We start from the raw sequence: 576,716 nt of genomic DNA, 5'->3' as shown, positions 1-576,716 counted from the left end.
ACTTGTAACTTACACAGGCTAGGTGGCCCATGCTATCGGCTTCTCACCTGCTTGCATGTCCCTCCTCTGAGCTCAGCCAATTGAAAAAAGAGTCATCCCACCAACTCCAAAACTGGAAGGACTTGGCTTTTATACACCTCTGATAAAGGGTCGGGCATGGTGAGGCACACTTGTAACTCTAGCCTCTTAGGCCAGCCTGGGCAACTCATTGAGACCGTATCTCAAAATTTAGAATAAGAATGAAAAGGGGGTCTGAGGCTATAACTAACTCAGTGACCAAGGTCTTATCTAATGGATTCAAGGCCATGAGTTCAGCGGGGGGTGCGGGGGTGGGGATGCCTCTATCGACAGACCAACTTCATTCAGTTAATTAAGGGGCTGTAATTGTTGTCCAAGACAAGGGTCCCCAGAGCACAGGCTTTGTAAATAACTTCTCTCTACCACCCCCTCTACAGCATGGGGGGAGGCTATTGAAAAGAAGGAAGAGACAAAGGGAGGAAGTGGTTGTAATGAGCAAGGTTCATCCCCTTTGGAACTCTTGGACTACTGGGTAACTTCTGGTTCATTAGTGGAGGGGTAAGTCCTTCCATCTGAACTTAGAGGGGGACAAGGTGTGGTCTGGGAAGACTGATGAAGGATGTGTACCCATAGAAAACAGTGGCAAACAGATGTCATACACAAGGTAGTAAAGATCCCAAAGGAAAAAAAAAAGGAGCCACAGACATCTTACTGAGAGAGACAGATGGGGCTGAGGACCAGAGCGTTAACTCAAGGGATAATCCAACCTCAGGAGCAAGTGAATTTGACTGGAGCCTGAACCCATTTGTCCAAGTGCTTGCTTTTGTCAGGGACAGAATAACAGATAAGATTGCTGGTCAGGGTGGAGGCCAGGTATGGATGTAGTTCAGATGTCAGAGCACTTGTCTCAAATGTACAAGGCCTTGGGTTAGATCCCCCAGCACGAGAGAGAGAGAGAGAGAGAGAGAGAGAGAGAGAGAGAGAGAGAGAGAGAGAGAGAAAGAGAGTGTCATAGCTGCGCATACTGTGCATTCTTGACACATGCATATTCTCCAAGTATCTGTTGAGTGAATTTTACATTCAAACGCTCCCTGGGCATAAAATAAAGCAGCAAATGTGATAGAAAGGGTTTCTGGCCTCACAGGATTTACAGAAACCCAATTGCATGTGTGCATATATGTGCACACGGTACATGTCTATGCCCTGAGTCCACATGTGTGTGTCTACACCCTGAAAGCACACTCCTTCATTCTGTCCAGGGTGACGAGAGGCATGACTCCCTCTTGGAACTAGTAACTGGTACACTCCGACCCCTACCTCTTGCTATAGGAGCAGGGAACTTACGTGGGTTTTCTTATTGGCCTGAAAAGGGATCAGCTGCCCTCTGGATCCTGAATATTCACCCTAAGCCAAATCCTTCACCTCGATGGCAAGGCTGGGACCATCTGTGTGGCTCCTGCAGCTCACAGCCCACTGCACTCAGGTCGGCTACAACCCTCCAAGTGGCTTTTGAGGAGATGCTCCAGAAGTGGGTCTTTCACTGGAATCTATCTGATGGAGTCTAGCAAAGAGAGAAAATAAGTTTCCCTGTCTTTCCCCCAGCCTTCCACCCCCATTCCCACCTATCAGCCCTTATCTGAAAGAAAAATTAGAGCGTTATTAGGAGTTTCATTAGGGGTGAGCAGGTGGAGAATGAAATTACATCTCGGCTCCTTCTCAGCCCCTGTAAGTATTAAGTGGTTTGATCAATGGTGTTCACACAATTAATTCTGCCTGATTGCAGAGAGTGGCTTTATCGACAGTTAGGTTTCCCCAACTTTGTCTAGCATCTGAATGTGCCTTCAGGATGTGTGGAGTGGAGCTGGGGCTGGCGGTGAAGCCCTTTGCTGAATGCCACATTCAGCTCACACATCGTTTAGGAAATGAAGGTATCATGATGAGATTAAATGGATAGTTCCAGACTAGAGGAGGCAAGGCAGTCCACCTCCTACCTCCTGTTTATCCACGTGACCAGCATTCCCACAGAGCAGGACTAGCCTCCTTGGGAAACTCAGGCAGCATCCTCTCCACCCGGCCTCTCTTGTGTACTGTCCCAGGTAACTCCTGGTAGCTCCCTCAAATCCCAGCTGCTTTTGTTTAATTCACGAACTTTGAGTGGGTCTCTGAGGATGTGGAAGGCTGCTGGGCACAGTGCTTTGTGGAATACACTCTTTGTTTTAGAGTTAGCTAGCCTCAAACTCAAAGAAAATATTGAATTCCCCTGGAATTACATTCCCAGTTCCCCAACTTTTAATGTATTTAAGTAGTGGCGTTTTATGTTTTTTGTTTTTTTTTGGTTTGGTTTGGTTGGTTGATTTGTGTGTGTGTGTGTTTTGTTTTTGTAGACAAATGGTCTCAATCTCATTATATCAAAACTTTTTGTTGCTGTTTTGTTTTGAGGCAAGGTTTCTCTATTATGTAACATTGGCTGTCCTGGATCTCTCTAAGTAGACCAGGCTGGCCTTGAACCCCAGATAGCCACTTGCCTCTGACTCCCTAGTACTAAGGTTAAAGACACATGGCACTACCCCAGGTCAAGGCTTTTTTCTTAAAGACAAGGTCTCCTGTAGCCAAGGCCAGTCTTGAACCCCTGATCCTCCTGCCTCTCTCCCTCCATCTGCCAAGTGCAAGCTCGTGTTAAACACAACTGCTAAGAGGCAGTTTATATTTTGATTTTATGTGTGATTGAGATGAGCCCAGGGCCTGCCTTATGCTTGGAAGTGCTTTGCCAAGAGACCATATCCCCAGCTTGACCTTGAACTTCTGAGCCTCCTGCCTCCACCTCCAGTGTGCTAATTCTAGAATCAACCTATCTATATCTTGGGAGGTGGCAGGGAGGGGGTGTCTTGGGCTATGGATGCTAGGCAGGGATGTCAGAGCAGAGGAAGGGGACATTAGATAAAGCTGGAGAATAGGACAGAATGTCCCAGTTCTTTATTCTTTGAGCCTCACCAAGAGGCACAAACCACTGGAGAAGACCTCTAAGCTGGAGAAAATGGGTGTTTTTAGTCCCTTCAGCAGATGACAAAGCAGAACTTGGAAGTCCCACACCAGGAGGTGGTGGCACTTCTGACAGGAAGGACTCAAAAGAATTGACCTTCCTCATCCTTGAGGGGAGCCTGCCTCCCACATTGTACTCTGCTGCACTTTTCCTATCAGGGTCACGAGAGGCCCCCACCCCGACCCCTTCTCACCTTCATCTCTCAGGAATTCCTGGCACACCACTTGCCAGTTCACATGGATGGCAAACCTTACCTCCAAGCCCTGAAGTGCAGCAAAAACCCCCAGGAGGAAAAGGACTCTAGGCTTGCCACCCAAAATATGTCCTGAGAGGGGAGACCATTAGGTTGGGGTCTTGTTGACTCTGACTATACCTGGGCCAAGGAGGCTTCTCTTCATCTGAAAAGGGTGAAGGAAGATGGTTATTGAGCTGTGTAAACCTTTATTTCCAGACCCCAGGCCAGCCACCATAATAACCAATGAATAGTCTATGAGTTTCCTATGTTTATCTGGTAGACTATTATGTAGCCACCAACAATATAATAGTATTGGGTTATAATAATTATTAAAGGGGAAAATTGGGGTGAAAAACTATACAAATCCAGTTTAGTCTGTGTGTTTGTGTGTGTGCGCACACTCAGGTGTGTGTATTAGGCCTGTGTTGAGTAGTATCTGAAAACTACCTCCTTAGCATCTCATCGTGAGCCTGTGGGGAGAGTGTATTGTTGCTCTTTGTTTATGGGTGGGGCTCAGAGCACACAGGTAGTTCACTCTAGGCCACATAGCTGGTACGTGGGGAAGCCAGGATTCTGCGTGACCCTGCCACTCTGACACCTGAGCTTCTTACTGTTGCGTTAGTTGTTTTCATGCTTAATTTTTGCTGTACTAGGGATTGAACATAGGGATTCAGACTTCGAGACAAGCCCTCTATGACTTTATTTATTTATTTGGGGGTGAGATATGCACCCATGTATGTGTGAAAGTCGGAGAACAGCCGGTGGGAACACTGGCTTCCCTGATCTCTCCATCTATCATGTGGGTCCTGGGAATTGAACTCATACAGGTCCTTAGGCTTGGCAGCAAGTGCCTCTGCACACTGAGTTTCTCTCCCTGAGAACTGGGACTTGCCAGGTAGCCCAGGTTGCCCTGGATCTTTTATTTATTTATTTATTTATTTATTTATTCATTCATTCATTCATTCATTCATTCATTTATTTATAATACGGTCTTCCTAAGTTGCCCAAGCTGGCCTTGAACATGAGGTGTCCCCACCCTCAGCCTCCCGAGCAGCTGGCATTATAGGCATATGTTATCAGGCCCAGCTTATACATTGTCCTATAACAGCAACAAGAAGGACCCAGCAGAGACTCAGAAACATCAGAGCCCAGAGAAACGGTGGAAAAGTCACTGGCTTCCCTCTGCCTGTTTACTCAAGTGGAAAGGCGGAAAAATCATTTTAAGCAGGTGCCTTGCATTTAAGAAAAATGCATGGAATTACGTTTCTACAAAGCTAGAAGAGCTGAACCAAAGCACCATCAGGGCTTGAAATGAGATTTTATGTTTTCCTCATTCTGGGCACAGGGCCATCAATGGTGCCACGTGCCAGGCTGCTGAGGGCCACTTGTTTGTTAGGGACATCAGGGGCTGGTGGCTGTCTGCCTAGGCTGGCCCAGCCTAGCCCTGCCCTGGTGAGTGCCAGCTGCTTGTGGTCCCTCAGAGGGCTGAGACTCTGAAAGCCACCATGTGGGCATCTATCTAGCTCCTTGCAGATATGGCCCCTAGATGCTGGCCAGAGCAGCCCTAGGGGTTGTTAGGAGTGCACAGGGTCCTGCCCACCCAGTGAGCATGTGTGGAATCTAACCAAGGAAGGATAACTCCCTATGGCTTTCTTTCCCTGTGTTGGCCCCCAAGTATATAAAGTCACAGGGATCCTGAGAGCTAAGGCTTGCCATGTGTGGTGGGCCCGAGGAGCTGGGGTCGGGTGGGGGAGGAGGAAGCTCCAACTGATCCATGAGCAGCCTGGCAGCCACAGCCAGGGAAGGTGGGGGCGGGGAGTTTTGTCTGTCAGCAGATCTTTCTAGAAGGAGTGTCAAGGTGTCCCTAGCTCCCTCCCGTCCCGTGCAGAACCAAGTGTGAGAACGCTGTGTGCAGAATGCTAGGGCAGGTGGCCAAGGGCATTGGGTTTACCTTCCCTAGAGGAAGACGCCCCGTCGCTGCCCTGCCAGCCTCACGCTCAAAGGGCCAGAGTTGGGAGCTGTTTCTCGCCAGAACAGGTCCTCCCATCTTCCCACTTTAGGCTTGCCTCCCTCCTCTGCTGAGACATCTGCTTCTCCCAGCCCTTCTCCTGGCCACCTGGTCCTTAGGACAAGTCCCGGCACAGTCAGACACCAACTTCTGGCCCTTTGTGACTCCCAGCACATCATCTCTTTAAAGAGACACCTGCTCAGTTTTTTCCCCAGTCTAGCTGCCTGGAGAACAAACTCAGGCTGTGGGCATTGTGGTGGCCAAGAGCTAAGCCCACTTCTAGCTTTGGCTCATGAGAACTCGGTAGCATCTGGTGCTAAGCCCTGCCACACTTTCATCAGCCAGGGAGCTTGCAATAGACTGAGGCCTGGGGCCCAGCCTGGACCAGCTGAGGCAGAGCATCCCAGTGAGAACAGGAATGGAGAGGAGGCCTTAGTTCTTTTTTCTTTAAAACAAAACAAAACAGAACAGAACAGAACAAAAACAACAAGTTCTTCTGTAGTCTTGGCTGGCCTCAAACTCACTGTGTAGCCAACGATACACAGTGAGTTTTGATTCTCCTGTCTCTACCTCCTAATTGCTGGTGTTAAAGGCATGTGTTGCAATGCCTGGTTTATTTGGTGCTGAAGGTCAAACCCAGGGTTACATACAAGCTAAGAAGCACTCTACCAATGGGACCACCACCCAAGCCAAAGGTGTGTTTCTTTTCTTTTTCTTTCTTTCTTTCTTTCTTTCTTTCTTTCTTTCTTTCTTTTTTTTTTTTTTTTTGAGACAGGGTTTCTCTGTACAGCCTTGGCTGTCTTGGAACTCACTCTATAGACCAAGCTGGTCCAAACTCAGAGGTCCCCCTGCCTCTGCCTCCCAAGTGCTGGGATTAAAGGCATGCCCAGCTTAAGGCATTACTGTTGCTTAAATGCTGACTCACACCACAGACAAGGAGACAGTGAGACAGTCTCTTCACCTCACGTTGCTGACTTGGAGGTACAGTCTATTCAATAAATGATAACTACATAAAAGTTATCTATCATAACTGCACCCCATGAGAAGTCCTTGCTAGAGGCCTCCAGTGGACCGAGAGCATAGACTTGGCCATCCACAGGACCCTGGACATCAATAGATGCCTCCTCTCTTAGCTACTGCTGCTGGTTACAGGTGAGGTAACAAAGCCTAATTAGTGCAAAGAGCACTGCCTTTCAGAGGCTGTGTCACCTTGGGCAAGTTGCCCAATCTCCCTGATACTCAATTTCTTCACCTTTAGGTGAAGGGATGGTGATGCCTAAATCACAGGTTTGTGGGAGAATGTCTAATGCACATAGAAGAATGTTCAGTAGAATACTGCTCCATGGATGGGTGGGCAGATAGCATGACAAAGGAAGGAAGAAAGCTAAATGGTATAATGATGGATAGATGGAGCCGGGCGTGGTGGCACACGCCTTTAATCCCAGCACTCGGGAGGCAAAGGCAGGCGGATTTCTGAGTTCAAGGCCAGCCTGGTCTACAAAGTGAGTTCCAGGACAGCCAGGACTATATAGAGAAACCCTGACTCGGAAAACAAAAACAAAAAAACAAAAACAAAAACAAACAAACAAACAAAAAAGATGGATAGATGGATGGATGGATGGATGGATGGATGGATGGATGGACAGAAGTGGATGGACACTTGAGCTATTTCCAGGAAGGGATATGGGTTGCTCCACTTGGAAGTCTGAACACCTACAAACCAATCCTAAAAGAGGTTTGTTCATCTATGGTTCCAGGCCTGCAGGGAGGGGTGGAGGCAGGATGGCTTCTTCTCCTGTCAGAGTCTATCCACACAGGTGAAGCCCAGGCCCTCAGCCATGGTGTGACTAACTTGCCAGGAGAATAAGCATTTCATCCATCTTGCTGTTCCCCTGCAGTGACCCTGACCTCACAGAGGGAGGGGCTGGGACACTCATCTTCCCTCTCTCTCACCATGGTACCTGTGGGGTCATGGAGGTGCTGGCATGGCTGGGATGAGTCTGTCCAGCAGTGAAAGTGAACGGGGTGAGAGGAAGTTTCTACATGGCTCCTGCAGGCTTCAGTGGGTTTCCTCTCTCACCTGCCCAAGCCATTTCCTGGCTCCTAGCCCTCTCTACATGTTCAGCCACAGGTTTCCTCTTTCATTAAAGCTGTACTTCCTGGGGGTCCTTCCCTGTCCTTTCCACCCATCTAAGTCACCCTAGCATCAGCACAGACTCCCCTCACTCCATTGTCCCCTGCCATAGGTGAGATTGAGCAGGATGGCTCCAGCTGGCTCTGCCATCCCTGTTCTGACATGACAAGACTCCCACTGAGACAGACTCCAAGCCCACAGTCTGGGAGTGGGGGGTGACAGGGAACGTCCCTTGGGCTTTGAGTTGCCATCCTGGGGCAGGAGGGGTCCTGGCTAGCTTTTCTTCCCCGAGCAGGTACAAAAGAAGCCGCATGAACACAGTCTGCCTTTGAACCCTGCACTCCTGGGTCAGTGCCAAACATAGCCCCTATCCCGCCCCCAGGCAGCCTCTGGAAAACTGGGGCACCACTTGAGATCAAAGGGTCCTAGCCCCTCCTCTCATAAAATCTTTCTAGCCCCCAAGTTGCAGTGACTCTCAGACCCAGGCCTCAGTACCAAGGGTCCTCAGCAGGGTGGATGCAAGCCAAGACCTCAGAAAAAAAGCATTATGCAGGCTCCTAAATCTGCATTGGTTTCTGTTAATCACCAGCTATGCTCTCCCATGCAGATGCCTCTCTTCTTCACAGGCATTACTGTATCCAGACTCCCATTTTATAGGCGATGAAACTGAGACTTAAAGAAATAAAATAAAACTGGAGAATACAAAGCCTTCTGGTCCCTAATCAAGGATAAGAGGTCATTTCTAAAAGCTGGACCTGATGGTACAGCTCTGGAATCTAAAGTATTTGGGGGAGCTGAGGCAGGAGAATAGGAGGTTTGAGGCTAACCTGGGCTAAAGAGAGAATTCAATGCTAATTTGAGCACCTAGTAGGGATTTGGATATACTCAGTGGTGGAGCATTTGCCTAGCATATAGGAGACCCTAGGTTCTAACCCCAATAACACACACACACACACACATACACACACACACACACACACAGACAGAGTGAATATGTTTTGCTACGTTGCAAGAGACTTCCCTTTTCTTCTTTCAAGTGCCCCAATGACCTTAGGCCCCTCTCCTCCCTCCTCTATGCACCTCCTGCAGGATGAACAGGCAACCAGGGATCTCTCAGAACCCAGCTTTGTAAAGACTGGAGAGCTGGTGGCATGGAACCACACTGAATTCCCTCATATGATGGAGGTAGGAGAGCACCGGGGCAGGACAAACTCAGCTCCTCCCCTCCCCCACTCCTCCCCTCCCCACTCCTCTGCCTCTCCCCTGACCCCTCATAGGCCCTCTGCTTCCTCTCTTCCTCCCACCACCTCACCTCATCTCCTGGCCGCTTACCTCGCTCCAAACTACCTGATCAAAGGCAAGAATTTGGGAGCCTGTAATGAGCTCCTTCTCCTCGGCTCCCTCTCCACCCGGTCCTCTGCCCCTTCCTGCCAGGCCATAAATAACTCTTTCCCCAGGGGGAGCCAGGATGGATGGGAGATGAAGGCCCTGCATCAGTTCCCTGAGGTTACAGGGCAAGCTAGAAGGTCCAGAGAGAGGGTTAGAGTGGAGCTGGGGCAAAGGCATTCCTTAGACCGCCGCACCCCTAAACAGTGACGAGATTTTGCTTTCTCCCTCAGCGTAAGTGTCTGGGAAGAGCAACAGATAAACCAGAACTCATGCAAATCAGCACTGTTCGCTAGAATTTTCTGTATGTTGAGCATGCTCTCTGAGCCATCCAAAGTGGCGCCAGGAACCATGGCTGACAAGGTCCTGCACAAAGGTCATCGTGATCGCGATCACCGAGATAAACTTTTGGTCCCCGGTTTAGTCCATGCATACGAGCATCTATATAGCCACACGTGGTCAGTAAGCTGCCCTGCTGCTCAGTCCAGAGCTCTCAGCTAAAGTGGGACAGCTTCTTCCTAATTTTTCCATGCTCAAATTTCAAGTCAAGTTCCCTCAAACTGAGCTTTCTGTACCCAGAATCCCAGTTTTCCTCTGGCCTTGATTTTATTTAAGGGATTCCCTAGAGCATGGATCTGACCATTGTGTAAACTCACCCCACTGAATGAGTGCTTGCTTGAATCTGTAAGTAACAAATCCCAGGAAGAGAATTCCATGGGTTGTGGAGGTAGGTTGCCTCTGGTATGAGTCTGGAAGGCTAAGCAAGGGAGACTCTCTTGGAGGGACACTGAGCAATTAGTGAAGGACACCCCAGGCAGTGTGAACAGCACAGGCAGACACTCAGAGGAACCAAATCTAGGGTGACAAATGCATACAGGCACAGGATACCCCAAGCCTGTGAGCACCCATCTCTTTCTCTGTGTATGTCATGCTCTGACTATTGTGTAGCTTTCACTAGGGGTGCCATGTCCCCATTTGCTGGAGGGGGAGGCCCATCTGAAGTAATGGGAAGAAAGCAAGGAAGACGGCCAAAGGCCCCTGAGTCAGGAGAACTGAACAGTGGTTGACAGCCCCAGGTTTTCCCATCAGCAACCTCTCTGACGAAGACACCTATAGGACTGAACAGATACTGAGGCCATTTATTACCCAAAGCCAAAGAAACTTAGTGTCCCAAAGTCCCCATCCAAAGATGTGTCCAAGGCCTTCCCTCACAGCCCTCTGCCGCTGGTGAGGAAGAAGGTGTCTCCTCTGTGTTCACATTAAGCATTTAGGAACTAGGAAGCCAGAAGATACAAACAGCTGCAGATTAATATCTTGAAGAAAAAAATTTGGGGGTGCTAGCAAGATGGTTTAGAAAGGCACTTGTCGCTAAGCCTAACAATGGAACTTAAAAAAAGTTGTCCTCTGACCTCCATGTGTGTCCTTGGCATGTGCACACCCACACACATATACTGTAATAATAAATGCAATAACAGTTTTTTTTAAGTGAGCAGTAGTGGTTGCACACCTTTAATCCCAGCACTTGTGAGACAGAGGCAGGCAGATTTCTGAGTTTGAGGCCAGCCTGGTCTACAGAGTAAGTTCCAGGATAGCCAGGTATACAGAGAGAAACCCTGTCTCAAAAAAAACAAACAAAAGAAAAAAAAGAAAAAGAACGAAAGAAAGAAAGAAAGAAAGAAAGAAAGAAAGAAAGAAAGAAAGGAAGGAAGGAAGGAAGGAAGGAAGGAAGGAAGGAAGGAAGAAAGAAGGAAAGAGAAAAAGAAAAGGAAAAAGAAAAAATCATCAGTCCTACTAGAAATCAAGATAACAATTTAGACAAGAAGAGACCTCACTGCACATATATTAGATTGGCAGAAATTAAAATTCTGGAAATAGCCATATATCGAGGGGCGAGCAGAACAACCTAACAGTATTAAGAAAGTTATCACTCACAGGCAGGGAGAACATAAACTCAATTGATGACTGTTTGTTTGTTGGTTTATTATTTTCCTCTACCTGGGGCTGGCTCTCAGCTCCCATGCATGATAAGTAAGTACTCTACTATTGAGGACCACCCCTGGACCTTCTTTGGTTGGTTGGTTGGTTCGTCTTAAAATTTTGAGGCAGGATCTCACTAAATTAGCCAGGTTGCCTTGAACTCATTCTGTAGCCCAGGCAAGCTTTCAAGTTCTTCCGACGTCAGCTTCCTGAGTGTCAGGGACAACAGGCCTATGCCACCAAACCCAGCTCAATGCTGGTTTTTTTTGAAGGGACCATTTTCCAATATCTCATACAACTGCTGACATTACTGTTGTGGTAGACATTTTCTCTAGACCTGGCCATGGAATGTGCTTGGGCTAATGTGTTATTGGCAAGAATGAAGTCAGAGAGAGATTTGGTTTTTGGTTGGTTTGTTTGCTTGCTAGCTTACTTGTTTATGTATTTATGTGTGTGTCTATGAGTGTGTATGGTACATCTGAGTGTGCAGGCAAGTGGGGGGGGGCAGGGGTCAATGATGACCATCTCCCTTCATTGCTCTCCACATTAGCTTTTCAGATAGATCTCTCACTGAATCTGGCTACCAAGCTCTAGGGACCTGTCTATCTTCACCCTCCTGTTAACAAGGATTTTGTTTCTCATACAGGGTGCTGCTTTGTAGCCTGGGCTAGCCTAAAACTTTTTTGTTTGCTTACTTTTCTAAGGACAGGGTTTTACATAGCCCAGGCTAGCCTCATGAATTTGGGGCTACTGAATTGTAGGTAGCTGAGGATGGCTTTGAACTCCCAATCCTCCTGCCTCCGCTCCTGAGTGCTGGGATTCTTAGATGTGTGCCATCATGCTTAGTGCAAAGAAAGAGGTTTAATAACCCCTTGCATAGAGTGACTTGTGCCCTGGAGAACACGCCATCTCTTAGAGCCATGAGGAAAGCCTGATCCAGCTCTGTGAGGAGGTTGTGGCGTGGAAACTGAAGAGAGTTCTGACCCAGTCACGCAAGCTGCTACCGTTGTGCCTTTCAGGCTTGTAGCAAAGCCGTAAGCTGCCCTCACTGTGCCCTGCTAGGTTTTTTGTTTGTTTGTTTTTGTTTTTCTGAAATCATTTCATGTGCGTGCTTGTGCTTATGTGTGCACGAGTGTGTATGTGTGCGCTCACTATCTGTGCTCATGCAGGTGGAGGCCATTTCAATCCCTTCCTGTCTTATTTTCAGAGGCAGAGTCAGTCTCTCACTGAATCTGAACCTCGATGGTCTGACTATACCCACTGGTCATCAGCTCCAGGATGCTCTTGTCTCTGCATCCCTGCAGGGCTCTGGGGTCACAGGCACATGATCACTGCTGCACTTGACTTTCTAACTTGGCTTCTGGGGACCCCAACTCACAGCTGCATGCTTGTATGACAAGCACTTTACCAGCTGAGCCATCTTCCCCAGCCGGCCCGCTTCCATTTTGTTTTTTGGGCTTGGTTTGGGGTGGGTTTTGTTGTTGTTGTTTCAAGACAAGGTTTCCCGGTGTAGCCCTGGCTGTCTGGGAACTTATTCTGCAGACCAGGCTGGCTTCAAAATCAAAGCAATCTGCCTGCCTCTGCCTCCCAAGTGCTCGGATTAAAGGTGTGTGGCACAATCACCCAGCCCCTTCTCTATCTTTTTAAAGACTTATTTATTTTTATTTTGTATGTATAGGGTGTTTTGCTTGCATGTACATCTGTGCACCATGTACTTGCCTGGTGCCTCTGGAGGCCAGAAGAGGGTGTTAGATCCCCGTGGAACTGGAGTTACAGACGATTGTTACCTGCCATGTGGGTCCTGGGAATTGAACCTGGGCCCTCACGGAGAGCAGCCTGTGCTCTTAACCATGGAGCGATCTCTCTGGCCCTGAATTTCTAACCCACAGAATTGTGAACAAACGGAAAGAATGTTGCTTTAAGCTGCGAGTTTTGGGGGGTGGTTTATGACATTACAATAGATAACAGATAGGCCTGTCAGCCAGCAATTCCATTCCAAGTTATATGCCCCGAAGAAACCCTCGTATATGTGTGCAAGGAGAAATATACAGGGTGCTCGTAACAGTGAAGGATAAATAGAGGTGTATTTCTCCATTTGATGCATGTGGCACAGAACTCACTCAACAACATGGTGAGTCCCAAAAACGTATTGATCAGGTGAAGGAGTTTACATACAGGATGCCATTGAAATGCTACTTACCTGCAAGCCCATAGAACACAGAAATCATGTATGTATAATTTGAAGTTTTCATAGGAAGCCGGGAGAGTGGTTACCCACAAGAAGGAACAAGGAGGGTGCATCTCTAGAGGAACAGAGTTTCATTGTGCCTTGAATGTTGTTTCACTTCCTTAAAATATATGTATCTGAAGCAAATATGGCAAAATGTTCAGATTCAACAAAGCCAAGCGGAAGACGTAGGGGTATTCATTATATTGTGGTTTATAGTCTCTCTATGTGTGAAATATTTCATAATAAAAAATCTAATTTAGAAAAATAAGAATGGGATAGGAGGCTATGAATGGCAAAGGGTAATTTAAGACGAGATAGATACAGAGAGAAGATTCTGGCCCTCTGGGACTGAGTCCTGGCGCCGCCCCCCCCGCCCCCCCCCCCCCCCCCCCCGTCCCATGCTGGCTGAAGTCCACACAAGCCCCTAAAACCCTCTCTCTTGCCTCATCAAAGAGGCTCCTGGCAACTCAGGGGGAGGCGGGCAGACTTTGTATCATGAGGTTGCTTCAGCCTGTTGGTGAGTGGACAAAGAAGTGGGTCATGATGGCAAACATCTGATTTGCAGAGCTCAGAAGACAGAGGCAGAAGAATCCACAGGTCTGAGGTGAGAGCCACCTTGCCTGGTTTAAAACTGTTGGGTTCTGTTGTGTGGTTTAGATTTTTCTAAGCTAGGGCCTTATGACATAGCCTATAGCTTTAAGTTTCCAATCTTTCTGCCTCTAAATGCTGGTATTGTGGGTGTACAGCAATACACCCTGATTCCAGAGTCATTTGCTTGAGGAACTGTGTGTCACCCAAGAGCGGCACAGTGACACCATATGCTGAAGGAAAGAACACCGCTGTGTCTGTGAGGCTAGAGAGGGCTTCACAGAGAAGAGTTCCATGATTTCCAATGGGCAGAATCCAGTGTGGGAGGGGCTGGAGATGTGGATGGGAGGTGGGCAGAACAGAACAGAACAGTGTGTGCCTACAAACACCACTGGTCATATTAACTCCCATTTACTTAGTACCCAGGGTTCTTGAGTTCTGAGGTTATCCTCAGCTACATAGTGAGCTCAAGGCCAGCCTAGGTTATATCAGACCCTATCTCAAAATCAACCATCAAAGGGACTGGAGTGGTTAAGAGCATGTACTGCTCCTGCAGGGGACCCAAGTTTGGTTCCTAGGATCCACAAGAGATAGCTCACAACTACCAGTGACTCCAGCTCCAGGAGAATCCAATGCCCTCTTCTGGCCACTCCAGTTACTGCACACACGTGTACAAGCCCACACAGAAACAAACATATACACAATGAAAAGAAGGCTAGGCGTAGGGACGCACACCTTTAATACCAGCACTTGGGAGGTAAAGGCAGGTGAGTCTTAGAGCAGCCTGATCTACAAAGCAATTTCCAGGACAGCCCAGAATACACAGGGAAAGCCAATCATACAAACACTTAAAATAAAACACTCAACAAATCAAATATTGTTTTATTTGCCTCTTGCAAATGTATAAGGAGAAAATTACTGGTACAATTTTTTAGAGAAGGAAAATGAGTTCAGAGAGAACTTGCCTAAGTTCTTAACCTGGCTCTGAATCCAGTGTCTTCTTTCTCTGTCACACGGCCTTTGGTACTGGCTGGTGGAGTACAGTTTTACCTTTGTTACCAAAAGTAACCATGGCTCTTGCCCTCCTAGACTTGCCTTCTAGCTGGATACATGCTGTAAAGACATAAACAAGGAGCCTTCCAGCTTCCATCTGTGCCCCAGAGCTGACCCTATGCCACATCGCTCCATACCCAAATCCCACAGATAACCAGATGGCGAATGACACCTTCAAGAACATAAATAACCAAAACAAAGGCTACTTGGCATCATCAGAACCCAGTTCTCCCACCACAGTGAGCTCTGGATACCCCAACACACTGGAAAAGCAAGACTCTGATTTAAAATCACATCTCATGATAATGATAGAGGACTTTAAAAGGGACATAAATAACTCCCTTAAAGAAATACAGGAAAACACAACCAAACAGGTGAAGGAATTGAACAAAACCATCCAGGATCTAAAAATGTAAATAGAAACAATAAAGAAATCACAAAGGGAGACAACCCTGGAGATAGAAAATCTAGGAAAGAGATCAGGAGTCATAGACACAAGCATCACTAACAGAATACAAGAGATAGAAGAGAGAATCTCAGGTGCAGAAAATATCATAGAAAACATTGACATAACAGTCAAAGAAAATGCAAAAAGCTCCTAACACAAAACATTCAGGAAATCCAAGACACAATGAGAAGACCAAACCTAAGGATAATAGGCATAGAAGAGAGTGAAGATTCCCAACTTAAAGGGCCAGTAAATATCTTCAACAATATTATAGAGGAAACTTCTCTAACCTAAAGAAAGAGATGCCATGAGCATACAAGAAGCCTACAGAACTCCAAATAGACTGGACCAAAAAAGAAATTCCTCCCATTACATAATAGTCAAAACACCAAATGCACAAAACAAAGAAAGACTATTAAAAGCAGTAAGGGAAAAAGGTTAAGTAACATATAAAGGCAGACCTATCAGAATTACATCAGACTTCTCAATAGAGACTATGAAAATTAGAAGATCCTGAGCAGATCTCATACAGACCCTAAGAGAACACAAATGCCAGCCCAGGCTACTATACCCAGCAAAACTCTCAATTACCATGGATGGAGAAGACAAGGTATTTCATGCTAAAACCAAATTTACACAATATCTCTCCACAAATCCAGCCCTACAAAGGATAATAGATGGAACACTCCAACACGAGGAGGGAAACTACACACTAGAAAAAGCAAGAAAGTAATCTTCTTTCAGCAAACCCAAAAGAAGATAGTCACACAAGCATAATTCCACCTCTAAATAGTCACATAAACATAATTCCACCTCTAATAAGAAAAATAACAGGAAGTAACAATCACTATTCCTTAATATCTCTTAACACCAATGGACTCAATTCCCCAATAAAAAGACATAGACTAACAGACTGGATGTGTAAACAGGACTCAGCATTTTGCTACATACAGGATCTTTACCAATCCTACATCCAATAGAGGGCTAATATCCAATATATACAAAGAACTCAACAAGTTGGACTACAGAGAATCAAATAACCCTATCAAAAATGGGGAGCAGAGGTACAGAGAGATGGCTCAGCGGTTAAGAGCTCTTCTGAAGGTCCTGAGTTCAATTCCCAGCAACCATATGGTGGCTCACAACCATCTGTAATGAGATCTGACTCCCTCTTCTGAAGTGTCTAAAGACAGCTATAGTGTACTCACATATAATAAATAAATAAATATTTTTTAAAAATGGGGAACAGAGTTAAACAGAGAATTCTCAACTGGGGAAACTCGAATGGCTGAGAAGCACCTAAAGAAATGTTCAACATCCTTAGTCATCAGGGAAATGTAAATCAAAACAACCCCAAGATTCCACCTCACACCAGTCAGCATAGCTAAGATCAAAAACTCAGGTGACAGCAGATGTTGGTGAGGATGTGGAAAAAGAGGAACACTCCTCCATTGTTGGTGGGATTGCAAGCTGGTACAACCACTCTGGAAATTAGTCTGGCAGTTACTCAGAAAATTGGACATAGTACTACCTAAGGACCCAGATATACCACTCCTGGGCATATACCTAGAAGATGCTCCAACATGTAATATAGACACATGCTCCACTCCGTTCACAGCAGCCATATTTATAACAGCCAGATTCTGGAAACAACCCAGATGTCCCTTAACAGAGGAATGGATACAGAAAATGTGGTACATTTACACAATGAAGTACTACTCAGCTATTAAAAACAATGACCATGAAATTCACAGGCAAATGGATGGATCTAGAAAATATCCTAAGTGAGGTAACTCAATCACAAAAGATCACACACACATGGTATGTACTCTGATAAGTTGATATTAGCCAAAGAGCTGGGAATACCCACGATACAATTCATGAACCACATGAAGCTCAAGAGGAAAGAAGACCAAAGAGTGGATGCTTCAGTCCTACGTAGAAGGAGGAACAATATAATCAAGGGAAGTAGAGGGTGGGAGGGACTTGGGAGGAAGAAAGGAGGGCAAGGGGAAAAAGAGGGGCAGAATCAGATATGGGAGGAGATGTACAGAGGGTAAGGAAATTGAACAAAGGTTTGTAGCAATGGGAGTTGGGGGACTGGAGATAGCAACCAGAAAGTCCCAGATGCCAAGAAAGCAAGAGACTTCCAGGACCCCACAGGGATGACATTAGCTGAAATATCCCACAAAGGGGAGGGAGAACCTGTGGAGACCATATCCAGAGGTTAGACATGGTTGAGGGATGGGGCTCACCCATTTCCAAAATTTTAACCCAGAATTACTCCTATCTAAAGGAAATACAGGGACAAAGAGTGGAGCAGAGTCTGAAGGAAAGGCCATCCCAAGCCTCACTTGGGAATCCTTCCCACATGCAGACACCAAGCCCAGACACTATTGCTGATACTAAGAAGTGCTTGCTGACAGGAACCTGGTACAGCTCCCTCCTGAGAGGCTCTGCCAAATCCTGACCAATACAGAGGCAGATGCTTGCAGCCAACCATCAGACTGAGCACAGGGACCCCAGTGGAGGGAAAGGACTGAAGGAGCTGAAGGGGCCTTATCTGGCATCGATGGGAGGGGAGGCCCTTGGTCCTGTGAAGGCGTGATACCCCAGTGTAGAGGAATGAATGCTAGGGTGGTGAGGTGGGAGGGGGTGGGTGGGAGGGGGAGCACCCTCATAGAAGCAGGGTAAGGAGGAAAGGGATGGGGGCTCTCAGAGGGAAAAACAGGACTGGGGATAACATTTGAAAGGAGGAGGGAAGGGAAAGAGAGTAAGAAAGGGATGTATACGCCTGGAAACAGCTGTAACCAAGCTCAGACTAAGGAAGCCAGGGCATGGAAAGTGGACGTTTTCAATGTGATCAATGAAGACTTTCCTAGCTTGTGCTTAAATTATAGCATTTGTACATCCTGTAACGATAAGGAAGGGGAACCATGAAAAAAGGAGCTGAAAGGCACCACAAAAAGAAAGAAAGAGAGAGAGAGAGAGAGAGAGAGAGAGAGAGAGAGAGAGAAAGAAAGAAAGAAAGAAAGAAAGAAAGAAAGAAAGAAAGAAAGAAAGAAAGAAAGAAAGAAAGAAAGAAAAATAGATCTAAACAAGGAGGGCCAGCAGGATGGCTTAGTGAGTAAATGTGTGTCTGTGCCTGGCTACTTTTCTCTTGCTGTCATAGCACTCCATAACCAAGGCAACTATAGAAGAAAGAGTTTATTGACAGTTACAGAACCAGAGGGTGAGTCCAGAACCATCATGGTGGAGAGGGGAAGGGAGCCTGGCAGGAGACAGGCATGGCATTGGAGCTTATATCCTGAGACAACCACGAGGGAGAGAACAAGTTAACCAGGAATGCTGTGGACGTTTGAAACCTCAAAGCCCATTCCCAGTGACATAACTCCTCCAAAAAATCCTTCCCAAACAGTCCCACCAACTGGGGTCCAAGCATTCAAACATACGAGCTTATGGGGGGCATTGCTCATTCAAACCGCCACAAGGTACTTGCCACCATGCCTGAAGACCTGAGGCCAATCGCTGGTACTCAAATTGAAAGGAAAAGCTGATGGTTTCCACAGCCTATCCGTTGACTTCCATGTGCACAACGTGATGGGCATGCATACAAGCACACAATAAACAAACAAACAAATGATTATGGTTATCTCAAGTCATGACAAGCCATGACTAGGAAGATTATAAAAGCAGGCCATGTGGCCGAGGAACTTCCATTCTTCAGCAATAGGACATAGCAGACACTCTGCCAAAGACCCCATGAACCACTTAGAAAGACAGGGGAAAATAGACAAACATCCCATTATGGGCACAGCTAAGTGGGAAAACATTGCAAATATATATATATATATATATATATATATATATATATATATATATATTGTCCTAGGATCAAAACCACAGAAAAGGAGCCAGAAGTATGACTCAGGTATGCACCTAGCTTTGATGCCCAGCACCAAAACAAACAAGAACAAGAGCCCAGAAGTCTTCACAACCAGTCTCAGCACCATTACTCTGAGTTGTAAAGGCCTTGGGGGGGAGCAATAGGAAAAATGAGAAGATGGCCAGACAAACAGACACATGCATGTGCCAGACACACCCACGCATACATGCACCACAAAACCAGGGTCCTTGAGAGTTACCGCCTCTGTGAGAGGGAACAGAAAGAATGTACTTACATAAAGGAGACCAGCAGAGAATTGGGCCTCTCCTGTCTTCATTTGGGCTCCAAGAGAAAATGAAAAGGCCTTTAAGCCTCTTCGTGTGAAAACTAGAACCCCAGGGCTTCCTCATCTGAGGCCGATCATCCATTCCACAAGACTAGACAATGTGAAGCCATCCACAATCGTGGACTTGAGCCAGTACCAGCCTTACAGATGAGCCCAACACAGCCTCTGCTAACTGGAGGCACACATCCAATCCAGCCCTCCCAGATCTTTATTGATAAAGCCCTTCAACCATGGGTCCAAATTCTAAAACTGCAGGGCATGCCAGGAAACAAGCCACCAGCAAGGTCTGCAAAACCAAGCGCCCCAGACTGAGATCAAACAGAGCAAAGCAAATGTGTCTGCTTAGCATGCTTAGAGAGGAAATTCTTGTGATTGGAGGTGACTGTGCTTGTCACTGGATGGTCACCACCGGAAGAGCTTTCTAGGAAAAGGCTTTTGAGCAAGACTTGAATGTAGAAAGAGAACTGGTCCTGTAAAATAGAGGGAAGGTGTTTGGCAGACAGACAGCGGAAACGGCAGTGCATGAGCCTGGGGCAGGAAGAGCTTATCTGGAGCCACAGAAGGAGAAATGGTTTTTAAGACTCAGCGAGTACAATGTGGGCCACAGAGAGATGGGAAAGGGGGTTCTGTGGAACCCGTGATGTCTGGCTTTTATTCTAAGTGTTAGGGGAAGCCTGCATGGATTTCAGAAAGAGCAGAATAAAGCCTGATTTGCATGTGTTTTCCTGTGTATGTAGTTTCTTGTTTTTGTTGTTGTGGTGCTGTTTTGTTTTGCTTTTTGTTTCTTTTTGTTGTTGTTGTTTTTGTTTGTTTGTTTTTGTTTTTCAAGACAGGGTTTCTCTGAAGCCCTGGCTGTCCTGGAACTCACTTTGTAGACCAGGCTGGCCTCGAACTCAGAAATCTGCCTGCCTCTGCCTACCAAGTGCTGGGATTAAAGGTGTGGGCCACCACGCCAGGCTGTCTTTTGTTTCTTGTTTTGTTTTGTTTTGTTTTGTTTTGTTTTGTTTTGTTTTGTTTTTTGAGACAAGGTCTCTTTTTTGAAACAAGGTCTCTTGTAGTCTACATTGGCCCAGAACTTCCTGTGTAACCGGGATGTCTTTCAACTGCTGATTCTCTTGACTCCACCTCCTGAAAGTTGAGATTTCTGGCTTGTATCTTCATTCCCAGTTACATGCAATGTTAAGGATCCAACCCGAGGTTTTCTGTGTATTAGGCAAACACTCTATGGTGAGCTGTAGTCCCAGGCCCTAGTCTGCATGTGCAAAGGATCCCTTTTGTTCAATGATTAAGTAAGTAATCTGCGCTTGCAGATTACCAGGGTTTGATTCCCAGCACCCACATGGTGGTTCACAATTCATAACTCCAGTTCAAGGGACCCAACACTCTCTTCTGGTTTTTGAAGGCACCAAACACACAAATAGTGCACATCCGTAGATACAGGCAAACACTCAGATACAGAAATTACAATAAATCACAAGGTGTCCCAGCGCTCAGGAGGATCTCTCAGTTTAAGTCCAGCCTGGTCTACAGAGTTAGTTCCAGGGCATCCAGAACTACACAGAGAAACTCTGCTTTGAAAACCCAACATTAATCAATCAATCGTTTTTTGGTTTTTGTTTTTGTTTTTTTAAAAAAGACCTAGCCAAGTAACACATCTTTAATCCTAGCACTCAGGAGGCAGAGGCAGATAAGTTGGAGGCTAGCTTGGGCTACAGAATGAGGAAGGAAGCAGTGAAGGAAGCAAACTGCTCTCTCATCTACCAGGACAGTTCCCATCTCTACCTGCACCTCCTAGTGTATATCCTGTGGAAAGTCAAGGAAGGAGACAGTCTTGAAAAGATTTGGGGGAGAAGGGTTGGATATTTCTCACCAAGAGCCTCAGCTGCAAGGGGATCGCTCCTACAGTCCGCGAAGGAGGGACAAGAAGAGAAAGTAGCTTTGGAGAACAGCCAAGGCCTTTGATCTGTTTCAGGCCCAGTGAAGCCACCAGGTGTCTCTCCTCACAGGCCTCACAGGAAGTGTGTGGCCAAGCCCGAATTGGAAGTCTTCAACTCCAATGCTTGTGAGAGGAACATCTGAGTGCAGCCTTCCTCCCTCCCCTTTGAAATTGGCCTCACCCTACCCCACTGGGCCCAGCTACACTCAACTTACCACTAGGAGTCTCAGAACAAAAATGGGGATAAGCCAAGGACCAGCTAGAACAGGGGACTTTAATCCATCAGTGTCCCAGTCTGAGCACCCCAACATCTCCACAAGTTTCCTGGGTAGAGTCCCCTGGAATGGGGTGCCTGGAAGGAACTTTATAAAATTCTCCACAACCAGCCAAGCGGAACCCATTTCCCCTCACAATGCAATTAACAGCACCAACATTTACAAAATATGATTACAAGCACTTTGGTTAAGTAGAGGAAAGTATATTAGATAGCAGTGAGGGGTTGATCTTAATGTGCATTTTTTCGAGAGACTTGCATTTTCTTTGTGCAAATAAAGAGGCCCTAAATTCTCCATAGGCACTAAAATCAATGCACTGGAACCATGATAACAAACACAGGCTCTACTTTTTGCTACATCCCCCAATTAATTAAGCCTTTCACGGGCATGTAATTAGGAACATTAGCAAGTCATAAAATTGCCGTGAGTCTTTAAATTATGTGCTGGCCCTCAGCAATTTGTTTTTAATTCCTTCTGAAGACAATGGTACTGCGGGGCCCAATAGATCTTCATAGCAGCCCACTGTGCTTGGCTTTATGGTGCCCGCCTGCCTGCCAGGCCTCCTGCCAGCCTGGTGCCCACTGCAGCTCCCGGGACTCAGGAGGTGCCACAGCTCTGGCTCCTCCCTTCTGCCTTCTCTTCTCTCCCTCCCCCTTCTCTCCTTCCTCTTCCTCCTGCTTTTCCTCTTTCTCCTTTCTCTTCTGCTCACTTCATTCCCTGATCCACTCTCTTCTCTTTACTCTCCGTTTCTTCAGCTTCTCCCTGCTTTAGTCCCTGGCCTGCACTCATTCTCCTCACCCTTCTCTCCTTCCTCCAGGTCTCGAGCTCTTTCCTCTTCCCACACCCCGACAGGTCACACACTGTAGCCCTGGCTGACCTCCAACTCAAAGCAATCCTCCTGCCTCCGTCTCTAGGTGCTGGTACTACAGATGCGCACCTCATCCTCGGCTTTGTATTTACTTTCTTCTTTTATTTCTCTCTTCGCCTCCTCCTTCCTGTCTCTTCTCTTTATTCCTTTCTTCTCCTTTCTTTTCCTCTTTACTTTTCCCTTTCTCCTTCTCTATCACCCCTGCTGTTTCTCCTCCCTCTCCTCTTCCTCCTCCTCCTCCTGTCTTCTTCTTTCTCCCTATATCTGTTTTTTCCCCTGCTCTGCTTTTCTCCTCCCCATCCCTAGGTTCTTCTTCCTTGCCCTTCCCCCCTTCCCATGACCCCTTAGGACTGAGCTAGGCGCACACCACTACCCCTCCTCCACCTTTCCACTGGCCCCAGCTCCTGGTCCCTCCATTCCCCATCCATCCACCTTGTGAAGGGCCATGGAGGCCATCTATCCTGACCTCTTTGATTTGTGGCATCAGTTATACTCACTGGGTGCCAGGCCCTGACCCAGTTCCCTAGAGGTGTCAGAGGGAATGAGGGGCAGGGGTTACGACCCTACCCTACTCCCACTCCCCAGTCTCTTCTATAGGAAGGATAGTGGGGCAAAGCAAAAGGCTGTTGCGTTTGCCTAGCTGGCCAAAGGTCCTGAAGGGATTTGGGATGACCTTGTACTCATCTGCCAGGACCCCCAGGAACCCAAGAGAGTTATCAGACCCTGCTCTATACCCAACACCACCCCAGTTGTTGTCCTTATAAGCCTCAAAACTTAGGAGAATTAGGTCTTTGAGTTCAGCCCTCTGTACCCAGTCCTCCTCCTACATATTCAAAGCCTTTCCTCCCAGCCAGAAGTAATTTAACAATCTTTATTTTATTTGTTTGTGTGTTTAGAATAAGTTTTTAACTTCTCATTTTGGCCTGCAAGGCCCTCGGTGACCCGGCCCCAGCTATTTTGCCTGTTCCCAACTCATTCCACATCCCTGAGTTTCTCCTCTTTGCTTTGTCATATTAAGCATATGCTGTCCCCTTCATCTAAGATGCTTTTCCACTCGCCGCTCTTCCTCAGGAGACTTTACTGAATTTTAAAGTCTCAGGTCCAACATAATAGTCCCTGGTCAATCCTGACTTGTGCTACTCACAGTACTAGGCATGAATGACTTCCAGGCCTCCCTATATTCGTCTTCTGGAACTGGAACTACAGGAAGGCTTCTATGCTCACCCGGAACTTATGTAGATTTCTGGGGATCTGAATTCTGGTCCTAATATTTGCACATCAAGAGCTCTAACCGCTTAGCAACCTCTCTCCCCGCCTGGGAGTGTGAATTCTAACATACGCAGAACCAGGAGGCCCAGAACTGATGAAACACAGCCATGAAAGATCTATGTGCCCCATGCTCCAGGCATCTAGGCCACCTCTGAATAAAGCTCCCAGGCAGCCAGGCATAGAGGCTCATGCCTGTAACCCCAACGCTCGGGAGGCAGAAGCAGAAGGATGGTGAATTTGAGGACAGCCTTGGATACAAAATGAGGTCTTCTCTCAAAAAGAAAGGGGGGAGAAAAGTAGACGTGACTCAGGTCAAGGTGACTCAGTTAGTAAAAGAGCATGCCATGCAAGCCAGGCACCCATGAAAAGCAGCTGAATGTGGTAGCATGGATAAGAAGTCCCCTGAAACTTGAGGGCCAGCTAGCCTGGAGTACACAAACATCAAGAAAGACCCTGCCTCAAAATGAAATAGAAGTTGTCCTTTGACCTTCACAAGCATGGGTACCATGTATTATACACATATCATACATACACACAACAATAATAATAATTAATAATAATAATAAGATGATAATAATACAAAAAGTTAAGCACCCAGACCAGTATGAGCCTTTCTTCAGGGATTTTGAATAAACAGGGTGCCCCAGCCCCCTCCCCCAACTCCCACCGCTAAGAGGGACACACTTTCCATCTCTACCAAGCATATGTAAGCCTTTCATTATTTGTAGTCTGCAGCCCCTTAGGCCTCCTGCCACAGTGAAGGCCACTTGCTTGGCTTACTAACAGGGCACTGGGGCTTACTGGGCTCATTTTGAAGCAGCCACTATTCCCTCAGGACAGGAGCTATGACTGGGAGCCTGGAGAGCAAGCAGCCTAACCTTGAGTGAGTGTTTTCATGTCATCTGCAGAACGCAAAGCCTGCAGAGACTACTCGGCGCAGACATATATTACATGTAGAGCTTTTTATCTCTCGCATGTGACCCTGCCCATCATGAGCTGTGAGTTTTATTCTCGCTGGTGGGACAAAAACCACCTCCCACTGCAGCATATATCAAGGGAGGGATGCTGAACTTTCTTTGCATTAATATAAATAGCTGTTTAGGTCTCATTCCCCAGCCCGGGACCCTCTGCGTACCTGTCCTTCATCTACTCTGCTTGGCATCTGGTTCAAGTTTGGTTTATTTAGAGCCCGGGTTGGCGAGCTATTCCATATTAAAGGTGCATTTTAAAAGAGCATTTTCTATTCTAATTTGGGGAAGCCAAGCTCTTCAGGGCTTTCGGGAGCGGTGTCCACCTGATTTACATTTCTCCCATTGGAGCGGAGCTACAGACGCACATTAGGATGTAAATAATAGTGATGGATACATGTATCTTTAAAGATCCATTTCCTCTCCATTTTTTCTCTCTTTGAGGGGAGGGGACAGGACAGGACAGGGAGGAGGTGGTGTATCTGGGCTGTGGTGGGCTGCTTGAGAAGGCTGGGTGTGGGGAAGAGCAGTTCAGAGGGCTGGGCACTTCCTCACTTCTCTGAGCCTAAGCACATCTAGCCGTGTGGAGATCACGTCATCCCACAAGGAGCTGTGCAGAGAATAAACCCAAAGTCACCTGCATGAAGTCGGGCACACGGCAGGTGACCGACTCAGCACACACGGGCATTGTAAGTCTGGTCGTCTGTCCAAGCACCTGCTCACTGCACACAGCCAGCTCTTTGTCAGTGTGTATCAGTTGACTCCATCCATTCAATGCCCTGCTGTGTGCTGGAGAAAGATGATCTCTAAAGCTCAGCTCTTCCTCTCTACCCAACCACGGCTCCTACAAAGGCTCCCGAGAAACCCGTTCCTCGTGACCTCTGTGAAAGCCATGCAAGCCATATGTCAAAGCTCTACGTGTAGGAACTTCTTGCCCCTCTTCTTCACCTGAACCCATCCCACGTACCTTCTCCCCAAGAAGCTTTTCCAAAACCCTCCCACTGGGTTCAGTGCCTTCTCCTGACCCCAAAGTACACTTATCTCCCTCCACCTACTGCTGACAGCCCATTTGGGAACTTGTGTTTCCGTCTTTCCTACTAAGGTGCAGCCCCAAGGGCAAGAGGCACCATGTCCATCTTGATCATCATTCTGATCCCCAGCCTGGCACATAGTAGGTACTCAGGAGATATCTGTTGAATAAACAGGTCCCTATGTAACCAAACTAACATGTGGTGCCCAGTAGGTGCAAAACAAGTGTTTGTGGCGTACAAGGCTGCTGTTGATGCTTTCAATGGCTCCTGATCAAAGGATGGAGCTTCAGATGAGGTATGGGGGTGCTGCCTGCTACTGTGTGCAAGAAAGAATGAGCTTCACCAAGGCAGCTGGCAGAGGCAGGAGCGTTTCCCAGAGGAAACGCCACTCAATGGGAGCCTTGAAGATCACAGCTGTCCCAGAGGAAGGGGGAGAGACATGGAAGGAGGCAGTAGCTAACAGAAACAGAAAGAGATTATTTTTTTTTTCTGGATCTTGGATGGAGATACTTGATGATGGGGAGGTGGGATGAGAACTCAGCTGGGCCCTGTTTTTTTTTTTTTTGTTTGTTTTGTTTTGTTTTGTTTTTTTTAATGGGCACTAGGAAGTTAGTACCGTAGAGAATGAGGTGAGAGAGGGCAAGGAACAGAAGGCAGGCAGGGTATAGAAAGAATGTTCACCTCCCTCTTGTCAGAGTGCCTGAGACCAAGCAGGGACAGAGCCTAGTTCCTGGACCCTGAAAAAAGCCAAGAAAGCAAGCATGGAGAAGGAGGAGGAGCAGGAGGAAGAGGAGGAGGAGGAAGAGAAAGAAGAAGAGGAGAAGGAGGAGGGGGAGGGGGAGATACAGAAGGGCCCTCAGGATCTCAGTTTCCCTGAGTCATGAAGGCTAGCGAGTGGGATAGCTTTGGAAGACCAAGGAGAAAGCCTTCTGCCCTTCCTCAGAACAAAGGGCATGGCGACAGGATAGAATGGGAAGGACTGGAGAGGTGAGGAGGAAGGAGATCTTGTTGGTAGAAACAGGAAATGAGGGAGAAGGAGTGGGAGCCGGAGGTGGACCCTGAGGGCAGAGGAGCAGCATTGGAGTGCAGAGTCTCAATAGGAGGCTGAGGGTTCTAGGCTGGGGCACAGAGAAGGAGACAAAATGAAGATGTTCTTTCATCTTTCCAGACAGGCGGGGCCAGACACGAGAGGGAGAGTGACAGAAATTCTCATTGGAGCTGTTGGGTTTGAAAGAATTTGTCCCTGGAACAAGCTTTTTATCAGTCAGCTTTGCAGACATGGCTGCCTTAGAGGCTGTTTCATCTTCCTCTAAATTTCTCTCTCCTTCATCTATCTTGTCTCCCTGCCTCCTTATTTCTTGAACCGGGCTCTGTGTTTGTTTGTTTGTCTGTCTGTCTGTCTGTCTGTCTGTCTGTCTGTTCCAAATCTGGACCTGGAAGAGGCCTAGCAAGAGCTGGTCCAGGGGAAATGGGAAGTCAGGGAAGGCTGGAGAGTGAGCTACTGTTCATAGCAGGCAGGCTGGGTTTTTCTCCCAGGTCCATCAAGAACTGCGTCTGGTCTCCATGGTCCAGGCTGAACTGATGCCGGGGTAAGTCTGGCTGGAAGGACACAAGTGAGCCTCCTCAGCCCAAATAGAAGGCTGAACTCCCTGCCTTTTCTAGGAACCTCTCTTTTAATGGTAGTGTTTCATGTCCCCCTCACCTTGTGCCCTAGCTCAGATGGCCAGCGGGAAGATGTTCACTGTATCCCTACAGGAGCAGCTGAAACTTCAGGAGTTTGTACTTCTTGGAGAAGACCTGGCTGGAAACAGCTTGGGATCAGAAGTTTCCTTGGAGCCACTCAGAGCTTTCTTCTCTTTAGTCCTTACTCCAAGCCAACAATCCCACCCAGGAGAGGCTGTGACCCACACAGACGGAAGAGCTAATGGATGGCCTGAGTGTCGCGCCAGATGCTCCAAACTGGACCATCAATTCTAAACCATCTTTGCAGGGCTTTATCTGGACCACACCCTTCAGAGTTTAGGGGGCAACCCTTTGGGACACCCGGCCCCCTTCTTCAAATCCCAGCCTTGCTTCTCCCTGAGCATCTTGGGTGGGAGGGGCCGTGCTTGGCAGGAGCAGGGAGCAGGGCCAGGCCATGTGTACAGAGAGGCCTCAATTTCACAGGGCTTGCTCCTGAGTGAGTTTCACATAAAAGGATTAAGGCAAGAGGAAGTGCAGAGGAAATGGGATGTTGGACACCTTGTTAAACGGGCTGTCAGGGCTCCCGGAGCGTGGGTGCTAACTCTATTCCCTGCCTCCACAGAGGGAGCAGGCCAGACCATTACCTCAGTGATCAAAGATAGGCTAGTAGTCAGGAGCCTTCTCATTCTGCCCCAGAGGCCAGAGAGGCTAGAAGAGCAGCAGCATAGGGCTGCGCTGCCCCTCCCCCAGCCTCAGAGCGTTCCTGAAGGGTTCAGAAGGGGAGGTTGAGGCTCCCAGCATCTGCTGCCTGCACCTGGAGAGTTTTGAGTCCCCAGGATTAAGTCTCAGCACGAGTTGGGTGTGGAGAGGGGCGTTTGACCTAATGATTTGAGATTATTGTTTCCTTCCTTATCAGAACACCGGGGACATTCTTTTTCCTGAGCTGGGAATTGGCTCCGTTTGTGAATGAGTCTGATGGGATCAGCGCTTTCCTGAAGAGATAAGGGGGTTATCGGTGGGGTGGGGGGTGGGGAGACTTCCTCTGGGAAAAGCAGCTGGGAGAAAGGTTGTCTGAGGCCCCTGGTGGGGGATGTGTTAAAAGGGAGGGTCACAGTAGCCTGTAGCTAAAAGAGCGCTCTCGCTCCCCCCCCTCAAACACACACACACACACACACACACACACACACACACACACACACACACACGGGAGGGGGTTGTGGCTTTTTTTCCTGGCCTGGCTCTGCCTGGACCACCTCCTGTCCATTACAAGGCCAATTCCTGCACATCTCTATAGGTCTCATAGACACAGTGGAGCACACAAATCACCCATCACCCAGAAACTTTGAAACTCTAAGGGCTAAGATCAGACACGCAGGGGTTCAGAAAGCCTCTGGACATTCTATAATTAGTGTCCAGCCCCCTTGTGCCTCCCTCAATACCAGGGCTATCTACACAGCCATACCTCCCATAAGGCTTCCTCAACATCTGTTGATCCTTCTGTCTGGACCTCCCAGTCCAGGCTGTGAATGCCTGGTATGTAAGGGGCCAAGGGTCTTCATTGTCTCCAAGGCTTAACCTTGCACCTGCTGGGCTGCCCAGAGCCAGAGGGAAGGAGGGTGTGGACAGGAGCCAGGCTTAGTCTTCCCTTCCTTTCCATTACCTGGCTGACTGGAGTTGATGTTCCACGGATGTAATAAGCATATATAGAGTATATGCTGACAGCATCCTCCTCTGAGATATAAAGATAGGAAAAGGGCTAATACAAGACCCTTTATATTCTCTAGTGTAGGATGACCTCTCCCCGGCCTGCCCTTTCATCCATCCATCTATCTATCTATCTATCTATCTATCTATCTATCTATCTAATGTGTATGAGTTTTTTACTTGCATGGATGTGTGTATAACAGGCATGTCCTAGAACCGACATGTAGGTGCTGGGATTTGAACCTAGGTCCTCTGTAAGAACAAGAAATGCTCTTAAGGAGTGAGCCACATCCCCAGCCCCCTAGTGCTTTATTTTTTTTTTTTATTTTATTTTAACTTACTAATTATGAAGGTAGCCTCAAACGTGAGATCTTCCTGCTTCAGCCTTCTGTTTAAGTTATGTATGTATGTATGTATGTATGTATGTATGTATGTATGTATATTGTATATGTATAAAGATCTTGCCGGCATGTATAAAAGAATACCATATGGAGGTCAGAAGTGAGCCATCAGACACCCTAGAAGTGGAGTTACAGATGATTGTGAGCCTCCATGTGGGAGCTGGGAACTGAACCTGGGTCCTCTGCAAGAGCGGCAAGTGCTCTGAACTACTGAGAGATCCTACCAGCCCCCACTGGCTTTTCAAAAACTCATACAAATAAGAAAAACTGAGCATGGAATAGGGTCAGCAAGCTTGTTCTATGCATGGTCCCATGGCAAATATTTTAGATTTAGCAGGCCACTCGGTCTACCTGGACTCCTCGGTCCCACAGTGAAACCTCAGAAGTGGCCAGAGAGGGGACCCTGATAGAGTGGCTAAGACTGCATCCCAAGGGCGGGTCATTTGTACTTATAGATGTGGGCTGTGGATGTTTCCAGGTTAGGCATTTTCATACTAGCTCTTACAACATTTCTATCCCCTCCCACCCCCCACCCCCCCTTTTAGAAGAGTCATTCTTAGTTTGTGGCCAGACCAACAAACAGAACCAAACAAGAGAATCAACCAGTAGGCTGTCACTTGCAGATTCCTGCTTTGGGTGCAATTAATGGGAGTTGTCCAGTTCCAGACATTAGCCTGGTGCTCCCCTCTGTCTCCACACACTACTGAGGTCCCCCGACCACGCTGGATTCCCTCTATTAGATGAAGGTATGTGGTGTGAGGGGACATGAGCTCTGGAAGCCCTGATCCTGTCACCAAGGGGACGGGAGCTGGACTCTGATCTGAGAGACGCCTGATAAGTAATGTGGTTTCACTTCAGGTCATTTCCTGAAAGTCAGATCCACTTTGCACATGGGGACACGAGCAGGAGCTTCCCAATTCACTCCTGGGGTGCCAAATTAAAAGCCAAATAGGATGTAGCTTTTGCCCAGGCTGTGTCTTCATCTGTCAGGAAGGGTTATCTTCAGTGTCACTGCTGGGGCCTGTTCCTGTCACTCTCTCCAGCCAGCACCTATACTGTGGCTTCCGGAGAACCCCTACTCCCTCCCCACCTCCTCATCCACCCCCACCTCCACTCTCACACCACCACCACCACTCCCCCCCAACTCCAAACACAGGCCACCAAGGTGTCCATGCAAGGTGAAGGGCTCTCAGACAGGGAGGGGTAGGAGTCCCCACTGAAAGAACTCACTCTACGGGGTGTTCCCAGGAACCTGGCAGCCTACTAACAAAGGCCTGTGCTGTAGACCTCTGCTTGACTCTCTTTAGGAAAAGGTCAGATTCCCTACAAAGGTCCAGGTACTTAAGAAGAAGGAAAACAGAGTGTGATGTCCAGAAACAGCCAGCTCTAGTCCCAGGGGAGAGAGAGAGGTGGGGAAGGAATAGGCAGATGGAAATATAAAGAGTCAAGCAAAGAAGGGCTCACAGAGATCTGCCAGTCTCTGCCTCCTGGGTGCTGGGATTAAAGGTGTGTGTCACCACCACCTGCCAAACAAAGAAAAAATTTTAAGGGAAGAGCACTTATCTGTTGATATATGAATGGATAAAGAAACAGTGAGGTGTATGTAAATATGTGTATAAAATGGAATATTTGCCTTTTAAAAAAAGGGAGGGGATGGAGATTCTGATGTTTGCATCAGCACAGATAAACTTGGAAGACACTGTGACCTCTGTGACAAAAGCCAGGTAGAAGAAGAACCCGAAGGCTGCATGATCTCACTTAAAAGAGCAAGCTCGGGGCTGGAGAGATGGCTCTGCAGTTAAGAACACTGACCACTCTTCCGAAGGTCCTGAGTTCAAATCCCTGCAACCACATGATGGCTCACAACCATCTGTAACAAGATCTGACACCCTCTTCTGGAGCTGTCTGAAGACAGCTACAGTGTACTTACATATAATAAATAAATAAAATCTTTACAAAAGAGCCAACTCAGCCAGGAGGTGGAGGCTCATACCTTAGTCCCAGCTGAGGAGGCAGAGGCAGGTGGATCTCTGTGAGTTACAGGCAGCCAGCCTGGTCTACAGAGCAGGTGCCAGGACAGCCATAGCTACACAAAGAAACCCTGTCTGGAAGAGAGAAAAGAAAAGAAGAAAGAAAAAGAGAAAGGAAAGAAATCTTGAGGAAGGTTAGGGAATCGTGGAGGGAGGGGTTAGAGAAGAGAGTGCTGGCTCATCCAACAGATAGAAAGCAGGGGCCTGAGCTTGGCCCCACTGGTGGTGGCCAGCAAGAGAGGTGCATTGTCCCCACTCCCTTTGCTGAGCTTCTGTGAGCAGAAGGAGCATCCTGATGGTGTGGCACGGGGGTGAGGTGAGGGGATGGGAGGGAGTGGGAGTGGGGTGGAGGGGGTGGGGTTTGAGAGCCAGCAAACCTCTGTGGTTCTGGAAACCTGTAGAAGGGGAGGCAATGTAGCAAAGCTTATAGGGAGGGGAAAGTATGGAGGGGGATGGGGTGTGGTGGGGAAGCTTGGTAGCTAAGAGCTCTCAAGTGGAACAGCCCACCAGTCTGGATCTCAGAGATCTGACTACACACACACAGGTCCCAGGATGGGGCGACTCTTCAGTGCCTTTGAGACAGCTCTGGATGTCTGAGGAGGATGCTCCCTCCCCTCCCCCAGGCCAGTCTCTGCAACTCATCTGGTATTCTCTTCCCAACTCTTGTCAGATTCCTTACTCTAGAGCAGAAACCTGTGTGTGGCAACCCCTCTGGCAAACCTCTCTTTCCAAAAGCTATTTTACATTATATTTCATAACAATAGTTATGAAGTAGGAATGAAGCAGTTTTATGGTTGGGGCTCACCACATGAGAAACTGTAGTCAAAGGTCACAGCATTAAGGAAGGTTGAGAACCACTGCTCTAGAGTCTCAGGAGAACCAAAGCCAAGGACCAGGGACTTCCAGAATGTCAGGGTATATAACCTCTTTCTACAGTGAGGCCCTAATGCCTGCTGCCCTGACTCCTGCCAGGCAGTCCCAACCTCGTTCACTGCCAATGCTGGTCCCAGGATGCAGAGACAAAACAGAGTCTACCCCTGTGGAACTCACCAGAACACAGATTAGAACAGGGCCCCTTAGAATGACCTTAGCGGTGATATAGGCTCTGGGCATCTGCAGAAGTGGTTGGAGGGCATTCTCAGCCAGCGTGGACAGGGCAAGCTGGGGTCAGGGAAGCTGGGAGTCAGATACTCACTAAGGCCCTGTGCCAGGGTTCCATGCCAATTCCACTTTCTTGCTATGTGACTTTGTTTTTTGTTTTTGTTTTTAAGTTTGTTTAATATCTCTGGGCTTCCTTCCCATTACCCCACCTGCTTACAAGTGCTAATGATAGTCGCAGTAGACATTAATGCCACTTGTTCAAACCACAAAGGACCTTCCTGCCTAAAGCCCGGGTTGACCTGGGAAACATGAAGTAGATTTTTTGGTCTTTGTTTGGTTGATTGATTTTGGTTTTTCAAGACAAGGTTTCTCTGACCTGGAACTCACTTTATAGATCAGGCTGGCCCCGAACTCAGAGAGAGCCACCTGCCTCTGCCTCCCTGAGTGCTGAGATTAAAGGCGTGTGCCACCACAACCCAGCTACTTTAAGATTAAGTAGTTTTTAACAAATAGAATGGTGGTATGCTTTACAGAATTCTCGCCAAGAACTGGCAAACAGCAGGCATTTAATAAATATTGAATGAATGAGAAGAGATTGAAGGACAAGAGACCAATCAGGAGTCCATTTCAGTGACCCAGGTATCCCATGGTGAAGGCAGAGGCTAAGGCACTTCGGGTGACAGGGTGTGCACAGCCAGGCACTGGCTTCCCGTCGTCCCCTCTGTTGCCTCCTCTGCCTATTCCAGCTTCCCTGGGACTGCCTGCCATGGGTATTGCTGCTCTTGCAGCGCCGACCGCCTCATAACTCACTGTGTTTATGATGAAGCGGAGCGCTTGTTTGGGAAGACAGCCACTCTGATACCCAACAGCCCCCAGGGCCCTTCCTGATGTTTCTCCGCCTAACCTCCGCTGCTTAACAAGCCAGCTCTCTCTCCCACACCCTGCTTTCCACACCCCCACCAGTAGCCCCAGTGTCTCCGCTCATGCGCACACCCCTCCACCAGCCTCTGCCTCGCTGTAGCCTGGAGGAAATTTATCGCAGGCCCAGACTGCTGTGGGCAAATACTAATAAAATGCTGTTTTGCTGCAATTTGTTTAATTGGCCACAGAAGAGATGTCTTGAGTATGTGCGAGCTCTGCCCGCGCCTGAGCCGCTGGGCTCACAAATGCTCATGACTCCCTCTGCCCATCCTGTCCCCTTCATCCCCTTCACTCTGCCTCTCTCTAGGGCAGGAGGATGGGAATCAAAGGAGGTTGTTGGACTGCAGATGCCAGGAATGGGGCCACCTCCATCCGGTTTCACGGAACTTTACTGAGCCCTTTCACCTGTGATCTTCAGGAACTTGTCACCAGCAAACTGCCTGTGTTCGAATCCCAGCACATCTTAGCTGTGACTGTAAGCAAGTGCGCAGCTTCTCCGTGCCTCACTCAGTTCCTCGTTTGTGTGAAAGGGATAATGATAATAACGGCATTGTAAGAATTATATGAACAAATTTATATAAAATTTATGAGCAGTGCCTGGAACCCCCAAATTAGTCTTCCAGACTTGGATTGCTTTGGTCCTGATTCCAGTTTTGCCACTTGGCAGCTATGTAACTGGGAAAATTACCGAAGGCTTGTGTGGCTCGTTTTCCCCATCTGTGAAATGAGTGTAATTGAACCAACCATATAGAGCTGTATGAAGATTAAACAAGTTAGTTGATGTAATACCATTAGAACAGAGTCTGGCATATAGTATATGCTGTAGACTTGGGACACTGAGGCAAATGGATTGAGAGTTTGAGGCCAGCCTGGGCTATGGAGCAAGACCCTGTCTCACAGAGCAAGGATGTACTCTGGTAGAGGGTTTGCCCCGTGTAGCATCTGCAGCAGCAAAAGAAAAGAGGAAAAGGATTAACTGCCATTGCTAAGCCAACAGTAGCAGGGTGTGTGGGGCTGGCATGTTTGCTGGCTGTAAATAATATCTGGGAAACCTGTATTCTGTCCCTGGAGACGTTGTGTAGTATGCTGAGTCTCCAGAAATGGCAACTCCCAATGGCAAAAAAAAAAAAATGAAGCTGCTTTTTGGGGTCTCAAGACCAGCCAGCATGGCTGTTAGTGTGGGAGACCCTTGCTATATCATGGCTAGCAGAGATGGGAAACCCTAGCTCTATTTCTCTGAGAACATGGAGGGAGGAGCATTTACCCGCTGCAGCTCCCCAGATGGGGTCTCGGGCTGGGCTACTGCTTGTGGGGCCAACCCAGCTTTCCAACTGCTCTCCTCTTGGACCCTGGTAGCCACACCCTGGGTGTGGGCACCTTGCCACCCACCAGATGGCCCCAGCAGAGGATGGGTTCTAGAGGCAGGCTAGGGAAGGTAATGGCCGGCCGGCTGCAGAAGCTAGAGGCACAGTGGTCTTGGGACAGATGGGAACAGGGCGCCTGGGGCCAGATAGGGATGGTCCACAGGGCTCTTGGGAGCAGGCTGGCTGATGCCTGTAAGATGTGGCTCATATGAATATACTTGCACCCTGCAGAAATGTCCTACTTGATCTGAACCAGGAAGCTTTGCACAGGAAGCTCACTCCTCCCGAAGATCCACCAATGCAAGGCTGTGCCTAGGTCACAGGGCCTCAGGACACTTGGCAGAGTCTGAGAGTCACAGGAAAAGTTGCTAAAGCCCTTCTACTGCACTTCCTCTTCTGCGACCAGACTGACCCCCAAGGGATGGAAGAGCCTCTGAAGCTGACTTCAGGTTCTTCTAGAAACTTCCCTAGTGCTCTTGGGCAAGTACCATCGCCTCTTTGTGCCTTCTTTTCCTTACCCTTAAACGGGAGGGATAATGGTAGGGTAGAACACTATGAGGATTAAACGTGGAGTTGGCACCTTCGGTTGCTGGTGTAGCTTAGTGGTAGGGTTTGCAGAGCACATCTGAGGCCCTGGGATCCAACCTGCAAAACCAGACACAAAAAGACAAACAGAACCAGTGCCTGTCAAGTACAGAAAGCAGAGGTCAGCCTCCCTCCTGTAGGCACTCACTGTCTCTGCACCACTCAGTTCCTCCTTCCTAAGGGTAGTTTTTCAGTTTTGAATCTGAACTCTTGGTGACAGGGCAGACTGGCCTCGTCCCTAGCCTGCAGCAGGCACTCAGTAAATGTATCTTGGCTTGATGGCCATGTGAGAAACCTTTCTTTAGAACCCAGCCTATACTCCAGCCCAGCTCTGACGCCTCCAACCCTAAAGAAAGGTCCTTTATGTTGCAGTGATGGTGGTGGCCTATGCCACCCTCCCTTCTCCACTCCTCTACCGCCTCCCCCCCCCCCAGGCTCCCTCCCTACTTCCGCTCTCCCACTCATACAGGGAGTTTGGTGTAGTTTCCTCAAGCAGGGCTCTGATCCTCCAACCAGAAAATCCCCATAATACTTGGGGCTTCTGGAAAGTGAATGTCCCTGCTGGACCTGTATAGGGATAAGAGAAGCCTTTTTGAAGCAGGCTCTGCTCCATTATTCAGAAGGGAACATCGAGGACACAGAAAAAGACAGTGTATACCCAAAGCAAAGTCAACCAGGAGAACCAGAATACATGAATCCCATGGAGGGTGTGTGAGGGTGTGTGAGGATGTGTGTGTGTGTGTGTGTGTGTGTGTGTGTGTGTGTGTGTGTGTGTGTGTGTAAGTGTTTTGGGGGTGCAGATCTCATTCTCCCATCTTCCCTGAATCTGCTAAGGCCAATGCAGACAGCTATGAGAAACGATAGCAGCATATATACCCTGGGATGCACAGTTTCATGCCCTCTGCTAGATCCAAAGTCAGAGGGGACCAAGAAATCAGCTGCTCTCTGGGGCTGATGGAGGATGGCGAGGCTCTCAGGAGGGGCTGGTGGGAAGAAGCTCTCAGATAACCCTGGAGCCATGAGTTAGTCACACCCCAGAGACTTCTGACACAAGTAAGTAGTTATACCTTGATTCCACCAGACCTTGTGTAAAGTGACGCTAGGGTTTCTGAGGGCTTGTAAATGAGCTACATCCAGTGTGGTACAGGATGAGGGGAGGAATAGGCAGGGTAGCCACAGACCCTGGGAAAGTGATGGAACAGCTCAGAGAAGCCAGAGGCTGGGCTGGGCTTGATGTCTGCTGATCCCCGGTTGCCAGGGCTTCTCTGCCTCAGTCTCTTTAAGGGGATAAAGAGGAGGAAACGGAACTCTGTCAACAACCTGTTCCTCCCTAACACTCTGGGAACTGATTCAAGACTTACTTAAGAATGCCCTCCCCACTTCATGGAACTAGCAGTCTAGTGGGACAGACAAACAGAAGATGGCTCCCCAGGATCCCCACCTATGTTTTCAGGGCTGTAGCAGATCTGTGCCAAGGCCTGTTGTACGCATGGGCCCCTCGCTCCATAGGAGTCTTCTCAGAGGAAGGGCCGCTTAACTATGAAAGGAACTGTTAATGGCAGCTGCCCCTGTAAAGACCTAACGCAGGTGAGGGAAATGTTGTAAGAAACCCAGAGGACAGAGGGTTTAGGAACTGGCCGTAAGGAGAAGAGATGGGCCAGGGCCCCCTCCAGGAGAACTAAGACACTTAAGCTCTATCTAGAAGACCTTGGGAGGTCTGCAAAGGATAGACAAGATGGGCTCAAGCTCTAGTGGCTTAAGATCCCTCTATGGCTGAGGGATAACTCACCTTGGCAAAGACTCACCATGCAAGCTCAAGTGTTGATCCCCAGGCCCACAGAGGCAGAGTGTGTGTGACGCTGGGCATGGAGGTATATGCTTGTAATCATAGTGTTAAGGAGATGGAAACAGGCAGCTTCCTGAAGTTTGCTGCTCAGCTAGTCGGGCCTAATTGGCAAATTCTTGGCCGGTGAGAAATGCTCTCTCTGAAAGCAAAGTAGATTGTTTACTGAGGAATGATGCTAAGGTTGTCCTTTGGTCTCCACACACTTGGGCACACATGTGTATATGCTTGCACAAGATTCCTCTCATTGCAACTAGAAAGGAGTCTGGAGGCAAGGAGACAGGTTAAGAGGCAATACTTTCCTAGCTGTTACTAAATTCCTTCCTAGGGGGGAAGTGTCTACCCTAAGGTCCAGAGGCAGGGTTTTTGCCAAAGTTCCCTCTGGAGAATCAATGCCTTTACTGGGCTTCCTTATAAAGCATAAGTAAGGGGATATTTACAGGGGTGTGGATGCTCTTTCCCCCAACAGGTCATGCTTAGAAAGTCTTTACCCAACAGGGATGAGGGCTTCCCTGTCCCAGCTTCTATATTCTAGCCCCTCTGAGAGGCCACATGCAACTAAGGCAGAGTCTCGTAAAACAGGTTCTATGGACCATCTGGACATGCAGGTGAAGGCCTCGTGATCCTCTCCACCCCTCTATGAAGGGGTGTCAATAGTTAGCCCAGCCAGGAGGTTTTGCAAGAGGTGTACATCTGAACTCCCCAAGATGGCGGTTGCTTAACCCAGAAGACAGTCACATCCCTTCAGAGGCACCTCGGGCTGGGTAGGGGGCAGAAACTGGAAATTATAAGGAGAAGCATCTGGTATCTGACTTCGACGTGCCACTTGCCTACACACAGATACCAGAGCACAAGCCTCCTTGAAACAAGAGGCTGAAGTAGAGAGTCTGGTTTTCACTTTGGTCCTACACAGCATAGTTCCCTACCCCCTGCCCCCCACGGCTCTTCACTAGCTAGTGTTATAAGCACTAAGTCCAAGTTTGTGAATTCGTTCCCCAAACACTCCCAGCATGTGAGCAGCAGAGGGGAGGACGGAGCTCTGCAGACACCTGGCTCTTGCCCTCCAGGCTCTTCCAGTCAGCAGGGGAGATGGGCCATGTGTGCAAACAGCAGCAACACAAAGTCTGATGTGTCCAAGGCAGAACTTGATTGTTTTTAACCGAAGGCTGTTTGCAAGGGCAGTAAATGATTAAGGACCACATGAGTGGCACAGATGGTGGTTGCCTTCACAAGTTAGAAGCCAGGGAAAGCCCTCTTCACTGGGGGCCTTGGAGATGCAGAGGGGCAGGGCTACTGAGAGACAGGAACCAGGGAACTGGGTTCAAAGTCCCAGCTGGGCCATAAGGTGAGTAAGGTGACGGTACCTCTTTGTATCTTTATTTCCTCATGTAATAATAATAATAATAATAATAAGGAAAGGGGACTGATGATTTAGTGGGTAAACGACTACCGTGCAGACTGAGGACTTGAGTTTCAATTCCTGGAGTCCGATTCCAAGCTTTTCCTAGGAACCAGTGTTCCTATGGACAGATGGGAGGAGAATCTGCGATGCTCATGGGCCAACTAGCCTTGCTCATGGCGCAGCTAACAACAACAAAAGGACCCTCAGAAAGGTAGAACTCAAACCACGCCTGTGGCTGTCCTGTGACCTCCACATACACACCATGGCACATACAAACCTGTATTCACACACATCATAGACACATATTATGCATGTGGCCACTCACGTGTGGCCACTTACATGCACACACGCACGCACGCACGCACTCACGCGCGCACACACTAATGGGACTACTGAGGATATGACTGGGCTTGTAAACCTTTGCCCTGAGTTTGATCTCTAGCCCTGCATAAGGTCTATAATCCCAGCACTTGAGAGGTAGAGGCAGAGGACTCAAAAAGTCAAGGTTATCTTCAACCTCGTGTTGAGTGAAGGCTAACCAGAGCTACTTGAGACCTTACATTCATAAGGAGAGAGAGAGAGAGAGAGAGAGAGAGAGAGAGAGAGAGAGAGAGCCAGCCCTGTGGAAGCAGAAGGGAGATGGAATAATAAAGCGAATGTTCCTGTGAATGCTAGGGTATTCTGGTATTCTTCCTTTGTAGGGATTGGGATGCACTCAGCCATGGTCATAGTATGTATCTTGCACTCAGTGTTTTGGAGACAGGAGACTCTGAGAGTTGCAATCTTGGAATGGTTTACAGGACCGGGCATCTTTGGGCAGTGATGTCTATCTAGGTCACAGCATCTGTAAAATAGGGTAGACACTCCTACCCCCCTGTTTACCCTTTGGCAAGGGTTTCCAGAGCCATATGCAATTGCCATAGGAACTTCCCATTCTTAACCAGGTAGTTTTTAATCACTAACCTTCCTGGGTAGGGGAGAGCCCCCATGTTGCCCAGTTCTTTTGCCATCTGAAGCGCCTGCCCCCATGACTCTGCTCAGTGTGGGAGGGGACCCAAGTTCCAGCCCTCCCTCTGTGGTCCAGATAACACCAGGCCAATGGGGACCTGGCCTGGGGAAACGTCCCAGATAAACACCACCTGCCCCAGATAACCAGGGCCTATCAGCTTGGCATCTTGTTCTCCAAACCACAGGCGCTGGTGATAAAGGGATTGCAGGGGAGGTGGGGGAGGGTACTGCTGAAAGTTTCACAGGGTTTTGTTAAGGTGGCTGTTGTTTGCAACAAATGTTTGGCCCTTTCAGGAACAAACAAGTCCTCTGGTAGTCAGGGCCTGCCAACTCGCCTTCCCCTCCCTTCCTCATTTGCATCTCGAATCAAAAGCCAGACAGCCATTTGTCCCCTTTGCTGCGGTTCTACAAGGAGGACAAGAAGGCATCAGAGATGAGATTAGGAAGTGACAGACAGGCAAATTCCACTTAAAGGGTGTGTGTGTGTGTGTGTGTGTATGTGAGTGTGGGAGTGGGGGGATTCTTACTCAGGAACACCAGTGTTTACTGAGTACTTTCTATGTATTTGATCTAATGCTGCCTTTGCTTCCATTCTCCAGGTAAGGTAGCTGAGTCTGAAGATCACAAGTCACAACTAGAGTCTAGGCATAAAGGTTCTAAACCCTGCTTACCTTTGTCCCCAAACCTGTGCCCATATCTGGGTGTTCCTAGGACCTGAAGACCAGCATCTGCCCTCCTGGGTCCAAGGACCTTTGAACCACTCCTGGAAGCTGTCTTTCGCGTCAAGGTTGGGATGGCTGTTTTCCTGGCTTACCAGCTCCCAGTTCTTAGCATCCTTGGTGATCTAAAGCAGGCCCACCTTCCTACCTTTGAGCCGTTGCTCAAATGCTGCTGTCTCAGTACAGGTTTATGCCACTATTCTGCATACGTACTGGTCTGCTACGCACCCATGTTCTCTAGTCTATCACCTCTACCATGTCGGTCTCATAAGATAGACAGAGACAAAGAGGGCCAGTGTAGAGATGAACCATGCCCAGAATCTAGCAGCCAGTGAGCGAGAACATGAGCTAGAGAATGCTAGAGGAGAAAACTGGGGGTCAGTTTTTACTCGCCAAAAGAACTCACTGTTAACTAAAGCAGTCACAAGAATGAAACCCTGGGTCACTTAGGTATTCTTATCACAATTATTGAGTGTGTGCATGTGTATAGAATGTGTGGGTAGGTCAGAAGACAACTTACAGGAATCGATTCTTTCCTTCTGCCATGTGAGCCCCTGAGATTGAACTCAGAGAGTCAGATTTGGAGGCAAGCATCTCTACCCACTGAGCCATCTCACCTATCCAAACCTAGGCCTCTTGGTTTGCAGTGTAGGGTCCTTCCCAGGCTCCCAGAGTGGGGATAGATGCTCAGACACATAGAGGTTAATGAGACGGACACAAAATGTACACATTTTCAAGTATACATTCACACAGACAATCCTGTGATACCACGTGGGATCACTCCCCCAGACCATGTCAGGAAGCAGTCCCTGCCTGTCAAGATTTGCTCCCCTCCCCTCTTTCCTCACCCAGGAGGTGGGGGGTCCATCTGTAGAACAGCACCAAGCCACGAGGCTCCACGCTGTGCTTAAAAAGGCCACTTAATTTTTCATTCTTAAATGCTGAGATGCTCTTGTCTCCAGCTTCGCCCAGACCCCTCCGTGGAGATGGATGGGGGCACGGAACACAGTTATCAGAAAGATTAAGCCAGGACTTGTCATTTTTTTATATCACAGAGCAGTCAGCTCGACGAGTGATGTCCTCCACTCCGCCAGGATGAGTCCAGAACCTTTAGTGCCAGTAGTAAAAAAGACTATAAAAAACACCATTGGAGAAAGGGTAATGATGAAATTTAACTGCTCCCGATCACACACCTGGGGTCTGCTCACCACGGAACCAGGGGGTTCGGCCACATCATCCTTTACTGCTGTGTCCTTGTCTGTGCATCTAAGGTCCTTCCACTGAACCAGAACGTTGTGTCCACTGCAGAGAGCCGGGGCTGCCTGCCCTGCTCCGCCCCCACAGCAGGTGCTGAAGGAACAGCACTGACTCCACCCTTAGAGGCCAAAAAGGAGCCTTGGGGCACAAACTTCCAGGGGTCATACCTGGAGCTCAGGGTTGTACAGGAGCTACAGTCAGCACTGCTACTGAAAACAAGGTGGGACCGGCCTGTTTACTGCTGGCTGCTGTGATTTCCCTCCTTCAGTTTCCCTCCCTCCCTCCCTACCTCCCTCTACTTTGCTTTTATGTGTTGGGTACTTTGCTAGGTACACAAGTACCACCTGCTCTTCTTACTGATCTTCGACATTTCCTCCTAGCTCACCCATTCTTGACACTGGAGTCCACCCCATAACACCTCTGCATATCTCCTAATGTTCCCTTCTAGCCACCGTGACATCCTTCAAAACTGTTAGCTCTCCCCAGCTTCTGGGCTCTTGCACACATCACTGTGCTCCCCTGCCTGGGGTCCTTGGGTGACTATCACCTTCCCATTGGCAGGTCAAAGGCACCTCCTCCAGGAAGCTCTCCCTGCCATCCTCTGGGCCTGCTTCCTTCGCAAAGCTTCCTGCATTTACCCTGATGTGTGTGCTTCACCTAAGGGCTCAGCACTGCTTATCAAATCCACTGGATGGAGAGCCCAAGTGGAGGACACACTTCTGGGTCTTGAGACTTAACTGTAAATCAGATGAACTCCCAGTCATGTTCCAATAGAGGTGGATAGACTAGGGTTGGCACCCTCATATCAATAAAGGCGTGTCTGAATTTAATCCTCCCCTGTTAGGTAGGTGACTTATCCTGATCATGCCACTAAGGATCCTTGGTGCAAAATAGAGCTTCTAGACCAGGTCTCACTGCACAATGGTGTCTCCTCTCTACCCCACCTGTCTCTAGCTCACTGGCCTCTTGCTATGCCCAGTAAGACCATATGCTCTGTCCACTGATTAAGAACAGGCCTACCTTCCTACCTTTGAGCCGTTGCTCAAATGCTGTTGTCTCAGTACAGGTTTATGCCACTATTCTGCATACGCACTGGTCTACTTAGCACCCACACTTTCCATTTTATCACCCCTACCTTTACCAAAGCTGTTTCCCTGCAAGAGCACAGATTTTGCTTTTCCCACTCCTTGCCTATCTACAGGGTCTGGAAGCAGGGCTCAGTTACAGGCTCTGTGAATACACATTAGAAACACAAGGCTGCATAGGGCTGGCTTTCTGGCTGTAAGAACCTGTTAACCATGCAAAGTCACTGTCTATGGTGTGTGAGCGCTTCCATTTGTACAGGATGCTGCTCCAGTCAACAGGGATGGACATGGCTTCCTGAGGGTGAGGCATCTTCTGGCAGGAGTGTACATTAGAAAGAATGCCCCCAACAACACATGTCCCCTCCATACCTCAACACATGACCCTTTCCCAAGCCTGGTCCTGTCAATCAAACCATGTTCCGACTGTGGATGAAGGATGACTCGATAGATCGTACAGAGCCAGACATACAATGTTAGACCCTGGCCCAGCTATACATCTCTACTCAATCAGAGAGTGATTCCAAGAGCTGGGGTAGAAGAAGAACAGTATCAGCCTAGGAAGAGCCACAGGCCAAGACCATAGTGTCTGCAAGCTGTGTTTTCCAGCACCCAGCTAGCATTCCAAGCCTCACCCACGGACTCTGAGCTAGTGAGTCCCCCTGACTGCTCCCCATAAAATGAGAGTAGAGTTTCACAGATGCCTCTCAACCCTCTCAAGTATGAAGAGCCTTTGAAAATTTGTATTGCAGCATCCTGTACATATGGGACCGTGCACATACCTCAGTCAGTGGCTCTTCATGGTTAAAGGTTCCTACATCATCCTGATCAGGAGATGAACATCTCCAGTTCTCTGGAAGCTTCCTTGGGGCCCTTTCCAGTCCCTACCTCCTCTGAAGGTAAGGCTTATTTATTCAGATTCTTAATACTGTAGGTTTACTTTTTATTTTATTTTATTATTTTATTTTATTTTATTTTATTTTATTTTATTTTATTTTATTTTATTTTATTGAGACAGGGTCACTTGTATCTCAAGCTGGCCTCAAATTCAATATAGAGTCAAGGATGACCTTGGACTTCTGGGATTTGGCTCAACACTGGGGATTGAACCTCCCCAGGGCTTTGCACATTTTAGGCAAGCACTCTAACACTAGAGCCGTGTCCGCAGCCCAGTACTACAGATTCTACTTGGTTTTGTTGTTGTCTAGCTTGCTGGCTTTTGAAACTCAAGGAATCCTTTTAGCCTCTACAGAATGCTGTTCTGATTTTAGGATCGATGGCAGTCTTGATGAGTTGCTGGTATTTGTAGCTCTGTTTAGTCCCCTCCCACACAGAATCAGGTGGTCCCCATGACTGATGAAGTATAGGAGAAGCGACTGTATGTCTTCTGAGGCAAGTACACAAAGGACATGTGGCCTCTACCCTGCTCTTGGGTCACCAGCTCTCTGGGTGTGAGCCTTAGTGTGACCCCACAAGAAGAGGAGATGTGTACAAAGAACAGTCCTCCCATCCATACTCAGTCCCCATCCCAGCACACAGCCTCCCCTAAGACTCACCCTTTCTGGAAACACAGAGGCGCTCTCCACCTATGTGCGGGCTGCCCCAGGTGGCCCCTCAGATGCCCTGCTCACTTCCCATCAGCATGTCAAATGGGGGAGTGCATCTTGGAAGCCCCAGTCAGCACACACCAGTGAAGTCCTGAGAGACCCCGAATCAGAACCACCCATCCCAGCCATTCCTGCATTCTTAACCATGAGGAATAATAAATGTTTATTATTGTTTTAAGCTACTAACTTTTCGGATAATTTGTCACACAGTAATAGACAAGTAATACAGTATGCATTGATTGAGCAAATACTCAATGAGCCGAACCACCTAGGCACTGAGTAACCGTTAAAGGATTCATTAAAAAATTATATATATATATATATGTGTGTGTGTGTGTGCATATACATATATGTGTGATGTGTTTATATGTATGTATACATATATATGTGATGTGTATATATGTATATGTACATATATATACACATCACATATATATGTATATATACATATATACATATCACTTATATTTATATTTATTTATATTTATGGAGAGAGAGATGTACGTATCTTTGTATATATGTATGCACTCACATATGCATCCAAGCTGGCCTAAAGTCTGTGATCCTCATGCCTCAGCCTCTTAAGTGCTGGGATCATAGGTGTGCATTTTGCCACCCATGGATACCATCTTTAAAAAGCAAACACCTTTCAGTATCTTCTTATACTTGAAGAAGTACCTGGTTGCAAGTGAGGGTGAAGAGCTCACGATGAGTCACTTGGATGCTCCAGCTCTTTCCATACTCCAAATCTAGAACCAGAGGCTGGAACCTGTCTCTCAGTCACTGCTCCTCATCCCTAGACAAGGGAATTTAGTAATGAGGGAGTCTAGTTTTGAGTCTGAGCAGACATTTGTTCAAATCCTGACTCTCTTCCAGATCTGCTCAGTTCTAGACAAACAACTGTCCTTCTCCTGATGCCAATTTCCTCCTCAAAGAAATAAGAGAACAGAGGTTGGGATCACAGGTTGTGGTGTGAGGAGGAAACTGTATGCAGCTCGTAACTGGGACTCCAGACATACTCGAGAGATCAGACAGTGGATTATCACCCACAAGCTGGCTGGGCACTCTTGGGGTGTCAGGGGACACTGTCCTCCTCTCATGCAGGCCTCAGTTGGCTCCCCCACACGTGCTGTGGTGCCTCCTAAGCTTCTCTGCACCCCAACAGCAGCTCTGGAGGGCCAGGTGAGCATATGGCCACAGGAAGGCTCTTGGTGGGAGCCAGCCTGCTTCCTCTCCCTCGTTAGCGTCGCCCGGGGCTGCTCTCTCCTTAGCAAGGCCTGGATAACGAAGGCCACAGCCTATTAATTGCGGTGACAGTGATAAAGGAAGAGGGGGAGGCTGCTATTTGTCTTGCTCGTAACCTCTCGCATCATTCCAAGATGAATGAAAACTCATTTTCTGCTTTGATTCGGTCTAATTTCTCTGGCCCCCTGGGCCGCGTGGAGGGGGAGGGGCGGGGAGGGACTCACAGCCTCCCGTTGAGAAGGAATTGGGGGAGGAGAAGATGGGGTTAGAGGTCACAGAAGGAGGAGGCCTGCCCCATGATCGAACCAAGAACCTGTGGGGGAGCTGTTGGGACCAACAGCTATTAATGTGAAAGATACAGGGCTCATGCAGGAGCTGACTGGATTATGAACTAATCCAGCCCAGGAAAGACTCTCCACCCATTTCACAGATGTGACAATGGAGGTAGAGACTTGCCCAAGATCACAGAACCAGTGAGGCCAAAGCCCAGCTTCAGCATGGAGGAGAATTGGTCCTGGATTGTCACTGGCTTTTTATCTGTCACCTAAAACGTTGCCTCTTACCCAGATGAATGGATAGGAGGCAATGAAGTTCCACAGAGAAATGACTGTTGAAGAAGGAAGTTCCAAGTACTGCTCATCCATTCCCCTCCAAGGAATGGGAAAGGGAGATGGGCTGGAGGCTGGGGGATGAAAATGGGCTCTTCTTTCCATCACACCCCACACTGACCCGAGTGGACATTGTTAGCCTGACCCATTTGTAAGATGGAGCCTTAGGCCTCTGCCTTGCTGGCCATGTGGTGGATGGGTGTGGGGTGAGACTATGGAGAAGGGCTCCACCTGTGGCAAGTCCCCTGTTTGCAGAAACGGGAAGGGAAGGGGCCAAGCCTGCAGCCCTAGCAATCTGAGCTTCTTGGTCCAAGATTCATCTTTGTCCCTGGAAATTGATATCCAGAGTCAACTATTTGTGAGTCCCTACACAAGCCCTGCCTGGCCATTTGCTGTAAATCTATCTCCTCTCTGATAGTCAGAGGTCCCATGAGGCCCAGGAAATCAAAAGGGCCTGGGTTTCATGACCTTTCTGTTAAGGTGACCCCAGAACAGCTCTATGGGACAGGAAGAGTTGTCCCAGAAACAGGAAGAACATAGACTGCATCAGACAGGCTTCACACAGCATCCTTTGGGACTTCCAGGCACAGGCGAGGAGGTGTTGACATTGGGAAGAGTTTGAATGATGCTCTGATACTCAGCGTGAATAAAAACGTGTGCTCTGAAGCCAGACAGTGTGCTGTATGCTGCTGCTCTGCCCTTGGCTATGTGACCTTGAGCGAGTAGCTTTGCCTCTTTGGGCCTCACTTGTGTTTAAAGTGGGATGGTAATCGTGTCTCCTTCCTCATGCACACAGAGAGTGTGCCCTAAGTGGGTTGTGATCTGAGAGGCCAGGCACCAGGCTGAGAAGGGCTGCTCTAGGGTCAGGATGTCTGTGAGAAGTGAGACAGCTGACTCAAGCGTGTCCCCCATTCCCCTCCCTACAAAGTTCTCCCATCTGCCCCATCTGAATTGCAAATGGCCTTTCCTTTCACTACAGCCCCAGCAGGAGACAGCTGAGGCCAGAGAGGCAGCCCTGCCCCAATAGGGTGCCCATGGCCTTGCTCTGTCTCCAAAGGTCTGCAGGAGGAGCCCTCAGACCAAGACCGCAGTCCAGAGAATCATGGGGAAGCAGATGGAAATCCATTCAGAGCCACTCTACCTGGCATCCCTGGCCTTCCCACCCTGGTTCTACCATCCCTTTCCGCTCCTGACCACAGGGCCCCTTCACACAAGGCCCAGTCTGAGTCTTAGACTCACATAAGAAAGGGGAGTAACCCTTGGTCCCGTGCTCAGAATCCTTACATGTGCCAGGCCCTGGGTGTTGTGCCACAGACCTCACCTCAATTGTACTTTCCGTAGTCCTATCAGGTGCCTGTTCACAAGTCCCCTCTGTTGACAGTCCCATTCCACAGCCAGAGCTTCAGAGGTCCAGAGGTCCCAAGTGGCAAAGCCTCATCTTGCTTTCTCCAGATCTCAACACTGAAGCATTACTGTCTTTTATGCAACAGCAGACCCTGCACACCATCCAGTGGGAAAATGGAGTGGAGGGGCATGAACAATATGGGAGGCATAGAAGGAGCTGAGGTGATGTGTATAAAGCACCTACTCTGTGCTACCTAAAGATTAAAAACATGATAAAAAATGGCATCCTAGAAACTGACACTGTGGACACCCTGGCATCAGGTCAGGTGTCCTCAGCTGACTCTCTGGCCCTCTCAGAAGCCCGGCAAGGTAGTTATTGTTATTGCCACTCCACAGAGGCTCTACTGAAGCTAGGGCACCTGAGTGTCTAAAGCCACACAGACTTCAAGCACCCACGTGAGAACCTGGGCTGCTCCTGTCTTCCTTTGAATAGCAACATAAGAGCAAGGACTCTCTCCAGCATTTATTGGCTACTTTTCCCTGGCCAGTCTGGGAAGCACTTAAATAACAAGGTGACCCAGCTGTCAGCATCATTTCCATCCTACCAATAGGGAAAGAGAAGCTTGGAGGTCAGGTAAATCAAGAAATGGGCCCTCACCAGGAGTTAGGATCTCTCTTTGTATTTCCAACAAGTGTCTCTCCCTGAGAAACAGCCTAAAGTCTTCAGGGATCATAGAGTCTCCATTCTGTGACCTTCCCAGATGTATCTCTCAACACTGTCTCCACCGATTGGAAGATAATCTGTCTAACAGATTTCATCAATTCCCAACTCAGATATTCTTCATACATATGTGTGTTCATACTTGTGTCTCTTTAGGAAACTCCCATTCACCCATTTTTACATACAATTTCATTGAATCCTTCCTTGACATACCGTAGAAGAGGAATCGATGTCCACAAGACACCCTAACTATTGTACATTTCATAGTTCACCACAAGTCCTTGCTCCTGTCTACAATTCTCTGGCCACACCATGGACTCATCTAGGCGTGAACTTGTGCTCACCAATTTTATGTCCTCAATGGCTTCCAAGATCCCAACATCATAGAAGGTTCTCTGCAAACAGTGTAGGGCATCCAGTTAATGTCTCATCTCAATAATACTTAGCCTCAATTGTAAATCCCCCACAAAGATGAAGCTGAGAAACCTGTTTTCTGTACTCTCAGAGAAAATGACACAAGCCCAGGGACCTCCTATGCCCTCTCTGATCCAAAGTTCCTGAAAATGCCTCTCAGGGCCTGAGCCTGATGACGCCTTAGGTTTTGTTCCTAAGACAGGAGAAAACTGGGAAGAAATGGCAAGTCTAGACTTAAACTGATTCAGTTACCTGCTTCAAGTTTCATTGGAAACAAAAAGCCTAGCCTCTGTCCCTTCCAAGATAACCTAGGGCCATCTTCAGGGTTAGAAGGGTTCAAACCCTGGTCCTAGCTGGGCATGGTAGTACATGCCTGTAATTCCAGCATTTGGCAGGGGTGGGGGAGGCAGAGCCAGAAGATCAAAGGCTCAAGGGCAGTCTGGGATACATGAGACCTAGTCCCCCCCACAACCCCCCAAAAAAATCCCAAACTAGAGACTAGGGAAATGGCTCAATCAGGAAAGTACTTTGCTTTCCAAACATGAGGACGTGAGTTGGAGTCCAAGCACCCATATAAAAGCATATAATTCCATATAATCTGGGCAGGCAGAAACAGGAGGATACCAGAGGCTTGCCTACATATGAGCCTGTCTTGCCCAATCAGTTAGCTCCAGGTTCATTGAGAGAACACGTCTCAAAACCCAAGGTGAAGAGCAATTGAAGAAGACACTGATGTCAACCTCTTATCCCCACAGGCATGTACATGCCTGTAACACATATGTGTGTGTATATAACTATATATATAACTATACATATAACTACACATATAACTATATATATAACTGTATAACTATATATACACATACATATATAATATATATGATATATATATGATATATATATATAAAACTTAAGTTAAAAAAAAAACACCAAACCCAAACTAAATCCTGGTCCTACCGCTCCCCATGGGACTTGCTGAAGTCCTCTGGATAAAGTGCGAAAACATCACTTAGCCCAAAGGATTGTTGTGAAAGCTTCAAATATTCCTCACTGGGTCTCTATTTATGCCTCTCTCTGGTCCTAGGGATCAAGCCAGAGCCTCACAAATGCTAGGCAAATGCTCTCCTCTGAGTACATCTACAGCCCAGGATTGACATGTTCTAGCATGAAAGCAGGGCTCTTGGCAAGGGCCTGGCTCTCTTTCTTCCTCATCCCTTGGCTATCTTAGTGGGACCCCCTGCATCCCCGAGAATCTTGACTACTTTTGCAACGAGTTCATACTGGAAATGTGTGTGTGTGTCTTTATGTGTGTATGTATGTATTTATTTTGTCACCAGGTTTTAGACACAAGCATAGCAGAACCACTTGGGGTTTTGAGTAAAGGAGGGTCTAGGATCTGAAGACTTAGGAGAGGGGGCTGCAAAGCGGAAAAACTGAAGAGAGGAAACCAGTCTAAAGCAGGGAGAAAAAACTCACAGCCAGAGACCAAGCCATGAAGGGATATAAGAGAGACCGAAAACACCAAGACAGGGAAGGAGCTGGAGAGCAGCAGAGAAAGAAGTCCCAGCCACAGGAAGCAGCAGGGGCGCAAAGAGCCCTGGGCAAGCCCAGGAAGGGCAGAGACTGCAGGGATGAAAGCCCCACCCAACCCTCAGCAGGGCCTGACTTCAGTCCAACCTCAGAGCTCTGCTGCTGACAGAGAAAAGCCCCTTCTCTCACAGCCGGGTGAATTTGATATTCAATCAATGAAGATTAACTCGCCCAAGGTAAGGGGGCTTTCACATCCGTAAGGAAGTCAAATACGATTATGCAGATGAGAAAATTATCCTAAGATGAGGAGCTCTGCTATATGATAATTATGAGAGAGAGTGGACTCCCACACTGATTAGCATATCTCTAAGACCAGACCGATGATGGGGGAGGTGGGGATGAGCAGAGGTGACAGGAATCCCACCCACAGAAGCTGGCCAGGGACATCTGGTCCCTGATGTCCTCGTGTAGAAGAGAGGACACTTCTCCTCAGACAGTGAGGACCTAGTGAGAGTTCTGATTCTGATGCACCTGTGGTCACTGCCTGGACCAGCTGTCTCATCTCACCCTAGAGGGGTTCGGAACCCAGCTCCTTAGACCTAGGCATCTAGGTGAGGCAGAGGCTGCTGGACGGGGACCTCCAAGTGGAGTCTGGAGTCTGCTTGGAGGTCCCTTGAGAGGTTCTTAGCCCTCAGGAACCTTAGAGTTCCCAAAGAGTATTAAAACTTACCTGTGCCTGGGCATACCCCAGACTGACAAAGTCAAGATCTCTACAGAAGGACCTGGACACTGTTTGTTTGTTTGTTTGTTTGTTTGTTTGTAGCTCATTCTAGCTGGGCATAATGGCTTACATCTATAATTCCAGCACTTGTGGAAGTTAAGGCAGGAGGATCCTGAATTAAAGGCCAGGCTTGGCTATATAATTAGACCTTATCTTTGAAAGAGGCTTCTAGCCTTGGCTATATAGTGGGTTCCAGGCCAGCCAGGACTATGAAAAAACAGTCTGTTTTGTTTTGTTTTGTTTTGTTTTGTTTTGTTTTGTTTTGTTTTGTTTTGTTTAAAAAGCATACACATAAGAAGATAATTCTAGGATACAAGCAGTGTTGGAAACTCTGCCCGGAGCAATGCATAGTATTCTAAGTGCATGCCTCTATTAGAAGCCCTCAGAGACCCACAGGTCTGAAGCCTCAAAAAGCCACTACCAGGTAGGAGTAGTCCTGGAAGAGGTCAGAGAAGAGCAGAGAGTGAAGAGGGAGTAACCCAAAGTGGGGCCAGCTTGTGAGTACTGCATGTACTGTGCTACCTGCGTGCCTGTCCTTCAGTGGAGAGACTGTCTTCATTTGACAGAAGAGGCAAATAGGCTCAGAGGCAAAGTGATTTGCCCAATGCTGCAGTCAAGATTTAAGCCCAGCACAGGAGGTCCCCAGGCCCAAGTTCTCTTCACTTTTAGCCATAACCTCTTGCCCCTGGGGAGAGGGCCTGAGGGTTCTACACCCAAGAAAATGCCAGGCTAGCTTGGGGCTCTCCAGTCTGCCTGATTTGGGGTTTCACTTTGTCTGCTGTGCCTCTGTACCACCTCGGGGTGTTAGAGAGAAGAGAGCAAAGGCTTGGAAGTCAAAAGCCTCAGTGCAGTTCCTGTCTGCTCTTGAACAAGTCATTGCCCTCTTTGGCCAATGGGGACAAGGAGACCAAGTTCTGCCAACAGATTGAGACATTGTCAGCGTCTGAAACATGCTGTAGAGTTCAGACATGCCTGTTTCTCTCCTTTGAGGGCCAGGAGTTGGATGAACACAGTGAAGACTAAAGCCCTGGGCTGGGAAGGGTGACTTAGTCAGTGAAATACTTGTTATGGAAACTTGAGAAGCTGTAATTCCCAGTGCCAGTGTTAAAGACAGGAGAGGGGCTGGAGAGATGGCTCAGCGGTTAAGAGCACTGACTGCTCTTCCGGAGGTCCCGAATTCAAGTCCCAGCAACCACATGGTGGCTCACAACCATCTGTAATGAGATCTGATGCTCTCTTCTGGTGAGTCTGAAGACAGCTAATGTACTTACATATAATAAATAAATAAATCTTTAAAGACAGGAGAGGCCATGCACATCTGTAACCTCAATGTTGGGGAGGCTGAGTCAGGCAGATCCCTGGGCTGTGGCCAGCCTAGAGTAATAGGCGACCTCCACTTTCAATGAGAGACCGTGGCTCAAAACCACCAATGGTTCCTGAGGAACAACACATGAGGTTGACCTCTGACCTCCACATGTCCATATGCACACTCGCACACCTAAATAGAATAATAAAAGAATCTTTGAAAAATAGGAGCAAGCCCTCCCTATGTCCCTTCCCTGTCTGTGAACACACGATTGTTGTGAACCTCAACCCCATCACCCATACCCTTTATCTGCCAGTCGCTTTAACAACCAAAAACCTGGAGTCAGTGTGGCTGGGCAAGGGCGCTCCAGGCGAGGGGTCCCTATACCTTACTCTATTAATAGTCCTACTTCAATATCACTTCATAGGAGCTCCCTTGCATAGCCAATTGAGGATAAGAATGGGGAGACACAGAAAACAAGGACAAGGGTCCACACTGGTAGAAGGGGGACGCCTACTTAGATGCTTCAGAGTCTCTGTGAATGTCTACCCTGTGTCTGCAACTCTGACTTCTCTCTGCATCTCTGTGTGTGATGCTCTGTATATGTGTGGATACTGCATGTGTTCATAAGCATAACGCTGTGTCTTTGTACCTGTTGTAGAGTTGTGCGTGCATACCTGCGTGATGCACATATGGGCCTAAAGTATGTGGGTCAGCCAGGGTACCATCTGTGTTCATGAATGTGTAGAGAAGTGTGTGTTAGTGTCGAAGGATGTGTAGATGGGGATGGAGCCGCGCATCATTGTGCTTGAGTGTATCTGTGTTTAGACAGGCATGTAAGTGTCTGTACACACCACTGTGTGTATGTATGTATGTAACATGCCAGTGGGTTGTGTGTGAGACTGTGTGTGTGTTTCAGTATAATGTGTGTGGAAGATAAGTGCCCTAAGTGAAACTGGTTAAGAATGTTTTAACATGTGGAGTGTATTTGTGTGTGAGTGTGTGTGTGTGTGTGTGTGTGTATTTGTGTGTGTATGTGTGTGTGTTGGGTTATCAATATGAGGAGGGGGTGATATATGACTCTGTAGACCTGGATGAGTGTCTTTCATGGATAAGGTCCCTGTGTTTCTTAAGACCAGGCAGAGGGAACAAACCTCCAAGAGAGTATCTATCAGCATCTGTTAGGTAGGGCATGTGCCTGTGGGAGGTGTGCCAGGTATATGGGGTGTACCATTGTGTGTGTGTGTGTGTGTCCGTGCGAGTGCATCTGCAGATCTGCATGTCTGCGAGAGGCGGCACCTCTCTAGCTCGGCTGGGCCCTGGCACTGTAAATCCATCAACTCCACATGATTTTGTCAGTGCTGACAGCTAACTTCAACATGACGACAAATCTGGCCCCAGAGGATATTAAGCAAAGACACATGAGCCTATAATTTTCTGCTTCCACGTGTGAGATGCTATAATAATCAAAAGAAAATGAGTTTCTAACTACCCCAGCTCTTTGTGCTGCTGCCTTCATGCCGGCTGCGCTAATTGAATCACCCAGCACCACTGTATCAATGGTAACTTGGGTATTGGGGGGTAATCAGGCGTGCGGGGGGGACCAGCTTGGAGAGGTGCAAGGGCTTTTGTGAAGGTCCCATCTGCCTCCTGCACCAAAGCTGCGGGGCCACCGCCTGGCCTGCCGTTGACTGGACAAGAGAGTGACTGAACGGCAGGGGAGGGCCTGAGAGGGGACACTGGAGAAGAAGCACCTGGGTCCAGATGCTGCAGTCTCCGGCTCCCGGCTCCCAGCTCCCAGCTCCCACACACTGTGTGGAATCTGGACTTTGGAGATAGGCCTACCTGGATTCATTCCTGGTCCATAGCCCTTATGCCATCAGCCTCTGGGATATGTACAAAATTGCACAGCCCTTCACCTCGTGGGGCATGGAGGATAAGTGGCACACAGCAATTAAGCTACCCACACCCAGGTTGTGCTCCAGAGGGCAGACATGTGGAAGCTGGGATGATTTTCTTTCTCCATTGTTGGCATCTTGTTTCATTCACTGGTCTCTATAGTTTGTGACAGGGCCCGTTATCCCTTTTTTCTTTCTGAAGAAACTGAGGCTCTGAGGGATTAAGGGATTTGGCCACTTGAGAGACACGGCTGTCTATATATTCACTAATGTAGGGGGTGTTCAGAAAGGAGGAAAATGCCCCCGGTGACGTCTAGGGGTTCTTCCAACAGTTCTGTGGCTCAATAAATATTAGTCATTCACCCACCCTGCGTGCCGCTTACAACGAAGCAGCCGGTAAACAGCTGTGTTGCTTTCACAATAAGTTTATGAGGATTAGGTGCAGTTATTTCACAAGTGAAGAACCTGAAGCCCAAGGAGGTTAGGTAACTCACCCAAAATCATAACAATAATAAGTTGTCTTCACACACTTCCCCTGCATTTTAAATCCACGTTTATCTATTTTATCCATTCTTCTTAGAGATTCAGAGATTCTATCCTGTCTCTCTTTTGCCTCTGAAAAAATCTTCTAAACTAAGCCCCTCATTTGTCTCTAAGAGAAAGCCTCTCTCTGCCTGGATCATGCCCTCTGAAATAGATTCCAGAGTAGGATGGAAATTCCTCCATTGCCAGCCCTACTGTGTATGCTTGGTGGGCAGCCAGCCAAAACAGTGAGAGGCCCTGTCTCACCAAACAAAGTGGACAATGGTAGAGAAAGACACTGGCATCCTCATCTGGACTTCTATGGCTGCTCACACCCATGTGTGCATACAACATGCACACACACATGCACATGCGCGCGCACACACACACACACGCACACACCCACACACACCATCTCCATGTCACTCTCTAGCTCAGGAAGTCTTCATGGAATAGCTGTTGTATGCCTGGAGCCGAGTGGTGAGCTGGAGGGTTCAAATAAGAAATTACTGGTAATCTCCCACCTTTGTATAGCAAATTTTGGAGCAGGACAAAAGGCGTACATACATAGGCTTTGGAGTCAGGAAGATCTGGTCTCTGATCTTGACACTGTCGCTGACCAGCTGGGGAACCTTGAACTTATTACTCAACTGCTCTGTGATGTTCAGTCTTCAACCCTGAGAAATGGGGTCACCTTTCCCTTAGGAAGAGGAAAAAAAGCCAAGAGTATCTGCTCACACCATTCCCCGTCACGTTGTACTAGAGATCCTTGTCAATTCAATAAGACAGGAAAAAGAAGTCAAAGGTGTACATACCGAGAAAGAATTAGAGAATTGGTATAGTCAGCATGATCCTCTTCATAAAAATAAAAAATAAAATCAAATCAGCCCAAAACAAAAAAAATTTTTTTAAGATACCAGGGCTATTAAATTTAGCAAGATTGCAGGGCTGGATATCAATACACCAAAATTTTGGTATTAATTTCTACATGCTGACAATAAGCAACTGGAAATTGAAATAGGAATAGGGGCATTGATCCCATTTTACAATGGAAGGAGTAAAAGGAAGTTTCAGGCTGGCATACTTGCTCTGCTTTCCAGAGAGAGAAAAGAAGGAAAGAGGCCAGGAGAGGCCCTCCTTTCCTTCCCCTCCCACCTTGCGGCCACAGAAAAGGAGCCGTTCTGACATGCACTCTATATTTGTCCTGGTGACAGATCTTAAGAATTTTCCACGAATTTTGGGGATCCAGAGGTAGGAAAGTAGATCATCAAATCTGGAGCACCTGGGAAACTGTGTTGGCAAGAGCTCATGAATGCTGTGCACCTTGTAAACTGCCCAGGGGTGGAGCTGAGCCATGGCTGGTCTGAGCGTCCCCTCTGCTCGCCCTTCTCTTCACGTTGCTCTGCACTCCTGCAGACCTCAATCTAGTCACAACCTAGATCACACCACCAGAAACCAAAACAGCTTTCAAAAGCACTAACTGATTGGTTCTGAGCTTTTCCTTGGCTGAAGCTTCAACTCCGTATTTGTCTATGATCGCCTGATGGCGTGGGTATAGGCACATGCAAGGAGAAAGGCCTTCAACCTTCCCACCTTCCTGTTCCAGGTCCTGTCTCCTCAGCAGCTGTCAGCTTGCTCACAGCCTTGTAGGAGGGGGAAACAGACGCAGACGCAGAGGCTACATACATCATACCACAGTGACACTCCTTGAAGGTGCTCAGATGTAGTTGGGGAATGGAGAATGGGTGGTGACAATGAGCCAGGGCTTGAGGCACCTGGAGGAGGACATGAGGGAAGGACTCGCCCTTGGCCTGTGGTACACTATGTCCATTATCTGTCTTACCAACCTCCACTCCCAAAGTCTTGAGAGGTGGCTGTTCTGTGGTTTTATCATTTTGCTGAGTTGCAAACAAACTGAGGCCCGAGTGGAAAATGAACTTGGCAAGCTCTCTCAAAGGGTGTCCCTCCCTCAGGGCCCCTCCCATTCTCGGGGAATCCTTTCTCAGTTTTCCTTAATAAATCTACTTTCTCCTTGTCTACATCTCCTTATTCTTCTTTGGTGTGAGATGATGAATCAGAAGCCACTGACTCAGGGTGGCTTCGTTGGCCATTGATCACCCAGGACCCTGAGTTAGGCTCAGAGAGCATCAGAAAAAGCTCTGTCACACTCAGATCTGAGGGAGACCAGCCAAAAGCCTAAGCATGAGTCTCCTGTAACTCTGCCTGTCTCTCGCGTTCCCTGCAGCTCTCCCAAGCCAGCCACCACACAGCTACTTGTGGATCTCCAGTGCTGCCTTTCTTACCAACTCAAAAGGCTTTTCCCTCTTGCTCTTCTCCATCTCCTTCATCTTAGCAGCTTCTGGGATTTTAAGCTTGCTTCCCCCGTTGGTTTTCTTTCAACCTCTCATAAAATAGTCTCCTAGAGAGTAGCTAGCAAAGGCAGGATGTGAACACTTGCCAACCTGCTTTCAAAGCCCTTACTGAGGACAGAGGGCTGGAAGGGGAGAGAGCTTCAAATGGGAGATGGGTGGAATAGAAGAATCTGATTTGTGGGTCATCTGAGTAAGTAGAATCAGGTACAGAGTTATGATGGTAGACGTTTTGGAAAAGGCAGAGCACACTGTGCGCATTTGGTGATTTTTGCATGAAAGACCTGTCTGGGAAAATGTGGACATGTGAATGACGTTTTGGGTTGGTAAAGACATTTCACACTCCCTTTTCCACTTCTGGAGACTTCAATCATGGAAGCGTGCTGCTCATTCATAAACTAGCCAAGCTGTTCTAGAAAGAAAACACATAAACCTCACACCATAACATTAAAACTCAGAATCAGTTCCCAGCCATGACCACACACTTGAAGTGATTCTCAGGGCCCTAGGCTGTGGTCTGTCTTAAGGCTAGGATCTGTAGGAGATGGTCGGACGGGGAAGTAGGCCTAAGATAGCTTAAGCCCCCCGGAACCCACCCTCTTTCCTCTGATGGGTGAGGGGCTGTTAGACAGAAGAGAGTGGCTTCAGGAGAGATGTCTGAGATGGGACGGGACATTTGGGCAGTTGGGGCCGATTTGTCACCATTTTCACGGACAGACTCGAGAATTAAGTGGCATGAAATTGAGCACAGACCAGGTCTCTTCCCCCAACCCAGACCCCCCCAGAGACGGGCCGCCCTGCCCAGAAGGGGAGAATGGAAAAGGGCAGGAGTGGGAGGGGTGGCCAGCCATGCTCAGCTGCTCCTGAGTACAGATGGAGGAGAATAGAAGGGGGCTGGGCTCAGCTCCTCCTCCCGAACCTCTGCCCTCTGTTCTCAAACAAGCAGAGGCTCCGTCAGTCAGAGCCAGGACTGGCTCCCTCAAGCCCAAGTGCCCTTAGAAGTCAAGGTTGGGGGTAGTGGCCAGACCCAAACCTCATTCAGGGAATCCCTTAGACCTTTATTCTTATCTCTGAATATCTGCTGCCACTTTGGCTGGGTACCCAGGAATAGGCAGAAAATAGGCTGAGGGTCTGGCTCTGCTGGGTATAGGGTTGGGGAAGGGGTGGGGACGGAAGCTTTCATGCCGGAAAGAGAGGAGTTAAAGTATGCATGGGGAAGAGTTGGAGCCTGGGGTTCCAGTTTGGGTTCCAGTCTGGCCTTACCCTCTTTTGAACCTCCATCTGCTCATCTGTAATAATAATGATGACAGCCACCTGCTGGGGGCTGTTCTAAGCTCCCTGAGTACTTTGCAGCAATCCCAATGATGGGATGATACCCTTCCAGAGAGTGCTGTTATCAGTGGCATCCCATTTTGCAGATGAGGGAGCAAACCAAGCAGCCAGTGAGTGACCAGGTGAGACTCGCTGTTTCACAGTCTGCTGCCCTGGGGAGCAGAGAGGAGCCACTGAGATACAGACATGTAAACTCCTCACATAGTACATGTGTGACCCATGTCACCCGCTGTCAGCGCCGCTCAACTTGTTCTTTAGGGAGGGCACGGAAGGCTCAAATGCAAAAAAGTTTAAGTATGAACTTAAAAGACCAGTGCATGCTCCCACAGAATTGCCAGAGATAGAAAACAAGCCCAGAAAGAAAAGGGACGTGCCCAAGGCCAATTGCAAGTTTTTGTACAAAGACACTTATGTGGGGCCAGGATTCAGTGCTCTCCAGGATCCTAAAGATACCCCCCTCCAGCTTTGGGGAGAGCATTTTACTTTACTGTTCCATAAAGAAATGTATCCCTCCCCCAGCAGAAATGAGACTGAGCCCCAGGCTGGGTGGAGATGACAGGAGAAGACAGCCTCAATCTGCCATCCTGGCCACCTCCTCCTGGGCAGAGCTTTGCCCTACAATTAGGAAGGATGTGTCTGCCTCAGCGCCAGGCCTAACCAGCCTATGAAAGCCACGAAGAGCCCCGCAGGTGGCCACGGGGAGGACAGGCCCCATGGTACTTAATAGGGCCTAATCTCTGCCAGTGTTGTCGGAAATGAAAATGAAAAACAGCCACGATTTTGTGGTTTAAAAATTAGCATGTGTGGCTACATCGTAAGCCCCTGGCCTGCATTACCATACAGATTTATCCCTGGCCCAGCACGCAGCCAAAATATGTAATTACACACAGGCTCAGGGTGGAAAAGTTGCCCTTCTGTTTGCTATCTATATAATATGGGATTTTTAAAAGAAAGAGCTAGAACTGGGCCTTGGTGAGGGACCCACTTCACTTGGGATGCTGCTGGTGGACTCTGAGGGGTGGGTGTCTCAGCCTCATCTGCAGCAAGTGATGAGGCAATGCACGCACTTTCTGACTTAAGAGCTGTCTCCTGAGCTGGGGGACCGAGGATCGGAGACGGAAAGCCTTGTCATTGAATATTGTGTTCTCGTATATAGTCGCACATCACTTACGATAATACATATCCTCAGAAATCTGCTCTTTGGCAATTTCATTGGCATGTGAACATTATAAACTATCCTTACGTGAACCAAGTTTGATATATCACTAGATGGTGACATCATGTGGGACCATCCCACAATATGTATTACTTATTGTATATGTTATTATATATGGGAGCTGTTGTTGACTGAAACATTGTTGTTATGCTGTGTGCAGCTGTATGCTGCCCTTAATTTAATTAATTCATTAATTAAAACGTTTTTATTATTTTATTTTATGTGCATGCGTGTTTTGTCTGCAAATATGTACACTATACTCATGCCTGGTACCTATGGAGGCCATAAGAGGCTGTCAACTCCCCTGGAACTGGAGTTAAATGTGGTTGCAAACTGCCCTGTGGGTGCTGGGCATCAAACCCAAGTCCTCTGGAAGAGCAGCCCATGCTCTTAACCACTGAGCTATGTCTCCAGCCCTTCTTATACTGTCTTTTAATAAGCCTTCCCTGTAATATCAGGACAATCTAAAAATGTGAAATCTGAGAAGTAGGTGCCTTATCCCACTTGAAAAGCAAGGAAACTGACCTTTGTAAGTGGTAGAGATATGAACTCAAACTTAGGACTCAAAAATGTTTCAATATTACAAATACCTGTTTAATATGGCCCCAACCTCAGTAGGCCATCCCCATCCAACTTAGAGATCTCATTTGAAGTCATTATGAGAGCAAAATGGATAATGGACAGAGAGACTATATAATAGTATTTAAATATGAAAACTGAAAGAAAATCCATAGCCAAGTTTGGTGGCACATGGCTCTAATCCCAGTACTAAAGAGGCTGAGGCAAGAGGATCATCAACAGTTCAAGGCCAGCCTGGGCTATGTAACAAGCTCCTGAATAAAAGGAAGGAAGGAAGGAAGGAAGGAAGGAAGGAAGGAAGGAAGGAAGGAAGGAAAGGGAAGGGAAGGGGAAAGGGAGGGAGAAAGAGAGGGAGGGAGGGAAGCAAGAAATGCTCATGTGGGAGTTAATGATAGAGAGACAGACTAAAAGATGTTGCCAGGTGTGGTGGCACAGGCTTTTAATCCTAGGACTCAGAAGCAGGCAGATTCCTGAGTCTGAGACCAGCTTGGTCTATGTAGCTAGTTCCAGAGCTATACAATGAGACTCTGACTCAAAGGGAAGAACAGGAGAGGAAGAAGAAAGAGAGAGAGAGAGAGAGAGAGAGAGAGACAGAGAGACAGAGAGACAGAGAGACAGAGAGAGAGAGAGAAAGGAAAAGAGATGCCACCTATTAGCACAGAAACTGATACATGGGACACAGAGTAGATATAACAAATAAAGGCTTGGTGGAATGAGTGGCTTAAAGCCCTAAAATAAAAACCAGTGTCTTCATTCAGGGCTGAGTGGTAGATCATGTCCAGATTACTGAGAGAGATGAACAAATCAATGTCCCAATTCAGAATCAATGTCCCAATCCAGAGGTGGACGGAAAAGGAAGTGAACATTCCCCATATAGGAATCAATATCTCAGTGAAGATCTGCTTGAGGCCATCAACATCCCACTTGGGGATCAATGTCCCAATACAGAGTGGGTTGAGAGGAATCAATGTCTTGCCCTAAGAATGTGTAAGAATGCCAGCATCCCAGTGTAGAGATCAATGCCCCAATTCAGAGTTGGTTAAGGGAAATTGATGTCCCAGAGTGATGATCAATGCCCCAATATCAGGATCAATGATGATCAATGGTATATAAGGATGAATGCAAAGAGCCAGTGTCCCAGTGTGAAGTACGATCGCCCAAGTCCTGCCATAGCATGAATGAGTGTTCTTGGCCCACAGTAGACCCTAACTTACCAATATAACAAACAATAGGACCCACTAGCCTACCTTCAGGGAATTTCTTCCCACTATTGTTCTAGAGGCATTGTTCCCAAACTTCCTGGCCCTTTCAGGTCCCTGGCTGAGTCCTCCACTACAGCGCATTTGGATGGAGCCAGAATCCTCTACCTGGTCATTTATAGTAGGTCCTTATGGAGGACTCCTGTTTTGTGGCCTGATCCAAGAATCGCTTCATAAGTAAATCCAGATGATGTCACCAGCCCAGAAGTGGCAAAAAATAAACAGTCCTTGGGTGCCTCCAGACTCAACCCAAAGCAGTGGCAGATGACAAATCCATGTGTTCTTACCCCATCAACGCAGTGTGCCTCTAGATCCCAGATACCCATGTTATGTAACGGGACCTCTGCTGTTGAAACAGTTTCTCCCCACATTTTACAGTTGAGGAGAGAGTAAGCTGGAGGAGGGGCAGATGAAACCAAGAAGCCTGATCCCCCTGAGCACGGCTCAACCCACTCCAGCTGGCTCAGGTTGGCATGAAGATCTCATACAACCCCAGCCAACACCACCTCCCCGCCCCCCAACACTCGTGGTTTTTGGAAGTGTGTTATGGTCTAGGCAAAGGGGTTCAAAAACTTCTAAACCTTCTCTCTAAACCTTCCTTTTCTATTACTCCTCAAATGGAGCTTAGAATTATATGAAGACCCCTGTTGCTTTCCAGGGTTAGAGAAGGGAGTTGGAGGGTGAGCTGGGAGGGAAACCTCCAGCCTCAGCTGCCCTGGGGGCTTAAGAGGAGGGTGTGATTTTTCTCTTGCTTAGACAAAGGCTGAGGCTGAGGCATCTGTCAGCCCACTCTTGTGTCTCACAGCTGCTCTGACAGTCAGACCCAAGGCAGGTGCCAGTTTGGAGAGGGAGGGGAAACCGGGTCCGAGTGCTCACTCCGATCCCCCCCCCACGCCCCACCGCACCCTTCCCACGCATGCGCATGCGTATGCACGAGATGCCTCCTGTTGCCCGGCCCAGTCTCAGTAAGCTTTCCCTGTATTATCGGGATACCTCCCACCTCAACAAACATGACCCACTGCCCCTCCCCATGTACTTGTCCCTCCAAGCCCTGCTGCCAAGCACCCTTGGACACCTTTACACAGCCAAGCGTTAGCTAGGAGGGGAGGGGTTGTCGTCAGTGTAGGGGGCCTTTGTGCCTGATGAGCTTCAGAGCTCCATGTCTCGCTCAGAGCTTCTCTTCCTGGGGCCAAGCGCTCAGACTAACACACAGGCATGTTCCCGTACATTTCTGCCTCCATGCTCAACGTATGCATACACCTCCTGGAGAGCCTCATGACAGGTTAGATGTATTTCCACGCAGAACAGTTAGAACTCTGCACTCACCATTCCTTCCAAACATATGTATCGATGTATATCTTTATTTAACTCTTATTAAACACCCCGTTCCCCTACTAAAAGGAGCGGTTTTTACTGCTGAGACTTCTCCATTTAGACGAGTCATTATAAAAAATCTACTACTGACCACATATTTTAGAGTTAATTCTATAAGCAGGAGAATATAGTCGAGAGAGTTGGGGGTGGGGCTCTGGTGGGCTTCCCCATTAGCAAGATGACGCAGGAGGAAAAAGAATAGTTCTGGGAAAGATGCTCAGTGGAGGGGGAAATGTATAAATTTCATACAAAGATGCTTCTAGGCCCCTCCCTGGTGCAGTCCGCTTGACCTCCTCCCCACTCCCAATCTCCCAGATGCCTCCTTCTTTTGCTCCCTGCCTGTCCCAGGCCTCCCCCGTCCCTGCAACACCCCCCCAGCCCTCCCCAGGGCCCCCTCCTCAGATGCAATCCCCCTGCTGTAATTTCTAGGGGAATTGCTTCATCTCGGGTGCAGATATATTTGTGTCAAGGTGCAGCTGCACAGATAGCCTTCCTCTATGCATAGTAAGAGGGTTGCGGAGAGAGAGGTTGTGCCCAGAGCAAGCCCTTATCAGAGCAAGCTGCCTGCCATTTATCTGATTCCCCATCAAATAGGAAAACGGGCCTCAGGCTGCTGCTTCCACTTTCCTTGGGAAAGCCATGGGGGGAATAATAATTTACTCCAATCTTTTTGTTTCCAGCGCTCACCTTCAGCCTGACACAGCCCTGGATTTCTCCACCCCGCCCCCCTTGCTCCCAGCTACACTGGCCTAAGGGTACTGAGTTGATCTGTAGCCCCTAGGGCTCCACCTCAGGGACAACACCCCCACCCCCCAGAAATGCCCTTGCTGGTTGAATGGACCTGCATAATGGATTGGCACAGGCTGGAGAAGATAGCCTTTGGCATCAGGGATAGTAGAAATGGAGGAGGGGGAGCAGGGACCCAGGGGGGAGTCGGGGGCGTTGGGCCTGGCTGCAGGGGGCCTGGTTTTCTTCCCAGCCCCCACGTGTGCATCAGATCCCCCATGAACACACACACACACACACACACACACACACACACACACACACACACACATACACACACACACACACACACACACACACACACACACACGTTTGTCAGACTTGACCCTGTGTGTCTCCTTGTATGTGGACTCATCGGCACCTTTATCTATGGATGTCTGTCCATCTGTCTGTCTATCTGCGTCTGGAATGAAGATGAATGAAGCACAGGAGTGCTTTCTGTTTGATGTCACAGACTTGGACCTCCCATCTCAGTTCACAGTCCCAACAGCCAAGAACAAGCTCAAGACAAGATGACAGGGACTAGAGGGAGGGAGCAGTGGGTGAGGGAGCCGTCCCACCCAGATGGGCCTGGCTGCCGGTTGGTGTCTTGCTTCAGTCTCCCTGGCAGCCCATCTGGTACAGGAGCTGCAAGAGGTGGGCCATTGGGAGGGAGCTGATCCCTGCAGGCTCGCTGTAAATCACAGTTATGTGGCCTGGGGGCAAGGGGTAGGCAGGGGGCAGGGGGCAGGGAACAGCCCCTGCTGTACACACACACAGGGTAAGGCACAGAGGCCAGGGTCAGGTGCCGCTGTAAATCGTCACCTAAATGTTTCCAAGCAAAGGCTAATCAGGAGAAAGTGACAGAACACACCCAGGCTCAGCCTGGCTCCCGTAGGCACACAGCTATGCAAGTACATGCGTGCCCACAAATGCAAAAACATGCAGGGGCATGATTTGCATATAGAGCTGTTTGTACAAGGGTGCCACACCCATACCTGGGTGCTCAAAGTCACACATGATTCGTACACACAGATTCCCAGAGCCTTTTACCTCTCATGTTCCTTTAAACCCAGGGCACAAAGATCTACCAAATGAACCTCAGTGTCTGCATATGTTCACAGGCAGGTAGGCAAATGTCGAACGGACAGAAGGAAAAAGCCCCCACCTGCTGTGTTCCTAAAGATACAGGCATGCCCAGTGGAACTCTTCCCTCGACAGTCCTGAGTCCAGTACCTGTGTTCACCTTGGAGCCTTCATTCCGTGGAACAGCTATTTTCAGAAGCGAAGTGTTTGATCTCTCCCTGCATCCCCGCTGAAGCTCATTTGTTTGTTCATTTGTCCACCCTCAGGAACCACCCTGTGTCAGGCACTGAGTTAGACAGGATGCTCCATCCAAATCTGATAGGGAGCATGGTTGCTCACAGCCATAACCCCAGCATTTGAGAGACTGAGACAGAAGGATCACTGGTTCAAAGTTGGTCTGGACCATATAATAAAGCAAAACAAAAAGAAGAGTAGAGATATCTCTCAGAGTCCTAGCGAAGTATGCCAAAGCCCTGGGTTTGATCCTCCAACATAGCTCAAAACTGGCCATGGTGGCACATGCCTGAAGTCTCAACACTAAGAAATAGGGGGCGAAGGGTCAGGAGTTTGAAGTCATCATTGGCTACTCGGAGAATTCAAGGACAGCCTGAGATACAAGAAACAGTTTCCAAAGCTAAACAGAGACACAAAATCTAGCAGAGAAAAGAGACAAGAGAGTAGATGGTGGGAATTGTACAGGAGAGGCACGTCCAGGGAGGTAGGAACACAAGAAGACTTTCTGGGACAGCCAGTTAAGCCAAGGTCTAAGGGTGAGTGGGAGCCGGTTAGGTAGAGTGGTTGGAGAGAGAGAAGAAATGCTGGGTCCTAGCAGTTAAGGTCTATGGAGCAGCAGATGCTGGGGCTAGCTCACAGGTGCTTAGCTGCTTGATGTGCCAACCGTGTGACTGCTCTTCTTTACCTGAACCCCACGGGAGGCCCTCAGCTTGGCTTTCTGGAGGTTTCCCTGGCATGCTCTCTCCTCACTTTCCACACAATGCAGATGCTTGGTCAAGGGAAGACCTAGGCTTTCCAGCAGAGGCCATTGCCAAGTTGTGAGCAGAATGAAGGGCCCACAGAGAGCGGGGAGGAGGGTCCCTTTCCCAGCCCTCCCTTTTCAGGCCTTCCAGGAACTCATTAGGATCCTCTAAATGTCACTGTGAGACATTTAGAACAGGCTCAACGGAGCTGGGTGAGTCTCGTGGGGCCCTCATTGGACTGGCATAGTCAAAAGAGATTTGAAAATCAGGACTTGAACCCCACCCCACCCTAGACTCCCATTCTACTCCATGTGCTTGCCCTGTGGCTCTCAGCGTTTCATTTGAACAAAGGCCTCCGAGTAGGAGCCATCAATCCATACGACAAAGTGCTTGGCTTTGGAGCCCTGCCACCTCCCTGCTATGAGCAGCCTGATGTCCTCTCTGCAGCCCCGACACTCCTGACTGCTTCCCCTCCCCCCCCCCATCTCCACGCATTCTACCTTTATTCTGCCCTCCACCTCCACCCCACCCCCTCCTCCTGCCTCAACCTAATTCATCGTTGTTGGTTTTTTTTCAACACTCCTCCCATGTCTACCACAGTCCTATGTGCCTTCCAGTCTCTTTACAGAAGTCTGGAAAGTGTCACCTCCTTTTTCAGGTAAGGAAACTGGGGCCCAAACAGCTTTGGTGATCTGTTCATGGTCGCCGTCACCTTGGTGGAGATAAGGGAAATCTCATTCTAGATCCAAGTCGGTCTTCCAGGTCTTCCAGAATCTGTCCTCATCTGGAAGAGTCATGAACTTGTAGCGTGGCTGCAGAACTGGGGCTTCTCTCTCCGGATTCTTACACCAAGGTGGGGGGATGGGCACAGGGATGGGGGTAGGGATGTCCATTGGTAGCTGGAAGGAAAGGAAAAAGAAGGGAGCCTGTTCATTCTCAGAAGCAGAATAGGGGCAGAGAGGAGCTGTCTGAGGACCAGACGGTACCAGGACGAGAGCACACAAGGGAAGCCTGGCCTGGTTGCTATTGCTGTTGGTATCTTTAGGTGCAGTGGGTCATCGGTACCTGAAGAAGGCAGAATAGGAGAGAAATAGAACTTGGGCTTTCAAACTTGCCTTTGAAAAAGCCTCTATTTTCTTATCCCCTATGGAGGGTTATAAGAGCAAGTGCTTAGGACTCTGGGCCAGCAGTCTTCAAGGAGGAATCCCAGACTTGAGTGCTGGGATTCCTCCTACCCGGAGGCACAGCTATCGTCTTGAAATGGCCAGATCTTCATAAGGCTCTGGGCAGGACCTTTTGGCTTTAGGTGGACAGAGAAGGTACACACTGGCTCTGTTTCCCTCATCACCTATTGCCTGTCTCTCCAGCACTTTCAGAATGTAAGCAAGTCAAGAGAATGCTTCCAGGGTGCTGGTTCTCCTACTGAAGACCAGGCCTGTGCCCACCTCCAGCTCTAAGGAGGGCTCAGGTCCCCAACACAGGTGCCTGAGGCCACCAAGGCTTCCCTTCACCACCATGACTGCATCTGACTCAGATGGGTAGGGAACAAGAGAACAGTTGATGTAATTAAGAAGAAGGGCTGCCCTGGGCCTGGAGCTCTACCCATCAACTCCACTGCTAGCCAAGGGGCTACTGAGTACACACATTGGGGTTCAAGTCTCAGTCACAACTTCATCCCACCCTAGGAGCCTGAAGAGCTGAGGGTTCCCGAAGGGGAACCATGAAGAGAAAGGGTCAGAAAATCAAGGAAGGGTAGGGGAACAAGCAAGCAGACAGCTTGGCCTCAAGCCCTAGTCAGCTCCACCCCCATGCTACCCCAGCACATCCAGTTTTCTTGGCACTGAGAAAATGGTCAACAGCTTGTCACAGCTCACTGACTCCAAACAGCTCTCTGGGAACATTGTTGGATTTAAGTCCAAATGCAGAGACACCCATATACAGGCCTGTCACTCCTCCTACCAGTGCTTTAAACAGATATCACATAGCCGCATACATACCATGTGACTCGATTCAGCCCCAAAGCATTTATTGAGTACCAGTGTATTTTGGGCACCACCACTACAGACAGCTTCATAGCCTAAGATGACACACAAATGTGGGGACATCATCACAGGGCAGGAAAGTGGGTGTCACTACTGAAGTACAGCAAGGCACAGGAAGGCAGGGGGACTTCTCAGAGAAAGCAATATGCCAGCAAGGTTTTTAAGGATACATAGGAGTTTGCCAGGTAGACATGTAGACAAGGTAACATTTAATCTTTTTTTTTTTCTGTGCTGGAGGTCAAACCCAAGGCCTCATAACATGCTTAGCAAGCATTTTGTCACTGACCTGAATTCCCGGCCCTAAGCCATTTAATTTTAAACTTGGTCTTTTTTGCTTGTTTGTTTTTTATTTTTCAAGATAGGGTTTCTCTGTGTCACTTTGGATTTCCTGGAACTCATTCTGTAGACCAGGCTAGCCTCAAACTGCATCTACTTTTAAACTTGGAATGAGAGAACACAGGCCTGAGTCTCAGCTCTGTCTTGCCCGTTCCCTCCTGCTCCTACTTTCCCATCTGTAAAATGGGCTGATTCAGCTGTGGAGTTTGCTATACACCGGGGAAGCAAAGAGACTGGGGAATGTTGGGGTAGGGGAGCCTCTCCAGGGATGCTCCCTTCCCCAGGGATGCTCCTTCCTATTCTCTAATGGAGACAACCGGATGTTCTTAGCAAACCCAAGGACTTGTGAGCAGAAGCAGCAGCTGGCTGACTCACAGGAAGACCTGTGCCTGGGTCCTCGTGGCCCAGCTGCTCTCCACACTGGTGAGGGGACAGAGAGGGGAGTTAATAGATTACAGGGCTGGGCAGGAAGAAGAGAGGATTTTTCATTTTAAAATGTTCTAGAATAATTCATATTTGCTTTGCAGGATGGCATTGTGTGCTGTCAGCTCTGTAATAACTTCTAGACCTTTATTTATTGTTTTGCCTTAATGATTTCATGTTGCTCCAGTGTCGAGAATTCTCAGTGTCTTGTAACACATAACGACAGCGAAGGCCCAGGCTGGGGCAGGCCCCTGGGAGGGAACCCTGCTCCCATAATAGACCCTGCCAGTCTCGGTGGAGGTGGCAGAACCCAGAGCAAGAAGCCGAAGCCCCCAAGCTGGGTGCAAAGCGAGGGTAATTCTCACATCACCCTCTGCCGCCAGTGTTACTGCCCTGAGAGCAGTGCATGCTAAGCTTTAGGGGAGCTTGCACCTGATTTTGTGTGACCAAGCCAGGATTCCCACAGGGGCCAGTGGGCAGCCTTCAGTGACCTGGCGGCTCCTCCACTCTGGTAGCATGGGGGCTGATTAGGGCAAATCTTTAAGTGCAGATCCTCAGTACACAACTCTGGAGCATGGCCGTACTGTGGGTTCAGAATGAGGGGAGGCTCTGTGTCTAATGGGCTATCCGGAGAGTCACAGCCACACAGGACAACTCATCTGTTGGCTGTATCCTCACTAGAACACACTTGGGTGCGCTCAGTTCCTCTGACTGAGGTTCCACAGTTGGAACAGTCTCACAAATGTCTCATTGAGTACCCACCCCGCCCCACCACCACCTCTGCCAGTCTCCATCCTGGGTCCCTGAGGGCTCTACTCCTAGCTCCATATTCCCAACCCCTTCCGTGAAAAGGAATGGAAGAGGAAGGGGAGGCTTTCCCTGTTGCCATGGTGATTCTCCACCTCCCAGTCTGTGGGTCAGGGACAGCTTCACTATGAGCCTCTGGCTAAGACTGGAGGGAAGCGAGCTGCTCTGGACAGGAATAGGGTAGAGGATCGGGAAGGTCACAGGAGCTACAAAGCAGAGGGAAAGAGATGGTGAGCCAGATCCTGGAAGGCTAGAGCGCAGAGAGCCAGCTCGTCCAGATGCTTAGTGGCCAGGTCTTTGGCCCGGGAACAGAAAGAACTATGTGAAAGAGTGTGGCATTCTGGACCTGTGCTCTCTGCACCTAGACAGAAGACCCAGAGACAAGACAGCCAGAGAGGCTGGTGAGGTACAGAGACAGAACCTCAGGATGAGAAGAGACTGCGGCTCAGGCAGCAGAGCTCTGGAAAAGGAGCACACAGCAAGGCCTGCACTGTGGCTGCACTGGGCTCCACTAGGCTGCGCAGGCAGAACGGATAGTACCGGCTTCAGCTGGGGCAGATGGAGCGAGGAAGGGCCTGACCCCCAGCCCACTAGAGAATGGCGGATTGTCTGCTCTTTGGAGTGCTCCCACTGCTGCGGGCCCACAACCCCCTGCCCCTGGGATCATGGTGAGAGAAACAGAAGTGGGGAGGGGAAAAGTGACAGGCAAGTGATCACAGACCACGTCTCCACCTCCCCAGCTCCCACTCCCCTTTGGCGGGTTTTCCCTGGCAGCAGCAGGTGCTCCCTGGGCCCAACTGTCTCTGGCAGAGTCCAGGATGTTGTTAACTGGGGAAGTGATGCAGGAGAGACTATGGAGGGGGAGGGGCTGAAAAAGGAAAGGCTCCTGAGGGAAACCCTTCTCTGTTCCTTCTGTTTTTTCTTCTCTCTCTCTCTCTCTCTCTCTCTCTCTCTCTCTCTCTCTCTCTCTCTCTCTCTCTCTCTCCCTCCCTCCCTCCCTCCCTCTCTGTCTCTCTCTCTCTTTCTTTTTTTTTTTCCGAGGCAGGGTTTCTCTGTATAGCCCTGGCTGTCCTGAAACTCACTTTGTAGACCAGGCTGGCCTCGAATTCAGAAATCCGCCTGCCTCTGCTCTCCTCCTTCTGCATACACTTACTTCACAAGCATTCACTTTCTTATTCCTCTGCTGACTCTAATCAGTAGAGGCTGTTATTCTGATCTCTACTGGGTAGGTGAGAAACTGAGGCAGTGTTGGCTGAGGGAATTGCCAGAGAGGATTCAAACCTGGGAGAGGGCTGGCATTTGTGCTCCTGACAGCCAGTCTACACATTCTACATTTGTGCATCATTTGTGATATGGCCTTGCTATGTTGACTAGGCCTATGTTGAACTTCTGAGCTCACATGATCCTGCAACCTCAGCTTCCCAAGTAGCTAGGACTCCGGGCGTAGGCACCTTTGTATCTGGATTCCTCTTTCATTTCCTATACTGTTTATCCCCTGGCATTTCTCTAACCAGCCTTTATTTCTTCGAGCAATATGTTCCAGTCTGCCTAGTCTTGCTGTGACAACGTTATCTGAGTGGCTATGTGCAAACACGTGCACACTTGCTTGCATGGCTCCAGAGAGTCCCCATGTGTGGGAGTACACACACACACACACACACACACACACACACACACACACACACACACACACCTCTGTACACAAGGAAGCTATCACACCTGCCGAAGCCCAGGCAGGCCATTGCTTTCACCAGCAGAGCATTAACTGTGGCATAGTAACCCCAAACAATGATCAAGCCAAAAAAAAAAATGTTTGGCTTTGCAATCAAGTGCTGCTTGGCATATGTGGTTTTTGGCAATACATCTGCCTTCCTAGGTTAAGCTTGGGCTGATGTGGCTTCCCGCGAATCTGCAGCTTGGCAGCACTGGCTTCCAGGAGAGCCAGACTCTTGGTTCCCAGATGCCAGACGTGCCCCCCCCCCCCCCGCAGGCCTTCCCAGAGCTCCTCTCCAGCCCTGGCAGCCTCCACAGATCAGAGGAGATCCTGAAAGATCTCACAAGGGGCAGTGAGGATTCGAACCCTGGGTCACTGAAGAGGAGGGGGACTGTAAAGCTTGAGTGAACACAGGTGGGTCTGAGCCAGACCTGTGACCTCCCAGGTGTGCCTCACCCGTCTGGAATGTGGCTGCCTCACCGTCTAGTCTCGTCAGGCCCCTCTTCTGTGGCCAGGCTGGTGGGTGTGGATGAGCTATAATGGGTATGTGCCGAGCTTCCCTCCAGAGGACCCTGCATAAGGCTGTGTGCAGTGAGGGGTGACAAAGTCTCTTCCCCAGTGAGGGAAAAATGCCCTCACATTGTACCAGGGCCTCACAGACCCATCACCCTCCCTAGACATAGGCATAGTCATGCTTTCAGTGTTCATGAGTCCCTCCTGGGCCTGGCTTTTCGGTGGATCTAGGGGCAATGCTAGCAATTCAAACTTGGAAACTGTTATCTTCCTCCCGAATGGCAGCTCAGCTATCAGGCATGGAATAGCTTAACACAAACTTAAAGAGTGTCACAAGTAATAAAAGAGATGTAGGTAAGTTTGAAAAGCAATTTCCAACTGGAGACTTGGAGGAAACCCTCCTGGTTGAAGAAGCAGGACTTGATGTGGCCTCAGCAAAAGCAGAGATGTGCTTGGTTTTTCCAACTGGTACCCAGGGGAGACTATTACATGAACAGGCACAGGAAAAGCAAGATGCTACTGTCTGTGGCCAGACTGAGAAGGGAGTGGTAGGGCTGGGATGTGGTCTTGTAACTCAGAACAAGGAATGTGGACTTCATAGGTAGGTTAAAGATTGGAGGGTGGTTTTGCTTTGGATTTTTTCCCCTTTTGACACAGAGTCTCCTGTAGCCTAGGGCAGCTTCAAGCTCACTATGTAACTGGGGTGGGGGTAGGGGGCTTGAACTTGGATCTTCCTGCCTCTTCCCCACCAAGTGCTAAGGTCACTGGTATGTGCCACTGCACCTGGTCTATTCACTGATGGGACTGAGCACAGGGTGTCCTGCGTGCTAGGTAAGCCCTCTGCCAACTGACCTGCATCCCTCCACCACACTGAGGGTTTGTTAATCAGGGGAGAAGGTCTTGGGACTTTTCATTTAGAAAGTTTAATCTCCAGGTATGAAGAAGTTATATTGGGAACATGCATGCATGCGCATGGGCAGTCATGTCTATCTTCGGAAATATACACATATATGTATACACAGAAGGATAGGCCCAAGTTTTAGGGTTAATTTCTGGGCCTTTTAGTACTTGCATTTTGTTTATTTACTTGACTAGGGAAATGTACTCACATGATCTAAAGTTCAAACAGTGTAAGAGGAATGTATTGAAAAGTGAAACCACTCTACCCTGATCAGACCCTACAATGAACCTGTCTAAAAGCAAGCACGGGGACTAGCTGGAAAGCTTCCTTCCAGTGGTGGTCTCTGCTTGCACAAGCAGATAATCTGACTGTGTTTGTTTTCATTTTGTTTTTTGTTTGTTGTTGTTTTGTTTTTGAGACCTGACCCTTCTTTGTGGCCCAAGCTATCTTCAGGCTGATGCTCCTCCTTCCAAGCCCTCCAGTTACAGGATCCTGGGCATGCACCACCATGTCTGCCTTCAATTTTGTTACACACATTCTTCTGAGTCTTGCTTTTCTCCTTTAATAGCACATCTGACGTGCAGATGAGATGGTTCAGCAGGAAACACCCTTGCTGCCAAGCCCTGGACCCCACATGATTAAAGAAGAGATCCGGTTCATACATGTTGCCCTCTGACCTTCAGATGTGCGCTCGGGCATGAGTACACACACACACACACACACACACACACACACACATTTTAAAAACTTTGAGCCAGGGTTTCACTATGGAGCCCTGACTGGCCTAGAGCTCACTGTCTCAGTCACGGTTTCTATTGCTGTGATAAAACACCATGACCAAAAGCAACTTGGGGAGGAAAGGGCATGTTTCAGCTTATAGTTCTACATCATAGTTCCTCATTAGAGGAAGTCCAGCAGGAACTCAAGGCAGGAATCGAAGCACAGGCCACAGAGGACCACTACTTGTTGGCTTGCTCCCTATGGTTTGCTCAGCCTGCTTTCTTATACAGATCAGGGCCACCTGTATAGGTGAGCCGAGCCCTCCTACAGCAATAATTAATAAATAAAATACCCCTCAGGCTTGCCTAAAGGCCTAGCTTATGGAGGCATTTTCTAGAGATTTCTTCTCAGATATATCTAGGTCTATGTCATGTTCACAAAAACCAACCAATACACTCACTATGCAGACCAAGCTGAACTTGAACTCGCGTCTCCCTGTTTTTGTCACCTGAGTGTTGGAAGTAAAAGAATGAGCCAGCATGCCCAGCCAAATTTCTTTTTACATTTATCATTTTCCATTTACGTCTACATTTATATTTTACATTTTTTTATATTTATCTATTATGTAGTATGTGCATATGTGCATGTGTGCATTGCCTTAGAGCAAGTATGGAGGTCAGAGGATGATTTTTTTTGTTTTTGAGACAGGATTTCTCTGTATAGCCCTGGCTGTCCTAGCGTTCACTCTGTAGACCAGGCTGGCCTCGAACTCAGAAATCCACCTGCCTCTGCCTCCCAAGTGCTGGGATTAAAGGTGTGTGCCACCACTGCCCAACCAGAGGATGATATTTTAAGAGTTCATTCTCTCCTTCCACAATGTGAGTTTTGGGGAACTTAAGACTTGGTGGCAAATGCCTTTAACTGGTAAGCCATCTTGGGGATCTTAAATTATTTTTAATTAAAACACACACACACACAAACATGCCTTGGAAGGGTGGAGATGAAGCTCAGTAACAGAGCACTTACCCAACATGAGAGAAATCCTGGGTTTGCTCTTCAGCTCTGTTATTAATAATAATAATAACAACAATAATAATAACAATAACAACCTTGAAGGGCCTTATAATATCTGTAAATATAGTTTCATTATAGCTCAACATTTACATTATTTCTGCTCTTTTTCATTATTTCTGCTCATTAAAAATGTCAGGCCTCGGGCTGGAGAGATGGCTCAGTGGATAAGAGCACCCAACTGCTCTTCCGAAGGTCCTGAGTTCAAATCCCAGCAACCACATGGTGGCTCACAACCATCTGTAATGAGATCTGATGTCCTCTTCTGGGGTGTCTGAAGACAGCTCCAGTGTACTTACATATAATAAATAAATAAATAAATCAGCCAGGCAGTGGTGGTGCACGCCTTTAATCCCAGCACTTGGGAGGCAGAGGCAGGCAGATTTCTGAGTTCGAGGCCAGCCTGATCTACAGAGTGAGTTCCAGGACAGCCAGGGCTACACAGAGAAACCCTGTCTTGGAAAACCTAAACAAAGAAACAAACAAACAAATAAATAAATCTTTAAAAAATATATATGTCAGGCCTGGAGAGATGGCTCACTTGTTGTTCTTACACATGACCTGGGTCTGATTCTCAGCACCCACATGGTGGCTCACAACTATCCTAACTCCAGTTCCTAGGGATTCATTGCTCTCTTCTGACCTCCATGGGCACCAGGCACACACATGGAACACAGACACATAAAATTAAATACAAAAATTTAAAATCTACAGTAAGTACCATATGTAGCAGCCCCCACTTTTAATCTCTCCCTCTTGGGAGGCAAAGGCAGGTGGGTCTCTGTGACTCTTAGGTCAACCAGACTACATAGTGAAACTGTGGCTCAAAAGAGCAAACAAAAAATGTTGCAGTAAATGACCTAGTCCATGTCATTTGCATATTGACCCCTTCATCGGTTTATGAACTCAACGTGTTTTTTTTGTTTTTGTTTTTTTTTTTTAAAAGACAGAACTGTGTTATAGAGCCCAGACTAGACTGGAATTCACAATCCTCCTGCTTGCTTCCTCCCTCCCTCCCTCCCTTCCTTCCTTCCTTTTCTTGCTTTTTCTCTTCTTCTTCCTCCTCTTCTTTTGTTTCCTTAAGACAGGGTTTCCTTGTGTAACTGTGACTGTTCTGGACCTAGCTCTATAGTCCAGAACTGGACTTGAACCCAGAAAGATCTGCCTGCCTCTGCCTCCCAAATGGTGAGATCCTAGGTGTGTGCCACCGTGCCTGGCTCCAGTTATATTTGTGTGCACTCCCACTTTGCATTTGGGTGAACATGCATTTATTTTATACGTGTAGGTCTCTTGCTCTCCACCTTGCCTCTTGTTGTTTTGTTTTGTTTGTTGCCACTGTTGCTGTTGTTTTTGAGCCAGGGTCTCTTACTGAAACTGGGGCTCACTGGTTGGCTAGGCTGTCTGGCCAGTGAGCCCTAAAGCCTTTCTATCTCTGTCTCCTCAGTGATGGGATTACACTGAGTATAATCCAAACTCAGGTCCTCTTGTCTCACAGAAACACCTTACCCAACCCCAAATTGTCCCTTCAATTTGCATTTCTTTTATCATGAGTAAGGGTTAAGTTTCTTTTGTAGGTTTAAAAGCCAACTTCTGCCAACTTGCTGGTAAATTGTACATAATTCTGCTCATTTGCAAATCTTTTCCCTATTGATTTGTGGATGCTCTTTATCTATTAAGGGAAATAACCCTTTGCCTGAGGTATAAGGGCAAATCCTTTTTACCAGTTTGTGACCAGTTTTTGGTTCTTGCTTATGAGTTTTTAAAGGTAGGTTTCTGAAATGGCAAATAAAAAATTAAAGGAATACTTATCTTTCTTGGCTTTGCTTCTATGTGGTGCTGAGCTTAAAAGAGACATAAGCCGAGATCACGTGATCTTGGGATGCATTAATAAAAGCATAAGTTTTGTGTGAAGGAAAATAATAGCCCTGCCCTGTTCTGTGTCCCCTCCAAGGAGATCTTTGGACAAAGATCAGCAAGCACAGAGGAGGGTAACCACATGGCAACTGAGCTTCATGTCAAGCTCCACAAGTAACGCCAGTGAGCTAGTATCATTGAAGTTGAATCAGATCTGTGCGAATGAACATCATCGTAGGCAGAGGATGGATCTTATGCCACAGAACCTGTGCCTGAGATGTGGTGTGTGAGAGAGTGAGACTCTTCAAAGCAGAGATATCTGAAGGCAGAGTGGCTTGCTTCGTAAGAAGTGAGCTTCTTATCATCAGATCGACACAAACAACTAGATGGTCACCTACCAGAGAAGCCAGTTGTGCAACCAGGGACTCTCAAGACTCCTTCTCTCCATGAGAGCCTGCCATGTTACAAGACTACAAGAAATCCTTTTTTTTTGTTGTTGTTGTTTTTTTGTTTTTTTGTTTTTTTGTTTTTTGTTTTTTGTTTTTTCAAGACAGGGTTTCTCTGTATAGCCCTGGCTGTCCTGGAACTCACTCTGTAGACCAGGCTGGCCTCGAACTCAGAAATCCACCTGCCTCTGCCTCCCAAGTGCTGGGATTAAAGGCATGGGGCCACCACACCCGGCACAAGGAATCTTTTAAATGAATAATCCTCATTTTGCAGGTGAAGAACAGGTGATGGGAAACTATTCACTGATATGTGCAGGGTTTCAGATTCTTCAACACACGGGACCTGGTTAAAAGGATGGAAACCAGAATGGTTGACTATTCACCTAAGGCTACACAGCAGACTCTCAGTCTCAAATTACTTCCGCTGAGTCTCTTGCCTCTGTTGAGTGGTTAAATTGATTGTTGTCTGACTCTGAGCAGTCTTCCTGCAGTTGTAGGTCAATAACAGCAGGCTATTATAAAGCAGTATGCAAGGCATCATGAAAACACAGGTGGCACAGTGGATTCTGCTAGATAGGGGAATCCGGAAAAAAACATCTCTGAGGATGTAGCACATATGCAAGGCCTAAAAGGTATGCAAAACAAATCAAAGAAAAACAAAACAAAACAAAACAAAACAAAAACAAACCCAAAGCAGAAGAGGGTGACATTTGTGCTTGGCCTCTGGCAGTGTATTGAGCAGTTAAGGTCTCATGAAAGAGACAAGCTCATCACAGCCCAACAAAGGAGACAGAAGAGTCACTCATAGATTGCCACAGTTTGAGAGCCACCGTAGCCCACAGGACAGAAGTAGCTTGCTCTCCTACAGAAACAAGGTGGGTGTCTAGAAAGGCTTCCAGAGAAGTGCAGCCTGGAATTCCAATTTTAGTTGCTTTACTCATTGATGTTTGGATTTTCAAGACTAAGTTATTTTGTTTTTGTTTTTTTTTTAGACAAGGTTTCTCTGTGTAGCCCTGGCTGTCCTGGAACTCACTCTGTAGACCAGGCTGGCCTTAAACTCACCAAGATTACCCAGGTGCTGAGATTAAAGGCATGTTCACCATCCCCACCCAGCGAGAATAAGTTCTTATATTGGTAGATTTTTATTTCATTTTACTTATTCTGCCTGGCCTGGAATTCTCAATGTAAATCAGGCTGGCCTCAAACTCATAGAAATCTGTATTTTTCACCTAAGTGCTGGGATTAAAGGCAAGTGCCACATACCCAGCCCCCATCTGGTAGATATTTCTGACATTTATGTATCTACTTATTATTTTTCAGTGTGTATAGATATGTGACGTGGGTGGGTAAGCATGCCACAGTGAATGTGTAGAGGTCAGCAGATAATTTTCAGGAACCAGTTCTTTGCTTCCACCATGTGGGTTCCGAGAACTGACCTGATGTCATCACATTTGGCTGCAAGTTCCCTAACAGGGCAAGCCTTCTCCATAACCTGATTTTTGCCCCCTCGAGCCAGTGTGTCATGTAGTCTGGCTGGTCTCAAACTCACTATGTACCCAAGAATAATCTTGTACCTCCACCCCTCTACTCCCCCAGTACAGGAAAACAGGTGTGTATCACTATGCCCCATTTATGTGGTGCTGAAGATTGAACCCAGAGATTTGTATGTGTTCTTCAAGAACTCTGCCAATTGAGCTCTATCCCCAGCTCTAAGACAGGTCTCTTGATACATAGCCCAGGCCCACCATGAACTTGCTGTTGTCGCCTAGAGTGGCCTTGAATGTGTCTTCCTGACTCAGCCTCCTTAGTGCTTAGATCACAGGTACATGCCACTATGCCTGGCTTAGCCTGAAAATTTCAGAAGAGAAACAAAAGATTTCCAGGTTGACCATAAAGCAGTCGGGAAAAGGGAAGAGTGTTCCAAGCTAAGAGACTACTGTGTGCAAAGTTTTTTGAGCCGTGCATGGCTGCCCTGTCTTCAGACACCCACAGCAGATGTGAAGGGTCCCGTGTGAAGTGTTGGGGGAGAGGCATCAGGCTGGAGGAGGAGGGACCGGCAGGCTTTGGGGCAGGCCCTAGCAGGTTTCCAGATGGAGTGGGAACCAGCCTTGGCTTGGCCACCTTCCCTTCAAAGCTGGGCCCCAGATTGAGAGCCGGAGGAGAGAAGTGTGAGCCTTCAGCTGCCAGCTCTTCCCGCTGTGCACTGTGCAGGCTGCTGAGCTGGGAGTCTCCTGTGCTCTCTTGTCCATGGCTGCGACCCCAGCTAATCCAGCCTCCTGGCCCATCTGACACACACTTCCACTTAACATTTTGTTAGCGACTCTGTAAACGAGCTCTCCCTGACCTTCAATCCCTGGCTAATTGCTGGTTTCATGTACAAGACTAGCTTAATTTTACGTGATAATTACCTGAGAGGGGTGATACATATGGCATTGCATGTTGGAAATGTCAGGCCTGGAAACCTACCAAGCGGCCGCAGTCGGGGGCCATGTGGGGAGAGGAGAACGCCTCAAGCAGACCAAGTTCTGGAGGCTCAGAGTGCTCTTCGAGCACTGAACATCCAGGGATCCAGGCCAGAGAAGCAGTCCATGCGTTTCTCCACCACCTATGCACATCTTAAAAGACCAGGTCAAAAGCATGGCTCCAATACATTCTTGGTCACTCCTTATATCATCAAGTCTCCACTGTGTGCCAGGCAATGTGCACACACTTGAGTTGCTTGCAGACTCCCCCCAACTCAGGGAGCCTGAACACATGTAGAGAGGTTTTAGTTACAGTTATTAAGGGGCCTGAATAAGAAAGCCTGAATGTTTAAGCGTGTACAACTGACACTTCAATCTTAAAGTACCACAGAGGAGCTAGGAACATAGTTCAGTTGGTAGGATGCTTGCACAAAGCCCTGGTGTGGTAGTTTGAACGTGAATGCCCCCACATTGACTCCTACGTGTGAATACTTTGGTTCTCAGTTGGTGGACCAGTTTGGGAAGGATTAGGAGGCGTGGCTTTGTTGCAGGAGGTGTGTTAGTGGGGGCAAGCTTTGAGGTTTCAAAAGATTCATGCCATTCCCAGTGTGCTCTCTGCCTCTCACTGTGGTTTGAGAAGGGAGCTCTCAACCGTTCCTACCATCATGCCATAATGGACGCTAAGCCTCTGGAACCATAAGCCCACTAAAGGCCTCCTTTTCTAAGATGCCTCGACACGGTGTTTTACCACAGCAATAGAAAGGTAACTAATCCACGCGGGTGCAGACCCCAGCACTCTGTAAACCAGGTTTAGTGGTGCAAACCCATTATCCCAGAGCTCAAGAGGATCGGGAACCTAAGGTCATCCTTGACTAAATCGCTTATTCAAGGCTAGCCTGAGCTACATGACAGCCCGTCTCAAAAGAAGTATCAATGAGCACAGGGGCACATGCCTGTAATCCTGGCACTCAGAAAGCTGAGACAGGAGGAATAGAAGTTCAAGACCATGCTGCTGAGCTATACAGAAAGAATCTGACTCAGGAAAAAGAAAAAAGTGCCACTTCAGAAATCAGACACAAGCCGGGTGTGGTGGCGTACACCTTTAATTCCAGCACTCGGGAAGCAGAGGCAGGCGGATTTCTGAGTTTGAGGCCAACCTGGTCTACAAAGTGAGTTCCAGGACAGCCAGGACTATACAGAGAAACCCTGTCTCAAAAAACCAAAAAAGAAAAAAAAAAAAAAAAGAAAGAAAGAAAAGAAAAGAAAAGAAAAGAAAAAAAGAAATCTGACACAAAAGGACTAATCTTCTGTGAAGTCTCAAAGAGTCAGCTCATGGAGTCAAAAACATTCATTGTACATAGAACAGAACGAGACAGGAAGGACCAGGTCCTCATGGCACTAGAACAAGAGAGTTTATATTAAGGAAGCAGGGGATACCTGGTTGTATAGAGAACCCTGTCATGAGACACCCATACACACACACCTTCTCTCTCTCTCTCTCTCTCTCTCTCTCTCTCTCTCTCTCTCTCTCTCTCTCTCTCTCCAACTACAAGATCAAGTAAGAAATACAATCTCGAGACTAAAACAAGTTCCACAGGCCCACTTCGCCTCTTCACCCATAGAATTGTGGACTCTCGAGCTGCGCGGAGTAAATTACGGCTTAATGAGATTTCAATTAACAAAAACAAATTAAAATCACTTTGGTAATTAAACTGCTGTGAACCTCGCCAGCAGCTCTCCCTCAGACCTCAAGTTTCCATGGGGAGGGGGATGAAGGGCCCAGAGCAGGGCAGGGAGGGGCTGTGTCTTAGGATTGTATCTCGGGAGCCAAGGAGAAGCTACCTAGAAGCCAGGGCTTCTGGGAGCCAAAGGGGTACACACAGGCGGGAGGTTGCAGAACACAGTCTGCAAAGCGGGCTCAGAACTCAGGTTCAAAGAGCAGCCCTGGCATTTGGCAGCTATGTTGGTCAAGGCACACTTGTTAATCTGCCTGAGCCTCAGAGACTCCATCTGTGAAATGGGAATAACGGTGCCCATGTCATTGAAGGGCATGAACGAGTAGGGTGTGTTCAGAAGGAAGCCTGCCCCACTGCAAGGGCTTTGCACATTGGGAACTTCCCAGCATCCTCAGTATTGAAGTTTTCCATGTCCCGAATGAACCCTAAGCCCACCTCTGGCAGTGTTGTCCCTCTGAGTTAGATAAATGAGGATTCCACAGACATCACTTGGAAGCAAGGATTCTCCATGTTCTCATTGCCTTCCATCAAAGCCTGAGTAGTATTAAGCCTTCCTCATCCCACAGCACCTGGAGAACAAATCCCTGGATTCATCAGGATCCACATCTTCCCACACACCTGGAAAGGTAAGGTGTGCCTGCTATGCTGGTTTTAGTCCACAAAGGAGGAAACACACATCAGGATTTCACTGGTGGCTGTAAAAAGATGCCTGATGCTGGCAGCCAGCGGGACAGAGGTCATGTTCGCGTTCACTGCTGACAGAACTGTTTCTGAAGGGCAGGTTGGCCACATGCCGCAGCAAAGCTTTCCAGTGACCTATTCCCTTGGCTCTGACAATTCTCCCTCTGGGAAGGACTCCCAAGGGATTGATCCAAGATGTATGCAAGGTTGTAAATTCAAGAATGCACATCCCAGCATTATTTGCTATATAGCCACACACTGGAAATGATCTAGAGGTTAAAGAGTCAGGTTAAGCGCTAGTCTGTGTTTGGGAACACTTTGGAATCTGAGAAAGTATGCACTCAGCGTGTTTGCAAGAGGGACTGCCAATGTATTTACTGGATGCTCCCGGAGGCTTGATGTTGCTTGTAGCTTTGGTCACTTCAGAAGCACACAGGCGACAAGCTTTTCAAAATGTCCTCTGGTGCTGGACATGGTGGTGGATGCCTGTAATCCAGGCAGATTTCTGTGAATTTGAGCCCTGTCTAGTCTACATAGCAACTTCTAAACCAGCCAAAGCTGCACCTATTTTTTAAAAGGAGGAGAAGAAGGAAGGAAAGATGAATCAGCAGCCACCATTTGGAGGTACCTAGGGTGCCCTGCATTTGGGAGGTACAGAAGAATCATAACCCCAGGCCAGTCAGTTCTACACAGAGAGTCCCAGGCTTGCCAAGGCTAAATAGGGTGACTTTGTCTAAAATAACAAACCAAAACTAAAGCAAACAAACTACAACAAAATCTAACTACATTTATAGGGCTGGAGAGATGGCTCAGTGATGAAGAGCCAGAGGACCCAGGTGGAGCCCTGCCTCGGGGGACTTGCTTCTGGGTAAAGGTTCAAGGCAAGCTCTGGAAGTGAGATATTCCAGTGCCTGCTAGAGAGGCAGGGCCCCTAGACTAGGTGCCTTGGAGAAGATGGGGTGGAAGGCAATAAACATTTATTTCTTTTTAATTAGACCAAAACAAAACAATTTATACATTTTTAAATGAATCTCAAGAGTCCCATGGGCACTTAGCAAACACAACCCTAAAAGGCCTGGCTTCTAGGCAAATGAGTTTTCTTCTTAAATTTTTAATACTAGGGATGAACATAGGGCCTCCCACATTCTAGAAATATGCTGTATTTCTACCTACCCCCTCAGCTCCAATTTTGTTTTAAAAACATAATCTCACTTCTTAGATGACCTGGAACTTACTAGGTAGACCAGGCTGACCCCACACTCACCAAGATCTGCAGTCCTCTGCTGCCCAAGTGCTGAGATTAAAGGTGTGCACCACTACCACACCTAGATAATTTTTCAATCCAACACCAATTCCCTGGGAAATTGGGATAGCATCTCAATCTCAAATAACAATATATCCCACAATGAGCAGAGGAGCTGTCTGACAGGGGTCATCGTATCACCTGTCTACCTGATGTTGCATAGAACTTCCCCCCTTCCATGCATGTCTGATGGAGGAGGCTTGGCATGTCCACACATGCACCCCTTCCCAGTTGGGACAGGATGAATAGGAAACCTACCATCCACCCCATCTGGAGGGGATGACCCTCCCCTGGCCACCCTCTTCCTGATACTGGAGTTTCACCCAGGATGACATCTGCTGTCCAGGAGCTGTTCGAGGGCAGAACAGCTCAACCCAGGAACCTCCCAATCTTTTCCCCCCAGCGACCTGAACAGTGCTGATCTTTCGGGCAGGGTGGGCCAGGGTGCTCCCCCGTCTCTGCAGAGTCCTTTGCACTCGCAGGGGAGGGCAGACAGGGCAGGAGGCCACCTCTACACAGCCAGTTTGGATGAGGGCTGCTGGGGCTCTGTGCTTGTGTAGCTGGTGCCCCGTGCGACACAACGTCCTTTCCTCCCCCAGACTCTATGTATCATGTTTTGTGCTGACTTCAGACAACCTAGGGAGGAGGACACAGAGTTGTACTTTCCAAGTAGCTGGCAACCCTTAATCAATGTTAATTGGCTCTAATTAGCATATGTTAATTAATGATATTTACTACAAATTAAAGGTATGAGTGCTCCCAGAGGGTTTCCTGTTCATCCAATTAGTGCCAATTAGTTGCAATTAACACGTGTAAATGAGATTCCATTGAACCCAAAACAAACAGTACAGAATCTCTGGATTCCCTCTCGCACCTTTTCTCTCTGCCAAGGGAGCTGCAGTGTGGAAGGCCAGGGATGACTGAGCGGGAGCAGAGAGGGCTGACCTTCTGAAGCAAGACTAGGGATCCAGAGCAAAGAGCAAATGATGGCCATGCAACCTCCTGGCATGCCTGGTGGCCTCTGGTGGCCTAAAGGAAGGTCTCAAAAAAGGGCCCCGGCTTGGGCGTGCTCTTGAGATCTGGGGACCATCCCATGGGAATTTCTGGGCCTTCTGGGCCTCAATGCACTGTATAGTTCACAGTGGGTGTTCAGTAAGAATTGGACTAAAGGCTGGTTCCTGAAGCTGGGGCTGTAAATCACAGGTAGAACACCCACCTGGTGTATATGAAGATCTCTTTCTAGCACCACAAGAAATGCCAGAGGGAGTCATGCAGTGTTGCCTAGGTCATCCCAAGAGGTGGTTCAAGGAGCAAAACAACGCTTATGCCTATGACATTTTTTTTTATGTAATTGACTTTTACTATATTTCTTTCTTTCTCGTATAATGGTGACTATGTTCCTCCTGTGTTGAGACTAGAAGTCAGAAAACAATGCACACAAGTCAGTTTTTCCCTTCTATTGTGTGGATCCTGGGGAATCAAACTAAGGTCTTCAGATTTGGCAGCAAGCACCTTTACCCAGTTAGTCGTCTCAATGACCCCTTAAAAAGTCATTTGACTATACTCTGTATATACCGACGAGGGCTCTACTTCTTCCACAGTATTGCTACTTCCTTTCTTATCCCTCTGCTTTCCTCAGAGGCCTAAACCTCTGCCGTGGTGCTACCTGAAAAGGAGAACCAGACAGAGCCAGGCATGGCAGTGCATGCCTGAAATCCCAGAGCTCCAAAGGCTCCAAGGCTCCTGCTACATAGTGAGTCCCCGGCAGCCTGGGCTGCATAATGAGACCCTGTGTCAATAAAAGAAGAAAAGAAAGAGAAACAGCCAGATGGGATTGGCATGGATCACAAAGTGCTCCCTGAAATACACAATGCACAAAACCTTCTGTGAAACTGTGACAGAAGATATGGGGCTGGTGAGATGGCTCAGTGGCTGAAGACTGATCCCCAGAAGGGGAGAACTGACTCCCAAAGTTGTCATCTGAGCCCCCACCACCACCATCACCACATGTATGTTACAGCATTGTTTGCCTGTGTGCATGCACACACACATACACGCATCAGTTTTTAAGGGCCAACAAGCCTTTAAAAGGAAAAAAAGAAGTGGATGTGGTGGTACACGCCTTTAATCCCAGCACTTGGGAGGTAGATGCAGGCAAATCTCTGAGTTCAAGGCTAGCCTGGTCTACTGAGCTAGTTCTAGTACAAGGGCTACACAGAGAGACCCTATCCAAAATAGATAGACAGACAGACAGATGGATAGATAAATGATGGATAGACCCTATCTCAAAATAAGTAAATAGAGAGATGATAGAGGGAAAGAAAAGAGAAATTATCTAGTTCCCAGCCCCTCGTTTATTCACAATTCACTTTTCTGCACTAAAATTCCCATTAAGGTTGATATTTGTTATTTGATGAAATACTTATTGTTGACTGAGTGCCAGGGGCTGATTTGGGATTATAGTTACTGACTCTGTGTCCTTGAAGGGGCTCACCTTCCAATGTGTATTCTTACCATCCTGGATGGAACCTCTATTCAGACAGAGACCTGGGTTTGTACCCCAGTTCTATACCTCAACAGCTGTCTTTCTGGACCTCAGTCTATTTATCTGTAACCTGAGTATAATACTCAGTGTGTGTGCACATGTGTGTGTATGTTTGTGTATGTGAGTGTGTGTCTGCATGTGTCTGTGTGTGTGAGTGTGTGTCTGTGTGTGTCTGTGAGTGTGTGTCTGTATGTGTCCGTGTGTGTCTGTGTATGTGAATGTGTGTCTGCGTATGTCTGTATGTGTCTGTGTGTGTGTGTGTATGTCTGTGTGTGTGTTTGTGTGTCTGTGTCTGTATGTGTGTTTGTGTGTGTATGTGAATGTGTGTCTGTGTGTATGTATCTGTGTGTGTGTATGTGCCCCTGTAGAGATCAGAGGCAGACATCATGTGTCTTCCTCCCTTGCTCTCTAACTTTTATTATGTTTGTTTGGTTTTGGGTTTGTTTGTTTGTTTGTTTGTTTGTTTGAGATAGGGTCACCTTACCTATCTCTGGCTGTCCTGAAATTCACTGTATGGATCAGGCTAGCTCAAACTCAAAGAGATCTGCCTGCCTCTGCCCTCTGAGTGCTGGGGTTAAAAGCATACACCAAGGGCTGGAGAGATTGCTCAGTGATTAAGAACTCTGACTGCTCTTGCAGAGGACCAGGATTCAATTTCCAGTAGCTACTAACAGTCTGGAACTCCTATTTCAGGGTATCTGAAGCCTTCTTCTGGCCATGAGCACCAGAATGTACCATGGTGCACAGACATACATACATGCAAAATATAATGTACATATATATGTGCATGTATATAAATAAAAATAAGTAAAGGTGTGGGCTACCATACAGTGTGTGTATGTGCATGTGCGTGTGCATGTGTGTGTTCGCGTGTGTGTACAGGTAAGTGCAGGTACCTACAGAGGCAAAGGGCGTTGGATTCCCCTGGAGCTGCAGTTAACAGACTGGATGCTGGGAGCCAAATTTAGGTCCTCTGCATGACCAGGGTCTGCTCTTAATTGCCGAGCCATGTCTCCAGCCCCTGTATATTATCTTTTAGGGCAAAGTTTCTCACTTAACATGGAGCTCACTAATTGGCTAGGTTGGTTAGTCAACAGCTCCTCAGACCAGCCTGCCTCTGTCCTCCAGTGTCCTCCCATACCCTGCTCTTAGGTGGGCATGGGGATCTGAACTCAGGTCTTGTGTGCACCTTGCCGACTGGACTGCATCTTCAGCCCATAAGTCACGTTATTGGGAAGACTAAGCTTCCTTCCTGTCCCATTCTTCAGAGGGACAAAACCTGGAGTCAGAACTGGGGATGCAGCTCAGTGTAGAGAGTGTTTGTCCTGCATGTACAGGCCCTGGGTTCGATCCCCAATACAAACAACAAAAAGAAAAAGAAAAACACAGAGAGAAAAATGGAAAGTAACGTTTAGCTGTAAGAAAGTTGGGGAGGAGGGAAGCAAACTCCAGAAGCTCAGCCTGGGCCCACAGGTGATTTGATCGAGTTGTCCTCTCTATACCTGGTTCAGCTATCCAGGCTGACCACAGCAACACTACCATCTGGGCAGAACTTCACAGTTTTTGTTTGTTTGTTGAACAGAGTCTTGATATGCACATTAGGCTGGCCTCAGCTGCACAACACCCTGTCTCCCTCAGCCTCCTGAGGGCAGGGATCAAAGGTGTGTTTCTACAAAGTATCCATACTGATAGCTTTGTGGAGCATCCTCCTTCATTAGAATAGCTTCTTCCTTCCTTCCTTCCTTCCTTCCTTCCTTCCTTCCTTCCTTCCTTCCTTCCTCTTTCCTCTTTCTTTCTTTCTTTCTTTCTTTCTTCCTTTCTTCCTTTCTTCCTTTCTTCCTTTCTTCCCTTCTTCCCTTCTTCCCTTCTTCCTTTCTTCCTTTCTTCCTTTCTTTCTTCCTTCCTTCCTTCCTTCCTTCCTTCCTTCCTTTCTTCTTGTTTGTTTGTTTTTCCAGACTGCTATAGCCTGGCTGTCCTAGAACTAGCTCTGTAAATCAGGCTGGCCTCAAACTCAGAGATCCATCTTCCTCTGCCTCCTGAGTGCTGAGATTAAAGGTATGCACTACCACCATCTGGCTGGAATGGCCTTTGTAAGCCACAAGAGACCCAAGTGAAATCCAGAAGGGGCTTGCTTGCTTGCTTGCTTGCTTGCTTGGTTTCTTTCTTTCTTTCTTTCTTTCTTTCTTTCTTTCTTTCTTTCTTTCTTTCTTTCTTTCTTTCTCTCTCTCTCTCTCTCTCTCTCTCTCTCTCTCTCTTTCTTTTCTTCCCTCCCTCCCTCCCTCTCTTCTTCTTCTTCTTCTTCTTCTTCTTCTTCTTCTTCTTCTTCTTCTTCTTCTTCTTCTTCTCCTTCTCCTCCTCCTCCTCCTCCTCCTCCTCCTCCTCCTCCTCCTCCTCCTCCTTCTTCTTCTTTTTGGTTTTTCAAGACAAGGTTTCTCTGTATAGCCCTGGCTGTGGCCATGGTCTTTCTCTTGCTAAAACCCAAGGTGGACCTCCGCACAAGTCCTTGGGGCTCCTTCAGACTCAGCCAGGCCACTTTGACTTGCTGTCAGAAAGGACAGCAAGGACAGCCTTCTGCCCAAATCCACCCCCAATTTCAACCTTGCTACATGCCCTCGAGTAGATGTTTGGCCATTTCACATAGCCTGAACATCCTTCCAAAAAGCAAGAGAGTTTGTTGAGGTAGTATCCTGAAATTTGGGGCCCAGTTTTACAGTATACACCCTGACATTCTCAGCCTCCTGTGGTAAACATAAAAAAACCATGATTTCTCTTTATTCCTGGGGATCTCCTAAACCATAGCTTCTCAACTCTTCTAATGCTGGGACCCTTTGATACAGTTCCTTGTGCTGTGGTGACTCCAACCATAAAATTATTTCCCATGCTACTACATAACTATAATTTTGCTACTGCTTTGAATGGTCTAAGGCGGGTTCTTCAACACCCCATAGGTGAAGAACTACTGCCCTAAACCATGATGACTTACTGCTCCTACCTGCCTGAAGTCTTTTCTTTCCAATGCTTAACTCCATCTAACCTTCCTTTCTACAACAATGCTCATTATCTGGGACCAACAAACATAGTCCTCAAAAGACCAAGTCTTAGAACGTCTCCCTCACTTTGGAGGTCAGTGAGAGGAGTTGAGCTGATGGCTCCAAGTACACACAGCTCAATGGGGCTGTCATGGGGAAGGTGGGATGGAGCTGTGGGATAGACATCCACACTAGAGCCCTTTGGGAAACATTTCTCCTCTACCCTCCCCCATGCCAGTGAGGAAGGTTGGAGGAAGCAAATGAAAAGACCCTTCTAAGAGTCTTTCCTTCCAGAATAGCAAAACTGTCCTGTCGGATGCCCACAGCACCCACCACAATGCCCACCATTTTCCAGACACAGCGCTCAGTCACGCACTCGCATTTCATTGATAGTGACTGACATGGGATTCATGTTCTTCTGCCTATGTGTGGATATCTTGGACTGAGCCTAACTAGCTTTGGGACTGGTAACCAGCCAATGTGGGCCATGAAAGATGAAGCAGAATGCTCTTGCAGTAAAAGGTGCTTTCTGTGTCCCCCAAAGTCCGCAGACACATACACACACATCTCCTCCTTGTCTGGATAAATGATGGCTTTTGTCAAAATCTTGGGCATACTCTAAAGAGACTAGAGACAACAGATGAAGTATATTCATCCTGATTTTTTTTAACTTTCTATTTTATAATAAGGTCTCACAAACTAGTCACCCAAGTTGGCCTTGAACTTGTGATCCTCCTGTCTCAGTCTTCTGAGTAGCGGGGATTACAAACCTGTGTCACCAGGCCCAACTAGATCCTCAGCTTTTAAGGATGAGATTATGCAGCCTCTAAGCCAGCAAGCGATTCTAGGCACCCTAGAAAGTCTATGATGGAGAAACAGGTCACTAGAGAAGTGTCTGTTTTTATCCCACTAATGCCTCTTGAGAAGTGATTTCTCTCTAAAGCCAAAGTTCTTGAGACAAGGCATTATGTGGGCACTTTGGTGGGGGCAGGAAAGCCCTTGACTCCAGGAATGTAGCAACAGAAAATAATTAAGGTCTAATGAGGTCAGTGTCCCACCTTAACACCTTTTCAGTTCCAGTTAAAACCTCTGCTAATTTGCCAAGAAAAACTGGCCTCACTTGGGTTTTATTATTTGAATCACGTCCTGTCTCTTAATTTAAGCGAGAGACTCACATAAGGACTTTTTTTTTTTTTTAAATTACAATGCCGACTTTCTTCCAGTTGATTACGGTATATGACTCTCTGTTGGAAGGCCATTATTTTTTGCTATGATTTACAAAGCATTTAAAGCGAAATCAATGTAATAAATATTGAAGTATTGTAATAGATAATTCCATATATTCAGCAAGAGACAGAGCACAGCCCTGGCTTCACAGTCAGGAGGCCAGCAGGAAGATGATGGAGTGGGGAGTCCCTTGGTAACCACTTAAGGGGTGATGTCTCCTTCTTTTCCCCTGAGTTCATTTAGCCAAGATTTCCTGAGCTCTCCTGAAGATGATACTGAACACTGAACGTGGGACTAGGGATGTGCAGGTGCCAAGGTCTGTCCTCCAAGTGCCCTGGGCTATATGGAGGGATGTCCGTGCGCAGCCAGATAGTAAGTAACCAGGGCATCTGAGTAGGTGGTTAGCAGTCCTTGGGGTGGGAGGTAGATGTGGAAAGGTCTTTTTCTCCTCCTGCCTCGTCTATACCTTTCTTTCCCCCACCCCTGCTTGGTTCTCCTTTACCTCTCTTCCCTCCAGGCCTCCGACCATAGCCCATATGTCCTGACCCCTGGCTGCGGAGTTCATCTCAGGAGGAACATGGGCAGCTATGGTGGTACATGCCTTTAATCCCAGCACTCGGGAGGCAGAGGCAGGTGGATTTCTGAGTTCGAGGCCAGCCTGGTCTACAAAGTGAGTTCCAGGACAGCCAGGGCTATACAGAGAAACCCTGTCTCAAAAAAAACAAAAAACAAAAAAACAAAAAACAGAAAAAAAAAAAAAAGAAGGAAAGAAAAGAAAAGAAAAGAAAAGAAAAGAAAAGAAAAGAAAAGAAAACTTACAACAGTGGTGACAACAAGGACCAGAGGAAAAGGAAGAATGAGAGACGGGTCCAGGCTCGAAGCTCTGAGCTGCCACCCACTTGCTTGCCTCTGCCATCTCAGACAGACTGGGGAATGGCTTGCTTTCCAGCTCCTGTCCCTTGAGAAGTTTCACCGTCTTCAGAGTCATTGCATGAAAGTCTCACCTCTACTCTCAGACTTTGTTTCAGAAACTCGAGCCCACCAGTGACGGAGTGCATGTGGACAACCACTGTGTCTGGCCCCCAGTAGCACACCTTTGGTGGAGTGGAGGCACACAAGCAATGAGCTCACCTGTGAGTAAGGGCTGCTGATACCTGTGGGGATCCTCGGAAGGACTTTGAGGACTGTGAACCCGGGGCTTACGATGGAGTGTAGGCAGGCAATGTTCACGCGGGTGTTTAACAGACCCCCAGAGGATCCATCGATCCTTACCTCCCTACGCCAAGCCTGAACTCACGCCCCAAGTCCCTAGCTCTGAACAAATTTCCCCATAAATTGCCGGAAGGACATGCAGAGGAGGGAGATTTACTGCTAACTTGCTTCCTGACACCTCTTTGGCCCATCCCATAAAATAACAATATCGTCACATAAATCAGATGACATCTCAGGGGACCTTACCCTTGCCCTTGCAAGGTCTTTATGGGGGGAACTGGGGAACATAGTTAGAGGGATCCACCTAGCTGGATCCTCCCTGACAGTCTCCCTGATTCTCTGCATGATAGTGGACATGGAGGAATCTCAGATTTGGTGGCAGTGGGAGGAGAGAGCATCCATTCACCATCAGACCATCAGACAGCACCTAGTAGGCTGAGGTTGTACCTCAGTGGTAGAGCCCTTGCCTACCATTTGGGGGCACAGGGGGGACTTCAAGTTACTTTGCCTCCCTAGGCCTCACTTTATTTTAAAAGCAAGGCAAAGAAGTTCTACCTGATAGGGGGTGTGCGGAGATGTGTGCTGAGTGTAATGCCTCAGGATAAGGCAGCCTCACGAGGCAAAAATATTTTTCCTCATCTGGGATGCAAAGCACTATGGCACTGTTCCCAGGAGAGGGACGACTGAGTACTTGGCTCTGGAGAAGTGACATCACCCTGTCCTCTCATTCTCTTAGTCTCTGCCTGTGAGGGATGAAAAGCAGGGCTCCTCTCTAGGTCACAAAGTGGCTGTGAGCGAGCGCGTACCTTTCCTTCTGCAAGCTGAGTCCATTGTCATAGAACACCCCACAAGTAGTCAGCGCCCCATAGACATCGAGGTGAGTGGACAAGAGAGATATACAAAAGCTCTGACTGGTACCATCCTTCATGGGGGAGGGGGGCACCCATCCATCCAGTCTCACGGAAAGGGTCACCCCAAAGGGACAATCCTCTGATTGCAGCCTGACAACATCCCCATGATCTGTGGCATGGGACTGGTCAGGGATGTCTGGGTGCCAGAGGTAGGAGCGGGGCGGGGGGGGGGGTGTCTTGGCCTTTGCACCCAGAGAGACACCTTGGAGTGCCCCCTGCAGACCTTTAGTGGTCTTTCCATTTCCTCCACAGTATCTTCAGGCCCTGGAGATACCTCCTCGATCTCCTTATTTTCTAGTACCTACCTACCCTCCCCCACCCTTTCATCATTTATCCTCCTACACTGCATCTTAAGATGGTTCTGAGTCCTTTATCCACACCTCCATTTTTCCTCTCACAGCCTCTCCCTCCCTCTGCTGGGAAGTGAACCCAGGCTCTCCGCATGCATGGTAAACAATCTCTCTGTCACTAAACCAACCTTCTGGCCCTTTTTCTCCCTTGTGTTCCCCTTCTTGGTCCTGCCAGTTTCTTCATAGCCTGCGTTTTCTTTGGTCTAACTCAGGGAGGCCCACGACACATGCACACACGCACGCACACACGCACGCATGCACGCGCGCGTATGAAGACTGGGGGTGGGGGTGGCTCTGGCCAGAGCCCTTGCCCTGTCTTTAGAGCAGGAGAATCGGGAGTTCACCCACAGGGCAGCTGTCAGTGCTGGGTGAATGGATGAGTAAAAGTGAGGGGGTGGGGGAGGTGAAGGTGTGGGAGGGACCATCTTTTAAGTAAAAAGCAAAGGATGGAGGGGAGAATGACAGACTGCTTAATGACAAGCCCCACCCAGGTACCTCAGCCAGGGTATCCACGTCCCCTGCCTCCTTCCCTCCATCCTGAGCCCCGGTGCCATCCCAGGAGTTGCCTTCACCAGCAAGGCCCATTTGCTTCTCTGATCTTCTGGGCAAACCAGAGAATAGGAGGTCCCTCAGCTCCTGGCCCACAGGTTCAGCTCTCCTTACCTCCCACGGAGGGGCAGCTGGGATGAGGACCCTGGCAACCTGCTCACGGAGTGATGTCTGGGCAGATGAGAGCCCCAGAGCCAGCAGACCTCTTAGGAGGCCTTTGTGGGGGAAGAGAAGGGGATTTTCCATTCTCTGAGCAACTGGATTACACAGTCAGGGGATCAGGGAGCTGCCTAAGCTGCTGCCTCATGGCCCAGCCTCTGCTGTGTCTCTCAACCGCTCATTTCTCAGCAGGGATCTTGACAAGGCTTGCCTTGCCTGCTTCTGAGGTATCTTTTTGTGATCCAAATCAGGTTTAGAGGCAAAACTAAGTCTCATCACCCGGCCTGGTCCTGGTTGGGCAGCTCTGACACAAAATGGGTGTGAGTTACAAACAAAATCAGCTACCAATCCTCACCTTCCACAAAGCTCTGGAGGTGGGTCCAGAAACTATGGCTCAGAGAGGTTAAGCGACTTGGTCTGAGTCAGCCAGTAGGGTGAGATGATCAGGATGGTTTCCTGACTGCGTGGGCTTGTGGGAGCAAGATCTTCCAGAGAATGAGCCAAGTCTATTCCAGAGCCAAGAAAGAGTTAGAGGCTCTGTTGTCTTGCCCTACACGTTTGGCCCCGAGCTTCCTGCCAACCACCATGTGCTTTACAGTGAAGGGGACCCTTCTCCCATTTGGTCTCTGGGGCTACAAGGGACCAGAGTGGATGGGAGAAGATGGTGGAAGTCAGTCAGGTGAGGTTTGAAGAATCCTAAGGTTGGAGGCTTAGTGGTATAGCATGTGACTAGTATAATAGATGGAGTTCATTCCCTACCACTGTGAGACAGTGAGAGAGAGATAGAGAGACAGAGACAGAGACAGAAAGACAGACACAGGCACAGGCACAGACACAGAGAGACAGTGAGGGACAGAGGAGAAAAAAGAAATCTAAGTGTAAGGTCTAATCTCACCCTCTTTTGTGACTTGTGTGACCTTGAACAAGCCATCTCCCTTCTCTTAGCTGTAAAATGGAGATTAAAAAATATGTTTCCCAAATTATTTTGAGGACTGAGTAAGACAAGGTACTGGAAGAACATTAAGTACAGCACCTGATATATATATATATTTCAGTAAATAACAGTAGAGGCAAAATTCTTTACCCAGGAGCTGTGCCCATTCCCCAAAGCAGGAGGATCTGCTATGTAACTGGCAGTTGGTTCTTCACCCTAGGAGGGCAAATCCATCACGTTTAGCAACCCCCAGCCTCCCCCACCTGGTAGAAGGTTACTGGGGGGTCATGCCCCATACCCTACATCCATTTTCTAGGAAGATTCTTCACATAAGAGGCCTCAAGCCCCACCTCTAGCCCCATGTGGCCCTTAGAGGCCTCTTGATGACATAATGACCATCTCTGACCTTTCTGGTGGCCTGTGTTCTCTCTAGCCAGAAAATTTCTATGATCCTATGACCCCTACAAGCCCTACCCCGCTAATGGCTTTATGATCTTCCCCCATTGATTTCTCTTTGCCCTTCCTGCTCCACAGCCCCCTTTCAGTAGGTCCTCGTCAAAATAAACAACGTTTATGACCAGAGCAAGATTCAAGGTCCACACTGCAAACAAATGCTGGGCCCTTTGAAGGTACCTGGGGAATCCATCATGTTCTGGGGCATCCTGGGGTGTGATGTTCCCCAGGCCCAGGGAAAGCAGGCTGAGGAGGGGCTCTCCAGCCCAAGATTTAGGATCCAAGGCTTCTGTACCATATCTGGGCTCCCTCTTCTGTACCAGACCCTGCAGAGGACAGGGCAGAAAGGGAAAGGAGGGGCCCTGCACTCCTGGGGCCAAAATGTTCCTGTACCCAAAGCCTGACTTGGAATGTCATCAGGGGAGGAGATAAAATGAAAGGGAGAAAGAAACCAAAAGGCAAACGGAGTGGACATATGCAAAAGAACACACACAAAAGCATCACAGCCCAGACCCAACAGGGCCTTCCTCAGGCTGAACCACTAACCCAGTGCTCGCCTGCACAAGGGAGCCATGTTGGTGCACGTTCCAAAAGAAAATGGTCCAGGCTGGGTATGTAACTCAGTGGTAGAACATTTGCCTAGAAGATGCAAGGCTCTGGCTTCCATCTCTAATTAGAAAAAAAAAAAGGGAAGAAGGAAGGGAAGAAAGCAGAAAGGAGGATAAAAAATAGAAATTTGATCATTATTTTTTATAATGTTTGGAAAGGATAGCCAATGGAAGCAGACAGTGGGAAAGAGACCTAGTCTTAGAGAACCTGAGAATTAACCCAAGTTAGTGCTAACACTGAGGGGGTCACAGGGTCCCCCACACCAGGATGAGTGCCTTCCTCTAAACATCCTCCAGTGGGGATAGATGGCTGTCTGGACATCCAGTGGGGCTTTGTCTCCAAGCCTCAGCCTGGCTCAGCCTCCTCCTGTGGGTTTGTTTTCAAGAACTGTTGCTAGAGACTATTACTGTGGGATTCCCAAAGGCCTGGGACTGAGAGCAGCTTTCCAGGACACACAGCTTAATGCTTCTTCCTTCAGCAATAGAACTGGGCCATGGGCCTGGGGGCTGCTGTTCTCTGAATCCCAGCTGGGGGAGGGAAAAAGCACTCTACCCGGGATCCGTGTCTTCTCATTTTCTCTGCTAAGAATAGCATGTTATCAAAACAGGTTAGGTAAGGAATCAGACAGGAAATATGTGCCTAGCCGAAGGAACCTATTCCATTGATCGATTGGTAAGGGCTTACATCATTTGCATATGTGTCATATCATTAAAGTTGGATGCGTGAGTCAGAGAGCCAAATGGCCTGCAAGAGATGGAAGTGAAGGTATGTGGGCTTTTGCTTTTGTTTTTCAGGCAATTATACTTTTTCCAAAATGATTTTCTTTCTAAGTTGAAAGAATACTTTTCATGACTTTCTATGATGTCTAAGTGAATTTAGAATAGCCAGCAGAGGACTTTGGAGTATCATACTCTCTCTATAAAAAGTCCTCCTGGATATAAAGTTTTAGGGGTAGAAGGACCTCAGAGAACATCTGGACCAATGATTCTCAACCTTGGCTGAATATGGAATCCCTTGGGAGAGTTCTTTAGTTTTTAGTTTAGTTTTGTTTTGTTTTAATAAGATGCTAGAGATGTTGAGTGAATTGGTTTGGAGTCTGGGTACCTGGTTTGTTCTTCTTTTAAACAACCAACCAACAAACACCTTCCCTAATGATTATACTGTTGCAACCAGGGAAGAGAACCACTCACGTAGGCCAATAGTTCACTTTACAGAGAGACGTACACATAACTGACCCGTAGCAGAAGGACAGAGAGAATGACCTGCTATTCCAATCCTTATATGTCTCTCTAGAACCAAAGTGGGCATGGTGGAACTGTACAGGTCTGTAATCTCAGCATTGGGGAAGTTTTAGCACAAATTCTAGGTCAGCTTGGTCTACTTAGTAAAACCCTCCTGAGAGAGGAAGAGGGGGCATAAAGGGGAGAAGGAGGTGTCTTGGCTGGGGGGCAGGGAGGGCATCTGTCTACACATACCAGCCTCCCAACTCCATCCCCTAGCCCTGTGCTTCTGTGGTCTTGTCAGAGTCCAGGAAGGCTGACATTTCTACCCTGTTCCTCTAAGTTTTCCATCTTCAAGAAACTCTGGGGCAACTGGTGAGATGGCTCAGTGGGTAAGAGCACCCGACTGCTCTTCCGAAGGTCCTGAGTTCAAATCCCAGCAACCATGTGGTGGCTCACAACCATCTGACTCCCTCTTCTGGAGTGTCTGAAGACAGCTACAGTGTACTTACATATAATAAATAAATAAATCTTAAAAAAAAAAAAAAAAAAGAAAGAAACTCTGGCTTCCTAGAGGAAAAAACATGTCAAACTCCTGGTTCTAAATCTGTCCATCAGCCACCAAGTGTCCCAGGACAATTCTTGTTCCTCGGCTACATAAACCAGCGGAGTGAATGTCAGCATAGGGTGGCAGTGGTGATAGTGGTGTGTACATGTACACAGACACATAAAGATGCCTAGGTACCTGCACAGAGGCTTGTCCAGTATGGAGTACATAGCCTGCCTATCGGAACATAGCACTGAGAGTAATTACTTATGTATGTGTAAGAAAAAAAAAACCCACATGTGTTTTAGACCCATTGATGTTTATGTGACAGGCCAAATATATGTTTAAAAAGTATGTACAAATGCATTAGAGACTCTGAAATGGTACACGGACCTGGAATGGTATACAGTGCCTAATGTTAAATTCACATTTACATTTTCCTGTGAAGTACACAGAAGATGTGTATATGTCAGGCAGTCTGTGTGTATGATGGTGCAGGTTTATGTGTGAGAGAGGTTCCTGCCGTTTCTATCACACTTCTAAGTAATCACTGGGAAATGTATGTGTTGGGAAGCAGTATCGTTCATGCTTAAATATGTCTCGGCACATATAAATGAAACATGGTATTGTGCCGGGCGAGAGGCTGCATATTAGTGTTGTTTGTCACTGATAGAATTAAATAACCCATGCAAAGCCCTGGTAGCGTTTCTTACAGTTTTATTTAACACTTTTTTAGCCAAGCAGCATGCGGCCGGGGCATACACACTGCAGACAGCTACAATAAATGTGGAATTTGGAGATTATAGCATACGATACATGAGTAGTAGACCAGTGTAAACAAAAGTTCCAACTGTCCCCACCTTTCCTTGGGCTCTCCCCTTCTTCACTTTCTTTCTTCAACCCTGGTTAAGGCCCATTCCTTCACACTTCTCTGGGAGGCCTCTGCATCTGTAGTAAGTGGAAACAAAAGGAAAGGACTTAGGGCTGGGGAGAGATAACCACCAGGCTCTGGGTCTGGAATGTGTCTGCTCCCCCTAGTCTGTCAGAAGCAGGCCCAAACTCCAGTCGAGTAAAAGAGGAAGACCAGCCCAAGCAACCTTACAGCTTCTGCAGGCCCTTGGCATGACTGACAAAGCTACTCACTCCGAAGAGGGAATAGAGATTGCATTTATCAAATCATTGGCAAATCTTTTCTGGGAAGATGCATTATGCTGGACCCCTGCTTCTTTTGTTTAAGGGGATACTATATCCTTGCTGTGGCCCAAATGAGAACAAGTTTGGCACAGACCTGCCAGAATGCTAGTACATACCTTTAATCCCAGTACTTCAGAGGCAGAGGCAGGTAGATCTCTGAGCTTGAGGACAGCCTGGTCTGCAGAGTGAGTTCCAGGACAGTCGGGGCTACAGAGAGAAACCCTGTATTGAAAAACAAAACAAAACAAAGAATTAAGACTGGTCAGGGGACTTGGATGTAAGCTGTTTGCCCGAAGCAAAGAAAAGCTAGGTAGTTGGGAAAGCAGGGTCCCCATTTGAAAGGTCAAACTCAGGTGTCAGTAAGAAGGTTCTGGAAGAAGAGCTCACCAGCCACTGACACTGAAGGGAAATCACATTTTATCCCAGAGAAGATAACTAAATGACAACTTGCAGGTTCTTCCAGATTTACCCAGGACTCGACACGGAAGCCTAGTGCTCTCCTTCGTGTCCTGTTGCTAACATCCCTGGGCTCCACTTGGGCAAGGCTGATCCATGGAACTCCTCCCTCTGCCCTTTCCTGCCCTTGAAGTTTCTCTGCTACCTTCTGTCCTATGCAAACATCCCAGCACTGTGAGGCCAGGGAGGCTAAACCTAATCTGAGTAGGAATTGGACTCACCCCTACTCTGCAAATACAATTAGTACCAGCTAAGTAGCTGCCTGCACTATCTTCTCAGACAGACTTCAGCCTCTCTCCATCAGCAGGGATGGCAGCCAACCTGAGTGGGGACAGCACCACAGGGTACTGTTGTCATCCTCACACTGCTGAGGTCCGGAGGTTGCTCTCCCAAGGCCATCTCCTGAGACAGTATAGAAAAGAAGAAACGGAAGTAAATAAGTCTCCCTAATATTTGGATTCAAAGTGTGAACAGCACAAAGTAATATGCATAGACATACACATACACTGACACAAATACACACAGACAGACACACAGATACACAAAGACACAGAGAGACATAAAGACATAGACTCAGACAGACAGACAGACACACACACACACTCCACAAAGACAAAATGATGAATCATCTCTATGACCGAGCATCCCCGCATTAGATAATATTCTCAAAGGCCTAAGGTTTTCAGCCAAATCCCAGGTCTAAGCACAAGGACACTGCATAAATCCCTCCCCTTATGAAAGGCCAGTTTGAGCAGATGGGACCACTCTTAAGTAAACTGGAGAGCCCTCCCTTTGCCTGGCTCAAAAGGAGAGGCAGGGGGCTGGCCCTCCCATCCTGGGAGCAGGAAGCTGGCCTAGAAGCAGAGGCCTAAAGCTGTTAATTCTGCCCCTCTTGCTCACATCTCCAACTTATCTCTCTGGGGGTAGGTATCCATTCCTTTGACCACACAATCCTCCCTCCCCTCCCTAAGGGGAGGTCAGGCTGGAGGAAGCTGCTGCTGAACAGGTGGTGGCCAGAGGTGAGAAATCAAACGGAGCTTGGAGCTCAGAGAGCTGAGCCAGAAGGAGGAGATGCCAAGCATGGGCTCCTCCATCATAGTTTATCTCCAGACTGAATCTGGGGTGTCACCTCACAGCCACCCCACTTACTGATAACCACCTCATTAACATTTATTAAACAAGATATTTTAGTGAAGAAGAAAGCGATAAGGAACTGAGCATTCTTTGAAGGTAGAGGGCATCTCAGAAGTTCTGTCCAACCTCAACCTACATAACAAGGACCACCACCACAGACCCTGCCCCTTTCTCCAGGTGTGTCGGGAAGATACAAGGCAGGTGGATGGAGAAAGAGACAGACTCAGGCACCCCAGGTGCTCACCAAGAAATGCACAGACTGTGAAATTACACCAGAGCTGGACAACTTACCACCACGCATGAACCCTTGGGGTACTGAAATAATTAACTTGCTAATCAGCTACACCTTGCTCTCTCCATTCTCCCTGGGAAAACACAAAATGCAAATCGCCTTCCGGTGTCAGTCACTCGGAAAACAAATACTGCTTTTGAAGAAACACACCCTCTGCACAGGCTGAAATGGGTCCTGGTGCATCTTGCTGCTCCCCCTTTGACACACCATTACCCATGGAGCTTTCCAGAGCACAGACAGAATATTTCTGGAGATGCAGGGACTTTCTATCCCCAGCAGAGCCTTCCCATCACGGCTAAGCTTTCTCGCTTGGGCCCTCTTTAGCCAGCTTGCTGACGCTAAACGGCCAAGATCCGTGTGGAGAAAAGAGGATTGATTAGAATCGGAATAATATAATATCTGACAGTCGTTCTCGGCTTTAGCGCTTACAAAGTATTTTCACACATTATCTCATTCGGTCAGAGGAAGTCAGAGCCGGAAAGGACCTCAGCAATCAGTCCCAAATCCCTGCATACAGGTGGGGAAACTGAGGCCCAACTAACTTCTTCAACGGCTGCGGGACAGTGTGGTCAGGTAGCAAGGCTCACTTTCTAGAACCCTTGTGCTGTCTAAGATCCTCTGAAATGGGACGAAGAACATAACTTTTTGCTTCACGATAGTTATAAACCAACACATCAAATAATTAGCAACACACAAAAATGAATTCAAGTTACTCTAAGCAATGGCCTCTGAAAAAATAAAGGGTGAGGCTCACAAGGAGAGAAGCTGGTGAGCCCTGTTCCAGAATAGACATGTTAATTCAAAGACTCTCCTACACCACCACTATCTTTCTATGCAACCCTCCACCCCATCTCCTGGGGTTTAAAGATGTCAACATTACACATTTTGAGGCTTGGGGATTAATGTGGGGCAGGTGGGCAGAAAGGAGCTTTCCCTGGCAGCTACACCGGAGGGTTCACAGCATAATGAGTTTGTGTGTGCATGTGTGTATCCACACAAGACATGAGAGGTGGCATCGGAAAACACGCACCTTGATCCTTGTACGGATCAGATAATTTGCAAATTAATGGCTCTTTCCCTCCAAGGCTCTGAAAAGGTTTATAAAACATCTTTCTGAAGAAGGGGACATGTAAAGTCACACAGACACAGTTCTGCCAGGAACACATCTCCCAGTGAGTGGCAAGTGTGTTCGGTCTTCCTCTGCTTCTTGTGGCTCTTAATTTAAAGATAAGACCTGGTGGGTCCTTAGATGCCTGGTCTATTTACAGATGTATTTATAAATGTGCGAGACGCCATTTCTAGGTTCTAGGTTGCTAAGTCATCACTTCTCACCTCTTCATCTGCCTCCTAAAACAAGTCTCCCTTTGACTGTCAGTGGAACCCCTGCCTGCCCCATTGCCCACGCCGCTTGGAAGGTAAGCGGTTCCTTTGTGTGTTCGTTTATTACTAAGCCCAACTCTTTTCCCTCTAAAACTCCTTCTTCTCCCTGTTGAGCTGACCATGCCTGTGGATTTATGAAGAGAGATGTTTTAGCAGAAATCCCCCAGAGTGTCCCATCAGCCCTAAATCCCAGGCCCGCTCACCCCCCCTCAAGACCCCATGACACACAGCATGCCAACACGGCTTCCTCTTGCCTATGCATTAGCTATCCATTGTGGCAACCTGACATCTCTCACACATAAAACCGTAAGAGAGAAATAAAATATCTGTCTCTTGGCGAAAATAAAGCTTTGCCTCCCTCCTGATGTATAGGATATAAAATAAAGCCGCGGCTCCAATAGTGGCTTTTCCTTATGCTGGAGTTGCCTTTGCACACATGGAGACAATGAAGACGGATGGTTTGGGACGAGGCCCAGCCTCCTGGGGCCACCTTCACCCTCTTTTATTATAGTCTCTCTCCACCTCCCTGCCTTTTTCTTTCTTCTTCACTTTCTTTTCTTTCTGGTTTCTATTTGCCTTTTATTTGCCCTTCTCTTTCTGTCCTGAAATTTTATTCTCTCTCTCTCTCTCTCTCTCTCTCTCTCTCTCTCTCTCTCTCTCTGCATGACAGCAATTGTGAGAAGCAAGTATCTCACCTTCTCTACCATTCCAGCCACCTCTCTTGGTCTTCCCATCACTCTCAACTCTCTCTCTCTCTCTCCCTCTCTTTCTCTCTCCCTCTCTCTCTCTCTCTCCCTCTCTTTCTCTCTCCCTCTCTCTCCCTCTCCCTCTAGTCCCTATAAGGAATTCTGTGTTACTGCTTGGGGGTCTTGTTTTGGTCAAATGTAAAAATGCCCCCAAGGGTCAATTAAGAATTGTGTTTAGTGGGGCTGTTGGTTGGTTTCTGTTTGTTTCTGTTTTTCCCAAGGAAGAAGCTGTGTCTCCTCCACCCCAGTCTCTGAATCTATTTCCATAGCCTCTGAAGAGGCCAACAGGAGCAATGCTTTGACCTCTCAGAGATGACTTTCACACCCCAAAGCCTGGAAGCTTCATCAACAGGCTCACAGTGGACCTTGGGTCTCTTCAGCCAACTCAGTCCCAAAATGACAGATCAGTCCTCTGCTTCTGCTCCAAAGTCCGGAGACCTGAAGGTGGACATTGAGCCTTTCCCATGCCACATAGTCTAATACTGTCCCAGAAACCCAGAAGCTACCTGCCTTCCCACTCCCTACGCAGTCTTCCCTACCCAGCAGGAACCTCTTTAGTCTCCCTTGGTCCCCAGAAACCTCTCCCTTGCCAGATGACAACTGCTCTGTGGACTTCTATGTCTGAATGGGTTTCCATAACTCTACAAGTTTTCCCTCGTCTTTGGTCTAGCCTCATCCCTTCTACTGTCGTCTCTCCATCCTTCTCAAGCAGTTTGGCACCCATGCTAAACCTCTCCGGCTCTGTCAGGGACTGAGGAGACATCCATCCCTAGTCCGGGTAGAATAAACAGTGACTCATGACCTCCCCTGGGGGAAGAACAGGAGAGGCAGAGCTCAGCCTCTCAGAGACAGCCATGTGGGCTATGTCTAGCAGAGGGATAGTGGATGGCTTCCAGCTGAGACTTTAAGTCCCAGGTGCAGAGCTGTGTAAGGCCCTCAGTGTGTGGGATCTGACCACTCTATGCCAAGAAGACCTTTGTTAACATTGCCCCAAACCTAGACAGGCAAGGCAGTAACAGCCATTGAACTCTGTCCAAAAAGGAGGGGAGGTCCCGAAGGATACCAACTTAGAGCTGCCAACTTCAGGACAAACCCATTCTTAGTCCCAAAGGCTGTTAGCTTTGGGGAGGGGGGGAATATCTCTCTCCCTCCTTCCCTTCCCACCTGATATCTCTCCAGATATCAGCAGTGACCACCACCATTAGGTAAGGGGAGAGAGTCAATTAGTGACAGGATTAATTACTCTGAGGCAGGAGCCCCGTTTGTCTTCCTTACCCGTGCAAGTGTGTGCTCAAACAGAGGAACATGGGCACGCACCCAAATACACATTGTTGTCACGCTGTCTTAGACGTTTTATTTATTTGTTGGATTCCTGCCCAGCACTGCTCACAGGTTTTCCACAGGCGCTAAGTCTCCCACCAAACACACTCCAATCTCTTTGCCTCCAGCCCAGGAATGCGCCTGTCATTCGCACAGCACACCGAGGTCCCAATGGACAACCCTAGCTGGGAGCATAGGATTCTCTGCTTTTAGCTTCTCTTCACCTTTTATTTTTATTTGACTGTCTTATTCTGTAGCTCAGGCTAGCCTGGACATCACTGAGTAGTACCCTTGAGCTCAAGCACCGGGGTTACAGTAGGGCGTATTTTCCATTTCTTTGCTTTACTCTTCCTGTGTTTCTCTCGACACATCTCCCCCACCACATCCTCTTGCTTTTTCTGCATGCCTTTTCTTCCCGCCCTTTCCATTCACTTCAGTCTCCTTCTACGCACCCTCTCTCCCTTCTGCGACTGACTACCCTTGCTCAGCAGCGACTGAGATCAGCGCGCTCAACCTCGCAACTCTAACCGCTCCCCTCTCCATGCTCAGAGTCCCCCCCAAACCCTCATGGGCAGCCTGGATTTTTTACCCAGGTCAGGTGCACGTCGTGACACCTGGCCGGCCTGCCCGGAAACTGCCCTTTCTTGGCATCGCGGTCCCTCCCCTACCACTGTCCAAGCTCGGCTTGGAAAAAGCCGCCAAGAGCAAAGCGGGCACAGCTGCAAGGCGCACCTCCCCCAACTTCTCACCTTCCGTAAAGCGGTGATGGAGAGCAGGCGCCCTTGCTTGGATTGGGATTCTGTCTGGGAAAGTGTAGAGAATAACATTCTGCCCCCTCTCCTACCACTCCCTTACTATGTGTTCAGGAAAGACACAATGATATAGGCTGCTTATTAAGAGAGGGAACCTCGGGAGAGGTGAGAGAGGGGGGGGGGCAGGGGACAGTGGATCAGAGAAGACTCCAGCTGAGCAGTTCCCTGTGTTGCATAAACTGGGGCTTCACAGGTCTGTGCAGAGTTTGTGTAGCCTCCAGATAGCAGGAGTCCTGGGCGCATCTAGCTAGCCCTTTCCTTCCTTCCTTCCTTCCTTCCTTCCTTCCTTCCTTCCTCTTCCCTCCCTCCCTCCCTCCCTCCCTCCCTCCCTCCCTTCCTTCCTTCCTTCCTTCCTTCCCTCCTTCCCCTAGACCAGTGGTGCTGGATACTCGGGGGTTTTGTGGCTGGCATCCCCTGGGGCCTGCAGTCACCTAAGGCCTCCTCCTCGCCCTTTCCTGGGGACCATGGTCTGGACTGGAAGAGAGAGCAGCTTCTCTGGAAATTAAATAGCAGCCGACAGTGACTAAGAAAGAACAGCCCCTGTATGGCGGGAATCATTCAAGATTGTGGTGGGGTGACCCAGGAGGCGAGGAAGATCAGCGGGTGTCTGAGCGAGGAGGACTGGCCAGTCCCATTTCCGAGACACGGTCTCTCCATCCTTACAAGCTGATTTTTGAGAATCCTTTCAGAAGACAAACCTTGGCGGTGGAAGCCACTATCTGAGCCCTCTGGGGCCTTTTCCTACTGTGTGTGGGGAGTCGGGTGGAGGGGATTCTGTGATAGGTCTGTGGTCGCTGAATGATGGCTAGGCGGTCAAACTGAATCTCTGGACACCCACTGGGTATAAGTGGCAGAGGGTCTATGTGACTTTGAAGGATGGAGGGTAGGAAAATGGGTGTACTTGAGATGGTGGACTGCTCAGAGGTCTAGGTGAGGAGGGGAGGTTGGGGGATCGTCTTCAGAGGTCATACACACGAAGAGCAGAGCTCGGTGGAATCGGAGATGACAGATTTAGAAAGCTGGGTCAGTTTTCTCTCCTTGTCTCTACTACTGATTACATTTCAAAATAAGAGCTCAGTGGAACCGGTGGAATGGAGGACGTTAATTGTGTGTTCTGTCACTGTGAAAAAATTAAATCTAGATTTTAAACATAGAATCAAGGAATCAAGAGACACATCTTGCATTGTGCTCTCTCTCTCTCTCTCTCTCTCTCTCTCTCTCTCTCTCACACACACACACACACACACACAAACCCCATAGGCCAGAATTGACTCTGGGGCCCATTTTCTTCACCATCAGGACACGGAGACCAGCTGAATACTATGCCCTAAAACCAGCATCCTGTCTTCACCCCAACTCCAGGTCTCTAAAAGATGCCCTCTCTCCCATAAGTGGGTCTCAAAGTCATCGCACCCTAAATTACTTAAACAATCTCCCCTCCACTACCAAAGGAAGATGCCAATCGGAAAAGTCGGGCAATAGAGTACAGTGTGACCCTACAGGTTCTTAGGACAGCAATTTCCTAGTCCCCCCTTCCCGGACCCCTCTGCTTTACAGGTGAAGTAACCCAGCAGCGCGGGGTGTGAGCCGCTGGCGACCTGGGCGACTCACAGATTTCCTAGAGGGGCTGGTGAGTCCAGAGAGATAGCAGCTAGTTCTGGAACAGCTGGAAATGGAGAGCAAAGGGACCAACGGCCCCTTCTTTTTGGCAGCCGCTTGGGTGTCTTCGGGATAACAGGATCTCGCGCTCCTCACTTGGCTCTTCCTGGGGTGTCTGAATTCTGGGTATTAATCGACTTGTTCTAGGAAGTGTTGGGCTCGCAGGAAAATCGCCGGCGCTCAGTCCAAACCTGCCCTTTAGGTGGGAAGGTCGCCTTCTTACCCTGATCAGCCCTGAGTCTAAGCCTAGGAAGGACCAGGAGAGGGATTTATGCTTGAGAACTATTGGCTGCACTACTTTGGTCCACAGCCGCTCCATGGGAATGGGTATGTGGACAGGGGTACCGAGAATGCTTTAGAGGTCCCGCACTCAGAGGTCGGGGGTGGGGTGGGAGCAAATCTCTAAGAAGGCGTGTGAAGCAGGCCGTGGCGGGTTGGATTTACAAAGCAAAGATCATGCGGGTGGGAAGGCCAGAGCTGCTGATGAGTTTCGGGGTTGCCAGGTGGTGCAAGAGAGAGAAAAGGGGTCATTGGCACAGCCCTATAAAAACCCAACAACCTCATCAAACAAAAGCTAGATTCGTAACAGCTTCTTCTCTCTTCGCTGGAAAAGGGTATTGTGTTAGTGGATGCGGATTCACTGCCAGTCCAACCGCGTTTCTGCACACTTTTCTCCTAATTTAGCCCTGTAGAAGATCTGCTAGGCTCATAGATGAAATAACTCTAAAGACAGATTCTGAAATTCCATCTAGATTTGGCTGCAGGGTCCTTCCAAGTTTGATCAAATGGGCTTTCCTAGCACCTCCCCCAAATAAGAGCAGAAGTGGCACCACTTTGAGATGTTTGGGTTAAGCTTGGGGGAGGGGGGGCTGCTATGCTTAACTTGAGTGCTCCTGGGAACTAGAATACTCTTTAAAGCTCAAGCCTTCAGGACCCGCATCGATTTCCACACTTAGGCAGATTCGTCGCCGTCCCCCAAAGAAGGTGGCCAGGAATTTACAACGTGGACAGAATTGGGAAAGTGTAACATTCCTAAGGAATAAACTCTGGTAGGTCGGTTGACGTCCGAAGAAAGGAACTTGTTCGAAGCCTGGAAAAGGGACGACCGGAATGGGAGCCAGGCATATTCGGTCAGTGCGCCACAAGCCTCCCTCCCCTGCTGCTACGGTGCAGTCCCCCGCTGCTACCACCTCCCCCCAGCTGCGGGAGCCCCGCCGTTTCCCACCTAGTCATTTGTTTTTGTTTGTAAAAGGTGTCTCCGGATCACAATTTTCTCACAACTTCTTGCCAGAGTTGGAGCTCCTCACCCGAAGCGCTTCCCCACCCACTCTTTCTCCCACCCTGGCGCCGGGCCTCCGGTTTCTCCCGCCCCCATCAGGAAATCGCCCGAATCAACTTTGCAAGTGAGCGCAGCGGGAGATCGACACTCGTGTCTCCCAGACTCCCTGCCGGGTGGACTTTGGATGGACAGGGGGAGGAGGCACCGAAACAGACAGAAGGCGAGATTACGCTGCCAAGCGCCCCCTACCTCTCCTTAGACTCGAGCTACGCCGGGGGCAATTTCCAGGCCAAACGAACAAGGGGCGGGCTATCAACACCTAGTGATTTGCAAAACCAGTGTACTAGGACCTCCCAAGCTTCCAGATCTCGCTGCAATCTAATCCCAACAAGTCTTTTTAAATATATAGGTTTGCTTTTACCCCCACCCAGAACTCTGACTTCCTCCGCGCCTCCTTTCCGCGCTTCCTCCCGCCTACTGTCAATCCTTGATGCCGAAACGGACGTCTTACCAAACCTGGAAGGGGCCAGGACATCTCGCTGCTAGTCGCCGGCACCGCGCGGGCCCGCCGCCACTGATCCTCTAAACGCGGTCTCCCCGCATTCTCCCCGGCCGGGGGGGACGCAGAATGGTTTACAGAAGGACCGCGAGGCGCTGATTGGTCACAGACTGCCGTGACGTCGGCGGGCGCTGCATTAAGGCGAGGGGGCTTCCAGGGCTCAGCCAACAGCCAGGAGCAGTGACCGAGCCGCTGGAGCTGGGGAGAGACGCGCGGAAGACTGGGCCAGGAGACTAGGGACCGAGGGACGCGCGCCTGGGGAGAGCCAACAAGGAACCCGCGGGCCGGACAGCGACACCGGCAATCCGCGCCAAACTGTTCCAGCCGCTGGCCTTCTATAGCCGCAGCCCCAGGACATTCTAAAGCTCTCCAAGACGCCCCCTCCCCTGGCTTCTCGCGTTGACCAAGGAAAAGAAAAAGGGAGGGAAAAAGAAAGGAAGGAGACTAGAAAGAAAACCCAGATTTGCCACCGCACAAAAAGAGAGGTGGGGGGGACAAGGAAAAAAAAAAAAGTCGAGCGACTGTGGGGCCGGAACACAGGCAGCGGGATCGTGGGCCGAGCGATGCAAGGCTGCGCGCCCAAGCGGCCGCGAGTTGTGACTGAAGCCAGGATGCTCGTCCAGGCGCAGTGAAGAGCCAGACCGTGTTGCCTCCCCAGGAGTCCAAGCGCAGGGAGGGCCGCTCGGAGGACGCGGCAGACTGCCTGGCAGGCCACCGGCCGAGGTGACAGGGCTGGGGCGGTGGGGAGCGAGCGAGTGCGCCCGGCTGCGTCCGCCCGAAGCGGACGGTCCCTTTCCATTTTTGACTGGCACAAAAAAGAAAACTCTCCAAAGGGGTGGGGGCTACCTAAGCAACAACTACAATCAACAAAATATCCTACCCAACCCGCCATCTCCCCCACACCTCGGTCTGCCCCCGCCCCCTCCCCAGGCCCAGCGCGGGCGCCCAGAGCGTCCCAACTCACTGCAAGAAACCGGCAATGTAGGATCCAAAGCTTTCTACTCCCGTGTTCTTTTCTTTCCGTGTTTTTTTTAAAGGGGAAAACCCGGTGGTGGGCAGTCTGACACGCACACAACCTGCCTTCATACTCTGACAAAAGCAGATGCACTTTGACTTCTGACAGCTCTACCTCAAGCTGGAGAGAACCCAGCTTTCCCGAATCCTGAGCTCTTGGCGTCTTCCTTTTCGTCTGTTTCCATTTTATTTATTTACGTCCCGCCGCCTCTCACGGTGACCTTCACTCCTTCGCGGGCTTTGAGCAGAAGAGCCGCTTTCTAGCCCGCTTGAGACTGATTTTCCTCGCCCGGTGAGCTGAGGTGGCGCTGCTCCATCCCGTTGCCCCGGGACTCCGGGGCTGCCCTCTACCAGCCTGGTCTCTCCCCCTTTTGATTTGCTAGTACGGGTTTTTTGCTTGCCCAACTAGAGAGGGTTTCTTCTTTTTGGAGGAGCTGGTTGTCTTCAGAAGTCATCCCCTCGACTCTAATTGCCCTGTCGCTCCGGGCCTCACCGGACCAAACCAAAGACCATGGTGCACTGTGCGGGCTGCAAAAGGCCCATCCTGGACCGTTTCCTCTTGAACGTGTTGGACAGGGCCTGGCACGTCAAGTGCGTCCAGTGCTGTGAATGTAAATGCAACCTGACCGAGAAGTGCTTCTCCCGGGAAGGCAAGCTCTACTGTAAAAACGACTTCTTCCGGTGAGTACTTCCCTCCCGCGCCTCTGTTGCTCCTTCCCCATGGGCCCTTCCAGGCCAGCTTCGGATCAGAGGTCTGTGTGGCTCTAGCAGCCGCGTTAGGAGCTGCCTTTTACTAGGGCAGCCCAGTCTTTTCCCGCTTCTACCTTTTAGGAAGCTAGTCGGTATTGCGAGATATATTAATTTTCTCTTTATCTTTTTATAAACACATCAGCTGTAGTACTTGGTTCTGGAAAGCGTGGTCCGGGTTTGGCTGCCCGCGCCTGGGAAGAAAGGGTCTGAGATGGCTTCAGCTCAGCAGCCCTAACAAGGCGAGGGAGAGGTGGAGCAGCCTCGGGGTTGCAGCTCTCGCTTGCCTTTCCCGAAGCCAAGCTCTCCAGCAACCAAAGACGTTTTCTGGTTCTCCCAGCTTGTTGGTTCTCCAAGTTGAGCTTAGAGGCTCCAGCTTTATTCCAGTCCCTGCCTCTTCCTTCTCCAAGAGATCTTGTCGGAACTACAGAGCCCTTGTGGCCCAGAAAGCCACAATAAAGAGTCCGACCTTGAGGCCAATCCTGTATGTCTATGGGTCTCCCCAAACGTGGATTGGCCTCTAAGCATAGACCTGGGAGAACCGTGCGGTTCGATTTTGGCCTCAGACCAATGCTCAGGCTCCTCTTCGTGCCTTTCCAGCCAATGCCCCACAAGGAAGGCCACCTCTTGGCGGCTCGTTAGAACCGGGAAAATTCTCTTCTGTTTACCATTTTACATGTATTTTCTTAAACTCTTTGTCCCGATCACAACTCAACAGAACAGAATGGCTCCGAATGTAAATTATATTTCCCAGTGATTTGAAATCCCACACTTTACTTCGCTATTTTGGTCTTGGTTTCTGAGGCTTTCCCAAATCTGGGGGAGAGTTCGAAGCTCCCCGGCCTCCATTTGCCCAAAGGCCCTGGAAGCGCAGTCCCCAGAGGCGATTCAGGACGCGCGTGGCTTGTGTTTGCAAAAGAGCCCGGAAGCAAAGATCGGTGCAATCTGCTGCTGAGGAAAGGCTGAGTTTTGGAGTTTCTGCAGACTGCGCAGGTTTTTACTCTGGAAAGCAGAGTCAGAGTCTGAGAGCCTAAGCCACACCGGCTTGCGGGGCCCGCGGGGCCCTTGAGGCCTCGCTAACCGCAAAGCTCAGCAGGGCACCTAAAGCCGGCTCAACCCGGCGTCAGCTCCCGCTTGCGCCAATCTGCCAGGCTTTTGCGCAAGAGCGTGGCAAGAGCCCAGCTACGGGCACGGAGGCTCTCGGAGTCAGGGTTTGTTTACTCACCGCGAGATCGGACTTTGCCAACTCCCCGCCTGAGCGCAGGCCCTTTTATGGTGAAAGAAAGGCAAAGCAAGCGGAAGATAGCGGGGTATTTATTTCTACGGAGCTCTTAATTTGGATTTAACTTCTTTGAAGATAACCGGGAAATATGTGCTGTTTCCCCTTATGCTCTCGTAGCTACTTTGAGGCTTTTTCCTGCGACGCTTTTTTCGTGGGGGGCAATAACTAGGCATGAGGTTAGAGATAGGGGCCTTAACTCTAACCGAATGTATTTTCCTCCTTTCTCCCTGATGTCCCGCATTCTCTCCTGCTCCCTCGCTCGCTTAATAAATTATTGCATTTATTTTCTCCCCACCTCAACTTCTTCTCTGGCTATCTTTATTTCATCCCGGCTCCCACTTCTTCCTAACCCTCACCCACCTTACGCAGATGTTTCGGTACCAAATGCGCCGGTTGTGCGCAGGGCATCTCTCCAAGCGATCTGGTTCGCAGAGCGCGAAGCAAAGTGTTTCACCTCAACTGCTTCACCTGCATGATGTGTAACAAGCAGCTCTCCACCGGCGAGGAGCTCTACATCATAGACGAGAACAAGTTCGTTTGTAAAGAGGATTACCTGAGTAACAGCAGTGTCGCCAAAGAGAACAGCCTCCACTCGGGTGAGGCGAGGATTCCCAACTGGCTAGAGGGTGGGTATGGGGGAGGAAAGCCCGCCAAGACCCCTGCTCACCAATCCTTTCCCCTCTCCCCAGCCACCACAGGCAGTGACCCTAGTTTATCTCCGGATTCCCAAGATCCATCGCAGGATGATGCCAAGGACTCTGAAAGTGCCAACGTCTCAGATAAGGAAGGTGGTAGTAATGAGAATGATGATCAGAACCTAGGTGCCAAACGTAGGGGACCCCGGACCACGATCAAAGCCAAGCAACTGGAGACGTTGAAGGCAGCCTTTGCAGCTACACCCAAGCCCACACGCCATATCCGTGAGCAACTGGCCCAGGAGACTGGCCTCAACATGCGTGTTATCCAGGTCAGAACCCTGGTTTGTCACTCTGTCTCTCAAAGACTCGAATGGCCACTTAGAGGAACCTAAGCTGATCCTGGTCCTGGGAGAAGTCTTAAGGTCTGGGGAAGAAATGATTGGGGCTAGGAAAAGTCTAGAAAGGCCTAGGAGAAGTGGAACATGAGAAAACACCCACAGAGCTGGTAGTGGCTTAAAGGGTAGGGAGTGGTTTGGGAGCCCAGGATAAAGCAGGAGGAAAGCCCAAGGTCCAACACTACACTGACAACAGCTAGCACCCATCTTTCTGTACACATCCAGTCCCTCTTCCACCCTTTAGAAGCTGGCTGTGGGTTCCAGAGTCATCCCGTTCTGGTTTCTGCCTAACCAGCTCTCTAATTCCTCAACCCCAGATTTGTTAGTTTGGTGCCCCAGTTAGCAAAGCCTCAGAACAGAGAGTTGCTCTTCCCATGCAGACAGAGCACCATGTATTGAAGGAGAGATTGTTCTTCAGCTCTCCGGAGATGCTGTCTGGAGTAGGATGGGAAGGCTAAGCCATCTGCAGATAGCTGGGCTTTTGCATTGGGAAGAGGCCAGATAGCGTGTGGCTCAGGCACTAGGAGTCTGGCCTTACCTATACTGTGTGTGTGTGTGATCAGAGTGCCTGGAAGCCAGGTGAAGGTGTGGGTGAATATGCCTGGGATGCTGATTGTGCCTGTCCTGGTGTTGGAAAAGGGCAGTCTCTGAGAGGCTGTGTGAACCTGTGCTCATGAATGTGGGGTTGTGTGTCTGTCACTATTGGTGAGAGGCTGTGACTAAGTACGTTTGGCACTTGGAGATTGTGTGTGGGTATGAAAAGCTGATTGTGGGTTTTGGTGTCACTACCCTTGGGAAACAAACAGCAGGGGACTTTATGAGTCTCCATCACTATCATGATATGGGGTAGGGGCTACAAGAGACCCTGACATGGGAGCCTTTGCATGTGACACTATCTTGGAGCGTTTCAATATCTGTGATTCCTAAGATAATGCAACTGCAAAGTCAGACAAGGCAATAGTCTGCTCAGATGCTTTTCTTGGGAATCCTGCACATCCTTAGCCTGGTCCTACTCAGAGACCAACATATCCGCGCGTGTACACACACACACACACACACACACACACACACACACACACTAACGCCCCCTCCCCTCCAACCAGCTGGGCCCCGTTTTGTACACCGGCTGCCCAGTGGAGTTTCCCGCGGTCTGACATTGTGCCTGTGCGCTTCAGGTCTGGTTCCAGAATCGACGCTCCAAGGAGCGAAGGATGAAACAGCTAAGCGCGCTAGGCGCGCGGCGCCACGCCTTTTTCCGCAGTCCTCGTCGGATGCGGCCGCTGGTGGACCGCCTGGAGCCGGGCGAACTCATCCCCAACGGCCCCTTCTCCTTTTACGGAGGTGAGTGAGTGTGGCTGAATGGCAAGGCGGTGCCCCGGCTGTGCGGGCTTCGCAGGATCCGGGTGGGCAGTGCGGGAGGTACCTCTTGCTTTCCGTCGAGGTGTAAGGGCGAAGGCTGGAGAGCAAGTCAAGGGATGTGACCGAAGTCCCAACACCGTTAAGAGGGTCCCGGATAGGGAGCAGTTCCAAGAGTTTTGTGCCAAGTGTCCAGCCTGCTCCGTTACCCCACAAACAGCCAGTTTCCCGAGCCACCTAGCGATGCTTGCTGGCAAGCCTGCTTTTGTAACTTGTGGGTGCTTCTAGACTCGGGGTTGTGCCTGATATCTTTCTCTTCACTCTCCTTACTGGCCCGCAGATTACCAGAGTGAGTACTACGGTCCCGGAGGCAACTACGACTTCTTCCCGCAAGGACCGCCATCCTCTCAGGCTCAGACGCCAGTGGACCTACCCTTTGTGCCATCATCTGGCCCTTCGGGGACGCCCCTTGGAGGTCTGGACCACCCGCTGCCTGGTCACCACCCTTCCAGTGAGGCGCAGCGATTTACTGACATCCTGGCACATCCCCCAGGGGACTCGCCTAGTCCTGAGCCCAGCTTGCCCGGGCCTCTCCACTCCATGTCAGCGGAGGTCTTCGGGCCCAGTCCACCTTTCTCATCTCTGTCGGTCAATGGTGGAGCCAGCTACGGGAACCATTTGTCTCACCCTCCTGAAATGAACGAGGCAGCCGTGTGGTAGCGGGGTCTCGCATGGGCCACGGGAGCTCGTGGTTGTACAGAGACGAGCTTTTATTTCAGAAAAATAGATTAAAAAGACAAAAAAAAAAAAACCCCCAAAACAAAAAAGCAAGCCTCCTGCTCCACTTCCTTCAGCCTCGGGGACCAGTCTGTTTGGGGAGACTGGATAGCAAAGGGGGTCCAAAATAGGATCCAAATCCGCCTCACAGTAGAGCTGGTATATCCACACACTGGCTGGCAAAGCGCAAAACTGGGGCTCCGGAAGGGGAATTCCGAGCTATCCCCACCTTCATGACCTGGATCCATGGACAGACTCCACCAGCGGTTCCTCTGACTAATGGGAAGACGTCTTGGACAGCTGAAGCCTCGCCTCGATCAGTCCTGGGCAATGCCAGGAGGCTGGGACCGAGACCTTCCTAGAGGCGCTCTGCCAGATGAGGAAGGAAAAGATGTCAGGGGCGCTCCAGTCCAGAGGGTTCTAGTTCTAGTTTTGGGAGATCCCTTCTTAGTGTTGTCTCAGAGTTCAGCGATGACAACAAACTCTTAATAGCTTCAGAAACACCGACCTGCTGTGCATCAGGTGGGACTATATATATATATACATATTTTTTTTGTCTCTCTGGGTTTTTGATTTGTTTTTGCCAAAATTGCAAAATTCTAAATGTAAAGCCCTCAGTATCAACTCTTCTACCTTAACATCTCTCTCTCCCTCTCTCTCTCCTTCTCTCTCCCTGTCTCTCCCTCTCTCTCTATCTCTCTCTCCCTACACACATACATACACTCACACACACACACTCACACTCACGTTCTCTCCACAGGATGGTCTCCAGCCAGACCTCTCAGTAAAATGACTTGAACATCACCTCTTCAAAAAAAGTATTCTACCTTCACATGAAAGTTTAAAAAAAGAAAAGACTATCGAACTAAAAACAGTCAACTGTTTACGTACAATGATAAATTCAGGAGTTCAGTGTTTTACTAATATATCCTGTTTTGAAACCTCTTGTTCAAAAACAAACTTTTGAGCAATCAACCAAAATTGTTCCTTTTCTTTTCCTGTAGACGTTCTGACAGATTTGCAGGGCTTGCGGCTCACTGTGCTAGTATGTAAAAAGGTGTTGTTTACACGAGGCAAAGGAAAAACCATGATATTCAGACAGTTGCCAAATAGAATAAATTATAGCACAAATACTGTAATGGTGCCTGGCACCAGCAACCTGAGAAAGTGTTTTAAAAAAAAGTGTTACAAGGTTTAAAAAAAAAAAAACATCTTTGCTAACTTTTAGTCCTGTTAAACATTCATGAAATTGTTAATATGACTTATATAGACCCACACAGGTTTTATTTTTGTGTCTTTAAAATAAAAGTCCAAAATATTTAAATTTTATGGTCAAATATGCAGTCAACAGCTGCTACTTTTTTCTTTATATATTAAATTTCTCATATGTCTTTTATTGTTCTAATAAACCTAAGCTTGTGTGACCTCCAGTGCATATTAGACCATTCACTGTATGAAAGAAAACATGTTGAATAAATTTGTGAGTTTTTAATAAAAATAGAAAACCTGATGTTTAGATAATTGGTGTGGTATTCCATGTTTTCAGTAAGTGGAAGGAAATCTCAATAGGGTATTGAATGGACCCTCAGAGGCCGGTAGGAAGGCAGGCTAGATGGGAGTGATCCATTTTCACCTTGACTCTGGGTGAAGTTCTTTCCCAAAGCCAGCCAAGCATTCTTTGGCTTCCTGCTGTTATTAAATACAGATTTGCATTCTCTGGGCTTAACTGATACAGTTGAAGAGATGTTTGCTGATAAGTTAATATAGAATTGGAAATAGGAATCAAATCCATGGCTTAAAAAAAAAAAAACCAAAAACACCCTGCAACTGAGTGGTGCGGGTCTGTGATTAGGGGAGAGAGCCCAAACACAACACACCCCAGCTCCTCCCTATACTGGCAAAGCCAAGCTTGTGGATGTCAGATACTTGTAAATACAGTTAGACTAGTCTTTTACAGCTTCAATTCATTTTCCATAGATAATCCTGCTTTCTAATTTGGTGGGTTGAAAGATAACCCGAAAATGAATATAAAATATAACTAGAAATGAGATCCTTTAATCCTTTTCACAGAACTGATATGAAATTGTTATTTTTATAGTATTTGCTACGTTTGAAGTTCCCCAGAAGGGAAACGATTTTGCCTGGCATAAGATACATATTAAGTTTCTGCAGAAGAGGAACAAAAATGACCAATAGAGAAATCAAGTTGCAATAGAGAGGGCCTGAGAATAGTTAGCTCCCACCCAAACTGTCATTAGAAATGGAAGACATGTGAGTGTTTTCTTCTGTGAAAATAATGTGTGAGTGTTAGAGTTTTAATATCAGGGTCCCAAGGGTTCTTTATCATAGCGGCTAGATTTCAGCCTGGATTATTCCTTATTTTATTTTATTTTTTAAAAAAATCAAGCATTTTGCATTAAATTGTGTGCAATTTCTAGCGCTGTTTGCATTTTTGTTAAGACACAGCCAAGTTTATCTTTCCCGTAGAGATGGCTTTAGAGTAAGCTATATTTCATTGCCCTCCTATGATGGCTTATCTAACTAACGACAACCAGGGAGGGATCTGGCAGTGTTCTTTCAGAAACAAAAATTTATGAAATATAAGGGAGACTTTGGAAACTCCTAGCCTAACCGTGGCAAACAGCGCATTTTCTTAATATGCAATAATGGTCTCTGTGGTTTTTTTCTTTTAGCATTTATATACATTAAATCAGAACCCACACTCATTACAGCCACCAACCCTGGAACCCTCCCACTTAAAGGCATTCATTTAGCTGAACCTATGCTCATCTCGGGAAGTGGCATTTTCCTATCAAGGGTGCTGAATTATTTAGCAGCTTTATTGTGCTATTGGAGTATTTGATAAGAACCGCTTTAAGAATTGGGCAGGCGGTGTAGATTCAATTCTAACTCCGAGGTGGTGGCTCGGTCTTTTCCCTCTGCGGGTCATTGTGAAACCCAGCGAATACCGGGACAGGTAAACAGATAGCAGGGGTTGGGTCGCATTCACCTCTGCTTCGCACCTCTGGCCCAGCAAACCTTTCCCACACGAACCTTTCCCACGCGGAGCCCCTGGGAGAGAGAGAGAGAGAGAATGACAGGAAGTGTCTTTTGGTCCTCTGTCGACCCCTGCTATCTGGGAGGGCAGTCTCCCCATAGCAGAATTTGGCAAGCACTTTTCTGTCCCCAAGCTATCTTAAAACCTCTACCTCTGTGCCTCTAAAGCACTTGCAGTCAGGATTCCAGCCTCAGAGAGCTGCCATCTAAGCTGAGAATCTCAAAGCTCACAGACTCAACTTATCCCCTTAGCAGCTTGTTTTGATGTATGGCCATTGCAAGAAGGCAGGCAAATTAGTGCAGACCCAGGACAGGTCCTGTCAACAACGGGGATGGGCCTGAGGTTGATGCTGTTTAGGAAGACAGACAGGTCAGAACCTGGTTTCTCTAAACTAGCTGTTTCTGGCCATCGGAGGGAGGTGTCCAATTTAGTCACCTCTGCCCACCCATGGCTATTCCTGCCACTTCGCAGTTCAGGGAGCAGATAAGAGGGAGGTGAACCCCAAACCCCTGTCTTTTCTCCGCAGGGCAGATTGCTCACTTTTAAGCCCCTTTCTGCACAGCCCATCTGTTCACCATCCTACACTTAAGAGGTTGAAACTTCTTCCGGAAGCTCCACTGCCCTTTACTGGCCCTCCAAGTCCAGTAGCACTCCCCGCTGGAGTCCTTTACCTGCCATTCAAGAAAGAAGGAGCTCCTGAGCTTTGAGTGGTCTCTCCCTCGCTCATGTCTTCACTTCCCTTAATTGCATCTTAAGCTCTACCATTCTTCCTCTGTCCTCCCTTCCAGGAAGAAGATTCCTGGGGTAGGAAAGCAATTGGGAGGGTGGTGGTTGGGGTATATGTGACTACTTCCTAAAAAAAAAAAATGGGTTCCCAAGTCAGGAGCAGACAGGAGAGGGAGCATTGGTAAGCAGGCTCGGGGCACCTGTACCTTACACTGTTTGCTCAGATCTGCCTCACACAGGCCAACAGTGTCCTGTATGCACAACAGCTTCAAGGTGGGCTCTGCCCTGCTTCCTTTTCTCTTTCCACCCTGTTCTCCTCACCTTAAAGGGCAGGTTTCTAAGCACCTGAAATAATGAGGGAGGAGGATCTAGGAGAATAGAATTTACTAAGTGTGGGGTAGGAGAACATTTTTGTTCTCTGTGCCCAAGGCTACTGCACCTCATAGAGAACATGTTTTGCTATGGAGGCTCTAACACAGACTCGACTGCAAGCGCAGCGGAGAGGACCTTAAAGAACAAGCTCTCTAAACTACTCTCAGCCATACAGCAATTTTCTTCGCCTGAGTCTTCGCCTAGTCTGACATTCTTTGGCTCTCCACGTCTGAAAGGCTTTACCCTAAAACAGTTGCTTTTTTTTTTTCTATTGTCTAGGCTTGGTCATCTTCACTCAAGGACCAGTTAGGACAGGAACATGAGACATGCCACAAGAAAGTAGAAATCTCTTAAATTTCTTAAATTCGGAAATCTACCTGAATCTGAGGGTGTCTGAATTGTCTTCCAGTGGATTCTACTGGGGAGCTACCAGTTGCCTACGTTGCTGGCTTTGGGATCCAGCTGGCCTGGAGTATACTTAAAAAATGGCACTGGCCTGGGGACTTAGAACTGGAAGAGCTCCTGCTTAGTGTACAGAACACTCTGGGTTCAGCCCCTAGCTCTAAATAAACAGGGTGTAGTGGCAGGCACATGTCTCTAATCCCAGTGGAGACAGGAGGGTCAAGAAATTCAGGGTCATCTTCAATTACATGATGTGTAGGAGGCAAGAGACTGTCTTAACATACAAACAGGCATGGACACAGTGTCTATTATTCAAGTCGTTTTTTCTTTTTTTTTTTTTTCTGGATTCTTCTGAGGCAGCTTTCCTGTTATAGTAGATTCTAGGTCTCCATGGAGGAAGACCTCCAACAGATCAGTATAGACAGACCACTTTACACTCAAATTTGTCATTCCTCGGTGCAGTTCATGTTTCCTGCCCTTCTAGACTGGTCACTGTGTGGAGAGAGAGTCTAACTTACACATCCTATATTTCATCTAGCAGTGCTTGCCACAGTAGTGGGCGTCAAGGGATGCTCCATGAAAAGAAAAACGAATGCAAAGTGATGGCATAGCTTCATGGGCCTGGGTGCAATTACATTTATCACATTAAGGTCTTTGTGTATTTTGAGTCTGGCCATCTAATACCAGAACTGAGTGAAGGGTTTCTCTTCTCCCATCTTCACTAGTTTCGGGGGTCTGACTGAGTCACTCCATCTTTGAACAGAAAAGCTGTTAATATCAACGCTTCTGTAGTAGAGTAATTCTACCCCCCTGCCCCTCCCTGTGATTGCCCAGGCAAGAGGGTACAAGAAGCTACAGAAACAATCTTGATTTGTGGTACAACCATCGCGATTCCTAATTATTTCTATCAATAAAGATCGCACCTCGCCGCACACTTAACACACGCAGGCCTCTCAGATCCTGGCCCGAAGCTGTGTGCCTGGCCGCAGGCTCCTCTACCCTGAGAAAAGCCCCGTTTTGAGTCCCGGGTCTGTGCTTGCTCGAGTGTGTACCTGAGGTTTGAGAGGCTTATCCTTCACTCCCTTTCACAAACCAGCCAGCCACCAGCAGCCACAGCTACTTTACGCTTAATTCCTAAACCAAGCTCGCACAAAGCTCGAGGCGTTATTTCGTGCTTAGGGGACCCTGGCAGCTCAGAGCACAATCAACCTTTCTCGCTCCAAGCGGTCACGTGCTCCGGCGCGCTCCCGCGCCGCGCGTCCGAGGGGCCTCCGGCGCACGCGCGTTCGGGCGGCTCGCAACCCTGCCACGGTTTCGGGCGCCTGCGTCTCAGCTTAGCAGCCCAGTGGTGACGCGACGCCCCGCCCCTCCGGCGCGCGCGCGCCTCCCGGAAGTTGCCTACTGGGATTCTAAACGCCGCCTCCGCGAGGTCTCCGCCTTGAGTTGCCAAGTAGAGTCTGGGCCGTAGCGCCACTGCTGCGAGTGTCGGGCCGGGGGGCTCGGGCTGCAGTGCAGGTTCACGAGCGCAGCGCCGGCAGTGACCTGGTGACCATGGCGGCGCCGCAGCCCTTGGCTCTGCAGCTGGAACAGTTGCTGAATCCGAGACCGCGTGAGGCGGATCCTGAGGCCGACCCGGAGGAGGGTGAGGCCTGACTGGGGCTAACCACGTGCAGAGCAGTGGCTCCGACTTCAAGGGCCGCTGGTGCTTGGACCTGCTCGCCTTCCCTTTTCGCTGGGGGAAAATTGTCTCTTGGGAGGGTGGCGTGAGCAGTAATCCAGCATTCTAGACTCTGGGGGTGGGCGGGACATCAGGACCCTGGCGGGGAGTTGCAGGCAGCCGGCTGGCAGCAGTTTAGGATGCCACTTTTCTTGGTATTACCTTCGAAAGGAGAAAGAAGCCTGATGAGTTTCAGGTTTTTGTGTGTTTGAAACTGACTGCTTCTAAAATCTTCATGAGAATGAAAATGATTACCCGATGCTGTTTAGCCATGTTTATTTAGGCCTTAAGCCATTTGTCCACATTCTGATGACAGACTGATTCTTCATAAACCTGTTCTGAGACCGGCTGGGAGTAATTGTGCTTTAGACTTGGGTCAGGGAGGTGTGAGAAAGACAACTGGAGGGGTGTCATGAGTGTCTATAGCACCCAATGACTGTCACATATTGAGGAAGAATTAAGGACCCTGGGCATGTAGCCGATAACACTTGATGCACTGGATTTAATTTTCAGAACCTCTGAAAAAGAAAAACAATAAAAAACACCATGGAAAAGCAAGGAAGAATCAGATTTATACGTTCCTAGATTTATAAGTTCCAAGGCATAAAAACATGTCTCCTAGTAGTTGCAGGGAGTTAGCTCTCTGTTTAGAAATAGATAGCAATATGACAGCAGTCTCCTTAGAAACCAGAAGTCAACTCCCTATTCCTGTAAGTTAGTTATGTTATGTTATAGAGGACACAATGAATCAAGGGCTGGGGTGGAGCCCAGTACTAAGAGTACTCACCTAGTACAGGAAGGTGGGGTGTGGGGTTGAAATGGCTTAAGTGGGTTCCTGTTAAAGTATTTTTCTAACCTAAGATTCTATTTTTCTCCCTCCCCAACAGCCACTAGAGCCAGAGTGATTGACAGGTTTGATGAAGGGGAAGAGGAGAAAGATGATCTGGCAGTGAGTAGCATTAGAAAGTTGGCACCAGTCTCCCTCTTGGACACCGACAAAAGGTATTCTGGCAAGACCACTTCTAGGAAAGCTTGGAAAGAAGACCATTGGGAGCAGGCTCTGCCAAGTTCATCTGGTGAGTAGACATTTTCACCCCAAACTCTTCTCTTGGCTTAGTTCTGTATGGTTAAACTGTTTTGTTTCTGGATTCTTTCTGGAAGTCTGTGGGTCTCCACTTAATTTAGGAGAGACCATTGAATTGGTACTTGGAAGGGCCTTAGAGGTCAGCATGTTACTTTAAAAAGGATGCTAAAGGGCTGGAGAGATGGCTCCGTGGTTAAGAGCACTGACTGCTCTTCCAGAGGTCCTGAGTTTGATTCCCAGCAACCACATGGTGGCTCATAACCATCTGTAATGGGATCCGATGCCCTATTCCGGTGTGTGTGGAGACAGCTACATAAACATAAAATAAATAAATAATTCTTTAAAAAAAAAAAGGATGCTAAAGCCCAGTTAGGCTTTGTTTCCTGTTAGCGTTTTAGAGATGATAGAAACGTAGTGAGTTCGTGCAGTTGAATAGAGCACAATAACATGTTTGTTCTGTCATATAAGCTCCCACAGATTAACTGGAATGAAAGATGTGGCCTGGTATTTTTCTCTAGGTAACTCCTTTCCCCTTTTTTCCCCTTATAATTTAGATAACGAAGCATCTGATGAGGGAGGATCTGAAGATGGGGATTCAGAGGGCCTGGGCCTGGAGGAGATCTCAGAAGATGTTGACGAAGACTTAGAAGGTGAGGGCGAGGATAGTTCTTTTATCTCAGAATTAGGAGAGACTGAAGCAGGGGAATCAGGAGTTCAAGGCCAGCCTGAGCTACACAGTAAGTTCTGCACTAGCATGTGCTACACCTGAGACCCTGTCTTAAAAAACAAACAGACAAACAGAAACCTAACACTCGAGGTTACCAAGTTCAGGTTAGTGGCTCACCCTGAAATGAGGGGGAAACTGGGCAGAGCATAATGGGTATTGACAGAGCTGTGTGGTTAAAAAAGTTCACATGCCCATGGTGCGTTTTATATTTTGACTCTTTTTGTTTTTCAGGTCTTTTATTGATTTCCTGTGTATTAGTTACTCGTGAAACTGGCCTTTTGTCATTGTAAATGATAACATAATGCTTCCAATCTTTCCCGAGAAAGAATTAGCTTATAGTTTTTTTTTTTTTTTTTTTTTTAAACAGTGTGACTTTTTTTTTTTTTTAAGATTTATTTATTTATTATATGTAAGTACACTGTAGCTGTCCTCAGACACTCCAGAAAAGGCGCCAGATCTTGTTACGGATGGTTGTGAGCCACCATATGGTTGCTGGGAATTGAACTCATGACCTTCAGAAGAGCAGTCAGTGTTCTTAACCGCTGAGCCATCTCTCCAGCCCCCTAGCTTATAGTTTTAAGCAGTAGTACATTTCTCAAGGTGGAAGAAGTCTCTAGATATGGATATCGAGAGGATGCAATTTGTTTTAGGGAGGTCAGTGGAGCTATGTTGAGAATCTACTGATAATATCCAAGGATCTGTCATTCAGGTTATGATATGTATGATCCAGTCCTTGATATAGTTGGAGGAGCTTATCAGGCTTTGTCTACATAGTGTGTTTCAGGCTACCAGGACTCATGCTTTGTTTGTTTTCCTTTAGCATTTTAGAGATGATAGAAACGTAGGAAGTTTGTGCAGTTGAATAGAGCACAATAACATGATTGTTCTGTCATATAAGCTCCCACAGATTAACTGGAATGAAAGATGTGGCCTGATATTTTTCTCTAGGTAACTCCTTTCCCCCATTTTTTTTTTCCTCATGATTTAGACAACAAAATATCTGATGAGGGAGGATCTGAAGATGGGGATTCAGAGGGCCTGGGCCTGGAAGAGTTCTCAGAAGATGTTGAGGAGGACTTAGAAGGTGAGGATGAGGAAGACAGAGAAGAAGACAGGAACAGTGAAGATGATGGTGTGGTGGCAGCCTTCTCCAGTGTCAAAGTTTCTGAGGAAGTGGAAAAAGGAAGAGCTGTGAAGAATCAGATAGGTGTGTGTTTGCTTTTGTTACTTGCTTGCTTTTCCGAGTTTCTGCATTAGTCTGCTCTTTAGATGTAGTTGTTCTGTTTCTCCAGTGTCCTTCCAGTTTGACCTGCCTCGATTAACCAGAGGCCTGCATCCTAGTTCCTATAGCTGCTTATCAGGTTCTGCACTAGTCCTTGTGGGAGACCGGACAGGAGAGTATTCTCTCATGTTGCCAGAGTTTCCTCTTTCATAGCAAGTATTTCCATCCAAGACAGAGACTTTATTTCGTAGCATGAAGAACGTTTGTATGCCACGAGAAAGTCATAAAGTATGCTGCTTAGAAACTGGTGTTCTTGTCCTTCTTCAGTGCCCAGCCCAGAAAGACTTCCTGATCCTGAGATGGGGTCTCTTTGACTTTTTTCTTCAGCATTGTGGGACCAGCTCTTGGAAGGAAGGATCAAGCTACAAAAAGCTCTCTTGACTACCAATCAGTTGCCTCAACCAGATGTTTTCCCTGTCTTCAAGGACAAAGGTGGCCCAGAATTTGCCAGTGCTCTGAAAAATAGTAAGAATATTCATGTCATTTTGGGATATACTGGATTGGATATTTAAAAAAAGGGATTTGATTTTAGTGATACTATGATATAGAATATCGATTTCGGTTTCGGTTTTTTGGTTACATTTGATCTTATCCAACAAACTGAATGATCAACTATTCTTTTTTTTTTTTTTTTTTTTTGGTTTTTCGATACAGGGTTTCTCTGTGTAGCCCTGGTCCTCTGTAGATCAGGCTGGCTTTGAACTCAGAAATCTGCCTACCTTTGCCTCCCAAGTGCTAGGATTAAATGCGTGCACCACCACTGCCTGGCTCAGCTATTCTTTTTTTTTTTTTTTTTTTTTTTTAAAGATTTATTTATTATATGTAAATACACTGTAGCTGTCTTCAGACACACCAGAAGAGGGAGTCAGATCTTGTTACGGATGGTTGTGAGCCACCATGTGGTTGCTGGGATTTGAACTCTGGACCTTTGGAAGAGCAGTCGGGTTGCTGGGATTTGAACTCTGGACCTTTGGAAGAGCAGTCATGGTTGTGAGCCACCATGTGGTTGCTGGGATTTGAACTCTGGACCTTTGGAAGAGCAGTCGAAGAGCAGTTGTGAGCCACCATGTGGTTGCTGGGATTTGAACTCTGGACCTTTGGAAGAGCAGACCACTGAGCCATCTCACCAGCCCCTTCAGCTATTCTTAAAATAGCAATATAACCTATTATCAGTGAAGATAACTTTGAAGTGGATCAGGTACTTGAGCTGTGTTTTATGATATCACTCGATCCTTCCCTTGGCTTTTTGAGTTAATTCTTTTTTTTTTTTTTTTTAATTTTTGTTTTTTTGGTTTTTTCGAGACAGGGTTTCTCTTTGTAGCCCTGGCTGTCCTGGAACTCACTTTGTAGACCAGGCTGGCCTCGAACTCAGAAATCCGCCTGCCTCTGCCTCCCAAGTGCTGGGATTAAAGGCGTGTGCTACCACTGCCCAGCTTGAGTTAATAATTGAGTTTTTATTGTTCTTTTGGGTTTTTTGAGACAGTGTTTTTCTGTATATCGTTGGAAGTCCTGGAATTCAATCTGTAGACCAGGCTGGCCTTGAACTCAGATATTTGCCTACCTCCTTGAGTGGAGTGCTAGGATTGAAGGAGTATAGCACCACGCTGGATGAGTTACTTCTTAAATTATTAGGGAAAACTACTGGAAAACCTACAGATACAGAACAAAAGGGAGCAAGAGATTGAGTAATTAAACTCAGTCCTTATGCTGGTGGTGCCATGGGCTTAAAGGATGCATTCCTCTGCTAGGGAGGGCTTTAGAATAAATGGTGTATTCCTATCTTTCCTTTGGGTAATAAAGAGGAGAGAGACTGACTGCAGGGGGAGAATTATTTTGGAAGAGAATTACTGAGCTATAAACTCAAAGAATTCTAGAGAGAAAAAGAGTTTAGAGGTTACATGGTTCCTTTTTTGTTTTTGTTTTTGTTTTTTTTGAGACAGGGTTTCTTTGTGTAGTCCTGGTTGTCCTGGAACTCACTCTGCCTCTCACGTGCTGGGATTAAAGGTGTGGGCCACCACTGCCCCGCTGGTTACATGGTTCTTAATTCCTTCACTTTACAGTTGAGAAAAGCAGAGACAGTGGCTCACTCATGTTCATTAACAGAAGGTGTAAAGCTCCAGGTCTTCTTTCCTAAACCAGGAGTCCCCTCAGTGAGCGCCACGCTTAGTCTTGTGTGTACAGTGGCACCAGAGGACTGGGACATGGGGAGACATGAGCTATGGGTGGCATGGTTACCTAGTTTAAATGCTGAGATGTTTCCATTTGCTTTTTCAAACTTAAATGCTGGATACATTGTTTGCAGTCCTGGTTATTTTGTAGGCTAAGGCAAGAGTATCCTTTTAGCCTAGGACCTGAGGGCATGCTGACCCAAACAAAAAACCAAAACAAATTAGAAAAAAGAAAACCGTGAACCCCAAATCTAATCCTTTATAGCAGGGAGTAGATTTGGAACAGCACTGAGGACATCTGGTTTGGTGTTGTCTTTAAGTAGAATCACTTGAAAACAATTCAGGATGCATATGTGTAACTTGGAAGACAGAAATTTATTTTCTTTTTTTAAAGACATGGTCTTACTGTGTAGACCTGGCTGGTCTCACAGAGCTCTATCATCTACTTCCCCAGTGCCAGGATTAAAAGGCCGGGGTCAGCACACCTGGCATAGCATTTCTTTTGTAGGAGAATGTATGGTTAGAATGACTTTCTGTGGGCAGTTTTGAGTTTTGTGGCCTGTCATACTCATACTTGAAGTTAGTTTTCTGTGAACTCTGGGCAGCCTTTTCAGGATCAGAGTGTGTATTGTGAGGTCTTAAAAGAAGAAAAGAAACCACCGATCTCCTCTCCTGGCTTCTCTTTTTCCTCCCTAAATACATGATACATTTTTTAGGTTTCTGGAGTACTTCTTTGCTATATTTAGTGGCCCAGTATCCTCATTTCTGAGGTGCCTTTGGATGAAACCCAAACTGCTCTAGAGCAAATGTTTTAAACATTTTATTTGTTTTTTTTATTTTTATATATATATGTTTTTTTGCCCAGGCCTGTTTTAAACATTTTACAGTAAGATCTTTTCCATTTTGTCACTAATTAGTCTATTTATTTATTTATTTACTTACTTACTTACTTACTTATTATGTGTAAGTACACTGTAGCTGTCTTCAGACACTCCAGAAGAGGGCATCAGATTTCGTTACGGATGGTTGTGAGCCACCATGTGGTTGCTGAGATTTGAACTCAGGACCTTTGGAAGAGCAGTCGGCACTCTTAACCACTGAGCCATCTCACCAGCCCCCTCATTAGTTTTCTTACCTGAATCTTTATAAATATTCATTAAAATACAGATTTTTTTCTGGGTTAGCATCACATACTAAATTCTTTATAGTCACTTGCATGTTACTTTAATTCTGCTTTATAACACTTCTGGTCTTTCTAAGCCCTTGCACTTAACCGGTTACCTTGACCTGGTGAACACCAGTCACACTTAAGTCTGATAATCTGACATGTGTAGGTTGTGGTAGAAGAGGGGAAAGGACTGAGTCTTATTTGGTATTACATTCCAAGAGGATGCATCTAATAATCAGAGTTTCTATGCAACTGAAGGTAGCTGTTTCTTGTTTGCCGCCGCTGCCTCCTCTTTCTCCACTTCCTCCTCCTCTTCCTCCTTTTTTTTTTTTTTTTTTTTTTTTTTTCTGAGACAGGGTTTCTCTGGGTAGCCCTGGATGTCCTGGAACTCACTCTGTAGACCAGGCTGGCCTCAAACTCAGAAATCTGCCTGCCTCTGCCTCCCAAGTGCTGAGACTAAAGGTGTGGGCCACTACTGCCCAGCTGCTTCCATCTTCTTATGACAGTGTCATTTAATATGTTATGTATATCCCTGTCTGGATGGCTTTGAAAACAATTTCTTGGGTATGTTATTCTGAGTAACTAGTTTATATAGTTCTATTATAATTAGTATGAAACAGGCTGAATTTATACCTATTGAGTATATTCACTTTGCTTTTGATTTAATAGGTTTTTGTTGTTTTTGTTTGTTTGTTTCTTGTTTCTTCTGAGACAAAGTCTTCTGTCTGGCTCAGGTGCTGTGTAATCAGGCTGGTTTCAAACTTAGATCTCCCTGCCCTTGCCTCGAGAGTTGGGATTAAAGGCAATGGTTAGTTAGAACAGTTACATTTAGATTGCCTGGGTTGGTTTGTTCGGTTTTAGACAGGTCTCATGTACCTTAACCTTGCTTTGGACTAGCTGTGTAGTGGAAGATAACCTTGAACTCCTAATTTTTTTCCTTCCACCAGCATTAAATAATGCTTGATTATTTACCTTTTTATCTTTTTTTTTTTTTATTTGAGTCAGTGTCTCATGTATTCATGTCCTCTAATTTGCTGTGTGGTTAAGGATAGCCTTGGACTTCTGATCTTCTTGCCTCTGTCTCAAGGGTTAGGAGTACAGACACGTGTGCTGCCATGTCTAAGAATGCAAGTGACACGCTGCCTGGTTAGACACCATCTCAGCAGTTGATTAACTCTGTGGTCTTGGGTAGGTTACTTCACAGTAAGATAGGACTAATATTATGGTTGTGAGGATTAAAGGACGTAATCAATGAAAAGCATTATAGTTACACAGTGACTGGCATTAGGTATCAGGGTTATCTTTTTCTGTTGAAAGACATTTGACAATGTTTAGCTATGTGAACATTGTATTTTTACAATCTTACTAGTATTTAGAATCCCTGTGTAGTTTAATCTAACTATTGTCTAGTGTTATAGTCTGCTGTAATACTTGTAAAACTTTCTTCTTTTGCTGCTATAGAAAAGTAGGTTGCTAGTGATTTCCTTATTGCCCTGAAGAAGCATTCAGCAAAGTATTTTCCTTTTTAATATTTGTTATTGTGTGTGTGTGTTTGTATGTGCACACACATATGTATAAGAATGAAAACATGCAAGCTGGAGCAAACAAGCACAAGTACATTAGACATCCCATATATGGAAGTCAGAGAACTTTGTGGGGTTTCTTGTCTCCTTCTACCTTTGTGTAGGCTCCGAAAATAGATTTCAGCTCATTAGACTTGCAATGCAAGTACTTTTACATGCTGAGCCATCTCGTTGGTCCAACCTTGAAGTATGTTTTCGGGGTTTTGGTGACTCCAGATACACTGTTCGAGTTCTCCTACCTGTCTGATCTCTTCACAGGTTCTTTAAATGTATATATGATTTTTAATTTTTATTTATTTTTTTATTTTATTTTTTTGGTTTTTTCAAGACAGGGTTTCTCTGTGTAGCCCTGGCTGACCTGGAACTCACTTTGTAGACCAGGCTGGCCTCGAACTCAGAAATCCGCCTGCCTCTGCCTCCCAAGTGCTGGGATTAAAGGCGTGTGCCACCACGCCCGGCTGATTTTTAATTTTTAAAAGAGATTTATTTATTATCTACAGTGTTCTGCCTGCATGTATACCTGTAGGCCAGAAGAGGGCAACAGATCCCCATATAGATGGTTGTGAGCCACCATGTGGTTGCTGGGAATTGAAGTCAGGACCTCTGGAAGAGCAGCCAGTGTTCTTAACCTCTGAGCCATCTCTCCAGCTCTCATTTTTAATTTTTAAAATTATAAGTATGTGTATGCATTTGTGCACATGAGTGCAGTTACCTCTGGGGGCCAGAAGAGGGCATCTGATCCCCTGACTGGAGATACAGGCGATTGTGAACTATCTAACTTGGGTGCTGGGAACTGAACTCCAATCCTATAGGAGAGGTAAGTGCTGTTTATTTACCTTTAAGATATCTCTCCAGCCCTTCAAGCTCTTCTGTCTGCCAGTGTAAACTGCAGAGAATACAGATTCTGTTCTTAGGTTGTGTGTACTCAGTGTGTTTTCCTGGCATTGCCATTTACTCTCAGAGTCTTCCTGATAGCTTTTAAAATAGACTTAATAGCTATATTTTTAGCACTGTAGACCTCTAGAACCAAGTCTTTGTACCTTCAGCACTTCAAAATCTATTTTTCAGAATTGTAACCAATATTTCCTTGCTTTCCTAGTTCTTGCACTTAGTCTCCAGGCGTCTTGCTGCTGTATGTTGGCAGTTATATCTCTTCAACTGTGAATGACTTTCCTAGTAGCTGTGTAAGATTAAGTAAGCTGTAGAGTAACCGTAACAAAATTAAGGGATATTCTTACACAAGCTACTTCTCCAAAGATATTTGCTTTCCCCCTTTGACTTTCATTTAACCAGTCTTAAAACATCAGGAATTAGGCTTTTTATGTTGATGACAGTGTTGTGTAAGGAAGAAGACGAGTTAGTTAGGAAAATGCCAAATAAATTATGCATACTACACTATGTACACAGCCTATATTAAAGTAGGAGAGCACAGTGAGCCCCATTTAATATCACTAGCTTAGAAGGTTAACTGATGCCAGTCTTACTGCATCTTTCTTTATACTGGCAACTTCTTTCTTCTGGACCATTGGGAAGTAAATAATGTATGTACTCTCATTTTTTCAGTACTTTTTCAGCATGCATTGCTAAAAAAGTAGGTATTAATTTCTTAAAGATTTATTCATTTTATACGTGTTTTGCTTGCATGTATTTAAGTGTATCTCATACATGCTTGGTGCCTTTAGAGGCAAGAAAAGGCCATTAGATTTCCTGGAACTGGATTTATGTACGGTTGTGAACTACTGTGTGGTTGCTGGGAGTCAAACCTAGGTCCTCTGCAAGAGCAACGTGCTCTTAACTACTGAACAGCTTCTCCAGCCCTAGAAATATTATTACTAGATAGACGAGGGCCCTCCTTTTAATCCTAGTGGATCTCTGAGTTCCAGGTCAGCCTGGTCTACATTGCAAGTTCCAGGATAGTCATTCCTAATTAGTGTAGTCATTATTCCACATAAAAATATTAGCAAGTTAGTTAATAGTGCTAGGAAATGAACCCAGGGCCTTGTGGATGCTAACAAGTTCTCTGCCACTGAGCTATACCTTAGCTGGGCAGTTAATTGTTAATAAGAATGGCTGATTTGGACAGATGGGAGAATTGAGAGCTTTTCTCTAACAGGCACTCTGCTGTCTTCCCAGAGTTTGCTGTACAGCTTTAAATGAAGTGATAATAGGAAAGCTAAACTTGAACCATAGGAAGTTGACCTTTTAGTTAAATGCATGTTATTAATGTGTTTAATGAGATGCATTACAAACTGCAGTGAGCACCATGTTTCATTACAGGTCTAAAATGCAATATCATTAAAGACCTTTAATAGAAACAATGGTTGACATTTTGATATTTCCCATAAGCAAAACACCCAGGAACACAGTATAATGTACATAAATGTAGAAGAAGTTCAATTTTTTTTCCCTTGGTTAAGAGTTTAAAAACAAATTCTACTGTGAGTAATGTGTGTTTTCCTTGCTCCCTTCATTTTCTTGTTTCTGATTTATATTCACCTCATTCTTCTATGGCCCTTTTCCTAAGACCCTCAATAATTTTGACTTGATTAGATTTATTGTTGTTTTATTTTGTATTTGAGACAGGGTTTCACTCTGTAGCCCTGTCTGTCCTGCAACTTTCTGTATAGACCAGTCTGGCCTTGAACTAAAAAAAGATAGCACCTGCCTCCTGGGTGCAGGAGTTAAAGGCATGAATCACCACATCCTGCTGAATAGAGTAGCAGTTTGTTTAAGTTAAATATCTTTTTTAAATTTTATTTTTATTAGATAGATTTATGTCTGTGAGTATGCAGGTGCCCGCCGAGTCAGAAGAGGATATTGGATCTACTGGAACTAGAGTTACAGATGGTTGTGAGCCATGATATGAGTGCTAGAAACTGAACCCTGGTTCTCTGAAAGAGAAACAAGTGTTCTTATGATGAACCAGCCTCATAGACTAACACGCTTAGTACTAATTTGACCTTGGCACTAAGAGAACAGCATTTTCTTGGGGCTGGGCAGATGGCTCAGGCAGGTACAGGTGCTTGCTTGCCACCTCACTTTACAACCTGAGGTCAGTCCCTAGAGCTGGAGAGTGGAGAGAACTGACTCCCACGAGTTGTCCTTTGACTTTATCTGTATGCTGTAGCATACATGTACCACCTCAGCAATAAATGTTAACAATTTTTAATTAAAATATGAAGTTTTCAAATTTGAATAAATCTTGGAAAGTAATGGAATTGTATTAAACAATATTATTTTTTAGAGTTTTGTTTATCATTATTATAATTATTTTTGTTTTGTTTTGTTTTTCGAGACAGGGTTTCTCTGTGTAGCCCTGGCTGTCCTGGAACTAACTCTGTAGACCAGGCTGGCCTTGAACTCAGAAACCCACCTGCCTCTGCCTCCCGAGTGCTGGGATTAAAGGCGTGCGCCACCATGCCCGGCTTTTGTTTATTATATTTTATTTTTAGGTTTTCAAGACAGAGTTTCTTTGGGTTGTTCTGACTGTCCTGAAAGATCAGGCTATCTTGTAGACCACACTGGCCTGGAACTCAAAGAACTGCCTAAGTCTGCTACCTGAATGCAACATTAAAGGCATGTGCCACCACCACCTAGTGAGTTTTGTTTATTTTTAAGTAGACTGTGGATTCAAATAGTTCAAAAGATGGTAAGGAAAGCTGGCATGGTGGTGCCCACTTTTAATCCAGTACTCAAGAGGTAGAGGCACGCAGATATATGAATTTCAGGCTAGCCTGGTCTACAGATCAAGTTCCAGGACAGCCAGGGTTGTCCCTAAAAAAACAACAACAACCAAACTGAAACCAATAGGGACTATACTCTGAAAGTCTGTACCATTTGATTTCTTGTTCTTTAAGCAGTCGGTATTGTCAATTACACGGACCCTTCTCCCTTCTTCTTTTCTCATTTTTAAATTTAATGATAAAATGTAATAGAATGGATATGAAATTTTATATTTCAGACAAAACCTTGAAATGACTAATATCAGACTGATTGATAGTTTTATGGAAATATTTGTCTGTCATATAAACTTGACATTGAGTGCAAAGGCTTCTCTCTGAGTATTGTTATTATTTTATGAAACAGACGCTCATCTCTCTAATTGGCCTCAAACTCATTGTCTCAGTGTAGCCAAGGCTAGCTTTGAATTCCTGATCCTCTTTCTGCTTCCCAAATTCTGAGATTATAGGTGTGTGCCACTAAAGTTCAGTTGACTCCTGTATATTTTTACCCCCTCTCTCCTTTCTTCTCTCCATTCTCTGTGTTTGTGTGATGTGTGTGTGTCTGCTCCAGGTCTTTACATAGGTGTTAGGGATCCACACTCCAATCCTCATGCACTATACGCACTTTAGTCACTGAGTCACTTTCTTTGTTTTGTTTTTCTTTAGACAGAGTTGCTATGTAGCCCTGGCTGGTCGGAATTACTGTACAGAGCAGGCTGGTCTCGAACTATTAGTGATCCTCTAGCTTCTGCCTTCAAAGTGCTAGCATAACCAGTATGTACCACCATGTCCAGCTTTGTCTCTACCATTGTGTAAAGTGTATAAAGGGACAAGACCAAGGATGAAGAATGAGGGCATTTATAATGGCAGATACTTTTCTCTTAACCATTTGGTGCAGTTATTATACCCATCACATTGTGTGTATATGGCAAGCCCTCTATCACTAACTACATTTCCAGCTCTCCTCTTCCTCTACTTCTTTCTCTTTTATTTATATATTTTATGTACATTTTGCTTCCATGTATGTCTGTCTGCACACAGAAAAGAGCATCAGATTCCATGGGACTATAGTGAGTCAACATATGGGTACTGGGAATTGAACTCAGGTCCTCTGGAAGACAGGCTCTTAACCTCTGAGCCATTGTTCTAGCCCCTCCAGTGTTTGTTTGTTCTCTCTATCCCTATACCCTCACCTCTCCCATTTTCCCCTCCCCTCCTCCCTCTGAGACCTCTTCCTTTCTCTAGGGTTTCTCTATGCAGCCCTGGCTGTCCTAGAACTTACCAGGCTGGCCTGAAACTCAAAGATCTGCCTGCCTCTGCCTCAGATAAAAGGCACACACCATGACCTCCTAGCTCTAGCTCTCTTTCTTTCCTTCCTTTTTTTTCTTTTTCTTTCCTTCCTTTCTTCATCCTCTCCTCTCCTCTCCTCTCCTCTCCTCTCCTCTCCTCTCCTCTCCTCTCCTCTCCTCTCTTCTCTTCTTTTTTCCCTTTGGTGTTTTGAGACAGGGTTTCTCTGTAAATCCCTGGCTGTCCTGGAACTTGCTCTGTACACCAGATCCCAAGATCCCATCTTAATAGGAGATGGGCAGGTAACTGTGCAGATGGCCTCATCAAACACTTTGGAGGCTTTGTTTTATAAGAGTGGAACGTTCCAGATATTTTACAGCACCTGTCTTCTCCATAGCTGGTTAGGTTAGGTTGAGTCAGGTTTTGCCCCAGTTCCTTGTCTTTCTCACCCTAAGACCAAGCTTTATTCCTAGTAAAGGGGTATTGCAAGAGTGGTGTTGGTACTTCTGGATAGCACTTTACATACACATTTTCTTTCTTTTTCTTCTGAGACAGAATTTCTCTGTGTAGCCTTGACTGTACTGGACCTTGCTCTGTAGCTGGCCTATAATTCAGAGATCCACCTGCCTCTGCCTCCCAAGTGCTGGGATTAATGGTGTAAGCCACCACCTCGAAGTGGAGTTTATATTCTTCTGTCAGGCTTTAACTCAGCATGATTGTTTTGAGATTGGTCTATATTTTTTCTTTTAAAATATTTACTTATTTGTTCATTACTGTGTACATTTCTTCATGATGTATAGGAATGAGGTAGGGTTGCATGTGTCAGAACACCTATAGAGGTCAGTTCTCTCCTTCCTTTTTATATGTGATTGAGCTCAATTTACCAGGCTTGTGTGGCAAGCTCACTGATCTGTCTCACCCATATTTTTCATCAGATAAGTTTTCAGTGTCCTTGACTGTTAAGCAGTATTCACTAAATTGCTTGTAGTTTGGGACTTTTACAGATCTGCCATAAACATATATGTATTGTGTAGGCTCAGATTTTTATTTCTATTTATAACTGAAAATGGAATGGCTAGGTTACATGTTAAATGTGTTAAATGCTGTTTATCAAAGCAGTCACATTCTTTTAGAACCTAGTAGAGGGTCCATCTTCCAGAATCACTTGGTTTGGCCACTGTGTGAAGTGTGAATTTCTAGATATTCTATAATTGTGCTGTTCAACTTTTCCTTGGTGGGTTACTTTAAAAATTTTAAGAAGTAGGCTATAAGAGTTCAGAAATGACTTTTTAAAAGACACAAGCCTTTACAGTGACAAAAGAATACTCTGTAGGAGCTGGAGAGGTGGCTAAGTGGTTAGAAGCATTGGCTGCTCTTCCAGAAGACCCAGGTTTGAATCCCAGCACCCATATGGTAGCTAACAACCATCTGTAACTCCAGTTCCAGGGGATCTGATGCCCTCTTCTGGCCTCCGAGGACATATACATACATGTGGGCAAAACACTCCTATACATAAAAATAAAAATTAAAAAATTCATGAAAGACAAGAGTATAGTCTTTAATAAACAAAAAATGAGCATATGTCTCATGCCTTATATTAAAATCAATCCAGGGAGCTGGTGAGATGGCTCAGTGGTTAAGAGTGCTGACTGCTCTTCCGAAGGTCCTGAGTTCAAATCCCAGCAACCACATGGTGGCTCACAGCCATCCGTAATCTGATGCCCTCTTCTGGAGTGTCTGAAGACAGCTACAGTGTACTTACATATAATAAATAAATAAATAAATAAATAAATCTTAAAAAAAAATCAATCCAAACTAGTTTATAGTAACTTACACGTAAAACATAAAACTGTAAAGTGTTTTCAAGACCACAATCTTCATGACCTTGGGTTAAGCAGTGATTTCTTAGATACCATAACAAAATCAATCTATGGGACAAGAGAGATGGCTCAGTGGTTAAGGGCTCACTGAATGCCCTTCCAGAGGATTTAGGTTCAGTTCCTAGAATCTACATGTAGGTTTACCCCGTTGTAATTCCTGTCCCAGGGTATCTAGTGCCCCTTTCTGGCCTTTGCTGGAGTTGCATGCATGTGGTACACAGACGTACATGCAGGTAAAACACTAAAACCCACAACATAAAGTCTAAATAAAAGTAAATAATTAAGAAAAAAAAAGTACAGCCCATAAAAGAGGAAATTAATGATTGTGCTGTCTGAATAAGAGCCTTGTGTTCTGTGTTAACAGACTGAAAAAGCAAGGTACGGATAGAAGGAAACACTTGTAAATCATTTTCCGGATAAAAACATGCCTTTAGAATATGTAAAGGTTCTCAAAACACAACACTGAAATTATTCATTTAAAACATGCATAAGTGCAATTTGGCTCAGAGGGTAAAGATGTTTGTCACCAACACTGAAGGCATACATTCAGTTCCCTGGGACCCAGTGGTAGAAAGAGATGATCCACTCCTGAAAGTTTTCCTCTGACCTTCACACATGCATGTGCATACACAAAGCATAATGTAAAAAATAATAAAAATAAAGACACAGACAAGGATTGGACAGAACCCTTAACAGAGGAAATGTATGATGGCAAATACGGAGATGGAAAGACATCTCACCCAGTCATGTTCATGTAATGGGCACAGGAGAGTCCTCTGGATTTCAGTAGAGTATGCAGAAACACCAACTTGGGATTTTCCTAGGTTATTGTTGTAGGAATGCAAAAACAGTACAGCCATTTTGGAAAAAAAGTTTTATTTCTAAAAATAAATGTAAGCATGTATTTACTATAGGATCCACACACAGCAATCCTACTGTTAGATCTTACTAAGAAATGAAAACATTCGCACAAAGACTTGCACACAGACATTTACAGCAGCACTATTCATAATCAGCATTTCTGGAAACAGCCCAAATGTCCTTCAAACAAATTGGACAAATGTGTAAACAAATTGTGGTACATTACTCAGCAATAAAAAAGAATCAATCTCAATGGTATTATGCTAACTGAAAACCTCAAAAGGTTATTCACTCTAAAACTCCATTTATATGACATTCTGGGGAGTGTGGAACTGTGAGGAAGAGAACAGCTCAGCAGCAGCCTGTGGGCTATGGATGGGGGAAGGGTTTGACTACAAAGAGGTGGTCCAGGTTTTTTCTTTGTCTTGTGTGAGTTTCCATTTTCCTCTCCAGTAGCCTCATTTCCTTGAGAGTGTTTCCCACCTGTTTTCCACCTGCTTGCTGGTGAACTCTTCAGCTTGCATTGATTGTGAACATTTTGCTTGGATTGAAGGAAGGGGTGTAAATAGTTGTGTGCATATTCCCAGATAGCTCAGGAATATTCCTTATGGTAATGAATACACGATACAGTGTTTCAGGCATAGAGGGATGATCTATATCAACCTATAGTGTCACTTTTGCTTGAAATACATATCTTTGGCACTAAAACCTTACCCAGAAGAGAAGAATAGATTATATAAATCTTCTGGATTTTGATGTGGGTTAAAACTGAAAAATGAGATGTCTTTAAACTATTTTTTCTTCTCTCTTTGATAAGTGATATAATGTGGTTTGGACACTCAGAGATTCCTGAGATTCCAGGTTCTGGTTGATGATTTACTGCAAAATTGCTTATAAATTGAAGTAGAAAATGTTTTGCAGACCTGGCAGCTTTCTGGCTTCACACCCATTTGTCACCCAGCATTTCCCTTTGTGTATAGAACAAGAATTAATTAGGCTGCACTGCAGGAAAAGTTTATGGCTATAATTTATATAGAATGAATTTCTTTTTAAAGAGACAGCATTGTTTTGTTATACCTACACACACACACACACACACATACACATTTTATATATGTATGTATAAAATGTTTTGGTGGTGGTGTTTTCTGTTTTTCCTTCAAGCTGTATCTGTAAGCTTGAGAAGCAGACATTCATCTTTCAGTTTAATATGATATGGTGGTGGGATAGAAGCTTTTGTAGTGATTGCTTTCTGATTGAACTTGGTTTTAATTCATTGTATGCTGGAGAGCACTCAGGTGCAGTTTGCACTTCAGACGACAGTCAGACTTGTCTGGTTTCCAGAGCTTCGTATTCTCTTGGTCCTTGGAAGACTTGGGATTCTGTCTTTCATAGGGTCTTGCTCATTCAATTAATGTTTTCATAATCAATGCAAGTCAGAACTTGCAATTTGTTCCTGATTTGCACATTAAAGAGCTCCATTAATTAAGAATCCTGGTGTTTGGCATGTTCCCGCAGGTCTGTGCATTACTTACATGGTGCAAGTGTGAGGCGAGCTCTCAGCTGTGCTGCACTTGCAGCTAGGCTGCCTTCCTGCTCTCTTCTCTCTTTTCTTTTTGCTTGTGAATAACAGTTGTTTCACAACTCATTGAAACTCCTTAGGGATACATTGTACCAAAATAGGAACAAATGATCCAAATGAGGTGGCTGTGGAGGAAGAGTAGGAAGGAAATCCTTTGTTTAAAGGAAAAAACAAATTCTGAAAAAGTATGTAGAATTTATGTGTTTGGTTTTATGTTCTCTTACTTGACATAAAAGTAAGAAATGTAATAGAGTTGAATGGTAATTCTGTTTCCTCTCAGATTGCCCCTTTCTTTTAGTAGTAATTGTATTTACAAATGAAATTGCTTTTATAACCCAAATAATCTTAGAAATGTAAAACCCAGCCAGTCATATGCTCTGGGAAGTGGGCTTTTTCATCACTTTTAAGGGTGGTGGTAGCTTACATCTTTAATCCCAGTACTTCCAGGCAGAGGCAGGTGAATTTTTGAGTTCAGGGCCAGCCTGGTCTACAGAGTGAATTTCAAAATAGCCCGAGTTCCAGGACAGCCAGGGCTATACAGAGAAACCCTGTCTCGAAAAAACCAAAAAACAAAACAAAACAAAACCTGAGTTTGATCCCCAACACTGCCTAAGTCCAATGTGGTGGAAGCAGCAGCAACAGATTTTCAACGTCTTCTACAGCTACAAAGCAAGTCTGAGGCCATCTTGGGATGCACTGAGGCTGTTTTAAAATAGGTATATTGATGGGTGGCATGAAATAAGACCACCATCTCAGCCAGTTCCTCCCCTCAGTTTTATATTGCTTATGCTTACCTATTTATAACACAGTTTGCTGATACTAACTGCTGCCATCTTTATCAATACCATAGGAAACTGTGAAGTGTTTCCCCAAAGAATGGAGGTATTTATTATTTATTTGTGATAAGCTTTTTATGTAGCCCAGGCTAGCCTTGAATGCATGTACCTCCTGCCTCTTACATGTTAGGATTTCAAGAGTGTGCCACCATGCCTGGAATTTCTTGGTATTTCTGGGACTTAATTCTTAGTTCAATTTGAACTTATGCTCTTCTTTCCCTGCCTCCCCTATTCTTGAGGAAGGTATCTCGGTTAAACCTGGAATTCAGTATGAAGACAGAAAGGAAAGAAATATTATAGATGAGTGTAAGGAGTAGTACAGAAGAGTGTCAAAGAAAAGACAAACATTCAGAGATCTTTGGGATTCAGCTGTGAAGATCCAGGCACTGAGCACGGGTAACTAGGCTATGAACAAGGACCTCTACCTAACCAGCTGTCTCGCTAGTCCTCCCCACTTTAAAAATTTGCCATTAAGTCATTGTTTTACTATTTTGTTTTGTTTTGTTTTGTTTTTAGTGCTAGGGTTGGAGCCCAGTGCTTTGTACATTATATACATATACATTATATATGTGTGTGTGTGTGTATGTGTGCGTGTGTGTGTGTGTGTGTGTATATATATATATATATATATATATATATATATATATATCCTTTATTTTATGTGTATGGGTATTTTACCTGCATGTGTGTCAGTGTACCACAAATGTGTACTATCAGCAGAGACAGAAATGGGCATCAGAATCCCTGGCTTGGAGTTAAAGATAGATGTTAGTGCTGAGAACTTAACCTGGGTACTCTGAAAGCACCACCAATAAGTACCTTAGCCCCGGGGTCATTTCTCCAGTTTTATGTGGTAACTTTTCCACATCATTTCCTCTTGATCATTATAATTATCATACTTATAACCTGTCTAAAGACAAGTTTGTACTTTTAGAAGTTTTTAAAATATTAATTAATTAATTATATAAGTAATAGCTGTCAGACACACCAGAAGAGACCATCAGATCCCATTATTAGATGGTTGTGAGTCACCACATGGTTTCTGAAATTGAACTCAGGACTCCTGGAAGAGCAGTCAGTCCTCTTAATCACTGAGCCATCTCTCCAGCCCTCTTTTCTTTTACTATTATTTTAAAACAGCTTCAGTGCATCCCAGGATGGCCTCAGACTTGCTTTGTAGCTGTGGAAGACGTTGAAAATCTGTTGCTGCTGCTTCCACCACATTGGACTTAGGCAGTGTTGGGGATCAAACCCAGGTTTGGTTTTGTTTTGTTTTGTTTTGTTTTTTGGTTTTTTCGAGACAGGGTTTCTCTGTATAGTCCTGGCTATCCTGGAACTCACTTTGTAGACCAGGCTGGCCTCAAACTCAGAAATCCGCCTGCCTCTGCTTCCCGAGTGCTGAGATTAAAGGCGTGCGCCACCATGCCCAGCTCAAACCCAGGTTTTTGGGCACGTTAGGCAAGCACTCTGCAAACTGTTTTAGGCACATGTGAAAGTTAGAGTTGGAATTGCTTGTCTGTAGCTTGCTTGTTCCTTCCTTCCTTTTTGAGACAAGTTCTGGCTATATAGCTCAGGCTACCCCAGAACTTTCCCCTCCTCTGCCATCCAAGTGCTGGGATTATTGGTGTGTGTCACCATGCATGGCCCTTTGTCGATTTTTAAATGTCTTTCATGTAGTTTGGTATAGTGGTACACACCTTTAATCTTAGCAGTCTGATGGCAGAGACAGGCAAATTTCTTGAGTTTGAGATAAGCCAAGTATAAAGAGCTAGTTCTAGGACAGGCAGGACTATACAGAAAAAAACCTATCTCAAAATGTCTTTTATGTCACATTGCTTGGTATTCTCAAATGTACTACTTTCTGTCTCCCTACCCCTCAACAATTGACTAAATTTGCATCTGGAAAAATTCAAGCTGATTCAGTTTGAGAAACGTTCTTTCTAACCCCTTATCCTGTTTTATATAAGCAAAACCTTTATAGGTAGATAGTGTTAGACTTTTGTATATGAAAATGTCACATCACAATGTATACACATCAGTCATTGTGAGGTGTTAGCCAGTGGGTTGAGACAAATGTTCCAACTCAAATCCTTTCTGTTGTTTTCATTAAGACTTATAAAACAATATGAGCAAGAAGAAACCAAGTAAGATGTGTTTGAGAATGGAGATCATTCAATTCATTTTCATCTTAGGGTTTTTTTTTTTTTGTTTTTCTTTTTAATTGTACAAGTGCAGTGCTATACACCACTACATTCAAAAGTCATGAAAACAATCTCATTGGTTCAATTTGCTGTACTATTCTACTCTGTCAGTTCCTGACAGGAAGCATGTACAAAGCCTTGCCTGTGAAGTAGGTGCTGAGGAAGGACTACTGTACAGATGAGGAAATCAAGGGGTGGGAATAAAATCACTTGGCTAGTTAGAGGTAAACCAGAGGCTGATTTTCTTCATTTACCTCAGTCCTTAGTCCTTTGTTGTTGTTGTTGTTTTTAAAGATGTGTTTATTTATTGTATGTATATTAGTACACTTGAGTTGTCTTCAGACACACCAGAAGAGGGCATCGGATCCCATTACAGATGGCTGTGAGCCACCATGTGGCTGCTGGGAATTGAACTCAGGACTTTGGAAGAGTAATCAGGGCTCTTAACCACTGAGCCATCTCATCACCCCTCAGTCCTTATTCTTGATCACACTGTCCAGTCACTGTGCGGATAGTTAATCTTATGACCTATTCAAAGAAAAGATGAGGAAATACATAGAAATAAGTGCCAAAGCTTAAAGAATGTAAAGCAGAAAGGAGAAACATGGAGAGGGATATGTTATTAAGATAGGTTTGGGTAGAGACCAATGATAAAAGGTCTCACTGATTTAAAAGGAGGCCTTGAGTGTATTGTTCTTATCTTGATTGATAGCAGTGGCTGCAAGCTCTCCCTTCCTCCTGCCTGGCATTGAAGACTTGAAAGGAGGAGCAGCAAGTCAATGGATCAAGCTGATTCCGCCCCAAGTCTACGTGGTCAACACAATACCATCCTGAGAGGGTTAGAAGCAAGGGCGGTAATCACACTGCTGAGGAAGGTGTCGTGAAGGACCGTGACATGCAGGAGGATGTTGCCTCACTGAGCATGTTTGCTCCTTGCCCAGAACCCTGTCCTGGAACATTCGTGACAGACAGACAAGTGATGCTGTTCTAGAAGAGTAGTATTGGAGATGACTATATTGACCTTAGTGACGTCGGGGTGTGGTGGAGGTAGATGTTGCTGACTCAGTGCAGCATGGCCTGGAGTATTCTCAGTGCAGCTAGCAAATTACAGTGGTAACACTGCTGTGGCAGGGTGAGGACCTGCAAATGCACCTGCCAGGGTACAGCCTCAGCCAGCTGCCAGGGCCACAGGCAAGTACATCACTCCTGATATCATAAATAGCCAACCTGGGGAGTCTGTGAGCAAAACAGTGTTGTGGTTGCACTACCCTTGGTGGTGGTCTCAAGAACCCAGGTTGCCTCTACTGTTAACAAACTTCTTGGACCTTGCTGTTGCCATCATAACGAGCAGAGAGAATGTCACTAACACCAAGGTTCGTAAGATACTAATGAATGAAACTCCCAAAACTATGGTTGACACCCTGGACATGACACGGGAGCAAATAACTGCACAGCTGGAACTACTTAACAGCTCACTGGCAACAGACAGTGATCCAGAGCTTACTCTGAAAGAATGTTTGCTTGGATCGGTGTAGCCTTTACCCTCTTGTTTCTCTGCCTCAAACTGTTAGGCCAACAGACAGAATATCGAATGCTAACAGGGATCATTACAACTCTGTGAGCTATCAACGGTTCAGAGATTTCCCCTGGCCTGCCTGCGCTCTTTGATCTTTTCAGTGTTCAAACTGGTTTCAATGAGTATGCAAGTGTGCTCGAATTTGGCCAGTATGTTGCTGGAGGGCAAGCTGCTGGAGGGCAAGCTGCTGGTGGGCATTGGGTGGGGTGGGAGTTTGCTTTCCATGAACAGCACAGTTTTCAAGATAGCAGAATTTATTAATCTTTTGTATGCTGTTCTTCAACTGACCATCAAAGTAGGGTGGACTAGGACCATGCAACAATACCAGGGGTTGAATAATCATACTGTCTAATTGAAGACAATCTTAGACAAGTAGGTTCAAGAATATACCAAAAACCATGCCTGCTAGGTTCCATCAGCCACGCAGCACTGATCCTGACCCAACGTTGGAGGTCATCCACAGTCTCCTGTTGTAATGTAGAATGGCAGCTACAAGGTACTACTTGGAAAGTTACTACCTCGTAAGCATCACCGTACATATGAACCACTCAATCTCACTTAGTTTAATAAAAGAAAGAAGGGGTTGGGGGGAGAGAAAGGAAGGAAGGAAAGGTTTGGAGAATATTAAGTTCTCAGAGCTAGAGCTAGGAAGACCCTCAAGACATCAGTTGATGTCGTCTGTCCATAGGCAGGTGTAAGACGTTTCTTAGGTGATGAAATAATAGGTAAATAGGTATGTTTCTTTTTTCTTTTTTAGATTTATTTTTTATATGTGTGTGTGTGTGTGTGTGTGTGTGTGAGTATGTATGAGTGTTTTGCCTGTATGTGTGGGTGTTTGTGGGTATGTATGTATGTATGTATGTATTTATACCAGGTGTATGCATGGTACCTGTGGAGGCCAGAAGAGGAAGTTAGATCCCCTGAAACTGGAATTACTGATAGTTGTGAGCCACCATGTGAGTTCTGAGGCTTGAACTCAGATCCTCTGTAAGACCAGCAAGTACTCTAAACTGTTGAGTCCATTTGTGCAACCCCCTGTTTTTTCCTTATAAATACAATATGTATCATTATATGAGCTTTGGAAAAGCTAAGCAAAATTAGGCAATAGTCTCCCCTAATTCTAGCAGTTAGCTAGGTACTTTTAAGCTAGGTATGTGTAAGCTACCGTGTAAGCATGCAGTTCACACACACAAGAGTTAAAGACAGGACGGAGTACCACACTGTGTGTGTGTATGTGTGTTGGGGACAGAGTTAAATACTTTCAGTATTTTGGTATGTGTTTTTTTTATTCACCCCAGATGTTTCTTTTCTATGTATATAGTTAGAAAATAGGAACTTATTCTAAATTGTTGTGTACTCTGATGTTTCCCTTGTAACATGACTTTTTCTGTGTTCCACAGCATTATTTCTTTTTTTTTTTTAAAATTAGGTATTTTCCTCGTTTACATTTTCAATGCTATCCCAAAGGTCCCCCATACCCACCCCCCCAATCCCCTACCCACCCACTCCCCCTTTTTGGCCCTGGGGTTCCCCTGTACTGGGGCATAGAAAGTTTGCAAATCCAATGGGCCTCACTTTGCAGTGATGGCCGACTAGGCCATCTTTTGATACATATGCAGCTAAAGACAAGAGCTCCCGAGTACTGGTTAGTTCATATTGTTGTTCCACCTATAGGGTTGCAGTTCCCTTTAGCTCCTTGGGTAATTTCTCTAGCTCCTCCATTGGGGGCCGTGTGACCCATCCAATAGCTGACTGTGATCATCCACTTCTGTGTTTGCTAGGCCCCGGCATAGTCTCACAAGAGAGAGCTATATCTGGGTCCTTTCAGCAATCTTGCTAGTGTATGCAATGGTGTCAGCATTTGGAAGCTGATTATGGGATGGATCCCTGCATATGGCAATCACTAGATGGTCCATCCTTTCGTCACAGCATTATTTCTAATGACAGTGTAGACTCTCATCATATGGTATTTTAACTGCTTCTTTATTGTTGGACATTTGGGTTGTTTCCAGGTTTTCCTTTTCCTAAATGATGAACAGAAATCTTTGTTATTGAATCTCACATTCAAGATCACCTTGTTACAGAAAATAAATCTAGATGTAGAATCATGCGTTTTCCAGGATAGTTGAAACTTTAAGGCTTTTGATCCCTATCATCAAACTGCCCTCCAGAAACATTAGTTTATACTCTTGTTTTATTTATATTAACATCAGTTTCCTATCCTTGTTAACACTGAGTATTATAATTTTGTTTCATCTTTGCTGCTTGATAAGTGGAAAATGGTGTGCATATTTTAATTTACATTTCTTTTAATTTACATTTCACAGTATTTAATGAGGGCAAGCATTTTCTACCTTATTGGTCCTTGTTATTTCCTTTGTGAATCAAATAGGAAGAAATTTAAACTGGTTCTAGGGATGAGTGTTTGTCAGTCAATCTGAAAACTACCTTTTATTCCTCCTAGTTATTCTCTTTTCTTCCTTCTCCTCCTCTTCATCCTCCCCTTCCCCTTTTTCCCCTCTCCCTCTTTCCCTTCCTTCTTTTTCTTTTTCTCTTATAGAGACAGGGTTTCATTCTGAGGCTCAGGTTAACTTTGAACTTAGATCCTCCCAAGTACTAAGACTAATATCTATGCCATCACACAGGTTCCTGGGGTGACTTTAACCTGCTCCTCCTTTTTGATAGATTTTTTAAAAATTGTTACAGAGAATTAAATTTACCTTAGAAGAAGACACCCTCCTTAGGTAGGTAGGTAGGTAGGTAGGTAGATAGATAGGTTTGGGGGTTGGGGCATGACAGGGTCTCTGTGTAGCTGTGACTGTGAACTCATTAAATAGACCAGGCTGGCTTCAAACTCACAGAGAAATGGCTCAGCAAGTAAAAGAGCTTGCTGTTCTTTCAGAAGACTGGAGTTTGATTCCCAGCATGCAAGGTGGACAGCTTATAACTGCCTGTCACTTCAGCTCCAGGGTATCCAGTGTCGCCTTCTGCCTTCTGTACACCTGTGCATATAGCATACAGTCATATATATAAATTAAAATTTTCCTAAAAAAATTTTTTTAAGTCATAAAACTTGATTGTTACAAAAACATTTTTCCTAGCAAAATTGAATATGCTTCTCTTACCTCAAATAACACTGAAATATACACCGTAGAATGTAACAATTCTGTTTTCAATGTTTTCTCTAGAGATAACCACTCTTTTCCTATTTTATTTTACTTTATTTTTGAGACAGGGTTTCTCTGTGTAGCACTGGCTGTCCTGAAACTCACTCGTTAGACAAGTCTGGCTTCGAACTTAGTGATCTGCCTGCCTCTGCCTCCTGGAATTAAAGGCATGCACCATCATTGCCTAGTGAGAGCCATTGTTAACAAATCTGTTTATTGTATATCTTTTCAGATACTTTCTGTCAGTAAAAATGTAAAAATAATGTGAGCTTCTGCCTTGGTGTCCTGTATTTGTTGTATATACCCGACCCCTCTTTCTTTGCCTTTTTTGAAATAGTTTGCTAATAACAATCATAAGACCATGTTGCCTGTAAATGTTTAAGTATATGACTTTTTAAAAAATGAGGACATTTCTTAGGCAATCATCATCTCACCTAAGCAAGTTAATAGTCCTAGTAATGTTGCAATGTGCCCATTCCATATTCAGATTGATTTTTTTTTCATGGTTTGGTTTGTTTAAACCAGGCTCCAGTTATACGTAAATGTTTCACAAGAACATTTCTGATTAAGATAAAATTTAAACAGTTCCTTACAAATGGGCAACAAGGATTTTTGTATATTTTTTCCAACTTACTACAAACAATGCTGAAAATACTTTTTGTACCTATCTCTTTGCTTTAAAATTCATTTCTTTATGATTAATTTCTAGCTGTGGAAGGAAACATACATGTGTATAATTCTGATGCATTTTACCTGACTGCTTTCTGGATTTGCAGAGCTAATTAAACTCTTATCTGTTGTGAACGGACTTCCCGTACATTCTTGACAGCATCGAGAATTATCAGAAAAAATATTTTATTTTATTAATATGTATGTGTATTTTTTTAGTACTAAGGATGGAACCCAGAGTTTTACATGTTTTAGGATGGTGCTATACCTATGAGCTTCATCCCCAGGCCAAGAAATTGATTACAGTGACCTTGATGTTAGATGTCATTTATCACATAGGTTTTTTTTTTTTTTTTAATGTCTCAATAGTTTCACTTAAAAAAAAAGTATAACTTTAAGCATCTTGTCTGTTTGGCTATTTGAAATTTTGAGACTTACTATTCTATTCCTTAGCACGGCCTTTTAAAAATACACTTGTTCCTTTATCTCTGTCTAGTGGGGCTTGGTTTTTGTTTGTAGTATTTGGGCTTCCTTTCATTTTCCTACATTGTGTTTTCAATTGTGGGGACCAAATTTGGATGAAACATTTTAATAGAGTCTCATTAGTGTTTTCTTATTAAGTGGTGATATTGAAATGGGAAATTTTATTATGCTCTAGTAATTGAAGAAAGATTTTTGGGGCTTGAGATGGCTTGGTGTTTAAGAATGCTTCTGTTCTTAGAGAGGAACAGAGCTGTGTCCCCAGCATCACTGGGGCCTACAATCGCCTGTAATTCCAGCTTCAGGACCTCTTAGACCCTCTTTTGGCCTCTTACACTCGTGTGCACCTTCTCCACATAGACATAATTATGTCTGTCTGTCTGTCTTTCTTTCTTCCTTTCTTTTCTTTTCTTTTTTTTTTTTTTTGGTTTTTCGAGACAGGGTTTCTCTGTGTAGCCCTGGCTGTCCTGGAACTCAGAAATCCGCCTGCCTCTGCCTCCCGGGTGCTGGGATTAAAGGCGTGCACCACCACTGCCTAGCTAATTACGTTTTTCTTAAAGTATTTCTATAATAATTATTATTTTAAATTTTATGATAAAAATGCTGAAGAAAAGAAGTCACACACTGAAATTAATCAGAACCAAAGACTTTACAATTCAGTGAACTTCTATGTATGTAGTTAGAATGGTCATTCAGAACAAAAGCTGAGGAACTTTGCATTAGATTTTATATAAAATGAAATACTAGTTAGCTTTAAATAAGAATTAGGAGGAATGGGGGGCTGGTGAGATGGCTCAGTGGTTAAGAGCACTGACTGCTCTTCCAGAAGTCCTGACTTCAATTCCCAGCAACCACATGTTGGCTCACAACTATCTAGAATGAGATCTGATACCCAGAGTGAGCGGGGCTAGGGCAGGGGAATTTGGAGGAAAATGGGTGTACTTAGAATGTATAATAATATTAAGTCACACAATCTCAGAAAGAAAATATTTAAGATAATTATTTGTTTAATCTGTGCTAGAGATTAAACTCAGGGCCTTGTGCATTCAGGCAAGTGCTTACAGCTAAGCCATGCTCCCAGCAATCTAGTAACTGAAATTTGATTGGACTTGGTTCCTTGTGTAGTATTGCTTCATAATCCAGAGGATGCATTAGCATAGAAAATAAAACTTCAGTGGATGCTCACAGTCATCTATAGGATGGAACACAGGGCCTCCAATATAGGAGCTAGAGAAAGTAGCCAAGGAGCTGAAGGGGTCTGCAACCCTATAAGTGGAACAACAATATGAACTAACCAGTACCCCCAGAGCTTGTGTCTCTAGCTGCATATGTAGTAGAAGATGACCTATTCGGCCATCATTGGGAAGAGAGGCCCCTTGGTCTAGCAAACTTTATATGCCCCAGTACAGGGGAAAGCCAGGACCAAGAAGTGGGAGTGAGTGGGTAGGGGAGCAGGGCAGGGGAAGGTATAGGGGACTTTTGGGATAACATTTGAAATGTAAATGAAGAAAATAAAGAAAATATCTAATAAAAAAATGTGGGGGGAAAAACAAAACTTGAGGGGCTAGAGAGATGGCTTGGTATTTAAGAGTGCTGGATGTTCTTCCAGAGGACCCAGGTTCAATTCCCAGTGCCCACATGGCAGCTCAAAGCTGTAACTTCAATTCCAGGGATTCTAATAGCCTCACACAGAAATACATGCAGGCAAAACACCAGTGTACATAAGATTAAAGTAAATATAAAAGAGAAAACGAAAACTTCAGGTTTTTTTAAAGCTCAGTAATTTTTTTTTAATATTAAAATGGACATAGAATAACAGTATCTACCCCAAAAGGGTTACTGGCAGGATTTAAATGAGGTAATGGAGTCTCTTCTTAGGGTATATAAGCCTCTGGCCAAAGTATTTGTTTCTTCTTGAAAAGATTATGTGGATAAATATTAGATTATATGTTCAGTTATTTGAAGTCTTGAAATTAACATGTAAAATTTATATGTCAGGATTAGGGAGTTGGGGTATGTAGTGCCTGCCCGTGATCCCCCAGCACTCGGAAAGGAGTCACAAGTATTAAGAGTTCAAGATCACCCTGGCGATATATAGAATTTGAGGCCAGCCTGGGCTATGTGAAACTCTGGCTGAACACAAAAACACAAAACACACGTACAACAAAAATAGATTAGCCTGTCACTGGAGTATATATACTCATCAATATGTATAGATTCACCTGTATTTATACATGTTCAGTAATACCAAATCTACCATTTACCAGTCCTGAGCATAGCAAGGGAGTATAGCCTTTGATTTCAGAGTGCTCATAGGAAGATATAGGTTTTAGTAAACTGCTTTGAATGCAGAACGCATTATTTATATGATTTTATATGAATACAACCTCTCAAAGTGATTCATTCTGAGTTACTGAATAAATAACCCTTGGTCTCACTAGTACTCAAACACAATTGAGACATTTTTTGAAATTTTATGGCTCAGTTTATTATGTGCTAATAATCACTAAGTCTTCATGAAAATGTGCTTATTTTATGATTTTAAGTTCTTAACCCTGGAGCTGGGGTGTAGCCCAGTCAGTACAGTGTTTGCTAGCATGGATTGGATGTGCTCCTACAGGCCTCAGTCCTAGCACTCTAGAGGTTGATCAGAAGGTCATGGTCAGCCTCAAGAGTTCATCTTTTGTCTGCATATAGATTTTAGACAAAATGGTGTGGTCAGATATTTTGCATTGACTTTCTGAGATGAAAACATTCATAGAAATTCATTCTGGCTCAGTGATGTGTTAGATGCTAAGGTCTGAGTTCAAGACCAGTCTTACCTACAGAGTGTGTTCCAGGGCAGCCAGGACTACACAGAGAAACCCTGTCTCAAAAAAAACAAGGGTATTGGGGGGGTAGGGTGGGGGTGTGGATTTGGGGAGGGGGTTAGAGAGATGGCTCAGCAGTTAAGAGCACTGACTGTTCTACCAGAGATCCTGAGTTCAATTCCCAGCAACCACACGGTGGCTCACAACCATCTGTAATGGGACCTGAGGCCCTCTTCTGGTGTGTCTGAAGACAGCAACAATATATTCATACATAAAAATAAATAAATCTTAAAACAAAACAAAAGGGAGTGGAGGAAGGGAATAAAGAAAAAAAGAAATCAGACGCATAGTAGATTGTGATGATTTTGCTAATGATAGAAGTGACCCTTAGATAAAAGTGACTAATTCTACATGAAATCCTGTTTTTCAAAAAGTCACTTTATACAGCCCTTTTTTATTGGATTTGTGCTTGTATGTCACTTTTCATTGGATGTATTTGTATGTGCATAGGATTTTGAGAATTTGGTCAGGCTTAGTTTTACAATAGGAAAGAATCGCGTTTTTTAGAAATAGAAGTCCTAATATCCATTAGGCTGTTAGGGCTTCCTGCTCAAGACTAGTTTACATGAATTAAGAGAGGGTTGCTTAGGTTTTGGTTCTAATTTTATTTTTAATAACTTTCCTTACTTCACAGTTTACTTTAAATTTTAATAAAATTTTAAATTATGAAAGTAATGTATGCTTATAAAATATTCAAACAGTTCAAAAGTATATCAAATACAAATGAAAGTATCCCCACTCTTCCTGGGTAACTACTGCTCGGCACTTTAAATAATCACTTGTAAATAAACTCAGATTTTAAGTACCTTGTATTCTGAATATTTACTCTTTCTATTTAAAGGGGGGAAATGAATTTTCCTGTTTAGAAAAGTATTCGAGAGCAGTGGAGGCTGTCTAGGACTTGTGCAGGAAGGGAACTGTTGAGGGTGTCTGGAAGTACATTGATCAGTTAGATTGTTGTGTCCTTATAGGGCTTTTTAAGGATTTATTGGCACTTCATCAAGGTGTTTGAGAGACTATTCAGGGAGACCTGAGAAATTCTGCAGCCCCTTTCTCTTCCTTATAAATTCATGCCTGGTCAGAAATTACAGCTTGAGTGGGATGTCCCTCCACAGAACTCAAATGTACTCTATTTATCATGGTACTTAGTGTGGCAGTAATGTAAAATGGTGAGGGTTTTTTTCTTTTTTGTTTCTTTCTGCACAGGGGGCTCACTCAGCATATATTTCACTATAGTCTCTTCATCTCTCCTTCCTTTCAACTTCTACTCACTTCCCCAATTCCCCACATCATTCTCTTAAAGAAAAAAAAATAAGTTTTGTCCACTGAGTCCTCTTTCTTATTTTATTTAATATATCTTGAGTTGAATGTTTCTTACAAAAACACTTTGCATTCTGAATTAGCCCATCAAGCTGTTTTCTCCATAGACCCTTCCACAGGCTGCACGTCTTCCAAAGCCATACCCTCTGAGGTTTGAAAACCCAAGCCTGCTTATGGCTTAGCAGTCATGATTTTAGAATATCAGTCCCCATACTCTGCTTGAAAAAGTTATATTCTTGTTATTTTTACACCATTAAGAAAATTGTACTTTTGGTCCTCAGAAATAGTCATCACAGGGGTGCCTGTCTCCCTCCACTGTCCAGTCAGAGCCACAGTCCCTGCCACAGTTGCCCATTTGTCTAAATCTCTGCATGTAAAAATGTATATACCTGAATATCTGCAACCTTACATGGAAATACACAAATCCTAGTTGGATGTACATTTGAAATGATAGCCATTCATTTAAGTGGTGGGTGTTGAGGAATTGTAACCTGCAGTCCTCTTTCTTACTGGTAACGCCATTCTGCTTGGGGAATATAGAACAAGCCCAAACAGTAATACTGACAGAATTCGGAATTATGATACAGTGAAGCCTTCACGTAATTCTTTGTTGAAGAAGTTAGGGCCTAAATGTTAAGGCTTATTGTTATTCTGAGTTGATAATCTCTGCCTTGCTTTAATAATTTTTCCTCATGCCTGGGTAGCCTGCGAGTTGCACAATAATCACTCACACAGCTTTGTAATCAATGCCCAAAGTAATAGGATTCCTCTGGCCACCGGCAATTAATAAATTTGTGTCTTTTTTAAAACACTAGCAAGTCGGGCCTGAAATACGACTGACTGGCTCTCCTCATTTGCATATTTATTGCAGTGGAAAAATTCTTACCAGATGATTGATGCCGAGCCTGCCTCTTGAATTCCAAGCAGCACATTATTATGAAATGAAAAATGCCGGCCATACAGTTGATTAAAGTTGAAGACAGTGGAATCGGTGTTTTTTAAGATTGTGGGAGAATTAAAGGCATATTTTAATAGATGTTGACAAGAAGTGAACTAACAAAAGCAAAGCAAAGGATTTGCTTGAAAAGATTTAATCAAACGTCTTTCTTGGGGGATTAATTGCTGGGGATGACTAGTGCAAGTGGCAGGCTTGTGTGGATTTGAATGAAAAGTATTGTTCTCGGCCGGTCTCTCTTGTGTCATTTTGACCTGTACTTTAGCTCTAGTTTTGGAGTTACTTTTGATGGAGAAAAAAAGAGACACTCTTACAATCTGCACATTCCAGCTCAGAGCGTCCATCTGGGATGATGAGGGAGAGCTTGTGTGTACTTGGATGTAAATAATTTTGTGTTTGCATACTTATTTACAATAACCATGTAGACATTTAAAAAATGGAAAGGCTAGCTTCATTTTACTTTATACATTCATACACTTGTCATTTCCTCTCCTTCCGCTGCCAAAATTTTACTTGCTAGTTTATAATCTAATTAGCAAACATCCAGACTGATTCTATGTCTACAATTTTACTAGTATTGGGCAATCTAGGTGGATCAGGAAACATTAACTTGCTAGATGAAGATTATTTTTAGACTGATGACATTTATAGAAACACTTGCAAATGAGTAGTATGTAAGTGAATACTGGGATCAGTGCATGCCACTCCATCCAGTCTTAGTGCTATAGCTTAGCAGATGCAACTCTTAAAAGATTTTGACCATGTAGGAGACAATGGTTTCACAGTAACAGACCTTCTCTTTCTAAAGCTTTTAGGAAAATATCCAAAATATGTCAATAAACAATAATACAGCTATCATTTTTTACCTCATTTTTATAAGATCAACAGGGAAAGAATTGCCTATGTTATATAGGTGAGAAAATTGAGCCTCAGAGATTAAATCGGTCCCCTCTGACTCTGGACTCTCAATAAAGTGCTCTTTCCCTTGTTCTGCACTCAGAATTATTCCTAACACTGGTAGTTGCTTATATTGAGACTTGCTAGTGTGGGAAAGCATATGTCTTTCTTAATCTCTTAAGAAAAAGGCTTTTGGAAATGGACCATGTAGGGCAAACTAAACACAAATATCCTTGACAGCCTCCATTTGTTTTGTGGCGATATGCCAAGAGGGCTCGAGCACTGAGTCTTCTGCATCTCTTAACTTTTTAACTCTGTAATCGTTAGCAGAAAAATTAGAGGTGAATTAGAAACTGTTGATTTCAGTTTATCTATTATTCATAGTGTTAGACAAATAGAATAAAGTTCTGTATGAATAATAGAGGAGATATTTATTTGTTTTGCCTGGGAAGAATTTGAAGAATTCACTTTTGGATTTGAGTATTCAGATTCTTCACCCTCCATCTGGCTTTGTGGAGGCCTTTTCAGCAAAGGATTGCTCCATTGTGTCTGTAGGTTTTACACAGCATCTCTTTATTTATAAGTGTGGATATCTATCATATGTGGAGGTCAGAGGAGCAAGACCTTGCAGGAGTCCGTTCTCTCCTTCCACCATGTGGGTTTCAGTGATTACACTTGGGTCATTAGGCTCAGTAGTAAACATCTTTACTGGGTGAAGCATCTTACCAACCCAGCTTTTGCATACTAGACAGAAGTGTGGGCTTCATTTGTAAAGAAGTGAAAATTGAGTCCTGTTTTCTAAGTCTGTTTATGGGAAATTACCCATGTAGTAGCCACTGTGATAATTGATTTGATTAACTCTGTGCGTATGCGGTTAGGGGGCCTTAAAAACATAAAGAATTATAGAGTTCATTTTTGTCCAGCCTCTTGACATGCTGACTGGAGCTTATCCTTAAGGGCTACTTTCTGAGAAGGAGTGCAAGCAATGAAGAACATATGAGTGCTAACAGAAAAGCACTTTGATTTACTGATGCTGGCTCTCTTTCTTGTTGGATTGATAACTTTGAATGAATCCACAGTAGATTAAAACACAAAACAAAAACAACTGGGACAAAGTAAAAAGTCCTTGGGAGTGGCCCTTAAAAATTGTAGTCTTTCGTGGGGAGTGGTGGCGCACCCCTTTAATCCCAGCACTCAGGAGGCACAGGGAGGCAGATCTCTGAGTCCGAGGCCAGTCTGGTCTACAGAGAGTTCCAGGACAGCCAGGGCTACACAAAGATACCATATCTTGAGGAGAGAAAAGAAAAGAAGAGGAGGGGAGGGGAGAAGAAGAAAAGAGAAGAGAAGGAGGGAGGAAGGAAGGGTTGTGTTTCATTAGATCCCTTTACATTCTTGGTCATGCCACATGTTGGAGTCAGACTGTAACTTGCCAGTTACCAAGCAGCTGTGGCACACTGTTTTGTAGCTTCTTTCTTGTAAAAATATTTTTAACCAATTTTTTATGTATATGAGTTTTGCCTGCATATGTATGTGCACCATATATGTGCCTGGTACCTGTTGAGGTCAGAAGAAGGCATTGAATCTCCTGGAACTGGAATTATTGATAGTTTTGTTGTTTCTCATTGGTTGATTCACTTAAGGTTTATCAGGGGTCATCTGCCATACTGTGCTTCCTTTTGAAGTCTAATTCATTTTTTCTGATCTTTTTGAATAAACTCAGTTTGAAATAACTATTTTGCCCCCTATAAAGATTGATTAGAATTATTTACTGAACTTGGACTTGGTCTTTAAGTCATTGTATTTTAGGTTTCTGTTTGGTTGATTTTGGATGGTGGTGCTGATGGCCCTTTTCATGCTACATAACTACTGAACTGTATCAGGTTTGTTGTTGTTTTTATTGTGGTGAACTATTTTGGCATAAACCTAGCCTTTGTTAACCATGTATAGCTTAGTGTCATTAAGTACAATTTATATTGTACCAACTATAATAGATGCAACTGTCTATCTCCAGAACATGTTTTTGCCCATATAGTAATTGTACTATTAAATGATGAATCTCCATTTCCTCTCATCTGTGAATCTCAGTATTTTAGTTTCCTTGTGTTAGTGGAGTTATGTTACTTTTATACAACTGGTATATTCTTTTTTTTTTCTTCTTAGTATAGAATAGAGTTTGTTTGGGGGCATGGGAAGAGGGGTTGAGAAAGGAGTAGAGGCGGAGAAAGAGAGGGTTTACAGGACAGAGAGAGAAAAAAAAAGAAGGGAAGAGGCTGGGCGGGAACACAGAGAGAGGGAGGGGATAGGGGGGGAGAAAGGCAGAAAAGGGTCAGAGGGAGAGATGAGTGTCAGAGACAACAGGCATATTCTTAACCTAAGGTTTAGTCTGGTGACTGGTACATCTGTCTTTATGAGAACAGGTTTTGTTATGTAGCCCAGGCTGTTCTAAAATTGTGATCCTCCTGCTTCAACTTCACAAATGCTTCTGTTACAGGCAGGCACTACCACACCTGGCTTGTTTTTCACTTTCATTTTCTCAGTGCCTACTTGGTCCAAGGGATTTTTTTTTCTCCTTTGAGAATGTAATTACATAATTTCTCCTTTCCCTCTTCTCCCTCCAAACCCTCTCATATACCTACACCTCCCTCCTCTATTTCAAAATCATGGCCTCTTTTTTCATTAATTGTTATTACATGCATGTATGTATGTATATGTATATATAGTTAAATATTAGTTTCTCGGTCTGTATAAACGTTACGTGTGTGTGTGTGTGTGTGTGTGTGTGTTATTCAGGGCTGACCACTTGGCATTGGATAATTAATAGGTGTGCTCTCCCCTGGGGAAGGCTTTATTTTCTCCGCTCTCAGCATTCCTAATTTGCCTGTAGTTCTTTGTCTAGGAATGAGGCCGCATAGGCTTTCCCTTGCCTACTTTGACATGTCTATCATTGAACTTGTTCATCTCATAGCTAGACAGTCATGTTGGTGAGACTTTATGGGTGTAGCTTCAGATATTACTAGGAGACATAATCTCATAGCAAACTCCCTGTTCCTATGGCTCTTAAAAATCTTTCCACCCTTTCTTAATGTTTGCTCCCTGAATCTTAGGTTCAGGAATTGTTTGTAGATGCAACTTTTGGAACTAATCTCCACAGCTCTGCATTTTGATTGGTTGAGATTTTATGTAGTGATCTCCATCTGTTGTAAAAAGAAGTTTCCTTGATGAGGGGTGAGGACTACACTTATCTGTGAGTATAAAGACATATTTAGAGTATAGTTGGGGTTTGGGGTTTGTAAATTGGTAGTTGCAGATTCTCCTCTGAGATCCATGACGTCACTGGGCATGGGTAGTTTGCTAGTTTCCAATACCAGGCATGGTTTTCTTTTTGTTGAATGGATCTTAAGTGCACCTCGAAGCTGTTGGTTTCTGCCAAGGTATGCCACTACTGTACCTTTATGGCTATTGTGCCATGCTGGTTGTTGTGGTTCATAGGCATCATAGCTGGGTTGTTGGTTGCTTTTCTCCTCTGGAAGTTTGCATGGCACCTTTGGGTACATGAAAGCTAGTCCCCAGGGAGGAAACATTCAGGTCAGTTCCATCTCTGGGCTCTGGGCTCTGGGCTCTGGGCTCTGGGCTCTGGGCTCTGGGTCTGAAGTGCATGCTGTCTTCAGCAATAGGGACTTAACCTTCCACCTTTGGGCAATAGCAATAGTCTGTATGTTTTGGGTGTCTCTTAGACAGTCCTGACCAACAATTCAAGGGAAGGCTTCTCATGCCTGGTTTTTGTTAGGGCTTCTTTGGTTCTCGATGGGGAGATTGTGAACCCAGATGAGAAATTTTCATTTAGACTGTATATGTATATTTATTTTTGGACTAACATGTATTAAAACATTTTATGTAAATAGTTAATAGTAAGATACCTTATAGCTTTATCGGGTACCCTTACTATTATTTTTGCCTTCCTTCTTCTGTATTTATATCTCCCTCCCAACTGCCTAATTTGAGCCCCCACTTTGTTCCCTTTTCTTTGATCAGATCAGTTGTACCCTGGTTTCCTCTTTATTGTTTTTCTGCTCTCTACCCTGGTAGTGGCCCCCCTTTACTTTCCTGATGTTTGCAGTTACCCCAGGATGTGCACTCCCATCTCAAGATGTAGAGCTAAGAGCCTCTGATGAAAGAGAGTATGTGTGATCTTTTCTTCTTCCATGGTTTATTTTATTTTATTTTATTTTATTTTATTTTATTTTTTGGTTTTTCGAGGCAGGGTTTCTCTGTGTAGCTAGCCCTGGCTGTCCTGGAACTCACTCTGTAGACTAGACTGGCCTTGAACTCAGGAATTTGCCTGCTTCTGCCTCCCAAATGCTGGGATCAAAGGTGTGCGCCACCATGCCTGGCCCCATGGTTTCAATTGAGTCAGTTTTTTACAAACAGAATGGATTTGTGGTTTCACTTTTGGGAGATGGTATTTATCTCTTATAAAATTACTGCACTTGCCTAGCAGCATGGGAGGCTCTAGACTTAGTCTTTAGCACAGGAAAAAGCAAAACTGAGCGTACTCCCATGACTGTAAGTGCTCACAGTACATCGTCTTACAGAAACACCATCACCAAGCCTAAGTCTGCTGGAGAATAGTGCTAAACAGTGGCAGAGTGAGATCCTGTCTCTCACCTTTGTTGTCACGGGCTTTTTCTCAGTGCTTTCCTAGGAAGGCAGTTTTGCCTTTAAAATTATTATCTCCTCAGCCTTTTATTTCCTTTTTTTTTTTTTTTTTGGCAAGATAGAATTTCTCTGTATAATGGCCCTGGCTGTCCTGGACCTTGCTTTGTAGACCAGGCTGGCCTCAAACTCAGAGATCCACCTGCCTCTGTCTTCCGAGCACTGAGATTAAAGTCCTGTGCCACCATGCCCAGCTCCTTATCCTTTTTTCTTCTATTCATTTTGTTGTAGAATTTGTTTTATTCTACTCATTTTGTCTATATTTATCCATTTCACAAAAGCTGATTTACAGAGAAATGGCTTTGTATGATAGTTCACATGCTTTTTTTTTTTTTTTTTTTTTTTTTTTTTTATGAAATGCTTTGCTGTGCATTCAGGTCAGGTCAGTCTTGACTTATGATCCCCCTGCCTTAGCCCTGCATGATCTGAGTATATGAGGTACCGTTTCTGGCTCTGATTTCTATTTTTTCTTTTCTGTAATGGAAAACTTTGTTTTATTTTGTTTTTAGAGATAGAGAGTAATTAATTGATAATCTTGGTCTGGCACACAAGGTATTTGGGATTTATAGGAAATATATTGTAAATCCTTTCAAATTGCATGAATGTAGACTGGTTATGAAAGGATTATAGAATTTATAAAAGTTATATGAGGAATCTCATTTAAATAAGGAAATTGTATTTATATAGCTTTATATACAGATAATGTAAAAGTGTATAAAGTTGTTTTAGGTCATAAAGTTCCTCCTGGCTAGTCTGGGAAGGCTTTCTCAGGTAGTTTAGCCTCTTAGCTTTGTGTTAAAATAGAATGATGTGGATGGAGCTATTGTTTAACTTGTGTAGGTAGTACTCCATTAGTGGATATACTAGCATAGAAGATGGTAAAAAAGGCTGCCAGTGCTAGGCAAGGAGACCAGAAATAAACAGTAAGACTCATATATATCATTCATATATACCATTTATATATATATAAACTTAGCCTAAGTCTGCGTGTGCTGAAGTTAGCAGGGAGTGAATGTAGAGGTTGTTGAATGAGAATAGGGAGGTCTGTGAGACTATAGCTTGAAAAGGGGCAAGAAGTGTTTGAACCATGTCCATAAAGGAACAAATTATTGTTATTGGTCTCAGACAGTCCTCAGTTAGGTCCTTCTACAGGAGATGCTTTTTTGGCTGCATGGCCCCCAACGTTTGCATAGAGGTGACTGCCTCTGTTCCTCCTACAGATTATCAATGATAATATAAATGGAAGATATGTGATTTCATAGCCAATTACATATATAACTTTATATAGAGTTACGAGTATCCAAATGTCAGTGATTTGTGAAAACAAAGTACAGAAGAAAAATATAGTCAAGAAGGAGCGATCACGTGGAAGACAGTTCTGTTCTGAGATGGCAGGTTTGAACTGTGATAGGGTATTGAGGCAGAGATTGTCTGGCAGTTGTGGGATTTGATTATTAGAGCAGAATCAGAGTACTGTTAACAAATACTGATTATCAATATTTAGTGAGCTCTTTAGTAGGGTATTAGGAGTCTGGGGTTTTTTGTTTGAGACTAGGTTTCTCTGAAACCTGGCTGTCCTGGAACTCACTTTGTAGACCAGGCTGGCCTTGAACTCACAGAGACCCACCTGCCTCTGCCTCCCAAATACTGAGATTAAAGATGTCTGACACCACATGCCCAGCAGAAGTCCAGTTTTTAATGCTTCGGTTTGTTTGAGACAAGGTCTCCATCTAACCCAGGCTTGCTTTAAATGTCTTTTGTAGTACAGAGGATGACCTTGAACTTCTGATCTTCCCGCCTCCACCTCCTGAGTTCTGGAATTATAGATGTGCTACCATGCCCAGTTTATGGTGGTGGTTGAGGATCAGTCCCAGGGCCTTTATGAATGCTAGGCAAGCGATCTACTCATTGAGTTACAGCCCAGATTTTTCTTGTTGTTTTTGAAAGTTTGTAGCCATGAGTTGTATAGTTAATCTTGACCTGTATTATAGATGTACTCTGACTAAAAGAACCAAGTGAGAATACAGTCCTATGGTAGGATCTTTCTGTGTAGCCCCCACATGGCCTAGTGCTTGCGCCTCTCAACTTCTATTCATGTATAAATTAATATATAATTCAGTACTATAAGTTGGAAACTATTAACTTGAGGTTTTTTTTTTTTTTTTTTTTTTTTCCGGTCTGGTTTGGCTCTGGTTTTTCCCTGTGTGTGGTATGCATTTATGTGTGTATACATGTTCTTGTGTGTGGGAGTCCACATGTATGTCTGTGCCTGTGGAGATCCGAGACCAACATCAGGGGCCTATCTTCTTTGGTGGTTCGTCACCTTATTTTCAAGAGGCATGCCTGATCTCTTACTTAAGCCTGGAGCTTGCTGTTTTGGTCTGGTCAGCCAGCTTGTCCTGGGGATCCCATCTCAGCTTTTCTAAGTCTGGGAATCTGAGCTCTGGTCCTAGTGCTTCTACAACAAATGCTTTACCCACTGAGCCATGTCCCTAGCCCCTACCTACTTGGGTTTGTACGTGGACAGAGACTTTCTGTAGGATATGTTTGAGAGATTGAGAGACTAATTTGCCGATCAGATCAGAGACAGATGAGATCTGGCAGGAGAGAAAGAACTGAGCTCATTCTTCAGAAGAGGGGAGGGCCTTTCAGGAGGAATTGCTTATCAGACTCAGCACCCTTGAGACCTGAGGGCAGCCTGTAGGATATACCCGAGGAACTTAATATCAGGGGCAGAGTTCATTATGGTAACAGGCAAGGAGTTTGCCAAACTTAATGACTTTAAGAACTGGCCACTGAAGTCTTTCTAGCTGCAGACACATTTCTAAGCACCTTCCACGTGCTGCTATCTTGCTTATTCCTTAGCGTCACATGAGACAGGCACTGGAGTAGTTTCCATGGAGTTGATCTCAGAAAGTACTGACTGTCCCCACTCAGAACTTGTCAGGAGACAGGGAGTGACAGCAATTGGAGAGTTGTAAATGACTAATTATCCCTTTTCTCTGCTTTATTTCTATTCCAGGTCACAAAGCACTTAAAGCCTTGTTAAGGTCATTGGTGGATCTTCAGGAAGAGTTGCTTTTCCAGTACCCAGACACGAGACATATAGTAAATGGGGCGAAACCCAATACAGAGAGGTAAGGAGGAAGCAGAGCCATGGCTTGATTATTTTCTTCTCATCTGAATGAAAAAGGAAGGCGGGTCTTTCTCAGACAGATAGATACGGGATTTGATAAACGTAAAATAGAGTCGCTTTTATATTTAACAGGTGGTCAGAACAGGACAGTTTAGAGTGCTTGTTCTAGTTTTTTTTTGTAACTGCTTATCTTTATAGCTTAAGGCAAAATATTTGCCTTCTCTTTTGTTCTATAATAGTGTACTGGCTAGTTTTGTGTCAACTTGACACAGGCTGGAGTTATCACAGAGAAAGGAGCTTCAGTTGAGGAAATGCCTCCATGGGATCCAACTGTAAGGCATTTTCTCAATTAGTGATCAAGGGGGAAAGGCCCCTTGTGGGTGGAACCATCTCTGGGCTGTTAGTCTTGGTTCTGTAAGAGAGCAGGCTGAGCAAGCCAGGGGAAGCAAGCCAGTAAAGAACATCCCTCCGTGGCCTCTGCATCAGCTCCTGCTTCCTGACCTGCTTGAGTTCCAGTCCTGACTTCCTTTGGTGATGAACAGCAGTATGGAAGTGTAAGCCGAATAAACCCTTTCCTCCCCAACTTGCTTCTTGGTCATGATGTTTGTGCAGGAATAGAAACCCTGACTAAGACAAATAGTAGATTACAATCATGTTTTGAATATTAATGTTTATGAAATACTTTGTGCCCATACCATGGACTCAGTCACAACCATCCCCTGGAGCACTTTCTACATACTGAGACCTGTAGTACAGTGAGGGCCTTTGTCCAAGTAGTTGGAGGTTGTGGTATATTCATTCTCACAGTGGTTTTCACTATGCGTACAGTTGTCCCTCTATATCCAAGGGGGAATGGCTCTGGAACCTTTCATGGCTACCCACATCTGCAGATGCTGAGTCCTGTATGCATCTTTCTATGATCTTATGTCATCCCTGAGTATCAGTTACACAACATAATGCTAGGTAGATAGCTGCTAGGGAGTAATACCTATGTTGGAGTGGCTGGGAACTTCCTCTGATGTTTTTGATCTACACTGCATTTCAGGTTAGTGCTAATGTGGGTGCCTATCCCTGGCAGTTTTCTTCACATTAAGCTTCTCTTCATTTGGGTCGATTAATATTATTCACCTCTTCTTAACAGTTGGTTATGGAAATATGTTTCTCTTATTGATTTTGGAACTTAAGGTCACAGAAATGTGAGTCTGTGTTTAATTTTTAAAGTTTTAAAGCTTCTTTTGTAACAGTATGTGCCTGCTTCATATACATTTCAAGTGATACTTTTACAGCCTCATTTCTTTTTATGGTGTGCTTACCATTAAAAAAAGTTAAATCTAGGCGCTTTGGATATTTATTTGAAAATTCCCATGAATCTTTGATTCTCTTTATGAACTTTAAAACATTTTAAAATCTTTATTTTTGTTTTATGTGTATAGGTGTTTGGCCTGCATGTATGTTTGTGCTCCATGTATAATCAGTGCCTACAGAAACCAGAAGAGGGTGTCAGATCCCCCGGGTCTGGAGTTAGAAACATTTGTGAGCCATCACGTGAATGCTGGGAATCAACTGGAGTCCTCTGGAAGGGCGACCAGTGCTTTTAATCATTGAGCATTCTAGCTCATGAAATTCTTTTCAACCAAACAAAAAGTCATCCTCATATTTCTGATATAATATAGTTATAATGGATAGGGTCTAAATACTTGATGTGAACCTAATCTGTTATTCAAGTAATGTCTACATTGGACTTAATGTTCTTACTGGTTTTCTAGTGAGGAGATTTCCAGTGAAGATGATGAGCTAGTGGGAGAGAAGAAGAAACAACGAAAGGCCCCACCCAAGAGGAAGCTAGAGATGGAGGACTATCCCAGCTTCATGGCAAAGCGCTTTGCTGACTTCACCATCTATAGGAATCACACACTACAGAAATGGCATGATAAAACCAAGCTTGCTTCTGGAAAACTGGGCAAGGTGTGTGTGTGTGTGTGTGTGTGTGTGTGTGTGTGTGTGTGTGTGTGTGTGAGAGTCTACCGGCTTCTACCATTTAATGTTAACTTTATTAGAATGTTTTATTCTGGAAAGATTACCTCGTTCTGTGTTCAAAGTATGAAATATTTTTAAATAAGCAGATTTGAAAACATTATAAAGGAGCAGCAGAAAGTGATGACTGCTTAAGACTAAGATTTTTCTGAGAACTGTGGTAGGCATACTCAGCTTTTAACAGAAAACCCGCCTGAAAAGAGAACTCTCTCTGCTGACATAGAGAGAAGCCAGTGTAGCTGCCTTGAGCACTGACCTGCGCTATCTGACATTGTTTTCTGTTGTTGTAGGGTTTTGGTGCCTTCGAACGCTCGATCTTGACTCAGATCGATCATATCATGATGGACAAAGAAAGATTGCTTCGGAGGACACAGACCAAGCGCTCTGCCTACCGAGTTCTTGGCAAACCGGAGCCAGTCCCTGAGCCTGTTGCAGAGACCTTGCCAGGAGAACCAGTAAGAACTCGGGATGCACGCTTAGAGAACAGTCTCTGGGAGGGTAGTTATATGAACAGCCTGCAGAATGAGCTCTTTCTGTGAGGAACGGGTGAGCTGCAGAGAGCAGCACTGCTCGGTTGGGGCCAGCGTGAGGCTTTGTAATATTCCTGTCACATCTCCATTTTGTGTTTAATGTAGGAATTCATCAGGATGTTGTAAGTCCAGTTTTAGGGGATTTGGATGTTTGTGGTTGCTTCTGTGATCTGAAAATCGAACCCAGGGCCTCAAACCTGGTTTGCTATGCAAACCCTCTACTACTGTCCTGCACCCCAGACTACTACTATGTAGAAATGGCAGCATAGACATTTACTTAATGCTTACCTTTGGGTACTCTGGAAAGGATATGAAAGTAGAATATTAAAATTCTTTTGTTTAAAATGAAATATCTTTATTTTGGGTTTTTTAAGAGAAGGATATTTCTGAGACAGCCTTGGCTGTCCCGGAACTCACTATGTAGGCCAGGCTGGCTTCAGACTCACAGAGATCCATTTGCACCTGACTTGGCATGCGCCACAACCCCCGGCTATTTTTTGTTTATTTTATGTGTATTTATGAATGTTTTACCTCCATGTATGGTTGTGTACACACTGAGCACCTAGTGCTTGTGGATGCCAGAAGACACTGTTGGATCCTCTGGAACTGGAGTTAACAGACTGTTGTTAGCTCTCATATGTATCCTGGGAACTGAACCTGGGTCCTCTGAAAGAGCAGCAAGTGCTCTGAACTCCTGAGCCATCCCTTAATTCCCCTCCCCCATTTTAATTTTATAATTTATTTTTCTATGTTTATAGAGTTAAAAAATTAGAATCATCTCACTTTCTTTTTTCCCTTTCTTCCTTCTAGCCCTTCCGTGCCTTCCAGCTCTCGGACTGATAGCCTCTTTTTTTTTTTTTTTTTTTGGTTTATTATTATTACATACATATATACAAATATCTAAATACAACTTGCTGAGTCTTTTCTGGTGTGTGTGTGTGTGTGTGTGTGTGTGTGTGTGTGTGTGTGTGTGGTTTCAGGGCTGTCTACCTCAGAGTGAATAACCAGCAAGGGAGCTCATCCCTGGAGAGGCTGATTTCCCTCTCTTACAATAGCCATGGGGAAAGCCCTTTGAAGCTTTTCCCCTTCCATGTAACATGTATATATGTATACATACACACACACACACACACACACACATATATATATATATATATACTTATTACTTTTTAATTTCATAAGATTTTAAAGTGAAGTGTAAATTTTTTTCTACTCTGAAAATTCTAATCCTTATATTGTTGCTACAATCTTTATGAATATGACACATATATAACATAGCTAAATGTGATTCTTTTCCTTTTAGAATTATTTTTAAATATTGTATTTTTAATAATGTGTGTGTGCACACACACATGTGGATCTGTGCATGTGAATGCAGGTCAGAGGCACTGGGTCCTCTGGAGCTGGAGTTACAACCTGATTGTGTACTGGGAATTGAAATCCAGTCCTTTAGAAGAGCAATGCATTCTCTTAACCACCAAGCCCTGAGAGACTCCAGCCCCTTTATAAATCTTTAAAAAGCTGTTTTCACAGTTTCATCTCTCTCTCTCTCTCTCTCTCTCTCTCTCTCACACACACACACACACACACCACTTAGTATGTACTTCAATAATACTCTCTCCCATTATCCTCTCTTTTCTTCCTTTTTTATATTTATTTATTTATTACATATAAGTACACTGTAGCTGTCTTCAGACACACCAGAACAGGGTATCAGATCTCACTACAGATGGTTGTGAGCCACCATGTGGCTACTGGTTGCTGGGAATTGAACTCAGGACCTCTGGAAGAGCAGTCGGTGCTCTTAACCACTGAACCATCTCTCCAGATCCCCCATTATCCTCTCTTATCCCCTCCCCACTCCACCAAACTCCATCTTCTTCCCAGACAGTCTCCTCTTACCTTCTTGTCTTTTCTGTTTGTTTGTGGCCCACTGCTGTTAATTAGGACTTCCTCTATAAGCATGGATAGATTATTTGCTTGAGCAAGGACAACTTAGTATTGAAGAATATTGCTCTTGTGCCCCCAGCAGCCATTTACTGCTTACAGCACCTCAGGGGGTCATTTTGTAAAATTAAATCAAATAGATATATGTGCATCTATATAGATATGTAAAGTGCCATTATATTTTAAAATATTGAAAAATTAGATATCCTATATTCTACATACTTTGGCATGAAAATCTGCCTTATTTTTCTGTCTATAAAGAATTCCATTGTATGCTGGGCTGTGGTGGCTGGAGGCAGTGGTAGACAGATCTCTTGAGTTCCAGGACAGTCTACAAAGCAAATTCTAGGACAGCCAGGGCTACACAGAGAAATCCTGTCTGGAAAACAACAAACTGAAAAAAAAATTCTATTGAATGACTGTAAGCTATAATTTAGTCAAACTTGCTGTTTCTGTTGTCTCCAGTTAGAAACAAATTATAGGAAACATTTCTAAATATTTCTATTTGTTTGTGTGAGTATATGGATGAATTTTTAAAAGTTAAAAAAATACATTAAATACTGATCGATATTGCCAAATTACCTCTCAAAGGGCTCACATTAATTTCCAGTCCCTCTGGCTCTTTTCTCAGTCCTGGGTATTACCAGTCTGAGAGGTGAAATATTTTTTGTGTGGATTTTGGTAAAAGTGAGCTTAAACATTGTCATGATAATTTATGCTCTATTCTGCCAACCACCTGTTAATAGACTTGATCTCACTATAGCATTCAGCTTCTATAGAAGGAGTTCCAGGACAGCCAGGGATGCACAGAGAGACTCTGGCCTGAAACAAACAAACAAACAAACAAGTAAATGAAGAAATAAGTAAATTTTAAGAGCTCTTTATATCATAAGGGAAAAGTGCTTTGACCTTTAGGCATAGTTGTTGGAGTAGCGAGGCTGACTGGACAGACTTGCTGGGACTCACAGCTCTCACCCTTTCCTTCCTGTTGACACAGGAGACGCTTCCTCAGGGCCCTGCCAATGCCCACCTGAGGGACTTGGATGAGGAGATATTTGATGATGATGACTTTTACCACCAGGTAAGGCTTTTCCTGTCCTTCCTTTGTTACAACAAGCCAGGCGTTTGCATCTTAGAGCCACTGATTGTGTCCTCTGGGTAAAGGGGAGTAGTTGAGGAGTTAGGACTTCAGTGGTGCCACTCTGGATCGTGGGTTGTCTTTGGCTTCGTATTTCCCTGTTGAGGTGGAAACAGCTCAGCTATTTTGTGAATGCTGCTCTGGTCTAAATTATCTGTAAAACAGTTTAAGCTTCTTTTAGTCAGGTGTTTACTCTTTGCTGCTGCTGGGTGTTACTTATTTTTGTTTTCAGTTTTGAGTGATCGTCTCATTGTGTACTAGTCCATGGCGGCTTCAAACTGGCAGTGCTGCTTCAGTCTCCTGAGTGCTTGTACAACGGGTGTGCACTACCAACCACATTGGTTATTCAGCCTGACCTTTCTTGTCCCACTCCAGGTACTAGCCATCAGACCCAGATGTACAAGGGTACATGCCAGCTGGGTAACAGTTGAGATCCTAGAGTTCTTGAGTTGCATTTCTGGTTCTATAACCTAACTCAGTCTTTCTAATGTGATTTGCTAAAAAAAAAAAAAAAAAAAAAAAAAAAGATTAATTTATTTTTATTTTCCCATTTGTATGTCTGTGTACCATGAATGTGCTTTGTGCCCGAGGAGACCAGAAGAGACTGTTGAGTCCTTTAGAACTGGAGTTAGGGATGATGGTGAGCATCCATGTGGGCGCTGGGAACTTATCCCTTGGTCTTTGCAAGAACAGTAAATGCTGTTAACCACTAAGCCACCTCTTCAGCACCTTAAATGTAATTTTTTGATGTGTATTTAAGTCAGTTTAGTTGTGCATTATAAATATAAGCTACTGTTGGGTTTCTCATCTTTCTAATAGTTTAATGTGATCACCAGTAAAGGTTGACCTATGATCCAGTCCTCAAGTTTTTATTTTCTCATTGTTGTAATGGTATGTTTTGGCGTTTTTGGGATAGCATCTCACTGTGTTACCTAGATTAGCCTTGAATTTGCAATTCTTTGCTTTTACTTCTCCTGTGCTGAGTGCCACCTGTTCTCAGCCTAGTCATTCTTGTCTCTTAGGAGAGTTCTCCCAGTTCTTTTCCTGACATTATTTGCTTGATGTTACTCTTTCTAATAATCCTAGTGCTTGCTTAGGTGGACTAAACATTTGAGATATTCTAAAGGGTACAGCAACTGTCTATTCCTGACTCTCTTGTAAGTTGTATTAACGAAATGTGCTTTTTGCCCAATGGAGAGTTGAGGATGCTGCTTACCGGTGTCACACTGTTTTTTGTTGAGCCATTGTTTATCAAGATAAGACATTACTCTTGAATTTTTAGTTAGTTTTTGCCAGATAATTTGCAACAGCTTGTTGAAGATTTAGTCAGAAGAGATTTAAATGTACTGAAGAAACAAACCTCTGAGGAAAATTATGGTAAAACAGGAACAGGTGGTCGGTCTGTGTTCGGTGTGCCTCTGGTTTGCTATGGAAAGAGAGACTCATTTTAATATTTCTATTTAAAATGTTATTTGTATGTGTGTACATGTGTACACTGGCAGTGTGCATGCAGCACCCACGTTCAGAAGAGGGTGTTGAATCCGTGGGACTGCAGTTACAGGTGGTTGTGAGCTGCCTGATGTGGCTGCTGGGCGTCAAACCCCAGTCTACTGCAGAAGCAGCAGATGACTTTACCCTGCTGAGCCATCTCTCCAGACCCATCACCTTTTTAATATTTGATACAATTATTGCCATAAATAAGTGTGACAAGTATATTAAGGGTGGAGGAGAGAGTATTGGCCTCAGCTGCTCTAGTCAGGGGTTTTGATTCTTTTCCTTTTCTCCTCTTCTTAAACCCATTTGTCTGAAGGACAGGGAATGTTCTGGAGGGTCGAAGGATGCACTTGACACGGGATATTAATGCTATCTAATTGTGTGAGATCATGGGAGACAATCAAAAATGTTGTAGTCCTCATTAATTGAAGTGTTCGTGGCTGGGATAAAAGTGCATTGTGAGTTAAAGAGACTGAAGAAGGTAAAGCTGAAATTGCTGCAGAGCAGCTGGTTCCACTGGCAAGACCATGGAGCCTTCAACATATTTCCTTCCTTATTTCTTTGTCTTCTCTTTTTATTTTTTATTTATTTATTTTGATTCTGAAGGCCTTTTTAAGAAATATCATTACTTGATTGGTCCTTTATTCCAATTAATAATTTTAACTTCAATAAATTCTGATTTCAGAGTTATGACTAGTCACATCTTAGCTTTTCCCCTTGCTGGTTAATTGGGGTGCCAAGGTTAATCTAAATTAAAACTTAAACTAAATAGAGGTCAGCAAGGCAGCTGAAACACCTGAGTGAAACAAATGGGGCTGCCAGGCACAACTTTATCTTGGCTGTTTCCCAGGAGGGAAGTGGCAGCAAATTGGAGTTGTTTCAGCCTTCTGTAAAGGTGAATGATGGGTGACACTTGTTAATGTACAGCGTCTCCGGAAGCATTCCAGATTGCTTTGCTTCTGTACCAACTGCTGCCATCCTTGCACACTCAGTAGGAACTGGACCAGTTGCCAACATCTGGCGGCACAGCGAGGCACGGGTGCAAGTCTTGAAACCCCACTGATTCTAAATATGGTGCTTAGAACTGTGCAAGCTTTAATCACTTACCACTCCTTGGCAGCAGGCTACGACAGCTTATCCTAGCCTCGTACATCACATCCTGACATCTGCTGAGCTGCAAGGCAGCTGCACATTCATTTTCTTTTCTTGCCTTTTCCCATTGCTTCTTAGCCCTCTTCTGCTCACTGCCCCTTTCCTCCCCCCATCTCCTCCCTTCAGCTCCCCCCCCCCCCCAATATGCTGCTTGGAAGAGATGATCTGTAAAGATTACTGCTTCATTGTGTGCAAGTAATTGTGGTGATGCCAGGCCCTTGACAGACACAGCGTAGCACCTGTTCTGCTGACCTGGTTAATTTCTTCTGTTGAGTGGGATTTGCCAGAGATTGGAACTGAAGCCAATTCAATGATAAGGCTAAAGAAAATGGCTGTATGTTTTCTGTCACCTCCCAATTAAATTGGCTTCATAAAGTGCTTTCCTTATTTGTCAGGGTAGTGAGCCTGAGCTAAGTGTTGCATTGAGAAGGGGTACAGTGTGTTACAATAGGACTGTGAGTTTCTTTTATTTTTTCCTCTTTTGTCTTTTTAAAATATGGTCATGTGGATGAGGTAGATGGTGAATATAATACATTTCACACGCCCACTCGCCCTTGCACGCGCGCGCCACACACACACACACACACACACACACACACACCTTTTTAACATACTTGAGGCTAAACTCTTTGGGTCCATGTTTTGTAAAGACGAGATTATAGCCACATTGAATTTTAATGTTCCATTGTAAGGGTTTAAAGGCTTACTTGATTAATTCAGGTATTATGAGGCTGTGTAAATGGCCTAACTGCAGAGAAAGATGTATAGGGTCAGAGACTCCCCACCTGCTCACACACATTCAGTTTTACTCTCATTCTTTGTTTTCTAATGGTCCTTGAACTTTAAAAGCATGCCTACTTTATTAATAGTACAGGTGTACACACACACACAGACTTACGTATTTATATATACAAAAATGATGGTTCTAAGGGATATCATCATAAATCTCATCCATCCATCCATCCATCCATCCATCCATCCATTTATTTGAGACAGGGTTTCTCTATGTATTTTGTCCTGCCTATCCTGAGCTCACTATGTAGACCAGGTTGGCCTAGAACTCACAAAGATTCTTTCTCTTCTTTTAGAGTGCTAGGATTTTTAAAAAAAGATTTATTATTTTATATATGTGAGTACACTGTCAATATCTTCAGACACTCCAGAAGAGTGCATCAGATCCTGTTACAGATGGTTGTGAGCCACTATGTGGTTGCTAGGAATTGAACTCAGGACCTCTGGAAGAGCAGTCAGTGCTCTTAACCGCTGAGCCATCTTATCTCTCCAGCCCCAGAGAGTTAGCATTAAAGATATGTTCTACCATTCTGGCTTAATTTTTATTTATTTTTCTAAATGACTTTTTCTTTTTTTTATTTTTTTTAATTTTTTTCTTAAATTTATTTATTTTTTTAAATTTATTTATTTTTATTACATATTTTCCTCAATTACATTTCCAATGCTATCCCAAAAGTCCCCCATAACCTCCCCCCCACTTCCCTACCCACTCATTCCCATTTTTTTTGGCCCTGGCGTTCCCCTGTACTGGGGCATATACAGTTTGCGTGTCCCTAAATGACTTTTTCAAATTATATTTGTATTAATTATTTTTTGGTTTTGCTGTGATAGAACAATGACTGAAAGCAACTTATAGAAGAAAGAGTTTATTTTGAGTTTCTGTTTCCAGAGCAAGAGTCCATCATACCAAGGGAGTCATGTCAGCAGACAGACAGAGCAGGAACCTGAGAGACCACATCCTCAGTTGCAAGAACGGAGCAGAGCAAACTGGAAATACTGCAAGGCTATATATTTTCAAAGCCCTCCCCCAGTGATCTACTTCCTCTAGCAAAAGTGCCTCCTAAACTTCCTAAATAGCCAAGTGCCCTTACCTAACACTGAGCTATTTCATTTATTTATTTATTTATTTATTTAGGCATAGTCTCACTGTGTAGCCCAGGCTAGCCTGGACCTCTGAGCCTCCTTCCTCAGCCTCTCCAGTGTTTGGATTATAATTTAACCCTATAATTTAAATTTCTATTGCATTTATCTGTTTGCTTTGTATCTGTGTGCAGCTATAGTGTGAGTTTATATGCTTGGTGCACATGTGGAGGTCAGAGGACAACTCACAGGAGTCAGTTCTCTCTTCCCTCCCTCATCTCCTCTCGGATGAAATCCTGATCATTAGGCTTGCCTTGGCAGCATACACTTTACCCCTGGGCTATCTTGCCAGCCCAGTCCTTTCATTTAAAAAAATTCCTTTATTTATTCACTTATTTATTTTTGTGTGTGAATGAGTATGCACATACTTAGGTGGGTGAGTATATGTGTGTGCATGTGAACTCAGGTCTTTGGGCTTGGTGGCAAGCACCATCACCCACTCGCCATCTTGCCAACTTTCAGGCTTAGCAGTTTTAGAGCTGAAAGACTTAAAAAGTTTGAAAACTTAAATAATGTCCTAAACACACACACACACACACACACACACACACACACACACACACACACACGACAAATGGCAACATTAGCCTCAATCTCTAGGCTGCCTAGATCAAATTTTGTTTGTTCATTCTTTTCTTTTCTCCCCCACCCCCCTTTTATTTATTTATTTATGTGAATACACTGTAGCTATACAGATGGTTGTGAGCCTTCATGTGGTTGTTGGGAATTGAATTTTAGGACCTCTGCTTGCTCTGGTCAGCCCTACTCATTCTGATCAACTCTGCTCACTCAGTCTCTGCTTGCTCTGGCCCAAACATTTATTTATTATTATACATAAGTACACTGTAGCTGACTTCAGACACAACAGAAGAGGGCATCAGATCTCATTACGGGTGGTTGTGAGCCACCATGTGGTTGCTGGAATTTGAACTCAGGACCTTTGGAAGAGCAGTCAGTGCTCTTACCTGCTGAGCCATCTTGCCAGCCCAATTTTGTTCTTTCTGTGTACCCTTGTTTCTTAAATATTTCATTTTTTAGCCATAAAAATTATAGCTTTATGGTTTTCAGTTTGTAAATAAATAAGCTTCTTCTTTTTTTTTTTTTTTTTTTTTTAGAACTGGGAGAAATATGTTGTTAGAAAGTAATTTTTTTTCTTTAGAAGGCAAATGATTTATTGAACTCCTGTTACTTAAAAATTCTAATGAAAAAATTAGCTTTGTAGTTTTGATACTGGTTTGTATGGAAGCTGGATTACTGAAGGCCTGATGTACCTGCCAGTGGGAACTTTATGAAAGACCTGTGGTCTAATGCAGAAAAGCAGTGTGAGTTTTCACTTTTGAATGGAGTTGGTTTGCATTCGGTCTGTCTACTTTCAAAAGTCATCCCTAAAGACAATTTCACAAAACATCAAGTGAGCATGAAGCATGGTTATTCAGAAATGTCCTAAGTACCTATGTATCATTTTCATGTACTCCTTTGTGACATTTTTAAAAAAAGATGGGTTACCTACCTGTAGTACCTGTAGTACCACTACTTAGGGTTTTCTTTTGTTTGCCCAGGTAGATTTTTCTTGGTGAACCTGAATTCTTAATGGTTTAGGAGCAAATATTCTCTGAGTTCTGGTTATGTACCAGCCACCTAAACTAAGTAGACAGGTGGCTGACATCTTTATTTAATCCTTGTAAGATCTGGTGTGATGATTGCCCTTAACAGTAAGCAGTGTAAAGTGACTGGGCTTCTCATATCCCAGACCTCTGGCTAGTTTCTTGTCATCTCAGCAGTGACTTTATTCAGAAAGCCCAAATTGAACTTAGCTGTTGACAGGCCAGTGTCTGCATTCCTAAGGGTACGTTAGGATTATGTTGCTTCCAGCTTTGTTTAGTTTTGATCTGGTTTATCTTGCCACTTTGAATCTTGCCAGGAGTACCTAGAGAAAGGCATAGCAGGCTTTTTTGGTTGTTGTTGACCACTGTGATGGGTTAAATTTTTCCTTTGATTTCCATTCAGGACATGTCTAGTACTGTGACCCTGCTACATGCTAGACCTCTGTATCCAAGATATTTGATAATGCTATAAACAAGTAATTACTAATTTGGTGAACTATTAAAAGTTGATCATGTTGAGAAAGAAGTAGAGAAGCGGCAGGCTGTCTGACAAGATGGTTTTCCTTAATTAACTTGGTGAGTGATTAATATGGACAGTTGATGTAGTGGCTTTAATTGTGTGCATTTAAATGGAAGTGAGAATAAGCAGTGTCTCAAGCCATCGCTGAAGTTAATGGTGGTGCAGTGGTGGTTCTGTGGCTGTAACTTCCCAGTAGCCCAGTTAATGTTATTAACGTGTTAGGAAGTCTGATAGGAATTGCTTCTTGCTCCCATCAGTACTAGGAAATAGATGCCTTTTATAAGAGTCCTTTTTTTATATTTAATTTTATATTTAAATGTTTGTATTTGGGATCTGGATAGTGGTTCTTAAAAGTCTAATGAAATTTATTGTGTATAGGTAGTTATGGTGATTTTAGAGAGAAAACACGCATGTAAATAAATTTGAAAATTGACATTATGGCTGAAGATAGAGTAGAGAGCTAACCATTTTGGGTTTGTGGGGCATAGTAATATTATTTTAAAAAACTAATTAGCAATGTCCAATTAAATTCTAACAATCTTAAGATTATTTTGTGTGTCCCGTGTGTAAGAATTTTATTTGAGATAAATACATGGTATCTTGTATACTGTCTTCGTAGACATTGCCATTACAGTCAGCATTATGATATCAGCACCAGCATTTGGTGACTGACGAGGTCATTATCATATAAGATGCTACAGAACAGGAGGACAAAGGTACTTTTTCCTGACTTTTTATTTCATTGAGAAAAAGTTATGTAGCCTAGGCTGGCCTTGAAATCTTGATCTACTTCTGTACAAGGGTCCTTCCGTGTACAAGGATTATAGGCCTGAACACTACACCCAGCAAGGGCACATTTTAAATGCTAGGTCCAGAAGTTTCATCAAACCACAGCATCAAGGGAAGGTGACATGACTAGGCCTTTGACAGGGTTTCACTATGTTGCCTTGGCTGGCCTGGAATTCTCTATGTAGACCAAACTGGCCTTAGAACTCACAGAGATCCTCCTGTCTCAGCCTCTTGGAATTAAAGGACTATGTCATCATACCTAGCACCTTCATTTCCTTTGCTTCATTGTTTTTAAAAGTATATCAGAGCCTGACTTATACCTCTGCTTCACTCATTAAAGACAAAGCTGTAGAACAGAGCTTTCAACAATAGTTTACTGGCCTAGTTAGGAAAGAAATAGGGTTGCCTTAAAACTAATGAAGAAACGTTCTTAAGCATAAATGAAAGTTTATTTGGCAAGTATGTGGCCAGAATTGCCTTTTTTTTTTAAATAATAATAAGCACAATATATACTGGCCAAATATAAATTAAACATAGGATACTGGCAGTATTTTTGTAACTGCAAGTGAAGAATTTGTTTGGTACTTCTCAAGGAATAACAGTTCTTCACTCAGATAGGCATATTGACTTGGTACTAAGTTCTGTTTAATGTTTTTTTTCTTCATAGTAACTTACAGGGAAATGCTTTAACAAAGAAGAGGATAAGTTAATAAGACCTTCCAAAATATATGTGATTATAGATCTAAAGTTGAGCCTTCTTAGCCTCGAGGAGTGACTGGGGGAGATCAACCGTCACACAAAATCAGAACGTGGAAATGAAAGTGTTCTTGATTCCAGTTTGATTTTCTTTGTAGTGCGTTTATCTTTTGATTGGACAAATTTGAAAATTCACCAAGGCCACTCTGACAGTCCAGATGTATCACTTTTGTGCAATTATGACCATCCATTAACATTTATTGTGCCAGATGATGGATTTATACAGGCTAATCTGCTGAAATTCCCTTCCCAAGGAATCAATCTTTCTAACAGAAGGAGGCTCCAACTTTGTGTAGTTGCACGGCTCTTTTTTAAAAATGTGACTTGAGCCAGGCAAGGCGATCCACACCTTTAATTCTGCACATGAAAGGTAGAGACAGGCAGATCTCTAGAAGTTAGAGGACTGCCAAGGATACACAGTAAGACCCTTGTCTGAAAAACAGTATGACTGGAGGAGTAGACAAGTTTTTAATCCCTCTGTTCATGAGGCAGAGTCAGGCAAATCTATGAGTTCAAGGCTGGCCTGGTCTACGTAACAAAGTTCCAGAGCTACGTAGTGAGATTCTGTCTTTAATTATTCTTTATTTTCAAGTATTCAGTCATTGTTGGAAATCAGATTGTAAGAAGAGCCTTCAGATTGATGATGGTCACGAGAGGATCCCGTTATGCTATTGTCTTACCTTTTGGAGAAGAAAACTTTCCAAGCTCCATATAGTGACAGCCTGGGCTGGGAAGATTATAAGTTTGAGGCCAGTGTGGGCTCATAGCAAACCCCTATCTTTACAAAAAAAAGAAAACGAGCTAAAAACAATGCAAATTATTTACCGATTCAGTCAGTCAGTCAGCAAGCATTTGAGTTTTTAAATATTTACTTTGTGGTTTTATTTTGAGAAATTTTTCTTTTGCTCTTCTAGTCTGTTGTTCAATGTAGTAGTCATATCTAACTAAACTTAAAGGTTTTGTTTTTACATAGTAATCTTAGTATGTTGCCTAGGCTACCCTAGAATTTACTATGTTACCCAGACTGTTCTTGAATTCATGATCTTCCTGCCTGAACCTCCCAGTGCTAGGATTGGAGACATATGCCACCATGCTCAACAAATTTGTTTTGATTATTGAAATAAAATAAAATAAAATAAAATAAAATTTGAAAATCCACTCAGTCACACCATTTACATTTCTAGGGTTTAGTAGTGGCCTATGCTAGAGACTACTGTGTCAGGCTCTGCAAATATGGATCATTTCTATGCTATCTGTGTCTCAGGGCTTTATTGGAGGCTGGAAGAAGACAAAGTCCCTGTCGTCGTGAGTGTTCACTGTAGCGTAGACAGGGTGAAGCAGGGAAACACTGAGAAGCACAGCAAGATGGGGAGGGTGATGTGTCTGCCAGGCAAGAAGGTGCTGTCTGAGCAGAGACGGAGAAAGTCACCAACAGCCATGCAAGTGTCTGCATGGTGAGTGTTGCGGGGAGTGGGTGGCAAGTGCAAAAGGGCTCTGAGGCACGAAAGAGCTACTACAATCTAGGGACATCAAGGGGCACAGTAGACAGGAAACAAAAGCAACTTGTTCTTCAGCTACCTTAGGCCACCTTAGACTTTAGATGACAATAGGGGGATGTGAGATAAGTCGCATGATTGACATTTTACAGGGTTACTCTGGTGCTTGTGCTGAAAATAGATATAAGAACATAAGTGACAAAGGATCGGATGTAGAGACTGGGGAGCCTGTGATAGTGCCTGCAAGAGATGGTGGGGTCTGTGGAGGGAAAGTGTTTGGGTTGTGGAGATGAGCTGAGGATTTGCTGATGGATTGATTTCATATGGAATATGATGAGGAGACTCGTCAAAGATGACTAAGATTTCTGCCTTTGCAGTTAGAAGGATGAAGTGCTATTTGTTGAGATGGGCAAAAATAGTTGTACTTGTTTGGAGAAGAAACCAAAACTTTGGTTATAAGAAGTCCACTACTTCCTGTCTCTTCTTCCTGTGTCCACATTTATTTAGTTGTTTTATTTGTTTGTTTGTTTGGTTGGTTGGTTGGTTGGTTGGTTTGGTTTTGTGTGTGTGTGTGTGTGTGTGTGTGTGTGTGTGTGTGTGTGTGTGTGTTTTAAAAGATTTTAGTTATTTTTAATTATGTGTATGTATTTGCATGCCAGTCTGCACATAGGAGTGCAGTTGTCCATGGAAGCCAGAAGAGGTTATAGATCCCTGGAGCTAGAGTTACATGTAGTTGTAAGCCACACAGCATGGAAACTGTAGTCCTTTGCAAGAACAGTAGGCACTCCTAACCACTAAGCAATCTTTCTAGCTCCTTGTTCTGATTTTTTAAAAACATGCTTTTGCTATGTAGTTCCAGTTTGTCACTAGTTGATAGAGAAATGCTCAACCCACTTCGGTGGCACCATCCCTAGACAGGTGGTCCTGGGCTCTATTACAAAGCTAGTTAAGCATGAGCTAGAGAGTGAGCCAGCAAGCAGTGTTCCTGCATCCATGGTTCCTGCATCCAGTTCCTGCCTGAGCTCCTGCCCTGACTGTGAGCTGTCAACTGGCAGTATAAGATCCATAAACCCTTTCTTCTCTAACTTGATTTTGATCAGAGTGTTAATCAAAACAGCGGAATGAAACTAGAATACTACATAAAGGTGGAAACAGCGAATTGATTCCACTAGTGTGCCATGGCATGTGTGCGTACAAGTATACATGTGTATAGTAACATGTCTCAGCAAGTGAAGGTGCTTGTTGCCAAGTCTGAAAACCTGGATTCAATCCCTGGAACCACATGGTAGAAGGAGAGAACCAGTTCCTATATGTTGTTCTCTGACCTGCATGCATCTCCTCTCCCACACACATGTGCAGACCCACACACAATAGATTAAATGTAATTTTTTTCAAGTTATAAGAGCCAACGTTGGTGCAAGTTAGATTAAAGAAGAGTCATTAGTCGTTAAGAGGAAGAAGTCCAGTGTCATCTAACATCATTAGCAGATAGAACATCTCAAAGGAAGAAAACAGACCAGTAGTTCTTACGCATATTGATATAAAAGCCAGCAAACAGGTATGATTGTGTGGTTCAGTGGTAAAGAGCCTGCCTAACGTGTGTAAGGCCCTGGATATGATTCTTTACACTGTAAAATCAAAAATCTAAAAACTCAGCCCATAAACATGTTGGAAAGATTTTATACTATGACCGTGTGGTATTTAGCCTATCTATTCAAGCTTAATTTAATAAAAACAATTAAGTAAATTAATATGATACATTCCTACAGTAGAGTATATTAAAAAAACAAACAACATTATTAAACATTATTTTCTTGATTAAAAAAACACTCAGAATACATGTAAGTTCTCATCTGAGTGTTCTGTCTTACCTCTAAGGGACTAGAAAAACAGACTCAGTCTCAGAAGACCCTAGGGCTCAGGGAATTAAATAAGCCCAGGGTATGGGGGCTTGTGTTTCTCTTGTAGCCGTTTGAAGTTGATTGAGTTCAGACACTAGGATTTAATGTGGTTGGTGTCTTCCAAAGGAAATAGACACAGGATCTTCTCTCTAATTCTGGAATGAAAAAGTTTGCAGTGCTTACATGTTTGTGTGGTAAGCTTGCCATGATGCAGGACCTTATCAGAGTGGTTCTCAGTCTATAGTCTTTATCCCACTCCCTCATTCACCGGTAGTAGGATTGTAAATTGGTTCAGCCACCCTGGAAATCAGTGTGGAGAATCCACAAAAAATTAAAAATAGCTTGTCATGTGACCCCGAAATACCACAGTCCTTGGGCACTCTACCCCACAGGTAATTCTTCAGCCATGATCATTGCTGCTTTCTTCACAGTAGCTAGGACAAAGAAACAACATCAGTGTCCTCTCACTGAAACTGTGGTGCATGGACACTGGGGGATACGATTCAGCTCTAAAGAAAAATGAAGTCCGTTTCAGGTAAATGGATAGAATGAGGAGAGATGAGATGGAGTGAGGTCACACAGAGCGGGGAATGCACATGTGTGACTCTGGGGGCTGCCCAGACTGCTGAGGCAGTCATGGCATCCGCTCTTTGTTATCTCTCCTTGCTAACATTTCTAAATTCCAGGATTCTATCCCTTGGAGGAGGTTGTGGCTCTGTATAACAAAGGCACAGCCTGTGGGAGAGTAGAGGAGGCATACCAGGAGTCACTGTCCTAAGGAACTGTGGCATCATTGTCTACCTGATAAAGAAGGTGAGCCCTGGAGGAGAGGATGCAGAGTCAATAGAGTGTTGATCTGAGTGGGGCTGAAGAATTATTGCCATCTGAATGCTATAGGCAGGAAGTGAAAAGAGTTTGTTTCTGTCAGGCTTTTAGTCCTTATGAAACATAATTACAGAATACAGATTAGTTCTTGCTTTTCCAGTTTCTTGCCTATAAGTCCTCCAGCTTGGTGGAACTTCTCTATTTATCCAACACAAAGTGATAGATTATATGATACTATTAAAAGAATCATTTCTATGCACCCAGAAATAGTCAGCACTTGAGCTCTGGCCCATAGGGATCCCCTCCTCACATTTAGGATGGAAAGGGAAAAAACCAAAAACCAAAACCAAACAAAAAAACACGTACCAGACCATATGTCTGGGAACCAAAAGGCCAGAATATTTCAATATTCTGAGGGCTGTTGTAAAATTTCACAAACAGTACTCTTGTTCTTCTGTTACTCTTAGCAAAGAGTTCAAAGAGTAGCTTAATATCATACTTATTTCTTAATAAATTGTTTTTATTTGTGTTAAGAATAAACGGAAAAAAAAAAAAACCAAATTGGCAGCAGGTTCCATAGCATTCAAATCACTGTGTTCATACTTCAGAGCCTGGCGCTGACAGTGATTTTCTTACACTTCTAGTAAATAATTAAGACATTGGGATACTTTATGTCTAAAGAAATGTATGGGTTCTGATGAGAAAAATGTACTGTTTTGACTAATAAATTTTATGCCAACTGGCCAAGCTTAACTGGACTGTCACGGCCTTTGAGAACATTGCCACCTCACTTGGTATGTAAGCCTGCCATCCTTCCAGATCGCAGTCCAGGTGCAGCACAGCGGGGTCAGAGTAACTGAGAAAAATAACTGCATTTCTAAAGACCCAACCCAAGCGAGGGTCAGGTGGACTTACCCACCGCTGTACTGATACAGTCTCTGCCCTCGTACCAAAGGCCAGTCATTGGTGACTGCAGAAGGAAGATGTTTCTTGGAATTTATCTATCTACTCATTCTGATTTCCTTCCTTTCGACTCTTTATTAATTTTCTCATAATACTGTACTTTTTCCCTATAAAAGCTGAATACTTTTTATACGTTTTATATCAGAAACTTTGAATCAGACCAATGACCTGTTGCAGTATTTTCATGAAAAGCTCACGTGTTTTCTCTCTCTCTCTCTCTCTCTTTTGCTCTTGCTCTCGCTCTCCCTCTGTGTGTGTGTGTGCGTGTGCATGCGCATGCACAAGCACTCATGAGTACGCGTGCACACACGTGCAGTTTGCAGTGCTACTTCAATATGGAGTGGAAAGGTGAAAAAGATGGACTGGAGTAGTGGCGAGAGGCAGAGAGGCAGGAGCAGTGGGAGCAGATGTGGGAGCACATGGAAGCTGCCATGGAAGGGGGAGCATGCTACTGCAGAGCAGGGCCGCAGGGGCAGCCTGGGCCCCACAGGTGCTGCCCCAACATGCTGCCAAGCTCTGAGCACCTGATGAGATAGAGAACGGTTTATTTTCTGGATCGGGCCTCCATGAAAGATTTTGATGGTTTGCTTTGTAGCTGGAGGCCATATTGTTGTCTGTGGTCTTTCCTGCTGCTGCTGTTGGGCAGTGAAGCTGCTTCTGCAGTGGCAGTGGTGACTGGAGACATCAAAGGAGTCTGTGACAGCCTCTCCCACCCCCAAAGAAATAGTCTAGACAGAAAGCCATTGAAAATTGTCCTTAAAAATTGTGACAGGGATACTGAAGTGTAGCTTTTCACTGTTGATGGCCTCTGGTGCGGGGCAGGGGTGGGTTTGCTGGAGTCAGTTATCTTTAAGGGGCTGGCCACTAGGGGTTTGGCCGTGCTCTAATGAGTATATGGGCAACACAAATTGGACTTAGTGGAAGGTTTTATTTTGTTTGTTTGTTTTTTGTTTTGTTTTGGAGGAGAGCACAAGGGTGATAGGGTGGACATGTGAGGAATGGGAAGTGAATGTTCTTGGGATGCATTATGTGAAATTCCCAAATAATCAATAAGAATATTCTGTTGGGGAAAAAAATGGGAAAATCACAAGTTTCTTTTAGGGTTAATTTGGTCTTCTGTCTGTCTATCTGTCTCACTTTGTAGCCTTTAGTTGTCCTGGAACCCTGCTCTGTAGACCAGGCTGGCCCCAAACTCAGAGATCCACCTGCCTCTCTCTCCTGAGTACTAGAATTAAACGTGTGTGCTGTCACCACACTAGCTTCATGGTTAATTTGAAGGATTAGGGAGCTTAAAACAGACCATGGGTGGCAAAGTGGGAGACAGAACAGGGAAATTCTTACGGGAGAGAAGCAGAAGGAAGGGTAAATGAACCTTTTTTGGAGATAGAGTCTGTGTAACCACTCAGGGCTGCCTTGAACTTGCTGTATAAGGGAGGACAGCCTCTTCATTCTCATGTTTCCACCTAAATACTGGGGTTACAGGCCCTGTTTTTGTACCTCATTGTGGGAGACTCTGAACACACACATAGGAATTGGGCCATCTCTGTGTACTAAGGAAGGAGTTAGAAATCCTGCCTTCAGGTAGGCCAGCTGAGTTATAGAGTTGTCCTAGCATTGTCCTTTTCTGGGGTCTGTGTTTTTGGACTTTAAAAGCCTGAGAAGTGGAACTCAGTAACTCTAGATTACAAATTTAGAAAGCCAGGGATTATGTGACCTTAAAATCAAATTCTTTTAAAATGGTTTAGCCTTTTGATGGTGTGCTAAGACAGTTAATTGGAGAAAAGAATAGACTTTTCAACAAGTGAAACAAGATTCCACACGTGCAAGAGTAAAGCTGGACCTCTACCTTCCACCTTATATCATGTACATAACTGAAAATGCACCATATAAATTAGAAGACTCTTAGAATAACTTACAGGAGTAAATCTCCATGACCTTGGGCTACTTACACAGTGGTTGCCTACATACAACATTAAAAACACAAAGAGAAAAAAAAATATATCAAAATTAACTACTTACCTGCTTCAAACTCAAACGAACATCAAGAAAATGGAAGGGCACTTCCCTTGTAAGGGGCTTAGTGCACAAAGTACACAAACAGCTACATCTTGATAACAAAACACAACCTAACTTCATTTTATATTATCTTTAAATTTGTGTGTGTGTGTGTGCGCGCGCGCTCTGCCTGCAGTTATGTCTATGTACTATGTGTGTGCAGTGCCCTTGGAGGCCAACAAAAGGCATTGGATCCCTCTGAGACTAGAGTTACACATGGTTGTGAGCCACCAGTTCATGCTAGAGACCAAATCTGGGTCCTCAAGACCACCAAACCATCTCTCTAGGACTTCAACTCTCTAGGCCAACTTCAAGATGGGTAAAGAATCTAAATAGACATTTTTCCATGAAGATAGTCCTACATTATCGGGACATGCAGACTCAGACCACCGTAAGTTATGGCTTCTTACTCGTAAGATGTGCTGCATTACTTCCTAAATAACACCCATGGGTAATGTGCTGAGGACATTTTCTGTATTTTTTTCTGACATTTTGGACCCCAGTAAGTTAGACAGGCAGCCGATTGGTAGCATCTTCTCCACCACGAGTGACTAAGAAAAGGATGCAGACCTGGATGTGTGAAATACACAGGATGCTTGAAAGCAGACACAGTACCACCTTGGTACTTGAGGGAGTACCAGTACTTGTGGCTGCAGCTGTGTGGCTCTCGCTCCCAGGCTTTGTCAGGGCTTGTGGCACTCTCTCTCAGATGGAGCCATGCCTGTTGTGCTGGCAGAGCCTTCCACAAGCACGTGCTCCCCAGTGGCCATAGTGTCCAGGGGCAAAGGATCAGGGGTGATTAAGAAAACCAGGAATGGTGGTTGTAATCTCTTGTGTGGCTGGAACAAGGTAGGGCAGTAAAATTCAGTCATTTCATTCTTTTCTCTTCATTAAAAATATAATAAAAATTATTATTACTGTCTCCCTCACCCTTTTGCCCACCTTGCTTCTCACAGAACACTGAGTAGGAAGCAGAGCCCGTTTGTGCTTGGCCCTCGGGCAGCTGTTAGCTCGGCAGCTGCGTTACACAGGTTTAACGTGTTGCGGGTCTGTGCAGCACTGGATTTGGATCTTGTATTTAGCTGCCAGAAGTGACTATGATGAAGTAGGAGAGATAAACTGATAGATTGGCTGCCAGAAAGATGTTAGGAATCAATCAGATAAACAGGGTAGAGAAATTGCTTGCTGTTTTCTACTGATAATAAACCGGTGGCCTCTGGTCCCTGCATTTTTAACCGTAATTGCTGTGGTAATAATGCCCAAAATAAGCAAATGAGAAAGCTTCACATAGGGTTTTTAATTGCGATTGAGATATCCTTTCCCGTATGCAGTAAAGCTGCATCTTACGGAGGTGGATGCTTTTGTAAGTTTTACTTCTTCAGTACCTACTTACACACACAAAGGGAAATTAGAAAGTAAACTACTTTCACGGCAATTTATTTCTTCTCTATCCCCCCACAAGCTTCAGCTATTTAATTTAGTGAAGTATCTCTGTAACCACTGTGCCTTACCTGCAAAATAGTTGCTTGTTTTTGTGAAGTAACAAATTTTAAAGCCAACCATGTATTACTGATGGATGGTTAGTAGGAACTAGTTTATTTTAGATTACTCTCAGATGTCTAGAAACTTAATTTCTGTTGTCATTTCTCTACATGTAGAACTTATATAGGAGGATTACACCTAATTTTATTATTGCAAGTTAAAGTTCTCTTCTCCTTTCCTGTTTAAATTTCATAGCATCTTTATACTGAGGACTCTAAAACCCTATGCAAATTCCTAAGTGTGTAAAAAGTACAGATTGAGACTTTTATTGGATTCAGTGGAGTGCCAGAATTAAGAGGAGAATGGGAGGGGGCTGGAGAGATGGCTCAACGGTTAAGAGAGCTGACTGCTCTTCCAGAGGTCCTGAGTTCAATTGTCAGCAACCACGTGGTGGCTCACAACCATCTGTAATAAGACCTGATGCCCTCTTCTGGTGTGTCTGAAGACAGCTACAGTGTAGTCACATTAAATCAATCTATCTATCTATCTATCTATCTATCTATCTATCTATCTATCTTTAAAAAAAAAAGAAGGAGGAGAATGGGAGAATAATGTTAGAGTCCCATAGCATTAACCCTAGAGGATGGGGACCCACTTCTTTATAACAAGGAGTAAACACGAATGACTTCCTTTTGGTTCCCAGAACTTTGGTGGCTATGCATGTGTTTGGTCATGTCTAGTTAAGCCAGTTGATCGTACCAGCATGGCATGGCAGAGTACAGTTGTAGAAGAAGGTAAGAGGATAAAGTCTACACCCTTCATTAAGTCAAGGCTTTTACTCAGAGAAGACCTTCTGATTGCTGGGCTATAGTTCTGAATTTAACTTTGCACCATTATCCCATTGGTTGAAAGTTGATATGTTTCTCTTTCTGTCCACAGCCCTTCCCACCTGACCTTTTAAAGAGTATCCATTGTTGATCAGACAAGGAAAACTGGTCAGAAAACAGGGAAAAGAGTTTTACACATTCTGCTGCATTTGAAAGAAACTCTGGCACATAAGTCATCCAAATGGATGTCAGCACAGCTATTATAGTTAGCTACCTTTGAAAACGCCGTAAATACAACAGGATCAATGGATATTCTTATTTAAAAATGAGCACTATGCTGTGTAGAATTCTTTCTGTGCCCTTTTAAGCCAGTTGCCACTGAGAGATGATAATAACTCAGTTGCTTTCCTTTCTCCTTAGCTCCTTCGAGAACTCATAGAGCGGAAAACCAGCTCTTTGGATCCAAATGATCAGGTGGCCATGGGAAGGTAACTTAGATATGATTTTCTGTTTATTCAAGCTGCTTGTGCAGTAGCTTCTCCCATTGAATCCCTTTAATTTTGCCTCCAAAACAATGACTGGTCCTATAATTATCACTCTTAGGATCTTTACCCTTAGTGTGGGTTATGTTTATATCCATAGCAATCTGCTGACCAGTGTGTAACGGCTTCTGCCTACACTCGTGCTCTTAGCTCTCAGAGTGGGTTCCTTGTTGTGCTGTGTACAACAGGTTCCTGGTTCAGATGAATCTGCTTTGTTAATCTGCCCTAGTGTAGACCTCCACCCCTCAGAGAAGCTTCAGCTCAACTGGAAATGACAGCACTACCTAGAAGTCAGTGTAGAATGCAAAGTAGTGAAGGAAGGCTCTTGTTTGTATGCTTATCCTGTAAGGGCATTTAGAGTGCTGCCTAATGACTGGTGTGCATTTAAATAACCATAAGCCATAATTTGAAAAAGCATAGGAAAGAAACAAAAGCTGTAAATGTTAGAATGAGATCCTGGGCAGAGCAGTATTTTGAGTAGGCAATGAAAAATTTAGCATCGATGAAGTAATTTTGAGTTGAATTTTAGGGTAGGGCACTGTTGATATTTCCCATGTCTTTGGAATGTTGTAGGAATGTTCACTATATAGTTAATGTGATAGAGCAAATTATATTTAAGTGATGATTATATTATACATTTATCTGACTTTACAATAAAATCGATTATGGTAATTAAGATTATATTAAGATTACAGTAATTGGATTTCCCTAGACTCCTCCCGCCCCATGTTGGGTTCTCCTTGTGCAAGTCAGGGAAGATGATGAGCTGCTACTGCAGTTCCCCTTCATTTGATCACAGGGACAATCTGAGGGGATTCTTCTAGTTTGTTTTCAACCCTTATATGACTCTTAAGATGGCCACAGACATATGAATTATATAGACCCTGACCCACCAAACCATCTATGAAAAAAAGACAGTCTAGAGTGTTTGGAGACTGAGAAATAATTGAGAATAAATGTTATTTATTGTGTAAGTTTTCCTGGGTTTCTTTTTGTTTTTTGATTTTTGGGGGTGGGGGTTGAGACAAGGTTTCTCTGTGAGACCCTGGCTGTCCTGGAACTCACTCTGTAGACCAGGCTGGCCTCAAACTCAGAAATCCGCCTGTCTCTGCCTCCCAAGTGCTGGGATTAAAGGCGTGCGCCATCACCGCCCGGCAATCTGTTTTTTTTTTTTAAAGGTGTGATAATGGTATTAAAATTACATTGATGCCAGGTGGTAACACTTACCTTTAATCCTAGTACCTGGTGTTGTGTATATAAAAAGATAAAGAGAAGTAGGATATGTTCTACGGGGGTGTGGTGAGGTGTAGGGGAAGGGGAAAGCCTTGGCAAACCCATGCTGAGGCATCCCTTACCCCTGAGGGACAAGCCACACAATGGTGTAGTATAGAACAGAGTTTATTCAGGGCATGGGGAGGGGAGTCCAGAAGGTAGTAGAGGGAGAGGAAGGGAGAGAAGAGAAGAGAAGAGAAGAGAAGAGAAGAGAAGAGAAGAGAAGAGAAGAGAAGAGAAGAAGTTAAGGAGTAAAGGAGTAGAGGCCGGCTATGAGCACGTGGAGAGAGGGGAGAGGGGAATCGGGAGAAGGAGGAAGGGAAACAGAAAAAGAAGAGAGGAGCAAGAGAGCAAGGAGGGGCCAAGCGGTCCCTTTTATAGTGAGTCGGCATACCTGGCTGTTGCCTGGTAAATGTGGGACAGAGCTTAGACAGAATGCTAACATTCCCCATTTTGGTTTAATTAAAAATTAAAAAAAACTAGAAAGAGGTGGTAGTGAAGCAGGAATAGGGTTATTGTGATATCTGACTATTTCCTGCTGGCACTGGGGGCAACGTGTCTCTAGGAAACTTAGAAGAATGGTTATGGGGATGTAGGTCCAGTCTTAGGAGAGTTGGCTGTTTCCTTGCTGTCCAGGATCTGTGGAACTGTCTGTGGATAGATCAGAAGGAACAAGTCCAGTAGGAACAAGTCTGTGTCTGTGAGAGGAGATTGGAGCATCTGGAGGTTGCTTCTCAGGAGCTGTCCTAGATGTAGTAAACACCTGAACTTGACAAGATGCTGAAACACACACACATATTAAAGGTAGAGAATAAGATTGAGTGTGTTTGGGAGAAAGAACATTTTTTTTCCACCTGGGAAGAAGAGGCAGGTGGATCTTTGTGAGTTTGAGGCCAGCCTAGCTACACAGGGAATTCTAGGACAGCCAAGGCTTTATAGTGAGAGCTGTCTAACAAAGTAAAATAAAAGAAATAATATCATGGGAGGGGAAGAAGAGTCTTTATCTTTATTAACACATATGGAAATATTACAGATAGGATGTAACTATTACTGTATAGAGAATACAACTATTCTCTATACAGAATAAGACAACTATAACCTAGAGGATGCGTGTTAGGTTAGAGGGAAGAGCAGCTGAGATGGCTTAGTAGTTAGGAGCACTTGAAGCTTGGGTTCCCCGCACCCACATAGTGGCTCACATCCATCTCTAACTGCAATTCCTGGGGATCTGATGCCCTCTCTGACCTCCACAGGCACAGAGCACACAGTTAGTTTACATTAAATACACGCCAGTGAAACACTAACACATATAAAATAACTCTTTAAAAGCATTTAGAAAGGAGAACTGGTAAAATGACTCAGTAGGTAAAGCCACTGCCACCAAGTCTGATCTGAATTGCTGCTCTTGCAGATGACCTGGGTTTGGTTCCTATAATCCACATAGTGGAAGGAGACTCCCTTGAGTTGTCCTCTGACCTTAGTACATGTGCTGTAATATGTGTGGGCATGTACAAATGAGATAAATAAATAAGTGTAAGTTTTTTAGCTAGAAGAAGCAAAAGCACTGAGTTTAGAAAACTGAGCCAGGCATGGTGGAGCATGTCTTTAACTTTAGCACTTGAGAGTTAGAGAGTTCAAGGACGGCCAGGGCTACATAGAGAGACTCTGTGTCAAAAGCCAAGACAGAGGGGTGATGAAAATATAAATGAGAATCAGTTGATGCTTTCAGACCAACCAGCACTTACAGCAGTAAGAGACCATGTGTATAAGCCAGAACGGAACCAACAGCTTACACTCAGTGGGCTTTCCTGCAGACTGGCAGGCTGAGTGCTTGTCACGGCAACTCCGTGCGGAGGAACATTGTTAACCAGATTTGCTGTAGAATTTGCCGGCTGCCGTTTGTCTTTTACCATTGCACAAATCCTCTCCAATTGATTAGTCACTTTGGCCCAAGACTATTTGAGGAATTTGATTTAGGTTGGTGATTTCTTTCTGCAGGGTTGTTAGCGAGAAAAATTCCAATTTGTCAATATTCATAACTGTTTCTGTGGGTGGTGATGCATAACATGGTTTGTGATTTTCCCAGGCAGTGGCTTGCAATCCAGAAACTACGAAGCAAAATCCGCAAGAAGGTAGATAGAAAAGCCAGCAAAGGAAGGAAACTTCGGTAAGTTTGTGCTAAGCAAATGAACAAGAGGCCATGTTGCTTCTCTTTCATTTTGTTTGTTCCATCTTTCTCCTGATGAATTTAGTTTTGATTTTGGTTTTGAGACAGGCTGACCTTGAACTAAAAACCTGCCTGAGCCTCTCGGGAGTTGACAGTATTCTTGTATGTGCTGCCAGGCCCGTTGCTACACCCATTGCTCATGATTCTGTTTTTATGGATGATAAACTCAAAGATGTGCAAATATTTTTCTGATCCTGTTTTATTACTCTACAAGGGAAAATACAGTTTACCGAATTTTTATTCTATTGTTGTCAGTGGATGTATAAAATACTGCAAATGTTTCCCTAAAAGAAATAATTAGAAAACAAAATCAGAATGATTATTTTAGCTTTAAAAAGACAAAAGTGGAGGACTTTAAAAATATTAATAGTATACTTAGATGATGAGGAATATAATTTTTGTGGGAAAATAGAAGCATTTTTGATGCTATGAAAACACTCCAATGTGAACTAATGATGAGTCTGGAGAAGATGCAGATGCTGTCCCTGCATAGGACATGAGTTTGATTCCCAGCACCCATATCAGGCAGCTCACAACGCCTGTAACTCTACATCCCCTGGAGCCAGACATACTCATATAGACCTACACATGCATGCATAAATAAATAATAAAAAATATTTTTAAAAAAGAAACATACAAAAGACAGAGCAAGAGAGTAGGAACTGACATTGCTAGACTTTTAGATTTATATCCTGGGGCCAGAGTAGGACAGTGCTATCTGATAAAGCCTCAGTGTCAAAGAGTCTGCTGATAGTTCAGCAAAAAACATCCTTACCTTATTGGATTAGATGTATAACTATATATAAATAGTGTGTGTGTGTGTGTGTGTGTGTGTGTGTCCGTGTCCGTGTCCGTTCGTCCTACACCATTAAAGAGTTAAAGATCCTCTTTATTGCATTTTCTTTAGACAAATATGGATCTGTCTCACTTGTAAATTGTCTGTAGCTTTGCACTAGGAGGTACAGTCAGGAGCAGTGTAAGTTGGAAGCTAGCCTGGGGAACTAGCAAAACCCTGTTGAGACAAGGGAGAGCCAACTTCGCACAAGCAGACTTCATAGTCACTGTACCTTGTTTGGGATTTATCAAACCTTACCAGGAAGTGCTGGTGCAGCTTTGCAGAAGTGCACAGGAGCTACTACTTTCCTTACCTTGCAGCCTAAACTGTTAGAATGTTTTCCACTTCTCTGTTGATGTAGCTCTGGTGCTTCTCTGGACATTGTTACTGTTGAAATTAATGAGGGTGACTCAAGCCACACTGCCTGAGTTTGGATTCCAGCTTTGACAGTGACTGACTGATGCTTACTTTAGGAGAGAACTTGAACTATTTTTTTATTTTTAAAGATTTATTTATTATCATATGTAAGTACACTGTAGCTGTCTTCAGATGCACCAGAAAAGGGCGTCAGATCTCACTTCGGATGGTTGTGAGCCACCATGTGGTTGTTGGGACCCGAACTCAGGCCCTTCGGAAGAACAGTCAGTGCTCTTAACCGCTGAGCCATCTCTCCAGCCCAGAACTTAAACTCTTGATGCTGGTTTCTTCATTTGTAAACGGGAGATGATAATACTCAGAAGCAGTTTGTGGTGAGAGTCAGTGAAGATGGTCGGTGGAGCTCTCAGACGTGCTACAGTATTGGTTGCCATTGCTGTTACTGTCCTGTCAGTTGGCTACCCTAGTGTTTCTTTCTTTGCCCAGTTCCACTCCTTTTTCTGTACCTGTCATTACTTCTTCTCCACAGGTATTTAAAGGATGTTATTAACAGTATGTATAAGTGGCCGCTTCATTCATTACTGTTAGGCTCAGGTTGCACAATGGGGCTATGTATAAAACTATAGCTTATTAGGGTTTCTCCAGAAGGAACCATTGGGAGGCATGGGTTCAAATAATGTGTAGAGATATCTGGTAAACAGTAAGCATTCTGTTATTCTATCTAATGTAATTTCTCTTGGAAATAAATGTATATTCTTCCAAAGAATTGAGAGAGGCCAGCAGTGATGGCATAACCAGTAAGCTCAGCACTTAGGAAGCTAAAGCTTGATCAAAAGCTTGAGGCCATCTTGGACTACACAGTGAGAGAGTAAAAAGGGAGAGAAAGGAGAATGGAAAATTTCTACATTATTTTATTACTTTGAATTTTTAAATTGTTAGAGCCAAGAGCTATAAATTTCAAATGACTGTACACAAAAATGCCTTTATTTTTTGACAGATAGTATGGGTGAGGTAGCTTAAATTTCATGGCATTTCAAACTAAATATTGGCCTTGGAGTTGTTCAGAACTTAGCTGTGCTCCCTCAGCTAAAGGTGGCACCTCATGTGAAGGACCCAGCAGAGTCCCTGTGGAAGTGATGGATTTTATAGGAGTCTCCTGGCTCGGGGACAAGTGCCAGAGAGTGAAGGTGTCAGTGCTGCTGGTTCCTGTGTGTGTAGGTGACATCATAATCATGGCATGGATGACTAAAACCCACACAAAGGAGGAGGCTAGGGTAGCTGGGTCCTCATTGACTTGTCTGGAATGGCTCACCTGTATCTGCCCTTTCCTCTGTGTGAGCTAAATGGATCTTTGTTAAACTGTCATTTTCACTAGTTGTGTGTGTGTGTGTGTGTGTGTGTGTGTGTGTTTGAGACAGGGTTTCTCTTTCCAGGTTGTCTTGAAACTCACTCTGTAGATCAGGCTGGCCTTAGACTCAGAGGTCGCTGCCAGAGCCATGTGCCAGCACAGCCCTGCTGTTTTCACTGCTCTAGTACCAGGCTGTTTCCTGTTGCATTAAGAGGAAAAGAGAGAAGAGAGTTACAAGTGCCTGTGAACTTTCCCACACTCCACTGTGGAACCAAAGTTCATGGATCAGTCATGGGGTTTAGCTGGTCACGTGTTTCTTTTGCTGAGTTAATGGTTACTGACTTTGCTGTTTGTCTTCTGGCTTTATTTAGGTTCCATGTCCTTAGCAAGCTCCTGAGTTTCATGGCACCTATTGACCACACCGCAATGAGTGATGATGCCAGGTGAGTGGCAGTGCTTGTATGTCTTGGTTAGCCTCGGAGAAGAGTCAGTCGCTGGCATCACAGCACGGTCTGTCATGTGTGTTTACTGCCATGGTTACTGTGAAGTCCAATCAGAATTTCCATCAATCTCAGTACCATCTCTGGTGGTTTGTCTTTGTCAGCATTAGTCCCCCTGCCTGGGTCATCTGCTCCTCTCATGGCAGAGGCAGCGTGCTGTGTGTGCTGGGTGTGCTGGGTGTGCTGGGTGTGCTGGGTGCAGTGCTCTCTCAGCAGCAGTGTGGGGACCTGATGCTTCTGTTATTTTTGTTGAAGCTGCTGTTGGGGATTACAGATTTTTTTGTTTTAAATAAAAGGAGTATGTGTTCATAAAGCTGAACTAATACGATCTGTAAAGGGGATGTGTGGATGCTTGTTGTTATCCAGAGATAACATTTTATTTGTTTGTTTATCTATTTATCTTGGGGCAGGGTCTCACCTGTGTGGCCCAGGCTAGCCTAGAACTTGTAGAGTTCTGCCTGCCTCTGTCTCCCAAGAGCTAAGGTTAAAGAGATGTCCCATAATGCCTTTTATTTTCCAGTTTTTAATTTGTTTTGGTTTCTTGAGACTCTTAGCTTAGATGAACTGAAAATCTTTGGGTAGTCCAGATGACTTGAAACTCAGGGCAGTCGTCCTGCCTTATTCTCCCAAGTGAGGAGATTGGAGGTATTTGCCATCACACACAGGTGTTTTTGTTTTGTTTTTTAAAGAATAATTTACTGGGCATGTCACACACCCTTTAATCCCAGCACTCTAGAGGCAAAGGCAGGCAGATCTTTGAATTTAAGGCCAGCCTGGTCTACAAAGTGAGTTTCAAGATAGCCAAGGATACACAGAGAAATCATGTCTCACAAAACCAAAATACTACTACTACTACTACTACTACTAATAATAATAATAATAATAATAACAATAACAACAACAACTACTTCTGCTGTGTATTTGTGACACACTCTTTACTCCCAGCATTTGGAAAGCAGAGGCAAGTGGATCTCTGTGAGTTTAAGGCTAGCCTGGACTCCATAGCAAGTTCTAGAGCATCCAGGGCTGCATAGTGAGTTTCTGCTGAAGAAGGTGGAGGAAGAGTATTTCTTCTCCATTTATTCATTTTCATTTTACTCTAATCAAGAGATCCCCCTTCCTTGTATTTATTTTTCACGAGTGATTTGTTTATAGCAACATGAATTCCTGCTTTTCCATCTTACTCTATGAGCCATTTATTTTGATATTAAAATTGTACAGATTGGTGGAAGTCCCTTCAGGCCTGTTTGTATCATTTTAGTATGACCCCAACATTCTTTATATCCTTATTCTTTGCACATGATCTTTGATGGTTCCTTTTTTAGGTAGGGTCTCACTACATACCCCTGGTTGGTCTGGAACAGGCTGGCCTCATCATGTTGGGCCTTTCAAAGCTTATCTTCTACTTTCCTTGTGTTTGTTCTGAAATTGTTCCTTCTTGAAGAAGCCCTCCTATTAGTGGTATTCAAATTTGGGTGTAAAATAGTGTTTATTATTTCTGGCTATTCTTATATGGAGGGGCTCACAGTGTGTACATGTAGCACAGGGAACATGTCGGCACACATGTACACCCAAAATGTTTCCATTCAGGGTTTGTTGGTTTGGGGTTTGTTTGTATATTTGTTTCAGCTTGTTCTTGTTTTTCTTTTTTATAGAATTAAAAGAATGTTCTACTATATTTTTTATACTGTGAACATTTTTATGTCATTAAATTTTAAAATTCAAATGACAGTAATATTTTATATCATTTAGCCATTCACTGACTAGTAGATACATTATTTTATCATAAATAATGTTGTGGTAGTCTTCTTAGTGGTTGACTGTAGGCTGGTATTGGCTTTGCCAGGTGTCTCTCAAGTCACGTGTAGCCTTTCTACTTGTTTCTAACCTCATCTGATCTTATTGTCTCTAGGCCTGAAAATAGCAGATTTAGGCCACACACTGTTGGCTGTTTGCCATTTGGTTTGTTTGAGTACAGAGCAGCTTGTCCATAATCCTACATACACTTGAATTTCTTATCCTCACCTCTTGAGTGCTGCGATTACAGGTGTGCACCGATGTGCATTTTTCATTCAGTGCAGTGAATTTAACCCAGGGTTTCATGCATGCTGGGCAAGTGCCATACCACCTGAGCTAAATCTCTAGCCATAGATTTTTCTTATATTATCTAGTACCCCAGAGGTTGTTTCTCTGAACTTATCTATATTTATCCTTTTGGATGGTATATTACATACAGTTACAAATTATTTGAAAAGCCAGACATAGTGGCATTCACCCATAATTCTAGCACTTCAGAAGCTGAGACGGGAAGATCAAGAATTCAAGACCAGTCTGTCCCGTTTAATAAGACGCTTATCTCAAATGAACCCCCCCCCCCAAAAAAAAAAAGTATTTGAGAATGATTCTGGTTAGAATCATTTGATCCTGGCTGCCTAAGAAGCATAGTTGCTGATTGCAGAGCAAATCGGCCTGAGTTCCTCCAGAGCCAGTAATGCTAGGGCTGATCTCTTGGTCTCTCCCTAACCCTGTGTTTCCAAGGTGGCTGCCAGCTTTAGTCACCACCACCTCCCTGCTTGAGACAGGAAGAAGAGGAAAGAGTAGTGCCAGCCATATCTGTGGGCTCTTGTTTTGAGTAAAAGCTTCCCCAGAATCCCTTACAGCAGCCTTTTTCTAGTTTTCCTTGGCTGGGTATGTGTTGTATCGCTAGATCTGATAGAGCAGCAAGAAGAAGGGGTTAGGACTGTGTGGTTTGGGCAGCAGAGTCTGTATTTATAGGGGGATAAAGATGTTTTGTTGTTGTTAGATAATGGTTACCAACATCCTTTTCCAGTGGATTAGCTTCAGATAAGGAACTTGACAATGGTCTTGTAGCTTAAGAACTGAGTGTTTATGTTTTGTTATTGTTTTGCTATTTTGGAGACAGCCTCTGTATGTAGCCCAGTCTGTCCTGGAAAGGCTGCTCTGGAACTTGCTGTGTAGACTCGACTGGCCTGGAGCTCAGATGTGCCTTCTTCTGCTGGGATCACAGTATGCACCGCCATCCCTGAAATTGAGAGTGTGTTTTTCTAGGACATTCATTCACATTGTGTCTCCTAAAGTGAGGGGTTCATCTGTCTCTCTGCTCAGGCTTTATCCTCTGAATGGGCCAGATGAACTATGAGTACTGTAACTGGGTGTCGGCTCTTTCTGTTTCTAGCATCAAAACTTCCAGGGCTGGAAGGTATTGCTGCTTTATCTTAAGTAAAAAGGAAAGGGTAGTAGCATGGTCTGTTTTGTGAGTTTTGTTTTGCTCTTTTAAGACAGTGTCCTGCTGTGTTTCCCAAGCTGGCCTTGAACTCATAACCTTCCTCCATCAGCCTCCTGAGTGCTGGGTTGCAGATGTATATTCTTGTTTTGTTTCCCCTCAGTGGGAAAAGTGAAGTGTAAGTGATGCACTACCTACCACCAGTCTTCTGTACAGAGACCCAGCCAGCCTTCCATTAAAAACGCTTAGGAAGAGGGTGCTGGGGAGACTCTACAGAGGCATGCGGCCTCAGTTGGAATCCCTAGAACCCAGGGAAAGCCTGGTGCAGTGATGTGCGTCTGTAATCAAGTTCACTTTCCTTGAGATGTTAGTTGAAGGCAGAGAATCCCTATAAGCTCAATGGGCCAGCTAGCCTAAAGTACACTGCAGTGAACAGGGCTAGCAAGATGGCTTAGTGGGTGAAGGTTCTGTCTCCCAAGATTGACGATCTGAGCTTGATCCCTGGGAGCCCACATGGTAGGAGAGAATTGAGTCCCAAAAGTCGTCCTTTGACCCTTGCCCCAAATATACCCACATATACATACAATAAATAAGTATAAAAATTAAAATAAAGCAAGGTAGAAGGCACTGGCTGACACCCAAGGTTGTCCTCTCACCTTCACATGGGTGCTGTGGCATACGTGTGCCTGCACTCACAGACATGAGTTTTGTGCTCACTCATACACTCATGTGTACTCATATAAGAAAATGTTTAAGGAAAGAAAACTTGTGCATGGATTTGGAGATGTAGCTCAGATGTACTACACTTGCCCAGCATGCCTGAGGCTGTGGGTGTGGTCCCAGAACCACTAAAAGGGATGGAAGGAAGAGGAGAGAGGGAGGACAGTTATGTATGTATTTAATGTGCTTTTCCAGGGTATTATCTCTAAACATTATGGTATGTGGTGATTACATAGCTCACACTGAATTCAGTAGTGAATAGAGATGCTAATCTAGTGGCTGACAGAAGTTCATACAAATGCCATACTGTTTTATACACAGGACTGTAGCCTCTGCGGATGTTGGCATTGCTGCATTCCTCATGGATGGGTAGGGAGACAGTGTCATTGCAGTGATGGAGTCTGCTATCTTAGGGGGCCTAGAGCCAGTCTGCCATGTGTACTGAAGGGCCACTGTGTGTGGCATTCAGCTTTGTATCATTTCTTATGCCACGATGGGGACTGTTCACGGGTGTTTTGATGTCACTGACTCCTTGTGCTGCCTCCTCAAGTGAACAGCTCAGTTTTTGCTAACTTACAGAGAAGTCATTTCTGCCATGTATGAGTACAGAGTACAGAGGTTTAAACAGTTTTTTGTTTTGTTTCTGATTTTGAGTTTGAGAAAGACTTTATAAGCATGATACAGGAACCAGAGAATTATTAATAAACTTGAGCACATACATTCCCCTGAGAAAGACCTCAGAAACCAGGTCCATTAGCAAACAAACCAGGCCAAGTCAGTCTGATGGTGCTGTGCTCAGTAAAGGAGCGGCGGCTTCCTCAGGGCCCAGTAATCAGGAGGGCTTGGACCCGAGACAGAAGGCCTTTCAGCCTGTGCTGTGCTGAGGGTGTGCAGTGAACTCTCATGTACAGTGTGTGGCTAGCAAATCCTTTTGAACACTTACTGGTTAATGTGTGTGTGTGTGTGTGTGTGTGTGTGTGTGTGTGTGTGTGTGTGTAAAAAGGAGCTTTGGTTCTAGGATCTCTATTGTAATACTGTTTATAATCTTGAAAAACAAATAATACAAATAACTATACATAAGGGACTGGTTAGATAAAATTGTTTTGATGAAATTATGAGCAACTGTTGAGAAAGAAGCAGAGTTGTGTAACAAACATCAGTGGAAAAGAGCCTACTAAACACTCCACACTGTAGTGTTGATAAAATAAACAAGTTGGGTCTCCATTAATCAAAATGTTCAGAACCAGAAGATTTTGGGAGTTTTTCAGGCTTGGCAATGTTTGCATAGACTTTGTCAGTTGCTTCCAGAATGAGAAAAATCTGAAATCAGAAAGGTGCCACGTGGCTATTTAATCAGCATGTTGGTACTCAGAAGTTTCAGCTTTCAGGGGCTGGGTTCCGTTGTAGTGGTGTCTTAGTTAAGGTTTTACTGCTGTGAACAGACACCATGACCAAGGCAGGTCTTGTAAAAAACAACATTTAATTGGGGCTGGCTTACAGGTTCAGAGGTTCAGTCCATTATCATCAAGGTGAGAGCATGGCAGTATCCAGACAGGCATGGCACAGGAGGAGCTGAGAGTTCTATGTCTTCATCCAAAGGCTGCTAGTGGAAGCTGATTCCAGGCAACTAGGGTGAGATCTTATACCCACACCCACAGTGACACACCCATTCCAACCAGGTCACACCTATTCCAACAAGGCCACACCTTCAGATGGTGCCACTCCCTGGTCCAAGGATATACAAACCATCACAAGTGGTATATGCCGAGGATATACAAACCATCACAAGTGGTATATGCCGAGCCTGGCATCCTTGAAGGTTCAGTTCCCAGCACTGGGACAACAGAGCAAGGTACAGGTTTCAGATTTTCATGTTGGTGCTACCTAACGTGTATAAAGTAAGGGGAAAAAAAGACCAAAATAGTTGTACTGCCATGCAAAGATCTCCAGGATAATCTGTTAACTGATGAGAGAAATCTTGCCTGTAGTACTCATTATAATCTAAAATAGAAAGTAAGGGGCTGGAGAGATGGCTTAGCAGTTAAGAACACTTGTTGCTCTTGTACAGGACCCAGGTTCCGCTCCCACCACCTACATTCTGGTCGCAACCATTTGTAACTATTTCCAGGAAATCCAGTGTCCTCTCTGAACTCCATAGGTACCAGGCATGCAGTGTGAACTTTCATATAATGTACATATATACATGCAGGCAAAACACACATAAAATGAAATGAATGCATTAAAATTTAAGTTGTGAACATTAAGCAGGCATATGGTATCCTTGTGTGTCTGTACCACAGTGTGTCACTGTATGAGAGGGTCTGCTCAGTGGCTGCCAGTGGGTAAGGGACAGATGGGACAACAGGCAGTGAAGAAGCCAAGCACTGTAGTTTTCTTGCCTGCCTCTGGGCTAGCCTATTCCATGAGAGAACTCATCTGCCCCTCATTAGGAGCTAAGAAGCAGACTTTGATTTATTGCTGGGGAGTGGGGTGAAGTAAAAGATTCTTTTACTATATTGTGTCTGTAGTACTTGAATTTTCTACAGTAACTTATTGCTTTATATCAACAACATTTTCATTTTTGAAATCATTATGTGAACTATGGCAGCATAGGGAAGGGTCTGCTATCCATTCCTCTGTTGCAGGTTGTCAGGTGAAAGGCGGTCTCTCCTGGTGATTTCTGCCCTACGCTGACTTTGTGGACCCAGCTGCTTCTTTGAGGCTCTCCTCCCTAACTGTGCTGTCAGGAACTCCTGTGCTCTTGCTGTTTTGTTCCCAGAGGCTGCTCCCCAACAGTGGTGAGCTGACCAGGTCTGTGGTGCCTTCATCTCTCTGCAGGTGTCCCTGGCTCCAGGTTACTGTTCGCCAATAGGCCTACATTCGATTCTGCCCGGGTGGGGCTCTGAGTGCCCATCCCTGACTCTCCCTTGTCCCTGTCCAGTCTGAGGTCAATAGATTTGGATTGGTTGGAGTGGACTGAAACGGGAATGTACTCGTTAAAGAGAAAGAGCAGAGCTTCAAACAGAATGTTAACCCACACTATGCGGGTTACCGCATCCCCATCTTGTCCCCTGTGGAGTATTCTTTAGTTAGTTAATTTTTACTGATACAAATTCTTTTCTCACACTAGGAATTTTTGTCTTGAAGTGATCTATTTAAAAACCCTTTTTAAATGCAAAGTAGCCCAGCTGAGTTCTCCTGTGGGAGAGTTTCACTTGGGTCCTGGTTTAAGTGCTTTTGGGACACTTTTGTTAGTGAAAGTTTTAGGTGACCCTGGCATGTCCTATGTCCAGGAGGTGTGTCTCCAACTCTGAGGGAGACACGAGTGTCTGGCGTATTTTTCTGAATTGAAAGAATCTGTGTGCCTTTGCACAAGGCTTACCATGAACCTGAAAGCAAGTACCACTTCTCCACACTCTTCCAGAGCAATGCTGGAGACAGCCAGCAGGGGGGTGGGGGGGATGAGGAAAGCAGGCGTGGGCTGCCACTCTGTGTCAGTCCTGGCTTCCCCTCTGACTTAGAGGCAGAGGTCTTTCTAAACTGGTCATGGACTTTGAGTACAGTTTCCCTCACCTGATGTGAGTGCCGACCACAGAGAGTTTACTGTCGTCAGTAAGCTTCCATAACCTTCCGCTGCCTTTTGCTGTCTATGCTAGCTAGGCCTTTGGAGGCAGACTTTAGAGTTGTGAAGTCTTGCAATGTGTGGTGCCTTCAGGAAGAACATTGCAAGCCCCGGGGACATGCTGAGAAGGGGCCCATGGCGAAACTTCACTAACTCTGGTTTCTGCTCTTGGCAAGGACAGGCTCTCAACAATGACAGTCAGCTGGTACAGGCCTGAGAAAAGTGACATGGCTGTGTTTGCTGCCACTTCTAGGAGGATTCTCCCTCCAGGTTGACTATGGCACTGACACTCTAAGTGCAGGTTATTGCAGTTTTCTGTGTAACTTACTTTTATTACAAACATGATGGCAACATTAACATTTAGAATTATTTGGTTCCTTTACAAAAACAAAACAAAAAAAAAATCCCAAGAAATTCTTAGTAGGAATAGCAGCCTCAACCTCTCCTCCAGAATAAAACCTCATCTTTTGTACATGTATAAAGCTGCTGGCATGAAACAGAAGGCGGGGACCCTTCGATGATGAGTGTTGTGTGCTGAACGTATTATTGTCTTACATCTGGAGTTTAAGAAATGTGCAAATGTAAGCCCATCTTGTAAAGTGCTTTGTCAACATCGCAGCCATGTTGCTCCTGAGGTGCCTTGGTATAATAGAATTCCTACAGGCAATTTGTCTTCTGCTTGCCATTTTTGTGTATGGTATGCAGCCTACATTCTGTGTGCAGGCATGTTCCCCTCTCTCCTAATCGAAGCCCTGCCCCCAGCCCATAGCCACCCCCTGCCCCATCCCCACCCCACATGCTTTCTTAAAGCTCTCCTGCCCTACGGTGCTGCTTTATTCAATGGAATTGGGCACTGGTCTTGATGAGAGATTGTGCTGTAGCTTCACAGCATTGAGAGAGCTCATCTGCTGTGACCTCAGGAAACACTGTCCTTACAGAATTTTCTGTTGGGTAAGAACTTTAGGCACGAATGGTTAAAATGCAGATGTTTTCTCTGAGGCTTCTTATCTCCTAAGAAGACACAGGTTATTCTGACAGGTGAAACAAGTCCAGGCAGATATGCAACACTGATCTAATCAGCAGAACACGAGCCCCGCTCTAACTGGTGCTGCCTTTACCAGCGTCATTAAGGGTTCCCATTACTCTTTTATTAGCCGCTCCTTCTCTTCCTTATCAGATTGCAGAGCAAACATAACTCACGGCAGTGATTTGATCTCTGTTAAAGAGGATTACAGCTTTGCATTAACTCGGATTGACATAGTTTATAATTCACTTGTTGATACTCGGGAGAGTGTTGCCATGTGCCTGACCTCCCCTGGCAGTGCTGAGAGGAAAGGACCCCACAGATCATCGTTAAAGATGTCGCCCAGCACAGACAGGAGATCCAGGCTTTCCTTAAGTAACAGCAGAGGGAATAGTAGAACACTCTCAAGTTCAAGCCTAAGACTTGGTCCAGACTCAAACCTGGGTTGAAAATAAAACATTACTGTTGTGTCTTTGTTTTTCCTATTTGGGGCTGTTGGCCTCTCACACTAGAGAATTTGAACCGTCAAATTGAAGTTTGGTTCCAAGTAGGAGGGGGTGATAGAAGTGCATCTTCTTTCAAAGTCTGGCTTTGTGGCTGCTGTTTTCATTTCTGCAGCCAGGTTCTCGGTATTTCCTCATAATTTAAAATTCTCTCTTCTCCCCAAAGGGTCTTGCATGTTTATTAAAGTGGTTCTAGATCTTAAGGATTTGTTTTAAAATTATTATGATATTCTAAATGTAGCCTCTTACAGATACTGCTTTAATCACAGCTAAAGTGGCTTGCAAGTGTGTAGCTAAGCTTTCAACCTTTCTCTTGATTGGCCATTCACATATATTATTAATGTTTCCCATGGTGATCCCCAGCTGACATCAGATTGCTAAAATGTATAGATCATTTTTGTTTCTCCGTGATGCCCTTATTTGCTCTGTTTTTTCCACCTGGTTCTGATTAGCAGGGAAATGGCAGTGAGGGACATGATCATCTCCACCCTGTTGTGATCATCAGTGGATGGCACTGAGGGACGGTGTCCTTCTACTCACTGAGCATCGTGTCAGACCAGCATCAGCCTTCATCAGAAGGCAGTGGGATAGTTGACATTATCTACAGTTTGTGATTAAAATTCTAAGTCATGGAGTAATTAAATAACTTGCTCAAGTTAAAAGTTGTAAAGTAGAGCGTCTCAGAGTGTAGCTGCTAACCGCTGCTGCTGCTGCTGCTGCTGCTGCTGCTGCTGCTGCTGCGCTGCAGAGTCTGTGGGAATAATGCAGTATCTCAACCAAAGAGAAAGCATTAGTTTGCCCAGAGTAAATCTTTTCTCTTCTGTAAAGGGACATTTTCTATATAGGAAAGCTGTGCTACTGACTGTTAACATTTTAGTATGAATCACCGAATTTCCCAAACCTGCCCTGTGGTTATTCTGCCTGGTGCTGGTGCCAAGGCCTAGACCATACAGTGGATACGATACTAGGGATCTCTGGTACCCAGCCTTGGTTTAGGGGGTGTTTGAGTCATTTTTACTTGGATGAACCTAGGGGAAAGACCGAATATCACTAATTTTTCTACTGTTTCTTGAATTTTGTGTTCTGTTGGTTTCTCTCTTGACCATATTGGCTGTGGTTTTTATACCAGATTGGGTTTCTGCTTGCCTCCTACAAACTGCTGGTCATTGTGGAAACAGGCTCTGGTGAATAGTAAAAGCTATGGCTGCTTTTAGAATTGTCTCACTAAAAAATAAACTGTAGAATGCATTTGTTTGCATATCACTGAAGACATAATAAACCTGGACAGCTCCTGTTATTTTTATGTTGTCATGAAAAGGAAACATAAGAGAAGGGGCATCTATGTCCAGGAAGGTGTCACTAAGCACTCCTGGGGTGAGGCCCTGAATGAGCCACAGCTGCACCTTGTGTCCTATCCATGGCTTCCCTCTGGGAAGCAGAGCACTTTATAAACATTAACTCTTTTTACCCTCTAGGCACCTCCACTTAAAAGGTAAATAAGGCTGAAGGTTCTTTCTTCTCCAGTATAGATGAGGAACGCCATCCAGGGAGAGAAATGGGTTGAACAGAGGCTGGCTAGGTAGGGTCTAGATGGGGCCCTGGTGTTGTCCTGGGCAGTTCTCCTCTCTGCTTCTTAGGGCAGTGGGGGCTGGGCCTTTGTGTGGAGTGTGAAATGCTGCAGAGACGAGCAATTGTTCTTCAATGCTTTGTGCTCTTTCATAAGAAAGGAGAAATCAATACACATTTTCTCATACACGCACATGGCAGCCATCCGCCTCTCCTGCAGCTCGATCCTGCAGGAGGAGATACAGCTATGCAAGCCAACAGGACACACCGGCTTCCAAGAGAAGACATGAAAATTCCTCATCCTACATTTAGCAGTAAGCTCCCTAAAGCTAGTCATAAAACCAGCTGAGGCCAGCACATGGCTGACTGCAGGACCAGTCACTTCAACCGGAGGGAAGACTATGCTGTAAGGTGGAGGGTTCTTTGAATGTGTTCTGACAGGAGGTATTCCTAGCATAGACTCTGTTCAGAATCTGGTTTATGGAGAAGTTCTTTGAGGGATACGGTTCGAAAGTAAAAAGATGAAGGCAGCAATTTTTACCTTTTCAAATTGTATCTGCATTATTGTACAGATAGTCATAGATCCAGGCATAGCAGTTTATGCCCATAAAATATCAGTAGTATTCTAGAGGCTGAGGCAGGAAAATCACTATAAATTTAGTGAATTTATAGTAAAGGCCAGTCTGAACTACATAATGTGTTCCAGGACAGTTTGGACTGTACAGGTGGTCCTATCTCAAGTTAGTCTTGTTTTATTATTGTAAAAGATGTCATTGATCCCTGGAATTCAGTTACAGTTTCTGCCACCAAACAATCCAGAGTAGGGTATGAGTTTTGCCACTGTAAACAGAAAGATGGTGTCAGTTAACAGAACAGCTTTGCATGGCAAGAAGGAATGCAGTTGCTTCTCTCCAGGGTGGTGGCTCTGGAGACTGTGAGTACACTTCACACAGCAGAGGCCGAGAGTGGAAGCAGGTGAGTTATCCAGATGCAAGAGGAAGGCTGAGAGTGGAGAGTGGAGGAGGAACCAAAAGACAGGCAAAGCAAGATGTTCATTCATGGAGCCTGGCCGAGTGGGCCCCAGGCATCATGGCAGCAGCACCAGTGTGAACACCTTGGTGTGAATGCCAGTGTGAATGCCTGGGTACCAGCTTCATTCACCTCCCCTGATACTGAGGAAGTGAGTCACATCCAAGCGGTGAAGCACCCCTGGCTCATCATAAGAGCCATGGAAGGGGCAGCTGTTTGAACAGGAGCTTCATCTTGCTGAAGCCAGCAGTCATGAAACCATAAACAGAACAGCGGCCAACTCTATTGCCAGGATCACGGTGGCCTGATGTTAATATTAAACATCCCAGCAAGGCAGAATGCCTTGTGCCTAGCTCCAGAATAAAAATAAATAAAAATAAGAGCAAACCCGCAAACCTTGATTAAAAAAACAAAACAAAACAAAACAAAACAGTGAGGTGATTTGTTGTCTTTCCTTTGTGAGGCCATTTGTCTTCTCTCACATCAAATCTGTTATAAAACAGTCAAACTGTGAAAGTAGAAATCATCCCAGGAATATGGAATATTAACACACAGGCGCAGCAAGAAGCAGGTCTCCTTTTGTCTGAAGACACCCCGACCCCAACAAATCTAATAAGGTAAATTATTTTTCTTTAAAAGGATGTGAAAGCTAGTAGGAGGAATAGTAGAAGTTTTGAGTATTTTCTGTCTTTGTTAGTGTGGAGTGAATCTATAAGGAGAAAGCCTTAACAAATTCCCACCTTGTCCCTCTTCCCTCCTCTCCTCTCCTCATCTTTTCAGATCTTTTGTTTGGGGCCTGACCTGCTTCTTTAAACATTTATAAATCTTGAGTCTGTCTGATCTTTAGGTGACAGGCCAGAGGCCACGTCACCAACTGTAATTTAGAGCTGTGGGGCTAAAGGCATCTGCAGGGGTTTGAAGGACCCAGTTCTGACCTGACTGAGGGAGCACACTGGAACAGCCCTCCTCAAGTCTCCTTCAAGCTCTGGGAGGGTGCTGATGAGAGCAGACAGCCTGGGTAATTTATGGGCTCCTGGTCCCCTTTGAAATGAGTCATATACTGCCACCTTGTGGTAAATTGGCACATCTGCAATTTGCTGTCTGGGATCATTTTGTATCCAGACCCTGATGATTAGTGATACTAGAGAGATTCTCTGGGTCACTTAGTACTTTGCTAGCTTGATCCCACTAAATAGTTTTCAGGAATTTTTTTAAGGGAAAAAAAAGACACACAGAAGTTGGTCTGTGGGAAGCTGCCCTATTCTTTTTGCTATTCCCTTTGTCTTATGGTGTGTAGGTGTGTGTGTCTGTGTGCCTTCGTTTCTGGTTTGGGTTTGGCTTGGTATGAAATCTGGGAAGATCAGAAAGGAAGTCTTTGAGCCACTTCTGCTGGTAGGAGAAAAGGGGAGTCTATTGACTTCCTTAGCTGTGTGCAGAAGTTATATATAAGCTTTCTGCCCTGTGAGTTGTGTTATTGAGAGCCAACCGTGAGGTGTGTCAAGATGGCCACTTGTCCTTCATACCTCTGTGAAGGAGACACGGCTTTGTGTTCTAGCAATAGCATTTATGGAGGATGCAGTAGTTTCGCTGCTGAAGAAGCTGCCATTTTCTCGGCCAGAATGGGAGCTAGCTCTGACAACAGGTTGCAGCGATTGTGCACCATTACAACTGCTACTGCTGTGCTTGCTTTTCTGTTTGGATATTTAAGACAGCAGGCTGATGTCTCATGATTTTTTTTTTTGTATCTACAGAAAAAAAGCAATTGTGCATATCCGTTGCCCTCTGGCTCACTCTGCTTTCTGATAGAATACAGGTGATTTACTGGAAGGGATTCTCTGTTTAGTGCCATTGGCACCTTCCAGTACGTATTTAGAATGCCAGAGCCTATTAATAGAGTAGAAGAGAGCAGAACTCTGAAGGTAAGGGATGTCTGTGTTCAGAAGGTAGGAGGTTAGCCCAGGATGTGACTCAGTGTTACAGTGCTTGCCTGAGGTATAGAGGGCCCTGATATGTTCCTGGCTTATGCACACAAATGTGTCGATGGAGTCCTCTGTTCACTCCATCTGGACTACACCAGCAATGCTGTAGTCGACACAGTGCTGGGATTGGCACAGAAGGTCTGAAGGCCTTACCTGGAGAGGCAAATTATAGGCCTTGGGTTCAGCATACTGCCAGGAAGATTTGCAGAGGCAGTGGAGAGAACTGTGGAACTGTTAGTCTGCCATGGGGCACTGCCATTCACTTTCCTTCTGTCCTGGCCAGTGGGTTAGTCATAGAACGGCAGAGTTCAGTCCCTGTGGGCCTCTCTTAGGTGGAATAGTTGTCTGGACAGGTGACTGAATGTAGTTGCCTTTCTCTTCTTTTTTTTTTTTTAAGATTTATTTATTATTATACATAAGTACACTGTAGCTGTCTTCAGATGTGTCAGAAGAGGGCATCAGATCTCATTATGGGTGGTTGTGAGCCACCATGTGGTTGCTGGGATTTGAACTCAGGACCTTTGGAAGAGCGGTCAAGTGCTCCTATCCGCTGAGCCACCTCACCAGCCCTGTGGTTGTCTTTCTCATCTGACTTCTCTGATATTCCCTGGTGTCTTTGTTGTTGTTGTTGATTTGTTTTTGTTTTTTAGGATTTTAAAAACGTGTATAAAATAAAAAATGTGAATCTGCACATGTGAGTGCAGGTACCTGCAGAGGCCAGAAGAGAGTGTAAGATTCGCTGAAGCTGAGTTTGTAGGCAGTTGTGAGCCACCCAAAGTGCGTGCTGGAAAGTAAGGTTGGATTGTCTGTGAGAGCCGTATGCACTCCTAACAGCCACTGTCTCTCCAGCCTCCTGCTGTGTCTCTGTAATCCTCAACAGTAACTAGTAAGGTTCAGGCTGGCATTCAAACACTAATTTATCATACTGCGTGCTGTATTTGAGTCCAAGGATTATCCATGTCTGTATGTGTTTATAAGCATCCAAAAATACTAAGTAAATTGTTTTCAGAACACAATAATGAAAGGCATTGTTAGTGATGCTGTGTTTGGTCAGGGTACCATCAGCACAGTGCACTTGTCTACACAAGCAACCAATGCGCTTGTCTACACAAGTAGTCCCCACCGTGTCTGCTTGGAGCCTTCTTGCAAGGTTTTAAACGATCTGGACTTTGCTCATCATGACACTGGGGGAGTTAAAGTTGTTAGTCTTCTGCCTGTGTGCGCTATCACTGTCCCTGCTTCTTAAATGCATGTAGAGGGGCACAGGCTGCCACACGGTAGTGTGTAGTGTAGGGTCTGCAGTGTGCAGAGGGGAATGAAAGGTGGTCAGAGTGCTTTCCAGATGTGTCGTGGGTGTTAGGGTTGTCCGAACCCTGGAGAAGCGACAAAGGAGCAACTTTCACATTAATCAGAGGCAGTTATGTATGTAGGTTTGCAACTGTCTTTCTCTTCTCTCCTTCCTTCTTTCCTCTTGCTCTATAGCCCAGGCTGGCCTGGAACTTGGGTTCCATTTACCCTAGCCTCCCGAGTGCTTAGATCATAGCATAGGTATGTGCCACTGTGCCTGGTGCACATTGTGCCCTTACTCAGACTGCTTTGTTGAAGGATGCATTTGGAGGACACGAGGTTCTCACTTATAGAGAGACCTTGATGTGTTTTAGATGGTGGACAGGTTTTTCTGGGGATCTGTGGGTCAGCTGCTTTCTTTGTGCTGCCCACAAGAGCATGTAGGGGGTTGGGGTACCTTGGAGCTTGGGGTTTCCAGGCCAGAGTAAGACGAGCATGGTCTTCCAGAAAGCAGATAGGAGAATTCAGATCCAGATGCCGCAAACTACTGACCTAGCAAATTGAAAGCCCCACACAGGCCATTTGCAGGTTTAATAAGCTGCGTTCTACTATTTGCCCAAATAGCATGAAAGACAATGATGTGTGCTGCAGTCCTGTGAGGAGTGCACACCATATACTCAAGGCCGTGGAAGTCCTATTCACCAGTGCTGCTTGCATGCCTCCCTTTAGAACACACGCAGGAAGACACACCCTTGTTCACACATGCACATGTGCACATACACTCTGCCTCTATGGAAAATGGCTGCTACCTCATGAGCGTTTTTTCCCAGTAACAAGGTTTATGATAATATAGTAAAAATATTAAATTAGAAAATGCCTCACTAAGGGTTATAAAACCTTACTACGCTAGAGATAGGTAATTATCCCCTCTGCAGCCTAAATGACAGTTTAAAAGAAATAAAAATGTTCGTCCTCATTACTTTTGTACGTTGTAATACAGGGTGAGTTAAATTTTAATCCAAGGAAAAGTTCCTGCCATAGACCCTCCCACCCCAGGTCCAAGGCCTGCTAATTACTCTGTGGCCCGTGCTGTGTCATTTCAGCGTTTATACGTGTTCTACAGTGGACATTGCCACTGGCCATTGAGAGCAAGGGTATGGAGATGAGGCAGGGAGGCAGTTCAGACCTTAGGTCCTCATCTTCTTGTGATGTGATAGGAGCAGTAGTCTGTATTTGAAGCAATGGCTCACCAAGTTCACTGTGCAGAGCCTTACAGGGACAGCACTGCAATGCTCCATGTGCACTGGAGGACTAGAGGGTCAGGGTGGCCGCCTCTGCTGCTTCACTTCTGGTATCTTCTCCTTGCAACTCCCACAAGTTGTCCTCCGACCTCCACATGTGACCAGGCATGAACACACAATAATAAAACAAATAAATAAAAATGCTGCCCCAGAACATACCACATGGCAGCTTAAAATGATGGTCTCCTGCAGGCTGGGCTCTGGCTCTGCACAGCAGTCATTCACTGTGTCCAAGCTCCAGTGTGACTGGAGCCCTGGGGGGGTTTAGGGGCGGTGCTGCTCTAGGCAAGGAGGGCCCGGGGGAGGGGTTTTACTGGGTGTCTTGAGTGAAAGGCATGGGAAGGGGAGGGGGGCACCCTGTCTTCCCTGTAAGGCTGTTCTAGCGGACGAACAGGCGGAGCAGAGGGCTGGATTTGCTTGCAGATGTTTACATTGGAATAATCCTTTCTTCACTCAACCTGTCTCCCTCTCTATTATATTTTAAGAACAGAGGTGACTCAATTTCCCAGGTTACTTTGCTACAAGCAGCTGCGTATGTTTGTCAGTTTTGCGCACTGAGTGTGAAATGATGTTCTTTTAAAATACAGGTTCAACACTCACTCTGCTCCTGACATGGAAACCCTCAGAGGACAGTAACTGCTGCCTTTGGCCAATGCACTGTGCTGCCGTTGTGGAGCAGAGTGGAACCATTTGCTTGGGGGCAGTGATGGCTTTGTGCAGGCCAGCAGGGTGAGGCTAGGAAGATTAAAGCAATGCTGTGCCCTGCATCTCTCCTCAGCCAGCATCACCTTGAAGTCACGCTGTCCTTTTTTGTCATGGCAGCTCTCTCCTTGTTTAATTTTGTTAGTTGAGATGGCTAAGGAGGCTGTGTTGGGAATCTGGCTACAGTGTGAGGAGTGAAGCTGGGCTGGGCTGCTGGGGATCCAGAGGGGCGGCCTGTGGTGTCCATTTGCATCTGGGGTGAGGCCTTCGGCTCTGTAAGGCTGGGCAGATGCTTGGAGCTAGAGAACCATGGGAATGTGCGTGGGTCAGGGCTGGCAGTCTAGGGTAAGGCTTCCAGCAAATTGTTGTGACTATAAAATGCCTGTGTAAAGCTAGAGTCCCTCTGCTGTTTTCTGACCATAGTTTCTCTGCCTGTGCATTGGCCTCACAGGACAGCATTCTGGTTTTCCCCTGCTTGCCTGCCATTGCTTTGACATATCCTGAGAGCTGGGGTTCCCATGTTAGTGTCTCACTCCACAGCTACAGCAGGATGAGTGCCGAAAAGCTGAGCCGCCCGCAGTCATGGCAGAGGCTGGGAGGCCACCGAGGGTTAAAGCGACATACAACCCTGTTAGAGCAAGACAAATCAACAGTTGCAAAGATGGCTTCTGTTGCATCAGAGTGGCTGCTGGGAGTCCTCAGACAGCAAGAACACCTTCAGAAACCCATTTCTTAACATGATAGCAGGCTAAGGGCTAGATCTGAAGATGTCAGTCTGTGCTGTTCCTTTGGGATGTGGACAGAGCAGATGTGGGCCCTTGCCTCAAGTGTGTCTCCTGAATCTCAGGGACTCTCATCTTGTGGGTCTGGCCTGTCTGAACTGTGAGCCACCTCCTCCTCCTCCTGCAAGGCAGCTCTGCTTCCCGCCCATGGTTCTCCTGACAAGGCGGCTCCCCACCAACTCGCACCCTTTGCCATTTCTTAGGCTGAGCTAAATGTGTCCCACAGATGTAACAGCAGTGTAAGCTGTAGTGATTATTTGCTGTATTTCTAAAAAGAGACATTTTATTTTTACTTAGGGCATGTGAGTTTATGCCTGAGGACGGTGTCAGATCCCTGGAGCTCGACTCACAGGGTTGTGAGCTGCCTGACAAGGGTGCAGGAAAACAAACCCTGGGCTTTTGGTTTTGTTTTGTTTTGAAGAGCAGCAGGTGCTCTTAACGCCCAAACCATCTCTCCAGTCTCCATCATCGTGTTTTTAATGTACACATTCAGCTATAGAGCTGGGCATAGTGGTGCATACGTGTAATCCCAGCACTTGAAGAGCAGAGGCAGCAGGATCCAGCATATGAAGCCAATGTCAAAAATAGTGAGACCTTAAAATACAGTAGGGCGGGTGTGTGTGTGTAGGGGGGTGACCCAGCTGATAAAGCTCTGCTGTACAAAAAGGGCTGTGTTTGACCTCTGCACTCGCATTCAAAGCCAGGTAAGGGTACACACTCACAACCAGCACTGGGAGGTGGAGCCAGGAGGATCCCTAGAGCGCATTGGCCGGCCAGCCGCAGCCAGAGAGAAGCCCTGTCTCAGGACACAAAGTGGACAGTTCCTAAGAAAAGTCCCCCCCCCCCCCCACGACTCGCTTTACTTCATTGCTGTGGTCTATACATCATATACTTATGCACACGTATGAATCCAGGCTCATAAGAGGTCTCAGGAGGATGCCAGGCACCTTCTCTTGCTGAACCTAGATAGAGTGCATGGTTTTCTGGCCTGCCTGCCTATCCAGCAAGCCTAGCCCCAGTGACCCTGTCTCCACTGCTGCCTACACTGAGGTTCCTGAGTGCATGGGCTTGTCACACGGGCACTGCATGTCTGAGCTCGGGGCTGTGTAGCAAGCATATTACCCAGTGAACCGTCTCCTCGGCCCAATAATGTTAATTTTTAAAATCCAACTTTAAAAATAAATTAGCCAATTAAATTATTTCTTAGACTGAGATTACAGCAAAGGGTGTGGGGGAGGGGAAGAGCCCTGGCTCTGCTCTGAAGCTCCGCACACATGATCGTAATTGGGATCTTGTTGCTGGGTCATTTCCATTGTTTTTCAAGTACTGCCAAGTCCCAGAAATGTATGAAAACTAAATTATATCCCCTACATCCCATGTCTGATTGAATCCTCTCGTTGCTTGCCAGTCTCATATATCCTATTAAAATATTCAATCTTGTTTTCTTACTTGAAGAGCCTGTCTGTAAAGGGCAAACTTATAGAAAACTCATTCCCTGGAGACAGGGTATCCAGCCACACTGCACTATTTACATATCTCACTCTGTGATTGGCTGCTTCTGGGTTTCTTCTTTCCCTTGTATTTGTGAAGAAGTGCTCCGAGATGTGGTTCTTAATTACATGGCTGTGTTTTCAATTGAAGAAACAGATGAAGGTATTTCCCAGCTTCTTGGTTCCTTTTTAACCTTGAAAAGTTAAGCAGCGTGTTAACCAGTTTGCTTTATGTCCTAGGACGGAGTTGTTTCGATCTCTTTTCGGCCAGCTCAACCCTCCTGATGCAGACCGTGGGAAGTGACAGTAGCATCCTCTCAGGCCCGACCTCAGCACAGGACCCACCTGCTGCCTCCAATAAAATGATCAAAAACTACAATAAACCTTTTTTTTTTTAATCTGTTGTCACTGTCTTCACTGTGAGTTCTTGAGCTGGAGGGGGTGGTTTAGAGTTAAATTGCTGAAAAGTCATATGTTTTTCTAGTTATAGTCTCTTCATACGCTATAAACCGTTATTTCCTGTCCATTCTTCCTTCCCTGCATGCGCACTCAGGTTGTTTCCACATCTGGACTGTCGTGAGTTAACTGGGGTCAGCTGACCTTCACCTGCTGATCTCCAGTCCCTTTGGCACTTTCAGAGCATGGACAGCTGTGGCAGGCCTGCCCGTCTGCCCGTGTGTGTGTGTGTGTGTGTGTGTGTGTGTGTGTGTGTGTGTGTCTGTTTGTCTGTCTGTCTGTCTGTGTCTCTGTGTGTGTGGCTGTGACTGTGTGCGCATGCCCCCAGGACCTAACAGGCTCTGAGCACATGTTCTGTTCTCCACCTTTTTTGGGGGTTGGTGGGGCCGCCGTACTGTCCTCTAATGGTCACTCTAACTTTTGTTCCCCAGATAGAGTTGAAGGGCTCACCTTGCTGCTTTGTCAACATTTGTCATGACTTAAATTTGGTAAGAGCCATTTCACCAGGCAGTGCCTCAGTGTGGTTTTAATTTGTGCTTCTCTGTATCAGTAATGTCCCCTGTTCTCTAGTGAACTCCTTGGCCAATTGTATGTCTTATTTTGAGAAATCTGTTTTCAGAATGGATGTTTGTTCTAAAAATGGGTGGATAGAAGAATGTGGTCTGTGTGCACCAAGGAATTCAGTTCATCCTCAAGCCAAGAAGAGACGCTGTCCTCGGTGACAGCACAGATAAACCCAGAGGACTGCGTGCTGAGAGAAGCCAGGAACAGAAAGACAAAAATCTCTTGCGTGGCTACCAGCCCCTGGGAGGGGATGGCCTTGGGGTGTAGAGAGTTGTCTAGGATGGAGGAGTGAGCTTTGCGGACCAGAGTAATGAAGGGAATAAATTCCAGAAGTCTCACCATAAAAAAAATGAGCAGCGTGGTACTGGATCTGTTAAAAGGCTCCATTCAGCCACTTCATGCTGTGCACATCTAGAATGTTGCCCTTTAGACCATGAATATACAGCTAGGATTTTCAATGAAAAATAATAGGTTTGGGGCAGAGGGTGTAGCTCATTGATAGAGCACTTGCCCAGCACGCAGAGGCCCCCAGTTCCATCTCTAGCACAGAGAGCAAAATGCTAACTGTTAAACCCATGAAAGAAACACCTATACTGCTTTGGGTAGATGGGGACTCACTCAGCAAGACAACAGTCCACAGATGGACCAGGGGGATAACCCTGATTTCTCCCAACAGAGACAGGGGACCTTTGACTTCCGTCTACAAAGTGAATTCCAGGACAGCCAGGGCTTTTTAGAAAGGCCTTGTCTTAAAGATTCCCCAGGCCCTCCTTGACTGGAGTGATCCAGCAGGAGGAGGTGGTATACTTGTTTTTCATCCAAAGGTCAAAAGCTGGAAATTAAATCCCCATAAGGGGGATTTATTGGCTTGCTGTGGTCAATATGCATCAGATTATCCTACATTCGAGGCGTAGGTGTCTCAGACCAGCACACTTGCTCCTTTGATCCAGTTTTTTATAAAGAGCAGTAGAGTGAGAGCAGAGGTAATGGCTGCAGACAGCCGGGTGCAGCTTTAACTCAAAACCAGACATTTTAAAAGTCAGATTTTGATAGTGTTTTGTTAAAACTCAGTAGCAACATTTCTTGTCCAGGAACCCGGTGTGTGTTGCAGGCATGAATTTTCCAGTTGAATGGGGCTACAGGAGAGCAGAGCTCCCCATCGCTTTCTCATTGTGCCTCTGCACATAGATCCCAAGCTACCTCTTAGGCTTGACTGTCATGGAAATGCTTCATTTAACACTGTCCCTAGTCATTCAAAAGATGAGTCAGCAGAAACCAATGGGTCCTCTTCCCAAATGATCGCATGAAAATATGAAACATCCCAGACAGTCCCATCCCAGGGTCAGAGCGGATCCTCAAAACAGTGTGGTGAGAGTGGGGAGCATTGGGAGGCCAATGGAAGCCAGAAAGACGGGTCGCCTGAGGAGGAAGGCTTGAACAGGTGACTCAAAATATATGGAGCCCAGCAAGTTCAACTAAAATGAGTTACAGACAGGAGAGATGAAAAAAGGAGGGAAGAGAATTCTCACTAATTTTAAAATGCAGAAGACCACCCTCCCTCCAGCCAGGAATAAATTGGAAACTATTTTAATTGACATGGATCCTGCAATTCTGCTGCTTCTAGAAAGATGGATTAGTTGATAGATTTGCATTTTAATAAAACTAATACTTTACATTTGGTAGCTGATGCTGACTTTGAAATGAGTTGAGAAGTTATCGAGCGTCCCGATCCTGAGCCCTCTGCCGTGGCGACTGGAGTGGCCTTTTTGTGTGGGGTTTGCCTACACATCACACTCAAGTCCTTGTCCTTCGCCCTCCAGCAGGATGGTGAGGCAGTAACTGCTCACCAGAGACGGGTACAAGGTGCAGAGATGGCCAGCACAGGGTAGCATCACAGACAGCTCAGAAGAACATGATGTTGTTGACAGAGAAAGAGGTAGGGCCAGCTTCATGCCTTATTTTTAGATTAAAACAAAACAAAACAAAACAAAACAAACCATCTGTCATCCCATTACCTAAAAGTAACAGCTCCAGCCCCATAGTGTGGCACAGGCCTGAGGCAGAGGGATTGCGAGTGTAAGACTAATCTGGCTAAACAGATTCAGTGCTGGTGACTATATGTTATTATAGTTAAGATTGTTATTAGATACAGTGAAGAGCTTCTCTGTCCTTTCCATGGGCCTTTCCATGGGTAGGCATGCTCTTCTCCAATAGCCATGACCCTCCGTGGGAATGATGTTAGCGTGGAAGACTTAGTGTGCTGGCATGCAGATCCAAGACGTGAGCATGCTGGACACTTATCCACCACTGAGCTGCTCAGTGGGAACTTGTCCAGTACTTGATTTTCCTTTTTTCTGAAGTGTTTAAATTTTTTTCATTTGCAGCCGAGCTATGGTGGTGTGTGCCTTTAATCTCAGCACTTGGGAGGCAGAGCCAGGCCGATCTCTGAGTTCAAGGCCAGCCTGGTCTACAGATCCAAGTTCCTAGACAGCCAAGGCTACACAGAAAGACTCTTGTCTTTTTTAAAAAAATATTTTTTTATTTGTACTTAAAAAAAAAAGCTTTATTTATTTATTTATTTATTTATTTATGTATATGGGTACACTGTAGCTGTGTTGATGGTTGTGAACCATCATGTGGTTGCTGGGAATGAATGTTGCTCGCTTCGGCCTAAAGATTTTTTTTTTTTTTTTTTTGGTTTTTCGAGACAGGGTTTCTCTGTGTAGCCCTGGCTGTCCTGGAACTCACTTTGTAGACCAGACTGGCCTTGAACTCAGAAATCCGCCTGCCTCTGCCTCCCGAGTGCTGGGATCAAAGGCGTGCGCCACCATGCCCGGCGATTTATTTATTATATCTAAGTACACTGTAGCTGTCTTCAGACGCACCAGAAGAGGGCGTCAGATCTCATTACGGATGGTTGTGAGCCACTATGTGCTTGCTGGGGTTTGAACTCAGAACCTTTAGAAGAGCAGTCAGGGGGCTGGTGAGATGGCTCAGTGGGTAAGAACACCCGACTGCTCTTCCAAAGGTCCAGAGTTCAAATCCCAGCAACCACATGGTGGCTCACAACCATCCGTAACGAGATCTGACTCCCTCGCCTGGAGTGTCTGAAGACAGCTACAATGTACTTACATATAATAAATAAATAAATCTTAAAAAAAAAAAAAAGAGCAGTCAGTGCTCTTAACCGCTGAGCCATCTCTCCAGCCCTTTATTTGTACTTTTAAAGACAATAAAAACCAAATACTTGGGACTGGGGTGCATTCATGAGACTCAAACTCTAGCAATAAAAAAAGAAACGTCAAACCAGTCAGGCAGTGGTGATGCACGCCTTTAATCCTAGCACTTGGGAGGCAGAGGCAGGAGAATTTCTGAGTTCGAGGCCAGCCTGGTCTACAAAGTGAGTTCCAGGACAGCCAGGGTTACACAAAGAAACCCTGTCTCGAAAAACCAAAACCAAACAAACAAACAAAACATAAAACCAAGCACCTACATGGCCCCATGTACCACCTCACACCACACAATGCCACAAAACACACAGGTAGGTACCCCAGCTGGTGTCGGTTGTATGCATATCAGGTTGGACCCACTCACTAGTGGTCCCTTTTGTAGCAGTGGAGATATTTCACCAGATCCTCCTCGGACATGTTTGTAGACTACATGTCTGCATGTGTACTCTGTACTGCACCCACAACGAGGCTCACAACTGTAAGCCTAGTTCCAGAGAATCTGATGCCCTCTTCCCACCTCTTAATGCCTGACATGTGTGTGTACTCAAGGGGCCAGTTTGGTTCCCAGCACCCACCACGAGCAGCTCACAATTGCCTGTAACTCCAGGGGATATGATGCCACCTTCTTGTCTTTGTGGGCATATTCATGCATGCACACGCAAATAAAATAAAATCATTAAAAACAATAAGTAATCAATGTGGCTGGAACATAGCTCAATCGCAGGGTTAGTGCTTACAAGGCCCTGAGTTCGATTCCCAGTTCCAAGGGGGAAAGGCAGTATATGCTTTTATTCTGTGTGGACTGTTTATATCTCAGTGTATTTTTCAAAAGAAGGCACATATGAAAAAGGTTCACCATTAATCAAGGAAGTACACGACACATTGGAAACTGCAGTGATGCATTCCTGTTATCCCAGCACTTGGGAGGCAGAGGCAGGAGGATTCCAGAGTGTTTGTGGCCACCCTAAACTACATAGAAAGATTCTTGTCTCAAACAAACAACTACATAACCAGAGATGGTGGCAAAGGTCTAATCCCAGCATAAAGGCGGGAGAGCACTACAAATTGGAAGGCAGCCTGCTATACTGAGAGTTCTAGGACAACCAGCAAGATCCAATCTTTAAAAATAAATTGGGGGCTGGTGAGATGGCTCAGTGGGTAAGAGCACCCGACTGCTCTTCCGAAGGTCAGGAGTTCAAATCCCAGCAACCACATGGTGGCTCACAACCATCTGTAACAAGATCTGACTCCCTCTTCTGGAGTGTCTGAAGACAGCTACAGTGTACTTACATATAATAAATGAATAAATCTTTAAAAAAAATAAAAAAATAAAAAAATAAATTGGGTAGCCAGGCATGGTGGCGCACACCTTAATCCCAGCACTCAGGCAGAGGCAGGTGGATTTCTGGGTCTACAAAGTGAGCCTGGTCTACAAAGTGAGTTCCAGGACAGCCAGGGCTACACAGAGAAACCCTGTCTCCAAAAACCAAAAAAAAAAAAAAAAAGTTGGGAGATGCTCAGCAGCTGGAGACAGGAGAGACCCAGGATGAGACAGGAGAAGGTTCAGACACTTCTAGCCTGGCCTACACAGAAGATAACAGAGGTTCTGTCTCAACCAAAGAGGTCAGTGTCCTCTGACCACGACACTCACTGCCACGAGCACGCTGTGTCGGGCTTGCACACCTACATTCACCCTGGTGACTGTGGGTTCACTGTTGTTACAAAGATTAAAATAATAAAACCCACAAAATAAAAGGCCACAGTGAGATGCCACCTGCTCCGTGTAGAAGAATATAAAGGAAGAAAGGTACGTGCCGGCGAGCATGTGGAGGGATCCCGTGTGGGGAATGGAAGCGAGTTTGGCCATCATGAGAAGAACATGCAGCTTCTGTAAGGTTTCTCCAGTGGTGACAGACTCGGGTGACCGGGCATCTGCCCTTCCACGTTACTGTAAGACTATTCATAATGCTATTCGTAATTGCTAAGAGAGACGAGGTGCCAATAATCCCAGCCCTGGGGAGGCTGAGGCAGGAGAATTGCCATAAGTTTATCCTGGAGAGGGAGGGAGGGAGAGAGAGAGAGAGAGAGAGAGAGGGAGAGAGAGAGAGAGAGAGAGAGAGAGAGAGAGAGAGAGAGAGAGAGAGAGAGAGCAGAGAGAGAGAGGGAAAGAGGATAGGAGGGAGAGAGAGACAGCACAGAGAGAGTGAGCAGAGAGATAGATACTAAAGAAAAAGAAGAACTCAACCGAAATGCTCATTTATTGATAGTAAAGTGTGGCACGTACACACAGTGGAATAGTATTCACCTGTGAAAAGGCCAAGCCCTGTCTTTTGTGACACTGCAGCTGGAGAGCACTAAGTCAGCACTGTGTGGTCTGACTGAGGCGGAGTCTAAGACTGGTGATCTCACAGAAGCTGAGAGCAAAGCAGTGGTTACAGAGGCAGGAGAGTTACAAAGTTGAAGTTGAAGGAGACATGCATTCTGGTGGTGTCTGACACACTGAAGAAGCTAGAATAGTGTTCTCCCCACAGAGCCCTGCTGGGTGTGTGCAATCACCATGCTCATCAGACTTGGGTGTGTCAAAAGTGGTGAGACCTCAAGTGTGCAATTTTCATGTGTGGCTTTTTGGTTTGGTTTGGTTTGGTTTGGTTTTTTTCGAGACAGGGTTTCTCTGTGTAGCCCTGGCTGTCCTCGAACTCAGAAATTCGCCTGCCTCTGCCTCCCAAGTGCTGGGACTAAAGGCATGTGCCACCATGCCCAGCTATGTGTTGATTTTTAAAAGGACAAATTAATCACAGTTGTTGAAAGAAGGGGAGAGGACAGAGAGAAGAGGAGGAGGAGAAAGAGGAGAGACACAGGAGGAGAGGAGAGGGAGAGGGAGAGGGAGAGGGAGAGGGAGAGGGAGAGGGAGAGGGAGAGGGAGAGGGAGAGGGAGAGAGAGAGAGAGAGAGAGAGAGAGGGAGGGAGAGAGAGGGAGAGAGAGAGAAACAATTTCATTTGGAGCAGTCACTCTGTGTGGAAAGACCCGAATCTCTCCTGGGCCAGACTCCGAAATGAGAGGAGGTGAGGAGGAGGAGGAGGAGGAGGAGGAGGAGGAGGAGGAAGGAGCCTGGGGCTAGCAGGCTGCGGGGCGGGGCGGGGCGGGGCGTGTGCTTCAGCTGGGGATGCTGGAGCCCTTGGGCTGCCTTTTCTGAGGTTTGCTTAATCCAAATTTCCCACAGACAAACTTGCTGTTCGGATTCAACAAGCCCTGGGCTTGTATTGGCGACGGGCTAGGTACTGTGTGGCGCTTGCCTCCCTGAACCAGACCTTTTGTTTTTAAGTGCACCAACCACATTTTCTCTTTTCTTCCATTCTCCTTCATAACATTGAAAAAAAAAAAAAAAAACCAACTGTCTGTCATTTGGTAAGTTCATTAACTAATTCTCTTCAGTCCAAGGGATCCATATCAGCCTGCGATTTGTGTATATTCAATTTGTCCGACAGCTCTATTGACGAAGCCTTCATTACCTGTGCCTTTTGCGGGGAGGCTGGGGTGAGCGGCCAGTTGCCTTATCTAAGGTCTGTTTCCCCGTGTGGCTATAGATTTCCCAATGCCCTGTGGGTCTCTGGAAGGGTCATTTTAGCAACATTTACATTCCTGAGGAGTTCATGGCTTTATTTCCCCTGGTTCGGGGTTCTCAGAGTTCATTTGTTGAGGTCAAGGATGCTGAATTCTTAAGACAGGAAATTTAACAGAATATGGAGAGGAAAGAAAAGCAAATTCAAAATCAATGGCAGAGACTAGAAGGCTCCAAGAGACAGCCTGATGGTGACACAAAGCTCCCTGCCACCCAGATTCCCCTGAGGGTGACAGAGAAGAGCTTAGTCCCCCTGTTCCCTGGCCACAGTCTGGGTGCACTGGCACTTGCTGACTCAGGGGGACAGACAGTGAGTTTGTCAGGACTTTAGAGACAGGACACATAGAACTGTGCTGTGGATGGAGGACAGACAGGTGGAAGTCAGACTCGGGGTTCCTGTCAGTAACCTGAGGGTGAACCACAGTCTGTGATGCTTTCTGTGGAGGTCTGAGGGCTGCAGAGATGGCTCAGTGGTTAGGGACATGTAGCACTCTTCTAGATGACCTAAGTTAGTTCCCAGCACCTAGGTCACAGCTGCTTGTCACTCCAGCTCTCTCTTCTGAATGCCAAAGACAACTTCGACACAGACAGACTGACAGACAAAGAGGCAGACACATACTCTTTTTTTTTTTTTTTTTTGAGACAGGGTTTCTCTGCGCAGTCCTGGCTGTCCTGGAACTCACTCTGTAGACCAGGCTGGCCTCGAACTCAGAAATCCGCCTGCCTCTGCCTCCCAAGTGCTGGGATTACAGGAGTGCGCCACCACTGCCCAGCCAGACACATACTCTTAAAAAAAAAATCTTGGAGCTGGAGATGGCTCAGAGCTTAAGAGGCTGCTCTTCCAGAGAACCTGGGTTCAATTCCTCGAAACCACATGGGTGACTCACAACCATCTGCAACTCTAGTCCTAGGGGATCAGATGCCCTCTTCTGGCCTCTGTTGTCACCAGGTACATATATGGCACACAGACATACATGAAGGCCAAACACCCATACAAACTAACAAATATAAAATCTTTTTTTTTTTAAGTTGGAGAATTAGATGGGTCAGTCAGCCTATTTTTTAGGGTCTTGAGTGGGCAGTGGCTGCCTTAGGAAGTCACAGGATCTGTTTAGGATATTGCTCCTGGCCCGGTTCTCAGCTGTTTATCGACTTACGGTGAGGTGGGCTCTGGCTGAGGCCACACCTAGAGCTGTGCTCCAGCTGGTGTCCTCTCAATCCCGGCGTTTACTGCCGCCGTCACACCTGCTGCTCTGCCTAGACGCCTGCCCCTGAACCCACTCTCAGGTGTGGCTCACTTTGCCTAGGAGGATTTGGTGTGGTGTTCTGGATGCTTCCTTACCCAGAGAGCCCGCTGGAGGGCGGGTGCATTAGCATGCAGGTGGTGCCCACAGGAGATGAGAGCAATTAACTCAGTTCTGCAGTCGCTTTCCACAGAGAGGTCCAGGCCTGCCGGTCCTGTGGTGATGTCCAGGTGTGGGACTCCCTTTGTCCTCTGGTGATGTCCAGTCCTGTGGTGATGTCTGGGAAGCCTAAGAGGTGCTGACTCGAGGAGTGGCTCGGGGCAGGTAGACCTAGCTATCTGATGGAATGTTTATAGGGTAAGGTTGATTAGTGGGGCTACCTAAGGCTGCAGGACGGTGCAGCTTTGTGTAACTACTCCCCCATCTTTTTGAGAGTTGACAGGCCAGCCAGAGCTCCAGCTGTCCCCGGGCAGACAGGCCTGCGAGTCGCACACCTGTGCCAGGCCCCATAGGCAGAGCTCACAGGCCCTTCGAGATGTGGAAGCGGCATGTCTCCCGAGTTCTCAGCCCTAGGATCTGGGGTAAGCAAAAGTGCTGCCGTGGGTGGTTTGTCTAGTGCCCAGAGTGCTTGTGGGAGGGTGAGCCTCTCCTGGGGGATTAGGCGGGGACAGAATCCCTGAAGCCACACAATTATTTTCCAGTTTGACTCCTGTGTCCTTTCAAGTTGTAGCGTGCTGCACTTGGCTTTAAGAGCCCCACGGAAGCCTAATAGGGAACACGTTGGAGTGTGATAACTCTGGGCTGGTATTGTTTGAGAAGATAAGCAGAAAGGGGCAGGGGACTCTGAATCCACTTATCGGTGCCTTAGCAGGAATGGGGGCTCTCTGCAACCCCACCTAACAAGCTGCAGTGTTTTCCCAGGATTCTGTGGGGCACCTGCCTTGAAAAGCTTTGCTCCCAGAGGCCCAGGCCCAGCGTGTGTGTGTGTGTGTGTGTGTGTGTGTGTGTGTGTGTGTGTAACTCCTACAGGGCAGAATGTCCTGCGGTTGGTTGGCCCCTCAAACCTCTGGAACCCCGTAGAGACTGTTTTAAGGTCACATCTCAATCCTGGAGGAGGGTGAGAGGGGACAGATGTAAGCCCTAGTTCCTGTTATATAATTAGACGGAACTCTTCCTTCCAGGAGGAGCAAAATGAGGCCAAGGACGGCCTAAGCCTTGAGATTGCTTCTTGCAGTGGCCTGGGCAAGTAGGCCACGGGGATTTGTGCTCTGGTCAGGAGGTCCTGCCTTGGCTTCCGAGGGCCAGGAGCGGTGCACCTTACATTCCTTTTAAGGTAAAACCCTTGGTTTTCTGTTCCAAGTGGAGGTCAGGGGGAACAAGCAGCAGCTGTGGATTCTGTCACTGATGGCTACTGTGTCATTCTGGTTTTGACAGTCCTCGTGGCCCCTGGTTGTTGTAAGTACAACAAACACGTGTGCCTCATTATTTTCAAAGTTGAGCGCCAGGCTGGCCCTTTTCTGTCATTTATGTGATAGTGAAAAGCTGATGTTTTATTAAGTGTAGACAGGGCAGCTCACTGGAAGCTGGGCTTCTGTTCTACGAAGCTCTACGCATACACTCCTTCCACAGTGAGGACTTGTAGTCTCCCCTTGCCTCTCCCCCACCCCACCCCCCAGAAGAGAATTTCAACTTCAAGACAAACAACTTCATTTACAAGTGTGCCTCTAATTAGCTGCAGAATTAGGAAAGCCGAGTTTTCCCCCATAGATCGGCTAAAGCCTCGAGGGAGACTGGTGGAATAGAGAATCGCATTTCCAATTATTTTGTTGAATTGCTAATTTAGTTATTGTGCCTGGTGTAATTGTGATGGGTATTGGGTGTGCAATTCAATTTGTTTTAAATATTTGTGGGAAGGCTGATCAGTAATGGAGCTGACCTATTTTATGGCCCAAATTGAGAAAAAAAAAAGGGCTAAAACCTAACAGCCACAAAGATATAGTTTTCCCAAAGATATAGTTTGTTTCCATTTTTATTTGGATCTCTCTCATCCCTCTTAAGACCATCCCATGCAACAAAAGGATTAAATTAAAAGATGACAACATTTTGATCCTCTCTCTTTGAAGGCAGTGCTGTCCCTGATAGTTTAATATGCAGATACTGTAGGGTGGTGTGAACCGGCCTGAGAAGTCTCCACCCCATTGCCTCTGTGCCTATAAGTGACCCGGAGATCAGCTTGGGAACTGCATGAACCATGGAAGGAGCGAGACCCTGCAGCCCAGCCCGGTGCTCAGTCATAGTCTGGAGGGCAGCTCCTACTGGCTGATATCCAGGGTGGAGCCCAGGAGCCTGCACAGAAGGGAAGGGACGTTTGGTCCACCATACTTTGAGCACAGGGCTTGGTGACCAGAGTCTTCACCCAGGGGGCTGTGCACACACTTATGTGGCTTGAGACTGTGCGGTTATGTTGAAGGTCAGGCGTGAGATGTCTTCACTCCCAACAGCAATGACTTGTAGAAACTCCTTGAGGACCCCTGTCTGCACAGTAGAGGTCACACCCTGGGGTGCTGCTTGGGAGTTGAGGAATTCCAGTCTGGGCCTGTGGGGAAGGCAAGGATATGGCCTGGAGGGTCACAGAGAATGCCTGGGCGCTGTGAGCTCTGTGTCAGGGCGGCTCACCTGGAGCTACACCACTACCACACACACACTCAGCTAAGCTGCACCAAATCACAAATCACCTGGAGCTACCCCACCACCACACACACACACACACACATACACACACAGCTAAGCTGAACCAAATCACAAATCACCTGGAGCTACACCACCACCACCACACACACACACACACACACACACACACACACACACACACAGCTAAGCTGAACCAAATCCACAGTGGCCAGCCCTAGAAGAGTTTGAGAGAGAACAGTAAGACGAAGACAGTTGTCGTATGATTTGACCCTAACAGGTTTCATTTTGTACTCCAATTTGCTAATAAAGGAGCCAGTGCCAGGGACAGCCGGGCCCCTCCTTTATCAAGCTTTCCTAGAGGCCCCGGGAGACAGCAGCTGAGGGGTGCAGCCCTGCTGCTGAGGAGTGGGAACCAATAGAAAAGAAGAAACCAGCGATCAGAGAGGGCAGCTGGGGCAGGTGACCTGAAGAGCCTGGATTCCAGTGCATGGCACCCTTGTCACCCCTGTCCCTTGCTAGTTCCTCAGGCACTGTGTAGCTTTGTTACTGAGGTGTAATGAACAGTTCAAAATCCACCCTTTTTTGGGGGGGGGGTAGGATTTTATCTTTTCTTTTGCATGTGGGGCTGTTCTTGCCTGCGTGTACACTATATACATGCCTTGTGTCTGCAGAAGAGGGTGTCGCATCTTTGGAACTAGAGTCACTGGTGGCCACCATGTGAGTACTAAGAATTGAACCCTGGTCCTCTGGAAGAAGAACTGCTGAGCCATTTCCTGGTCCCCATGGAAACCCAGCCACTGTAAACATCTCGTTCAGTGGTCCTCAGGAAGGCTGCAGTGTGATGCTGTCAATGCTCCATTCTGATTGACAGTGCATCCCTGGCCCTGAGCCCAGGAATAACTTCCTAACTGTAGCTGCAGGCACCATTCCTGGATGGTTTAACAGAAACGGTCTGACAGCAAGCAGCTTCAGTCAGGCTTCTTTCCCTCAGCGCATCTCTCATGCAGTGTGTTTTGTAGTCTGTTCATCTTTACCAGGGCAGTGTCACACCATATGTTTAATAGCACATTCCACTCAGCTATGTCGAGAGGGTGTATTAGACCGATGTGCATGGCCACAGGCTTCATGGGCCATGTTTTCATTTCTCGTGGGTAAGCAGGGCATTCCCGGCTACAGAAGTTATAGGTAAGGCCACGGTTCATGGCTTATGGAGTGACCACATTGGCATATTTTCCCAATGCTTCCCCGCTGTCCTCTGTCTACAGCCGTACTAGTGAGGACTCTCAGCGTGGCCTCCAAGCACCTCCCTAATGCCCGACCTAGGGCCTCTTCTTAGATCTTTATTAGCCATCTATCTATCCATCTATTGTTCGAATTTTGCGCCTTGTGCCCTTTTTTTTTTCTTGTGCCCATTTCTTACTGTGTTGATTCCTTGTATGTTTTGAATGTGAGTCCTTCATTAGAAAAATGGTTGTCATATTTTGCTTTTCTTAATAAGATATGTACTTTAACGCACAAAAAAATTGATAAAATCTGAACCAGGAGTGGTGGTGAATTCCTTTGACCCCTGCCCTCAGGAGGCAGAGGCAGGTGGAGCTCTGTAAGTTTGAGGCCAGCCAGGACTACATAGTGAGACTTGAGTTTAAAAAACAAAAACAAAAACAAAATGAAACCTGATTCCTTTTTTCTGCTACAGTTTTGGTATCATATTTAAGAAGACTTTTGTCTAACCCAAAGTCACAAACATCTGGATGCTTTCTCACAGAAATTAGAGCTCTCTCAGTTATTTGGTTGGTTGGTTTTTTGAGGCAAGGTCTTATTACTGTGTAGCCCAGACTGGCCACGAGCCCAGGATCCTCCTGCCTGAGCCTCCGGATTGCTGGGCTAACTTGCCTACTACTTCGTTTTTTGGTTTTTTTGTTTTTGTTTTTTTTTTTTGGTTTTTGGAGACAGGGTTTCTCTGTGTAGCCCTGGCTGTCCTGGAACTTGCTTTGTAGACCAGGCTGGCCTCGAACTCAGAAATCTGCCTGCCTCTGCCTCCCGAGCACTGGGATTAAAGGCGTGCGACACCCGGCTTTGCCTACTTCTTACCTGTACTGTATACTGTCAGTTTGTCTTCGGTCCTGGTATGGAAGTCTGAGAATACAGTTTTTGTCCAAAATCAATTGACCATAAGTGTAAGATTAATTATATAAAACAATATGTAGTTATTGTTTTATACTGTATCTGTTTTGAGATCAGCCAGCAATAAGTCCTATAAATATTTATCAGAAATGTCTGGTTATTTGGTCCCTTGTATGTCCATAAGGTTTTAGGATAAATTTGTTAATTCTGTTTTGAGACAGGGTCTCAGGTAGCCTAGGGTGGTCTAAACCTCTCAGGACTCCTGGTTTATGCCTGCGATCAGACCCAGAGCTTCATGCATTCTAGGCAGGTTCTTTACCAACTGAGTTACATCCCCTGGCACCAGACATATTGATTCTGTAAAGACTTCTGGGCCTTCTGGACGGGGCATAGGTAGCCACGCCTTTGTGGGGAGGCTGAGGCATAGGAATGCTTGAGCCCAGGAGTTTGAGGCCCATGTGGGTAACACAGTGAGGCCTGTGTTTGAAAATATAATAAAAACTAAATAAAACCCACTGCTGTTTCACCACGGGCTTTACATGTCAGTGCGGGAGAATCGCCATCTTAACCCCAAGGCTCTGATTCACAAGTGTAGAGCCTCTCTTCCTCTGTTGATAGCTAGATTCTCTAAGCAGTGTTTATACATTTCTTGTGTACAAATCTTGGTCCTTTGTGAAATTAGTAAGTATCTGGTTTTAGTGCTGCAACGAAATCATTAATTTCAACTTTTGGGTTCTCCTCATTAGTGTCAAGACACAAGTGAGGACCTTACTTATTTTGTTTTATTTGAAAGAAGGTCTCACTGTGTAGCTCAGGCTGGCCTGGAAGTAGGTGGTGAACTTGCAAAGGTCCCCTCGCTTCAGCTCGCAAGGGTGGAGATGATTGGTGTGAGCCACTAGGCCTGGCACACCGAGTTTCTAAGTATTTTTCATGATCTCTCAGCCTGTTCCCTTCCTCAGACTCCAGCACCCTGGTGAGTGCAAGAGCCTGACTTGCCTCATTATCAGCATCAGCATCAGCAGCAGCAGCATCATCAGCATCATCAGCATCAGCAGCAGGAGCAGCATCTCCTCTCACACGAGGTTTCCGCATAGACTCACTTTCTCAGGATGAGGCCTCGGTCTCAGTTTGTTGGGAATCTGTGATGTGGGTGGGTGTTGGATTTCCCAATGCACTTGCTGACACTGTCTTCTACCCTAGATGGATATGTGTTGCATCGATCGATCTTGGCTTTTAAACTAATCTTGTACTCCTGGGATAAATGGCAACTATGGGGGACACCTCTGGGAGGAAAAAAAAGAAAAGGACATTTCTGGACTGTTTGTCCATAGTTACTAAGATTTTTGTATTGTTTGAGACTGGGCCCCACCATCTGGCCCTGGGTGACCTGGGCCAGCCTCAAACTCACAGAGATTTGCCTGCTTCTGTCTCCTGAGTTCTGGGATGAAAGAGTTATACCACCATGTCTGGCTGCCAAGGGTTTCACATCTGTGTTCACGATGGATGGGAGCTTCCTGTGGCTTTGGTGCTAGCACACTGGCCTAATGGGATGAACCAGGTGTTGCCCCCTTCTCCTTCTTGTGATGAGAGCCCCATGCTTTCCTTTAGATCTGCCAGTGACTTCCTTTTTTTTTTTTTTTTTTTTTTTTTTTTTTAAAGATTTATTTATTTATTATATGTAAGTACACTGTAGCTGTCTTCAGACACTCCAGAAGAGGGCGTCAGATCTTGTTATAGATGGTTGTGAGCCACCATGTGGTTGCTGGGATTTGAACTCCGGAACTTCGGAAGAGCAGTCGGGTGCTCTTACCCACTGAGCCATCTCACCAGCCCGTCAGTGACTTCCTATAAAGCTGACTTACAGTCCTTGCTGTGTGGATGCTGGCCCCCTCCCCCTCTCATTTGCTTCTGTATTTTATGCATACAGGTAACATGTCAGCATGTCTAGACACCAGAGGAGGGGACTGGACCTCACTGGACTCAGTTACAGATGGTTGTGGGCTGCATGCAGGTACCAGAACTTCTGGAAGAGGAGCCGCTGTTCTTAACAAGTGAGCATCTCTCATTCCTAATTTTGGAAGTTTGTCTAGGTGGCCCTTTTTAGAGAGCTAACTCTTAGCCTTGTAGATTCTTCTCTCTTTGGACCCGTTTCTTCCATTCATATCTACTTTTCTCCTGCATTCCATAGCTTTGGGCTTTCTGTTCCATTTGCAGGATTGGATGTTGGTTTTCCACAGGAGGTTAAACTATTGCTCCAGGTCTAGGCTGGCTTTGGTTAGATGACTTTCCCTTCTCTCTTCCATTTTAGAAAATTTACTTTTGCTTTTTCTGTGTATGGGTGTCTTGTCTGCATGCATGGCTATGCATCGTGTGCATGCAGTGCCCACAATGGCCAGAAGAGGGCCTCAGATCCTCTGGAACTGGAGTTACAGACGGTTGTGGCCCGTTGCGAGGGTGCTGGGAACCAAGCCCAGGTCCTCTGCAAGAGTAGCAAGGGCTTGATCACTGAGCCATCTCTCCAGCCCCTCTGGTTCATTTTGAACTTTTTTTTTGAGCCAGCAGCTTGCTTTGTAACCTTGGGTGGCCTCTAGTTCTCTCTCCATCCTTGACCCTCCACCTCCCACGTGATGGGCTCACAGGCATCTGACACCATGTCTATTTCTGCACCCTGTGTCTGTTTCTTTTCTCCATTGTTAATTATTATTATTATTATTATTTTGTTTTGTAGACAGGGTTTCACTGTATAGCCCTGGCTGTCCTGGTTTAGACCAGGCTGGCCTCGAACTTAGAAGTCTGCCTACCTCTGCCTCCCGAGAACTGGGATTAAAGTCATGCACCACCACTGCCCAGCTATGTTGATTTTGCCTTTTGTATCTTGGGACTGCGCTGATAGGTGTGATTATTATAGCTCCAGGACAGATGGGTGTTTATCATAAATGTCCAGTTGTCTCTACAGGTACCCTCTTCTCTCTGTCTCTATCTTTTTTGAGACAGGGTTTCTCTGCTTTCTTAGTTTATACTCTTTGGCTCTTCAGAGTCTGCCCACATCATAGCACACCTGTAATTTATTATGTAGCCCAGGCTAGCCCCAAACTCTTATAGAGACCTTGGACTTTCACAGGGTTGAGACTGTTATAGGTTGGAGCTTTTGAAGTTGGACTAAATGCATTTTACATTATGATATAACTATAAGCCTGTCTCTCCAGCCTGGCTCTTTTTCTTTAAAAAAATGATTTATTTTTAAATTTCTATGTATGTACCACATGTGTGCACCAGGTGCTCATGGAGGCCAGAAGAGGGTGTCAGGTCCTCAGGAGTTTGAATTGCTCTATGTGGGTGCTGGGAACTAAACTCAGGTCCTCTGGAAGAACAGCGACTGCTCAGTGCTGTGCCATCTCTCCAGCCCCATCCCATCCTTAGGATTCTGGGTTGCCCTTCTCCATAGTGTCAATCTATTGCATCCTGGTAAGGGAGGCGGGTGCTTTGCTGTTCCATGTATGTCTTAGGGCCTCATGTTTTGGTCATTTTGGTTGTTTGCTTTTCTTGGTATCTCTGGAGCTTCCTGGCTATGAAAGTTAATTTCATCTGATTGGCTTCAAATCTCCCTGTGCCCCTGCCCTTCCTTGCCACTGGCCCTGCTGGCATGCTCGCTCGGGTTGTTGCATTAGGATCTGAGGCTGGCTGTTCTTTTCATTTATCCTTGTCCCTGCTCTTCACACTGGACGGTTCCACCGCTTAGTTTATACTCTTGGGCTCTTCAGAGTCTGCCCACACCGCAGCAGCCGGCACTGTAACCGGTTTGTTTTGTTTGAGACAGGGCCTCTGTGAAGAGTTATAGTGCAGTAACTCTCCTGCCTCTGCTTCCCGAGTGTTGGGATGTACTTTAGAAACTAGGATGTACTTTAAAATTGTGTTTTTTGAGATCCTCCATCAGCTAATTTATTGTCCTATACTTTTTGATTTTTGTGTATGGATGTTTTAGCTGCATGTACACCATATGTGTCCTTGGTGCCCAGGAGATTAAGAAGAGGGCATCCAATTCCCTGGACATAGTTACAGATGGTTGTGAGCCACCATGTGGGTGCTGGGAATTGAACATGGGACCACTGTAAGAACATCGAGTGCTCTTACAGCCACTAAGCCACCTCTCCAGTCCCACACACTTTACTTTTTTTTTCCTTGAGTACATTTTAATCTGTAAAAATAATAAATTATCATCCACACCTGCACATAAAGGTAATATATACTGTGGGCTTTCTCTATTCACTTTTTCTGTGTTCATATGATTGTGTGTGTGTGTGTAACCATGGATTGAACACAGTAGGGCCTTATGTGGGTTAAAAATCTGCTGTCACCGAGCCATTTCCAAGACCCTGGTCATATTTGTAATAGATTTGAGGTCTCTGGTAAGTCCAACATTTGTGCCCACACAGATTTCTTTTTCCCTTTGAGGACGAGTTTTTCTTTGAATGTGTCAGTTTTAGTTGGAAAAAAAGGGCATTAATATTAGTAGTTAGAGGTTCTCAATTTTCCCATAATTAAGTGGCTTATTATTATTAAAGACTAGCTCTTTCTCTTTTATAGCTCAGGCTGGCCTTGAATTTGCTATGTAACCAAAGTAGCCCTGAACTCCTGATCTTCCTGTTTCTATTTCCCATGCACTGTATTTCTTTCTTGGCACCTTGACTTAACCTGTGGATTATTTTCCTGCTTTGCACCCAACGTTCCCACCCTCTTCCATTTTTCAATAACTCTGAAGCTGAGCTTCCTAAAACTGCCCTGTGCCTATTGGCCAGCCAGCAATTTGGGCAGATCTTGTGAGCCAGGTCCTCCTCTGTTGTCTGTCTGTGTGTTTATTCTGAGTGGATGTACAGAGAGCATAGCCAGGCCTCCTGTGGCTGTCTCACTTCCCATTCTGACAACTGTCTGGCCAGCCTAGCTGGGCACTGGTCTTCCCTGCATGCTTACCAGTTACTACTGTTACTGCCAATGCCACTGGGTATGGAATGTTATTTGGACTTCAGCTTCATCCAGGATTCCAGGTTAGAATGATTTTAGGACTAGGTGAAATCAATGGGCTCTCTTCTTTCTTTTCTCTTGCATCCCAGGGAAAGCCAGCCTCACTCCAGAGGCCCCTGAGCCCTTCTATGAAGGTAGCCAGGCTCAGTGGCACCTTCTGCCCAGATGCTGCAGGGCTTGGTGTCACTTCTGCTCAGCATTCATGTCTACTCAAAGCCTAGAGGATCCCTGGACCCTGAGGAATAATTCTCTGACAGTGTCCTATGAGAAAGGTACTTCTGAGTCATGATGGATCCCTAGTTTTCTAAGAAATGAACAGGTAGGGATGGTAAGATGGCTCAGTGGGTAAAAGTGCTTGTCACATAGCTTAATGCCCTATATTTGATGATCCCCTGAACCCACGGTGTCTTCTCATCTACACACACACACACACACACACACACACACACATACACACACACACACACACACACACACACAGACACTGTGGCACCCTTGAACCTTCACTCACACACAAAATAAGAAAAACAACTGCTCTGAGAACTTGCTAGTAATATCCGGCAATGGATTCGTGGTATCTAGACTCTGGGAAAGCTGTTACAATCCACACTGTGCAGGCAAGGTGTCGGAAGCTTTCCCAGGGATGGAAATGAAGAGCCCAGCTTGGGAGACTCACCTGGTCCAGTTTTGGGGCAGGGTCTTGCTATGGCCCTAGCCTGGCTTGGAATTCCTGTGAACTTCTTGTTCTGCCTCCAGATTGCTGGGATTAAAGGTGTAACACACCTAAGAGGTGTGTGCCACAGTTCTTTCTGTGAAATGACTATCAAAGAGCCAGAAAGTCCAGGCAGAATGCTGTTAGCCTTTTCCTAGTTCCAAGCCTGAGCTTTTTGTGTGGTTTCAGTCTCTCCTCATCTCTAGCAACCTCCCTGCTTCCTCTAGAGTAATCGAGTCATTCAGCCCCACTGACTAAGATCTAGCCTGTCCACTACCCAGTGGAGCCTGCTCTGGCTTCCTATCTTCCTGGGGTGGGGGCGCCATTATTCTACTTTCTCACCAACTGCAGGGCACCTTCTTTCGAGAGACACAGCTTACTAGAGTACTGAGTTTATGAAGCTGTCCTAATACCAGTACGGGTTTTCAGCCACAAGGCAGCCAGTTATGTCCAGGATCAGAGAAACTCCCCAGTAGACACAAAGACAGCTTAGATGCCTTCTTGGAGTATAGAAAATAGCTGTCGGTCTAGTATTATTTTCAGTCCCTGCCCAGGGACCACACATACACACGGGAGGTGAGCTTGGACTCAGATTTTGTGGTACCCAGGACAGTGCTCCTTTTTTTCCTTTTCTTTTTGTGCAGGCCCTAGTCTAAACCTTCCCACACATTCAGATATCAGGAGCAGCTGGCTTCTGGTCTGATACCAGTGGTGTCCCAGTGGCCATTAATAACTGCAGACACCAACACTTCGTTCTGACAAGAGGCTTCCAGTCTTAGTTGTCTGTGTACTCATGCTCATTTGGGCCTCCCCAGGGGGACTGCAGGCAGTGAGAGCCTATCTTAGCAGCACAGAGTGGTGCTAGCTAAGCTCCGGGTCTGCTGAAAGCCCATACCCTGGCCCCTCAGCTGCAGAGCAGGTTTCTGTGCTGACGCAGATCCCTGTTCAAAGGGTGCAGCTGCAGGCAGGGAAGCAGTTCTCATGAGGATTCTGTATCCCTCTACTTCTTGCTTTGACACAGGCTCATCTATAGACCAGGGTGGCCTAGATCTCACAATCCTCAACCCCTTGAACGCTAGATTATAAGCATGGGCCCCAAAGCCCGGCTCAAGCTTCTCTTCTTGCTCCTCTTTCTAGAACACTGACTTAAGGGAGCTAATATATCTTAATATGTTATTCATAAAAAGGATTACCCCCTGCTTAGAAACAATTCCCCCAAAACAAAACCGAACTTAATAATCCAAGACCCCCTACTACCCTGCTTTGCTGCCTCCGTTCCTGGGGATGGGGGTGGGGCACAGAGCTTGTTCTGAGGAAGTGGGGGAGGGAGAGTCAAGGACACATAATCATGACTTTCCTGCCCCCTAGTGCTCTAAGTGCTCAGACTTTAGAACCCAGAAAGCCTAAAAAACATCCTCAAGGATGGGGTGGTCCCAGAACTCATAATGCTGAGGACAGTGGAGTCCTGTGTACTGGCAGGGAGCACGGTTCAGGGTTTCAAAGATTTTTGGGTGGCTTTTCTCTGGGCTGGGACTCTGGAGCTGGTACCCACAAACAGGCTGAATTCCTTCTTCCTAAGGTCTTTCTTGTCCCTACCCTAAACTAATTCTCCTTTGGGGGAGTGACTTGTCAGGACTCCCACCTGGATCTTGGCAGTAAAAATTCTATAGTAGAACACTCTATGGGAAAACACCCCTAGAGAACTTGTATTTAGCTGGAAGGATCTGGAATACTGGTAGTGTCAGAACATAGGGCAGGCCAAGGCCAGCACTGGACAAAGCTGTCCTGCTCTTACCCTGTTCATTCTTAGCAATTTCAGGAGACAAAGGCTAGCTGGCACTGTAGAGCCAAGGAGGGGTTTGTCCCTTCTCTGGCCCCTGTAGTTCTGCTGAAAGTGGGACCAGATAATGGGTGGCTGCGGGCATGAGTTGAAATGACAAACGGTGGCTCTTCTACAAATGTGGAGGTTTATTTCAACAAAACGTGAGAAGAGTGCATTGGACTGAAGCCCCTGCTCGCTGGCGTGTGTGTCCATCGAACTCTCACTGACACGTGTGAAGGCTGCTTTGTGAACAAGTGGACAGATAATATGGCAATCTCAGTTCAAGCCAGTCTGGGTCAATACATCATTCACCCTCCTCCTCAGTAACCCTGCATGTGTAATGGGCTGTGGTACCATCACACTGCCCATGTGCCGTGGCTCTGACTTCTCCGTATTGAGACGGCCCGGTCCCGGGGATGGGGCAGCAGGGAAAAGGGACTTATACAAGCCCAGCCCACTCCACCTCTCCAGGAAAGCAGCTTTCATACCACCGGGGGTGTGGGATTGGACGTGCTGTAGCAAAAGTGGAGGCCAGAGATAAATCCCATCCTTACCTACCAGGTAAGCAGGGAACCAGGGGCCAGGGAGCTTCCTTCTGGACTAAGGATGCTCCCCACCTGATCCAGCTCTGGCCCTCCTGTTCCTTCCACCAGGGCTTGTGGGGGTGGGGCAACTTGCATCTATAGTCCCTTGGATGTCCACTTGCAATGTGGCACCATTGAGAAGGTCCTCTGGAATATCTGCTTGAGGTGCTCCTGAAGGGGAGGTCAGCTCTTTTCGTGGAATCCAGGTTAAGGCTCAGACTGAAGTACTCACTTGAATGGTTTCTGTGGCAGGTATCTTTTTCCTTCTCGATCTTCAGCGACAGATGTATTAGTCATAAAGTTGAAACTGGATGTTATACGAGTTATGATCATCTTCATTCTTGCTTTATGAACACAAATGCTGAACCATCAGCTGCTTTCTTGGACAAATGGGTAGTTAAACTTTTCAGGCCACCCCTGAGGAAGCCGTGTTGCTGGCCACATAGGGCCCAGAAGTCTGGAAACACCAGCACCGAGACTGAACTGTAAGGTATCTTAAGGGCAGGTGAATTCTTGTTCCCTGGAAGCCTCCTAACATCAAGAAGGCCAGTTTCTGGTGCTGAAAGCACAGGTGTCATCAGGTGGGTGACCCGCCATACCTTCTGCCAGGAATAGGCATGGCCCCATAGTGACAACCTGTCCCCAGAAGAGACTTCTCCTGTTTTGAAGTACTCTTCCCCTATCACCAACAGAAAAGAGCCTCCTCTTAGCCACCTCAGGCTCCTGCACTGCCTGCCTGTCTCCATCCACCCGCAGAGGCTAGGGCCCTTATGCACAGGCCTTTAGCTCCTAGGTATAGTCACTATGTGATTACATAGTGATAAGGTGGTGGCAGGGTGACCGTCTCCCCAGGGATACTGAGACGCCACTGAGGTGGTTGAGTGTGTTTGACCAGGAACAATGACATGATCTGGTTTTGAGCCTGCCTGTTAGATCATGGCTTTGCCTTTATCTCTGTGTTCTCACGGGCTTGCGACAGATTTTCTGCTCTGACATTTCTCAGTTATCTTGCTGTGGTTAGATGGGACTGTCTCTCTCCAGTGCCTGGCATGTGCTTGGTTGCAATGTGGGGTAGTGATCGATGGACTTGCGTCTCCTGGCAGCCCCAGCCCTCCCCTGTTGGCTGTGGCTCATGGGGCAGGGGCTGCAGACACTTGGACACTGTTCACACGACCCTATGCTGGGGCAGGCAGGACGGAGGGCAGTCCTGCTTTAGTCTAGTAAGACCTCATGGTACAGGCAAGTACCTTTCATTGCCTTCTCAGTCCTGTGCATGGGAAGAGGACTGTCATCATAGCTGGGCTAATAAATACTGAATCGGGTATGTGTGACTGGGCTGTGTGATCCTATAGCCCAGGATGTCATGCAGAGCCTGAAACACTCAAGGGAAGCAAATGCCACTGATCCAGTCTCAGGCCTCCGGTGCCTTCTCATTACAGTGGTCTCAGATGGGAGAGGCAGCCCGACTCTCTTCTCCAGAGACAGGGCAGGGGTGGGCGGGAAGCTCCTCCTACGTGGAAGGGGAATCCATAGTGGAGAGGATCCTTACAACTTCTGCTCGCTGGGTGGGTGAGATGTGCTGGGTCATGTGGACGATGGAGTCCATGGCGACTTCTGGGTTGGCCTGGACCAAGCTGCAGAGAAGATTAGGGATCGTGAAGAAGAGATAGGTAGAAGGCCTCAACTGGCTTGCTTAAGAACTGCCAGACAGATAGGCTAACAGGGGCTGGCATACACACTGTGCTCACCGCGTCATGGACTTTCCTATGCTCAAATGTAGCTAGGTATCTAGGGAGCAGTTTAAAATGAACTAGAAAACATCTTTCTATGTTAGAAAATAAGGAGTAATTAAAAAATAACCCCCAAAGAAAAAATGACGGGGACACAATAACAGTGGTGCCGGCAGGAAGGGCACTTCTTAGACACATAGAATAGTAGTGCCAAATGTCCCATAGCAAACTATAAAATAAGGTTAGTAGAAATAGTCTACATCAATAATGAGTATAGAAATGTATCAGGGAAGACAGGGGCTCTTGCTTGCAGAGTTTGAGTGGAGTATAATTGTGGAAGACAGAATTCAGATCAAGAACTATTGAGCTTGGCTAGGCAATAGAATTTTAACATCAGGGTCAGATGGTCTTTGGGTGCCTTTTAGTGGGGTGGCCAGAACACTGCATGTATGATGATATGGCCATAATGCAGAACTTGAATCACAAAGAAACATCAGATAACCTAAAATAAGAATGTTCTATAGGCCATGCAGTGGCGGTGCACTCCTTTAATCCCAGCACTTGGGAGGCAGAAGGCAGGCGGATTTCTGAGTTCGAGGCCAGCCAGGTCTACAGAGTGAGTTAGGGGGCTAGAGAGATGGCTCAGTGGGTAGAGCATTGACTGCTCATCTAGAAGTCCCGAGTTCAATTCCCAGCAACCACCTGGTGACTCACAACTGTCTGTGATGAGATCTGATGCCCTCTTCTGGTGTGTCTGAAGATGGCAACGGTGTTTTCACATACATAAAATAAATGAAACAGAAGACCAGGGTATGGCAGCATAGAGGATTCCCACATGCTACAGCCACCATCATGGGAAAACTCCATAAAAGCATTTAGTAAGTAGCCTGCTAAAGGTGAGTGATCACTTTACTGTAGCTACCTAGGGGAGCATTCTGTCCTTGGAGTCGGCATACGGTGCCATAAGGTAAACACATGCACAACAGGAGAGTTACTCGCACCGGCTCTTTCTTTTATGACTTTTTTCTAAGTAATATATTTCCAAACAGTTTCACGGGCATCTCCCCAAGAGATGTCAGCTTTCCCTCCTCCTAGGATCATCTACGTGGTTTGAGTCTCTGTACCTAGAGTGAACGCGTGAGTAAAAGTGTCCTGACACAGGAAGCTGTGTCTCAGGGCTGTCTCTGTATCTCTCATAGTTTATTCTGAACTTTTAAAGAAAGCAGCCCCCTCCCTAGCCTTGAGGCCCTCCCTCCCGGCAGTCTCACCTGCGGATCTGCTTCAGGACATAGTCCCTGCTGATGTATTTGATGTTCTCCTCTATCACAGAGCGGACGCCATCTTCCTCTGTCAGTTGCTTCTCCAGCCACTCCACCAGGTCCTTATTATTGTCCCAGACGTAAGCCTGCAAACACGCAAGCCTTGGTCAGACAATGGGGGCCAGGCTTCAACACCCAATTGTCTAGTATTCCAAGAGCTTTCTTGGTGTACAGACGCTGTTCGCCATTCTCCTTTTCTGTTGTGGCTGCACGGGGAGAGGACAGGCTCCCGGAGGGAAGCTGCCTTCATCTGTCTTCCTTTCTTTGGCCTCCGGATGCTCACGTGGGAGTCTGTCCTGGGAGGCTCCCATCTACTGTCCTACAACAAGTCTGTGTGGAGCAGGGTACTTAAGTGTGACCAGGAGGGAAAGGTGTGTATGTGGCTGTTTCTTTTTGGAGGAGCAGAGACACTGATCCTCAAGACCTATTCCAGGCCTAGCAAGATGTGGCAGACAAGGCTTCAACTGTGCCTTAGCCCTCTAGCTGGGAAGACTGCTGTGCCTGGTAAAAACTTGAGAGCAAGGCTTACAGGACAACACACAGTACAACTTGGCTGCTGATATGGGGGAAGTCTTGGTGCTACAGTACTGCCACCAAGTCAGAAAGCTAACCCACTATGAGCTCTGAGAACACCTCGGAGGGTCAGGAAGTCTGCAGCCCTCAGAGTCTCACAGCCCACCCCTCACCTCCTTTCTTTCAAGATCATTTAGCTGAGTATTTGTGAGGCAGCTGACTACATAATAACTCAGGAGTGTGTTAGAAGCCTAATAGCCTTCTCCTTGCTCTCTTCTCTCATTTCTTTACAAATCATTTAGGAATCGTTTTGTTAATGGTTTCCGGAAAACCAAGTACCACCATTAGGGCTCATTCATATTTATGTCATTTTGTTTGGGTAATTAACCACAAAGCTCGTCATTTAAAGGTGCGCTACCCTTTTCTGTTATCACTAACGAAGTCAAAGTCAGAATGACAATGAGTTTGGCGCTGTAATTTAATAGGTGGGCACTGTAGGGACTCTGAGGCTTATGCTGTGGCTTCAGGAAACCCAGATACAAGCAAAGCCACAAAAGCCACAGCTGCAACCTCAGGGCCTACACAAGTGTAGACTGAACATTCTAAGACGCAGCATCTGGCATTAAGGAGGACACTGGGGTGTCTTTTAACAGAAACCATGCTTTAAAAATACCATTTATTGCTAGGTGTGGTGGCACACACTTCATGCTAGCACCTGTAAGGATGAGGCAGGAGGACAGAGGGTTAAGGCTAGCCTGGCTACACTGAGGCAAGGGTACAGAGTGAGACCCTCTGTAGTTCAGACTCATGTCCTCCTGACTTAGCTGGTGAGCTGGCTGGGCCTGGCTGTTTACTATGGCTGGATCACAGGTTCCTAGGACTAAGGAGCAGTAAGCCTTTTCCAGCAGTCTGTCTACCTCTTTTCCTGGCTCCAGATTTGCTCACTTTGGGCATATCTAATGGAGGTCAGCTCTCTTCACTGAGCAAGCTGGGAACTTCCCTCCTCCGAGTGTCTGCGACAGGGAAACAGGGAAACCCCTTTGCTCCTATGGAAAACTGTGGCAGATTCTGCCGACCAGGAGGCACCTTGCTCATGTGGTCCAGCTTATGGCTGGCCCCAGATACATGAACACACCTGGACTCTAGCCACTGCCACTTTTATAAACCTGGCCATCTCCTCCGTGGTAATGAAAAGTTCTCTGTGGCTTGAGGACTACACACCTTCCCCAACTTAGGAGGATTTGGTGGAGAGAGGTGCAAGAAAATAAAACAATAGCAGCTTTAGCTTCAGAAGGAAACCAAACAAAACCCAACTAGATTCACTCAGGAGTTCCAACGCCTTTAGTTTAGGAGAATATTTAATACTCTTATTAATCATTTTTAATCCGTTTGCTTTTAATTAAGAAACAGCATGATGCTTTGCTATCAACATATGCCAGGGAGCAGATTAATTGTGGCTTAAGATAACTCTCCTTGATTGGTGTAATGCATTAGCTAACGAGATGCCAGCTTCTAACGATGCTCACACACTACACTGGAGAAAGTCAGCTACCCTCTAGAGTAAACACTCCTGCCTTCCCCTCCCGCAGCCACAAGCTACTAAAGGTGTTTCTCAACATTCTATAACAGTTCCCAGGCAGAACTACAGTGCCACATTCCAAGCTTTTAGATGCTTAAACCTATGGACCCTGTGTATGAAACACAGTTTGTTCAGAACACGACTGGATGTTGCCACTAAGCCTGAAGCCCAAAGTACATGAAGATAGAGACTCTGAGTTCTAATCAACTGTGTCTTTAACAAAAAGAAACTTATTTGCGTTTTCTCAATGCTGTTTTGTCTGAATCAGTCTGGGAGGGTTTACCATACTCTCTGCTCTGAGTTATTCTGTTCCATTTAGGAAAAGTAAGCTGCCTTTAAGAACAGTCATGAGGAAGGACAGGCCACCTCTGTTCCAAGGGAGAAAAGTCATTATCATGGTCTTCCTTAGAATTATAAAAATGTAGCTATCTAATATGGATTTTAAACAAATATGAAATGCTGGCTATTAGCCTCCTGACAGCCTGGGACCACTTGTCTGACATCCCAGCCAGAGCATCTTAATATCAATAAAATATCAATAATTAAACATCACAACACTTGCTTGTCTTACAATACATGTTCAACAGACACTCTTTCTGCATCAATGGATAAGTATCTCAGGCACCACTCAGCCTCACTAATTATATGTAATAATTAGTCTAGCTTACAAAATCTAAATGACCTGTTTGAAAAGGTTCATTTCTAATGCACTGGACAGCTGTTAAGCTCTCCCTAAGCAACAGTAGAACAGGGCCAGGGAGTGACTAGGGCACAACCTGGTGGCTGTGAGCCCTGACTACCACGCCTACAAATGACTCCACTGTGTGGGCTGCTTAAGAGATGTTTCCAGCTGGAGAGATGCCTAGGAGCCATCTGACCTGGTGTGTGTGTGTGTGTGGGGGGGGTGGTGGTGGGAGGATGAGGGAGATATACACACTCTAGAAAGATTGTTTTTAATATATCAGTATTTCCAAGGTTATGACCTTCTAACACCCAAGGTCATTTCCTTCAGAGGCTTTGGAGAACACCACAAAAAGATTGTGTAAGCAGTGGCTTGCTAGATTCCATGGCTGGGCCAGGCCAGTGTTGACATTTAGCTCTCACCTTATCCCTCCCTGGTACAGTGAACTATCTATAGGTTCCTTGAGGCAATAGAGACCTCTCAACACAAGATCCCATTCCATTTGGAAATCCAGAATAAGCGGAAGCAGATAACTATGGACAATTAGAATAAATTAGGGCACCAAGCCCTGAGGACACTACTGTGAGCCAGCAATCCTTCCAGGATATGACAGCGTGACCAAGTCTTATACTTTAACACTCACATTCTCTCTCTCTCTCTCTCTCTCTCCCCCCCCCTTCCCTCCCTCTTCCTTTTTCTCTTCTTGAGACAAGGTCTCACTATGTATACTTGGCTAGCCTAGAAATCCCATCCCTGAGTTTTGGGATTGAAGGTATACCCCACCAAGTCTGGCTGCTATTTAACTTCTAACATGCTTTGCCTTCGACACCATAAACATTATCCCCATTTTATACATAAGGGAATGGGGGTTCAAATAATGTGTTCAAGCAAATAAATGTAAAAATGGAAACCTCAGAGTTTGAGATCTCAAACCCCCCCCCCCCCTCCAGTGTTCCATGGAAAGTCTTAACTGTGATCTGCAGGCACAGAACCAATCGGCCTGTTAAAAAGCTCTATACCTCAAATTGTGGAGCTAGAAATCAAAACAGAAACCATCTTCATGAAGTAAACATGTACTGTTTGCACTGCCTAATTCCACCCATAGCTCATGAAGCTTTTCCTTAGGGAGCTGTGGTTATGAAGCTGCTTCTGACCACAGTGAGACCACGAGCCATAAACCCAAGAACTTCCTCTAACAGGACTGCCCAGTGGATCCAAATGGAATCCTAGAAATCATGGGATGAAGGTCTCTAAAGGAATAGAAGTTTCATAATCGCTCAAGAAAACAAACTCTCTTGGGGAAAAAAACAATACAAAGCATGGCTAATAAACACCTATCCTTTCATGACGTCATAAATGCATATTACTTTATGACTTCTGCACCAGTAACAGAGACCTACCACTCAAACAAAGACTCTATCAGTGTCTGCGCTTGAGGGAAACAGCACATGAAATCTGTCACTATTAGAAGACACACTCCAAGTGCTTCAGCCATGTTCTAACACCAGGCAGCTTCTGTGTGCCCTGCAGAGGCAGCACTACACCTTCAGCACTGCCTCCTCTCAAGGGCGCTGCCGATTTTATCACCTATCCTACACTAACCAGGTCCTGCTGAGCCTGCAGAATGTGGCAGGAAGTTTCAAAGTCGCATGTCCTGACTTCACAGGCTCAGCTGTCCTTCCTTTCTTTCCTGTCCTCTGGCAGGAGAGCTCACGGGGAATGCAATATTCTGTAAACACGGGCAAAGGAAATAGTATCAACTATTGGGGATCGCAGGTATTTAATGTGCAGACAGCCTCTTCCTGAGCTGTGTGCCTGCAGTGTCTTCTGCACTCAATCCAGCCAGGAGCCTGTGCACATAGAGCTCACACTGATGAGAGATAGCAGTGGCTGGTTTCTTTAGACACGCTGCCCCCTGGGAGGATGCCACTAAGGAGCAAGCGAGGGACCTATCTATTCACTTCATGCTTGGAGGGAAGCTATTCCTTCTCCTCATCCTTGTGCCCACCGAGGCTGTGCACGTCCATTAGTGACTAATGTGGTAGGGAGGCGTATGGGCCACACACACACACTCCATTTACCTAGCTGGCCACTCTTAACTGGAGAACAACCTCTTATTTTACACTTGCATGACTTTCAATGCCAACTTCCACTAGAAGCTGCCAGTAGCCACTGACAAAATTGTCTCACTCAATTATGATGCCAGAGACTGACCTTAACCTGAACCAAATGTCAGAGAATGTCCCACTCCCCTGCTGTACGTCTGAAATATTTATCCAAGAAGCTTCCCGGTCATAAAGAAACAGGCAGACTTAACACAAAGGTGAATTTCAGAATACTTCACATCACTGGCTTTAAAACTGATGGTTGAGTCTTACAGCTCCTTGATGAGAAAGGTCATTAGCAAAGACTCCAGGTAGCTTTTTTGAGGAGACTGGAGTGGCCCTCTGTAGGACAAGGCCACCAGCCACTTTCCATCAATATCTGACAGTCACCAAAGATTTTGATCACACAAGTAATAAATGACAAAGTATATCTGTCTAATAGCCTGATAAAATAGGACCAGCAAAATGGCTTAGCTGTTAAGGACACTTGCTACCAAGGCTGAAGACCTGAGTTTGATCCCAGGAACCCACATGGCAAAAGAAAAGAATCAGTTCCTTCAAGTTGTCCTCTGCTTTTTATGTGTAAACTGCGGTGTGCCTGTGTAGGCAGGAATATTGTCTCTCACTGCTAAGCCCCAAGGGTCTAGTGTGTTGTAAGTGTTACAAATGGTTTGCTAAATGACTCTGTAGCCACAGAGAGGCCTTTCTAGCTTTTCTGACAGGATCTGAGAGCATAGCATTTGGCTGTGTGTGAACAGGAGAGGGTTTGGGTATTAGGTTCCTCTCTTACACCCTGCCCCCGAAGTCCTGAAGATTCTTTGACAACCCTTGTAACTCTCAGGTGCGCTGTACAGGTTCGTTGGTAGGTGCCTCACATACCTTCACTGTGCCTTCAACTTCTACAAACCAGCGTCTCAACATGGCCTGGATCTGGCCGTCAGTCAGCTCAGGGTTGGCATTGTGGATTTTCTTCTTGACCAGGTCCTCCAGCAGGAGGCGCCTCAGCCTCCAGTAGAAGAAGGTGCGGGATGTTTTCCAATCCAAGATATCCTAGAATCACATTAAGGGTAGAGGAGTTAGTGTGGTCACTGCAGCACTAGCACTCAATCTGAAGGAACCTGAGGCATACAAAGCTACTGTCCAGGAAAGCCTTTGAACACTCCAAAACTGGCCTCCCAAGAGAACACTGCTACCCAAGGCCTCACGGTGGTTTTGAAGGAGAGACTGAATGCCCAGAGAACTAGAAAGGTAATGATCTGCTTTGAGCAGTCAGCTCAACTTTCATGCAGATCAAAGGTGAATCAGCTGTCACCATAACCTTGACATTGTAGTACTCCACAGTCTGGGGATCACCTGGATTGATGTCACTTAATGAAGGCACACAGTTTCCTACTAGACTCCTCAGAGTGGTGTCAGGATTCCAAGGAAACCTAAATCATTTTGTTTTATATGACGGGGACACAGAAAAGGAGAAAGATCTCTTAAACAAAACTGGAAATGGTTTGATCTGCATAAACCGTGCTGATCTGGCCCTCGCAGCTTGTGCGCCTATGTCACTTACAAGGCTTTGACAAGTCAGAAATGGCAATTGTGTTACTTACGTTAATGACACCCTTCTCCTGCATCCGGCCTGGTGTGTCGTGCAAGTCAGCAAACTGCACAGCTACCTGATGGTAAATGGGAATTAGGAACTCCTCCCGCTCCTTCAACTTGCTCTCCAGCTCCTTCCGCTCAGTGGGGCTTAGCTCTGGGGTGCCTGCAATTACATAAACCTGTCTGTCACACTCAGCAGTGACCAGAAGTCTTGGCATCGATGTAGCCACCGTCCTTCCTTCTAGGGCCCGGCTTTCCACTGTCATCACTAAGTCTTTGATGCAGAACAGACTCTGAGATGATAGTCCTGTCCTTACTTTGTCACAGGGAGCCCACGTGTCTTCTTTGTCCTATAGAGGTCACAAGTATGAAAGCAGTGGCGGTAACTCTGCTCTCCAGGCCTCTTCTGAGCAGGTGAAGTGAGCACCCAGGTCTGGACTCTCATAGTCCAGCGCCCTAGAGCAAGGCTCCTTTATCCTCACAAGGCGAGACTGGTGCATGGACACCATGACCATCATTACTGACGAGCCTCCCCTCAGAGCAGAGCACAGACCAGCAGTGCTGGTTTTACCACGTCCTCAACAGGTGCCTGGGAAACTGCTAAGCACCAAGTTGCAAGCTGCTGTACTCCACAGCCTCTAATGTCAGATATGGATTTGTTTAACCTCCAAGTAGTACATTTAGTCAAGTAAAGCAGGTTCCATGTATTATTGCCTGGTTTCCCAATCCCTGACCAGGAGACAACATTTCAGGAGGGGAAGAGAAGAGCAGCTGTGTGGATTGCTAAGCACAGAACACACAAGACTTTATTTGGGCAGAGACTTTCACGCCCAGGTTTTAGTAGAGGAGTTTGATTCCTATGTTTGATTCCCTCCCTAATTATTTTCAGGATGGGTCTGTAATCAATACTGAAGATTTATCTGTCTGCCAGGAAAGGAAGAGGACATCTAGCTAAAGAAACAACAGGTGACAGCCTGGTGCTGGGGACAATCTCATGTGTTCTGTCACTAGCACTGACAAATACGTCAGCATAGGTGATGGGATGCAGAGGAGAAAGCTCTGTTCCAAGCATATGCCTGTCTGGAAACAGGCCTTCTTTCTTATGCCATTATGAATCACATGCTTATGAACGGCCCTGGGCCGCCACGTGAGCCTCATCACACAGAAGGACAGGGATGGAACTCGAGCACCTCGCTTCACCTTATGGACTTTTTGGGTGCCCAGATCCCCATGTTTTACATCTGTGAAGCAGGTCCCATGGGTCTTGGGTGCTCACTGAAGGCAATCACTGACCTTCTGCCTCAGGCCCCATTAATCTTCACAACTGCCTAAGGCTGTATTTTTCTTAGCACCTTACAGGTAAGGGCATTGATAGACTGAGAACTTTTGTGAATTATCAAGGCCACAGAGCAAAGGAGTGACAGCCAGGACTTCTCTGAGGCTTTTGGTTAGTATCACACTGCTGGTTTTCCTTGGAGAAGAACGGACCTCAGCAGTAGCGGACCCTTTCACTCAGAAGGCTAAGGCACAGCAGAAGACGCAGAATGAGGAGGCACAAGTCACCTTAGTCTTACTGTGCAGCTAAGACCAGGACAATGTCTGTAGCTTCTCCTACTGTTTTAGTCAAGGATGTAAAAATATAGTTTTCTGGGGCCCAAAGGATGGTAGGAGACTGAGAAGACAGTTCAGCAGGGAACTCCAAGTTCTTCGAGATTCCTCTGGGTAAGCAGCCAACATTGTACTTGAATGTACATGTGTATCTACATGGGCCATACATAATTTATTAAGCATTTATTTTCTGTCAGGCAGTGCACTTGAGTTTCCCAAGATCATATATGTCATAAGTCAATATATACATTCACACACACTCTTACTTCAGATTTAGGGCTGTATGGCTGTTACCCTGCTGCTAAGATGAATCCTCAGTGCTTCAAGTACTTTTCAGGCCACTTCATATATATTCTCTCTGACCCTCATACCCACCTTTGCACTTTAGAAACCAGAAAAGAGGCTCTGAAGTATAAAGTGGCCCTGGCTGTTAAGCAATTCAGTCTGGATTTACACTCGGGTCTGGCCACACCCAAAGCCTGTACTTGTTCCCAGTAATCGTCATGAAACTGGCGAAGCAGATCTCCTGGCAGTAGCTGGAGAGCTGGTTCCTTGTGTTTGCACAGAGTTAAGAGCAGTCTCAACATTTGGATGCAGTAGGAGAAGGAACAACAGGCTGAGGAGAGCCTTCTGGAAGCAAGCCGATGATGGTTTTAACATGTTGGAGGAAAAGGGGATGTTGGGCCAATTGCACTAGTCTAGAATTTCGAAGGAATAATGAAATAATACGATGGTTCTCTTGTCTTTCCAGGAGTCAGGAAATGAAGCAGTATTCCCCAAAGGCCACCTCAGGAGAGAAACAGGGCGAGGAGAGGTGCTGACAAGTCTTAAGTGTGTAAAAAGGCCCAGGGTCTGTGCTTTGTTTTGAGGAAAAGTGTCTCTAAATCTTTTATGTCCTAGGAGTGAAGGCTGCTCTCAAGTGGGTGCCACCCTTGTGCCCTGCTAAGGGCCCCATTCCCTGTACAGCAGAGCAGCCAGCTCCGGTAATGATTTAGGGGAGATTAACAAATATGTCAATGTCTATTTTCTGCTTAATTTAAAAGCAGCGTCTATAAAGATTTTTGACTTCTGAACCCTGTTCTCCTGAAAGAAAGAAGGTAAGAATGACGAGGGATAAAGAGTGATTATCCTATCATTGATCGTTTGTCAGGAGCATTTCTTATTCACTGGACTATTGTAAAAAGCTAAGCTCTCGATCAATCCTGTAAGCTCCCTGTACAATTAAATATCTTGGAATGGTTTTCTTTCTTTTCTAGCCAGATTGCAGGGCCTCAGGGTTTTTAGGAAAGTGTGTGTGTGTGTGTGTGTGTGTGTGTGTGTGTGTGTGTGTGTGTGTGTGTAAGAATATGCTCTACAGAGGAAAGCCATTCTTTAGAATCCTGCCTTAGGCAAAGGCTAAAGTGGGAAAAAGGTAGGCTACTCCCATCCCTTCACAAAATCAAAAGTGCCCATGAAATCCTAAAAGCCAAACGTATGATTCAGGAACTAACATAAAGAGTAGAACACAGACAAGCCGTCACAGCCTAATCAAGTGTCAAGAGCTGGTATCACTGAGATGCCATGCTGCTTCCAGTCTCTCTAATGTGTCAGCCCTGAAAGGTCATGACCTCAAAGATAAGGAGACTAAGAGGCAGCAAGTAACTTGCCAAATGCTGTAGAACCAGGAGGCCAGAGCTGGCACTGGGGGCCTACAGAGGCCAGCCAGAGCCCTGGGTTTTTAAATTCTTTTCTATTTATTTGTTTTATGTATATTAGTGTTTCATCTGTATGTATGTGTACGACACATGTGCCTGGTACCTACAAGGGTCAGAGATGTCATTGAAAGCTCTGGAACCAGAGTTACAGATGGGGTGAGCTGCCACATGGTTGCTGGGAACCAAACTCTGGGCCTTTAAAACAGCTTAAACTGATCTACAAGTATCCCCAGTCCCACTGCCTGCCAGGTTGAAACCAGGACAAACAGTGGCACATGGAGTAGCTGGCTTCTGCAGCAGCTGTTTAACACAGAAGAGAGTCAGGCCTACCCCAGGTCAAGAAGATACAACCCAGGGAGCAGGGCTTGGGGGACTGGTAGGGAGTAGGGTTTTAAAGCCTAGAACAGTGTACCCTCACTCAAGCTTGGCTTCTCATTTATAATCCTAATCTGGGAAGCGGATACACACACACACACACACACACACACACACATACACACACACACACACTATTAGTTTTAAAAAACGGAAACACTCTTAACTTGTCTTTTAAGAAGCCTATGTAGATCTAAACCTAACTTTAACTTTTATCTATCTATCTATCTATCTATCTATCTATCTATCTATCTATCTATCTATCTATCTATCTATCTATCTATCTATTTTTTAGAGACAGGGTTTCTCTTCATAGACTCTTCTTTCTCTTAAGAAAAGCAGTTTGCTTTGATTGGTACACATAAGATATACAAGGGCTAAGAGCTGGATTAGCCTCCCCACAAGGCTCCTGAATGCCACAGAATCAAATCTGTTACTGAAAAATCACAAAGACTGATCTCTTCTTCTGGTTCAAACGTAGCACCAGAAATAGCAGTTAGCAGAACTATGTAATCATGTTTTCTTTTGTTGGAAAATTTCCTATATGAGAATAAAGAAAAATCACAAAAAAAGTATTTGTATTTCTATATATATAAAACGTGCTTTTTTTTAAAAAAAGGATTTTTTTTTTTATGAGCACTGGTGCTTTGCTTGCATGGATGTCTGTGTGAGGATGTTGGAGCCCCTAGAACAGGAGTTACAGACAGTTGCGTGTTCCCATATAGGTGCTAGACAGGACTAGACAGTGCTCTTAACTATTATGCCATCTCTCCAGACCTAACAGGTATGCTGTTTAAAAAAAAAAAAAAAAAGCCACAAAAGCATTCTTGAGAAACTGTAAATTAGATCCTCCTGTTTTAAATGCCCCAAGGGAGCTATTTAGCAGGACCCCTGCAGTGGGTCCCTTGGTAAAGCACATAATCCTTTTGTAATGGGAATCATTTCTACCAATGTTATCTGTTTCTCTCTCCCAACTCCACAATCCTATTTTCATATGTCTGCTTTTTTTTTTTCCAAAAGGGGCCACACCTACTTAAACATAACTGCATTGCATATTGATTCCAAGTGTAATCTTCCCAAGGGATGTCTAACCCAGAAATTCCTTGCAATAGTGTGAAAAAAGCTTATTCATATTTTAAACAATCCGTACAGTAAACTGAATAAAAATGAAGAGTTCTTCCTTCAGTCCCTCCCCTGCTCTCACGTAGACACATCCACATGAAAAAGTGAGGGGACAACACAGAGCTTCCTCAGTTCTGGTAGAGAGATCCTCTCTGGCCTTTGCTGGTCTCTCCCTAAATCTGGCAGGCCAGGATACATGGATCTTGGCCAGCTAAGTACGAGATGGGAAGAGGGCCTTGGACATATTCTGACATCAGCTTTCAGGTGGAGAGGAGCCTGGGTTTACTTGAACAAAATCCCTGCTAAGTCCTAATTGCAAATCTCAGCTTTCTGGGAGGGAGCAAGGCTGGTGTATGTATGTATGTGTATATATATATACACATACACACACACACACAAACACACACACACGATTGGTCTGAAGTCAAACTAAAATGGCTCCCCCACAAATGCCATGGTCTTACTAAATTATATCAAGCTAAATAAATAGGCTGAGAACTAAAGTGAGGAGGTGTGTCTTTAGCTACTACCATGTCTTCTCAGCTTCCTTATCACAAAGGACACTCCATGCATTACAGGTGAGACATCACTTTTGGGCATAAATATCGGGACATTTTTCCTAGTCTCAACTTCCTAAGCAAAAACACCTCTTTCTGCTTCTGACAAGCAACGTAACAGCTTGAACAGAGATGGGAAAACACACACTTTTGATAGTAACCCCTCAATCTCCATCACCCAAGATAATCCTTTTTAGGCCATTCTTGCTGATAAAGAGGTAGCTTTGGGAAAAGGTGTCTGGAAGTTTTACATGCATATCCTCAACTGCCACAATACTCCACATGCACCAAATACCCCAGCCGATCAGGCATATTAGATCCTAGTTAGGCCTGAAGACTGGGCGAGGGCCAGCAAGGACTGAACCTGGCAGCCATTAGGGCAGTTTCATATGGGTAGAACTATGGAGTTACACAGCAGGCTGTCCAGCTGTCTGGGAACAAGGGTTCCCTACGTGACTCCTTCGTCCATGTGCTCACTGTACTGAGGGAGAGGGACACCTGGAAATTAATAACTGCTTTGTACTTGGGCTCAATAGTTCCTTCTCCATCTAGTGAGCTGACATTTCTCTCAGGTAAAGATCCACGGGAAGACCTCAGTTCACAACACAGGAGAGGCAGGACTAACCTAGCACTCCTTTCCCCCGCCATTCTCCTGCTGTCTTCCAAGAGACAGTACTAGGATGATACTGAGACACAGACAGGCCTTAGAGGACCCAGACTGTTTCCAGAGAAGGAATTTGATTTCCTTAAGCCCCAAATGGTAGAATGTAATCCTCCCTTCAATGACTACCAAGGCTTGCTGCATCTGAGAACACAGGGTCAGAACTGGCTCAGTGATGGACCATCCTGCCATCTGAACTTACTATTAAGGGCAATTATTTCATTTCAAACAGAAATTAGCATATATTGTTATTACTGTAAATCTGCAAACCTTCTCTTCCAAACCAGCCATAAGAAATGGCAAACACTCATTTAAGAACGTAAGCTCCTGGTTTCAATTCTTAGCTCTTTCTCTTGATCTACCTATGAAATACAGTTTGGAAGAGATGAAGTAAACCACTCAGAAATTATTATTTATATCCTTAGCAAGTAAATTGTAATTCTGTGCAGCCAATCAGTTTGCATAGGTCTGTTTAGGTGCTCTGTGGGTGCTCCCCAGTATAGAGGCTGATTAGGAAGGAGATCAGAAATACAAGATAACACCTCCTTCTATAGGCTTTGGCCTAAATCAGATTTTCTCCGTGCAGCTGGTTTTAGCTCACAATGGGAAAGAATCCCTGTTTGATTTAGACCAGGCTCAGTATTCAGCGTAGGGACTGAGAATTCTACTCTGTGCTCTCACGTACATTTACTGTTTGTCTTGGAAGCCTTGTTTAATCTACATTCTTGCTTCAATTTTGCAATCTAGACAATGAGGTCATTTTTCACCTACCTACTTTGTAAAAGGCATTTGGTAGTGTTTGGTCGTGGGCATTGTGAGAGAAGCCAGAGGATACTGCACCTCTCCCCAGACTGGGTTTATATGATGCTGTTGTAGCTCATCTAAGCCAATCTGCTGCATTGTAACTATTGAGTAGTCAGAGAGACTGCGAATACCTGTAAGTAACATACCTCACGATTATTTCTAATCCACTCATGTTTCCAAGAGGCCTGGAGTCAGAGATTGCTTCAGATTTAGCAGACTACAGACTCATCCATCCACCTATTTATTCATTCACTCAATTCTTTGAGACAGGGTTTCTCTGGGTAGCCCTGGTGATCCTGGAACTTACTCTGTAGACCAAGCTGTCCTTGAACTCGGGGATCTGCCTGCCTCTGCCTCCTTAGTGCTCGGTAGAGATTCTTTTTTGAGTGCCATTATTTGGTCAAGGTTAAATAAATATGATTTTCCTCATCACGAATAGGAAATTGATAATGAGATGGCTTATAGAAAATGCTTAAGTGGCCATCACTTGGGGATCTTTCCCTTCCCATGGCACATGTTCCTACAGTTAAGGTGCTGGATGGGGCTGGGCACAACACCACCCCTGTGAAGAGAAGGACACGCTGGCCCCACACCCCTCACTACCCAGGCCTTCTGCAAACAGATGTGGAGAGGATCCCTCCTTCTACCATCCTGTTACTCAAAAGGATGATAACAGCCATTGGGGGGTTAAAAAGAGGCAGTGAACCCCCAGTTAATGAGTAGGAATTCAGCAGGCAGTGCAAGATAAATGGGGCTCTCTCTGCTTCTGCTAGAGTCAGCATGAACTGCGGCCCTGCGGCTTGTTTGTGGCAAATGGAGTGCGCGAAATATCAAAGGGCAGTGATCCAGAAGAAGACCGACTTTGACAAATTTTAAATTGGCCAGAAAGAAAACCAGGAGAAAAAAAAAAAAAAAAAGAAAAAAAAAAGAGGAAAAAAAATGAAAGAAAATTAGGCAATTGTTTGTGTCCTACAGTTGTGGCATTGCTGCCTTTGTACAGAATTATTGGTAAAAACAGCAGCGACCGTCACTGGATGCTGGAGCAATTATGAACCACCTTAAGTGAGATGCTTATCAGCAGCTGAAGCTTTTAGAGCTTCCTGCGTACAGTTGTAAGTAACTTGCTCTTGGGCTGCAGTCACTTTAATTAAAGTGTATGGGGTTGGTCAGAAGTAATTATCCTGTTTGGAAAAGAAAGGAAAAAAATCACCTCAACAAATCTGGTGGTAGTAGATTTTAGAACAACTCCTGCCAGTTTCCTTTTGTATGTACCTCTTCCCCAGAAAGGGTCAGGCTATGGCTGGGTTGGTTTGTGGTTGCTGCTAGCTGACAGCTAACAATGGGGTACAAACAGGGATCACTGTGGCTCAAGTCACCACTTTTGGCAAGCAACCTGGGCCAGACTTCACCTGCTCAGACTCCTCGCTACAGGCACTCTGGAGAGCTTTTCTCATCCTACATGCTGAAGATAATAGAATCCAAAACTGTATTTTATTAATCTGTTCCTTAGAACATAAATGAGCTAGCATCTTTCTGCTCTGCCCATTCACTAGGCTGTACTGCTTTTTAAACTTAACCTTTCTATTCCTTTAGAAAAACAAAACCACAACAAAACAAATCTTAAACAATCCTCACTGACACGGCAAGCAGCTGGATGGGAGAAGACTGCTTGGTGTTTTAAAGGAACCAGAGCCTTCACAGGGCTCTCACAGTTTAGCCTCACGCTCTAATCACAAGTGCCTTCCAAGAGCTTGGAGACAAATGAGCAACAGGGCACTGGCTGGATGCATGGTGTGCAAATGCTCCCAGGGTATGGCTGCTGCAGCCACTGTTTGGAGGCATAGAGTGCACAATCTTTACTTCCATTTTTTGTAGTGTACTAACCCCAAGAACACTGGGTAGAGACCAGCTTTTCTATAATGTAACACTGATTCACACCCCTCCAGACATGAGACAGGCTGTCCAAAGAGACAGCAGAAATAAGAAACATTTAAGTCACAGACATTCTCCACCTGATTAGCCTGCCTTCCAAAGCAACTTCTAGCTAATGATACTCTACGAGAACATCGCTCAGTAAGTGGGCTATTTGCCCTTTAAGGAAAAAGCACGTGACTTTTCTTTTCAGTGCCCACCTTCTATCCTATCGCACTATTTCATTCTACCAGGGCTCTTACCATACAGTGGACGGTAAATAAAGATCATCGTGAATTTGATCACATGCTTCAGTGCCTCCTTTCCTGACCTACGAATGCACTCATTACAAATCAGCTGAATGGCTCATTGATTTGCCAGGACAAGCAGACGTACCCAATCGCTCAGCCAAGCGGATGTAAACTGGATCTACCCGACGCATGGTTTTCACCAGATCCTTTTTACGGAATTTGATTTCTACTGTCCCTTCTGGCTCCAGAACAGATCCCCTGAATGCAAAAAAGAAAACAAAACAGTGAACTTTAGAGGAAAGAAGACACAGAATTAGGCCAGTTATAATTTGTGGAACAGGAAATAGGTTCATTACTGTTTTGGTCACCCATGGTTCCCAGAAGTTACCCCTGGTAAAAAACAGGCACCTAAGATGTATCAAAGTGAGGTATAAGAGAGGCCTAGCATAAAGCAATTAAAATAATTCTCATTACCACACCAGTAGATTTCAGTTTCAAAGAGAGAATACAGATTCCACCACTGACAGCTGATAAAAGGTGACAGGCAGCACCTTTTTGTTTTCCAGAAAAACACAACAAAAACAAAAAAAAATCCCAAAAGGTAGGCACCCTGGCAGAGAAACCACCTCTAGTACTTGGGCTGTACAAGTGGGTGTGTGTATAGGGTAGGCCGTAGTGTTGGTAATGACTGTCCTGTACCACAGCTGTTAACGTATTTCTGGAAGCACACAATTTAGGCCAGGCTGAGAGGCATTAGATAGGTATTTCTTAATGGACTTTAAAAAGGTGTTTACAGAAGGGTTTCTGGTGTCAGAATATTGTTAACATTCTCTGTAAGGAATTCCAAGGCCTTCACTTTGCTAACTTCCATAGCACTGGGCAGGATGCTATCAGAGGATAGCTTAGGGCTTAAAAATAAGAGACTTGTTGGTGTAGAGCATCAGCTTAGGGATTCAAAAGTGAAACTACTGTACTTTCTTTCCTAAGTAGCTCTTGGAGTAGAAGGCTAAAATTTGGGGAGATAGAGGCGGGTGTTCCAATAAAATGAGGGGATGCAGTAATGCACTTGGACAATGATGCTGATGGTTTCAGACAAGCACTGCAAACACATGAGAGGAGGCTTGGCTCAATTTGTTAAATTTCAAGAGCTACTTTCTTACAGATCTGGGCTTCTCTGCAGTTTTGTCTCTTTTTGGCAGTGGGGTGATTTACAAACATAGTTCTTTAGCCTCTTGGAATGTCAGAGTGATGCCCCTGTACTCCAACAGAAGGGGGCAACTTTGGTCTGGAGTCACAGAGTGTAGGTGAGCTCATTAACAGGAGAGACAATCCCAGAAGAGCAAAGACCACTCCAAATTTATCTACAATTAGTGGATTAAACTCCAGAACTGGGCTGGAGAGATGGCTCAGTGGTTAAGAATGCTTGCTGCTCTCCCAGAAGAACTGCCTTTGGTTCCCAGCATCCAGAGTGGATTACAATTACCTAACTCCAGTTTCGGAATCTGACCTCTAATGATAGCCCCCACACATGGCATACATGCTCAAAGACAAATGCATATACATATAAATAAAAAGAAATCTTAATAAATAAAGACACACACACCTTTAAAAGTTCTGGTTACTAAATGAGGAAAATACCTAATAAAAAATATTAAAAAAAAAAAGTTCTGGTTACATTTGAGTCTTCCTTTAAGCTCCTTTTTGCCCCAAAAAGAGATTGTTAAGATCCTTATCCAAATAGAGAATGGGAAGGGAGAATCTTTCCGAGGTTGTAAGAGGACTTTGTAGTAAAATAATCTGGGATGGGGCCTAGACTGAGAAAAGCTGACTCTAGCCTGGTTTCCTTGTGCCAGCAGACACTATTTAGAAAGCCTATTTTCCTCACCTTGGAGTCTTTTAGGAATGGACAAATTAAAATGAAGTTGTCGTGACTGTAATGTTCTGGGGGTGGGGGCAGCAACAGCCAGAGGGTCCTTGAAGGCATGGAATGCAATAGAGAAGACATGGTACCTGCTTTCTCGGTCAGCGTACATCTCCATGTGCCGAGGGTTGATGGTGGGGTCGATCACAACCCAAGAACCACCCCGAAGCTCAGCCTGGGGCGGGATGTAAACCATTACAGGCTGGGAACATTCCCGCAAGCCATCCACAATGTAAGCGCCAAACTTGAGCACTTGGTCATACATATCTATGGAGAATGAAACAAATTAGAAACAATCAAACTTCTCCTCAAAGCAGAGCTTTCACGTTATGGGACATGCAGAAAACAGACTTTCTGTTTCGATGAGGAGGTTGCTCATGGGAGAAGTGACAGGTGTTAGGGTTCCAGCCACCACAGGTTCTGTGGACATCCCAAAGGCTAGAGTGATTGAAGCCTCCACCTATACCCCACTCAAGATTTCAGAGGAGCTTCAAAAGCACACGACAGAAATGCAATCTTTCACAAGACACAGTATGCAAAGCCCACGATTAAATATCCATTTTATATCATCCCTGCATTTCGGTATTCAGGTTTCACCACATTAATTCATACTTGCTCTACAAACGTTAAGTATTTTTCATGTCAATATGTGATCTCTCTCACTACATTAAGTTTTCTGAAGGAAGGAACTATTCCAGCTTCTTTCAATTCCTTTCATGATTCTTAGCATACAATGAGTTCTTAAAATATGCAGCTAATGGTAATGGGTCTTGAAAAAAGAATGCTTCCTTAAAAACTAGAGTCAGGAGTGGTAGGGCACACCTATAATCCCATAATTCCTTGTATTTGGGAGGCCGAGGCAGGAGAATGGTGGTGAGTTGTGAAGCCAGCCTGGACTATAGGATGAGTTCCAGATCAACCTGAGCAACTTAGTGAGAGCTTATTACTAAATAAGATAAAAACTGTGGACTTTTCATCCCTGCACATACAAAGGCTTGAAACACACTCAGTGCTTAAGGCCAGCAGGTAGTGAGTGAATAAACATACATACTTTTGAAAGAATATAAGAAAATATTTAATAATTGTATTTTTATAGGTTATCAGTGAGAAAAATTATATATGCACACTCATCTATGAAATCTCACATGGCCACATGCTTTTCATTCTGTTAAAGAATACTCTGTAGTCCCCCAAAAGCCAGGAGCAGCTTGCAGACAAAGACCCTTGGTGCACAGATGAGAGAGTCCTGGGGTCAGTCACCCATTTCCCAATGCTTTATGGGCTGCTTCCCAGTTTCCAGCTCCGTAAGGTTTGAACACTGCTAGTTTAGGGTTCTGAGTCCAGACATTTAATGAACACTTCACTGCAGCCACAAAGGATCCTTCCCAAACAACAAATAACAGGTTCAACTGGGTTCGAAGTCTCCTATCCAGAGAGGATCTCAGTTTGGAATAAATCAATTTTGGAAATCCAAGGCAAAGAAGCATTTTTCAGGAAGTTAAGAGCAAACCAAATAGAAACTGCTTTCACTGTAGTTATGGGCAAATTAAACTGCCACAGTCTCCAGAGTAAATATGGCTCTGTATTCAGAGCACCAATGAGCACAGTTTACTGTGAGGCAGCTGCCTTTGACCACTGCTCTAACCTGGCGTATCTGTGAGGACTTCAGATATTCCAAGTTTCCCCAGGATACATTTCCTATTCTATGTGGAATGTGTATGGTCATATACTCTGTATATATGATCAGAGTGAAGACATTTATTTCTTTGGGTGGAAAGCAAAGACCAAAAAAAAATTTACTGCTAATTGCACAACTGCTGTATGAAGAGCGGGAATAAAGGACTTTAAGCACTTTACGCTAATTCTGTGCTTATGAAAATAATTGCTCAGTTCAAATTATTTTAACTAAATTAATTCTTTAGTGGATATTTCAACTAGTGCTACATAATAAAATAATTGTGTAATTAGCGGTACATTTTTCAGTACTGCCAAGAGTACAGTTTCAGAACAAGTAGCAGGAAGGAGTGGTCCTCTTGGTATGTGCACAGAGGAGAAATGGAAGAGTAGATTAAAAGATGAAAATAAAGCAAAAGACAGAACAAAAGTCATATGTCTTGGAAATAAATGAAGTTACAGGTAAACTAAGACAATGTTTATAGCCATTTTTCTCATTTTCATTTGTTAAAGTGTATATCTATCAAAATCTATCGCTGCACTGTCCATCTGGTTAACAGCTAACACTCTAGAGAGCAAGACTTTTCCTATATTTTCATTCATTGCATAAAAACCCAGCTGGGCAACTTCCAGCATTCCCGAGGCAGAGGCAGGCAGATCTTTGTGAGTTCCAGGACAGCCAGGGCTACAGAGAAACCCTGTCTCGGAAACATAACAAAACAAAGCACAGCTTAACTTCACACTATATGGAAGTTAAAATGAAACAGTGAAAAATTTTCATTTTAGTGAAAAGGACTTTGGTTCTTCCTTTTCATCATTGGGTAGATTACTGCAGAGCAGGAATCACCACTGCGCATGCACGCATGCATGCGCGTGCACGCACACATACACACACATCCTGAGTAAATTACTGCACAGCAGGAATCATGACTGTACACACATACGCTTGTGTGCCCAGGTAAAAATACATAATATTATTTTATTAATCAGAATATTTACATTTTTTCCTATATCCATGTTAGAGCTAAGCAATAGGAAGCGTAGTTAAGTAAGAATAAATGGCAGAGATGATATTCAAATGAAGTTTTTCTTCTGAGATAGGGTATCACTATGTAGCTCAGGTTGGCCTTGAACTTTGGGTCTGCCTCCTGATTGCTGAGATTACAAGCATACATTAGCATGCCCACCTTCAAACTTAGGACTTAACGTTACCATTTTACTACGTTCCTTGACTCATCCTTAACTGTTTGGAAAGCGTGTGAGGCTTGAGAGGAATCTCTCACATCTAATGGCTGACTACACTAAACCCAGAAGAGACTTGAGCGATTGAACCTATCTAAATGTGGCCTGGATTTCCTTTATGTTCAGACATGTCAGGAGCTGTATTGATGGCACGAGCAGTTATGTGAGGGGCTTGGATCTAGCTGCCAAACAAATATCTTCAAGCTCTAAATCTGACAAAGGAAAGGGACTTTAGGCTTCTTTAAAGCTGCCATGCTTGAAGCTAAAATAACACTTCTATCTCCCCTGGAACACCAACAGACCTTAACTGTAACTGTCAAAATACTCCCAAACAGGCTATTCAAATATAAACACAGAGCAATACAATTAATATGTTAATACTGAATCACAAGTTTCGCCAAACCAAGTATTTTGAAACAATGATCTGACATACAAACGTCTGAAACCCTTCCTAATTTTTAGAAATAAAGACTTAGCTAAGACCATCAGCAAAGGGGTCTCCAAGGGTTTATGGTAGAGTCGGTTCAGGGAAATTTAAAGCCACACATTTGCGTGTCGTTCTGGTGACTGAGAAATGCAACTGGACTGGAAACGGAAATATTGATCCGTTCTTCACTGGAGAGGAAGGAGCTTTCTAGCATCCTGGGAAAGTACATCTGCATGAATGGTGATTACACCCAGCATCCAGTATCAGCTCTGCCTGGGGCCTTTATTGTTATACAACATGGATAAGCTGTGGCAACCACATATACCAACAAGGGAGCAGGGTGTGGAAGTATTTCCGCAGTGGTCCACACTAGTAAACTGGAACAGATCTTATTGGCTTAGGCAAGATTATGCTAGGCACTGAGGTAAACACTAGGCATACATAAGCTGCATACATGTAATATCTCTCATGAGTTCATTACAGCCGGTGGACATTGTATTTCAACATTCAAGTAATCAGAGACTTTAAAATAGACTTTCATTCCAGTTAAAGTTTTCAATAAATGTGGTTTTTTATTGTTATTTATAACCTGTCCTAGGAAAAAATAATAAGTATAACATGAAAAGCCAACTGAGAGTGACCCTGTAGCACCAGCAGTGAGGCGGCTTAATATCACTGGGATTTGCATCCTATCAAGCTATTCACGCTGAGGCTGGGACCCTGGTGCTAATTTCTAGTAAATTTCACGCTTGATGTCTCCCTGTTGTGGGTCATTGCCGGTTCGTCTAAATAAACTGCTTCCAAATGGCTCTTCCATCTAAATATTCAGCCAGTTTTTATAATTTAATTTTGCATTATGCTGAATAGCCTTCCGGCCAGATAGAGCTCATTGGAAAAAAAGCACCAATACCATCTTGACAAGCTTTTATTTATTTATTTATATTTTTTACTGCTCGAATTAGACCTCCTAGGCCGACTAGTAAAGAGTTTTTTTTTTCTTCCCTCCACTAATGTCAATTTTCAGCATAGCAAGAGCTGTCTCTAATCTTTTCCTACTCATTACACACAATTTTGGAGTCATTTTACCCACAGTGCAGTCGGCTCCTGGCTGTGTGTTTGTGTGCACTGAGGGATGGCATAATTGTTTATTTTCCCTCCCTGCATAATCCCCAGCCAGTATTGAAACCAAAACTGCAAACATCTCCCCAAGGGATGTGGAGAATGACAAGAGGCTCTTGGTTTAGGTCCTCTTCCATGAGCTAATAGGTGAGAAGCATCCTGACCTGTATGTACACATGAGAGTGTTCTCCCCTCCTGTGCTCACACAGACCTCTCTCTTGCCTAAAGCCTGTGTCTTGTGTGATATGTAAATGGATGGCATCACACCTAAGCTGAGAAGAAAGAACTTTGCTCTGGACTATATTAGGCCAATGACTCATTTCCAACTGGGGACAGGAATTATTTAGTGAGCAGAGATTAAGTTGAATGATAAAGATTGAGATAGAAGTAATACTAATAATTATAAAGCTGCTCTATCAAGACAGTTAACCAATATATTGTACACATAGAAATGGTTAAAATGAGGACTATGTATCTTTTATCACAATTACAAAATAACTTTTTTTGAGACAAGGAGTTATATACATCAGCCTAATTTTGAATTTGCACTAATGTTCAGGAAAAAAATAAAACAAAACTTATTTCTGAGCTCTAGCTATTTGTCCCTACAATAACCACAGGCACTTTGGACAGAGGGGAAAACAGACAAGTGATACATTTTTTCTGGATATCCAAGGGTGTTATAAGTTGACTGGTTCTGGTCCTGGACTCTGGTTAGCCAGAGTGCTCTAGAGAGAGATGGGCAGGTAGGATCGTTCAGTGCGTGAATGCCCTCAGTAAGCAAATCTGAGAACATTAGATCTCAAACTCACTTAGAGGATAGAACTGACCCCTCAAATGCATCGTGGTGTATATGCAGCCTCCCCCCCCCCACTCTCTTCTATCAACTCCGTCATTTTTTTAAAAGCTACTCACTTACAGAGATTTACTTCAGCCAAACCTTAATACATGTACACTGAGCACAGAAATTTGAACGTCTCTTAGAGATACTTGTGATTACAGAAGACAGCATGATCGCAGGTAATTTAGTTTCTAGTGCACAGATTCAATAACCCATCCACACCACACTGAGAACAGGTATGACTATGTAGTGTGGGTTAGCCTCAAACTCACATCAATTCTCCTGCCTCAGTCTCCCAAGTGCTAGAATTACAGAATGTGGTACTAGTCTTGCCTTCAATCAATCTTAATTTTGTACTTAATATTTCAGGGCTTAGCAATCAATATAAGGGACTGACGCCAAAATAGGCAGCAGAATTGAAGCCAGCAGAGAATGTCAGGTTCCCTGGAACTGGAGTTACAAATGTTTGTGAGCCACTGTGTGGGTGCTGGGAACTAAACCCAGGTTCAATGCAAGAGAAATAAATGCTCTAACCGCTTAGCTGTCTTTTAGTAGACGTGGCAACTCTGACTTCTAGGAAGATAGGCTACGTAGGGTCTCCCTGCATTCTTAGTGCCCTGCAGAAGTCATAAGGAGCATCACTGAACCCTCAGGTTTCAGTGTAAAACAAACACGGAAGTGAGAGCAAAATGAGAGCCAATATGAACTGAACCCCACACGTGTGAACAAGAGTTTTAACAGCCCTCTCCATCCTAGCTTCCATGTGGTAGCTTTTCTTGAATCCCCTGGTATTTTGCTTATATATTACAGTTTTATCACATTTCCCAAAGAACATTTTTCTTGACTCCTTGAGGTAATGTCTGTCTCTGACATCTTTTTTTCTTCAGAGTCACCTAATAAAGGTGTACACAGGAACTCAGAAGAAGTGTGTACAATTGACCTGATCAAACTATATACTTCTTTTCTCATAGTATTTGTATAGATTATTTACCTCTATTTTAATTTTTTATGTTATTTTATTATTATTATTATTATTTTTTTTTGGTTTTTCGAGACAGGGTTTCTCTGTGTAGCCCTGGTTGTCCTGGAACTCACTTTGTAGTCCAGGCTGGCCTCGAACTCAGAAATCCACCTGCCTCTGCCTCCCGAGTGCTGGGCCACCACGCCTGGCTTACCTTTATATTTAAAAAACATTTATGTAAGGGGATGGTAACATGGCTCAGTGGGTAAAGGTGCTTGCTATTATATCCAACAACTTGAGTTGGAATTCTAGGACCTATATGATGGGAGAAGAGAACTAACAAGTTGTCCTTTGGCCCTTCCTCCTACCCTCCCCACAACCAAATAAATGATAATAAAAAAGTAAAGTCCTCAAGGGGCTGGAAAGTGGCTAGAGCATTTATTTCTCTTGCATTGGACCCGGGTTTAGTTCCCAGCACCACATGGTGGCTCACAAACATTTGTAACTCCAGGTCCAGGGAACCTGGCGTTCTCTGCTGGCTAAAGCAGGCACCAGGCATACATGTAATGCACATAAATACCTGGAGGCAAAACACCCAGATACATACAAAAAATAGTTTTAAAAAGTACATAAACATTAAGCTGTAATGTACAGTCAAAGCCTTCTCCAGGAAGTGGTATTTCTCTAATAAAAATGGTCTTTTTGATGACTGCAAAACAGTAAAAGCAATAAACAAACAAACAACCCCCCCCCCAAAAAAAAAACCTAAACCAAAACAGTAACAGCTTTTCATTTTCTCAATGAGGCACATCATCCAGGGCACATCATCGGCAAACATTGTGAATACATCTCACACATGGACAGTGACCTACAAAGGGGAGCTCTCCCAGGCAGGCTGTCCCTCCCTCAGAAAGCAGTTCCTGTTCTAAGCTTTGCACAGGCTCTCTATGGAGGGCTCATTATTTTGCATTTCTACAACCTGAGCAGTCCCAATCACTTCCGTGTGTCAGCTCCTTCCATTCCCCCATCCCATGTATTCCTTCAGAATCCTGAGGTGAATAAGGAATGCAGCCATCGGCATGCTCTCACAGCCTGTAGGTGCAGACGCTGGCCTCTGCACAGCTGTGAGTGTCTATCCTGAGATGAGGTAATCATTTCTGGCTCTCCCTGGACTGTCCACAGTGGCTCTGTTCATGGAGAATTTTTAGTTAATGGTGACACTGGCTGCCTAATCACTAGGAAACTCCCATGGCATGGACTATAGCCTTTATACTAATGGTCTAATCTGCTGGAGCCAGAGGCCTCGGGCTGTTGGTGGATAATAAAAAGATATCACAAATTGCCAAAGAACAGCCAGTCTCTAGTATAGGTTTTTTCATGTTCTTGCAGTTACTGCTAATTTCAGAATACATCTTGGTCATCCAAGAATGTTAGAGAGCAATGTGAGTGAAGAACATGTCAGAAAAGAGGGATGGGAACCAGTAAAAATACTTCCCACCAGACCACCAACTAACATGCTGAATCTTCAACAGTAGCCCACCTACACAATTCTAGATTATTCAGTAATTTTTGGGGGGTGGGGTAGAGAGGTGATAGGGTTTCTCTGTGCAGCTCTGGCTGCCATGGGACTCAGAGCTCCACCTGGGTCTAAACATGCACCACCAGGCCCACAATTACTGAAACCCCACCACCAACCTCTTTCCACTGCCTCCCAGCCCCTGCCTAGCAATCACTGGCTCCCTTCTTAGCCCAGAGCAGACCTGTCACCATCTCCCTGGCCCATCAGTCACCTTTCATCCCACCAGAGAAACCTCTCCAGTTGGCAAAGACCATTAGAGGTAGCCCTTCACGGTTAAAGTCCTTGATAGCTTGATAGGTCTTAAATGCAGAGTCTGGGAACCAAACCTGGCCGGCCTGCTGGATTATCTGTTGAGGAAAGTAAAGGAGGAATCAGTTATCAACACAATTTGAAGGAGACCCTTTAACTGGCCAGTACCCCAGAGCTTCCAGGGACTAAACCACCAACCAAAGAGCACACATGGTGGAAAGCATGGCTCCAGCTGCACATGCAGCAGAGGATGGCCTAGTCAGACGTCAATGGGAGAAGAGGCCCTTTGTCCGATGAAGGCTCTAGGCCCCAGTGTGGGGGAATGCCAGGGCCAGGAGGCAGGAGTGTGTGGGTTGATGAGCAGGGGGAGGGGAAACCAGGAAAGGGGCTAACATTTGAAATGTAAATAAAGAAAATATCCAATTAAAAAAAAAAAAAGCTGGCGAGATGGCTCAGCGGGTAAGAGCACTGACTGCTCTTCCGAAGGTCCTGAGTTCAAATCCCAGCAACCACATGGTGGCTCACAACCACCCATAATGAGATCTGACGCCCTCTTCTGGTGTAGTCAGCTACAGTGTACTTATGTATAATAATAAATCTTTGGGCCAGAGCAAGAAGGGACTGAGTGAGCAGAGTTGACTGGACTGAGTGGAGCAGAGTGGAGCCGACTGGAGTGAGCAGGGCTGTGGGGTAGACTAGATCAAGCAGAGGTCCTAAAAATTCAATTCCCAACAACCACCTGAAGGCTCACAACCATCTGTACAGCTACTCACATACAGAAAATAAATAAATAAATCTTAAAAAAAAAAAAGACAAAAGCAGACTGTTTTCCAGCATCACTGAGACGACTGTCGAGGCCTAGTTAACTTTTCACATAAAACTTTGCTTGCAGTTATCTACAAGCATCTTGAAAGTGATCAGTGTTCTGCAATCGTTTCAGGCGGCTGCCACTCTTTCCCTCTAAAATCTAGTGGCTTGCAACACACTCAATACATCATAGGCACCGTAGAAGGGAAACAAACTCCAGGCACAAAGGTACTCCAAAAGCATGAGCACAAGGGACACTTGAGGTGACCAACCTTGGCTTCAGAATCCAGGTTCGCAGGATCAGCTGGGATACTGAGTTCCACTGTTCGGGTTTCTACAGCAACTACTCCCACGGGTATTCCCCCTAACCTGGGGAGAGGGAGAGCCACACAGGAACATGATGCATGTTAATATTACAATTAGGTTTTTATTTTTCAGTTGCATGCAAACATTGAAAGAGAAACTAGATGCGAACAGAGAGCAGAGGAGGCGCTGATGCTTCTGGGGTTAAATGTGAGACCTTTGGGTTTCATTCACTTTGTAAATACAATGGAAAGTACCCGCACACTCACTTATATTTTCAGACACCCAGCAGGATAAATTCAAACTGAGTGCTGAATTAGGGAACTCAACAGCCTAGTGCACACATCTATTTCTGTGGTTGCCAAATGAAACGTCTCAGATTGCTGTCAATCAGCTCCTGATAGTGGAGCACAGTCTGAAACTGCTGGCCTTTTGGGTTAGAGCCTTGGTAGTTAAACAGGCCCTTGACTTTGCTTCAGTGGAAAACAACGAGACAGGAATATTTTTCAATAATAATCTTGGTGGAATCTGCATCAGAAGCAGATACTTAATTTCAAAGCTGTGTTAAACTAGGATTCAGAAGCTTGAAGCTGCTGCATGTATATTCTGTAATAATCTCCTATAGTGGCCTTCATTTCCCAGAATGAATCAGAGATGAATCAGGAAGAGAAACCAAGGGGGAGGCATCAGATGCAGGGTGAGTCCTTACTCCAGAAAATGATTCCATCTGTGTTCTGCCAGTGGCTTTCCCCTGGGCTGGGACTGGGCTGGGTTATACTCATTCCCTACAACATGTCCATAACAAACTTTTCCATGAAGGATGGTCTTTAGCTGGTCTATCAACTACTGGAAATGGATTCTTTTCCTCACAAGAGACCTAGCTGGAACTGAGTGGAGACCACCCACCACCCCCTTGTCACTTGCCTGCACTGAATCAGAATCAAAAGCCCTCTAGACAACCAGACAACGAGCAGGAGGTACACAGGAGAGTTCAGAAATATTTCTGTTCACAATGATTAACACTCCAACTGGAAACTTGTAATTGCAAAAGCCACCCTAAATCGGTAACTTATAACTTATATATTAGGGCCCATGTGACCTAATAAAGAACATCTTTATCCGAGTATTACAGTTATTTATTGAAGTTGAAAACAGCTCAGAACAACTTCTGTTTTCTATTATACTTCATATAAATTTTATCAGGCTAGCACATGAAGATGCTACATCTTGTTTTATAGCGTGTCCCTGGACAAGGTGCCATGGAATAATAAAAGACAATTTACAGCCAATAGCACACATATTCCAAACATACATACCAAAGATGAGTTTTGGCAGCACTTACAGTAACAATCCCAGAAGAATACATTTATATTTATTTCTTGAAATGCCACTGCCTTTGAAAGAAGCTAGCTCCATTTGTTTTATATACTTCTGAGCATGTGGATGTGTTTGGAGTAAGAAGCCCAGAACTCATCAGATGGAAAGAAAGGAAGAAGGCAGAGCGAGTGTTGGAATAAACAAGAGCGGAGCTACCTGAGGCCAGCCTGACTGATGGTTGCAGGGTAACTGCTATTCATCTGATCTTATGGGTAAAGCACCACTGTCTCACGTCCCATAGGAGGTGTAAAGACTTTAGCAGAATTTTGGCCTTGGATAGCTTAAATACTTTTGCATATTTGATATGTAGGAAAGATAAAACAGAATAAACAAAACCAAATTCAATATAACATGAGACCCCATGACTAATTATATGCCCTACTTCCACTTCTTCAGCAGGTATCTTACCAAAATAATTCTCACATGGATGCTGTAGCTTTGGGTGAGGGAAAGCCCTGACACTTGAAAGAAAATGAACAGCTAGTTTCCGAGTTCCTGTCTCAGGTGACTCCTATTCAGTGTCGCAGGGAAAGGCCCTGTCTGTGGGATTCACCATCTGATGGCTCCTTGTCACTGGCTGCACGAGGCATGCTGACCTGATGTACTGAGAGAACCACAAAGCCCAGAATTATTTCCAAGGCTAGCATCTAAATCTCAAGCCAATGTGGCATGTTGGAGAATCTTGAGCAGGTGCCTCTTTTCACCAAGATAAGAAAAACTGATTGCCCCCTGGAGGAAGGTGAGCCCCAATGCAGATCTCGAAGGCAGCATGTCTGCAGCACAGACCTAGATTAAGATCAGCCTTGGCAGGTGCTCGTTATAGCAAGCACGACAGATTATTTTGCACAGAGCTTGCTGTTGAGTGAAGCACTTCTTAGAGTGGGTATTAAAATTTAATAGAAACTTCCATTTCCCACTTGAAAAATATGTGTATCCCAGCAACCTATACCAGCTTATTTTACTCACTCCTGCTTCAGATTAAAAATTTTTTTCAATTCAAATCTGATTCTATTCCAATGCAGTACAGTATTATAAGTCATTTCAGTAGTCATGATGTCAGAAAAACCCCTCTCAAGGTATACAGAGAACCATATGGTGCCTGCTCCTGAGAGGAAGTGGTCTTCTGGGGACGAAACTGACTGGTGATGCCGACTATAGTGTGGCTGTGAGGTTTTCAAGAGTTTCTCTTGCAGAAGTATAAAAAGGAACTATTGTCAAAATCAGTCTTCAGACTAAATACCTCATTAGAAGGACACACTAAATGACTAGAGGAATCAGTAGATTATCTTGGCTCTGGCTCTAATCTAATCTAATCCTCTTAGAAAACACAGACAAAGAGCTTTATTGGTAAAAGCCATGACCCTTTCCTTTACTATGTTTACTTGGGAAGAAAAAGGGTTTCCAAAACGAAAGAGGTCTTACCTGGCTCTGCCAACTACCACGGTCTGTGCCCAGGGCTGCATGATTTCTGAGAAAGATCCATAGTCAAAAAACCCACTCAACCATTGGCCTTTCTGGGCTGTGAAGGAAAAGGGGTGGGGGTAAGAAAGACATAAAAAGCATAAAGAGAGTCGACCTACTGGCAGTGCACTGGGCTGATGGATTTAAGGTGGGATCTGGGGATTTGTTTTGAGGAGTTCGTTGTTTCTAACCATATTATAATAGATGGAAGCATTAAGCAACTGAGTGTTCATCTGCCTTCAGAAATCATCCCCTATTTCATTTGCTAGTCTGCATGGAAGGAATCATTTATCAGCAAAAGCATCATTTATTGTTAAACGATGGGGTTCAGCTAGCAGAGAGTTTGCGTGCCTTTAAATAAATAGCTTGCCTTTTTTCAAGACACCACAAACATTTGTCAAGAGGCAGCCAAGTCATTAAAGATGTTTTTTAAATGTTTATTTCTATTTTAAAACTTGCCTTACAATTTTGTTTGATTCCACTTGATTTTCTTTTAATGGGAAGATGAGAACACTAAGTATTAATGATCAGATGAAGACTCAAACTTGGAGGTAAATAAGAGATTCAGTCTCTCTGCCAGAATGCAACAATATAGATTCACTTTACTTATGGCTGACAAAGTATAATCTTTCTACATGAAGGGCCATGACACACATCCTTGACAGAACAAAAACATAATGGTCAAGCTTTATACATTTAAAAATATATACACACATAATAACATTACCTCTTCCCCTTATCCAGTTCCCCATCCTGGAAAGGCATGTATCTTTCACCACCTTAGTTTAAGACAAAGCTCTTGATCCACGGGCATGAATGTTTGACCAAGTCCCCATAAAGGCTTCTGCAAATACCTGTTTCCTCGTTTGCCCTCTCAGCTCACAGTTTCTCAGTGATTTTTCTAATTTGAACGGGGCCCTCCACCCACTTAAACCTCGAGTCCAAAACCAATTAAAAATAGAGATCTGAGCAAGCTAACCTCTGCTGACTTAAACAGGACGGACAGTGTTTTATCAAGACTAAACTTGTAATTACTGTGTTCTACATTCCTTGCCTCTATGGCCCCAGTGTAAAATGTGATCATCCATTTCAAAATTATCTCTCTATCGTGAGCCCAAAGCTGATCGTTTAGATTCTGGTCTCGTGTTGGGCGTCAGTTTGAAGAATATCACGGCACTATCTCCTCTAATAAATGACTTTAACTTTTCACCTAGAAGAGATCTGCTTTAACTTATCATAGGGAATCATCTGCTTTCTTTAACGCTTCCACTAAATTAAAATCTGAAGTCACTCGATTTGGGAGCTAGTGTTAGCTGCACATAGACAGCAGGATGAATTACTAGAGAGTCAATGAAAAAATATTATCCAAAACACCAGAAAACTTAGTTTACCACACATTTCATTTATTCTGTGGTTCTTATTAATAATGACCTGGATAATGCCCACCTAAATATATGCTTCTGTTCACTCTATGAAACATAGCTGCTTTGCTTTTTTAAGATAATCTTAACCAGGGTAGACTTGAATTGTAATCCTCCTGCCTCATCCTCTTAAAGCAAGGGATTACATGCATATACTATTATGCTTTGTAAAGGGCTCAAATTCTGGTTAAGGTTCTAAACCAAATTTGTAGTTTCACTAGGATACTGAAAAATTTAACTTTATATGCCTGGATCATTTTATGATTTTTACTTCGATCATAAGTGATTTGAACTATAGAATTAATTTCAAGACCAGAAGGTTTACTTGTTTCAAAGTCTTTGGGAGCTGGCTAGAAGTCTGCTAGGGAGCAGGATTCTTGCCTGAGTTCAGGCTCTAGTACCACCACAACAAAACCATCCCGCCTCATATGCTGACTAGGGAGGAAGGAGCCATTGGCTATGCTGGCTGGACTTGATGGTCCCACAAGGAAGCCACTCTAACTTAGATGTAGGACTGGAGTGCCACTAAGATGCTTCCCTATGTTTCCCAGGAGAACACTACTGAGCTCTGTTCTGAATTTAGAGGAGAAACACTTAATTCCCTGAAAAGTCCAGGATTTTTAAGGCCAATCACTATGTCAGACTTATGGTTCTCACTATAATCGTGTATAAAAATAAGGAGGAGAAAGATTACTATGGTGATTTTTTTTTTTGCCTATGTAAGAAAAAGTAATTTTATTAAGAGTAATAAGAAAAGGCCTGGAAAAAAAAGAGCTATGATTATAAATTAAAACTAACAGAGTTCTCTTGAATTTTCTAGAATATCTACAGTTAGAGATCATGTCTAACTGAATCAAAACAATAGCTGATGGATCTTGCAAAAATAAGACATATAAATGAAAGTGCTGCTACCCCAGACTCTGCTTTGAGTGGTTTCTATTAAGTCTTGATTATGAACAAATCTTTTTACTTCAGCAGAATCACAATGGCCCTTAAGTTTAACAAAGATCTTCTGCAGCTAATTTTCTTTTTTTAATGTGTATAGTATTTTGCTCACATGTGTGTCTGCATGTCAGGTGTGGACCTGGCACCCAGGGAGGCCAGAGGAGGATGTTGATTTCCTTGGAACTGTAGTTACAGATGGCTGTGGGCTGCCGTGTTTCCAGAACCCGAGTCTGTATCTGGAAGAGCGGCCAGTGGCTTAACCACTGAGCCATCTCTCCAGCCCCTGTGACCCATTCTTCTTTTTTTTATTTTTTTTATTTTCCAGACAGGGTTTCTCTGTGTAGCCCTGGCTGTCCTCGAACTCACTCTGTAGACCAGGCTGGCCTCGAACTCAGAAATCCGCCTGCCTCTGCCTCCCGAGTGCTGGGATTAAAGGCGTGCGCCACCACGCCCGGTGACCTATTCTTGATACACAGTATTTTAAAAATGATTAGTGACAATAGACATGCAAGAAAGAAGCAACACTTTCTTCCTCACACCATTCAGAGAAAGCAGGGTGAGGTGTGGTGGGAAGCACTTGGCACACTGGAGCAAAGGGGTTTGAGAGTTAAAGGCCAGCCTAAGCTACATCACCAGTTCTAGGCCAGCTTGGGCTACAAAGATAAACCTTATCTCAAAGAAAGACAAAACAAAACAACAGGCTACTCGGGGCTTTACAAAAGCAACTGCCAAGTGGATTGACAATGTACATTTAGTTTCTTCACTAACCCATTTTTTTCTGCAATGTTTGTGTGAGGCATGTGAGGAAAAATGACAGCCTTAGGTGTCATCATCTCTCAGGTGCCATCTGCTGGCCTGGAACTACAGTACACTAGGCTAGATGTCCAGCAAGTCCCCAGGGATCAGTCTATCTTCACCTCCCCAGTGCTGAGATTACAAGCATATGCTACCATGCCCAACTTTTTAAAATGAGGGTTCTAGGGATAAAACTCAGGACTTCTTAAAACCATTTTACTATCAATATTCTTCCCAGTATCATAGGAAGGATGTGAGGGTGGTATGATATTCAGCAATAGTCTGGTAATAAGCATATAGTTAATTCTACATTTAAAGTTTAGAGATATTTTCTCATGGTAACTCCATTAATCTGTCTTACCTCACCTTTTGTTTTAGAGACACGGTTTAGGCTGGACCTGCATCACCACGTAGCCCAAGCTGGCCTCAAACTACTACTGGTGATTCTTATGCTTCAGCCTCCCAAGTGTAGGCATGCACCCGTATAGTTGGCTCAATGCTCTTTTGTTTGTTTGTTTGTTTTTTGAGACAGGGTTTCTCTGTGTAGCCCTGGCTGTCCTGGAATCTCACTTTGTAGACCAGGCTGGCCTCAAACTCAGAAATCTGCCTGCTTCTGCCGCCCGAGTGCTGGGATTAAAGGTGTGCGCCACCACCGCCTGGCTCAATGCTCTTTTTCATAGACACTGTTTGGCCAGAGAGTCTGGTCCTTGGCCGGAGATGTAGCAGCTCAGTGGTCAAGTGCTTACCTAGCATAAATGAAGCTCTCTCTAAGTTTGAGCCCAGGATCCCCACCCCCACCCCAACAAAAAGGATTCTTCTGGTCCTGTAAGCCAGGATTTTATGGCTTATACTAAACAGTTTAAAGACCTAAGTTTCTAAGACACAGAAGGAATGAATCAGCAACTACACAGTTGTGACTAAGCAAGTGGTCGATAAAGCTTACTTTTCTCCTGTTTGTTTACCAGGATTTCAGTTTTTTACCGTTTTCTTCATAGGGCTTTTTTTCTTATTTCTTCCTTATTTCTGGGCCTTGAGCTCCAGTTTCCTACAAATATACTTTTGTGCTAGAGTTAGTTACTAGACAGCCAGGATACTATTAGGTCCTTAAACATATACGTACTTGGGTGAGGACGGCCTGCTAGCATCCACCGAGGATCATATGGGGCCTTTGTGGGAACAAACTCGATGATTCTATCTATAGGATCCTTGGAATTCAGGAGAGGAACTGAACTGTGTACGCTCTAGAGAAAGAGTGGGAGAGAATGGGCACCAATTAGCAGATGTCAGGCTCAGACCTCAACTCAGCAGCAATAGCTCCACACAAAGACAGCAGGGCCCGCTTTCAGAATGACACCATTGGTCCCAGGCATCAAGCAGAAGCATCCCAGTCATGTGTCAAGCTCCAAGGAACACGCACAGTTCCCAGTTCTCACTTAGGAGCCTAACACACACTCGTGCATTCTGACCTGATCCATCCTGCGCTTGCTCTCTGAGAAGCAAGCTTCGGGAGGAGAAACGGCTACGGGGAGGAAACACATAGAGATGAGGAACTCTTAATATTTGGGAATCTGAACATATATAGGCCATGAAATATCTGTGGCTGGAAAAGAGTGGAAGTTAATGAGATCCAAAGGTATCCTGAAGGTAAAAGACAGCTTCAAGAGAAAGAAATCTACAGGCTTCAGAGAATACATGAGAACTTCTTCAAATAGCTCAAACACAATAAGCTGAGGCAGAGGTGGTGGGCAGGAATGACTCACCTTCGGCATGTATGACAGCCAGTGTAAGACTGTGAAGACTCCCTCAAAGTCATCACAAACAGTGGAGTGGGTAACCCCATTGTTGTGCATAATCTGGATGCCCCCAAGCTGGTTGTTGGAGGTGTATACTTCCCGACCAAGGACCTAGACAAATGAGCAAATGAAAAGACATTGGTCTCTATAGATAGAACAATGTATATTATTTCCCAATTCTTATTAACACAGTTTATTTTTCCCCTCTACCAAACAAAGACAAACCCATTTTTGGGGGGTTGTTCAGAGGGACTGCCAGGATTTTCTTCCCTAAAAGAAAATTTAGAAAACAAAAAAGACTTTTAACAGTTACATATAGTGTTGTAATTTTCAAACCATCAAGCTCCCTCTCTCTGGACGCCACCATAGACAAGTGCAGAGACTTTAGCTCTGAGGAAAAAATTGTGGTAGGTAGGCTGGGACTCGGGGGCGGGGGGGTAATGGTTATATCTTCTTTTACTGTCTAGCAGTTACGTGCACAAACACACACACACACTGAGGCTATGTTAAAGAAAGGCTATGGGGCTGGGTGCCTTATTTTTCTAAAGGATTAACTTTCTCCCGACATTTGATTTTTAAAGCTGGCCCACTGTTTCCCTCCCCCACTCCTAAACCAGGTAGAATCCTGAAGCAGCTCATGACAGCACTCAACCCCCTAGACTCCAGTCTTCTTTGTTTGCTGGGTGTGAGGCTGTGATATACTTCCCAAGCCTGTTATCCTCTGAGGCCTGGCAAGGATTCAGGCCTCACCCTATTGTCTCCGGAGGACTTTAACCCTTGTCGGGTGGGGGCACTTGCAAATGGAAACTACAAAGTTTCCCCTAAAAAAATGAAGAAAAAAAAAAAAGATATTCTCGGACTTGGAAATTGTAGGGTTTTGTTTCTCCCTAAGATTGGTTAATAATTTCTTCCAGGGAGGGAGGTTTTCTGACCCAGCAGATGGAAGTCAGACGGCCTGATCACCAACTATTGCAAACTGCTGAGTGTGTAGTAATTGCCAGTCATCTAGGGTAGCCCTGGAGAGCACTAAACAGTTGTGGAGAGCTCACTGTACACGCTCTTTTCTGTTCTTTCTCCTCTCTGCTATGAAACAACAACATTAGAAAAAAATTTTTTTCTAACTTTTATTCATTTTCAGTCTCCTGGGAGAACCTAAACAAATTAAGGCCAACAAACTATGCCTGTATGTTTTCAACTGGCCTTTTCTTATTAGGTGCTTGGAGAGGTTCCCCTGCCTGCTGGGTCAGCCCCCTGCATCAAGACCTTCCAAAAGCTGAACAAGTTGGTGACCAAAGTAATAACCTTGCTGTGATCCCGCTGGCCTTGGTTCCATTTAACTTCGGCTAGGAAAGGCGTAAGCGAGTGTTCGGAAAAGAATATGGAGAGCAAAATTGCTCTACGATTACTGCTTTCCTTGACGAGGAAGCACAGAGAACAAGTCTTTCCAGGCAGCCCTAAGCCAAGCAACATGCTGGCAGCTGCTTTGAAGGAGCCAGTGAGCAGGGGAGACCGTATCTGACCAGTGGGCTGCCATCCTCCTCTCAGTCTGTCTTTAATCTCAGCCCAGGCTCTGCGGCTCTTTTCTCATTCTCCTGCTGTCTCTTTCCATTTGCCCTCTCTCTGACTGATACACTGATCTCTCGGTCACTCGGCTTTCTGCTCCACTGAGTCCATATTACTAATAACACCTCCGCCACGGCCAGTTTACCTCATGAAGGCAGGAGCACATCATTACAAAATAAACTCATAACTTTGACATTCTAGCAAATACATGCCGTTTGTTATTTTTATAGCTTTAGTCTTTCTAACAGGCAGAGGGCATTACATACCTGTTTCATTTATATCTTTAAGCGTGTGTGCATACACACTCTTGCACATGCACCAGGAAACAAAACAAAACAAAACAGAACAACAACAACAAAAAACCCAAACAAATAGACATTTCCAAAGCAGCCAGTGATGGGGAGTCTGGTGGAGGCGGAAGGCCCGTCATTCAGGGAGGCCGCACTCTGATCTGACTCCGGTTTTATGGCTGTCATAAACCTGATGGCCCACAACTGGTCCTTCTGGGACAGACTGCTTCTCTGCTAGAAGTCATTCAGTGTGATCAGCAGTATTTTTAATTATTAAAATAAAATTGGAAAGGAGAAATGAAATAAAAAGGAGACACTGTGCTGACCCTGAATATCTGATATTCATAATTTATGTCAGGAGCCAGATACTCCCTGTTGCATACGAAAGGGATATTTTCTGTTCAGAAACATTATTTTTGGTCCCACTATTGATACTTGATGATGTCTAACCGCATGAACACTGAACAGTTACAAAACTAGCAATGCCAAGAAAGGACCAAGCTCAGACAAAGGGACCTAAGACAACCAAGAACAGCTTGTTATTTAAGTGCACTATCTTAAATGTCTTCACCCTCTTTTCGATGAATTGAGAAGGGCATCCAAGATGAGGCCACTCCCAGAGACTCTAGCACTTACCCATTCTTCTATACTGATGGCTATTTTGAACCCCAGTGCACACTTCTTTGAACCCCTATTCTGTATGTTCACATAGGAGCAAGATGCAGTGACTTTGCATGTCTTCTCCCTCACGTCCTGATGCTCTGGAAATGTCTGTGAGAGCAGCAGCATCTGTGTACGTCTTTCCCTCTGGGTCCCAAAGAAACCCTAGGGGTTCCTCCCCATAGCTGAAAACATTATTTCTGTGCTAACAAATGCTTATCACCTGAGAAGATGCATTTAATTTGTTAATAAAAGAGAAATCACAGGACAGAGTTACAGAGCACCCAAAGAGCCCAATCTGACTGGTATTAACTTGGGAGATGGGGGTAGGGTAGTGATGGAAACAGAAATGAAGCCCATTTCCTTAACTATAGAGTGACAGCAACAATCACAGTCACTCAACAATCAAGAAAAACCAGTAGCCTGGACTATCCTCAGCTGCCTACCAGCACCAACCAGTGAGATGAAGGCTCACACTATAGCTCCTGATTTATAGGGGCATTGTTGACTCAGGTGGGTTTAGTGATTTTAGGATACTTCTTGACAAAAGCTATAACCAAGGCAGCACAATCTGCACTAGGACAGACTCTATTCTGCCCAATTCTGAAATGATAATGCAGGGACAGCCAAACAAGTCCTCCCTGGCTACCAGAAAGATAAGTATGGTGGCCTACCGACCCTTGAAGGAAGCTGTGGGTCAACAGCCCTCACCATCATCATATATTCATTAAGTAGGTACGCCTCACTTGTCACCCACTGAAACCTGGCCAGACATTTCTGTATTGTCAAGTTCCTTGCAATGTTCTGGTTCCTGAATCATTCTCCTCACATTTGCTACTATATGATACAAACTTCTAATTTATTTCTTTTTTAAAAAAGATTTATTTATTTATTTTAGGTATGTGAGTGCACTGTAGCTGTACAGATGGTTGTGAGTCATCACGCAGTTGTTGAGAATTGAATTTTTAGGACTTCTGCTCGCTCCAGTTGGCCCTGCTCAGTCACTGTTTGCTCTGGCCCAAAGATTTATTTATTATTATACATAAGTACACTGTAGCCACCATGGTTGTGAGCCACCATGTGGTTGCTGGGATTTGAACTCAGGACCTTTGGAAGAGCAGCCAGTGCTCTTACCCGCTGAGTCATGTGGCCAGTCCTCTAATTTATTCCTAACAAAAATTTACCAGCACTGACACACAAGAGACATCCAAAAGTGCACTCCTGAGGCTGCCTTTGCAGTTTATAGCCCTAAGTGGTCAAAGCAGATCCATGAAATAACAAGAAGAGCACGATCCCAGGGCTCTCTGCTTCAAAGTGCCCAGACCACAGAAGTAAAGGGCCAAATCGAGAGGTAAGAAGATTGTCACCTCGTCTGGCTATATACTTAAGCTTCAATGAACCCTCCACTTATTGTAGCTGGTAGACCTAAGAATTAAAGTATCTCATGAAAGCCAGTTAGTAGAGACGCAATTGTTAAAGGTTTCACCAAAGGTGCTATAGCGTCTGCAGAAATGCTGAGATGCCTAAGGGTATAAATGAATGCAGTCAAACATACTAAGGCCACTGTTGCTGCTTATCCAGAGACACTGTAGACAGCTCAGGTTTACCACAGCTGACAGGCAATGAAAACAGTCTAATATACCGCCTGCTCTCACCCTTAAATCCCTTTTTGGAGATCAAGATAAACACATTTTTTCTTTCCCCAGTGCTCCAAACGTTTGACTGAAGTGGCAGAGCACTGTGAGCATTTGTGCAAATGAAATCACTGTGTAATACTGAATGAGTGCAGTATTTTCTTGTAAGGATATTTGTCAGCACAGCACTGAAATTTCCACATATCACAGATGCAACCTGGACCAGTTTCTAAAATATTGATTTTATCCTAATATACATATTTTTTGGAATATTATATGGGAACGTATATTAGTTTTGGAACATTTAGTTACATGTAAATATTTGCCAATCACGTGATAAGATGGAAAATAATAATGGTGAATATTGATCATGATAAAAAAGGAAATCTGCACCTTTCTTCCCTTTTTAACAATCCTTGGAGAGTCAGGGCATCTTCTACTTTAGGAAGCAGGGAACACAAAATTCCTTCGACTCTGAGAATCAGGCTACACAAGCGGAGTTCTCGCTGCAATCCTCTTATGGTATTTCCATTCTCCAGAGGGTAAATCTACTGAGCAATCATCATCACTGGATCTCACACATGACTCTGGTATTAACGTCACTCTGGGATGGTATGGATAAAGGATGGGGAGGGCAGATAGACAGACAGACAGATGAGATGGCAGTGGGGAAAGAGTGGTATAAAGGGACAAGAGGGAGGACGGGCAAGAAGAAAGGGCTGAGGGGAGAGAGGGAAGGGGAAAACCGTAACAGCACTTCTCCTCCTAACATCCTCCTTGACCCCAGAGAACTACATTTTTAAAAGCTGACAAGTAATTCAATCTCCAATTAACATTTCTAAGTGGTGCTGCACATATTACTGTGTAAATGTTTCACCAGGAATATATCCAAGGGTGAGTGGAATTAAATTTCTTGGGAGTCAGAGACAATGCCTCTGTGACAATGTTACCAAATACACAGCTAAAGGGTTACACTCCTTTCTATACTGTTGTTGTCACGGCTGGCACTGGCAAACTAGAGAGCTAGCCCACAGCTGGTGGATTAGGCTTGGGGGCAGAGAGGACGCTCAGTGATACACACTCGCAGGCAGAGGGGATTTGAGCCATAGTTTGAGTCAAGATAATCCCCTTGGCAAGACTCAAAAATCTCTCAATAAGAAACAAATTCTGATGTGATCAAGTTTGCTGAAGAATAATCTTAGGCAAAGAGACTGTTGCTACCAGTGTCAGGAAAAGACTGGTTTTGTTTTAAATGTATTTTAAAACAAGTGTCTTGCTACGTGTATAGCTCAGGATGGCCTCAAGCTGACCATCTTATCCTGGCCTCCTAGGGCAGGTGTGTGCCATCATTCCCTGATAGGAAAGTATTTAGCCACAAAGACACTGAGATACAGAGCAGAAAAAGCACTGCAAGAGCTTTGCTCACTGAGAGCACAAGCACAAACTCACCAGGTGCAGTGGAAGATACTATTAATGTAAACGAATAAAGAAGAACCATAGATAGTTTGCCTGTCAAATGTGAGAGAAAAGGCATAGCCTTCCGAATAGAGAGCTGCCTGCCAAAAGAAATCACTCATCCCAGAGATCCATCAGCTAACTACTCATTTAGCTAGAGACATGAAAGTACTGACAATAAATCAATTCCAAATGGAAATACTTAGCATTTTAAATAAAGTCTGGTTTAGAGCCAGGTGTGGTGACTCATGCCTGTGATCCCAGCACTTGGGAACTGGAGACAGGAGAGTCAGGAGTTTATGGTCAGCTTCCACTCTGTGAGGCCCCAACTCAAAAGAAAATCAAGAGGGCAGACAAGAGTCTACCTTATTGAGAGATTATTTAAATATAACAAAAGTATCCAATTTATGGTATAAAATTCTATGACACTGACAAACACATCCAGTCACATCCCGTACACAGTAACGACATGGGAACATTATCGTCACGCTCCTCTGGCCCCTCTGCCTACTCCAAACAGCCAGTGATCTCATTTCTGCTCTGACTGCTTGGCCTTTTGTTAAGGTGGCATACAATGAGATTCACAGAGTATACAGCATTCAGGGCCTAGCTTCTTTTGGTTATCATATGGAGTGCATCACATTCATTCATACAGTCCAAGTGTAGGTACTTCCTTTTCACAGAGGGGTGCCATGACTCAGTTAGTGTTTGTCAGTTGGTAGACATCTAGGCTGTCAGTTTGGGGAGAGACTAGGAAGAAAGCTGCCACGAACATTTGGAAACAGGATTGTATGGTAAGTGTATAGCTAACTTAGTAAAAGAAACAGAAACCAAACCACAGATTTCAAAGTATTGATACCACTTCTCATTTCATTCAATAGTGGACAGAGTTCTAGCTACCCCAATTCATATCAGCATTTGGAATTTTGTAAATTATCATTAAAAATACTTATTTTGGTTTTTCCTAGAGCTGGGATATAGCACAGATTTAGAGCACTTACCTAGCATGTATCAGACTGTGAGTTTGACTGCCATCACCATAAACCAACAACAAGAAGCTGCATCATATAGGGAAAGAATGTAGTGCTGTGAAACTGTGGCTTTAATTTCCTTAATGAGGAGTGACAGACATAATTGCATACACTTATCTCCCATCTTTAAACATCTTCTTTCATGCAGAGTCTACTCAAATTTCTTGCCCATGTATTTAACTATTAGGCTGTTTTCTTATTGAGTTCTGAAAATTCTTTATATATTCTGGATTCTCTTTTACCAAATACATGTTTCTCATAGATTTTTAAAAAATGTTTTTTAGTTACCTCGTGGCTTTTCTAAATAGACTGGTACTTGAGGCAAATGGTAAAATGCCCCAGTGCTAGAGCTCACAGCAGCCAGATATCTGATATATCTGAAAGATAGGCTTGCCAGAGCCTGACTTCCTAGACAGTAACATTTATTCTTTCTCTGCAGCTTTTTTTTTTTCATTTTCTTGCTTATGGTGGGTAGCATTTTTTTTAATCCCTCAGTATCAGGCATGTCCAAACACTAGTCTACAGGCTGCATGTATCATGATGGACAGGCATGAATAGGTCCCACACGTTTACAGATATTGCGTTACAAAGTCAAAAGATTGGATATTTCTGAAAATTAAGTTTGTTTTAAATACCATGAAATCAGGAATCATAATGTATCTCAACATAAAAGCAACTTTACAAATTACAAATGCAATGAATGAATGCCAGAGTTCCATATGAACTACAGAAACTCAACACTGACATAGTCAAGCAAGTCGAGCCACTAAAGCCAAGCCTTCTATTAGTGCTCTAATGTAAAGTATAAAAGGCAAGCAAGTGACTCATTCCTTTTACCTGTCTTTGGTGCAGTTGCTGGGTGATGTTTTTGAGTTGTTACTGGTTCCAACCACAACCCTTAACATCTATTTTGTGTGTGTATGTGTATGAGTGTATGAGCACTTGTGCACCATGGAGTGTGTGTACGTCAGAGAACAATCTGTAAGAGTCGGTGCTCTCCTTTTCTCATGCCTGATCAGGGGATGGAAATCATCCCTTACACTTGGGGGCAAGAGCCCTTACCTGCCGAGCCATGCCTCTGGACCTCTTTAAAAATTCTCTACATGGGCTACTGGTAAACTCTAGTCATATATTATCAGTGTTGCTCTACTGAATTGTATAAATCTGATTTATTGATTGAGAAAAGATATTTTATCGATAAGTCAAGTACAAAATGAAGATATTCAAAAGGTGATTATCTGTTGAGATGGCCTTAACTCATCATATTTGTATCTTATGCTATTGGCCAAACTGGAGTGAATTCTTTTCCTTAACAACTGGTTTCTCAGATTTCCAGATATGGGTGCTATTTTCCAGGACTTAAATCCTAGGTTCCGAGACATTATTAAAATTAGAAATTGGTCAGGACTCGAGCACAGGAACGTGACACTCAGGCACGGTAATCTGGAGTTCAATCTAAACCGTTCATCAAGCTTCTCTCATGACTCAAAACTCCTGCCTGTGTGTATTAGTCAATTAGACTGTGATGACGGCCATCCTGAAGGAGAGGACATAGCTAGATTTGGACCAATGCACAGGGGACACTCCTAGGATGATGGCCCGCCAGAAGTCAGGTTTCTCAAGAGTCTAGACTCCCAAGTCTTTATCACAGTCACACAGCAGTCCGCACAGCAAGGGCTTACTTAGTTCTATCTTCCTCAGGAAAGACTGGAGTCCTCGAATTTCCAGTCTACCACCATGTGCAGTTGTTGCACTTTTAATTTATGGGTGTTAGGGGGCCCCTCTGACTTGGGAACATATTGGCTTGGTCTAATGCTTGGAGATTATTAAACTTGGAGCTGTGCTCCACTATCAGGTGTACAGATCTTTTATTTAGAAGATATGGTGCTCTAAATGCACAAAGAGCTCCCTGTCACCTTCACATTAAAGCCCCTAGTGCCTGGTAAATGGAATTATATAGCTGTCATCTCCTTTCCCCAAAGTTTTAAGAGTACAATGGGCTCATTTTTTCACACTCCATCCCAGCTTCAGAACTAAGAGACCTACTTTGTATTGATTTAAGGTCTCAGAAATAAATAAACCTGCTTCACCGCTGTGATTCACAACAAATTCATGATACACTATTGCATGATATATTTCAAGCTCTGGCTCCAGCTCTCTTTTTCCTCTAGTGAGTGATGGGGGAGGTGGGAGGTAGCAGGGAGCTGAAAAGCTGACAGCCTGATGGTTATTGGAGATGGCTGCGGACTGCAAATCCAAGAGGAGACACTATTGGAGGAGTACAGGATTTTTAACTGGGAGGCAAGGGTGAGAAGCTAATTTACTTGATTTCCAGGCTGGGGTTGTGGGAGAAGAAAGCTTGAAGAGAGAGAGAGGGCTGACAGGGTAGTAAGCTTCAATGAAGAACAATCTGAAAAGGAGCTATGAACATGTATAGAAATAGGAAAGTGAAGAAAACACACAAAACAATGGTGTAAGGACTGCATGACTAGAAAATGAAGGTGCTGAGGACATAGCTCTGCACAAGGGGCCATGCCCACAGACGTAAGAGAGTATTTAGCTTCAGGGAAATGCTTCACTAGTAACAGGAAGTGAAGAGGCCCTTGTGAATCACAGAACATGTGAAGTAAAGACACTTCTTCATTTAACACTCAAAAGACACACTAGGATGAGTTCCACATATAAAGTGATGTAGAGACTGCATATTGAAGTGAGGGTAACAAATTCTAGCAGGTTAGCTTTTGTATGTATGCCTTCAAGACTTTGAGTGCCCCAAACTATGTCACGTTTACTGATTCGACCAGACATTGGACTCAAAGAGTTTGAGCTGTTACCCCTGTGATCCCTAAGTCTCTGCAGCAAGATTAACTTATACCTGTTCTCTTTCTGTGTCCCTCAGTCTTCTGTCTCTGTCTCACTCTCTCCAGGGTTTCACCATGTGTCTCTGGCTGTCCTGAAACTCACTATGTAGACCAGGCTGGTCTTAAACTGGTCTCTGCTGGGATTAAAAGCATGAACCACTATGTCTATCAAGATAAAATTTAAATCATGATGTTACTTCCACTAATATATAATAATTTTACATTTCATTATATGCAATTTTAATATTATATATCATAATATGTAGTACCTTTAAAAAATTCCACTGTCCTAGCCTGTTCTCTTTGTTTTAGTCTAACATAGTTCTCTACTTTCCAGAGCAACACACACATCTTTGTAGTACTGAATGGTAGCAATTAAAAGGAAATTTAAGAGCTCTTCTCGTCTTCCATATTAAGGTAAGCAATACATATTATATGCTTCCCATTTTACACAAAGAACTAAAGTCCAAAGTTACTTGCAAAAGGGAGACTGAGCAAAAAAAATTTTCATCTAAAGATTTTGTTTGTTGGTTGGTTTGTGCCATCTTGACACAAACTAGAGTCTCGTGGGAAGAGATAATTTCAAATGAAGAATTGCCTCAATCAAATTGGTGTGTGTGTGTGTGTGTGTGTGTGTGTGTGGTGTGTGTGTGTGTGTGTGTGTGTGTGTGTGGTGTGTGTGTGTATGCGTGCGAGTGCATGAACAACTTTTCTGGATTAATGATTGATGTGGGAGGACCCAGCCACCTTTGGACAGGTGTACTGTGTTGCATAAGAGAGCAGACTGAGCAGCCATGGGGAACAAACCAGTAACAGCTTTCCTTCCATGGTTCTATCTCTTCTGCTTGAGAGTCTCCCTCAACGATGTACTGTAAGCCCAAATAAGGGCTTTTCTCCCCAAGTAGCTTTGGTCATGGCATTTATTACAGAAACAGAAAGCAAACTAGAACATTCTAGAACTCCAAAGACTTTGAGCCCACTTCTACTGTGTTGGCCAGTGTGATCATTCCTGTGTCTGTATTCAATGCCCCAAAGCAGAGTCCCGGGCTTTTCCCTTTATCTAGAAGCTTTGCACTAAATCTGTCAGTTCTCTCAAGTCTGTAGTACTGAAGCCATTATAGATACGCGAGGCTCTCTTAGATAGTCAAAGGCTACTTTTGTAATGGAAATCTGAATGGCAACTCCATTGTGCAGCATCTCCAAGCCAGTATTCAGGACTAGGTTCCTGTACATTACTAAGGCTCGCTAACAGAGTCAGAAATACTTGGTACAGTTTTCTACAAATAGGAACAACAAAAGAAAACCAAAACAGCTTTCTAAAATGGGACCAGATTTACCAACATTTTGTCTATGTGTAGAAGATGGGCTTGAAAATTAAGGAGATCAGACATCGACTACAATATTCTCTGAGAATTCACTCATAGTGTCAATGCAAAACTCATTTAGACAAGATGTTAAAAAAATCTCTTTACAAAGGAGAGAGCTATGGGATATAGGAACTATCTATTGTAAAAATAGGGAGTAAAGGGCTTTTAACAATGCTAACTGATGGGCTGATGCTTAGAGTGACTAGGGTTATTGTATCAACAAGTCCCTGGAGACTCTTAGAGACAGATGACTGACATATATACTATCCTATCAAGGCTGAACATGGTGCCTCTTAAACTAATGGTGTTCCAAAGTGTGTTAATGGTCTTTACTTAACATCTATTGGGAACATCAATATGTGAATGTACTACTAAAGGGAGGAAAGCCATGTAACATTTTATTTTTTCCAAAGAACTTTTGCCTCCAGAGAGCCAGAAAGTATAAAGAATACTGTTTATATTCCTACTCCAGGCTCTGGATATTGAACTGTGATGAGTATAAACCTGGAATGTATCTTAGAAAGACCACATAGTACCAGGAGTTTCCGAAGTTAACGCATCTAGTCCCCACAAAAGCCTTGGTACATAAGTATTACCATAGCCTCCCATTGTACACTTAATAAACCTGAAACACAGGTGGGGGAATGGGGTGTTAAGGAATTGCTCAGGGTGATAATTTGTATGTGGTAGAGCCAGAAACTAACCCTCAGCAGCCTGGCTCTACAGTCTATGTTGTTAACTTCTTTCTGTCACAGTGACAATATTGCCCTCGCCCAGGGATAGCTAAGGACGGTTTCCCTCCTTGAATCTCTCTAACTCTCTCATATTGTGTATGGCAGCATCATGGATGGACATGGAACATGTACAGTGTAGGTCTCTGGTTCCACAAACAAATCTCCTTCATATGATCTCCAGGAAAATGTTAAAGAGTCAGATGTGAGTGACATCACACACTTCACATTGCATAGTTATATATAACTTTGGGCATGGTAATGAAGGTAAATCAGAGAGGGAATTTTTTTTTTGGACTAAGTCTCAAAAGCAAGATTAACACTAAAGAGATGACTTAGTGATACTGCTCTTCCAGAGGACATGAGCTCAATTCCCAGTCTCCACATCAGGCAGCTCATACCAGGCAATCACCTAAAGTAACTCCAGCTCTAGGGGCACCTGATGCCTCTGGCCTCCACAAGCACACGTACTTAATGTGCACATCCCCACCATACACACACAGTTAATTAAAAAATAAAAAAGAATCCTAAAGAAATAGCAAGATTAGCAGAATTAGGTCCTGGAGGACTTGAGAGCTCTCAGCCATATGCACTACATGAGTACTTTTTCTAGTAGATTCAGTGCATAGAGCGGCCTATTTACAAAAGGGGAAGAGTTTATGGGGTTTCTTTTTTTCCTAAAAGAGAAGTAGAAGCTCTAAAAAAAAATGTTTACCATGAGGAAGTCACATAGAACCTTCAGAGTAATCTACCCTCACATATCACAGCCATTTTGCAAAGAGAGGTCCTACCTACACAGGGAGCTGCTGTCCAGAGCACACCCACAAACCACAAATTCCCATCGCTGTCCAAAGCTCAGGTTTTCATCAAGTCTGGGGCTGAGAGATAGCAGGCTCTGACCTGCATCAGTGCTGCCTTATAGCAGAGGTCCCTCTAGCCTGGCTGCCACTGACACTATGCTAAACATGAGAACAGAAACTGAGAGGTACTGGGAAGGGGGAGGAATATCTGTGCTACTGCAAATGTCCAAAAGCCACCCTAACTTAGGAGTTTATAACTGCAAATCATCTCAGCTCACCAAGGGTCTGTCATACCAACAGTTCAAGTAGACAACTGTTACCTCTGCCACACCTGCATGAGTCCCTCCACCCCAGGAAGTCAGTCATACCCATCAGGCTAAGTATCATCTTGAGGACTTAGCAACGTGTAGCCTATAGTTCCTGAAGTCATGGCTGCTGTAGCCTTGAGAGACATGAAAAAGCAAATCCTCATGGACTTCTACTTATGCCCTCACTCCTAGCACTCTCTGTGGACAGTGGGCAGAGGCTTGAGCTCTTCTGTAATGAAACTCAAGTTCACATTTTAATTAATCCAGTCTGTTGATTGTTTCAGTCTTGTCCGAGCCCTGACACCACTCTAACCCCCAACAACAAAGAACTGGGAAGAAGCTCTTGACTCTGAGTTTCAGATGTCATTTGGGAAGTATCCAGTCACCAGTTCACTGGCTTAAAGTATCAAATCTGGATCACAAAGGTCAAATCAAGAAATCATCTTGCTCCTTAACTTGGTAATATTCTAAATACTTTACAAATCACTGCAGGGAACGAAACACGGCAGGTGTTGATGGAACATAAATACTCTGATCACAAGAGGAAAAGGATAAAAATACTAATGTGGAAAATATCTTCTTGTTTTGAAACAAACTATACAGTAGCAAGGAACAGCCCTGGAGAATAAGGCATACAGAAAGCTTGGCAGCAATGAAAGGAGGAGGAAACAGCAGCAATACTTGCATTTACTATTCAGGTCACTACAGAAGGAGGAGAGCGGGGGAGGAAATCTCTAAAGAAGACACTTTGGAAGTATAAGGTAGGAAGGTGCACACCAAAACCAAGTCACCAATACCATGTGTAAAGATTTGGAATGCAGCCATAAAAGCCCGATACACACATGCAATGTATAAATTGGAAACTGTGTACTAAAGCTTCTTATCTATTAAGGGAACGAACAGTTTACATGTTGCTGTGTTATGTGAGTAGAGTGTGTGGCATGTCAACCCTTCCTCTCCCAATATTCCATGTTAAGTTAAATCAGTGATGGGGCTCAAGGGGGTGGGAAGGGTCGGGGGAAAAATCCAAGAGAAAGAAAGTTTTAAAAAAATCTCCGCCTCAGCAAAAGTTTTCATTAAAATTTTAGACAAATGATCCCTGTGTCCTTCTCTCTTGCTGCCTGGGGCTCCATGCTATTTCTATGCAAATAACAACCTCGTGGTTTATATCTTATTATTTCCACCGGAGCTGCAACGACATGACCTGAGACGCGTAAGAGGTGGGATGGGGGGGGGGGGATGGAAAGGAGAGAGAGAAAGGCAGAAAGGGAGAGAGAGATGGAGTGGGTGTTCACTCAAGTGTGAAAAAATATTGTCAGGAGTGAGCGTCAAGAACAAAAAAAAATTGCAGGGATAACGTGTTTATTTCAGTCCCGCCACCCCTCCCCACCCCCACCCCTTGCAAACAGGCACCTTTTAAAATTCATTGGGCATCGGGCGATCACGCACAATCCATCTGCTCGCACTTTATCATTTGCATTTCATGCCTCCTGGCTTCTGATGTGCTGATACTTTGATGCAGTCAGGAGACTCGCATTATCATTATTTCAATTTCCAAAGAGGTCAACGGGATCAGCACTTGCACACACAAAATCTTTTCTCCCCTATAACCTCTGTGCACCCCTTTCTTATTCTTCACCCCAATGTTTAACATAACGGATAAAGACTCCAAAAGGTGAGCACTAGATGTTTACAGTCTAAAACTGTATATAAGCCTGCATATACTGCCTACATTTCCACTCTACACATAGGTACACAGATACAGTGACCACAATGGTCAGGGCTTAAAAAGCAAGCTGTACAGTGCTTCAAACACACAAAGACTTTCTCACACGTGGACACTCGGGGAGGAGTGCATTCAGAAAAAGAAAGGAATCTACAAGCAAGACCTAGAAACAAAGAGAGATCAGCTCATATAGAAAGATGTAGACGAAGAGTGCCTAGCACAGTCCAGGAGTGAGATGGAAAGAAACTCGCAGAGAGAACGGTAAGCAGAGGCTGGATAGATAGACAGAGTAAGCATGCATGTGAGATGCTAGCATTCAGGAGTGAGCCAGAGGCAGCAATCTGAGCTGGTGCTCTCTGATAGCTTCCCTTTTCATTCCTGATAAGCAATGGAGCTGAGAGGACATTCTTAATGAATTTGCATGAAATTGGGTGTCTTCCAGCAACAAGACTTTGTAGTTAAGAGGTGCAGACATGAAGATAGTATAGCAGGTGGAGCGGGATTAGGTAACCTCTACAAAGAACACTCCCTTCAACTAAAATGATGGCGTACTTCTGGGAAGGAGCATTGTTAAACTACAACAGAGCCTCTCCCGTCAGTAACCAGGCTTTTCTCTAACAAACAGCACTGTAGGCTATAGAAGAGAAGAATCCTGAATTTGATCAGAATAGATTTTTAAAAATAAACCATTACTGTTTTCTTCTTGGCACAAATGAAATTCAACTAATAAAAGATGCTAGCAAATTTCTCAAAACAGAAAACCTTTGCTGTTAAACAATCTCTGTGTGTAACATACTAGAGTGGGGGGGGCACTAATATAAACCATATATACTTCAGAAACATACTCTGTCTACATATGGCAACATCACAGAAATACAGGGGTATATATCATTCTAAAAATCTGTCCTCATAGAAAACGGTATCCAAAACTCTTCAGTGTTCAAACCTCATACTTAGATAATAACTAAAGGAGCAACTTAACAAAATTAATACTCTCAGCAGTTCCTCCCACTGCAGCAATCTTCAGGAGCAGCAGTTCTTCACTTTCATTTCCAGGCTGATACTACTCTGCCTTTCCTTAGAGAGAAAGCAAACCCTGTGATTTCTGACGTTCCCTCAAGCTAATTAGACAATGAAATTATCAACATTTTTTACATGGGAACAACAGGATTGACCAGCTAGTCTCTATTCTGTCATTTAAAAACCAAATCTTAAAAAGCACTTCTACTATACAAGTGTTCTTTTTTAGAGGTATATTTAGAAATTTCTCAAAACAGCAAACTTGTACATTCTCAAAACCTCGCTAGTATTCAGCTCACACTGCAAAGCCAGCGTCACAACACAATATTCAACACTACATGGCATGTGTATAGCTCTACAGGCTGGCACCAAGCCATGTAAGGGAGAGCCAGGAAAGCCCACATTTTGTGCTAAGTGCCTGTGTATTTTTCTTTAGCATCATAAAATTAGGATGCAAATTAATACCTCCCTTAAACAGACAAGAAAGCTGAAGAGCTAAAGGGCTCTGTAACTTACATAGTAGAAGCCAACTAATTTCAAACTATTCCTTTCACATATGTTTCCTGCTCTGGAGGGAAAATCCAGTTCTGATGTTTAAAGGGTATGTGTGTGAAAGGAAGGGAGGGGAGGAGGGACGGAAGAAAGGAAGGAAGGAAGGAAGGAAGGAAGGAAGGGAGAGAGAGAGGGAGGGAGGGAGGGAGGGAAGGAGGGAAGGAGGGAAGGAAGGAAGGAAGGAAGGAGGGAAGGAAGGAAGGAAGGAAGGAAGGAAGGAAGGAAGGAAGGAAGGAAGGAAGGAGGGAAGGAAGGAAGGAGAGGAGGAGGGAGAAGCGAGTGCTGCATCATCGTCCTGGTCTTGGTTAGTTTCACTCTTCTGTGCACTATCATCACCATCTCTCAGATGTGTCCCCTTTCTCTGTCTGTGTTACTCCTTCCGCAGAACCCAGTCATTCCACTGCTCATTGTTTATTGAGCTTTTCCACTATGCAATGTTCTTCTTCAGAGGTATGTTTAGAAATTTCTCAAAACATTACAACTGCACATTCTCAATACCTCAACCAGTGCTAAATCTTCATTGTATAGTCAAAAACCAGAAGCCAGTACACTTAGAAACTGACAGCTGGGAGAAAATAGAAGCATTCAGTTTTCAGTCTTTCTAGAAAGGGACTAGAATATGACCTCTTTGGAACAGAGGTTTATATAGTTTGCTTACTAATATATATTATATATATATAACTATATATAATATGTAAATATATTAATAGATATTTTATACATAAATACATACAAACGCAAGAGTCATACTGGTACATAAATAGTTACTCAAAATATTTGTTGAATGAAATAATGAATGAATGAATGAATAAATGGGTAAGTTAATTGGCAAATATTAGAGAAGACACACTAAGGAAGGAATGGGCTGAAGGCTGCCTTCTAGTCAGAACCTTGAATTGGAAAGTCATACTTTTCATTATTAAACAATCTCATATATATGTACCAAATTCTGGCAACTTACTTTGTTGAGGGCACCTGCTCCTGTCAGAATTAAGTGAGAATTCTCAACCTGGATGGTTCTTTGTCCCAGCCGGACAAGGTAAGCCCCAATACCAATGGCCCGGCATGTAACCTTAAAAAAAAAGAATAAAATTTGCATGTCACAAAAAACAAAGGCACAAATGAAATATATAAAATTCTTATGAACAGAAATATTGCTTTTTATAAAGTCTAATAACAATACAACCCCCACCCAATCCAACTTTCAGGTCAAATAAAGGACAAAACTCACTGAATAGTGAGTCTTAGACCCTCCAGGAGTTGTGGTTCTTTTATTTGCCCATTTCACAGATGCCTGCTATTCCTACAACATGCACAAGTAAAGCACTAAGAAGACACCCAAGTTGTTAAAAATCTGGTAGAATATTTGGAGAAATAAGAAATGAAATTAAATATTGAAGAGCCTACATTTGGGAAATTTAGTAGTTTATATCATCTTGTCTTGTCATTTATTGGTATAATTATGATACATTTGTAGGTATATCATCTCAGGAAGTATTTCAGTTTAGGACCCAACAGCAGTGAGGAAGGGCAGAAATAAACCCAGCCACACACCTGGCTTTTCAATAAGTTTCATCCCTTGTGGGGAATGGAGGATGTAGCTCTGGGGTAGAGAACACCTGTCTAGACAATGTGAGACACTGGATTCCATCCCAGCATCGCAAGGAAGCTTTATTCTAAGAATATTTACCAGGCTGATGGTGATGACCTCATCGTAAGCCAATGAGGATTCCCCAGCAATCATTCCAGAACCCCGAAGGTTCTCTGCTCCAAGTCCTTCTTCTTTCCCGATAATATCTGTTATCTTGTACCTATTGCATAGTTGTGCCAAATCAGAAACGTTAAACACAGTAATAGGAACTCATAAGCAGAACCACTACCATTATGAGACTATTTAAGCCTCGAATTCTGTTAATTTCTAAGGGTCTCCACCTTAGCTTGGATCCTACTTTACTGGGAATGATATTCTGTAACAGAAACAACAAAACTTGGAATTTAGTAGCTAGGTTAAAGCTTGCTGATTCAAATACTGGTGTGGCTCTGAAGATATTAATAACATCTGTAAAATGGGACAGTAGTTTCTACCTCTAAGATATGGAAGACATGATGGTTAAAGCAACAAGACGACATGACACAGCTCAGATTTTAAAAGCCCTTTCCTACATCCTTGGACACATTCTTAAGAAAAAAGCAGGGTCAACATATATCTCTGAAGTAAGCCACAACCATTAAATAATCATAGACAATTTTATATAAAAATAAATAACCACAAATAGAGAAATAGAGAGGAAGTGGAGATTATCATTCCTCCCCTTTTCAAAGATTAGAATAAAGAGGAAGGTCAAAACAATGTATTCCCACTTACAAATAGCAAGTATACTGGTGAGGGTTCCTAGCTATAGTTATCTGGAGGGAATGGTGTGATGTATGCAGAAGTGAAATGCTGACCGAGTTACCCAGAAAGCAAACTGTGGGTCTAGTAGGAGTCACTTAGTAGGAGGGAGAGCTGACAATGGGAAGTGGGAGATGGCAACAGAGTTAATAAAAGGATGTCCAGCACCACACATGCATGAACACACACACGAACACACGTGGAAAGTACTGAGCTGGACGCAGAGATGGGCATACATCACTTATTGTTCCTGGCACAGGGTAGGAATTGTGTTTTATTTTAACTCTTATGAGCTGAAATAATAAAGATAAACACTGTATAACAGCTCCTAACTTCCTCAGCCCTGTATTTTTCTGCTCCTTTCTGTCTTTCCCTCTACCGACTCCACTTCTTTGTCTTAGCTGTGGTCTGTGACTGTATCTCTGTTTTTCAGATTGCCGTAGCTTTCTATTTTTAGCCTCTCTGAATATCAAGTATCCACAATTCTTTTTCTCTATATATCTAGACTTCAAATTCTAGAGTTATGTTACAAATAAGCTAATCTTCCTTTAGAAAGAGACATGAAAAAGCTGGCAAAACTACACCATACCCACACCATGTTCCAAGGCGTCCTGAGGCACCACAGTGAACCCCCAGGGACACTGCAGTCTATTTTTAGAAAAACACTCTGACATGTGATATCTGTTAGACCCCATGTGAATTAGCTTTAGGAAGTTCACAGCTTAACAGAAGATAGAATGTTGTCAAAAGAAATGCAGCACTATCTTTATAAAGCCAAGTTTTTGCAGTTTCTGTGGAACAAATGCAAACTTTGCACAAAAACCAAGGAAGAACAAGAAATGAGGATGTTATATACAAGGTAACTCCAAGGTCTAAAAGCAGAGTATTACATTATTCCCAAGTTACTGTAATTATTTAAGAATCAGCTAGGTACTACTCTCAGATGCTAGAGGTAAAGGTATGAGGGACAGGAGTTCAAGACCATCCTTAACTACACGGTGAATTCAAGGTTAACACTCCCTAAGGACATACCAGAAAACAAGAATGAAATACCTTTTTTTTCCCAATTCTCATGGATTACTTTATCCAAGTGATCATTAACCTCATAAGAAAGAAACCTTTATGATGCTATTTGCATTCAACTACTTAATTTAAAAAACCACATTAGGTCTATGTTTAGTTTAGGGGTGCTGTGAAAAAGTACTACAGACATATTAAAGGTGCCATGAGCTGGGTGGTGGTGGCACATGCCTTTAATACCTCCACTTGGGGAGCAGAGGCAGGGGGATCTCTGAGTTCCAGGACAGCCAGGGTTACACAAGGAAACCCTGCTTTGGGGGCGGGGGTGGGAGAAGTGCTGCAAACTAAGGAAGTCTGAGAACCATTGGCATAACTTCTATGAAGAAAACTAAACATATCAGTAAATAGAAAAATATGCCATGTTTCTTTTTAGGGAAATTAAAGAGAGATGTCAGGTCCTTATAAATGAATATATAAAACCATCAGAATCTGAATTAAAGATATTATAGGAAGTTTCTGGTGATTAAAACATGTGCTAGGCCATGGGCTTGTTCTACAGCACCACAACAACAAAAAAAATTAACAAAGATGCACATCAGCGGATGCTCACAGTCAGCTATTGGATGGATCACAGGGCCCCCAATGGAGGAGCTAGAGAAAGTATCCAAGGAGCTAAAGAGATCTGCAACCCTGTAGGTGCAACAACATTATGAACTAACCAGGAGCTCTTGAATCTAGCTGCATATGTATCAAAAGATGGCCTAGTCGGCCATCACTGGAAAGAGAGGCCCATTGGACTTGCAAACTTTATATGCCCCAGTACAGGGGAACGCCAGGGCCAAAAAGTGGGAGTGGGTGGGTAGGGAAGTCGGGGGGGGGGGAGGGTATGGGGGACTTTTGGGATAGCATTGGAAATGTAATTGAGGAAAATGCATAAAAAAAAAAGAAGCATGTCAGCTAATTACAACTTGGAAAAAATTAACATGTCCCACAGCAATAGTTAAAATAGTATGGCAATGGCCCACCAATGTAAGAGTTAGTCAATAAATAGTACCACAGCAATTAACATTCTAGAAAATACATGCAAAAAAGTTATCAAAATTCAGCCTCACTGGTAATCAAAAATGCAAGATAAAAATAACAGCTGCTATCTTGTTTTTGGAGTCAGGGTTTCTCTGTGTAGCCCTGGCTATCCTGGAATTCTTGCTGTAGATCAGGCTGGCCTCGAACTTATAGAGATCCCACTGCCTCTGCCTCTGCTTCTGCCTCCTGAGAGCTGGGATTAAAAGCATGTGGTACCACTGCCTGACTAACAGTTGCTATTTTTGAGAAGATACTCATTATTACTAAATATAGTAATTACTGTTTTAAACAACAATCAGTGATACACCCAGAACAGAGGAAATCAGTGTTATCATGTACTTACTGACTGGGGATGCAAATCTTGGAAGGGCAATTTGAAAAAATTTAAAAACCTTTAAATATGGACTTTTTGACATGTAAACATCGAAAAATTTACCCAAAGGATTATCAGATACCCTGTGCTTCAACATACCACCCCCCCAAAAGCCCTTATGAAATTCTTTCAACTCCATGTGCAATTAATATACTGAATAATTTTATTCAAGTGATCAAGCTGTTAGAACAGAAACACTTGAAGCTGTTGTATTTAACTCTACTTAAACAGAAACAACAGTGTATGTTTGAGCTTATGGACAGGGTGCCAGGAACAAAGATTTGGTACAGTCCAAAAGTATCAGTAAAGGAATATTCAACTCAGAGATATAACAGTGAAAGGCTGGAAATGGTCTGCATGTTCAAAGATAGTATACTCACTATGATATAATATTATGCAACTATTAAACTTCATGTTTATTTCTGAAGGAAGATTAGCTTTATATGTAATATAACTCTAATCTGGATATAAGAAATTGCCCTGAAATAAATTTTGGTTCAAAGGATAAAAACACAAAACAACACAAAAACCTCTTAGCTACTATAATCCCAGTTACATAGGGAAAAAAAGCACCGTGAATATAGAAAAGGCAGTAAGAATAACATAAATTCATAATTGTGCTTTAGGTTAAGCCCTGTGCCTGGTATTTTACTTTTTCTTCAGAATTATTTACACATTTCCTTGTTTCTCAAACGAATAAATAATATGAATATTACCTAAAAGCCACCATCAATAGCAAGGCATTTCTGTTAATAAGCTATGGCGCAAATCTAAGCTGTCTAGATTATACCACAGAGCTTTTCAAGGTTGTATGAGCACAGAGTAAAGAATATTCTCTATCTTTGAGAATCATGGCCAAGTTCATCTGACATACAAATACCTACCTGGATTCCCCTTCATCCTCCACATGTTCACAGTGGACAGAATTGAGGGCACTGACTCTCTTATAATCCTGGGGTGTCAGATATAAATACTTGTATCCCTGTGAAGCACAAATAATTTTTAGCTCATCATCTGTCATTAGCACATAACCAAGACAAAGTCAAACATATAATGAAACTTGCTCCAAAGCTAGCTTTAAACAGATAAATTATTTGAGTGACTGTCTAGAAGCACACTAGCATAGGTGGTTTGAAAGATGGAAGTTCCTATATTTTAGTCACTGACTGACCTTGAAACAATATACCCTATAGTTCCAATCCCAGGTATGTGCCATTCAATTCATTTTCAATAGGGTTAAAGGGTCATTTCTTAGTCTTTAGTGACACTTCCATTAAATATATCAGCATGGGACTCAGGAATTGTGTGAATTACTGCTCTTCACTCAAATCCATATCATCAAAATAGAGAGGGGTAAGGTATAACAGAAAAAATCACAAATCTGGGAGATTAATATTGAAATCAGAGGTCTAAGCAGTAAAAAGTCCGAGCACAGAATTTATACTTTCACTTTTTTCAATAAATAAGTTCTATTTATAGTAAAAAGCTGAATTAATACTTAATGATTTACTTGCATGCATACAAACTTACAATTAAAGTAGAGTACCATGTTCTACATGTATAACATGCTGTATGTGTTTACAAATTAGCAGTTTTTATATGCTGAGATGTGGTACAACCGTCGTGACTAATTCTAAATTCTTCCGATACCCAAACAGAAACACAAGCATTCAAGTAGTCATTACTGACTTCATTACACACTTTATAGATGCTTGTAATGAACTACAATTTACATTCACTAAAATCCATCGACTTTGTTATAAACTTTTATTTTTGAGGCATTGTCTGGCTGTTTCCCAGGCTGGCCTTAGCATGCTGAGGAGTTGGGACCACGGGCTTCAGCAATCATACTTGGCTTTTATCATTATAACCTGATAAGTTCTGATTAGTGTGTATACTTGCATTAGCATCATGTTTTTTATTAGACCTTGAAATAGTCTTATTTATAAGGACATGAAAGGTAGGAAAAGAAACTGAGAAAGAGGAGTTACAAAGGTAGATAGAAAACCAAGAGAAGTACTTCAAAGATAAAGCAGAGACCACTGTATCAAATGCTGCTGAATCATCAAATAACCACTAAGATAAGGACTGAGAACTCAACGCTGAATTTGCAATACACAATCGCTGGTGACCTTGACAAAAGTAACTTGATTAAAATGGTTCAGGTGCAAGCTTCCTAGAAGGAGGTTCAAGAGAGTGGGACCAGAGCCTGCAGATGGCAAGAGCAGGCAACTCTTTGAAGTAAAGAGGAACAACAGGGGTGAGTACTTGAGGGATATGTGTCTGTATGTCAAGGTATAGTTCCAGGAGAGAGGGAAAGGGGATGAGCCAAGCAAAGGAGGAGTGGTATTCTTCACTACAACGGGCTAGAAAGGGAGGCAGAGATCATTCATTTCAAGCACAGGAGTGAGGTGGAGAGGAGTGGGGACAGATACAGGAAGTGTTCACCAGCACACGGAGCTACAGCGTTTCACTTGTTTCTGCAGTACTGGGGTGAATGCAGAGAAGAAACAAGTCTTATTTCTGTTTCAGAGCATCTTGGGAAGCAAGGACTGATCGTGAGTAGGAATGAAAGTAAGGGAAGAGGGTGGAGAGGACCCGAGGCGGGGAAATGTGAGACCAGTCAGAGAACCACATTTTTCTCCACTGCACATGTGGAGAAGGTGGACAGTTAGGTTTTACTTCTAGAGGGACAGAGGAAGCAGAATGAGCAGAAACACAAAAAGGTGACAATTAAGACAATTAAATGCTATTAAGATGAACCTTGGAATTAAAAAGAGTTGAATGAACAGGGCACAGGCCTTGAATGCCAGCAGAGCCAAACAGACCTATATGAATTAAAGGACAACTAGGTCTACATAGTACATCCCAGGCCAGCTAAAGTTACATAGAGAGACATAAAAGCCAAAACAACAACAACAACAACAACAACCACCCAAGCTGGGTGGTGGTAGTGAATACCTTTAATCCCAGCACTTGGCAAAGGCAGAGAGGCAGAGAGGCAGAGAAGCAGAGAGGCAGAGGCAGAGGGAGGTGGATCTCTTGAGTTCCAGGCCAGTCTGGTCTACAGAGTGAGTTCCAGGACACCCAGGGTTACAAAGTGAAACCCTGTCCAGAAGGAACAAAACAAACTAAACCAAAAAAAGCCAAAACCAAAGCAAAAAAAACAAAAAAACAAAAAAACAAAAAAACAAAACAAAACAATTTAAAAAAAACCCATCAAACAAATTGAATGAAATGAGAGTAAAAAATGGAAAAAGAAATTAATAGAATCACAGTATTTGTAGGCTTAAAGGATCACTGGATTTTGAAAACTACAGAAACATGGAGCACATGTGATGATGTCCTGCCATTCCAATTCTTGCTCCACTGTAGACAGCTATCAAGTTGCCCTGGCAAGTTAGGAGCTCCAAGGGCAATGGAATGGAAGGGCAGCAAAGAGAGGGACACTTAAAAGTGATATCATAGAGTGAGCAAGGGTGGGGTCATTAGAGAGAGATCTCAAAGACCCAGTTATGGTAAGGATCACCCAGTGAGTACAACAATCCCAAGAATTATCACACAACTACGAAGCATTGGAGAAAGTTAACAATATAGTAGAAATTAAAAGGTGGGAGAGGTGGCTTCAGGGTTAGAAGCACTTACTGCTACTGCTCTTAAGAGTCCAGGTTCAATTCCCAGCACCTATATGACAACGCATAAGTGGCTGTGACTCCAGTTCCAGAAGTTGTAATATCTTCCTTTGCTAGTCACAGGTGTTCTCTTTCTCTCTCTCTCTCGCTCTCTCTCTCTCTCTCATACACACACACACACACACACACACACACACACACACACACACACACGGTGTACGTACATATTCTCAGTCGCATACACATAAAATTGGGAGCTGGAGAGATGATTAAGAGGATGCTCTGCTCTTGAAAAGGAGCCAGCATCTATGTTGGGTAGCTCACAACTACCCAATACAGTGGCTCAAAACCACTTCTTAAGTGGTTTTGTTTTGTTTTAAGTTTCATCTTGTGTATTATGTGTACTATGAGTGGATGCGCATGTGGAGGTCAGAGAACTTTTAGTAATGGGCTCTTCCTTTCCATCACTGTGGATCCTAGGGATTGAACTCGGGCCTTCAGGGTTGGCACCATGCATCTTACTCTCAACCATTTCACTGGCCCTAAGGAATTTTTGTAAGTAATTGTGTAAATGTTCCCTTTTAAACATAAACCTCCTCCTTTGTTCCTCTCATGCACATCATACCCATACATAAACACAGCTCATACCCATACATAAACACAGTCTTGAGGTGTTCTCTGAGTGGTGCATACCTTGTAGGGATCTTCAGGATCTACCCAGGCCACATGGAACATATGGCGTATTTCTTCTGCAAGTCCAATTCTAGCTCCACTGTTCGCTGCCACGTAGATGCGTGGGATGCCTTCTGCTCTGGCAAGTTCAGAAGCTCTGAGAAACAGCAAATCCTCCTGAGGCCCAAAGGAACCGATCCGATATGTAATGTCATTGCCGATGACAATGATATCTCGGCCATCTGGATATTCAGGGCTTTTAAGGCTCATTTTCCAGGCTACCATGCCAATCTACAAGGACAGAAACAAATGAATACAGCTTCTTACATGCCTTTACTTGTGAGGTTTCTTGAAGGTAAGACATTAGATTTAGATACATCCTTCAGAAGATGTGCACTGTGAAAGAAGCAAGCTTCTTGGAAAGCAGACAAACAGTCTAGGACACTGCTTCACATTATTACTGTGTTGTGACAATTCTTCGATGGATTTACTGATACAAAATGGAAAAACTTCAAATCTAAATGTACTGAAGATCACACACTGAAGAAAGATATGACAGTGGGAATGAGTCCAGAATGTCCATTTTACTATACTGTACACTAAGACACTATTTCCAACTTTGGTGAGATTCGTTTCAAGAAACCTTTAGCACATAAGAGATAGAAAGAGAACCACTCTCAGACTATCCAACTTTTGTGATCTGAGGCCCTTTTATTGTCCTCTGTGAAAGATTCTTCAGTGGCTTGGGTCCAGGTATTTTCCATTTCTGCAAGGATTTACTATCGCAACTCTTGTTGCTATCTTCCAGCACCAGAAAACCAAAGGATGCACAGAGCTAATCTCTTGTTGCACTATGATGTATGTAAATCTCTGTTCTCTGTTCAGTGGCATCTGACTAGCCACACAAACAAATGATACAGACTTGAAAGACAGAGGTGACATGTCTCTTCTCAAACACTCATGGCTCTCTCCTTTTTAATCCCCTTCTATATGAGAACTACTCAATCCTACTTGTTTACTTGCTAGTCCCATTTCTTTCGTATTCACTTATACCTCAGTTACAGCCGCAGTTTTTCATGTCTGCCTGTCTATTTCCCCATACCTGGATAAGTAATGCTTTCCATTTTTTACCCTCTTTTTTTTTTTTTTCCCCTGTCTCCTGCTTCCCTCCCTACCCCCACCACTCATGCCCAAACATAAAGCCTACCAGATGAGCATTTCTGGCCCTGCCTAATGGAGCCCAGCCACATCTGCAGCCTTGGTCCCTCATCCCCAGACTGCTGCATATCACCTCATTGGGGAGCTGGCCATCAAGAAGGGCCATTAACAGATGTAAATAGCAGCATCCCTGGAAAGCCACATGCATCACCCAGACTCAACCCGGCCAGTGATCATAAGCTCTGAGTACACATTCCTCAATCCAATTGCACATCCACTGTAATCAGGCTGGTTGAAGCTTTCTACACAGCGATTTGTGATTCTCTGCATTAAGAAATATATATATGAAACACCCACTGATAAATATAAGCTATTTAATATATCATACCATTGGCCGAATACAAAATGGATGTAATATAGGAAAAAATTCCACTCACTTTCTGAGATAAGATATTACTCTATCGGCTCATTAAAGACAAATAAGGGAAAAGAAGCCTACCATTTGAATGCTACTCACAAAAACCCCAAATGTCAGGAGATTCTTGATCTAAAACAGCAGCAGCAGCAGCAGCAAAATAGCTAGTCTATAAAATGCATGTATGGTGAGAAATACTTTTGCATTTTCAGATACTGTTTTAGCTAAACCACTCATTTGTTTTTCAGAAAAGGAAAGCTCTCTGTCTACTTTCCTGTAAGTGTATTTGTAGTTAGGAAGATTGGGTTTAACACCAAATTTTATGATATTTTAACCTTGACCACCTAGGCCAGCTTAGATACAAGCCCTGAAGATTCTACTTTGGCATTTGTATCCTAATGTAAACACTGTGACTGTGGCATTGGGAAAGCAGATAATACTCTTATCTTTCCTCATTATCTAGGGACTCTCATGTCACTTGGGCAGCCCGTTCAGCAACTGGCCAGGTCATTATGCTTGCAAAATTGACTTCTAATTAGGTGTCAACACAGTAGCACCAAGAACATTTTTTCTCTCTTCATTTTTTTAAGGCAGGTCACACCTTATAGCTTCAGATGACCTGGAATTTGTTATGCAGTTCAAGATGGTCTTGAATTTACAATTCTCCTGCCTCAGCCTCCTGTGTGTTGGGATTATAAACACATCAGACCATATCTGGCTTTACATGTTACTTTCTTTTTTCAATGTCTTTCATTGATTAGCCCCCACTCACTGACTCCTACATTAAAAGTGACAAAAGAGAACTGAGAGTGTTGATCCAGTCTCAGTAAACGAAGGATCCTTAGAAGAACACATTCAGATTAGAGTTAGCACAATGAACATATGAGGAAGCATCTGTGGTTCAATTAACATTAAAAGTTGGATTTCATTCCTAATCAAACAATAGGGCAAATAAGGGTAAACATGGGCTTTGGAGTCAGCCAAACTTAGAACTAAATTGAAGACCTATCATTTATTAGGTTAGTGACCTTGATTTATATTTAACCTTATTGAACTTCAGTGTCCCTACATGAAAAATAAAGATAGCTGATGAATTTGATGAACTACTGGAAACAGAACTCTATATTAAATCCAACACACAAAGCTTGCTCTTTTCTTTCCTCAACCAATCTAAATCCTGTTTCAAAGTTTCATTCAAACATCCTTCCTCATTAAAGCTCCCCCATTCTAAAGTGACCCCTGGACTCCAGCTTTCTCTGATCTCCAAGATCTTCATTTTCTTCACTTGATAATAGAGATACCACATACAACTAACTTTTCTTTTCTCTTTTTTTTTCTTTCCTGAGACAGCATTTAATTTTGTAGAGAACTCACAATGTAGCACAGTGTTGGCCTCAAACTCATTGGCAATCCTGCTATCTCAGCCTCTTAAAGGCTGAGACTACGTGTGTGTGTGTTGTGTGTTGTGTGTGTGTGTGTCATCAGTCACAGAATAGTCATTTCATAAAAACAAACAAACAATACTACTTGGAAAAACTTGGAAAACTGTCAACACTGTGGTTTAAAACACTGGGTATGGCCAATATCTAAAGATTATAGATTGAGAGTCCCATGGTAATAATAGGTATTATCAAATGAATATCTATCATATGCTGCATTGCACTATAAGATGACAAACACTGACAATAATTAAGAGCTTAAGTGAGAGAGGAAGTCAGATATCTTGGTACAAATGTCAGTTTCATGCTAGCTGTAAAACCTGTACACAGCCACCTTGACAGGCTCTCTTTCCCCACCTATAAAACAGGACTTTTCATGAGGGATTGTTATGAAGAGTACAATGAAGTATCACAGAACCTGCACATACATGCTCTCAAAGTAGCTGTTATAATGCAGAAGGTTGCTAGCTGTTACTGCCATAAAGAAACGGGGGCACAAAGTAACTTTTAGGAGGGGGATTTGCTGGGGACTCAAACCATGGCTCCATACATATTATACACACATGCTACCACTGAGCTATATTCTCCACCCACTAGTTTGTTTTTTATAGCTAGTGAGCATTATTTATTTTTTAAGGTAAGGCTCACATAAAAAGAAATGCTGTTCTTTACTAAAGAAATTATAGAAGTATATTTCAGAATATTATTATTGTCTTCAGTTGAATACAATATGGATGGTGAATACTAATTACAGCATAAGCATAAACGTCACTGATCCCTAACCGCAACGTGGTTTCATGGACTGGATCCTGGAATGGAAAAAGGATATTATCAGAAAAATGACTAGTGAAGTTCACAACAAACTCATTTATTTTCGTAAAACTGCAACAATGGTAATTTCTTCATTTTGATAATTCTAGAATGATTATAAAGGGTAAAGAGTATAGTTTAGTAGTAGAATGCATACTATTGTTTCTGTAACTTTTCTGGGTCTTCAATTATTATAAAATAGTGCAAATGTATACTTCCAGCATTCTGAAGGTGGAGTCAGGAGGATTACAAACTCCAAGTTCCAGACTAGCCTGGGCTTCTGTCATGCCTACGGTACTCTCTGTACTGTACTAAATACCGTTTTTTTTTTTCTTACTTACAAACACACACACACACACACACACACACACACACACATCCTATTTTGAAGCAAAGAAGATGGGATAGTCACTGTTAGTATTCTGAGTAGCACTGCAATCATGAAACTGTTAAATGCATGGTCCTGACAGTCAAAACATCTCAAATGTTGACAGATGGAGCAAGAAGAGAATGGAGATAAAGCTCAAAGAAGAACATGCTACTGGGATTTAGTGCATATAGGAATCATGGGTGAAGACATGTCAAAGACAGGGGAGACTGCAGAGGCTAGGTTTGCTAGGGAAGACATGTTCATCCAATTCAACAATTCTTGATTGCTTTTATATTAAAATATTCTTTCAATCTCAAAAACAAAGTGATGGCTCTGAAGATTATGAACAGCATTCAAAACTACCTATGAGGGCTGGAGAGATGTCTCATCGGTTAAGAGCACTGACTGCTCTTCCAGAGGTCCTGAGTTCAATTCCCAGCAATGGTGGCTGGAAACCACATGGTGGCTCACAACCATCTGTAATGGGATCCAGTGTCCTCTTCTGCTGTGTCTGAAGACAGCAGCAGTGTACTCATCATCATCATCTATATACATAATAAAATCTTTAAAAACTACCTATGATGTAGTACACAAGTAGAAAAGGACACAAAATCACATGCATATTGTAACTGTAATAGGCAAAGCAGTGTGGCAGTTAAGGGTATAGACTCAGAAGTCAGATGCCTAGACTCTGAGTGTGTTGGTGTACAGCTATAATCCCAGCAACTGGGAAGCAAGATGACTGAGTTACACTGCAAGATTTTGTCTTAAAAAATAAAATATTCAGTCAGATGTGGTGGGGCATATCTATAGGCCCAGCCCTTAGCAAGCAGAGGGAGGAGGATGGCTTTAAGTTCTAGGTAAGTCAAGGTTATAAAGCAAGAGCTCATCTCAAAACAGTCAAAAAGAACTATCTTGGGCTGTTGTGGCTATCATTTTATTTTTAAAAGAAAAGTGTTCTGTAGTGCTGTGGTAGAATGTCAACATATGTATACACAGGTTTATACAATATTAATATCTCTACCTGAGAAGTAACTGCTTCTCAGTGTTTTTCTGGTCTGATGGTTAAATACATATTTATACTTTAAAGTCAATATTTGTATAATAGGCAAGAACAGTGCCTATCAGCTAAATACATATTTAGGACTGTACCACATGTATTACAAACATGTACTAAAATCGAAAGCTTATATTTATACAGAGCCTTTCATCTTGAAGGGGACTAAAGAGCTTACAAACATATGTACATAGAAGGGCGTTAGCACTGAGAGGCAGGCAAGTATCAGTTCCCACTTCCCTATGTCTCTTAGCAGTCCTGGGCAGGAACGCAGTGTCAACAGACACAGACCTGTAACAGCTGCAAAGACATTAACACAACAATCCAGTTGGAACACACAGGTGCCTAGGACAGCAGCTGGAAAAACAGCAACTGCTTTCCTCTGGTGCAGAAGCACCATGGCCATTTCCAGCTTTGTATTTTTAAATTATTCTCTACCAAACTCAACTAATCACTTGACAAAATTGAATTTGATACTGAAAATGGTTTCTGAATGCAAAACACTTCGTCTGATGATTGAACACTAGGTTGAAGAACGCTTCCTCTTGCCCTTGATTTAGAGAGGGGGGTGGGGATTGGGGGGTTATGACAGTCAGGAGAAAGGACTCAAAATATTTTAAGAATAGCTTTGTCTCAGAGGATTCAGCCACTGTAACAAAAGACAGTTATATCCTCCCTTCCTCATTTAATTAGGACACTGTAAGTTTTTCAGTCCAGTTACTTTATATCTGTGGGTCTATTTCCTATCAGTGGCTGCAATTCTATAAGAATATACACTGTGACAATGTGGTTAGGAGACTTTACCTAAGCTTAACCAACAGCCTTGTACACTAACAGAATAACCACCAAGAAAACTGCACCACTGAATCCTTTTTCCTGCTTTTATGTAGGTAAATTTTGGTAGGAAAGGAAAGGAAAGGAAAGGAAAGGAAAGGAAAGGAAAGGAAAGGAAAAGAAAAAGACACTCCAGAACAGAAGCCTAAAGAGGACTGTGGCCTGCTTGCCTGAGTGGGCAGGTCTGTGTCTAATGAGTTTCCAAGCAGACTTCTGGGCTCTGGCAGCATCAAGCATTCTCTTCCCTGGCCAAATCCTGTCTACAACACCATCTAGCTAAGTAGTCCTATGCACTTATCACTGAAAAGTATGTTTTCATTGATGTTGATAGCCACAGGTAACTTTTAAAATACTAAATTTCAGATATGTATTTTTTTCATGATGGAACTTCCAGTGAGCAGATTTCTTAGGCTTAGGGTTATCAATTCAAGCTAACTAATCATCTTAAGGTGAAAAGGGGAGGTGGCCAAAAGAGCTACAGTGAACGAGCTAGAGAGGAGCAGCAGTAAGTGCTTATTTTCCTTATGCAAGTCCTGAGGAAGAAAATAATTCTCTGGCCACACTCTGATCCTGGAATAAACATGCTCAAATGAGGGAGGAGGGAACAGGGAGGGGAAAGCAAGCAGAAGAGAACAGTCTTATTTAACTGTTTTTATGTGGGTAAAATGATTTGTGCCATGGTATTTCCATAAGAAGTGGGACCATTATTTTCCTGTAGAAACACATTTGGTTTGAAAAGTATCACTGGACAGGACGTGAAAATCAAACCAAATGAATTATTCACAACCTCCGATCAGAGGTGATCATTATTTCTGATGCTCCAAACAGTGATTAGGATTCTGCCCTGAGATGTCATTTTCTCGCTGAATAACACCAGCAATAGAGAGAGGCATTATCTATCTATCCATATATGTATTTTTTTCTCCTGGGAGGACCCTGGTTTAATGTTACTATAACGGATACTAAAAAATATGATAATATTAACATTTATTCTGGTGGTCCCCATAAATGCCATTAGTCTGACATACAGTGTCAACACTAATCATGACCCAAAATTAACACCAAAATTGACATCAACATTAATTGTACTATCAGTGTGACTAGAATGCTCAAGTGCACACAGACACTTCCCAAAGCTGCTGCTGCTGTTGTCATAAAGCTGTTACAGTAAGCTCAACACAGAGAAATGTGAAAAGGCTGGGGGGCAAACCATGACAGGGTTTACTTTTGAAGGTGTAATGGGGCACCCGTCAGCTCCTGCCAGGCTGTAGGAGCAGAAAGGGGATCTTTGTCACAGCTGCCTTTCTTCTCTCTACACTTTAAGCTCAGCAGTAACAACACTTTCTCATGTAGACTGAGGCAGAGGCTGGCCAGTGGCTGAGGATATGGCTGGTCATTTCCCATGTTCAAGCCTACACTCCCCAGTGTTCTAACTCTGCTAATGCCTGAAAGATGACTACTTGCAAGGCTCTAGAGAGAATACAAAGAACCCTAGGCTGTCACAGCTGAAATGGCATTGAATCACAAAATGAAAAGCACAAGACCCAGAGAGAATGAACTTGGACATGAGCTTCTTTTTGCCTTTTGCCCTTTTAAATATAAATATAGTAAATTAAAGCTGTACTTTTTATTAGAAACTATCAAAAGCAATTACCATAATAAAACTATAACAAAATACAAGAAAATATTTAAAAGGTATATTTTAAGGCAATGTGATATTTGATTTAATTTGTCCTGTTTATGAAAACTATGCTGAAAATGATAGTGCCTTTCCAAGCTATATAATCTGCAAGAACATCATGTGCCAGTGTTAATGTCAAACAATCACATGTGTTCAAGATAACTTTCTTGACAACTGAAAACATGTTTATATGAAAAATTTCAACTTTATGAAAATATAACCAAAGATTACAATAATAATCTTATACTAGGGAACAATTTCTCCTTGTGAAATTTACATACATTAAACCATAGCAAGTTTACATATCTATACTCAGAAATTTAATTTTTTGAAGCATACAATCGAATACACATAGGCAGTAGTATCGGCACAGGGTAACTGATACAGAAGTTCACTAAGTCGGCCACTGTGCTGCTGGAAGCACTGCCTGTTAACCACACAAACAGATGCTCTTCTCTGGTGTACCATGTCTCATTTTGGGGAGTAATCTGTTACTTCCAGATGCCTCTGTAGCTTCTTGGCACAGTGTTCTATGCCACATCTCCCAGCCCCTAGGAAAATCTTAAAACTTAGATATATAAAACCAGCTGGCAGGAGTATTTTTTTGAGGGCCATCTCTAGTAATGAAATCTGGACAAAACAAGGAAAAGTCCTTGTCTTAGTCAGGGTTTCTATTCCTGCACAAACATCATGACCAAGAAGCAAGTTGGGGAGGAAAGGGTTTATTCAGCTAACATTTCCACATTGCTGTTCATCACCAAAGGAAGTCAGGACTGGAACTCAAGCAGGTCAGGAAGCAGGAGCTGATGCAGAGGACATGGAAGGATGTTCTTTACTGGCTTGCTCAGCCTGCTCTCTTATAGAACCAAGACTACCAGCCCAGAGATGGCACCACCCACAAGGGGCCTTTCCCCCTTGATCACTAATTGAGAAAATGCCTTACAGCTGGATCTCATGGAGGCATTTCCCCAACTGAAGCTCCTTTCTCTGTGATAGCTCCAGCTGTGTCAAGTTGACACACAAAACCAGCCAGTACAGTCCTGCTCTCCTAGACAATAAGAACTTTAGGACTTTCAGCTAATTAAGCTCACTGAACTTTGGTTTGTTAACAGTCAGTCAAAACCAACTAAACAACCTGATGTGAAATATCCAATGCTGACAAGAAACATTTGGAAGGAATTCTAAGAAAAGCATATGCATCCAAAAGCACAATATTAGAAATTCATTGGTAGTAATTCCATTTGGACAGACTTATTTTTCAAAATTAGCCTCAAACATTTTCTAATTGAAGGGATAGAAGATTATTTTAGACAAAGGCATAGAGCCAAATATGCTCACTTAGACTAAGGATAAAAGCGTATAATGTTTTTAAATACCATGTAATATATGTTTTTCTATATTTAGATTTTTTACCTTGCAAGGTCCTGAGGCTGGGATTGAACACATAGCCTTGTCCATGTCAGACAAGCACTTTATCACTGAGCTTCATCTGCTATGGAAGGACTCAGTGTTTGCTTCTTCCTCCTCTTAAAGCCCTTTATAAAAAAAATAAGGCTTTGTACCTAAATACAAATTAAGAGTATTTGTGTACACCTAATGGTATATGACCCCCATCTGCTGAAGACTTCATGTTCTCCCTCCTTCAGGCATACATAGCTTAGTGGTTCTGATTCCTAGCTCATGGTTCTCTGCTTTTCTTGTATTTTTGCTTGTGAGTCTGCCTCTCGCAGTGGAGCCATCTTTCCAGCCCTGTCTTCTGCTTCTCTAAGAGCTCTTTCAGAGCTCATCTTCAGGCCAGTACAAGTCAAACGAGCTACTTTTCTACTACACATCTAGCAAGACACCACTGACTTAATATTCACCATTTTAAAAGGCAAACTAATTTCAAAAGATTTAAAGAAAACACAATAAGATTTATCCAGACAAGCTTCACAATCTTGAAGATAATTTGAGGTTGAGTTAAAAAATAATTTATAAAAACAGTGTTAAACTACAAAAATATCTGGTTTCCATGTTCAGGAGAAACAAGCAATCATTTCTGTATTCAAGCCAACAAGCATGCACACAATCTCCAGGCACTTTAGACAATAATGGGTTCCTCGAGAATTTGAGTCCATGATAAGCAGTTGTAGCAGTTCCTTTCCTCGTCACTGTGTCCAAACACCCAGCTAAAGCAAACTTAAGGGGGGTTACTTTTACCTTGGGCTGGCGAGAGGATACACTGCATCATGGTGGGAAGACCTGGATGCAGGGTATAATTGGTAACACGGTGTCTGTGGCCAGGAAGCAGAGAGCTTCAGTGGAAGTCCCTATTCCATGGGAAATGGCCATCACATTCAGGGAAGGGACTTCCTTCAGGAGATAAATCTCTCTGGAAACACCTCAGAAGTTAGTCTGAGACAGAAGTAATCTCCATGATTACAGCACCAGTTAGGTTGACAATGACAATGGAGCATCCCAGCAACCAGTTCTTTGTTAAATTAGGAGAGTGCCTAGCCTCAGAGCAGTCTGAACACATCTACTGATAAATGTCATCCAAGATTCTAGGCTTATTTTGATTCCTCAACCTCTTTTTTCCTTCCCTACATTCTTTTCTTCTTTCTTTTCACTCCCCCAACCCCTCTCTTTCTTGAGAAAGTCTTTCTACATAGCCCTTGCTATCCTAGAACTCACTATGTGGTTCTGCCTGCCTCTGCCTCCAAAATGCTAGGAAACATTCTTGTTTTTTTTTTTTTTTTTTTTTTAAATGCTCAAATTAAAACTTTAAAAAATATATAGTCTCGATGTGAGAAGTACAGTCACAATAGTAGGATCTTAGTGGTTTGTAGTTGATGGAGGATTTATTAATTCATTTAAAAAATATTTTTTCTATATTGTCTAAAGTATTTTATAATTAAAAAAAAAATACAAGAGGGTTGGTCAAGAGGCTCAATAGGTAAAGGCACCTGCCACAAAGACAGCTAAGGGGAGTTTCAGACCTGGAACCCACATGAATGGATTGAAGGAGAGAATGGATTCCCTCAAGTTGGAATCTGTTCTCCACTGTGTGCCAAAGTACACATAAACACACATATAGTCTGTCTCTGTTTCTCTGTCTCTTTCTCTCTCTCACACACAATAAATGAATAAATAAATAAGATTATAGCACACTATAAATAATTAATGGTACTTAAATACTGATATAAGTATGTTAAGTAGTTTCAAAGCTGAATTCCTAGTATCCACTATCATCACCATTTTACTCCTGAGAACATAAAGCAGAAATAAAATAGACATATCAACTGTGATAGCCACTAGCCTTTAAATTTTTTTATATTAATTTATTTCCTATTTGAGCATTCTTTTCTTTAAAAAGCAATGTGCCAGGTTATGAGGTAGGTTTAACACATATTCAACCGGAGTTAAAATGCCAAAAGGAACATTAGAAAAAAAACCTACCTTGGTAACAACAACAAAGTAAACAATAAAGAATAAAGGAAACAAGTGGGTTTGCTTCATCAGGCAGGAGACTTTAAAAAGCCTGTCTTTCTACTAACGGGAAGAGGAGGGAAAACCCTGACACCTAGTGCCCATCTGATACACAAAACCTCCAAGCCACTCGGGTTCTCTAGCAGGAGCCGTATACTGAGATGCAGAACAACAACAACAACAACAACAAACCTGAAGGAAAATTTCTTAGGCCATGCTAGGACTGTAGTCTATCATTATCATTCCTGTTTTGGGTTCCATATACTATACATCATTGTTATAACTATTTCTAAGCATAGTGTTTTCTCATTTCCAGTTTTTCATTACGATAAAAGCAATGTTAAAAACCAACGTTCTAGGGATTTGGTTTCCACTAGCATTAAAGTTACTGCAAGAGTTGCTTCCTGATCAAATTTTTATCATTATAGATTACTGACCGAGTGTAACTGTAGTTAATAAACAAATAAACAAACAAATAAAATGCCAGTGGATTTATTTCAAAACAGTTAAGAATGCAACAGCTGTGTGGTGGTGGCTCATGCCTGTAATCCTAGCACTTGCGAGGCAGAGGCAGGTGAATCTCAATGAGTTCCAGACTAGTGTGGCCTATAAAGTGAGTTCCACGACAGCCAAATCTGAAAAACCCTGTCTCACAAAAACAAAACACACACACACACACACACACACACACACACACACACACACACACACACACACGAATGTAACCACACGAAAGCCAGGATTTTTCTTTTTCCTAGCAGGCAAAGTGAGTTGTTCTCTGTCAAGTCCGTTGCAGCTGCTGGCTTGATCTTAGCCTGAGCTTTTTAATAACTAGGTTTAGTGCAGAAAGCAGCTATGCTGCGTTGGGAAGTGTTACTCAAAATGTTCCCACCTGCAATTACAGCTTCCACCAAGTGATCAAAATAGGTTAGCAAACTGGTAGAAGGATGACACTGACTCCTCAGAACAAGTAGTAAAGCAGGCTGGATGGATGGCTGCGTCTCTCAGTGGCTCCACAGCGCACATTCATCTAGCTGTGTATTTACATACAGTGCTCATCACTGCAGCACTGGGGCAGCTAGAAAGAAAATCAGTTTAGTCTCTGTTGCAATCACATTTTCCTCAATTTTCATCTTTACTTGAAACTATTAAGAAAATCCAGGCAACTCATCTTTAGAGCTATTTGCAAGTAATGTAGTTCACAGATTTGGTCCACGTCATTCATATTCCCACTCTAAATTCATATTAAATGCAATGCCTTTCAAATCTCACAATAAGAAGAAAGTCTGTACTTCTCATCAGGAATTAGGTGGTACTTCTTTAGTTACATCTTTCCTGATGGGGGAAGGCACAGCAGGAAAACAGGAAGGAGTAAGCTAACACAGCCAGAAAAGCTATTTCTTGTGCTCTTAGCACAGGTACAAGTGTTCAGAACTCAGGTCACATCTCTGCTGAAATAGCCAATATCTTCCTCAAGCAGCAAACAGGTTACCTAAAACTAAATGGAACTGAATTGGTCCAAGTTCTGGTCCTATCACCTTTTACCTATTTACCATCCTAGGAAGAAAGAGGGGAAGACAGGCTGACCAACAAGGTAACAATGGTCTACTAAGTGCATGCTTTCTGCCTCTGGCTGTGGGGAGGAGCATCTCAATTCACGGAAAAACTATTCAGGAATCCATGTGCTGGCTTTTAAACACAGACACTCCAATACTTCAAGGTAATTCACTATCTCCCACAATGATGACCTGGTAGAGCCGTCACTCTATTACAGTATGATTTAATGTGACGTAGCATCAATGCATTTACATTGAGCCTTGGCTTTCACAACATTAACAGGTCATTTTGTTTTTATTCCTTTTTAAATAAAACTGTTCCTCGTGGCTTTGTTCTGATGCCCATTCTCTTTGGCAAAGGACAGGTTTGCTCCACATCCCACCAGAAGGAGCTCTCTTTGTTCTCTCCTATCATTTTTCAGGTAATATGTAGAGTGCTAGGCTCATGACAAACTTGTCTCTTTGGCCAAAGAAAATTAAACTGCAGTAGTGGAAAGTCAACGTTCCCTGATAAAAGTGGGCTCAGCAGGAGGAGATAGATCCTAGTGACACCTAGTGATCCTCGTCATCTTACAGCTAGCTGTCCTTCAGAGTCAAATGCTGAAACTCCATCCTTAGACTGGTCTCTCGAAGGACACACTCCATTGTATGTCCAAGCTACTGGCAGCAGAGCTTGCTTCTAATACCTTAGCCTCATTCCTGTCTTGCCATGTCGCACAATCTAGCTAAGGTCACTGACCTCACCAGCCACCCTGGTTATTGACTGTTCACAAAAGAACATCGGCCTCACTCTTCCTGAATTCTCAGGCTCAGAAACAGCAAGCTAACATGTAGGCTCAATCCTAGTCAATCATCTAAGAAAAAGAAGAAGAGAAAAAAAAGAGAACATGTAACTAAGAAAGGGAAGACAGAATGATGAGAAGGTGATACAGAGCAATGGCTAGCTTCACAAATGCTGTTAGCATTCTGATTTCAAAACTACTGGGCGAAGGAAAACCCATGGTTGCCAGTGTACACTGCTACTCCCTTTATGCAGTAGCCGCTCCTTTTATCCTAAGGTTTGTTAGGTCTTAAAGGGGTTAAAAAAAATCTTTAATTTTTTTTTTTTTGTTCGTGTGTGTGTGTGTGTGTGGTCTTTGGGTACAGAGTTCCGTATAATAAGACTATTTGTATTCATACTGGCAGAGTAAACACTACATGTTCATGCCCAGGCAGCTCTGTGCTTGTAATTTCAGCAAGAACAGAGCTCTGTCCCTCTGGGACTTCACTATTCCCCCAGTCTCCATTCACTCAAACACAGAATGAGAACAGAGAGAAAGCAGGAGAAGAAAGATCATGGCAAGAGGTTTCACTCAGCACTGCAGCTAGCATTTCACGTGGCTTAAAAAAAAAAAATCTCATTTAGTGTTTTAATTACATTAGTTAAAACTGTTTTACTCTCAGCCTCATGTTCACAAGGGCACTTTCTATTCCTCAATAGCTATTCAATGAATCAAAATTGCAGACTAACACAACGAAGCTTTTCTTTCCTGCTGAGGGGCTTGTGAGCAGAAGCCATACAGTAGATACAGAGCTCTGCTTCAGCTTTGTGTGTCGATGATATGCATTTACTCTCGGCAACAGCTGCACTTCCACCCCATCTTCCTGCCATTTGTTGAGGCACCGGATTGGAAGATCTCTACTACTCTAAGCCTCTCCATCTGGTCTAGTGCTTGTCTCCATCCTAGAACTAAATCACCTGCTCTTGCTGCCTATTCTAAAAAGCCATAAACCTTATACAGAAAACGAATATTTTAGAAAAGGATACAGAAGCTGGGCTTGGTGGCACATGCCTTTAATCATAGCAGAGACAGAGTTCAAGGCCAGTGTATTCTACAAAGTGAGCTCTAGGACAGCCAGAGCTACATAGAGAAACCCTATTTCCAAAGAACCAAAAAATAAGATACTGAACATAATGGAAAAAATTCACATAGTATCTCCAGTGATCAGGTAGCTTGCTTATAGTCAACACCCAGATAAAGATTATTTTAAGAAATAAATTTAGCTAGGAATTATCTGAATCTGTGATTTTTAAAAAAAAAAATCTGCACTTTTAGGTGTGTTAAAATTTTTGTCATCGCTACAATTGTACCTTAAAAGCATAATCAAAATCTTATGACTCTTACTACATGGAGATGAAGGGACACACAAGAATAGATCTTTGTGTCATTATTATTTGGTACTATATGAGGAGGGTTATGAATCTTAGAAAATGCTTTCTGTTTGTTTTAAGACAGGGAGTCATATAGCCTAGGTTAACGTTGAACTAATTTTCCTACCTCAGTTTCCAAATGCTGGTGTGTGACACAGCACATGACTAGAAATGTGTTATTTTATTTTCAAAAGCTAATACTTTATTAATATATTTATTATTTTTAAAATTTAAATATATTTTGATATTATTTTTCTCCCCAAGTCATTCCAGAATCTTTCCCTGTCCCTTTCTACCCAACTTTTAAGTTTTTAATAACTATCAAAATCGGGCAGGTGTGGTAGCACACGTCTCTAGTCCCAGCACTCAGAAGGCAAGCAGAGTTTAAAACCAGCATGGTCTATGTGTGAGTGCCAGGCCACCTAGGCAAATGTAGTGAATGAGATCTTAGCTCAAAAATAAACAAACAAAAAAAAACCAACCAACCAACCAAACAGGCTTTGTGCTTCTTTCTTTTAAACCATTGGCTCTGACTGAGCCATTTAGGAAGAACTTCTTTACCATGCTCACAATATCACCAAACCTAATAACTGAAGTATAAAAAAAGCAACCTAAAGATCTCAAAATTCCAAATTTTTGTAACAAAAATAATCTGTTCTCATGTATCTTCAATTATCCACTCACAATCTTGTCCCACTTACATTCCTACCTTCACTTCTATTTTGAAGCAAAACCAAAACATTAGTATTCTTTAAAGTATGTAAGCCCATCAGAAAATACCCCTTTTTAAAAAGCACAATTGTAATACCATTATCGTATCTAAGAATTTCACAGTAATCTCTTTGATTTGGTCCATTCTCTCTCTGAGGAAATCTACCCGAAACACTGCCCTGATCCCCACTTGAGTCTTAGATCCTACTGTGTAATGCCAGCTCTCACAGCAGGTTGGTCCTAGTGGACGCAGACCCGGAAGGGGACAAGGGTTTATCTACTTGCCTCATTTCCTCCTGGAAGTCTGTTCATATGGACCAGCTGGCCTTGATCATCCAACACCAGTTCAGTATACGTCAGGATGTCGGAAGGCAAAGGAGGCGAAGGAAGAAATGCTTGGGTGGACATGGACTCCCAGAGTTTGATGAGTGACTAGTGGAAGAAAGAAGTTTGACTTATCAGTGACAATTAACATTTCAACAGGAATAAAAATCACTGTCACACTCAGTCACTCTGACTCTGCTTTCTTTTCCAAGAGCTCTAGGGAGAGTGTGAGCCTTGGACTAAATGCTCCAACCTTCACTCTCAGCAAATATATACTTGGAACCATTTTTAGAGCATTTTTAGTAGGTCAAAAGTCAGGTACTTATCTAACAAAGTCAAACTCCTGAATGAAGCTGAAAAAGCAGTGGAGCACTACCACATACAAAACCCTAACACAATCGCAGGGAGAGTAAAATAAAATCTCAAACCGCATCAGCCAGGTGTGGTGCCTCATGTCTTTAATCTCTGCCTCAGTACTCGAGAGGTTGAAGCAAGCTCATCTCTGAGAGTTCTAGACCAGCTTGGTCTACATACTACATAGCCAGTTCTAGGCCAGCCAAGGCTACAGTGAGTCTTAAAAAGCAAGCAAAACAAAACAAAAGAAATAAAACCAAATAAAGAATATTTCATTTTAGAAGTATGTGTACCCAAGTGCTGGAAGGTGGGGATCCTAGTGAAACCTGACAACAGAAGATTGCTGTTAAAAAGCAGGCAGGATATTCTGCTAGTACAAGCAAGCCCAGGGAAGCCAGGACCAGGCTTCTACTGCAGGTCAAGGGAAGATCCCGTCAGTACTTTTCATAGTGATAGGGCCACACATGGAAATTAGTTAAGATGGGTACGACTATAAATACAGATCAATTAATCCTCAAATTTGAGAATAAATGCATACCTCTGCATTTATAAAAGCATTCGAGATTCCCATGTTCTATGCTTTATGTAAATAAAACAACTTGTTTAGAAGCAGGAACTACTTCAGCTCTGTGCTTTCTTGTCTTAAATGTCAAAAGCCGAAATTACTCACAGCTCACTGTCCTACTGTCCTAACTGTGTCCCTTGTCAATTAAAGGGACACAGCACTGACACTGGGAGTTAGAAACACACGTAGCTGCCAGGTTAATGATGACATAAAACAGAGGTGTTGAGTGAAGGCAGGTGTGTTTTGAGATATAATGGTATAAATAAATGGTTACATAAAGGTAACTTGTTCTGAATACTATAGGAACCTCAGACTACTAAACAAGACCACAAAAAAATATTACATTAAGATTCAAATGTGGTAATACTGATAGCATTGACTAAAAGACTCAAAAACTTCTTCGAAGATATTTTAAATGATGAACCCCAGTATTCTTTGATGCTTTATTCTTTGTTATATCTTGCTTGTGATATATCTTGGGAAAAATCTGCAGTGTAGGAGAGGGTTCACCATCATAAAGATCAAGGAGTTTATTTTCATATAGGGGAAACCTTCATAATGTCATACTTTTCTCATGCTAGTTTTAATTCAACTATAATAAATATCCTACAAAAGAAGTTATACCTTAAACTACATATTTTGCTATATCCATTTGTCTATGCTACCTATATTGACTCTCATATTAGCTTAAGCTAAGGACCATCCTGGAAAACAGGAATATGAAGTTCCACTCCTCTTTCTTACTGTTTCTAATTTGATCACAGACATAATACACATGTGACTCCTCACATGGGTCCTTGTAGGGCATAATACATGGTATAGGCTTACTTTCCTGTACCTGAGATTTCTCTTCTCACCATTCCACCTGTTAATTCATAAACAGCCATCCAACATTTGAGTTAGAAAGTCACTAAAACCATCAATGAAATAGAAATTAGAATAGGGTAAAGATATCTTCTGTCCTTGGTCCCGCCCGTCAGACACCGTTACCTGCCGAAACATCTCTGGGATATCATATATATATGTTGTTCCTAAGGACTGTGCCTGGAACCTCTTTGATTGAAGAAGGTCTTTGGTCACATATGGAGTATTAATTAACATTCCATGCAGTGGTCCCTGCTTGTCTCCATATGCCTGAAACATGATCTGTGGAGGGGGGAAAACAGAATGCACAGACAATTAAGTGAGAGACAGAAAATGAAATAGCTGCCTAGAGCATCGTTTTCCACAAATGTTATTTCTTGAAAAATAGTTGTGGGTGAGAGAAATGTTAAGTAGTGGAGACTTGCCCCATAACACTGGGATTTGGTGCTGTCCCTTCTCCGCTGGTTAACTGACTCTAAAATAGTGATATATAACCAGCCATAAGTACTAGGGTGTGCTTAGTTTGGGATTAGTTAAAACAAACAACAAAGTCCAGTGCAAATTTCCTATCTCAGAGATAGAGTGACTTGAATCTCAGATACTAAAAATGATGTCAGCTAACTAGACAGAACAGCTCTAGTATTTAAGTCAAGAAACAGCTGTGCACTAGAGATGATTCTTGTTCTTGGGCCAGATCAAGCCTCTACCACTTGATGATGCATTAGTTCCCTTCATAAGAAGGTGCTTAGTAAGTATTATAGTCACACAAAAGCTTCAACTATTTTTATCAGAGGTAAATTTCATCCATTCACCTAGTTAATTCTTGTTATCTCATAAGACAGAGCCTATGGTAAAATCACTATATTTTACTAAATTATATATTAAACTATATATACTTCTCTCTAGTATACTGTGAATTCCTACAATTGCTGGATTGCCACAAAATAAAACCACCATACCAGTTTTTAATCATTTTTAACTCAAATATTTCTAGAAGAGTACTTCATACTCCATATATTTAGCTAGTTTTATTTGCTCATGAATATTTATAAGGGATGCCATTATTTCAATTCAATTAATATTTATTGAGTGCTCAGAGGTTGTATAACACTAAACTAGGCACTTTATGTATGAGCACATAAAATATAGATTCCCAACACTCTGAATACAAATGGAGATTGGGATGAAAAGGGGTGTGTGTGTGTGTGTGTGTGTGTGTGTGTGTGTCTGTATATATTTTTTCTTTTCACATATCTGGACCTAAATATAGGCACAAGATTTATGAATTTAATATATATGCCTAAAACAGAATTAAGTACTGTCCTAAGCCTGAAGGTTGTCCAGCTAAGTGAATCCTTAGTATCACATCTCAGAGGAATACTAGTGCTCCGATGACTTGCCAGCCACGTCTTATTCTGGGCATACAAATCATAGGTTGTTTAGAGGCCCCTGAGTCAAACCCCAAGTGCTCTTCTATAATACCAAAGGGCAAAGTTACCATGTGGAAGACGGCAGCACCAACATCTTGAAAATAAAAGAATTAGTCATACTTTTAATGGATTCTAAGTGTTTTGGGCCAAGAGTACAATATTAAAAAATTGGATTAGGAACAAAGACCAAATCAGAGTAAGAAAGAGGAACGAAGGGGCAGGCTCAAGCCTGTGAGATAGCTCAGCCAGTAAAGACATCTGTTACCTAACCTGATGACCTGAGTTCAATGCCTGGGTCTGAAAAACCTGATCTGACCTATACACACCTACACCCACACCCACACCCACCCACTCCCACCCACACACCCCTGTATTTCCTACTAAGAGAGGCAAAACCTGTGGGTACAGGATTTGAAACTCAATTTTGTCAAGTCCTGGGATGACGTTGGGTTAGACAGAAAAGCAAGGTAAAGGAACAGGACTGAAGAAAGATGTCTGGTATATACACTGTTGCTGGAATTTAAAACGGGAACTACTTAGTGGCTTGTCAGGTTCTTGTAATGCTAAAAATATAGTTACTATGAACCAGCAATTAGACTCCTATGTATTTACTCAGGAGAAATAAAAATTTACGTACATGAAGATTTGCAAATAATAATTGGGCATAGTGGTGCACATTTTTAATCCCAATACTTGGGAGGCAAAGGCAGGAGGATCTCTGTGAGTTCAAAGCAAGCCTGGTCTACATAGTGAGTTCTAGGACAGCCAGAGCCACTTAGTAAAACTGTGTCTCAAACAAAACAAAACAGGTTTGCTAGTGAATGCACATTAAAGACTTATTCGCAACAACCCGAAATTGAAAATAAAAGCCCAATAGTTGGGCAGATATAAACACTTTGGTAACTCTACAAAATGGAATACGGCACATGAATGAAAAGGAGCATGCTCACAGTCCACGCAACACAGACGAACCCAGAAAACATTAAACAAAACAAGTAGGATACAAAATAGTATGATCTGCCTGATTTCATTTACGTGCAACTATAGGACCGGCAAAACTAATCTATAGCAACAGAAAGCAGATCAATGGCTGCCTGTGTCTATGATTGAGACTCTGCCTTTCACTTGTGGGGTGACAAGAAATTCTCAATCATGACTGTGAAGACACTCTCACAAACATATACAATTGTCAGACTTAATCAATTACAACAAGTCCATTTTGGTACATATAAACCATATAAACTCCTTAACACTGTAAACTAATTAAAGGTGACATTAGACTATTCTCTTTATTATCCTCACTGGAAACAACTCACTTAAGTAACAGATTAACCCAAACCCCTCCTCCCTCCTTAGAACTGCCTGACATTGTTCATTATAGCCAGCCTATAGGACAAAGACTACATGAGAAACATGAAACTCAAGCCAGTTAACTTTTCTTCTTATCGGCAGGACAAATAATGTAGTAGAGCAAGAGGCTGGTAGTAATGGATCCTAACTGAAGTCCTGAATGACCAGCTGTCTATGTTAGTTCCATTTTCTCCTATGATGAACATGGTAATTAGTTGTGGAGGGCATGTTTTATAAGTTTGCAAACATGCACAGGCTTTACTCCCACTGACGGCTGCAGCTGGGCTTCTCTTAGAGAACCATCTCTAACCTACACAGTCAGCATCCTTAGAACCCTGTATGTATTTTCTTTATAATGGCCCTTATTATATCATGCAAACATCAGTTACTCATCTGTCTTTTCCCATTGTGATTATACATTTCTTAAGGAGGAACTGCTTTGTATCCCTAATTCACACAGTATAAGTATCAGTAAACATTATAATAAGCAAATGAACACATAACAAACACGGTCCTGTATTATCCCAGTTTCCTATGATTCACCAAGGAAAGAGAATATGAAGTGGCTGGGGCTGCTCTGTGGTCAGTTCCCTCTTCTACCACGGCTTACAACCTGTCTTCCACGCTGAAGCAAGGCTCGGCTTCCTCTAGGGTTTTTAAAATATGCTGCTTCCCTTCAGGTCGAGGGCAGCTTATTCACTCTTACAGACGCCTATTATGTGTTTATTCTGTGCTAGGCACAATACTAAATCTCTGCTGAAGGCACCTGTGTCTTTCATACACCAGTGTTACCACCAACCAGCATCAGGGAAATCTAAGAGCTTTCTAATAAAAGAAATGGAAACAAAGAAGAAAGTTATGAAGAAAAAACATATTTATCAAAAACATTAAAATCTCAAGTGGCCCTCTTATTTTACAGAAGAATAGGCCTGCCTTGAAGCCATTGTAGAAGTTAATTAAAAGCATCCCTAGCCATGGAAAGCCTTGACTGAGAATGTCCTAAGGTTGTCCTGAAAACCATCACATGCAGCCAAACCTATGGAGCCCTTTTTCTCGTTCACCCTGTGCTCCAAGCACATGTTCTAACTGCTGGCTTCTTAAAGAATAGAGTTCTTTGGTCATCTAACTGAGAATCACAGAACAAAATGAAAGGTCACTAAGAAAACTGCCTAAACTAGGATTTAAAAAAATTCATCTCCAAAGCACAGGCAAAAATGTCTTTTTCTACCTCCATTCCTGGGTTTAAATGGACATAAAATAAAAGCAAAAGCCACATAATCTCTTCCCAGAACCAAATGCATAAAACGGTCTAAAGCTCTGGCTCAAGCTCACCCTTCTGCAGAAGTACACTTTCCAAGTTCCCCCTGAAGCCCTTAAAATAACATACTACCTCTGAAGATGTGCAAATATCATAAAAATGGTTCAAATGTTTAGAAATGTATGTAGTGAGCAAATTAAAAAAGAATGCTATTATCATAGAATTAGGTGATTCTTTTTTTTTTTAGGTGATTCATTTTTCATTCTGCATTCCCAAATTTTTCTCCCTGCAAAGTAGGTTACAGTCTGCCACTTTACTTGTGTACAGACATAGAACACTCAGGCCAATGAAGGAAAATGAGGATGCCTGACTGGAATACACAGTGAACAAGCATGCAGAAGCCACAGCTTGGCCCTGTTTCTGATGTAGTACTACACTGAAATTTCACCTTTTTAAAGACAAAAGTTGTAGATAAATTCCAGGAAGTCTCCTTTCCTCATCTGCCAGTGACATGTCAACTGTGCTGAAAACAGGAAGAAGAAATCAGAGCAGGCAGTCTAGATTACTAAGTAGCACAAGAACCCTGGAAACAAGAAACCCTCTGAACTACACAGTCACCTGTGGAGTTGGTTCACCTGCCCTGTTAGCGCTCATTAATATCCAACGAAAGGTTAGGTTTCATAACACATTTATCAAGAGGCACAAAGATGTTTTCAAGTGTAAGGGATAACCAGTGGGGTTTCATATGTTGGACCAAATCAAACTGTGGAGGAGTATGCTTGACTACTGTACCTGTGCTGTCCTGGAGTCAGTCACTTCCTTATACAGGCTGATGTCCAAGTAGTAGCCAGACTCGTTTGTCAGGAAGAGGCGGATGGGAATTGCTTTTCCAGTTGTTGTCAGGCGAATGTTGATTTTCAGTTCTGCCTGGAGGACCCGCAATTTCCATAGCCGACTTCCATAGCGCATTACCATGCTCCGCACAGATTCTTCAATCTGACACAGATACAATAAATACCAAGTGTAAATCTGAAATACTTTGTAACTAAAAGTTGTTTTAAGTTTGCACTTCTTTGTAAAAGACCATTGGAATAAGATGCTGGTTTATGGAGATATGAACCGCATTTGGACTTTTAAAGAGAACTCATATCGTTTATTGTCCCTGTCCTATTTAGTTTTTATAGTCAATCTGACACAACCTAGAGTCACCTGGGAAGAAGAAAACTTGAAGAATTGCCTTGGTTAGACAGTCTTGACAGACGTAGGCTACTGTAGGCAGCACTATTCCTAGGTGGGTAGATCTGAGCTGTATAATAAGAAAGCTGAGTTTGAGCTGGTAGACAAGCCAGTAAGTAAGCAGCCTTCTTCCATGGTGTCTGTTGTAGGTTCCTACCTTGAGATCTTGTTCCGAATTTCTTCAATGGCAGACTGTGATCTGGAAGTGGAAGCTGAAATAAAACCTGTCCTTCCCTACATTGCTTTTGGTTGTAGTTTCCCTTTCTTGTTTTCATCACAGCAGCAGAAAGGAACTAGGATGCTCCCATTCCTACTCTTGCTTGGAACAAGTTAGAAACAATTTCATGCTGGTTTGGAATTTGAGTAGTTTTCTTTGAATCACAACAACTTCCAAATCTGTACAACTCCTTCCCGGTCCTAATTATATTCATACTCTATATCAATGATCTGCAATATCTAAAATTAAAAGCCAGGGGATTTAAGAGAAAGCCCCAAATAAGAATAACCCCCCTGGTTAACTAGCTATTAAGTAGCATTTCTATGCATGGTAACTATGTTTCATTACACTTTCCCGACCCTAAATCAACACAGCAATTACCACCATGAGCTTTTTCCACAAAATTTTATTAAACTTGATAATGTATGTCTCGTAGTAAATTGCACAAATTAAAGAAAGGCAATTTGTAGGTTGTACCAGAACATTCCCTCTAAACATTAGATCTTTAAAATTTGGTCACTGCCAAGTCCAGCTGGTATTTACAGATGAGATGTTCCCTCGTTTCCCTGAAACTTGGTACTGAGACAGCTTGTACTCCACAGAGTTAGAAGACTTCTTTTAAATGGCTATCCTTGAAAGTGACTTTGTAAGTTAATAAGATGGCATAGTAGATAGAGACATTGCCACCAAGTCTGAGAACTTTCATTTGATCCTTAGAACCCACATGGTATAAGGAAAGAACCAAGTCTTACCAAGTAGATAAATGCGTAATTGGTTTTGCTCCTAACAAGCTAAAGCTTTCCTTGTTCCCATTGGGGCTGAAAGTACCCAGGTATTTCTCAGTGCTATCTTAGCTTCTTACAAAGCATTAAAATTACCTTATCTGACCCAATTATAGTTTTCAGTAGTAGGTATCACTCCGCATGCATTTTGTTTCTGTACCATGAAATTTTAACGGAGGATGGGTTTTTAAGCAGATAGCTTCCCTTTTCCCACACTGTGCTTGCTAACCCTTCTTTCTCCAGAGGATAAAAGCTAACAATCTGTGTGTACAGTTAATAGCAGGTGTGTGATTAGCAAAGCAGAGTATGAGTACTCAGAGAAGAGGCAGAGAGGCTGATGTTTAAAAAAAAAATTCATAGAAGATATTCATAGAAAGCCCAGTCTAAAAGTAGTGTCCTAGTCGTAATATAAGCTATATATATTCTATCTTATAGCTTATTAGTGCTGAAGTAAAAATTTGCTGTATCTGATGATGAGAATTGAAACTCAAGGAACGGCTTTCCAAATAGACACAATTATCCCATCATTTGCCTGGGGTTTTAAAGAAAAAAAGGAGAAAACTTTCTTAGGTCATGGACACTAACTTCAACAGGCAAAATCCGAACTGAAGCTACAGTTCCTATAGCCGAGGGACTAGGAAGCGTGCATAGAATCTTGGGTTTGATCACCAGCACTGAATAACCCCGCACTTGGGAGGTGGAGGGAGGAGGACCAGAAGCTGAAGATCACTCTCTGCTACATGGGGAGTGTGAGTCTAGCTCGAGGCACACATGGCATTGCTTTAAGAAGCAGCATGTCTACAATGGATATGAAAGAAAGGTAGATACTGACAGCCCTATACAAATACACAGCAACACAGGAGAAGGCAGAAAGTTCAGGAAAAAGGCCACATGCCTTTGCCTGTTCCACCTAGGTAGGATAAAAGCTAAGTGCAGAACCATCTTTGTACTTACTTCTCTTAAAAACACAGTTTTTTAAATAGAGCCTCAGGGATAAAAACAGATACAGCATGTGAAATTCTTTACAGCCAAATTCTCCCACTGTGGGGAAATAGGGTAGACAGTTTGGGACAGTGTTGTATCTAAGCGGTCAACTCATAAGTAGAATTTAATGCATAAAGGCAATAATTTAGTAAAAATGTCTAATAATAGCAAAATTAATTACTTCAGATGAGAAATTCTAAGGGACCATAAAAAATAGGACTACTGCCATGGCAAATGTAAAACTATTTTTTAAAATTTATTTATTATTATTATACATAAGTACACTGTAGCTAACTTCAGACATACCAGAAGAGGGTGTCAGATCTCATTACGGGTGGTTGTGAGCCACCATGTGGTTGCTGGGATTTGAACTCAGTACCTTCAGAAGAGCAGTCAGTGCTCTTACCCACTAAGCCATCTCGTCAGCCCCCCTAAAACTATTTTCAATGGAGGAGTTTTTACTACAGCAAATAAATATCCAGCAAGTAGCACTCCACCTTCAGTTTTAACTATCTTTGATGACTAGATAAAAAAAAATTGAGAGTGTCCCATGAAACAGTCTTAACAAGCAGCCTGTGACTTTCAAAAAATTAAGAGGTCAACTGACAAGTGGGCCACATACAATGAATCCCTTGGTGGGGACTGACAGAGAAAACTGAGAAATGTACCTTTGATGGGTCCATGATGACCGTGGGCACAAAGTTGAGGAAGATGTGGTTACAGTCAGTGCGGACATTTGTATTATTAAAAGCAACTTCCAATTCATCCATAGCTTCCAGGAGCAGTCGTTCCCCTTCATTTTGTAGATATTCGAAAGAAGCTTCCTATATAGGAAGAAAATCACCATTGTTAATGTGCTTTAAAAACAATAAAGAGGGGCTAGGAAAATGGTTTGATTACTGAGAAAGCATAAAGACTTGAGTTTGGATCCCCAGTGCTCATGAAAAAGCTGAGTGGAACCCAGCATCTGTTAACCCCAACATCAGGAGAAGGCAGGAAATGGAGACAGGTGAATCAAAGGGTTCACACATCAGCCACTCTAGCTGAAACTGTAAGTTCCAGGTCCAGTGAGAGATTCTGTCTCAAATAAAAAACAACGTAGAGAGCCAATAGAACTGTGTGTGTGCATGCATATGTGTATGTGCACACACACACAGAGTAATAAAAATAAAATAGGTAGCCACAGAGGAAGTTATCCTCACATGAACTTCTAGCCTCCACATGTACTTGAATGGGTAGGTGCACAACTTAAGAAGCTATATAGCTATATGACAAAATAGTAAGGTTATGCATGGTTTACCTTTCTTTTGGTTGTCAAAAGACCGCAGGAGGCAAGGGCAGGAAAGGGCTAAAACAGAGAGCCCCTGTCAGCCCTTTCTCCAGCCTCTTAGGATATTTGCCTTTAAGAGGTAGAGATGCTAGACATCCCCAGAGCCGAAATCTCAGTATAATTATGTTTCACATGTGCCAGGCAGAGCTCTTTAGAAAGAAAGCCTGTTTAGAATGGAGCGTTATGAAAGTGGAACACAGTTGTTAGCATGGGAAGAAGCCCATGCATTCAGACAAGTTTATTTTTTTTTTTTTTTTTTTTTTTAAAGATTTATTTATTTATTACATGTAAGTACACTGTAGCTGTCTTCAGACCCTCCAGAAGAGGGAGTCAGATCTCATTACGGATGGTTGTGAGCCACCATGTGGTTGCTGGGATTTGAACTTCGGACCTTCGGAAGAGCAGTCGGGTGCTCTTACCCACTGAGCCATCTCACCAGCCCCCAGACAAGTTTATAATAGGGTTACTATAACTTTCTTCTTACTTGTTACCATTACCCAAGTCTTTGTGCATTTTTTTCTGCTGAGCATACTTTTTATTTCTTCAAGTGAGTGCTTTCATCCTTCTAATATCAAGAAAAATCAAATTAAAGAAACATGAGCTTTTTATTATTTGGAATGTTGGAAAATGACAAAGGCAAAAGCTTTGATGCAAACAGTAAAACCCTGATTTTTGAGCCGTGGCTGACTCTCTGTCCTTTCCCTCAAGGATAACTTCCCATTAGAGTAATATACCCACCTTTGTGACCAGATCAGAGTGCCTGATGATCGCACGAACAAAGAACCTGTAGTCAGTCACTTCTGTGCCTACTTCCACCTTAGCAGCCCCAAGGTACAGGTGCATCTTGTGATTAGCACATGGGATGGCAGTAAGGTCAAAATTTCTCATCCGGTTCAACTCTAACTGGAAAGCCAGAGCAGGCTCCAGGTGTCGATAAATGCGGTCCTCCTCAAACTGAGCATAAGAATCAGAGGGGAAAACAGCTTACACGAGACAACAATTGCCAAAGTTCTTTAAGATTGTGTTGGTAAAATAGTTTCTTAAGACTGGACATGGTGACTCACACTTGTAATACCAGCAACCAAGAGCCTGAGGTAGGAGGATTAAACCCTGTTTCAAACAAACAGAGAGAGAGAGAGAGAGAGAGAGAGAGAGAGAGAGAGAGAGAGAGAGAGAGAGAGGGAGGACATGCCCGAACACCTTTGTTTCTCAAGTGGAACAAGGTGGATCTCTTTTGAGTTTTAGGCAGGCCTGGTCTACATAGTAAGATTCTGTCCCCCAAAAAAGAACTAAATGAAAACAACAGAAAAATCCAATCCCCTTAGAACTCCTAAAGCATTTAATAGTGTTATAATTTTTTACAAACAACCAACTATACAGGTTGCTTCACACTAATTAATATCTACTTTGCATGACAGTGCTGTGAGTTCACCTAAGTAGAATGAAATACTTAAGAGCAAGACTCGTATCTTACCATTTATGACAAAGCACCAAGAACATAATAATAAATAACTACCATATAATTTTTAGATGGTATTTGGCTTTGGGCATTCCATCCTAATAGTTAAATCATTGTTTATGTAAAAAAAAGTGTTATTAGTCCATTTCTACATGTTTGCTGAATATAAATTGTTTTGCTAGAAAGTCCATCAATGGTTTTTGTCTTTGAGTTTGTTTATATAATGGATTACATTGATGGATTTTCGTATATTAAACCATCCCTGCATCCCTGGAATAAAACCTACTTGGTCAGGATGGATGATTGCTTTAATGTGTTCTTGGATTCGGTTAGCGAGAATTTTATTGAGGATTTTTGCATCGATATTCATAAGAGAAATTGGTCTGAAGTTCTCTATCTTTGTTGGATCTTTCTGTGGTTTAGGTATCAGAGTAATAGTGGCTTCATAAAATGAGTTGGATCATCTCGTTAGATGCAGAAAAAGCATTTGACAAGATCCAACACCCATTCATGATAAAAGTTTTGGAAAGATCAGGAATTCAAGGCCCATACCTAAACATGATAAAAGCAATCTACAGCAAACCAGTAGCCAACATCAAAGTAAATGGAGAGAAGCTGGAAGCAATCCCACTAAAATCAGGGACTAGACAAGGCTGCCCACTTTCTCCCTACCTTTTCAACATAGTACTTGAAGTATTAGCCAGAGCAATTCGACAACAAAAGGAGATCAAGGGGATACAAATTGGAAAAGAGGAAGTCAAAATATCATTTTTTGCAGATGATATGATAGTATATATAAGTGACCCTAAAAATTCTACCAGAGAACTCCTAAACCTGATAAACAGCTTCGGTGAAGTAGCTGGATATAAAATAAACTCAAACAAGTCAATGGCCTTTCTCTATACAAAGAATAAACAGACTGAGAAAGAAATTAGGGAAACAACACCCTTCTCAATAGTCACAAATAATATAAAATATCTTGGCGTGACTCTAACTAAGGAAGTGAAAGATCTGTATGATAAAAACTTCAAATCTCTGAAGAAAGAAATTAAAGATCTCAGAAGATGGAAAGATCTCCCATGCTCATGGATTGGCAGGATCAACATTGTAAAAATGGCTATCTTGCCAAAAGCAATCTACAGATTCAATGCAATCCCCATCAAAATTTCAACTCAATTCTTCAACGAATTAGAAGGAGCAATTTGCAAATTCATCTGGAATAACAAAAAACCTAGGATAGCAAAAAGTCTTCTCAAGGATAAAAGAACCTCTGGTGGAATCACCATGCCTGACCTAAAGCTTTACTACAGAGCAATTGTGATAAAAACTGCATGGTACTGGTATAGAGACAGACAAGTAGACCAATGGAATAGAATTGAAGACCCAGAAATGAACCCACACACCTATGGTCACTTGATCTTCGACAAGGGAGCTAAAACCATCCAGTGGAAGAAAGACAGCATTTTCAACAATTGGTGCTGGCACAACTGGTTGTTATCGTGTAGAAGAATGCGAATCGATCCATACTTATCTCCTTGTACTAAGGTCAAATCTAAGTGGATCAAACATAAAACCAGAGACACTGAAACTTATAGAGGAGAAAGTGGGGAAAAGCCTTGAAGATATGGGCACAGGGGAAAAATTCCTGAACAGAACAGCAATGGCTTGTGCTGTAAGATCGAGAATCGACAAATGGGACTTAATGAAACTCCAAAGTTTCTGCAAGGCAAAAGACACCGTCAATAAGACAAAAAGACCACCAACAGATTGGGAAAGGATCTTTACCTATCCTAAATCAGATAGGGGACTAATATCCAACATATATAAAGAACTCAAGAAGGTGGACTTCAGAAAATCAAATAACCCCATTAAAAAATGGGGCTCAGAACTGAACAAAGAATTCTCACCTGAGGAATACCGAATGGCAGAGAAGCACTTGAAAAAATGTTCAACATCCTTAATCATCAGGGAAATGCAAATCAAAACAACCCTGAGATTCCACCTCACACCAGTCAGAATGGCTAAGATCAAAAATTCAGGTGACAGCAGATGCTGGCGAGGATGTGGAGAAAGAGGAACACTCCTCCATTGTTGGTGGGAGTGCAGGCTTGTACAACCACTCTGGAAATCAGTCTGGCGGTTCCTCAGAAAACTGGACATAGTACTACCGGAGGATCCAGCAATACCTCTCCTGGGCATATATCCAGAAGATGCCCCAACAGGTAAGAAAGACACATGCTCCACTATGTTCATAGCAGCCTTATTTATAATAGCCAGAAGCTGGAAAGAACCTAGATGCCCCTCAACAGAGGAATGGATACAGAAAATGTGGTACATCTACACAATGGAGTACTACTCAGCTATTAAAAAGAATGAATTTATGAAATTCCTAGCCAAATGGATGGACCTGGAGGGCATCATCCTGAGTGAGGTAACACATTCACAAAGAAACTCACACAATATGTATTCACTGATAAGTGGATATTAGCCCCAAACCTAGGATACCCAAGATATAAGATATAATTTGCTAAACACATGAAACTCAAGGAGAATGAAGACTGAAGTGTGGACACTATGCCCCTCCTTAGATTTGGGAACAAAACACCCATGGAAGGAGTTACAGAGACGGAGTTTGGAGCTGAGATGAAAGGATGGACCATGTAGAGACTGCCATAGCCAGGGATCCACCCCATAATCAGCATCCAAACGCTGACACCATTGCATACACTAGCAAGATTTTATTGAAAGGACGCAGATGTAGCTGTCTCTTGTGAGACTATGCCGGGGCCCAGCAAACACAGAAGTGGATGCTCACAGTCAGCTAATGGATGGATCATAGGGCTCCCAATGGAGGAGCTAGAGAAAGTAGCCAAGGAGCTAAAGGGATCTGCAACCCTATAGGTGGAACAACATTATGAGCTAACCAGTACCCCGGAGCTCTTGACTCTAGCTGCATATATATCAAAAGATGGCCTAGTCGGCCATCACTGGAAAGAGAGGCCCATTGGACTTGCAAACTTTATATGCCCCAGTACAGGGGAATACCAGGGCCAAAAAGGGGGAGTGGGTGGGCAGGGGAGTGGGGGTGGGTGGATATGGGGGACTTTTGGTATAGCATTGGAAATGTAAATGAGTTAAATACCTAATAAAAAATGGAAAAAAAAAAAAAAAAAAGAAAGTCCATCAATTAAGTCAATGGAAGAGACACCTAAAATATAAGCTGGTAGGAAGGAGAAATCAACATGATTTGGAAATTTAAAAACCAAATGGACACAAAGAAGAGCTGAATATAAATCAACTGTCTGTAGATGACAAAAATAATCCGACTAAATAAAGCAGTCTTTAATAGCACATCAAAAGTGTTCTGAAGGAAAGGGCTGTTTTACAAGTTATTGCCTCCTCTGGGTCAACGCATTGATCGCTTTCTCAAGCAAGCCCTTTCTGAAGGAAGCGTGCCTTAGAGAAAGGGGAGTGTCAGCAAGGAACTGCACAGCACAGAAAGAGGAGGAGGGAAGGATGTAGGGTTGGGGGAGGACTGCGAAGAGGGAGGAGGAGGAAGGAGAAAGGGAGAGAAAAGGAAGCAATGGAGTGAAACAGCCTTACCTTATCCCTTGCTCGGAATGTGAAAAATTTGGGGAATTCTCTCTGTGTTAAAGAAAAAGGCAAAGTGTGTTAGACCTTCATGGAATGGCTCTTTGGGGACACAACATACAGTATGGCCTCAGTCAAGTGTCTAGAAGGCACTTTCCCAGATAGCATGTCTCTTGTCTGAGCTTACTCCAGGGAAGAAGGTCCCTCTGGGCAATGCGCGCTTTGACCCCACTTAGAATCACCTCACGATCAACCTACCTTTAGTACTAACCAATCATCTCCCAAGAAAAAGTTTTCACTTTATTTCTCAAGTGGGGAAAAAAAAAAAAAGAGTTCCTGCATGTTACTTTTGGCCCAATCTGGCAAATAAAATCAATATACCCTTACACTACAACCACTGCAATGGGACTTACTAGTCTTATTTCCCAAGATTCTCCTTAAGAAAACTCTTCAAATGTAAACTAGCCAAGTAAAATTTGAACACCCCCCCCCATGCCCATTCATTCTGAAGCCAATCATTCTAGGGATTTAAATAATAACATTCCAAGACAAAGGAAGTAGTCAGTGCTACTTTGGTCACTGCTGCTCCATCTAGGAAAAGAGAGGTTGGGGCCAGTGAACTTGAAATCATTAGGTCTTCCTGCACAGCATTACACAAGAAAGCAACCAATTTACTAGAACCCTATTAATTAACAAAGATGAATTCAATTAGCGGAGTTGATTAGTTTCTGAAGTCTAACTTATTAACACCGACTACTCCCGTTTCTCGGCTGGGAAGCTCTCCTGGCAGTGCGGCAGTGAGTCATTACTAGTTCCTTCTAGGAGCTCCATTAGGCACCTTCCTCATTATGAGTGCAATGTAATCAAGGCAGAGACCAGGATTAGCTGGATGCATTCAGGAACCATGAAGGAAGTGTAGACTGAGATCTACTAGTTGGAGGGCGCTCTTTTGTGCCCTTTAAGGGCCTGATAACAGCCCCTGCTTTAAAGAAGAGCAAGGCTTAGCTCAAGGGGAAAATCAACCCAAGTTTCTCAGGACAGTCCATGCCTTTTGACTTTTTTTTTTTTTTTAAGATTTATTTATTGGTTATATGTAAGTACAATGTAGCTGTCTTCAGACACTCCAGAAGAGGGAGTCAGATCTCGTTACGGATGGTTGTGAGCCACCATGTGGTTGCTGGGATTTGAACTCCGGACCTTCGGAAGAGCAGTCGGGTGCTCTTACCCACTGAGCCATCTCACCAGCCCCCGCCTTTTGACTTTCAAGTGCAGGCTGTTATCTTTATTCTTGTTATGATCAAAATTCCTTATTTAGATGTTTTCTTTGGTGAGACAAAAAAATAAAAAGAGGGAAAATTAAGAATAGGAAGCAAGGCAAACTCATACAGTAACCCTGTGAGCTTTAAACTCACAGAAAGCTTCTGCAGTTTTTTCTACATATATTCTGCTTTACCCTCACACTTATACACTTAATAAATCATTTCATAGTTTCCTAGTTGATGGTTTTTGTTTTTGTTTTGAGACAGGGTGTCACTGTCATCCTGGCCTGGAACACACTACGAGGCTCCACCTCCCTGTGTTGGCAATGCAGACTGACTCTCCATGACTGCCTAGATTTTCCTAGTATTTTAACTGTAAAATTGAACTTAACAGATTCTAGTTCATTTACCAACACTAGAAGAATCAAAAGATCTTTAAAAGTCCTCCAAAAGTGAAAGTAGGTTTTACATATGACTGACATTTTACTAATAGGATTTTGTTCTAAACAATTCTCCGGCACACCTCCTTCTGGCTGCCCTAACGACATGCAGCAACAGGAGTATAATGTCAAAATAAAGTAGGAAGTGCTTTAGCTGAGCTGCCAGCAGACTCCATACTCTGAGCTTTACAGAGTCTAGTTTTGGTTGAATTCTAGAGAAATCTAGCTTCCAGATTAAAAAGTAAAATAAAACAAAAAGACAAACAAATCCTTCCATGGGGTTTTCTTGAAAGCAAGTCTGTAATGTCATCAGATGATGTTTAAAAAGCACACACTTTTTTTCTATGTGCCTGAACTGAGGCACTTGTATGATATGTCATTTCTGTGTACACCTGTCCCATTTTTACTGAAAAACAAAACAGTAGCAACCCAAAATTTCTAAGAGGCTTTCTTTTCCACCAAATCAATTAATCAAATCTGTAGGCATGAAAATCAGACAGTTTGAATGGAGATATCTTTACTGCGTAGGAAAAGGTCTACTCTTTTGGCAGAGGGTGAGCTATATGTACGGCAATAAGACAGAGTTAAAGTACCAGTTTAAAAACGTGCTTTTACTGGGTGTGGTGGTGTGTGCCTTTCATCTCAAGACTAAGGAAGCAGAGGCAGGTAGATCTCTGTGAGCTGTAGGACAGCCAAGGCTACACAGTGAGATCCTGTCTCAAAACAACAAAACAAACCACAAAACAAAAAGAAGCAACCCCTCCTCAACAAACAGCAAATGCCACTCAATCGCAGACAGCTGAGAAGGCATCTGAGATGATGTACCGCCCTCCCCAACTTTTGAGAAGACTCTGATACACTGAAATTCAGAACATTTCCACAAGAAATAAATGTTTGCAATAGGTAAGCAGGAGAATCAACTCGTTCTGTAAGCTTTCACTAAAAGGCAACTTTTTGGGACTTACAAGACAAAATACTACAAAATATCAGGATAAAAATAAAGTGAAAACTCCACTCTGATGGCTTTAGTGACTTCCTGCATCTCACTCATCTTCATGCTGCCATGTTTCCCACTCACAGCATTCCTGCTTATTCCATCAGGAATGTAATTGCTTTCCAGGCATGCTCTAGTGTTATGGGCAAATATCATAATTGAATGTACACAAAGAAAACCCTCTCAGTGTTCTGATAGCAAAAAAACAAAAGAGTGTAACATTTCTCAGAAAGAAATTATACCCCTGCTGTGTTCTAATCAGCCAACCATCATCAAGACAATCAAAATAATTTGCCTAAATTAGCCAATCAAGACACCCTGCAAATCAGAGAATGTGAAACCCTGAAAGAGAAAGCATCATAGCTGATTATGATACTAATAATCGTGTTAAAAACCTAATGAGATGAAGAAATTGGGAGCTTGCTGGTGCAATTCTCTTCTACCTCAACATGCTGAGAACTAATTATATAGACTGTAATTAAAACAAACCCCTAACCAAACCTGGTTAGTTAGTCCACCAGTAAACAGAACTACCTTAAAAACAGAAAAGAGGCAAACACAAACTACTATGAGTCATGATAACCGTTTATGATAGGAAATGCCTCCCTCAAAGCCATAATAATCCAAAGTACTTTGCCTTACATGGGAGTCACTCACATGTAAACAATCATGAAAGTCCAACTAGCTCTTGAGAGATTTGTGGCAATTTTTAAAAAAAATCCCACAAATCCTTAGAAGGCAAAAAAAATTTTTTGTAAACAAAATACAAACTATGTAATTTTGAATCCTGTCAAAGCATTTGGACTTTATGGGATTTTTTTTTCTTTAAAAGAAAAAAAGATATTCTAAAAATTCATATTTTAATACCCTTGAAAGTATCAAGTTTTAAAAAGCACTAATATATACCAACTGCCTTCTTCTTATATAGCTTCTGGAATTTAAAATCTAAAATACTAATGTAACTAACCAGGACTTAATAGAAAAAGTAAAGAAGCCAAAGCTGTAGGGCAGTGCAGGATGGTATATGCCTATAGGTCAGCTTGTGGGAGGCTGAGGTGGCAGAGTGATAAGACCCTGCCAGCCCCTCCCCAAAAAAATAAGAAAAAGAAAGAAAACAATAATAAAGACCTCTAGCAAACGAAAATCAAATCATGAAATCTCATCTTTTTTTTTTAACTGCAACATATATATTTAAAAGGGCAGACTTGTTTTTCATACAACTTCCTATTTAAACAATTTTAAGCAGTTCTTTGCTTCTCATTAAGGAGAGTTGACTTAATTAGTTGGCTAAGAAAACAGATTCCACACCCAGTGCTTTTACTGCTGGTATAATAGCTGTGTCACAGTAAGAGGCTGTGTAGAGAATCAAATAGTCACGGAAGCAGTAGACATACCAGCGGCCAGTTTTCTACTCAACAATCATGACCTCATAATGAGGTGCTGAACTGCTTATGGACTCACTAGTATTGAAATAAACTGTACAGTATGCCTGTACTCTATGAATTCCTCTTTTATCATTGGTTGGTTGGTTGGTTTGTCAAGACAAGATTTCTCTGTGTAGCCTTGGCTGTCCCAGAACTTGGCACTGTAGACCAGACTGGCCTTGAACTCAGAGGTTCACCTGCCTCTCCCTCTCTAGTGCTAGAATTAAAGGTGTATACCACAACTGCCCAGCTTTGAGTCCCTCTTTCTTGTCTGGCCCCCATTTGTCTCATGGTTCTAGGGTAGTTAGAAAGATCCATGACTTCGCAAGAGAAGTTTGTTTCACTCCTCACCAACCATTGATGTTGTTAACAAAACTTGGTAACCTTTCTCCTCTCCTTGCCGCACCACGGACACTCTCTCTGTTCTATTCAGTAATACAGGGATTTCACAGTGTAGAGCAGAGGAGGCTGCATACATCACTGTGGATTACCAAGAAGCCAGGGAGATCAAGGGATTCACCTCTAACACTCCTGGAAAGCTTCCTCTTTTTCACACTACACTAACTATAGGCCAAGCACATATCAGACAATATGACAGAGGCTAAGTATTCTTCATGAATGGCAAGCTACCACCAACAGAAGAACTCCGAGAAGTATCAGGACTGTATTCCTGTGCTTGTACAGTTCCTGTCAAGGTTCCCTGGCAGTTCAGGAATAAGTTGCCCGTGTCCCCTGCAAACCCAATAATCATTTCTAAGGAGCCAAACATGAAAATGTCTCATTCCTTACAGCAAATTCAGTCCACAACAAAACATTAAATATTCACTTGGTTCTAAAGCAGCCTTTCTACAATCAAGAAAATGAAGGCATTTATAATCTAACTGATTTGCCACTTGATGCTACTATGAATAAAAACTGGACAATAAGAGCTATAAGACCAGCCTGCTAGTCTCATTAACTAAGAGATTTGAGCTATACACATCCCTATATGCAACCTAAATTCAGAAATATGAGGACAGCAGAAGAAAAACAATTAAAGCAGTTAGAGAAAACAGATTCAGAAATAAGGTTATTTTTACTGTTTTTTTACTGTTACTGTTGCTTGTTGTTGTATTTAGTATGCATTTCATATCTATAGTAAAATAAAAAAATGTTAATGAAAACAATAAGTTTTGGTTCTTGAAAAATTTAGGGGACAGTTTTATTTAACCCTGGAATATTATAGGAAACAGTCACTGGACTATACATGTGATGTACTCTAAGAAAAAAAAAAGCAAAATAACTTTACAAACTCATGTCAGTCTCTTTAATAATATGCTAGAATTCCAATGTCTGTGGTAAAGAGAGTGAGCTTGTTAGCGGTTCAGAAGCCTAGCCCAATTCTGACACACACCCAGGGCCTGGCTCCCGACATGTGTACCTTAGCTCCGACAGCATCTCCCAGCCACAGTGTTTATTCATGGGCACTCAGAGTCTATCCCCAAGTATCAATTTTACTCTCTAAGCTCCTGATTTCTTTTCCTAAAGCCCTAGGGTTCTCTCTAAGCTGCTCATACTTCTCCACTGACTCCTGCTTCCTATCTGAAGTTATTGATTGATGTATACCTGCACTCTGCTGGATTTCCTGACATCAATAACACAAGCGAGTTGTATAGTCCACAACATTTCCTAAAGCATTTCAGAAAAATCTTAGCTGTTTAGCTTGCAGGGTAGGCTCTCTAGCTTCTCTATAGACTAGACAAGTATGAGGGGAAACAAAATACCAAATGCCTTGAGTTTAGGAAGCCCTTTCTAGAACACAAAATGTTACCTGCTCATTCTTATAAATGAGCAGTACTTGAATAGTAAGCTTAATTATTTTAACTGTTACAATAAACAAATAGCAACAACAAAAACAGTAAAAATTTTCTCAGAAGAACCAAGACTTCCTAACACCCTTGCAATCTTGCTGAGTTGCACAGAAGGAATCTGTGATGAAACATTCGTCTACAATCAGCATTCTGAGTGACACCATGAATGCAGGCTCAGTTTCTGGTTATGACGTCAGTGTAAACTAAAGTCTGGATGCCTACTATTAGCTGAGCTTCCCTTCCAAGAAAAGCCTTAATCTCACAAATATAAAAATTTAATTCGGTTAAATGGGAGAGCAAAAAGAATGCTTAGCATTTGTTTACGTCTGCTCTTAGAATTAACATGGCTCTACAAATGCATCTTAAACAATAAATCACTGGCCTTCCAAACTGAGGTTTCCTGATAGCAGGCCCTGTAACCATGCTCAGTAGGAACCAAGTGCACCAGTCCTGCTTTCCTACTCACTGGGGACTGTGCAGGGGAAAGGACTGCTGAGTTCCTACTGCTTAATCAACAAGGCAATGGACATGCTCGTCTCAGAGCTGCACTGAGACTTCTAAAGCAGAGTGTTTCAAAAAGAAGACACTTACCTTAGAGCGTTAGATAAAATTAAAAACTCATGCCCGTACGTTAGAGGGTTGACCCTCATCTAGCCCTTCCAAGTAACTCTGCCATATTCTGTTTAAGTAATTAGTTAAAAGCAGATAAAACCTTTTATAGTTGGTACTTTGACTTACATGAAATCTCTGATCCACCTCACAGTTGACTTGTTTTCTGAAATCCTTTCAAATAAAAAAATGGGGAGAAGAGAGAAAAGAATAAATGACAAGTTAATAAAAATTAGTAAGTTAGGCAATTAGTAAAAATACTAAAAATAAACTGAGTAACAGATGTTAAGTTCCTAGAATTTCAAATATTATCAAAAGCTTTTTTAAAAATTAAAAAAATTATTAAATAGAGAAATAGTTATTTCTTTGTTTAGAGTCTATAAATAACATATTATTGAAACTCCATTTCTTATCTTTAAGATTGCGATGGGAACATAAATACTAGGCAGATATAATTCATGTGTCAATACCTTTTGTGCAACTAGGAACGTAAGTCGCCGGATGCCATGCTCAACCAAAGTAGCTTTCTATGAAAAAACATACAAGACATGAGAGGAGATGACAAATAAGATTTTACCTTATTTAGTCTTCACAAGATTCTGACCAGAATAAGCACCCTTTCTGGAATACAGACCTCATCTCAAAACCTTCAAAATTAGAAATAAATTTGAACGTTGCTCTGAGATTAAGTGTTAAAAAAAAAAATAGATGTTATATTGATCAGGAGAGAAGAGAAAGAGAACTCTGCAGAGAACCAAAGGCCATATGAAGTCTTAGAACTAATTCACCTCCAGGTAAAACATACTGTGATGCTTAGTTTTAATTGTCAATGTGACAAGCTGGAATCATGGGGTAAACGTCTCTAGAGGGATTGTCTAGATAATCTTGGTCTGTGGGCACATTAGTATGGGGCAATTTTTTAAAAATGGTTTATTTTGTTTTTATTTTCTGGTATGGTATTTCACCTGAGTGTGTGTGTATCTGTGCATCACAGGTATGCAGTGCTCAAGGAGGCCAGAAAAGGACATCAGCACTCCTAGGACTGAAGATCCAGATCTCCAGTTGTGAGCTACCCTGTGACAGCTGGAAATCAAACCCAAATTCACTGGAAGAGTACAGTGTGCTTAACTTCAGAGGCATCTCTATGGCCCCTGTGTGGGGTAGTCTTGATTACATTAACTGATGTGGGAAGACATGCCTGGTGTGAGATAGGGCAACAAAAATTACATGGAGGAAGAGGAGGAAGATGAGGAGGAGAGAAGGGAGAGGAAGAGGAGGAGAAGAATTTAAAGTTGGGTGGGAAGTGAGGTGAGGGATTGAGATGAGCGTGAATGGGGATGGATGTGATTGGCTAAAATTCTCAAAGAATTGATAAAAATATTATTTGGTGGACTGGAAAAATGGCTCACCAGTTAAGAGCATGACTTGTTTTTCTAGGATTGGAGTTCAATTCCCAGTACCCTTATTGGGCAGCTCCAGAAGACTGAAAACTCTAGCCTCTGTGAGTACCTGCAACTACATGCATATCTCCACAGACAGACACATATACATGCAATTTCAAGTGTATTTTTTAAAAATAGTAAATATATAAAAAGCTGCCAGGCTCGGTGGTACCTGTCACCCCAGCACTCACTCAGGAGGCTGTGGGAGGATAGGTGACTACAGGGACAACCCAGACTAAAGCAAGTTGCCATCTTTCAAAGGTGGGCATTCAAAATAATGTTTAACGAGATTTTAAACTTGGGGATCATTCATACATCCACTTGGTATAGGCAAATAAGATGTTAGAAATTAACACTGGCTTCAAGATAGCCATAACTTGAACTCCCAAACCTAAGCTTTTTGCTGTACTGTTCATTTACTTCAAAAAGCAAAGGAACAGTAAGTTTCCTATGTTTTTAAAGGTCATTACAAAGGAGCTACATGGTAATAAGCAGGAAAGCAATCTCATCAATTGACTAACTTGGGAGAATTCATGAATAACACAAAGAAAAAGATAAGTGGACTTTTACAGTCCTCAGCAAGACTATAGTTTGATTACATTACTATATAACTTGAACAGTTTATAATCAAGGTTTTTTTTAATCATTAAAATTACATTTATTGGAACTAGAGAGATGATTCAATGGTTAAAAGCACTGGCCTTTCTTCCAGAAGACCTAACTTCAATTCCCAGCACTCAAGCAGCAGCTCATACCCAGCTATAACTCCAGTCCTACGATACCCAACACTCTCTTCTGGCTTCCATGGGTCATAGATATGGCACATAAACATACATGTAAGCAAAACACTCATACATAAACTAAAATTAAGAATTACATTTACAGCCAGGCAGTGGTGGCACACGCCTTTAATCTCAGCACTCGGGAGGCACAGACAGGCGGATTTCTGAGTTCGAGGCCAACCTGGTCTACAGAGTGAGTTCCGGGACAGCCAGGGCTACATAGAGAAACCCTGTCTCGAAAAACCAACCAACCAACCAACCAACCATCCAACCAAATAAATATTACATTTTCTATTTGTGTGTGTGAGTCTATATTAGTGTGGGTCTTGAAGATTGACGGGAGATCATCGGGTTTTAGTGGTAGGCGTCTTTACCCACTTAGATATCTTGCTGGCCTCCAATTCCTAACATTCAATAATATATAGGATATTTTTAAAATTTAAAGTGTTTTTCTCTTATAAAAAAGCAAGTTTCTAGGCCATGTCCTCTTATTTCTAGATTCCTATTATGATATTACTGAATATTAGCATTGCTATTATTTATAGCATAAGCAAAAACTAATAGGAAAAATATATTTTCTATAAACGAACTTCCATGATAAATTCCTAGGTCAAATATAAGTAAATTTTAGTGTTAACATTTAAAGATTATCCACACTGTCATCATACTCTTCAGTGTAAGTAAACAAATACTGACATTACAAAAAGCAGAGTGCTAAGAGAAAGGAGATATAGAGTTGTTCTCTCGGTGTGCTGAGCAACAGACTCTTCAGACACCAGCGGAGAATTCCACTACAGTCCCACTACAGCCGAGTCCTTCAAAGACAAGCATCAATAGCTATGTTCTGGCAAGGGAAGAAAATAACTTTAATAATGCCATGATTTAAAATCAAAATTGTTATTGCTTTTAAAATTCCACAAGTGGCTGACAATAACAGCAGAGCAACAGGATTCTGATTACATTGTAATAATGCGGGTCTCACAGCAAGTCCACAGCTATTACCCAGCGATTAGGCGTCATCACCTGGAGAAACTCCATTTACACTGACTGCTTCAATCTCCTCCACAAGTCATTTACAAATATATGATCCTAATTTCTATGAGAAAAAAAGGACATGCTGGGACTAGAAGATTATTTGGACAATTTGGATCAACCTATTTGATAGTTTAATGTGTGCCTTAAAAAAAAAAAAAAAACTTTTTCTAAACTGCTACAAGTATGATTATGAAGTGAGAAACAAAACGAGTTATCACTCCTGTTTTTTTTTTCAAAATTGCTTTTCCCTCCTTCTCTTACATCTATTTTAAAAATGTGAAGATGAAAATAGCAAGTATTCTAAGATAAGCATCTTAACTGAAGCTTTTTCTAGGCTCCTAGTGCTAGCATTCTGCCCTCCCCTTCTAAAAGGCCTCAGGCAAGGACACCAGATTTCCCTAGCATCGTATGAGAATGGAGGACCTCTTTGGATAACCAGATAAAGGTCTGCAATCCATGGGCATAGGAAAACAAAAGGCCCAAAGTTGTGAAAACACAATCAAATACAGGTAATCCACACGGAAAAGTCTACATAGTAACTTTCACGGCCTTATTCCATGAAGTGGCTACTGCCATGTGCATCAGGACTTGCCACTGAGGTTATTGTGGTCACTGGCCAAGGAAGGCTGATTTTAAGTAGTTACCACCTAAAGACAGTATACACCTTTTATAGAGAAAAATTACCAAGCCAGCGAATTTATTTGCTTCTCTGAAAGTACAATCTCCTTGTGTTGGCCACTGCAAATCCAACATCAGTTTACCTGCCCTTAAGTGTCAGAGTAAATGCTGACTCATGTTAATCACTTCATCACCATTTCCCGACTACCATGAGCATTACATGACCTAAATGACAAGGGCACTCATTTTTTAGAGGGGTGAATGAAGTTTTAAAATATCTACTGAGTTCTTCATAGCAAGCACTAAGTGCTGTCCCTTCAAATGTAACATAAGGGTGTGGCCATTAAAGGCTGTTTTAAGAGCTTTAGCATCTGTCACAGCATGAAAACAGCTCAAGAGTAGAACAGTTGCCTGTTGCAGGAGGCCTGGGACTTCCATTCCCCTGTGCCTTGTGTGTTGGTTGCTTGATTACTGTCTTAAACATGTGTACTCAGTTCCCCTAACTAGATTCTATTGGGATGAAAATATATCATTTTCCAAATCTCCTAGATCTGGTGTGAAAGCCTTAGCTTCACTGCCTCCCACTTGGTTATACAGTGGTATTAATTAACCTCTCAGAACTTGAGCTTTTCCATGTGTTACAACTAGAGTTGTAACACCTGACTCATGCAAAACTTGTGAGATTGTAGAAAAGTACAAGTAAATTGAAATAAAATTTCTGTATAAATTAACATCATTGTTGTTTTAAAAATGTAAGTTGCTGTCAGACAGTGGTGGCTCACTCTAATCCCAGCACCTGGGAGGCAGAGGCAGGTGAATCTGTGAGGGTGAATCAAGGCCAGCCTGGTCTACAGAGCTGGTTCCAGAACAGCCAGGGCTATTCAGAGAACACCTGTCTTAGGAAACCAAAAACAAACAAAAAACAAAGACGGTAAGCTGCCATTTATCTCAAATACACGGGAGGCAAAGGCAGGTATTTCTCTCTGAGTTTGAGACTAACCTGGTATATATAGTGAGTTCCAGGTAGTCAGAGCTACATAGAGTCGTCTTGTCTCAGAAAATCACAATAAAATGTCAAAATAACAACAACAAACTCTACACACACACACACACACACACACACACATGTACGCACGTATGTATGTTTATATGTATGTATGTATGTATGTATGTATGTATGTATGATACTGATCAAGCAGTAATTCATACACTCAAATGACAAGAAACAAAAAGAAAGCTGGAGGGGTTTGGGGTTGGGGGAAGGCCAGAGATAGAACCTGCATGGGGCTTGAGTACATGTAGAGCTCATCACCAAAGCTATCTATCTATCTATCTATCTATCTATCTATCTATCTATCTATCTATCTATCTATCTATTCAGCAGATGACAGGAATAAACAACAAATGTTCAAAACTAAAATGCTAGGAAAATTGGAAACATTTTCTTTAAAATCATTTGAATATCTGAGGTCTTGTCATAAAAATATAATCATTATAGATCATTAAATTACCTGGAAAAATTTCCCTGAAGGCAAAGCTAGCCATAGTCTTGAGACTTATAATAAAAGACACAGTAATGATAAACCTTACAGGTAGAAAAGGCTGAAAAGAAGGCTATGAAGCAGCCAACAGAAAGGAGCCACCACCAGCTTTTACCCAATCAAGGACTCACATTCTGCTGGGTGAACTCTCTGAACATAGCTGCAAGCCTGTCATCCTCAATATCGCCATCAGTCTTGATAGCCACATTCAGAATATGTATTGGTTCATCCCTGGGGACCTGTAACCCAAGAATAAAACCAAAGAAAACGATGAGGCTGGCTGCTGCAGAAGCTGGAAGAAGTTACCTGGTAGAGCAAAGGCATACACCCACAGGACATTCTGGTTTGCTACTCTGTAGGAATAAGCACACTCAAACTACTGCCCAACTGTCACAGCAGAGTTAAATAAAGCACATAAGACATCAAATGCTGTAGTTTGAGGTGACTTCAAATCTGGACATGAACTTGAAAGTCACAGTTTCTCTATTTTTTTCACTGACAAAATGGGAGTGAAACAACCTGTACGCGGGAAAGAAAGCACTGTAACAGTGCCCACTTATTGCACTTACAGCTCACCAAATGATGCATTTATCCAACCATAGGAAAATAATGGAACAGTCAGTTACTGAGAAAGTAACGAAGGGATTTAATAAAGGCCACCTTTAAAAACAAAACGTACAAGTCCACCATTTCCTGAGGACTATGAAAGACGTAAGCTATCATTGCATGGGAACTCAAGAAACTAAAGTAAACACTAAAGGAACACTAGGAGACTCAGAGGCAGCTCTAATGGGTACACATATAATGGAGCACCTTCTCCATATTTATTTTTTAAGTATTTTGAGACATACAAAATCAAGTAATATAACATTAAGTATAAAAAGTTGAATTCTGGGGCTGGTGAGATGGCTCAGCGGTTAAGAGCACTGACCGCTCTTCCAAAGGTCCCGAGTTCAAATCCCAGCAACCACATGGTGGCTCACAACCATCTGTAACGAGATCTTACGCCCTCTTCTGGTGTGTCTGAAGACAACTACAGTGTACTTACATATAATAAATAAATAAATCTTAAAAAAAAAAAAGTTGAATTCTTCTCATAATAATTCCAAAGTCAGAAAAATATAGTATAATGTGAGTCCCACATCTGAGAGTGCAAAGTGGTCTTCCAAAGGGAGCAGCATACCTTGTCTTCATCATAGAGCGAAGTATGACCAGACTCTGGGAATGTGGGGCTTTGGGGTGGGGAGTCACAGAAGCAGCCCATTATTTCATCAAAGATCCTAAAAAAAAAAAAAAAAACCACAAAAAACAAAACACTGGAGAAATGTCCACAATAGAAACCCAAGTGGCAGGAAACTAATGCTGCTACAGTAGCGTAGGCTAAAAGAATAATCTACCCTACCATGTGTTCAACAGTCAGCAGAATAGAAATACCAGTAGCTAGAGATGACATGCAAAATATCACCAAGTGGCAGAAATTAGGAGGATGGATTGTTTAAACTTTAATAAACCATATATATTTTTTCTTTTAAGAAATGATATAAAGCTTTTTTGCTTTGTTTTGTTTTCATATGTAAGAAATGTGCAGCCCTGTCACCATCGCTCTTAGAGCAGCAGAAGGAGCCCGGGTCTGGAGCAGTGACAGGCCAATGTAATTACCCCTCCCCCTAGGGTAATGCATCAGTATACATCAACAGATAGATGCTGAATGCATTTAATCAAAAGATGTATCGTCTCTAGTGGGGCTCACTCTAGTGTTGTGTTTAATTTCTCCTGACATTTCACTCATCACAGAGCAGACAGCTTCTTCTGTTAGCTCCTGAGGTAAAGATGATTTTATTTGTTTCTCTCCCATCCACCCCCCACCCCCCCCTTTTTTTTTTTTTTTTTTTGGTTTTGTTTTCCTCCGGACTAGGCTTTATACTGGAAGGAGAGTCTGAATGAGGAGTAGAGACCGGAAGACATCTATCTCTCTGAGGGCATATATAATGAAAGCTGTATCTCTCTGGCTACCTCATAGCTCTTCAGACCTCCTCTTTTTTTTTTTTTTTTTTTTTTTTTCTTAGAAAAGTCAGGCCTCTAAAACTAGAGATGCATGGCTACCCTTGTACAGACAGGGAAGACAGTGCTATAATGCCTTACCTGACAAAATCTTCAAAGGTCCGGAAAGAGACCATTCCGCCCATCCGCTGACAAGGTGGCGTGAAGGCGTTGTCCAACAGAACATCGCTGACACTAGCTACATGAGTCATGCCATAGTGGTTGAGGTTGGAGGCAAAGGACATTCTAAACAGTAATTCAATCAAGAGCATTAGAAAAGGATCTAGGACTGGGAGATTAACAAAGGAGGAAGGGAGTGTGGAGAAAACGGTCATGTGGGGTCAGGTTGCAGAGCAGATATGGTTTTTTTAACCCACTACAGATAAAACTGTGGTGAGATTCATGTTTCACTGGAGTTTCCCAACACTATTGCTTCATCACTCCAAAATTTGAACAGATAGAAATCTAGAGACCACAAGGAATCGTGTGGTAGTCTTTAACCCACATAATAATGACATATTGGATGGATGAGCAGTACATAGGGGTTAAATACCATCCTGCATCTTCCCCGTCTCCTTTCTTCCTTTCAAAACAGTAAGGAAGCCAAGTGAGTTGCAATTATTTAATATTTAAGACGTTTTCCCCCCGAAGGAATAGATTAAACATCCCTAGATACAGTTTTATTAATATCAAAGAATAATTCTAATAAAGAAGAATGAAGTGGTTTAGTAAATAATGATAGCAAATTATCATTTATGGAACAAAAGTCCTCAAAAGGAACTTTATTGAGATATTTACCTTTTCCTTTGGTTGGTTGAGTGACAGATATTTATTGATTATAGTTCTCCCTTTTTAAAAGAGTTTAAATCCACATTGCAAAAATTCCTTTTTATACTTAAGCACATTTGAACTACCACCAAAAGCCTTATTAACTTCTAGCAAGATATAAAGGTAGAGCATTCGTCTCAAAGTATGTGTAAGCATGACAATCAGTTGCTAAATGGAGATGCTTCAAGAGAACTGAATTGATTTGTTCAATCTAACTCCATAATGAATATGAATATTCTTTGATGCATCTCAGCAGAATGTACTCATAAATAATATCACAAGGTATTTCTGAAGGACCAATCAGGAGAGCCTGCTAGGAAGGACCAAGCTAAAGGATGCCTCCAGGATTTGTCTGACACATTACTGGCATATTGACCTGAAGCAAATTCAGAGTGAGATGATGAGACCTGCTCTTTGGAAAACTATTCAAAACTCTCGCTGAAGAACACCACCTGCAATGTTGCAGGAGGAAGAGAGCAACGTGAGCTTGAGATCTGAGGCTCACTGCAAGTCCTGTTTATACAAGGATGCTTTGCAAGGTGAGGATACTGCTCACACAGACTAAAGAGACTGACACTCCAGGGTTTTACTCTTGGTAATGAGGACAATAGGACAGGAAGTTCATCATTTAATAGTATTGGAAAACAGGAGGCAGAATGAGAGAGGAAACCATTGATACCATGGATGAAACAAATGAAGCACATTTCAAGCAAGTCTTACACATGGTGCTCACTAGAAACAGGGATTCTGAGCTGTGTTAACTCAGAAATGCTATTATCCTGACTTCTAGGATCACCAAGTATATTTATGCAATGAGCAAGTTTGTGAGGCACCTTTTCCATCTGCCTATTATTAGACAGGAAAGAGGCAATGGGTTCCAGATAATATTTGAAGGAACTCCTTCTAAATAAGCTAACAGAATATGATTGTGGCAAACACGGGGTTAAATATATTTTTCACTTGACAGAACCCCATGGGAAATATATACAAGATTCAGTTTCCCCTCTATCTCTATGCTCATGGGCCAGAACAGTTAAGGTTGGCAGATCTGAACCAAGCATCCCTCTGAGGGAAGACCAAGGCGGGCGCAGAAATACTTTTCCTCTTCCTCTTCCTCTTCCTCTTCCCTCCCCCCACCTCTCTCTCTCCTTCTTTCTCTCCCCCCCTTCTCTCCACATTTTAATAGAGCTATACGGCTATAATTTGTTTTAGTTACTAGTATTTTAAAAGGAGAGAAAATATGTAAGCCTATAAATATTGTCACTTCTACAGAGAGTTTGCCACCAACTTGTCACTGCCCTAACACTTTCTGGATTCTGTCCAATCAAAACTGCTGTCCTCTCAAACTTGCATGTGACCTTGCTTGGCTGAGGAAGCAGAAGAAACGCAAAACACACACTGAAATGCCCCTCGCACTGTATTGGCTTGGGAACTTCTTCACACAGCTCAAAGTAACAAAACTTAATACACCTTTCCAACACTAATCTTACAGGTATAAAATAAAATGACTTTTAAATCATGGGAACACTTTAACACTTTTAAATTTAAAACAGTTAACAAAATGATGAAACATGAGATCAGCTATTTCTGGAATTTACTCCTCTAAAAGGAGAAGCAAATTAGAGCAACTAATACTGTGAATGTTTTGCCAGGCTAAGAATAATCTTAAGGGTTTCTCCTCTGAAAGCCCCAAATGTAATGAGAACTCGGAAAGATGTTGCCAGCAACGCTGAACATAGCCTGTCAACACACTCCCTCTCACGCAGAGCTCAATGGGGTCTCTGCCATACTGACACTTTTCACGTACTTTTGGAACAGCTGAAGACATGTTTTCTGAACAGAAAGGGTAAGTCAGTATGTCCAAGGGGAAGCTGAGGATTTCCTCGTTGACTGTAGTATGATATTTTTCCATGTTTCACTATGCTAAGTTGTTTTTTTTTGGGGGGGGAGGGGAGAGGATGTGCTTTTAATTGGAAAAGAAACTAAATATACGGTACCTGTTTAGCGTGGGGATGTTCCCTCTGTAATTAAACAACCACAGTTAGTTACTGATAGGTTAGTGAAAGCCATAATAAAAGAATTGTCAGAGTAGATACAGACCAGTCACCAGGAGCTCCAGTTTTGCAGCTCTGGCACCAGCAGACATAATTAAGTGCTCATTACCCTTCAACCCCCAGGGTACCTCCAAAGAGGCTTCTTCCTGACCTACCTCACCACAGCGGCTGTTGAGGAAAGGGTCCAGATGTATCACCAGGGATTTTTTAAACGTAAGTCTCATTACAAAATAATAATAATAATAATAATAATAATAATAATAATGTGGAGTAGGGGTAAAACACAGACTGGTTAAAAAGTCAAGCTTTAGTATATGGCACATTATCTTTAATCTGAAACATGAAATATGACCCCTGACACAAAATGTCTACAGTATTCCTTGCTCCTATTACAAATCAGAAGTTGGTTCCATAGCTCCTCCTGCCTTATTGTTTTTCTGGAATATGTAATAAAAATAAGGAAATGAATCCAGTGATACAGGTACCCTGAAATTTAGCCCCACTTTTCCTCTCTGAAAGGCAGCACATATCCTAGGGCACAAGAGCTTAAGGGCCCTGAAAATCCTAAGGAATCTACATTATACTAGTAGTTTGGTATAACCTTGTTACAGTTGATATTCTTTAATTAAATGGTGTAAGATAATGTTTTAATTATTATTAGCTTGAAAACTCTAGGCCTTTCACTAATAAAATGGTACCTAACTTTGACTAGTTTTAGAATTTCCTCATAAAGAAGGTGTCAAACTCATGAAAGAAAGATTGAGCCCAGTGGTGGAGGTGTATGCACTCAGGAAGCAAAGGGAGGTCCATCTCTGAGTTTGAAGCCAGCCTGGTCTTCAGAGTTCAAAGACAGCTAAGGCTACACAGAGAAATCCTGTCTTGAAAAACCATTGAAAAAAAGAAAACAGAAAAAGAAAAACAAAAAATAAAGAAAGATAGATTGAAATACACAAAGAGGAAATAAGGCAAGACTCTTTTATTCTCTTTGGTATTTATAACTATTTCTCAGAATTTTGATGTCAGACATTTCCAAACAGAAAATGAATCGGACAAAAACTCTTACTTCAATGTTAAAATGGCAAAGGAATATCACCTATAATTTAGGGGTACTATAAGGGTGTTGATTGGTTGGTATTTTAACCTTCTTACATTCTTTCATCAGCACTGAATCATTATTAGGGTTTTCTGGCACACAGAAGACTTAATGGGCAGGACACGCTGGGAGGTACTGAAGATGTGTGGGAATGAGGATCAGGAAAGGAAAACGATGCAGTGAAAGGAACAGGAGAGACTCAACTGGCCACATAAATAAAAGGTTGTGGCATATCACTGGACACAAACTGTATACCTCATGTGATTTGTGATCAGCAATGCTCTTTGCATCAAACCTGTTCCAGAGTGAACTCCTAAGACAACAAAAGCTACTTAGAGTACAAACCCTGAACCTTTACTGTCTGGATACCTTGAGCTCTCATGTAGAGGAAAATGGGATTTATTCATGAGAAATTCTTAATTATAATGCTTTTGGCACTCAAGAATATAAAAAATATGCAGATTTACAGCAGAGATGACTCTAGTGGAACAGAAAACTTACTGAAGATGGTTAAAAGAATACAGAGTGCCTTACACTTGTGATATAAAAGATCCTAAAGAATCTGTAGTCTCTTACCAGGAACCTCAGTTCAGAGAGGAAACCTACAGCTGAAGCAATCTCTGGCTCCACTCATCTAGATTTGCAGAGTTTAGAAACCAGCACAATATCAACTGTTAACCAACTTCTTAATAAAATAGACTCATTACTTCTATAGCTACCCTAGCCTCTTAGGGCATCTTCACAGGACGAAGGCTGAATTTTCAGAAGAACAAGGTCTAAATTAAAAAGCACATCAGCTAATAACCAAAAGATAGCTCTTCCCCATAGCAATTTTCAAGCTCTCATAGGGAGCCCCCTGCTGCTCTGTCATAGAAGTACTCACTATATATATGGGGGGTGGGAGGTGGGATGCAGTAAAAAGGAAGGAAGGAAGGAAGGAGGGAAGGAAGAAAGGAAGGAAGAAAGGAGGGAAGGAAGGAAGGAAGGAAGGAAGTCTTAATATTGTTATTTAATTTTTAAAAATGGCTTCAAGTCAATCATGTGAGAGGCAAGCTTGGCCAATTTATCCTCACTGGAAAACTAGGAATTTGGGGATCATAAAAGAGATGAACTGGGGGCTGGAGAGATGGCTCAGTGGTTAAGAGCATAGACTGCTCTTCGGAAGGTCCTGAGTTCAAATCCCAGCAATCACATGGTGGCTCATAACCATCGGTAATGAGATCTGATGCCCTCTTCTGGGGTGTCTGAAGACAGCTACAGTGCATTTAGTTATAATAAATCAATCTTTTTTTTTTTTTTTAGCCATATCCTTAAGGTTTATTTACTTTATACAGGAGCTAATAGAACAGTTTAAGAATTTGATTAACACTGCCAACTATACAATATTTTAAGATAGTAGAGGTCTACATCCATGGCCTATACAAAAAAAGGGTCAAATATTCCATTTATGAAGCTAAAAATAAAATTTACCACATTCAGCTGTATATTCATCATCTTTTATAAGGCAATCAACTATATTTTCAAGTACATAAAAGGGTTATTAAATTCTGAATTCTGCTGTTTAAAATATTCAACAGATTTACTATGTTGCCATCTTCATTTATGTTTGGTAACTACTGGATTCACTCTCCCTTTAACAATTTAAATTAGTTCCATTTTACAGATATGACAACTGCACAAGATGATAGAGCTTTTCTAAAGATACTGTTCTCTATGGTGCCACAACCAGAAACTGCACCTTATATTTTCTCATCTCTCTGTATTTGAAGTTAGCATTCCACACAATATAGACTTTAAAGACAAGAGAATCTTTTGACTCCTGAGGTTTCTTGCGTTAAGTTAGCTCTCCTTTTTTTGACCTGCCTACCAAGTCTGTTGAGGAAGCCTGCATGAATGAAAAGTCAGAACTGCTGTGTGCTAGCCGAATCCTTTTTAATTTAACAAACACAAACTTCTCTGGCAATTGAAAGTTCTTTGAACCTGTACACCACCCTTTACAGCTGAATTTTATTTTGCTTGATTTTAGATGGCCCTACATACATCTTTTATCATATAAAAATGTTCCTGGCTATTTTGTCTTCTAAGTTAAAGAAAACGCAAAAACAAAACAAAACAAACAAAAAAAAAAACCCTATATGAAAATCACAGGGATGAATTCAAACAACCAATGGTTGTTACATCAAGCTGTGACTGAGAACCAATACAGGGCAAATCTTTTGAAATCAGGCAGCAAAGCAGAAACAGAAGAGGTCAGCTGAGTAACCTACTAGCAGCCAGTAACAACAGTACCACAGAAGAGAGAGCAATTTAACTGGCTGTGACCAGTGGTGGTCTCTTCATGTGACTATATTTCAGCAGAAGAATCCAAATCAAGAGCTGTAAAACATTTCTGAAATGTGAATTTCCCTTGGTGTCCCTCCCCAACCTCCTCGCCGTTCAGATGCCCTGATTCCATTGCAAAGCTTGAGTTTACAATAAAATGATCATTGCCTCATTCATTTGCAGACTCTTCTAAGCCCCTTCTTTGCTCTGCTGGAAGATTGTGCTATTCCTGAAACAGGAATGCCAACAGGGTTACCGTACATTACTGCTGCCTGCTGTATAATTAGCTACAAACCCACAGCACAAAACTACAGGGATTTACAGGTGCCCTGGATTCTGCTTTTCCTTCCCCCTGGAATCAGCTAGTCTTTCCTGACAAGAAGGGACCTTGGGCAACCCTAATGATATATTGAGAGCTTTAAACTCGACTCTCCAATCTTACGAGTCCTGAGTGCCAAAATAACACAGCAGAGACAGGAAGCTGAGCCATGGACACAGGAAAGCACTTTGGTAAGCACTTAAACCTGCTGAGAATCTTCTCTTCTGCCAGATGCTTGCATCTTATCAGCAGACTATGCTGAATGAAGAAAGCAAGCACTGTAGGATTATATCTATTTATAGCTCATTCTAGCTTGCTAACTACAATCAAGTGCTCCCACTGCTAAAACTCCTACAAGTTGGATGACTTTTGAGTATCTCAGTACTATCAAAAAGACGGTTCTAATCTCTGGATGTCAGAGATTATCAATGTTCTCAAGAATGGAAACAGGTTGCTGATTAGTCACGTGGTAAGCCTCTCATTTCTAACTTTCTGCACAAATAAAAGGAAGATCTTTAGAACACTGAACAACAGCTGGACATCTGAGGTGCCAAACCACTAAACCCAGCTATGAACGAAACGTGTTATCAGGAGAGAGCACAGCTGACCTCTTCTGGATGTAAGGCCTGAGAAAAGCATAGTACTTGAACCAAAGTGTCTAACACAAATGAAGAAGATTTACAGGAACTAATAGGAAAGAAGGTGAAATGCAACTTAACTAAAGCAAAGCTGAATTTCGATCTAAGAAATAAGTGGAAACACCAATAGGTCCTCACCCATTATAAAATATGTATAGAAATATACAGGAAGTATATATACCTCCATCTCCAACATCAACATTTGGTTCTTTTATAAATGACGAATCAATTAAAAGGTTTTAAAATTGCCCAAGTTAACTACTGTGTGTTACATACAAAATATATTTTGAGTTTTAAATTTTGTACTCCCAGTTTGTTAATAATATAGTCATATGCTGTCAAAGAATTTATGGCATAATGTGGTTTAGATAAATTTGTATAAAATATCTATATTTTAGAATATTAACTTACACAGAGTAACTGAAGAACATTAAATATGTTCAAGGTTAAGAGAAATCCTAACATCAAATCATCTAACAAGTCGTCAAAATTAAAAATATTAGGATAATGGTCAGTAAAAAACTGACACTTAAAATTATATACAACAGCAAATAAAATCTAAGTTCTAAGAAGGTTTAGAGTACAAGCAGGAAATATACAAAAAATAGACACGTGTCACAGATTTCTAACTATTCATTAGCCACTGTTCAAGAGAAGGAAACGAGAAGAAACAGGTAACTCCAGACCAGGCAGTGGTGGTCCTGAGGACCTGAGTTTGATTCCCAGCACCCACATGGTGGCTCACAACCACTATAATGCTGATCCAATGCCCTCTTCTGGCCTCTGAGGACACCGGGCATGGGCATGATACACAGACATACATTGAGGCAAATCACCGGCATACATAAAATAAAATAAATAGAATCTTGAGGAAAAAAGCCTATGGAAACTTTGTAAGCCAATTAACCAAATGTGCTACAAAGGAATCTGTTCTTGGTCAGAGATGCCCTACTCATTATAAACCTACTTTTGCCTATGTTCCAAGAATCTAAACAAAACATGGGCCTTCAATTCAAAAGACATCTGCATTTCCCTAAACAAATGACAACAAAACCAACAACAACGACAACACCCACTGCTGCTGTCGGGTTACAGTCAGTGATCCATGTTCTTGTGCATCATCCTATGGAAGTCAAATCAACAGGCAAAAACTGAAGTGAGACTCCTGCAAGGTAACCCCATGGTTCTGTTAGCTATGGCAGCTTACAAAAACATTCCTAACGGAGTGCTGAACAATATAAATCTAGGGCTAGAAAGAAGATGTAAAAAGTAACTGGCTATATAAAACGTATATTTTCAAGCCAGATATGGAGGTACACTCCTGCCATCCTCTCCCTCAGGAAATGAAGGCAGGAGGATCTAGAGATCAAAGTCATCCATGGTTACATGGGAGCTGCAGACCAACCTAGGCTGTAGTTAAGAACTTGTCTCAAAACGATATCAGTCCCCAAAACATTTTCTTCCCAAAGAATTTGTGTTAACCGGAACTGGGAGAAAGGATTATAATCTGCTTTGCACTGATATATGTATGATTCTCTGTTTCTGTATATTTTCTATTTTGACAGTAATTATTGAAGCATGTGTAAAATATTATAATGTAAATCTGCATCTGGTACAGATAATTCCTACAACTACTAATAATAGCAACCTAAGAGGTGTTTTTCTCCCTCTCTCCTAGGGACTATACCATAAATGTAACAAAAGGACTCAATATTATTGTTCTAATTAAATTTTGGTCTAGATTTGAGCTGAATAGTATGGCAGTAGCTAGCTGAATGTAGTTAGGGAATGAATATTAGACATGTTACTGGTAGACATGCTACCCGGGTAAAATTAACTGAATTTCAAGGGCTAAGTAGGAATAAGAAAATAAAAAATATTACATTCATAATTTTTATTATATATTTAAAAGATATTTCACATCTACTGGTTTAAATGACTTATTAAAATTGTTTCTTTTTGTACTTTCAAATGTAGCTAACAGGAAATTTAAAATTATGTATATGGTTTGAAATAGATTCTACTACATAGTGCTGAATATCAGAGGAAGTTTACAGTCACTGACGGGACCCTAATCCAAAATGAATCAGAATTTGGAAGGCAGGATACCAATACGTGCATTTTCAAGGTACCCCTTAAATAATTCCAACCATCCTTAAAACAGAATGAAAGAAAAATATTGAGGCTAGAAAAATTAGCTAAGCTTTTTAAAAAGGTGACCAGGTTTATTGTAAGTCTTCAGCCATTGTTCAGCTGCCAGGAGAAAGACTCCAAATCCTTGGAGTTTCCCAAGCACTGGGAGAGTATTTTGTTATTCATGCATCCTATCTGAGCTTATGCTAAGAGGTCACATGACTCCAGATAGAAGCTAGTCACTAGAAACACCAACTATGTGCTTAGAGGGTTACGGCTTTATGCTAACCTGACCTCTGGGGAGGAGAGATTGAGTACATTCGTGTGGCCTATGATTTGCTCAATCGTGCCTATGAAATGAAACCTTGATAAAAACCTGACACAAGCTTGTTGGAGTTTCCTGGCTAGTGAACACATTGATGTGCTGAGAATGTGGCGTGCCTGGATTCCGCAGAAAAAGAACAAAGAAGCTGCATCTGAAGCCCTCCCACACTTCCCTCCATATGTTTTATTTGCCTGGTTCTGATCTATATTCTCTATAATACAGCTAAAATAAAGCACAATGGCCACACTATAACCCTAGCAGGCACAAGACTGAGACAGGAGGACTGTGAATTGGAGGGGGGAGGGGCAGGCAGCCTGAGTTACATAGTGAGAGCCTGTTCAACAAACAAAAATTTGATAGAACTGCAAATAAAATTGTGAAGCTTATTTATTCAACGAGAAGCTGTAGAGACTACCAGCTCTGTAGAGCACTGGACAAAACTGTGGGCGGCCTGGGGCTGCTCCATGGGGGGGTGAGCACTTATCTGATAGTTTTGATCAAACCAGATTTTGGGTAGAAATCAAAATTAAATTATAGTACATCAATTGGTATCAGAATATGTTTATAATTTCAAATATTATAAATATATATATATATATATATATATATGCAAATATAAAATCTTACCCAATGTTAAATCAAGTAGCAAATCTGTAACTTTCTGAATAAGATTTTCGTTGAAATTAAATATATCCTTCCATGATCGAATGTTATCATCTGATCATAAACTAAAAATGGCTTTAGAGCTTAAAAAAATTTACACATTTTATAGACTTGAGGGTTGGGGTGTGTGTGTGCACATGCTTGCCTGCCTCTTCCTCCTCAGCATGGGGTTACAAATGCATGCCCTGTACCTGTCTTTAATGTGGGTGCTAGGGATCTAAGCTTGGGTCCTCATCTTTGTGTGGTAAGAGCTTTACTGACTAAGCCACTTCCCAGCAGTTTTTATGGTTTTCACAAAGATTATTTATCCTTACTTTACATTTATCTTTACCTGCATAGGTATAGAAATACCACTTCTATTAATAGTGATGGCATTCCTGCAGCTTTAATATTACCCACAAGATCAAGAAAAACATCAGGATCTATAGATTATACTTCTTTTCAAATCTGACCTTTATCCATAGGGGTATTTACATTATGGATGTTGGGAGGGACAAAAATATTTTGGATCCATGTCAGGATAAAATAAGATTGACCACCTTTATGTAGAAAGGTGAGCATGGCTTCTAAATGAAACAGTTAAGCATTTCAATTTCTAGTCAACTTTTTTCTCGAAACTAGACATACAGATTCAAACTGTAAAAGATGTGGCTACTGCGATGACTCAGACAATAAAGGTATTTGCCAGCCAAGCACGATGGCTGACCAGGCTCATTTCCTAGATCTACATGGTGGAAGGAGAGGATCAACTCCTGCAAGTTGTCTTTACACACACAGATACAGACACATAAATGTAAAAAGTAAGATAGGGTCAGAACAATTCAAAAGACCAGGGGAGCAATGTGGAAGGAAGTCAGGAGGAGCTCTGCAGGCTGACTACAAATCACTGCCACAGGAAAGAGGCAGGAGAAAAGCAGGAAAAAAGAGAGGTTGTCTTGAGAATTACAAAGCATTAAGTATAGCATGTAGTTCTCTACAATTATTCAAGGAATGCAGGAAAAGAAAGAAGACCTGATGTGGAGCCCGTATGTGCCACAAGTACTTCGCTGTTCGATGAAGGACAACCATTCGTTTCTAGAAAATGAGATTCTGAAATCCACAGAGGCAAAAATGTACTGAGAGATGCTTGCTAAATCAAGGATATATGCTTTTCTCTGCCAGCCACAAGACACTTTTTGAGGTGGAAAAGTGAAAGGATCATCTAAGACAAAGAAGAGACGTACTTTTCCTGAAGATGCCTCTGTTCATCTGCCGACCGCTGCTGGATCAACAGTGGCATCCAGTGGCCAACGCTCTCAGCACAGACTGCTTTGTCTCCAGAAAGGCCCTATTGCTTTGGGTGAAGTGGCAATTCAGAACAAAACCATTTCTGATGTCTATAACGAAGGATCCCCAAAGACATAGTGGTTTGTAACACCAGTGAAGGACCAAGGCAATAAAGAAGAAATGGAGAGGAGCAGGGTATGATTGGCTGTGGTATTTTTATTTCCTGTGGTCTTACTAAAAACAATAAAAATACAGGATGGGATGAACATATGTATGGCTTGGAGTTCTTGGAATTTCATTGCCACAGAATATTTTTAATAAGTATATAAATAAATTATTTTCATTTTAAACCCAAAGCAAAACAAATTTAAATATGCACATTTTAAAGGACTTAGGGAAAGAAAAATAATGGAACTAGATGGCCAATTAAGTCATTAATTTATATTCAAAAAGTCTGGCTCTCAAGTATGACTTTTAAAAAATGGCTGATGAAATTCCAACTGCTAAATTCAGGTGTCAGTGTTACGGGAGGCAAAGACTGGTCAGGTGGACCAGCCCACAGACAGCACAAGGGCAGGCCAAAGCAGAACTTGTACACAGGTTGCTGCCTGTTCAACCACTGCCTTATTTTGGAGTGGTAGGGAGGGTCTGGCAAGTCAAACGCTCATGGGGAAAGAAGAGAAGGAATAAAAAGAAGGTAGGAAAGAAAAGAGGGAGGGAGAGAGGGAGGAGGTTCTTTAATTACTTATACAAGCAAGAATGAACAAGATATCCCTGACCATCTGTCATAACTAAACCATACTGTATCTCCCCAGATGAAGACATAGGTATCAAGAAGCACCTCCTTCAGGGTTCATTCAAGTCTGCCCATTTGTTTACCTACATTTCTCGCTATAAGTATCAAGGAACTGGCATTTAGTGCCCCTCTTAATTGTACCTTACTAGGTCACTGGCTAGCTCAGGTGCATGTGCCAGCTCAACTCACCTGTTTGGATGGGATGTGGGCAGCATGAACTGAAATTCCACCACACAGGTGTTGTCCTTAAGCTGGCGGTGTTGTACGCTGTTGAGTTCATAGGCAATGTAAGCCCTTCGAACATACACCTGGTTAAAAAGTAATCCTCAGTAAATACACTTTGAAAACAGAAATGAAGACAATGGCTGCACCAAGGACGTCTTGAAAAGACACATCTGTTACCGAGATGGCAGTTTGCCGTGAGGTAAGAGGGTGCAAGACCCTTAAAGCTGGGGTTTTAATGTTTTACCTATGACTCTAACTACAGCAAAATAAAATGAAAACAAGGCAGCACCGCTGCATACCCAGGGGCATGGCAAACCTTTCCTATTACCCTAAACACTGGCAGTTTTAGCTTTAGCAAAAGACACCATACAGAATCATAACTACTAATTTATTAGCATAACGGTTCCAACAGAAGATTAGTGAGAAAAGTAAGAGGTGCTGATTCCAGGCTACATTGAGGAATTAAGAGGGAAAACAGAAAATCACTGTCATGGTCAACTTTTTATCTATCTTATACCCCTCCACCCATCTTAACTGCTCCAGGTCAGTATTGAAGCATTTCTATCCTCAACCATATGTAAAAGCAGGAGGCATAATGTAACACAACAACTCAAACTCACTAACCTGATTCAGTACTTAAAGAAACTGCAACAGACTGCATCTCTGCAAAACCCAGCAGCCCCCCACCCCAAACTTCATGTTCAGTTTGCCAAGCACATGCAATGCTACATGAGGTTCTGTCAGCATGAGAGGCACAGAAGGAGGCGTCGTATTAGACGACATGAAAGCCTGGAAAAACACCAAGATATTTCAAATATCTGATACTTTACATTTTACCCACAGAATACAAATAAAAATTATCTGAGAAAGCTAGCAACAGACTATGTGATCTTCTATTACATGAAATCATTGAAAACACATCTCCCTACTGCTTTCAAAATATATCTACTTGACAATGTTAAGAAATCATTCAGGGTCTGCAATTTTTGTGTTTAATGAGGTGGTGTGCTGTGATGCAAAAGTCTTTGGAGTCAAGCTGACCAAATGCAAACTCCTCTGGTTAATATGTGGTTTTCTTTGGCAAGTCCCCTGACCTCACAGCCTCGTTTGTGTTTGTTTGCTTACTTGTTTTTAACTTTATAAAGCAGCTGTAGGGTTAGATGAAAACATAAAGCACCCAAACCGCAGTTCACGGCAGAACTAATATTTGGCTCTAGTAACAAAACGGTACGGTAATATGTGCGGATCAACCATACAGCTTTCACTTATGCTACTGTGAGTCTTAACTCTTTCTAAAATGGAAAAATTCAAGTACCTGGACAGAATAGACTATTGGAAAACCTGGCAGCCGTTTCCCTATTATTTGACCCAGAAGCTGGCAATGAATGCAGATAAAACATCAGCTAAAGCACCTGACTCTGAGCATTCAGCATTTCAGAAGAAAAGAGGAAGAGAAAAGAACTGACAGCAGAACAGACATAAAAACCATGGAAAGGCCGTGTGACACACCAACACTCACCTCCAGAGCTGCCATCCTCACCACCTGGTTGCTGTGGTAAAAAAAGTTTGGGAGGACATCGAAAATAGATGTTTCCGAGAGGATGAGTTTCTGGAAGGCAAAAGGATATTGACGTTCTCAGTAAGATCTAAGAATTCTGCTGGTGAATGAGCATCATGGTTCTGGTTCTCCTTCCTGAGCTATTGTGGAGAACATAACACCTTGTCCCACAGGGCTGCCTTGAGGATTATATTGGTTAGACACGTAAAACTGTTAGAACTGTTTATTGAAATATACCAATAATATGCCAATATATGTATGTGCTTATGAGTACTATCCTCTCGGACCTCTACTTGTACTTCCTAAATACTGCCTAAGACTCCACTGTCAGAAATCCCAGGCTTGAAAGGTAATGGAAACCCTAGATATCAACTACGAACCACATAATTAAAAAGATCCCTCTCAGCTTCTAGGCTCCCTAGGAGGAGTCCTACAGAAAGCATGGATCTTCCTGTGGCCAGTCATAATAGCAGTGTTCTGGTTTCACACTAGGAAAAGACAAAGGCCTCCCCTGAGAAAATGATGTTATTTATAAAATAGTTGAAGTCCTTCATTTGTAGCAAAATTACCCAATAATTTTATAAAATTGGCTTTTTATACAGTGTAGTACTAAGCATTTAAATAAAATTAAAGTTAAATGATATTTAAATAGCTTTGTCTCTAGAAGAGGAACAACCATCTCTATATACACATCTGATTCAAGCACCAGAAATCAAATAATGCTGCCAATTAATTCTGGTGTAGAATGTTTTCAAAAGATAGAGACTTCAATAAGACACTTCTATCGAAGAAGGCTCATTTGATTCTTAAGGCTAAGCTATGATCCTGCAACGTTTTTACGAAAAAAAAAAAAAGAAAACCATAAACATAAATCATTTTTAAAATTCAAGGAATGAAATTTCATGACATACAAGTCAAAATTAATCTATTAAATCTTTAACTGAACAATGCTTATGGGAATAAAAGAGACAGGAGTGTAAAGTGGTAGGAAGGAGCCATTATAATACCTGCAGGTTCTCAATGCAAAACTGGTGTCCATACATGTCAATGGCTGATAGGAAGATAGACTCTACTTGGTTATGGCGAAGCTCATATGATGGCAAATGGGAAGCAATAAGAACCTAGAGTGAAGGCAAAATAAGAGGCATAAGTTCCTCAGGGGGTGATTATTCTAGGCTCCTATTAAGCCACCTGATACAAAGGCAATAAATATAAATCTGTAAGTGCAGGCATCAAAGATAAAACAGAGACCAAGTAAAACAACTTCTAGGTCCTATAGCATAAAGTCAGGGCCACCGTGTACTGAGTCTCAGTTGCTTCTCACCATGATTTGCGCTGTGGACAATTTCCCATAGGGGTGGGGGGAAGGGAGAACAAACAGCTTCAATCAAGTTCTATCAGTGCATGTGATTTACCTTTGCAAAGCTGCTAGTCCTAGGGACTGCATGACTAGCTGTTAATTGGGAATCAGGTCTGGCAGGGAGCAGCTGTGGGGAAGGTGGATGCAGAATAGCTAGCCTTCTGCAACTTTGCAGTAGAAAGGAAGGAAAAGCTGCTTTGACAGCCCCAGGTACTCAGCACCAAAGAGACTGCATCAGGAGCTAACGCTGATGCTTGTGAGGGCCAGAACGCAAAAGCAGTGTCACAAACAAACGGAGTCAGTAGGACCTGAATATCCTCAGCGGGTCACTGAGAGGTTCAATAACTTTGAAGAGTTCAGTGACATGGATACAATTGTAGAGAAAGCAGAAGGTCACTGAACAGCTTCAAATGCTGTGTCCCTGTCAAGGCCCAGGCAATGAAAACACAAGGGGAGTGCCAGCTCTCAGCTTCCCTGCAGAAACCTTTTGGAATGGAAATGAGGACAACAGGGTGAGGCTAACTGGACTTCTCCCGGGCTGTTCTGATTGCTAGAGCCTAGGATTCATGTCATTATCTTCTGCTTTCCACACTTGATTGTTTTCTATATACTTATACCTTTCATCTGTTCCTAAGATCCCTTTGGGAAGGAAAAAATACTGAGTTCATTTCCTTCCCTCGGTTTCCTTTCCTCCACCTGACCCTGGTTCATGACTATAGTGAGGGCTGCAGAGAAGACAATACCAGTATTTTGTTAGGTGAGAAATCCAACATTAGTCATGTCCTTTGTCTTTAAATAATGCTTTCTCACACGAAAACATTGCATGATCTCTGTGAAGTATACTGTGTCTAGAACTGCCCAAACTAAGAAAAATATCACCCTTTCAAGATGACCAGCGGTTGTTCTTACCTGACGAGCGCGCAGCGCCACTTTAGCGTTGGTGGTCTTGCTGAGTTGGGTTAGCTCTGTGAGGATATTTAGCAGCTCATCAGTAAGTGTAGGGTCCCGGCCACATAACTGATCCTAAGTGTTAATGTGGAAAGGAACACATGAATTTATATCACAAAGAACTGAGGCGCAGAACAGGAGAGAGGGAGAGGAAATACATCTGCCACTGAGCTGCATCTCAGCACTGTTGGCAGCTCTTCAGTCTCCTTCCCCCTTCTCTTGACCATCAGCCATTTCTGGAAGAATTTCTGTACCATACTTACCTTTTCTCATCTTAGGGAGACTCTCTTTGTCCCTGTCCAGACTTTATCACAGAAGTGAAAGCATAGGTCTATTAAGTGTGCTCGCTGCTCTTGCAGAGGACCCAATTTTGGTTTTCTAGGAAATCTGACACCCTCTTCTGGACTCCAAGAATACTAGGGAAGCTTGTAGGCAAAAATACTAACAGACTCACATTACCAAAACTAAGCCACGCCATACCAACAACAGCAGCAACAGCAACAGCAACAACGGACTTTTGGAACAGATATGCATTTCCCAAACACCTTTTCCAAAATCCCTAAAACTTTTCAAGTCACAAGCCAAATACAACACCATTCACAAGCCAAATTCAACACCATTATGCTAGGAAGAAGGCATCTCAAGATCATAGGAGAAAATGATTTCTAACACTAGATCTCTTACCACAAACCAATCAGTGGTTTACTTCAATTGTCCACCATCACAAAACCCACAATTTATATTTAAGGAAGTAAAAGTATTGTTTTTATCCAGCTGAGTGAATAAAATAAAAGCTGACACTGAAGTAAAAATAAGTCCAGGATTCTGTTGAACACATAGGCAACTACCAAAGATCTTCACCCTCCCATCCTAAGCATAAGCAAAGAAGAGAAACTCTGACTCAGGCTCATCTTTTGTGAACAAGTAATAAGCAGAGGCAAGACCATAAAAAGACAGAAGCAAAATATAGATGCTAAGAGTGAGTAGAGTCCAAAGTGAGTTTCCCCAACCCAATCCTTTTCCTGTCCTAACGCCCCTATAATGTATACAGACATTCCTGTCTGGGGAAGTCGACTTCAATCATCAGGACAGCCCACTGAAGTATCTCAAAACATGTAAGTGCTCTGGGGAAAGTAACAATTCATGAACTTGGCAAATGACTGGACTAAGGTCCAACAGCCACAAAACCTAATGTACTGAAATAAAGCCAGTTGCCTCTCTGACCTGCAAAATTTTTTGATAGTGAATAAGCCCTTAACCATGTTCTAACTTAAAAAAAAAACAAAACAAAACAACAACAAAAAAACCCAACAACAACAAAGCACAAAACACATAAAGTCACATTTCTTGGGCTGGAGAGATGGCTCAGTGGTTAAGAGCACTGACTGCTCTTCCAGAGGCCCTGAGTTCAATTCCCAGCAACCACATGGTGGCTCACAACCATCTGTAATGGGTCCAATGCACTCTTCTGGGATGTGTCTGAAGACAGCTGTGTATATAAATAAAAATAAACCTTCAAAAAAAGTCATGTTTCTTTTCATTATAAAGAAAGGGAATAAGAAAGAGGGTAGAGGAAGACAGCATCTGATGAAGGGTAGGCAGAGAAAGAATGTGGAGATTTAGGGGAAAAAAAATGAAGTAATTATTCATTCACAACTACAGGTTGACAATCTTCCAAGGCTCTCAATAACACAGCACAAAAGCCAAACTTTCTCAGAGGCCAAAATCAAATATAGTTTGAATGGAACTCTATTTGTATTCATTTTTCCTAACTTACAAGTTTCCATTCAAATATCTGTAGCTACAGATGGTTGTAAGTTGGTAAGTGGTCAACTGAACCTACATCCTTACAAGAGCAACAAGTACTCTTAACTGAGTGCCTCCCGCCCCTCAAATATCATTTTTTTCATTATCACCATTAAGACTTGGAAAAAAGATTAGCAATAATACGTTATGTGTAGAATAAAATATCAACATTCTTTTGGCCTTGATTCAGACATAGTGTTGAGATCCTGAAAGAAGCAATCAGTGTTCTCAAGAACCACTCGTGCTAAGTGCCATGTGCAGCAGGCTGCCAGACACATTCTCTCCAAGCTCTCTTTGGGCAACAGGACACCCCAAGATTACACCTCCAATCTTGTTATTTTTGTAACAATGCCATTAGAGGGCAACCATGTCAGCAGATCTGTTTCCAAAACAACAACAACAACAAAAAAAACACAAAAAGAAACCCTAAAACCAACAGAAAAAAAAAGTTCACTTAAATAACCAGTTACCTCTAAGTCATCTACAGAAATTTGCAGACCAAAGTGAAAACTACTGGTCACCCATGGTCAAGATGGTACAATGGGGGCTGGAGAGATGGCTCAGTGGTTAAGAGCACTGACTGTTCTTCCAGAGGTTCTGAGTTCAATTCCCAGCAACCACATGGTAGCTCACAACCATCTGTAATGAGATCTGATGCTCTCTTCTGGTGTGTCTGAAGACAGCTACAGTGTACTTATATATAATAAATAAATCTTTAAAAAAAAAATGGTACGACAGTTATTTCTTGCTTTTATTCTCATCTTAGATGTTTGCTAAGGAATATTTTAGAGTTGCAGAAATACAATAAATATGTTTAAAGTGGCAATCCACAGCCAAAGATACATAACTAGTTGACAGCCCAACAGAGTCCAGTGTGATTTTAGCATGTTAAGCATTACGTGCTCCAAGAAAGGCAATTCAAAACAGAAGGAATAGGCGTTGGATAGAGACATTTACTACTTATCATTCAGCTGAGTAAGGCTTCCTCCTGACAAAGATGCTGTAAGTTTATCAATTGATTACCAAAAGCACCTTTATTCAGTGTGATTGTTACCTTAAAGTGTCAACTTGACACAACCTAGGGTCAGTCACCTAGCAAGTGTCTCAACGAGGGGCTGTCCACACAGGGCTTGTCTATGGCATATCTGAGGGGAGCTGTCTTACCTTAATGTGGGAAGATGGAACCTATGCTGGGTGGCACCATTCCCTAGGCAGTGTCCTGAACTGTGTAAAAGTGAAATCAAGGTGAGCACAGACAAGCAAGAGAGCCATGCATGCATTTCTCTCCGCTCTTGACTGAGGATGCGATGTGACTAGCAACTTCCTGACTTGACTTCTCCACAGTAATGGAATTTAGCCTGGACTTGAAAGCTAAAATAAACTCTTTGTACCCTATGTTGCTTTTTGTTCAGACATTTTATTAGAACAACAGAAATAAAGCCGAGCATTTATTAAATAACATTTCTAAGAAAGCTTTTTCTTTGTACTTATATACTGGACAGATTACATGCACTCATGATAAAAAGAAAGAAGGAAAGAAACTGGTCTGCATTTTCTATGCTCTGTCTGAATCAAATCCCATACAGCATGACTTGTAAAACCATGTTCCTGTGGACAAAGGCAAAGCGGTGGAGAAGTCTACTCAACAGAAATTTGCTTAGCCATCCTTGGGGCAAGTTACCACTATGCAACATATGTTAACAACTGCAGAGGACCACAGCACCTCTCCACTGGAGCAACTTGATTCCTTCCTTTAGGTTCAAAGGCCCAGAAGTCATCTTCTAGCTCAGCAAAGTACCGCATCCACATCCCTACTTGTAGGAAGCAGAGATGGAATGCTGGGCACGTAACCATCAGTCAGGAGACCAGGGTCAGCAGAGAACGGTGACCAGAAGAGAATACAAGCTGAGGGAATTGAAATGCTACCAAGTCCCAGTGACATCTGCAAAAGACAGTAATACCTGCAAAGAGGAATCCTAAGGACTCAAATGCTTCTTACAGGCGACTCTCATTAATGCAGATGTGGGGGAGGGGAGCAGCTGGTCTCAATCAAAAAGGAAAATATGCCTGGTATTCAGAAGTACTAGATTAAAAAGGGACACCATCTGAACCTTTCCCTTATCTATGTCACTGCTAGCTGGCCCTGACTCAGTCATATCAATTAATTCCCTAATTTCAAAATCCTCAAGATGAAGTAAAGATAATTAATATTTGAAAATAAATTAGTGATAAACAGGCCTATAAGTACTATTGTGCTCACTGAGTCTTCTTTTGTTTTTCTTTTTTGGGGGGTGGTGGTGGAGGGGGTAACAAGAAGTGAAGAAACTAAAATAAAGAAACGGGTAAATCCAGCTGCCAGTGTGCCTCTACCACATCCACGCTAGTCATCCAAACCAGACACTGGAAGCCAGTTTGTTTCTCCAGGGCGCAGCCTGCTAGGAAGAAAGTTGGGGCACTATCTGTGCAGGTAAGAAATAATCAGGATGACAAGGTGGGGGTAAAAGCAGCAGCAAGTCAGGGTCCCATTGGCTTCTGCCTGTCCTGACTGGCAAAAGCAGCAAGCAAAGCCTCAAACCAGTTCTCTGACAGGGCCCAGCGCCTCTGCAGCACCCCCGTGTAATTACACACTTGAGTGACTGGACTCTGAAGAAAATTGAAGGCCTGAGCTCCGAACAGCTGCCATTTTCTCTCTCCATCACACCAGCGTGATTACTTGAGAAATGAACAGCCCCGGCTCAAAGCTACTCCAGAATTCTCAGAGGAAATATGGCTCCGTGTTCCAATAATGAGATTCTTAAGGCAAGCGTTACTTACAATCACTCCGCAAAAGGAGCGAGCCGAGCCCCTATATCTTACAAATTAGAATTTAAGAAACCCAGCGACAGTCCTGGACGATCATTACTCTTCTGCTGCTCCAAGGATTCTGGGCTTTGGTCTATTTTTAGTGCAGAAAACTGTTAAGTTCTTAAAAAGGTAATCATAATAAGATGAAAAATTTGCCATAATTAGCTCCCTATAAAGGCAAATTCCAGCCCCATTTTGGTTCATACTGGCAGATCCTTCTACCTCTAATCATTACCCCTTTCTGCCAGAAAGTCTTGACTTCCTCCAAGTGAGAATTAACAATCCTTGCATTAAAATTTGAAAAAGAAAGTAGGATTTCTGAGGGAAAATAAACAGCAAGTAGCTCTAGATTATACAACTCTTTTGCAGAAAGCTGTCTCATGGGGAAGTTAAAATAGTCCTTTGTGCCAATATTTCCACCCCTCTCAAAGACCTGGTTTCCTCACCAGGCAGCCATTCCAGGGTAGCAAAGGTAATGAACTCTTCCTATAATGACACGTTTCTTAGAGTGGCTACCTATAAAACGTTATATCCAATAGAGCCAACCAGGAGGCAGAGGGCTGAATGAGTTGTACTGCTATCAACCGGAGACGTAAGGAAGACCATCTCCTTTCACTTTGGGGGATTATATAAAAATGGTAGGCAAGATTTATATGGGGTTTTCCCTCCATGAAGAAATGATGGACGTAAGAGTATCAAGAATGACCTCTCCAAAGGGCTGGGGAAGGGAGCTCAGAGAGTAGCCGTACTTCAGTCCCAAGCAAGCAGCAGCCTCACGGGATCGTGGAGGAGGGCCTCTAAGAACAGTCCTACTGTTCCCCAACTCCAAACACAAGCTTAGCCAGGAAGAACTAGGAGTGGAGAACTTGAAATCAACATGAAAACGTGCCACTTTGCAAACTCCCACCAGCGTTAGAGGCCGCTCAGCCCAGCTTGTGGGAGCCAGTTCCATTCCTCCTTCATGTATTAGTCAGATATGGAGACAAAGGAACAGAGTCATAGCTACAAGAGCATAGCCTTTCATGTAAATCAAAGAAGATGCCATATGCATTTAATTATTTTTTGGAGGGAGAGGAACAATACTAAATCTCTCCCATTTTTTAAGTTTCTGACATGAAAGCCAGTGTTTGCGTTGCTGGATACATGCAAGAGTTAAAATGGAGCAGCACACTGGTGAGAGGAAACTGCATTCCAGAGCCGCCATGATGTTGACAACAGAAACATGGGCCAGCCGTTTCTAAGTACAAGAGAACTAAGATCTTATACACATTCTATGCAGAACAGTCCCTTCTTGTCATCCACTGGGTGGATCCAGCTAATCTGCAGCCCAGGCTAATTTACATCATTATAAAAGACAGCAGCTTTCCTTCTGAGACAGCCACACAAACACATACACAGAAACACACACACACACAGAGACACACACACACAGACACAAACACAAACAGACACACACACACACACTTTGCAGAACATCAATCAGTTGTACAAGTTTGAGAAACAAACTGGATACTCACAATAAGCATTGTCACCAGGAGATTCTTTTTGGTGACCTGAGCGTGGGAGAAGATGTAGTTCAGTACGGTGTTCATGTCGCTTTTGTTCTCTTCCCGAAGGGCGAATACACATTTGTCGTAGTGGCCTACAAGTGGTAAAGAAATCTGGTCTTCACCATGTACATATGAAGCCTCATCCTTACTAACTGGCTATTTCTTAATGCATGCACACAGCTGATAAACAGTGAGAAGAAACACCTTTGTTTGGAGGGCTTTAGACCAGGGGTCATTAGGACCCAGGTTATAACCTTGGGTTCAAGGTCAAGTTCTACTCTCCATTCACTATGCCAGTCACTTGACCTCTCTGGGTCTTGAGTTTATTTAAAAAGTTAAAAGGGAGTGGGATGTGCTTTTAAAATAAAGGTGGGACGGGTGGGACTCCAATCCCACTTTTTTCTCTTCATGACCTTGTTTGTTCTCCTGGAATAATTTCCTTCAAAAAGGAGGCTTCTGCTGCTTAAAGAGTCAGGGTCAAGGGCTCAGCAGGAACAGTGCTTGCCGCCAGAGTATGATCCCTAGGACCCACAGAAGAATGCCCAGCATGGTGATGTATGTTTGTAATCCCAGAGCTGGAGAGATGGACACACCAGGATCTCTGGAACTCACTGGCCGGCCCATTTAATCTGACCTTGGATCAAAACAAGTGAATGGCATTTCTGACCAGCAGTTGTCCTCACACCTGTACAGATACACACACCCACACACAGGAACACACATACATGTAGGCCACACACATACAATGCGTTCACACATAAATGTTGAAAGCATGAATCCTGTCGACCTTTGAGGTCTACGTCAGCTTGGGCATCTGGTTTCACACTGACGCACTGAGAGCATTCCACCCTAACTGCTAAGCACTATTTAAGCTAAAAAAAAAAAAAAAAAAAAAAATCACACTTATCAGTATTCATAAGTGTGTCTGCTATATTGGAAATCAATATTTCTACTGTATCTCCAGGAAAAAGCAAGCAAGACCCAGGAATTCCAAATGCAAACCATGGCATATGTGACGCTGAGCCTTGCAATGTGCAAAAGGCTGCAGTAAGTACAGTCTGGTGCCTGCTGGCCTTCTGTGAAGCACCAGAGGCAGGTTAATGCTGGGCAGGAAAACTGTTCTGCAATAGACAAGCCTCCGGCATTCCACAGCACATCTGTGGTAGGTGTAAGAGAAACATGGGTCTTTGCAAAATAGCTTGGCTGTAGATTAAATTTCCAAGAAAGGAAAAACTAGTGCTTGCATTTTTGTGGTCTAGAATTTTATGAAATCATAAAAATATGAAAGGATTATCATTCCACTTAGATTCTATGTTAAACTACAAAATAAGACAGTAATGTTTAAAATACATCACTGCATTTTCCTAGAATAACATTTGTCCAGGCCAACCCTAACTTATCTGTTTTAAATATCAGAAATTAACATAAACTGTGTTTTTCAAAATGAAACTAGTATGTTTGGAAAAATACTAAAATATACTAGTTAGAAAACAGCCAATCTAATAAGAGATCCAATTTTGATACAATGGAAAATGTTTAAAAATTGGCTGCCCTGAGGCTACAGATGCAGCTGAATGGCAGCGCAGTCACCTGGCATGTTCAGTCTCCAGCACTGCAGGGGAAAAAGAAAAAGAGAACTCTTGTCCTGTATTTCCTCCCACTGAGACTCGGCTTTGCAATGAGAAAAGAAATATACTGGGGCAATAGTAATTATTAAGGGGGAGGGATAAAAAGAACATATTTACCTGAGGTGAGGGGACACAGTAACAAAAGCAAAACAAAAAAATAACAAGTAGTTACTTTAAAAATAACTATTAATTGTAACAGAGAAAAGAGGAGGGAAGACGGCTCAGTGGTTAAGCTCACTGGCTGCTCTTCTAGATGGCCTGGATTTGATTCCCAGCACCCAAATGGCAGGTCACAACCATTTGTTAACTCCAATTCCAGGGGGAATGGGATGCCCCCTTTTGGCCTCTTCAGGCATGAGGCATGTATACATGCATATACATACATTCAAACACACATTATTTCCCTTATAAAATAAAAATAAATCTTTTCTTAAATTATCTTATGTGTATGCACTGCTTTGATTGCCATGTGTTTGTACACCACATGCATGCAATGCCATCAGAGGCCAGAAGAGGGCATAAGATCTTGGGAAACTGGAGCTACAAGGGATTGTGAGCTGCCATGTGAGTACAGGAATTGAACCCAGCTCTTCAGGTAGAAGAGGAGTCAGTATGCTTAGCCACTGGGCCAACTCTCTATATTTTATTCTTCTTTTTAAACACTTATTTTTTTTAAGCCATTTCTCTAGCCCAGGAATAAAACCTCATAAATTTTATTTATATATACACATACATTATACACACACATATATGTGTGTATATGTATATATATATAATAAAATACATACTAAAATTTGAAATGCTGTTTCAGTATTTTATATATTTAAAAAAAAATCTTTTCAAGATCCTCCTGCCTCAGCCTCCCAAGTACTGAAATTACAAGTATGCACTATCAAACTCAGTTTAAAGAGAGAGAGAGAGAGAGGAAGAGAGAGAAAACTTTAAAAGATTATTACTTTAGCCAGGCAGTGGTGGCGTTTGCACTTGGAAGGAAGAGGCAGGCAGATTTCTGTGAATTCAAGAGAGCCGGTTCCAAGACAGTCAGGGCTACACAGAAAAACCCTGTCTTGAAAAGCCAGGGGAAAAAAGAAGACTAATTTAATTTTATTGTATGTACTTATGCGCCACATGTATGCAGAAGCTCAGCGTGGAGAGGAGAGGCGAGGGACCCTCTAGAACTAGAGTTGCAGGCGGCTGTGACTCTGCAGTAAGTGCTATGACTGTTGAACCGTCTCTCCAGTCATAATCACCAAACCCCCTCTTCTAAACAGGCATTTCTCAGTATCTGGCCCGACGCTGGCCTTAAATTTGGCAATCTTCCTGCCTCGGTCTCCCAAGTGACCTGCTATGTATTCTTCTTCAGAAATACTCAGGTGAATTTATAATAATTATTCTTTTGTTCTCTTTACATTTATCACTGATATATCTAACTTCTTATATCCTGGTTTTGAACCTGATTAAAAAACCAGAAGGCCTATGTATTGACTCATTTGTTTATACGTGTTCCTAGGAATCATCTATTCTCAGTGCTCCATAATATTCCACTGTGAAGATCCTAGAATTCAAAGGCCATTCATTCTATTTGTATACAGAGGGTTTCCCTCTGCTTTCTTTCTTTCTTTTCTTTTTCTACTATGACCACTAGTGACACCAACAGGCCTTATATTTTGGAGTAAGACCACTAGGCTAAAGAGCATAAATAAAAACTCAGCATTATGAAAGACTTATTCAATATGGACATGCAGTTTCCTAAGGCAATCATGCCATTTGCACTCCACTCCCAGAGACAGTATAAGATGACAATGTGATTGTAAAAATCTGTGATTTGGGCTCCTATTTCTGTGATTGGTAATGGGACTAAGCATTTTCTTGAAGTTTATGGATTATTTGTGCTTTCTCTTCTGTGAAATATCTTTTACTCTCTTTTGCCCATTTATCTATTTGATTGCCTTTTACGTACTAGTACTAATCCTGTTGCAGGTATAAATACTATAAATAGCTCCTCTTTACTTTGTGGCCCATGTTCTCGATTTTTTTGTTTGTTTGTTTGGTTTTTCGAGACAGGGTTTCTCGAGACAGGGTTTCTCTGTGTTTTTCTGTGTAGACCTGGCTGTTCTGGAATTCACTCTGTAGACCAGGCTGGCCTTGAACTCAAAAATCCACCTGCTTCTGCCTCCCAACAGTACATGGAATGAACAGAAATTCTGGAACAGACGAAAGTAATCAGTTGTTTCCTTTATATGATGTGCTTCCTGTTTGTAGTTCGATGAACTCCTCCTATCCTGCGGTTTTAAGGATATCCTAAAATTTCATACTTTTGTCTTTACTTGACTTGAAATTGGTTTTGAACATCTGAAATGAGGTACGAATGTCGGGCTCATTGTCTTGGTATTGCTACTGATGCTTACCTTTTCCTCATGATCACAATGCCCACTGTATCACGCAATGAATAGCAAGCGTACGGATTCTGGTAGTTGTGCTTCTGGTAGTTGTGTTTCATCTATAACTCTGTCCTTCCACAAATGTCACAGCTGCTTAACTAATATGGCTTTATAGTAAACCTTGGTATCTCATCTGGCAAATATTTTTTGCCTTCTATTTCTTTAGAAGCACATTTTGTTACTGTGTGAAACAGGGTCTCACTAGGGAGCCCTTCAGCTTGCTGTGTGGTGTCCAGCCTGATCTTGAATGAATAGCAATCCTCCTGCCGATACCTTCTGAGTGCGGGGATTACAACCTCACCTATTTTAGAAATATCTTAGCTATTGCCAGAATTTTGTTTAAATTTTAGAGTGGCCTTGATAAATTTCATGAAGATCCCTGAAAGGTACTTATTGGAATGTCAACAATTGACAAGTGAATTCAGGGAGAGTCAGGGTCTCTGTAACAGTGCCTGCTGTTGAGGTTGACCTAGACAGTCTTTAATATTATTTATTCATCAGGAGCTCCTCCAGAAGAGGACTGAACATTTTTGTTGTATTTGTGGCTTTATATTTCATGGATTTTAACTGAGATTTTAAGTGATATATTTTTCAAGACTGTTTTCCTAAACAATTACTGTAAAGAAGTCTTTTCTGGTGGGACCTGGTAGCACAGGCCTTGAGTCTCAACACTTGGGAATTCTATGAATTCAAGGCCAGGCTGGTCTATATAGCAAGTGGCAGGTAGCAGGGCTATAGAACGAAACCCTGTCTCAAAAATAAGTAAATAAGTTTGAAAAAATAAAACCTTTCCTGAAGTGTTGAGGACTGAACCCAGGGTCTCATGCATGACAGCCAAGTGCTCTAGTCTGGAGGTGCACCCCAGCTGCAAGTGAATATATATTCGATTTTTTTCTTCTTTTTGAGTCAAAGCCTGCCTCTGCCTCCCAAATAAAGGCACTCACCACTAAGCCCTACATGTATGATGTTTGTACTTAGAAATTTTGTTTGGTTTTAAATAATTTAGTAATAAACCTGGGGGGTTCTTTGAGCCTTCCAAGTAGACACCTAAGCACTCATGCGTCCTCAAGCCTTTTTATTTTTTTAAGACAGGGTCTCACGTAGCCAAGGCTGGCCTTGAATCTCCCAAGTCTTAGGATTTCAGCGGAAAGCCAGCTTGTTCTAGAATTTCTTAAATCCTTTTCTTAACTTTCTGCAATAGCAAGAACTCCCAGCATGGTGCTGAGTGGACACAGTGACACCAGAGCCCTTGTCCTAAAGTTGATGTTTTAAACATCTTGCCACGACGTATGACATATCACATGAAATGGCTGTGGACCTGCTAAGGGTATAGCTTAGTGATTTTTATCCCCAGCATAGGAGAAGTGGGGACACATCAACAGGAAAAATATCATGTCATTCTACACTGAATTTTGTCCAATTTCCCTCCAATTTCTTGAGATGATGAACCTGTTCATTCTCTCTTATTCTACTAGTACATGATAAATAACATCATCGGCTGTCCCTAAATTCATCAACCTGGCTTTTTTAAAAGCCTGTTAATATCTACTTGTGGAATTTAACTGCTCATGAAGGGTGGAGACATCTTTTAAATGATGCAAAAGTTAACAGAACAGAAGAGATAATGTTAGGTGCTATTTCAATTTTCTGGTTTTACACTGCCATCTTGTGGTACAATGCCATAAATGGCAGTCTGTAGCTTTAAAATCGTAACCAAGGTATTTCACTCTTAAAGAGCATCCATCATTTAGTGATGCTCTTCAGAGAAAGCCGGGGATAAATTCCACCTAAATGACACACTAAAAAGCAGTGGAGATTTTGAGCTCTTCTCATATGCCTGTGGTTCAAGCCTTGGATTAGCTGCTGAGAGGCAAGCTCTTCAGACAGGGAATTTCAATTCCAGGTTGGTCATGACTCAACTCTCACTACACACAGTCAAGCAGATGTCAATGGAGAATGCTAATCTCTCTGAGAACAATTATCTCAAGCCTTCCTCAGAAGCACACTGAAGTTCCAGCCTCTCTACTGTTGTCAGTACTCTTGTTCATGCTGGGGAAGTATGGAAGGTTTAGTTTTTAAGGGAATTAGTGAGAGAAGGAAAAGCTCGTTCATGGGAAGGAAATGTTGGTCACGGCATGAACTGCCTTTGCTCTTATGTGGTATTTCACTCAGAACTGTGACTGTCCTGAGACAGGCCTCAAGATGGACTTACCGTTCTGAAACTGTGTCTCTACTCGCAGGTACTGCCGCAGCAGATCCATCACCACAGCCTTCATGTGGCCACGGATGCCACTTCGGTACCTATGAATCAAGACAGAGCAACACCATTAAAGGAACCCAGAGGCCACACCTATTCTCCAGATTGTCCCTGAACTGTCCTCCCACTGAATACAGAGTATACCTATAGCTTATATTTTCAGGTTGAAAATTATTAATTTAAACTGTAAAGTGAAAACTAACTTCAGTACAGAGGAAAAGGAAAGTAGAAATAGCACCCCACCATCATACCACCCTGCACTCCATACCCAGATCTAACGACAGCCTGACTTAGCTCCCACTGCTGAGCAGAAGTTATAGTCATGCTTGAAATGGCTAAGGGATTTTTGAAAAGTTTTAAGTATCTTAAAAGTTGAAAATGTTCTACACAGCTTTTTAGTCAAATACCTGGATCCATAAATTAGAAAGAATGAATACCATGTTGGAGTCTCCACTAGGAGAAAAACTAAGCTCTTCATCAACATAACAAATGAAAAGAAAACAATAGAATTTTGGGGCCATAATAACTGACAGAGTATCATAAAAACAGAAATAATGAGTGAGTTCAGTCACAGATCTAAGTAGTAACAAGATGTAACAGACTTTTTGAGAAATAAAGTACTTTCTTTTTTCTGAAAGTCAGATTGAAGTAAATCTTTATGCCCAGTTGAAAACAAAGCAAGCATGAGATCTGGAGACCCACGTGACTACCTCTGCACCAGCTGGACAATGCTCTGGGTGTTCATGAAGAAGACTTCCCGCTCAGATTTCCGGTTCAGTGTAGCTGCATGACTATCTAGGATGTTGGCAATCTAAGGCATAAGAAATAAGGAAAATGAAGCTCCCCCTGCCCGCAGGCCCCAGTGCACATACCTCTGCATCAGCACCACTACCAAAGAGTCTCCTTGGTTACACCATGACAAACCCTGGGTCTGACATGTTGTCAGTACTATTAAGTTAGTACAAGTTTAGACACTTGCTAAAGAAGCAAGCATTTTCTAAACTTTTTTCACTCTTTCCCAGATAGACTAAGGACCACATCATGGAACTAAATTTAGACAGAGAGTGTGATGGGCAAGAAGCTGTCTAAGGTCAAAACCCACACCTCACTCCTGGTCCCTTTCTTGCCCACCTTTACTCCCCACCTCACCATGCATTACAGGCAAAGGACAAAGATGCCGTTGAGGTGGTCAGGAAGTGTCAGGCAAACACATTACCAATATCCTGGCTGTCAATCTCACAGAAACACGTCTAATTAGGGGCTCTCCCTGAAAGCACAGTGATATGGAATACATAGTCACAGCGCTTTCCTCACACAGTGTGAGATATTTTATAGGTCACATATAGTAACTCAGATACTGAGGCAGGTTTATGAAGGATTCAATGCTTTCGGTGGTAAAATCACAGACAATAAGGAGTAGCCAAACAGAGAGGCCTCCTAGAGCATGAACTCTAGTGGCTGCCAGGGGAAAATGATGACAGTGTTGCCCCATAAATACCTGCTGGCTGGGAAACTGACACAGGACTGATGTGATGTTGCTAGCATACTGAGCCATTTCCTTCTTAATAGACTTCTCCACATTGAGGGGGATCCGGCCAGAGACACTGGTCATGATATCCTGCAGCTCTAGCAGAGGCAAGGAGGGGTCTCTCAGAGTCTTCATCAATCTTTCTACCCAGTCTTTTACCTGTGCAGAAAGAAATAATCAAATGGGACGCAAAGGCAACACAACTCCCCAAATAAATCAGATCCTGAGTCTCCAGCACTACAGTGCTGGTGCTTCCTTTAGATTTACATATTTTACGTGAATGTGTACCACATGAGTGCCTGAGAGTTCCAGATGGTGTTGAACCATGTGCATGCTGGAATCCATCCTCTTCAGAGGAACGAGTGCTGCAACCCTGAACCAGCTCTGCAGCGCCCTGGTGCTTACTGTAAAGCTGCAGCCTAAACACCAAATACTACCCCAGTCTGTAGTTCAAAAAGGAATAATCCCAAGCAAATGACAAAATTAATAAACAAGGATTTAAAATGTTAAGTCCAGTCAGGCATGGTGGTACATGCCTTTAATCCTAGCCTTTGGGAGGCAAAGGCCAAGGTAGAGTCGGGTCTCTGTGAGTTCAAGGATTGCCTGGGCTACATAATAGTAAGTTTCAAGATAGCCAGGGCTACTTTGAGAAACGTGGGGAGATTACAAATCATATAACTTTTTGCTCCTAGAAAAAAAATTCTTCAAGAGCTGAGGGCATAGCTCAGTGGTGCAGTGATCACATAGCATGTTTGTTTAAGGCCCTGGGTTCGATCCCCAGCATCAGAAAGAGTGGGAAAATCAATCTTAAAAGAGAAAAAAATTCCTCCTGAGACTGTAAACTCCTCTGGAGAATGAACATATTTGTATATCCCCTCCCCAAGGGAGCGGTTCATACCCTGCTGCTGAAGAAAGGGTCTGGAAGGCAGTATCCATTCATCACATTGACCAGGTTATCCAGGACATAGTGGAAAACTCGATGGAGCTTCTCGCCTCTGAGAGCTGTGCTCTGGATCTGTGGTAGACTGCCCGTGTGAAGCTCAGCCTGTGGTCACAAGAGATCATCGGTCATTACCTTCTACTCTGGGCACAAAAACCACTGCAATTCAGTCACCATCAAAACTGAGACATCCCTTCATGACACACACCAATTTGGAGAAAAGTCAGTGGAAGAAACACTGAGAAGAAGACAGAATCTCAGGTTTATATTGGCTAGTGCAAGCTCCAGTCCCACAATTCTGTAGGCACAAATATAAAATTGGGAGGAACAAAAAATGATTAACAAAATGCTGACATGAAGCTAACCATGGTGGCACACACTTGTAATCCCAAAACTCTGGGAGATAAAAGACAGGAAGAACAGGAATTCAAGATGGAAACAAGGGAAGAACAGGGCCCGGGGAGATGGCTCAGTGGATTCAAGCATTAGAACCTGAGTTCAGACTCCCCAGGACCCACAGAAAAACGCTGAGTGTAGCCACACAAAGCACTGTGCTTGTTGGAGGCAGAGGGGTGAGAAGCAGGACTGCTGGGAATTGCTGGCTACCAGCCTAGCTCCAGGTTCAATAAGAAAACCCTGTCTCCAGGGAATAGGGTAGAGCGTGATAAGGCAGGACACTCAATGCCCTCTTCTGATACACATACATGCAGAGAGCACATACACACACTCTCACACATATGCAAAATAGGACGGAAGGAGGGAAAGGATGGGAGAGGACGAGGAACCAGCAAACCAAGCACCTCCAAGCTACCATGTTTTTCACCCTCGCAGCGGTTTTCAGTGCCTTCCTCCTCACCTGTTGAACTTTACTGGGGTTGTCCAGTTGCATTTTGGCTATCACACAGCCAGGGTCAAGTGCTGCTCCAGGTCGTTTGACATAATGGATGCAGCCAGATTCTACAGCTGTTAAAGTCATCACCATCTTCATTACCTGTCATGAAGATGTAAGTTAGAGCCTGATCTCCCTTTATGGACATGAACAGTTTAAAGGTCAGGTTTCTCCTATCATCTCAATTGGAAAACACTTAATTTAACACCCCAAAATACAATCTATCAAAATCTCCAGGCAATTGGTAAATTTCTCAGAAATAAATCTAAGGGCTAATAACAGATACTGATTCCTGGGTTGTTTTTAGGCCGTTGTCTGCTTTCACGGATCATTTTGTCCAAAGCTCACTCTGAAGTTGAGGATGACGCTGAACTCCTGACCCGCCTGCCTACCACGTGCCTAGCACTTTCCTAACTTTGAAACACATTCTGCTGCTGTTTGTGATTCTGTCTGTCTGTCCATATTTATATTAGAAGTGATGGACTGTCTGTCTTCATGATAGCAGCATTTTTCACACTTTTCTTTCACCTACCACCAGCCCAGTAAGTACACCTTCTAAATGTTTCAGAAACATCTCTTGCAGTGTCTTTGCGCTAGGCCCATTTCAGGTCTAGAGTTCTTTTTAAAATTTACCATGAGATGTCCTTCCATGGCATTTACCGCTGATACAGTCCCCCAAACTATCACCCTAGAGACTAAATTTCATCTTATCATTTTGTCCAGCTCCTTGAGGACTTCGATTCCCTTCCATAGGAAGCAACTTTACCCGTCACATCAAACTTTAATCTATCCTAGTCAGTTCTAACACAGCTCACTACCCTGCTTCGGTGCCTTGGGTTAGGTTAAACACTGTATCCTGTGCGTCCTCACCTGATCTAGCTTTCTGTCTTCGTGGGAAGGCCAGGCAAGCATCTCTTCTTGTGGGACGTCTTTCCTTACCCCGCACCCTCTCTCTGTTCTTAGACATCATTACCCACCTGCTCTGCCCCCACTTTACCTATCATACTTTCTCTGTGTAGCCAACAGTTAGCATAACATCTGTCACTTAGTACTATTGCTACTTTATTTTTAAAGCTCAAATTTCTTTACTGTCAAAGGAAAAGGGTGATTTTTTTAAAATTGTTTTTAAAATCTTAAGGTGACAATCCACATGAAATGAACTGATGATCGCTTTTTGTTATTTTCAATCCTAGTCTACCACCATCAATCTACATTTCCTCCCAGGACCCAACAGCCTATTCCCCACCCTGACCTCAATCTCAGCATAGCACTGGCCAGCAAACACATGTCCGCCATCTTCCACAATATACTGGATTAACTTCCCAGCAGACGGTGAGCGCATTACAGATGGGTCATTTTCCTTCTCAAACACACAGGTTTTATTGCCAATTGTGATTCGATATCTAGAAGATAAGTATAGCAGGCAATCCAACAAAACACTCAGGTTATAAAAAAAATTAGAGAAAATGTCAGTCTTAAAAACAACAAAACAGAAACTACACAGAAAGCTGGGCGTGGTGGCGCAGGCCTTTAATCCCAGTACTTGGGAGCCAGAGGCAGGAGGATTTCTGAGTTCGAGGCTAGCCTGGTCTACAAAGTGAGTTCCAGGACAGCCAGAACTACACAGAGAAACCCTGTCTCAAAAAGACAAAAACAAAACAAAACAAAACAAAAAACCAAACCACACAGAAAATACTATCACATATACAATGCAGACATATAAAAAGACATTCATTGTATCTTTGTTAATAGTTTTTAAATTACATGTTAATTTTATTTAGTTTACATGTGATTGTACCATGTGTGGGCACGTGCAGTTATGGAGGCCAAGGACAACTTGCAGGAGTGGGTACTGTTCTACCCTGTGGGTTCTCGGGGATCAAATTCAGGTGACAGGCTTGGCAGCAAGGGCCTTATCTAGCTAGCTAGCTCTCTTGCTGGCCCTTTCTTACAGTTTTAGTATCAATCTTCAGTTAAAAGTCGGAATAAATTATGATTTATTCATATCATGGAATGTAATATAACCATTAAAAACAATAGATATTTATATAAAATACAAAGATAATGATAATAATACCCCCTCCCTCCTCCTCTTCCTCCTATTTCTCTCTCTCTCTCTCTCTCGATGAAAGGACCTCACTATGTAGTCCAGTCTGGCCTCAGTACTCTTCAGCCTCCTAAATGCTTAGAGTTACAGGCATAAAATACCAAGCCCAGCTATAACTAACACTCATGGAACAATAACTATATTGTAGGCAAGGTTTTAAGCACTTCAAGTGGTTTCAATTCTCACAGCAGTATGGTTGGCGTGATAAAACTGAGAGGGGGGAGAGAAAGAGGGAGAGAAAGGAAAGGAGGGGGAGGGAGGGGAAAAGAGATATGCAGGAAGGGAGCTGAGAAGGTACTTCAGTTGGTACAGTGCTTATCTAGCATGAAGGAGGCTCTGGGTTCAATCCCCAGCACCACGTAGATCAGGTGTGGTGTGTGATATAACCTCAGCACTCAGGTGGTGGAAGCAAGATCAGAAAGAAGTTCAAGATCACCTCTACATAGCAACGCCTGAGCTGTGGGACTGCAGGTGTGTGGGAGGGGAGATGGCTCAGTGGATAAGAACACTTGCTGCTCTTGCAAAGGACTGGAGTTAAATTCCCAGCAACCACATGGTGGCTCACAACTACCCGCAACTCCAATTCCAGGAGATTCAACTCCTTCTGATCTCTGTTGGCTCCTGCACACACACAGTGCATGTACATATACTCAGGCATATAAAACAAATATTGATTTAAAAAAGGAAAAGCACAAATAGTATTTAACAGATATTTATTTGTGGATTATATGTAAAGGAAAAATAGTATGCACCTTTATGTAATTCTTATATGCATTACATAAATTCTAATACATATTCAAGAAACTATCAACTGTGGTCGTTGATTTCGGGGGGAATTATTTTTCATTGTTCCCCACGTTGGGGTGGTGGAGAAACATGTCTCCTTTCCTTAACAGGGACAATCTCACTAAGCTCTATATGCTGGCTGGGCTGTATATGTATATGCGTATATGTATATGTATATGTATATGTATATGCATATGTATATGTATATGTATATGTATATGCGTGTATGAACTCCTAGGCTCCAGTGAGTCCTTCCCTCAACCTCCCACTTCAGCCTAAGTAGTTGGAAAATCTAGAACACAATACCCAACTTGAGACATCTTTATAATTACAAAAATTTTTGTACTCTTAAATTTTAAGTATATAAAACTCTTTTGGTTGTTCTTAATTGAAAATGAGCATGCCAAAAAATAAACAAACAAAAAAGCCCCACCTGGAAAAATCCCAGGAGCTAATGAATAGTGAGAGGAAGAGTTAATCCAACAGCAAACAACCCGGCCTCATCACTCACCTGTCCACCTCTTCCTTCATGTATGTGGTGTAACTGCTGCCGTCATAAGACAAGAGCAGGCCACCATCACTCAGCCGATGCACATCCACTTCCACACACGAGCCATTCATTATCACTACGTAGGAGTTGGGAGACTGCCGAGTCACCTGCAGTAAACAAGAGCCAGAAAGCCAAGCCATGATCCCTTCCCAGCACAGCCTTTCCCTCAGATGCAGCTGTAGCATTTACAGGTACAGGTTAGGACGGCTGTCAGCGAGAGTGATAACGCTAGTGCTGCTTGCACCTGTCCTGTTGTGGGCAACCAGGGGGTGTTGGCTGCTTTTCTCTGTTCCAGCGGTTCCCTGCCTCTGCATACTTTTGGAACTATGTCACAGTGAGAAATAACTGGATAGATTTTCATAGAATCACTAAATACTGTCACCAATGGGTATATTATTGCAATCCGTAAACAAAAGTGAACTTTTCTCAGTCTCTCAACCTAAGGAAACTAGTTTAAAAAAAAAAAAAAGATAGAGAAGACAGAAACTAAGGTGTAACTTTGGTGGGGATTGCATACCTTAAGTACATATTTGATTCCTTCATAGATAAGTTCAACATCTACTGTGTTCAGAAGTGTGTGAGCAGGAAGGACTTGACCCCTGAAAGAATGACAATATATGACATACTTATTTCTATAAAGTTCTAATAGGTTATAAAGAAATCTCAAAGCTTATTGATTGTGATATTTCCTGAAATAGTAAAAAAATACCTAGATGATTGTCTGTAAATGATTGATCATATAAATTATGAAAAAAATACTGAAATTTCTTTTCTACATTTAATCACGGTAAGATATACAAAACATACAACTTACTGTGTGTAATGAAGGAAGCCTGAGTGTGTGAAGTTCTGACTGAGTGTATGCTATTGACATGAACACAGACTTGCCAAGGGCCCCAGGCCTCAGACTCATGGGAAAATGGTAAAGCCTTCCAAGGGTGAAGCTCAGAGAAATGGGAAAGCCTTCTCTCTCTCTCTCTTGCTCTCTCTCTCTCTCTCTCTCACTCTCGCTCTCTCTCTCTCGCTCTCGCTCTCCCTCAGTCCTGGGGCAAATGTTGACAGTGTGTGCAGAACCTCCACCACAGCTTCCTTTCCTCAGACATTTATAGCCTGAAGACTGTTCCCAAAAGATACTGTGCCTACCAAGATTACCTAAGCCTGTATCTCTCCTTGATCTAGCTGCATACCATAAATCCTGCTTCCCTGTCTATCCATGTGTAATAATCCTGCCACCTTGTTCAGCTGTATGCAATAAACCCACCTTTCTGTTCAACTGTATATAATAAACACACTGAGCTTCCGGGAGGCTGCAGTTTCATCATTAAGAGCCCAGTTCACCTGACTCCAGATATTTTCCTAACCATGTATCTGTCTTTGTTTGTCTTTATTCCCTCAAGACTCACTCAGGTCCAAGCCGCTGGAAGCCATACAAGGACACAGCAACTTAATCGTTTTATATGTATAGTAGTCTATAGTCTTAAGTCACATCACTGTTCAACTATTTAGAATGTTTTTACTTAGCAAAGGGTAGCACTCTATTAAACAGTGACTGCATTTATATAAGTGTCTTCCTAGAACCTGGCATGTTCTGTTTCTAAGAATTTTGATATTTATGATACTTCTTGATACTAACATCATACACTTTTTCTTTGTGTGTGGGGTGGATTATTTCACTTAGTCCAAACCTCAGAGTTCCTCTGTGTTTCAGCATGTGTTGGAATGTCCTTCCTCTTTAAGATTTGATAATATCCTGCGATGGATATACAACCACCACTATTTGTGTATCCTATTCAACATGGATACACAGGCTTTTCCTACTGTGCAGTCACTATGAACAGCACTGCCTTGAAAATGTAGGCATCTCTCTGAGAATCAGCTTTCAGTTCTTTTGGTTTATCCAGAACTACTATAGCTGGACCACTATAGCAGTTTGAGTCTGAATTTTCTGAGGAATTTTAATTCTGTCTGCTATGGGGGCTGCATTGTTTTACATTCCCGCCAACAGTGCACAGGGATCCCAATGTCTCCATATCCTTGCCAAAACTTATTTTGTGGTTCTTGATTGCAGGCATGAGAGTGAGGTGATAACTCATAAATGTCCTGAATTGCATTTCCCTGAGGTTCAGTCATGCTGAGCATCTTCTCAAACACATCCAAACTACTATAGTCATTAAGAAGAAAGAAGCTTTTCACATAGTGATAAGAAACACTAAAAGATGCTATTAAATGAAAACAAGCCAAGTGAGGAGCAGTTAACTAATGGGCGTGGCAAGCTGTGTTTATGCACATATATGCACAAGAACCAAAGAGACCATGAATCTGAGAGGGTATGGAAGGGGTTAGAGGAGAAAACATGGGAGAAGCTAGATAGAGGAAAGAGAAGGGGGTAACGAAAATATTATATTTTAATTAAGGTTTAAAATTTTAAATTAAGACTTAATTATTAAGTTCTAAATCTTTTTTAATCTTTTCTGTTTGTTTGTTTGTTTATTTTATGTATAAGTACACTGTAGCTGTACAGATGGTTGTGAGCCACCATGTGGTTACTGGGATTTGAACTCAGGACCTTCAGAAGAGCAGTCAGTGCTCTTATCTGCTGAGCAATCTCACCAGCCCTAAATCTTACAAAAGAATAAAATTAGGTTTAAAAAAAAGCAAGAGGAAGCTGGGTGTGGTGGCTCGCACCTTTAATCTGAGAACTGGGAGGCAGAAGCAGGACTCTGCAGTTCAAGGCCAGCCTGATCAAAAGTGACACAGGGCTCTGTTATACAGAGAAACCCTGTCTTGAAAAACCAAACCAAAAGAAAAAAAAACTATTATTGTTATTATTATTATTAATGAGATAAAAGCAGAAGGTAAGAAATAAACATCACAGGCATATGCTTAAAGAAACCCGTAATGTAGATTGGGTACAGGGAAGGACACTGGAGATCAAGAAACAAATTAGTAGATGCTTTTCCACTATGCAACTTTTTGAAAAATAGAACATGTGAATCTATTTATTGCTCTTTATGATGAACTTGCTAGGCTTAGTGGTTCATTAACACCTATAGTCCTAACACTTAAGCTGAAGTAGAGCTGGTCCTGGTGGTGTGGGTTCAGTAGAGCTGGCAGGCTGACTAACTCAGCTAGCACACAGGCCCAAATCCAGGGCTTTGAGTTGGCCTGCCCCAACATCTGCCCAATCTGTGAGCTGTTGAAGCTTGTCCAGGCGGCGGTCCTGCCGAACCAAAGCTGCAGGATCTCAATGACTCCGGATAACTGCAGGATATCCAAGGAGTCAGGTGAGGATCCAGTATTGATGGCGAAGCAGAATCCAGAGGCCTTGAACCAGACCAGTGACTCATTGCAATGAACATTTGCAAGTAAAGCTGTGTGGACAAAGGTACACTGTGGCACATCACAGCTTCCACACCGAGATTTTTATAAAATTATTCTCTATTTTTTATTTTCTTTAGGGGGAGAGGGTGAAGGGCAGGTATGGAAGGACTGAGAAATAATTTAAAGAAGAAGAAGGAAGAGGAGAAGGGAAGATGAAAAGGAGGAAGAGGAGGAGGAAGAAGCTGCAGCTGCTACTACAGCTGCCACAGTAGAACATCAGTTTAAGGCCAAGATCCTATCACAAACAAACAATTTAAGTCAGACTTTGAAAAACTAATAAAACAAGGAGTACTAAAAAGAGGAAAGTTGAGTTATTGGTAGCCAGTAGAGGTGGGTAAAGAGTATGCAAGAATATGCACATTATGTGTACTGGTCACACACTAAGAAAAACAAATTATGAGGCAGGGAGTGGTGGTGCACACCTTCAGTCCCAGTGTTCTGGAGGCAGAAGCAGGCAGAGCTCTGGGAGCTGGAGGCAAGCCTGGTCTCCATAGTGAGTCCCAGGACAACAAGGGCTACACAATTTTTTGTCTTTCCGTCTGGAAAGACAAAAAAAAAAAAATTAAAACAAATTATGCCATGTATTGTGGCATGTGCCTATAATCCAAGTACTTGTGCGGTACAGGCAGGAGGATTGTGAGTTTAAGGGCAACCTCAGCTGCACGGTGAGTTTGAGGCCAGCCAGGTCAACAAGAAACTGTCTCAAAATATGCCCTCCCCAAATACTAATTTCAAAACGCGAGTTTACAAGATGAATTAAAAATGGAATGTTGGAACTGGAGAGATGGCATAGCCTTCGAGTGAGTGCTTGCTGCTCTCACTTCCTGAGGACCTGAGTGCAATGTCCAGAGCTCACATGGAGTGGTTTACAACTGGCTTTGAACTCCAGCACAGGAGACCCAGCAGCATCTTCTGACCTCTGCACACATCCACACACATGTGGCATTTATAAACACGTGTAAGTTTTGTTTTGTTTTATTCTTTTTAAAGAACATTAGGTTCAATGGGTTGATACATCTATAATGCCAGCACTCTGGAGTCTGAGGCAAATGGACTGTGGGATAGAACCATCCTGGGCTACTTAGGAGTTCAATGCCAACATAAGGAGACTGGTTCAAAACAACACAATACAACAAACAAAAAGGATGTGTTAATGCATTTTTACATGCATAGGGAATCCAGCTAACGAGGTTAGAGATGCATGTTGAGGACTGGAAATAAAAAGGAATGGACTGGTGAGGGGGCCAAGGTGTGCAGGAAGTTGAAAGTCATACCTAGGGGTTTAGATTTGAGTCAGAAAGGAAATGCAGGCTGCTGAAGGCTTTAGTGCATAAGAGTAACATAGTGAGATGTTTATCACAGGGCTTGAAACCTCAGTTTAATTTTCAAAAATTTGCTTCTTTTCTTCCTTTCAGATACTCTGAAAGGGGGCTTATATAAGTCTAACAACACAGAAGGAAATAAAAGTGCCTGTGGTTAAAATGTGTGGGTGGGATTAGCCTTTGGACCATTCCCCTAGAGACTTGGGCAGAGATTAGCCTCTGGAATCAACATACAAAATTAGTTCAGCTTCATACATGTCTGACCCTACACTTGAAAGACTTTCAAGGTCATCCTGAATATCAGCCTCAACTGTTTCTTCCTGAAATGCAGTCTAGTTAATTCCAAAGACATTCAGGGTTTGGTGGTAGGGAGAAATGCTGGGCTTATCACCATGCTTTGAGGGGCTCTGCTCAGGAAATCGTGTTTGGTGCAGCTGGATTTCAGTGTTTGAAAAGCGAGATTAATCTCAGAGCTGAGGAGATCCCTGCTGTAAAGGCACGAGGAGGGTCGGGGTTCAGATTTGCAGCATCTACGGAAAAGCAGGCACAGTGGCATGTGTCTAGCCCAGCACTGTGGTGATGACCATGGAGGAGGCTGGAGAGTGAAGACAAGCATATCCTGGGAGTTCACTGGCCAGCACACCTAGATGAATTAGTGAGCTCCAGGCTCAGTGAGAAACTATGACTCTAAAAATGAAGTGAGGCCAGATGTATGGTTGGTACATGCCTTTAATCCCAGCACTCATGGGGCAGAGGCAGGTGGATCTCTGTGAGTTGGAGGCCAGTGTCTCATAGTCTATACAATGAGTTAATATAGGCAGGTGACATAATGAGACCCTGTCTAAAAAAAATCAAAAAGGAAAAAAGGAACACAAACAAACAAACCAAAACCAGCCAACCCAAAAAAAAAAACCCATAAACATAAAATACAATCAAGAAAGATACCTATTATCAACCTTCGGCTTCCAACCACATGTTTACACATGCAGGTCTACATGCACATACCCGCATGAACATTTACATAACAAACATAAACACACTTACAAAAAAAGAAAAAGTGATCTATTCGACTCTGGCATAAACTTTTCCCAGCCAGCCCCTCTTTCCTTTGCCACCCATTCAGGAATAACAAACAACCAGTAGTCATAAAGTGCCTGGAAGCTGCAGTAAAACAAATGGACCTTTGAGTTATAGTTCTGTACTAAGCACTGATTGGCTAGCACGGAGGCAAGAAGGTAACTTACCTCTCTAAGGAGTGAAGGAAGTTAGAGATGCTGTTCCTCAGGCTCACATCTGCTACATGGAGAGCCCCACACACAACTCCCAACATGGTGTCAGGTCGCTCTGCCTACAAAGAACAGAGGACACATCAAAAGCATGGTCACATGGCACCACAACCACTCTAATAAAATCAAGGTCAGGTTTATTATGAAGAAACATTCGTATTTCCATAGTAATTTTTGGAGCCAAGCATGGCGATATACACCTGTAATCCTAGCATTTGGGAGGGGGAGGCAAGGAAAATCAGGAGTTCAAAGGTCATCCTTGACTACACAGTGAGGTTGAAGCCACTTTTATTTCATTATTTTATTTGCCTGAATGTATATGAGTGCCCCATGCATGTGCCTGGTACCCCTGGAGGTCAGAGGCTCAGCATCAGGTCCCCAGGAGTTACAGGACACCAGGAGTCACCATGTAGGTACTGGGAACCGAACTCAGGTTCTCAGGAAGAGCAGTAAGCACTCTTGGAGGACAAGTCATCTGTGCAGCTCCTATGAGACCTTATGAAGCAATAAGAAAGGACTGGCTGTAGATAATGGGCAAGTTATTCAACAGGACATAAAGCCAATTGTTCTAGTTCTCTCTTATACGTTTCCTTTCTCTCTTCCTTCCTTCCTTCCTTCCTTCCTTTCATTATTGGTAGTGGACAAATGCATAAAATATATTGGTAGTAAAACTCACAATGTGAAACTCTACAGTTCTAGAATAGCTGTTTTAACTATAGTTCATTGATATGTATAAACTTTGATTCTCGTTAACTGTCACATGAGGTAATTTTTAATTGCAAGGTTTTTTATGATAAACATAAATATTTTAAAAAGAAACAAAAAACAACAAACAAAAAACTGTCCATTTACCTTTAGAATTTGAAGAAATTTTTAAAAATAATTTTCCTTCTACTCACTGTAAAATTTTCATTGAGCAAATCAGACTAGCTCAAAAACAGACTTTTATGAGGAAAAAAAAGAATCTAAAGTACAAAGATTTAATGTGTGTAAATTTATTAAGAAAACAAAATGAAACCAGGCAGTGGTGGTGCACAGCTTTAAACCCTGCACTTGGGAAGCAGAGGCAAGAGTTCAAGGCCAGCCTGGTTTGCAATGTGTATTCCAGGACAATCAGGGCTACACAGAGCAACCCTGCATTAAAGAGAAAAACACCTACTGCCAGCTTGGTGACCTGAGTTTGATTCCCAGAACCCACAGAGTAGAGATGGAGAGAACTGACCCCTGGAGGTGTCCTTTAACATCCACTTGCGCCACTGCATGTACTTCATAATACAATAAATAAATAAAATGCAATAAAAATGCTTTTTAAAAAAGAAAATGAAGTCTTTTATAGTCAAAATGTTGGCCTTTAGACTTAGATGAATCTAGTAATTTAACCAAATTTATAAAAGAAAGTGAAGCCAGCAGGATAGCTCAGAAGGGTAAGGGTCCCACAAATTGTTCTCTGACATCCACATGTGCTTGCCCCTCTCCCACAAAGACTGTGTAGTATAGATACAAGAACTCTCTTTTGACTTGTGAATGATAGATGATCATTTTAGCAAAATAAGCTACATCCCCGGCCTGAAACAAGAACTTATAAAGTGCTAAAACCAATCTGAATCCTAGATTTTTCCAGGTAATAAGGAGCCATTTACAGTAGAATCAAATCTCATCTGATGTCAAGCCCTGATGATGGTAGGAGCCTATAAAAAACCAATCCCCAAACAAGAGGAGAAGCACACACCTGCACTTTCTCTGCGATCAGTCTGTCCAGCCAGCCAGTGTCGATTCTGTTAAGCTGAAAGCTTTCTGTCTCCAGCAGTTTGATGAGGTATTCCACTGTAGTTCGAAAGTCACCCCGAATAGACAGCTCCTTCAGTGCCACCACCATATTTCTACGGGAAGAACAGAAAATATTGTTACAGCAACAAATATTTTGGTGTTTCTCAATCATTTGAAAGAATTGTTTCATTCTTTTTGAGTCTTAGCAGAAGGACAGATAATTCCAAGGACAGATTGAGGGTACAGACGTAAGTCTGCTCGTTTTCACAAACTCCAGATAGGAGAGTTTCCAAGAAGTCAGAAAACAAAAGTTTTGATTGATATTACCATAAGAGCACTGGCAAATTGCAAACAATTTGCTGTAAGAGTAGAGACAGACCCACTTTTGATTTTCATCATTCTATTCATTTATTGCTGACTAGCTAGAACCAGGGCGGCACTTATTTTCTATACCCTAACATCTTATTTTATCAATTTATATATAAGTTCTATGTAACAAAGCAAACTTAAAAGGTATAATTTAGTAAATTTTGACAAGATTTCCTACCTGCCCTGTTAAAGGAAAAAAAAGAAAGAAAGAAAAACAACAGACTGGAGTTGGCTGACACAGATGCATGCTTCTTTAATGCCCTTCTCTAAGGCCAATGTAATCATACTTGCTCACTTTATAGTATAGTAATTGCTTGTCTTTCTTCCTCTGGATTATAGTACCATAAGGACACAGACTCTATTTGGTCTTTACTGTATTGTCAGGCCCAGCATGGTGATATCTATTGAGTGTGGTAAATTTATGAGCGACTAGAGAAAAGGAAGAATGAAGCAAACAGACCAAAAGGAAAAATAGGTACTTTGTTTAGAAAACAGTGCAGCAGGAATTACAGAGACAAAATTTGGAGCTGTGACGAAAGGATGGACCATCTAGTGATTGCCATATGCAGGGATCCATCCCATAATCAGCTTCCAAATGCTGACACCATTGCATACACTAGCAAGATTTTGCTGAAAGGACCCAGATATAGCTGTCTCTTGTGAGACTATGCCAGGGCCTAGCAAACACAGAAGTGGATGATCACAGTCAGCTATTGGATGGGTCACACGGCCCCCAATGGAGGAGCTAGAGAAATTACCCAAGGAGCTAAAGGGAACTGCAACCCTATAGGTGGAACAACATTATGAACTAACCAGTACCCCGGAGCTCTTAACTCTAGCTGCAAATGTATCAAAAGATGGCCTAGTCGAAAGGGGGAGTGGGTGGGTAGGGGATTGGGGGGGGTGGGTATGGGGGACTTTTGGGATAGCATTGAAAATGTAAACGAGGAAAATACCTAATTAAAAAAAGAAAACAGTGCAGCTAAAAAGAGGGCTCGCAGACAGGGAGAGAGGCAAATCTGCCGATAGAAAGGGAATATATAAACTATATGCTTATTGTTCAGGGGATATAGTAGAAACAACATATTCATGTATGGTATTTATATTATGAGAAATGATGTTGGATGTGTAGGCTAAGACTATTAGAGAGGAAGATCTAACAGCCAATGATAGAGTACAGATTAGATGCCACGAAGAAAGCTCTGAGCTGAAAGAAGAATTTCTGGTACAGTATCAGGAAGCATCTATTGCAGAGACTATTTCAATATGATAAAAGGTGACCTAATTTCTTTTCTTCTATAGAGAAATATACAAGCAGACCAAAAGAAAGTAGTGAGAATTCTGACCAAGGCTTTGGACATATCCTGTAGAATAAATACAATGGCCTGCTTAATCAAGACTGAAACAAAAATGCCAATAGAGGCCAGCCTGGAAACACAAATGAGACAGGGAAAGTGAAGGGGGACTGTCTAAACTACTCAACTCATGTCCAGTTAAATGAAGCAGCCACATGAAACTTCCACAAGCTGGCTAAACAGGTTAAGGCACCTGCTGCCAAGCCTAATTATCAAAGTTCAATTCTCAGAATCCACACAGTGGAAAAACTGACTCCTGCAGGCTGTAAACACACACACATACAACCACACACACACCCACACACACCCCACATCAGATTATTAAAGCAATATAACGCACTGAGAGGCAACTTTATACATTTTTTTCTGATAGCACTATTATAATTTTGAACATTTTCACACACAGTCTTGAATAGATGTAAAGAAGTATAACATACAAAACACAGGAATAAGCAGACCTCATCACTTTTGGAAACATTGTTACAAGCTTAAGAACTGGACTGGAGAAATGGCCCAGCAGTTAAAAACACTAGCAGCTCTCCAAAGAACCAGGGTTCAGTTGTCAGCACCTACATGGTAGCTCACAACAATTTATATCTCCAGTTCCAGCGGATCTGACCCCCTCTTCTGCCCTCTGCAGACACCACCATGCATGTGGCTCAAATAAATATATGCAGGGAAATTATTCATACAGCTAAAATTAAAAAAAAAATCCTAACAGCAATAACAACAACAAAATCTCTTAAGACTATTAAAAAATACTAAGGGAATACACATTCTGTGTACAGTTCAAAGGTGAAAGGAATACTATTAAATCAGGGGCTAGGCAACACACCATTAAAGCTTTAACTGAAACAGAAAGAGAAGTTTGGAAGTAGCTTAGTAGCAAGTATGCATAAAATCCTGTGTTCAATCTCTAGCACCACAAAGAAAAACAGAAAGGAAGGAAGAGGCAGGAGAGAGAAAAGGAAGTAGGGAGGGAAGGGGAGAGGGAAAGCCAGGAAGGAAGACAGAGAGAGGCAGAGGAACTAATTTTGAATCTATGACAGATATTTTAAAACATATACTAATAAAAATTACTTCCCACCAATTTTTATGCAAGCAAAACTACTGACTATTTGATGCATATAATTAACAGAATATTAATATTTAATCTGCCATTTATATTTATATAAACTGTTCCATGGTTTAATATAATTATTCTCTTTTCATAAATCAAGTAAGATTTTATTATTTTAAATGTCAGGACACCATGGTGATGGTGGTCAGTATCACTGAATATCTGAAAATGCTAGATTATCCCCAGAAATAAAAAATGGTAAGACCTTGGTTACACAAGGCATGTGCATATCAAAGCAGCATGTAGTATATATACCCTTAAATACATACTCACAAGTATGTGTATGTATACATACACATACTTATATACCTTTGTACATACACATAGATTTTACCTGTCAAATTAGAAAATTTAATGCATGTGAGTTGCTCACAGCTATCTAGTGAAGCACTTTATACTATCTATAACTTATCTGATACCAAATTCATGGGCAAGAATCTACCTCTCCCCAGCAATATTACCATCACTGTAAAAACAAAAACAAGGGGAGTGGGGGGGAGGGTATGGGGGACTTTTGGGATAGCAATGGAAATGTAAATGAGGAAAATACCTAATAAAAATATAAAACTAAAACAAAACCAACATCAAAGCAAATAACTTCACTTTCAAAAACCAAAAAGCAAAAACCTTGCAAAGACTTAGAAACAAACAAATCTGCCAAGCAGTACAGAACACAGGATGAATTCAAGTACAAACTAAGATATATTTCTTCCAGCAAGTTCTCCACAGCAGCGCTTCCACAGCAGATGAAGAATGGCCAATGCCTTCACTGAGGATTAGCCCAATTTTATTAAACAAAATGCAGTGAAATGCTATCATACTCACGAGATTGCTTCCTCCCTGTTTTCTCCCCAGGAAAAGCAGTGCCCGAACTGAGAATCAGCAAATTCATGAAGTCCTCCAGCAGCAGCAACACTGAAATAACCCCAAACGTTCTTATTGCTACGAAAATTAAGTTCCTGAACTGTTCCAGAGCTGGGCTTAAACCCCTGTTAGAGGACGAAGAACAAAAGAGACTACATTTAGTGGCAGGGAAAAGAACATTGATACTTGATGTTCAGGCTCTAGGTTCATTAGGCACAGCTGACCCAAAACCATACAAGCCAAGGTCCAGAGCTATAGTTCACAAGGTCCAGAGCTACAAATCACGGATGCTTCCTGAGTGACTTTGAAATGAAATGGCCAGTGCAGCAACCATCATGTATCTGCTCTCCAAATCTTCTATAAATTTCCCTCTCAAAACCCGGTCCAAGACTTCAAAAGCATGTCCTCAGACACTTGTCTTAACATTAAGCCTTTTAAGTGAAGGGTTACCTCATCTGGGTTTTCACTGGTGATCCGAGCAGCAATCACGTGGCCCCTTGGGCAAGGAACATGAGCAGAATTTTCAAAATCAATGGGAGCATCTCCCCAAGGAGATACCCCATACATCATACGAATATCCTTGATCCTAAATAGAGGGATCCCCATGGCAATCTGAAAGATAATAAAACACATGTCACTTTCCACAGTCCCTGTCCTTAACAGAGGGGAGCTATCAAAATACCTGAGAGTCTTTGCATATTTTGGAATTACTACTAAAGCATTCTACTTTTGTAATCTGCATTCTACAACTATCTAAGTTATATAAAATAAAACACAATGCTAAGGGTTATTTGCTAGGATCATTCCCCTTTCCTAACATGTCCCCAAATTCATAATGCAACAGACATTTTCCTCTGCTATCATTTCTCCATGGGGGGATGAGAATAAAATTATCTAAAGAAAAAAAAAAAAAGTCAAGAAGTTCAGATAGGTAAAAACCCTTAACAACATTAGAGTTGTCTCTCATGATGTAAACCACTGGAAAGAGTAAATAAATCTCTAGACCCTTACTTGGGTGGCTACTCCTACAAAAGGAGGACAAGAAAACTAACCAAGGAGGGATATGATCAACATGCATAAAAACAGCATAATGAAACCCTGTTTGTTCCGAGACAGGGTCTTACTACATAGTCCTGGCTGGCCTAGAACTTGCTATGCAGACTAGGCTGACCTTAAACTCACAGACATCTGTCTGTCTCTGTCTCTTGAGTGCTGGAATTAAAGGCATGTGCCAATACTCCTGGAAAAGCCTGTTATTTTATAAAATTAATATGCTCTAATAAGAGCTTGTGAAACAGTTCAACAAAGTCACTCACTGCCAAGGCAATGACCTGAATTTAATCTCCAGACTCCATGGTGAAAGGAAAGAACCAACTCCCAAAAGTTGTCCTCTACCTTCCAAACACATGCTATAGTATGCGCACCCATATACATAAATAAATGTTAAAAAAAAAAGTAAAGAAACCCACAAAACTCTTTTTAGTGGGAACCTGCAAGCTGTTTTTAGTATATGCCAAAACTAGGTCACATAAGATTATCAGCTAGGTATTTTGTCATGTGCTCACAGTCCAAGCTGCTCAGACGCCTGAGATAAGAAGACTGCTTGAGATTAGGTGATTAATTTCCATACTAAATTCAGCATCAATATGGTCCCTCTAAAGAGCAGGGACCACCAGGTTCCCTAAGATGGACCAGCCCAAATTGGAAATAATGCAGATAAAATAATGTCAAATATTATCATTTGCTTCTACTATTTACCATACTATTTGTTTCCCAGGCTGGAAGAAGACGATAGAACAATAGCTACCACTTTATATATTATTTTTACAATGTGTACTACTCAGTTCACCTCATCTGGACTTGTTTCAATAAACAGACTAGAATCAGAAATGGGGGCTAATGCCAAAGTTATGGAGTTTACTGTAATTAAACAAAGCAAATTGTTCTTTAAATTTTTTATTAATTAAAAAAGTGTATGTATAAATGTTTTGCCTACATGTCTGTACAACATGTGCAGTGACTGAAGGAGCCAGCAGAGGGCATCAGATCTCCCACAACAGGAGTTACAAAAGGCTGTGCACCAAGTAGGCATTGGGAATCAATCTGGGACCTCTGGAAGAGCAGCCAATACTCTTAACAAAAGAGCCATCTTTCCAGCCCAAAAGCAGACTGATTTTAAAGTTTCTTCTCAAAACAGTTTATTGGCTGTGTTTATATGGAAGATACAGTACAACTGTTTAGTTTGAATAACATCAGAAAACTAACCCATACCACGTAGCCCGTATTTATGAGAAATAAAGGCTCTTGCTTATTTGTACTTTTCTTGAAATTCCCTAAGCTATAACTTGAATCCAGGTCAGGGTGACTCACCTGGAGCTGTGCTGCAGGAAGATTGACATCAGCCACCATCTCTGTACAAGGATGTTCAACCTGTAGCCGAGGGTTCAGTTCCAAAAAGTAGAAGCTTCCATCCTGGCTGTACAAGTATTCCACAGTCCCAGCACTCACATAACCAACCATTTTGGCAAGTTTCACTGCACACTTAAAGAAGATAAGAGACTATGAGTTTGCCACTTGTCCAGCCATTGCATCACTGTAACTACATACAGCTAGCTGTCAACTACTCAGTGCTTAGATAAGCCACCCAAAATTCTGACCCACATTCAAGAAAATCATACCCACTCTGATTACTATATAATGTCCTGAGATAACAAACTCTGTGATAAAGTGGGAGAAAAGAGTGTTTTCACATCAGATGACAAGCAGTCTCCCATTAGACCAGAGGGCACAGAGGCAAAACAAAGATGGGAGTAAATTCTTCACTGACTCCTAGTTTCCAGGATTCCCAATATGTTCATGTTCTTAGAAACACTGTTACCAGCTAGAGATTGGGTTTCTAATCTCTTATGTAGCTAGTGACTAATCTCTTATAGGGACCATGTCTTCACCAACAGGATTCAAGCACTGGCAAGTGAGATGTATAACAAATCAGATTTCAACCATGCAGATGAGAGCATGTAGTTAAGAATGGCAAATCAAAATAGGCTCACTGAATTTCTTGGATCTTCTTATTATATATAGCAATTTAATATGTATCCTAACCAGAATGGTCATTTGGAACTGCAGATGGAATGATGCTATTTTGAAAATTAAAATCTGTTATGCTAGTTTAACAATAAGGTAAAGGTGAACAAGGAAACATATGGCAGATGGGAAAGCTGGGGGGTGAGCTCCTTGTTACAAAAGGACACATTTAATAGATTATTTCCTACAAAATGAAGTGCTTGCTCCATATTAACTAACTATAAAAAAAATGTTAAGGACTATGGCTGTAGATTAGTGGACAGAGTGCTTGCCTACCATGCCCAAGGCTCTGGGTTCGATCTCTACCGCCACACAAACCAGGTGTGGTGACACATACCTTGAAAGAGGTGAAGGTGAGGCAGGAGGATCAGAGTTCAAAACTATCCTCAGCTACATACAGAGTTTGAGTGCAGCCTAAGATACATAAAAACTCTTCATCTAAAAGAAATTACTACATCTGATTATTCCAACTTGAAACTGAGTATAAGTAAACAGTCCAGAAGGTTACTAAATAATTGAGAGAATTACATTTCTGAACACAAGGCTACAAGCCTGGCCTTCAAAATATGTGACTAAAGTCTTAAGTAACAGTTATATTTCTAATCCCTCATCAGTGGGAATCAGGCTATAAAACTTCCCCCAAAGGAGGCAGTCTGAAAACCCATGTTACAGAAACGAAATCGGGAAGAACTTGGCCCAGTATCAACTCAGGTGTCTTATAGGGCAGTGGCAAAGGAGCTGACTTCCTATGAGCAGCCAAGTCTAACTGAGAAAGTACTCGCCTATGGACCAGGGAGAGCACAACTCCTTCCTACACAGAGCTGTTAGTGTCTGTGGGACAATGATTCCAAACAGGAATTCTGATTTCATTCTATCATTGCAGAAAAGGTATACAACTAGGAAGAGACAAAGAAAGACTCTTTCTTTCAAATCACTGGACCATGAACAAAAAGGAACGTACCTCATGTACAAATTTTCATGAACCTAGAGACCCTTAGCCGGGCAGTAGTGGCGCACGCCTTTAATCCCAGCACTCGGGAGGCAGAGGCAGAGGCAAGTGGATTTCTGAGTTCAAGGCCAGCCTGGTCTACAGAGTGAGCTCCAGAACAGCCAGGGGTACACAGAGAAACCCTGTCTCAACACCCCCCCCCCAAAAAAGGACCTAGAGACCCTTGATCTGAGATTGTGTATCTTGCAGCACTAGGTGACTGTGGTGACTTCAGTCTGCTTTTCTTACAGAATTACACATGTATTCTCAGCCTGAACTAGCAAACAAGAAATAGATAGCAAGAACAGACTGAGGCACAGGTTACTCCAACACTTCTATTCATCTTTTGAGGGAAGAGTTTCTCAAATTTCAGCTGGCACATGGCCATCCAACTAGTGACTCTAACTCCTAACAATTGTTGTTCTGAGTTATGATGAAATTGTGTGTAGAGGAATGTGAGAAGTGTCTGTGTGACTTATGTACCATGTAATTATTTGCCTGACTTCTAAATACCCATCCACCCTGGCTAAAATGGAACACAATCTTGCAGGATGCTTCGTCATCAGAATTCTGATGCCACACAATATCAAAGGTTAGCAAACCTTTTTGGTGACTGACCAAAGTAGTTATTTTCAACTTTGTGGACTATAGTCTCTGTCATTGCTATTCAGATATTTCACTGTTGCAATAACACAGTCAAATATAAAATATAAGTTATACAGCATAGTTGTGGTTCACTAAAATTTTATTTACAAAATAAATCAGCAGGATTTGTTCTATGAGCTGTAGTTTGCTAAACCCTACTTAGGAGGAGGAAGAACAATAAACCAAGGTCTGGTACAAGCCTATATCTGAACTAGAATGAAAGAGATCATTAGAAAGTTACACCTCACTTAAACTACTGTATTTGAGGAATTCCTATTATAGCAGGTGAAGAGTAAAAATAAGAAATAGAAAATATTTCTAAGACAGAATATAGTTTAATTTGTTTAAAATTAAAAATGATGGAAATTGAATCATTAATGATATGGAGAGTAAGCCATTGTGATGGTTTGAATATGCTTGGCCCAGGGAGTGACAGTATTGGGGGATGTGGCCTTTTTGGAGTAGGTGTGTTACTGTGGGCATGGGCTTAAGACCCTCATCCTAGCTGCCTGGAAGTCAGAATTCTGCTAGCAACCTTCAGATGAAGATGTAGAACTCTCAGCTCCTCCTGCACCATGCCTGCCTGGATGCCGCCATGTTCCCACCTTGGTGATAATGGACTGAACCTCTGAACCTGTAAGTCAGCCCCAATTAAATGTTGTCCTTGCCGGGCGTGGTGGCGCACGCCTTTAATCCCAGCACTGGGGAGGCAGAGGCAGAGGCAGGTGGATTTCTGAGTTCGAGGCTAGCCTGGTCTACAAAGTGATTTCCAGGACAGCCAGGGCTATACAGAGAATCCCTGTCTCAAATAAAATAAAATAAAATGTTGTCCTTTATAAAACTTGCCTTGGTCATGGTGTCTGTTCACAGCAATAAAACCCTAACTAAGACAGCCATTCTTCCAGAAAAAAACATAAGTATATTCACTTCCCTAAGTACAACTATTGCCAAGGCACACTTCATGACAAAAGAAATTCTTTTTTCCAAAGTATGAAACATTTAAGCACACAGATACCTAGAGGGCATTGTAAGCAGATAATGAATTTGAATAAATCAGCTAAAGATAGCTGGACTTGGTGGCGCACGCCTTTCGGGAAGCAGAGGCAGGCGGATTTCTGAGTTCAAGGCCAGCCTGGCCTACAAAGTGAGTTCCAGGACAGCTAGGGCTACACAGAGAAACCCTGTCTCGAAAAACCAAAACCAAACAAACAAACAAAAAATCAGCTAAAGATAACTTCTTTTTAGACAAGGCCTCACTATATATATAGCACAGGCTAGCCTAGAACTCTCCATCTTCCAACCTCAGCCTCCCAAGGACTAGAATCCTAAGCGAGTCACCAAACCTGGAAGAATATTTGATGTTAGTCAATCCAACAAACTACCTGCTCTTCATAAACTTTGTTAAAATCTTTTTTTTTTGGTTTTTCAAGACAGGGTTTCTCTGAATAGCCCTGGCTATCCTGGAACTCACTTTGTAGACCAGGCTGGCCTCGAACTCAGAAATCCGCCTGCCTCTGCCTCCCGAGCGCTGGGATTAAAGGCGTGCGCCACCACGCCTGGCTGTTAAAAATCTTAACATGTTTCTCTTATTTATCTTATTCAAAATAACATGTTAATTTTCTTTCTTTCCATCCATCCATCCTTCTGTTAGTTTTATTGAAACAGGGTTTCTCTGTGTAGCCCTGGCTGTCCTGGAACTTTCTCTGTAGACCAGACTGGCCTCAAACTCAGAGAGATCCACCTGCCCCTGTCTTCCAAGTGCTGGAATTAAACACGTGTGCCACCTCATGGCTCTTTCTTAATTTTTTAAGTATTGCCAGGCGTGGTGAAAGAGAAACCCTGTCTCGAAAAAAAAACCAAAAAAAAAAATTTTTTTTTAAAGTATTAAATATATTTAGACTTGGTAAGTTTCTTGACAATTTTCCTAGAAGAACAACAACATATGATGTTTCTACAGGAAAAGAAAAAAAATCTTATCCATTATCTACTTCTTCCATACCCATAATAGTACTTGAGCTGAGTATGTGTCTATGTAGGAAAACAATGGAAGCTTTTAATAGACACACCTGTTCCATGTGTTCAAATACTGCTGGGGTAGCAATCGCAGCAGGAGCTTCTTCAATGATCTTCTGATGCCTGCGCTGCACAGAGCAGTCACGACCAAACAAAGAAATAGCATTGCCATACTGATCTGCCAGAATCTGGACCTCCAGATGTCGAGATTGTTTTGCTAGTCTCATTACAAATATAGGTGATCCAGGAACTTCAGCTTGAACCTGTGTTAGAAAAGGGAACAAGATTCTTAAGTAGTAGGGATTTTTTTTATATTAAAATGTTTTCATTTCAATAAGCAGATGCCTAAAAATGTCAGGGACTACATTAACAGTGGGAATACAGAAAGAAAGAAGTATAGTCCATGCCTTTGTCTATCTTTAATGTGCTGCATTCTTAGTTATAGCAACCATATTAATGAATGAATATGAAAACTGAAAACATCCAGTATGTTAAAAGGGCAAACAAAATACTTGAAAACACACACATAAACAAATCCCACAATAGGGCAAAAACTGCCATCTACTCAAGACAATCACATGTAGACCCTGTTCCTAACTAGCTGCTTTCCTAATTCACATTACATCACATATGATGCTGCTGAAGTCAAAAGTCTTCCATCTTGAGTTCTGAGAAATACTGTTAGTGGGCACAAAAATCTTAAATTACCAATTAACTTTTGTCAGTATTTCAAAGATAGCTCAATGTTTTCTGGTTTCTAGAATGTCCACTGAGATTTCAACTATTGATCATCCTTTTTCCTTCTTTCTCCTCCTCCTTCCTCTTTCTCCTTTTTCCTTCTCCTTCTTCTTCCTCCTCCTTCTCCTTCTTCCTCCTCTTCCTTCCATTCCTCCTCCTCTTTCCCCCTTCAGAATCTCACTGTGTACCCCTGGCTGGCCTAGAACTCACTGAGATCCACCTGCTTCTGTGTCCGAAGTGCAGGATTGAAGCTGTGTGCCGCCACGCCTGTTAATTGTTAATCTTCTTAGCCTTTTGCAAGTAATCTTTTTTGCTCCAACAGCTTTCAGCTTGTATATAAGGATCTCTGTCCTTTTCTTTTCGTGTGTGTGTGTGTGTGTGTGTGTGTGTGTGTGTGTGTGTGATATGTTGGGGGAGACAGGCAGCAGATTTATTTATAGCTTAGATGTGGTTTCTGGTATTCACCATGCTTGAGGCTCAACAGGATTTTATTTGTGCTTGGCAGCTTTTATTAGTTTGAAAAAAACTTGGACATTGTCTCTTCAGATGCAGCCTTCTGCTGCATTATTTCTTCAACTATTGTTGTTTCATTCTTTTCCTCATCTGTGAGTCTTAAAGTGCACAATGCTAGAGACCATCACCATACTTCATGTCCGTATACTCCAGTTTTTCTACTTCAGTTTGCTTTCTACATAAGCTACTTCAAAACTCTGTGGCCCGCTGAAAATGTTAACCTTCCACTTGTTCCTGATGCTCAACTGCACAGTTCTGCTTCTTCCAAACATGGGTATATGGCCTGGTGGCTCAGGTGCTCTCTTTCCCAAGTCTGGTGAATAGTACTGATTGTTGTTTGGTAAATGTAGACAGCCTCAATGGAAGGTGCTCATTTCTGTTGAATGTGGTCTCTCGTCCTCCAATGGGCTTTTTCAGTATGGTACACAGTACAGTTCAAGCTTCTTCAATACAATGTCCTTAGAGGGTGAGGGCAAAAGCTGCATGTCCTCTTGAAGTCTAGGCTCCAGTATACATACGTCGCTTTGGCCAACTAACAGTGGTCTAAGCAAACCACAAAAATGGCAATGATTCAAAAAGTGAGGAAAGATATGCCACCCCTTCATGGGAAGAAAGGTAAAGTCACATTGCAAGGGGTGTACATACAGGAATGGGAGGAGTTATTGTGGCCATCTCTGCAAACAATGTACTACAGTCCACCTGGGGCCACAATAATTGACACACCTCCCACATGCAAGTTAGACTCACCCCCTCCCAAGACCCCCAAAGTCTCATCCAATCAGGTCACCGGCTTGACCTTCACTGCTCGCATGACTCATGTCCAAAAACAAGAGTCCCCTTCGGTCAGCTCCTAGTCACATGCTCTTCATCCAAAGACCTGAGAACTAAAGAGACAGGTTATCTGCCCCAAACCCCAACACGTAAGGAGGAGATTGGGAGAAAGAACAGTGAGGGAGATTCTTTTTCAAGTAGAAAGGATTGGAGATACTCAGCGGTTGCTGGTTTCACAGCGGCCTTCAAATCCGAACAAGATATTTTTTTTAAATTTTTTAGGGATTTTATGTGTATGGATGATTTGCTTGCATTGTATCTATGCACCACATGAGTACCTGGTGTTTGAGAAGGGCAGATGGGAGATCCCCTGAGACTGACTGTGAGCGCCCACTTGAGTGCTGGGAATCAAAGCCAGGCCCTCTGGAAAAGCAGTCAGTGCTCTGAACTTCAGAGCCATTCTCCAGCCCCTATTGCTTTTGATACAATGTCTCAAGTAGCCAGGCTGTGTGTTTAACTCAATAGGTATCTGAGGAGGACCTACAAATCCTGATCCTCCTCTGCTTCCTTGAGTGCTGAGAATACAGGCATATATAACCATGTACAGTTTATGTGATGCTCATGCATGCTAAAACAAGCATGTTAACACCTGGGGTACACACCCAAGGCCTCACCTTTTATAATTATACTCATCATTAATAGATATTTTCAATATTTCGTTTTGAGATCTTCTTAATCAGATTTATGACTTCATAAATTATATTATCTTTTTAAGTTTTTAAAATTATTATTATTTAATTATATGTATGTCTGTGTGATGGTATGTGCACAAGAGTCCAAGTGCCCTTAGAGGCCAGACAAAGACATCAGATGTCCCTGAGCTAGAATTACAGGCAGTTGTGACTCACCAGATAGTGCTGGGAACTTAACTCTAGTACTCTACAAGAGCAGTTCATGTTGTAAACAGCCAAGTCATCTCTCCAGCTCTGAACTTCATTATCTTTTAAGTTATCTCAGATAATAGTTTTTGCCAGTTGTTCCACTATTACAGAATGTGGGCAATCTTGTTTTCAGATTCTATTAATAACACTCTACTACTTTCTAGCCCCATTAACAGTGTGCTCACCATCTGTCTTAGTCAGGGTCTCTATTCCTGCACAAACATCATGACCAAGAAACAAATTGGGGAGGAAAGGGTTTATTCAGCTTACACTTCCATACTGCTGTTCATCACCAAAGGAAGTCAGGACTGGAACCCAAGCAGGTCAGGAAGCAGGAGCTGATGCAGAGTCCATGGAGGGATGTTCCTTACTAGCTTGCCTCCCCTGGCTTGCTCAGCCTGCTCTCTTATAGAACCAAGACTACCAGCCCAGAGATGGTCCCACCCACAAGGGGCCTTTCCCCCTTGATCACTAATTGAGAAAATGCCTTAGAGTTGGATCTCATGGAGGCATTTCCTCAACTGAAGCTCCTTTCTCTGTGGTAACTCCAGCTGTGTCAAGTTGACACAAAACTAGCCAGTACACCATCCCTACAATGTTATTAATACCCTTTTCAGCATATTTAGCCCATGAGCTAATTATTCTAAAATAGTGTCACCTGTTTCATGGTGGTAGCATCACACCTTTTGCTATCACTTCCTCTCTCAGTCATGCTTTGACACTGGTTTCCCTTTATTGTGCTTATTTGTCTAGCAGTACTAGGGATCAAATCTAGAGCCTAATGTATGCTGGGCAAACTTTCTATTACTGACCAATGGCTCTAGCTAGCGAACTTAAAAACAATAGAGAAAAAAAAAAACAAAAACCTAGTGACTTTGGACAGTAATTTGAGCTAGACTTAGCTGGTAAATCTGTCACTTGTGCACTCAACTAGGGTTGGATTGTCTATAAAAACTCCCTGGAATATTCAAATATGGTGACAACAGTAATCCAGTAGGATTCAGAGGCCTTGGCTAAAGGATTCTTCTCTGCTTCATGGTTTCCCTTTCTCTAGAAGGGTAGAATGTATTCTGCAAATAGCAGTTGAGGGCTCATTCCAATTAGGCAAGATATATAAACAACACAACCACTTGAAATGTAAGCTTCAGAATTTCTGCTTCCTTTCGTTGGTCAAAATAAATTGAAAGGACAATTGGAACATAAAGGGTGAAAAAGAGGATGTCTCCTCTTGATGATAAGAGACACGATCATAAGCCATACAGTAAAAGGCATACAGAGACGGATGCTTTCACAGTCACCTTTGAAACTAATACATCATTTTTTTCTGTAATTTTTTTGGTCTTTTTGTCTCTTTCTATGCTTGAGTCTAAACTTTCTTCTATTTTCCAAAGATTGACTCACCCTTCAATTTTCTCTAACATGCTATTTAATTCTTATGCTGATGCCTTCACTTCAGTTGCTGTATTTTCAGTTCTAGAATGTTACTTTTTTATGATTTCTAATTCTCGGCCAAAAGTCTCAGTGTTGCCTTTAATTTTCTTAAATGTACTAAGCATAGGTACTGGAAGGGCCTTGTCTGATAGCTCTATTATCTAATTCCTCTTTGGAACTGTCTCTGCTAACTCTTGTTCCTGGTTCTGAATCGTGTCCATTATATAGATGAAAAATCAGTAGTACTAATTTGAAGTTCTATATATAACCTTCCTCTGGAGGGGATGGGCACTTGCTTTATGCATGCAGATGGGCAGAAGCATTGGCAATTAAAACCATAATAACTAAGTCAAGTTGAGTGCTTTCAGTCTGAGCTTTAGTTCCTATGAGGGTTGTGGTCTACCTCTGGTTCATTCTTCCTACGATAGTGCAGTCCTTTAGGATCCCAACATAAAATATAAGAGTCCTTGGAGCCTCCAAAACTACATGTTCAACTATCACTAAAGTCTAAATTTTGTCTTCTTAGTCTTACAGACAAATGAAAATTCTAGCCATTTTGCAAGGTTTGGGTTTTTGTTTGTTTGTTTGTTTGTTTTTTGGGTTTCTTCCCCCCTTCCTTCTTCTTGAGGAAGAGGCTAGTTTTTGTGTTTGGTTAGTTTTTTGAAGCAAGTCTTACTATGTAGACAAGGCTGCCCTTGAAGTTAATATTTTCCTGCTTCAGACTCCTGAGTGCTAGGTTTGTGAGCTACCGTGCCTAGCTGGTTGTTTTATCTTGAACTGGAGGATATTTTTGTGGGAAAAAGAAAAAGCCTTCAATTCCCAGGCTCACCTTTGAATTTCTTTCTCCTCTTATAATTCTTGTTTTTGGTTTTTGTTTTGTTTTGTTAGTTGTTGGTTTCTTGAGATGGGTTCCTCTGTATAGTTTTGGCTATCCTGGAACTCGTTCTGTAGGCTTGGACTTGAATTCACAGAGACCGACCTACTTCTGCCTCCTGAGTGCTGAGATTAAAGGCATGTGCCACCACCACCCACTCTTTTATAATTTTTTACTATCTTGAAAAGCTTTCCACCTCTTAAAACAGACTTTAAAGAGGAAAAGAAAAAAATACATATACATACATATATATATATATATATATATGTATATATATATATGAATAAAACCAGTTTTCCTTTTCTGTTCACTACAATATATAACTAAGTGAAAAATGACCTTAACTTCTGATCCTCTTACTCTCTGATGATACCATCTTGAACATGCTTAATCTCAATTGATCCTCCTGCTTAGACCTCGTGTGTGTGTGTGTGTGTGTGTGTGTGTGTGTGTGTGTGTGTGCGCGCGCGCGCAAGTGCCTGAGTATATATATCACTTCTGAGAACACAGATATGCACCACCATGAACGGTTTATTCAGTACCAGGACTTGAACCTAAGGCATCCTGCATGCAAAGCAAACATTCTACCTCCTAAACAATGAAATCAGCTCTATGACTCAGCAATTTTAGTTGCTTTTTTTTTTAAATGGAAAGATTGATTTAGCTGGCTATTATTAGAAATTAAAGACTTTCACATAAAACAAATTATTAGTGTTCTAGTGTCTTCATATACTTAATTCCAAACTAAAACGTAGTTATGAAATATCTGTGTTATCATTGATTAAAATGATTTTACATTAGGAGAGCAAGCTTTTTTTCGGAACTACTTTCAATTAAACTTTACAAAAAGAACATAGTGAAAAGGACGGGTAATACTAAACTTCTGACATTAAAATGTAGTAGGACAATAGTTTTTTAATTTTCTTTATCAAATCTTAGCTTTTCCTTTTACCTCCTAATAACTAAGCAAGCAATTTGCCACTAAACAGTCTCTGAAAAGGGAGTGGGTGAATAAAAGGTAAGTGGGGCATCCACACAGGGGTAGGGTGAAGTATGACAAGAAGGGCTAGCAACATGACAAGGTAAGAACTGTGCCCAGTTTTCTTTTTTCTGACACATATTTTCCTGAGTATTGATAGAAGAAGAGAAAACAGAAAGAAAAAAATCAGCCGGGCGTGGTGGCGCATGCCTTTAATCCCAGCACTTGGAAGGCAAAGGCAGGAGGATTTCTGAGTTCGAAGAAAAGAAAAGAAAAGAAAAGAAAAGAGAAGAGAAGAGAAGAGAAGAGAAGAGAAGAGAAGAGAAGAGAAGAGAAGAAAAGAAAAGAAAAGAAAAGAAAAGAAAAGAAAAGAAAAGAAAAGAAAAGAAATCAAGCATTTGAAGGTAACTTTTAGGGTAGAACAAGAAAGAATTTTGTCTCCCTTTTACATCACGTATAGTATGGCCACACCCAGGCACTGCTAAGGCAGAGAAACCATAGGATAAGCTCTCTGAGGCACCCATACTGAAGCACACATACCATTAGGTTCCTGTGCAAGGGTGGGATGGCCATACAGCATAGACCAGAGTATTGGCTGCTGAGCCAAGAGGATAGAAGACATGGTAGAAACTCAAGGGACTCTAGCCAACTTTGCATGGCATAAGATAAAGCCTATCAAAGAGCTTGACATTTGGCCAGCATGTGGGCAAATTGATGAGGATCATCCCACCATCCCACACCCTTCCCTATACTGTCAAAACACGTAAAAACAATGTCTCTTCTTGCCATTAGATACTCTGAGCAGCATATACTATGCAAAGAAGAGCTATCTTCTACATAAGAAAAACTAGTGCTTGAATTACATAACTAAATAGAATTACATTAAATTAGATATTTCATTAATTCCCTCCATCCCTCCATTCCTATGAATAATCAGGTAAAGACTATGGACAAAGCTTAGATTACATACACATAAAAAAAACTCGATATTTTCTATATCTCTAAGGTACAGTATAAATTAAATCACTCATCTGATATATACATGGCAGCTCAAACAAGCAAAATCAACTTGTACTCTACCTGTCTGAAGAGGTTAGGGAAGTCATCTGCATTGTTAACTTTTCTGATCCCTTTCCCTCCTCCTCCCTCTGAGGCCTTGATCATCACTGGATAGCCAACTTCCTCAGCTGCCTTCAGGAAAAAGAGAAGAAGAAAAAAACAGTTACATTAGTAAAGAAAAGAATTGATATTTTCTCCATTTAAGAATATTAAGCCAGGCGTGGTGGCGCACGCCTTTAATCCCAGCACTCGGGAGGCAGAGGCAGGAGGATTTCTGAGTTTGAGGCCAGCCTGGTCTACAAAGTGAGTTCCAGGACAGCCAGGGCTACACAGAGAAACCCTGTCTCAAAAACAAAACAAAAAAAACAACAACAAAAAAAAGAATACAGTCATGAAAGAGCTAGGCATAATGGCACACGCCTTTAATCCCAGCACTCAGCAGGCAGAGAGGCAGGTGTATCTCTGAGTCCAAGGCAACCCTGATCTACATAGAGAGTTCTAGGACACCTAGGGCTACAAAAAGAGAACAAAACAAACAGGAAGGGAAGGAGCAATAAAGAAAACAGGAAGGAAGGAAGGAAGAAAGAAAGAAAGGAAGGGAGGGAACAAACAGGAAAGGAGGGAGGAAAAGAAAAGAAAGAAAAAAAGAGGAAAGAAAGAAGGAAAAAAGTTACTAGTCAGGCAGGGTGGCACACACCTCTGATCCCAGTACTTGAAAGGCAGAAGCAGGCAGATCTCTGAGACTCTGAGACCAGCCTGGACTACATAGAGAGTTCAAGGACAGCCAGGGCTACACAGAGTAACCCTGAAGCTCACAAGTGCCTGAAACCCCAGCTCCAGAAGATTTGATCCCCTCCTCTGGCCTCCCAGGGCACCTACACGCATACACATGTAGCATCTCCATGAATCTCTGAGACCCTTAGCTGTGCCAGACCTTGGTTCTACTTGGTTTAGACGCTGTCTCTTCTTCATAGCTTCATATGCTAAGCTAGCTCACCCTTAAGCTAAATTGATAATATTTTGAGATTTTGCTAATTTTATCTTTAATAAAAGAGTGAAATCAGAAAAAAAAAATTCTGAGTACTTGAAAGTTCTGACTTACCAACTTTTATGTATGTGTGGTTTAAAGCTATGCCAGAATGAACAGCTTATATGATGTCTTTTTAAAAGGTTGTTGGGACTGTCAGAATGATTAGGCAATGTAGTTATCAGAAGAAATAAGGTAGTTTTTGTAATATAATGACATGGGAAACAAATGAAGCCATATTAAAGTAAATTGAGAGTCAATACAAATTTTAAATAACTAAAATCATCCTTTTATGAAAATATTCCAGGCTTTCAAGACTTTGCAGCACTGTAGGGAGAGCTTTTAAGTATGATCAGAAAGGCCTTTTTTTGAGAAAGACCTTCAGCTCTCTATCCCACACTGGCCTTTAACTATGTAGCTTAGGCTGGCCTTGAGTTCCCAGTGATCCTTCTGCCCCAGTCTTCCAAGTACTAAGATTAAAAGTATGTATCACAAGAAAGAAAGAAAAAGAGAAAAATCTAAATTTTAACTTATATCAGTAGATTGTCCACTTATAGTCTCTTCTCTTCAATTCTTGCCTGTACTCACATAAACAAGTTTAATAGGAAGGCAAAGCAATTGGCGTCAGGTGATGATCAGAGAGATAGAATGGTCCAGACACAGACAGCACTAGCTTCTTTCTAGCTCACTGCCCTGTGGAGTGTACATAATCCATTTCTTTCAAAAGAGGGTTTAGGGGCTGGGTGGTCGGAGCTTAGAGAGACAGCTCAGCAGTTAGGAGCACTGGCTACTCTTCTAGAGGACTGAGAATTTGATTCCCAGCACCCAGATGATGGCTCACAGCCATCTGTAACTCCAGTGACAGGGGGTCCAATGCCCTCCCCTGCTTTCATGGGCAATGCACACACCTGATGTGCAGATACACATGCAGACAAAATAACCTATACAAAAAATGTTTTAAAGAAAAAAAAAGGATAACTTGCCAAAGCCAGTAAGGCAGACCTTTTAAAAAAATGTATGAGCAGGGAAATGTGGCACAAGCACATGTCTACAGAGATGGATGACAATTAGACTTATAATACTATCAGCCTCTTCCTTCACTCCTCCTCAAGGGGAAAAGTTATTTGACTGGCCAATTTGGAAGGACAAACAGGGTATGCTTGCACAATCTCTTCTGCCAGCAGCCCACAACACAGAACACATGCTCTTTGTGAGCTCTTAGCCATGTAATAAGCAGAATGGTAAGAGCTCTCTCTACGAGGGAAGGCTGGTTGTTCAGCACTGCCAGTTACCAGATGGGAGAGAGGAGCCTTGTTAGCTAGCTCTCCATTCATCCTATAAACTTCACTGGTGCTGTACACATAACCCACCCCCCTTTTTTTTCCAAATACCTCTATAACAATAAAGCTGACATTCTGACATCTATCTGCCTAGCTTCTCAAGGGAATTCACAAGGGGAAAGGGATGGTGTTGGCCATCTCTCACATGCTAATAGCTGGTAGAGGGGAAGAATCAGTACCTCCTTAAACCCAATTAACCCCCAAGAACTGCTGTGCAGGTCACCAATCCTCTTCAAAAATAAATTATTTAAGTTTAAAATCACTTCCTCACTCCATACTTAAGAAATATTTATCCTGGCCTTACAACTCTCCTGTTAGCACATCATGAATCTGACTTCAAATCCCTGTATTTGTAACTAGAACTGACCGCCTTGGAGTCAATAACTTACCTTCAGACCATCATCCACATCCTTCACATAGCCTTTCTCATACAGATCCTGTGGAACATTTAAGATACGTTTCGAAAAATCATTTTCTTGCCAATCCACTCGAAGACCTACAATAGACAATAAAGATTTGAGACCAGCTATTTGAACTCATGCTAATTTTCTGCCCACTCTCAAAGCCTACACTGGACTCATACTTGGTATTCAGTAGAGACTGGTTTTCAACCTGCAGTCTTCCCGCCTCTGCTTTCTGATTGCACAGATTACAAACATGTACCACACACTTGGCTATATGATACCTTCTGGTAAAACCTATTGTATTGGAGGCTAGAGAGATGGCTCAGAAATTAAGAGCACCATCTGCTCTTCCAGAGGTCCTGAGTTCAATTGCCAGGAATCACATGGTAGTTCATATCCATCTATAATAGGTTCTGATGCCCTCTTCTGGCCTGCAGGTGTACATGCTGATAAAGCACTAATATACATAAAATCAATAAATAAATCTTTTTTAAAAAAAAGAGCTATTGTATTTACCAAAATTAAAGGTAAATGAAGGATAGGGAATAGAAAAATACAGTAAAACCTTGATCAGTTCTTGGAGATGATAGTATTCAGCTATAGAATGGGCTCGAATTTGGGGTACTTACACTAGAAAGAGCCAGGAGAGTAAGCAGGGAACCTAGTTACACAAATGCAAGGATTGGGGGTGGGGTGGGAGCAGAAGGAACGGGGAAAGGAAGAGAGAGAAAAGCATGGCAGACTTCACACAGCAACACACTGGCAAAATGCCTTCAATGTTTTCAGGCCTGCTCTGGGGCCAGAGGTCTGAGAAATAATTCAATCTTTATGAGCCTTTGGAAATAGAAATGACCATTTTATTGGTCTCAGCAGAGTCATGATGCTTTGCTCCCTGAATGCCTCTGCATTCAGCTCCAAGGGGAACTACAGCTTCTCCATTCAAACAAGAACGAAGTCAGCCTTTTAAACTATTTGCCGCAGCAGGTCTAGAGAGGATATGGCAGGCCTCTCCCTGGAGAGCCAGAACAGGGCTCAAATCTTTTCAGCCTCAAGACAATGGTCATTCCTATTTTTAAAAGGTTTTAGTGTGTTTGTTATTTGTGTGTGAGTGTAAAAAAAGGTGAAGTTTTTATTATTATTATTGTTATTATTATTATTATTATTATTACTGGCTTAAAAATTCACATGATACTTCAAAAAACTGGCAAAAATAAGTCATTTCTCAGTTTTTCTTTGTATCCCTCTGTTTGGGAGGAAGGTGACCACTGACCTCATCTTTTGCATCCTCATACAAAACACTGGCAGGCAGGCACACATCTAAGAAAGTAGGATCAAGGTTCTTGCTAGCGATCCACATTACTTGTCAGGCACTGCTGAAGTCTTACTTCACCTAACAAGCCTGCCTCTGAGGATGCTTCCAGCCTACCCCAACCCCTACCAAAATATGTTTCCCTGGAGATTCTCCAAATCAAGTTACTGCACCATTTCAGATCTCAGTTTAGTATTTGTACCTAATACTCAATTTATATTCCTAAAATATGATAAAAATCATAAGAGTATTAAGCTAAGAGATTTTCTTCTTCCTTTCTTGCTGTTTGTTTTTCTAGACAAGGTTTCTCTGTGTAGCCCTGGTGTCCTGAAAATCACCCTGTAGACCAGGATGATCTTGAACTCACAGAGTTCCCTCTGCTAAGCTGCCTGTGGACTGCCTAATGTGGGAACAGGGAACTGAACTCAGAGCCTCTGGAAGAACAGCAAACTGTATTAACCACTGAGCCATGTTTCCAACCTTTGATGACTATATTCTTTTTTTTTTTTTTAAAGATTTATTTATTTATTTATTATATGTAAGTACATTGTAGCTGTCTTCAGACACTCAGAAGAGGGGGTCAGATCTTGTTACAGATGGTTGTGAGCCACCATGTGGTTGCTGGGATTTGAACTCTGGACCTTCGGAAGAGCAGTCGGGTGCTCTAACCCACTGAGCCATTTCACCAGCCCTGATGACTATATTCTTTTATTTCTTATTTCTAAAAATATCTATCTATCTATCTATCTATCTATCTATCTATCTATCTATCTATCTATCTATCTATCTATCTATCCATCCATCCATCCATCCATCCATTTATCTATCTTTGAGGCAGGATCTTTCTATATCACCCTAGTTCTCCTGGAACTCACTATGTAGACCAGTTGGCCTTAAACTCAGAGGATCTGCCTGCTCCTGCCTCTTGAATGCAGGGCTCAAAGGCATGCCCCACCCACCACCAGCACCCGGCTAACATTCTATTTCTTACCAAGTGTCTCAATTCAGTCTAAAACAACTTAAGCCCAGGCCACATATTCTACTTAGCCTCTGGTACCTTAAGGTATAAAGAAGGAGGCTAGAGAGATGGTTCAGTGGATAAGGTCCTTGCTATGAAAGTGTGAGGCTCAGAGTTCAGATCTTCAGAACCCAAAAGCCAGGAAGGTACAGTAGTGCCTATAATCACAGCACTCAGGAGGCAGAGACAGGCAAGGTAGGAGTAGGCTGTCTAGCTAGAACAGCTCAATCAGAAAATATTAGCTTGAGCAAGAGAGAATTCCTCATTAGAGAATGGAGTTAAGGAAGGTCTTTGACATTTTGGCCTCTACATATGCCCATGTCCATGCGTGTGCACATGCATGTGTATGTATACGTCTATGTATGTATATATATATTATGTGTTCATGCATACAGACATCACACAGACATATGAAAATTAACAAACAAACAAACCAAGAAATAATGTCTTACCACTGCCACTCCAGGGAAGAGTTGGGATACCTGCAGTTTGAGCCACAATAGAAGATGCAATCTTATCCCCCAAAGCCCACATGGCCTGGCTTGGAGGGCCTAAAACAATACAAGACAAGAAAAGAACCTTAACAGCAGCATCTCTGCCTCCTTATATTTGGTAAAGATACTGGCCTTATAATAATTTTTATAATTCTTTTGTCCCACTTATGACATGGTGATCATTTAGACTCATCTTTACATTGTTTCTAGAATCCAATGTTGTACACAGGGCAAGTCCAATATATAGAAATTCTATCTTTAAATTTCTGAAAAACACAATTTTTGTGAATTGTGCTCCACATTAACCAAGTAACAAAGTCATTTCTCCAAAGCTAAATCCTAAAGTAAAGCTGGTAAAATTTTAGGGTTTACATATGAATTATACCTTACTTGGTCTTAGGAAACCTAGCAAAGAGATTTTTTCCCCTTTAATAATCCGTACAAAGCATAATCGGCATTGCGGAGGGGCCCTGACACGGAAACAACTTGAGCCATGTAACCTCCATTATTCCTTTTGCCATGATACAAGGAGAAAAGCTGAATGAAATGCCTCTCAAGCGTAGAATATATAATTTAATATATGCAAATATATACTATATAAATACACATAATGCAAAGGGGCTGATTCATATATAAGGGCACACTGCTAGGGTATCCTAGGAGTTAGTTACTTTTACTATCAAAAATCAGGTCCTTCTACATGTTATCTTAATGTTAATGGCAAAGTTTTTAAATAGTCAGTGTTTCAAAAACCAGCCTTTTTCATATCTCAGACTAAAGGACTCAGTAACAGAAACCATCATCAAGATAAAGTTAAAAAACAAAAACAAAAACCCACCAATAACAACTTAAGAAATGAAGGGATACCAGGCATTGGTGGTACATGCCTTGGGAGGCAGAGGCAGACAGATCTCTGAATTTGAGGCTTGCCTGGTCTAAAGTTCCTGGACAGCCAGGGTTATACAGAGAAATCCTGTCTTAAGAAACTAAATTATGAACATAGTGGAGCACGTGCCCCTGTGATATGGTGGGACATCTTTTGGGTATATGCCCAAGAGTGGTATAGCTAGGTCTTCAGGTAGAGGCTCAATAAGCAGCTGACTGAGACAGAGGCAGATACTTACACCCAACCAATGGACTGAAGTTGGGGACCCCTGTGATTGTATTAGGGAAAGGCTGGAAGAAGCTGAGGAAGAGGGCTACCCTATAGGAAGACCAGCAGTCAACTAACCTGGACCCCCGAGATCTCTCAAACACTGAACCACCAGGCAGCATACACCAGCTGATATGAGGACCCTGACACATATACAGCAGAGGACTGCCTGGTGTGGCTTCAGTGAGAGAAGACAAACCTAACCCTCAAGACACTTGAGGCCCCAGGGAGTGGGAGGCCTGGCAGGGGCAGGGGGACATACTCTTGGAAATGGGGTGGAAGGTGGGGGGGATGAGGAACTGTGGAAGCGCAGCAGACTGGGAGGAGGGTAACAACTGGACTGTAAAAGAATTAAAGTAATTTTTTAAAAAACTGTATTAATTAAGGAGTTTTAAAAAGTGAAGAAGGTTATTCTGAGAATCGTTTACTGTTTTAAAAACAAAGGAAAGTAAGACCACAGAGTAGTCTGATAAACTGACACAAGGACAACAGAACAGTACCCCATGACTTACCCATGAAAGCAATGCCATTTTTTAAGAGCAGTTCTGGGAGTTTCGGGTTCTCAGAGGCATGACCCCAGCCAGCCCACACTGCCTACAACAGAATAACAATGTGGATCATTCTTAAAAGTGATACCAAGACGCTACAAACTGCCTTACTGTATCCAGGCAGGCTCTCCTATATGGGGTACAACAGTTCTGCAGCAGCCCAGTAGTTAATACAACTGCCATGCCTGACTGCTGGCAAACCTTCTGCAGAACAGCAATAAGCAGTGGATTGCAGAAAAAGCCCTCAAGAGGGCAAGACCAAGCACAATCAGAAAGAAGCACAAGTCTTGCTCTTCAGGAAATGCAATTCACAGCCCTTCAGCTAGGATCTCTAGAGATCTCTAAGGAAACCCTGACTGGCTTCACAGTCTGGTCATCCTACTCTGCCTCCCTGTCTAGTGGTGGAAAGGTCACAAGAGTCTAGCTACTTCTCTCAACCTGTGGGTCTCAACCTCTTTGGAGGTGGAGCAACACTTTCACAGGGGTCACATAAGACCACTAGAAAACACAGAGATTTATATTAAAATGTATAACACTAGCAAAATTGCAGTTATGAAGTAGCAACAAAGTAATTTATGATGGGGGGTCAGCACACCTTCAGAACTGCAGTAAAGGATCAAGCATGAAGAAGAGGGGTGAGAACCACTTCATTAGGAGGTTTGTCGCCCCCTCATTGGGTTTCAAGGTATTTATTCTAAACTTCATAACACATAGTGAAAGGAAGAAATAATTTTTTAAAAATCACCATATTATAGCTCAGATATTCTGTAGGAAATAGTTTTGTACTTACTAGAGATAGCTTTGTACTTACTAGAGAATAAAAAGAAAATTCTCTGAAAAATCTTTCTCAACATTCTATTTCTATTATGTTTATTTTTAACTATGTCTTCTTTCCATGTCTTCTTTCCTTGTCCGTTTTAATTATTTTAGGTAAAGGCATTTACAAATTTTCCAGGGCTGGAAAGATGGCTCAGTGGCTAAGAGCAGTAGGTGCTCTTACAGAGGACCTGGCTCCAATTCCCAGCACCCACATGACAGCTGACAGCATCTCCAGTTCCTAGGGATCCAACACCCTCACATACACACATATGCAGGCAAGACATCATTGCACATAAAATAAAAATGAATCATTAAATGTTTTTTAATTCCAAAAAGAGACTTTACATTAACTTCCCTGGATACAAGCCTACCCTTCTGACTGAGTGTGAAAAGCGTGCATTTGTTTCTCAGACTCTTACTTGTACAGGTATCCTTTTAGCAATATCAAGAATCAACTCCACATTTGCGTAATTGTTGTTGTTGGGTCCTCCAGGCACTGGAACATAGTGGTCTGCCATCTTAATGTATTCTAAAAACACAAACAAATTAATGAGGAAAACAGATATTTCTTTCAAATTATTATCATAGAGCAAAACTATGGTAAGGACAGAGACTGTTCTCAATAACCACAGAATAACTGGTACAATTTAAAAATGAAAGGCGTAGGATAATTTCTATTTATCTTTCGTTGGAGGTTCTGGTTTTCAAGCACATGTTAAGGAATCACCTGACGCAGTAGTTTTCAAACATTTCACTTTACAGTCAGTCTTTGTTTTTTCTCTATAGGAGAGGACATGATAATTCCAACAGAATTAGACTAAATATTCAGGAGGTAATAACACTATTTTTACAAAGTCAAATTCAGGGAGATAATAGTGACTCAAAGCTGCAACGACAGCATTCAGCAAGTGGAGGAAAGAAAATGCCAAGTTTGCAACCAGATTGGGCTATAGATGTTTAAAACAGATCAAACCCACTCATTTCTATCTTGTAAATAACAAGCTCATACTCTGGCACCTGTGTAACCTTATAGAACAATAAACTATAGTCAATTTAACAACACGCGGTGGAACGCACGCATGCTCACGTGCATACAAACTTACACACACACACACAAACTGAACTGCTCACACTTCCATCTGTACTATTATCTTCTTCAGTTTTGACACTATCTGCCACTGTTTTGAAGTGCATCTCTCTGGCTACCACTGACACAGAATCTCTTTTCATATGCTTAGTATACCTTTTCTTTCTTTCTCTCTTTCTTTCTTTCTTTCTTTCTTTCTTTCTTTCTTTCTTTCTTTCTTTCTTTTTTCTTTTTTGATTTTTCAAGGTAGGGTTTCTCTGAGCAGCTCTGACTGTCCTAGAGTGTATAGCTCTACAGACCAGGCTGGCCTCGAACTCTGCCTCTCAAGTGCTAGGATTAAAGGCATGTACCTCCACCACCCAGCTCTTTTCCCTTTTAAAATTTTATTTTATGACCATATTTTATCTTATGACTGGTTTTTGAGATGGAGATTTCCTAAGCTAACCATGCTGGCCTTGAGTTCTAGGATCAAGCAAGCTTCTTGCCTCAGCCTTGAGTGCCTGAGACCACAGCCTATATCATCACCACACTTACCTTATGCCTTTTTTTTTTTTTTTTTTGGTTTTTCGAGTGTAGCCCTGGCTGTCCTGGAACTCGGAAATCCGCCTGCCTCTGCCTCCCAAGTGCTGAGATTAAAGGCATGTGCCACCAAGCCCAGCACCTTATGCCTTCTTTTACAGGCTACTTATAATCACCATACATTTGGTATGAAACTATGTTTTTCCCTTATATTATAGGCAGAAACTGCTGCCAGTGTTTTTCCATATTAATATCTGTCTTAAACAGTTCCCATTTTCTGCTGAAAGAGAGCAATTAAAGATTTTTTTTTTTTTGAGATTTTGCTGCATCAGCTGCAAGTGTATGGGGTGCTTTCCTGTATTTTTATCTATGCACCATGTGTGTGCAGTGCCCTCAGAGGCCAAAAGAGTGCTGGATCTCTTGGAACTGGAGTTACAGACAGGCTTTGGCTGCTTTGCGGGTTCTAGGAATCATCCAGTTATCCAAAAGAACTGAGCCATCTCTGTAGCCTCTCCAAATAGCATTTTATATTTAGTCAAAGCTACATAACTTTTCCTCTGTGGCTTAATCTTTTTTAGTAGCCCTAGTGTCACCTATATCACATAAAACACACATATATACATACATATACAGATACATACATACATTCATACATAGAGAGAGTATGTTTAAAAATATTATTAATGGCAGCTAACAAGATTTCAAAGTTCTATACAAATCAACTTCAATTATTCTTATTAAGGACAATAAAGAAGGTGGGATATGTGGCTCAACTGGCAGAGCATGCATGAAGACCTTGGCTCTAAGCAGCACATAAATTAGGCATGGTAGAGCATGTCTATATCCTAGCACTTGAGAGTAGAGAAACAGTACTTCAGAATCCTTCTCAGCTACACCGTAAGTGTGAGGAGCCTGGATCCATGAGTCTCTGTCTCCAAGAAAACAGTAAAGGAAAGAGAAGAACTGGTGGACAAAGGCACTCTTGAACTGAGTATAATCCCTTAAATAAAAATGTATTAAGTTTAAATTTAAAAGAGAGAGATATGGGGGCTGGTGAGATGACTCAGCGGGTAAGAACACCAACTGCTCTTCCGAAGGTCCTGGGTTCAAATCCCAGCAACCATATGGTGCCTCACAACCATCCGTAAGGAGATCTGACACCCTCTTCTGAAGTGTCTGAAGACAGCTACAGTGTACTTACATATAGTAAATAAATAAATCTTTAAAAGAGAGAGAGAGAAGCCTTAAGAGGCAGGAAAAAAAATCTCATGTTTTAATATTATAACCTATATTTCTCCACAATTCCTATGTCCTGTAACTATAGTCAGTAGCACTACTCTGGAAGCACTCCTCAAACTGCCAAGCACACCTTATCTGTTGGCCCACAAACAGACTCAACAATGACTAACAGTAAACACTTGGGGAGGGGAGAGGATAAGGGTTTTCTCTGTATTATTTCTCCATAAGCAGCACAACAGATTTACATTGTGCTAAGTACTAGAGATTTAAATACATCTAGATACAGGAAAGTTGGACACACAGCATTTCTGGGTTAAGCAGAGGAATGTTAAGAGGCCGGTGTGGGCCTGTCTCCAAACAAACAAATACTATACTATTTTACATACAGGACTTGCACATCTGCAGGTTTGGGCATCAGTAGAGGGACACAAAGCAGACATGCACAGTCACTGATGATGGCTATACTCAAATTCATCCTACTACATGAGTCACCTTTCCAGCTTTTCTAGACATCATAAGGTAATATTATGAAATGGGAAACTGGTAACGTGGCTTGGTGGGTAAGTCCACTTGCCTTGGAGCATGACCGCCTACGTTTCATCCCTAGAGCCCACATGGTTCCCACAGAACACATGCTTTAAATTACAAAGCTATTGTCATCCTGTCAATTTTGCCTTGCCTCTACAGTCTTAGAGGATGAAACCCACTCTTCATGTTAACAACCAATTTTATCTAAATTTTTTTTTTACAATTTTTAAATTTTTTTCTTTTTTTAATTTTAAAAATTTTAAGAATGTTTTAAACTAAAAAATAATTATGCTGTTATATAAATTTACAAAAGTCGCAGAACTATACACTTTTGAAAGGTGACTATTATGTTAATAAATTATACTAAATAAAACTACTAGACAACAACTTGAGTCAAATGTAAAAGTCACCCATAATTTGTACTGTTGATAAGCCTCTTCATCATTCAATTTCTTTCTAGACGAGCATCAGCACAGGGGATGAGCTGTCCCTCCACTGTAACAATGCATCACAGGAGGCAGGCAGTGGCTTGGGACGTCCATGTGACAGGGAGTAAAAAATAATCTTGGTCCAACCACTAGCCGTCTTGGTACTTATTCTAGGACATTACTGATTTTTCCCCCTCAGAAAAATACCAAGAAGTAGGAATTTTGAGTCAGAAGATACATGTAATTTTGTCCATCTATGCTTCCTCCATCTCTTCAAGGCCACTAATGTACTTAAGGTCTCTCCGAGATTTAAAGCCCTTTGACTCCTTCCCTTCAGACTGTACACATTCCTGAAGTTGTTTCATTCTCACAAGAGTGGTAAATATGGGGCTCCCCTGTAGTCACAAGAGGCTGGGGCAGAGAATCATGTGAGCTCAGGACCTCAAAGTTCAGCCCAGAAAAATCACAAAATTATCTCGCTTTTTAAAAATAGTTAAAAAAAAATCCTCCATTGAGTTCTCTTTTGTGACTGCCTTTCTTTTTCTCTTCCCATAAGATTCCTAAATATTGGTCCATAGTGGCGCTATATCACTTCCCCCACTCCTTAATACTCTATATTAATCTTTATACTCTCTTACAGTATTCCACTGAAACAATCCTCCAGCATTACCAATGGCCCAGTGACCTCTGCACTGCGACGTGGGCATCCGGTCTTCTGGCCTTGTTTACTTGTTTGACTGTTGACACATCTGGCCTTTCCACTTCTCAAAGCCAGGGCCTCAGGGATGCTAGGCAAGCCTCACTCTGCCATTCAGCTACCCACCCTCAGCCCTGAACTTATCTTTTCCCCTTTTCTCCTATCTCTTTAATCACTTCTCAGCTTTGTTTATAGACTTATCTCCCTGAGTCTATCCCTCACACTCTTCCATGTGACGTCACACTTAGCCCTCTTCATTTTCTAGCTGTTCTTTGGAAGGCAGAATTAACAACTGCATATCTGCAATAATTCAATAATTCACATATCTTAAACTCCACCTGTATTCTATAATTGTTCTTCCTCAAACAGTTCTTCCTAGTTGCTCATAGAACCATCCACCTAATTAGTGGGTTTTCTTGGTCTTTTTCGTAAAAAAAAAACAACAAAACAAAAAACAACAACAACAACAAAACAAAAGCCTGGGTGCTAGCTAGTTGGCTCACTGGTTAAGAATGCATATTACAGCCACATGGTGCAGTTCCAGAGGTCAGATTCCCTCTTTGGACCTCTGCTACCTCCTGCATATACATGGTGCACATAAACTCACACAAATATGCACATACATAAAACAAATAAAACTTTTAGAAAGAATCTATATCATATATATATTCATACACACATATTTATATGGAATATATGGTATCTAATATGAACATAATTGAGAAAGGAAAAGAAGTGAGAGTAGAGTCATATTCAGAAACTAGACACTGGGCTAGAGAAATAGCTCAATGGTTACAGAGCACTGGTTGCTCTTCCAGAGGATGTAGGTTCAGTTTTGAGCATCTATATAGCAAGCAGCTCACTTCCAAGAAATCCAACACTCTTTCCTAAGCATACAAGTAGTATATAGACATATATGCAGTATGTACACCCATACACTTAAGATATAACTGCTTGAGATGGTAACTGCTGATACTGGATAATAGATAGATGAGAAAGATTCATTAACACTATTTTTATAAGCTCCATCAATTTAAAAATATACAACTTAAATGTCCAGTATGTACAGATATACAAACAAACACATACATATAAAAAGATGAAATGTGACCTTTGAGGATGAAACACAGGGCTCTCCTGTGAGATGCTACACTGTATCTTGCATTTTTAACAATATATAAGTTCCACATAAAATTTCCAGAAGAGTGCTTACATCACACCATCATTTGCTGTTTTTTCTTCCTGATGTACCCTTCCTTTTCCCATAACTCTCACAACTCTGACCTATTCTTGGCCAGGAGTGAGTGCTTTATGTAAGTCTCTTCTTAACCATCTTCCTAAGCATTAGCTATCTCATCTGAGTTCTTACTGAACCCTCTGACAAGTTTCTATCATAGTATTGATCTCATTAGAGTAAAACACTTGTTTCCTAGAGCAAGATCCTATCATATTCCTATGGGTCTTCATGACTGTAGAATGATTAAATAAATGACTAAGAGGCATACCAGGTACAAATGGACTAGCAAAAAAGAAATCCAATAAAGTAGTTTATATTTAGTATGAGATTTCATCTTTATGAACTTCCTTTTATAGGTATACTAGTGGTAGTGCAGAGAACGAGAGTAAAGGACCCATCGAAATGATTTCAGATACCCACAATTGCTTTTCAGCAATTTGTGACATCTGTTTCAAAATAAGATGACATAATAATATTTACTTCTTAGGAATTGTCTTAATATTGTCACCATGTAGACTACATTTATAAACCAAAATAAGCCCTGAAAGGATATCTTTTCTTGTATCTCTGTGTTTTCCATCTTCTGATAGTGATTAAAGGTGTGTAAAAAGGACTGGAGATATGCTTCAGAGATTAAGAGCACTTGAGGTTTTTATTGTTGTTGCTTTTTGTTGTTGTTGTTTTGTTTTTGTTTTTGTTTTTTTTTGCAGAAGACCCAAGTTCTGTTGCTAGCACCCACAGAAAGCCAACAACTGACTGTAACATTTCCAGAAGATCTGATGCCCTCTTCTGGCCTTCATGGGCCCTGCACACACATAGTATAGACATATATGCAGGCAAAATACCCATATACTTAAAATACAAACAATTAAAATGGGGTGAGGGTGGGATGGAATGATACATGCCTTTAATACCAGAAGTTCCAAGGCAAAGACAAGTAGCTCTCTATGAGTTTGAGACCAGCCTGGTCTACATAGTAAGTTCCAGACTTGCCAAAGCTACATGTTGAGACTGTCTCAAAAAAAAAAAAAAAAAACAAACAAACAAACAAAAAGGGCTGGAGAGAGGGCTCAGTGGGTAAAGCACAGACTGCTCTTCCAAAGGTTCAAATCCCAGCAACCATCTGGTGGCTCACAACCACCAGTAATGAGATCTGACGCCCTCTTCTGGTGTATCTGAAGTCAGCTACAGTGTACTTATGTATAATAATAAATAAATCTTTGGGCTGGAGCAAGCGGGGTTGACCAGAGCAAGCAGGGGTCCTAAAAATTCAATTCCCAATAATCACATTAAGGCTCACAACCATCTGTACAGCTACAGTGTACTCACATACATAAAATAAATAAATAAATCTTGAAAAAGGCCGGGCAGTTGTGGTACACGCCTTTAATCCCAGCACTTAGGAGGTAGAGGCAGGCAGATTTCTGAGTTCGAGGCCAGCCTGGTCTACAGAGTGAGTTCCAGGACAGCCAGGGCTACACAGGGAAAAAAAAAGTAGGGAAAACCCATTTGGGTTCCAAGATATCTCCCTCAGTGATAGGGGGAAAAAATGGGAATCTTTATTCTATAATATTCTCTCTAATTCCATAAACATAATGGAAACATCATTCATTTCCAAATATTTTCAGTTAGAAACACTAACGTATTTGACCCTAACAAATACTTAACACTGGAAAAGTCATCCTCACAGCTCAAATACTTATACCAAATTTCTACTTCCTGACCTCAGAATACAGGGAGGACCTGTGTAGTTAGCTACAGCATAATCAATTTTGTGTGTGTTACTGATACATTTTATTGTTTATTTGTTTTTATTACTGACGGCATTTTAAAAGAGAAATCTTTGCATAGGATTTCACTGGCAGTCTTAGGTTTGGGAATCTCCCTAGGGTAACATTCTTCTACTTACAGACAGGTCTACTCAATGTTTTATACCTAACATGACATAAAGCCAGGATCTCACCTGCATTGGCTTTAAGGTCTTCAGGTGTAACCATGACAACAAATCGGATTGCACGTTCATTTCGAAACATTTCATAAGACCACCGACGGATAGATCGCATGCATTTCACTGCTGCAATACCATTGTTGGCGATAAGAACCTGGGAGGTAGGGATATGAAATGGGAAATGGAAGAAAAGGTAGCCAAGAAAGGCAAAGATAGAAAAACAAGGATACATTTTTACATATCTCCCTTTGTTCAAGCAAGAAATGTTGCTAGGCCAAGTTGCTGAGAAACAACTCCTACAAGATCAAGCAATATTGCAACACCTGCTAGCTAGAACTAATTAACTTTCAAACTTCATTTCCTAAAAACATTAAATCATACACCCACATTATTTATTTGTAAATAATTCAATTATAAATATCTATTATGAAGAAACATAATATATATGTAATAAGAAATGGAGGAAGGTTACACTGCGTGGTGTTCTACACTATTCTCTATTGTAATAAGAGATCATGGCATCAATTGCTGTTTTCCAAAGTGCTGAACTCAGAGTGCTTCAGAGTGAAAGAAACTGCTCAGCTTCACAGTCACAAGAAAAATTTTTAAAAAATCAAATATTCCTGAAAAGTTTTCTGTAAATAAGCCTTCCATCTTCTTAGGTATGTCTTGCAATCATATCCCTGAATACCTCACAGGCTAATAGGTATATAATCGACCTTTATTAACAAAATATAAGACAGTGATGAAGCAATACTTTTAGGAGTAGGAATACTGGTCCTTATAGTTTAATCTATTTCAACCAAGATATTCCCCAGTTGTGACAAGTTTTAGATTACAATGACACAGAACTGCTTTGGGGGGGAGGAAGGGGTTGACAGGGGAAAATGACAACACAAAGAGTTTCATTACATAAGCCACAAACCCTTGATCTCCCTACGTCCAGCTCCTAAGTGCTACAAACCACCTGACATCTATGTGGTATATTTTCTCTAAACATCTCAAATACCTGGTAAGAGCCAGTAAACCCTAAGTCTGTCAGCCTTCTCTTCTGAAACTCCCTCTGCTTCTTTAAATCCAGTGCTATCACATTTATCTTCTCACTGGCACTATACAAGGTAACCAATTATTCCTTAAACCCTCCCTGCCAGGCTAAAGAAGCTCTGCCCGTAAAACCACAAGATCTCCGGGTGGTGATGGTGGTACAAGCTTTAATCCCAGCAGATTAAAATGGGAGGAGGAAGTGGGTGGATCTCTTAAACTCAAGGCTAGCCTGATCTATAGAGTGAGTCCTAGGACAGCCAGAGATATACAGAGAAGCCCTGACACACACACACACACACACACACACACACACACACACAAACACACACACACACACCAAAAAACAAGCAAAAACCCACAAGATCTTTCAAAAAGAACATTAGAAGCAGAGTTTCAATTCCTTATCAACTATGACCAAATTACCATCACTAATATGTGTGTGTGTGTGTGTGTATTACATATGTGTGTATATGTAAAAACACAGGTACACAGTGAGATTATGTATTAGTAACATGCTAGGGAGACAGAAAGGATAGCCCTGCATAAAAAGGCAAAGTCCCTAAAAACCTAAATATCCTTTTGAACAGAAACAACAAATCTAGGCATGAAATCTCACATACTTCAAGCGAAATAGTTTAGTAAGTTTAACTTACCTTCTCAATTACTTTATTTCCCCCAAAACGAGTAACAAATTCTGCTGGAGAAGCCACAGTGAAATCTCGTTGTGAGTCTATTTTCTTTCTGTCTCGACCTTGTTTTACTAGGTGCAAGCCAGACATGCTGGATCTATACAAACAGAGAATCCAAAAGAAACTTTACATAGAATTTCTTCGTAATACCCATATCTTCTGAAAACCTTCCTTTCGCAACTATACTATAACATACTATAACAACACTTCCCCAGGAGCCTTGTGGAGTCTACATGCTGCTAGCTCACAGGAAAGGAAACCATCCTTAGTGGACGTAATGGGTCAGGCCTGTCATCCCAGCAGTCTGAAACTCCGGCAGGACTGCCTAAAGTTCCAGGCCAATATGGGCTAAAGAGTGAGATTCTTGTCTCAAGACTGTGAAAATAAGGGGCTGCAGAGGTGACTAAGTGGCTGGAAATACTTGCTGCTCTAAAAGAGGACCTGAATTTGCTCCCAGCACCTGACGGCATGGTGGATAATTCAATTCCAAGGGTTTGTATACCTCTACTTACCTTGGTAGACACCAGGCACACATGTGGTGCACGGACATACACTCATACCCATAAAATAAATAAACCTAAGAAGGGGATGGAGATGCTGGAGATTTAGTTCAATTGTAGACAGAGCTCTTATGTAGCAAGCACAAGGCCCTGGGTCCAATCACTAACTAGCATGCAGACTGAGGGATACTCTATTAAAAAAAAGGAAAATGGAACTGCAAAAATGGTTCAGTGGCTAAGAACACATATTGCTTTTGCAGAAGACCACAGCTCAGTTTGAAGTACCCATGTCAGGCAGCTCACAACTGCCCATATCTCTAGATCCAGAGGACTGGCCATCCTCTTCTGAACCCTGTGAGCATCTGCACTTGCATGTAGACAGACAGACAGACAGACAGACAGACAGACAGACAGACAGACAGATTAAAAATAAATCTTTGGGTGGCTGGAAAAATGGCTTATTGGTTAAGAGCACTGCTCTTCCAGAGGCCCCAGGCTGGATTCCCAAGTGTCAGCTCAGAATGCCAGTCTGCAATGCCAGTCCCAGGGAATCCAACATCCTCTTCCGGCCTCTGAGGGCTCAAAGCACATATGTAGTGCATGGACACATGCGGTCAGAACATCCCCACATACATTATTTTTAAATCTTTTTTAAAAGGGAAAAGAAGAAAATCTGATGAAGATGCAATTAAACAGAGTAGTTATGTGGGGAGAAGACGGCAGGAGAAGGGTTGAAGAGACAAGGCCACATAACTAGACATAGCTGACAGAAGGCCTGGGACCTATCTTTGTTTCATGTGGGCAGGTTTTTAAACTCCTATAGATTTTTTGATTGGGGGAGGGGAGGGGGGTGTATTTGAGACAAGGTTTCTCTGTGCCCTGGCTGTACTAGAACTTGTTCTATAGATCAGGCTGGCCTGGAACTCATGAAGATCAGCCTGCCTCTACCTCCAAGAGCTGGGATTAAAGGAATGCACCACTGTTCCCAACTCTAGATTATTTTTAACCCAGCAAGATGGCTCAGTGGATATAGGTGCTTGCCCTGTAAGCCTGAGTTCAATCTATGGGACTCACATAAGATGAACGGTGAGAATCAGGAAGTTATCTCTGACCTCCACTATGCACTGTAGCATCCTCGTCCAAACACACACCACACACACAATAAAAAATAAAATTTAAACTAAATTTATTAAGATAAATAGTGGCCCTCACGGAGATTAGTACATCACAAGAGGAATTATAATTATATGATCAAATAATTCTTGCCAGGCATTGTGATGCATGCCTTTAATCCCAGATATCAGGAGGCAAAGGCAGAAGTATCTCTCATTTAGAGGCCAACCTGGTCTACAAAGTGGGTTCTAGAATAGCTAAGGCTACACATTGGGACTGTCTCAAAAAACAAAAACAAACAAAAACATTCTATATATCTGAAGTAAGAGAGAAGCAGACATTAACATTCTAACATCCTATAATCTAAGGAAATAAAGAGTAAGGAGATACAGGGCTTGGGAGAAGAAAGAAAAAGCATCATGAAAATAAAAAGATTGAGGTCAAGGACAGGAGTGACAGTCTTTAGTCCCAGCACTCAGGAGACAGAAGCAGTAAGATCTCTGTAAGTTCAGGGCCACTCTGGTCTACATAGCAAGTAGCAGGCCAGCCAGGGCTTCACAGTGAGACACTGTCTCAAAATAAAATAATAAAATAAATAAAATAAAAAAGATTAAGAGCCCCATTCTTTAGTTGCCTTGCTTCAAATTTTACAATCGTATTTCCCATTCTTGGTTCCAATTGTAAATGTGAAACTATTTCTTTCTTCATCCCCTGGAATTGCATCTTTTGGAGAAATGGTACCAAAATATTGTTTTTTCTAAAACCTATAAAGTATTACAGATTTAAAAAAAGAGAAGCAATCATTCTCCTCGCAGTGTATCTATAAAGGCAATAGTAAGCTCTCTCCTTGCCCTTTCAATGACTTAAGGGTAGCTCTTTGTTCATTTCTTTGCTTGAAACAAGACCTTACTCATAGCTCAGGTTAGCCTGGAGATCATTATTATATGTACCCCTCAAGCCTCCTTCTAGTATATACAATAAAGTATTAAGAATAAAACAAAACATACACACAAAAATAAAACAAAACAAAAACCTTCACCCTTTTCTATTAATAATATGCTTAGCTACCCTGCACTTGGATTGGAACTTTAAAGAGGGTAAAGAAATGAGCCCTCCAAATAGAATGACTTGTCCAAGTTTTCAAAGGAAGTTTAAAACACAAAGAAGAACTCTAGTTTCCCAGGCCTCCTTTCAGTGTTTTCCAACTATACCGTGAAACATCTATGGTAACGTTAACAAGGTCTCGAAACAATGCCACACACACTGTTCTGAAAACAAACCCTTGAGCCAAGCGTGGTGGCACATGCCTTTAATCCCAGCACTTGGGAGGCAGAGGCAGGTGGATTTCTGAGTTCGAGGCCAGCCTGGTCTACAAAGTGAGTTCCAGGACAGCCAGGGCTACACAGAGAAACCCTGTCTCAAAAAAAACAAAAACAAAAAACAAAGTCAAAAAAAAGAAAAAGAAGAAAGAAAACAAACCCTCCCTTATCTGTCTGCAATGGCACTGCCTATGCACTCATCTCTTTGAGGCTCTAAGTCTATGACACCAGGGCATCACACTGATCAATAACATGATGAATTTCACAAGCATCAGCCTTAAGGGAAACACAACCCAAAACTGCGCAGTAACACCACATAAACGGCACTCTGAAACTCGGATAACTGAGCTGCAGTATTGAGAGTGTGCTGGTGGGGAATGCCTCAAAGGCGTGAGAGGACGACGTACATCTTGACAGAGGTGATCATTACACAAGTGTGTACATGTATCAAGACTACAAGTACTATCATTTTGTTTGTTTGTTTTTGTTTTTTAGTTTTTCGAAACAGGGTTTCTCTGTGCAGCCCTGGCTGTCCTGGAACTCACTTTGTAGACCAGGGTGGTCTCGAACTCAGAAATCTACCTGCCTCTGCCTCCCGAGTGCTGGGATTAAAGGCGTGCGCCACCACACCGGGCTAAGTTCTATCATTTTTAAAGGGTAAATTTTTTATCTCAACAAACCTGACTGCAGGAAAAAAAAAAAAAAAAAAGCAAAGCAAAGCACTCAATCACAAAAGAACTCACATGATATGTACTCACTGATAAGTGGATATTAGCCCAGAAACTTAGAATACCCAAGATACAAGTTGCAAAACATATGAAACTCAAGAAGAATGAACACCAAAGTATGGTCACTTTGCCCCTTCTTAGAATTGGGAACAAAACACCCATGAAAGGAGTTACAGAGACAAAGTTTGGAGCTGAGACAAAAGGATAGACCATCTAGAGACTGCCACACCCGGGGATCCATCCCATAATCAGCCTCCAAACGCAGACACCATATGCCAGCAAGATTTTGCTGAAAGGACCCTGATATAGTTGTCTCTGGTGAGGCTATGCCAGTGCCTAGCAAACACAGAAGTGGATGCTCACAGTCAGCTATTGGATGGAACACAGGGTTCCCAATGGAGGAGCTAGAGAAAATACCCAAGGAACTAAAGGGGTCTGCAACCCTATAGGTGAAACAACAATATGAACTAACCAGTACCCCCGGAGCTCCTGTCTCTAGCTGCATATGTATCAGAAGATGGCCTAGTCGGCCATCATTGGGAAGAGAGGCCCCTTGGTCTTGCAAACTTTATATGCCTCAGTACAGGGGAACACCAGGGCCAAGAAGTGGAAGTGGGTGGGTAGGTGAGTTGGGGAGGGGTATGGGGGACTTAGGGGATAGCATTTGAAATGTAAATGAAAAAAAAAAACCTAATTTTTAAAAAAAAATGAAAAAAAAAGCAAAAGACAAAAAAATACCCTCAGGCTAGTGAGATGGATCAATTATTAAAAGCACTTTGCCTCTCTTCCAGAGTACCTAGATTCTGTACCCAGCATTCACCCAATGGATGACAAATGTCTATGATTCCAGTTCCAAGGAATCCAATGCCCTCTTCTGGCCTCTGTGGACATCTGCATGCAAATGTGTACATATATACTTGCAGGTATACACACATGCATACAAAATAAAAATTATAAGAAATTTTAATATCTTCCCAATAGCTAAGTAGGTGATTTTAAAGAAAGAGACAATGAATGTGAAGTCCCTAACTGCACATACCATGTAAACTGGTATGACCCTGCTTTGAGACTATAATGTAAATTTAACAAGTACAACTTTGAGAGGCAAATAGAAGCAGGGTACGGCTGAAAGCAGAACTGACTAGGGAGCTGTATGAGAATAGCAAGAAAATGTTCTCACATTTGGACCCTTCCTTCTTTCTTTGGATCAATAATTATCTGTTCTCCAGTGGTCCAAAACAGGGTAAGCAATGAACATAAGCACACAAGAGAAACAGTAGTGCACTGAGGCATGGAGGACAGCAAAAGTAAGGTAGCAGGAGAAAATAAACAGATGGAGTGTGGACAGAAAGCAGGTTTCTCTCACCTACCTTTCCAAGAACCATTAGAGATTAAGAATCTAGGCAAAATACAAAAAAAGCAAGCAACAGAGTGACATAAAAGAATCCCTAAAATGGCAGTTAAATTACTAAAGGATAAGACTGGAGAGATGGCTCAGTGGTTAAGAGCACTGACTGCTCTTCCAAAGGTCCTGAGTTCAAATCCCAGCAACCACATAGTGGCTCACAACCACCAGTAATGAGATCTGACGCCCTCTTTTGATATGTCTAAAGACAGCTACAGTGTACTTACATATAATAATAAATAAATCTTTGGGCCAGAGCAAGTGGGACTGGAGCAAGCAGAGGTCCTGAGTGCAATTCCCAATGTACTCATATACATAAAATAAATAAATAAATCTTTTTTAAAAAATTCCTTTAAAATTTAAAAGGGAGCAGATTAGTTGTTTTATTTGTGTATAGTGTTAAAAATTATGGAAGCTATTGTTCTGGCTCTTGCACACCAGACAGAATGAGCTACAAGTCGGGCACTCACACTAAAGCCCTAAGCAAACGGAAGCTAAGCTCTCTATCTAACCTTCTGGAGAGATCAGAATTACAGACATGATAGGCAACCTCCTATTAGGACAATTATCAATAACATATGAGATACTCCCTTTGCCTTAGTCCATACAAATGTACAAAGAGACCTTGAAATAAACTGAATTAAACTATAGCTATTTTACAAGAATTTAGAGCATATGCCGCTATGATCTTGTTTTGTTAGAGCACTAAGTCCACCATAGCCTCCAAAAGATCCTGCCATCCAACACTCCAGTGGTTAGATTTCAATATATGAATTGGGAACAAAACAAAAATTCAGGGGCAGTGAATATATATACTAATACACATACATTTTATTATGTAAGTATATGTTTTTACATGTATAAATAAATAGTATCTTAATATATTTGATATAATTATAGATATATAATTAAAACTTTTTTATATTACATATATATACATAACCTCAGTTACTTTTTACTTCTTTGATTCTTGGTTTTGTTTAGTTTTCTCTCAAAAACATAAAAGAAAAAAGGATGCTCTTGAACCAGGCAGCCTCAGCAATGAACAACGCAGCAATGCCAAGATTAAGGCTCAGGACCAACGCGGCAAGAAGAAGGAGGAGCTGTTGAAACAACCGGACGATCTAAAGGTGGAACTGTCCCGGCTTCACATTGCCAAAGTGACAGGTGGCACTGCTTCTAAGTTCGAAAATCCATCGCCCGAGTCCTCACTGTCATTAACCAGTTTCAAAAAGAAAAACTCTGGAAATTCAACAAGGGTAAGAAGTACAAGCCCCTGAACCTGCAACCCAAGATAACTAAAGCCATGCGCCGCCGCTGCCGGCTCACCAAGCACAAAGAGAAGCTGAAGAACAAGAAGCAGCAGCAGAAGGAGCGGTTGTACCCACTGTGCAAGTACACAGTCAAGGCCTGAAACAATGACAATAAAGTGTAAGCCTGACTGGCAGAGAGAGAGAGAGGAGAGAGAGAGAGAGAGAGAGAGAAAGAGAGAGAGAGAGAGAGAGAGAGAGAGAGAGAGAGAGAGAAAGAGAGAGAGGGGAGAGAGAGAAAAGAAAATGAAAACGGATGATTGTTCTAATGACAATCTTGAAAACTTGGAGATTTTAAATTTACTGTTTTTTCTTAATTCTAGTTAATTTTCAGGCAATTTTGTTCAAAATAGAAACTAGATCACAAAGGAAGGCACTAAAAGATAATGGACTGACCTTTAATCACTGTTATCACACAAATCATTTAGGTCTTTTTTTAATGTATATTTTTAGAGAAAGTGTGTGTGTGCATGTGTGTGTGCATGATGTGTTGTGAGTATATGTGCCATTGTGCATACACTGAGGTCAGAGGACAACTTTGGAGCTGCTTCTCTTCTTCAACCCTTCCTTTTGTGGGATCAAATTCAGGCGACAAGCTGTCTCACTGAGCCATCTACACAGACCACTCACTGAGTCTTTTATGTCATTCTGCTCAGAGAGGACACAGGCCTGTAAGATGCCTGAAGCAGAAGCATAAAGCTCTCTACATAGCCTCTTTAGTTTAGGAAAACCTGGGAGTTTGGCTTCTTCAACAACTCCAGTCTTGCTACATGGCAAGAAAACTTGATCAGGTCCCTTTTCTGGCCTAGAAACATACCCTAAAATTGTTTTCAGCAAAACTATATTCATCAGGATGCTATACACTGCAGAGAGCTTTCCTCCTTTACAATAGCTGAAGACACTTGCAAAAATGAAGACATTTTTGAAATGCCACCTTGATCCAGTGAGCAACTAGGCACTGACTGAGCTCCCTTTGTGGACTAGTAGTGCCACAAGGACCAAACAGGACCAGCACTTCTTAACATGTCTACATTACCACATCATTTCACATATCTTTTATCCAAATTCTGCATGAAAAGTAAGGGTTTAGATATTCAGGGATAAATATGCCAGTTTTTATTCATTTCTTACAGAACAAAATCAGAGACTGCAAAAGGTTCAGTAGTTAAGAGTCTTTGATGTTCTTGCAGAGAACCTGGTTCAGTTCCCAGCACCTACAACCATCTATAACTCCAGTTCCAGGAATCTGATACTGTCTTCTGATTGCCACAGACACCAGATATGCACATGATGCACATCTGTACACACAGGGCAAACACTCATACACATATAATAAATAAATTTTTAACAAGGTAAAAACCAAAAACCAAAAGAACAACCCCTGTAAATTCAAGCTAGGATTAGTGGCAGTTTTCAGATCTATGCCACCTGACTCAATCACCTACAACTGACTTTTGAAGCATGTACTATCTCCTTTTCTATTTGCAGAATCCTCCCTACCAAAATGACAAATGATGGGAGACTTTTCTTCAGATTTTGGCCTTGTAAACATAAACCACAGTCCCACCATCCCAACCCCCGTCCAGGTGCTTCAAACCTAGGAGAGCAAGAGGCAGTATGCGGCCCTGTCTGCTTATTTGGCTGCTTCAGTCACAGCCGATGGCCTCAAACTACAAGGGTTTTTTGTCTACTTGTCCTTGGGGTTTTCCCATTCCATCTCTCCTCTTTCTTGCATTTTCTCCTTACACAGAGGTCACACACAAATGAGTTGATTTTCCAAAGGACCCAGAGGAGTGGGGGGGGGTGGACTCTAACCTCCTGTATAGCTAGTAACAGCAGTTCTGCTTTAGCTACAGCAGACGTTTCACCAACAGTCACTTTGTTCTGAACGTCACTAGAGAAAGGTTCCAGTGCCCTTCCTGGCTGCCAGGAACACCTGACAAAGAGGGCCCTGAGTGAAAAGAAAGCAGCGCTTACCACAACAACAAAGCCAAGAAAATAATGGGGTCACGAAACACAGAAAGGGGAGGCCAGCACAGCAAAGTGGGTAATTTCTAAGATCCAATCAAAACAAATAATACTGATTAGTACTCTCCAAGAGAGGAAAAGGCAGGCAAGAAGGGGAGGGGCCACACGCAGGAAGGAAATATAAATATGTCCCAAGGAACTTTGAAAAAGTGAAAGGGACTTCAGGTCTTTAGTGAAAGAAAATTGAGGTCTCAGCAGTAAAACTCTACAAGACCATTCACCAAAAACCAAAGCATGAAGGTACAAAAGAGACAGAAACGACATGGGTGACCCTTTTAAAAGGAAAAGAGGACCTGGACAATATTTTGGAGAAAGGGTTCCAACTCATTTTAAGCAGGGAAAGAAAATCCAGGCTTAAAGGACTAGTGGGATGCATGTATCACTTAAGAATTAAATTTGCTGTAGAAATATAAATAATCAATGGTGGAATGTTACACAGCAGTATCTTCCTGATGATATTAAGCAGATACTCATGAAACTACACCATTGTATTGAGAGGAAGACAACCTACAGAAAAACAGCCTCCAAAGACAAATCCTCAGGATGACTGTAACTCATTGGAGTCAACCTGACTTGACTCTTGTGCCACAAGAGAAAAAGAAAATTTCCCCCAAAATACTGGATTGTAACAGCCTAATAACATTCCAGAGAAGTCCTTCAGATCAGAAGTATACACGAAACAGAGAAGACACCTGAAGATAAGAGTAACACATCTTAATCTCTTTTTTATTTTGGTTTTTGAGACAGGGTCTCTCTATGTAGCTCTGGCTGTCCTGGAGCTCACTACCTGGACCTGCTGACATAGCCTGGAACTCAAAGATCCACCTGCCTCTGCCTCGCCAGTGCTGGGATTAAAGGTGTGCACAACCATGCCCAACTTTCTTAATCTAATGTACTGAGGTGGCCATGGTTGAAAAGCCTCCTTGGCTACCTAGCATGACCACTGGACATAATAAAAACGTCAAGTCCCAGGTTGTTCTCTATGGGAAGCCACATGTGCCGTTGCAGGGTGGCACTGGCTTCCGCTGGCCACTACGCATACATAGGCAGTAAAGGTTTTTGTTTTTTTTTTGCCAAGATGAGGTTTTTGAGAATTAACCAAAATTAACCAATCAGATGAGAGACAAGTTAACCAATCAGATGAGAGACAAGTTAACCAATCAGATGTAGGCATACAAATGAGGTGGTAAGCATAACCCAAGCACAACCAATCCGGGTGTGAGGCACACCTCTCCTAGGCCTATATAAGCAGCACCAGTTCTGGGCTTGGGGGTCTCTTCGCCTCTGCAATCAAGCTCTCCCAATAAACGTGTGCAGAAGGATCCTGTTGCAGCGTCGTTCTTGCTGGCGAGTCGGGCACTGCAAGAGTTCTCTATGCTGTTGCATCATCCCTTCTCTACCAGTGAAGATGGCCAAGCATACCATTCCACTTGAGAATGAAACTGCCACAGAGGAAACCTATCATTGAACATCTTCTTCTAAAAATGTCAGAGAAAGTGTAGGATACATGCCTTTAACCCCAGCAGTCAGGAAACTAAGACAGCCAGACTGCTGTATGAGGCTAGCCTGAGCTACTAACAAGTTCTCAGCCAACCATGGTCACATAGTGACACTTTTATCTAGAAAAAAAAAAAAAAGAATGAATGAATGAAATAAAAGAGCCCAGGGGCTGGAGCAATGGCTCAGTGGTTAAGAGCACTGATTGCTCTGCCAGAGATCCCAAGTTCAAACTCCCAGCAACCACATGGTGGCTCACAACCATCTGTAATTGGATCCGATGCTCTCTTTGGGTGTGACTGAAGACAGCAACAGTGTACTCATATAAATAAAATAAATAAATATTTTTAAAAGGCATGAAAAAAAAGAAAATAAGAGACAAACAGCTTGAAAATTGGTACAAAATTATTAAGAAAGAAACAAAGAAAGAAAAGAAAAGAAGCTGGGCGGTGGTGGCGTAGCCTTTAATCCCAGCACTCGGGAGGCAGAGGCAGGCGGATTTCTCAGTTCGAGACCAGCCTGGTTTACAGAGTGAGTTCCAGGACAGCCAGGGCTACACAGAGAAACCCTGTCTTGAAAAAAACAAAAAAAAAAAGAAAAAAAAGAAAAAAAGAAAAAAGAAAAGAGAAGAGACGAGAAGAAAGAAAGGAAGGGAGAGAGAGAAGAAAGAAAGAAAGAAAGAAAGAAAGAAAGAAAGAAAGAAAGAAAGAAAGAAAGAAAGAAAGGAAGGAAGGAAGAAAAGAAAAGAAAGAAAAGGAGAGAGAGAGAGAGAGAAGAACCCATGTGTTAGAGGACTTGTCCCCACTGGAATGTTCAAAGGGGAGCCGCTTAAGGCAGGGAGCACTGCATCACCAAGCTCTGCCTCATCCGTGAGTTGATCCACTCACTGATGGCATTACTGTGAGGAGGAGGGAAGGTGGAGGGAGCTACTGGACACATGTCCTTGAAGGCTGGGTCTGTCCAAGTCCCATCCCTTCCTTTGTCTCTCTCTGCTTCACAGCTCTATGAGTTGAGCAGCTCTGATACATCAGCCCCTCTCTGCCATGATATCGTTGGCCTCGGGCCTAAATAATAGAACCAACCGACAATAACCTGAACCCCCTGACACTGTGAGCGACAGAAACTTTGTTTTTCTCTATTTTCTTTTCTTTTTTTTTCTGGGGGGGTGGGGGGGGAGGGACTCCAAGACAGGTTTATCCCTGTGTAGCCCTGGCTGTCCTGGATCTCATTCTGTGGACCTGGCTAGCCTCAAACTCTCAGATCCTCCTACCTCTACATCTGTGCTGGGATTAAAGGTGTGTAGCACCACCACCAGGCAGTGTTTCTTCCCTTAAGCTGTTCTTCTCAAGTAGCCTGTCACAGCAATAAAAGGCCAATATATGAGGTAGGAGTGTGTGTGTGTGTGTGTGTGTGTGTGTGTGTGTGTGTGTGTGTGTGTTTAGCTTTAAAAGATATTTAAAAGGCCGGACGTAGTGGCACACGCCTTTAATCCCAGCACTCAGGAGGCAGAGGCAGGCGGATTTCTGAGAGGCCAGCCTGGTCTACAAAGTGAGTTCCAGGACAGCCAGAGCTACACAGAGAAACCCTATCTCAAAAAAAAAAAAAAAAAAAAAAAAAAAAAAAACCAAAAATAAAGAATAAATAAAATAAAATAAAAAGATATTTAAAAGATAAAAAAATATTTTTCTATAAAGTGGTTTTTAATCAACTAATATTCTCACCAGTGGTGTGAGAATTTCCTGTGCTCTACATTTTTCTTGACATTTAGTACTTGTATTTTAGCTTTAGCCTTTGTGGTTGGTATAAGAGTTTAACACAATCAGGTATAGTTGTACACACCTTTTAACTCTGTACTCAGGAGACAGAGGCAGGCAGTTCTGAGTTTAAAGCTAGCCTGGTCTACAAAGGTAGTTCCATGACAGCCAGGGCCTCAAAAACAAAAGAAACTAAAAATCAGATGTACCCATCACATGCCTGTAACCACAGTGCTGGGGGGAGGGGGGGCAATTGGAGACATTGGGTCTTGCTGGTTGTCAGGTTCAGGAAGAGACCCTGTCTCAAAGTAATAAGGCAGAGTGACATAACAGGTCACTTGTTATCTCTTTCTACATTCTACGCGTACACAGATGGATGGAAGAATATACCCATACATACCCATGTGCATACACCACACACATACACCAAAAACAATGAAAAAATGGACTTATAATAAAAATATATTATATCAAAACTTGAAGGATTTTAGAGCGTTTAATTTCTGGACAGAAAAATAGACAATATAATAAAACAAATATAGAAAAAATGTTAGTGGTAGAATCTAGGAACTGAGCATGTAAGTGTTCTCTGAAGAATCTTCTCAATTTGCTGAGTGCCTTAATTTAATTAAATTTGCTAAATATGGCAATTCGAGACAAGTGTACTAAAGGTATGTAAAATTACATGGCATTACGGGAAACAGTGAGAGGCTAGAGAGATGGCTCAGCAGGTAAGAGCGCTGACTGCTCTTCCGAAGGTCCTGAGTTCAATTCCCAGCAATCACATGGTGGTTCACAACCACCCATAATGAGATCTGACGCCCTCTTCTGGTGCATCTGAAGACAGCTACAGTGTAGTTATTTATAATAATAAATAAATCTTTAAAAAAAAGGAGGGGGAACAGTGAGAGACACACAGGAATGCTATCTGTGAAACTTTTCTGGAAGTATAAAATTATTTAAAAATAAAAAGACTTTAAAATTAAGTTTTAAAATATTTTAATAATGCAAGAAAGTGTTACATTAAAAAGCTGAACTGTGTTTTTACTAGGACACCATTTTTAATAAAATTTACTATTAGGTAGTAAAAACTTAAAGAAAATATTAAATAATGATTATTACTGAATGAAACTATTTTAGATTTTAGTTCCTTTCTACACTTGTCAAAGTACTAACTTTTCTACAATGAACATTTTTTTTTAAGATTTATTTATTTACTACATGTAAGCATACCAGACACACCAGAAGAGGGTGTCAGATCTTACTCATTACAGATGGTTGTGAGCCACCATGTGGTTGCTGGGATTTGAACTCAGGACCTCTGGAAAAGCAGGTTAGTGCTCTTAACTGCTGAGCCATCTCTCCAGCCCGAACATATTATTTATAATGATTTAAAAATATAAAGCAGTGAATGCACACATCACTTATATATTGATGCCAATGGAAAGAAGTCAGGAAATAAATATATGAAATATAGGAGAAATATAAGATCGTGGAAGAGCTCTACTTGTAACAACCACACGGCTTTATAGAATAAACTCCTGAGACCTAAATACATACGTGGTCACAGACAGCTCCTGTTTTCAGAATGGAAAGGCGGGAGGGCGGGCAACAGAGAAAGCAGACTATGCCCCCAGAAAGAGCACCACACCAGAGACCTCATAATGACCTTCTGTCTACCCACTACTATAGCACCATGGCAACTGGGAACCTCAGAATATTAAGGAAAGGTCGCTGAAAGAAAATTTGGGAAGCTTCTGGGGGGCGGGCCAGAAAACTCAGGCAAGCCAAATGAGAAACATAAAGCACTCTCCAGGCCTTGCTATAAGCAAAGGAAGAACTGCAAACGAGAGCAAACGAGCCGGTTCCCTGTGCTAAAGCCTGACACAAATGAGAAGAGCAAAGGCATGGAATGTTAATAACGCTTATTCTCAGCGTGAGAACTCGAAACTGACAGTGTTTTCTGCAACCAAGCCTTTCAACACTAAATATCCAACTTTTATGCAAAAGACTTATAAAAGTTCCCTGGTCAAAACATTTTATCAAGCCAGCATAGTGGCACAAGCCTGTAAACCTAGCATGTATTCAAAGGCAGCCTGGCCTACAATGTAACTTCAATAGTCTGAGCTTCATAATAAGACCCTGTCTTAAAACCAAAACAAGAAAATTATCTCAAATAAGGTTTCCTTCATAATAAAATCATTCCAGCACTTAGGAGCTCAGGCGGAAGATTTTTTTTTTTTAATTCAAAGACAATAGGGCTACATAATAAGGCCATGTCTCAAGTAAATATATAAACAAACATTTGAACCACATTATGTTGGGTGTGGCACAGTTTATATTTCTGAAAGCTATAATTTAATATTATATATATCACCAGGCTTTAATGAAGTCATTAAACTGATTAAAGTCATAAAACACAAGGAGTTTAAGGTGATACTTAATAAAAAGAAAATTTTTATTTCTTTTTATGCCAAACAAAAATAGTTTAGCTATAACTAAAAAAAAAAAAAAAAAAAAAGAAAGGAAAAAAAAAAGTTCTATTGAGACTGGAAAGGTGGCTCAGTGGTTAAGAACACTGACTGCTCTTCCAGAAGTCCTGAGTTCAATTCCCAACAACCATGTGGCTCACAACCATCTGTAATAGGATCTGATGCCCTCTTCTGGTGTGTCTGAAGACAGCTACAGTGTACTTATAAGTAAACTAAATAAATCTTTTTTAAAAATAGTTCTATTCTTCATAGATTTTAATGAAAATGGTCATCGTCCTTATGACTATAAAACTGACTACATTGTTAGTGTTAAGGAAATACCAAAATGGCATCTGCCACTGCTCAGCTACAGAGCATAGAATGGTGTCTCCCTTTCTTTTTCCTTGCACCAAATAATCACTAGCAACCATACACATATTCCCATGAATCATTAACTTCTCAAACAAGTCCCCAGTCACTATCACAAAAGGCAGAGTACAGGAGTGGGTAATATAATTAAGAAAACTAAGCAGGGCCAGAGGTGGTGTATAAAATCCTTAACCTGACCATTCAGTATCTTTTTAAAAGATTTATTTATTTATTTTATGTATATGAGTACACTGTCGCTGTCTTCAGAAGAAGGCATCAGATCCCATTACAGATGCTTGTGAGCCACCATGTGGTTGCTGGGAATTGAACTCAAGATCTCTGGAAGAGCAGTTAGTGCTCTTAACTGCTGAGCCATCTCTCTAGCCCCTGACCATTCAGTATTTTAACCACATTATTTTAAGGTGTTTAATACAAAATTGGGATGAAGTTTTAAATATAAAGATGAAGGAGACGCTCAGTACCATAAGAGATTAAAGACCAAAATGTGGGGAATACCGTGCTTATAACTGGACTTTAACCAGGAATTCGGTATACTAGCTGGACAAATGTTTACAATCTTGTTTGACTGATAGCATGGGTTGACATCATGTGGTTTGTTTTAATACAAAATAATGTGACCTTAAGTGGCATCAGAGAAACTACCAAAACTAAAACAAACCAGACAACTCTATTAGATGCTACAAAATCGCATACCAGTTATCAAAATTAAGATGTACACATTAGTCTTTTGAGTCTTTCTTCTTAATTAATTCTGTTCAACTAACTAGTAGCTTTCAGAGATATCTCAACGTAACTATAGCTGATAAGCCCAGGTTGATCTTACCTAACAATAAAAAGTCTAAGTTCTTCAGTGAAACTTCCCTGGTCCCATCAAATTCTATTTCTCAAGCTCTTATTTTTCAAATACTTGGGAGATAAAACTTTTGTTGACTCTAGAAAAGCACGATGCATGTCTTCTCCATCCCTAGAAAAGTCTATTTTCTATTGCAGCTCATCCATCAGACCACTAAAATCTTCACGTAGCACCTGAAATGAAGCTCACAGCCATTATTCTACTTTGTTTCCGAGGCCTCTAGTTAAGACTTGTGAGAAGGGGCCTGTCTCCTTAACCTCTATCAAGGGTAAAAGATCAGGCTATTCATTCCAGAAGTTGCTAGTAAACTTAACCAGTTTATACTTAGTATTTTAAGAGTGAAAGCAGTGCTTGAATCATTATCTTCATTTTTCTGAGAGGAAATGAGTTCAAGGAAAAATTATGGATTGCCAATGATCACATACAATTTAATTAGCTACAGAGATCATTGAAGTCTTCCCATCAAAGAAAAAATTAAATTACTCCCAAGAACACTGCCATATCCACAGATAAAATGGATCGAGGACGAAACCTTGTTCTATTTGGAACACTAGCTAAGAAGTCAGTGGAAACTGGCCTCTGCCCAGGCTGCTGATCACACTCCTGCCCACGAGCAACCAACATGAGAGCTGTGGCAACAATGAGGCATCCAAGACATTCTCAGGCAGTCATGCCACTGGCCACACAGCCTCTGCCTGACAGCCATGGACCTTGGGAATGGCTTGGCACCTACACACTGCCTCAGAATACCATCAGCTGAGTTTCCTGTAATAGCATTTATTGCATCATTGCCAAACTCAATGTCCTAATTCAACAACTGAACACTGTTTCACACAAAATTAAGACAAATTTCTCAAAGAGCAGTGTGACTTCAAAGATTTAGTATGAAGCTAGTCTTTCTCAATAGAGGACTATGACATTTTGAGACTTATCTTTGATTATATGGGATGATATACTACATTACAAAAGTAGTGATGGTAGTGGTATTGAGACAGGATCTCCCTATGTAGCCTGGTATGTCCTGGAGCTCACTATGTAGATCAGATTAACCTCAAACCCACAGAGCTCTGCCTGCCTGCCTGCCTCTGCCTCCCAGGTGCTAGGGTTAAAGGCATGAATACCAATATATCCAGACCTATTGCAAAACTTTCAGCACCTCTCTCCTCCATATGTGATTGGTCTCAGCAGTTCTCAGCTCCCACACACTTCCAAATGACTTTGAGGGGAAAGATACCACCAGTACTCACTCAAGGGTCAACTCAAGTTAGTCATAAAGCTGCAAAACATGTTTATATAGTCTTAACTTCTAGTCCCTGATGCTAATGCTTCTTTTGACCTCAGGTTAGATATAATACTTTGTTCATTCACTCTAGAAAGCCAACCTTATCAGAAACACAAAAGAAAAAGAAAAAGGAAAAAGGAAAAGAAGAAGAGAAGGAAAAGGAAAAGGAAAAAGAAAAGGAAAAGGAAAAGAAAAAAAGAAAAAGAAAAAGAAAAAGAAGAAGAAAAAGAAAAAGAAAAAGAAAAAGAAAAAGAAAAAGAAAAAGAAAAGATTGTAAGGTCAGGCAATCAGAGTAAAACAATTAACAAAAATTCAACTGAGACATTTGAGTTTGAATTATCAACCTTAACCAAGTTATTTTTCCTCATCAGATCTCTACAAAAAACAAAAACATTTGGCTCATCAAGCAAGGTAGTGTGTGCCTGAAATCACAGTGATTAGGAGGTAAGCCAGGCCAAACCCAAGTTTAGGGTAAGCCTAAGACATAAGAGATACAGTACTGGCAATTCATAAATACAGCACTAAAACTTTAGGTAGGGCATTTGCTTCACTGCAAGTCCCAGGAACCATGAAATAAAACATAACTAAGTTGCTTTATTCTTCTGTCCTCCACATAGCTTAAATGGGAGTGATTATTAATATATACTAACTGCCTCATTTTACAGAAGCTACGATTCCAAGCCCCACAGATAACAACAATGAATTATCAAAATGGATTTTACTATAGAATCAATTCTTCAGTATATAAAAAGAAGCCTAATTATTTTATGACCCATTAATAACAGACTATCAAGATAATAACAGTAGCAGCAGCTACCCTAATTTGTGTTTATCTAGCTTAGAACCTCAATACTTACCCTCAATGCACATTAAAATCATCTAGCTAACATTTTGTTTGTTTGTTTGTTTGTTTTATTGCATATTTCTGTCTCTGTGTGTTCAAATTTCTAGAGATGAGGATAATTTCCTAAAGTTTACTCACAAAATATTTGCTCCAAAATCCTTAAACCTAAGAATTAAAAAGTAAATGACTAGCCTAAGTTGTCTAATCAGCCATCCATCAAAGGGTGTGGTGGCTTATACCAGTACCCAGCAGTCCAGTAGCTCTAGCACTCCCAAGCCAGGGCAGCAAGATTAGGAGTTTAATGTCAGCCTGGGCTGGGCTACATAGTAAGTTTGAGGCCAGCCTGAGTTATATGAGACCCTGTCCCAGAACAAAACAAAAAACATTACTTTAACATGAGTGAGGTAGCACACACTTCTAATACCAGCACTAAGAAGGTGGAGTCAGGAGGATCAAGAATTCAGGAGTTTGGAGGTACATCAGACCCAGGTTCAAAAACAAAATGTCCATAGCATAGTGTACAGTCTCAGCACTCAGGTAGCAAAAGCAGGAAGGTCTCAGCAAGCTCCAGGTCAGCCTGTTCTATATAGGAAGTTCCAGTCCAACCTGGGTAACAGAACCCTGACTCAAAACACAAAAAACAAAATGCCACGGGCTAAGGATGAAGATCAGCGGTTCATTCACCTAGCATGTATAAGGCTCTGGTTTCAGTTGCTAGCACTGATACGGGAGAGGAGGAAAGACTACAAATTTGGCCATGTCTGCCAAATTCCTATCACTCAATGAGAGTTGCAACATTATTAATCAAAGTACTACAGAAGCTGAAATTCTTCAACCAAACTCTCCTTCACTGGGTCATACTGAAGGGCCTAGTATGTATAAAGGATGGAAAAACTGAGGAGAACACGTAGGAAAAGATACTCCCCAAGCCTGAAAAGTGCATCATTTCCTAGTCATAGAAGATGGGCCAGGGAATGGAGGTGAAATTAATATATTCTTATTCCTTTCAGAACATAAGCAGTGAAAATAACAAGACAGATTAAACACATTAACCATGAAGCAATTCTTCTCACCTCATGTGAAAGGCCAAACCATCCTGTAAGCCAGAGATCCCCAAATCAGAAAGTGTATCTGAGCTGACGGAGGCTGGTGACAGGGAGCCCTCCTTCTCTTCTAGGTCCAGCTTCACCAGGTTACTGATCTCATCTTCTGAGTTGTCTTCAGACACAGACCCAATTATGAATCGGGAGTGCTGGTTTAGCTCCAGAGTTTTGGCCAACGGAGATGGTTCATCCATTATTCTTTCAAAATAAGCTCTCAGAGCTATGGGAAAAATTAAGAGAAAAGTAGGTTATAAGCAATAACCTATAGATGAGAACACACAAGAAAGTAAAGCATAAACCACAAGTGGCTTGGAAATAAGTCTGAGTCTAAGAACTGGCTTGCTTGGCTACTCTTTTTGGGTTTTTTTGGTTTTTTTAAAACAGGGTTTGTCTGTTTAGCCTTGGCTGTCCAGGAACTTACTCTACAGATCAGCCTGGCCTTGAACTCACAGAGATCCACTTACCTTTGCCTCCCAAGTGCTGAGATTAAAGCCTGGCTTCCATGGCTATTCTATTCCAGTATGTTTGTTTCCTCCAAGGGAGGAAAAGAGAGGTTGTGGTAACTATGCTTATAAATTAAAAGTTTTAGAAGTAGTTCTCACAGTATGCGCATTACCAATCTCTTCACAATTTCAGTGAGACTGAAGGAATAACTATACCAATGGGAACACTTTCCTGTAAGCAAAGCTGTTGTGAGACTGTGACTCATCTGTAGCAGCGTGGGTAAAGAGTGCTAAAGAGTTTAGCAAGAGTGGAAGTTGCTTGAAACTGGGTGGTTAAACTACATAATGATCACCTGGTGCCAAACACAATACAATGAAAGTTATGAATTTTACTAAACATATGTATTTAAAGTAAAACAACAAAACCTCGTGTGTGTACATGAGGTTTTTTTTTCAACTGATTATTTTAAAAATCTACCCCCAAATGTCTATTTTTGTTGTTTAGTTCTGTACACAGAATTGGTAGAGGGAGTGAATCTACTACCAAATTTTAAATCTGTATTCAAAGTGGTTGATGTGCCATCACAAACTCCATTTTTCTAGATAGTGGACCTTACTAGCTATCATCAGTAGATAATGAACAAACCTGACCAAAAATAGTTACCAGTTCAAAGCCCCATAAGAAAACAAAAACAAACAAAGTTAAAAGTATTCTTTCCCTTCAACATACTTATTTTAAAAACTTTAAATCATGGTATGGTGGCACATGCCTTTAATCCCAGCACTCAAGAAGCAGAAGCAGGTAGATCTCTGTGAGTTCCAGGGCATGAAACTATTAGAAGACAGATCTCTGTATTGTATTTCTTTTTTTTTTTTTAGTCTCCAAAGTGTATGGAGTTCAGTCTAAAAGACAACCAAATCATTAGAAGAAAAGGGGAGGGCTGGTGAAGTGGCTCAGCAGGTAAGACTGACTGCTCTTCTGAAGGTCCTGAGTTCAAATTCCAGCAACCACATGGTGGTTCACAACCATCAGTAATGAGATCTGACACTCTCTTCTGGTGTGTCTGAAGACAGCTACAGTGTACTTATGTATAATAATAAATGAATCTATGGACCAGAGCGAGCAGAGGTCCTAAATTCAATTTCCAACAACCACATGAAGGCTCACAACCATCTGTACAGCTACAGTGTACTCATATACATAAAATAAATAAATAAATCTTAAAAAAAAAAAGAAAAATTGAGTTAGGGAATAAGAGGAAAGGAAAAAGTGACATTCCAATACACTGACCATGTTAAAAATAATAAAAGATACAGCAACCGAGAGAATAAAAAAATGAAAGCTGGCCAAGTATTTGGAGAGGCAGGGAAGAGACAGCATCTCACAGTCAGGCTAACCCCAAACTTCTACAGCAGGGGATACCTATAGCTGGGATGACATTAGTACACCTCCACACCTGGCTCACAGCTGCTGCCTTCACAAGGGAACCAAGGCACACAGGTGTACATTCTAATTTATAATCTGACTGAAATCTGATGGTCACAAAAATAAAATAAAGTTCATGAGAAAGTAGTGACGCTTGGAGATCATGAAAGTAAAGAAGGTCAGCGTTAGTAAAATACAGTCCCTGGGCTGATGAATGAAAGGCTCAGCACAGCCCTTCATCCTGGCCCCTCCTAGCGGCCAGAACCCAGGCAGCCTTTTCTAAGGGCTGCACAGACTGGAAGCAGCCGTGTTTAACAACTGACGCCTGCCCAGCGGCAAGCACCTGTACGGAACACTGCTCCCTAGCGCAGGCATGTATGCCACCAGAAAGGGAGGTCATGCCTGGAAAATCACTGAGTAGCCATCCAGACACTCTAGAAGCTGCCACAGCCTGTCCCATTTCCATTGATTCCAGTCCTAAATTAGAGAGAAGGCAGTGGGTCACCACCGTTGTCATTGTCAGCCTCCCTGTTCGCTTGGGTCACTCACCCTACGTCTGCCAATATTCTTTGTGGAAGACAACAGAAACCCACAGTTTAACATCTTAGCACATTAAAACTTTTACTACAGTGTAAACATAAAAGACTATTATTTGAAACTGACCTCTTATAATTCTTATTGTCTCAGCAGATATCCGCCTCCAAAAAGAACTAAATAAAGAGAAAAACAGAGATTTGAAGGTTGCTTTTTCTGTTCATTTGGTTTTCTTTTTCTTCTTTTAAAAACCAATTTTTTTTCTCAATTCCAGTTCTACTCAGTCTAGTACAAAAATAGTAAAATTGATAATATTATGTTTTCTGGTAAATATTATCTAACTTCAAGCATAAAGTCAGTAGTTTATTACTCAATGATATAAAACAAAAACATTTCATATTCGAAAACTTTATTATTTCTAAATATACTAAACAGTGATCCAACTTTATTTCATAAAATAGCTTTCCTAAAAAAAAAAAAATACTCAGAATCAATGCATTGCAACACTTACTACTTCTAACATTTCATTAAAAATAAGGCAATAAAGAAAAAATAATTTCATTTCCCAGAACTCAGGCTGAGTATGTTTACAAATGGTTACAAGCATTACAAAAACTAGAAACCAGGGAGAGGGCCACATTGCCATTATTCTAAGTCCTTAAACTCTAAAGGGCCAAAAAAGTATACTCCCCAAATCCTAGGTTTGCTTCTGAGCTAACAATGTAAAAGTATCCACGGAAGAAAGCCTCCATTTTGATTGTGTATCAAACACCCAGAAGCTTTGCAAAATTATGCCTGTGCAGAGGGACCTCTGGCCGAGGCCTGCAATCTTAGCATTTGAGAGGTAGAAGAAGATCAGGAGTTCCAGGAGTTCAAAGTTACCCTTGGCAACACAGAAAGATCTAGACCCAGCCTGTACTATATGAAACCCTGTCTCAAAAACAAATAAAAATAAAAAATAAATAACCTGGGAGGTAATGCCAAACACGATTAATCCTAGCACTCAGGAAGCAAAGGCAGGTGGCCAGCCTGGTCTATAAAGCAAGGTCAAAAACAGCCAGGGATGATTGATAGATAGATAGATAGATAGATTTTTTTTTAAAAGCTGTCTTTAAAACAAGACAAAACCAAATTAAAAAACAAACAAACTTCAAAAATACTCATGTGTAAAATTCACTCCACATCTACCAAATCAGATCTGCAGTTGGAGGGGACACAGGTATCTCAATTACTTTTATTTTTATGTGTCTGAGTGTTTTGCCTCCATGTCTGCCTGGTACCCATGGAGGCCAGAAGGGGGCATTGGATTTCCTAGAACTGGAGTCACAGAAATAGAACCAGGGTCACTTGAAAGAGTAGCCAATGCTAATAACTGATGAGCCACCTCTCTAGCCCCAGATTTTTAAAGATTGGTTCTTTTGGGCGTTTCATACAACATGCTTTGATAATATTGACCCTACCCTAGATATTTTAATTTTAAATTCAGTTGATAATACTAGTGTCTGAAAGTCTAAGGTAGAAGGATGGTCAATTCCCAACCAGCCTGGGCCACATGAGACCTTTTCTAAAACATAAAAAAGATGACTTATACAAAATCTGGCAATCTAAATTAAATCCCAGAATCCACATAGCAAGTTGTCCTCTGACCTCCACAGGTATGCTATGGCTTACACAAGCACAAACCCTAATAAAATAGCTAACCTTTTTTTAAAGAAAAAAATAGGATTTAGTTGTTGGTAGGAGGTTAGATGGCTCAGTAAAATGTACTTGCCACCAAGTCTGAAGATCTGAGTTCCACAAAATAAAAGGACTCCTGAAAGTTGACTTCCACATATGTAAGCTCAATTCCCCCCCCCCCCATATGTGAGGTATGTATGTCTTCTCTCCCCCACTCCCTCACAGACACAGACACAGACACACACAGTAAATGTATAAAAAATTAAGAAATTTAGTTTTTGGTTCAATATCTACAAACAGCCAGATATATTCTGGGAAAGCAGGAAAAGTACTAAGTAACTAGGTAAACCCACAAAGCCAAAAGTCACACAGAATCTCCAAAGCATTTCACCTATGCACATGAAGGAACTAAGTAAAGCAAGGACCAGCTGAGCTTGTTTCAGAAGCTTCTGATCATTTCCACTTCCCCGAATCTCAGGAGGCCAGCAACCAGCCGGACCAAAGGCTACGGAGGCCGGCTACCAGCCGGACCAAAGGCTACGGCTCGCTCTCCAGCAAGGGTCAGGTTCCAGGCTGGAGAATACCAACAAGAGGAAAAGGTACCCTTACCACACTAAAGCTGGGTACATGAAGTAAACATAGTAAGACCTCACAGGAGCTTTTGTAGACTCTGAACAGCTGAAACACTGGGGTTGGGTAGGATGGAGGTGTTAGAGAATGCAGGGACCTTAAGCTTGCAACACTGAGGTGCCTAAGTTTCCCACCAGATGGTCCTTCGATGCAGCTAACAGTCAGTAAGGCCCAAACTGTCACAAGCTCTCATCACCTCTTCCATCCACCTTCTAAAATACAAGCAGGCAACTAAGTATTATTATTACCAGATGTCTGAAAAAGTATCCAAATGAAAGAATCAAGAACAAATAACCACTTGTAAAGTCAAAAACCACATAACCAAAGAGTATGAAAAACAAAATATAACTATGGGGATAAAATAGAAAGATAGAAGGGCTCAATTCCACTTCTGTGTTTACTCCCTCCAGTCACAAAACCCTAGTCAGTCCATGAGAAAATACTAGACCAATTCAAATTGAAGGACAGTCTTCAAACTTGAAAGTCACTGAGAAAGGTTAAAAACTTTCACAGAGAAAGTACATAACCACCACACTCAAAGCAGTACCATGATTGAGCTACCTGACAGGAAAACCCTATGTGGGTAGAGGGGTAAAGTCTGAAAAATGTCTGCAGCAAACAATACTCTCTAATGAGAATTTCTACTGCTTCTTGTGTGTGTGTGTGTGTGTGTGTGTGTGTGTGTGTGTGTGTGTGTGTGTGTGTGTTGGGACTGAGCAACCCAAAGCCTCCAGAGGCTGGGTAAATGTCCTGTCAGTAAGCACACGCAATATCCAATGTTAACTTCTTAGGTTTGATAAAGGTACTGTGACCATGTGAGATGTCCGTACTGAGTGAAGCTTAGTCAAAAGTGTGCAGAGCTCTCTGTGGAATATTCCCACTCAACTTTTCTTTAAGTCTAAAATTACTACCTAAAAAAGTCAAAATCTAAAGAGCTATCATTGCTATCCTAAGGCATCTAAGAGAGAATATTACATATGCAAAACACAAATGGTATACTTTTAAAAGAAATACTAAAAATAACAAATATATACATGTGTTGGCACAGGCCTGTGATTCCAGGAGGCTCACATCAAGTTCAGGGCTAGCCTTGACTACACAAAAAGTCTCTGTCTCAGAAAAAAAAAATACAAAGAAAAAAAACCTAGAAATAATTTCTTTTATTTTTTACTACAGTATCTCATTGTTACAAAGGCTGATCTCAATTTTGTGGGCTCGAGTGAGTGATCTCATATTTAAGTTTACATTTAAAGATGAATATTACTTGTTACAGTTTGTTCATTTATTTGTCTGTGTCCATATACAAGTGTGTGTGTGTGTGTGTAAGTTAAAAGACAACCTGAGGGAGTCTGATCCTCCTCCCACCACTTGAGTCCTGGGGTTGAAACTCAAACACTCAGGCTTGGCCAGAAAGTGCCCTTACCCACTACTGAGCCATCTCACTGGCCCAGAAATAATTCTTAAAGCTTAAAAACAAAAAAAATAAATAAATAAGTAGTAAGAAAGATTTTTTAATTAAAAAAAAGCAGTAAAAACATATCTGTGGATCATAACACTCCCTGACAAAATACATGAATATTTTTAAAACTTAAAGTTAAAAATATAATTGCAGCAATAAAAATACTTACTACAAAAAGATAAAAGATACAACTATGGAAATGTACTCATGAATCAGAAAAAGTTAAGGAGATAAACAATAAGAAACAAAGAAAGTTAAAGAGCCTACTAAAAAGGCCCAATTATGAAAAACAGCTCCCAAAAGAACAAAATCAAGGGCAAATAATAATAATAGTAATAATAATAATACAATTCAATTAAAAACTTCCCCGTATGAGAGGGCATGACTTTCAAATTAAGACGGGTCGCTAATAAGCTGTATGAGTAGATCTATGGTAGAGTCCTTGCCTAGTATCCATGAAGCCCTGGGTTCAATCCCCAGATAGGAAAAGAGAAAGACAGAGAGACAGAGACAGAGACAGAAAGAGAGAGACAGGGAGAGTGTGTGTGTCCATAGAGTACCTATCACAAAAAGAACACAAGAGAAGATCTGATAAACTTCCAGAGAGGAAAAAAAGTGTCTTCATGCAAATAGTCAAGATTCAGGATGCTGGTGGGCCAGCTGTGGCAGGCTTTTAATCTCAGCTACTCATGAAGCCGAGGCAAGACAACACAGTGAGTTCAAAGTCTGAGTACAGTTAGACACTATCTCACTTTTTAAAAAAAAAAAAAAGCCCAGAAAAAAAAGCCTTGTGACGCGCACCTTTAATCTCACTACTCAGGAGGCAGAGGCAGGCATAGATTGCTGTGAGTTTGAGGCTAACTTGATCTATGTGTTAAGTTTCAGGATAGCTCCCATCTCCAAAAAAAAAAAAAGGAAAAAGGAAAAGGTATTGAGTAAGTAAGGAGATGAGTAAGAAATATTAAATGGAAATATAAATCACATATTTTTACATTTATGTTAAATGAGGGGGTAGCATAAGTGAGTGAACTTGAACCAGAAAATGTCCTAATTATTAAAAGAAATAAGCAGAAGTATGTATGAGTTCTTCAGCTTAGTTTGAAATGACTCATAAAAAAATAATACATACACATAATAATAGGAGAGCAGTAAAGCAAATGTGACAAAATGTTAAAAATGGATGAATCTAGATCAAGGGAACATTGATATTTATTGCATTATTCTTTGTAAGCTGAAATTTTTTAAATAAAAAGTTAAAAATTATTTTCCTCCCATGTATTCTTTCTCAAGATGCCACTAAAGACTATTCCCCACAAAAGTGGGGGAAATAAACCAAGTGTGTGGAAGCTGTGGGACATGAATTCTCCAGCCCAGAAAAGACAGGAAAGAAATCCCTAGCGTGATAGTGACGAGGGGGCCAGGATGACCATGAAGTGCCAGATGCAAGAGGCAAGCGATTTAGGCTGGAGTCAGCCAGGAGTCTGAGCGATATTTTATAGATGAAAATTAATGTACTATTTGGCTCCTACCAGTGTCCTGAGAAAGTGGTACACTCACAGAAAGCTACCAACAGAAATGAAGACCATTATTACCTTCAAAGTAATAACTGTACAGGATACAACTAAACCCTGTACAGCATTTACCTATTCGTAATATAAACTTACTGATAAAAATAAGACTATAATCTATTGTAAGATATCAGTAGGCAATGCTTACTCTTTGTGAGAAATAAAGATACAATCAGGTAAGCATGTTGTTCAAAAAAGATATCTGCCCAGAGAAGCTAAAGTAGGATTTTAATCAACTTTGTGAACCAAGTAACTTTTTAAGCTATGTGCAAGGGGTTAGAAATGGGGCTAAGGGGCTGGAGAGATGGCTCAATGGTTAAGAGCATCTACTACTCTTCCAGAGATCCTGAGTTCCAATCCCATCAACCACATGGTGGCTCACAACCATCTGTAATGAGATCTGATGCCCTCTTCTGGAGTGTCTGAAGACAGCTACAGTGTATTCATATACATAAAACAAATTACTAATTTTTTTTTTAAAAAGGAACGTGTCAAAAAAAAGAAAGGGGGGCTGGTGAGATGGCTCAGTGGGTAAGAGCAACCGACTGCTCTTCCGAAGGTCAGGAGTTCAAATCCCAGCAACCACATGGTGGCTCACAACCATCCGTAACGAGATCTGACGCCCTCTTCTGGAGTGTCTGAAGACAGCTACAGTGTACTTACATGTAATAAATGAATAAATCTTTAAAAAAAAAAAAAAAAAAAGAAAGGAAGGAGGGAGGGAGGGAGGGAGGGAGGGAGGGAGGGAGGGAGGGAGGGAAGGAAAGGAAGGAAGGAAGGAAGAAGGAAGGAAGGAAGGAAGGAAGGAAGGAAGGAAGGAAGAAAGAAAGAAAGAAAGAAAGAAAGAAAGAAAGAAAGAAAGAAAGGTGGCCAAGTGCTGATCTAGGGTGTGTGAAGCCCTGGATTCAATATAACAGCATGAGAGAGAAGGGGACTTGCCAGGTAAAGAGTGACCCCAGACCCCAAGAATAATAAATATAAATCTCTGTAAATTAAGAGATATATAACATTTAGACACCTTTAATTCCATCACTTGGAAGCCAGAGGCAAGTGAATCTCTGAGTTCTGGGCCAGCAAAGGTTATATAAAGAGACTTTATCTCAAACAAATAAAAAATGTATAATTTCTTAAATGTAAGTTATCTAACCAGGCATGGAGATACAAACCTGTCACCTCAGTACTTGGGAGGAACAGAAAGAAGGAGCAGACTTCACAGTCAGCCTTGGTTATACTGGCCACAACGTGAGTTGGAGGCCATCAGTAAACTGGATAAAACCATGTCTGAAAAAAAGCAACTGACTCGGGTGAAGGACCAGGAGGTTCTAATCCCACACAAGAGGCAAGAGATTGTTGAACTCAAGGTCAGCCTGAGTGAATACCAAGCCAACTTCTAAGATGTCTCAAAGGACAAATAGTAAAATATCTCATAACTATTAGGCACAGACCTTTAATCCTATCTCATACATAAAATCCTATCTCAAACAACAATAACAAATAAAGACTTGCAGACAGACAGCTCTAGGTAGGCATAAGCATGTGGATATCAGACAGAGAAACCCTGTCTCAGAAAACAAAACAAACAAAAAAGATACTAAGAACAGTTTGCTACTTGTGTGGGTAAGAAGGCATCTATAAAACAAAGATGAAAGGGTAGGCACTGCTTTACTCTTTTATACTTAAATTTTGAACTTAACTTGCATATGCATCATGACCTGAAGACTTTAAAGTAAGCTTAGTAGACAGTTTTCCTTTAATCTGAGCCGATATGACCCCTTATCTTGAGCATTTAGAGAACTAAAACATTATTCACATATTAGCACCATATGTCTTACTGTGTAATTGACTCTTAAGTCATCTTGTGGATAAAGATGGGAAAAATTATTCTCTTTAGAGTCACATGCCCCAATATTGCATAATGCTGCATAAATACCAGACTTTGATGGGTTGTTATAGCGTTTAAAAACTAGGAGACATGAACTAAGTATTTCTTTCAAATAGTATCCTTTGAAAACCTAAGGCATTTCCATTTTTGAATTTAAAAGGCTCTGAAATATTTCATAGTACAGCATCTAAAGAGCTGTACCAACAATCTGGGTATCCCCATTACCTCAGAGTCTCAAGGACTGGAAGACTTTCTTACAAAAATATTGCTAGTGCACATTTTCAATCCCAACACTTAGTAGGCAGAGGCCAGTTTGGTCTACAGAGTTCCAAGATAGCCAAGACTCCACAGAGAACCCCTATCTCAAAAAACAAACAAAAAAATATTGCTTGGCTAGGTACTGTGTCTGAGACCAGCCTGTGCTACATAAGATCCTATCTCAAACAACAATAACAACAAATAAACAAAGACATGCAGACAGATAGACAGCAAGCTGGGGGAAGAGAGACAGATCACTGGTTAAGAGTGCTTGTTCCACAGTCATAGGGACTAGAGTTGAGATCCCAACACCCAAGTAACAAGCTAAGAGTCTCTGAAAACATCTACAACCACAGCTCCAAGGATTACTGGACAAGTTTGACTTCTTGCCTAGATAAGCTCCAGGCTTGCTTCCAGACTAGGCTACTTGGGCATCGGGTTCAGGGACAGACCCTCCTAAGGCATAAGCAAAGAATGATAGTAGACACCAGACACCCTTTTCTGGCCTCCACACATGCATGGATAAATAAATATTTTTAAAATACATTCATTTTTATTGTTGTTCCCAAGTCTTCTAGATCTGTTGAGGTACTGTATTAGCATTGGAGAACTAAAGCAAGCAAAATATTTACAGTTTAAGGCAATATTCCTAATTCTATTGGAGTTAAGCCTCCCCCTAAAATTACATAGAAGTTTTAAGGTACAGATAAGAACCATCTACTGAGAATATAACTCATGAGTCTCTAAATTCAATTCTAGCACCAAAAACCAAAAATAAATAATCTCTTAAAATTTAGTTGACCTATGAAACATTAGATCAGATGATGAAATACATATAAACTGCTAGTTTTAAATGAAAAGAACCATTGAAAAAATATCCCTGCCAAGCAGTCGTAGCACATACCTTTAGTCCCAGTTCTGGGAAGACAGGGGCAGGAGGAGTTTGGGACCAGGCTAATCTACAGAGTTCCAAGACAGCCAGGGCTACACAGGAAACCCTGTATGGAGGGAGGAAAATCATATAAAGTGGAAAACTGGACCAGAAACTTCCTTAGATATTTTTGGGGAGGGAGGGAGGTTTGTTAAGACAGGGTATCTTTGTGTAGCCTTGGCTGCTCTGGAACTCACTTGGTAGACCAAGCTGGTGTCAAACTCAAGAGATCCACCAGCCTCTGCCTCCTGAGCACTGGGATTGAAAGTGTGCACCATAATCTATTGACTTATGTGAAATGGAATAAAAAAAAAAATTAGTTTGTCCCAGGAATATCAAAAATACTAGAGAAAAAAAAAAAACAAATAACTCAAGTATCCATCATCATGAACTAATCTGATATTACCTCTAATAAAATTAAAAACAAAATAATCAAGCTTCTACCAGCCTTACTATCCCCAGATATGTGTTTATATGCACGCACACATACATGTAAGCAATGACTAAACTTGAATGGCTAAAGAAAGATTGAAAAGCTTCATTTTTGAGTGTATTTCTGTCATAGGAGATTGGCCACAATTCATAAATGAGATCTTAAGAAAAAACTTCCTCAAAATCTTGATCTATTTTTCACACTTAACAAGTTCATTCAAAAATTTCAAATGTCAGCCGCGTGTGGTGGCGCACGCCTTTAATCCCAGCACTCGGGAGGCAGAGGCAGGTGGATTTCTGAGTTCGAGGCCAGCCTGGTCTACAAAGTGAGTTCCAGGACAGCCAGAGCTATACAGAGAAACCCTGTCTCGAAAAACCAAAAAAAAAAAAAAAAAAAAATTTCAAATGTCGTATTATCATGTCAAAGAAAATTATCTATACAGGCTGACTCTAAGATTACCTCCTTCATAATTTATATACATAGTCATGTGATTTTACCCCCCAGTGTTATAGTAACTATTTTTGCAGCTCCTCAGGTAAGGAAGGGTCAGAACAGAATGCTGAAAGGATGGAATGAACTTAAGCCTCAATTAGTGCCATCAATTGAGGATATCAGCCTTTGGGTAGTGTGATTAACGTCCCTTTCTGGGTTGGTCTTCTACTTTTTTTTTTTTTGAGATAGCATTCTTCTTATGTAGCCCTTGGCTCTCATGGAACCTGCTGTGTAGACCACACTGGCCTCAAACTCACGCAAGTCCTCCTGTTTCTGCCCCCTGAGTTTGGAGATTACAGGCCAGGCCTATACCACACCCAACAAAATCCCTTATTGTGAAACTTTTTACCTGTGTCCTTAACCATCCTAAAACCAGATGGCGTAATGGCAACTTAAATAAGTAACAAATTGGTAAGAGAACTCAATCATTAGAATACACTTGGCGAAGACTAACTGGCTAAACTTGTAAAACCTTTGCCAGGTCAAATGCATTCTTGCAAGTAAGTGCAGCATCCTTGTAACGCTACTGCCAAGCTTTCTGTCTCTATCATGTCAAATGAACCATTGCATTCAAGGAAAGCTGAGAATGATTACAAATAGACAGACAGACATAAACTACTTAAATAGGAATCTGTTTTCAAAGTGGATGGATTGATGAGGACCACGTTTAAATGGGAGTCCCCTCAACAGTGATTAAGATTTACTTTTCAGCCAATAAGGCTCCAGTGTTTATTCATAAGCCTTCTGATTTTAAATGTATGGAAATATGCTTGATGTGTGGCTTCTACAGTTATTAATCTTTAAGAACATGTGAAGGGTCACATGAGATAGCTCACCTAGCAAACAGACTTCCAAGTTCAAGCACAGGAACTTGAGTTCAATGTACAGGGAAATGAGAGAACTCCCTAGAATTGCCTTCTGACCTTACCCTGATCCCTCCTGTACCCATACATATAGAAGACGTTTCTTAAATGTTAGGGAATACTAGGCGGTGGTAGCACAGGCCTTTAGTCCCAGCACTCAGGGGTAAAGGCAGAAGATCTCTGAATTTGGGGCCAGCCTGGTCTACAGAGAGAGTTCTAGGACAGCTAGAGCTACATGGAGAAACCCTGTCACAAAACAAAACAAACAAAACAAAAAAAGTTAAAGAATGATAAAACAACTTTTTTTCTGAATTGCTTCAAAAAGTAACCCAGCCTTTCCCCAGTAAAAACATTAAATTTAAGTGTATTACTGCACGATTTTAATTGTTGGTTGCTCATCCAATAATTAAGATATTAGATACCTAAAAATTGAAAACAAAACAAAAACAAAAAGCAAGGCTTTGACATGCCAAAATTGTGTCATCTACAAATAGGGTCCTCTTCACAGAAAGGTACAGTGAGGCGGAGAATGCTAAGTTGGTAACGTACATGCTTAGCATGCACAAAGCCCTGGTTCAATCCCCAGCACTGCATTAAAAAAAAGATTTGAAGGCCAAGGAGACAGCTCAACACATAACAGCACTTTTTGCCAGGAACCCACATGATAGGAGAGACCCAACTCTCATAAATTGTCTTCTGACCTGGTGTAAGCTTGCACAAGAGCATACACACACACACACACACACACACACACACGTCAAAAACAAAACAAATATGGCGGCACACACCTGTAATCCCAGAAGGTAGCTCAGCTGGTAAAGGGGACTGTTGTGAGATGATGATCTCTGTTCATTCCCCAAGGCTCACATGATATAAGAGTAAACAGATAGGAGACTGTCTTCTGATCTCCACATGGCAGGCATGCTTACATTCCCCACAAAAAATAAATAGAGAAAAGTTTTTTGGTTTCTTTTTTTAAAGGGGTAAGTGCTTATGGAGTCTTGACAACCTGAGTTCAAACCTGAAGACCCATTCCTAAAGGTTGTCCTCAGACCTCCACACATGCACCTGAGCACCTGCATGACCACACATACACACACACACACACCACACACACACACACACACACACACACACACACAACCAAATAAATATAAAACAAAAAAAGGAAAAGGGTAAAGAAAAAGCTGGGTGTGTTAGGGCACCCTTTAATCCCAACACTTGGAAGGCAGAGGCAGACAGATCTGAGTTCAAGGCCAGCCTGGTCTACAAAGAAAGTTCCAGGACAGCCAGGGCTATACACTACTTGAGGAACAACCATATCTCAGGAGGGAAGGGAGGCGGTATGTCAGCACAGGCCTACAAACAATCCTTATACTTGAGACACTGAGACAAGAGAATTCCAAGTTCAAGGCTACACATATGAAGTCCCTTCAAATAAAAACAAAACACTGGCTTTAGACCAGTTAAACCAGTCTGTGTGACAGGTAAAAATTTCCTACTTATTAGCTGAAAAGTGCTCTACACCTGAACTCATTCACAGCACTTTAGAGTTCTCCAAGGCTAGCTTTCACAATGACAGATCTTTGATAATACTTAGTCATGGTCTGATGTAAAAATTCATTATTTCCCAACTTTCCCTTCCATTTTGAAAACGACTTAATCTTTTCTTTGATGTATTTCTATCCTCTGGCAAATCACAAGCAAAACCTCTATAACATTAATAAGCGCTGGCAGCTCCAGAATTCAGTATTTTACTGTTGACATCTTTCAAACCCACAAGTCTTGCTAATTATCATGGGGGTCACATCAATACTTCTGTTAAGGCTTAAATAGTATTTAGAAATAAACTGAAGCCAAAGAAGTGGGAAGAAACTTGCTACTTTGCAGCTAGCAAGCACCTACTACCTACACTGCTTTTTAGAAAAATCCTGTTAGACAACAACGCTTTTCCAACAAGTGCTTGTCAAATGAACACACACACACACACACACAAAAATCCCAAGACAGATGTCAAGGGCATCCCCATTCACCAAGCAACAGACAAATTAGGGTTCTCCTATCCGCTAACAGAGAGGAAACTAAACTATGTAACCAAGGAAAGCATAGTTCCCAGCCTGAACTGTAGAGTTAGAGGGAAAAATGAAACAGAAAAGTCAAGAGAGAACAACGTCTGAGAGTGAAGGCCAGGTTATTAGATTTATTCTGCACGTTGGGAAGTTTCTGAAACAATTTATGTAGACATGGAATCAGGAAATCCTAGAGCCTTTTGTCTTAAATCTCCTAACAAAACCATCTAAAATTATTTCCTCTGATTAGTTATACTCCTGTATGCTTCTGTAAAAACCCACAAGGCCTACATGAAGCCCCTGATTTTTAAAGCTTATTGGAAATGTCCACTTGCCGGATACACATATCCAAACTATATACATATCGGCCCAGATGAGGGCAGAATCTCCACTCACATTTTCCTCTGAACTCTAGCTTCCTATCACCTTCTTAAGTCTTATCTCCAATAGCTGCCCTAAATTAGCAAGGCGAACGCCAAAGGGAGAGTTAAGAACTAGTGAGCACGCTTTTACTACTTACGTCCCTCATAGAAACCCTCAAATCCTGCGAGCAGGAACTGGCAAAGGGACAGCCCGCCTGGCCCGGGCTCTCCCCGCGATACAAAGGCACAGTGAGTACCACAGCAGCCCGCGCCTCTGCGCCCCACACCTCTCTCCGCAAGAGAGGACCGAGACTTTCCGTGCAACCAGACCCAACCCTCAACACCCGCCTCCCACGTGGTCTTCTCCCTCTCGGAGCCCAGGAACCGACGCAAAGAATCAGACCCGCAAGTAGGCAGCAAGCACCGGGCAGACTCACTGATTCCTCCCTAAGGGCCCTGGGCGGTACTCCTCCCAGGTTCCGGGGTCTCGGCCCGCAAGCAGCCTGACCCCAGAGCCCTCCACGCGGAGCTCGAGCGAGGGGGCTTGGAGGCCGCGGAGCTGAGGAGAGGACTCGGCTGTCCGGCCCGGGGTCTGCATTGGATGGAGCCCCACCGCGTGCCGGTGGAGGCTGGGAGGCCGCCCCCTGCCGGCTGCCCCTCCGCGGCCCGGGCCGCTCCGGGTTGCGCTGCGGCCCTCGCCTCACCTCAGGCTGGCGGCACGCAGGGACCGACGGTCGCTGAGACCCTGCGCCGAGATGTGCTGGGCGGGAGGCGACGCCGGCGGCTCGGCGATGGCTGACAGGCGCTCAGCAGGCCGGCCCGGCACCGGGGCCGAGGAGGGCGGGGCTTCGGTGGACTGCCCCGCCCCCGGCCCGCCCCCGCCCGGCCGCCCACCTCAGCCGCCCAGCCCCATTAGGTCCGCGCGCGTCCGGGGTTACTCCAGGCCGTTCACCTCCGACCCCGCTCCGGGCAGCCGCGCGGTCTGGGCGCCAGTGGGAGGGGGCGAGGCGCGGGCTCGGGCCCGCGTCAGCCAATGGGCGCGCGGCGCGGGGCGGGGCGACGTGAGGCGATGCCGATGGTCCGAGTGCGGCTCTGCCATTCGGGGCCGAGCGGTGCGAGGGCGGGCGGGTCTGGGACGTGGTGGGTTCCCCTTCTGTCTGGGCGGGTTTGGGGCCGGCCCAACGGCTCCACCTCCCGGCAGAGAGCGGAGTGGAAGCTATGGTTCCGCTCGAAACTCCCCTCAAGGACCTGCTGGCGAGTAGCGCGGGAAAGGAACCCAGGGGAGCCAAGAGGTGCGATCGGCGACGTGCTGGCCCTGGATGAACAGAACCATTGCTAATCCTGACGCTCTAATGAGGTCCATGTCCTGCCTGTCCACTGCCTTCAGAGTAGTGGAGGCTAGCCTATGCAACCAGCCCCTTTGCTTAGCTCCCCAGCTTACCTCAAAAGGAGCTGAAGATGCTGGATCGCGGAGTATTTCTAAAGAGAAGTGTTAGTAAATAAAGTTTGGTGGTAAGGAAGGTACAAAGGACAGCAGTCTCATGCCTGCCCTCCACAGTGCGTGTCAGGGAGTCCTGACTTCTTAGATTGTTTTACATCCTTTACTGGGGTTGCTCCAAGCCTTTTGAGGTGAATGAAGTCAACAAATTTCTCTAGTTTTATCACTTCACATACTTTCATGGCAGTATGTATTGAAGATTAATGGTGATTGGAAGACTTCCCAACACAATGCAATCATTGATCTTAGGTGCCGAGACGCTGAGAGGAAATCCATTCGACAAGAATGGGGTGAATTCTAAACTATTGCAAGAATTCAGAGGAGCACCCAGAGTTCTTTTCCCAATCCCACACAAGCCTGTGATGGAGGCCAGGAAAGGTGCAGAAGAGGGCACTGTGGCCAGAAGAGTAGTTCAGTGCCAGAGGGCAAAAGTGAAAAGGATGGAAAGGCACACCCCAGGAAACGAATTCTTGGATGGAAGCTAAGACAGGAAGATATTAAGATTGGTCAACAGGAACAATGGGATCCCTTATTGCCATAAGGTGGCAGCTCCTCCAGGAATTTACCCACTCACTTTTGAAGTTATAAGGATTAGAAACAAATTGGGGAATTCACAGATTTTACAAAACAGTGACCTATATTTTAACAGTAACTGTGTCAATGGGATAAATGTCAGTTGAACAAAGGAAATTCAAAGCTTTAAAAAAAAAAAGAAAAGAAAAGAAAATTGAGCAAGACTTTCTGGTTTAACAAGACGTTCCACTTACTGACTAAGAATAATCTGGGAAGCTTTGCCTCTCCATAGTAGTGCTCTCTGAAGCTGGCATGAAGAAGTGACCAAGTAAAAAGAATTAAAAATCTTGAAGTCGCCTCTAATTCTTTCACCTTTTAAAGTCTCTTTCCCGAGGATTCTTAACGGTGTTGCTGTTTGTCGGCTTTAGGAATGTCACAATAATGGGCTTACCCTCAAAAACTCAGGGATTGTGGGGTGTAACCATTTGCCTCACATGTGTAAGACCCTGGGTTCCACCCTCAAGTGAGGTATTCAAATAGACCAGCTCTTGGCTGTGAGTTGGCTCAGCAGGTTAAGGAGTTTGCAACCAAGCCTGAGGACCTAAGTACTATCCCAGCCCACACGGGAGAAGGAAAAAACTGAACAAAGTTCACATGTACACTAGGATATGAAAATATCAACATATACACAAAACATTGTCAAAAAAAAAGTAAAACAAACTACTCAAGGTAAGGACTAATGAAAGAGCTACAATAGTGTACTTACACGGCAGAGGCAGGTGAGTTGGGCCTTCAAGATTTTGTACCTTGCCTGGCCTTGGGAGACTGAAGAAAGACACAAAACAACAAAAAGCTACAGGAGGAGAAACCAAGAATGAGTTAGGATAGCCCAAGACCACTCACAAAGAATCTGCTATCAAATGCTTAGACACCGGAGCAGAGAAATGGCAAAGGGCTGTAAGACAGTAAGTAACTTCTGGAACTGGAACCACTCCTGAGTGTTGTGCTGTTTGGGACAGGCCAAGACCTGCCCATTCTACTGTAGGCTTTGTAGAGCAGGTCTCCATGAGTCCTTGCCACACAAGCTGTGTGTCTGTAAGAGGTGGAGGAATAGAGCCAAACAAAGGGTGGAGAAAACATACTATACAAGGCTAGCAGGTAGAAGAGAAAGGGGGCAAGTGTGCATTCTAGAAGCTGGAACTAGAAGTCTTTTCTGGACTGAATTATATCCCCAAAACCCAATGCTGAAGTCCTATTCTACAGTACCTCAAGATGTGTGGGGGAGCAGGGATAGAGATAGGGTCTTTAAAGATATTATTAAATTAAAACATGATCATTTAGGGTAGATTCTAGTAAAATATAACTGGTGCAATTAAACAAATGGATATTAAGGAACAGATAGACAGAGATCCTTTGAAGACAGAGAAGACAGTAATTGATAAGTCTAGAAGAAAATTTTCAGAAGGTAATTAACACTGTTGACATTTTGATTATGGACTTCTAGTCTCCAAAAAAATGTGAAGAATTCTATATTGTTTCTGTAGTGTCATATTTTGTTGTAACAGCCCTAAAAGAATACAAGGCCTACACGAGAGAGATGGCTCAATAGCATTGACCATCTTCCAAAAGACCGGGGATCAAATCCCAGTACACACGTGAGTGACTCACACAGTCTAATTCCAGTTCCAGGGGACACTAGGTCCTCTAGACACTGAATGTATCCAGTTCTGACACCCTCTTCTAGCCTCTTCAGGTACCAGGCATGCATGTGGTACATAACAAACATGCACTCATACACATAAAAAGAAATATTAAAAAAAAAAAAGATTGTGTAAAGAGGAAGCCAGCTCTTCCTGTAAGTGGCCTGAGGTGATCTATAAAAATGGCTTACAACTCTCTTGACCCAGAAAACCCTACAAAAGCATGCAAATCAAGAGGCTTAAATCATTGTGTTCACTTTAAGAAGGTGAAACTGCCCAGGCCATTGAGGACACATATTCAAAAAGCCACCAAATACCTGAAACATGTCACTTTAAAGAAGCAATGTGTACCCTTCCAGCTGTTTAATGGTAGAGTTGGTAGGTCATCCAGACCAAACAGTGGGAAAGGACAAAGAGTGTAGGTCAAAAGGAATGCTGAATTTTTGCTACACATGCTTAAGAATGCAGAGACTATGAAATTAAGGGTTTAGATGTAGGTCCTCTAGACACTCAACATACCCAGGTGAGCCAAGCGTCTACAAAGAAGCAACAAATTTACAGAGCTCATGGCCAGATTACCCCACATGTGACTCCCCTGCCACACTGCAATGAGCCTCACTGAGAAGGAACAAATTATTCCCCAGAAGAAGCTGAAGAGACAAAACTTATGACACAGGAGTAAATTTAGCATGAATAAATAAAAGTTTATTTTAAGAAAAGGAAACTGAGCACAGTACATGCCTGTAATCTAAGCACACTGGAGGCTGAAGCAGGAGGATCAGGCATCCAAGACAATCCTTGGTTATATAGCAACTTTGAGGCTAGCTCGACTACATGAAGCAAAACTAGACTCCAAAACAAAACTATTAAAAATAAAGTTATGGGGCTGGAGAGATGGCTCAGCGGTTAAGAGCACTGACTGCTCTTCCAGGGGACCTAAGTTCAATTCCCAGCAACCACATAGTGGCTCACAACCATCTGTAACGGAATCTGATGTCCTCTTCTGGTGGGTCTAAAGACAGCTACAGTGAACTCACATAACTCACATAAAATTAACTAATTAATTAATTAAAAAGAAGTTGTATAGAGGTGTAAGGAATTGATACTAAGCATCCTGACTACCTTCATCGATCTCTTTCCCTATGTGGGAAAAGTCTGAGAGGTCCTTGTTTTTACAATGATTATAATCTGTTTGAAAACAAAAAGAACACTCTTTTGTTTGTTTTGTCTTTTTGTTTTTGTCTTTGTTTTTGAATACAGCGTTTCTCAGTGTCAAGATGGCTGTCCTGGAACTTGCTCTGTAGACCAGGATGGCCTCAAACTTACAGAGGTTTGCCTGCCTCTGCCCCCTGATTGCTGGGATTAAAGGTGTGCACCACCACACCCGGCCAAAACTAGCACTCTTAAACAGCTGTATCTCACTGCCTAGATGATAGCTGTGTAAATTTGTAAAGGGCATAGGTGAGAGGATAAATTCTCAAAAGTAGATAAACCTATATATATGTAAATAGTATATCATCAATTTCTGTAAAGTTCCATTTGGCAATCATTTCTGCTTAAGATTTAGAGCATTACTTCTCAAGGTATGTTCCTCTGGCTGCCTGCACTAGGAACACTGGAGTACTTGTTTAAAGTGTAGATTCCTGATGCATCAAGATGGCTCAACCTGTAAAAGTACTTGGCACTGATGAGATGATGACCTGAACTTGAGCCCCAGGTCCCACACATTGGAAAACAGCATTAGAACAGCCTCCCACAAGTTATCTAACCTCCACATCAGCACCACGGCATGTTCATACCCACATGTGAGAACACACACATGTACACTCACACACACACACACACACACACACGTACGTACGTACGTACGTACGTATGTGTAATTTTTTAAAAAGAAAAATGCAGAGTCTTTAAAAAAGGAAACCTGGTAATTGTTCACAGTGAAGTTTGATAACACAAGTTTAGTATTTGGCATTATTGTTCCCCTGTCTGCTGCTAGAGTGTCTTGTTGAACAGCAATGTCTCCAACACCTGCATTTCTAAGATAAGAATCTTCATGTCAGGCTTGGGTTGAACTAAAGAAGGAAGAGTGAGTACCGTACAGTACCACATGGAGCTGGTGGAGCTCAGGGATAAAGCATCTGCCTAGCATGCATGAGGCCCTGGGCTTAATCCCTGTCCCACAAAAGGGAGGGGAAGGAAAGAAAGTGCCTTAATGGAAATGCAGCCTCATAGGTAAAATTCCCAGATGTTAGCTGAGTATGGTGGCAAAAACTGGTAACCCCAGCACTCTGGAGGCAGTAGCAGGAGGATCACAAGTTTGAAAGCAAGCTAATCTGCATAAAGGGTTTGAGGTCTGCTGGGGCTACATAGTGAAAGCCCCAATATTCACAGTCTGACCTGGCTTCTAGCATTTGCCATAACTGTTCATATACCTTTCCTCTGCTGTCAGATTTTTTTTTTTAATCTTTTAGTCCTTGAAAGTCTTGGGGCAGGAGAGATGACTCAATGATTAAGAGCACTGGCTGCTCTTCCTGAGGATCAGGGTTCAATTCCCAGCACCTACATAGCAGCTCACAATTGTCTGTAACTCCAGTTCCAGGGCTTCTGAGACACCCACACACACACAGAGAAACATCCATGCAGGCAAAACACCAATGAACATAAAATAAAAATGAATTTAAGAAAAGAAAGTCTCATTATTTTCTTGGACACTATCTCTTCCCCAGCTTCCATTTATTTCTTTCCTATGCATCCTTGCAGCAACATCCTACCAGCATGAAGTACACTATGTGAATTCTGCTGTAACTTTGTATGTATACCAAAGACAACATCCTACAGTTTCATATAAGGCCAGGCATATAGATACTAGTTACTGCTTCATTGATTGAAATAAAGATTAGCACTGAGTGGGAGTGGCACAGACCTTTAATGCCAGCACTTGGGAGGCAGAGGCAGGCAGATATCTGAGTTTGAGGACAGCCTGGTCTACAGAGTAAGTTCCAGGATAGCCAGGGCTACACAGAGAGACCCTGTCTCAAACAACAAGAACAACAAACAAACCAAAAGAAAAAAAAAGGAAGACAGACAGACAGACAGGCAGACAGAAGAGAGGAGAGGAGAGGAGAGGAGAGGAGAGGAGAGGAGAGGAGAGGAGAGGAGAGGAGAGGAGAGGAGAGAAGAGAAGAGAAGAGAAGAGAAGAGAAGAGAAGAGAAGAGAAGAGAAGAGAAGAGAAGAGAAGAGAAGAGAAAAAAGAAAAGGAAAGGAAAGGGAAAAGAGAAAAGAAAAGAAAAAGAAGAAAAGAAAAGAAAAAAGAAGAAAAGAAAACAAAAGTAAAAAGAAGAAAATAGATTAGTTCCATACCTGAGAGGCCACTGTGCTCTTGATCTCTGCCTATCTGTCTTCACTTTGCCTTTGGGAGGCAAAGCCTCCAGTAAGCTACTTAGCAGCTCTATTGATAATCAGAATTCAAAAAAGCCAGCCCCTTGCCAAAAAAACAGTGGCTCCAGTTTTAAGATAAAAGGCACAGAGGCCTTATCTGAACACCAGTCCCTTTGCCCTGGTCAAGCATTCACGTTTGTCCAGAGTTAAGAGTCTTTCGGAACCTCACACCATAAGGTCAGAAAATCTCCTCAGGGAGGCCTCTTTATAAGACTAGTCCTGGTGTCGAAAGGCAAGATCCCATTGCATAATGGACAGTGTTTGTCCTGGAGACTGCCCACAGTGTTTTCACATGGACACCGGGGGTTCCACAGGCTATGGGTTTTCACATGGCATTTGGCTCTCCCTCCCCCCTTCTTATCCAGTCCCAAACACTTCCAGGCCCTAGCTGTATTTTAGGCAGTCCCACATGAGTTTTTCCCTGAATGAGACCTGCACCCAGGGTGTGGTGTGAGTGTGCCTGTGTGTGTGAGTGTGCCTGTGTGTGTGAGTGTGCATGTGTGCGTGCACGTGTGCGTGCGTGCGTGTGTGTGTGTGTGTGTGTGTGTGTGTGTCTGTGGTATAATGTGCATACATATACATGCATATACACCCATACCTCAAAATTAAACACCTGGAGAAATGTAAACAACCTTTTACTTAAAGGTAGGAAAATAGGTTGATTTATTTAATTGTTGCTGAGTCCTGGGATTCTGACCTTGTGCTACTCTGCTTTACAACCTACACACCTCATTCTCTTAAACCCATGAAAGGCTTCCTGGCTAATTATTTCCCTCCCCTGTCATTACCTCCTGTTTACATTTTTCCAGTATCTCTATTGCATCTATAGCAGACTCGAGGTGTTCCTGCTGCATGTTTAGGCATTGGTCTTCCTCAAATATCCTCAACACCCCATTGCCGCCTTTGCATATGAAACACAGTAAATCATAAAAATAACATAGTATTTTCAGTCTTTACTATCAAGAAACATTGATCCATCACTCAACTTCTTTTTAACCTTTGTGTTCCTTCGGTCCTTACTTTTTTTTTTTTTTTTTTTTTTGAGACCCACAGCCTGAGCTAGCCCAAATTCTTCATTCTTCTACTTCTGCCTCCAGAGGGAATGAGGGAATACAGGCATGTGCTAACCACACCTGTCTTCCTTTATTAGATTTTAACCACATCTCAGTGCCCGTCTTTAAAGAGAAAACTACTTCTGATAAATAGCCTAGACATACAAAAGAAAGCTAGCACACAAACCCTGTGTGTCTGAGGACCTCCTGAGCCAATGCGACTGATTAGCTTCATGAAAACAAAGGATGATGACAATCAAAAGTAATACAAGGGAAATGTAGCTTAAATCAATGAGTAAGGTGACCATAATCTCTTAAGTAGAGGGTCAGTACAAACTGAGAAGAATTGATTCTTAGGAGTCTAAGCCAAAGATAGGGGAAGCTTCTTTTGTGGTATAGATTATTTAAGAAAACACAAAGACAAAAAACCCTTTAATCAGAGAGACCAGGCCTAAAATCCTGAGCCAGTCACTAATTAGCTTTGTTGCTAATTAGACAGTGAACAAGTGACTCCTTTCCTGTGTCTCTGCTTCCTTGACTATACAATGGACTGTAGGGTGGTATTTGGATGAAATGGAGTTAATTGCAAAGCCCCTAGTATGGAGCTAGGAACACAGGAGGCACACAGAAAAGAGCACTTGCTCTTTTCTCTTTAAGCCACCTTTACCCATTTCCTATGAGCACTTAGAACAACTTGCCCTATGGATGCCCTATTGATTCAGGAGTTCTACGTTACTGAAGTTTATGGTATTACTTCAGAATAGTAGAGCATGTGTAAAAACCAAGCAGCGTTACGAATCCCTTACCCATACTTGGAGAGAAGGAGCAAATGTCCATGATCTAAGGTTTGGGGACCAACAAAAGGGATTCTCCGGCTGTTTTCATGTCCTACTGAAACACTTCTTTAACCCCTCTGTCAAGAATATGAGACAGGGAGCTGAGGAGATGGCTCGGGGGTTTGGAGTACTTGTTGCTCTTGCAGAGGACACAGTTTGATTCCTAACACCCAATGGTGGTGCACCACTATCCATGACTCTTCAGTTCCAGGACCTCTGATGCTCTCTTTTGACTTCCAAGGGCACCAAGCATGCAAGTAATGTGTACACACACACACACACATGCAGGCAAAACACTTGCACATAAAGTGAATAAATCTAATAAAAATTTTAAAAGAATATAGAACATGCTACAAGTATAATTATTTTGAAAACAACTTCTTAAAAAATAATTTACTAGCCAGGCATGGTGGCACATGCCTTTAATGCCAACACTCAAGAGGCAGAGGCAGGCAGATTAATGAATTCAAGTCCAGCCTGGTCTACAGAGTGAGTTCCAGGACAGCTAGGGCTATACAGAGAAACCCTGTCTCGAAAAACAAAAAAAACAAAACAACAACAACAAAAAAACCCAAACAAACAAAAAAGAAAAAGAAAAAATTTACTATAGTCAAGCTGCACATAACTTATAGACCCTCTAGCTCAGGTTCAGCCTTTGTACTTATATTCTGAGAAACCTTCAAACATGTTCCAGGAATATTGCAATAGAGTATTTAAATTGTGCTACACTCATACACTGAAATATTATAAAGCAGTAAGTACAAACAAAAAGTTGCTATATGAAACATTATGAATCAACTTTAAAATTAATACTGAGCCAAAAAAAAAAAATAGACAGATCGTGGTGTGGTGGTGCATGCTTTTAATCCCAGCACTCAGGAGGTAGAAGCAAGTGGCTCTCTGTGAGTTTGAGGCCAGTCTAGTCTAAATAATGAGTTCCAGGACAGTTAGGGCTATGTAGAGATATCCCCTGGCAAAAAAAAAAAAAAAAAAAAAAAAAAAAAAAAAAAAAAGGAAAAAGAAAAGAAAAACAAAACAAAAAAAAAACTTCTTTGAAAACCTTAACTAAATAAACAAAAAAAAGAATTCTTAGGCTTCTAATTTAAAAGATAGGCTAGGACAGGAGTGGTGATATGACCTTAATTCCAGACAGACTACAAGGCAGGCAGACCTCTGTGAGTCTGGTCTGGAAGTCTGGTCTGTATACGGAATTGCAAGACAGATGGGACTACACAGGTAGACCCACTAGCGAAAGAAAGAAAAAGAGGGGGTGAAAGAAGGAGGAAGAGGAGAAGGAGAAGAAGGAAGAGGAGGAGAAGGAAAAGGCGGAGGAAGAGGAGGAGGAGATAAATAAGAAGCCAAATCTGAATGAGTGAGAACCAAATATTATGATTTGAATATATGAAGGTTGCCAGGATGAAGTGAAACCCATTGCTTTTTATTCCAAGCTAAAACAAAACAAAAAAAATTTTTTGTTTGTTTTTGTTTTTTGAGACAGGGTTTCTCTGTGCAGCCCTGGTTGTCCTGGAACGCCCGGCTCTATTATCTGATTCTTATCACCACAGATGAGTTCTGCCTGTTTTAAAAATAATTTCTTATTAAAAATTTTAGGTTGGGGCCGGGCAGTGGTGGCACACGCCTTTAATCCCAGCACTCGGGAGGCAGAGACAGGCGGATTTCTGAGTTTGAGGCCAGCCTGGTCTACAGAGTGAGTTCCAGGACAACCAGGGCTGCACAGAGAAACCCTGTCTCGAAAAACCAAAAAAAAAAAATAATAATAATAAGAAGAATCAGATAATACTTATTCCTAAACTGGGCTTGGTACCTTATGTCTACAACCCCCCAGGAGACCAAGGTAAGACTAGGAGGCCAAGGTAAGACTATCATAAGTTTTAGTTTGACTCTGTCTCAAAAAACAAGTCATTAAGAAGACTGGTGAGATGGCTCGGCGGGTTAAGGTACTTCCTGCCAAGTTGGCAACCTCAGTTCCATTCCCAGAATCCACATGGTAAGAGGACTGAAGCAGCAAAGGCACAAAGACATTAAGGAACTTGCTTGGAATAATTCAAGTAATTACTGGACCTCAGATAGAACCTTTAAAGGCCTCCTGGCTTCTGGTTCCTCTTCCAGACCCACTCTGACTGTTTATTCCTTCTTTCCTATCCTCTTCCAGAGGTCGCAACTGGACAGATCATCTCTACCACTAGATATTTGGGCTTCGTTATAGTTTTGTGCCTCTGCTCCACAGTGTGGGTGCTCCAACATTCAATTTGACTTCAGGGCATTCATGAGTAGGTTTAGTCCCTAGTAACACACACACACACACACACACACACACACACACACAAAGAAAGATAAGAAGACTGATCGAAGAATGTATAAAAGAAAACTGCAATTTCATCTTTAACCATGCATGAGATTGCTCTTGGGAAAAAAAAATGAGATTCTCCACCACCTATGACACAGAAGACTTCAGATCCATTCCTTCCTTTGCTGCAAGGTGGCAGCACTGTCACATGGCAGCTACAGAAAACTTGAAACAGCAGAGAATGTGTCAACACCATAGGGAGTAGAGAATTGCGTGATCAGGGTACGGGGAACAGTCAACAAAGATCAGGAAACCCGGAGAAAGCAACCGAGCTCTTTAATCTGCTCTCCTGCCTTGAGAGAACCGAGCAACTGTGGCAGAGGAAGACAGCAGGCTCAGAGGAAGACAGCAGGCCCAGAGATTTGCTGCTGGGCTCAACGGCCAGCTCCTCCTTGATTCCTTCCCTATTTTAGCCAACAAGTTGTTCTTCAGAGATCTGCCTTCCATTAATGTTTCCCCACCAAGACTTTGATGCTTAGTTTGGCCAGATTTCAAGCTCTATTGATGTGTTAGGACACAGGGTGCTATTTAAGGTGTGATCCGATTATAGTATCACAAAGCCCCTTATTGAAAGTCCTTTGAACCAGCCCTTTATAAGATTATCAATCACAAAAACCAAGAGTTTCAGCCTCCAGAACTTTCTCATGTGTAGCTAAGTCCATGTTGGCTTCAATGAAGTATATTTGCAGTTGATAGGAATGCTGTGGAGACTCTGGACACTGACAAATACCTAATTAGATCTTTTCTTCTTTATGATCTAACCTAGCTATGTCATCAAGAAGTCTTCAGAGTCAGGCATAGCAGTACACACTTGTAATCTCCAATCTTATGAGGGAGGCAGAAGCAAGATCAGGAGTCAAGGCCAGCCTGGAATACAGAATGAATTCTGTATAGTCCAAAAAAGTCTGGACTATATTGGAAGATCTCTCTCTCTCTCTCTCTCTCTCTCTCTCTGGCTTTAGAGAATAATAATAATTATATACTCTTTGCTAAGAGATACAATTTGGGAGAGGGGAATGTAATAGCAGCTACTGCCAACTGTAGACAGTATCCCTCTTGCACCAAATCTAGTTTTCTCATAACTTCTTGACCCAATAGTAATAAGGAAGTTGTTTTATCTATACTCTTTCCACTTATTCATGAGTATGGAAATATACACTATTCCATAGGTATGCCTGTGTTCATGTGAACTTACGGTCATAACTGTAAATGAATCTGAGACATCTTTTGGTTGAGCCTCAGTTTATACAAGGGAAAAATTGAGATCCTAAGCAGCCAAGTCATTTCCCCATGGTGACAAAACAGACTTGAACCAGAACTCAGTTGTACAGGTTCTTAGAGTTCAGTGTACTGATTCTCCCCAGCGTAAGGCACCGACTCATTCTGTCCTGGTATCTTCCTCTCTCCTAGAACTTGTACCTGTTAATAGGCATCTCTTTCTTTTTTAATGATGGTGTATATATACCTCTGTGCCTCCATCAGAGAGCATACCTGTGAGTACGTGTCTATCTGCAAGTATATATAAAGCATATCTTTAGGTGTTGATGACCTTTCTGTTAGGGAAACCTCTAGATAATGACAGTTCTCATTGTTGGCATCATTGGTGAAGTTGGGGCAGGCCTCCAAAGTCAATCATTAATAAGCAGGTTTGGTTCTTTCTCCAATCAGCTGTATTCCTGGGTCTTCAGGAAACAAGGCAAAATAGTCAAGGTAGAACCAGATAGTGAGAGTGAAACTCGGTTCCAGGACAGTAAAAGCAACGAGAGGCAAGGCTGTAAGGGGCTATGACAGAGTGACAGTAGGCTGTAAGCAGGAGTGCTCATGAGCTTGGGTTGGCATGGATACCATCTTAGTCTTCAGCCTAATGATTGCATCCTATGATTCCAACAAGAACGGTAAGTACATGACTAGCCCGATATGCTGGAACATCCAAAAGGAAGCCTAGAAAGCATTTGGAGTCCCTTCCATCAGATGGGGACGTAGCCAATACCCAGCAAGTTGTCCTTTGCTGAAGTTACCCCATACCTCTTGACAGTAAGCCCAGGGAGACATATATGTGTTTTATGAGATATCTTGAGGGAATGCAGTGCCTTCTTTTTCCCTTGCTTACATGGATTACCATAAAAGCATGGTCAGACAGCTTTCACTGTGAGCTGGTAGCACAGTTTTGTAATTAGCCTCACCTAGAGTTCTCAAATCCATGACCCCTCATAAGATGTCACCTTCATTTTTAAGGTGGCACACTCAAATAGTTTAAGTAAAGAGTTAATGAGGGAGTGGTGGGAGGGTGGTGAAACGGGGTGGGGTGGAGAATGGGACTGTTAGCTACTCTCTAATCGTTGACCTACTTGAGGGTTTCTGTTTGTTTTGTGCAGAGGCTTGAAAGACAGCTTCCCCCAGTCCGGGTAGTAGGTGCTTATTTAAAATATAGTTTGTTTGTTTGTTTTTCAGAGTTTCCTAAACATTTCTTCTCTAAAATTAGCTAGCTGGAGGATAAGGCAAAATAATATAAGCAATGGCACACTTATGCAAATTAAGAAAATGCACTTAATTCCGGCACTTGAGAGATAGAGGCAGGAGAATTGCAATCAGAACAAAGCCAGCCTGGGCTAAAGAGTGAAACAAGTCTTTTTTTTTTTTTTTTTTTTTTTTTTTTAGCAGCTAAAGCTGAATGTGGTAGACAATGCTTTTTCAAAGAATTTTGTTTTGTTTTGTTTTGGTTTGGTTTTTTGGTTTTTTTTTTTTTTTTTTTTTTTGGTTTTTCGAGACAGGGTTTCTCTGTGTAGCCCTGGCTGTCCTGGAACTCACTTTGTAGACCAGGCTGGCCTCAAACTCAGAAATCCACCTGCCTCTGCCTCTCAAGAGCTGGGATTAAAGGTGTGCGCCACCATGCCCAGCTAAGAATTTTTTTATTAGATTTATTCATTTTGTGTGTGATGTTTGGCCAGCATGAAGGTCTGTGTACCACATATATACCTGGTGCCACTGGAGGGTGGGAAAGAGCACCAGATGCCCTGGAAATGGAGTTATGAATCAGTTGTGAGCCACAGTGTGGGAGCTGGGAGTCAAACTCTAGTCCTCTGCAAGAGCTGCCAGTGCCCTTAACCACATAGCCATTCCTCTAGAGGATGCTTTTAATCTTGGCACTTGGAAGACAGAGGCAGGCAGCTCTCTGCATTTAAAGTCAACCTAGTCCACATAGTTAGTTCCAGGCCAGCCAGAGCTACAATAGTGGAACCCTATCTCAAAAAAAAGAAAATCAAAGCAAAAACAAAACAAACAAAACAAAAAGAGAAAATTCCCACACCTTGTGAGTCATGTACCACAAAAGCATAAATAACTATGGTCTGTAGCTCTATGGAAATCTAGAGAGCTATATCCAAGGGAGTACACAATAAACCTTGTGACACAACAGGCAGAAGCCAGGCAGTGGTGGTTCACACCTTTAACCCCAGCATCTGGGAGACAGAAGGGCAGATCTGAGTTCAAGGCTAACCTGGTCTACAGGACTTTTCAGGATGGCCAGAACTACACAGAGAAACCCTGTCTTGAAAAGCAGATAAAATAAACATAGACGGGTTATTCTTTTATTAACTTAGTAATCACATCTCTTCCATTTTTCTTTCTCTCAGAATAATATACCAGTACTCAGTTTTATTTATAATGGGGCAATTCCTACTTAACGCATTTGGCCATGGGTTTTAATGTCCCTTTCAGGAAGTACTTGGTCTCCCCAGTTCTAAGTTTTACAAGCAGGAACTCTTTTTGTCTCTTTTCCTGTCACAGAATTCTAAAGAGAGAGGACCCAGTAAATCCTGACCCATTTTTCCTTCCTAGACCTCAGAAAGAGCAGCTGCCAAGTGGAACAGTGGCCCAGCTTCTTCTCAGAGGATGTGAGGAGCAACAAGGATTTGGTAGTAAGAGGTAGAGAATGGAAATCTTTCTGGAAAACCACTTTGCCATCCCAGGATTTTCTTTTCAACCTGTAAAAGATGCCTTATCTCTGTATTTCTTAGTCCAGATCTCAAATATGCTTTTTTAAAAAAAGATTTATTTGTCTTATGTAAATGAGTGCTCTATCTGTATGTACACCTGCATGCCAAAAGAAGGCATCAGATCCTAGGTTAGATGGTTGTGAGCCACCATGTTGTTGCTGGGAATTGAACTCAAGGTCTCTGGAAAAGCAGACAGTGCTCTTAACCTCTGAGGCATCTTTCCAGCCCCCTTCAAATATGCTATGTTAAAGATACATACCTCCTCAGGAGGTTGTCTGGAAATGATTTTCTATATTAACCTGACACCTAATGCATACCTATATAAATCAGATGGGGATGAAGAGACAGAAGGAAGTGCACTCAGCCCTCTCTGCATTTCCCTGTGCTGAACTCACTATAGGCACTTATCTCCATGAGACTCCTTGCAGGAAGAAGGGCAGGGCCTGCACAGTTAGTACCATAAACACAGATGGGGGAGAAAGTGAACCAAAGGAGGTCAAAGTGCAGCCGTGGAGTTTAACAGGAGTCGGGAATAAAAGTGGGCACTGTGCAGGCTGAGAACTCACTTGATCTCTCTGCTTAGTTCCTCTAGAAATTCACACAGATACCAAAGGGACCCCATTCATCCAAAATCAGCCGATAGCTACCCTGCGGTGTCTTGGCTCTGGAAGGAGAGTGACAGTCCACCTTGTATATTCAGAGAGAAGGCCAAAGGTCAAGTACATTATGAAGAACCTGCCAGTCATTACTGATCTTCCTAGAAACAGCACTGCTTCCCCAAGATGTCACCTCAGAGCCACATCTCAGTTTCAGAATGGATCCCTTCTAACAGGTAAAGTGAGATCAGAGAGCTGACAGAGGTAGGTTGGCACTCACATTCAGCTGGCATCCGTGGTGGTTCCTGTTTATTTAGTAGCAGCCAATGTGGCAATAAAACGCCCTGTTCTCCCCTTGGGGGAAAAAATTGGTGTCCTCTCTGAGAACCAGTTTTCTAATTCCTTTAACAAGAATTTGAAATTATACTTATATATTTATCGTGTGTGTGTGTGTGTGTGTGTGTGTGTGTGTGTGTGTGTTCGCGCACATGTGTGGGCACGGGCATGTATGGAGATTAGAGGACAGCTGAGGACAGCTTTGGGAGTCAGACCAAACTTTGGTTTTCAGGCTTGGTGGCAAGTGCCTTTATCCACAGATCCAACTCATTGGCTCCAGGCCTCATATTTCTAATTTCTAAGACCCCTTTTAGCCCTAGTCTCCTGTGATATTAATAAGGTCTAATAGATATAGATATAGATATAGATATAGATATAGATATAGATATAGATATAGATATAGATATAGATATAGATATAGATATAGTTCTAGTTCTTACTATATATCCCTGGCTGGCCTAGAACTGCTAATGTAGACCAGGATAGCCTCAAATTTACAGCTGTGATATTCATAAGATCTAATTTTTTTTTTTTTTTGGTTTTTTTGAGACAGGGTTTCTCTGTATAGCCCTGGCTGTCCTGGAACTCACTTTGTAGACCAGGCTGGCCTCGAACTCAGAAGTCCACCTGCCTCTGCCTCCCGAGTGCTGGGATTAAAGGTGTGCGCCACCACGCCCGGCCTAGATCTAATTTTTTTTAAATACAGGTTCTCACTATATATCCCTTGCTAGCCTAGAACTGCTAATGTAGACCAGGCTAGCCTCAAATTTACAGCAAGCTATTTGCTTCTGCCTCCTGAATGGTAGGATTATAAGTGAATGCTACCACATCAGTGGGTGGATCTTCTTTTAACAATAGTTTGTGGGCCAGGTAAGGGGTATATGGCTTGAATTCCAGCACTCGGAGACAGAGGCAGGCAGATCTCTGTGAGTCTGGGGCTAGCCATGTCTACATAGTGAGTTCCAAAAAATTTTTAAAAAACAACAATATTTTATAAATTTTGTTTATTTTTTACAGTGAATTTACGAACAGAGCATATTTATAGTGAAAGGCAGTCCTCTTTCCTGTTCCTGTCTCTCAGCCCTCCAGTCCTCTCCCTTGGGATAGAAGGAACTACTATTACTGTATTTTCTTCCAAAGAAAGCACATATAGGTGTGTATATCTTTTCTCCCCCCCAATACCCCTCTTTGGAGACAAAGTCTCATATAGTCCAGATGTCCTTTAATTTGCTATGTACCAGGGCTAGCCTTGATCTCCTGAAACCCCTCCCCGTACCTCCGAAGTGCTGGAATGGCAGGCATGAGCCACCACCGCAGCTCCTCTGCGTGTGTGAAAAGCACAGACATACAATGTACCTTACTTTCCCCACATGCGTGGGTTTGTCCCATGTCCTTATCCACCAATGTGACTCACATGTAGTTGGGTTTCAGATACTGAGTTCAAGGCCTTGAACATGCTAAGCAGCCCTGCTTCATTCCTCTGAACGGTGATCTACTACATCGCAGTTTAGTCCCCTAGTTCACCACTGATGGGAATTTTGGGTCTTTCTATTCTCTTGCTAATACAAACGATGTCCTTACATATTCCTCTTATGCACCTGCTATTTTTCAAGAAAGTGAATTCCAAGAAGCAGAGTCGCAGCATGAATGGCTTGTTCAGCACCACAGTGGTGGCCCCTCTTCTCACTCATAGTTATACCATGTGTTCCCCAACACTCAACTTCTGCCATCCTCCTCCTCCCCCTCCCCCTCCCCCTGCCCCTCCCCCTCCCCTTCTTCTTCTTCTTCTTCTTCTTCTTCTTCTTCTTCTTCTTCTTCTTCTTCTTCTTCTTCTTCTTCTTCTCCTTCTCCTTCTCCTTCTTCTTTTTTAAAAGATTTATTTATTTATTATATGTAAGTACACTGTAGCTGTCTTCAGACACCCCAGAAGAGGGGCATCAGATCTCATTACAGATGGTTGTGAGCCATCATGTGGTTGCTGGGATTTGAACTCACAACCTTTGGAAGAGCAGTCAGTGCTCTTAACTGCTGAGCCATCTCTCCAGCTCCCTTCTCTTCTTTTACACATTCTTTCTGTCAAGTAGTTTCTGGCCAGTGGACTGGCATAGAAAGTTCTCCCCTAGACTTTGCTGCTATGCTGTTGGAAAAATGACACTCAGCACTTCAAAGAACCCTGGGTGAAGGGAGTAGAAAGATCACAAGCAGAATGGTGGAAAAATAAACTTTAAGAAGCTAGACTAGAGACTGAGAAACAAGTGGGCAACCATTTTCTCAGGATATGGCCCAAGAGCCGTAAATCGTTTATCCTTACATGACTTGAGTGTTTCGTTCACTTTACTACCCTTTAAAAAAAAATCTGCGGGCTGGTGAGATGGCTCAGTGGGTAAGAGCACCCGACTGCTCTTCCGAAGGTCCGGAGTTCAAATCCCAGCAACCACATGGTGGCTCACAACCATCCCTGTAGTGATATCTGACTCCCTCTTCTGGAGTGTCTGAAGACAGATACAGTGTCCTTACATATAATAAATAAATAAATCTAAAAAAAAAAAAATCTGCTAAAAGCCAGGCATGGTAGAGCACACCTGTAATCCCATTATATAACATACCAAGTTTGAATCTGGCTTCGGCTATACAAAATCCTGTTTCAAAAAAAAAAAAAAAAAAAGGCTGTTGAAATGGCTCAGCAGTTAAGAACACCGACTGTTCTTCCAAAGGTCCTGAGTTCAAATCCCAGCAACCACATGGTGGCTCACAGTCATCTGTAGTGATATCTGACGCCCTCTTCTGGTGTGTCTGAAGACAGCTGCAGTGTACTTACATATAATAAATCTTTGGGCTGTTGTGAGCAGAGTTGGAGCAAGTGGGGCCAGAGCGAGCATAGGTCCTGAGTTCAATTCCCAGAAACCACATGATGGCTCACAACCATCTGTACAGCTACAGTGTACTCATATACATAAAATAAATAAATAAATCTTTTTAAAAAACCCAACTAACTAGTTAATTAAACTCTACCACTGATAATGACAGATTCGAGGGCTCTAAAAACTCAATGTCAATTCATTTGGACCTTTGTTTCCTCTTACCCTGATCATAGTACTGGCCTTAAGTCATTTTCCAGACTGCAGTTCTCTGAGTGGTACTGTATCATTCTATGTACTGTGGGACCTGAGGTCATTAAGGACATTAGCTGTTGGAAATTCTGAACCAGGAAAACAGGGGTTTACAGGGAAGAAAGATGCCAAAGACCAACCCGCACTATTAAAAGCATTTGCCTTGGGGGAGCCTCCAGGCTTTGAGCTCCTTCCAGGAGGAAGAGTCTTCCTCCTTCTCCCGGATTCTCACTCACAGCAGAGGTTCTGAGATCCAGAATCTGAGCCAGTACCATAGACTATTTGAGGTGTGTAAACAGACCACATGGATGTATGTAGGTTAGTTTGGTCCTAATTACCATTCACCATTCACTTCTTAGGAACCCATGATGACAAATCCCAAAACAACCATCTTATAAATGAACTTTTAAAACAAACCTTCTCTCCAATCCTGAAGATGTCCATTCTGAATTTAAATCACATTAAACCACCAAGATGTGATAGATCTCACATAGTTTACAAGTAGAAACTAGATAAATAAATGGTCAGACTTAGAAGGATACAGGAGAGATGCACTCTGAAGTTGCCACACTGGATGACATCAGTCCACAGAGGAAGGTGTCTAAAATATATTCATATGACATCAATGAAAATATCCTCAAAGTAAAGTAAGAATTTGGAAGTTTAAGGATGAAAACTTTCAACCACACAGATAGTCACTGCAAGACATGGACCAAACATAAAATGCAGAGAAGAACCATAAGACAGGGGCTGAGGCTGTAGCCCAGTTGACAGAGCGAATCCTTCTAAGCTAAGCTGACTTTGCTCAGTGTCTTCTCACAGCAACATAAAAGGAACTGGGCCAAGCACTTACAATATAGTTTATATTTCCTGTTCCAATTTCTCAGATTTTATATTTAGTAGCTTTCCAGTTACTCATCAGGGTTTCAGATTTCATAGAGATCTATCTGGGTTTCTTTCGGGGGGCAGGGTTCCAAGACAGGGTTTCTCTGTTTAGCCCTGACCATCCTGGAACTTACTCTGTAGGCCAGACTGGCCTTGAACTCAGAAATCTGCCTGCCTCTTCCTCTCAAGTGCTGGGAGACCTGTTTTTAATAGGACACAGAAAGATCAAACGCCCTCTCTGATTTTGTTTTGTCATTTTGAAACTGGCTTTCAACTTACTATGTAGCTGAGCCTAAGCCTGAACTCCCGTTGTTTCCCTAGCCTCTGCCTCCTGATTGCTGAGATCACAAGTGTGCACCACCACACACGCCCATCCATTTGATAAGTATTTGTTTGTTGAAACACTCTCACTGTATAGCTTTGGCTGGTCTGGAACTCACTTTGTAGATCAAGTTGCCCTCAAATTCAAAGATTCACTTGTCTTTGCCTCCAAGTGCTGAGTGTGCAAATATTTTCTTCTTGTGTGACTTTTTCATTTTTGGTGGAGACAAGGTTGTTCTCTGTGTAACCCTGGCTGTCCTGGAACTCAATCTATAGACCAGGCTGGCCTCAAACTCAGAGATCCACCTGCCTCTGCCTCCCAAGTGGTGGGATTAAAGGTGTGCACCACCACTGCCCAGTAGAAAGAAACTATATTTTCAAACATGTTCTACCTTGATGCTCAGTTGATAAGGTCTGAAAGGAATGAACTGACAACGTGGACAGACATTCATTCAGTAATAATACTACACTGACAGATGAGGCTGATTTGGTAGCGTGCTGTAATCCCTCTGGCTGCCAGGCCGAGTTCTTTTGCTTAGACAATCTCTAGGCTTCCTCTCATCTTTCAGACCCAGTTCACCAGCCTGCAAAAACAGTTTCCTTCTTGCTTTCTTATCGTTGTTTCTGATCTTCACAACACTCCTGAGAAATAGATACAGTGATTATTTTTTATTACAGCCATAATACTAACAGGAAAACCTAAACTCCGAAATCATGTAACTTATCCAAAGTGAGTCTTGTTTCTCTTCAAACATACATGATACTACTTAAGAGAACTCACTGTAGTGGGGCCGTGGTGGCACAGGCCTTTGATCCCAGCACTTGGGAGGCAGAAGCAGAGAGATCTTTGAGTTCAAGGCCAGCCTGGTCTAAAGAGCAAGTTCCAGGATAGCCAGGGCTACACAGAGAAACCTGTCTCCCTAGCGCTTGCATAAAGGTAGAAGGAGAGAACCCCCTTCAAAAGCTGTCCTCTGATCTCCACATAGACACTTTTACCCCCAGTAAATAATAAAATTTAAAAGGGAATAGAAGATTAGGTTTGGTCACACACCTACCAACCTCAGTAGTTGGGAACCTGAGGTAAGAGTCTCACTTCGTTTTTCAGGCCAGTTTGGGTTTCTAGGGAGTTCAATGCTAGTAAGAGCTCCACAGTCATAGCCTGTCTTAAATAAGAAGGGGTAAGGGTTTGGAGAGGGACTGAACTGGATTTGGGTGTGAATTTGCTTAGGTCCACTCTGCTAGCAAGCCCTCTTAGTTGCAGGCCATGGCCAGACTGCATCTGTTCTTTCTCACTTCTATCCCTAGTCTGAATCCCATCACCTCTCATCTGCTGTCCCCAAAATCTGCTGCCACCACCAGGCCATGCTGCCTCTACCCTCATCCCACGATGGATGGTCCATTTCTAACACAGCAGGCCAGCAAGTGGTCAACTGAAATGAACCTTAGCTAGACATGGTGGCTCACACCTGTGATCCTAGCACCTAACAGGTTGAAGCAGGAGGATTGCTGTGAGTTGGAGGCCTGGCTAGGTTAAAACCTGTCTAAAAAAAAAAAAAAAAAAAAAAAAAAAAAAGTAATAATTCCTCTCCCCACAAAAAGGTCACTCAAAACCTTGTCACGGAACTACGGAACTTTATGTCCAAATCCCTTAACTTGGCACACGGAGCCTGGAGCCTCGTATCCTCTCTAGACCCACCTCCTCCCTGGATCCTCCATGCTAGTTGCTGGCTATTCCACTGCTTTTCTACAACTGTTACTCATCAGACATGTGCTGCCTTGGGGGCTCCCCCCACCACTGTCCTACTCCCTCTACCTAAACTACTTCCCTCAAGTCTTGGATCAGTTCTAACCTCAGAGAGGCAGGTTGCCCAACTACTGTCTATGAATACTACTCAGACTACTTTATCTTGCAGGGTTTGGGATTTTGTTGTTATTGGTTTTGAATTTTAAAGCTTTATTTTCACTTTATGTGTGTCTGGCTGCCTCTGTGTGTGTGTGTGTGTGTGTGTGTGTGTGTGTGTGTGTGTGTGTGTGTATGTGTATCACAGGTATATCAGGGGAGGCAGGAAGAAGGTTGGAAGAACTTCAGTAAGTTACAGACAGTTATGAGTGGCCTAATATGGTGCTGGGAACTAAACCTAGGTCCTCTGCAAATCGCAGAAAGTGCTCTTAACCACCAAGCCATCTCTCCCATCCCTACATTTGACTTTTAAGACAGATTCTCATACTCTGTAGCTCAGACTAGCTAAGAAATCACCAAGGGGAGCTGGCGAGATGGCTCAGTGGTTAAAAGCACTGACTGCTCTTCCAAAGGTCCTGAGTTCAAATCCCAGCAACCACATGGTGGCTCACAACCATCTGTAACAAGATCTGACTCCCTCTTCTGGAGTATCTGAGGATAGCTACAGTGTACTTACATATAATAAATAAATAAATAAATCTAAAAAAAAAAAGAGAAAAAGAAATCACTAGGTAGCCTAGGATGGCCTTGAACTCCTGGTAATCCTCCTGCCTCAGCCTCACCAGTGCTGGGATTACAGGTATGAGTTACCACAACTAGCTTCTTGTTCTAGTTTTTGTTTGTTTGTTTGTTTGTATTTTGTTTTGGTGTTTTTAAGAGAGAGTCTCTCTATGTGGCCCTACTTGTCCTGGAACTCACTATGTAAACCAGGCTAGCTTCTGCCTCCCGTGTGCTGGGATCAAAAGTTGTGTATGTACCACTATGCCCAACCCTGGTTTTAATTTTTTAAGTAGCACTTATCCTAATAAACAATAACTTTTTTGTTTTGTGTTTTGAGAGAGGTCATGCTATTGATCTGTGACTGGCTTGGTACTCACTATGTAGTACAAGCTGGCCTTGAACTCAAGGTTATCTTTGTGCCTCAGCCTCCGCAGGGATGGACCATAGGCATATCCACTACACCCAGCCATAAAATCTACGATAGTCACCGACATCTCTGCTTCTGCCCTGATCCCTGACCTCTTTGTTCTCTTGCTGTTTTGAATCCATGTGATATAAAATATTGAGGCAGTGCCTGGCACATAATAAGACACTGGTTCTTTAATATTAAATGAATGAAACTGAGGAGAACATGAAGCTGGGTGCCTTTCCACCTTCTAGTTCCTCTTGTTTTCCTCACTGCCTTCTCAGAGTGGTTGACGGGCCTCCACTATGCAGACCTGCTGCAGTCATTCAGGCAAATGCATTTCACATTCCCTGCCTGGACTTTGGCACTGCCTCTATTAATGAAGGAGACTCTCAGAAGTGCTACACCCTCCACCTTTATTATGATGATGACTGCAAGTAAGGCATGGTTCACTCCTTCTGGTCCCAGTCAACAGCCTCCAGGGGATTTAATCCATATCTCTTTTTAGTATCTCTGGCCTCATTTATTCTTGGCATTATTCTGTGCCTACACCTAAAACCTATGGACATAGGATCAAGGGGGGCAGAATGTCGTTTGGCCGGGCATGGTAGCACACGCCTTTAATCCCAGCACTCGGGAGGCAGAGGCAGGCGGATTTCTGAGTTCGAGGCCAGCCTGGTCTACAAAGTGAGCTCCAGGACAGCCAGGGCTACACAGAGAAACCCTGTCTTGAAAACCATAAAAAAAAAAAAATGCCATTTGAAGCAAGTCGAGCTAGGGCTTTATCAGGTAAACCCAAGGCAGGATGGTGCTGGCCTGCAGCTGTCCATTGATGCTTCTTTTTTGTTTTGTAGCTTTTTTACCAGGGATCTCACAATGCACGGTCTACTCAGCTAAGGACAGATCTGCTTCATCAGAGATGGTGCCCATCACTACCTCTTCCACAACTCCTAGAAGTAAAGGAGATGAAGCCACAAGCACTGGGGCTTTTCCCAACCCTTTAACACAAGGTACACACTAAGCAGGGGTAAAGCAAGAGTGGGGAGAAAAAGAGACATTTTAGCTCCACTATTACTCTAGGCCTCCTGGAAATTTCCTGGAGGTTGAAAAGTTATTCAAATTAAAAAAAAAAAAATCGATTTGCCAGGAGGTGGTGATGGTGGTGATGCACGCCTTTAATCCTAGCACTCAGGAGGCAGAGGCAGGTGGATCTCTATGAGTTCAAGGCCAGCCTGGTCTACAGAGTGAGTTGCAGGATAGCCAGGGCTACACAGAGAAACCCTGTCTCAAAGTAAAACCTCTTTGGTTTTTGAGGGCTGGAGAGATAGCTCAGAGGTTAAGAGCATTAGCTGCTCTTCCAGAGGTCCTGAGTTCAATTCCCATCAACCACATGGTGACTCATTACCACCTATAATGGGATCTGATGCCCTCTTCTGGCACTTATATACATTAAATAAATAAATAAATAAATAAATAAATAAATAAATCTTTTAAAAAATTGTTCCATGTTATAATGGGGAAAAAACACCTCCCCATAGAAAGTTCCCAGATACATCTATAGTTTGATCCAGTCAATAATTCTTTACCTTGGGGATGGAGAGATGGCTCCATGAATAACAACCATCTCATAGATGCCTTATAGAGGACCCCGCTTTGGATCCCAGAACCTACCCCGAGTAACTCCCAACCACGTGCAATTCTAGTTCCAAAGGATCTGATGCTCCCCACCCCTCTCCAGCACTTGAGGGCACCTTCATGCACATGGTACACATAGTCACACAGGCACACATATTATACACACAGACAAAAATAGTAAATCCCTTTTTAAAAAGGTTGTTCAAGAAAATGAACTCACCTGTAGCCAAAATTGAAGACAGAGTAAATCGAACTGGTCCATGATACCAGCCACTTACAGTATAGATGTATATTTCAATATTAAGCAATTATTAACAGAGCTGCTGCCAACCAACCACATATTTTCATCTTTACTCTCTCTTCCTAAATTGGCCAAGACTCAAATTCTGCAAGATTCAAGTTTAGGTTACATCCTTGGTTCATACCAATAGGAAAGTAAATGTGAGATTACTTGATAGCTGAATGCATGTGAGCCTCCTGCCCTGGATCTGGCTTATGATTCAAAAGCAATAACAACTTTCCTTTGTTCCTCCTATGTCCTCCTAAAACCAAGACCAAGACCAAGGTGATGTTTGGTTTTGTTTCTTTTTGGGACAGGGTTGCACTATGTAGCCTGCCTCTGCCTCCTGAGTGTTAGGATGAAAAGCATGTATCACCAGGACTGAAATAAAGGTGATTTTTGTATGTTTTTTTTTATTTATTTTTCTTTTCTCAGTGCTAAAGATGGAAGGACATGTGACTTTTAAGATACTTTTTAAATGTACATTAGTATTTTGCCTACATGTGTGTCTGTATGAGGTGCCAGATCCCCTGGAACTGGAGTTACAGATAGCTGTCATGTGGACCCTGAGAACCAAACTCAGGTCCTCTTAAAAAGAAGCCTGTGGGGGGCTGGATAGATGGCTCAATGGTTAAGAGAACCGACTGCTCTTCCAGAGGTCCTGAGTTCAATTCCCAGCAGCCACATAGTTGCTCAGAACCATCTGTAATGGGATCTGATGTCCTCTTCTGGTGTGTCTGAGACAGCTACAGTGTACTCATATACATAAAATAAAAGAGAGAAGAAAAGCAGAAGCCTGTGCTCCTGACCACTAAGTCATCTCTCCAGCCCTATAATTTTTTTTTAATTTTTGTTTATTTTATGTATGTGAGTACACTGTCACTGTCTTCAGACACACCAGAAGAGGGCATCAGATCCCATTACAGATAGTTGTGAGCCACCATGTGGCCGCTGGGAATTGAACTCGGGACCTCTGGAAGAGCAGTCAGTGTTCTTAACCACTGAGCCATCTCTCCCGCCTGATTTTTGTTTTTAATGTTGCGATTTTCAAGAGGACTGACTAGAAAGATGGGTTAAGCACGCCTTGTGCACCCCAAGCCTTTTCTTCACAAGAGAAGTACAAGAATCAGCCATGCATGACTATGGAGAACCCCAAATCCAAGGGAAGGTGACTCATTCATAAAAGAGGCTAGAGAAGAGCCCATGATGCTACCCACCTAATTCTAAGCCCTAAATGGTCATTCAGTCTCTGTCTCTGAGTAAGGTTGCCCCTGACTAATCTGTGAACAAGGAGAAGTTCACGTCAAGGTGAGTCCTGCTCATGTCCTCTCTCCTTTCTCCCCTTCCCTCTTTCCTTTCAGGCATAGACATGTCCTTAAAGAGGAGGCAGAAATGGAGTCTTGTAGTCAAAGCTCTGATTGCTGTTACTCTGCTGCTTGGTGGGGCGGCTATTATAGTGTTTGTCATCTTTGAAGTCCCGTGCCCGGTAAGTTTGCCAGTGTGTACTGATTCACACAGGGTTCCAGGCTTCATCAATGAAGGCAGCATAGCATGGGGAAAGCAAACACCAGCTGAGTGGCTTGAGGAAAATGGCTTTGACTTCTCCAGTCCATAGCTGCCTTATCCATAAAATAGGGCTCCTGGGTGTTTGTCTTGCCTGTGGCTATGGAAGGTAATTGGGATCTATCCCATATGAGAAGCACTGGGCTCATACAAGGGGTGCTACCCCATCACCCACACAGGGTTTCTCTGTGTAGCCCTCAGCTATCCTGAAACTCACTCTGTAGACCAGGCTGGCCTCAAACTGAGAGATCCACCTACCTCTGTCTCCCTAAAGGCATACACAGCTGCCACCACCTCACCCCCCCCCTCTCTCTCTCTCTCCCTCTCCCTCCCCCTCTCCCTTTCTCTCTCTTTCTCTTTCTCTCTCTCTCTCTCAATATTTTTTTTTGTTTTATATGCATTGATTCTTTGCCTGCATGTATATCTGTGTAAAGGTGTCAGAACTCTTGGAGATGGAGTTTTAGACAAGTGTAAGCTGCCATGCAGTTGCTGGGAATTGAACTCAGGACCTCTGGAAGAGCAGCCAATGCTCTTAACTGCTGAGCCATATCGCTGGCCCTAAGGTGCTTTCTTAATGTGAACTCCTTCTCTCCACTCTCTAGTGTCTTCCTTAGATATGAGGATTTTTCTAGAATCCTAGAACTTGGGAGATAGAAAGCAGATCAGGAATTCTAGGCCAGCCTTGCCCATATTGCAAATTGGATGTCAGCCAGATTACCTTAAAGAGAGAAGGGTGGAGGGGGAGAGGGGTAAGAAAATAAAGTACTATTTTCTTGACATGAGATATGAAAGATAATCAAATGTGTACTAGCAACTGAAATGATAACCAGTCATGCTCTCTTCAGAGTCAATGCCTACGAGTCAGACAGCTGTGCCAATGCCAATGGTTATGGAGAAGGAAAAGGAAGGAAGAAGACCAGAAACCTGGGACAACTGAGTCCCAGTTGGACTCTCAGCCTGAGAAGGTAAGTATTCTCTGTATAGTTTACACCATTTGTTTAGACAAAACAATGTTAACCTGTAAGTAGTGGGATGTAGGGAAATGTTTCAGTTACAAAGAAAATGTGATGAAGTATTCTGTGACAATAAACTGGCCAGATATGGTGGCGCACACCTCTTGCAGAGGCAGAGGCAGAGGCAGAGAGGCAGAGGCAGAGTCAGAGAGGCAGAGAGAGAGAGAGAGGCAGAGAGGCAGAAGCAGAGGAAGAGAGGCAGAGAGGAGGAGGCAGAGTCAGAGTCAGAGAGACAGACAGAGAGAGAGAGAGGCAGAGAGAGAGAGGCAGAAAGAGAAGCAGAGAGGCAGAGGCGCAGAGACAGAGAGGCAGAGAGAGAGGCAGAGTATGAGGCGGAGAGGCAGAGGCAGAGGCACAGAGGCAGAGGCAGAGGCACAGAGGCAGAGGCACAGAGGCCGAGGCAGAGGTGCAGAGGCAGAGGCACAGAGACAGAGAGGCAGAGAGAGAGGCAGAGTATGAGGCGGAGAGGCAGAGGCAGAGGCACAGAGGCAGAGGCCGAGGCCGAGGCCGAGGCCGAGGCAGAGGCAGAGGCCGAGGCAGAGGCAGAGGCAGAGGCCGAGGCAGAGGCAGAGGCAGAGGCAGAGGCAGAGGCAGAGGCAGAGGCAGAGGCAGAGGCAGAAGCAGGCAGATCTCAATGAGTTTAGGCCAGCCTGGTATACATAGTGAATTCCAGGATACCCATAAGAAAAAAAAAGTTATTTGGCTCTTAGCACTTTAGAGGTAAATAGAGAATCAGTAGTTCAAGGTCAACTTCAGCTTCATCTTTATAGGGTGTTTGAGGCTATCCTGGGCTACAGGAGATACCATTTAAACAAAAGCAAATGAATAAGAAGAAAGAGGATGAAAAGGAAGAGGTGGGGGGAAAGGAGGAGGAGGAAGAGGAAGAGAAGAGAAAAGGAGGAGGAGGAAGAAGAGGAAGAGGAGGAGGAGGAGGAGATATAGAGACAGACAGCGAGTTATGGGAAAAGGTTGAATTGGGGTAGTAGGAGAGAGAGAAGATGCATTTTCTGGGACCCAGATACACTGAATTAGAATGCCTGTTGTCTAGAATGGGTCCTGGAATCTTTGTTATTCTTACTATTATTCAGATAGGTTCTCACTATGTTGCCCAGGCTAGCCTTTTTGTTTTGTTTTGTTTTGTTTTGTTTTGTTTTGTTTTGTTTTGTTTTTTTCGAGACAGGGTTTCTCTGTATAGTCCTGGCTGTCCTGGAACTCACTTTGTAGACCAGGCTGGCCTCGAACTCAGAAATCCACCTGCCTCTGCCTCCCAAGTGCTGGGATTAAAGATGTGCACCACCACCGCCCGGCTAGGTTTTGTTTTTGTTTTTTGTTTTTTGTTTTTTTTAATTTCAAATCACTCACCTGCCTCAGCTTTCCGAGAAGCATGAAGAAGACTTATGCTATGGAGCTCATCTTATCCTTAAATGTTTAACAAGCTCCCTAAAAAGGCTGAAGAGATGGATCAGAAGTTAAGAGCAGTTCTTAGCCCCCACACGGGGTGGCCCATGACTATCTTGTAACTCCAGGCCCATGGGTTACAGTGCCCTCTTCTGGCCTCCTTGGGTACAAATATAATGCACATACAAACAAGCATCCAACTACACATAAAAATACAATTAAAAAAAAAAGTTCTGTAAGCAGAGGTGGATTTATGGTGAAACTAATAATACTTCAGGTCCCATGGACCCTGAACAAGGTTTGCATCCAATGTAAGTTTTACATTTCTTTTTTTTTTTTTTGGTTTGGTTTGTTTTTGTTTGTTTGCATTTGTTTGTTTGTTTGTTTGTTTGTTTTTAACAGGTTTTGTCTGTATAGCCCTGGCTGTCCTGGAACTCACTCTATACACCAGGCTAGCCTCAAACTCAGAAATCACCTTGCCTCTGCCTCCTGAGTACTGACATTAAAGGCACATGCCACCATCATCCAGTTATGTTTTACATTTCTTTAGGAAGGTTCCCCTAATTGTAAGATCTTCAGCATTGAAACACAAGTGTTCAAACTGGGTAACTCTCAGATACAGCGATGCTTAGGACCGGCTGCACTTCAACTCAGTCTAGGGACTTGGCAAAGCCACGTTCATTTTCCTTGTCTTTAGGTTTCCTGACAAGATTATAAATAGTGCCTTTTAGTGTCTGACCTGACAGTAGAGGGTGATTCACCGAGCTGCTTTTAATGCAGACGCCCAGGCCAGGTGTAGACTCAGATTTGAAATAGTAGAAAGTGATGAATGGCCGTTTCCCTGAGACATCCAGACTCTCACTGAGATAAAAAGACAAGGCTTCCACTGGACCTGGCTCAAAGCCTCAGCCTGGGCATCACAGTAGGACCATCTCAAAAACGAATAAACCAAACCAGTCATCAAACAAAGTCACTCTTCACACACTAAACTGAGCAAGTTGTCCATTTTTGTAGAATTATAGCACTGAGACTTGGTTTCAAAGATAGGGTAGTAAAGGGGTTTGATCCTCAGCAACACACACACACACTCACACACACACACTCACACACACACACACACACACACACACACACACTCTCTCTCTCTCTCTCTCTCTCACACACACACACCCTCACATACACTCACATGCACACATACAAACACACTCACTTGTACACACTCTCTCTCTCTCTCTCTCTCTCTCTCTCTCACACACACACACACACACACACACACACACACACACACCTGCATAGTCCAGCATGACACAGGTGCTGCTATTTTTTCAAGAATATAATGTTCTATAGGTGGAACAACAATATGAACTAATCAGTACCACCCCCCACCCCCAGCTCGTGTCTCTAGCTGCATATGTATCAGAAGATGGCCTAGTCGGTCTTGCAAACACTATATGCCTCAGTACAGGGGAATGCCAGGGCCAAGAAGTGGGAGTGGTGGGGGGAGTGGGGGGAGGGTATGGGGGGGACTTTTGGGATAGCATTGGAAATGTAAATGAAGAAAATACCTAATAAAAAAATGACCTTAAAAAAAAATAGAATATTCTTTTCAAGCCCAGAATAGTGACAAGTACCCCATCCCCCAACCTAGTGACAGACTTTTCTTATCTCGGTACTCAAACATGTGAATGCACTTGTCGCCTTGGGGCAAGATTAGCATGTTCTAAGCTTATGAGCATGGGTGTTTTGCCTGAATATATGTATGTTCATTCCTGGTGCCTGTGGAGGCCAGAAGAGGTCTAAGATTCACTCAGGACTTTATCCACTCCCCACAGGTGTGGTAGCACACACCATATTCCCAGCACTTGGGAGATGGAGGCAGGAGGATCAAGAGCTCAAGGCAGCCGGATGTGGTGGCACACGCCTTTAATCCCAGCACTTGGGAGGCAGAGGCAGGCGGATTTCTGAGTTCAAGGCCAGCCTGGTCTACAAAGTGAATTCCAGGACAGCCAGAGCTATACAGAGAAACCGTCTCAAAAAAAGAAAAAGAAAAACAAACAAACAAACAAACAAAAAAAGAGTTCAAGGCATGCTCCACTACATAGTGAGGTAGCTTGATATATAAGAGATCCTGTCTCAAACTTAAACATTCACTCAGGCCCCAGATCTCTGTCTAAATCCCTACCTCGTTAAAACATAATGAGATTCGTTGGGTTTGATTCAAGGAATGAACTAGAATTCCTGTGTATTTGGGATCCAAAGTAGCTGGACATACAGGGCCTTTTCCATTCAAGAAAATGTGGTAAGGAAGGAGTGAAGATGGGCACCCAGCTAGTGATTTTTAGGTGCTAAGCTCATAAGCACGGTGTTCACATAGTCACTGAACAACCATTGGCAGCAAAGAGGCAAACTCAGGTGTCCTTGATTTGTGTGTGTGTGTGTGTGGGGGGGTTCTCCTCAGCCATCCCTTGTTGATGATTTAGGTCATTCACACCCTTATTCATGTGTCCCTTCGACCTCCAGGTGAAACACAATGTTCCTAACTCTTCAGACTCAAAGAAAACGACAGACATCGCTATAATCTACCAGACATACTTCTGAGCTGTGCTTCACCTGACTCTGAACACAAGCACTGTCTTCTAGACCACCATCTCCTCAGTGTGAGTCAATACGGGATGACGCTTGAAGCTCTCACACTTAAATCTTCACGGGGACATTGTAATCCAACGGTATGCCAGGACAGGTAAAGGCGAAGCCTGGGGTGAGCAGAGCTACATCCATGCCTCTGCAACTGGCACGGCCATGTGCCTCTGCAATTCACTTTGCACATTCATAAACATTCATAAACCTTTCCATCCCAGAAAATGAAGATAAAGTCCTTGCCTCCAAGTGTTATGAATGGCCCTTGCTGCTTTCTCGGAGGAGAGACGAACACAGCCTCCCAAGGCCTGGAGCTGACAGCACGGCACACATCCCAGTTCCTCTTGGCCTCCCAGCTCTCCTCATGCTCATGCTGTCATCCACCTTCCATGGGGCACCTCCTCTCCCAGGGCTTATGACTTACGATTTAGCCTCTGTCACTACACACAGTTATCAACAACCTGGTGAAGGGAACCCAGCCTTAGGCATCCCAAGGCCCTTCTTTTTTTTTTTTTTTTTTTTTTTTTTTTTTTTTTTTGGTTTTTCAAGACTGGGTTTCTCTGTATAGCCCTGGCTGTCCTGGAACTCACTTTGTAGACCAGTCTGGCCTTGAACTCAGAAATCTGCCTGCCTCTGCCTCCCAAGTGCTGGGATTAAAGGCATGCGCCACCATGCCTGGCCCCCAAGGCCCTTCTTAATAAGTCATTCCTAAAGAGTTTCAGGACAGCAGAAATATAGCTTCACATGAAATCTGAAGGTTCAGGATTCCTAAAGTAGGTCTGATATTATGCTTTGTTTTCCTTTTTTTTTCTTTTGTGCTGTGAGCTGAACTTTCAACTCTCTTGCTTCAGCCTCCAAGAGGAGCTGGCAATACAAGTGTGCACCAGAAAGCCTGGCTGTGCCTTATTTAATTTTTAATTTTGTGAGACAAGATTTTATGATGTAGCTCAGGCTGGCCTCCAACTTGCTATGTACCTGAGGATCACCTTGAACTCCCGACCTTCCCACCTCCTGGCTGGGCATTATTTTACCAGTGAGCTGCATATGGTTTTGATAAAGGCTCTAGAACAAAATGATTGCGATGATGAGCCCTCTCACAAGGGCATAGCTATAAACAAAGTCTGACCTGCTAATCAAGAGTTCCGAGAGGGTTAGAAAGTCATGGCACATACCTTTAATTCAAACACTCAGGAGGCAGAGACAGGCAGATCTCTGAATTCATGGCCAGCTTGGTCTACAGAGTGAGTTCCAGGACAGCCAGGGCTACACAGAGAAACCCTGTTTCGTAAAATAAAACAAAAACATTGAGTTCAGTGGAAAAGAGAGCCAGGGCCTGAAGCAACTGAAGCAGTGGATGGGGCCGTCCTGCTGCTTTCCCTGTGATTGTGAAACCTTTCCAGTTGTCATGTATATGTGTACACACACGCACACATACATGCACACACACACTCCCAGATAACCTTCAGCTCATGATCCTCCTGTCTCCCACTTTTAGGCACTTGCATTACAGGCATGGCACGTGTCACCAAGTCTGGCAAGTGATTCTGTTTTCTTAGTTCTCAAGAAGAAACCAGAGACAAAGTCTAGCCTTCCTCCTTCCACTTTAAGTACTGTTCCCAACAGGATTCTTGAAAGTGTACTACCTAAGCAGGGAACAAGCTGAGCCAAGAGGAAAGGACAGATACAAGGCAATTGTGAGTCAAAGCTTCCTGGAAGAGCAGAAGAACCTCTCAAATTCCACAGAACTTTCAGGGCACAGCAGACAGGGGACACTAGACCATGCGTGGCCTTGGATATGTGAGTGGATCGTGTGTACCCGACTAGTGGCTCAACACCTCACGTTTACTCTGATACCCATTACTTTGCTTGGCCCTATATTTGAGAAGAAACAAAAAAAAAAAGCCTGCTCTTTCCCCAGTCTAGGAGGGGAGGCCATTAAAAAGACTCAATCTGATTCTAGGATTAATGCCAGCATTCATCCCTTCCGTCACCAACAGAATGTTCCCTAACCCGGAAACGTGAGATTTCCTAGAAGATGAGAGCCATGCTGGGTGCTCATCAGTTCTGCTCTTCTGTGAGAGTGAGACCTGGGTGACACCTGTACTGACTTGCTTCGTGGAAATTGACACGATCCAAACTGTGCATTCTGCTTGTGGGCAGTTGTCTTGGCAACAGCAAAGACTCTTCCAAGCATTTTTCCCACTCCCTAATCTGCTAGCCACTTTGAATCCCTCCCCTAGCAGAGGGAGGATTTGGAAACTAGGAGCTGAGGAGAGCAGAGGAGAAGAGGGCACTCCTGTGTGGACTTTGCAATGTGGACTTCAGTCTGCAGATTGCCCAGAGTCACACACAAATGCTCCGGTCATCATTGTAGACACACTCAATGCAACTGCCAGCAAGTCCTCTGCAAAGTGCCAAACTCCTGATGCAAATGGTTTCTCATTAAAGTATCTCATCAAAGTGTTTTTCTGATTACTAAAGTACATTCCCACTATTGAAATTTACACAAAATAATGAAGACTGTAAAGGAATAGAAGAATAGAAGTTACATTTAATCCCTCCTCCCACAGGTAACCAGTAACACTGATAGTTCTTTTATGGGCATTACAAATAGATGTGTATATGGTGAGAGACATATATTGCATAGCATGACACTCTCCATACCACTTTTAACCTGATGTCCCTTTTTCCCACTAGTACATTAGCACCATATTTCCAACTGGCACACTAATTATTTTGTGTGTATTTTCAGTCTCAAAGGGAGCTAGAAGCCTTTCTTTCTGAAGGGTTGGTGTGACCCTGATACCCTTTGCTTTGTTTTGCATTGCTCAATAAGGTCTTGTGCAGTCTAGCTCGCTGTAACTTCACAATGTGGTCGTCGACGGTGATCTTGAACTTCGGATTTCTCTCTCTCTAGCTCCTAAGACTGGGCTTGCAAGTCTGCACCACTCCACCTGGCTATATCCCAATTCAGTACTTTTCCCCCCTCTCACTCAGTAGCCCAGGCTGCTCTGAACTTACTATGTAGGACTGTAATTATCCTCCTGCCTCAGCTTTCCAAGTGCTGAGAATACACGTGTGAACCACCCGCTCAGCTTCTCAATACTTTTTTTGAGTCCAAAGATTAAGGCAAATTCTTACTTGGTGCAAACAAGACACATTTAAAAAACCTCTACTTTGAACTTTTGAAGCTATTGCCTAATGGCATTGAGTAAATGGCTGTATTTGTGGGATGTTAGAAGGATTGCTTGAGAGCCAGGTGCTATGGCTCAGGAATGATTCTAGCACTAGACAGCCGAGGCAGGAAGACTGCCAGGAATTCCTCCTGGCCAGCACGGACTACATAGTGAGTTCTCTGCCAATCTCGGCTACTTAGTGAGACCCTGTTTCAAAAGACAATTCCTTTCAGAAAAGTAATGGTATGCAAATAACCAGAAAGCAAAAGTGGGAACTATTTTAGAGAAAAAGGAGGTGGGGGTGTGTGTGGTAAGACTCAAGTATGAGATATACATATGAAAATGTCACAATGAAACCCAGTTTTTGTATGCTATGCAAAATAGAAAAGGGGCTACAAGAAAGATTTTTTCTTAAAAAGTGTTATTTTGTTAAACATAAATACAAAATATAAATATATAAAGGGCTAGAGAACTGTTCCTATTCCAGAGGAACTGAGTCTGGTTCTTAGCACCTATACCAGGCAACTCATAGGCGCCACCTGTAACTGTCATTCCAAGAGACCTGACACCCTCTTCTGGCTTCCACAGGTACCTACCTACATGCATGTGGAATTTATTTGTACACACCCACATACATGTACATTAAAATAACAAAAATAAATCTAAAATATTGTCAACCCAAAATATGTAGCAAATATATAGCCGTTTCTTCATTTTCAGATTTATTTATTGTGCATCCATGTTTTATCTTCATGTATGAATATGCACTATGTATGTCTGTTGCCTGTGGTTATAAGCTGACATGAGGGGCTGAGAACTCAACGTGGGTCCTCAACAAAAACAATGAGTTCTCTCTAGTGCTGAGTCACCTCTCCAGTCTCCATTTCTTAATTTTTAAAAAATGATTTATTGATTTTTATGTATATGAGTACATTATAGCTAGCTGTCTTCAGACACACCAGAAAAGGGCATCAGATCCCATTACAGATGGTTGTGAGCCACCATGTGGTTGCTGGGAATTGAACTCAGGACCTCTGGAAGAGCAGTCAGTGCTCTTAACTGCTGAGCCATCTCTCCAGCTCACTATTTCTTAATTTTTAAGCTATACCTGTGACTGAATCAAAACTAACCAAGCTGGTTGTGGTGGCACATGCTGTAATGCCACTACTCAGACAGCTGAGGCAGGAGGCTTTCCATGAATTTGAAGCCAACCTGGACTACAAATGAGTCCTGACTAGCTGTGTTACATAAAGAGTTTTGTCTTAAACAAATAAAAATAAAGCAAAAAACTGATGTAGGATTCTGGATATCTGGAATTTCTGAGCAAGCATTAACCTTCCTCCTTTCCTGACCCCCAAAGTTATGCAGGGGTGGGCGTAGGGGCAGTAGTGGCCCTCACTGCTCACTAACCCCACTTTTCATGCTCTTTAAACGCTACGCAACAGATTCTGATCTAAAGTATTTCCCCAGTGTTTATAATGAGCTATTTTCCAAGAACAGTTCCTTAGGATAAGGAGCCATAAACCCTTTACTTATCGACATATTTGCCTAGGACAGGTTAAGAGTCTATGTGCCCCCTCCCTCCCACTCTCACGCTTTGAGAAAGGGTCTCTCTATGTAGTTATGGTTGGCCTGAAAATATCATTATGTAGACCAGACTGGCTATGAGTTCATAGAGATCCACCTGCCTCGCCTCGCCTCCCCTCGCCTCTCCTCTCCTCCCCTCCCCTCGCCTCCCCTCCCCCCCCCTCCTCCTCTTCTTCTTCTTCTTCTTCTTCTTCTTCTTCTTCTTCTTCTTCTTCTTCTTCTTCTTCTTCTTCTTCTCTCTCTCTCTCTCTCTCCCTCTCTCCTTCTCCTCCTCCTCCTCCTCCTCCTTCTTCTTTTTCTTCTCTCTCTCTCTCTCTCTCTCTCTCCCTCCCTCCATCCCTCTCTCTCTCTCTCTCTCTCTCTCTCTCTCTCTCTCTCTCTCTCTCTCTCGTGCTGGGATTACATATGCCACCACACCCAACAAATTCATCTCTCAATTAATATTCACTCATTGTTATTTTTAGTGTGTATGCACACATGCATGTGTGCCTGTGTGTGGAGATAGAAGGACAATCTTGGATGTTATCTTTAGGAATTCTATCCACCTCTTTTGAGACATGAAATTCTCATCAGCCTGGAGCTTACTAATGGGCCAGGCTGGCTGGCTGGGGAGTCCCAGGGATCCTCCTGTCTCTAAAGCACTGAGATGACATGCTTACACTATCACACCCATTTTTTTTTACATGAGTCCTGGGATCAAACTCAGATTCTCATGCTTTCAGTGTGCTTTACAGACTGAGTGATCCCTCCGTCAAGATCTTGTTGGTAGTTTTGAGACCCAGACTTATACAGTTGAGGGTGACTTTGAACTCCCCAGCTTCTTACCTCCAGTGCTGAGATTATAAGTGTGCCCACCAGTTTACATCATGCTAAAGACTGATGGTCACTCTACCAACTAAGCTTCAACCCCAGGTTTTGTTTTTGCTTTTGTCTGTCTGTCTGTCTGTCTGTCTGTCTGTCTGTCTGTTTTTAGGACAGTCTCCCTAGCCCAGACTAGCTGAATTCATAGATGCAGCCCAGCCTGGCCTAGAAGTCATAATTGGTATTCCTGCCTCAGCCTCCCAAGTACTGGGATTAAAGGCAAGAGTTAATAAGTTAATTTTATAGTCTTCTCTCTTGCATTTCTATATCTCTTGTTACTTCTCTCTTCTTCTGTTTTTTTTTTTTTTTTTTTTTTTTGGGTTTATGAGACAGGGTTTCTCTGTATAGCCATGACTGTCCTGGAACTCATTTTGTAGACCAGGCTGGCCTTGAACTCAGAAATCCGCCTGCCTCTGCCTCCCGAGTGCTGGGATTAAAGGCGTGCGCCACCACGCCTGGCTGGTATGTATTTTTTTTTAAGATTTATTTGTACAACTTTTTATTTATGTGTGTATGTTTGTGTGTGTGTGTGTGCATGCACGTGCACACCTAGAAAAGCCAGGAATGGGTGGTTGTCAGAATCTGAACTTGGTCTTTTGAAAAAGCAGCAAGTGCTCTTAACTACTGAGCCATTGTCTCTCTAAGCCCTTTTCCTATATATATTTTTAAGACAATATTCGTTTGTAACAGAATCTCATTCTGTTTCATACTAGCTCAGGCTAGCACAGAACTAAGTAGACTAAGTAGCCCAAGCTGGCCTCGAATTTATGACACTCTTCCTGCTTCCATTTCCCCAGTGCTGGGATTTCCAACATTTTTTCTTTTCCTTATCCAAAACTTTGACATGGATTTTAGGAAAAGCAGCTTCACTTGTACACTGGAAATTTAGGCCAAATAAACCTGATCTCTTTACAACTTTCCTTCATTTGGTGCCACTTAGCAACAAGTGCTCTTTGGACTATGTGTTAAGCACTTTCAAATGGACTCCTGGGAATTTGTGCCACCCAGTGGCTAAAGTAGTAACTGCACCCTGAAAAGCACAAGGTTGTCATGAATAAATGTAACCTAGGGAAGTCCCAACAAAAGTGAGGTCTATATTACTGCCCAGTGGGAAAATACTTCCTAACCGCCGATGGTTGTTCCACTTTAAGTCTCATTTTCTAAATGATTTCAAGTAGAATGGGAAAGGATATATTTAGAGGTTTAGAGCCCTGGTCTCTGCAGGATTAAATGGTGCCCTAAAGACTTTTCAAGAATCTTACTGAGGTCTCTCCTTCCTAATGTGCTGGAAACAAAGAATAAACAGTGCAGGGCACAGGATCCTTCCTCTTTAACCTCTAGAAGAATCAAAGTCCTTGCTGAGAAGACACTGAAATAGAAGATCCATGAGCCCGGCGTATGGAACCATCAGCAGTTTCTTGTAGGATGGATATGCTTGTGGCGACTGTGTCTGGGGCTACGTCAAGAAAGATTCATGGGTTTTAAGGGTATATATATATATATATATATATATATATATCGTTTTTCTAGATTGAAAAAGACTCTCCAGGCCAGGCATGGTGTGCAGCCCTTTAATCCCAGCACTCAGGAAGCAGAAGCTGGTGAATGTCTGTGACATCCAGGACAGCTGGGGCTACATTGTGAGTCCCAGTCTCCAAAACAAAACACTACATACAAACAAACAAACAAAAAGTCTCACTGTGTTGACTAGGCTGGGCTTGCCTCTGTCTTCTAGTGCTGGGATAAAAAGTGTCACCATGCCTGGACCTCTTCCTACACACACACACACACACACACACACACACACACACACACACACACAACTTTGCTGTGAAATAGATAGCTCAGGATTTAAAGATGCCTGCCACCAAGCCCAAGAACCTGAGTTCCCTCCTTCTCTGGGACTTACATGGTAGAGAGAATCAACTTCTATTGTAAGTTATTCTCTAACCTCCACAAGCACACAAGCTCACCCCTGCACAAATAAAACTTTCATATATATATTTATCTTATGTATATGAGTGCACTGTGGCCGTCTTCAGACACACCAGAAGAGGGCATCAGATCCCATCTGAAATGGTTGTGAGCCACCATGTGGTTGCTGGGAATTGTACTCAGGACCTCTGGAAGAGCAGTTGGTGCTCTTAACCGCTAAGCCATCTCTCCAGCTCTTTGAAAATACAAATTTTCAAAGATCAAAAATTTTCTTTATGTATATGTGTTTGCCTCCATAAGTTTGTGTGTACCACGTATATACAGGAGCCCCTGGAAACCAGAAGAGGGCATCAGATACCCTGGAACTGGAGTTAAAGATGATTGTGAGAACCATATGGGTGCTGGTAGCTGAACTCAGGTCCTCTGCAAAAGCAGTGAGCGCTCCTGACCTCTCTCTGGCTTCTGTGTCTCTGTCTTATGTACATTTTATTTCTTTTGTTTTTTCCTTTTGAGGCTAAGTCTTAATTATCCCATGTTAGTCTCCAAACAGCTATAGCTAAGGGTCTAGAAGCCTGATTCTCTGGCCTCCACTACCAGAGTACAAGTTTATGTTCACCCTCAGCTACATAAACACTAGAGACCAGTGTGAGCTACATGAGAGTCTGTTTCCAAAAAAAAATTTTTTTTTAAATAACTGTCAGGATTTGAGGTTCTAATAGTCTCACCTCATTTTAAGAACTTGTTTTTACTTTGTCTTTTATGGCTAGATTTAAAATGCTCTTAATGCTTAGACTAAAAAGTTCTATAAAACGAAACATCTTTCAGAAACCTCCGAATTTGTTTTTTACTTATTTTTGAGATAAGGTCTTTCTATGTAGCCCTGGCTATCCAGGGTGGTCTTGAACTCACATAGATTCACTTGTTTCTGTCTCTCAAGTGCTGAGATTAAAGTTATCTGCTTTCATTTTTATCTATCTATCTATCTATCTATCTATCTATCTATCTATCTATCTATCTATCTATCTATCATCTATCTACTTTGAGACAGGGTCTCTCTATGAAGTCCTGGCTGTCCTGGAACTCTCTATGTAGATCAGGCTGGCCTGGAACTCAGAAATCTGCCTGCCTCTGCCTCTGCCTCTGCCTCCCAAGTGCTGGGATTAGAGGCTACCACTCCTGATGTGCTCTTATGTTTAATTAACATATAATAACTGCACATATTTGGGGTGAAGTTAATGTGATATTTTAATACATAAATATAATATATAGTGATTCAATAAGGGTAATTATCATTTTTATCACCTCATGCCTCATGTTGGGAACATTTAAAACCCTCTTCTAGCTAGCTATTTTAAAATATTTACTAAACTGTTCATTGCAGCCACAAGTGCTACAGAAAACTAGAACTTCTTCCCAACAATGTCTCCATACTCCAAACCCATCCTTTTCCTATCCTTCCTCCTTCCTACCCTTCAAAACTCCTGTGGCCTTACTTCCATTCCCCATCTCTGTGGGGTATATTTTTAGCTTCCACTCATTAGCAGAGGGATTGTGAAGGACTCTACCAACATGCATGACAAAGCAAGGTGGTTGGATTGTCAGCATATCCCAACGCTATTCTCTTTTCCTTGTTTAGTTTGGGCAAATTTTTCATGTGCATGTTGATGTCGGTTCTTTTGAGAGAGGGTCTCATGTAGCCCAGGCTAGCTTCAAACTCATTATGTAGCTAAGCCTGGCCTTGAACTCCTCACCTTGTACTCTCACCTCCTAAGTGCTAGGATTGTGGTTGTGTACCACCACATTTGGCCCTATTTAATTCTTTTTAAAAAATTACATCTACTTATTTATTTAATCACACGTGTATTCAGCTACCCATGTGTGTGCCATAGTATGCAAGTGGAAGTCAGAGAACAAACTGGAGGATTCTCCTTCCACCTCGTGGGTCCCAGGAATCAAATTCAGGTCACCAGGCTTGAGTGCAAGCACCTTTACCCACCGAGCAGTCTGGCTACCTTATTCAATTCTTTATGTCAGAACACGAGGAAAAAGCAAGACAAAACAAAATCAAGGTACCAACCTCTAGGATCTGTTATGGTCTTAGTGTGAAATGAACCAGCTAATTCTTCCATTCTGCTAGACTCTGCTACTCTAAATTTCTATGAAGACTCCGCCGTATTAAAATAAATGCAAAAGGCAGCGACATCTACTCTTCGGGGATATGTCCATTTAAAAAGCAAAGGAGTACAAGTTGTTAGAACTCAAGCTATTTGGTAAGCACGGGCATGTTGATCGCTTGGACCCAGAGTTCCAGGCCACCAGGGGAACAACATGATGAGATCCTATCTCAAAATAACAAAAGCACCAACCACACCAGGGTACGAGATAAAGCACCCCTGCCCAGACTATTTGTCTCAGCACAGTGGAGACGAACCTTGGCAAAACATTCTGTACTGTGCAATGGCATAGTTAGAGAAGTCTCTCTGGAAGCCCCGCCCCATTGCCCCTGTCTCCCGTCTCCACCCCACCCCACCCCCCAGCTCTCCCTCTCCACAGAGGAATGCATCTGGCTTTTATCTATTCTTCGGGGAGATCACTCAATAGGATGCTTCTTCCTGGTGGGTTCATGTTAAGCTTTAATACTAATTACTAACATTTGGTGCATATTATATAAGAATAAAGGGCTTTGCCCAATCTGAGGTAAGGTCAGGGGAACAAGCAGGTTGACGTGAACTGCAACAGCCCCTGTATCTGCTGCCTGATACCTTCTCCGGTCATCTTTTCTTCAAAATTCTCAACATCACAAATGCAGTGAGCTTCCAAAGTGCAAGTCTGACAGCATTGCTTTGCAGCAGCAGACTACTCAGTGACTGTCTTTTCACATACTATTCGACAGTTACCTCTAACAGAAATCAGTCAGGTGCTGTGGCAGACACTTGCCATTTGAGGCCAGCCTGGACCATATGACAAGATCTAAGAAAAAAAAAAAAAGCCGTAAACCTCATCAGGTTTTCTTATTATTCATGCTTGCTATATCTGTCTTGCTGGGATTAGTGGTGTGAACCATCCCAACCTCCTTTTTCCCTCTTTCCTTTCCTTTCCTTTCCTTTCCTTTCCTTTCCTTTCCTTTCCTTTCCTTTCCTTTCCTTTCCTTTCCTTCTTTCCTCTCCTCTCCTCTCCTCTCCTCTCCTCTCCTCTCCTCTCCTCTCCTCTCCTCTCCTCTCCTCTCCTCTTCTCTTTTCTTTTCTTTTTGAGACAGGGTCTCTCTATGTAGTCCTAGCTGTCCTGGAGATCATTTTTGTAGACCAGGCTGGACTTGAACTCACAAAGATCCACCTGCCTCTGCCTCTTAGTGCTGAGAGTAAAGGTATAGGCCCCCATGCCAGACTAATTGTTTTTTCCTTTGGTGGGGGTGCAGTATGAGACAGGTCACTCTATGTAGTTCTGGATGCCCTAGAACTCATTATGTAGACCAGGTTAGCTTCAACTCACAGAGATATATCTACCGCTGCCTTCCATGTGTTGGGACAGCCAGGGCTACACAGAGAACACCAGCCCCCAGAGTTTCTATATGGATGCATTCTAAATATATTCTGGATTTCTCAGAGCCAGTCTTTGTCCTAAACAAGTTTTTACCATCTTTGCTTGTTGTACAAAGCAGTGGTTAACATGTGAACAAGAAGCTTGACTCTCAGCTGGAGAGATGGCTCAGCGGTTAAGAGCGCTGACTGCTCTTCCAAAGGTCCTGAGTTCAAATCTCAGCAACCACATGGTGGCTCACAACCATTCAAAATGAGATATTATGCCCTCTTCTGGTGTGTCTGAAGACAGCTGCAGTGTACTTACATAAATAAATAAATCTGGAGAAGGAGAAGGAGAAGGAGAAGAGGAAGAAGAAGCAGCAGCAGCAGCAACTTGACTCTTCCCTGCTGGTGGCTTATGTTCTCCATGCATCAGTTTCTGCATCACTGGCATGGAGGTAATACTATCCCCTTGGAGGGGTTTCCTAGGACTAAAATAACACACACACACACACACCACACACCACACACCACATACCACACACCACACACCACCACCATATACAGAGAGCCTTAAACAAAAGCTATTTTGGTACTTTGTTATGTCATTTTGAAGAATGTGTTTGTGAGTACAAGATTAAATAGTAGAGTTGCAGAGAAAAATGTTCTTGACATGATTATAGATTCCAGAAAATTAATAAAATGAGCAGAGACATAGTGAAAAAATGTGTTGGCTGTGTGAAAATACCCAATTACAGTCATTTATATAAGCAGGTTAACATTTAAGGGCCTAATTATTATGCAGCACCATAGCAATTACACATATCATTAAATATGCATGGGATTAACCTTTCTCTGAGTTCCTTCCATTTGATTACAGTTCTAAAGTACTCGCTGAGCTCAGAGAACAGTCTTCAGCTAATTGCTCCTGATACACAAGTTGCTCACTACTCAACTCCACGAAACGGGACAGACCCTGAACTCATCTCCACCTGAGCCCACTGTACTCATCCTAGTGCTTTGTGCAATACAAAGGAATCTGTAACAACTTTATTTTTTAATATTTTAAAGTATGTGTATGAATGTGTGCACACATGTGAATGCAGTGCCCATAGCAGCCAGAAGAAGGCAGTAGGATCCTCCTGGAATGGGACAAATGATTGTGTATAGGTAGATGCTAGGAACCAACCCCAGGTACTCTAGAAGAATAGGCAGTGTTCTTAACCACTGAGTTCTCTCTCTGGCCACAGACTCCTGGTCTTATGCAGTGCTGGAATAGAATTAAGAGCTTTGTGTACACTAGCCAAGGACTGTACTGACTGAGTTTCATCCTCATCTAAGACTGTTTGAATTAGGTATTACCACTTTATATATAAGGAAGGAAAAGCCACAGGAATGGAATAACTGAGATTCTTCTTCTGGTTGTGTTTTTGAGACAGGTTCTTACCCTGTTGCCTAGGCTCACTTAGAACTAGAAGCAATCCTCCTGCTTCAGCTTCTAGAAGCTAGGAGGTGGCTTGTTAGCCACTGTGTTCAGCTTTAATTTGGCTGAATTATTTTTTAACACTTTTTTGTTTGTTTGTTTTGGTTTTTGGTTTTTTTCGAGACAGGGTTTCTCTATACAGCCCTGGCTGTCCTGGAACTCACTCTGTAGACCAGGCTGGCCTTGAACTCAGAAATCCACCTGCCTCTGCCTCCCAAGTGCTGGGATTAAAGGTGTGTGCCACCACGCCCGGCTCATTTTTTAACACTTTTAATTTTAAAATTTTCCATGCATTTATTATCCTGTGCATGTGTGTATGCACAGGTATGTGTGTACGCATGCCATATAATGCATGTGAAAGTCAAGAAACAGCTCACAGGAACTGCTTCTCCTACTCCGTGAGTTCCAGAGCAGTGAGCGCTTTTATCTGTGGAACCATCTTGCTGGCCTGGCTTACTTTTAATTTTCACTTTAAAGTTGTTGTGTATGTAGGCAGCACGTGTCATAGCTCATGTGAAGGTCATGATTCTCTTCTTCCACATGGGGTTTGGAGATCAAGTGCAGAAATCAGTCTTGCATGACAAGTATTTTTGCCATGAGGTTATCTTACCAGCAGCTCTTCTGAACTTGGACAAATTCTTAGCAATGGTAATAGGGAGAGAGACAGGATTCAAATGCAGGAAAGTATTAAAGTCCATTCTCAAAATTATATTTAAAAAACCAGGCATGCTAGGTGTGGTGGTGCACGCCTTTAATCCCAGCACTTGGGAGGCAGAGGCAGGCAGACTTCTGAGTTCGAGGCCAGCCTGGTCTACAAAGTGAGTTCCAGGACAGCCAGGGCTACACAGAGAAACCCTGTCTCGAAAAAACTAAAAAAAAAAAAAAACAAAAACAAACAAACAAACAAACAAACAAAAAAAACAAACTGAAAACCAAAAACCAAAAACAAAAAAACAAAAAACAAACAACAATAACAGCAACAACAACAACAAAAAAACAGGCATGGTGGCACACTCCTTTAAGCTCAGAACTTGGGAGGCAGAGGCAGATAGATCTCTGTCAGGTCCAAGCTAGCCTGGTCTACAAAGCTAGTTCCAGGACACCTTTAAAAAAAAAAAAACAATTATATCAAAGCAGGTCAACTTCCTTATAGATATTTCAACATCCACTGTGCATGCATTCACTGCTTGCTGAGAGCACAGATTCCCATCAAATGATGACAAATATATTTGGGAGCCTGTTTTGAGCGTCAGCAGATGGAGGCCCTGTGCATCAGGCTAAAAGGTATGCAGCCAAGCCGTCTAGTGTGCTTATTTAGTTTTTCTGAATTTCAGGTCCTAGAACACTTCCACTTGACCCAACTCTTTAGATTCTATGCAAAGAAAACCTGGTTGAGTCATGAAGCAGCTATCCTGTACTTTCTTGTTGTTGCTGTTTCAAGATTCATTTATTTATGTACAATGAGTGCTCTATCTGCATATACACCTGCATGCCAGAAGAGGGCATCAGATCTTATTATGGATGGCTGTGAGCTACAATGTGGTTGCTGGGAATTGAACTCAGGACATCTGAAAGAGCAGTTAGTGCTCTTAACCACTGAGCCATCTCTCTAGTTCCTATCCTGTACTTTGTGAAGAGGTGAAAGAAGTCAGTCAAATGAAGAAGAGTCAAATATTTAGGGTAATAACAGACTGGGTATGCCAAAGCTTTATTAGGAACAAAATATTTCCTTGACTCCTTCTCATCCATGGAGATGTTGTTAGAGTCCAAAGTGCATGTTCTGAGCTTCCTTCCAGTGAAAATAATACACTGTTATGTCTACATAGTCTTCCTTTCTTCTAGTGAGACAGAGGTCTCGATTTCAAATCCCAGCAACCACATGGTGGCTCACAACCATCTGTAATGAGATCTGATGCCTTCTTCTGGTATGTCTGAAGACAGCTACAGTGTAGTTATATATGATAAGTAAATAAAATATTTTTTAAAATTTAAAGAAAAAACAGAGGTCAGGGGTTAGGGAAACAGCTCAGCAGCGGACCCGGGTTCAATTTCCAGCACCCATGTGGTAGCTCACAATTGTCTGTATCTCAAGTTCCAAGAGATCCAGCATCCTCCCAGAGACAAACATGCAGACAAAACATTAATGCACATGAAATAAAAAAAGCCAGACATGGTAGCACACACCTCTAGTCCCAGCACTCAGGAGGCAGAGGCAGGCAGATCTCTCTGAGTTCAGGCTAGCCTGGTTTATGAAGTGAGTTCAAGGACAGCTAGGACTGTTACACAGAGAAACCCTGTCTTAAAAAACTAAACCAGCCGGGAAGTGGTGGCACACGCCTTTAATCCCAGCACTTGGGAGGCAGAGGCAGGCGGATTTCTGAGTTCGAGGCCAGCCTGGTCTACAGAGTGAGTTCCAGGACAGCCAGGGCTACACAGAGAAACCCTGTCTCAAAAAACCAAAAAAATAAAAAATAAAAATAAATAAAATTAGAAAATACCAAACCAAACCAAACCAAAGAAAAAGCAGTAAGTATGTACAATTATTCTGTATCTTTGTTTTCTAGATTTGACTATAGAGATGGTGAGTGGGGAAACAAGGCACATCTTGTTCTGAAGTTAACTATAGGGTATGCTGGACTCTCAGAGTTTTGAAGGGTCACGAGAAGGGTTCTGGAGAAGTGAGGCCCAGGGTGAAGAAAAGCCCTCACTTGGCAAGGAAGCCAGGAGGTAAGGGAGATTGGTATGAGACTGGGAGGTTTTTCTGTGAGGCTGGGGAATAGACTACGAGGTGATGGACAGAGAAGTCAGTCACAGGTTATATGTAGTTCAGGGACAGAGCTCTTGCTTTGTATTAGATCCAAAGCAACAAATCACAGCACACACACCCCAAAAAAGTAAAAACAAGATAGATCTTGAAGGGCCTTCCTTGTACAAGGAATGATATATAGATTTATTGTACAAAGGGAGACACAGCTTAGTGAATCAAGGCCATATTAATACTTAGGAAACAATGACAGAAATAAACCAGGAACTGCTGGGTTAACTCAGGAATTATGGTCATTCTTCTTGTAAGTACTATAGAAAACAAAAACAACAAAAAGGTTTTTTTTCCATTTATTTGATGTGTATAAGTGCTTTGCCTGCATGTATGTGTATCACTTGCAAGCCTGGTGCCCATGGGGGTCAGAAGGCACTGGTTCCCTCGAAACTGGAGTTGCAGGTAGTTGTGAGCTACCATCTGGTGAACCTAGGTCCTCTTATAAGAACAGCCAGTGCTCTTAAACACTGAGCCATGTCTCCAGTCCCTAGGACTTCTTTTTCCATCTCACACATACCCACTCCCCCACCAGTCACTCTATCTATGTCTTTTGCCTTTTTCGTTTCTGTGTTTTGAGACAGAAACTCCCTATGTAATCCTTGACTGGCCTGCAAGCTGTGCTACAGACCAAACTGGCCTCAGCTTGCGACAATGACTCTTGCCACTGACTCCTGAGTGCCAGGATTCAAGGTGTGTTCCACTCTCTGTGGCCATACCTTTGTCTTTATTCATTTCACCAGTATCTGCTGGTCCTACCTTTCTGGGTGCTGAGGTTACAAAGAGAAAGGGCGGTCTGTTCTCAAGCTGGGGAAAACACAAAGAAACAATTATACTCGTTACACAATTTGAGCCCTGAGCTCTCCACTGAGCAGCAGAGTCCTATTGTGATTTCCAGTTAGTACGCAAAACACAGATTCCCAAACAAAACCTGGCTTCTAAAGTCCGTCGTCTGTGATCTCTACCCTTCTCTTCCGATGGTCCTGCCATGCTACCAACACTACACTGCTAAGGGAAGAAACCGAGGAAGGCACTGCCTCTAACAGTGTCATCCTTCCTTTTCACTGGGTGTGTGTGTGTGTGTGTGTGTGTGTGTGTGTGTGTGTGTGTGTGTGTGCTCGCATGCATGCATATATGTATATAGTTAACCATATATGCCTTTACATATGGAGGGCAGAGGTTGATGTTGGCTGCCTTCCTCACGTGCTCTCCACCTTGTGTTTTGAGGCAGGGCTTCTCCTGGACGTCATTGCTTTGGCTAGGCTGGCTGGCCAATGAGCTCCAGGTATGTGCCTGTCTCACCTCTCCCCAGTGTGGGATTGGTACCGAGTGGAATAGTGGTGCTAGTGATCTGAACTCAGGTCGACATGTACTCCATTGACTGCGGCATCTCCCAACCCCTTCATTCTATTTTTCTGAGAGAGTTCTCTCTCAAGGAACCTGAAGCTCATTGATTCAGCTAGACTGGCTGACCAACATGCCCCAGGGATCCTCTGGTCTCCGTCCCAGTGCTGGGGCTACAGGCACGCACCACCTTGACTAGGGCACCGAGGTTTAAATTCAAACACTTCACTGACAGAGACATCCCACCACACCCTGACATTTTTAGTTTTTGCGCTAATTTTTAAGTTAACGTAATGGGTTTCATTATTTGTGTGATTTTCACGCTTATGACATCATACTTTGTTGGATCCCTTTGGATACATTTTAATCCATTTAAATTTCATCCCTCTTGGACATTTTATTTTTTATTTTTTTGGTTTTTCCAGACATTGGACATTTTAATTTATCCATTTTTTGAGTCAGGGTCACATGCACCGGACTGAACTGGAATTTTTTGCGTAGGCTGACCTCCTGTGTGCTGGCATTACAGGCATGAGCCACTATTCTTTTCTTAAATACATTGATGTCTACCCTTCATGGAATTCTATCATATCCCAGTGAAATAAAAAAATCCAACCAAAGTTTACCAAGTGATGTGGGACCTGGGTCCAGGCTGTTTTCCATCAAATCTCTTTACTTGGATCTGCTCCAGCCACTCTGACCTTCTTGCTTCTTCTTCTCCATGCCTATCAAAGCCACGCACCAGGGCCACCGTACCTGCTGAGTCTCATCTATGGTTCTCTCTAGAAATCTGGAAGCTTCTGTTTCTCATTCAATAATTGGATTTCCTCTTGTGTGTTATGTCTGCTAGGAAGCCTTTCTTCCCTATCCTGACTAAAAGAAAATCTATCACTGTTATATCTGGATCCTGATTTATTTCCCATAAAACCACATTATGAGGCATTTAAAAATATTTGTTACTTATATATTAATATGCAACATACTTATATTTTATTGCTTATATATAAAATACACAAACCTTATGTGCAAGAGCATATACTTCGCTCACTACCAAATTCTCAGCACCCAGGGAAGTGGCTGTTCGTTGTGCTTTTGTGAAATGAATGGATTTGGAGAGTCAGTAAATGTGAAGTACTCTATAGCATCAACTGTTTATTTAACGTGGTGGGGATGACTTTCACATGTGAATTTTTAATGTTTTTTCTTTACTACTCTTTTTTTTTTTGAGACAGATCTCTTACTCTGTAGCCCAGATTGATCTCAATCTCAAAGCAATTGTCCTGCACTCTCCAAGTGTTGAGATCACAGATGTGAGCCACTAATTGCACCCAGCTGCAGATTTTATTTTTATTTTAACAATAGACTTATATTACCTGTGTACCAAAAAACAAATCAAGATGCCACACGGGCAGATATCGTATAAATGAATTCCAACAGAAATTGGGCAAATCTATGAAACAGATTTTTAAATAGATATACAGCATAATAGTTAAGATCAAGCCATGGGTTGGAATAGAGCTCTTCCCCAACACTTGGTAGCACTGTGATCCTAAGTTATATATTTCAATGCTGGACCATGAGGACAGTAACAGTGCCTCCCTCAGAAAGTTGTTTTAGACGAACCCTTATGTGTAACCCGCTTTGTACAATGCCTGGCATGCAGTATTGAAGGACTCCACAAATGGAAGCTCTTATAAGAATCTATACTATTAGTAATAAGAGATGTTGGGACATACCTAGCCCTCAAGAGTGACATCAGAGTGGACCACCACATCATCACTGCGTTTCCATGTGGGCCTCTGAAGCCCAGGCAGGGGATGGGTCTTTCCAGAGAAGGCAATTTCGACGTCCCAGAAGCATCAGAATAAAAAGGACCCTCTTCACCCCTCAAGTCATTCAGTCCGGGTAATCCATGAGTGGCATGATGCGCCCGGGGCTCGTCATCCTCCAGTCCAGAGCCTGGGCAGCCTCAGTTTCTTTGCTTGCAAAAGAATTGGAATGGGACTGTTAAGAAAAAAATCTAGACTGAAACAGCGGAAGCCGCCTTAGCACATGCCACCGGGCCGCTTGTGGCGACGGAGAAAGTGACAGCAGGTCAGACTTCAGAGCCCACCGACTAGCAGCCAGGTACCACGCTCCCCATCCCGGGGCGGCGCCACCGGGACCCGCCCGCTGCCAGACTGGAGGAGGCGGGACCGCCTCGGCGTGCTCGCGGCACGGGACCGCGCACGTGAGTCGAGGCCGCGCACGCAGGCCGCGGCGCGCACGCAGAGTCTGCACAGCGCGCGCAGCGGCGGGCTCTTCGGCGCCGAGGTGCGGGACGTGGCGAGGTGAGGCGCGGGGCCGAGCGGCGGGAGCGAGGGCACGCGGGGTCACGAGGTGCCGGCTGGCGCGGCGGGGCCACGCGGCGGGGGAGGTTGGCGCGGCCGGGCGAGTCCCGAGCCCCTCCCCCCGGCGGCTGGCGGTGCCGCAGCTCCGTATTCCCGGCTGGGCGGTGGAGCACGGCCCCGGCCCACCTGACCCGCCGAACCCCCACGTGGGTCTCCGCGCCCCAGTGTTTAGCACTGTTTTGCGGTCGAGGCCCGGCTACAGTGACCTGCCCAAGACCGTGCAGCTCTAAGGATGTTAACTGCACAACTGCCAAGCCCGCGGCTCCCCTGTGCTCATGGGATCCTGCCCCTCCATGCCTTCCCTGATCCCTCTTGTAATTAATTTAAATGTAGCCCATCTCTCAAGGATGTTAGTGTCACTGCGTGGTCTTCTAAGGAAGGAGAGGAAGGAGGATTTTGCTTTCTGCAGCATTGTGCTTTGCAATGTGAAGTGTTTGTCAGAACGTACTGTAGAATCTTTGCCACTGTAAAGGTCTTGATAGAGCCCTGCTGTTCACCAGGCTGTAAAAACATTGTGCAAATACCCCAATCTTTAGCGCTTCATTTTCTTGGGGAAAACAGCCTATGTCAGGAGATTGTTAGGATTCCAAGATATAGTCCCCGTACTAAGATTACATTTAGTACCTGACATATGCCTTTGTTAATTTTTTTTTTAATTAATTTTTTTTTTTAGTCAGCCTCATGTATCTTGGGCTAACCTTGAACTTAATGTAGCCAAGAGTTTCCATGAACTGATCGTACTGTCTGTACCTCTGGAGTACTGGGTTTGTTTGCTCAATGGATGCTGGAGTGTGAATATAAAGCATCCTTGCTAAAACACCCTACAACTGAACTACTGAGCCACAACGTTCTTCAAAGATCATTTTTCTTGGAAATAGAGTAAAAACTCACCCCTACCCAAAATAGCCTAAAGTTTGACCCTCAGCCTTCTTATCTAAGCATTGCATATACTTTGTATGTCAGTCCCCAAGCTAAAAATGTCAACGTGAAAAACCTATTTTGGTTGGAGAGATGGCTCAGCGGTTAAGAGCACTGGCTGCGCTTCCAGAGGTTCCGAGTTCAAATCCCAGCAACCACACGGTGGCTCACAGCCATCTGTAATGGGATCTGATGCCTTCTGGTGGGTCTAAGGACAGCTACAATGTACTCATATAAATAAAATAAATAAATCTTTAAAAACAAAAGGGGGGGGGGCTGGAGAGATGGCTCAGAGGTTAAGACCACTGACTGCTCTTCAGAAGGTCCTGAGTTCAATTCCCAGCAACCACGTGGTGGCTCACGACCATCCGTAGCAAGCGCCCTCTTCTGGAGTGTCTGAAGGCAGCTACAGTGTACTTACAGATAATAAATAAATAAATCTTAAGGAAAAAAAAAAAGAAAAATCTATTTCAGGAGAAATGAAGGTGAATTAGCCTTTTGTTTTGTTTGTTTGTTTGTCCCCCACCCCCTGAGACAGGGTTTCTTTTTTTTTTAAGATTTATTTATTTTATTTTATTATATGTGAGTACACTGTAGCTGTCTTCAGATGCACCAGGAGAGGGCGTCAGATCTCATTATGGGTGGTTGTGAGCCACCATGTGGTTGCTGGGATTTGAACTCAGGACCTTCGGAAGAACAGTCAGTGCTCTTAACCACTGAACCATCTCTCCAGCCCGAGACAGGGTTTCTCTGTGTGGTCCTAGCTCTGTAGACCAGGCTGGCCTTGAACTCAGAAATCCACTTGCCTCTGCCTCCCAAGTGCTGGGATTAAAGGCATGTGCCACCACTGCCCGGCTGAATTAGCCTTTTATAAAACTAACATTTATTTGTCCAAATTGGTATTTGCTTTGTTTTGGCTTGGGTTTTCTTTCCTTTTTCCCCTCTAAGACAGGGTCTCTCTATGTTGCCCTGCCTGCCTGTCCTAGAGCTCACTCTGTAGAGTAGGCTGTCTGTGGTTCCTGAGTGCTGGGATCAAAGGTGTGCACCACCATGAGTTTCAAGCAGTCCAAGATAGCCAGGGATGACATTGAAGTCCTCCTGTCTGAAGGAGTAAGTTACTGATCCGCATATGTTGGGTAGGATTCCTTAGTTTCCAGTAATAAAATCCAATTTATTTTTTGAGACAGGATCTCACTATGTAGCTGGCTCCGAACTCTTCATGTAGACCAGGCTGGTCTTGAACCAGAGACCTATTTTCTTTTGCTTCCTGGGTACTAGGATTAAAGGTGAATACCACCATACCAGCAAGTTCCAGGTTCTGTAAGGAGGCTGCACTTCACATTCTGTGAGCGAGGGGGGGGGTCTGAGTGTTGTGGTTGGCAACCACACAGTTGCCGTGTCGGGTTGCCAAAATATACCTTGGACTGGTTTCTGATCTGTGTGCATCTTCTCTTTGTTCTTAGGGGATCGTGGGATTGTTTGGCAACGTCTGAAGTCTTGAAACTCTACATCAAGGGAGATCAAGCAGCCATCAGTCAGCTAGAGGATGGACCGTTTGGGTTCCTTTAGCAGTAAGTACAGTGGGACAAGTCTCAAGTGACAATAAATAGCCACCTAAAGTAGAGGTTGATCAGGGAAGCAGCGCCTTTGATAATGCCTGAAGGAATTAGGAATAGCACATAAAAGTAAAGTCAGGCAAGACCGGTCTGTTGTTTGCCTACTGAATGTGGCACAGCTTCATCACTTTAGAAAAAAGCCAAGCTGAGTGAACCAGTCACCATATGGTTGATCAGGAAATAGACGTGTTTATTTTGAGCCCAGGGTCTCATGTAGACTGGCTGGCCTGGAACTGGCTTTGTAGCTAAGGATGACCTTAAACTACTTATTCATCAAGTGCTGGGATTTCAGGCTTGTACCATCATTGGATTTCAAAGAAATTAGAGATCACAAAATTGGGCAGTGCACACAACAGACACATACACACACGCACAGTCATAAAGTTGATGTTCATTAGTAAGACCCAGAAGTATGTTGTTAGGATTTGGTTCCTGTCGTTGTATCAGAGGCACTCTGCATCTTCCCTCCGTATATTCAGAAAGTTAGAATCTTGGACACATCTAGTTCTATATTTTCATCTGACTAATGTTCCAAGTGTAAACTGAAAGTATTCCCACCTCTTGTCTTTCAAGACAAGGTTTCTCTGTGGAACTGAAGCTGTCCTGGAACTCTCTGTAGATCAGGCTGGCTTCTGCTTGGTAACATGTCTGCCTCAGCCTCCCAAGTCCAGGATTAAAGGCCACTCCCTCCCTGCTATTCCCACCCTTTAAAACAATTGTTAGGGCCTGTCATCATGCCACATTCCTTTAATCCCAGCACTCAGGAGGCATAGGGTAGGCGATCTTTGTGAGTTCAAGACCAGTCTGATCCACATAATGAGTTCCAGTCAAGCCTGGCCTACATACTGAGATCCTGCCTAAGAAATAAACAAGCAAAAAAACCCCACAAATAATAATAATGATTTGTAGTTTCATTTCTCTCTTCCTAAATTCCCCTCCAAATGAGCTGTGCTGTTGTGCATTCCTCCCTGCCCTGTTTGCCGCAGTCATTGCTGCAAAGGTTCAGGCTTGGAACTGTGTTCTCACCTGGAGTGAGAAGTTCCATATTAGTGTCGTCCCCCTGTTGAAGACCATTTTTGTCTTCCTTTTGTCTCCTTCCCTTCCCAGCTCTGTTTTACTTATTTTTTATTCTCCAGGTGAATTCTCACTTTGCTGCTGAGGCTGGTTTCAAGGTCAGAATTTTTTTTTTTTTTTCCGCCAAGTTCTGATTCTTAAATGAGTCTCTCAGCCTCGTCGTCCCAGTACTTAGGACTCTAGGAACGCACCACTCACTGTTCCTGGCTTTGTTTTGTTCTGTTTGGCTTTTTTGAGGCAGGGTCTTATTGTATAGCCCTGGTTGGCATAGAACTTGATCTGTAGCTTAGGCAGGTCTTGAAGGTCTCCCCCAGGATTTACAAGTGTGGTCCACAACAACCACGTGGTTCTTCCGTTTTATGTCTCCCTTTGATGGTGTGACTCAAACTTGGGGCCTCAGGAATATCTTTATAGAATAAGAATTTCAGTTGCTAGAGAGAGGCTCAGTGGTTACGATCACTGACTGCTCTTCCAGAGAGCCTGAGTCCAGTCACCATTACCTACATGAGGGCTCACAATTATTTATAACTCCAATCCCAGGGGACCAGACACCTCTTGGATTCTACAAGTATTGCATGTGCATGCTATATGAACATTGAGGTAACCAGAACACTCGTACACATAAAAATCAAGATTAAAAATTAAAGAAGAATTTCAACTTTTTTTCTCCCATGAATTTGCAAATACTTTCTTCCAATGTGCTTGCTTTTTCGACTTTGTGTATAATGTTTTTGCTTTGTAAAGATTTACTTATGTGTCTGTGTGTTTGTCTCTGTGAGTTTATTTGTATCACATGTTTGCAGGCACCCGTGAAGGCTGTAAAAGGATTTGGGGTCACCTGAAACTGGCGTTATAGATTTGTGGGTCCTGGGAACAGAACCCAGGTCTTCTGTGAGAGTGGCAAACGCTCTCAAGCACCGAGCCAGTCTAACCCTGTTTATAGGAGTTTTGCTTGTAAGATTTATTTTTATTTCATTTTAAAATTTTTATTATTTTATGTGTATGAGTGTTTTGCCTTCTCATATGTCTGCTGCACATGCATACGGATGCCTTTCGAGGCCAAAAGAGGGAGTAACAGATGGTGTGAGCTGCCGTATGGATGTTGGGAATCGGACCCTGATTCTCTGGAAGAACAGCCACCGCTGTTAACTGCTGAGCTATTTCTCCAACCCCAAAGATTTAGTTTTTAATAGTTTGTGTGTGTTTCGTGTGTGTGCGTGCACGCACGCACGCACGCGAGTGTGTGTATGGATGTAAGTATGTATATGTGTGTGCAGGTGTCTGAGGAAGCCAGAAGAAAGTGTCAAGACCCCATGAAACTTATGTCACAGGCTGTTGTAGGAACCAGACTTTAAGAGGACTATATGCTCTGAACCTCTAAGCCTTCTCTCCAGCCCACTTATAGTATTTTTATTGACTTACCCACATATTTTGTTATTTTGTTTTTGTGTTTTCTGGGCAAGGTTTCTCTGTGTAACCCTGACTGTCCTGGAACTCACTCTGTAGACAAGGCTGGCCTCAAATTCACATCTCTGCCTTCCAAGTTCTGGCACTAAAGGCACACACCACTATCAGCTGACCAATTTAGTCATATTCTTTTAAAATTTTTTTTTCTGAATTTTGAATTTATTTTTGTTGTTTTTAATTATGTGTGTATTGATATAGTGAGTGTGGGCATGGAGGCCCAGGCAGAGGTGTCAGATCCCCCACAGTGGTTGGGAGTTACATACTCTATGGAACATTCATGCCTACACATATACACAAAGTGAGTAAATAAAGTAATCAAAGTCAATAAACCCTCAAAATCCTTGATCAGTCCCTTTGTGCACTCAATAAGTCGAGTTTTAGGAAAATACGTGGAGAGAGGAATGTGAAGTGTTTTGTGTGTGTGTGTGTGTGTGTGTGTGCGCGCGCATATCAAAGATACTGATAAAGTAACAAAATGTAGATGTCATAAATGCATACAGAGCTACTAGAAGAGAACTGGTTAGATTATTTCTCAACCTTTTAGACCAAATTACATTCATTTTATATTTTTAAGTCTCTGATTAGTTGAAAATGGAATAAGTAGGTACATGATTTCAAAAATAAAAATAATTCCATAATATGTGGAGTAATTTATAATGAAACAATATAGTTTATAGTAAAATAGCAAGTGTATCAAGAAGTTTTAAAGATATTACTACTACTAGAGTGATGGCACATACTTGTAATCCCAACACTTGGGAGACTGAGGCAGAAGGATTGCCTTCAGTTAAAGGGATAGATTGAGTTAGAGAATTCAATCTTGAGATAAAAATATGGGGGTGGAAGGATGGGGGCAGGACATTAAAGCTGTAGGAGACATCATGATGACATAAGCAGTCAGCTACTTACGCATAGGTTGAATCTCGGCATCTTACCATGAGAAACAGGATAAATCAGGCTGCTAGTGACTAAGAAATGTTACAGGTCTTAGTAACTCCTGGTCAAGTTCTGAATAAAGCAGAGTAAGACCTCCTCTTGAACTGTGTAAAGCTGTATTAGAGTACTCAAATATACTAAAACTTAAACTTTCGTTAAGACAGGATCTCACTAAGTAGCTCTGACTGTTGTGGATCTCATAAGAATCTGCCTGCTTGTCTTCTGAGTGCTGAGATTGAAGGCATTCACCACCATACTGCAGGCACTGGGGCTGGGGTATAACTCAGTGAGCACTGTTACCTGTTTGACTAGCATGTACAAGGTCCTGGGTCAGATCCCCAACACTGTCAAAACAAACACTTTTAGCGTGTAATATAGAAATAGGTTCTAGGGATTGTAATTGTGAGCTTTGTTTTTCTATCTCATTGAATATTTAATGAGATACTTGAAAGTTGCTAAGGACTGGAGTCAGGGCTTTTTGTTTAGTTTGGTTTGCTGTGTAGGAAGGACATCTTTAGTACTTAACATCTAGGATCCCAGTTCCTATCTGCAAAATGTTCTTAGTGCATCCCTCTCATCCTAGCAGCAAAAATCTGCCTTCGTAGGTTTCCAAAATCTCTCCTAGGGGTTAGTTCAGAACCATCGGGTTAGTTAATTGATGAAATGAACTGTTGAAAGGATAGAAAAGGGTCAGTAAGATGGCTCAAGCCCGAGGACCTGAGTTCAATTCCTGTAACCCACATGCTGGAAGAAGAAAACTGACTCCCAAAAGTTGTCTTCTGACTTCCATATGCTGCAGAGCACGCACACACACACACAAATACATAAATATAAATAAATAATAAAGTGTAATACATAAAAGTTAGGGAAGCTCTATTGTGATGATATAGAACCACTTGAACCTAGGATTCAGGGCCAGTTTTGACAACTTAAAACCTGTCTCTTAAAAATAAACAAAAATCAAGAGTTCAGGGGGTAGTGATTTGGGAAAGATTGGCATCTGGGGCTGGAGAGATGGCTTGTCACTTAAGGTGTTCTGTCCTTTTTTTGTTTGTTTGTTTGTTTGTTTTGTTTTTCGAGACAGGGTTTTTCTGTGTAGCCCTGGTTGACCTGGAACTTACTCTGTAGACCAGGCTGGCCACGAACTCAGAAATCCACCTGCCTCTGCCTCCCAAGTGCTGGGATTAAAGGCATGTGCCACCACTGCCCGAAGGTATTCTGTTCTTGTAGGGGGCAAGCAGACATGTGGCCTGTAAGTCCAGCTCCAGGGAACCTGACACCCTCTTCTGACTTCCATTGCCACCTGCACTGGAATGCATGTGTCACACACAGACATACAAATAGACATAATTTTCTTAAAAACCGACATGTAGCACTTAGTATTTTAATTTTTATCAGAAGTGGTAGATGGTCAATGCCTGTAATCCCTTCACTTTGGAGGCAGAAGCAGGCAGATGAGGAGTTGAAGGTCCTAGTTGGGGACTAGCCCCTATCAGTTTTCTCTGTCTTCATTGCAAAGCAAGCGGCTGTCAGAGCAAAGAATGGTGCCGCAGAAAGTGTTTCTTAGCTTTATGGAGGAAAGCGCTATTACAGAGTCTGATAGCTAAACAAAGTAAGTCCCTTCATCTCCCTTCCAAGGCCTTTGTCTCACATTCCCATGGGCAATCACAGAACAATAGGTTGCTCTGACTTCAGAGAGGCAGGATTTAGGGCAACCTGGAACAATGGTATCTGTAGTCATAGGGCTTTGGAGAGTTTACATGCGCCCTTTGCCTTCATCGTTCAGAACAAGAACAGGACTGTTTACAGCGGTTTGCCTTTTCCTTGGTATCTCAAGTCTAGACACAAAGCTTAAATCTCAAATTGGAATTCCTCCAACTTGTTAAGAAAAGAATTTTAACTTGCAGAGAAGTTGAAAGACCAGGGCAGTGACTGCCTGTGTGCTGCTCTTAGGTAGAACAATCGTTGACCTTTTGTCTGGTTTGCTTTTATGTGTGTGCTGTATGGGGAACGTGCCCAGTTCTCTTTCCCTTGTGGCAAAGTGGGCTCTGTAAAACTTTAAAATTTCTAAGTTTCTCTTCTCTGCACTGACCATATCTGCCTAGTGTTTGAAGCAATAGGTTCACTGGAGGAAGGACTACGCTGCTGTGTAGTAGACAGAGTGGTTCTTGTTTGTGTGTGCAGTGAACTCATTTCACTACTGTGTGTTTGTCAGTGCAGTCGGGCTTCAGCCATTCATAGAGTGTTAAACTCATGTTTGTTTTCTGTGTGTTCCAGATGACCCATCTGATAAGCCGCCCTGCAGAGGCTGCTCCTCCTACCTCACGGAACCTTACATTAAATGTGCTGAATGTGGGCCCCCTCCTTTCTTCCTGTGTTTACAGGTAACTCCCTGGGGAGAGGGTGTCTCTCCTGGTCTGTTTTGTGGATACAGTAACTTAGAGTAACTGGATAGCTTAGGACCACCCTGCACGAGCTCTCTTGCTACAGGTAGTCTTCCCTGCGGACTTTACCAGGAAGGTTGGGAACGGATGGGTGAGACAGACAGGACTGTTCCAGACAGCGGCTCATCTTAATGCTGACCACCTTCCCAAGAAACCTGAAAATTTTCCATAGCAGGAGTCAGAGCTGGCAGGCTGTTCCTTTTGACCTCACTGTTTAACTAGCTAGAGTAGTCTTTGTGTAGTTGACAAGTGAACCAAGTGTTTTGTGGGCTATATTAGGAGTAATACTGGTTAGGGGTGCCAGGTACTACTTTGAGTACCTCACTTGAATCAGCCCTAAATCATCACTACAGCACTGAGAAGTGAGTAAGTCAATATCTCCATTTTATAGATGAAACTCAGCCAAAGAAAGCCTAAATCATTTGCTTGTTGGGATTATCAGGGCTTACGCAGTCTAAGACACTTGATTATAGGAAGCATTCCAGAGATGGCACAGGGTCTGCTGTGCAAGCGTGAGGACCTGAGTTTGAATCCCCAGCATCTGTGTAAACCTGGGCATGGTAGCATTTGCCCGTAGCCCCATGCTGAGGAGGACATGGAGGAGGTAAGGGAAATTTGGGCGAGCTTGGGGGTTTGTTAGTTAGGCAGACTAGCTAAATGACAAACTCTAGGTTCAGTGAGAGACCCTGTCTCAAAAAATACAGTGGAGAGCGATAGAGGAAGACACCTAATTGTGGCTTTCATAAGGGTGTGCATAGCTGAGTGCACCTACAAACACACGTGCACACAAACAGCATCCAGTTTCAGAGATGTTAAAATGTAAAAAAGTGATCCTTTTTGAGTTATAGTAAGAGTATATATTAGAATCCCAGTACTCAGATGCCATTTCTGTGCCAGGCAGATCTCTAAGTTCAAGGTCAGCCTGCTCTACAGAGTACCAGGACAGCCAAGGCTACATAGAGATACCCTGTCTTGAAAAAACATTTTTTTTAATTAAAAAAAAAAAAAAAAAAAGATTATGTACTGGGCATGGGGTGAACTCTGGGAGAATGGACAGGAGGAGAGAAAATGAAGCCAGCCTGGACTACATAGCACAATTCTTCTCAGTATACCAAAAACAAGAAAAAAACAAATCCCAAAACAATGGCTTTAAGACTATAGTATATCAGCTGGGCGTGGTGGCGCACATCTTTAATCCTAGCACCCGGGAGGCAGAAGCAGGTGGATTTCTGAGTTGGAGGCCAGCCTGGTCTACAAAGTGAGTGCCAGGACAGCCGGGGCTATACAGAGAAACCCTGTCTCGGAAAAAAAAAAAAAAAAAAAAAAGACTCCAGTATATCCATCAGGTTGGTAGTGGCAGTAAAGGCCTGTAATTTCAGAACTTGGAAAGAGAGAGAGGAACAGGAGGACTTCAAAGCCAGTCTGGACTACTTGAAGTACTTGAGTTCTTACCTCAAATAATGTCTTATGTTTGTTTGTCAACAAACAAACAAACAAACAAACAAATCAGAGCATCTTCAAACCATCTGTCTTGTATTGTTTTATTTACTTTTTGTGTTTTTTTTTTCCTTGCTCAAGTTTATGTGTAAAAACAGCATAGGACACTGGTCATCTGCAGATGGTGTGTACTTGCTATGTCCCAGCACTCCAGCTGTCTTCACATTGGCAGGAACCTTTTGTGGGGCCTTCACAGGGTCCTGGGCACCTTTTGGAGTCTGAGCTAGAGCCAGAGCCTAGGCCTGGGTTTGAACCTTAGGCTTTGGTTGGCAGTGCCTGCGCCCCTTGACCATGTAGCTTTGAATTCACTTCCCAAGCTTGGGGTGAGCGATGAAAGCCAGATGGCTGAGTTTGCAGCTGGGGCTCTTTGACATCTGAGGCTTCACCAGGGCCTTGATGGCCTCTGCGCACACACTCACTGCCTTTGCATTGTTGGCCTGCGTCTTTTTTTAGGCCTTTTTTGTTGTGCTTCTTAGCAAAGCTCATGTTCCACAGGAGCTTGGGGTCAACCCTCTTAAGAGAGATTCGTATCTTTGTGACCAGGGTTACTTGATGCCGTTTCTGTGCCATTTGTGGGACTGGTTGTGTGTGGTTTGGGTCTTGGACTTAACCATGTCTGCATGGTAACTTGGCTCCTGCAGCACCTGGGACCAGGAGAGAAAGAACCGCTTTTGGTGTTTTAAGACAGGGTCTCTACATAGCCCTAGCTATCCTGGAACTCCCTGTATATGTAGATCAGTCTGGCACCAAACTTGGAAAGATCCTCTTCCTCTGCCTCCCGAAATCTGGGATTAAAGGCATATGCTACCATGCCTGGCTTTCGTTTTTTTTTTTAAGATTTATTTATTTATGTCTGTATGTATTTATTTATTTAATGTCTATGAGTTCAATGTATCATTGGATCCCATTACAGATGGTTGTGAGCCACCATGTAGCTGCTGGGAATTGAACTCAGGACCTCTGGAAGAGCAGTCAAATGCTCTGCTAAGCCCCTTATTTTAATTTTTAAAAGCATGGTCTCTAGCACACCTAGAACTGGCTGTGAAGCTGAGTGAGGCTGACCTTGAACTCTTGATTCTTCGAGCTCCTTCCAAGTGCTGGGGTTGAATCTGGTGCTGTATGTGCAAGTGCTCTACCACCTGAGCCTCATCCCCGGCCCTAAGGAAGTACTTTCTTAAAGTAGCTTTTAGTAATTTAACTTTTTTTCTTCTTCACAGTGTTTCACTCGAGGATTTGAGTACAAGAAACATCAGAGTGATCACACTTACGAAATAATGGTAATGGTGACATTGATGGAAATTTTCATTCCTCTTATTTAGTATTTAGACTGAGAACTGAGTTTCCTTCCCCATGTGTCTCTGTCCTTTTTCTCTTCTGAATTTGATAATCATTTAGTAGACCTTTTAGTTCTTTGCAAACTATTAAAACGTTTAAATATAAAAATAGCTGGAGAGATGGCTCAGCAGTTAAGAGCACTGGTTGTTCTTCCAGACAACCCGAGTTCAATTCCCAGCACCCACATGGTAGCTCACATCTGTCTGTCACTTCCCGAGTTCAATTCCCAGCACCCACATGGTAGCTCACATCTGTCTGTCACTCCAGTCCCAGAGGATCTGATGCCCTCATACAGAACTGCAGGCAAAATACCAATGCACATGAAGTTAAAAAAAAAAGGCCCACTGTAGTAAATAAAGAAGCCTGTTAGAATCAATAAACAAATAAATTAACAAATAATAGCTTAACATAGCTGAGCAATGTGGCTCTTGCCTGTGACCCCAGCGTTTAAGAGGATTATCATGAGTTCAAGGCGGGTGAGGGATACAGTGTGAAACCCTGTATGGTGTTTTACGTGAGACTGGCCCCAGGCCTTTGAGTACTTCATCTCCATTTGGTAGCTATTAGGGAAGTAACTTCTGCTGCTGTGATGAAACACCATGACCAAGGCAACTTATACAAGGAAGGGTTTATTTGAGGTTAACAGTTTTAGAGGGATAGGAGTCCATCCATCATGTTGAGCATAGCTCTAGGCAGGCAGGCCTGGCACGGAAGTTACAGCTGAGACCTCATATCCTGGTCCACAGACAAGAAGCAGGGAGATGGGGATGACAGGAGACTTTTGAAACCTTGTGCCCATCTCCAGTGACAAACCTCTTCCAACAAAGGCCATGCCTTCTATTCCTTCCCAAACAGCCACCAAGTAGGTACTAAGTATTCAGATGTCTGAGACTTAAGGGACTCATTTTCTTTTTTTCTTTTTTGGGGGTTTTTTTGTTTTGTTTTGTTTTGTTTTTTGTTTTTTCGAGACAGGGTTTCTCTGTGTAGCCCTGGCTGTCCTAGAACTCACTTTGTAGACCAGGCTGTCCTCGAACTCAGAAGTCTGCCTGCCCCTGCCTCCCGAGTGCTGGGATTAAAGGCGCTCTACACCCGGCTAAGGGACTCATTTTCATTCAAACTACTATAACCCTTCTCAACAAACTAACAAATAATAGGGCTGGAAAGATGGCCTGTCAGTTTTGAGTGCCAGCTGTTCTTGAGGACTGGAATTCAGTTCTCAGCACTGATTATGGGCAACACGACTCCCTATAACTGCAGCTCTAGGGAAACCTGATACCGACTTTACCAGATACCCTCTCCTGGACTCCATAGACACCTCACTCATATGTGCACAGGAGTGTGTGTACATACGTGTGCACGTGTGCGCAGACATACGCATACACACACACACACACACACACACCATCATACGCATACACACAAACACACACACACCATCATTAAAAATAAAATAAATCTTAAAAAAAAAATCAAAGAAGATAAGAATTTGAAGAGATAAACTGGTTAGTAGGCCAGAAAAGACTTGACTCCAATTGAATAATGGCATTGCCACCTTTAAAGAAAGAGTGCTGCCACTCTTCCAGCCCTGGCCAGTTCAGTAAGTCAACGTGGATAATCAGGTGTGCTCCACAGGTCTATGTACTGTGTTAAAATAGTTATGTCTGTGGGCTGGAGAGATGGCTCAGTAGTAGTTGAGAGCATTGGTTGCTTTTCCAGAGGTTCTGGATTCAATTCTCAGCAGCCACATGTGGCTCACAATCATATATAATAGGATCTGATGCCCTCTTCTGGCACACAGGTGTAAATGCAGATAGAGCATTCATATACATAAATAAATGTTTAAAAAAAGAGTGTTTTAAAAACGGAAAAAAAATAGTTTTGTCTGGATCCAGGGCAATCTGGCTCAGTGGCAGAGCCCTTCCCTAGTGTACAGCAGACTTTGGATTTGATCTCTGGCACTTCAGGGGAAGTTCTGTGCTTTCAGAGCACTAAAAAGAACTAAAACAAGTTTTCAACACAGCCTCTGGCACAGTTTTTCTTTCAGTAGTAATTCCATAGTATAGATTAACCATTCAGCACTGTGTTAGTTTTCTACAGTTGCTGTTATAAATTATGAAAAATTAAGTGGCTTAAGACAACACAGATTTATTCTTGCACAGTTCCGCGGGTCAGCAGAGCAGTGGGCTTACTGGTTTGTGGCAGGTCTTGAGAGGCTTAAATTGGGGTGTTTGGCCGGCCTGGGCGTTTATTATCTTGACACCTGGGAGGAGAGTTATTCTTGGTTCATTCAGGTCATTGGTGGAATTTACTGTTTGCTTACAGGCTAGCTGGCTATTGGCCAGAGTTCTTGGCGTTGCGAGGCTGCCTGGCTTCTAGCCCCCTTGGCCATCTCCAAAGCCACCGACACCGGGAGTCCTGAGGCTGCTGCTGAAGTGCTTGAGCCTTTGACTGCTGCTTTATCTGCTTACTCTCATTCTGCCGCCCACCTTTAATACTTATAAGAAGTTTTAAGTTTTTTAATAATTTATTTTATGTATTCTAGTTGCACATATGTCTGTGTGCCATGCAGTGCCTGGTGCTCCTGGAGGTCAGTAGAGGATGTCAAATCCTCTGGACAGTTGTGAACCACAGTGTGGATTCTGGGAATTGAACCCAGGTCCTCAGGAAGATACTTAACTACTAAACCATCTCTCCAGCTCCTCTCTAATACCTTTAAGGACTTGTATGATTTCATTGGGCTCACCTGGATAAACTAGACTTATCTCTACTGTGCTAGTTGATAGTAATTTTAATTCCATCTGCAGAATCTTTAATTTTTAAATAATTTTACCTGTAGTACCTAGTGCGTGGTTAAAGAAGAGGCAGAAATTTTGGAAGAAATACAGAATATGTTTAGAATTCTGCCTACTATGTAATTCACAACACATTTATGTGTGTTTTTTAAAAGATTAGAAAGAAGCTGGGCGTGGTGGCGCACGCCTTTAATCCCAGCCCGGCTGAGGCAGGTGGCTCTGTGAGTTTGAGGCCAGCCTGGTTTACATATTGAGCTCCAAGCCAGAGTCCTGGATTCCATCCTTACTGCCACATAAAACCAGACATAGTGGTACACAGAAAGGACCTGGGAACACTTGGGAAATTAAGCCAGAATGACCAGTAGTCAAAGGGCTTTCTCATTTTCTACATGGGAAATTTAAGGCTAGCCAGGGATACATAAGACCCTGTTTCAAAAGTAAAATAAAACAGAAAGAAAATCGACCTGAATTTGATCATTTGTTGGTTCCTGCTACTGTACCTGTGCCTTCAATACTGGGAGTCATGTTCTGGACTATAATCAATTAGTCAAAGAAAAGCAACTTAAGAGTTTTGGGAGAGTAACTAGCTGCCTTCCCTTACACTTTCCAGTCTCTCCTTTTAAAAATATTTATTTTCGCTGGGCGTGGTTGCGCACGTCTTTAATCCTAGCACTCAGGAGGCAGAGGCAGGCGGATTTCTGAGTTCAAGGCCAGCCAGGTCTACAGAGTGAGTTCCAGGACAGCCAGGGCTACACAGAGAAACCCTGTCTCGAAAAAACCAAAACCAAAAAAAAAAATACTTATTTTTATTATTTTTAATTATGTGTCGGTGTGTGTGCTTGCATGTGGGTATGCGCATGTGAGTTCAGATGCCAGCTTAGGCCAGAGACATCTGATCATTTGGAGCTGGAGTTACAGTTGTGAGGCACTTGACGTGGGCTCTGGTGCCCAAGCTCAGGCCCTCGGGAAGAGGAGCAAGTGCTCCTCAGGCAGGCCCTTCTCCAGCCTGCAGTCTCTCTAACTTCTAAGGCTTTTGATGTAGGGTCTCATGTAGCTCAGGCTGGCCTCACACTTGTCATGTAGCCAAGGATGGCCTTGAATCTCCGCTTTCTATCTCTACCTCCTCCAAGGGTATCTTGTATTCAATGACTGGAACAATAACCAAAATGTTCCCCCTTTTGTCAACTGCACATCGAAGGGTTGTAAAGTCAGTCAGAGCAGCTTTGGATTTGAGTTCATTTCACCAAAGTTACTATATCTTCAGAAAATTGATTAATGTTTTCAAATCCACATAAGAACGTCTAGACTCAGATTTTGTTATTTATTTTATTTATTTTTATGGTGCATAGTTTGGATCACATGCTACTACTGAGCTATGTCTCAATTTATTCCTTTGAAATGGTAAAATAACCCTTATGAGGTAATTTTATGGCTTGGGTAGATTGTAGCCTTGGTCAGCCACTGGAGGAAAGCTATTCTGGTGGCCACGTCTTCCACACAATGCTAAAAACACTGTCTTACTTTAGCCAAGTCCTCCTAGTTCTTATTACATCATCCCTCCTCACATGCTCGCCACCCATACAAACACCTTTCAGCGCTCTGAACTTAGGGGAGCCTCTGGAGACTTCTGAAACTCCCTAGCTTTTATTAGCCAATCTTAGCTATTCCAACACATCTTCCCTTCTGTAGAAGTGATGACCGGCTTTTGGCTTTCTACCCTCTAAGCCTCTAAATTCTTGATTCCTTGCAGCGTGAAGCATCTGATAGCTTTAAATGGTCTCAGTCATTTTTTCATCTCAGTGCTGCGTTTTCGGGAGTTACTCATGCTGTGGTGGGTGGTGCATTAATAGATTTCTGAATTCTGTAGCTATTTTTGTCTTATAACTCTTAGGACATTGAGCAAGAGAAGGCAGCTCCTCTACCACACCCTTTATGACAGTAATTCTTAAACTCTATTACCTGGGAGCTTCATAGAACTGTAGATTTCTAGGTCCCATTGTTAGAGGGTCAGACCCAACGTTGGGTCAAGGGTTCGAATAACATTGAACCTGAAGGAGGAGGAAGAAAAGGAAGAAGAAGGGGAGGAGGGGGAGGAGGAGGAAGAAGAAGACAAAGAAGATGCCTCCACGGCCACCCTCCTCCCCCTCTTTTTCAAGTTCGGTGTTATTCAGAAAAGCCATTTTTCCTTCTATAATGTAGAAAGTTTGGATTAGAATATAAGTTGACAAGGGGTGATCAATGTTCAAAGTTGACAGGCCTTTTAACTAATGTGTGACTTTTCATACTTACATATCTTTAAGGTGCTTGCCAGGTTGAATGTAATTAGTATGAGTTTAATATACGAATGGACTCTGAAATTTCTCTGTCAGATCTCATGATAAGCTCATATGGTAGACTTAGATAAAAATGTGTTGCTTGTGATTTTACTAATAGGACAGATTTTATAGTCACCAACAGAAGCTGTGACAAGTTGTAAATGCCTTTGGAATCAAAAAAGCTCTTCTATTATTTTCTTGTTTTACTTTTATCGTGAAAATTTTCAGATATACACAAAAGCGAACAGTGCTTAGGTTTTTATTTTATAGTTGTTCCCTGAAAACTTTGTGGCTTAAACTAGAAACTGCTTTTTTTCCTCCCACAATTGCTGTGGCTCAGGAACTCAGACGAGGCCCAGAGCAGTTGGTCCTCAGCTCTGCATCCTGAGCTCATGAGTCCCAAGTGCCTTTCCATAGTTCTCTGGCACCTCATCATGAGGGCTGCCTTTTACTCTCCTAACTGCCACTCCACCCAAGACCTGGTTGTGCTGAGTGGTCTCCAGGCCCCAGCCTCTCTGCATCTCCACCACTACGGTAGCTTGTTTACTTGGAGGCTCAATATAAAAATAGAAGCTACTAAGCCCAGCCCATGTTAAGAGGATTCTGGGTTTATCAGTAGGAAATACTGAAACCATGTACCTCTTAGAGTAATTTCTACTTTTCTATCACTGGCTTTTTTTTCTAAGATGTATTTATTTTTATATTATGTGTATGGGTATTCTGCCTGCATGTATATCTGTGCACCATGTATACACCAGAGCAGTTGGTGCACAGAGGTCAGGGGGCATTAGTTTTTCTGGAACTGGAGTTGCAGTGGTTGTGAACTGCCATGTGCGTGCTGGAAATCAAACCTGGATTTCCTGGAAGGAGAGCCAGTGCTTACCACTGCGCCATCTCTCCATGTCTTAAGCAATTCCAGTCCCTTTCATGTTCACTTTGCAGCATCTTTAATTACTAAGCATTACTCCATTGCATATCCATCTTCTTTTTATGGACCCCTTACACTCTGCCCAGATAGAGAGCTCTTATAAGTAAAACTGTTGTAAGCATGCTTAGGTATTGCTTTCTGTAGTCATAGATTTTTATTCTTCCTGAGTAAATAGCCCAGGTATAATGAGTAGAATGTATTGTTGAACTTTCAAAGAAATGGCTAGAACATCTTCCCACATGGTTGTGTATATTACACCTATTGATTGTTTTACATACTCGCTAACATTTGGCATTATCATCTTATATCTTGGTGGGTATAGCATAGTGTTCTGTTTGTTACCGTTTTCTGAGACAGTCTCACTATGGAACCCAGGCTGGCCTCAAACTCACAGTGATCCTCTTGCCTCAGTCTCCAAGTGCTGAGGTTATAGGCATGCACTGTGGCACACTCCCCACCTTTGGTTTATTTGTTCTTTTTTAATTTTTATTTTATTTTATTTTTAAAGATTTATTTGTTATTATATCTAAGTACACTGTAGCTGTCTTCAGATGCACCAGAAAAGGGCATCAGATCTCATTACGGATGGTTGTGAGCCACCATGTGGTTGCTGGGATTTGAACTCAGGACCTTTGGAAGAGCAGAGTCTCTTAGCCACTGAGCTATCTCTCCAGCCCTAATTTTTATTTTTAATTATGTGTATGTACATGTGTGCCCACAGAGGCTAGAGATGTCAGATGCCCCTAGAGTTGGGATTATAATACTTGAGAGCTTCCCAATGTGGGTGATGGGAACCGACCTCAGGACCTCTGCAATAGCACTAGAGTTCTTAGAGTCTGAGTCATTTCCCAGCCCCTGATCTCTTCTGGAGTTAAAAACTTCATTGATTTATTTTCCAGGAGAAGTCTCTGTATCCTTGGCTAGCCTAGTTTTGCTACATTGGCTTAAGCTAGCCTCAGTGTTCTATCCTGATACCTCGGCCTTCTAATTGCTGGGATCACAGGAATTTGCTGCCGTACCCACTTGATATTATTCTGCTTGCTTGTTTGAGAAAAGATCTCCCTTACTATATATCTCTGGCTGGCCAGTATCTTGCTGTGTAGAATAAACTGTCCTCAGACTGTGGCAAGCGCTTTCTTAGTGCTGGGATTACAGCAGTGTGCCGTCACTCCAAGTAGTTTGTTTTGAGATAAGCATAAAGTCCACTCATCTCAGTTTTCCTCTCGCTTGCCTTTTGCATACCTTTTGTTTTGTGTGGTTCTTTTACCTCTTGTTTTTTGAGACAGGGTCTCTCTTTATAGTCTAGGCTGTATAGTCCTGGAACTTCCTCTGTAGACCAGGCTGGCCTAGAATTTACAGAGATTCACCTGCCTCTGCCTCCCAAGTGCTGGAATTGAAGGTGTGTACCACCATGCATGACTTTTTTTTTTTGTAAGTGATTTCCTTTTAAATGATTTTTAAGTGTGTGCACCCGTGTACACATGTGAATCGGGTGCCTGTGGAGGTTAGAGGTGTTAGATCTCCTGGAGCTGGAGTTACAGGTGGTTCTTAGCTACTTGACATAGGTGCTAGAAACCAAAGTCTGGTCCTCTAGAAGAGCAGGATGCACTCCTGACTGATGTCAACAAACTTTATCACCCATAATTACTATGTAACACATCCAGAAACATAGTCTTTTCAGAAAAAAAAAAAAAAAAAACAAACAATTTAAGCATAGCTCTGTTTTACTGAAGAATGTCGTAGCTGATGGAGGTAGGGATGGAGGAGGTGGGAAGTGATAATACATCTTAGGGGAAATAATAATGTACCTGAAGATGACAGTCTCTGTGTGGAGGGGCCTGGTGTATGCTTTACCTGTGTGCATGGTGGTAAACATGTGGACATGTGCACCTATATGTGGAGGCTAGAACTGGGAATCAGGTGTCTCCCTCCTGGCAGGACTTCCCACTTTTGTCTTTGAGACAGGGTATCTCACTGAACCTGGAGCCAGTGATCCTGCCTGCTTCTTGCTGGGATTACAGATGTGCACCGCCACACATGGTGCTTGCTCTCTTTTTAAACCATGCCATTCCTATCCCTGTTCCTAACCAAACCTATTTTTCTCCTTAGACCTCAGACTTCCCTGTTCTTGATCCCAGCTGGACAGCACAAGAAGAAATGGCCCTTTTAGAAGCTGTAATGGACTGTGGCTTTGGAAATTGGTAAGAATGTCGTGCTGAGTATTCCTATTCTCATAGGCTCAAGAGAAGCCACTGTTGAAACATAAAAGGAGAGAACTTAGAAATCAAAAAGCTGTGCTGCTTCCCTGATGACCGCAGATTTGGAAACAAGTTCTCGTCCCTGTTCATGTCTTCTGGCCTGAAACATCCCGGAGTGTGCCGTGCTTGGTGGTTTCACGGCTGAGCAGTTCTCTGCCGTTACTTTGGCTACATCAACACCAACATTGTTCTTCCTGAGTTGTAGAGAAGGATAGGTTACTAATTGTTGCTCCCTTCTGGGCAGTAGGTTCCAGATTCATTTCAGTGAATCAAACTTGAGGTGGATAATCATAGCTGGCCTGAGGTTGAAGCGTCACAGCTTTCTTAACCCAGTTCTGTCTTTAGCTTTCAATTTGCCTTAACTTGTTAACTTGGTGGTATTAAACAGGACTTACTATTATTGCCCTAGGATGCAGCTACACTTTTAAAATCTATATGTACTTGTCAGGGCTTCAGGGCTTAGGGTAGGAGTTTGTTTGCCTGTATGTGTGTCAGCTAGAGATTGATACCAAATGCCTTCCTCTTGTTTGCCCTCCAGGTTTAGATTTTGTTTGTTTGTTTGGTTGGTTTGTTTTTTTTGTTGTTGTTGTTATTTTTTTTTTTTTTTTGAGAGAAGGTCTCTCACTTAATCTGGAGGTTGTGGTTTCAACCTGTTTGGGCTGGCTAACAAATCCCCAGGATCTACCTATATCTGCCTCCAAAGTACTGGAGTTAGAGATGCAGGCCACATGCCTAGCTTACATGTGTGCTGGGATGTGAACTCAGGTCTTTATGCCTGTACAGAGAGCACTTTACCCCCAAACCATCTTCCATCTTCCAGATTGCATTTTAGCAACACTCAAGCTGATAATTTTGTTTTGTGCACTAGACAGCAGAGGTGTTATTAAACATATTTGCTCATGAAGCATCTGAAACTTGGGGAGTTATATTTTTTCTTATTCTATGTAACTTCTTAGTGAAGGACCCTCTGCTGGATCTTCCCTCATTGCTAGCATTCATCTTCCTTCCTGGTATTATTAGGTGTGCCACCCTCCCAGGTCAAGAGGAGGACCAGAGTTCAGCTCACATTTTGCTTCCATTCATTCATTTAGCACCTACGCATCATAAAACTATGTCGTAGAGAATACCAAAGATGGTAAAAAACTGATCGCTGGTGAGCAGCTTACTAGTCATCTTTGCCTGAGGTTTAATTTTTCTCTAAAGTGGGCCAATCCTCCTCATCTTCCTTCCCTCTTAGCAAAGACTAGGGAAAAGTCTATTACTGGATTGGGGGAGGTAGCTCAGTGTTAGAGCTTTTGCTTAGCTTGTGTAAGGTGTTGGGTTCTGTCTCTATCACCACACCAAATAATCGAGTTGCTTCTACATCCAGTGTGGATAAGGCACCATGCTGGATGGTAAGAGCACAGGAGTTTAGGTTCCTGCCCTCATCTACCCTGTTTGCCTAGTAAGGGAATCATGCTATCTACAGTTGACTGAAGCACGCAGCAGCATAGTTATGCCCTAGGGGAAGGATCGTATATGGGTGATCTTACTTCTGCATCACTTGGGTTAGGGAAGACCTCAGTATATTTTGGATTTGTCTTCTTTAGCAAATTTATTTTTCTCCTTGGGTCTCATTTTTGTTTTAATGCTGTGAAATTGAAATAACAATATACTACAAGGCTAACACCAAGGCGATCTCAAATTCTGTCTTAGTGTTTGTAGCTCAGTGCCATGCATATTCATAGAAAGTCTAGTGAAGAAATGTACGCTTGTGACATTTGTTTTGTATAACATAAAACATCAAAGATAAAATTAGATTTATGTACTTCTTTAGACAGGGTCTCAGTGTAGCCCTGACTGTCCCAAAATGCTATGTAAACCAGGCTGGCCTCAAATATAAGATCCACATAGCCAGGCGTGGTGTCGCATGCCTTTAATCCCAGCACTTGGGAGGCAGAGGCAGGCACATTTCTGAGTTTGAGGCCAGCCTGGTCTACAAAGTGAGTTCCAGGACAGCCGGTACTACACAGAGAAACCTTGTCTCGAAAAAAAACCAGAGAGAGAGAGAGAGCGAGAGCACCACATGACTCTGCCCTCCAAGTGCTAGGATTTAAGGTATGTGCCATCATGTGCCTGGCTTGAACATCTTGCATGTTCCAATATGATTTCTGCTGGTATTGATGATCTCTTGAGATTTTTAAAGGCTTATTTATTTACATATTTATTAAATTTGTGTGTGTGTGTGTTTCTATATGAACATTTGTTCACATGCCAAGGAGGCCAGGAAAGGAAGTTATAGGAAGTTATGGGCCACTGAAGGAAATTCTTTAACTGCTGAGCCAGCTGTCCTACTGTCTTAGTTAGGGTTTTACTGCTGTGAATAGACACCATAAGCACAGCAACTGTTATAATAAGGACTGCATTATATTGGAACTGGCTTCCAGGCTCAGAGGGTCAATCCGTGATCAAGGTGGGAGCAGGCAGTGTTCAGGCAGGCAGGGCAAGGAGGATTGTTGAGAGGTCTGTATCTTCACCTGCAGGACATTAGGAGACTTGCTCTCACGTGGTTAGGAGGAAAGTTTCATTGCCCACCCTCACAGTGACACATTTCCTGCAACAAGGCCACTCCTACTCCAACAAGGCCACACCTCCTAATAGTGCTACTCCCTAGGCCAAGCATATTCAAACCACCACACCCATCCCCTTAAAAATGTTTGTAAGTCACCTTTATTATAGTGTATATATATGATCAGATGCACATGGAAGTCAAAGGATAACTTGCAAGAATCACTTCTCTCTTTCCATCTTTTGGAACGGGCTGTTTCCTTTTAGAAAGTTCTTTCTGTGTAGTCCTAGCTATCCTGGAACTTGGTATATAGGCCAGGCTGGCCTCGAATTCAGAGGTCCTCTAGTCTCCACCTCCCAAGTTCTAAGATTAAAAGGATAAGCCACCCCACCAGGTCTTTCTCTTTTTAAAGACATTGTCTTACTCTATAACCTTAGCTAATCTGGAACTGACTGTGGATCATGCTGGCTTCAAACTCATAGAACATGCCTATGTGTTAGTATTATGGGCATTGTCACCATGTCTGGCTCCAAGGTTTCTTCTTATTTACAGCTATTATTTTCTCTGGCCTACTTCAGGGAAATGTATAGATGATGGTGATGATGATTGAAACAGGGTTTCAAGTATCCATCTCAGACTGGCCTTTGAACTCGATATGTAGCCAAAGATCACCTTGAATTCCTGACCCTTCTGCCTCTGCCTCCGGAGTGTTGATTATAGGTGTGTGCCTCCATGTCTGGGCTTCATGTATTCTAAGCAGAAGCACTCAGCCCAGAAATGTATGATTATTTATACCCATCTTCTTTCTAATGGAAAGAAAAGGTTTCTTTATTGCTTCTCTATCTCTAAGTAGCAGAATTTGGGATATCCGTAGTATGTCTGTCTCACTGTCTTGCTGACATCTGCTGATACTGTGTTGATTTGACTGCAGATATGGAATAAACAAACCAAGCTTTCAGTGGTCTATGTAAGTAAGAGAGTTCCTCTCTCCATGTTTCTTAGGCAGGATGTGGCTAATCAAATGTGCACCAAAACCAAGGAGGAGTGTGAGAAGCATTACATGAAGCATTTCATCAATAACCCTCTGTTTGCATCCACCCTGCTGAACCTGAAGCAAGCTGAGGCGGCCAAAGCTGCCGACACAGCCATTCCATTTCACTGTAAGTGCCTGCCTGTTCAGTAAGAGGCAGCCAGCCCGTCCTTGGGCTGTCTCCATAGTGAGTAGTTTGCTATGATGGCTATTGAGTCAAGACTAGGCTATGTCAAGGAGGAAGCACATCCCAGAGGTCAGAGTTGACGCCTCCTACTCTGCATCTCCTGGAATATTAACATTAACGATTGCTTCTCTAAGGTCATATGTCCAAGAGGGGCTAATGTATCTGTGCTGTTATGTGTTAAAAAGCCTTATCATTCATTTGGATGGTTGGTAATCAGATGCAGGACTTGCTTACCAGGATCCAGTATTGCCTGTGTTAAGACCACGGAGTACTTTGTTCCTTTGTTCTTTTGATTTACTTGGTTAGGGCAGTGAAAACAACCTTTTTTAGTCTTAGACGCCTGTAGGGATCAGTAGGTCTTTTAATATAGGGTAACCAAAACCTGGTGAGTTAACAGACTACTGTCTTCCATGAATGGCCCAGAGCCCGAGTGACATACATAAATGCTTTCCCGTTGGCCTCCCTTTCCTCACGTCTTGGAAACAACTTTGTTGCTGACTCCTCAGAGGTTGCAATGCCTCCTGTTTGTGTAGTGCTTGGATATTAGTGTTTTCCTGAAGTCCATGAGGCCATGTTTGTTCTTAACAGCAACCCAGTAAAATAAATATAACGGATGCTTTTGTGTTACACAAAACTAGGAAACTAAGGCATTTTAAAGGTTGAACAATTTGTACAAGGTTGTAAAACTGGTTGTTAGTTTGTTTGTTTGTTTGTTTGTTTGGATAGGCCGGCTTCAAATTCAGAGGTCGGCCTGGCTCTGCCCACCTCATGCTGGTAGTGGTGTTTTATTTTGTGTTGAAACAAGAGTTTTTCAAATGTAGAATTGTAGGCTGCCGCTGGGACACAGTTTGATTGACTTCCAAATCCAGGATGGTTGACTTCTCAGGTGGATGAGATTTGTAAATTGGGATCGGTGCTGCGGATCAAAGGGAACGGAAGCTGACAGGACACTTGGGTGTCAGCAACACTGAAGGAACAGATCTGTGGTTTTGTTTTCTTTCACTCTTCATTCATTTTGGGAAAGCAAAACTCAGAGGATCGGGCTACAGGATGGCTCAGCAGACAGAGGCACCTGCCACCAAGCCTGATGACCTAAACTCAGTCCCTGGGACCCTCCACATGCATGCCATTGCACATGCCTTGCCCACACAAATACATGCATACCAGAGGTGGTCCTTAGAGGATTCCTTCACTTTGTTTCCTTCATCAGGAAATCAGACTGGGGTAGGTCGGCATGGTGGCACGTGCCTGTAACCCCATGATTGCCACCTGGGACGCTAAGGCATGGGGTTCTGAGTCTGGGAGTAGTGTAGGAGTTTGAAATACTGTCTCAGCGCAAATAAAAACACCACCAACACTTGGGTGGTGGATCTCTCGATTTGAGGCCAGCCTGTCCTTCAAGTGAGTTCCAGGGCTACATAGAGAGACCCTGTCCCCAAAAAAAAGCACAAACAAACAAAAAACAGTAAAACGAAGCTATGGTTTTTTTCATAACTAACCTTTCACTCTTTATAAAACTTCTACATTTGTTCTTGTGGGTCCTTTTGCTCAAAGGAATCTGTTTGAGATGTGGTACCCTGCACCTGTAACCCAGTACTCAGCAGGCCAAGGCCGCTCTCAGCTTTATAGTGATACCCTGCCTTGGAACACTTTGGCCTTGAGCTCAGCTGTGTAGCTGAATGTGACCTCGATCTGAGCCTTCTGCTTTTGACTCGTGGCTTGATGCTAGGATTACAGGCATATGCCATTGTGCCCTGAGGAATTCTGGGTTGCTTGTTTGTGTGTTTTTAAATCCAAAATATGAAGCCATTTATTTGACATTTTCATGCTAATGTTTTCTGTTTGCTCCAGCCGCAGATGACCCTCCCCGGCCTGCCTTTGACTCATTGCTGTCTCGGGACATGGCAGGCTACATGCCAGCGCGGGCAGATTTCATTGAGGTAACAAACATGTGTTTTTAGCACACAATAAGGAAAAGCTTACAAGGTTATTATCTCTTACTATAGGAAGAGTAGGATTTTCAGGCCTGTGAAGTGACATCAGCTTGTTCCTTTTCCCCCTCTGTGAGCACTTACCTGTTTAGCAGTGACAGTTCTGAGTGAGGACTGACCTCTTAGGGTATAGTGGTGTTGCTCCCACCGACTTCACAGGTGTGAAATGTCTGTAGTTGTCATTCCACAGTGAGGGGTTTTCAAAGGTTGACAAGCCAAGGACCAGGTTACATTTTAAGCTTTTTCAATTATAAAGTTCCTATTGCAGCCAGACTTTAATGTTATTATTTGAAAGTAGCATACAAACATTTTGAGTTTTAGAGAGGCCTGGGTTGTACTGTGAAAGCCTGTCTCAAACAAACAAACAGCATAGATGATATATAAACAAAACAAATAGATACAGCTGTCTTCCAACAAAAGTTTATTTCCCAGGCTGAGGGCTGGGTAATGGTTGTATATGCATATGTCCATTCAAACTATGTTCCTTACTTAGCCATGGAATTAAGGAAAATGTGGAAGTGATGTCAAGCTCTAACTTGCCATCTGAAGTCATCTGCAGTGCTCTTGGAGAGAGGTGTCAACCTAGAGCCCAGCCTGCCATACTTAGGTGGGCGATTTGTTCACGCAGTGTGAGTGCATAGCCACCCCATAGTCTTCCTCTTCTGGAAACTGTCTTCAATAGACTGCTCTGATCTTATTGTCATATTAGGACTAAACAGATCCCTCAAAAGCTAGTAGAAGGAAAATGAATTCATGCAGAGTACTTGAAGGCCTAATCAAAGATTCTCTTTGGAATGAACAAACTATTAAACATTTTTAAACAATAGGCTGGGCTTCACTCTTAGTATTGTGGTATCCCAGCGCTCTTTTTCTATAACTTTCCCTTAGACTAGTATCTTTGCCTTTTATCCGATTTAGTACTTAGCAGATATTTCTCTTTGCATCTGAAGCATGGCTATTGTAAAGGCATTACTCAAAACTGATGGCTTTCTGTGTTCTCTCTCTCCTCTAACAGGAGTTTGACAATTATGCAGAATGGGACTTAAGAGACATTGATTTTGTTGAAGACGACTCAGACATCTTACATGGTAACATTTATTTTATCAGAGGCTTGTTGATGACAAGTATTGATGACACTGCTGGATGTTGAGATATAAGGATTAGTAGAACATGTACTCTGCCCTTAGCAAATTCAGAACTTAGTGGTTGGACTGGTGACATGGCTCAGTGGTAGAGTTTGCCCTAGGCCCAGGGTTGGATTCAGGCACTACAGAAAACCAAAAACTAGTTAAGTTGCTGAATGTACCTTCTTGCCAAGCTTTGGCCTGTCTGACTTGTGATGATAGTAAGAATATAGAACACATAATAGAACTTGGGAAATATCCAGGTAGTTGATTAATAACCCTGGTCTCTTTAGGGAAATAGTACACAGACCTTGGATTTCAATTGTAACTGCAGATACTGTTCACTGTCATTTGTTAACACACAGTTAGGAAATGGTCAAAAGTGTATTTAGACCAAAATTGGGGGTTCTTATTTCTCAGAACTGTTGATTTTAAATTACATTATTGTTATTATTTAGGTATACATTTGTGCTCCTGTGTGTATGCCTGTACACATATATCTGGAAGTCAGATGGCAACCTTAGGAGTCATTCTTCAGGTGCTGCCCCGTCTTTTTCTTGAGACAGCCTCTCACTCTAGCCAGAACTTGCCAGGTAGACTAGACTAGATGCACAGTGAGCCCTGGGGATGTGGCTGTCTCCAACTCCCCGAGAATTGTAAGTATGTGCCACCACGCCCAGCCTTTCTTTCAAGTGGGTTCAGGTTAAGAGCTTTACCGACTGATCTGTTTCCCCAGCTCCGCTTCCCATGTTAGAAATGGAGACAGCGTCTTACATAGCCTAGAGTCCCAAACTTGCCTTATAGCCAAGGAGAGTTTTGGGTTTTTTTTTTTTGGTTTTTCAAGACAGGGTTTCTCTATGTAGCCCTGGCTGTCCTGGAACTCACTCTGTTATCAGGCTGGCCTCGAACTCAGAAATCTGCCTGCCTCTGCCTCCCAAGTGCTGGGGTTAAAGGCATGCACCACCACCGCCCAACTTTTTTGTTTGTTTGTTTGGTTGGTTGGTTGGTGTTTTTTTTTTTTTTTTTTTTTTTTTTGGCAAGGATAGTTTTGAACTCCTGATTCTATGTCCAGCTCCTGGGTGCTGCATTTACTGGGATGTGTCACTTTCCTCCACACTGGAGACTGAGTGTTGTGAACTGTATGATACACAGATAACTGCTCTTAAAGAGACTATTTGGGAAGCACTGGAGATCAAGGGCGTGTCTTCCTGGCAGCACACTGTCAGTACCTTGTTTATGGCTCTGAGCTCTTTGAGTAGCCTTTCTGACAGCATAGCCATGGCTGACACATGCTGTCCCCAGCAATCTCTCAGAACAATAACTAAAGTAGTCCAAGAGCCCAAGAGACTCAGGAAGGAACAAGAAGGAACGTTTAAGCATACCTGGCACACGGAGGGGCACAGATTGGTGGGAATCGGGACATTGATTCAAGCTTGGGCTTGCTTCTGAGTCACTGTGGAATCCTGGGCAAGTCCTTGGAGTCCTGTTTCTTTGTGTCCCATATCAGTGAAGAATGACACCAATTAGTCAGGGTGTACATGTGTCCAGTGGATGATGGTGTGCAATGCAGGCTGGTGTTATTATTCCATACCATTGTACTTCTAATACAGCTGGGCATTAGCAACATTCCTTTCAGACTCCCTCACTCATAATACTGAAAGGAATTTGGGCTGATGCCAACAAGCTTTCTTTGTGTCACCCAAAGATTTGTGTTGATTCATGGAATTTATCCAATAAAGTCAGCTTTGTAGTCTATTATAGAGTCATGGGTGCAATAGAGTGATAGTTAATTACATTCCAAGTATACCAGAAGGTTCCTACCATGGGTCCAGGAAACGCATGTCCCGTACAGCAATGTCTGAGGAAAATAAGGAAGTTCTGTAGTCTCGTGAGTGGTACTGTCTCCTACCTTGTTGACATAAGCTATTGCTGGTGCAGAAAGAAACGAGGACTCATTAAGTCTCCAGTCTTGTGACACTGTGAGATTTCCAGGCAGATGCTTAGTGAGCCGGCCCACTAGGCTCACCTCTTTTTATCTGCGGAAAAAAATCTCTCTAAATATGTGGACAACCCCTTTCTTAAAATGTCCCAGGGTCCTAAACTTATGGGTGGATCGTCTTTCTGGTTATTGTCCTATAACCCAGGGAAGTGAAGGCACCAGGCACTGTGGGCTGAGTCAGGGTTTGCAAGGCTTCTCAGGGTTATATGCTAGCATAGTTTGCGCTCCCTCTGGCTGGTTGGTTTCAGACTAACTCTGTCGCCAAGGCTGACTTAGAACTTGCCCTGTGGATCAGGCTGTCCTGGAATCCTGCTGTGTCCGTCTGTTTTCACACACTGATACTTCACTCATGTGCCACCATGCCAAACATGCATGCCATCTCTCTGTGAAACTTCACTTCATCAAGGCTCCTCTGCCAGCCATGGACCCCCTTTATTCTCCACAGTGTATTTCTTCTATTTAAATTCCCAGCTTTTAGACCTTTAACTGTATACCAGAGGTCCAGCAGATCTTTCTGCATTCACTTGTTACTGTCTCTCATTTTATAGAAACCAGTTGTATATGCATAGGTAGAAATGCTATAATAATACTAACATTAATACTACTATTAATAGCTAAGATATATTTCATTTACTGTTTGCCAGGTGCCATTTTAAGTCCTTCACATATATGAATTTTTTTTCTATTGGAACAGGGTCTTGCTATGTAACCTAAGCTGCTCTCAAACTCTTTTTTTTCTGTTTTAGCCTACTGCATGGCTTATGGTATGCACCACTTCACTTAGCTCTGTGAAGTCATCTAATACTTACAAGACCCTCTGAGTTGAGAGTTACCATTATTTTGGCTTTACAGATGGAGAAACTGGAAATTATATACAAGCAGCAAGTAGCAGAACCATTCTCAAGTCTGTCCTTAGCATTGTACAATACCATCAAGATTTTGTTGGTTTTGAGGGTGTTTTGCGGGGGTAATTTATTTAGTTCTATGTGTGTGGTATGTGTGTGCATGTGTGTATGCCATGACACTAATATGGAGGTCAGAGGACAACTTGTAGGAGTTGGCTCTCTTCTTCCATCATGTGAATTTCAGGGATCAAAGTCAGATTGTCTGGTTTGGTGGTATGTGTCTTTATTACTGAACCATCTCAGTGGCCCCTCTTTTTCGTTTGTTTTTGTTTTGTTTTGTTTTTTTGGTTTTTTGTTTTGTTTTGTTTTGTTTTTTTGGTTTTTTGTTTGTTTGAGTTATGGTTTTACACTGTAGCGTAAGTTAGCCTCAAATTTAAAGCTGCTCTTCTGTGATGGCCTTCCGAGTGAGTGCTGGGATTAGAGGCAAGAGCCAGTACACCTACGACATCCATCCTTAATATTTTTGTTGCTGTTTCTTTCCTTAGCTCACATTTGTAATCTTATATAGCTGCACCACATGGAGAAGTGGGAATAGACAATGTTCTCTTTTTACATTAAAAGAAATATGTAAAGTTAAGTAATTTACCTCTGGCTTCCTAATAACTGACTTTAATCATTAGGTTACATAGTTTTCATTTGTAGAATTATTTTTGTGCATCTTGGCCAAAGCTTACGGGAGCAAATAACTATTTATTTTGTTTTGTTTTATTTTTCAAGACAGGGCTTCTCTATGTGTCCCTGGCTGTCCTTGAACTCAATCTGTAGACCAGGCTGGTCTGGAACTCGGAGATCCACCTCCCTTTGCTTCCCGAGTGCTTGCATTAAAGATGTGTATCAGCACGCCTGGCCTTATTTTATTATGTTTTTAACTATTTATATGTATGTATGTGCATGAGAAGGCCAGAGGAAGATGTCAGATGTCTTCCTTTATTACTATTAGTCAGGGTTCCCCAGAGTCATAGACTTATAGAATGTTTCTATATATTAAGGGAATTTATTGTGATGACTTACAGGCTGCAGTCTAACTAACCCAGCAATGGGCAGCTGTGAATAGGAAGTCCAAGAGGCTAGTTATCTCAGCTGGTCTTCTGTATAAGCTGGGCTCCTGAAGAAGTAGGTTCCAACAGATATGCTGGCAAGAAAGTGCAAGAAGGTAAAGAAGAGTGAGCATTCCTTCTTCCAATATCCATATACAGGCCTCCAGCTGAAGGTGTGGCCCAGGGGACTGTACTACTATGCCTAGATTTGGAGCTTGCTTTGTCCCAGGCTGCCCTTGAACCCAGAGATCTGCTTGCTGCAGTCTCCTGGGATTAAAGATGTGTACTACCTTGCCTGGGCCTAATCTTTTCATGGCCACTATGTCAAGATCTAGGTCAGAAGCCTGAAGTCTTCCAGCCCCAAGATCTGGATCACAGGTGTGCCCTCCATTTCTGGATTGTAGTTCATTCCAGATGTAGTCAAGTTGACAACCAGGAAGTGCCATCACAACTATCCACATCTTTTGAGACAGCATCTCTCACTGAACCTGAAACTCCTTTTTTTGGCTAGGCTGACAGGTCAGCAAGCCCCCAGGATCTGTCCATCTCTGTCCTCCAGCTGGGGTTGCAGGCACTTGCAGCCCAGCCCAGCTTTTGAAAGATTTGAACTCAGTGTTTTGCTTTTGTAGCAATCACTCATGCCCACTGAGCTGGCTCCCTAACCCCTTGATTTTTTTCAAGATTTTTTTTTTCTTTTGGCAGGGGAAGCATACAGCTTTAATCCATTTTACACTCATTTTATAGAAATAAAGACTCAGGAGGCAGAGACAGGAGGATCTCAGAGTTTGAGGTCCAGGACAGCCAGGACTATATAGAGCTCTTACCTCAAAAACCACCATCAAGAGCTTTTTATTTTTTAAAATGATGTTTATTTGTGTGTGTGCAGCTATGTCCACATGAGTGCAGGCGCCTATAGAGGCTAGAGATGTCGCTGTCTCCAGAGCGTGAGTTACAAGCCATTTTGAGCTATGGGTGCTAGAACGGAAACCATAATCCTCTGCAAGAGCTCATGACCACCGAGCCATCTCTCCAGTCTCACTCAGGCTCCAGTTGAGAATGACCTTGAACCTGACCCTCCTCCTACCTCAGCCTCCCAAGGATGTGGCTCAGAGTTTTGCTTCTTATGATTACCTGTTGGTGACCCTGCATTGAGGAATTTGATTGGCCTCTCTGCAGTTAAATTCTCCCAGTTGATTTTCTTGCCAAGCAAGCAGTAAGTGCCTTCTGTCAAGAAAACAGAAACATGTTGCTAGCTATTTTGAACAATGTTAGAAATACATTGCAGTGGGAAGGAGCTGCCTCTGTCTTCTGCCCACTTCTTAAAATATTTTAAGGCCAGCCATTTGGAAACTATCAGTCCCCAGTGTAATCACAGGGCGACTGTTCTTCCCCCAAAGCTGAAATTTCAGGACCTTGTGTCAGTGGGTAGATTCTGGGTGATTCTATCTAGTGGTCTCCGGCCAGTGTGTCTGGCAACTCGTGCAGGTCCTCAAAGGTTTCACAGAGGCTGCCTTCTCCTTCCCATCCTGTTCTGCACCTCCCTGGGTTGTCATGCTGTTAAGATCTTGCAGTTTTTGCTGCTGAGTGTGCTTTATAAGAAAGGGGGTCGTTTCCAAACTAATTCTTCTCTGGGAGAATGCCAGCTCTCCTCCCATTGCGGCTGTTTCTTCTCTTGTTGCCTGGAGCCAATGGCACTGAAATGATCAGGCAGTAGAACCAGTGGTTAGCAGTATTTATTTATAGATTACTTTTGTAGTACAGTCCCAAGGTTACTTCTGTTTTAATTTAGTCATTCCTACACAAGTCTCAGGAAACAACAAAGTAAAATTAGCATTTTACAAAATTACAGAAATGTCTTTATCAAAATTATCTCTAATTTGCACTGTCTAAGATCTCCAAGATACTTCTCTTCTATAAAATATATCTAACTGGATAGATATTAAAGGATTTAAAGGACCTAAATGTGGGTATTTCCACTATGGCAACTTTTGTTCTTCTGTTTGGAGTTGTTTCTTCTCAGTCCTTCCATTGTCATAAGAAACTTCATTATAAACTTTGTATGTGGTCACACTGTATGTCAGAGACTTGTTCCCTTCTCCTTTCCACAGCCTGCCCACCAACCAGCTGTTCAACAAAGACAGGGTGTGGATTTCCCTGTGGTATCAGGACTTTCTCAAATCAAGAAATGTTTCGTACGTTTTCTTTGTTTTGTTTGTTTTGTTTTTTCGAGACAGGGTTTCTCTGTATAGCCCTGGCTGTCCTGGAACTCACTTTGTAGACCAGGCTGGCCTTGAACTCTGAAATCTGCCTGCCTCTGCCTCCCGAATGCTGGGATTAAAGGCGTGCACCACCACACCCGGCGAAATGTTTCATTTTTAAGTTTGTAATACAGAGTGTGGTGGCACATGCCCTTATTTCCAGCACTGGCTAAGGAGAAACAGGTAGGTCTCTGTGAGTTCAAGGACAACTTTCCAGGCCAGCTAAGGTTCCATAGTAAGATTGTCTACAAGAAGAAGGTAGATAGGTACGTAAGAGGGAAGGAAGGAAGGAGAGAAGGAGAGAAAGAAAAAAGATATTTGTTACCTAAAAGATTTGAAAATCCATCTCCTTAAACCTGTTGGGGAGGTGGGTATGTGTGCAGGTTTTCACATAGCACAGGCTACCCTGAACCCTAATACTTCTGTCACCATCTTCTAAGTGATAGGATTGCATGTGCCCAAATAAAATTTATTATCTTGCCCCCAGCCTTCCAGGATGGTACAGGGCTCAAGACTTTTCTTTGCCTTTATACAATAAAAAATAAAATAAAAATCTATGATTCTTATATTGTAAGGGTCCATGATTCACTGAAGAATGATACCCCAGACTCAAATAGTATGTAAAAGCAAAGAGCGTTTTATTCTGTAGAAGTCCAGGATGTTGGGGTCTCCTAAATGGAGACAACCAAGTGAGCTGGAAGGCCCAATTTAAAGTTCATTAGGGGAATTCCTGGGAGGTGGTCTTTATCCTAATTGGTTGGCTTTATATCTAGAGACATTCCAGAACTGTAGGTTAGGGGGGTGGGGGGTTGGAAACTGTTATTGACCCATTGCCCTTGCCTCAGACCAGGTGGCTGGGCAGCCTGAGGGCTGGGGATTTTCAGTAATTTGACTTGCTTAAACTTACCCAGTTCATAGAAACAGAGATCTAGGCTTAGTCTCCTGAACTGCCAATTTGAAGCATGTCATGGAGTCAGCCTGTCTCAATATTCTGTTCTCTTACTTCATTGATCCTATTTTTTTCTCCTTCAATCATATAGTTGATTTGAATAGAAATGTGGATTTCAAACTGTTCTGTGGAGGAACCTTCAGGACTGTTGCTGGGAAAGGTAGCAGGGTCTATAGCAGGAGGTTCAGCTAGGTGAGATTTGACTTACTGTGCTAAATAAGAGTTTGTTTGAAAACAATGTTTAAAATTAATAGAACATGACTCATTACTGTCCTGGGCTAATCTTGAACATGGACATCTGTATAAAGGGTAAAGATGAGATTGCATTGCTTTTGAATTACCAGCATTCCAGGGGCTCTGGGATGAATTTGAAATGAAGTTTACTTGCTGAAAGATAAATGAATATTCAAATTTATCGCTAGAAAGACTGGTGTATTTTTTTTTTAATTGTGTTGCCTGACGTGGTGACAGGTTGTTTGAGATGCTGAGGACCTTGCTTCCTTGAATATACTCAGTAATGAAAAACACAGCCACCACACTACACTTACACAAAGCTTAAAGACATTCCAAGTCCTTGAGATAGTTCTAGAGTGTGTGAAGTCATTAAATTACAGTGCTTCCAGGCTCTTATGAAGAGTGGTTATTAAGCAGTGCGGTGCTAAGTTATATGCTGCTCAGAGTTTCTTCTAGAATTGTTAATAATTAGTCTGCACTTTTTAACCCCGGAGGTCTTCTAATTATTAACTGCCTGTGCAATTTTTTTAAATTAATAATTTTATTCATTTACACTTCAAATGATATCCCCCTTCCCTGCTACCTCTCCATCAGCTGTCCTTCTGTCCCATTCCCTCCCCCATAGTTTTTTTTTCTTTTTAATCTTTTAAGTTTTTATTAATAAACTATTAAGCCAGGTTTAGGATAGGACTAACAGAGAAAGTAATGCCACTAACAGATAGCCAACAGGTTCATTGTTTTTTAGATAGGGTTTCTCTTTGTAGCCTGACTGTCCTTGAACTTGCTCTGTAGACCAGATTGGCCTTAAACTCAGAGACGACCCCCCCCCCTTCCTCTATCTCCTAAGTTCAGGAATTAAGAGTGTGTGTCATCATGTCCAACTCCATTGTTTTTTTAGCAGCTCTGGACCCGGTCACCTGCATTTAGATTCCTGATCCTTCCTTAGCAGTGTATGGTCTGGGGCTGGTTGTTTTCTGAGCATGCTGTAGTGGGACCACAGGAGAATAACAAGAAACACAATGTACCATGGAGCTTGAGCTCCTGTAAGTGGTGGGGTGTAGCAGAAGAGTTAGAAGCAAGGGAACTGCATCAGCAAATTATAAAGTAAAATAATCCTCACTCCCATTTGGAGGCAGGGAGTTGGAGAAGGCAGGGAGCACGGTCAGTACGAGAATGTTCTTCTGTTAGGGGGCACAGGGATGACAAGAAGCAGGTGACTGCGTTGAAGGATAGGATTAGGCAAAAAGAGATGGCTGGCTATGTAGGAAGAGGGCAAAGAGGTTCCAGGTTGGTTTCTGTCTTGGACAACTAGCTTTGCTGTAATGCTGTTAACCAAGGTAAGAGTTTTAGAAGATGGGAAAGAGGCAGAAATACGTAAGTGCTATGGGTGCCATGTGAGTAGGGCTATCCAACAAGATGCAAAGCTTAAAATGCTTGTGAGAGTTTTAGAGCATATAGTCTGGTGGAATTTGGAACCCTGGAAATGAGGTGAGGAGTGTGGTGGGGACAGAAAGAGCAGGACACACTGATTCCAGCCCTCCCTCTCGTTCACTGGCACCAAAGCTAGAAGGGTTGGAGCACGAGCAAGCAAGGCATGGCTTTACAGCAGCGCCAACGCTGTCCATCAGGGCTGTCCTGTGGTTGTCTCTTAGCTGAACCCTGTGCCATTACAGCAATATCATTTGCCTGGTCTGGGCTTGGTTGCTAGTGCTACTAAAGTAATGATAACAATATGATGGAGAAATTTAGTGTGCTCAGATATTTTTATAGCATAGTTAAGGTTTAGTTAAACCAGGTATGGTAGCACATGCTTATAATCCCAGCTCTTGGGAGGGAGAGGCAGGAGGATAGCTGTAAATTCAAAGCCAGCCAATATGGCAAAACTCTGAGTCAACACTCTCTCTTAGAAATAATTGTTTGACAGGGAATTTTTTGCCTTGACTTTTATTTTTAAGTTTGTTATTTATGTGTACATTTATATTTATAGCTCTGAAGATGGCTGTGGTGGATATCTATCATTCCAGGTTAAAAGAGAGGCAAAGAAGAAAAAAGTAAGTGTGGGAAAGCCATCATGTTTCCTCTCACCTTTGGACTGTCGGTTGCATGTTGACCATAAGAACGCTCTACTTGTGGCTTACCGTGTGACCTTGTACTCACCACCTTGTGTGGTGTGTGGAATAGGGTTTGCTTATGTAGCCCTGGATTTCCTGGAACTGATCTGTAGACCATGCTCAAACTCAAGAGATTCACTTGCCTCTGCCTCCAGAGTGCTAGGATTAAAGGTGTGTGCCACCACAGTCCAGCTTTGATCCAGAAGTGTTTTAAGAAATTCTGGCAAGCTTCACTGTTCTTTCCTTTCCAGCAGACCAAAATAGACCCTCAAGGACGGGAAGTCTAGCTCAGCAGCAGTGTAAGACCCCAGGATCAATCCTCAGAATCCCCTCCCCCCCAAATGTTTTGCTCAAATTTTCATAGTAGATAAATAGATAAATAGAAGACAGACAATTACATATACATTAAGGCATAAACATTATAAAATCTTGACTATTGTATTACAGTGGCTAACGGTTAAGAAAGACTATGCAGGAACGTGCCATGTACGCAGACATGTTTGTTGCTGTGATAGTACTTATTTCTGGATTCAGTTGTATCTGCAATAAAAAGGAGATGTCTGTCATTGGGAGAGCCTTGAAGGATGTGTAGTGAGCGATGCTTTCTCCAGCACGTCTGGAACAGCGTCTATGAGGTGCTGCAGAGGCTCCAGCTGCTCCCCGAGAAGCCTCAATGCCAGTCACAAGCATCTCTGGCATAAATCAGAGGTTCTGGACGTGTAACCAGTGTAGTTTACTTGAATTTGCTTTGCACTCACAGAGTATTATAGATGCATGGTTGTTATCAATGCTTAACATGTGATCGGTGTGTCCTTTCTTGGATCTTGGCTAGCATTTCACTTAAATGACTCTTCTTAATTATCATTTCTACAGGTTGTGTAGGTTATTATCATAGTGACAGATTCCTTTGCCATCTTGACAGACACATGTTTTTCAGCATTTGTCAGGAGTAGCTGAGTCATCTGTGAGAGTCCTCTATGTCCCAAGAGGAGCAGTGGTTCCCAACCTTCCTAGTGCTTCTGACCCTTTAACACATCTCCTCACCAGCTGACCTCCAACCAAAAAATTATTTCGTTGCTACTTCATAACTGTAGTTTTGCTACTGTTATGGATCTTAATGTAGGTATTGATAGGCAGGATACCTGATATGTGACCCCCAGAAGGGTCAGGCCCACAGGTTAAAAACTGCTGATTTACAGGCTAATTCAGAAGTGTGTGGAGACTAACTTCTCAGGACCCTGATATTCCACTGCATAGAGGACACAAATGTGAAACTTTAAAATTTTTTAGTTTATTTATTTATTTTGTTTATTTTAAGCAGGGTTTTTCTTTGTAGCCCTGGCTGTCCTGGAACTGGCTCTGCAGACCAGACTGGCTTCAAACTCGGATCCGCCTGCCTCTGCCTCCTGAGTGCTGGGATTAAAGCTATGTGCCGCCACTCCCCAACCTGAAACTTGGTTTTAACACATAGATTATTGTGTTTTGTTTTTCTTTTTAATTCTAGGATTATAAGAGATCACGGATTAGTCAACCTTAGGAAGTTCCGATGTGAGTATGAGCTGTTCTTTTCTAAATTTTTCTAACGTTGAGTGGTTTCAGATCATTGTGGGAGTGTTCATAATCCACAGTGCATGCTAGCTAGCATCACTTAGGAAGAATTCAAGGTTCTGATGCAGAGCTGATGCTGTCAATCACTAGTAAAGAGTGTCTAGCATACTGGAGGAGATGTTATTCCTTGCACAGAAACCAAAAGCAAAACAAAACCAAAAGTATTGGAGGTAGCTCTGACCCATAGTGACAGTGAAGAGCCATTCATTTATAGTCAACAACATTGCCTAAGAATTAATTGTTATAGTAATTACACTATGAATATTAATGGATCATTTTCTAGACAGTCTGGTTTCAAAACTGTGTTAATCATAACCTTGGTCATCGGGTTATAAAAACATTTTTCACAGCTGGAGAAGATGGTCAACAATTAAGAGCACTTGCTTTTTTTCTGTTTTTGGTTTTTCGAGATAGGATTTCTCTGTATAGCCCTGGCTGTCCTGGAACTCACTCTGTAGACCAGGCTGGCCTCGAACTCAAAAATCTACTTCCCAAGTGCTGGGATTAAAGGCGTGCGCCACCACTGCCTGGCTTTGATGTCCTCTTTTTATCTTTGTGGGCATACATGTGGTGTACATACATACATGCAGGCCGAGCACTCATGCAATTTTTTTTCTTTTTTTTTTTTTAAGGAAAATCAGTAGAGGGGTTGGGGGAGTCTCACAATTGAAAGAGTGCCTGCCTCAGCGCAGCATAAATCAGCTTGTCACACAGGGATATTCCAGATGAAATATTCTTTGGTTGGTGGGGGTTTTTTTTGTTGTTGTTGGGGTTGCTTTTGTTTTTTGTTTTTGTTTTTGACAAGGTTTGACTGATTTCTCGGTGGTGTCCCTACACTTAGTTGGATGGTTTCTTACATTTGTGCTTTCTTGTTTTCCTGCTCTAATCTATATCAGAAATTTGGGCCAGCGTTATTTGATAACACAGGCTCTGCCCTTTTAAGTCCCTTTCTCTTGTGACAGCAGTGCCTGGTCTTGTGCCTGGTCCCATGCATATTAAAAGGCATGAGGAGGGACATCATTAGTACTTAGTAGTAGAGACAATCTCCACGATAAGATCCTTCCGTGAGATGCTGTGACGCTGTAATTATGATTAATGACTTGTGTTCTCAGCTGTTCTGTTTGCATGCTGTCATGGGCACCTTAGTCATGTGAGCTTAGGAAAATGTCCTTGCATTTCACTTCCTGTTTTAAAAAATAATGCCACAAACTTAGAGGCACTTACGTTCTCTGACATGTTGTGTTTCAATTCTTCAGTAATGGAACGGCGGTATCCCAAGGAGGTCCAAGACCTTTATGAAACAATGAGGAGATTTGCAAGGATTGTGGGACCCGTGGAGCACGACAAGTTCATTGAAAGCCATGCATGTAGGTGGTTTTAGGAACTCTGTGTGTGTGTGTGTGTGTGTGTGTGTGTGTGTGTGTGTGTGTGTGTGTGTGTGAGAGAGAGAGAGAGAGAGAGAGAGAGAGAGAGAGAGAGAAAGAGAGAGAGAGGGAGAGAGAGAGAGAGAGAGAGAGAGAGAGAGAGAGAGAGAGAGAGAGACACCAGCAGAGAAATTGGATTTTGCTGGCCAACACCTAGCTCCAGGCTTACTGAGAGACTGTTTCAAAGAAATAAGGTGGAAAACGATGTTACAAGAACCCATGATGTCGTCCTCTGGCCTCTCTGCATGTGTGCATCACACAGACACGCATACACCCACATCTAACCTACATCAAAGACAAAAAACTTTAGTAACTTACAAGTTAGTAGAGAGTTTTGGTTTTTATGGGGGGGGGTTGATTTGTTTCTTTTTTCGTGTCTTTTATTTTTGTCTTTGTTTTAAAACAGGATTTTGCTGTGTATGTAGCCTAAAACCTTCTGAGTAGTCCAAGCTTAGGTCTGACTTAGAATCCTCCTGCCTTCACCTTCCTAGAACGGCATTACAGGTGTGTGCCGCCATGTGGAGCAGTTTTAACTTCTTATAGGACGTGTCAGGTATCTGGAGAAGCAGAGGAACATGGTGAACGTGTATCTGTGTGGCCATCCTCAGCGGTTTTCAGCACAGTGGCTATCCAGTGACATCTGACTGTCCGTGCCCTTTCCTCTTGACCATGAGCTGCTTATTCTGAAGCCAATTCCAAATACTGTATTTGTTTTGCCTATAAATATTTTAGTATTAAAACTAGTTTAAGTCATGGGAAGAGGGTTGTTGACTTGTGGAAATGGTACTTCCATCTTCCTCTGGCCTTTCTATGATGTTCCTGAGAGCATTCATCTCAGCTATAATTGGATCGTCTATTATTTAAAAAAAAAAAAAAATTGAAGCCCTTAAGCAGAAAGGCCAAAGACTTTGAGGCCGCCTGCACTGGGGGCTTATTTCTATATAACACTCATGAGAGGTGTATATTCATTTGTCTTCTTGCCAAGGACCAGCCTCACCATGGAGAAGGGTTCTGAGAAATGAGGTTTCTGGGAGCAGTGAAAACAAATGACTCCAAGTCAAATCGTGGATCCCGACTGATGACCTGTGTTCTGCTTGATCCAGCTTTTCTCGTCTGCTGCTCTCTATGTTCTGCCTTCTCTGTGGCGATCTCTCTATATTCTGCTTGCTTGCTATTCCAAGAGATCTCTCTGTCCATGTCCGGCTTCTTTGTGTGGGTGTGTCTGCTGTGTCTCTGTCTCTGTTTCTGTCAGTTCTCCAAGCAGTTCTCTCTTTTTTGTCTTAAAAAATTCTCTGGATAGCTCATCTCTTGCAGAATACAGGTCCATTCTTTTATTTTACATATCAATCCAGTCACTTACTCCAGGTTTTCATTTTGATTACCCTATGAATCAGCTTACGAGACGGCAAGCCTACATTTTTTCTTAACATTGCAAAAGAACTCAGAAATCTGCCTGCCTTTGTTAAGCACAGATTATAAAATACTTGTGTGGGACCCTGAAATTACCATTTTTACCACATCTGGGCCTAACCTTGCTTAGACTGACCTTGAACCCCAGAATCTGCCTGTCTTTGTGTCTTTCTGACAAGCTGACTCATAGTGTAGCCACCTTTGTTCCTTTAGATTCATGAAGCCCCTAGTAATTCTCATTGCATCCTTATATTTTACATAGTTGAGAAATTATATATATTTTTAACTCATGTACTTAGAGCTCTTTCCCATAACCTTAAGGGCTGTCCTGAAGGTCCCAACATTGACCATTTTGTGCAGACATAGCCATATTCTCGATTCCTGGACTCGTCTTCTTTCAAATTCTCATGAAGTCATTATCATAACAGGAAGGACATTGAAATGTGTACATTATTACACAAACAAGCTTTATCCCCACAGCAGCATCGACACTCATGGAAGCTTACACTGGGGCCCTGTCCCAGGGGCAGGGACTATGTCACTCTACCCCCACCAGGGACACACCAGACTCAGCATCTCCTGGAGGCTCACACCGGGGCCCTATCCCAGGGGCTAGGACCATGTCACTCTGTTCCCACCAGTCCACGCCTTTAGTTATGAGAAGTCTTATGTTGTGTTGTTTTGATTTTCCAGAAACATTTTCTTACCATTACTCTCATTGTACAAATGTTTCTTCAGAAGCATCCCAGGTGTTTGCCTGAGCCAGGTTGATTGTCCTGGGGAAACACCTTCCTTGGTTGTCAGCGTTTGCGTGGTTGGTATCGGGTGACTATTCTTCCCTTCCTGTCCTAGTTTATATCATTCCTGGCATATGTGTCACTACAGAGAACCACACCCATGGGTAGCTTTTCCTTCATCCCATGTTTGAAAAGCACCCATGTTGGAATGTTCTATCACAAAATAATGTAGCAGTGTAGTCTGAGCTGTGTGCTGGTTTATGGAATATGTAGTGCTCTTTGGTCCCTATAGGAAAAGGCTTGAGTAAAGCTTTGTCCTTGCTGTGCAGCGGAGCCTCATCCAGAGGCAAACTGCATCAAAGAACTTGACTGTGTGAGTAGAAATGCTGTCACAGTGGGTAGCAAAGGGACATTTAGTTTAAAAAAACAAAAAACCAAAAACTTTATTCTTTTGAGACAAGGTTTCTCCATGTAGCCTTGACTGTCTTTGAACTCACTGTGTAGAACTGTCTTAGAACTCACAGATATCCACCTGCCTCTACCTCCGGAATGCTAGGATTAAAAGTGTATACCACCACCACCCTGTTAAAATATTATGAATTGAGCCTGTTTTTTCACATTTATAGGTGTCTCCTAAAGTCCAGTTGTTGCCTCTAGAGATGACATTTGGAGGACAGCTGGAGTAGGCTCTTCCCAACTCTTGGGGATCTTTCTTTCTCTCTTTCTCTCTCTCTCTTTCTTTCTCTCTCTCTCTCTCTCTCTCTCTCTCTCTCTCTCTCTCTCTCTCTCTCTCTCTCTTTCTTTCTTTCTTTCTTTCTTTCTCCTTTGTGGGGTTTTTTTGTGTTTGAGACAGGGTCTCATTATGTAGCCCTGACTATCCTGGAACTCACTATATGGGCCAGGCTGCCCTTGAACTAACAGAGATTCTACCTGTCTCTCCCTCCCTAGTAAGTTCCAGGATAGCCAGGGCTACATGGAGAAACCTTGTTTCAAAAACAAAACAAAAAAAAAAAAAACTAAAGAGAAGGGGGGGGGGTGGGGAAGCCTCCTAAGATGAAGTCTCCCTGCCTGCACATATGGTGGGTCACTGAATCACACCTAACCGCTCCCTGCCATTGATTTGTTTTTCCATTTTTTCTCCTTTGTTCTCCTGGGGAAACAGTGGAATTTGAACTCCGAAGGGAAATCAAGAGGCTCCAAGAATATAGGACAGCAGGCATTACCAATTTTTGTAGTAAGTATGTTTCCATTACCTGCAGTATCAAAGCGCCTGTGACTTGTGAATACAAGAGGGGACCTCTGAAGTCTTGAAAACTTATCAGAAAAACAAAGACCTTTTCAGATGAGTTTTTAAACTTCCTAGCAAAGTTTCATGTGTAGTCCTATAAATATCAGATTATCAGGATAAAAATAAAGTTATGGCACAGAGCAAAAAGAAACACTGCTTTAGAGTTGGGAGTCTCCTTTGACTCTATAAAAAAGTCTTAGCTGGGCATAGTAGCTCATGTTTTTATCCCCAGCACTGGGAGGCAGGGGCAAGTAGATCTCTGCGAGTTTGGGGCCAGCCTGGTCTGTTCAGTGTATTCTGTAGAGTGAGACCCTGTCAACACACACAGGAGAGTGAGGTAGGGTGGGTTGTGTGATTCATATGTTTTACCTCAGCCTTTGAAAACTTACTCATGTACAGCCTAACCATCTTTATTTACCAGGCTTCTACTGGGGTATGGTGCTTAGATCCAATTTACTGAAGGTGCTGGTCATAATTGTATTAATATAGCAGTAAATATCTAACATTTATTTAACATGTACCAGGTCTATTGGGTACATTTCACCTTCAAGTCATTGGTTATCATGATAAGCTTATGGGGTGTTGTCACTTCAATTAATAAAGAAATCAGAGTCTAAAGAGATTATTGAGCTAGTTAATAGAAGAGTCAGGTCCTAAGGAAAGGCTGTGCCTAGGCAGCACAGGGCTGGGGCTGGGGTGCTCTCAGTCTCTGAGAAGTATTGAAAGCCACTGGTGTGGCTGATGTGCATGCAGAAGACACCGAGTAACTCTGCAGCAGAGCAGGGCGCATCTGGGGACTCTGGGGACTTAGCTTGGTGGTCTGGTGCTGCTCTCTGCCTGTGGAAAACAGAGAGAGGCTTAGTACAAAGAGGGCTTTATTGTTGTTGTATTGGAATTGGTTTTGATAGAAGAATATATGCATTCATTTAGCACTGTATAGCTGATATATAGATTAGTGGTATAGGACTATCTTAGGACACTAAAGCCCTGGGTCAGATGAAAACAGTAAAACTATAAGCACTTCCAAAGGCAAGAATGTGAATAACATTGATTTGTACCTTTGGGAATCTTCTTTCAAAAATGTCAACTCAAGAGGGAATAAAAATACTCAGTGTAAAGGGAGATTCCAGATGCACACATACACTTGGAAGAGGCCAGTGTTGACTGAGCTCAGTTCGAGTCCCAGTGCTCTGCTGTGCTGCCTTGCCATACATCCTGTACCCTCCAGTTCAAGGCCCTGTGCTATGCTGTGCTGCCTTGCAGTCATGCATCCTCTACCCTCCAGGTGCCAGGACATATGATCACCTGAAGAAGACACGCGAGGAGGAGCGCCTTAAACGCACCATGCTCTCAGAAGTTCTCCAGTACATCCAGGACAGCAGTGCGTGCCAGCAGTGGCTCCGCCGGCAGGCTGACATGTGCGCAGTTAGTCAGGGCCGAAGGAAGCACTCCTCTGGCATACTTTGCCCTTCTCATATATTTGTGGGCATTTTTGTAGGTACTCTGGGTAGAAGAGTTGTAAAATTTTTATTAATCCATCTAAAAACTATAGAACTGGCAGGCTTAAGAAGCAAAACTGGTCCTATACTATTCTCTGTTCCTTTTTTCTTCTTATTTTAAAAATTAGTGAATTTATAGTTGGTTGTGGTGGTACACAGTAATGTCCTGTCTCAACCCTCTCGTACCCATATCTCTCTTTTTTTTCTTTCTTTTAAAGACTATTTATTTTATTTATATGAGCACACTGTAGTTTGTCAGACATACTAGAAGAGGGCATCGGATCCCATTACAGATGGTTGTGAGCCACCATGTGGTTGCTTGGAATTGAACTCAGGACCTGTGGCAGAGCAATCAATGCTCTTAAGTGCTGAGCCATCTCTCTAGCCCTTAACTCTCCCCCACTTAGATAGTGGTGTGGTTCTTATTTTTTTTTAATTCTCCTACTTTGTGAATGGCTTTAGTGATGTCCCCTGTTAAGAGCCCTTAGCAGAGGAAAAGTTTTTCTCTTTGGAGTACATTTTCTTTCCATCCAATGAGCTGTAAAACTACCATGTAGTCTCACTCTAGCTTTTCTTAGATGATCTTCCTGTGCGGGGTTTTAAAACTTACCTTCTTTGAGCTGCCAGTGGTGGCACATGTTTTTTAATTCCAGAACTTGGGAGGCAGAGGGAGGGGGAAGCTCTGTGTTTCAGGCCAAGTTCCAGGCCAGCCAAGGCTACACAGAAAAACCCTGTCTCAAAACAACAACAACAAAATCCTTCTTTGATAAGAAGGATTGAATTCCCTTTCTTTGTTTTAGTGATTCTGGGCTGAGTCCTTCTGTTCTGATGGCTTCTAACTCAGGTATGATTTCTCAAACTATTGTGAATGGGTTTGGGGGGGGGGGGTTGGTTCTTTTTCAGCACTGGAGATTGAGCCCAGGACTCTCACGTACTGCACTATCCCCAGCCCAGAGCAAGTGTGGACTAGGATAGCTATATTTCCAAGGGTGATGGGGGCACAGCTACCCTCCATTGTGGAGCATGGTTCTTGGTGGAGTGGCCATAATCAGCTGTTGCCACAGTTTGGACACCAGTGTGCTTTCAGACTTCTCTGTCAGAGCAGAGCTTGGAAGATTCTTCTAGGGTTTGCAGTCAGGACTGGAGTCATAGCTGTTGCAGAGTTGCAGTGGGCGTGGGAGGTGCTACATGAAGAACTTTGTATTTGACATGAGCAGCAGGTCACTTGCCAGAAAATCAAGGATTTCTTATAAGTTAGAGACTTAGAGAATTTCTGTGTCTGAGCTTTTACCCCCTTTTGAGTTTGCTCTAAGTTGACAGAGCAAAACTAAGCCGGTGTACTCTGATGGTTCTTGGTGACTGTTGTCTGAGACAACATATTTGGGGATGGTACTAGTTGTGAAGTTCCTGAGCCAAAATTGTGGTCCTAATCGCCACTCACCCTTGCCCCATATGACAGCATTTCTCCTAATCTGAATATCCAGACCACTCCACCATCAGATCCATAGTGGTTTACTGTTACCCAGTTGCCAGTTCACCGTTCTCTGTAACACAAACCTTTGAAATTTTTTCTGTAACACTAGCTATGATGACACTCACGTGTAACCCCAGCACTGGGAGACTGAGTTAGGAGAATGGAAAGTCATATTTTTCTAATAGTGCTCAGATTCAGGCACTTAGTAGATAATCATTTTCCTTTGTTTCAAGTACTTTTTTTAAGTGTATGTGCCTGATACTGACACACACACACACACCACATGTGCCTGCAGAGGCCATCAGGTCTTCTGGAACTAGAGTTACAGACAGTTGTGAGCTCCCTAATTGAGTGCTGGAAACTGAACCTGGATTTTTTTGTAAAAGAAGCATTTAAAAATTTTAATACTTGCTAATTAAATTGAGTACACAGCTTTTTTTTTTTTTTTTTTTTTTTTTTTGGTTTTTCTGTGTCACTCACAATTTCCTCCTAAGTTGGCCTGCCTGCCTTCCTTCCCCTTGTGTCATTGTTGAGTTTCCTGGTTCCCATTTATGCTCTGAGTTGCTCTTCAAGCAGTAAAGATTGGGAGCCCGGCATTCATGATTGTAGCCTAGCCTTGGGAGAGACTTTCGAGGTAGTCCATGATTTCATCTCTATTTCTGAGCAGGGTAAGCCCTCGGCCCTTTTGATGTCCTTGAGAATCAGGTTTTCCAGAACAAATTAAGCAGTTCCTTCTGCCCCGTTCCAGTGCCAGCCCTCATAAAACTTACCTCATTGCATCCATCCCCATCTGAGCATTCATCCTAAGACTAAATTCAGAATAAAACCAGGCACAGGTGATGGCTCCAAGGAAAAGATGCTTGGATGCGAGACTAGCAAGCCACTAAAGCTAGAAGTGGGGATTAACACCACACAGTTGTCCTCTGACCTCACATCTGTGCCTTGCACCATACACACTTTATGCCCATCACAATACAGTTTAAAAAAACAAAACAAAACAAAACCACACATTAGTCTGGCCTGGCTGCCTCCTGCTTAGGTTTCTTTCTCAGACATGAAGTTGGTCACTGCTTTACTATATAGTAACTATAGCATTTGGCTTGTTCCAGTGTGGATCTTTTGAGTTAAACATCACCCACTTCTTTTCAAAGAAAAATAAATGAACAAGCAAGACCTTTGGTGGTGACTCTGCCTTTGATCTGAAGGTATATAGTACTTGGTTAATTACCACGTGTGACTTGTCCTGCTAAAGACTAGTGACAAGAGAGAATATCTCCTGAGGGATTCCTGTCTCCGTTTGTCAGCTGTCAAGACAGATTAGAACATACTCTTTCTGTTCAGGATGGACATCTGGTTCCAGAATTTAGAGGAACCTGTTTGAGAGAAACAGATAACTAATGACTCCACTATGCCGATCATTCATTGAGACGAAGGTGTGCATGATCGTATCTGTACTTTGATAGGGCAGAGAGCTTATAGATTGTTATTTTTATTTCAAATGAATGTTAGAGTGACTGTGTTGGTGACTTTTTCTACTGCTATGATAAGACACCTTGACCAAGGCAACTTATAAATGAAAGGGTTTATTTGGGCTATGGTTGCAAAGAATTAGACTCCACGATCCAGGGCAAAGGTATGGCAGCAGAAAGAGCCAAGGGCTGTCATCTTGACCTGCAGTTAGGAAGCAGAGCACACACTGGGAATAACTAGAGGCTTTTGAAACCTCAAAGCCCACCACCTCCCCCCAGTGACATATTTCTATTAAGGCCACACCTCCTAATCTTTCCCAAACAGTTCCACCAATTGGGGACTAGACATTTAAATATCAGCCTGTTGGGGCTGTTCTCATTCAAACCACTTTATTGACTGAGGAGCTAGCTAAACCAGCCTACAGGAGTGGGTCAGGCTTTCTGTTTTACACTTGAATAGTTACACCTCTGAGATATTTGTTCTTTTGAATCTGCGTCCATAGGAAGGCGAAGTGCACCACCATTGAACCTCACGGGTCTCCCTGGTACAGAGAAACTCAATGAAAAGGAAAAGGAGGTAATAAAAGGGAGGGAACTGGAGGAAAGAAAAGAGGGGCTGACTGATCCATCCGTTCTCGTTACAATCCATTACAATGTCAAACCTGTTTCACTGCACTTGTCTGAGAAGTCTGGGAGCTAAAGAGCTAACCTTGGCAAGCAGCAGAAAACTGCTCTCATCTTTCAGCTACCTCTCCCCTTCAGAGAGAAGCTTATGGAACAATGTCACTTAAGTAATAGTGGCGGCTGTCATTTATTGAGCATTTAGTGTAAGTCAGACTTTTTGTAGACTAAAGTAGCTTTTACATGAAAATAGGACTTTCTTATTAAAATGGGTGCTTTCAGAAGTTCTGAATTTAGCCGGGCGCGGTGGCGCACGCCTTTAATCCCAGCACTCAGGAGGCAGAGGCAGGCGGATTTCTGAGTTCGAGGCCAGCCTGGTCTACAAAGTGAGTTCCAGGACAGCCAGGGCTATACAGAGAGACCCTGTCTTGAAAAAACAAAACAAAAAAAAAAAGAGAAGTTGTTCTACATTTATTCTAACAATGTAACCATCACTTAAAATGTTTTTGTAGTTGTCTCCACAGCATGTTTATAAGTGTAGGGAAAATAATTCAGTGTCATATGTAGTTTGCACAGGGTCTCACAATGTAACATTGACTGGCCTGTAACTAACTAAATCCCTATGTAGTGCTCCTGGCCACAGACTCAACAGATATCTGCCTAGCTCTGCCTCTCAGGTGCACTGGCACACACAAGCACACCTATGGCACATTAATGGATTAATTTTTATTTATTTATTTGGTTTTTTGAGACAGGGTTTCTCTGAATAGCCCTGACTGTCCTGGAACTCACTTTGTAGACTAGGCTAGCCTCAAACTCAGAAATCCGCCTGCCTCTGCCTCCCAAGTGCTGGAATTAAAGGCGTGCGCAACCACGCCTGGCTAATTTTGATTTTCAATAGTATTGTTCTTTTAGCGTTATCATCAGGAGATTGTCCCTGTGTTGCTGTTTTAAGGTCTGCACGTTAAAACAGCAACACAGGGACAATCTCCTGAATATATCTTTAATTTTAGCACTAGAAAGCCTGAGAGCAAAGAGGCTATCTCAAACAAAAAATCTACTTGGGTGGTACCTTTATCCCAGCCGTTGGGGCCTGAGGCAGGAAGATCAGGAGTTCAAGCCAACCCACAACTCTCAACTATCTCGTGGGCAAAGGCAGCCTGCACTACCAAAGACCCTGTCTTAAAACCAAACCAACCAACAAAAAATGTAACAGAAGAGGAGCTAGTCTCTTGCTCCATTGCAGTTCCTAGTGTCTGTCTCCCCACCTGCTGATCCATAGCATTTAAGAAGTCACGATGCAGGGACTTTTACTAGTCTTATTGTATCTATCAGAAATAATAAACATTTGGGGGGGTATAGAAAGAAGTATGTGTTGAAGAAAGTCACACACTAGTTTCTCAGTGTGTGTGTGTTGAATAGTCTGGCATTCCAAGCATCTTTTTACTGCTTGGAATGTGATGGTGACTCAGAATGCTCCTTGCTGAGTAATGGCAGGTGAACTGAACTAAGCCTACTTTCTGCAATCGCAGTAAAGATGGCCCCTCCCCATGGTAGGAGATGGTAAGAGCATAGGCTACTCTCTTCTGCTAATCCCAACAATATCGATGAGTTTGACACTCAGGAATCCAGTCAGTCACTGCAATGCCACTACCCCTCAATGCTCTGAGGTGCTTTATGTCATTTCCCTGAAGAGTGTCAGAATGGTTCTAGGTGTCCACCCCAGACATTTAGCACTCAGCTCATATACAGGCCTAGCAGTTCCTCGGGGACCTGTATCTGTTCCCTGACTAGACCCTTAAGCCAACTGTCACTTGCTGAAGGCTCTCCTGCTGTCACAGCCTGCCTTTTTCTTCCTGAGCGTCTGTCTCCAGAGACAGGAGGAAGTGGAATGTGGTCCAGCCACTCAACAGCTCCCATAAATAGTTGGAGGTTGATGTCATATTTTTTTCAAATGCATTTTGAGTGAGTGGGGGGAAGGGAGGGCATGTGTGTGCCATGGATGCTGTGGCGGTCAGAAGACAATGTGAAGAAGTTGGTGGTTTTCTCTTCACCATGTGGGTCCCAGCAATCAAGCATGGGTCGTTAGTCATGGTGGCAAATGCCTTTACCTGCTGAACCCCTCCACTATCCCCCTTTTTTACTTTGGGGTTGCTAGACCTGCTGGATGAATTTGTGAGAATGACAGTGCTAATTACGTTTGTACTGTCTTACAGCTCTGTCAGGTGGTGAGGTTGGTACCTGGAGCCTACTTGGAATATAAGTCTGCTCTATTGAACGAGTGTCACAAGCAAGGAGGCTTGAGACTGGCACAAGCAAGGGCACTCATCAAGATAGACGTGAACAAAACCCGGAAAATCTATGACTTCCTCATCCGAGAAGGGTACATCACGAAAGCCTGAGACTCTGCTCCATAGTGCAGGCCAGCGTGAAGGAATGTGAACAGTCAGAGGGCAATGTACACATTCCGGAGACTTGTGTTGGATTCTTGCTGTGAGAAGAAGGAGAGACACTGGGAGTCTAAGGATGATGACCGCTTTCTTCTCTGCCCTCTGTAAAGCGCTGCTTGCTGTTGTCAGGATAGTGCGTCAGAGTGTGTGTTCGCCAAGTTATTATTAAACACCAGTGGGCATTTGTTCCTAGCAGCTCTTGTAAGTCAAACAAGAACCACGGGCCCTCGCATCATGGCTTTGGTGGAAGGAGAAGGGACCCAGGCCACAGCATTTCACCCCAAGAGGCCAGCTCAGATCCATGCACTAGAGAGTAAAGTTCCCACACTCACTCTGCCTTCCCCTCTTGCAGGCAGATTTTAAATGAAAGTTTTTAGAGCACAGGAAAGCCTTTTCTTCCAAGGAGTTTTTCTTTTTTTATGCTGACATCTTAGTTTATGAGATGAAGAGGTGGAGCTCTCCCCCATGATGGTCTGTCTGAAACTTCATTTTAACTGTAATGTCTAGCTTTGTACTTTGCAGTCTGGCTGTCTGATGTGCAGTCGACTCTTGAGGAGGTGGCACCGGATATAAAATGTCTCTGTTATTTTTAGAATTAATGGATTAAAATGTTTTGCTATTTAATTTGTGGGTGTGTCAGATATTCTGGTAACTTAAGCACAACTTGGGTTGTTGGATGTCTGCCTCAACACGCTGCACTGTCTCTGCTTACATGTGTGTCCCGTGTCCTGGTCTCACCTCTTTACCCGGGTTTCCCAGGATACCAGGCCCATGAGGATGGAGATGATGCAACTAATCAGCTCTGTTTCTATTCAACCTGAAGCCTAACTTCTCAGTGGTGAAAGGCTAGCCTGCAATAAAAGCTGCTTTCAAACACAAGTAAAGCCGCTTTCTGTGAGACTCAGCGGCTGTGGGGTGAGTCGGTCTGCCACATCTGAAACGCGGCACAGTCATGGTTATCTCACTGTAAGCAGAGCTGCAGGTGGGTACAGCTCAGACCGCACAGCTTACCCCCAGCAGCTAATTCTTTCACTCCTTAAACATTCAAACCTCAGCGAGGCTGTGCTGTGTCAGAAGCGCATAATCAGACTTGTAATCGTTAGCAACGTGTGTGTGACTTGCTAATAGATATCCAGAGAATGAGAAATTAGTACACATTTGACTTGGCATGCCCTAGAAGACAGAAGACAACTCTGGGGGTCAGTTCTTTTCTTCCGCCATGATTTCTGAAGAACAGACTAATCATGTCATCGGGCTGATTCAGCACTTGCATCCTGCGACTAGAAAAGAGCAACTTCCTTTCCTTAAAAAGAGCGACTTTTTGTCTTATTATTGTTTGTTTTGATTTTGTTTCTTTTTTTTTTTTTTTTTTTTTTTTTTTTTTTTTTTTTTTTTGATTTTTCGAGATAAGGTTTCTCTGTATAGCCCTGGCTGTCCTGGAACTCGCTTTGTAGACCAGGCTGGCCTCGAACTCAGAAATTCGCCTGCCTCTGCCTCCAGAGTGCTCGGATTAAAGGCGTGCGCCACCACGCCCTGCTTTTTTTTCTTTTTTTTGAAAGCGAACTTGAAGTTGGGTGATCAGGATCTGGAGTTAGAGGAGGAGAAATAAGATCGAAATATATGAGAAAATTATTTCAAAAAGGACAACTTGTGGAAATGGTTTTCTTTCTTTAGTAGTCATCTCTTCTTAGAAAATGCATTTTGCCAGGCAGTGGTGGTGCAACAGCACTTGGGAGGTAGAGGCAGGCGGATTTCTGAGGCCAGCCTGGTCTACAAAGTGAGTTCCAGGACAGCCAGGACCCTGTCTCAAAAAAACTCAAAAAAAAAAAACTCAAAAAAAAAAGAAAGAAAAAAAAAAAGAAAATGCATTTTATCATCACCCTGGTTGGTTATAAACAGATTCCATTCCGCTGTGAGAGGCAATCACGGTTCTGAGACTTGGGATACAATAGACTCCAGTATTTGATGATATTTGTTGTGGTGTAAAGAGTTTTAATGTTGGCTCAGCGGGTAAGAGCACTGACTGCTCTTCCGAAGGTTCTGAGTTCAAATCCCAGCAACCACATGGTGGCTCACAACCATCTGTAATGGGATCCGATGTCCTCTTCTGAGGTGTCTGAAGACAGCTACAGCGTACTTACATATAATAAATAAATAAATCTTTAAAAAAAAAGTTTTAATCTTGATTAAGGAAAGCTTCCTGAGAGGAGAACTTTTGAGGCCGAGATGAAAGGAGTGGGGATGACAGATGGAAGTGGGGAGCTGTTCTAGACAGAGAGGAGGGTGGGGTGTGGGCAGCAGTGGGAAGGAGGGAGCTGGCCAAGAGATCTGGCTAGGACATGGGGCAGCTGTGGCCTCCCAGATGGGAGGCTGGTAGGACAGACTGAGACCTGAGGAGCAGCTGCATGCTAGAGAGTGCTCGGGGATTAGTAGACATGGTGGGAACATGGTAAAAGATAGCTGTCTTTGCAGATCTCTAGACTTCAGAAAGCAGGTTTGAATAAGGAGTTGTCTGCTTGTTTGGGGGATGGGTATTTTGTTTTTTGGAGGGGATTTTTTTGGGTTTTGGTTGTTTTTGTTTTTTTTTTTCCTCATTTTGAGGCATGGTCTTACTGTATAACCCCAGCTGGTCTCAAATTTGTAATCCTTTTGCCTCAGTCTCAGATGCTGGGATTATGAGGGTGCATTTATGCCCATGCCTTTGCCTAGTGACTGCTTTTCCCCAAGGAGCTGGAAGTAGACCAGGTCACACTCTCGCCTGGCTAGTGCTGCGTTTCCCTTCATGGAGTCTCTGGACAGGAAGGAGTCACTGGCTCAGTCTCTCTTTTTCATTTATTTTAGAAAAACACTTACTGAATTTGATATGGCTGTCCCAATTTCCACCTGTGTTCTTAACGCCTAGACTAGGCTACCTGGTACCGGCAGGAGGCCTTTCATTAACATTGCATGCTTCTCTGTGTCCACATAGGGTTGGCTGAGAGCCGGCTACACTCACAGTGCTTGCTCCTCCTGTCCCTGATCAATTCAGAAAAGAGTTTACTCTCCAAATTCCAACCCCCTGCTTCTGCCTCCCAAGTATTGGGATCACAGCTGTGGTCCACTGCACCTGCTCACCCATCTGTTCAAAGGATGCCTTTGGGAATACCTTCAAGATACATACTGTGTTGTTCACAAAATTCACAAATCCTACAATTTATGATGTGTATGGCATTTTATGTTTGAATTGCTAATCTGTACCCGTTTTCCTTTCTATCGTACTTAGCCACAGGTAGACAGCTTCTACCAGATCACACCAAAAGAACCAGTTCAGGTACAATGTCTGTGGCCTGGCTAAGATAAAAGGTTTGTTTTTAGTGGGATCCTAGTCCTTTGAGTCCCACTGGCCCTGTGGAGTCTTAAGGAAAGTAAGCAGGATCTTAGCTAAAGTAGGATCAGAGCAGTCAGGATAGTCATAGTCATTCGAGCATAGGACTTAGCTGGGGAATGGGATAAAACAGTCAAGACCAGGATGTGTGCACTGATGCCTGTAATCCAGCACTCATGAGGCAGAGGCAGGAGGATTGCTGCCTTTGAGGCCAGCTTGGTTTTCACATTCAGTTTGCCTATCTAATGGCAGGGAAGCTCTTACTGGTTGTCCTAGCTTCCAGTGTTTGAGATGTTCAACGATGGAAATGTACTAACTGCCCTTTGATTTCTGTTGACCCAGCATTGCAGTGACATAGATATTTGCGGGGAAAGATGAATGTTTTGCATCTGACACTAAAACATTAAAATCCAGCCAGGCGTGGTGGCGCACACCTTTAATCCCAGCACTTGAGAGGCAGAGGCAGAGGCAGGCAAGCGGATTTCTGAGTTCGAGGCCAGCCTAGTCTACAGAGTGAGTTCCAGGACAGCCAGGGCTATACAGAGAAACCTTGTCTCCAAAATCAAAAACAAAAGCAAAAATTAAAATAAATAAATAAAATCCCTTCCTCACAATGAGTTTTCTTTCTTTCTTCCTTTCTTCCTTCCTTCCTTTCTTTCTTTCTTTCTTTCTTTCCTTCCTTCCTTCCTTCCTTTCTTTCTTTCTTCCTTCCTTCCTTCCTTTCTTCCTTCCTTTCTTTGAAAGAAAGGGTTTCTCTATGTAGTCCTTCCTGTCCTCAAACTCAGAAATCTGTTAGGCTCTACTGGTATTAAAAGCAAGCACCACCATTGCCAGGCTATGATGGTTTCTTGTTACACAAGCATCTTGTTACTAGGTTCCTCTCCATTCCTCTCCCTATTGAGAACAGAAATGAAATAGAGCGAAGAATACACTTCTTCCTAAAAGTTTAAAAACCCAATACCAAAAACAAAACAAACAACCCAAAAAAAAACAACAACAAAAGAATCCAACAGATGTAGCCTTGAAGGTCACTTGTACTGGACTTATATTTGAAAACCCTATAGTTAATCTTTGCCAGCCCATATTGTCCTGTGTCCTTTAGGGCCAGGTAATTGAGACTGATGCACTTGGCTTTCTACTTCAGAGTACAGGTGGTAGATTCCTTTGGCATCAGACTCAATTGTTAGGCTGAATTAATCTTGCATTCTTTACCGCGCAAACCTTTTCAGTTTGTATTAGTCGAGATCATCTTAGGTCTTACTTGACAAAATTCCAGTGACTCTGCCCATAGTTAACAGGGAACAAAATCGGCATCGTAGAAAGTGTGGGAAGAAGCTGCCATAGGCTGGATGTAGTTCAGTTGGTGGAGTGTTTGCCTAGTATGCATGAATCCCCTGGGCTTAGGTCCCAGCGCAGCATAACTGGGGTGGTGGTACATACCTGTAACTTCCAGATTCATGAGGGGGAGGTAGGATCAGAAGTCAATATTGAGCTACATATGGTGTTAAAGGCCAGCCTGGGCTACATAAAACCCTAGCTCCAAAAAGAAAAACCAACACATGAAGACTGGGAGGTGACTAATTTGGTAAAGTGCTTGCTTGGCACAAGGCCTGAGTTTGGATCTCCAGCATTCACATAACATGATAGGAACAGTCGAATGAGCCTGTAGGTGCCAGGGAAGCAAAGAGGAGGGTCCAGGGGTGAGCCGCATTGAGGAACTGTCTCAAAAAATCAAGGTGGAGAGTGACTGAGGAAGATACTCTGGTCTCCTGTGCATTCATGAATATGTACACATACTTAAGCCAAGCCTTTCTTAGAACGCTGAACTGTCATCGTCTTAAGCAGGCTGACAGCCAAGTTCCAGCTCTTGACACGCCTAATGTTTTTCTCTGGAGGATTGGGTTGAGTGCATTCTCCCTCTGGTTTTGAGTAGTCAGTTCTCTCAGTGAACACCAGAAAACTTGTATGTGCCTCCCTCCCATTACCACTCCTCATTTACCAAGTTCCTTTAAGACAACAAGAAGCATTTTAAGAAATACAGCAAAGATGAGTTGTTGGCAGTAGAAGTTAATGTGTAAGTATCACCTGTGCAGAACTCTGGGAAGTCTGTTTGTGTTGTAGTCCTTTAGCTTAGTAATATATTAGAAAGTTGTCAGAGTGAAACGGGCAGTTTCCAGGTAAATCATTACCACCCCCCACACCCCCCCAAAAAAAACTATCGAAAGGAATTGAAACATGCAGAAAGGCTTTGGTAAGCCCAGCTCCAGGGTACAAAGGGCCTTGGAGATGGGTGGACTGACTGAAAGTTTTGATAGCAAGATGAGGTAGACAGTAAGATATCATGAGGATCTGCTGTTTATGCTGGAGAGGCAGGCGCTAGCATCTCCACCTGTTTCTACTTTTGTCACAAGCCTCGTCTTAACCAAGGCAAGCTGCAGCAAATGGAGCCAATCTGCCAGACCCGGTGGTCATTTACCTGCCATTCTGCCACAGCGAAGCAATGTCAGCTTCACCTGGCTTCCCACCCCATCAAGAACATCTTTGCCTGGTTCTGGTCATGCAGAGCTGCAGATTCAGGCTGCCTGCCAGCTCTTAAGTCAAGGTATGGGTTTTAACTTCATGAACCAAAGCAAAAACAGCTTTTCAAAGTCTCCCAGGAGCGCCTCCGCCCCCAACAACTGCAGAGAAGAAGGCGTTTGTGGGAGAGAAGGGTAGCTATAGACGTCATTGCATCATCCAGATCCCAGCTGTGACCTGGCTCAGAGTTTTCCAGTTAAAAATAACCATGGCTTAGACTTGGGAAGAAAAAAGTAAACTGTTGCATCTCCATGGAAACCGGAGGGGGTGAAGCATTGGATTTTCAGCACATGTAACAAGATGGGGTGGATGAAGAGGCCGGAAAAGTAGAAGCCCTGTGATGAAAGGTGATACCCCTAATTAGCATCCAGGATGCAGTCAGACAGGGCCTCAGGGCTTTGCAAGAAGGATCTGTTTACAAGCCAAGTATGCATCTTGGGCCTGTTCAAGTCTACTGGAGCCTTCCAGCCTTCCTGTAACAGATTTGCTAGAGTTTAGCAAAGGGCAGATGAACGGGAGGACAGTAGGTGCTATGGTACTGTCCCAGAATCTCAGCTGCCCTGCCATGCACAGACCTTCATTTACATATTCAGCAGCTTGAGATGACACAGATGGAATTTCATAACCAAAGGGGAGTCTCCAGACTTCAGAGCTGACGTGTACGTTTGTTTCTCTTCAGCAGGACCAGGTTTTTCCTCTTCTGGTGTTTTAGGAAATTATGTAAAGCATCATGAATTATCTTAGATGTCTTTAAAGGGGTGTCTCCTGTGGGGTGTGGTGATGCACTCCTTTACTCCCCAGGACTAGGGAGGCAGAGGCAGACCGAAGGACAGCCTGGTCTACATGGCAAGTTCCAGGACAGCCGGGGGTACATAGTGAGCCCTCCCAACCCAAGAAAAGAAAAGAAAAGAAAAGAAAAGAAAAGAAAAGAAAAGAAAAGACGTCTCTTACCATCTCTGGAATTGTCACCACTGTAGTTGACTGTCCTTTGGGGCAATTACCTTAGTTTTTCATTCCTCTTTTTAAACATAATTTACAAATGTAGGTTTATTTATTTTATTATTCTGTATGAATAAATGTTTTACATGCATACATGCATGCATGTATGTGCACTGTGTGCCTGGTGCCAGGGAAGGGCAGAAGAGGAAATCAGATCTGGAACTGGAATTATGGATGGGTGTGACCCATCCTGTGGGTTCTGGGAACTGAACCAGAGTCCTCTGCAAGAACAGCATGTGCTCTTAGCCATTGATCCATCCCTCCACCCCAGCACTGGTGCTTAAATAAAGAGTTACTACCACAAATTACAAGGAGGGAAATTGTGCTCTATTGGCTTTTGGCAAGTGTTTTCTTTATTTGGTATATTGGAAAGATTTGCACAGTAATCGCTGTTCACTATTGTTCCTTTTGAGGTGTTCTGTTGGAGCCTCAAACTTGCAGTGCTGAGGCTGGCCTTGAGCTCTTGATTCTCCTGCCCCTCCCTCTAAGACTGCCAGCCTCTGCTGCCGCCCCTAGTTCTCTTGGTTCTTGTTTAGTAACAATACATAACCCTGGACCAGATTCTTCACTTTTCAAGTCTGAAGCGTGACTGGGTTGGCAAAGATCAAGTTGAGCAAATCAGCAAATCATATAAGATCACTGGTTAAAAAAAAAAAAAAAAAAGCCGGGCGTGGTGGTGCATGCCTTTAATCCCAGCACTCGGGAGGCAGAGGCAGGCAGATTTCTGAGTTCGAGGCCAGCCTGGTTTACAAAGTGAGTTCCAGGACAGCCAGGGCTACACAGAGAAACCCTGTCTCGAAGGAAAAAAAAAAAAAAAAAAAAAAAGGAAAAGCTGGGCCAATTTGTCAACCAGAAGCTGGGACATAAATATGCAAGCATTCTTTCTTAATTAAAAAGTGTGTGTGTGTGCCTGAGAAGGTCAGGAGAGGGCACTAGAAGAGGGCATTGACTCCTATGTAGCTGGAATTGTAGGCAGTTGTAAGCCACCCAAGGTGGATGCCACAACCAAACTAGGAGGCTCCCTTCGGCAGAGCACTATGTGTTCTTAACTGCTGAGCCATTTCTCCAGCCCTGCAAACATTCTTCCTAGGAGACACATGGACGTCAATGTAAAGACACAGAGCAGTCACTGCCCAAGCAACTGAGGATATTCTGGGGGAGGAAGATAACAGAGTAGAATCAGAGTAGAAGTCTTCAGCCTCTGCTCTCTGTGGCTACCCAGGTCTCCCTCTGAAGATACTGCACTGGGCCAAAGTACCAATTAAGTGGTTGTGGCCAGGAGGACCCAAACCTTGGCTGGGCACCTACAACCTGTACTTTTGTAACTGAGGGCTACTAAAGTAATTGACATCCATAAACACATATTTATAGTCTAGAAAGTGCCAATCCATTAGCTACATGTAACTATTTAAATCTGAAGTGACCCAGGCTTTGTGGCACAGGCCATAAATCCTGGCACTGAGAAGGCAGAGACAGGTAGCTAGGGTCTAGCCAGGGCTACACAATAAAACCCTGGGGCGGGGGGGGGGGGGAGTAGTTCCTCTTTTGGAGCTGTTGAGAAAGCATTTAAGAGCATTGTTCAAGAAGTCCTAGGTTCAATACTCAGCACCCATATGGCACCTCATAAACACCTGTAACTACAGTTTTAGGGGTTGGCTGCTCTCTTGCTCTCTTCTAGGCCCTCTGTGGGCACTGGGCACCCACATGGTGACAGACATACATGTAGACAAAACACTCACACAAATTAAATGAATACATTTGGAGTTACCAAGTTGGGGGATATGGTTCAGTTGGTACAGCGCATGCTGGCCATGCACAAGGACCTTAGGTTCAATCACTGCTACTATAAACAAATACATTTGAATCAACTAAAAAGGACTAACATTAGAAAATGAGTTCCGGGCTGGAGAGATGGCTCAGTGGTTATGAGCACTGACTGCTCTTCTGAAGGTCCTGAGTTCAAATCCCAGAAACCACATGGTGGCTCACAACCATCTGTAATGAGATCTAATTCCCTCTTCTGGTGTGCCTGAAGACAGCTACAGTGTACTTACATGTAATAATAAAGAAATCTTTGGGCCAGAGCAAGTGGGGCCAGAGTGAGCAGAGGTCCTGAGTTCAATTCCCAGCCAACTACATGATGGCTCACAACCATCTGTACAGCTACAGTGTACTACTCATATACATAAAATAAATAAATCTTTTTTAAAAAAGAAAGAAAGAAAAAAATGGTTCCTTGGTCACACAGGCTGCATATCAAGGGCTTAGAAGCCAGCAAAGGCTCTTGGGGCCCCTGCAAAGATCTACAGAGAAGATATTTCAGCCATCCTTTCTACTTAACTCTAGATCATTAGCATAAACTACACAGAGAAGGGTCTCTTTGCATGAGCTTGCCTCTCCCTCTTAAATTAGGGTGTGACTTTTCCTGGAAGGCTTATATCGCATAGTCTACAAAAGCTGTCCTGCTCCTTGTCCCCACCCAGAACTTACTCATGTGCAAGTAATAATGTAAGCAAAAATGATCCCAAAAAACAAAACTGGATGGAATTTAAGGAGGAGTGTGACTGCCACCAAGTCATGAAGTGAGTACAGGACTGTAGGTTCTCAGCTTGTGGGCCAAGACCCTTTCATACGGGTCCCACATCAGCTATCCTTCATGTCAGACATTTACGTTATGGTTCAAAACAGTAGCAAAATTATACTTAGGAAGTAGCAACAACAATAACAATATGGTTGGGGGTGGTCACTGCGTTAAAGGGTGGCAGCACGGGTGTGTGTGTGTGTGTGTGTGAGAGAGAAGCACTGTAGAGGGACATGCAGAAATACAAACAGCATTCAATCACTTCCAGTAGAGATTTTGCTATTTTTACATTAGGGATGTCAAAAGCAGGTCATGAAATAAACTGCCGGAATGATAATAGTACCAGAAAGATATATTCCCATGCAGTTTGAACTCGGTGCTTTAACCTAATCTTAGTCTCCTTGTGTTCTTCATGAAATGGTTAATTTTGCCTAATTTTAAAGCTCTCATGCTTTTTAATGGCATCAAATCTCTTCAGTCTAGGCCATTTTAGCTTTCCCTGTATTATCACTAAAATGCCTCTGCTGTTATATTTTCGTCTGGGAAACAGACAAAAACTTCTAGATATTGCAGCACCCACAAAAAGACTGAATCCAGTTGGCCAATGGAGATTAAAAAAAGAAAGAAAGTAAAACAAAAACCTCCAGGTTTTACTTGAAGATGCTAGAAACTGTTAAGTAAGCCCTAAGTGCGGCGTGCTCCTCCTCTGTCCCCTCCCCCAAATCCAAGAATACTAGTTTGACTTCAGCAGTTCTGATGTCAGCGATTTGCTACAGCGAGGGCATTGCTTGGGTGAGCACAGGACCAACCGAGCGCCAAGTCAGGACTCCTGGAGTCTGACTCACTGCAGAGGCTGGAGGAAGTCGTTCCTACCGCCCCTGTATCGCCCCTCAGTTTTGCGAAGAGAAGAGTAGGGTGGCGCTAAAGTCAGTTTGCATCCATTCATTTCAGGTGAGAAAACCTAAAGAGGACAGAAAGAGAGGAAAGAGAGAGGGAGAGAGCGAGAGAGCTAGTTGAGAGCAAAGAAATTTCAAGGGTTCCACAAGTCAGCCTCGTTGTACCTAGGAGTGTGGGTACTGTCAATGCATCAGAGGTTTAGGGGTCTTTAACTCCTTTGGAGTTTCCCCAGTTACTTCCCTCACCTGTCAATCAAAATCCACCCAGCAGTTGACGGAAGAATTAGGGCGTGGTGGTTTATACCTTTAATCCCAGCTTTAGGGAGATAAAGGCAGAGGCAGGCGAGTCTCTGTGAGTTCCAGGCCAACCTGGTCTACATAGTGAGACCTTGCCTCAACAAACAAGCAAAAAAGAGTGGCTTTGCCTTCCCCCTTGGGTCCGCACCTGGGGCTGTCTCGCCCGGGGGAGGAGGAGGGGGTGGCTGAGAGGCGGTGATTAGTCACTGGCTGCGGCGCTCACACCTTTTATTCTGTCTCTTCCCGCAGTTGCCTCTCTGCATTTGGACAGATTCTTCGAACGCCAGCTCAGAAGCTGGGCCGGAGGACAACGCGGCTTCAAGGAGCAGGGGTCTGCGAGTAAGTCCAGGTGAGTAGGAACCGGGGCCAGGAGGACCTGCCCGCGCCGCAGCGCGCACGCGCGGCGCCCGGAACCCACGCTCGTCCCCGCTGCGGGCCCGCGCTCGGAAGAGGGCGGCAGCGCGCAGGGAGCGGGAGGCGCGCGAGGCCGGCGGGCAGAAGCCGCGAGCCTCGCAGCAGCACGGACCCGAGAGCCGCCGCTGCCGCCACCGGCACACTCGGTACGGGGTGCGGGGGAGAGCCAGAGGGGCCCGGGCGCATGCGACCCTCGGCTCTGCAAACTTTGTGCGGGTGCTCGGCGACCTCGGGGCGCGGGGCGGGAGAGGCTGGGATCCCCGAACCCAAGCCGGCAGGCGTCAGCATGCACCCCGCGACCGGCCCCGCCACCCCCTGGAAACACTTGGCTTTCTGCTATGCCAAGAACTCAACTTGAGCGTCTCTCCTCGGTGTTAGATTGGTGTGCACCATGCTCACATCTGACTCTTATTTCTCCTAAGTATCCTTGCTCTGGAGCGAAGTTGAATTGTACTGGGCTTGGGGTAGGGAAGGGAGCCGAGTGGTGTAGCCGCCTTAGGATTGTATAACTACCTTCTATTGAAGTGGATGTTGCCAGTGGCATCGGCTAATGTTATGGTAACTGGGCATCTTAGAGGCAAGAGAAGGCGGGGTGTTTTACCAGTAGTCTCCCGGTCTAATAATACTAAAAACAATACCTCATACTTTCCACTCAGGAGAGCCCCACGGCATTTGGTTTACGTTCTCTGGGTAGTTTTCAGTGAAGTTTCTAAGAGGTAGGTGGAGAGCTGTGCTTTCCCGATTTGTAGATGTAAAAAACGGAGGCAAGGATTCGGATTCTTAACTGACTTTAATGAAATGTGGACCAAGAGTTTTAACGCAGTTTCCTGCAGTTCTTGCTCCAAAAAGTACCAACTTTGAAGTTTAATGGGATACCAGAACATCCTCCCTGAGGACAATGAAAGGTCAGAGAGGCCAAGGGACAGTGGTCTGCAGCCGCAGGCCTCAGCTACAAAGCCGGGTCCCTCCAACAAGATGCAACTCTTTGGGTGTTGTATGTATTCTTTGCAAAGTTGTGTTTAGGGCTGCAATTTGCTGTTGTCTTTTGTGGACTCATAAAGGGCATTTAGTCTCGGTTTCCTTGAGAAACAGAGGAGTGAGGCACCCCCAGAGTGAGGCACCACTTCTTCCTTGCTGGAGACACCTTAAGAATTCCCATGAGGTCAGACGAGGGCCGAGAGTTCCCGGGAGGAGGGAGGAAGGAGCCCTGCACAGGCGGCTTGACACATGGGCCCCACTCCTGCCTCCAGCTCTGACTCACCTACTGACGCTTGGGGGAGGAGAATAGCTGCTTGGTATTTTTGGCTTTCCCCCATAAAACGGGAGACAGTTGGCTTCATTCGAGTCTTCTCAGCATCCTTTTCGAGAGCGCCGCGCCGCTGAGCTTAGTCCTCCTCTCGGAAGGAAACCTTTGATACTGGCTGACTGCAGGTATGCATTCTGTGAGATCCCTTAATAGAGCTGCACACAGATTTACTGCTGGAGCTTCTAAATCGGGGAAATCCTTCAAGACTTTGGGATTGAAATTAGGGTTAAGAGAAATCTTTGAATTAGATGTATACCTTTGCATGAGGAATTTCTTTTCCTTTTTTTAACAAGATGGATTAAAAATATTTTCCCAGCATCACAAAAAAAGGCTTGGCTCATTCCATCTGAAAAATTAGGACTTTATAGATCAGGTCATTGTCTTCCTTTAATCTTCAAAAGAATGGCTGTCTGTGTGTCTTTCTGTTGGCTTGTATCTTGTAGACTCTTCCCAGCGTTTTAATAAGATGTGTATTTGCATAAGTGACTTGCTAACAAAATCATTTTAGAGTGGATCCGGTTTATAGCAATTTGGTTTCTGTCTAGAACAGGTAGCATGCTTTTTAGGTAAAATCATGTTAACTCTGCCAGCACCTTACTATCTCTCTGAGCAACAGGCAGAAGGATCTCACAAACAACTTGAAAGGAGCTGGGTCGTTGTGATGCTTGGTTTTACTCCCAGGTGCAGAATGGAAACTTCCCTATTAATACACAAACACGACAGGCACGCACGACCAACAGCAGCGGATTGTCTTTGCACAGAGAAGACACAAGAGGGAGTGGAAGGCAGAAGAGTTGCTAAAGCAACCGATGGCCTGGGTATAAACTTACAGGGCTCGCATTTAAGGTGGTAGCTTCATTATTTATGATCGCTTCCCTGGGGTGACACAACAGAAAGGAAAGCGTTAATGGAGGAGGGTGCCGCAGCTCAGCTGGAGTCAATGGCAGGAAAAGGGTTCATCTGACAAGTTCATGTCAGCAGGGCATGACTTTGCATAGCAAACATTTACTAAGGAGTTTTGCTGTTCTAAAGGCACCGGGCTGGGTGCTGAGGTAAGAAAGCAAATGAGGGTCACGACCTTAGACACGACCTTAGACACGACCTTAGACACCTAGTAATAGTGAGAGGAGTGCTCTTTTCCTGGGATCGGAGCCTGTTTTTTGGTACTCGATGAAGGAATAAACTGAATGGGTAACTTGATCAGTTACTTTAGAGAAAGATGTAAGGGTAACCACAGCCAAGAAGCAGACTCCTACTGCATTTTCCCCTCCCCCCTAACCCCCCACTACTTTTTCAGGACAGCTGATTACTGTACTGACTATAATGGAAATAATCTCCTTTGCCTATGGTTTTTACCTCTAAGCATAAACCTAAACAGCACAGCTGTTCATGCCCCTTTCACCTTTATGCAACATTTTTTTTAGGTCTTGTTTGTTTGCGATGGGGTCTCTAGTGTATCCCTAGCTGTCCTGAAACTTGCTCTGTAGACCAGGATGACCTCAAACTCACTGAGATCTGCCTGCCTCTGCCTCCCAGCTGCTGGGATTATAGGCATTTGCTACAACACCAGGCTTAGGTTTTTCTTTTCACTTGCAATAACTATATATATAGATATATATAGATATATGTGTGTGTTATGTGTAATATATATTTTATATATATATATAGTGAACATATAGATAATTGTGTAAATTAATGCACTGTAGTGTTTGAATTTTTAATTCATATTTTTTATGTGTGTGGAGTTTTCAGCTGCAGGTTTGTCTGTGTACTATATTTGTGCTTGGTGCCCAGAGGGGCCAGAAGAAGGTGTCAGTCTTCTTAGGGAAGTCTAGAGTTAAAGATAGTTTAAGCTGCCATGTGGAGGCTGGGAATTGAACCTAGCTAGGTCCTCTGAAATAGCAGCCAGTGTTCTTAACCACTGAGCCATCTCTCCAGCCCCTGCACTATGATTTTTTTTTTTTTTTAAAGATTTATTTATTGATTATATGCAAGTACACTGTAGCTGTCCTCAGACACTCCAGAAGAGGGAGTCAGATCTTGTTACGGATGGTTGTGAGCCACCATGTGGTTGCTGGGATTTGAACTCCTGACCTTCGGAAGAGCAGTCGGGTGCTCTTACCCACTGAGCCATCTCACCAGCCCAGCACTATGATTTTTGAAGATTCGTCTGTATGTTGTCTGAGACTGTAGTTGGTTCATTTTGGGGTAAACATTACCTGTCAATGTCATATGTTGGTGAACATTTTGAGTTGTTTGTAGCCTTGGGCAATTATGAATAGTCCTGGGTTAGGAGTGATGCTCTTTTTCAAAAGAGAGTGTCTCAATTTACATTCCTGCAGTGGTGTCCACTTTGAAGTCTTAGGTCACTAAGTGTGTTTGCTGTTTAACCACAGCAGGCTTGGATAGTTAAGTGGCTACGTGTCATGGGGCTGGGGGTTAGTTTGGTTCCTGTTGTATAATGCACCAGCATGTCTGTGAGTGGTTGTTCTATCTGCATGTATGTTTGTACACTACATGCCTGCAAAGGGCAGAAGGCATTGGATCCCCTCTGGAACAGAAGTTACAGACAGTTGTAAGCCACCAGGTGGCTGCTGGGAATTGAACCAGGGTCCTCTAATAGAGCAGCTAGTGTTCTTAACTACTGACCCATCTCTCCAGCCCCCTCTAATGTGTTTCTCTTTACTCCCGCTAAGTTTTGTGATTCTCAGGTGGGTCTCATACCTTTAATCCCAACAATTGGGAGGCAGAGGCCAACTTGGTCTATAGAATTGTTCCAGGACAGCCAGAAAATACACAGTTTCTGTCCCGAAGAAACCAAAACAGGCCAGGCTGTGGTGGCTGGTGCATGCCTTTGATCTCACCCTGGAGGCAGAGGCAGGCAGATCTGAGTTTGAGACCAGACTGGTGTACAGAGCAAGGTCCAGGGCAGCAAGAGGGCTATGCAACCTGTCTTGACAAAACAAAACAAGACAAAAAGTTCTATGGTTTGGGTTGACATAAACCAGAAACAGTTTTCCCACTGTACTTAGTTGAAAACTACTCAACAGACTCTTTATTGATATGATTTGACAGTTTATAGTTACAGAAAATTTACCTATGCAAAATGAGGTTCTAAAAATAGAAGTCTTTAAAGGCCTTGAGTGACTCCTAATCTGGTGAATGCTTGCTTTGTGCCCAGCCCTGAAGGTTGAACTCAAATATGTGAGGCGGGTGTGAACTCACACCCAGCCTTGGTAAAGAACTCTAAGGACAAGGAAGGACGGACACACTTGTGTGTGCAAGTTCCTAAGAGGCACATAACACAGCTGTACAACAGCACCTGTGCTACAGGAATAGATGACATAGAGATGTCAACGGAAGCCTTCCTCTCACTCTTCATGAAAATAAAAGGAGTGGCAATTTAGAGGCTATCCCATACACTCATTCCCAGCACACTCTTTGTTAGGCTTTTGTATTTGGGTTTGCTGGCTGGGTTTAAAGTTAGGGATGTGTGTGGGGGGGGGGGGTGAGGAAGGAGAGAGATGAAGTCATCGAGAGACATTGACTAAATTCCACCCTGTTACATATTCTCTCTGTCCAGAGAGCATAGGTTCTGAGGCCTCCCAGGAGACCCTTCCTCACAGCCAGAGGGTGATGAAAGAGTAAGTTCAGAGCCGTGGGAGCCATGGGTCCTTTCTATTCCTTCTGGAAGGCAGCTTAGAAAATGCTATAGTACTTTGCTTTCAGTTTTTACTTACATAGGCCACAAATACCTTTTAAAATTTATCTACCTTTGTTTTATGTGCATTCGTCGTGTTTTGCCTGCACACATGTCTATGTGATCTTGGAGTTACAAACACTTGTGAGCTGCCACGTGGGTGAAGGGATTTGAATCCGGCTCCCTTGGAAGAGAATTCAATGCCCCTAACAGCTGAGCCATCTTTCCAGCCCCCACTAATTTTTTTTTTTTTTTTTTTTGCTTGTAAAATTTTTTTTGTTTGTTTCAGATCTGGCTTTCAGGAAAAGATAGCCCTGAGAATAGGATTAAAAAGTATTGTCAGAAGAGAGAGCCCATTGGTGTGTTTTGATAACCTCTTGACTTGGCAGCTGCTGCCAGCCACTTGTCAGTGACTTGTTAGTGAGGCTGGCTCAGCTCATCTGGGTGCGTCAGTGGTGACTGACCAGAGAGCACTTCCTGCCCTGTTTGTCAGCTGTTAACTCCTCCTTCCATCCTGTAGTCTCTGGAGGAGAAGGCACTTTTGAAATCCATGCCTAGTCAAGTCCCAGATGGATGGCCTATGGCGGTTGTTGTTTTTTGAGATTATATCATTGAAGCTTTTTATTTTTTTTTATTTTTTTTTTATGAAGAGTTCAGTCAGCTGTGGAGGCCCGCTCCTGTATTTCTGGCACTTGGATGGCAGAGGATGGAGGATTAAAAGTTCCTCTGCTAAACAGCAAATGTAAGGCCAGCCAGGGATCAGGAGACCCTGTTCCAGAAAACAAAAAGCTCTATAAAGTATTCATCCTTTACTGAAATGTTTCTGCCAACCTATTTATTTACTTATTTATTTTTCCAACCTATTTATTTTATTACTGTTTGCGATACTGTGTGTGTGTTCTCACAGCAGTCTGTAACCCAAGTTCCAGGTAATATGATGCCCTCTTCTGGCCTCCTCACATACCAGGTATATACATACCAGACACATGCACAAAGGTGTAGGCAACCCCCCCCCCCCAACATAAAACAATTTCTAAAACTTAAGACAGAAAAATGGAAATTATTTTGTCAGCACTCTTTTTTTTTTTAGATTTATTTATTTATTTTATGTACATGAGTACACTGTAGCTGTCTTCAGACACACCAGAAGAGGGCATCAGACCTTATTACAGATGGTTGTGAGTCACCATGTGGTTGCTGGGAATTGAACTTAGGACCTCTGGAAGAGCACTTGGTCCTCTTAACTGCTGAGCCATCTCTCCAGCCCTTGTCAGCACTCCTAAGTTGGTATAAATTCCACACGTACGTACACACCCTTCAGGTATGTGGTAAATCCCTTTGGGGGAGAGTCAAGCTTGCTGCTGGAGTTCTTAGGATTCTGATCTGGCCCAATTGCACATCAAAGGGTAAACTGACCAAGGAGTGATTGCTAATTTTGGAGGGCCTTCCTGTGTACTTAATTCTGATTTACAAACCCCTTTGTCTTCCTTAAAGTAATACTGTGGCCTTTTGAGGACTGAGATCTTGGGACCGTGCCTTCATTTTCCTGGTCCTGCTTCTTCGGGGACAGTCTCTTCAAGATACCTCAGCTTTCCAGCCTATGTGCTTTCTCACTGGACCTTTTGGGAATCTCTAGAGTGACTGGTTGGCTGTGGCTGGGCCAAGTGACGTATCATCAGTGCCCAGCTGGTGGCAGGCGGTCCTGGTCCCAGCGGGGTTACTTACTCGTGCTTGCTGTAGAGGCTGGAAAAGCCTGTGCACCTCCATCGCCCTCTGGTCTTCATCTGGGTACCCTGGCAGCGATAATGAGCCCCCTGGCCCTCTGTAGGCTGCAGTGGCATCAGTGGGGAAAGAAATCATTCCTGGATATTGGGTGGCATCTTGTGATGTGCAGGATTTGAGCTGTAGTTGTTGGGATAGCGCCTGAAAGTCTGCGTTTTTTTGTCAAGCTTGTGGAGAGGGGCCGTGCTGTTAGCTTTGGGGGCACCCAGGGAGTAGGAAGGAGCAGTAACAAAAGGCATGGGTTCTGCACCAGGAATCTGGAAAGGAGGCCCTTGAAAGGCAGTAATGGAGGCTGGCAAGATGGGCCAGCAGATAAAGGTGTGTGCCGCCAAGGCTGATGACCTGTGTGTGATCCCAGGGCCCCAAGTGGTGGAAAGAGACACATGTACAACACACAAGTTAAAATGTAATTTTAGGGCTAGAGAGATGGCTCAGCGGGTAAGAGCATTGGCAGCTCTTCCAAAGGTCCTGAGTTCAAATCCCAGCAACCACATGGTGGCTTACAACCACCTGTAATGAGATCTGACGCCCTCTTCTGGTGTGTCTGAAGGCACCTACAATGTAACTAAATATAATAAGAAATAGATCTTTTTAAAAATGTAATTTTAAAGAAAAGTCAGGCAATAATGATAACATACCTAGGTGGGTTAGAGGAAGAAGCAGGCTCTTCCTTAGCCTGCTGGGATGTGGATGTGCTGCCCTGAGGCTTGGTTTTCAGTGTGGCAGGGTTGGGAGGGCGGGGCCTGCCAGAAGGTAATTAGGTCATTGGGGCATCACAGTCAGATTAGGGATTGGCGCTGTTTTAGAGTGGGCTCTAAAGAGGATGACTGCACAGTCAGCCTGGCCCCTTGCTGGTCTCTGCCTTGAGTCCTTCCATGTCTCCCACCATTGCCGTCATCTATGTTGTGATGCAGCTAAGGGTTATAAAAATGAAGCTGACCATCTGTGGACCTTCAGCCTCAAAAACTTCGCGCTACATAAAACTCGTGCAGGAGGGGAATTATTGAGATAAAACCCTAGGCTTCCTCCTGGGTTCTACCCTGAGATATATAACCTGCCCTTTTCTGTCCATAGCACTCAGCCTCCTGTATTTTATTATTATAGCAGTAGGAAGTGTGCTACTATCTCTCCTTAAGGACCAACTGAGTTCTCAGCGTGGCTGGCTGATTTTACTGTGCTTTCATCCTATGCTCCCTCTTTGCACTGCTATACTCTCTGTTGTTTGCCTTCCACATTTGAGTCTCTTAGTGCTTGTCTCTTTCCCCTAGGTTGTTCTGAGATGTATGTAATGCATCATTTTTTCATGATGATCAAATTCTCACAGTCCTTTTTTTTTTTTTAATTTCAGAACAAGGTCTAATATAGTACAGGCTGTCCTCAAACTCACTGTGTAGTTCAGGTCTTCACCTGTTCCTGCCTCACCTCCCAAATGCTATGATTATTCAGATGGCCACTACTCTGCTTCTTGGAGAAAGCGTGTACCTTTCCAAACATTCCTGTAGTCTAAGAACCCAAGCAGACCTGGTGTAGTGGGGATAACTTGTGTTTGCTTGATAATGGCTAGGTCATCAGTGGGCAATAAAAGTCAGGTGACATGGGGCCTGAGGCTAGGCTCATGCTCATGTGTCTTACATTTGTAGTCTTTGATCAGCTTGGATTTCCCCTTGACTGTTGGTTGGACCTTGCACATATAGCCTGATACGGCTGTAGGACTAGTTTAGGCATAGCACTCAACTGAGGCCAATCCCAGAAGAGCTGGTGAGAACCTCACCTTGGAAGCCTCATTTATGTTAAATTCTTTTTTTTTCTTTAATGGATTCATAGTCTATCCCCTTTTACATCCTTTATGACACTGACATCTTTTTAAAAAAAAAGATTTATTTATTTATTTATTATATATGAGTACACTGTAGCTGTCTTAAGACACAGCAGAAGAGGGAGTCAGATCTCATTACAGATGGTTGTGAACCACCATGTGGTTGCTGGGATTTGAACTCGGGACCTCTGGAAGAGCAGTCACTGCTCTTAATTGCTGAGCCATCTCTACAGCCCTGTTTAAATTCTTTTTGCTGTTTATTTGTTCTTTTGTTTTTTTGGTTGAGGCCTTCACAAAACCTGGGTTTCCAGGGATATCAGCCCCACCCTGAAAAATGTGCCAATATCACATCGTATATTAAATGGTTCAGTAAACACAGCTAGGTGAGAGTCACACTTAAAACTTTCAAGTTCTAAATCAGGCACAGTGGTGCATATGTAATTCCAGTACTTGGAGGCAGTGGGGGGGTGAGGTGGGAAGGGCAAGATCTGGGATTCAAAGCCATGATAGGCTACAATAGATCTTGTTTCAAAGTAAAAAAAGATAAGGATTCTAGTTGGGTGTGGTGTTTTAGGTCTGCATTCCTGGCATTTTGGGAAACTGAGGCAGAATTGCAATTTCAAGGATTGTCTTGACTGTATTTTTTTTATTATTATTAATTATATGTAAGTACACTGTAGCTGTCTTCTGACGCACCTGAATAGGGCATCAGATCTCATTATCTCATTACAGGTGGTTGTGAGCCACCTTGTGGTTGCTGGGACTTGAACTTCAGACCTTCGGAAGAGCAGTCAGGTGCTCTTACCCCCTGAGCCATCTCTCCAGCCCCTGTCTTGACTGTAAAATGAGCTCAAGGGCATCCTGAACAACTTAGACCACATCTCAGATAAACAAGGGGCTGAGAAATTAGCTCAGCGGTAGAGTGCGTGCGTGCGTGTGTGCTGTTCGATTCCCAGGACTCCCAACAGAGAGAAAAGAATTCCAGGTTACCCCGTAATTACTTAGTGTGATGGCTATTCCTGGTTGTCAACTTGATTACATCTGGAATGAACTACAACCCAGAAATGGAAGGCACGCCTGTGATCCAGACCTTGAGGCTGGAAGATTCAGGTTTCTGACCTGGATCTTGCCATAGAGATCTTGAGACACAGTGGTCATAAACTTAGGCCCAGGCAAGGTAATACATGCCTTTAATTCCAGGAGATTGAGGCAAGCAGGTCCCTGAGTTCAAGGTCAGCCTTGGACAAAGTAAGTTTTAGATCCAGGTGTGGTGGCACATACCTTTAATTTGAGGTGGTGTCACACCTTCTGCTGGGGGCCTACATAGGGACATTGGAAGAAGGAAGACGTCTTCAGCAGCTTGCACTTGCTTGCCAGCATATCTATCTGTTGGAACCTACTTCTACAGAAGACTAGCTTGGTGGGACTGAGCGACTACTAATTCTTAGCCTTCCCATCCACAGCTGCCCATTGTTGGGCTAGTTGGACTGCAGCCTGTAAGTCATTACAATAGATCCCCTTAATATACACATTCCTTAAGTTCTGTCATTCTAGAGAACCCTGACGAAGACACCCAGGTCACCCCATGGTACCTGAATGAATGCACCGTTCATTTTACATAGCTCCTTGCAGTCTTTTCCCCTTGCTCATTGTATCCTAGTGAGGAAGTTCAATGGATTGATCACAGAGAACCAGGGCCTCACTCTTTAGCCCATGCTGGCCTGGAACGCACAGCAGTCTTCCTGGCAGTCTCCTGAGTCCTGGGATTACAGGGATGAGATACTATGCCTGGCCTAGAGCCAAACATCTTCAGATTTGTGTATCACTATTGACTTTTTAAGTTTTTATTGTTTTATTTTTATTTACCTGCATGTCTGCGTAAGGATGTTGAATCCCTTGGAACTGGAGTTACAGACAGTTGTGAGCTGCCATGTGGGTGCTAGGAATTGAACCTGGGTCCCCTGGAAAAGCAGCCAGGGCTCTTTCTTAGCCTCTGAGCCATCTCTCCAGCTCCTATTTTGGCTTTCTAGCTCCCTGAGCCCATCAAATGGAGTGGCCATCTCTTCCTGTAAAGAGAAGTGTTCTCCAGTTGCATTTAGCTGGTATCATTCACTGGGCTTAGCAGATGTGTCCATAGGAGGTCAAGGGGGTGGTCAACTGTTAAGTTGGTCACACTGTATGGGGCAGTTGTGTGGCAGCTGCACCTGCTCAGGGATGGTACGGCTGAGCCGGGTGGAACAGTGTAAAGTGTTCCACTTGTTCAGGGTTTGGTTTTCTGAGATGATATCTCACTATGTAGTCCAGTCCCTCAGTGCTCACTAGCCTAGGCTGGTCTCAAATCCACTGCAATCCTCCTGCCTCAGCTCCCACCTTCTGGGATTACAGGTATCTTTAGTTTCATGTGTACTGTGTGCATTTGTCTTTATCCAAAACCACTGCTGTATCATTTCATTCACCTGGTGGCGAAAGCAAAATGACCCCGACCTCCTAGTGCAGACTGTCAAGGGTATGACACTCGGTCCGCTCACTTTTTTTCAGTTAAGCAACATTTTACTTCAACATGAATATCATACTAATTGTTAGAACTTTATTCTTAATGTTCTGTCAAGTGGTCCCATAACGAAAGGCTATTAAAAGTGTTACAGTTTTTAGTCTGAGTGAATGGTTTATGCTAAGTGTGGTGGCCTACACTTGTAATTTAAGCACTTGGGAGGTGGTCTTAAGATGATCAGGAGTTCCAGGTCAACCTCAGCTACAAAGTGGGTTAAGGGCTAACCTGGGCTACTTGAACTTGTTTCAAAAACAGAGTGGCCGTCAACTTTTCAGTGGTGCACATTTGTGATTTAATAGTGAAAATTAAATGAGAAAAGTAATATTTATCACTGTGTATGCTAAAATGCTTGGGTCTCATTGTTTCTTAAAGAACTAGATAGATGCTTACTTAGCAAAGAGATGGATGAAATGTGACTGCATTTTGAGTATAAAAAAGGTAAGTTTAGCCGGGCGTGGTGGTGCACACCTTTAATCCCAGCATTTGGGAGGCAGAGGCAGGCAGTTTTTTGAGTTCGAGGCCAGCTTGGTCTACAGAGTAAGTTCCAGGACAGCCAGGGCTACACAGAGAAACCCTGTCTCGAAAAACCAAAAAAAAAAAAGTAAGTTTGGGGGCTGGAGAGTTGGCTCAGGGTTAAGTGCCTTTTTGTTTTTGTTTATATATACATATATATCTATGATATATCCTTGCACTGGTATGTACTTTGACCCTAAAGCCTGGAATACTTCATTATTTTATTTATTTACATTTTAAATTAATTACATTTTAATTAATTTTAATTAATTACATTTCACCTTTCCCTCTCCTCCAGCTCCTCCTATGTTCCATTCCAATTCTCAAATTGATAACCTCTTTTATTATTGTTGTACATATGGACTGATACACATCTGAGTCCATTTTTGTTTGGTGCTTATGGCTTCAGGGCTGATTACTTTGTACTGGGCTACCAGTCACCCTGGAAG

General features: G+C 43.3%; 6 protein-coding genes, 1 long non-coding RNA gene and 1 pseudogene across 31 annotated transcripts in view; 6 read left to right on the top strand and 2 right to left on the bottom strand.

The window, feature by feature from the left end:
* Window positions 1-97,183: 97,183 nt before the first annotated feature.
* On the bottom strand, window positions 97,184-107,355 carry Lhx1os (LIM homeobox 1, opposite strand). Its single transcript, NR_038057.1, has 4 exons — window positions 107,267-107,355; window positions 98,355-98,535; window positions 97,794-97,899; window positions 97,184-97,431 (listed from the first exon to the last, which is right to left on the bottom strand). It is a non-coding gene; the product is annotated as an LIM homeobox 1, opposite strand (long non-coding RNA).
* Window positions 107,356-107,480: 125 nt separating this feature from the next.
* Lhx1 (LIM homeobox protein 1) lies at window positions 107,481-115,040 on the top strand. Its single transcript, NM_008498.3, has 5 exons — window positions 107,481-109,009; window positions 110,727-110,953; window positions 111,047-111,324; window positions 112,566-112,731; window positions 113,087-115,040. Exons 1-5 carry the CDS (start codon window positions 108,840-108,842, stop codon window positions 113,464-113,466), a joined length of 1,221 nt encoding a protein of 406 aa, NP_032524.1. The 5' UTR covers window positions 107,481-108,839; the 3' UTR covers window positions 113,467-115,040.
* Window positions 115,041-119,430: 4,390 nt separating this feature from the next.
* Window positions 119,431-210,159, top strand: Aatf (apoptosis antagonizing transcription factor). Of its 7 annotated transcripts, none has more exons than XR_388498.4 (14): window positions 119,431-119,723; window positions 120,686-120,874; window positions 121,437-121,532; window positions 122,598-122,816; window positions 123,219-123,356; window positions 159,849-159,963; window positions 161,729-161,927; window positions 162,287-162,451; window positions 165,471-165,554; window positions 183,828-183,895; window positions 187,308-187,388; window positions 190,378-190,449; window positions 197,116-197,281; window positions 209,996-210,158. XR_388498.4 is itself a non-coding variant. In NM_019816.1 (13 exons), exons 1-13 carry the CDS (start codon window positions 119,633-119,635, stop codon window positions 210,057-210,059), a joined length of 1,581 nt encoding a protein of 526 aa, NP_062790.1. In that variant the 5' UTR covers window positions 119,514-119,632; the 3' UTR covers window positions 210,060-210,159. The 7 variants fall into 7 exon arrangements, 3 of the variants coding, with proteins under 3 accessions (XP_011247455.1, XP_006533852.1, NP_062790.1); XR_388499.4 differs by having other exon boundaries at window positions 200,072-210,158; XR_003949482.1 differs by lacking the exon at window positions 121,437-121,532 and having other exon boundaries at window positions 119,448-119,723.
* Window positions 210,160-231,363: 21,204 nt separating this feature from the next.
* On the bottom strand, window positions 231,364-503,380 carry Acaca (acetyl-Coenzyme A carboxylase alpha). Of its 11 annotated transcripts, none has more exons than XM_006531953.2 (56): window positions 502,885-503,369; window positions 439,890-439,936; window positions 437,328-437,577; window positions 418,725-418,857; window positions 417,043-417,181; window positions 409,764-409,873; window positions 408,490-408,571; window positions 406,783-406,881; window positions 403,989-404,095; window positions 401,254-401,364; window positions 393,980-394,189; window positions 389,567-389,737; window positions 387,647-387,808; window positions 387,158-387,321; window positions 383,451-383,601; window positions 381,680-381,783; window positions 376,250-376,331; window positions 375,694-375,839; window positions 373,542-373,692; window positions 372,257-372,391; window positions 371,359-371,505; window positions 370,431-370,619; window positions 369,643-369,743; window positions 368,888-368,976; window positions 362,574-362,698; window positions 356,368-356,481; window positions 355,106-355,219; window positions 354,060-354,149; window positions 352,505-352,623; window positions 342,704-342,727; window positions 339,981-340,124; window positions 339,022-339,118; window positions 337,970-338,077; window positions 332,891-332,947; window positions 332,550-332,594; window positions 325,857-325,898; window positions 321,533-321,748; window positions 320,133-320,288; window positions 317,038-317,241; window positions 312,334-312,489; window positions 310,386-310,532; window positions 294,432-294,701; window positions 290,991-291,088; window positions 286,929-287,049; window positions 286,200-286,310; window positions 269,208-269,351; window positions 268,568-268,688; window positions 264,248-264,344; window positions 261,418-261,514; window positions 260,301-260,436; window positions 252,336-252,513; window positions 250,471-250,583; window positions 241,351-241,505; window positions 240,629-240,799; window positions 234,820-234,956; window positions 231,364-233,455 (listed from the first exon to the last, which is right to left on the bottom strand). In XM_006531953.2, the coding sequence occupies exons 1-56, from the start codon at window positions 502,923-502,925 to the stop codon at window positions 233,332-233,334; spliced, it is 7,152 nt and encodes a 2,383-aa protein (XP_006532016.1). In that variant the 5' UTR covers window positions 502,926-503,369; the 3' UTR covers window positions 231,364-233,331. The 11 variants fall into 11 exon arrangements, with proteins under 11 accessions (XP_006532016.1, XP_006532017.1, XP_030101321.1 ...); XM_006531954.2 differs by lacking the exon at window positions 502,885-503,369 and adding an exon at window positions 459,460-459,695; XM_030245461.1 differs by lacking the exon at window positions 502,885-503,369 and adding an exon at window positions 452,822-455,157.
* On the top strand, window positions 424,843-425,271 carry Gm31074 (predicted gene, 31074; annotated as a pseudogene).
* Gm11437 (predicted gene 11437) lies at window positions 465,539-484,654 on the top strand. The gene is made up of 7 exons (NM_001037932.2): window positions 465,539-465,688; window positions 467,631-467,717; window positions 468,372-468,620; window positions 476,758-476,913; window positions 479,180-479,304; window positions 480,227-480,346; window positions 484,313-484,654. Exons 1-7 carry the CDS (start codon window positions 465,631-465,633, stop codon window positions 484,388-484,390), a joined length of 873 nt encoding a protein of 290 aa, NP_001033021.2. The 5' UTR covers window positions 465,539-465,630; the 3' UTR covers window positions 484,391-484,654.
* Window positions 503,371-554,095, top strand: Tada2a (transcriptional adaptor 2A). 5 transcript variants are annotated; one of them, XR_001779958.2, is made up of 16 exons: window positions 503,371-503,478; window positions 505,920-506,027; window positions 511,827-511,933; window positions 514,708-514,767; window positions 522,970-523,061; window positions 526,669-526,826; window positions 528,735-528,823; window positions 529,890-529,962; window positions 539,368-539,431; window positions 540,996-541,039; window positions 542,356-542,466; window positions 545,833-545,904; window positions 547,244-547,452; window positions 548,258-548,301; window positions 550,904-550,977; window positions 553,238-554,095. XR_001779958.2 is itself a non-coding variant. In NM_172562.3 (16 exons), the coding sequence occupies exons 2-16, from the start codon at window positions 506,003-506,005 to the stop codon at window positions 553,421-553,423; spliced, it is 1,332 nt and encodes a 443-aa protein (NP_766150.1). In that variant the 5' UTR covers window positions 503,447-503,478; window positions 505,920-506,002; the 3' UTR covers window positions 553,424-554,095. The 5 variants fall into 5 exon arrangements, 4 of the variants coding, with proteins under 4 accessions (XP_006533052.1, XP_030101705.1, XP_011247234.1 ...); NM_172562.3 differs by having other exon boundaries at window positions 503,447-503,478; window positions 547,244-547,376; XM_006532989.4 differs by lacking the exon at window positions 514,708-514,767 and having other exon boundaries at window positions 547,244-547,376.
* A 9,663-nt stretch (window positions 554,096-563,758) lies between these two features.
* Window positions 563,759-576,716, top strand: part of Dusp14 (dual specificity phosphatase 14) — a 21,224-nt gene continuing 8,266 nt past the window's right edge. Inside the window, exons 1-2 of one of the 5 annotated variants that reach the window (XM_006533796.4) lie at window positions 563,759-563,943; window positions 564,435-564,534. The gene's annotated coding sequence lies outside the window, so the exon portion shown is untranslated. Of the gene's footprint in view, window positions 563,944-564,198; window positions 564,326-564,434; window positions 564,535-564,657; window positions 564,746-565,547; window positions 566,031-576,716 lie in introns of those variants that run through there. The other 4 variants (XM_006533798.4, XM_006533797.4, NM_019819.3 and 1 more) reach the window with 4 other exon arrangements.

The sequence above is a fragment of the Mus musculus genome, chromosome 11 (genome assembly GCF_000001635.26).
Source record: "Mus musculus strain C57BL/6J chromosome 11, GRCm38.p6 C57BL/6J".
Lineage (NCBI taxonomy): Eukaryota > Metazoa > Chordata > Mammalia > Rodentia > Muridae > Mus > Mus musculus.
Note: the sequence above shows the minus strand (reverse complement) of the source record. Positions and strands in the feature narration are given on the sequence as shown.

Coding starts and splice junctions, on each gene's coding strand:
- Lhx1 (NM_008498.3), top strand. CDS start 108,840: ATGGTGCACTGTGCGGGCTGCAAAAGGCCCATCCTGGACCGTTTCCTC. Junction 109,010..110,726: donor TGTAAAAACGACTTCTTCCG/GTGAGTACTTCC, acceptor CACCTTACGCAG/ATGTTTCGGTACCAAATGCG. Junction 111,325..112,565: donor TCAACATGCGTGTTATCCAG/GTCAGAACCCTG, acceptor TGTGCGCTTCAG/GTCTGGTTCCAGAATCGACG.
- Aatf (NM_019816.1), top strand. CDS start 119,633: ATGGCGGCGCCGCAGCCCTTGGCTCTGCAGCTGGAACAGTTGCTGAAT. Junction 119,724..120,685: donor TGAGGCCGACCCGGAGGAGG/GTGAGGCCTGAC, acceptor CCTCCCCAACAG/CCACTAGAGCCAGAGTGATT. Junction 161,928..162,286: donor CTTCTGGAAAACTGGGCAAG/GTGTGTGTGTGT, acceptor CTGTTGTTGTAG/GGTTTTGGTGCCTTCGAACG.
- Acaca (XM_030245461.1), bottom strand. CDS start 452,982: ATGCAGACCCCGGGCCGGACAGCCGAGTCCTCTCCTCAGCTCCGCGGC. Junction 389,738..393,979: donor TATTTGAACACATGGAACAG/GTGTGTCTATTA, acceptor ATCTTCTTTAAG/TGTGCAGTGAAACTTGCCAA. Junction 252,514..260,300: donor TTTCTCTGGTGGGATGAAAG/GTGACTGATGGG, acceptor CATTCTCCATAG/ATATGTATGACCAAGTGCTC.
- Gm11437 (NM_001037932.2), top strand. CDS start 465,631: ATGGATACCATCTTAGTCTTCAGCCTAATGATTGCATCCTATGATTCC. Junction 468,621..476,757: donor GAATGGATCCCTTCTAACAG/GTAAAGTGAGAT, acceptor TTTGTTTTGTAG/CTTTTTTACCAGGGATCTCA. Junction 476,914..479,179: donor TCCCAACCCTTTAACACAAG/GTACACACTAAG, acceptor CTTTCCTTTCAG/GCATAGACATGTCCTTAAAG.
- Tada2a (NM_172562.3), top strand. CDS start 506,003: ATGGACCGTTTGGGTTCCTTTAGCA. Junction 506,028..511,826: donor CCGTTTGGGTTCCTTTAGCA/GTAAGTACAGTG, acceptor TGTGTGTTCCAG/ATGACCCATCTGATAAGCCG. Junction 526,827..528,734: donor CACAGCCATTCCATTTCACT/GTAAGTGCCTGC, acceptor TGTTTGCTCCAG/CCGCAGATGACCCTCCCCGG.